The following is a 576,716-nucleotide window of genomic DNA, read 5'->3' as shown; positions in this document are numbered from 1 at the left end:
GCCTTTTTATAATTTATTGGGATTTCTGTGGGTGGGCATTAATTTATTATTGAATGTATAACGGTTAAACCTTTAAATATGTATCTTTAGCTTTAAATGCGTACATTTTTCAAGTCTTTACATTTCAAATTCATTTTATCTGCTTCAGTGTGTACATACAAGTCACGTCACGACAGGGTTTTAGAACTTCTAATGAAACATAAGATCAAATCCATGGAATTTAATTATTTATAAATGAGGCCCCTGCTTTTTTGGATCTGTGGTCCGCCGGTTGAAGATATCTGATCTCCAGATCTAGCTGGAAGAAGGACGTTTATAGGTTTATTACCGCAGCAGAACTTGACGCTGAATTGTATAAAACCTGCTTTAGAGGAGAATCTAAATCTAGTGAAGGTTACATGAGTGGTACTTTTGTTAAGTGTTTTTGCACGAATTGCATTTTTATTGTTGAACAAAATGTGATGGCACTTTTGTTCAATTTTTTTATTTGCTATGTATTCTAGTCGAAAAGCTTAAGTCCTGATTTCAGATGCTACTTTGGCGTATAAATATGAGAAAATATTTATAGAAAGTTTTTGCTGTAGTTGGAAATACAATGTATAAATAAATCGTCCTGTTAACAGATTCCAAAGAATAATTTTCCTTTGTCTTTGTTGCAGGGAAATTAAAAGGCACAAGCTCTTTATGCAAATGTTTGAATTTGTTTAGTTTTTTTATGTAAGCAATGAATTTGTCTCTAGATTTTGCGTCAGCGTTTTGCTTTTATCCTATTTTTCTATTCACCGATGGTTGGAATAAATCCTATGGAAATCTTCCAGATGTTTTTCCCTTTATTCCTACTGAGTAATGTGTTTATTTTCAACCTCCTCCTATGCAGCGGGGTAAGGGAGTGGCGCCCCGCTGGACGGTAAATCCCCTGGTCATAGAGAAAAACGTGGTGTGTGTGTGTGCACGTGTGTGTTATGAGGCGGGTCGGGGTACTTAGGTCAAGAGCAGCTGTTAAAGCACAGAGTTCAGTCTTGGGCCAAGGCCTCCAAGACCTTTCTGTCCCACCTCGTTCACAAAACAACTGACCCCGGGGACTCTCAGCCTAAAAGCCTCCGACTGCAAGCTGTGACTGCCAGCACCAGGTGCCATGTGGGATGCCAGGGCTTAGACTGAGAGCTGCGCAAAGCTTAGTGTCACCGAGCTCATGTATACGCATGAGCACACACACACACATACACACACAATCATCATCACCACCACATCATGCCAAATGTTTAGAAAGAGTAGATTTTTTGCAGTACTGACCAGCTGAGTCTCGTTCATTCCAACTCAACTGTGTCCTTTCATTGGACCCAGGACCTACCGCCCAATCAAAATTTTTTACCAGTGTCCTGCATCATCAGTGGAGTCGTTTCACAGCAAGACTGAGGACTAGACAAGACAGAACAGGATTTGCCAACCCACCAGGCAAGATGTTCGTTAACTGGAAGTAACAATAATCAGAAATGATCAGTTGTAAAAAATTAAGCACCTGCACAGGTAAGTTCTCATAGACTGATTAAAATAAAGGCTCAGATAGTTAGAACATAATTAGAGAGAAAAATTTTAAGCATTTTAAAGCAACAGAAGGCAACTAAAAGAGTTCACGTATAGTCTCAAAATGATGATTCTTTTTTTTTATTAGTAATTTAAAAAAGGAACCGTTTCTAAATGTATGCCATCACTGACAGGAATACACCACACTTTACAGCTGCTAAATGTTTAAAAAGTACAATTAGGCTCTAAATATGCACCTCTCTAACCCGGTCTCAATAAAGGAAAAACAAAAACAACTTTTTAAAATCATCTATTAGCTGGAAAAAGGTTACGCAACACCTAAATCATCTACATAAAAACACCTTACAAAACTGGTTGTGCCATCGTTAGAGCAAAGGACTCATCATTAAAGGTCCTGCCAAAAAAATATCAACTGGATTGAAGTCACCATTGTGTCCCGGTCACATCAAAACCTCTGTTGAGTTTCTTTTGACCCATTTAGAAGCAGACTTAGATGTTCTGAACTGCTGTCTAACCCAGCTGCATTTAATTGCTTTAGATTAATTGACTGACCAATTTCTTAACCTCATTATTTTGCACATTCTCTTAAGGGGTCGAGTGTTATGACTGATTAACCGTAAGCAAATCAAACATCATTATAGGGTACTGTTTAAAAAACAAACAAAAAAAAACTAAATTCTGCTGCCATGCTGAATGCTGCCATTTTTTTTTTTGTTTACACACATTAATAGATGTTATCTATGGACGGGTTTTTTTAATTGAATCAAATTAAAGTAGCAATGTTTAGTATGATAAGCCACAAAGGTGACTTATATTCTCTTTATCTCTTATCTTCTCATGTCTGGATATATTTAATATTACAAGTGTGTATACACTTTTGGGCCCTTATGTAATTTCCACTAATTTTTGCGCTTATGCTTTCACATAATTTTTTCATTTTTATGAAAAAAGTGTCTTGTCGCATAGTAAAAAGTGTTTACATGTATAACATACTGTAACACTCCTAATTCCTTGGTAAGAATTATTTACACCCACGAAAGAAGAGACATTTTCATTTTACATCATCACAATATATTTTAAAAACAGTACATATTTGGCTGCTGACAGATGAAGAATATAAAAAACATTCACAAATTCTTTATACTGAGATTTAAACAATGGATTTTACAAACATCTCCTGTTTGCCAGTGAAAAACTGAGACTTTACTTTTCAAATGCCAGGTTAAACTCCATATTTGACCTGCGTAAGGGGTCAGATTCAGAGATCAATAAAGCAGTTTCAGCTTTCATTACACAAGCCATGACTGCATCTTGACAAACGGCTTGCCAAGTCACCCTGGTCCTCAGTCTTCGTCTGAAAGCTCAAGGTCTTCAACCATATCCTCGTCTCCTTCTGCCAGCTCCTGCAGCTTCACGCTCGACACCTGCTTGGGTGCTTTTCCTTTCGAGCCAGAAGCTTCTTCCTCAGCCTCTTCACTGCCATCTGTGAAGCAAACCGAGAGCAGTTAGGAAACAGGCCTGGATTTAAGATTTTAATTAATGCAGTCATTAATGCAGAGCTATTTATTAGGATTTTAATGTCATGTTTTACACACTTCAGTTACATTCATGACAGAACAGGTTTATCAGTTCAAGTTTAATGTCAAGCACAGTCATGGACAATTTTGTATCTCCAGTTTACCTCACTTGCACGTCTTTGTACTGGGGAAGCCGGAGCTCCCAAAGGAAACCCACACAGGCACAGGGAGAACATGCAAACTACACAGAAATTACCCCGACCGCTCCACTTGGGAATCGAATCCAAAACCTTCTTGCTGTGAGGCGACAGTGCTATTCACCGAGCCACTGTGCCGCCCCTAGTCTTGAGTTAAATATGTAATATAAGTGAAGACCAAGAGTGGTTGATATACAATCACCTAATCTGGTCATATTATGCACATCACAGCTACACCAGTAATAATCACAAAAGATGTCTGATTACACTGGGAAACACTGAGCACGAGGCAGGAATTCTCAGACAGGGTGTCAATCTGTGGCATGGTTTTGATCACCCCCCTCAGAAATAGCCTGTGCAGATGCCCGACTGGCTGATAGCCTGATGGGCCAGCGTGATATACCACTGTACCACCCGAGCACCGTGACAGCTATCAAATCCCTGATTCAGGCTGATTTTCAAGTCCTCACTGAAGATCCATACAGCCTACAATGACATTTTAGAAAGTGTCCGCTAGCTTAAAAGCAACAGAATAAGTAAAAACCTGAGCACAAAGTGAAATGAAAACGGTGTGAAGAAAATATGGGCAGCTATAACATTTTATGGCACATCTTTTGAAACAATAACTGCAATGAAACGCTTTTTGTAGCTGTGAATGAGATTACTCCACTTCACTGATATGTGGTCCACTTATTCTGAGCAACTCCTCCAGAACAAAGCTCAGGTTTGATGGGTTTCCTCTCAGCTGTGATTTTTAGGTATTTCTACAGATTTTCGATACTTTTTAGATCAGGAGTCCACCTTAGAATGGTCCAGTGTTTTCTATGTACCCATTTTGGTTGCTGCCGAGATATGTTTGAGGTTATGACTAAGAGACATCATGTTTTTTTTCTCCAGAAAGTTTAAATTGCACAGATTTAAAGCCTTCAGTGGTAAAGCCAACAAATCAACCTCAAAACAACATAGCCAATGCTGTTCTTGTCTATGACTGCTGTGTTTTTTTATTAAACAGTTCCAGATTTTTATTAAACAGTTTCCAGATTTTTATCATCAAATACATTGGCTAAGGTTGGAAAATCAAAGATAAAATGTAAAGAGGTTTATGAACAGTTTCCATAAACCTCTTTACATTTTATCTTTGATTTTCCAACCTTAGCCAATGTATTTGATGATAAAAATCTGGATACCCCTACTGACACCCCCCAAACTCACAAATGTTAAATTTTTTTTCATTTCTTTTTACATTTTACATAAAACACCTGGATTAAAATCAATTCTGGCTCAATGGGTCGCACTGTCGCCTCACAGCAACAAGGTCCTGGGTTCGATTCTCAGGTCATGTGGGCCAGGTCCATTGTGTGATTCTCCTTCAGTCTGTATGGGCTCCTTCCAGGAGAATTAAAATAAATTAATAAATAAAATGCCAAAATGCCCATGTTTGACATGGGCATTTTTGCCCATGTCATGCCCACATGTCATGCCCACATTTGCCCACTCATGATTCAGAACACGACCTGCTGAATCATGAGTATCCTGCAACTATCTGTCCTGCCATGAATGGAACCAAAGTGTAAACCATGACCTTAAAATTCAATTAACTAGGAGCTCAGGTGGCGCAGTGGTAAAACATGCTAGTACACCAGAGCTGACATCTCAAAATTATAAGTTCGAATCTCAGCTCGGCTACCGGCAGGCTGGGCGCCTACACGGACAATGATTGGATCAGTTATGAGGATTTCCCTTTGGGTCCACCCTACGAACAAGCCAATTACGACCTCTACTAGCTGATTGATGGCGCCTGCACAGAGACGGGGTATAATGGGATCAGTGCGTGACTCCAGGTGAGGGTGCAGGTAAAAAGATGCAGTCGGCTACTGCACACGTGTCGGAGGAGGCATGTGGTAGTCACGGCTCCCCTCAGTCAGAGTGGAGGTCAACATTAGTAGAGAGTAGAAGAGAAGCATAATGCAATCGGGTAATTGGCTATGACTAGATTGGAAGGAAAATTGGGGGAAAATGCAAAAACAAAATATAGAACCCATCCTATATAATGTAAGTGTACAGCCCTGTATCCATAAACAATATTTCTCCCCATTATTAGCACTGCAGATGTTTCGCTCCTCTCCAGTGCCAACGCAGTGAATCTTTAAGCTGCAGCCGCTTCAAACCTCACACTGTTACTGTATGAAATTTCCAGAAAGCCTGAACGTAGCGACTTTCCAGAGGGAATTGCACTCCTCTGTGAAGAACTTTGCGTTTCCCCCTCACCGGGGTGCACACATACTGTATTCCTCAAAACAAAGCAGTTTTATTTAAACCGTGGGATCTAGAGGGGTGCGCAGCTTCTCCCACAGGAGACAGTTACAGAAAAACACCAGGAAATGATTGTGCATACGGTAAACAGCATCAAAATACTGACCCGAGTCCTCCTCTCCCTCTGAGGCATCATCACCACTCATGTCTGAGAGATCTTCCAGTCCTTCATCTGTATCATCGTCATCATCATGTGAAAAAAAGAATCAAATGCATAAACCTTTAACTGGATTTCTGCATTAATTATTTACAAACATTTTATTGTTCATATTTTTATTAAAAACATCCACAGTCCAGACATAAGAATGAGACCGGCGGTATGGGATATAGATATACACAGATCAGCCATAACATTAAAACCACCTCCTTGTTTCTACACTCACTGTCCATTTTATCAGCTCCACTTACCATATAGAAGCACTTTGTAGTTCTACAATTACTGACTGTAGTTCATCTGTTTCTCTGCATGCTTTGTTAGCCCCCTTTCATGCTGTTTCTCAATGGTCAGGATTCTCCCAGGACCACTACAGAGTAGGTATTACTTGGGTGGTGGATCATTCTCAGCACTGCAGTGACACTGACATGGTGGTGGTGTGTTAGTGTGTGTTGTGCTGGTATGAGTGGATAAGACAGCAGCACTGATGGAGTTTTTAAACACCTCACTGTCACTGCTGGACTGAGAATAGTCCATCAACCAAAAACATCAAGCCAACAGCTCCCCATGGGCAGCGTCCTGTGACCACTGATGAAGGTCTGGAAGATGACCAACTCAAACAGCAGCAATAGATGAGCGATCGTTTCTGACTTTACATCTACAAGCTGGATCAACTAGGTAGGAGTGTCAAATAGAGTGGACAGTGAGTGGACATGGTATTTAAAAACTCCAGCAGCGCTGCTGTGTCTGATGCACTCATACCAGCACAACACACCACCACCATGTCATAGTCACTGCAGTGCTGAGAATGATCCACCACCTAAATAATACCTGCTCTGTACTGGTCCTGTGAGAGTCCTGACCATTGAAGAAGAGTATGTAGAAAAACAGATGGATTACAGTCAGTAATTGTAGAACTAGAAAGTGCTCTCAAGCCTTAATTGCTTGCAACGTATACTTGATTGCATACATAATGTATATCTCAACTGTAAGTCACTTTGGATAAAGGCGTCTGGTAAATACTGAAAAATATAAATGTAATTTGTCTCTTCTGACCTGAATTAAACGCAGAATACGTTTTATATAGGTTTACTTTAGAAATCACGTCACTACCAAGGGTTCACAATCTTTTTCCTATCAACTGTAGTTCATTATGACGATTCCGTTCACGTTCGCAATGCCCACGCGTAGACGCTGTGGGAAACGAGTCTTTTCTGGGAAATTTGTTCGTTGCTCGATGTGGAACAGAGAAGGAAGAGCTCTTTGAAGTGGGATTTGATTAGCCGCTGCCTGGGAGGTGAGTGTTGGGCGCAGACGCTCCCTCCCTCCTCAAATACCCGGCAGCACCCAGGAGCCAAAGGGAGGTGAGCCGAGACGATGTGAGGTGAGCCAACACGCAGCAAGAGAGATGATGCATGGCTGAGCGCTCGGCGTGCACCACTTACGAGCAGAGACATGCAGCTGAACAGCACAGACCTGTCTAGCTTTAACGTCGACGTGGAGTTCAGTAAGGGTACAAAAGTTCAGAAGTTTGAACCCTTTTAATTTTTAAATCTTGTGTAAAAAACAAGTCTTTTATATTTGCTGGCTTAAGAAAAGAATTAACACGAAATGCTCAAACTACACAGTTCAGCCAAAATATCTGATCAAATGTAACGTTGAGAGTAGTTACTCACAGTTAAGGCCCTACTTAATTCACGGCTGTGTAAATTGCATCACGAACCGTGAAATGAGCCGTTTCCTGTGTAATAAGCAATTTGCTGTGAAATTATAAATCTAAGGTTTGGGCCGCTCAGGTGGCGCAGCGGTAAAATACACTAGCACACCAGAGCTGGGATTTCGAATTGTATCGAATCTCAGCTCTGCCATCCGGCTGGGCGGGGTGGCCACATGAACAACGATTGGCTGTTGTTCACAGGGTGGGATGAGCTGGACCAGGGTTCCTCATAACTGGTGCAATAACGACCTCTGCTGGCCGATTGGTGCCGCCTGCGCAGAGTTGGGGAATACTGCTGATCAGGGTGTGGCTCTCTGTGAACAAAGCTGATCCGCATATGAACTCGCCTTGTGCAGGTGAAAAGAGAGGCAGTCAGTACTGCACACGTGTCGGAGGGGTCAGTTGCAAAGCTCCTCAGTCGGCGGTGGAGGGTTGTATCGGTAGAAGTGAGTAGGGCCATTATGTAGCCTAGTGGTTAAGATAATGGACTAGTAATCAAAGAGTTGCTGGTTCAAGCACCACCACTGCCAGCTTGTCACTGTTGGGCCCTTGAGCAAGGCCCTTAACCCTCAGTTGCTTAGACTGTATACTGTCACAGTACTGTAAGTCACTTTGGATAAAAGTGTCTGCTAAATGCTGAAAATGTAAATGTAACGCAATCAGGGTAATTGGATATAACTAGATTAGGGGAGAAAATTGGGGGAAAAAAATTGAAAAAAGGAAAAGTAAGGTTTGAGTTAAGCCATTTAACATTTTTCATTCACATACCCTTCAAGTGCCTCATGTTTACTGGTTAATTTGCACTATGAGGTGGTCCTAGCAATCCTACGGCAATTCAGTCAGCAATCCCTTAGTCAAAATGTCCAAGATGTTGAAGTGCAAAGCAGCTAAAAACACGACTCAGGTAACTGAGTTTCGAAAACTCCCAACCAATTCTATAGTCAAAACATAAACAATAATTTTTGTATTTGAGACGGGGCCATAAAATGTGGCACTTTTCTGCAAAAGTCTGTAAACAAGGTCCATAAAATTAAGCACATTTTCCCGTGAATTTGGTAGGGCCCTAATTATATGGATATTGCATTAACTTTTTTCATTAAATAAATACAACTAATACAATCTATACAACTAATAGGAAAAGTGTATTGTTTTCTAATCTTGACCTTGCCCATAATTCTACAATAGTGCAACAATAATTGTATTCTTTAATAATATAATATAAAAATAATATGGTTTTCAATCATCCATCGCTAATTTACATAATTAGCTAATTTAAAATTTCAGTCAAACTATGAACTAAGCTAATCCTACAAATATCTCCCACAGTCCACCTCAAAATGACCTTCTAAACATAAACAAAGGCAGAACAAGCCAAGAGCCGGGAAGTGGTGTTGACCTGTTAACAGAGGAAGAATGTAAATATTAAGACCGTATATCAATAAGTGCAGCCCAGAAATAATGTTTTTCTATTTGGTGTAATAACACGGTTTTGATTGGTGTCCCCCCCCCCCCCTTCCCCCTCCCCCCGTACTCTCCAGTCCGCTCTGGGCATCAAATTGGCACCCGATGGTGGCTTGGGCAACAGTGCTAGCCGCTCTCACCAGGAGTCGCCACACATGTTAATTGCTGTCAGAAACCCTACCGGAAGATTTTCTCGTTCAGCCTCGCTCTGGTCTTTTCTTTTCCACCACCATTCATAAGATCCTGAAAGGTGCGACCACACCGCTAAGCTCTGCACCGCAAACGCAACCGTCAAAAAACTTAAATTAGAAACTAAATGCTAAATCCCAAAATTTCAAACAAATGTTTTCATGTGATCGAATCCGTCACACAGCCTGTCTGGAGAAAAAGAAAAGAATGCGTGATGTATTTCCTGGACTTATGGTATGGAGGCAGTGAAGTGTCGGGCAGAGGAAGCGACCGCTAACATCTTTCCAGTCAACTGTTTTGAATTGCAAACCCCCACTGGGATCCAAGCCTGAAAAAAGAAAAGCGCTTCCTGAGAAATGCTCACGAGGTGAGGGAGAGGTGCAGACGGAGACAGTCGTTCATGCTTTTGCAAAGACTCCGCACAATGAATAGCAGATGTAGGGGGGAAAGAAATCCGCCCGCTGCCTCCCACCTCTACGGGACTTTTTTTCTGTGCCGCTGCCGGTACATAAGCGGCAGAATTTGGAAAGGCCAGAGTTTGGCCGACACATGACCCAGCACGGAACTCCGGATTTAGTCAAGTTAAAAAGGAGAGGGAGAGGGAAGGGCAGACAGCTGGATTGGCCTATAGACTTGAATTACTAAACACACACACCCACACACACACTTTTGAAGCGCTGGAGCGGTAGATACACTTCCTAACATCTGAAGTTCTATTTCTATTTCAGCTTCTATTGTTGTCTTAAAATAAATTTTAATCTGTTTCTGTTTATAGGCAAAATTTCTTTTTCTGACATTTTCTTCAGGTTGTTTTAATTAAGTGGGCTATACTGACCATCGCTGAGGTCAGTCAATATCTGCAAATAAGTGTTTTCCAGGTAACATATCTTGATAAATTGCAGAAAAACACACGCAACCACACAAAATAAAAAATATGTCAAAAGGCCCTGCTTTCACGCCAGAAATAGCGCAATAAGCTGGACATACAACAGGTGAACTGACCGCAACAAAATAGTACATAAATGGTAAGGCCTCATTCACATGAGAAGCAGCAAACCCACTTTCGCGCTGGCTGTGCCGTTGTTTTCTATAGAGTGTAGCACTTTTGCCGTGTTGGGCTCATGATTTTTGGGATCGCCACGTCGCTCAAAGTTCACCTGATTGACCGCTGACCTTTTTAAAACACCTCCAATGAGACAAACTGTTTGATGTGATTTGGTAAAAGCAACTTAGGCCGTACGAACAACACTTAACGTGACTTACCCTTGGTGCCGGTCCCAAGCTCGGATAAACAGGAAGGGTTGTGTAAAGAAGGGCCTCTAGCGTACAAACTCTGCCAAATCGAATATGCGGACGAATGACCCACTGTGGCAACCCCAAAAAGAGCAGCCAAACAGAAAGAGTATTCAGAGAGGGTCTGGGGCGGTTTTAATGTTCTCTTTTAGTTCCAGTGAGGAAAATCTTAAATTTACGGCAAACATTCTAGAAGCGTATGCTTCTCATTGTTCGGCATCGCTTTCTTGTTTCAGCATGACGATGCCCCAGAGCAGAGAGAGAGATCCATAAAACGGTTAGCCGAGTTAGAAGTAAAACTGGCCTGAACAGCCCCCTGACCTCGCTAATGACCATTCGGCTCAATAGAACTGGCTCCACATTAACGTGCATAGTTTTAAAATGAGATGGTTAATAAGAACAAACGGATGTGGTGCAGCTGAGTGAGTTATGGCCTGAGCGAGCCAGCTGCAACACCTCTGGAAATTCAATTCAAACATCTTCTCGCGTCTAGCACGTGTGTGTGTGTGTCTGCAGTCAGGAAAATCAGAAACCTGTGGGCGAAGGTGCTGCGCTTGATCAAAGCCCTTAAGCGTCAGCTGCTGTAACATTTCATCTCCTGTCACCTTCATTTCCAAAGTTTTGCTCAAAAAAAAGAGCGAAAAGAGAGAAAATGTGGCTAAAATATGAAAAATTTACCTTTTAGCTTGCACATGAGGTCACCACTGTCTGAATCACTGTCCGACTCGAACAGACCTTTGAACTCTTTCTTGTCTTCGTTCTTTTCTCTGATCTTCTTGCGCTTGATTTCCGGGAAATTCAAATCTTCCATCTTGACAAATGGAGAAAAGCAAACAAACAATTGGTTAACGAAATGAACATAATCCAGAGTCAAAAACCTGGATAGACTCAGTCTCCTATTCAAATGATTCCTTTCGAATCATTGCCATCGCTCCACTACAGTGTATCATTCGTTCACATATTTTATTTGGCACAGTTGGAACCAGGACGGGAATGGAACCAGGACTAAGGGTGCACTGATGGCCCTCTCTAATGGCTAGGGTTATACACTTCATGTATTTGTAAGCCCAGCCCATGATTCAAACCCCTGAAACTTTGAGAAATTACTGTTCTCCAAATACTTATTCAACCAAATTGGCACAAATACACACTTCACCATGTGTGAAAAGCTTTAACAGAAGAATGAGGTTGGGGGTTCGATTTTATCTTAGTAGAAATGGTTTTGAAATGCTATGTCTAACAAACTCATAATCAGTTGTCCACAGACTTTTATACAGGCCATGTAGTGTTACTAGCTAGCAAAGTTTATTTTTTTCTATTTGGACATTCACATTGTTAAAACATCATGAACTGAATACTGACTACTCGAATTCTCATTGGGAGTTACAAGGATAGACAGGATTAGGGATACGTTTTTATAGGGATGGAGACAATGTAAAAACGGTGAGATTGAGATGATCTGGGCATGTGCAGAAGAGGAATGAGAGTTCTGTTGGGAGAAGGGTGTTAAGGATGGGGCCACCAGGCTGGAGGAGGTTTATGGATGTGGTAAGGGAGGACATGGTTGGTGTGACGGAGGAGGATGTTCAGGACTGGGCAAGATGGAGACAAACGATTTGCTGTGGCGAGCCCAAACCAGAAAGACAATGACAACAACTTGATTATAATCAACATAATAATATTAAAAACACGTTTATTTTTGTGCCGCAGTCAAAAGTAATGTAACGGTGTGATATGTAGATTAAAAAACAAGTACAATTTAGAACATCTGTATTTTATATATTTTATGTCATATGACCAGAAGTGGGTCGCAATGCAGCACATTTTTATTCCACTGCATTTACTTCAATAATAATAAATGCTGATTCTGACTGGGCTGGGAGCAGCGTTGCGGAGATACTGCAACACCTAAATACTCAGGTAAACTGGCACTGAATCTGTCTGAAACTCGCTTCTTAATAATAAACTCATAAGCAGCAGCATAAATGTTGTGATTTTACCTCATTTTAAAACAGGTTCCTGCGATGTAACTAATCCTGTATTATTCTGACTGCTGTTCACTTCATGTTCACTTCCTGCCTTTTTTATCAGTGCTGTTTGTACCTGGTCCTGTAGTCCATCCATTATTTAACATGCCAATAGAAAATGTTTAGCGCGAGTACCAGCCGTACTGTTCATCGATAACAAATCGATGAGTGCTTTTACTTTGTCTGGTTTTAATCTGGGCGTGTTCTTTACTGGACAGGCCAGGAAGAGGTTCATATCGAACACCTAAACCCAAACCTTTTTTGTTGGATATGATGTAATTGTTTTTCATATCCATTACATTTGGTCAGGGTCATGGTGGGTCCGGCCTTTCTGGAAACACTGGGCGTGAGGTAGAAATACACCCCGAACTGGGCGCCAGTTCTTTGCTGGGTTTCAGCCTTACTCCAGTTTTTATGCCAAATACCCTTCCTGACACAACCCTATTTTCCATTATTTTTATTTGGGCTTGGGACCGGTACTGAGAGTGCACTGACAAAGGCAACTCCCAATGTCTGTGCTTTTTCAACCATCTGCTTCCATCAGACATGATGGCCGACCAGTCGATAGAACAGCTGTGATTCGAACCTCGGTTTCAGTTTTGTGAGAACCCAACACTGGCAGGCGATAAGAAGCGGTGGCAGATTGGTTCTGTGTCATAAGGGGCGTGTGGCGATCCGTCTCTGCTCGATCAAGCTGCAGAGGATTCACAGTTGGGAACTGGAAATGACTAAATTGCAAGTTAAAGGTGGGGAATCCAGGGCGAAAAAAATGCTGCCAAACTTGAATGCCCTTACTGATACAACCGTCCTATTTTTATTTGTGCTTAAGACTGAGAACGCACCGACAAAGGCAACTCCCAGTGGCTATGCCTTTTTGGCCACACCCATCCCTCAAACATGATAGCCAATAAGCCGATAGTACAGCCGTGATTCGAACCACGGATCATTCTTTACCAATGTACCAGCTAAATATACCCTTTTTCAATGCTGTTATTTTATCCTGGAATCTATCCTGATTACTCCTTTATGATCTCCAAATCTTTAAGTCTCTCTCTCTTGCTATATACTGTATATATATATATATATATATATATATATATATATATATATATATATATATATATATACAGTGTATCACAAAAGTGAGTACACCCCTCACATTTCTGCAGATATTTAAGTATATCTTTTCATGGGACAACACTGACAAAATGACACTTTGACACAATGAAAAGTAGTCTGTGTGCAGCTTATATAACAGTGTAAATTTATTCTTCCCTCAAAATAACTCAATATACAGCCATTAATGTCTAAACCACCAGCAACAAAAGTGAGTACACCCCTTAGTGAAAGTTCCTGAAGTGTCAATATTTTGTGTGGCCACCATTATTTCCCAGAACTGCCTTAACTCTCCTGGGCATGGAGTTTACCAGAGCTTCACAGGTTGCCACTGGAATGCTTTTCCACTCCTCCATGACGACATCACGGAGCTGGCGGATATTCGAGACTTTGTGCTCCTCCACCTTCCGCTTGAGGATGCCCCAAAGATGTTCTATTGGGTTTAGGTCTGGAGACATGCTTGGCCAGTCCATCACCTTTACCCTCAGCCTCTTCAATAAAGCAGTGGTCGTCTTAGAGGTGTGTTTGGGGTCATTATCATGCTGGAACACTGCCCTGCGACCCAGTTTCCGGAGGGAGGGGATCATGCTCTGCTTAGTATTTCACAGTACATATTGTAGTTCATGTGTCCCTCAATGAAATGTAACTCCCCAACACCTGCTGCACTCATGCAGCCCCAGACCATGGCATTCCCACCACCATGCTTGACTGTAGGCATGACACACTTATCTTTGTACTCCTCACCTGATTGCCGCCACACATGCTTGAGACCATCTGAACCAAACAAATTAATCTTGATCTCATCAGACCATAGGACATGGTTCCAGTAATCCATGTCCTTTGTTGACATGTCTTCAGCAAACTGTTTGCGGGCTTTCTTGTGTAGAGACTTCAGAAGAGGCTTCCTTCTGGGGTGACAGCCATGCAGACCAATTTGATGTAGTGTGCGGCGTATGGTCTGAGCACTGACAGGCTGACCCCCCACCTTTTCAATCTCTGCAGCAATGCTGACAGCACTCCTGCGCCTATCTTTCAAAAACAGCAGTTGGATGTGACGCTGAGCACGTGCACTCTGCTTCTTTGGACGACCAACGCGAGGTCTGTTCTGAGTGGACCCTGCTCTTTTAAAACGCTGGATGATCTTGTCCACTGTGCTGCAGCTCAGTTTCAGGGTGTTGGCAATCTTCTTGTAGCCTTGGCCATCTTCATGTAGCGCAACAATTTGTCTTTTAAGATCCTCAGAGAGTTCTTTGCCATGAGGTGCCATGTTGGAACTTTCAGTGACCAGTATGAGAGAGTGTGAGAGCTGTACTACTAAATTGAACACACCTGCTCCCTATGCACACCTGAGACCTAGTAACACTAACAAATCACATGACATTTTGGAGGGAAAATTACAAGCAGTGCTCAATTTGGACATTTAGAAGTGTAGTCTCTTAGGGGTGTACTCAATTTTGTTGCCGGTGGTTTAGACATTAATGGCTGTATATTGAGTTATTTTGAGGGAAGAATAAATTTACACTGTTATATAAGCTGCACACAGACTACTTTTCATTGTGTCAAAGTGTCATTTTGTCAGTGTTGTCCCATGAAAAGATATACTTAAATATCTGCAGAAATGTGAGGGGTGTACTCACTTTTGTGATACACTGTATATATATATATATATATATCTCGTATATATATATATATATATACAGTGTATCACAGAAGTGAGTACACCCCTCACATTTCTGCAGATATTTAAGTATATCTTTTCATGGGACAACACTGACAAAATGACACTTTGACACAAGGAAAAGTAGTCTGTGTGCAGCTTATATATCAGTGTAAATTTATTCTTCCCTCAAAATAACTCAATATACAGCCATTAATGTCTAAACCACCTGCAACAAAAGTGAGTACACCCCTTAGTGAAAGTTCCTGAAGTGTCAATATTTTGTGTGGCCACCATTATTTCCCAGAACTGCCTTAACTCTCCTGGGCATGGAGTTTACCAGAGCTTCACAGGTTGCCACTGGAATGCTTTTCCACTCCTCCATGACGACATCACGGAGCTGGTTGATATTCGAGACTTTGCGCTCCTCCACCTTCCGCTTAAGGATGCCCCAAAGATGTTCTATTGGGTTTAGGTCTGGAGACATGCTTGGCCAGTCCATCACCTTTACCCTCAGCCTCTTCAATAAAGCAGTGGTCGTCTTAGAGGTGTGTTTGGGGTCATTATCATGCTGGAACACTGCCCTGCGACCCAGTTTCCGGAGGGAGGGGATCATGCTCTGCTTCAGTATTTCACAGTACATATTGGAGTTCATGTGTCCCTCAATGAAATGTAACTCCCCAACACCTGCTGCACCCATGCAGCCCCAGACCATGGCATTCCCACCACCATGCTTGACTGTAGGCATGACACACTTATCTTTGTACTCCTCACCTGATTGCCGCCACACATGCTTGAGACCATCTGAACCAAACAAATTAATCTTGGTCTCATCAGACCATAGGACATGGTTCCAGTAATCCATGTCCTTTGTTGACATGTCTTCAGCAAACTGTTTGCGGGCTTTCTTGTGTAGAGACTTCAGAAGAAGCTTCCTTCTGGGGTGACAGCCATGCAGACCAATTTGATGTAGTGTGCGGCGTATGGTCTGAGCACTGACAGGCTGACCCCCCACCTTTTCAATCTCTGCAGCAATGCTGACAGCACTCCTGCGCCTATCTTTCAAAGACAGCAGTTGGATGTGACGCTGAGCACGTGCACTCAGCTTCTTTGGATGACCAATGCGAGGTCTGTTCTGAGTGGACCCTGCTCTTTAAAAACGCTGGATGATCTTGGCCACTGTGCTGCAGCTCAGTTTCAGGGTGTTGGCAATCTTATTGTAGCCTTGGCCATCTTCATGTAGCGCAACAATTCGTCTTTTAAGATCCTCAGAGAGTTCTTTGCCATGAGGTGCCATGTTGGAACTTTCAGTGACCAGTATGAGAGAGTGTGAGAGCTGTACTACTAAATTGAACACACCTGCTCCCTATGCACACCTGAGACCTAGTAACACTAACAAATCACATGACATTTTGGAGGGAAAATGACAAGCAGTGCTCAATTTGGACATTTAGGGGTGTAGTCTCTTAGGGGTGTACTCACTTTTGTTGCCGGTGGTTTAGACATTAATGGCTGTATATTGAGTTATTTTGAGGGAAGAATAAATTTACACTGTTATATAAGCTGCACACAGACTACTTTTCATTGTGTCAAAGTGTCATTTTGTCAGTGTTGTCCCATGAAAAGATATACTTAAATATCTGCAGAAATGTGAGGGGTGTACTCACTTTTGTGATACACTGTATATATATATATATATATATATATATAGCAACATATACATATGTTAAGTTTCAAGTTTTAAGAAATTCTTGCAAGAAACTTTAACTAGATGATGAAATGAGTGAGTGTGTGCGGAGCTTTTTGGAAACGTTATGATAGAGGTGGCGGCAGGCAGCTCCAGTGGCACGAGGAGGAGGGTGTAATCAGAGCCGGGTGTGGGGGCTCTGGATCAAAGCCTAGGCCACAGCCCTGAGCACTCTAATACTCATCCTGCATCCCTCGCTCTCCCTGTCCCAGCCTCCTCCGCCAATCTGCCGCTTCCCTGACGCCAACACTCCGCCTGGTGTCATCTCCATTATCACCCTATGGACAAGCTCCAACTCCAGCGCGCTCCCTCACTCGCTCACTCTCTCTCTCTCTCACACACAAACACACACACACACAATCAGACTAGTATTACTGTATTAATGAGATCCTACCAGTCATTTAGTTACCGTAGCTAAAAAACGCTCACCTTGGACCTAAATTTAACCAAAGCTCAATAATACAAAGAAAATCTTTTCACTTTGTCTCTCTCTCTTACACATACACACACACACACACACACACACCAAAGCTGTTTGATGCAGAAACCCACTGCTAATTGCGCTCGGGTGGCACAGAGGTCTAACGCACTAGCACTACGCTGCACTGTTTAAACTCGCAGAGTCACTGACCTGTCCGGGCGTCCACACAAACACAATTAGCTGTGTTTGAGAGAGGAAAGGTCACACAGTCTTTTCCTGCTGGCAAAATGGGACTGATCTGTGCCCCTGTGAGAGTGGGGGGTGCGTGTGGTGATCTGGCTCTCCTTGATCAAGCTGTAGTGGATTTACAATCGGGAATTCAAATGGACTAGATTGTGAAAAATTGCTTTTAAACTTAAATGCTAAATCTGTGCATCTGTATATGTCCCTGCATCTGTATATCTCACTGGGGCAGGACCAGTAAAGGGGATTTTACCAATTGCCAGAAGTAGTAAAAAAAAGAGGCAGCATTTAAAACGGAACTCTACAATGCTATACTCTTAGACTTCCTTAGATATAATCTCATTAGACTACAAGACTACTGGAACTTCAATCTGCCAAATTAAGGACTGGCTTAACAACATATATACAGTTATACATTTTATGCCCCCCATACACCTACACAACTTTAAACCAGCCAGCAATTTACCAGCACAGTTTTAGATTTTGATCTAGTGTGTGATTGTATACAATAGCTGTGAGGGTCAATTAAGATCTGGAGATACTTACCCTCTCCTTGCCAGAGATCTCCAGCTGAATCTCCTTCTCTCGTAACTTTCTCCACTGGCTGTAGTACTTGGTGAGAGGAGTTCCTTCTTCTGTTACCTGTTTTTCCCATGCTGCCTAGAAAATTCACACAAGAACAAAAAGAGTACGTTTTTAATGTCAAACACAGTCATGGACAATTTAGTATCTTTAATTCACTTCACTTGCACGTCTTTGGACTGTGGGAGGAAATTGGAGCTCCTGGAGGAAACCCACACAGGGAGAACATGTAAACTCCACACAGTAAGGACCCAGTCCGTGCCACCTGGGTATCAAACCCAGGACCTTCTGGCTGTGAGGCGACAGTGCTACCCACTGAGCCACCGTGCCGCCCTAGCAATAATTAATCAGGATGCGTGAAAATATGTGAGGTTAAAACATACATAATAGATCTTTTATTTATGAAAAATGTAATGGCCACCTGTGCCAAAAATAACAGCATAACATTATGATGGTGGTGGAAAAGACCTTGCCAGTGCGACTATGTATTTAAAAAAAATACTTGTAGTGTGGGGCAGGCGGAAAAAAGCCAGAACGATAGATTTCTTTCAGACCACCTTTAAAGGTCTTTGTGGAGAATATTGATCAGGTCAAATAAGATTTTCTAACCACCAAATTCAATAGACCCTAACAGACGTGGGCGTCCGTCATCAGTTATCAATAGGCATTTATTGCAATTTGCAGTGGTTTGCAGTGTGGTGAAAAATAAAAAAGAAGTGAATAAAGAGTGGAATGTGCGCCGATATAAAAACGACAGCAAAAAAAAAAAAAACAGAAGACAAATAACAGCGTCATATTTCCATGCATAAACTGTCACTTGAAATGAATTCAATCCATTCATCGATTGAGCTGCACACTGAACTCGGCAATCTGACGAAAGTCTCCATTTACGTGTTAAATACGCTCGAAACCATCGAAGCACTGAGCGACTTTTTGCGTCAATGTTGCCATGACAACTAGACGCATATAAACCCCAGTGTGTAATACATTACATGTTTATCTATGGAAAGTAAAGGAAGTTGAAAGGACGGTAAAGTTAGCTTAGCTAAAAAAGGTAGCTTAGCTGAACCGAAGCTATCCGCCTGAGGAGTGGCCTGCACAGTGGCCTGAACTAGAACATCAATTGAAGCTTTCTTGAGCAGCAACAGTATCCAGCCATACAAATGCTCTTTTGACTGAATGGGCACAAATTCTCATTGTCATCAGTCTTGTAAAAAGCCCTCTTAGAAAAGTGGTAGAGGTGGTTGTCCAACAAGCTCATGCTCAGGTGTCCAAATACTTTCGGTATCCACCGCTGGCAGGAAGAAAGAAGCCAACTGTTCAAAATGTGCCAGAGAAGGCGCCAACTGGCTTACGGCCCTTTTAGGTTACTGAAGGTGTTGCGCAAGCGTGTGTGTATTAATGTTCAATGTAATGAAGAATAATACAAATATAAATAAATAAGGGAAAGTAGATATATCCAAATTGAGAGAATGTTAAGGGAACATTTGAAAAACAAATGAATACCTAAATAAAAGGTAGGACGCACTGGGGGATGAAATGGTAAAAATAGGACAATAACCTTTTCAAAACAATAATCAACATCATTGTGTTTTTGTGCTGCTTTATTCTGGTCATGGTGGGTCCAGCTTCTCCGGGTTTACCGGGCAAAATGCAGTAACACACCCCAGACAAGACTCCAATCCATTGCAGGAAACACCCCCCACCCAACATAATCATACATACCTGTATGTTGATGCCAAACCAACCAATAAAATCGCTGGGGATTGAAACCCTGGACCCCAGCGGTAGTGGGCTTACTGCTGTGCCACGACACCTTAGCTCTTATAATGAGCTTTGAAAAGCCAACAAGCAATTAATACCAGCTCTCGGAGAATACATATTAAATATCATCATTATTTAATTAAGAGAGTCAATATTTAAATGCCAGATATAAAACCACTAGTCAGCGTGCACTTCAGTTAGAAGAGGCACCGGCCGGACGCGAGGATGGGCAAGGGTTGAAGGTGGCCTTGATTAAATTTCAACTGTTTGTTGGACAGATCACCGGGGCAACTTGCCAGAAAGACGTCCTGTTACAGCGGTGCTGAAAAGGTTGGCTTGCTAGTCCAGGCACTGAAGGACATTTCTCCTGCCGCCCGAAGCCCGGCGACAGACGCGCCCGGCACGGTGCCACGCTGTCTGCCGGCACAGCGCTGCCGCACCCCCTCCACTCGCCTCCAGAGTCTTCTACATTACAGCAGGGGAGGGAGCGGAAAAAGAGAGAAAGAGGTGGAGAGGGGGAGAAAGACAGACAACCCACCCCATCCCCATCTCTCCTTCACTTCACTCAAACGGTCTTAAATATTTATCAGGCTTGAGAGCAGCTCCGAGGAGGAGCAGGGTGGGGGGAGAGAAGGATGGGACGAGCTCCGGCAGGGTGACAGATGAGAGCGGAGATGAAGATGGATGCGGCGTGGTGCTCGCCCCGGAGAGGAAACGGCTCCGCGCCTCTCCTCACGCCATCCCTCCCTCAGTCTACGTCTCTTCCCTTCCTCTTTTGCCAAACCGCTAGCGCTGCCACTACCCAGTCAGGGCATACGATTCCAAGTAGAGCTACAATCTGAGCAGCTGCCAGTTAAATCATTTTAGTGTTTCTATACTTCCTTTCCACTCCCTCACTGACAAACACTGGTAGCAAAGGGTTTTTTCACCGCCTGTTCAGTATCTGTGGGCCACCAGTGTGCACTGCTGATTAGGGACTGAAGTGTCTCTGAAGTTTAAACTAATTTAAACAAACTGCTATATTTTTTTAAAGAATTTAGTGACGTATGGCCAGAAAAAAAAATCAGCTCAGGTGTTTCATAATATATTCATATTATATATTAATGCTATAGCTATATATATAGCCTCCACAGCACCCTGATCTATTTCTATCTTTAAGATGCATTGGAACATCAAGTGCAAACCAGGCCATCTGCTTACTCAACTAAACAGACACAGTGGAAAGCCTTCCCAGAAGAGTAGGGGCTGTTAATTCTGCAAAAGGGAACACATTTAGTAATTTTGTGTAAAATAATTAATGAAGCAAACACGATAGGTAGGAATACCCTGTACATGACGCCAATCCATCTCAGGGCCTCGTCCATTCTCCCCCCAGACACAGTCAATCATGTCTGTGTAGACAGACCGCCCGACCGCCCATATGGTCAGGGTTGTGAGTGAGAGATGGGAAGGCGTGGGATGTTGGCAACTTCAGGTCCCAGGATTAAATTTCATTAAAAAAATAAATTCTTTACCATGGATCGTAAGGGAAACCCAAACCCTCATCTAAATGGTCAGATCCGAGAACCGATGAGCTAAAACATCAGGACCACTCAGCAAAACTACGGTCAAAACAGCTCTGACCCAGCAGCACAGACTCCACAACATATCTGAGGGGGTCAGGTGATATCCGGTACCAGGACATTACCAGCAGGTCCTGTACACTGAGAGGTGCATCCTGAACTACATCTTCCACAAATAAATAAAGCACATGTGCCCGGCCGCCCACACAGTCTTGGAAAAAACAGAGCACTCGAGCTGCTTCTACTGCTCTGATGTCCGGTTCTAATGCCTGTGTGCCTGTAGGGGCTTTTAGCAGTGGAAAAGATTTGGGATGGGTACTCTGACTGTCCTGTTGGGGGTCTGTCATAATGTTTTAGCTCATCAATGTGATTAATGAAATGATTTTTATCTGAAGCAACCAACATTACTGTATCAATATACTATCTAGGCAATTGAGGGTTAAGGGCCTTGTTTAAGGGCCCAACAGTGACAACCTGGCAGTGGTGGGGCTTGAACCAGCCACATCCTGATTACTTGTTGAGTACCTTAACCGCTAGACTGCAAAGGCTGCTGTGTAAGAGAAGCTCCTGCTTAAAAAATTTAAAGTGAAAAGCAGAACCACTTCAGTCTCTAAGCTCACACCGATGTAAACATTTGGTCAGTCAGGCTTAACCAATCATTGCAAAGACTTGATGTGCAGGCTGGCACAGAGTTTAGTATATTTTGGTTAGGAGTCTTAGCAGTGAGGTAAAACACCCCAGCCAGGGACCACGTGCTGGACCAGCGCTAACTGTAGGGTGTGTAAGAGCAAACATGCACATAGACGCAAGCACAAACATTCCTCACACAGCGACTGTGGGTGGTGGCGACCAGCTGACACCTGTAGGAGAGGGGGAACGAGACTGGGTGAGGCTGCTGTGGGTGGGTGTTTTGGACTGGAGCGGTGTTGACGTTTTTTTCGGTACCGAGACAGGTCACTCCCTGTCTCAGTCTGAACATACCGATCACACTGTCTGGCCACAAGAGGGGTCTGAGTCAGAGAAAGGGTGGGTTAAGATTTTAAGGGGGGGGGACAAAAAGGGATCTAACTTGTAACTAGTCGGCATAATTATATAGCCAAAAGTAGTGGACACGCCTCTAAATTATTCAATGCATTGTCCTTTTTAGCACAGCTGGACCTTTGTATGGGAAGAGAGGCACTAAAAGATATTTTGGTGAGTTTAGTGGAAAAACTTTAGTGGCCTGCACAGAGCTCTGTCCTCAATACCGTTAAACATCTTTGGGACGAAGTGGAAAGTCAATAGTGAGCCATTCCTTGTAGTTTATTATCAGTGCCTGGTTGAAAAAAAGCTTTTTTCACCAACTGTGCACAAATTCTCTGTATTATTTATTTATCAGGATTTTAACGTCATGTTTTACACACTTTGGTTACATTCATAACAGACCCAGTAATTACTGGCTACACAAAATTCATCAGTTCAGGTTTTAATACCTCACACAGTCATGGACAATTTTGTATCTTCAATTCACCTCAATTGGATGTCTTTGGACTGTGGGAGGAAACCAGAGCTCCTGGAGGAAACCCACACATAGACCAATCTACCTGGGAATCAAACCAAGGACCTTCTGTGCACAAATTATCCATATTAATGCCCATAGCTCTCTGCCATCTGGCTGGGCTGGGCAGCTACATGAACAACGATTGGCTGCTGTTCATACAGATTGGGAGCCAGACAGGGTTGCAATTATGACTTCTGCTGGCTGATTGATGGTGCCTGAACAGAGTCGAGGAATAATGCGTTGATCAGGGTGTGGCTCTCCGCACACAAAGCTGAACTCGCCTTGTGCAGGTGAAAAGATGCAGTCGGCTACTGCACACGTCAGAAAGGGATGTGTGTCAGTCTCGTTCTCTTCAATCAGAAGTAGGGATCGGGATCAGCATCAGTAGAGGGGAAGCACAATGCAATTGGGTAATTGGATATGACTAGACTGGAAGGAAAACTGGGAAAAAAAATAAATGCCCATAGTTTTTGACACAGACACCATCATGAGATAGAATAAATCATTCAGCAACCATATAACTTGCCAACAGAGCATCACACACAGATAAAAAAAGGATAGTCTGTATTTTACGATGTTTATGTGCACTAAGTTATGTAACAATAAGACCAAACTTCAAAAACAATACTATTTCCATTATTTGGTCTGAAAACATCAACAGGTGAACACAACCGAACCGAAACACAGGCGGCGTTGACCTGTATGCATGTTTTCACTTTTTATTTATATTTCTAGGCAGCAAACTTCACTGAAGAGTCGACAGGACGTGGTGAACTTCAAGGCTACAGGTGTGAAAAGCCAAACCAACCTAACCATAGTGCGCTAGAAAAACATGCACAAGCGCGCCTCCGTGTTTACGCAGAGCAAATTCAGAGCGGTGTGGTTTAGCACACACGTGGACTAATAAGGCGCAGGTCAGTGTATAAATTCGAGGACATCAAACCGATCGTTAGACTAATGAAGACGCTAAAAGCGGCGTACTTACCACCGCCGTAGAGTCGGCCACGCCAAAAGCGGCTTTCTGTCTCCGGCTTGTGATGTGGCTGCAGTTCTCCTGGATCTTCTCCAGAAGCTGGCGGAGCTGCTTGCAGTAATTGGCCACTTTGCATTCCTTTAAAAAGGCTTTCAGCTGGATGGATAGAATAAAAGGGGTATAATATATATTTTTCTAAACACACCAAGTACCAAATAATAAGTGTTAACTTACAGGACAAATACACCTGATAAAAACTTAATAAAATAATAATAAAAGAGAATGAGTACTTTATCACCACCTCTATAAAACATTAAGTTACCGGCCACTTCTTTATACCAGCCAGCAGTGCACTCACACAGAGAATGACCACAGTGCAGAATAACATTATGCCTTATGAGTACCTCCACTGCTGAAGCTAGCACCTCAGCCAGACAATAAGAAGTCACTGCAGTGCCAATTAGGACCCTAACCTACCATCCAACCCACAAACATGGCCAATTTTCCTCCCAGTCTAGTCGTATCCAATTACCTCATTGTATTTCGCTTCCTTTCTACTGATGCTGCCTTACAGTCCTGACCGAGGAGAGCCGTAACTAACACAACCCCTCGGACACATGTGCATTAGCCGATTGTATCTTTTCACCTGCACAAGTGAGTTCATATGGGACTCAGTTTTGCGCACAGAGAGTCACACCCCGATCCCATTAGCGCTTGTCTCTGTGCAGGTGCCACTGATCAGCCAGCAGTGGTCGTAATTGCATCAGTTATGAGGAATCCCCTCCGGCATCCTCCCTACGAACGAACCAATCATTGTTCGTGTAGGCGCCCAGCCTGCCGGTAGCAGAACTGAGATTTGAACTTAAGTTCGACTGAGCCACTAGAGCGCCAGATTTACAAGTAAGTTTAATACATTGTTAATAACCACACAAAATTTATGGTTTTTCTTCTAGAAAAGGAAAACAATTGTTTATTAAAGAATGAGTTACCCAAATTTGAAGGTGTTTATACCATTCTTTCCTCAGTACAGGCAAAATTTCCTGTAGTCCGCTACTGATACAATCGATTCTATATATTTACAGTAGCTTTTACTTTTATTTCATGAAAGGATGAAGTCTGAGTTGCTTAAAAACCTCTTATCACAGACACATGGGCCTTCCAACAGTAAAAAGACGGGATTAGTCGGCGGCAGCCATTAAAAATAACCGCATGAATCATCACGGGCCAAAATGAATAAATATTCAGGGCTTGACTTTTAACAGTGCTCCGGAGGTCTGAGCTTCGGCCAGGGAACAGGATGTGGCCTCTGTGTGTGTGTGTGTGTGTGTGCGAGCATGTGTGTGTGTGTGTGTGTGTGTGAATGAGGAGTGGCCGTGCTCCAGAAAGGTGCTGGACTACAGCCTGCTGTTAGAGTGTGTGAGGCCTGGTGTATGTGTGTGTGTGTGTGAGGGACTATAGCCTGTGGTCGAGTGTCCCAGGCATGGCCTTCAGCGCCTTTCAAACAGGATGTGGGCCTAACAGTCGCTACCGCAATAAAAAGAACCAAAGAAAAAAAAAAATCCAACAGCAGCCCAGATGAGCCACTAAAGAATCCTGACCGCCGCTTGCTTCACAGCTCTTTACCAGAGAAACACCAGGCTCGACCGTGGTATGTTACCGTTATGTATACACTAAAATATAGCTACAGGGTAAGAAGTAGTTTGGGCCTCCCACACTTTTCCTACGTCGTGCTATATTTAAAGGTCAGAAAAATAAAAATAGAGAAGGGTGTCATCGTACCTGGATGATGGTGGGTAGAGCGAGCTCGGGAAAGCCGATGGAATTGGCCTGAGTGTGGAAATACTCCAGTATGAGGTCATACAGCTGCTCGATCAGACCGTCCTGAAATAAACACAGTTATTAAAGACAGCAGTCAATCAAGCATTGAGTTTACTGTTCTGCTAGAAGTGTCAAAATAATAACATATCAATGAGCCAAAACATTAGGACCACCCAATCTGTCAAACTCAGACCCGCCAAGACACGGACTCCACAAGACAGCCGAAGAAGTCCTGTGGTATCTGGTACCAGGACATTACCAGCAAGCCCTTCTACTTCTGTATGTTGCCAGGCGTATCGTCATACAGTTCATTCTGGCTTTTGGACTCAAACACTATCATGGATAACATCAGACAAAAGCCAAAAAAAAGCCAAAAAAAACATGGGTACTCAAAGTACTGCCAAATGTCTTTTTTTTTTTTTTTTTTTTTTTTTACAAAAGCAATGTGTGTGGCACGCCTGGCAACTTAATTGACTTTAATTTATTCAATGTAAGTAGCACAAAGAATTTAATTCAGTTTTTTTTTTTTACCGTTGCTGAATAATGGTGATGCATAATATCTACACAGTCTTGCATAACTGCTCATGAGAAGCAGCAAAACACACCCATTTGACAAATACTGCTATTTATAATCATTATTTTATAGGTTCTCTGGTGGCACAGCGGTAAAGTGTGGTAGGCCACTACTGCTGAGATCCGAACAGTAAAGTACGGTAGGCCACTACTGCTGAGATCCGGGCAGTAAAGTATGGTAGGCCACTACCACTGAGATCTGGGCAGTAAGGTATGGTAGGCCACTACTGCTGAGATCCGGGCAGTAAGGTATGGTAGGCCACTACTGCTAAGATCCGGGCAGTAAAGTATGGTAGGCCACTACTTCTGAGATCCGAACAGTAAAGTACGGTAGGCCACTACTGCTGAGATCCAGGCAGTAAAGTATGGTAGGCCACTACCACTGAGATCTGGGCAGTAAGATATGTTAGGCCACTACTGCTGAGATCCGGGCAGTAAGGTATGGCCGTCCACTACTGCTGGAATCCAGGCAGTAAATACTGTAGGCCACTACTGCTGAGATCCGGGCAGTAAAGTATGGTAGGCCACTATTGCTGAGATCCTGGCAGTAAAGTGTGGTAGGCCACTACTGCTGAGATCCGGGCAGAAAAGTACGGTAGGCCACTACCACTAATACCCGGGCAGTAAAGTACGATAGGCCACTACTGCTGAGATCTGGGCAGTAACGTATGGTAGGCCACTACCACTGAGATCCAGGCAGTAAAGTACAGTAGGCCACTATTGCCGAGATCCGGGCAGTAACGTATGGTAGGCCACTACCACTGAGATCCAGGCAGTAAAGTACAGTAGGCCACTATTGCCGAGATCCGGGCAGTAAGGTATGGTAGGCCACTATTGCTGAGATCCGGACAGTAAAGTACGGTAGGCCACTATTGCTGAGATCCGGACAGTAAAGTACGGTAGGCCACTACCACCGAGATCTGGATTTCCTGTCCTAACGGTGTCTACACGGACATGATCGGCTAGTGTCCAGGGTGGAGGGGATGGCCGAACAGCCTAACTATTGGGAGGTACAAGGTGTGCTCAAGCCCTGGGAAAAAGACTAGTATGCATATCAGACCAGCTGTGGCCAATCCAAAGGGAAAAGTCTTTATTTCACCAGTTACAGCTCAGTTCATTAAAGCTAAAAGATTTTAAACAGTGAAGACTTTCGGAACTCCCATCAAAGTCTGACTCCCCTGTAGCCTACGCCTGGTGACATCCCACTGACGCCCTTGAACCTCACTTAGTAAGGCATATCAGGAATGACGCCCACACAGCCCTTTGCTAATCCTGAAAATCTTCGGGCATGCCTCTGACGGGCGCTCCAGCGTCTCTTCTTACAGTCCCTATGCAGATAGCTAAAACAGGGAGGGGGTATTTTTAGTGATGAGCTGTGCCGCTGGGCTAATAATGAACTAATCCCTCTTGGTCGAATGGCAGTCAGTCCTCCTGGCAGAGGCTCAAGGTGTGTCGCCTTAGCCTGTGACCATGAATACATGACAGCTTTGCACATCTACAGCATGGTGATGCATAATATTCACCAAATTCAGTGACACGGTGCTTAAAAACCCTTTTGATTGAAATGTTTCTCATCCAGGAAAGAATCATGACAAAGTTGTGGGTTCCTCGTCACTGGGGCAAGTGCGGCCTCTGCTGGATTGGCAGCAGATCTCGTGTGCCAGTGTGTCACCACCCAGACAGGTGAAAAGAAGCAATCAGCAACTATATGAGGGAGTGTTATAGTCTTGGCCTTCATGATCATGGGTGGGGTGGCATCAGCAAAACTACAGTCAGTATTATTTCTAATTTCTAAAAGCAAATGTATCAAAGCTTTTTGACAACTAAAGTTGTGTGTAGGTGCTAGACCTGCCTGCAGTTCTCTTTTTTAACACTAAAAATGAAGGGTGGCTTAGAAAGCTCAAAAGGTCCCAGTTAGAGGCCTGCCATGCTGCATATTTCCATTCCCAGATGGTTACTGTATGTTGGAAAATGTGATACTGCACTGGTTTATCCATTGTTACAACTATTTTGCTATGTAATGTTTCTGTTTACATAAACTGACCATTTGGTCTTTAGTTGTTTTTTTCTTTTGTGCCATTACATTTAAAAGTGTCCTCAGTGTTGACTGCGCGTGCCGCAACGTTGCGCCTGGTTTGAATACATACTCCAAGCGAACCTATTCCGATTATGCGTACGTTCCGCTCCACGTCTGGTGTGAAACAGACGTTAGTCCCTAAACACAAGCTGGGCATTTGCATCCTGTCTAAATAGTGTGATGAATGACGTGGCGGGGCGGTACGTTTCAGGGCTGCTCTCACCTTGAAAGCTTTCTCCTGCAGGTTGGTCTTGCTGAGTTTGAGGATGACGGCGAAGTTAATGGGTTTAACGCTCATGCGACCAGGCTTTTTGTTGAAGTCTTCTTGCTGCAGGATCTGAGGACAAACATAAATGAATTAATCGATTAAATAAAACTTAATACAGCGGTACCTTGTAACTCAACGTCCCCTAAACTTAAAATCTCTGAAACTCGACACCCTTCGTCTAGAAATTTGTACCCCTAAACTCAACGTGTTCAGATTGTTTGTTAAAAATGTATTTATTTAATTTTTAAATTAACAATGAACAGCTGCTTTGTTCAGCACTTGGCTTGAGTGGTGTGGTAATACATCAAAGTGTGCATATGAGACAAAACTGCATTTGTGTGGAATAACCATCAGATTCACTCTGAAAGTATCCACATGTATGTGTTTAGCTGGATTTTCCTCACTGTTTCACTTTTAAACTTGTGTTACAGCTCAGGGTGCTGAGAAATTGTAAGAATCAGCTTTTTATTTCAGTGTTTTTATATTACATGTTATTTTTAGTGTAGAAGTGTCAAAAACAAGCCCATTATTTTAGTCCACAGGACCATCTAACCCATTAACAGTTTTCCCATACAGCCTTATGGGAAAAATTATCTTGAAACTCAACGCCTTTTAAACTCACTGCCAGTCCCAGAACCAATGGACATTGAGTTTCAAGGTACCACAGTACCACACATAACAGGAGGGCCTACAAATCGTATCCATATATAGTGTGGGTCAAAAATGGATCTCTGTACCTTTGCCTATAACTATATGACCAACAATATGCCCAACACTTTTTAAAATTCTTACACTGTTGGACACCACAATAAGGGCATTTTACATATTTAAAATATCGGTTACCATGACAACCATTTGTGTTTCCGCTTAACAGCAGCAGGCGTCTATACGGTACCCCAAGATAAAATGTTTTTTACCACTGAGGAGAGAATTTTAATTAAGAACTTGTATCTGTTTAAAGGCTATAAACTGTATGAGATTACTTGTAACCGACTAAATAGGATTTGCTTGTAAAAAAATGCTAGTGTATACACAGGGTTTGTTGATGTTATGATGATTATGTCCTACTGATCGCTTGATTGCTCATATTATTAGCCAAGCTTTGCCAACAGCGTGGATTCTCAGTGTGTTTTCGGAAAGATAGTTGAGAGAGGTCATTTAATGCTGGAGGGGTGAGTGTGTGTGTGTGTGTAACAGAATGAGCTCAGGGATGACCGGCCTGTAAAGACATCGGATGTGGTGTCGGCCTGCGGGACACAAGAGGAAGTGCTGTTTCATGGTTCCAACCTGATACGTTCTGAGACCAATGCAGCAGAATTTTCACCCTTGTATCTCCCAATCTAGTCATTTCCAGTTCCCAACTGTGAATTTGTTGCCGCCTGCACAACCCCCGATCTGATCAAGGACAGCTGAGTCACCACACACCCCCTCCAATATGTGTCCAATCTGTGGCTGCTTTTAATTACCCGCCAGTGTATAGAGAGCCACGCTAAGCTCCATGTGACTCCCCATCCCCACTCGAACAGGTGCCTGGTCCAGTCCCACAGTAATGACTTACAGAATAAAAATAAAAAAATAACGTGCAGCAGGGGAGCTGAGGTGGTTCCAGCAGGACGAGTGCCTAAATGGACAATGATTGGCTCATCTAAAGATGGGAATGCTGGAGGAGATTCCTCATAACTGCTGCAATTACGACCTCTGCTGGCCGTTCGATGGAACAACGAGACGGAGGATAACAATGATCGGCGTGTGACTCTACCCTTGAGCAGGTAAAAAGAAGCGGTCAGGTACTGCACACTGCACATTGTTCAAGAGGGCATGTGTTAGTCACAGCCCTTATTGGTCAGGATACAACTAGCTTGGGGGGCGGCACGGTGGCTAAGTGGGTAGCACTGTCGCCTCACAGCAAGAAGGTCCCGGGTTCGATCCCGGGGCGGTCCGGGTCCTTTCTGTGTGGAGTTTGCATGTTCTCCCCGTGTCTGCGTGGGTTTTCTCCGGGAGCTCGTGTCCTCCCACAGTCCAAAGACACGTAAGTGAGGTGAATTGAAGATACAAAACTATTCATGACTGTGTTCGATATAACCTTGTGAACTGATGAATCTTGTATAATGAATAACTACTGTTCCTGTCATGAATGTAACCAAAGTGTAAAACATGACGTTAAAATCCTAATAAACAAACAAACAACTAGCTTGGGTGGAAAACAGCCGAAAAACGTATTTAAAATGTGATGCTAAGGATTTTTCCTCATTTTACATAAAAATTTCCTCCTGAGCTAAATTCTAGCTGACTTTACAACTGCGATATTCAGATTCCAGTTCTCAGAACTTATGATCATTAAATAAATCATAAAAACACAGATTTTCTGTGTGTGTATATAAAATCTGCTTTTGGTTTTGTAATGAAAGTAGCTGCACGTTTGAGATCTGCCTCTCTACTGAAAGCGCAAAAACAGGAAGCGAAGTCAGTGCATCACAAATAAACACAGGGAACAGAAAGAGGGTTGCCGCAGGCACAGAGGATGTGCAGACTGCGCTCAGAACTGTGCCTGAACCACAGACCCTGCTCTCTCAAACACACACACATACACACACGTGCACCCTTCCCCCTAGCAGTGACCACTCCCCCTCCCCCGGCCCTCTCTTCCGCTGGTTGCGGCTGCTTTCGCCTTCACGCTTCTATTCTCACAGCAGCTGTCACCACAGGGGCTCATGCCAGCTCAACACCCCCCCCCCCCCGCCCCCCTCCGAAAAACGCGTATATACACACACGACGGTTTGTGACCTCCGCTCCTCCTGATAACGAAGACATCCAACACGCACAGGCGCCTGGACAAACACTCCCACGCTAACCAAACATCGTCCTCTCTATCTTTAATCTCTCACCATGGTGCAGGGTGTCGACCGTTTAACCGACTTTTCAACTCGCCCTGCTTGTTTTCGAGCCTACTTTCCACCTAACACAAAGGCCCCTCACACATCCACAGTTTTAATGCCAGTCCATAGTCAGTGAATTTGAACATGGTGCTGCTGGAAAAATTAGGTAACACCTCTGACACAAACAAAGTTCTTCAAAGTCACTGGAGGACCTGGAGTATGGTGGCAAAAAAAGCCACGAAGTTTACATGCTTCAACAGCCCATGCCCGCCCGCACCCACATGCACGCGCACGCACACACAAACATCCGTCGGAGTGAAACCTGAGACATGGCAAACTGCTGGAACACCACAGCAGTGATGCGTGAAAAGATTTTGCACCTGCTCAGATCATCATTACATAAAAATAAATCAATCGATAAGCTGAATCAAACACTCACCTCCAGTAAAAAGGGCAGGACTGGCACAAAGGTCTTGGTGCTGCCAGTAAGCAGGATAAGAGCACGGGCACAATGTAACCTCAATGGATAGTACCGCGAGATAGGCACCAACCTAAAATCCCAAACACATACGTTAGTAATGAAAACAGCACTATGGAAAATAATACTTATCTTCAGTGTGAACTAATATCTGAAGTGTATGTGCACAACCACAAGTTCTACATATCTATGGAATTAAAAGAAAATATACAACAACCTCCCTGTTGCTACACTCACTGTCCCTTTTATCAGCTCCACTTTCCATATAGACGCACTTTATAGTTCTACAATTACTGAATGTAGTCCATCTGTTTCTCTACATATTTTTTAGCCTGCTTTCATGCTGTCCTACAATGGTCAGGACCCCCACAGAGCAGGTATCAGTTGGGTGGTGGATCATTCTCAGCACTGCAGTGACACTGACATGGTGGTGGTGTGTAGTGTGTGTTGTGCAGGTATGAGTGGATTGACTACAGTCAATAATTGTAGAACTACAAAGTGCTTCTATATGGTAAGTGGAGCTGATAAAATGGACAGTGTGTGTAGAAACCAGGAGGTGGTTTTAATGTTATGGCTGATCGGTGTACACAAGCAATTAACAACTGAGTTGAAATGAAATCTGTTTTTTTTTTTTAGACAAATGTCCATGTGCATTATTGTTCAACCCCCCAATCCCAGTACTTGGTGGAACATATTTTGCCTTGATAACCTCTAATAAACCGTCCTAACAAGCTTCTGATACCTCTCTCATGGAATCTTGAGCCATTAATCTCTTGCAAAAGCTTCCAACTCATTAAGGTTTAACGACTTTTGTGCTTTCTAGAAATCCACCAAAGATTTTCTATGGCCGGGTTTTTCTAATTTTGTTTTTCAAGCGACCCACATGTTGTCCATGATTTTTATCACAATCCAGGCAACACAAACAATGCATCAAAACAAAACACAAAATGAAATATATTTAATTAAGGAAATTGGTGGCAATCTGGTCCCACTGTTGTTTACAAGGTGTAACGTAAAGCCTCCACAAGGGGGCGTTTGTGTACAAGTTCATTTCATGTTTATGTGCTTGTTATTCATTGATTTACGTGTGAAAAACCTTGTTCTATGGGATTTAAATGTAGACACTGAGAAAGTCACTGCAGCAAATTCCAGGTCTGACTCCATAACCACATTTTGGTTGACTTGGAAGTGCCTGGGATCACTGTCTTAATGGAAAGCCCAAATATCACCAAGGTTCAGTTTCACCACAAAGGGCATAAAATTCCTCCTTCATTATACCGGCCACAAAATCAAGCTTGCCAGTTCAAACAGCAAAAGAACATTCCCACATCATCACAGACCATCTCCATGATTGACCATGGGGATAAACTGAACCTTTTTTGCACCAGACAAACCAATGATCCATCTGGCCAAACAGTTTTAGTTTTGATTCGTTACTACATACTACATTTCTGGGGCTTCTTCATCAAGAGTGACATGCATTGTGGAGACTGGCCATGAAGTCCTAGGTTGTTAAGTGATCATCTTATGGTTGCCACTGACACATTTGTTCCAGTTCAAATTGTTTTTAACTGGACATGTATGGGAATTTGTGCCTGTTCCAACATTCCAATTTATCTCAAAGCTGTATAGTGAGGTGAGGTTGAGGTCAAAACACTGTGCAGGCCACTGGGGTACCATCACACCAAACTTGTCAAACCATGCCTTTGTGGAACTCACTTTGTGCAGAGTCATAATCACACTGGAACACAAAAGACACTTTTCTAACCTGTTACAAAAAGCATATAATTCATTCAGTAAAACAGATTTTACATGTGGTTCATTTTCACCACAAAAGGCATAACATTCCTCCTGCAGTGGGCAATGGTAACTCAGCAAAGCTTCAAAGCCCCGAGCAAGCAACCCTTAATTGCTTACATTGTATTCCACACCAAGCTAAGTCACTTTGGATAAAAGTGTCTGCTAAACGCCACAAATGTAAATGTAATGTAAATGTACATATGGTAGCACTGGGGGTGGTTACAACACCTGAACTCAATAGTTAGATCAATAACAAGAGCTTTTTGACAACATAAAACATGGTAAGTTGGGGTACCGTTTACCAGTAGTTTCCAACGAGGGATGCATGTGACTGTGGAAGAGCTGAATTTGGCATAACATCGGTTAACATGTTAAGTTAAACTAGTGGATGTACACCATTTCATAATAACATGGTTTCTAACACTAACATCTCAAATATACATTAGCCACTACAAATTACTTGAAATAAAGTCAGTTTAAATGACAGCTAGGGTAAAACACCACTGAACCACCCGAGATAAGTTCCTAATAATTTTGGTTATTATTGGTTTAAGGTTTTTAATTGTTTTCTCTCTTTTCATTTTTAAACCAATCAACCAATAATATGCACTGTAAAACACAATCACCAAAACCGCACAATGACATGCAGTCCATAATAATTACAATGTTTTAGGTCAAAAGGGTGCAGTGCTCTCACAATTATTTCTCACAATGCTCCCACAGACACACACCCAAAATAATAAGCTTAGTTCTGAAGTCTGATTAAGCAGAAATAACCTTATAAACAACCCTTTTATGCGCACGCACCGGTTCATCTTTCAAATTATACACTGTAAAACTGCTTTTTGTTGGATTAGCAAGCTGAACTTTGTGTGCAGCAGAAAGCGGTAAAAATCGTGTGTCAAAGCAGCTAATCTGCATGCAATGTAGCACGCCGCCGTAAAATAAAAAATAAGCGAAACCGCCTCATTCCATAAGGAAAAACAATGGCACAGCCAGTGCGAAGGCGGGTTTGCCATGTATGCAACCTTGTTTTAATTCTTGTGCTGAAAAAAAGACTTTTCTTAAATTGTATATAGGCTATTTTTTAATGGTCATTTTTGGGTGTTTTTTTGGTAATAGTTAATAGTTAGTAATGGTCTTGCTGATCATGTGACTATTTCAGTTAACTGATAACTTTTGGAGCAGATTATTCAATGCTTGAAAATGAAGGTCTTAGGTTTTAGGTATTTAAAATTATTATTGGTATTAAAAAGTATCATAAGGAAAATAACCAACATCCAGTCAGAAACAACAGATCAAACTCCGCTTGTCGCTATACTGAAGTCAACGTGTGTGAATCAACACACCTGAGTCAACACTGCCACCTGCTGGTGACTCTGTACTATTACACCGTGACGTATAAAACTTTCCAAACTACTAGAACAGTAGAAAAGGCCTTCCCCAGACTTCTGCATTGAAGTGACATCTATAAGGCAGGGTTTGACAAAGAAACCTGACGTGAACACATGCCTCACTGCCCAACATCAATGCCTGACCTCACAAATGCACTCACATTCATATCAATGCCCAAGGTTTTGGGAATTGAATGTTTTGGAATTGAATGTTTAACAAGCTCATGGTCATGTGTCCACATACACATACTTTATGCCATATAGTGCAATATGTTTCAGTACAGAACGTATGAAACTAATAATAATGCCTAAAAAACAGTCAACAGTTTCAATAAAGGCTGGATCCAGTACAGAATGGCGTCTAGGCCGATTATAATGAGCTTACTTGATGCAGCCGACGATGACTTGGCAGAGGGGGTAGATCAGGGGCTCGAGTACTTCGCTCGGGTAGATGATGCTCAACACACGGCACCACAAATACAGACAGTGCACAAACTGCCAGTTATACACGGACTGATACGTCTCCTGCACACATACACACCAACTAATTCATTAGAAATCTTTAATTTGTATTATGACATAAGTTGGGGATTCAATGCATGAAATGCCTCACCTTCTTCTTCATGTTCATGGCGTTGCGGAGGTGGATTGCGAGCTGACGTATGTAGATGAAAGCATGTTGGTAGGAGACTTGTGTATCTAAAGAGTACATCTCCGCCAATGTGCGCTGCATGAAGTTTATAATAGGCAGCGCATTTGGAGAGGTAAACTTGCAGTTCTGGACGTAAGCGATGTACATTTGCTGTAAAAAAGACATTTATGGCATTATTTATGGCTTATTTATTTATTTATTAGGATTTTAACATCATGTTTACACACTTTGGTTACATTCATGACAGGGCAGGTATAATGTCGAACACAGTCATGGACAATTTTCACCTCACTTGGATGTCTTTGGACTGTGGGAGAAAACGTACCATGTAAGAGGTTTAAACGCGAGGGTAAGCGACAATATGAACCCAGCTTTGCAGTGAGCGGCACACAAAAATCATGTGAAAGCCACCTGATACGCTAGTGCTCTCAAGTTCAAACCTCAGTGGCGTTATCGGTTCAGCCGGGCGTCTAGCAGGTACAACTGCCCATGCCTGATATCAGGCCTTGCCTAAGGAATGGAGGTCGATTTTCACTGACTCGAATTGGTGGATTCAGGAAGGGTATAGCTTGACTTTACACGTGATATGGCTCTATGTAAGACTCGAGCATAGCATAAATATGGGCCTACTTTACCATTTTCACACTGTTATTTACCTTGAGGACGGTGTTTAGGTACACGTTCTGTTTGTGACGGCAAATTTTGTTGAGAACCAGGAATGCCAGGACGCGCACTGTCTCCTCCCCAGTGCTCCACTGCTTTATTAGTTGCTACACAGAGAAAAAAATATTTCCAGCAAATGGAAGCACATGTTGAGTTCATTTTGAAGAACATTCCAAAGACTTTAAATGTTTTGTCTTATTTATTACATTTTGCAGTTATAACAGCTAAACACTCAAGACTGATGGGAATATTATTCTACAATATCAATCAAATACTGTTTAGAAAACTCGTCCTGGCACTTTTGCAAAAAATTGTATCTTGCTTTGCTTTTACCCATTTGTCCATTTCATTCCAAACCAGCTCTATTGGGTTTAACACTGTGCTGACCATTTCATGCTTTGAAGCCTTTCATTTTTGACATGGCCTTCCCGATTTCCCCAGTTTCCAAATGCTATTTGATGGTGTAGAGAACTACTGCATACTCACTGACCCCTTGGCTTTCTTCACAATTTCGCTACAGTAAAGACACTCCTACTGTTTGGGGTTACAATGGTCTGCCTTTCTTTCATTGTCATTTGCCTTTGACTCAAAGGGTGTAGTAACAATCTGTTTAATCGCTGCTTTTAATCAGACGGGCGGGTCATTAACAAAATTTGGGAAACCTTTAAGAATGGGCTGCATCATATTTTAAAGTTAAATTTATTTCAATTGCTGCAAAACAACTGTTCTTTATTAACTAATGACGTAAACCTTCTTGGTATAGCTCTAAATCTGACAAGACAGTAGTAGCCTAGTGGTTGAGAGTTTGAATTCCAGCTCTGCCATGCAACCACTGTTGGACCCTTGAGCAAGGCACTTAACCCTCTCTGCTCCAGGGGTGCCGTACGTTGGCTGACCTGCGGTCTGACCCCAGCTTCCAAACAAGCTGGGATATGCTTGTACTGTACATCTGTATATGTATATATGACAAATAAAGGAATTCTCTTCTAAAAACATGTTTCAGTTTTTAGTAACCTAAACATTTTATCTGTCAGTTGTAGTTTACTGCTTACCATTGTACATATTCAGATTATACATTTTTCAGATTACTGGACTAAAATATTAAAATATTAAAAATTAAACTGCTTAAATATAAAAAAAAACTATAGGAAATGGTGATGTAGTAAAACTTCGGACTTGTAGTCTTTCTATATTGTGTGCATATTACAGTGAGCACATTACAGTTTAATCACTAGGTTAAATCACAACTTGATTTTCAAGCGGCCTTCACCTTCAGCAACTGTCGGGCCTGTTTAGGCAGACACAGGAAGTACGGCACGATCTGATTGGTGTGGCGTAGAACAGCAGCTATAACTGTAGCCTGGGTGAGACTGGAGAGAAGCTGTGAACACATATAGATTTTATCATTCCTTTCTGAATAGTAAACACTGTAGAGGGAGAATCTGCATGATTAAAAGTACAAACCAAACGCTGCACTTACCTGGACTAGTCCACCCAGGTACATTTTAACATCAATCTGATTCTTCTGCCACCGAGGACTCGAGGATGGCAATATTAATCTGAAAAATAAATATTAAAATACTATAATAAAATATATTACAGTGTAATAGAGCTGGGTAATCGTATACATAATCTACACCCCAAATGAAGTGAAAACAATGTGTAAAGTTTATAAATATATGCAAAAAAATTGACGCTTTATTAAAATTTTAAGTTGCGTTCTTACTTCTTGTGATCTTTCTCCAGTGCTTTGAGATTTAACAGTTTGTTCATAGCGTTCTGCATATCCTTCAGGCAGAACAGGATCAGTGCATTGAATACTGAAAAAAAAAAGACATTTCATTCATTCTCGTCTCATCATAAACTATCTGAATAAAAAGAGACATTTACCTGAACTGTCTGCCACAGAGTAACGACACTCATTCTGCCCTTCTCCTTTTGTAGTTGCCACTGCAGCTTTAAAGGCCTGGATGATATTTCTTATCAAACGTGCATTAGGATCTTTCTGCAAAAAAACAAAGGAGAATTAAAAGAAAGAAGTGGCAAAACAAGACTCCCCACATTGGGAATACTAGTTTTATCCAGACTAAATGCTTTTGTTATACACAACAACTGCATTTATAAAAAATAAAAATAAAAAAATAAACATTCTAGCCCACACTCAATATACTGAGCTATTTTATTACTAGTCCATAATTGCAGTTACCTATAATAGTAAAAACAGTTTTCTATACAGCACTTTATTCTTTAAATGCATTTTAAGGCCACAATGAGTAAACAGCAGGTTTTAATTTTTTGTACGGATGAGTGGGTTCCTAAAACCTCATATAGAAAGTATTTGCATATTCATTTTCACACAGGAAGCATCTGTCCACTGTCACCTATAAACAACTATGTATTAGAACATGAGGTTGCTGCTAAACATGTTTGGGCACCACTGCGATTGGGCACCATCATATCCGAGGATTAGAAAAGGCTGCTTGGTGAGGTCTTAAGTAAACACTTTTTTGACATTCAGCAGAAAAACTATTCGAGGACACTGCATGTGCTGTTTGGGATTCAACTTAAAGTTTTTGTGCCTGCACAGAACCAGAACAAATGTGTACCAGACGAGCAGCATGTGGCTGGGATCTGTATTCGGAGAAAAGCAAAGCCCCATAGAAAACCCAGGATTCTAGACTGGATTAAACCATACATAAACATACAGTAGTTTTTTAACTGCCTACACACATAAAGAGTTATAGCTTTATCACACAAGGTTATCTAGCTTCAAAGGCTTAATTTATACTTTTAGAGAAGGCTAAGATAGAGACAAGCACCAGCTTAAAAAAAAACAACAGCAACTATGCTGAAATAATTTAAGTTACAGAACAATGCTATGGCATTCCAACAAATAAATAATGTGTGATCCTATCAGGTGTTAAATAAAATAAAATTTTGCTTTGTCAGAATTTCAGGAAAAGGTTGTATTAAATAAACACAGACAGAGTCAAAATATTTCATAAGCTACATATTTGCATGTCTCCAGTGACCCATTCGGGTCAATTAAACTACACAGACACTGATGGTTAATATATGTACACACACACACGCACGCACGCACACACACACGTTACCTTGAGCTCGTTTTTCCACTGCTCAATCATTTTGGTTGTAACTTTTGTAGCCTTCTTTGCAGATTTTTTTGCTGTTTCCTCCTCTTTTCCTTGTGCCTCATCATCTTCCTCCTCTTCATCTGAGCTTGCAGCCTAATACCAGAAATAATTTAGTTAAAATAACTTGCTTAACAGTTATACCTAATGTGTTCTGATGTTTAGCATATACCATAAAAAATCAACACACAGTCAAAAGCAAAAAAGAAGTCATGTGGTATAATAATAAAAAGTTAAAACATCAATAGGAAATAAACTTCCGATAAACTTCTCGCTTACTTTTACAGGATGTTACTAAAGACAATGAAATAAATCTTTTTGAAACCTACAGTATTTCACCAACACACTTTACATAAATAAATACTTGCCTTTAGTTGAGAGGGGAGTTTGTGGTATTTTTTCTCGTCCTCGTCTTCTGAACTATCAGAATCATCGAAATTGAGAAGTTTCTGGTCGTTCTCCTGCAGGAACTTGTAGAACTCTGGATCGCTGCCCTTGAGCTTGACGAGCTGGTTTTTGTGTTCAGATGCTTTGCCTTTTTTCTTGATACTTCAAATAAAACAAAATGAACAGTCACCGACTTTTTCAAGTGAATTAAAATAAAATGAAAATCAGCTTCCATTCTCCTTATGGTCTAATTTTTCATGCTGTGTATGGATTTCACATTTAGTGAGACCAAACTGGGTGTTTATACCACGGTGAAATTATCATTAGTTCTTTATAGTCTCACCAGACCAGGTGCCATAATTTTCACTTAACATTTTTCACCCACTGCATTTGAGTTTGGATAAACCCAATTCCAAAGAACTCTGGTGACCACTGCCACTTGTGCTGTCTCAGCAGGGCTCTAGAAGCCACCTATGATTCATGAACGCTAAGATTAACAGAGGAGGTGCAATGCTCCCTGTATTTCTCTGTGGCAAGGAGAAGATTCCCTATCCAGGCAGGTAAAAAGTTTAATATATACTTTACTTATTAGTGGTTTCCAGCACACAGTGACACTGTCCCCTTTCAAACTGGGATTTTTGTTTATCTCATAAAGTGCAGCCACACAGCTTCTAAACTTACTTCTCACCAAATGCTGAACTGGTACATTTCACTTAAAGGGGGGAAAACCTTTGTATAAACCGCAGTATATTGCAAAACAAAGCAGCATAAGAGTGTCTGGGATATGTAGTCAGTAATACACTGAAGCACCAGTAATAAAATGATGCAGCATCTTTAAAACTACCTCAAACCAAACCAAAATATATATATAGGCATTTCTGTTCCTAAAAATTCAAAATAATGCATACTCCTCTTGAGATGCAGGCTCATCTGTTCCATTCTCTTCAACTGAATCTTCATCTTCAGATTCTTCACCCTCATAAGAATCAAGTCCAGACAGCAGGAACTCGTCCACACTGAGATCCTCCAACTTCCTGCAGCAAAAACATAAAAAACAATGAAAAAGCAATACATTCTGGAAAAGGCATTGGCTGTTAACCATTTCAGACCTGAGGCAAAATTCTATGTGATGAGAAATGCTTAGTTCATCGAAGGCAAAATTTTTTTTATTGTTCTAGGTTTTTGTCACCTATTATATGTCTATTTAAAAAGCATGTTTTCTAAACGTTTTGACCTAATGGACTACAAGTCAGGCTTACACTGTATTTAAATAAAATGTACTTTTAAAGATAAATAATTGTTGGCACGTTATTTAATTATTGATCAGAATTGTACTTTTACACTGTTTCTTGACAGACAAATACACCAACGTAAACAAACTAGCTAATTCCAAGTTTTAACAATCTAAAAACTGAAAATAAAATTCATTTATTTATTTGTACTTATTGTAACTGCTCTATGCAGTCAGGGTCGCAGTGGGTCTAGGGACACTGGACCACAAGACGAACAACACGCTGATCCCAATGACATACACATTCACTTAACCACTTACACCAATGGACAATTTAGAGCAGCCAATCCACCGTCTGCATGTTTTAGGATGTGAAAAGAAAATCGATGAATATTGCAGGTGACAAAATTAATAATGATGCAGTGTAGCTTAGTGGTTTTTACATTTACATTTTCAGCATTTAGCAGACGCTTTTATCCAAAGCGACTTACACAATGATCAGAACACGATGAGAAATTGAGGGTTAAGGGCCTTGCTCAGGGACCCAACAGTGGCAACTTGGTGGTGGCGGGGCTCGAACCGGCAACCTTCAGTTTACTAGTCCAGTACCTTAACCACTGAGCTATCACTGGCCTGGTTAAGGTACTGGACTAGTAATTGGAAGGTTGGAATTGGAACTGTAAGTCTGTTAAATGCCACAAATGTAAATGAATATGAATGTGTTTACAATGTTGAGTTAAAGCACCAGACTAAAAGGCTACAGAACAGTTTTAAATGGTTGACGTACAAATAAATGTAGAAATACTTTGTTACCTCTAAAGCCAATTTATTTAGACTTTTTAAACTACATAACGTCGTGATCACATTTCACTTTTCTGCATTAGCTGGGAAGGCTTGTCTGTATAAATAGTTTTAAGTATTATATAGCAGTTGGGGCTCACTGTAATGTTAAATAATGCACTTACAAAGCCAGATCGAACTATATTATATTCTGACATGATGATAAAACACATTATTAATGCTGACTTTGAATTTATTTCCAATATTAATGCTGCCTGATAGAATAAGGCACTGCATATTAACTGATTGTTTCTGTACAACCGATCGGCAAAATAATCAGTCTAGATTTTAACTTATAATGAAAAAGAAAAACAATGATCAATTTTTATTTAAAACGAGACCCAAAACACAGTAGATGTACGACAGTTCAGCTTATATCAGTAACTTAGCTTGTTAGCATGCTAGTCCTACTATTACTACTACTGTACTATTTAACCATCTAATGTTAAAAATGACGTATTTGTTCAGTCGTCCAGCTCTACATCGTGATCAATGACTCTAATCACACGGTGTTGTTTATTTACATTGTATATTTAATATGTTGCCATTAATAATAAAACTCAGCACTCACCTCTTGCTTTTGGATGCCATGCTGAATCCCAACGTGGTTAAAGATGCATTACCCACAATGCACTGCTTCATCGGTTGATCTCCTGTTTCACGGATGGTAAAAGATGTGAAGCCTGAAGCAGAAGCACCCAATTTTTTTTGTTTTTTTAAATATCTAAATACTAGCAAAATACAGCTCATTTTATTATTTTTCACTAGTAGAATACTGTGCCCGTATTAGAATTATCATTCAAGCCACTGTTCAGAAAAGGGCAAGTCTGCTTTTACCTTCATCGCCAAGGGATTATTTAATGCACCTTTGCAAATAATATAATAAAATAAATATTAAATAGTAACATAATACTGCAAAATTTGGTATCGATCCGATACCAAGTAAACACAGGGCCAGTATCACCGATACCAATTTTTACTAATAAAAGCAGTTTGTTTACTTTCATGTAGGGGAGAGCAGTGTGTCATGATGTATGAGCAACCTGAGCATTTATTACTATAATGAAATAAGTCTGAGGTTTTTGTTCAGAACCAATTATATAATAACAAAACATCATTTATTCCTTTCATTGCACTTTTCTGAAATGATCCCAAACACAGCTCCTCTCTCTCAGCCTCTATTCTCTCACTCACTGCTACACATGTTCGGTCTCGTACCAAATATAGAGGAGAAAAGAAAAGTATTGATAGAATTTGTAATAGTGACCAAATATGTGTGTCCTTGTTAATTTAAAATAAAAATTAGATGCTATTCTGTTTACATTTATAAGCACACAGTCAAAAGAAAAGAGCTCTCGTTCATCAAATCACAAACACGCATATAGGAACCTTACTACGCATGCGCAGACGGAATGAGCTTCATTTGCGTAGGGTGCGCAAAGTGCGTAAGGTGCGTCCGTACTTTACGTACGTATATTTACACTATTATTTTCATAAAATTGATCCTGTATGTGCAAAGCAAAGTATTCAAAAACGTACAATCTTCCAGTGCCTACCAATGTACTGATGTATGTTAGGATTTTAACAACGTGACGGTACCACAACAGGAGGGAAAGAGCACGGTGTGCATGTAAGATGTGAGAGGAGCTGCTACTAACTGTACAGACATGGTGTTTACTTGCGGAGCAAAAGTAAAACTAAAGTTGATAAAACGGATAGTTCCGGTCCTAAAATCTGATTGGCTGAGCCGCGTTCGAAGCCGTTGTAAAATCCCCGATAAACTCACACCTATGACCACCTCACATCATTCCATATTAATACGCCACTGAATAGAAAAAGTTAATGTTATTTTCGCCCTCATGTTGCCTAGCAACACTGTTAATCGAACTATTTTGCGTCGCGGAAGAATGCTTTATTGTAAGTTTATACACAATAAATACATTTATGAATTAAACATTGTTGTATTTATTATATTTTATGTTGACCGCCATTTTATAAAAGCAATAAGCCACTCGAGACCGTGCATTACTGTTATGATTTTAGCACGGGGAAAGAAGTTCCCCGTGCTAAAATCACAGTAATGCACGGTCTCTCGTGGCTTATTGCTTTAATCGACCCCATCACACTAGTATCATTCCGATTCCAATACCAACGTTGGTATCTGTAATCTTGATATATTAATCTTGATACCACCCCTACTATTTTGTAATTACTAATGTGGCCGAGCAGTCACAAACGCATTTCACTGCCAGTTGTACTGTGTATGACAATGTATGTGACAAATTAACCTCGATTTGATTTGATTAGTACCAGAGCGGTAGAGAGAACAGAGTGGCGACACTCCCATAGGGAACCGTTGGAAAGGGGGCGGGACATTTTTTCTGCGCAGCTTCCGGGTTGTGGAGCTCTGTATAGTTCCAAACATCCCATAGAGCCCCATTCATTTCCACTACTTATCAAACATTTTTAGCTGTTTGTTGCTTTGTTTTAAAAAAATTATGAATTTAATGTCATTAATATACTTAATACTGTTATTGTTTAGCATTTGCTCAGCACTAAATGTTACATGTTTATCTTAATTAATAGGTATAACCCAATTTAGCTTAGTCAGTTAAGCTTAATTAATGACACACGAGTCTTTTCACCTAAAATGAGTTGATTAATCAAGAGTCTTGTTACAGAAATGATCATAAAACATTAGAACCACAATAAATCATTATACTTTTACTTTCATACTTAAGTACATTTGAAGGTAAATTTAGTTTAGTACTTTAGTGGAGGTAAAGAGTATTTTTACTTTTACTACTACTTTTACTGGAGTAATATGTTACCTTGGATATCTCTACTTTAACTCAACTACATGGTTTGTGTACCTTGTCCACCACTTACATTAGACAAAATGAACTAGTGCATATATTCATAATGAATTCATTAATGTATTACATGTAGGAATCAATTATTAATCACTCATGAAATAAGAGATGAATGAATGCTTTTTCATGTACCTGCACTATAATGTTTTTGGTACGGTAATGTGTTTATCAATCTGTTCATTCAGTGCAGGTAAACCTTATGAATCCAGCACATGACTTAGTGTTTAGCCAAAATGATTATTATTATGAATCCTCAGGAAAGTGAAGGGAGATTAGTTTATGCAAAAAACAAAACATAAAAAACTTTAATGTCTATACTGTATATTGTCTCTACTACTTAATGATATCGCATTATGTAATGTATGCTAATATAATGTACTGTGTGTTAACAAGAACGACCTATTAACAAATCATTATAAACATCAATCTTCCACTTTATGGTTGCAGTAAGATGCAGTAAATGTAAACGCAGTTGAAAATACCCAGAAATTGTACAAATGTTTATTATTTGCCGTTTAATATTTCATTTACTGCTGCCTGTCCCATTTGAGAACATGACAGCGCCGAGTTTGTTTGGAACTATTGAGGGTTACATGAACCACGTGACCGCGTAGCGGCGAGATCAAGGAGTGTCGCAACTCTCTCTATCTACGGCTCTGATTAGTACCAGCTGCCCCACAGTGCTGCCAGTGGGTTCTGTGAGTGGGGTTTTTAAATTAAAGCGCCACCTGGTGGTTACAGTGAACCTTAAATATACGCGACTTGGCCGGGAACGTACAACACAATATTAAACTGTGTTTCTTCGCGACAAGGCTGAGGAACATAAAGGTGCTGTGTGAGTGTGTGAGCGTGTGTTTGTGTGTATGTATGTGTGTGTATGTGTGTGTATGTGTGTGTATGTGTGTGTATGTGTGTATGTGTGTGTGTGTGTGTTGATGTGAAATGTACTGCAGGTCAGCGTTAATATCTCCTGGTTTACTGAAAATCTGACATTTAAATGGGATTAAACCTATCGATTACCGTTAAGTATATGGAAATGATAAGTGATCGCTGGTAAAACTGGAGAGATCTTCATACAGAAAGAAACAGGCGCTGTCACTCAGACACAGGAGACGCCGTCAGGTAAGTAAACATGATGCTTTTTCATTATTTTGACATGACATGTTAGTAACACTGGCAGAGAACTTGAACCGTGGTCAAGCAAACCTAATGGCTCAGGTCTTCCTTTGTGTACCGTCAAATGCCTTTGTTCAAGATCCGACACCTGCTAACACAACGTAAGGAAAATACAACCCGATTAAAAGTTGTTGCTAGCCGGTTAGCTACCTGTCCTAACAACTGTCAAGTGTTAAATAGTTACCAGTACATCAAAAATGTCGATTTGGTTTCTAATGCATCAAGCCTTTTAGTAATAGTGACTATGAGTCGATTCAAAAGAATCGACTCTTTCAATTTATGCACTGGTAATTCAGAGTCGTCTTGATGCTTTGGAGTCGATTCAGCAGTGAAATTGATTCAGTCTGGTAACTCGTTTATTTCACAAAACACTGGCCCACTTTACTCACTTAGTCCTACAGACTATTTAAAATAGCTAATTCACCTTCTGAGGTGGAAGAAACCGGAGTATCTGGAAGAATTAATCCCAGGTCTCCAGGATGCAGATTGCTGTAACTGACAACCAGAGTTCATTCATCTCCAAGCAGGGCTTTAGGAGCTATTTTAGAGTGACCAGTGAGTTTTTTTCATACCTCCCTGACCAAAACCCTACCTGGTTTTATTTATTGTGCTACACACGGCGTTTTTTCTGCTCTATGTGCTTTTAATAAGGCCTGATGTACTGTTTAAATTTTGGAGTCGAATCTTGGAGTCGACTGAACTGATTTGATTCCTACCCAAAGATTCGAAATCGGATTCGATTCAAACATCCTGGCAAACAAAAAGCGGTATTGCTAGATATCTGATTATCATTCCCAAAATGTAAGCATGCTAAAATAATGTATAAAATACGCATCCATGTGGTTGGTTTGGATGTTTTAAAACGATGCACCTTGCGCGCACGGACACATAACAGTGCAATAAACTGTCTGCTAGATTTAAGGTGGACGGGCTTAGTGTGACATTACATGAGACATTTGCTTAGCCACGAATCCGTCTGACAACCTAATTTTTTATAAAATATTTAGCGCTAAACATAATATTATTTGTGTATAAGGATTTATTTGTATTGTCGGTGTGTTTTAAAGAGGTTTTGCTTTTGGATTAGTCGTACTACCTTAAAAATGATGTCAGTACCCAGCACTCGTGCGGCTGCATTTACGTCAACACAGAAAGGCGCAAACTAAGGACACATGAATATTTAATCTGAGCTGCACGGATCGTTGGCAGCATCGCGTCTGATTGATTTATTATCAGAGGAGCAAGTCGAGGGATCAGAATCTGTTGTTGTAGGTAAAAGCAGCGTTTTCCTCAGGGATTCTCTGTGATGTAAATCAGCAGGGGTTGGGGGATGCGGTGATGATGCTCAGTCATGATACTCAGGGAGGGTGCAGAGTGTACCATTAACATTACAGGCTGTTAAACAGAACAGAAAGCCATCATTATCAGACCTGATTGAGAATCAGAGCTTGATTTAGTCTTTGCATCTGTGGCAGTTGTGATGCTGTGAGTCAGATGGATGGATGGGTGTTACAGGGATTGGCATGGAAACCAGTGTGTCTGCACACAGGACAGACTGTGCTGGGTACTTAAAGGAGTACAGCATTGCTGTTTAACCTAATAATTATTTACCACGTCTGTAGACTATAGTAGACATTATTACCACAGACAATAATTTAAATATGTCACCCATGCATTTATTCAAAATCTGGTTAACAGATGTTAAAAGTTTTGCAAAACTGACCAACACAACTGGTCAGTTTTCATTTTATTTTCGGCATTTGGCAGATGCTTTTATCCAAAGGGACTGTGACAGTATATTGTCTAAGCAATTAAGGGTTAAGGGCCTTGCTCAAGGGTCCAACAGTGACAACCTGGCAGTGGTAGGGCTTTAACTAGTGACCTTTGGATTACTAGTCCAGTACCTTAACCACTTGGCTACAACTGTTTTGTCACCCAAACAGGGAGGTGGGAGGGAAATATGCGTTGAAGGGGGCATGTATTCGTCTCAGCTCTCCTCAGCCTGCATGGGGTGAATTGACGATGATCAGATTGGGTGAAATATGGCAATGTGAAAAATGCAACAAAATAATTAAGAATCCGGCTGGCTGGTAGTGTGGGTGCTGTAGAGCACCAGCGTGGCTGCCATTCTTAACGAGATTAGGGTTTGAATGACGGCCGGTCCGGCGTCAGCACAGACATGATTGGGTATGTCGGGGGTGGCCGAACAGCCTAAACATTGGGTCGTGTGCTTGTCAGTGAACTCTGCACCCAATGATTCAAAGAAGACTGGACACCCCCCCCCCCCCCCCGACCCTGAGCAGGATACAGCAGTAGTAAAACAAGAAAATTAAATGAAATATGGCTTAAGAAGACCAAGACTGTAAAAAAGATCATGTTATAGGTGTATTGTGTCTGCCATTCTCTCTAAAAGCAGAACAATATGTTCTATTTTGCACAGAACACTGTTCAGTTAATTCCAATCCTTTTTCTCTTCTACAGTTGCTGAAAGTGCGGCTTAGGCAGCAGCAGCGGGCCTCAGAGCAAAGTGCCATGATGGAGGGAGGCATGCAACTGCTGAATCGTGATGGTCACAGCATCTCCCACAACTCCAAGCGCCACTACCACGACTCCTTCGTGTCCATGAACAGGATGCGGCAGCGCGGCCTCCTTTGTGACATCGTGCTGCATGTGGCCAACAAAGAGATCAAGGCCCACAAGGTGGTGCTGGCTTCCTGCAGTCCCTACTTCCACGCCATGTTTACAAGTAAGTCATTTGACGTTCTGACACATGTAATGCAAGCGTGCAGAATTTGCTTGACTGAAGATAGTCGGGCCTTTTCGTCGTGTTTGTGGCATCCCCAATATACCCAATGTCTTTCTTATTCGTGCCATCTTTCTATGCCATTTTTGTGTATCATTGTGTCATACTATGTGTTAGCTACATTAGCCTTGTAGTTCCTCAGCACAACTAATAATCCAATTAGCTTAAAGTAAGCGAAAAAAACATCTTTTTACAACTGTTTATTTAAAGCTCATGGCTGTTTGTTTATGCCTCATAGCTATATTAGTTCAGGTTCCTGTTTTTATCACTTCTTGTGTTACCTCACTTCCCATTAGCCTGTGTTTTCCATGCGTATTCTTTTCCCCTTTCCGGTCTTAGGTCAGCAGGTGCTGTGTATTTGTCCTCATGTCCACCGGCCCTCAGGCTAGACTGTGATGGTATGTCTCAGGGCAGTGTGGGCATGTAGTGTTATGATAATGCCAGAATTCCATCCAGAACTGTTTTAAAGACTGGAATCGGGGATCTTTGTATCTTTAAAGCAGACAGTGTTAGGACATCTTTAAATTAAACAATAAGGAATACTGAAGCATGGATGGAATTCCTTTTTATTGATTGGGCTGTAGGGTTGTGCAATATGATATTGAGATTGCAAGAACATTGGACACATGTCCAATCTGCGTCTGATTGTTATTACCTGCCAGTGTTTGGTTCATACAAAGAGCCGTATTGCGTATGGCTTAGTTACGCCAGGTTGGTGGCTCTGCTGAGATGTGCAAAATACACTGGTAAAAAGATAATACAGAATAAAAAGTAAATAAAGTATCTGAATTTATTGATATGATATGAATGTCTGATGTTCTGTAGAATCTGTGTTTTGTGTTCATCTGAGCTAGAGCTATTTACAGTTTTAGTGCTGGCAGGACACAGCTTTACTGGTGTAACTTTTGATGATTAAAATGTTGATGTTATGTTTTTTACCATGGAGCATATTGTGTAAAGAAAAAAATACTTACAAGCTGTGTTACCATATTGCCCACCCTGCAACCATAAACACACCTAGTTTTACTTGAGTTGGCAGTTTAACTAAATGTCAGGCTTTATTACCATTATTGCTTTATTAACCACCTGCCACCATGACCTTTCTTTTATGTCAAGTCTGCTACATAAAATGTTCGACACAGACTGAGGTGTGTGTGTGTGTGTGTGTGTGTGTGTGTTTGTGTGTGCGCAGATGAGATGTCGGAGAGCCGTCAGACCCACGTGACGCTGCATGACATTGATCCTCAGGCACTGGAGCAGCTGGTGCAGTATGCTTACACTGCTGAGATAGTAGTTGGCGAAGGAAACGTGCAGGCATGTCCTACTTTTAGCATTCCAATAAAGATCAGACACTACCTGGTGAAAAGTATGTGGACCCATGACCGTTATCTTGTTGGACATCCCATTTCTTAATCAAGGGCATCAAATTGGAGTTTGGAGTATAGGGTCCCACAAAATTGGGCATTGTTTTAGTGGGATGTCATACCCATTTATTTAAAAGGGTCATATTTAGTTTCTATAATACATTTGTATACAGATATTAGCAATTAGTGTTGCTAAAATATATGAGCTCAATTGTTAGGATGGGTGTCCACATACATGTAGTGTAAGTTATATAATGCTACCTGGCAGTTATATAAAGGCTCTTTTTAGCCAGAATGGAGGTGGTACAAGCAGCAGTGAGAGTACAAACAGTGGGGAATTGGAAATGACTAGATTGGGTAAACTAAGTTTTTTAAGTAATCATATAAATATTTCCTTATAATTAAACATATAATATAACATCTCATTTAAAATAATGGTATTCAGACCATATTACTTATTATGAACCCCTATTCCCCTTATACTGTAAATCAAGCAACCTTATTACAGTCATTGGATCAATATAAATGCCTAATAATCACATCTCTGTGTCTGTTCTTTCTGAGAACTGTGATAAACTTAATTTCATAGCTAACAGTTTTGTTTGCATGTCATGTGAAGACCTTGCTCCCAGCAGCCAGCCTCTTGCAGCTGAACGGAGTGAGAGATGCCTGTTGCAAGTTCCTGCTGAGTCAGCTGGACCCTTCTAACTGTCTGGGCATTCGTGGCTTTGCCGACACACACTCGTGCAGTGATCTGCTCAAGTCTGCCCACAAATACGTCCTGCAGCACTTTGTAGAGGTGTCCAAGACTGAGGAGTTCATGCTGCTGCCACTCAAACAGGTGAATAAGATTTTTCCATTAATTAAGACCATTTACACGATTGACCTAAATAGCTTTTGACCTAAATTGATTTAAAAAGCTGACCTAAACTAGAGCGCCCCCACAAGATAAACAGAAGGTAGTCATGGGTAAAAAAGAGGCATACATTTTTGTCAATTCAAACCAAAAATGTTGTTTTTTGATGTCACATTTTGGCACTGTTGGTCAAAATACTACACCAAACGAACAATATGTTAATAATACAAAGCAGACAAAACTACTACAGTGTCAATAGCTCTTCCTTGTGGACACTATATGAACAGACGTATTTGGACACTCAAACTTTACCAATTTTTGAATTTATGTGTTTTCAATCACAGCAGTTGCTAACAGGGGTAAAATCAATTATATAGAGGAAATTATATGCTTTCAACCTTGCAGCAACAGTTTAGGAAAGGCCTCATCCTGTTTTAGCATGACTGTGCCCCTGTGCACAAAGCAAGATCTATAAAGACCTGCACAGAGCCCTGACCTCAGCCCCACTGAATAGCTTTGGAATGAACCGGAACATCAATTAAGGCTTTCTTGAACAACATCAGTGGGTAGAAATTGCCACAGACATACTTCAATGTATTACATATAGGTCACTCTATTTTAATACCATTTGTTTTTAAAATGATAGGTCCAACAAGCTCATGGTCAGGTGCCCAAATGCTTTTGGTCATATAGTGTAGCTAAGTGAGTTGTATGACGGGTCCATGAGGTCCCTCGTCATTTAAAAAAGTAGCTGAACTACATTCGCTGTATTAAATTAAGAATCTGTAAACTCAGACTCAATAGAAATAGCTTTACTGTTTTTTTCGGCTGCTCTCGTATTTTAGGCATCGCCACAGGAGATCATTCTGGTCTGCATACCTGATTTTACACACTACCACTACAACCACTATGTTTGTTGGTGTGGGGTTTTGTTGTGGAACACTGTTTCTGTTATTGGGCTTACAACTGAATTCATACTACATGAGTGATCACGAATCAGTTTAAACATCACAGGAATTTTCTTTGATGTGGCAGGTATAGCATCAAAAGAGCTGTTCAAATATGCATGGTATCATTAACCAATCAGCACTGATTAGACTGGATTATGCCACTTTTTTACTGCAGGTAAATCTGTAATACCATATTTAGTGGTTGTTAGTATTGCCAAGTATTGTACCCAAAGTACCCAGGCTAAATTTGGTTATCCTTCTTAAATGATGGGATGAAGATTACTAAAGCACATTGGATGGGTGGATTGAGAAACAGTGCAGCCAGACAATACGTGCCATATTTAAACCCTAAGTTTGTTTTTAACACCACAACCACAGTGCGGAAAACCATAAATCCTTCTGCTATTGTTCAGTATTTACTTCCTGTGTCTGGAAAGAAATGTCGGCACCACCTTACCTTCAGTAAACTCCTCTTAATTTCACAAGTACCATTATGCAACTGGAAACGGATAATACCACATTAGCTAGGGTATAAATAGGTCTGGATTTGGATGTGTAACGCATTGTATTTTAGGGCAGTTTTTTTCAAGTGACCAACATGTTGTCCATGATTTTTACCGTGACCCAGGCAACACACTGCATCAAAACGAAACACAAAATGAAATATGCTCAATTAATAAAAATGGTGGCAATCTGGTCCCACTGTGGTTTACAATATGTAATGTAAAGCCTCCACAAGGGGGTGTTTGTGTACAAGTTCGTTTTGTGTTTGTGCCTGTTAAAATAAGTTTATTTAATTATTATTATTTTTCTCTGTGACCCATTTATTTGAAAAACCCTTCTTAAGGGTACCATGCAAAGGAAAATGAGCTTGAGACTGCTGTGCCACGAGTGCCTATTTCCCAACCCCCATCCAAAAGATACAGAAAAATCACACTAAAGTAAATGTGCAACATGTAATACACCCCTTTTATCCTCCCCTTCACTTGCAACTAGTCACTGGAGTCACTGGTTGAGATTAGCTGCTGATCAAGGGGAAGATTGGCATATTTGCAAAATCAGGCAAAATGGGGCTGAGACACACGTCTGTCTGATTCATGTATCACTGCCAGTAATAATTGTGCAGATAGACAGAGGTGCCACAGTCTATTGCCTGAGCATTAACTGAAACACTAGCACAGGTCAGGCAACCTGGCGTCTCTTAAGTATCATGAGTGTTTACTCTGTGTCACTTCAAATCATCCGCCTGAGCAGATCAGAACCTCAGGCCGTCAATTAAAGGTTAAATGCTAAACCTCTCTCATTCTACATGATAGTATTTGTCTGCATTTAGCCCCCCTCTTTTGAAAGAAAAGCTCTCTTTTAAATAGTCTGACTAGTGTTTCTGTTGTTCTTAATTCTACTTTTTCAGTCACACTGACATGCTGTTTGGTCTGCTTAATCCTTTGATTGATAGGGGTTAATAGAAAAGGCTGCGCTGTCTCTCTGCACTGTTTCTCTGCACGGTGTCTGTTTTAAACTCAGTAAAGAAAAGACTGGAGTAAAGACATTTCTGCAACAGCTCTTTTTTGTGACTAAATGAATGAAAATGAAATGAAGACAGATTAAGACTCAATTAAGTGCCGAGATTCTGACTTCTGGTGACCATATGGATAGAGTTTCTCTAGAACATCCTGCCTTCCGTTTGGATCCTCAGTCACCATAATGGCTTGTATATTATTCTTCCAATTGTACCTATCCATCATGTTGTTAGGCATCCTCTTTCTTTTTTTCCTCAGATTTTTCAAGCATAATTGTTTTATCCAATAAAGTCATGTGTCCAGCGCCCAGCTGGCTTTGAGGGATAATGCAGAGTTTTTGAGCTCTGTGGTTCAAATCTCAGCTCAGCTACCGGTCTATTGGGTGCCCTCTAGCGGCCACATTTGGCCTCCGGTCTGCTGGGTGGAAAAGACCGGACTGCACACTAGGGTTATTAGGGCTGTGTACAGAAAGCGGAGTAGCTCAGAGATTGGGGCATGGCTTTCCATACGCAAAGCTGACCTCATACGCAAAACCACCAAAGTATGGGAGAACAAGAAGGGATTGGTGGACTGCGCACACATCTGAGGGAGTGTGCAGTTCAAAATACTACCTTTGGTGCAGTACTAATCAACCACATTAAGTGGACTCTTAAAGCAGACGCTTTCTTCTGCTGTGTCAGCACTTCAGTATTGTACCTTTTTAATTTAAAACCTTTTACTTTTAGTGCTTTTAATCTATTTGATCTGTGTTGTGTATGCTGCAGGTGCTGGATTTAATCTCTAGTGATAATTTGAACGTTCCATCAGAGGAAGAAGTGTACAGAGCCGTGTTAAGCTGGGTTAAACATGACATTGACGGTCGAAGGCAGCATGTACCCAGAGTAAGTGTACTCCAATCTATCATATAAAACAATTACCAATACTGTATACATACTTACGATGGTGGACAGGGGTTTTTATAGGCATTCTGACACATACATAGCCCTATATTAGGAAATTACCAGTATTAAGATGCTTTGCGATTTGAGCCAGAGCCCTCATTGTTCTGCACCAGAGCCTTCCAAAGCCTTCTGGCATGAATAAGACTTGAGACTTGACCAGCCAAACCCTCGCAGCGGTTTGTTGTTTGTCCTTCTTTGGACCACCATCATTAGGTATTCAACAGGGCGGCTTATGAGCACCCCGTGCTGTTTCAGAGATATTTAGACCCAGTCATGTGGCCATAACAATTGGTCCTCTGCTTGTACAACCCCTTTATGTTCAAGGAGAGCCTGATGACCACACCCCCTCCAACACGTGTCCATTCTGCAGCCCCTTAGCATCACCTGCCAGTGTTGTGTACTAGTACAGAGAGCCACTCTAAGCTCCATGTGACCCCCCTGCATTAAAAAAGTAAAATATAACTGGAAAAAATGCTGACCTTAATGAAAATCTATGCTTCTTATTCTATACATTTAGCTAATGAAGTGTGTTCGTCTGCCGCTGCTGACACGGGACTTCCTGATGAGTAACGTGGATACAGAACTGCTGGTGCGGCACCACTCTGAGTGTAAGGACCTGCTGATCGAGGCACTGAAGTACCACCTGATGCCCGAGCAAAGGGGTGTGCTGAGTAACAGCCGCACTCGCCCCCGCCGATGTGAGGGTGCCAGCCCAGTGTTGTTTGCTGTGGGTCAGTCCAACATGTTTGTAATATGTAGATATATATTTTTGCATAGAAAGTCATCATTTTGTGTTTTAAACTGAAGCTCAAACTAATCTGTTGTCTTTCAGGTGGTGGTAGTCTCTTTGCCATCCATGGGGATTGTGAGGCTTATGATACGAGGACAGACCGCTGGCACATGGTAGCATCTATGTCTACTCGGCGGGCCCGAGTCGGAGTTGCTGCTATTGGTAACAAGCTTTATGCTGTGGGCGGGTAAGCAGAATCTGTAGGTGCTTGTGTTACAGTTTTTTGTTTGATCAGGTTAAACAATTTAAGCCGTACTGTTGTCAGGTATGACGGCACGTCTGACTTGGCTACAGTTGAGTCGTACGACCCCGTAACCAACGGCTGGCAGCCAGAAGTGTCTATGGGTACCAGGAGGAGCTGTCTGGGTGTGGCGGTGCTTCATGGCCTGCTTTATGCAGCTGGAGGCTATGATGGTGCATCCTGTCTCAACAGGTAGGATATCTTAAAGGGCTGAGAGGGAAAATAATAAAAGCTTAATCTCACTGATAATCTCAATTTCAACAATACTGATATACAGTGGGGTCAAAAAGTATTTAGTCAGCCACTGATTGTGCAGGTTCTCCTACTTAGAAAGATGAGAGAGGTCTGTAATTTTCATCATAGGTACACTTCAACTATGAGAGACAAAATGAGAAAAAAAAATCCAGGAAATCACATTGTAGGATTTTTAAAGAATTTATTTGTAATTATGGTGGAAAATAAGTATTTGGTCAATAACAAACAAGCAAGATTTCTGGCTCTCACAGACCTGTAACTTATTCTTTAAGAAGCTCTTCTGTCCTCCACTCGTTACCTGTATTAATGGCACCTGTTTGACCTCGTTATCTGTATAAAAGACACCTGTCCACAGCCTCAAACAGTCAGACTCCAAACTCAACCATGGCCAAGACCAAAGAGCTGTCGAAGGACACCAGGAAGAAAATTGTAGACCTGCACCAGGCTGGGAAGAGTAAATCTACAATAGGCAAGCAGGTTGGTGTGAATAAATCAACTGTGGGAGCAATTGTAAGAAAATGGAAGACATACAAGACCATTGATAATCTCCCTTGGGGTCAAGATCTCATCCCGTGGGGTCAAAATGATCATGAGAACGGTGAGCAAAAATCCCAGAACTACACGGAGGGACCTGATGAATGACCTGCAGAGAGCTGGGACCAAAGTAACAAAGGCTACCATCAGTAACACACTATGCCGAGAGGGACTCAAATCCTGCAGTGCCAGGCGTGTCCCCCTGCTTAAGCCAGTACATGTCCAGGCCCGTCTGAAGTTTGCCAGAGAACATATGGATGATCCAGAAGAGGATTGGGAGAAAATCATGTGGTCAGATGAAACCAAAATGGAACTTTTTGGTAAAAACTCAACTCGTCGTGTTTGGAGGAAGAAGAAGAACCCAAGAACACCATACCTACTGTGAAGCATGGGGGTGGAAACATCATGCTTTGGGGCTGTTTTTCTGCAAAGGGGACAGGACGACTGATCCGTGTTAAGGGAAGAATGAACGGGGCCATGTATCGTCAGATTTTAAGCCAAAACCTCCTTCCATCAGTGAGAGCATTGAAGATGGAACGTGGCTGGGTCTTCCAGCATGACAATGATCCCAAACACACCGCTCGGGCAACGAAGGAGTGGCTCCGTAAAAAGCATTTCAAGGTCCTGGAGTGGCCTAGCCAGTCTCCAGACCTCAACCCCATAGAAAATTTGTGGAGTCCGTGTTGCCCAGCGACAGCCCCAAAACATCACTGCTCTAGAGGAGATCTGCATGGAGGAATGGGCCAAAATACCAGCTACAGTGTGAGCAAACCTGGTGAAGACTTACAGGAAATGTTTGACCTCTGTCATTGCCAACAAAGGTCATGTTACAAAGTATTGAGTTGAACTTTTGTTATTGACCAAATACTTATTTTCCACCATAATTTACAAATAAATTCTTTAAAAATCCTACAATGTGATTTCCTGGATTTTTTTTTTCTCATTTTGTCTCTCATAGTTGAAGTGTACCTATGATGAAAATTACAGACCTCTCTCATCTTTCTAAGTAGGAGAACCTGCACAATCAGTGGCTGACTAAATAATTTTTGACCCCACTGTAGGTTTCTAGGCGTCAATGGTACTATTATGATGGCTTTTTTTCTTTAGTTTGGAAAATAAGATAAGGTACAAGTGTTTCTTTGTCTTATGTTTTTAAACAACAGGAATTTTAACCACACAGCTGATCGATTTATCTGATAAATGAAAACGTTCTTGTTAAAAATATAACAGCATGGTTATTTTACCACACCCTGTTTTAATCTGCTTTGTGATTAATTAGTAATGGTCCTTTTATCTTTGGCAAACAGTTTAATCTAAAGTAATGGATAAGTTATGGACAGTATAACTCTTTTGTTGTTTAGTGTGTGTTTTTAGAGTTTTCTTGGGTCAGTCTGTGAAGAAGAATGTCAAATCCTTGCTAATTAGTTACAAAATAAAGGGAAATTTGGGACCCGTCATTGTCCTTCATTCAGCATTTAGGCAGCCATTCAGCCAATTAATCAATGCCCTGTTTGATACCAGTGTTTGTTCATCAGCACCTACAACCTTGCTCCTTTATTACAGCAATATCAACACCCATCTATAACATCTACCAGATTTGATATCTCATTATATACGTAATAGGTTATTTGGTCTTTTTTTTTGTGACGTTTGATTTTGTAGCTTGTTCATATTTCAAAGACTTGTCAAGACGTGTACATTTTAAAGACGTGCATCTTTACATGAATATAATAATGCATGTTTTAAAAAATACAATGAAAATATTATTTGAGGTTGAAATCTAATAGTATAGGATTGTACTAAAGGGTAAAGGGGGGTTCGATACCCAGGTGGAGCGGTCTGGGTCCTTTCTGTGTGGAGTAAGCATGTTCTCCACGTGTCTGTGTGGGTTTCCTCCAGGACCCCAGTTACCCCCCAACAGTCCAAAAACATGGCGACCATATGCATTGTGTTTCACCAGGTTTTGAGGCTTCCTAATGGCTGCTTAATTATTCCCCTATTGTATCCATCTGTCCTCTTTCTTTTTTTACCTTGAACTCTTCCAGGCAGCCTTTGTTTCTATTGCTATTTACTATCTTTGTTCTTCTTTAGTGCAGAGAGGTACGACCCACTAACTGGCACCTGGACCTCTATTGCTGCCATGAGCACCAGGAGAAGATATGTCAGAGTGGCCACGTTAGGTAAGTTACTATTTGGAGTATTGTATGTAATGTAACTAGAAGGTGCTTTAACACACAGCTGTTTAACTTGTGGGGTGAAGCATCATCTTCACTCTGCCCCTTGTGTAGCCTGATTCAGACTGTTTTGGATATTATTCCCAAATATTTCATGCTTAATTATTGCTTGCACCCTGTAAAACAGCCCTTTTATGGTTGTGTGGGTGACACAGTAGAGACCAGAGTAAGAGATTCAGCTGCGCCAAAAGCCCAGGTCACAGGAAAAAGGCTGGATGGGGGTTTACACGGTTGGTGGGCAGCACCCTATAATTCAAAAATGAGAATGTAGTGTGTGTTGGACCTTACAGTGACCTCCTGTTAAAAATATGTCATAAATACAATAATTACAATTATGCTAATGAATATTATTCTAACCTAGTTATTTCTTCTGCTCTATTTGCAGATGGTAGTCTGTATGCAGTTGGCGGCTATGACAGCTCTTCACACCTAGCTACAGTGGAGAAATACGATCCACAGGTATGTGACATTTTTCCATTCGCTGAACAGGAAAGATCCCCAAAATAAATGAGACAGTTTAACATTGGCACCATTGGCCAGATTTTGACCACTAAACTCAATCATCAGGCAGGTTCTCCACAGTGTATTTTCACATATTCTAACACCATATTTAAGCATTTTAGTTTTTTTCTTATTGCAACAGGTTTTAATTCACTTTCTACTTCAAAAGCTGTCAGTCATCTGCTGTCTTCTGTCTTAGGGTAATACCTGGACTGCCATAGCCAACATGCTGAGCAGGAGGAGCAGTGCTGGTGTAGCGGTACTGGAGGGCATGCTCTATGTTGCTGGAGGAAACGATGGAACCAGCTGCCTGAACTCAGTGGAGCGGTACAACCCAAAAACTAACACGTGGGAGGGAGTGGCCCCCATGAATATTCGCAGGTAAAGATTATCTCACAAGGACTGACATGATGTATGTTGGTAATCCACAGCTTTACGCACTAGGCTACCACTGTCCCAAATACACATTGATACACATTGTTTTATAAGACATGGCTTAAAGATTGTTTTATTTGATTCAGTTACAAATGGGTGTGGTTAAAGTCAGCACATTGCACCTCAACAATGCTATCAGCCGGTCAGGTGTTTACACAGACATGATTGGCTATGGCCGAAGAAGTTTTTAAAAATCCCAACAACACTGCTGCACCTGATGCATTCATACCAGTATAACAAACGGCATCATGTTGGTGTCCTTGCATGGCTGAGAATGGTTCATTACCCAAATAACATCTGGTCAGTGGACATCCTTTTTGATTAATATATGGAGTACATAGCAACAAGTTGGCTACAGTCAGTAATTGTATATCCACAACGTTTTTCTGTATGGTAGGTTTAGCTTATAAGATGATCAATAAATGCACTTTTTAGACAGGTGTACCTAATAAAATGCTTAGTCTGTGATGAGCCTAAACATTAGGACTTCCCATCAAAATGGTTCCAACCCACCAACACTTTTGGAGGGTGGTCCTAATGTTTGAACTCATCAGTGTACATAAAAGAAATTAAATATACTAATTCTTCACAGGAGCACCCACGACCTGGTGGCCATGGATGGCTGGCTGTATGCCGTCGGTGGCAACGACGGTAGCTCCAGCCTCAACTCCATAGAGAAGTACAACCCACGCAGCAACAAATGGGTGGCGGCGTCATGCATGTTCACACGCCGCAGCAGCGTCGGAGTGGCCGTCCTGGAGCTGCTTAACTTCCCTCCGCCCTCCTCGCCCACGCTTTCAGTCTCCTCCACCAGTCTTTGACAAAGGGTGAAGACCCGGCTGAGTTCCAGCGGCCTGCCCTGCGTGGCCAAGAGACGTAACTGCTCAGTGTAAGCTCCATGGAGCGAGAAGCACGCCATGGACTGTAGCGCCCCCTTACTGCTGGAGCAGCATTCTGCAGGTACACAGAGTTAAAATAAAGAACGAGGTTGTTGAAATAGGAAAAGAAACCCTACATATGTCTTTTCTCACCCCTGTCCTTTGTACACCCAGTGCTTGAATGGGCAGAGTGCTGCCACGTTACAGTAACTTGTATATGATGTATATTATAATGATATTGAGCAATTATAGTATTGCAATAATATATATTTAAGAAAATGAAAAATTCATTTCACTTAGGAATGTAGTCAATCTGCCATGCATGTTTACTGCAATTTTGTCTTGGCAGAACTAAAACCCAGTAGTGCTGCTGTGCCACACTAGGTGGCAGTAATGTGCAATGCTACCCCATTTCACCACTGTGCACGGATGCACAGAGAGCTGAGCAGAGACACTTTATAAAGCATTTGCTGGTCATTAATGGTTATGACACGTTGAATGGGGTCACATTTTATTTATTTAATGAAATGTAATATATATTTGAATTGTTTCAGAGGTCTTATAAGCTGCACAAGTAAAAAAGGGAGATATATTTATACCACAGGCTACATTCACACTGCTAACACATCTGATCTTTTTTCATGCATACACACGTTTGTCATTTTCATTGCTGTTATACAGTAAACAACTTCTTCATATCCAAATTGGTCCACATTTGGTCAGTCAAACAATTAGGCAATCTGACCTGGCAGTGACACCCCAGACTGAACATCCAAGTCAGAATCCATGCCACAATTGATACTATCAATTTAACACCTGCAGGAATTAAGACTGTCAAACGATAAAAAATCGGCTTAGGGGTTGTTTTTCATTTTAATTTCATCAGTTAATTTATTCTGGTTTGGGTCCAGTTGCAACGGGTTCAGTTTTACCAACAAACACTGATCGCAAGGCAGGAATATCCTAAACAGGTATTATATATTGGAGCAATGGAGCTTTGCCCAACCCCCTCTTAGAAATAGCTAATCATGTCTGTGTAGACACCCTGATGGCTGATAGCATTGTCGAGATTCGAACCTGGTTGTCACCGCTTTATCCTGGTCAGGGTTGCGTGGATTCAGTTTACCTGAAATCACTGGGCACAATGCAGTAACATCAGGGGGCCTCAGCCATCCCCCTCCAGACATAGATAATCATGCTTGGGATTCGAATCTTTCAACACTGGATCCCAGCGGTAGTGAGCTAGCACAGTTTACCGCTGTGCCACCTCAATGCCATATGTTATTATGACAATTAAAATAATATTGGGTCGGGTCACTAAAAATCATTTCAATAACCCTAGCATGAAATATTTTCAGGTTGTTTTTTTGTAGGATATAGAACACATTTCAAGATTCATTCAGTCATTTGTTTATTATTAGTAACTGCTTTATACTGGTCTGGGTTGCAATAGGTCTGGCACCACACTTAAGCACTGGGCTAGGATTGAACCCAGGTCCATTAGAACCAATGTTGCTGTGCGGCACCCACTTAGCTGCTTCATTTAAACACAAGAATATAACATGAACACTGTAAACAAAATCATATTGGTGCGTAAAACTGGAACTGAGCACTTAATCCTGCAGCATGAGTGTAGCCTAATTTACGTGGTAGAGATGGTAACGAATGCAGGCAGGAGTGCTGAATGAGTGTAGAACCTGAGTTTTTGAGTCCAGTATAAGACTGAGTGCAGTGAGTTCAGTGAGTGCAGTTCTGTTTCAATAGCCATCTATCTAAAGCCTTTGAGAAATTACTTTCAATGTGAGCGTCTAATATACTGTAATATGTGTCTGTTCCTAGCACGGAAGACCACTTATAGCCAATAACATTCCAAGTTCACGCTGTGTTCACATGCCATCCTGAAAATCGACAACCCCAGTACTCAGTAATTACCCCCCAGTCTTAAGCCTGTTTCACACATGCATGTTTACATGAGTATTACCAGGTAGAGGATGTGTGTTAAAGCACCCCAGATTCAAAATGGCAAGTGGACTGATAAAGCGGTTTAAAGTGGCGTGAACTTGTTCAGTTGCTGGGTGAATACCGGCTACCTCGGAGAATATTAAACTCAACTGTTGACTTTAATATTTCATTTGGGTAAACACTGGTGTTCCAGACATGTATTTGCTGTGAGGATTTTAGGGTTGAACTGGACAACATCTACAACTGTGCCAAGCTGGGCTTAATGATAGATACGCTTAACATATACACTATATTGCCAACTGTATGTGGATACCTGAATACAAACTGTCTGGACATGTCATTTTAATTCATATGGAATCAGCCCCTTTTTTGTGGCTATTACAGCCACCTCTGTTCTGGAAAGGCTTTGTGACAGTCTGTGACTTTTTTTTTAGTCAATGCGACTTACAATTGGGTCTGAATACAACCAAGAAATTGCGGGCTAAGAACCTTGCTCAAGCTCTCAAAAGAAGTGGGATTTAATCCAGTGACTTTCTAATTAGTATTCCAGTACATTAACCTTTGAGCTGGACAAGATGATGGTGATGTTGGACAAGAAGGCCTGTCTTGCTGTCGACATTTCACTTCATCCCAAGTGTTCACTAAGCTTGAGGTCAGGGCTTTGAGCAGTGACTCTTGTCACTACCTTGAAAGCATATAATTTATTTCATATAATTGCTTTTAAAACATGTTAACCATGAATGGCTGAAATTCCTGAAATTAATAATCAAAAGAGGTGTCCATATACTTTTGGCCATGTAGTGTAGATTAGACTGAAAATGCTGGACTGTTTTTTAAGAAAGTGCCACTTTATGGCCACTTTAGTCAGTTTACCTTAATTGTGTCATAACAAAAATTCATTAATTTTACAAGCAAAGGTTAATAGGTTGTGTGCAAAATAAATGAACATTTTGACAGATTTTAGTGTTAGGTAAGTGTGTGTTTGAGGTGTTATGGGTATTAGACACTACCCATGCAGCTTTCCTTAGAGTACAACACTGGCTAATAGATGATATATTAATAAAGAGTGTACAGGTTTACAAAACTGAGCGTTTACTTCCTCACCTGCTGTCAAGTTTTTATTTAACAATGTAGCATAACTTCTAAGAAGTTTTAACAATTTATTTTTCCTTATTTTAAAGGATTTGGTTGATTTTGAACAAACCCATTCTAGGTTAGAAGACGCTTATGCAGGGACTGCAGAATGTTGTGTTAAACTGGAGGCTCTTTGTCCTGCTGGTGCTGGCTGGACCAATAATGTTAACCAGGATTATGATCCCAACAGAAGCAGACTTGTACATAACCAGATATCCTTATCCAAATGTTTGTGCAATTTGTTTGTAAAAATGCATTTCAGGTTTATGTTGTTTTAATGTATAGTGGCTGTTATTTATAGTCTTTTGTTATATTTATTAAAGAAACGTCATTCTTTTTCTTGTTTTTGCACTATGGTCAGATGGAGCAATACACTACTGTACACAAAATACTGTACACTACTACACAAAAATAAAGCTGTTTTCAGATGTAATGTCATGGGTTTTTGCTCTTTTTTCCTATAAATGCAGACTCATTTTGTTAAATATTGAAGATTTTAGTATTATATAATATTTTATATTTTGAAAAATTGTTATTACATTTTTAGCCTTAACTTCATCCACCACATCTGTATTGTATAAGTTATTACCACAAATGTAAAAAAAAAAAAAAAAAGGTCTACAGACTGGACTTGTGCATCCAGGGTTTTTCCTGCCATTGTACAACCCTAATTCTAAAATAGTTTGGACAGTAAGAAAAATGCTAATAAACACAGACCGAAACGATTTGCAAAATGTGTGTGTTCAACTGAAATCAGTACAAAATTAGTATATTTAATGTTTCAACCAATTAACTTTAAATTAAATAAATTTGATGGCTGCAATACGTCTCAGAGGTTTGAAACCGAGGTATGTTTACCACTATTACATCACCTTTACGTTTAACAACATTCTTTAAATAATTTAGAAACAATTATTTGAGGACAACCAATTCTTCCGCTCTTAAGAGTGGAATTCATTTCCCATTTTGCCAACCATAACACTTAAGCTGCTTAACAGTTTGGGGTCTCCATGGTCATCTATTGTCTTTAATAACCATTTGAAAGGTGGACTCAGATGCGCATTTCCCTTTGTGTCCATCTCAGTCCAGAAAAGTTGGTGGTGTTTCTGGATGTTGTTGATATATGGCCTTTGCTTTGTAGATGCAGTATTCCTGAACCCAGCTGGCCATATATTCATAGCTGAGGCATGCCAGTTGTGTTTTATGCTTTTTGCTCTTAAAATGTTGACTTTTAGCTCACCAGGCGATCTGCATTCGCTCGGGAACAACTAAGCCTTTTATTAATGCTTTTTTTTTTCTCATGTGACATCTATTGCAGCATTTTTACGGCTTTCCTGCTTTTAATTTGCAACTTTTCCAACTTTTTTGGAATGTGTTACAGGTATGTCAAATTAGGAATTGTGTATATTTACAAATCACAAAAGCTTATAAGGTAAAACATTAACTATCGTTTCTTTCTGAATACATTTACATTTTCGGCATTTAACAGACGCTTTTATCCAAAGCGACTTACAGTTGTGACAGTATACAGTCTAAGCAATTGAGGGTTAAGGGCCTTGCTCAAGGGCCCAACAGTGGCAACCTGGTAGTGGTGAGGCTTGAACCGGCAACCTTCTGAATACTGGACCAGTACCTTAACCACTAGGCTACACTGCCGACAGTAAAAGACGATTTATGAGTAACTTTTCTGTTTTCACTTTACCTACTGTTTCAACTTGGAACTGGATTTGTAGATGTAAAGTGAAACCTAAGTTCTTGTTTTTTTTCACCTGAATAAAATGTGCTAATTTAGTCATATTTAATTATATAGTCTATTGGTTTGGGATCAGTTTTAGTCCTATTTCACTGTAATTCATGTTTAGGTATTTAGACTCTCCAACTCAAGCAACTCTCCACCTAAACCTTCAAAATTCAGAGAGATCTTGAGATCGTATTTGTTGTATGGTAAAATGTCTACCAGCAGGACTGTTTAAGTCAGTATCAGTTTGTCTCTTTGCATCATTGTTTGCTCACTGTCTGATCCACACAAACAGCTGGACCCTCTACCTTCTATGACTTCATTTACACAGCATGCACACCTGTAAGCCCTTAAACTCCAACACAACGAATTAGATGCTCTGTCCAATAAAACAATATGCCAAAGACACCTTGATGTAGAAGTTGTCCACTTTTTTATTGGCAGATCTGAATGTGTTATGAGGGGAGGGTAAGCACCAGGTCCAGCAGCATGCCTGTGAGCGCGTCTGTCAGACAAAAGTCCGTCGACATGCCGTCTTGTGCTGATTTGAGGGACTCTGATGAGTTTACAGCCTGGGCAGGCAACCACAGGCTTAGATATGCAGCACAGACCAAGTGGCCCCAACTCTGCCAACTCGTATCCGAACGTCTGGCTCCACACTGTCGTTTCCCAAATTCTGCCCTCATATACCTTACACAAACATGCTGCTATCTAAATTGTGGATCTATCTGATCCTGTTGCACTATTCACACTTTCCCATCATGCCTTTGTGCTACTAAAATGCTGAGCCAAGCTATTTGCATGTGCAGTCATTAAGCTGTAGTAAGAAATGCCCATGGTTTTGGAATGGTAGATTCAACAAGCTAATGGTCAGGTGACCATATACTGTACATACAGTACATCTACAGAATAATAGCGTTTGGAATGCAGCATGAATGCTTTTTTCTGACCAACCCCCCCAACACACACACACACACACACACACACACACAAGCAGAAATAAAAAGATATAAAATTCTAACAAAATTCACTTTTATACATAATGAGTATGATTGTACTAAATATCTATGTAATAGTCCTTAAATTATGACAACTCTAATTACTAGTGTTGCCCACCTAGTGGAAACATTCAGTGGTACATTTTCCAAAGTAATTGTAGTTTTAGTGTTTAAAGCAAGTATCAATGAGAAGGGGAAAACTTATGTCATTGGATTTGGGTTATAACACGTCAAGAATTTCCCAGGAAATAAAATAAGGTTTTCACACCTCACAGATTGAGCAACTTTTTATTTCATGAGAAATTAACTTGATTCACTCTGTAAACAAGTGGCGCTCACACGGAACATTCCCAACATGTCAAAACATCTCATTTCGCACGCACTGTTTAGCCTGCAGTTTTGCACTGTGAGCTGAATCCTGAAAGACTTGGCAACTTGGCAACAATGGATGTAGGTAAAATCACACAAATTGCATTTAGAGTTGTTTTCTGAGAAGTGACAAACCACAAATTACAGACAGGTTGTTGGACAGTCGAGACTCAATGACGGCAGAGACGGCTATAGCGCCTGGTACAGACCACCAGAGGGGAGACTGTGGCATAAATAAAATTTAAATTTAGGTCATGGGACTCACAATGCATATAACCCTTCTGTCTATGGGGCTGCGTAGTCTCAGACCAGTCAAGCGTCTAAGGACACACAGGCATCAGAGAGGGACATAAAATCAATGTGAGAAAGTTGACTGGTCCAGCGTGGTCCTAATGTTTTGGAGTATGTAAATGACATTAGGCTTTTGTGTCTGGGCCTCTGAACTCAATAATACAATAATTATCCTGGATAATTGAATAACTTAGTATTGACCATAAATAATCAAATCAAGAGAACTTCAATAACCAACCAAATCAGATTAATCATTGACAGGCGTTTGAGCACCTCTTCAAAGCATTTTTTTTTTGGTGTACACAATGTGTGTTTTTTTGGAACCGTGAGAACTTTGGCACCCAAGGTTCTCTGTTGCACACCTGATGCCATAGCTTTCCACCATGTGCTCCAATAAAAGAGGCTTAGGTGTGAAGTTAGCACCTCGGCGGCCCCCGCTATGTCTGTAACAACACTAGGGAGGAATATTCCATGGAAAGGCCAGTGATCAATTCTTTACTGGACAACATTCCTGCCTTAGTGTTTTTGAGTATGTAAAAACAACAGTGATGTTTGAACTGCTCTTTTTCCCAGAGATGCCATGGTCATTTCTAGTGGTCACTGAAAATGTAATAAAAAGATTAACATAAGAGTAAAATTCAGGATAGTGATTCACTGTTCTTGGATGTAGATTTTGATGTTTAATGAATTCTATATATTCTATATACTTTCTTTTTTATTCCCTTGAAGTTTTGATTAATTCTCCACAGATTAAAATTGGAATGGTATGTTATAATTACAAACACACCTCAAACATGGTGGGAAGAATACATCATATTTATAAAAATGTTGTGATGAGTTACAACGTAGAGTTTGACTTGAGTTTACAGCTCCTTCACACCTTTTACTGTGGTCTCTTAGTTTTCAAGACTGCCATGCAATAAAAAATCCCCTGCTCCAATATCAGAGTTTTCATTTGCTGATTAAAATTAAATGGGTTAAACCTATAGTGTCCATTATATAATAAATATAATAAATTCTATCAATTACTGATTACAATTTAAAAAGAATTTGCTGATTTAATTGATTAAACAAAGCCAACCATTTAAAAATAAACCGTAATAATCATGATTTAACATGAGTTTTGTTATCATGAGTTAACAATAGCTGTAGGAAATTCTGTATTTTAAAAGTCAAATAGACAGACAGCTAGTTATTTATATTTACTAATAAACAAAATATAAATATTAAGCTTAGAACAAAAGATTAAAATATCTGCATTGGAGAAAGCTGACCCATCTGTGCAACCAACCATCACAAAGCAGTGATGTAATGTGATTGGCACACTTTCATTTAAAGGCAGATTCATGCATTAAAGAATTAAAGTATTAGGCTTTTACTCTTCATGATAAACGACACTGAAGATCAAGAGACAGAAAGCTTACTCATAATTAAATACATTTGCATCTGACTAGTGTGGGGGTGTTGATACACAGTTCCTCAATGTGAACAATTCACTGACTGATATAACTTAACACTTCTTTTGGACGCATCAGTGCAATCTCTTTGTATCACTGTGATAACATTACAACATTCCAAAGATAAAAAACACTGATTATATATTGACTAGGTCAAGCTTGGAATTGAGTTTTTGACTTATCAGTGTTTCCTGTTTCATAATGTATGAACCTTTTTCCTTATTTTGCCTGTCAGGGAATCGTCATAACCTCAGGGTGAACTCCAAAGTGGAGTCAGTCGAAACTACAGTTTTTGGGAGCAGACTGAAACTACGTGTCAGCGCTGGAAAAAAATCCCAGTCTGTGTCAGGTCTTTTCCTAAATTACTGCTGAAGTCTTACTTCCAGAACTTTTAGTGTGTTTTCGCAGGTGAGTGAGTCAGCAGATGAGTGAATGATGCTATTTTTCCATGACAGCACAGGGTAATGACATATTTGTTGCATCATTTGGATAACTGTATTACTGCCAGTCACTGTCATCTCCATACAGCCTATGGTGTAAAAACCTATGAGTAGTTTTATATTTACAGCATGTAATGCTTTACAGGTTCATGGTTTTTGATAAAATGGAATGTATTCTCAATCCTTCTCAATTCCTGTCCCAGCTGTAGTCATTTTATTTCATTTTATTTCAAATTTACATTAATATTTATGATTATAATTATGGCACAGGGTCTTATACACATTTGTATATTACATAACTTAATTACCTAACCCTAAAATCTAAACTTAAACCCACTGTGCTTTCCTGTTTAGCTCAACATACGATATTCATTCTAAACATTTAAACAGCATTTTTTTTTCTTTTTCCCTCCAAAATAAAATAATTTCTGGTTATTTTCTGCCATAGTGATTTTTTTCTTACTCTGCCTCTCATATATAATAATATTTAAACATTCTAACAGACATAATGGAGTGGATAACAACATACATTTTTACAGAGAAGCCAGTTATAGTTTTGCAGCTGTTAGTTATAACAAACAAAAAATTATATCACCATATTTCAGGGTTGTTATCTTAATGTGAAGCATGGACCAAACTGACCATAATTAGGTAAAAATGTCTCCACAACTAGGAAATGGGTTTAGTATTAGTTTAATGAACAAGATGGTGGTATTTTACTCATATTCTGCCTCCCATAGTTTGACACAATCTAATTTAACATTCACCGAATGTTTACATTAGCTGAGGAATGATGGAATTTTTTTTACATTTACATTTACATTAACATTTTCGGCATTAGCAGACGCTGTTATCCACATTACCTTACTCTAGTTTAAGTAGACAACAGTTCAAGAACTGCTGAAACCCTGTTAGAACCAAAGTGTTTTTTTCTTTGTTAGTACAAGTCAGCTTAAGTGCTTAGTAAAGAGGTTTTATCAAATAAAAATTTTATTTTATTTAATCAAATTTGTCTCTTGCCCTGCAGCATGGCAAAAAGTGTGTACTAAACATGTTTACATTGTTGTAATTATGGACATTAAAGTGCTACATTTTTTAAAATTCTTTAAAAAAAATAAGTCAATTTGACTTTTTTTACATTTTACTGCACTGTGTTTAAGTAACTAAAGAATAAATGTCAATTATTAAATTATTACTAAATTAGGTGTCATAATAATCAGTTTAATCATTCAGTCACTGGGACAGCACTACCAAATGTATTTGCAATACAATAACGTACAGTATATTGAAACTGCCACTGAGCATTAAGGCAGGATAAGAAAACATATCTTTATCCAATAGTGAGGATAATACTTTGTAAACATACAGTTTATTTTGTACATTTTTACACGTATGTGTAAATGTCCTTCTTCAACTGTCACCCAAACAATAACTGTGTGCTTTCATTCCTTGGGGTTTGTACAAGGATTTTAAACAAATATGTCTGAAACGGTCTCAGCAATCCATCAGTCAAGAAATGCAAACACAAATGCTTAAATAAACTACACTAATCACACTATTTTAACGACAAGTATTCCTGACTATACATGCAAAGTACATCATTTATGTTCAGTGGGCAAAGATCAGATTACAGCAACAGTCCTACATAGATTTCTTTACATGTTTCTGATAAACTCATACTCGCTGCACTTTGAAGAGTCATATCAGAACAACAAACACATCCAAATCAGATTGTCTTGTACTTCACCTAAACGACTGCATAAGAGCTGGCTGGGCTATAATGTGATTACATGATAGCCCCCATATCAGCAAATACTCAACAACCCACAACGACACTTTTTTATGCAAATAAGGCTGAAGGAATACAAAACAGCTCTGTCCTTAAACAGTGGCACCCTAGGGCCTGTCAGTCAGAGATCTCATCACTGAGCTGATCATCAGGAATTTACACAGACCTTCTGATCCAGGGATTCCAGAGCTCACACTGTCCACAAATGCTTTAGTCAATAATACAAGAAAGATAAATAATGTTTACTGACTGGGTGTGTTTAACTGACTATTTTTAACTTTAATATCTTCAAACATACAGTTATCTAGTCAACAGAAACACAACTGACCTCAATTTTAAAGCAATGTCTTTGGATTAATGGGTGAAACCTTTCATGTTACACCTGACATAAAATGAATACAGTACAAAAGAAAATGAACACCATTAAAAAAATTGATAATGTTCAGATAGTTTGATGACTAATCTATGGTTCACCATAATTAGAAAAAATTTGCTTTTATTTAAGATGCTTGCACTGCAGTAATTTAAATCTTGGGTACAGTTCTTTTAGTTTGCATTTTTTTAAAACTTTTTAAAATAGATCTTAATAGGTTTAAATAGTATTTATTTTTTATTTAATTAAATTATTTGGAATATGTATTGTGGACTAGCTAATTATAACAAGTGTGCAAATAGAAAATGTATGTGGCTTCTAACACAGACACTTAACACATTATGTGTATGTACTTTTTGTATGATTTACTTATGTTAACTGTGTGCAAATAATAATTTAACTGTGTTGCACCATGTCATTTTTAATATTAATATTTGTAATTAACATTTTAAATATTATTATAATTATTATTATTATTAATAATAATAATAATAATAATAATATAATAATATACTTCAGTAGTAGCTGTAGTAACTATTATTATTATTTCTATTATTAGCAGCAGCAGTAATTATTATTATTACTATTATTATTATTATTATTATTATTATTAATAATGTTCTTCTTATTATTATTATAGAAGTACTAGTAGTAGTATTAAATGCAAATGTTTCTGTTGTCTGAACTGTAATTCAATAAAATCTGCTTGAAAAAATCTAAAAATGCGTGCTAATACATGAATGTCCATATAAGCATATAAGATTAACATAAAACTTGTGGGGGACGAATTTAATGTAAATAATGTAAATAATGTAACTATACAGTCAAGCACAACTAAAAATATACTTATAAAACGGATAGTTCCGGTCCTAAAATCTGATTGGCTGAGCCGCGTTCGAAGCCGTTGTAAAATCCCCGATAAACTCACACCTATGACCACCTCACATCATTCCATATTAATACGCCACTGAATAGAAAAAATTAATGTTATTTTCGCCCTCATGTTGCCTAGCAACACTGTTAATCGAACTATTTTGCGTCGCGGAAGAATGCTTTATTGTAAGTTTATACACAATAAATACATTTATGAATTAAACATTGTTGTATTTATTATATTTTATGTTGACCGCCGTTTTATAAAAGCAATAAGCCACTCGAGACCGTGCATTACTGTTAAGATTTTAGCACGGGGAAAGAAGTTTTAGGCACTCCGCTTCGTGTCGTGCCAAAAACGTCATCCCCGTGCTAAAATCACAGTAACGCACGGCCTCTCGTGGCTTATTGCTTTATTATTTCACACGAACGTAGTAAATTAAAATAAAGAAAATTATAAAAACTTAAAGTAAAGTGTTCAAGTGTAGAAAAATAGAAGTCTGTAACATCAGTTATTGTACATTGCATGATCATGTCCAGACTTGCCAGTGTCTTGATTGACACCACCATTTGGCTCCTACAGTCTTTCATGATCGTCTTCAAAACATTGAAACGAGTGCCATTTGGCCACTGATAGGTGTGAAAAGGCACACTTCTTTCTTTGTTCTAAACCTTAATTAACCCCCCCCACCTTCACCGTCGTCCCACCCACACACATGCACACCTCGCTGTGGACCCTCCCACTGGCACACTCCCGCTATACACCGCTCTCCCTCTGCTCCCTCAGTCAGTATCAGTCTCACCTCTCTGCTGAACACACACTCCGCTCAGTTTGGATTACAGATAAGGAATTATACACGCCTGACCCTGGGAGACCGATTCACTCAGTGAGGAGAAACAAACACAACAAGGATCGACATGGGGAGTAGCATGTCATGCGTCCCACAACACAACTTCAGATACTCCAGCAAGAGCTTCATACGCCGCAACAGGTAATGAACACGTTACTGTTACTTCATATACACACTATTGCTGTTGCTTTACAGAGGTGTACAGAGGTGTACAGCTGTGACAGTTACACAGAGTTTGTCAGATGATTGTCTTGTATGGATTCTTTATCTAATAAACTGATGTCAAAAACCACCAATAATCAACATAAAATGTTATAATACATTGAGAGTTTATCCACCATTTACATCCTGTTTTGATCATATATCACTACAGCACAGGTTTGAAAACAAAATAAAAAAGTAATATTTTATCCTTAGCTTGATTTAACTGATCCATGGTAAGATTGCTTTTGTCTTAATTTAATTCATTCTGGCCTGTCTTGATCTTCCCTGCTAAAAATACATACATATTTGGTCCATAATCATGTTGATGTTTTGTATAAAACTGAAATCACCACAATGTACCTCATCCGAATTTAAATCTGGCTTAAATCTTGAATCTTTCCATAGAAAGGCACTGCTTTAAGTCCATTCTGAGTCAGTACTAGTCCATCTTGATCTGAGACTGAAAATTCCAGTTGATATTATGTTTGGAATTTGTATTTGAGAGTAGTGAGCCTATCTATGCCCTGAAAATGATGCCTCTTGTTATTTAACTGACTCACGGAAAGACATTTTAATTCATCCCTGGAATGCCTTGATCTGTCCTCTAAATATGCTGTTTGGCTCCTAGTTCTTAAGTTTGACAGATGACTATGTTAGTCATCTTTTTTACATAAAAGAGATATTAGAGCTTGGTCACTCTTGGTCAGTGTAATCATGTTTAGGTATGTACTTGAAACACATGCTTTAGCTTTGGATTTACTTTATAACCTTTTTTGTAACAGTGTATTTTTTCATGTCTTTTAAACACTTGTTCCCCTGAGGATGTGGTGAAAGTTGCTATACATGTGGCAGTGCTTTTATAGGCATTCACTTGCTAATTAGTCCTCTGCCAAATCACCCTGATGTCTGAAATTCTCATTAGCTCAGAGACAGAAACACAGTTTATATGCAGGCAGAGACTCACAGGTGTCAATACTGTTCCAGGGTGGGATGAAGATAATCTTCTGTTTCTAGCTGACATTTGCCAGCAGTGAGCACTGCCTGTGCTTGCCTAGAGTGTTTTGGTGTCAGCTCATGCCGCCGGTTTATACAGTATACCAGTGCTGTTCATTAAAAGTGAGGGGCTGGATTACCAAAACAATACAAAGAGAGGGGCCACCAGGGTAGCCCTTGAATTTTTCTGATGGGGAGTATTAAAGAGTGAGGGAGTGTTTTGTCAGTGTTCGGGTGGGTTGTATTAAATTGTTTTTGCAAGTTACAGATTGTCAAAGATAAATTCTCACACTGAACAGTAGACTTAGAAGTAACATTAAAGAACACACATTAGTAGTTAATTAAATAGATTTAGTATAATTGTTTGTTAACTTTGCATGTGACAAATAAAAAGGAATGAACACTAAATAATAAAATTTAAAAATCAGTAAAATTATATCAAGGATCTGTCATGTAGATTGCTAATTGACTAGACCTTGTTTTTTTATTTATTCAAGAAATGCACTGCGCTTACTTTCGCAGAGCTGTCGTTTGTTTTTGTCAGAAGTCTGAAGGTGTGTGGGTGGGTAAAAAGTACAATAAACCATAAAGAGCTCTTGTGTTTTTATTACACACAGGTCAGTTTGCATCATGACAGGTTCAGTCATGTTTCACTACAGCTGAAGACTGTTTGGCCAATCAGACTTTTCAAGGTTTAAATTTGCTCTATTTAGTGTTGCCAAGTCCAAACACAGGGTGATAACCCCATAAAGTCACCGTTGCTAGTTCTTTCTCTCACACAAAGTCAGTAACAGGTGAACGGACAGTTGATAAAGAACAAAGGTGTCAGTGTTCCTTCTTCCTGTTTGTTACAGAGTGGGTTCACTCAGTTGTCATCTTTAAAACCTTATGAAAGCTGATATAATACCTAGGATTACTTTATTATGCCACAAAATAAATTTTAAGTTCTCTGGATGCCAAAATTCTTGAACACTGAAATTTTGTATAGAATTCCACCGATACCATCAATCCCCCTGAGCATAAATGATCCTGCTGTTGTCATGCTAATTGCATTAAAAACAGATAGAAGGATGAACAGATAGAAGGAAACAAATGTAGATTGAGCCTGACTTCCTTTCTCATGAATGTGCAGAAAAGACTACATTATAGACATTTGACAGTAATGGTTACAAATGGGGGTCACGGGTGACAAAGGATGACATTTGAACCTTTTTCTGCTATCTATTCTTTGGGTCCAGAAACATAAGCCCTATTGTGCTCTCTGTGTAAATGCATCTGGAGTGGGATGTACAATACATTGACTAGTACAAGCAATAGGATGTCCAAAAGGGCTAATGGAAATGTAATGTTAAGTCTTTTGTCTGGACTGTCCAGCGAAGTCTAATTATATTGTTACATTTCCGAATTACTACTGGGTCACTGGGATAGACAGAGCCACTGGGATCTATTTAATCCCAGAACTGTGAATGGTTATATAAAAAAAAGCCTGACTAAACACTGTCGTGTGTTTTCCGAGTAGCAGCCGACTGTTCCGGAAAAAGAATCCGCAGGAGGGGCAGGAGAAGTCCAACAGCATCATCAACATACTTTGCACCGTCACACCAAGGAAGGTGAGGAATTTATAACAGTCTGCAAAGAAACCAGCCATCCTTCACTTTTACAGTACTGTGTAGTATTATGTGCTGGAAGGACAGCATTCTGATAATGTTTGTAAATACAGGAAATGTCACCTAAAGATCTTGAGAAGATCGAGAACATCAAATGGGACCCGCCGTTTCCTTATGACCCAGTCAATGGCTGGAAGAAAAGCAGCATTAACGTGAAGAACTACGGCAGGCTGATCCACAGCTCCAAAGTGCGATTCCGTTTCCTGCACTGCCAGGTAATCTTTGTGGTTTTTGAATCAATCATATTAAATATTTCAATTATCAGAGAATTACAGAGTTTCAAGAAACATACATAATTTGTAGTTAGTTAGCCTGATTGTTCCCCAGTTAGTTACATTTATATGCAAGTTGGAACACCACTTAAATTTTTATTGGTTTTGTAAAAGCAGATCTGCACATTCTGACACTATTGTCATTTCTGTTCAGACATTTTTCTAATTCTAATTTCTATTTCTGTGATAAACATGACGACTTTCCTTTCTGTTCAAAGTTGCGACTCATTGCTCATCTACTTATTCATCGGCAATGATCCGAATCCAGACAAGTGTAGAGTACAGGATGTCTCAGTGCCGCTGTATGAATTGTGCTGCTTGTCGTCTTACGTATTAGTGGAGATTAATCGATGTAACTTGGTGTAGAGCTTCGTGCATGTCAGTACACGCAGGCCTATGAAACATGCCAGTGTTGCGGATCACACTCACCCTGGGCACAAAGCCTGTGATGAAGCTGCTGATAGAGCACTGAAGTGTGGGAACCTCTCTCTGTCTGATATGATACAACTGTTTGCTCACAGGAAGGAGGAAATAAACGTGGAACAAAACAAGCCATTATAAATGAACTTGGGAAAAGCTACTGTTTTGCAACTAGTACACCACAGTTATGAAGGCACTGTGTTGCGCACTGTATAATATTTTATTTGAACCTGTTCTGTCAGGGGAAAGGAAATGACTGGACTTTAGTAAATTCCTGTGAAAGCTGTCTAAAATGAGACTTGCTGTGACTACAGGAGGCCGGACCGCACCACTCCCTTCAGGCAGAAATATTTACATAGGCGCATAATTTTCACAACATTGTTCAATAATTAATAACATGGACTTGACGATAGGAAAAGTACACTTGAGCAGTGTGCCGGGAAGTGTGACTAGCAAACCAGGCTTGTGAAAGCTTTTCTTGGTTTTTAACTGTTGAGTGAACCTCTGATGGTTTGATTACTCTACAGGAGTTGAGCTTGATGATTCAAAATATAATCTTTTAATCCGTAAAAAAATCAGTTATTGCGGTGGAAATTTACAGGTTGCAATATTGCTAGAGTAATTTCTTAAATTGCATAAATAATCGAAGGATTATGTTTCTTTTTTGATGCAGGATATACATGACTGCTACCTGGATTTGTTCCAAACACACCTTCATTTTGTCTCCAACAACACGACTGGACTCACCTATCAGGTCAGAACAATACAACACTGAGTATGAGTGTCACAATAAATGTAACAATTCTCAGAGTTTGATGATCTGACACTAATACCTAAATACAAAGTATTAAAAAGTTTAAAATCATGACTAATTATGATTTATTGTAGGGGACACTTCCTTTAAAGGAGCTCTCTATTTCTAAGGTGCAAAATAGAACCAGCTATGGGGAGACGCAGGATTTTGCATTCCAAATCAATGGTGAGTTAACCATTATACAAAACAGATGAATGTTGGGGTGTCACTTGTGCGTCGTCTGCAAATAAGACTTTCATGCAATGACTAATTTTGGCCAATGAAATGTATTCATTGTCTATTAAAATCCACCACCCAGTTCCTATAAATCTTAGATCAGAAAGCAAAAGTCTTAACATTATTTACAACCACAAGAACTTCCTACGTTCCGACATGCCAGTGATTCATAAGTACTATGACCCTCTTGCCCTCTTTCCAGTCCTAAGACTAACAAGAGGGGCCTCCATTTGCTAGAAGTCATGGAAGGGTGAAATCGTCCTTGAAGGCCCTCTTGTTACACAACAGGTGCGCCTAAACTTGCTCAGCTGTTGAACATAATGAGCACTTCCTCTGGTCTTCATCCATATCCCAGCTAAATTATTCCACATTCCTGGAACAGACTTCACTTCCACATGATTGTTAGCCCACCTAATGTCTGTCGGATGTTTTCACTTGGAAGTGGTTCACCAATATGCTCAGCTTCTTTTCCTGAGAGAGGTTGTTTTATTGGTATGCCCAGTCAATGAACAATGCTTGTCAAAGTCGTGCCAGGCACTCAGAGCAATGTAAACCAGGATATGAGTCAAATAAACATTTTTATTGACTAGATGAGTAAGGATACTACACCATAGGAAAAAGTAACTAAAACATTGAAGGTATTAAAATCCCAGAAGAAATGATTCATGACTTCCAATATCTTATCAGAAAGATTACTAAAACACTGTAGGTTAAAAAAAAAACATAACCACAGACCTTTGCTTCTCCCTATATACAGGGTGTGTAGGGTCAAGGGAGGTCAGTCGAGGAAGTATTTACAATCAGCCTCACACGGTATTGACTTTCACTGTCCTCCCGTCAGTGTGGGAATTTTTGACCCCGTCCAGTTTTAATCGCAAGGTAAAACAAAGCCCAGCCCATAAAGCATGCCTTAGCTACAGCTAAGCCATAACTGGAAATGAGAAAGCAGGGCTTGTGTATGAGATATCTGGGCTGATACAATATGTGCTGGTATGTGGGACTGATAATAAAACCAGATTTCAGGTCTGGTTCACACTTTGAACAGTGCAATAGGTGTGTCTGCTTTATTTAACACATAGATTATCAGGATGAGGATTTACACAAACTAAATATGATGAAACCAGAAGCAACAAAAAGCCTTTTATTGTTTCCTCTGATGCCACTTGTAATTTTCTGTATATTATATATAGTATTTGGCTTAATAGTAATAGATTATAAGTTAATTAAATAAAATAAATTATATGCTTTCAACCTTTTGTTTAATGTATTGTATTGTACTATAAAATACACATTTTCCTTATATGTATTTTAAATGATGTAAACACACATTAAAAAAAAACAATATCATGCTTATACACCAAAAGTCTCCAGCAAATATAACTGTCAAACATTACAACAGTTACAATCCCTCCGTAGTTTAAAGGCCTTATAACAATGTTGACTATAATAAATGCAATAATGTTATGATAATAAAACTGGTATGCCAATTCCTGAACACATAGGATTGCACAAGTTTTAACTATTAGTAATTGAAGTCAGCAGGAGAGTTCATGACAAGTTTAAATAACTCGGATCCCTATAAATAAATATATATATGTGGGGATAGATATATGTAATACATTGTTATTAGTACATTTAAGTGCATGGCTACATCCCCCTCTGTGGCCTTTAGACACCCTTTGACCTTATGTTTATAACTTTCACAGGTGTAGGCCTAAACCCTATCATCGTTTACTGCTCAAATCAGGAGGACATGGACAACTGGTTTGGTCTGCTAAAGCAAGAAATCGAGGCCAATGGCGGCACTGCAATAGCACCAGAGACTTACGCCAGAATCAGGGTAAAGAAGGACTATGTCTGAATGAACGTTTTCTGATCTGAATTGCTTACGGCCGATAACAGCTTTGGTGAAAAAGTTCAATATTTCATGGGACACTGATAACCCCAACCCGCATCTAGACAACAATAGGAATTTAACATAAAATCTTGTGTGTTTTTAACAATTCATAAGGGAACATGAACTGAGTGAGAAAATTAGTCATAAAGAGAGCAAAGGAACACAGAAATGGGTGGATACAGCAAGACTGTTTACATGGAAACTCATAAATTAAATGACTAGCTCCAAAAATGTATTACTCTTTTGCTAATTGCCAAAATCAACCTTACTCTTTCTCTCGGCCATTCTGCACTGTACAACTCTAAATGTCAGTACTGTTATGCATTGTCCTTTCTCTTCACACAAGTTTAAACTCTACTTTCTTTAATGTTTGTGTTATTTTTTTAAATACTTTTCATTAAGATCTCAGCATAAACATCCAAATTTGATGTTCGCTCCATAACAATTGATTTGTGTGTCTACTTCAGCCAATAGCAGTAGATATCACTCATTCCTAACCAGTACACACGATCCATATCTAATTAAGCACAGATAATGATCAGTTTGATAGCAAGAGGAGGGCAGTAAATTTAGGTGAGTAATTCAGGTCAGCATTACTGTATTCTCAATGACGATTGTTCTGGGGTGTGGCTGTGACTGTGGCCAGGATTAAGGTTAACCACAGTATGAAAGGAAGGACTTGTGCTGACAAGTAACAGTTTCTCAATGATCAGCCAAAAACAAACAATTTGGGTTGACAATAAGTTGTACTATAAGATACAACATTGGATTAACAGTCCTGGTTTCTAATGACATTTAAAGGTAATAAAGCATTGGACATGTTCAACTCATTTAATAAAAAAGCCCAGCTCAGGATTCACAACCTTGGAAATCAGGCACTACTGTTAACAGCAGCATGGCTCTTACCATTACACCACACAATAATAAACAACTTGTATCTTTCTGTCATTATTATAGGTCCAGAATTCAGAGCAGTCCACAAAGGGAAAAGAAGAGCTGAGAAACTCCATCAGTAGAGAGCCAATCTATGAATGGGAGGGCTCCCAGCGGGACAGTCTGGGCCCAATTCACTTTGTCACCAAAGTTAGACTACAGCACTTACCCTGCCAGGTACTGCCACAAATACAATAAAATAAACTAAACTATCTGTCCTGTTTGCTTAATTGGTTGTGTAGATTCCAGCAGTTTGTTAAACATTGAAGCAGGTTTAAATAAACTTAGTTGTTTTGTTTTTCGCCACTCTTAATTCTTTGTTCTAAATTCTGCTGATCTGAGGGAATGTACAATGAATGCTCTGTTGTAAATGTACCTTAAAGTTGCGCAACTAAAGATTACATCAATTCATTTGTCAGTGCTGGGTGCTGCCAGCTAAGGTCCTGGGGCACCATCTGACATTATCTCACTAACACCCAGGAATAAAAACATAAAACAAGCTCAAATTACCCCCAGGGCTGCAGAGATCTGGCATCTCATTCATTACCAGACCATACACAATAGAAGTGCAGAGACACAAGATGCAGTCTATTGAATACAATTAAACATCTAAACATTGTCCCACAAAACCAGTGAGAACTCAAACAGGTTCTTTCTTTAAAGGAAAGCAGGTACGCGTGTACATCTTTGTGTTAGCTGGGCGTGTAAACCTTTTGCTTTGCTCACGCATGGACTTGACTCACCCTTCAGCTGTTTGTTTGACACACCCAGTGTAAAGCAAAGACAAGCACTGTCAAAGCGAGAACTTCATTATAATCATCGTCTGTCAGAAGCAACAGTGAACTTGTGCGTATGGTTTACACAAAGTAGAAAACACGGTATGTGTGTGTGCTGGAGGCAAGGCGCAGGTCTCGTTATTGAATAAGTGTGTCTAAAGCAGCAGCCCTTGGGCGCAGTGTCATTTTGTGTTCTATAAACTTCTTTTGGTGCTTCCATTCTGTAGAGTCAAAGAAACTGTCACACAGACAAACAGCCGTGTGATTAATTGTGTTATATAATGGATGCTATAGTATAACATTTATTATTCTGCCTGCACTGAACCTCCTAGGTTATTCCATGTTCCATATTCATTTCTTCCCCTACTTAATATATAACTAAGACAAAAAACCGTCTGTGTGTCTGCTTTTTTCATGGCTTGTTTTGAAATAGTTAGCACTTTGTGCTAAGCATAGTGGTATATAGTGTATTGAATTCTTTAACAATATATACCTCTATTTTAAAGAGGTAGCACAAACATTATAAACAATACTTTTTTTTCAAAGCTTAAGCATCATATATTTTCCCGTATTAAGTTGTGACTACATTGTAACACAGAATAGCATAAATTAGCTGATAGGTGTCTTCCTGATACACAGCATTTTCAACTAACATTTTTGAACAAAAAACTTCACTATAAAATTGTCCACTATGACAATGCACACAAAATTAATGTAGCTGTCATTAATAAAGGAAAAATAGCATAAAACTGTTTTACACAGTCTAATGTGAACACACCATAGGTAAAATCAGTAAACTAAGCCTTTGAAGATAAATCAATGAATTACCAAGTAAAAAAGCACTGCTGCTTTTACATTTCCCGAAAATCTAAATTGGCACATGCCAAAAAATACATTTTAATTTGCTGTGTTTGAGTTTAGTGGTATATTAAACACCCTAAAAATAAAATGAAGCCGCACTCCGTGTGTATAAAGTGGTTTATTTTGCTAACCATTATGTTAAACCTATTGACATAAGTACAGTTGGTGATGACAGCTGTATATTCCCCCAACAGGAGCAGTATGACAGACTGCTAGTGATGTATCCTAACAACCTCATTATACTGTCTGAGGAAAGCGATGGTCTGTTCTACAAGGTAAAAATCATCAACTCATACAAAACACCCTGTAGTGTCCTCAAAAAATAAAACACTGAACTACATCATGTGGTAATCTTTGTGCTTCCAGGGAAAACTTCCCCTCAACATGATTACCATCACCACTCCATGCCAGGACGTGAAGCCAAACACCTTTAAGATTGAAGGTAGGATTACCTTGGCATTTACTTTGTTTTAATACATGATGCAGCAGACGATGACTTCTGCACCATAGATCTAATTAAGTTATATTCACTGTTTCTATCTGGACCTGAACTCATTTTTAAACAATTAGTCTATTTCTGTTCAAACTCTATGCTATATTGCTGGGGAAAATCTTATGATATAGGCTTTTGACAATAAGTTAAGTCTTTAACACTGACTGGTGGTCAAAGTTAGTTTTTACTAGCTGTTTTGATGTGACACCACATTCAGCAAAATAAATTGCTGTGGTCTCCAAAGTGGCACGCCAGAAAAGAGAACACGGCTACCCATGGCTTTGGAATAAACAAAGGCATTTCTTTGTCCTCTATTGACCAAAACAAAGCTTATCAATCTAGGTCATCTGCAAATTAAATTGTGCCAAAAACAACAGTTGAACATCTGCTTAGTCACAATACAACAGCTGTAGTGAATAAAAAGTTGAAGAAAGCTGGTGTCACATGGTTGGATGCTGTCTCACCCATCCAGATAGTAGCTTGGTGTATTAAGAAATACTTTTTTTAATGGATGGATAAGAAAGACTCGGCTAATGGATGGGAACAGGGTACAAACGAAATCTTGTAATGTACTATGTATCATGAACATGCGCCTTCAATCCAACACTTGGTGTTTTTGTTGTGGACAGGAAAACTGATCAATCCAATTGTGGTGTCGTGTCCAAACGCAAGTGAGTTCCGGGATTGGATCCAGCACTTCAAAGCAGCAGATGTTCCCGTCCTCAGCCCACCTCCGCCTGTCTATGACATCATCTACACTCCAACTCAGAGAGAAGTAAGCACTCATTGACCTCTTGACATAACGAATATATACTCTTGCTAATTCATATTGCTGTTGACAGTTATTCACCATGTCGCTGTTCCTCCAGGTTCCAGAGTTAAATGTGAGACTGAGCAAGGGTAGCCGAGGAATCCCGGATCCTCTGCAGCAGTCGCAGAACGGACGTGGCTCGCAGCATTCGCACAGTGGACGCGGGTCACAGCAGTCACAGAACCAACATGGATCATGTGAGCTCCAGCTGCCCTACAGCGATGACAACCCTCTTTCTCCTGGTTACACCGAGCCTCTCTGTGTAAGCGGCCATCCTAACTTGTTAAACTCCGTGCTGCTGTTGTGATGTTTGTACAGCTGCACCAGTAATATTATAAGTCGGACAGAGTGTTAAGTGAACTGTTATTAAGCTGACTCTGGATCTGTCAGCCAAGCTCTGCAGAACATTTATCTAAGGTTTTGCTGATTCATATACATAAAAGCAGTCACCAGTACCCGACTTTGTTCTTAGAAATTAATAGCTAAACGTACTAGACAAGGGCATGCTTCTCCCTACGTTTGTACATTGTTTGGCCCTTTTCTCTAACTTATTTTTCCTGACTTTTATTAATTATATTAATTTTCAAGCAGAAAAGGGTCTTATCTGAATCAGATCTGAAATATAAAGCATACAAAATCTGACCCCTGACACCTACAAGTGTGACTCCATCACACCTCACTACTTCCCCTCAAAGCCCCCAAATTTATTTCCAATCTGTGTGAAAAAGGGTATTTTTGAATTGTGGCTGATATTTCAATATTTCAAATGTAAAATTAAACACACTTGTACACAGTTCAAATGTTCTTTTAAAGGTAAAAATAAATCTACAAACATGCATTTAGCCCCAAGTCATGTATATGGATATTGATATTCATAATATTGTGAGCGATATAACCAGTGCTTCAGATAACACCTTTCTGATATCATGATAATTAAAACTTGCAGAAACTTTATGAGCCAGACCACATTACGAATCTACTTACAGTAAGTGTTTACTTTGGAGGAGTAGCGGCAAGCCGTGCACTGGAATAGATTTAAGAACACCAAGCTATCAAATATTAACCTAGCGTCCTGTGCAAATTCTGTTACTGGGCAAGACTCCACTGTGCATAGCAGAACGAATTGCACCGCGGTTGTTTTACTTGGCGCTTTATCCTGCGGCTTCGTGTAATGCTGTCTTGTAGTGGAAAAAGTGAACTTGAAAGACGTCCCTGAGCGTCTTAGATGTTTTCTGTTATTAGAAACATTCCACGACTGAATTCGCCCACGCAGCACAACATAGCTCAACAGATGAGCTGAATGGTGGATAGCTTTGAAGTCTCACCGTGGTATCACATGAGGCTGGTGCCAGGATATTCTATCTTCCTCCCAGCATTTGGAGCAGATGCAGGGAGCCTAATTAATTGACATGGCAGGGCAGAACGCCCAAATAGAACCTTGTTGTGAGGGTGAAGATACTGAAGCAAATTCGCTGCTGAGAATTCAGCCTGTCTTTATAATCTCTTTGATGTTTGGTTAGTGTTTAACCAGCTTGTCTTGTGTGTATTTGCAGTATATCTCCAGCAGACCCACCTCCACTGATACACAGTTCTCAGTGCGACTGGATAGCAGGAGTAACAGCATGTCATCTCAAAACAGGCCTGCACCCTTGCCCCTGAGATACTCCTCCCCTCAGCGTGTCTCCTACCTGTCCTCAGAGGAACCGGTCTACAATACTCCCTACTGCGCTGTTCAGCGTATAACTCCTGTCCAACACATTCAGAAGGTGCCACTTACAAAGGTAACTAGGACCTGCCTGCCATATCTATATAGACAGATGACAGATTAAATGAAATAAGTCTACATAACAGCTTTAGTGCTCATTGGCATAAATTCTGCAAGTCTCTTGAACTGTAATTGGAGGGACAGAACAACTATTTTTGGAAATATGTTGAAACAAGAAGCACTTTCTATATAATAGGTAATTAATTGGTTTGAGATCTAGTCTTTAAAGACCTTGTTCACACTATATGGACAAAAGTATTGGAACACCCCTTATAATCATTGAATTTATTTCTTCAGCCACAACAGTTGCTAACAGGTGTAATAAATAAGTTATATAAAGGAAATTCTATGCTTCCAACAATGGTTGCGGCAACAGTTTAGAAAAGGCCCTTTCCTGTTCCAGCATGATTGTGCCCTCTGTGCCCAAGGTCTTTAAAGGCCACAAGGTCTTGTGGGAATTGTAAGAAAACTTCTCAGAAGAGTGGCTGTTGTTATAACTAAAAAGATCACATAGAGGTCACTCTGTTTTGATTACTATTTGTTTTTAACATGGAATGTTTAACAAGCTTGTCAGGTGTCCAAATACTTTTGCCCATAAAATGTGCGCCAGACCATTCAGTGACACCTTATGCCTGCAGACTTTCCTTACTGGAGAGGTCAAGCATTTAGGTTATTCACGTTAGTACTATTCTCTTGGTGTATGGTACACATGCACTTGCCCATTTCTGAAGATAATGGCAAAGCTTGACCTGTAGTTATTCACCAACCTACATATTATATACAGAACAAGCTCTGATAAAAAAAAAAACTGCCCTGGTTTACATGTTCTGACTGCAAGATGTCAAGAATGGAGTGAGATTTATTCTCCGTCCTCATATTTCCTTCTCTCTTTGATCAGTCTAACAGCTGGAGCACTCCGCAGAGCTCCATAAAGTACCAGCTTGGTGCTAACCAACGCCACTCAGAAATGCTGGCCGTCCACAAGCCTCTCTCGCCCCTGTATGACGACCCCAGCACTCCTGGCATGTACACACTGGAAGAGGACTCAAAGGTATCGGTAAGTGGGGCAAGATATTGGAGCTGCTATCTCCATTTACACTGTGACTCACAGTGCCCAAGCACACAGAACACAGCTGCTGATCTGACGAGCTCATGCCTCGGAAAGTCTCTGCAGTTCTGATTACTAATTCATTGATGCATATGCATAATGAAGAAGGGTCCACCTTTTGTCTGCGTTAGTTCTGGATTTAAGGTACATTGATATTGGTAATAAATGAGGAAAGTCTGTTCTGTGCCAAATTGTTCTCAGAATTGAGTTCCCACACATAGCCATACATACACTCTGCAGCGGTATTCTAGCACGATAGACCACTGCGCCACCTGAGCACCCAAGGGACAGAAAAAATCAAACCCTTACAAGTAAATTTTTTCCCTAATAAAAATATTTATATATAAATATAAAAGTAATGTATTGTGTTACTACCCACCACAGTGCTAGCTTTGTAGCCTTGAAGCTCTAGAAAAGCAAACATGTCTTGGTTTATTATTCTACACTGTGGAAATTAAATTCTATGGGATGTTTAACTCCTCTGCTTACAACCTGAAAGATTTTATAGGGCTTACTTCTCAGGAAGAAAGGATTAAGGCCAGGTTTATATGAATGCCTTCTGCTACAGCAGGTTTTATAGCATTTTGAAACAGTTTTGTTTTGCTTCTAATTCAATTGCGTATAATTTGCTGTTTATCATTCTAGTGAAGATTATTAACAGCACTTTTTTTATGTAAAACAGCACTCCTCACGGGTTTCTATGGAACAGCGTTGCCCTCCAGCCCTTCCCACATCCTTCCGCCTGTGCACTCCTCCTCTGGGCCGCAGAAACAAAAGCAATCCACAACAGGAGCATAATGGGAACTATACAGAGTGGGCTTTGGAGCAACGCGCTCAGGCCGTTTCCAGACTGAAGATGCTTCCCACCCCCAAAAATATGCTACAGCACAACCACATCACACAGGTAATCCAAATGCAGAGCATAAAGAAGTTTCTATACACCCATCTTAAATCATTGTGTGACAGTGGAAAGACTTGTCTGCTCTGTATTCAACAAGCATTAAGTCAATTGTATAAAATAAACACATTTTCTTTCTTGTTTGTTTGTTGCAGAGATCTTTCCCAGGCTTTACGGCTTCACTGACACAGGAGTTGGCCTACAGTCTCACCCCAGGTAAAAATGCATGGCATGTGAAAGTTATATGGCCTCTAGAGTATCACAATGTCTTTTATAGGCATGGCTGGAACTAGATATTTAGGGTGGTGTGGGAGTGTGCCAAAGATGTTAGGACAGGAATTAATTTACTGTTTTTATGATGTTTGTTGCCAGCATCTAGAATAAACACAAATGTGCATACATTTTTTAAATGTATCTTCCAACACCACATTTGTGTGTGTGTGTGTATATTTTTTGTAAATTGATTATAAAGAAAGAAATTGATTACGCAACCATCATGTTTTGAGTGGCTGCTTGTCTGAGTTTGCATATTAGCGGTGCTATCAGCCAGCCCGGCATCTACACAGACAAAAAAGTAAAACAAAGTTTCGGATTAGTGAGTCAAACCTTCAGTAATGAAAGATTAAGAAGATCATATAAGAATCAGTAATTGATGTCCTGCCCAATAAGTCAAACCGGTCCATGCTGTGTCCTTTACTTTCCCATCATTGTGACTGCATTCAATGGAATGTCGATTCTGTAGGACTTTAACTCCTACGCTTACAGCGTGAAAGAATTTAAAGGGTTAATTTCTCAGTGAAAAGGGAAAAAAGGGCAGGGCTGTAGCATTGCTTCCTCTGTTAATACAGGTTTTAAAGATACCAAGTACAAGTAATACTGTTTTTAAATAAACCACATTTTTCATGTGTTGATACTCACTACCTCCCGAGTCTCGAAATATGTTTTTAAATGGGTTTAAGCTGATTCTGATACAGTGTCATCAAAGCAACATTTTTTTAATTTAAAATAAGGATTTTCTAAGTCAGTGACATAAAATGTAAATCAGGGATGTGTAACGTGTCTATTTTAGGGTGGCATCACCAAGCTTCACAGTTATTAATTCAAATAAAACCAACATTCAAATTATTTATAGAAGTGTCCCGAAACACAGGAGCTTTCTACATGAAACTAATGAGCTGGATAATGTGCTAACATTAACTACACATAATAAATCATCATACACACTCAGTGACCACTTCAATCAGAAACACCATACACTGTATTTGACTGGGAGACTAAAACTCAAAATTTGTGTGGATTGGATTCCACAAACATTTATTCAAGAGTTTAGTCCTTGTAGGTTTGATTGTATCAGGTAATTGCTGAATATTTGTCTTCTGTCCATGATGTACTAGATTTTAATCTGGCGCCTGGGTTGGCTTGGCAGTGCTAACACACCACTGTGGAGTATTCGAACTACAAATACACTTGGCTGTGATTAAGGGAGGGAAGATCGTATGGGTCTCTTCCCTCCATCCTGAAATATACGATCACCAGGACTAGTCTGTATCTATGTAACAGCGAGTATAAGGGGATAGCATGACTATCTGTACTTGATATGGCTGTGTGGGAACCCACCTCTGGCAGGTGATAAAAAGCAGAACGTGTGTCAGAGGGGGCGTGTGGTAATCCAGCTCTTCTTGATTAGATCGGGGGCTGTGCAAGCAGCAACGGATTCACAAATCCAGAATTTTTTTGTTTTACATCTGGTGCCTGGGGAGGTACTGAAGTAAATTAAACTCACTAGGATTTTTGGAAGTAATTTGAATTTCGATGCTTTTGGGAATGGAAGCTATTTGACTTGTATGTTACCATTTATAGTTTCTAAATTGTTTCATAAAGTAAAAGTGTTAAGCAGTTTCTAAGTGTATTTTTTGTTTGTGTTTTCTTTGGTGTACAGTTCTTTACCTTCTAGTAATTGACTTTAGTTTTGTCTTAAACAGATTTAACATATTTATGTATTAAAAAACACCTAGTTAAACTTTGCACTCTGCTCATTTGCTTTCACAGATGATAACTCCTACCTAAAACCAGTGGAACCGGATGACCAGGAACTCGACTATGACAACATTTGGGAGTATGACTTGACTAACGGAATGAATCAAGTCCTGCCTGGAATTTCACCACACCGGATTCAGACTGACTTCAGTGGTCAAGGCTGCAGGGCAATGGAAACACAGCAGAGATGGTCATAAAGAATAACAATGGGCTAACACCCGTCTGAACTTGTGCACATAGCTAGCTAATCTGGGTCTTTACTACACTCTTGCTCTCACTCTCGTGTATGCGCACACACACACACACACACACACACACACACACACACACACACACACTGGCATTGAGAGAGGGCTTTACATGAGGCCCAGCTTTGTCACTATATCATCATGATCTCTAGGAAGAACCTTGCATAGATTTTGGAGCACTAAGCTCTTTTTCTCACAGAGGTTGCTGTAAATTAAATGTAAATATCAGTTACATTTTTATACTTTTTGATATGCGGTTTTGACAAGCATTACTTTTACTGACTAGGAAATAAAACTTTTTGTACACCACATAAATATTCATTATACAAAACTGACTACACAAGCAATACAATGTCCTTTAAGACTCTTAGACTTCAATACTCCTTACTCTTTATATATAGTAACATGGAAGATGTAGCATTTATGGAAGAACTACAGTATGTCTACAATACATTTCTAGTTTTTTTATAATATGTAAATATGTGATGTAAATAGTGTATTTTATTTTAATGGTCTTTTGCACTGTTGTTTGTACTGTTTTTAATATTTTTAAAAATAATTGATGATGTCCCAAAACATTTTTGTCACTTGAATATGACATATGAACATTTTTAATGTTACCTATTTAAGAAACACACAACACCATCATGTTGCCTACAGTTTGCAAGAAATCATTAATTGTAGCCTACATTGGGCGTATTTGATATTAATATATGTACATACAGACTCTTTGTTATTGTACAGTAGTTTGCTTTGGTTCCGTAGTTTGTTGTGATATTTATATTTGAAAATAAAATTTAATAATGTTGAAATGTGTGGTTGATAATCAAAATGGCAAATGTGTTTTACTCTGCAAAAACTATGTAGGGTTAACTATCAAAAGTTATTAATACAGGCTTAATTGTACAGTTCATACTGAGTAAAAGTGATGATATGCTTTGTATGAATTTTTTTTTTTACCCTACATTAAATACACTTCATTTTAACACAATTGAACACTTATTTATCATTCTCTTTGAGTAGCTTGGTAATGAAAATAGATTTTATAAAATCCTTCAAAATAATGAATTTTGCATGATGCAGCTAAAATATTAGTTTTTAACATGTAATATTCGTAACATAATATGTAGATAAATAGATTTCAGTAATGTGGTTTGTGTTCTTTGTTACATACTGTGGTGCCATTAACCAGCTTTTCTCTCATGCTAAATTAAGTGACATTTGGGTCTTTGACTCAAATGTATTTGCGGTATAAAATGTGTCTCTAAACAGGACAGTCAACATTATAAATGTGCTTAAGTGAAACAATGATAAAACAATGTTGTTTTTACTTTTCAACACGCCTTTAGAGAATAAAATGAACTTTAGATGCCCACAGAATGGGTACCGTTCATATACAACAGACCGTGAGCACTGAGCTGATTAGCAAGCACTCTTATAGTTCCCTCTTGTGGTAATATTAAATAATTACAGTTAAACCTAGCGACCGAGTTAATGGTTTATGTACATAAAATACTACTTTAAACATGACTTACCACTGTCTGAGAAATGTTTTAAATGAAAAAGTGAGAAAATAAGTTGTATATATATAAATAGAGACGATAAAAAGAGCATGCTAATTGTCCTTTCTCATTTTAGTGTTCCCTCGGGGACCTCAGAGTAAGGGTGGGCGGGTGAATCCAAATATCGATATTACCAATACCAACGTTGGTATTGATACTAGTGTGAAGGGATCGATACTTTAGTTTAACTTTTTCTCAACATTCATTAAGTTTCTCCCGTTTCATCAGAAAGTTAAAACCATGTGTGTACAGACTGTAGCAGCTCCTCTCACATCTTACATGCACACCTCGCTCCTCCCCTGCTGCTCTGCTGTGTTTTGTTGTGGTACCGTCACGTTGTTATGTTGATAAAATCCTAACAGACATCAGTACATTGGTAGGCATTGGAAGATTGTAAGTTTTTGAATACTTTGATTTACACATACAGAAATAAGTGCAATTTTATGGAAGTAATAGTGTAAATATATGTACGTAAAGTACGGACGCACCTTACGCACTTTGCGCACCTTACGCAAATCTTGTTCCGTCTGCGCATGCGTAGTGAGGCTCTTATTCTGTGTTTATGTTTTGATGGATGAGAGCTTTTTTCTTTTGACTTTGTGCTTATAAATGTAAAGAGAATAGCATTTATTTTTATACTTATTTGGTCACTATAAAAAAATTACACATTTATTCACCCAGCAAACACAACTACGTGGTATAAATTAGCCGCTTGGTGGTGATACGCCATGATGGTAACGCTGTGAGAAAGTAAAGCAGAAATAAGAAATCTGACCACTTTAAACATCTGTATTTATTTACAACGCTCCTCTCACATCTTACATGCTCACATTACTGCTCCTGATCTGCTGTGTTTTGTTGTCGTGCCGTCACGTGACTAAGGGTGCCGAGAGACCGAACACATGCAGCAGTGAGAGAGAGAGAGAGAGAGAGAGAGAGAGAGAGAGAGAGAGAGAGAGAGAGAGAGAGAGAGAGAGAATCGGGCTGACACTGAGAGAGAGTAGATGTGTGTGTGTGTGTGTGTGTGTGTGTGGGGATAATTTCAGAAAAGTGCAATGAAAGGGATGAATTATGTTTTGTTATTACATAATTGGTTCTGAACAAAAACCTCAGACTTAGTTCACTATAGTAATAAATGCCCAACTCATGGTAAAAAAAAAGTTAATTGAAATTTGAGGTAAATAATTGCTGACACACTGATGCCTTTTTTAAATACCTTCAGATGACGTGTACAGGCCTTTATAAGGATAAAAACCTACAACACTGATTTCGAAATTATAGTTAGTAAACACTAATACATTATAATTTATCTGATTAAAGTATTTCTAGAAATTTGTTTCTAGAAAGTTGTCCTTTTAACACCCACTATTTAAAATTACTGAGGTTAGAGTGAGCCCAAGAGTCTGTGTCCTAGGTAAGATCGTTGAAATGGCACTTACCAAAATCTCTTCAGAAACAAAAAATATCTGCGCCGAAAACCACTGTCATTAACGATTTCATTCCTAGGTATCACTTTTAGAAAATGTAAGAATGCATGATAAATGAAATTGTATTATTTAACATTTAATTGCGTAGAATTATGACACCACTGAAACAACATTTTTGTACCTGGACCCACAATGAAATATTCCATTATTTTAATAAACATACTGTACATTTGAACATACATGAACCTTGCAGTCTCAGTATATTTTGTGTAATGTCTTCTCTCTACAATTTGTTGACAGTGAAATAATTACTCATTTTCCATAACTGCTGTATTTTAATTAGATCAATAGACAATCTCAGAGCATCACACACTCATTAACACACAGTGTAGCTAATACATGTACCAGCATATGTTTAGGAGGTGTTTAAAAACCTGTATAAACACAGCAGTAATATTTCATTACACAGGAAGTACCTAAGGTCAAGAACAGATCCTTGACCCTGAAGCATAAACAATACTTACTCTGCCAATGTGCAGCCACCCAAATTCAAACATTTACGTAATTTCCTAATCTTTCATCACATAAATGGCTACAGACATTTTATTGCCACAGGTGTGCAGGTGTGTTTTAAGTTCTTATTTACTTAGTTTTATTCAGTTTTCCTGTTTACCTTATGTTTTTCAACATACCCAGTCTTATCTTTAATGTCTTCTCCATCCTGATTAAGGCTGCAGTGGATCTGGCACCAGTTGGAAACACTAGGCACAGTGCATCAATCCACGCTGGACAGGGTGCCAAGCTACTGCAGTAATCTACTACCATAAAGCTATGTAGCACTCACACCTTTTACCTTTCCATATCTTTCAGATCAATTTATTACCTGTCTTCAGTTGATCTTAGTATAACTTACCAATTCCAACTTCCTTTTAATATTCTGAAAAAATCTTTCATTAATTAAAAAAAAATCAAATCACATTTCAACACAACTAGTATACACTATCACACAAATGGATTTGGTCATTTCACTCACAGCTCATAGCTGTGTTTTGCTTTAAAGATTAACAAAATGAACATGAATGTTGTTTTACCTTGTAATTTTTGAGTTCATGTGTTTCAGCCACAACAATTGCTAACAGGTGTAATAAATCAGTTATAGAAAGGAAATTATTTGCATCCAACTTTGCTTGTTTGAACAAAGCTTGTTTGAATGAAACTCAAGTGACCTGCACAGAGCCGGACCTCAGCCCCACTGAACCGCTTTGGAATGAACTGAAACATCAATTTAGAATTTCTTGACCAACATCAGTGTGCTGTCTTACAGATGTACTTTTGATGAACTAGCAAAAATTCCTACAGACATATTTCAAAGTCTTGTGAGAAGCCTTCTCAGAAAACTGGCTGTTGTTATAGCTGAAAAAGTCACATAGAGGTCACTTTATTTTAATACCATTTTTAAAAAATGGGTGTCTAAATACATTTGGCCATATAGTGTGTTAGATATTCACATGATTTTTGTATCATATCATCTTATGACAGTCATTCATTTTTAGGGTGGGTAACATTGGAAAATAGGATGAGCAACTGAAAGGGGACCTGGCAGCACTCTTAGGGTCATGTTGGTATCTATGCAGGCTCTATCTGACGCAGTGGAGTAATCTTAGCAGCCTCATCCCTCGTGAATCTCCGAAGGTATCGAATGGCAGAGAGGGCACTTATATTTGCCAACAGAACTGTAGCAATGGAACAAAAGGACATTATATTAGTATGTACGCATCTAAATCATTGTCATTGTTCAATGGGCAATCATTACAGTTCTTTTATACTTAAACATAAATTATTTGGAGAACAAGGTCATCATGTAAAAAGTTTTAGTATGGGAGCTTACCAGCTTTCCAGTTATCTGCTCCCTGAGGGTTAACAGACTTCAGGACCCACGAGGCAAAGGCAATGCAAACTAAGCACATATCTGCTTGTTTTAGTGACACAAGTGGTGCATCTACTCCTAGAAAAACATGATTTTATAGGAAAAATCATTCCGGGAAAATTTAGATGGCATTGTACAGTATATAAATGTAACAGATAATAAGTCAGGCTTGTAAATAACAATATTTTAATTCACAAAAGTGTTAATATATGTCATGCAAAAACCAGGACTTTTTTAAGATGGTTTTCCAAATCTGACTATACAAAATCAGCAGATAATGAGTGTCCGACCAGAAAAGGAAGATGTTTACATTGGTTACTATACAGTGAATGTAGAATAGGTACCATTTAAAAAGTACATGGACCAGTTTTCTTCTGTGAAGAAAACTAAAAATTGTACCTAATGCTGACAGGACATTTGTACGACTGGTCAGATGTGGTCCAAGAACCACCTATATACAAGTTTCCCATCAACTAAAACATGCTTGACAAGTTAACAATTTCCACAGCCAAACCAGTAGAGGCAGTAGGGTGAAGGTGATCTATTTTTACATGTCGTTCCAGCCAAAATATGTGAATACATTCTGGCCCAAGGTAGCTTTAAGAGGCCAGCCAACAGCATTGAGAACAGACCATTTCTTTGGCATGAACTCAATTTATGTCGTCTGTTGCCAAGTGCTTAGGCTACGTGCTTTGTGTCAGCCTCAAGTCCAGGAATCAACTAGTCCTGTTTATTTAAAAGAAGTTGGCAAAAACCTAAACAGACAGTAGAAATAAATACAAAGAAAAGATTATATCAACAAAAAGCTTGTTTTTCTATAAAAACACATGCTAAAGACAAACATTAGGTACACAAATACACTGACAAGGCATTATGACCACTGACAGGTGAAGTGAATAACACTGATTATCTTTTAATCACAGCACCTGTTAGTGGGTGAGATATATTAGGCAGCAAGTGAACATTTTATCCTCAAATTTGATGTTAGAAGCAGGAAAAATGGGTGAGCGTGAGGATTTGAGCGAGTTTGAGGGCCAAATTGTGATGGCTAGACGACTGGGTCAGAGCATCTCCAAAACTGCAGCTCTTGTGGGGTGTTTCCTGTCTGCAGTGGTCAGTATCTATCAAAAGTGGTTCAAGGAAGGAACAGTGGTAATCCGGCGACAGGGTCATGGGTGGAAAAGCCTCATTGATGCATGTGGGGAACAAAGGCTGGCCTGTGTGGTCCGATCCAACAGATGAGCTACTGTAGCTCAAATTTCTGATGAACTTAATGCTGGTTCTGATAGAAAGGTGTCAGAATACACAGTGCATCACAGTTTGTTGTGTATAGGGCAGCAAGAGGGGGACCAACACAATAACAGGAAGGTGGTCATAATGTTATGCCTCATCAGTGTATGTTCCTCACAAAACTAATACTTTTAAAATATATATTAAATAGTTAATTAATAGAGTTAATTTCAGTGGGGGGCAAAAGTTTGAGACCACCTGTAAACATATTTCTAGTTTGCTATTTCTTGAATTTCACAATTCTTTTAAATAATATGTTACACATATCAAACCTAATTGCAACAGCTACTTGAAGACCAAATAAAATCATGGATTTCTGAGTGTCATGGACTTTTCACCCCAGTCAACTGACCTAAACTGATTTTGTACAAACTTGAGTCCATGCCAGCTTGAGTGCATGCTCGTATGCAAAACAGACTTCATTTCACCAATAGTCTCAGATCTTTGGCCCCAGTTTTCATATACTAAATTCTTTGACAGTTCCTCATAACATATATTTTATGGTTAAAAGTATTAAGTTGAATGTTTCCATCACATCCACTGCTAGATTTGGGGAAGGCTGTTTCCTGTTTCAGCATGACCTTGCCCTTGCACACAAAACGAGTTCCATGTAGACATGAGATGTCTAACAAGCTTATGGTTACATGTTCACAAACTTTTGGCCACATAGAGGAGGTCATGCCGTTCTGGTAATAAAAACAAAACTGCAACAATGTGCAGTGTGAACATTAAAGGTATTAAAGCTCACACTGCATCCTGCCTGTGTGTAGGTGCATGTGACGAATGGTAAAAATAGCTTACTTGGATCAGCAACAACGTTCTGTATCTCCCTGCAAATCTTCTGCTGCACAGCCAGCTGTCTGAAGATGCGGTTTTCCAGGCTGACTAGTAATGGATCTGGGATTGGGCTCACATCAGTGCTTAATGCATGTATTGATTGAATTCTTTTTTGAAATGTCCTGTTGTTCACATGAGTCAGAGCCCAAGAGTTGGACCTCTCAGATGGAACTGGGAGTCCCGTGCGTCGAATTTTTCTAAACGAAAAAGGGTTCTTACTCATGAAGTTCCAGGTATAATCTTTCTCAGGAAAAATTTCTTCAAATGTGTCCACTGCCGTTAATGCGCCTTGGTTCTTGGTCGACACGTGGTCATGTCGCGTTATTACCCGTATGACTGTGTGGTCAGGTTCCTCATCCTCATCAGAGTGGACTGGTGAATCATCAGTGAAGAAACTATCATACACTTCAGGAAACTGAAGGTTTTTGCTAGAAGAACGAGAGCAGGAAAAAATGGGAATCATTTCATCTTTGTTGCTGCTGTTGTCCTCTGCGACTGGGTAAAAGAAACTTTCAGCCTCAAACTCTGAGAAGAAATGGTCATACATCTCAGGCACAGAGGACCCAGCTCCAATGATATAAGAAGTACCTACGGTCTCTGCTGCAGAGACGGAATGTTCAGGTTCTTCCGCACCAAATAGATACTCCAGGATCTCAGAAAAAGTAACGCCGGCATTATCTAACTCCTCCTCCTCATCTGAGAGATACACTGGGGATGAAGTTTCTACACGATCGAAAGGATCTACAGAGTCATCCTCAACTTCTGAATGAGCTGAGTAAACAGAATGAATAGAGTGCCAAGAAGCATTTCTCAGAATTTTCTTAAGAGGTTGAGTTTCAAGACTTTGGAGGTTCTGGATGCTAATGTTTTTACACATCTTCCTGAAGCCTGGATGAGAATTATCCTTGTGGAAAGATGACAGGGTGGCTGTTTTGGAATCTAGCATGAACACATCTTCCATTCCGGTACCAGTTCCAGACAGATTTGGATCACATTCCCACATAATGCCCATCGGGTTAGGAGACCCTTGGGAATCTTCATCTAGTTTGGCATCCTGGTTCATGAGTTGAGTGAGATCTTCATCAAAATCAGATATGAATGACATATCTCCACTGGAGCGGTCAGGTTTATATTCGTCGAATTGGGTAAAGTATCCCGAATCTGCTGCATCTGTCGGATCTGCGATACTACTGTTTTCTGGCTGGAGTAGCACACTGGGATGCTGAGCTTCACCAACTTGGCGAAGTCGCAAAATGTCATTAATTGTTAGCTTCTCCATTTCATTCCAGAAAGAGGATATAGCATAAACAGGAGTTGTGGGTTGACTTACTGTATCAGTATCTAGAGTTTCTAGACTTTGAGCTTCATCTTTTGTTTCAGAACTAGGAGTCACTGGTACAGCATTCACAGTTGCACTAGGTGCCAACTCACTGTCTTCAGATAAATCAGAAGATTGACTATTTAAGTAATGCTTTTCATTTTCACTAGGGGTGATAATAATTGATGGGTTGGGATTTGAGTTAGAGTCCTCTAGAGATTGAGTCTCTGGTTCAGTCAAGTATCCAATCAGAGACTGGCATTCTGTAATCTGTTCTTTGAAAGACTGCCCATTATTATCATTAATATGGGGTAAGTTTTTACTTTCAGGTGCATTCATTGGTTTGGAAGATGTTGAACTCTCTTTTGTACCATTTTCACTATTTGAATGCGATATTTGTGTTTCATCTTTAGCAGCAGGTGACAGAGTTTCTACTTCTTTCTCATGTGTATATTTCTTGTTTTCTGGTATGTCATTTGACCTTACATTTAAGGTCTCTTTTGTATGACCTTCACTTTGTGAATGCAAGAGAGGTTCAAAAACGATAGGAGCACTGGACAACATATTAAGATCCGTTCTATTCCCATCTTTAGCACCAACAGACAAGTTTTCTATATTTTCTGTACCTAGGTCATTAATGCTTTCAGATTTATCCTTTGATAACAGACAACAATTTTGTAAATGTTCTGGGGGGTTGCCAGTCACAGATGTATTTATAATGGCATTATGTGGCAGATTTGCCTCACTTTTTGTTTCCTCTTTTGCAGCAGAGGACAACATTTGTAGTTCTTTGCTATCAATGTCATCAGCACCAGTGGACATAGTAGATACATGTTTACTAAGTATGTTGTTAGCACCAGAGGACAAAATAAGGACCTCATTTGTTTTTACATCTTCAGCACCTGGAGACAGAACATCATTAATAACTTTTGTACCAGGAGACATTTCAACATCTTTTGCATTCATGTCTTCAGTTGCAGGTAAAAGAAATTCAGTCTCAGAGGATGGAATTCCAGCATCTTTTGTATTTACTTTTTTGGCCCCTTTGAGTTGATTTTGGGTTTTAGTATCTACAGTTTCTACACTTTGAGCTTCACCAGTTGACTCAGATGTAGGATATGGTGTCTCAGTGTCTTTGGTAACAGGGAGCAGGATTTCGACATTTTCTTTTTTCATATTTTCTCCACTTGGGAAACCAACTTTTACATCTGTTGTACTGACTTCTTTTGCCCTAGCAATTTCACTTTCGGCCCCGGGATGTGCAGTTTCAAAATTTTCAGTTTCACCAGTTGAATCTGTTTGAGTCACAGTAGACCAAATTTCTTTTCTGTTTACTATTTCAGCAACAGGGGGAATAGTATCTACTTCTTTGTTGACGTATTTCTTGATTTTACTTGTGTCCTGTGAGTTTAATAGTGGACAAATGTCCACTTGATTTTCTGAATACATGGAAGCTTTGACAATTCCAGCTGTGTTTGTCTTTTTTGGCACCTTATTCTTGATTTCTGAATTCATTTCATTTGGATGAGTATTTTCAAATGTTTGCGTGTCAATGTCAGTCATTTGAGAATGCTGGGGGCTAATTTGGACATCTACCATGTTTACAGGATCTGTCTCTCCTGATCTGTCTTGTAGTCCATTTCTGTGTTCTGTGAGGACTCTGTCATGTGTCGCACTTGATAAATGCTCTTTCTCTTCAGCATCATGGTTAGACACCACAAAGACTGCCTCCTTTTTGATCTCAGGAAATGTTACACAGGAAATGTTGTCTGATGCTGAGGTTTTCCTATGACCTGCTGCACCAGACTCAACAAACTGAGTGTCTGATTTGTCTGTGTCTTCACTTTGAATCTGATGACTATGGGGAAACGTTGAGTGGAGAGCAGGGTCTGTTGGCTGAAATGCTGCAGTAGTCAAAGACAATTCCAGATTATTGTCTTTTGTAGATTCAATTACTGATACTGCCTTTTTTGCATCACTAGTAGTAGTGGATGCAGGGGCAACTACTGACTCCTTTAAGGCAGCATTAATTTCTAATAACAAATTGGAGTTTAGCTGTGGTGCACAATTACCGGTGGGTGGTTTATCACTTTGAGGTATCTTTTCCACAGAAACACTAGGTTCTGGAAATGTAAAATTTGCTCTTATGGTGGGCTGCCCAACTGCTTCTGATTCCCTAGTGGGACTACAGTTATTTATTGAATCCGTTACTTTCTTGCTTTGTGCGGGCTGCCCAACTGGTTCTGATTCCCCAGAGGGACTACAGTTATTTATCGAATCTGTTACTCTTTCGGTGAGTCTTATGGTTTTTGGAATTTCTTGGGGGCAACTAAGACCTACTACTTTAGCATGATTGATATCTGATTTCTGTGAAGGTGACATTGAATGTACTGGGGAACTCACTGGAGTATTATTCATTTTAGGAAATGGTAAATAGCTATTAGTAGTAGTAGTAGTAGTCTCAGAAGCAGTCCCTACACAACAGTGTTCGGACAGTTGTGGACGGCATGTCCTTATACCAATTTCTACCTTTTTTGTATGTGTATCTTCATCTGAGTCACTTTGTTTGCCAGGCAATGGGCCCTCACGTCCAGAGTCTGAATCTGATAGCTCGACGCTTATTCTCTTTTTCTTTCTTCTCCTTCTTCTTGGAGTAACAGAGGAGACTTGCTCCTGACATACTGGTAATTCTTTGAAGTCAGACTTACAGCCTAGTGCTAGTGGAGAGCTTGCTTTCATTTTGTGGTTTGGGTCTGTTAGATCTTTCTCATTGACTATGACTGGTAGATATTTTACCCCAACATCGTGTGAAGTCTTCTCAGTGTCTGGTTGTTGCATAATTTGCTTGCATTGTTCATCACATTTCAAATCTTCCCTCTGTTTCACTCCCTCTTTCAGTATCTCCAGTGACCACTCCTCCTCTTTAATAAACAGATCTGTGTCCGGACATGAGTATTTCTTTTTAATTTCCTCTAAATCATCATCTGTAGTTTCATTACACATGTACATATTAGAGTTATGTTCATTTGCTAGATTACTGCTGAATGAGTGTTGTGGTACTGCTGGCATCACTGTCTTTTCAGCGCTGTCCTTTTTAACAGAACCTTCTGCAAAGCCTTCTGATGTACTCACATCTGTGTTATCTCTAGTTAATGGGACATTTTTTAACCTCTCAAAGAACTCATTAACAGTCTCCATGTGGCAGTCCTCCTCACTGCCAGACAAAACTTGCTCTGGAGTATTTAACCCATATATACTCAGGTAAGAATCCACAGGGGACCCATCACAATCTGGAGGACCATCAATCTGTTCTGGATCATGCGTTTGCCACTGTATGTCAGGCCGTGGTCGGTGATTTCCCCTCTCATCAATGTCACTCATTCCTGAATCATCCAGGCCGGCTAACACTGGAGGAAGAATGTTACACTCCTCACATACCTGGAAGAAGGCTTCCCAGTCTAGCTCTGAAATCTGCACACTGTACTCAAAATCCTCCATAGCAAACTAACAAAAACAGAAAGAAAATAACAAACAATGATTCATTAGAATATGAAAATAATGCCCTGTTTACATTTGATACCGAAGTATTGATTCATTGCCTAAACAGATAATGTTTTGGAATTTGGTCATTTACTGATGCAGCCTTAACCATGTTTGCTGTGAGGGGTTTAATGGGCACAACAAGTACAATTACTGTAGGTACACAAAAGTATCCCAAACCTGAAATGAACTTTGGCATCATTAATATGTATCAAGTTTACGTTTAATAATCATGTGGCCAGCAAATGATTTCACCTATGTTTCACCAAACTCACATTTAAAGTCATTTTCTAGTCTAAGACATTTTTGTCACTCAGACCTTGACCCTGTATTAGAGCTTGACCCATATCTCTGTAGTACTGATTTGTTTTGCTTATATGCACTTACTGGACACCTAAATAGATTGACCTATCCTTTGGAAACATTTACTGGTCATTTTATGATCTACACCTACTACATTTGCACATTGCAGGCTTTGCCTGTAGCTTATCTGTTGCTTACCTTTACCCCATTAATCCTTACTCATTAGAAGTTGTCTGGGTGGTAAACCATACTCAGCACTGCAATGACCCCGACACAGTGGTCACATGGTAGTGTGACTTGTACGGCTATGAGGTGCCAGATCAGGTGCAGCCAGGCTGTGATTTTTACACACCTTAATTTTTATGCTGAAATAATAACAGTGCTCTAAACACAAATATACATTTAAATGTGTTCTGTATTCAGAAAAAGTCAATTTATTAAAGGCTAAAAGAGGATTAAAACACACATAAAAAGAAAATAGCTATATTTTTTAAAACTACATTTACAGCATGTGTAACCAGTATTTAAAATCCCTAGATGTTCTGCTGCACCTGATACACTCCATTACCAGTAAAACACCCACTACCACTACAACACTGTCAAGCTAGTGTCATAATATACTCCAAGTATTATAGTATGTTTCTAAGATTACTATTATTTTCCACTTACATTACACAGGAATTCAGCATAAAATAAAAACCCTGTAAATAGCTTTTCAATTCTGAAACAAATTGAAAAAATAAAATAAAATACTGCATTGCGAATAGCTCCCATTTGTTTATCATTTTACATATCCTTAAGCTGCAGATGTGACTGTATAAGTGAGTTACAAGCCAGGTTGATTTGATTTAATTATAGAATTAAATGGATATCTAAGAAGTAAACATTCAAATAATTAAACTTTTCAGCTTGCTGTTACCATACACTCCTTATTTACACTCCATGATCACTGTTACTGTAAAAGTAGCGTTTTTCTAAATCAGAACATTTATATCTGTGAACATGCAGGTGTGCTCTTACCTGTTCAGTAGTTTGCCACTCTGTAGTGGCTCAGCTGGTGCAGCTGCCAGTCCGGAGTGCAATGAGCGCTTAAAGGGAAAGTGAGAATACTTCGTAGGCCATCCTCATGCCAGAGAGTGCTGAGCAACTCTCTGATCCGTTATAAATAGAGATGTGTTTCTGATCACGTAATACACGCTTCTCTCTCTGGGCCCTAACAGAGGTGTACCGTTCCGGCACCTTAAACAGACCTCAGCTGGCTAGGTGTGAACAGAATAGAATTGTATTGAAAAGTAAAAAAAACTGCAAGCACATGAGTTCTAAAGCTAATTACATATACACAAACACACTAATATAATGATCAGTGTCACATACAAAAGTGTAGTTTATTGTATAAGTGGATGTTTAGACTAAAATCAGCTTCTGCAGTTTCATTTAAAAGCTGTTTTTGAAACAGAGGATGGTAAATATTTAAGACATCCTACTCCTTTCTGTGGAGGTCAAACATATTTTGGCAGCTGGGATCATAGCAGAAAGAACACTGAGGTTCCAACACCGGAGGATCAGCCAGGTGTCAGCTGAGCTTTGGCATGATGTCACAGATGGATCATGTCAGTCATGGAGAACTGCCAACCTGTACTAGATGGAAACGCTTACAGATCACATTCATGTGATGGTCATTTGATAAAAGTCTTTTCCACAGCAACCATTCATTTAAGTCATTCTATTAACATAGGGAAAGTCATGAAAATGGAAATCATTATACAGATGGGTCTATGTAAAATAAATTGTCACTAAAGTGGTTTTGCCACAAAGTGTGGACATAGAGAAATGGTGTTGTAACATATAAAGCCTATATATACTGTTACATTACCTTATTCAACACCAGTTTAGCCAGAGAATGGGATGTGTGAATAAAGGGTTTCCAGCTTCTTAAATAATTTATTTGTCACGTACAATCACTAAATTCCAGTCAGGGTTTGAGTAGAACTGGTGTGGCAGTTTGGGCAATAACCCTGAATAGAAGGATATACCATCACAAACCATTACCACAGTCTTTCACACAAGCACACCAATTGACATCTTACTTTTATTATTTAATTAGACCTTCCCATAAAATAAGATGGTTTTCATTAACATTTGCAATTGAAAATATTTATTTATAATATTATTAATAATATATAGTAGCAGAATATTTTGTCTATAAAGCCATGTCACAATTATTCAACCCCTACTTAAAACCTACTGCTGACCTGTATGACCTAATGATGGGTTACAGCATGATTTAACCATTGGGAAATCAATAACAACCCTTTATTTTATTCAGCTGTGATGTGTTATATAAACACCACAAAGATTTAAGTGTTCAAGGTGTGTTGCAACTGTGGTGAAAACTAAGGAGCTTTAAGCTGAGAGAGGAAATCATTTTAACACCGAAATGTTATGATGATGGGTATAAGAAGATTTTAAAGACTTTAATCATAGAGACACCACTGTGAGTGTGTGCTCAGGTGGTGCACCGGCCTATTGCAGTGGCAATAAATGGGCTCTCTGGGCTGACGGGGGTGTTTTCCAGCCTATCTATATCTATGATAGAAATTTTTTATTCTATAGTTACAATTCTATGATTTGGAGTAAAACTTATTTTCCTTTAACACAGAACCATTATAAATAAAATTAAATCCTGAATATTAAATGCGTTAAATATAAAACAATACTGTGATAATAATAAACAATACTAATAATAAATAAATAAATGGATTTTGCAGTCAATTCACAGTTAATTGCTAAAAAGCTCCTCGGCTCCAGCTTGGCCTCAGGTTGAGTAGTTAATAGGCATAGAGCTGTGTTTACACACACCAAGATTCTTAATGAATACAATGGGATTAACAAATTAGTCCTGACCACACATTATGATATTGAGATAACACTCATTATCTTGTTATCTACCCAAATTCAAGCTGTCACACACTAATTATTCCCTACTTTATCTCACTAACTGTGGCTGTACTTTATTTAATTACCATAAGCTAAAATAGAAGATTCTAGAACTGTGCAACAAGAGAAATGAGAACTCTGAATAGTTTTACAGCAAAGAAATATTTTAAAAAACTGTTATGAAAAACTCAAAAAAAAGTTGGGACAGTATGTAAAATGCAAATAAAAATGCTATGTTTCTTACATTGAGAATCTTCAATTGCAGGCAGTATGAACCCAAGATATTTCAGATTTTGTCTGGTCAACTTTACTTCATTTGTTAACATATGTCCATTTCTGCATTTCTAGCCTGCAACACATTCCATAAAAAGTTGAGATGGGGCAATTTAGGGCTAGTAATAAGGTAAAAAGCTAAATATTTATGTTTTTTGGACGGTAAAGCATCCCAACTATTTTGAAATGGATATATATTTACAACTAAAATAAAGTTGACCAGACAAAACAAAATATCTTGGGGTTATACTTTTTGCAAACAAATAAAAGTAAATGTAAGAAACACTGCATCTTTTTATTTTTATTAGCATTTTACATACTGTCCCAACTTTTTCTGATTTGGGCTTGTACATTCTAATGCATTAGGTCTGTCTCGTTGCCAGTTATAGAAAAGATGCACTTTTAGATGCATTTTTAGAATTATAGCAATACTAACTGATTGACATGTTTTCTTCATTAGCAATCACACGCTCAGTCATGTGCCTGGCAGAGGAGAGAAAGGAGGGGTGGGGGGCTTGGGATTGAGCATGTTTACACCTGGGGCAGTAGCTTGCCACATTGTGGGTGGGTTTGTGTGTACATCAACAGGATTAGGCCCTGTGAGTACACTGCTAGGATTAAAGTCTGTTTAGGCTACTTAATAACATCCACAATGGCTAATAAGACAGTGTTTTTTCTCTAATCGCAGCACAGATTCACAAGATCCCAGATAAAAAGGGAGTATGTGGAACAAAATGGCAGTGGTCAGATAAAGATAATCTGTGCCTTTTGGGTGGCCACCTGGCTACTGTCTAAGCTGTCACATAAGTGTGTGAAATGACTCGGTATTAGTTATTTAGTGCACTAGTTGAGTAGTTTAATGGGGAGTAGATAAAAGAAAATACTCATACTATTTCTACTATCATTATTGTCTTCAGTCCATGCTTATATTAGGCTTAAATACAATTGTTCACTGTGATAAAAAAATACACCACCACCACAACAACCACCACCACCATCAGCAGCATGATTTTCTCTACCAAAAAAACCAGAACTGTAGTACCAGTATTACTAAAAACTGCAACACAATAAAATGTAAACCTCTCAGAGGTTTATTAACAAACCAAATATCTTTTTACATTGTTATTTGGCTCGGACTCCACCTGCTATGCCACAGTGCCACCTTTTAAAAAATACATCTCATAATGTATTTTTTTTTTTCAATTTAATTTCATCAACCTCCTTATTCTTCAAAGTCTGTAGATTGTGGCAGGTCCAGTTCTACCAGGAAACACAGGACGCAAGGCAGGAATACCCTGAACTGGGCGCCAAACCATTGCATTGCTTTGACCATTCCCCCTCAGACATAGCCAATCCCGTCTGACTGGCCTATTGCACCAGTAAGATTTAAACCCTCATAGTGTGATAGACCACTGCACCACGGCATATTGTAATGAAAAATATTGTAAGCTTTAGTGCATTGAAGTTGTTTAAACCATATTTTGAGAGGTGGAAGTAAAAAGTAACTGGAAGAAACTCAAGGACTTGTAGAACATTCAAAAACCTGTCATTGACAGTGACCAAAGGCTTGCTGTTGCAGTATGGCCCCCAGTTTTCAAGCTGCATAACCATGCCTTCTTAATAATAATAATAATAATAGTAATTATAATAATAATAATAATAAGAATAAGAATAATAAGAATAATAGATAGATAGATAGATAGATAGATAGATAGATAGATAGATAGATAGATAGATAGATAGATAGATAGATAGATAGATAGATAGATAGACTTTATTGTCATTGTAGTTATACAATGAAAAATATATATAAAATACTCAGTACAGCACAAAAAAAACCTGGGTCCAGCACAAACAGGTAGTAATTATTATTATTATTATTATTATTATTGCACACATAGTATATATGTAGAGACTGTAAAGTGATCTGTGCATTAACTAGCAGCATGGGGAGAGCAGGGTTCAATCAAAACAGTTTGATTTGTTGTCTCAGCAGCTATGGGTGTGAGTGTGTGGGGTGGGGGTGGAGGTAATAATAATAATAATAATAATAATAATAATAATTATAATAATAATAATAATAATAATAATAATAATAATAATAACGATACAACAACAATATTAATAATAACAACAGAATTAATAATAAGAATAATAAAATAAAAAGAATAGAAAGCAGTTGCTGCAGTTTACTATTTGACCACTAGATGGCAAACACGAACCGTTTAAAATGAACTGAGCCTCCAAAAGAGCGCAAAACGGATCTAACTAAAAATAAACTTAAAAATAAAACTTAAAATACATATAACTTATATTTGCTGGCTTATGGTTTTATGGTTTATTCTTTGAAACACTTAAATGAATGAATTTATTTATTTTTATATGTTCTAATGCTTTATTCTGATTCTATCACAGGGAATCACTCACCTTTTCACCCACTCATCTAGGGTCAGTTTATAGTAGCCAAACCACATCTTGCACTTTTTGTAAACCAATGCAGACATAAGAAAAATATACCAAACTAGAGTCAAACCAAGGTTTCCAGTACCCTGGTGCTGTGCGGCACCCTTAATACAAATTGTACAACCATGCCACCTCAATCTGAATGTGATTGTAGAAGTCCCATTTTTGGAGTGGGTACAGTTAAACTAGTCATGGCTGATCCTGGCCATCTATGTATTGCTGCTTTTGAATGACACCAAACTAAAAAAAAAAAAATGTGTAATTTACAACTGTGCATTCGAGCTACAAGTGGGAAAGCTAGTAGATTGTTTTAAGTTTGATCTGTCCAAGCACCAGAAGCTCATGACAGGTATGCTATACATAACCAACTACTGTATGTGTTGTAATACATTTAAAATAAATACTAGTTATTGTACGGACTATATATGGTGCTGCAACAATATTGATTTTTACCATTTGCTCTAGTATGAAGTAAAAATGAGTTATGAGCTTCAGTTGACTGCAGCATATTTATCTATAAATAGAACTGAAGTGCACCATGGTGGTTTTACGAAAGCAGCCAAAACTGTGTGTGTAGTCAAAATCACACTGGTAATTAAGAGTTAAACTTAGGAATGTGATGTTAGTGATGATAGTAAATAGCTGTGACTCATATTGGCTCCCAGTCAGTGTGTTATTCCCCAGTGCCCTTCAGCTCACTCAGCACAGGGAACGGACTTCCCCCTCCAGCTCACTGTGGATGATTTGGGTAAAGCCTCAGACCACACTGCCTTCCTGCTGCTCTCCACCACTCACTCTCAACCCAGCTAAAGGTCACATAAGAACAGGAATAGGATGAGGATGAACAGTATTTTTAGATCAACCCCCCCAATCTTCCCCACACTGATCCTCTTACAAATACTGAGACGTAACTGAATGTGTCTGGATACATTTGAATTGTTAATTCTTATTGGTAACTCCAATACTCCAATACCAATCCTTTTTCTCCCAACCCAGTCATCTCCAATTCCCCAGTACTCTGGCCAAGAACACACATAGACTAGCACATACCTCCCAAGATGTGTGAGATAGGCAACTAACATCTACATATTACATGATCTGCTCTACTACATCAAGTCATCAATATCATATTCATATTAGATTAATCATAGTGGATTTTAGATTATTTTTAGGGTGGTAGTGCAGGTGGTGCACAGCTTGAGGATCCTGGGGAGCTGGCTTTGATTCACACTACTGGTTAATGTGTGGAGTGTAGCATCATCACTGGTGCCTTGTACAGGGTATATTTCTGATTCTTGTTTTTAAGATCCGGACTCACTGCAGGATGTCCTTCTTGGATAAAACACAGTGAAGACTGCAGTTAGTAAAGGGGAATTTAAATTAGATTTAGTCTTTAATATTGCTTAATTAGTATCTCTAAGTTAATATTGATATGTCATTATAACTATTTTTAACAACAGATCAAAATTCGTAAAGCCCTGTATCCCTTTTGATATTTAAAGCAGAATGCATGAACACACTGCATACTGAGTAAAAAAAACTGAAAAAAAAGACTGGTGGAAACACGTGTTGTGGTCAGATGAGTTTGTTGTTTTTGAGATGAAACAGGCACTAAGTTAAAGTCAAAAATGATTTTCCAGACTGCTGTTTGTGAAATGTGCTAAAACCAACATCTTTCATGGTATGAGGGAGCATCAGTCTCCACTGGAGTGGGTGATTAGCTTTTATTGAAATGGGTGTGTATATTGGGCATTAGTGAGACACTTTCTTCCATGAAGGTAATGAGATGTCTTTTTACTGTGCTGTCAATGGTTGTTTTATTTTACAGAAATATTGTTTCTTGTACTATTGCAGTTAGTAAAGGGGAATGTGCCTTCCTCCCTTTCCCCAACAGATGCCTCTAAATCTTTGCACTGTATGAGTTTGGGCTTAATGTAATTCAGGAAATAGTGAATAAGATCCTTCCAAACCTGTGTCCAGGGGCCAAAATGCATCCATGGCATCCGCTCATCCTCTCTGCAAACCTGTCAGTTTGCTCTCTGTTAAACATATTGAGACATACCAGACCGTGTGCATACTCCACCACTGGAAGGGCTGGTTAATGACTGATCTGGTGACAAAGGCCTGACAGATCCTCTGCCACACACAGAATAATGTCTGGGTGTCCCTCCTGTAGGTCATGAGGTTATCAGTGCCAGCTAAACAATGGGAAGTGGAGAGGGCAGCTCCGCCACTGACGTAGTCCATGCCTGCAAACCCAATCAGTGCTGAGGTGGAAACAGAAATGGCTTGGCTCTGCTCATCACTCGTCAGCACTGATAACATGAGCAGCACTGTCACCACTCATTCATTTAACCACACTGCCTGTGGACGGAGACAGTGGCCTCTGACCTGTGGGGTTCTTAGCTATTACTCTTTACCAGCCAATCAGCTCTGGACAGTTAAAGCAATGCATTAGAGATAGACTCCCAATAAAAAGGGGGATTTAAATTAGTGGTTTGACTAATGGTTTTATAAAGCCAAAACCAGGAAAACAAAAATAACAAAATTCTCTGAAGTGTTTGATGGATAAATGAGTTCTGCTTCCATATGTTGTATCCATTGTGTTAAACTGCTGGCCATTGTGCTTTTCAGATTTGTTGACATATTTCAGTCATAACCATTTTGTTCCATTGCAGTGTTACTGATTCCTTTGGCTTTAGCTTTTGGTATTAATCCCAGGGCCTGTCTAACACCATCAGACTAATTCATCAGTTGTGTTGTTTTGTCCAACTGTATTTCCCTCCTTCTGATTTCTTTGTTGATATCTGTTATATCCATAAGACTTGATGACAGTTGATGTTGACCTGTAATGCATGAAATCTAGAACAAGGTGTACATTTTCGATGATGAAAGCCACTACATTTTTTGTTGTAAGTAATGTAAGTAGTTTTCTTAACCCTATCCATTTTAGTTTGCTTATCCCAAGTTTTTGCAGCATTAAATTCTCTTTTCTCGCTTGTCAACCTCATCATCTGTACACAAAGTGACCTCCTACAGATTAAACCCGATACTCAGACATTGCTGGGTGCTTATTTGGGTGTATTTTGGTCCCACACTTCTGTGTTTACGCAATTAAGCCAGGGGAGTTTGGGCAGAGCAAGGTGGCAAGTGCAGCACTTAGACATTACTAGTAGGGGGAACGTTCAGCACGTCTCTGAGCTCGCCGACAATGACATAAGGCTGGAGCACATGCAGGATTAGACACTAAATCACTGAGCATTACCTTCAGATGACGTAAACATGTCTGGGTTTACTCTGAACAGGGAAATGTTTCATAGACCTGTATGGAGAGGAACCTCTCCTGCATGACTTACAGTATGTTGTGGTACTTTCCTGGGAGTTCCCCCGTATCATACCAGACCTCAGGAGAATGCTTGGGTTTTAGATCTAGAGCTTATTTGCCTATGTTACAGAATATTATACACTAAATAACCAAGAGTATGTGAACAAGTGACAATATGTTTGTTAGGCAGAGGCATTAAATTGCCCCCGTCTTTCACAAAAATGAAAAGCTGGTTTTGGAGTTAATGAGTTGTCCTAAAATTCTAAAAACTGTAGGGTTGGATTGGATGCTTAAGTGTTATGTATTAAAAATGATGCTATATGTCATATTTTATTAGATATAATGTATTGTCCATAATATATTGTCAATTACACATTAGAAATAACTTTGACTTAACAACCATTAGAATAAATAATAGAGTTAGAAAGTTTATTTTTATCTGTAAGTCACTATAATAAAAGATTTATAGCAGAAGCATATTTTAGGTGTATTTTACGCATGTTGGTTTTCTTTAAAAAAAAATCTAATTTTGCACAGGTAAAAATAAAGGGCAGGAGAATCAATATATATTAAATCTATCTGATTGTCATGTTAGTTATCTTATTCCTATGTTTTCTTTTTCTCCAAAGCCATGGTTTTTGCCAAGTTTTTGATTAAAATAAATAAAATCAATGGCAAATTAGTCACTGATGACATCATCTTCCACAATTCAGTTGCCAGCCAGTACAAACGAATAGCCAGGTTATTCCCACAGACCCTAACAGTGTCACAGATTAACACTTTGCATCGGCTTCTTTGTGTACAATCCCCGACTGTTTCATTCTTTTGAACTGCATTTCTTATTACTGGAAAAGTAGCCTTGGAGAGCCATGGGTGTTCGGTTCACTCTTCTTTAAATGCCACATTCTAACACTTTTACTGAGCTCTCAATAACATTGACAAGGCAAGAGATGTGTAAAGCTGAAAGCAACTAAATTAACACAACCAATGAGTCAATGCTCTCTTTTTCCCATCAAGAGTGTGGTAGAATTTGCATTGAGCCCACACTGTTCGAAAGACAAAACAGCGAATTCCTGAGAAGCCTTAACGGCTGAGCTCTGGTCTGGAGAAGCCCACTAGGTTGAAGGGTAACGGTCCTTATTAAGATGACGACAGCATTTAAGCCAAGGACTCTGACCAGTAGTGATTGGCTAAACTAATTCCACTCAATGTTGCCAAACAGTAGGTATTGGCAACTCACGTATTAGCTTGTTTAATGAGGCATGACAAAAGAAGGAAAGTTTGAGGTTTCTGTACAGAGATATAGCAATACATGCAGATATATTCATACCCATATCCTGTAACTTTTTAAGGTTGATGTGTTTCAGAATTATGACTGAATAAAGCAGGCACAGTCTCCCAAAGCTGTTAATCTGTGGTGCACACTGCCAACAACAGACAAAACCTTTTTAATGCCTCACTCATGGAACTCCCAGTCCCGAACTCCCACGGTTTGATGTGGAGAAGCCGCCACTTTGAAGTGGTATTTACTCTTTCATTCATTGCAAGAAGGAAAAAAAATGTTTTGAAAGAAACACCTGCCAGACAGTAAACAGCTCCCTAGCATGAAAACTTGTGATGTCATTGCAGCCCCATGGAATACTGCAAGTTCTCAGTTACTGGCTGGGGCTTGGCATAGCAGCTAGTCTTGGTGTAAACCCAGCCAACACCTGTCTGCATTTTCAGCTCTCAAAACCATCACAGTGCCAAATATTATGTGGCTTTTTTTCTTTCAAACATTGGATATCGGATATTTTTGTATTCGTGTTGGTCATGTATGTATGTGTATGTATTTATTTATTGAATTTGTGGATAAAACCAATTACCCTGTACACTCCCGACTAACTGAGTCTGGTTATTGTCTGAACAGGCTAGTGGCAGCACTGACACTTAACAAAAATATTCAGATCCTTCATTCAATACTTTGTATAAGACTTTAGGATTTTCAAGTCTTGTTGGATATTTCTCTTTCTCTAAGTTTTGAGCATCTGGTTTTGGGTAGTTTATCCCATTCATCATGATAAATTATTTTAAGCTCTAACAGATTAGATAGCAAACATATATGGACTGCCATCGCCACAAATGTTCAATATAGTTTAAGGCTTGGCTTCATCTGGGCCACTCGAGGAAATTCATTTACATTTGCAGCATTTAGCTGACGCTTTTATCCAAAGCGACTTTTTTTGACTGAATACAATTTGAGCAATCGAGAGTAAAGGGGCTTGCTCAGGGACCCAATAGTAGCAATTTAACGGTGGTGAGGCTTGAACCAGCAACCTTCTGATTACTAGTCCAGTTCCTTAACTACTGAGCTACTACTGTAATTTCAAAAATTCAAAAATTTTAAAACATATTATAAAAGGGAACTTTTGCATTCAACTGGTTCTTCCATCTCTGCGCATGACTTACATGCTATACTGACCAAGGCCCTTCTTGTCTGGATCCCCAATTTGGCCATGTTGAGTTAAGGAAGATTTAAGGTTGTGCCAAGCTTTTTCCATTTTATTTAGACCACTGAGAACACTCAAAACCTTGAATCCTTGCCTTTATCAATGCCTTGCCAAAATTTGAAATCCATAGACATTTCCTTGGACTTCATGGCTTGGCTTTTGTGCTGACAATGCATTTTAAATTGCAGGGCCTCATACAACCAGGTTAAATTGAAACAGAGGGATTCAAACTGGGACTCCAGCTGAGTTCTAGACACATCTTAAAAATAATTAAAGCAAAGATGATGCATGTGACCACAATTTAAAGTACAACAGCAAAGGGTTTGAACACTTTATTTTAATTAATAAAAAAAATCCCTCTCTCATTATTGGTAATTAAATGTAGATTGATTGGTAAAAATAGCAACAATTTCCATTTAAATATACAATATAATGTACTCAAAGGGCTCTGAAAACCTTTTGAATCCACTATAAATTGGACTAAAATTATGTTATGTAGTAAACTGTGTTTAAAACCTTTTTGGGAGCTTTATATTAATAGTCCATGGTTGGCATGAGACACTTTATTTCCCAGTTTTAATCAAAGTACAGAGAGGACAGCATGCTGGGAACTCTTTTGCCCCTGCTACCACCTGGGATAAAATGGCTCCACATTAGTGATGGGAACATAGGAGCTCCGGTCTTGGCACCTTCACTCCTTCCCAAACTCCCACTGTGGTTAATATGAGAACAGAGACGAGTTAGGACTCCATAAGGTCAGGGTCTCTGCTACATTATGAAGGTCACCCTGCCGGACTGCATTAAATTGTTTAATGCTTACTGTTGACTTTGGGTTGCTGAGGTGAAGCAGTCGGAGGGGATGCGTGTATGTGGAGCAGGGCTTTGTGAACTGTGTTTGATTAAAACACCCCCTCATGGGTGTTAGTGCTGATGTCTTTCAGGCAGAGCGGAGAGCCGGATACTCTTATTACTCACCATCAGCCTTCACAGCTGCACTTACAATAGGACACAGTGTTCCAGGCTCTGCGCATGAACACAACCATGTGAGGTGACGTGTGCTTGGGGCTGTGCAGCATGCCGTCTCTTAGTATTAGCCTGTGGCTTTGGATGAAACTAAAACTGTAGGAGTTTATTAGTTGTGCTCAATGGTCTTAAGAATTCTAACCACTGTTGGGGTGGAAATGAATAGATTACTTAGAAACGGCACAGAATGGATCCTTTTTAAGCTTAATAGCAGAGGGGGCACTTTCCATGTTAGATGTCACGTCCTTCTTTGACTGTCCTCAGGCTGAGATAGCCATTTGGTCTGCATGTGTAAAGAAACAGGGCATTGAAGGAATACTGCAGTGTTTTATAACCTTCTCTACATGCATTAAAAAAACAGAAATCGCAAATCAAACCAGGTAGTTTACACTACATGCTGTAAATACTTTACACTACAGGTACTTCACATTACATGATCAGCCTGTTCATCTATAAATAATGTATTATATAACAATCTTGTTGCTGACTGGAGTGCTGATTTCAAGGATCCTTTTTAGATGCAGTGGCAAAGAAGCTGCTGTTTTAGTGGCTGTTAGACATCCATGTTGATAGACAGCAGGTCTCAAGTGGTGTCTAGTGTAGCAAAATGTAAAATGAAGAAGTAAAAACATGATGTCCATTGTGATGGCCCCAAGGTCTAAGAGTTTTAAATTAAGACGAATATGGTTGCACAACAACCAGAAGTTTCACCATTACCTCTGAGATCTGATCTGGCATTATTGGCTATGTCTTTGGCCAAAGCCTGGCAATGGATTGGCACCTTGCCCAGGATATTCCTGTTATGCGCCCAGTGTTTCTCTTTAAAACCAGACCTGCCACATCTCTGACCAGGACAGTGAGGTTGATGAAAATGAAATTACCTTAATATATCTCATCTGGGGACATAATAATCTAGCTTGGTTGCCAGACTGATAAAGTCAAAAGTGGAGGAATTTCAATGATCTCTGGAGCTATTCTTTTTCTGTGATTGAGAAAATGGAACACACAAACATTTGGCACAAATCTGAGTTCCTCTGAGTTTTTTTAAATAGGTCAAAATCTTTTTGGTCATTTCTTATGACCCATAGTGATTGACAATAGCTGGTGACTTCTCCTCCTACATATGCAAGTCTATACTACTTTGATCAGCTATTTACCTATAACAGTGGTAAATATTACAATGCTCCCAAACTGTCACCATCTTTGATTACATCTGACCATTCAGACAAATTTCCTCTAACATCAGGTTACAGTTTGTGTTTTCTTTACAAGAGATCACTGTTTCATGTACTTTTAATTGGTGCAGTCAAAGTAGCCATAATTTATATGAACAAAAGACAGTCACCAACTATAGCCAATCAAATACACTAATTATCAAATATCATAAAACTTTCTATACCAACAAATGAATACATGTAAGTGCCAAATGTAAATCTTTTGGACTCCCAATAGCCTTATAAAATAACATTATGTCGAAGAAGTATCTGTTATTAATCACTGACAATTACAGGTGAAGAGATCACTGCAACCTTTTGACTTGAATTAATTGGTCTCACAACTGCATTTTTTTTGTATCGCATGGTGATAAAAGGCACCAAAGTAGGATAATGACATCTTAACATATTCTTTCTTAGACTGTAATAGCTGTAGTGATAAATGTATGTAAAGTATATAATCACATTGAGTTCAATTGGGTTTTCATTCTTTGCTCAGTATAAAATAACATGTCGTAATTACATATGCTGCAGATGTGATTAGCTGAGAGTGATAAGTTTGGGAAATAGTTACGAATTCTTCTAAAAAGCTATATTTGGGCAATGTTAATTAATGAATGATCAGAAAAGGCACCTGATGTAGCATACTGCTTTCCTGCTGAGCTGCTCTGCTCCCCTTTGCCCCTGCTGTTAGGGGTTTATTCTGAATAGCCCTCCCTCTCAGCTGTGGAGCAGGTCGAGGTGAGAGCCCCCCTGTGTAAGGACAGGTTAGGGGTCCCTCAGGCAACACGGCACACAAACAAACAGCACTCTCTCTGTATGGCCCCCTGTTAACATGAATCTGCTGGAACGGCTGCTGGCCATGTATGTTAATGTGATTTAACCAGCAGCCTCGAGGCTTGCTCTCTCCACATGACCCTTGTGTCACCTTGCTGCCATCCATTCTGACATCAACTCACTGCAAGTGTCTCTCTGTGTACTGTATGTGCCTTTAACTAGGGTTCTGCTAAATAAATAGGTCATATTGTTCATTTAACTGAACAGAGGCGGGAGTCTTTTGTCTTTCTGTCCGTCGGTGTCTTCCCAGCATGAATGCGGATGGGCTGTTGTCTGTTTGTGTGTGGGTAAAAGCAGAAGCGTGTAGACAGATACTTCCATGCATATTGCACTTCCCTGCTGCTCTCTTCCTCCAGTCTGAAGTTATTTCAGAGCTTATTGACGTATCACCCAGCTGTGCCACCAGGACTCTGCTAAATACTGAGCCCAATCCACAGGTTACAAGTCCAAATCCTGGTCATTAAAAACTTAATTGATTGTAATGTGGCCTTTGAGAAGAACTAGCCACTCAGGGGTTGTTCTACACATGCGAATACCCCTGCGGTCCCTTTGCTGTTGTCTGTATCACACGCCAGCAGGGTCTGAGGTTTGGCCACAATCGACCCTCTTGGACAGAATCATTAAAGCGGCGAATAGTGTCAAGCCTTTCATAGTGCTTCTGTGGACCAGCTTGAGACGAGGACAGTGGCCACTCTGCTGGCCCGACAGGAGAGCCCCATCCTGAGCTGGGTATTGTTGGCCTCTCTCCTTGACTCGCTACCTGCTGCTCTGGAAGCATTGGTTTGGTTTGTATGCCAAGACCTTGGACTAAAGCCTGCCTCACAGGGGTGCTGGGTCAATATTGGTTTTGAGAGCATGTGGAAAAATGTCAAAATGTTAAGTTGCATTCAGTTCCCCCAGTGCTGTTTGTTTCTGGAGTGAAAGACCTAGTGGGCCATTAGTGTAAACAGCATTTTGTCTTACAGCTCAGTCTTCAGTGGGTGGTGGCAGAACAAAACAGAGATTAAAGTCAGGCCTGAAATGGCAAAACGGCTGGATTCACAGAGACCTTAAAATGACAAAAAAAAGTAGGATAAAGAAAACATGCTACATTCTTCCCTTCCTCCAAGGCTGAAATGCATGATATCCTTACAATCAGCCTGTAATCTAGGGTTGGAAAAACTCTAGACAGGACAACCAAAGTGTCATGTTTTCGTGATAGATGGAAAATTAAATTGCCCCATTCTTGTTTGTCTTTGGTGTTAAGACCAACCACTTTGATGGTAGGACTTAATGCACATATAAAAAATAACATATATTTTACTTAGGCTTTTTTGCTATTTACTGTAAACTATGTGGCCGAAATAATGAGGACACTTGACATCCCATTCCTAAATCATTGGCATTAATATGAAGCTGCCCTTCCCCATGCACACACTCCACCTGGTTTTATTATTAAAAAAAGTTACCATTGGGAGGCAAAAGGTAACACTGACGGTGTAGGCAATCTGTCTCTTGTCTCAAGGACAAAATGATTAAACTACACTTGGAAAAAGCTACAGAGCCATATAAAGACCTTAAACATATCTCTTAGTACAGCCTCAGGCAGCATTTGAACATGTGGGCTTAAGAGAACTGCAAGCAGTCACTCAAAAAAAGCAGCAAGAACAGCAGTTTCAAACGATATGTACTGAACTGTACAGCACATCATCTTCAAACAAAACCTAAAAAAGCAACACAGCAAAATGTAGACATTAGCATTTTTATTTAGAAGCCAGGAAATAAATTAAACAAAAAACAAAAACAAAATTGTTGGCAAAATGTGACATATTTTGAAAAAGAACTGTTGTACATATGATCCCAAGAACACAATACCCACAGTGAAGTATGAAGGCATAGAGGCATCATGATATAGGGCTGGTTTTCTTCAAATGGTACAGAGGCATTAAATATTATAAAGAAAAACATGAATGGACCCATGTACCAGGACATATTAGCAAATGACCTAATTTGATGGGTTAAATTTAAATGTAAACTAAATCTGAATTTTTGAAGAAGACATCACTCCCAAACATAAAATTATAAAGTACACTGATTTATACACTTTTGTTTGGAGCCTCAGAGGTGACTCTCTTACTATACGCACACTCACAGTTTTTTACTTTTTGTTGGAGGGGGGGGGGTCTTGAGTATATGGGTACTGTAAAAAAGACAGTGTAAAGAAGCACTGAATTATGGGATATTTTCCACCACAAAGAATAAAAAACATCATGTCGAGTTAAATGTACTCTCAAAAACATAACAAGAAATTCATATTTGTGTTAACAAGCTAGTTAATTTTAACATGGTGGTGGCTAATACCTGCACAAAACGTAATTCAGAACTTTTCAGCTGTCATTCTGCTTTAATGCATGCATTAAATGATATATATTTTTTTCATTTAGCAGATGCTGTAATCCAAAGAGACTTTAAACTGAGATATAAAACGTATAGAATATTGTACATAATAATATAATGTAGGACAAGAAAACAAAGAAAAAACAGCAGCGTCATACCATTTTTAATGCCATCAGTAAAAAATGTTTTTGGTTGAGCGTGTAGCCACTGATGCATTGCTGCTTTCACATCATCATCACATGAAAATCTTCTTCCTCTTAAAGCTTCTTTAAGCGTCCAAAAAGGTGGAAATCAGATGGCGCTAAATACGGACTATAAGCTCTCTCTCAGTCTCTTAGACACGACCAATTATTACTCCTCCCACCCTCACTGATTCCAACAAAAATATAAAAGTGTGGAAACTTTTTGAAGATCCCTCAAATAATAAAATGTTTTTAAGCTCCTGTCTCACCAATGGAAAGTGAACAAACATCTTCAACACTGGTGTTCACACTATGTTTTAAACAAATTTTAGACTTATTATAGACTATAGTGACTATACACTGGCTATAGATTTATCTGTTAATGTAAACACAGTTTTTGGTTGCACATACTCAGTTTAGAGACTTAAGCAAGTCATTGAGAAGGATCTAAATCCTAGAAATGTTTGCAGTAAGGCTGGATGCCAGCATGAGTCTGAACCTTTAGCCCGCAGGTAAAGATAAGAACGTGTGAGGTAACGTTAAAATGGAAACCTCAGATTTCCAAAACAATAAATGCGGCAGCAAATAACCAACAGACCCTTTTATTACCATGAAAATTGAAGTCAATCATTCAACTTTCTAGTGAAAATAGAGGCCATTGTGAGAAAGCATCTGTTTTACTGCTGTACACCCCCACCAGTGCTAAAACCTCTCCTTTCTCCTGGCAGGCCTGAGGGAATACACTACTCCCCAATGTCCCCAATTAACATCCAGCAGTAAAGCTGCCCTTCCTCCTTCCCTCTCACTTGCCTGCTTTCACCATCTTCTACTTTCATCTGTCTGCTGCCCAGTCATTTATTGGCCAGGTAGCTTTTGTGTGGCAGCTATGACACATTTCCTCTTAGGAAAAGAAGGAGGTGCATTTTAATGAGCTATTGGTTAAATTTATCCTGGAGGGTTGGAAAGACTGAGAAGGAAGTCTGGGAAATTTATTGACATTAGCCTTTTGTATTCTAGTGTTTCGGCATTGTGTGTGTTGATATAAAAATACTGGCAAAGTAGATTTGGGCAATGATCTGATGAATATGTTTTATGCATAATGGGTACAATCAGTCTGGTTGACAAGTCTGGTTTACATACTTTCTATGAGCAATGTAGTGGCATCACTACATTTTAATCAAACAGCTTATAATTAAACTATTATATCAATCTATTGATACAAGTGCTTAATAATGCTATTTTGTTTCTTTGTTTAAAATCATTATATACAGTTGAAGTCAAAAGATAATATTTATTTGTGAGGGTCGTGTGTTGGAATTTTATGGTTTACTGCACTTGATTTTGTTTAGTTCAGTTTCTTTTTTTGGTGAGTGAAAGGTTTAACCATATACTTTGCTGTCCAAAATATGCTGGGTTAAAATTTCATACAGCCAAATAGCGTCTTTTGACATGCATAGCCAAATTCCTTGTTACTACAGCTGCTGATTTCTCTGTGACAATTAAAATAGGGCTTCACCCCTGGAACAGTGGTTACTTGGCAAATTCAGCATGAAAACCCAAACAGTCCTTACATGCTGAGAGGAAATTAGCTTGGATGCTCAGATGTAATCCAGAAACTACCAAAACATGTTTGCCATAAATTAGAAGTGGCTGACATATGGGCAAACTGGCAAAGTCAACTGAGCTTTACGACGATCTAGACTAAGACGCTGTCATGCAAGAAAAAAGTCTGAATAAATAATGCCAAGTATTTTCCAGTTAACTGCTAGTATTACACTTTTATTCCTACAAACATGGTTATTCACAATGTACTGAATAGAAATTGTAGATTTCAATTAGTGTATGTTCTTTGCCTGAGCATTTGAATAATTAGAAAGCTTTGAGGACCTCTAGAATCATGACAACAAACAATAACACGGCTTTAACTATACATTAAATTACATATTATCCTCACAATGTGTTAAAGAGCATGACTACTTTCTTCTGACACCCTCCTGTATATGACAAAGCATTTATTAATCTTGAAATGAAGTATTATTTTAAACTAAGAACAAAAGAATGGTAAATGTTTTCAATCCAAAGTTTGACCAAAATGATTTGGACACACTGCTTAATGTTTACATTTTTGCCATTTAGCAGACGCTTTGGTCCAAATCAACTTACAGTATACAGTCTTAGCATTTGAGGGTTAAGGGCGTTGTTTAAGGGCGCAACATTGGCAACCTGGCAGTGGTGGGGTTTGAACCTTGTGCTTACTAGTCCAGTACCTAGTAACCACTAGGCTTCAACTACAACTGCAAATGTTTAGGTTTAGGTGTTTCAGCCCCACCCATTGCTAAAAGGTGTGTAAAATCAATTATATCAGATAAATTGCAAGCTTCCCAGCATGATGAAAATGAAGTCCATGAAGACATGGTTTGACAAGTTTGATGTGAAGGCACTTCAGAAGCCTGCACAGAGCACTGACCTCAACCCCACCGACACCTTTGGAATAAATTGGAAAATTTTTTGCGAGCGTCATCCAACATCAGTGACTGACCTTACAAATGTTCATTAACTGTTTGGGCACAACTTCTGGCAAAAACACTTCAAGATCTTCTGGAAAGCCTTCCAAGAAAGGTATTTGCAACTACATATTAGGATAATATGATCAAAATGTACTTTTTACCACACACTGTAGTCTATAGTCATTTTGAAATTAAGTTGAATGCAAGTAATAATGATTTAAAACAGATGTTTGCAGTTCTGCATTAAATTACAAATTACACCTCTAAAAGACAGTTGAATGGTTGAAAAACTGAATGCATCAAAAATAGTTGTTTTTTAAGGGTCCAAAGGTCACTACTATTATGATCTAAACCACTGAAATTATTTACAACAAAGATAATTGTTATGATTACAAAACAAAATTGTTAGAACTGTTAATTATGATACTTTAATAAAATCATTTTATTAACCTAAAATCCCTTTAGGTTAAAAACCTACAGAACACATTATAGTTAAGTTTAATCAGCTTAGATAACATACAGCTTTAAACAGAGGTTTTTAGAGAAAACTGAATTACACGTCGAGTCAATATTAGCTGGCCGCAAAATGGTTGTAAACACATCTGTCCTTAAAGTAATTTAACTAAAAACAAGCACAATAAAGTGAATTCCTCAGCTTCTACCTTTTTACTCCAGACAACCTTGCAGGTATACACCCATGCACAGGCTCCAGCATTAAGGGTAAACAAAAGGTGGCTTAAACAAAGATAACATTTACTGACTCAGCTGCATGGCTCACAGTCTGCTAATGGCCTATTTAGCATGCCGTCAAACTATGTATAATTATCACGGCTTCTTCCACACATTGTTGTTATTTTCTTCAACTAGCTTTGAGCAAGCCGCTCAGAGATTAGGCTTCCCACACTTAGGGTGTTAACCGAGTGCCAACAGCCCACACCTCTGTATAAATAAAGTGAAACGGCGCTAGAATGTTTGCTCAATCTTGCCACTTCACAAGCAAATAACATTTACACGGATGGCTGCTCCACTGAGGTCACGTCAGCCGAACATCTCAGACAGTGTGTGTGGCCTAAAACACACACACTGCAGGACTGACAGAGATTGACACTCCAGACAGGGGTTTGGAAAAACTTGCAGCTTGTGGGAAAACTACTGAACATTATGATATATTAAAACAAGAAGACCTTGTATTATATTTGCTTAAGCGCTATACAACAGAATATTTTACACATGTTTAATGTTTGTACTACATTTAAGAATAGAAATTCTTTTTTTTAAACAGTTCATATATTTAATACATGTTCAGAATAATAAAGAAGTCAAATTATCCACATCTGCTGAGCACTTGTTGGCTTATTCACACTTTATGGCTAAAGCATATGGAAGCCTGACCATGAGCCTGTGGAACTCTCAAAACAATTGTCATTATTATAAAGCTATTATCCCTTTGCAGCTTTTCACAAGATGTTGGAGCATATATGAGGAAATGTGTGCCCATTCTGTCAAAAGAGCACTTTAAAATGAAGCAGTGTTGTTGGCTGAGAAGGCCTGGTTCTTAAATGACATTTCAATTAACGTTCAATAAGGTTGAGGTCACAGAACTGCGCAGACCACTGGAGTTCCATCACACCAAACTCGTCGAACCATGTCTTTATAGAGCTTGCTTTGTGCTGATGGGCACTGGATAATTGGAACAGAAAAAAGCCTTTTCTAATGCCACAAATTTAAAATATATAATTTAATTGTATTGTTGTTTAGATGTATTAGCAGTGGGAGTGGTTGAAACACCTTAACTTAATAAATAAGGGGCAATTTCTAGTAGCTCCAGTTAACCTGACTGCATGTCTTTGGACTGTGGGAGGAAACTAGAGCACCTGGGGGAAACCCACACAGACACTGGGAGAACATGCAAAAAGGATTTTGGCCACCTGGCCAGAGACTCGCCAGGTCCTTCCTGCTGTGAGAACACAGCACTAACCTGACAACTCCTCGTCTTAACAAAAATGTTAACTCTCATCTAAGTACATCTAAATTGTCCATGGTAATGTGGTGGATAGCAGTTAGGTTAGCCTACATAACACAACTTTAGCTCAACAGCAGTCCAGTTTCAGTCAGTAATCTGTGTGACTGAGCTTCACATTGTATGTGACTAGACGAGACGTGTCTCCATCCTCGCCGGCATTCTCATGCATTCTGCATAACAAGACTAACCTGAAGCAATGTGTGGTCAACGTTTCAAAAGCAATAACGCCCAGACACTTGTCAGACTGGATTGTGACTCACGTCATTCATGTGAACATCAAAGAGTCAAACTGGTATACGGTTATGAATGACTGAAACATTGCCTGAATGATCACGGTCAAAATAACTACAGAAGCAGTGTGTTTGCAGAGGTTAAACTAAAGAAAATTTTATAGAATCATTTTGACGCAGATACTTTTGAACTAGTGAACCATGCCAAATTTTAGAAAAGCAGTACCTGGGTAAAACAGTTCTCTACTGTTTATCCACTAAATAGTAAAAAAAGAACAGCTCTAGATGGACAGGTCATCATAAAGGTTTTTCTTTTTTTTTGTTACTTTGTTAATTACCAGGGTGGGAAATAAAGAGCAGACCTCTGAATGAGAAGTGTCTGGTCACACAGTCCTCTCCCTGGAGAGCAACGAAAGGATCAATTCAGCGAGTCTTACGGGTCTGTTCTCCGCACTCCAAAAAGCAACCCTCCTTTTAGTAACCCAGCTTCTCATCCAGACTCATTTCCATGTTTTTATTATCAACTGGCTGCATTGTAATCTGACCACTGCCGTGGCACACACAGAACATGAATCACCAGACCTGTAGCCCATTGTGAGAACCTATTTCCCATGAACCATGCACAAAAAGGTGAGAAAGAGAGGCCGGGAGAACTCAGACAGCAACTATACTGCCATGCTGTGCATTTACAACACCTACTTTGAAACGATTGTATGGAATAATTGAAGGGATAATGCATCATGTTTCAGCCTGATTACGATCCACTGCACCTGAAGATATGCAATTACATATGATTATTTTGACATAATTCCTCGTATTGTTAAATTTAAGCACTTATAAGACTAAAGGCAGATGATGAATCCGTACAACATTTAAAATGGGAAAAAATAGAATAAAATGATTAGGGGGAAACATTCTTGGGGGAAAAAAGCCCGAAAAACAGAGACATAGTAAGACTGTGTCTGTATTAAGCAGGTTACTTGTTCAGAAGATAAGGACAGTAAAAAAATATTTTCATTCTATGTTATACCCCCAATTTATCTATGCAAGATTTGTAATTGGTTTGGTAACACACCCTGGACAGGACTTCAATCCATCGCAGGGCCTCGGCCATGTCCCCTCAGGCATAGTCAGTCATCTGTATGTAGACGCCCGACTGTCCGATAGCATCATCAGGCATTTAAACCCTGGATCCCAGCAGTAGTGAGCTAGCATAATTTACCACTGTACCATCCAAGAGTGTGTAAAAATTAATAGACACCTTTATTTCAAATGACAAGACTTGACTCAAAAAGACAAAGACCAAGGATATTATGATCCCCATACTGTGAAACAGTCTTATTTAAAGTGTAGTGGCAGGCCCTTCCTGGTGTATAGGGCACTGGGATAAGTGTGCAGTAAAATAGTGATTTTTACACTATGATATGATACCTGTCTTTCAGACCCTTTTAGAGATAGTAAATCACTAAATTGAAGATTAAAAATTAAAGATTAAAAATTCATACCAACAGTCAGTGTTTGTCTATGGAGCCTTGCATCACTGCAATGCATGTGGCTGAAATAGCCTAATACATCAGTTAGGAAGGGTGTCTACATACTTTTAGCAGTGTAGTGTTTATAGTCCAAAGGTTTCACGGACCTTAACTTAATAATACATAAATTTTTCATTAGTAGAGTAGGTGCTGTACATCAACATGGGGTTTGGCAATCTGTGTTCAAACTTCATCTTTTGTTATTGTCTGTGAGAAGTCTAATATGTTCTCACTGTATAAAACCTGAGTAAAATTCATGAGTATGTGAGTAAATGCTGTATGGTGTAAAAGTCTTGTCCTGTAATAATCTGTAGGCGGTCTAGGTTAAATTTCCACCCTGTGCCCAGTGTTTTCATGGACCAAATCCAACCATCTTGATTAAGATAAAGCAGTGGATAAATACGGTATAAATGAATGAACGACTGCTGAACTCAGTGATACTGCTTATTAGAAAGCAATGTGCCCTGTGACCTGAGGGGGGCAGTGTTGGCTCTACACAAAAATAAACGTAGGATTTACAACTTGATGGAAAATGTCGGTACAGCAGCTAAAACATTTATTGCTTGTAAAACAAAGGTGTGTAATACAAGGCCGTAGACATGAATTGATCATTGGGGGTGTGTGTGTGTGTGGGGGGGGGGGGGAGTGTTTTTTCCCTGGCATTTTAAAACATTGCCATATCAGCAACTGATGGAACACTAATGGATCCTAACATTACTAACAAAGCTAGTGAGTGAAATATGTGTATTAATAATTATAAATCAGTATATTGGGGTGGGATTTTGAGCATATTTAAATATCTAATAATTAATACACTGAAATCAGAGTTTTAAATAGGGCTCATATACTGAAATGGTTCATTTCTAAATGGTTTTACTGTATTTACTGGGATTTAATGTGACTTGGGCCCAGGTGTGCTCTGGTTGGCACAGACAGAGTTAACAATGAAACCACTGATGGGAATAAAGAAAGGAGGAAACGTTCCCACACTTGGGCTCTGTTTTGTTTCACTCTTCCCTTTCTCTCTTTTTTGAATAGTGCCACGATGGGCTGATGTAAAGCCGTATGCCATGAGGAGAGAAAAAATAAGGAGGAAGCAAACAAGAGAAAGAGAAGAAGTAAATGAACACACTTGACTTCTGTAACTCACCTGTCAGTAAGAGCTTTTGTTTCGCATTCATTAGGCGAGCAGGTTGCTGGCCCCTCCTTGGGCCTGTGTGAGGTTCCCAGGTAAAGCTGTGTAAAGGAGCGTAGCGAAGAGCAAGAGGGGAGGAGAGTTCCCACCACCTTGGCCTGCCGTTCTCACAGCAGCTCATTGGTTGAATCTTGCCTCATCACTGTAACTTGACTCCCGCTGGCAGTGTGGGCAGGTGTCTGAAGCCTTTAGACAAGGGCAGCAGCATGAGGTGTGGGCGTAGGCATGTGTACGCACGTGTGTGTTTGTGTATTGGCAAGAGATGTAAAAGTTTTTTGTTTAAATAAACACTCCTTCATACGTGCCTCGGGCCATCAAGGTGAGGCTCTCACACACGACTGTTATCTGACGTCTACAGCACCTGAAATGATGAATATATAATTTTAGCCTTACCCACCCTTTGAAAGGCAGCTCAAAGTAAACACAGTAAGCTGCAAGGTGACATTTTAGCATCATTTTATTAGCTTGCCAAAGGCAAAGGCTGGCTTCAGTGAGCTGCTGGCAGTGTGACTAGTCTAACTTGCTTAAAGAAACATTAAGCTTTGAGCCAATCGCTGACTTTGCTGTTACCCAGCCTGAGGCCACCAGATACCACACGACTGACTTCCTGTTCTAGGTTTCGACTAGATTCCCATGCTTGGCACACTCACATAGCTGCACCTGGGGATTGTATGCACTAACCTTGCTCAATTCCAGCATTCCGCTATTAAAGGCTTGTTTTATTTTTCACCTTTGGTCTGTGTAGCTAATTGTCATTATGTAATTCATAATTCATTATTTCATTATGTATACAACTTTAAATGTTAATTGTCAAATGGTTTATAACATGTAATTTATGATTTTTTTTTTGTAAAAAATACTCAGATTTGCATTTTTTTGCCCAATTCACTTAATTATTAGATGTAATAACAGATTTTCCTGTACTGAAACAAAAGATAAAACTCAAAAAACTTTAATAGACCTAAATGATTAAGGGGTTTAAAAAAATGGACCAAGGCCCAAGACCCATATTCAGGAGGTGGGGTTGTGAATGATGAACCAAATCCATATTTTGGTTAGGTGAATTTCTAAAAGAAGGACCATAACTCAAAACATATAAAGCCTATGCTTAGGTGAGGCTTTAAGAGATGGACCAGGAGCTAAAACTCATACTTAGGTGAGGTACAGCTGTGTAAGGCCAACCTATTGACCCAAGACCCACCTTTATTAGATATTACTTATAGGCTGATGAACCTGGTGCAAAAAATGTAGAATTATGGTAGAATTATGGAGCCTGACATGTGTGGTCATTGCTAATAATCTTAAATTCGTTGTCATTAGGCAATTATGTAATAATTGTGACAGGCCTAAATAAACCTTCTGACCTAACTAATGAAAGAAATGTATGGGCAGTTATTGGGTCAGACGGTCAACATTGATGCAACATGTACATTATTTTGAAACATCATGAATTCTTCCAATTCTTCTGTACTTAAAGTCTTAATTAGGATGTCATTATATTTGTGGACAGTCAGGCAGGGGGTTTCTAAAAATACAGCTTTGTCCACATTATTTGTGATTCACAGTTTCTAATTAAACTTGTATGCATATGTTTGTACGTATGCATTTATGAGAACATTACTGTCTGACAATACAGTATGTTTAGTAAAATAGAACACACATTTATAGAGGACTATTTAGATGCATGTTATGCAAGTCGTATATACATGCACACATACATTATATGGACAAAAGTATTGGGACACTCGTACTAATTATTAAATTCACTGCTGTATCCATGTCAGGGTTGCAGTGCATTAGAGCAACACAGCCCATACAGGATGCCAATCATTTGTGAGTCCTTGACCACCCCCTGTCTCTCCAGACATATGTTTTGTGTACCATGTCTGTGTATAGACGCCGACTGGCTGATAGCACCGCCAGGGATTCAAACTCTGGTTCTGAGCGGTAGTGGGCGGGCAACATTTATTGTTTGGGTGGTGGACCACAGACCATACAATACCTTTAACAAACATGATCGTTAAGCAGTCAGCCAAATAGTAGGCTACATATAGCGTATGTATTTTAGCTCAGACTGTGCTGGATGAAGCAGCTTTGGTATGTCTGCCATTTGTCTGCGTATTCTGTATTTATTGTACATTTAGATTTTTTTTGAAAGATTTATCAACAGACCATTATGTTTTTTTTACATTAATCTGAATAGAGTTCTATTACCCTGTATGATCACATACTCTTTCCATCTCGCTGTCTCTTTCTTTCATTCGCTCATTAAATAGAAGGGATTGTGGGTACTTGTTGTTGTGGAGTGTTTGTTAGTGTCTGAAGTGCTTCAGCACCATTCACTGTCACCCACCGTGTTCCCGCCACACCCATGTGACCATACACCCCCCACACAGCACAATGCGGAGGGCTATTACTGTAATGACGGGGACTAGACGCCAAGTGTATTCAGCCCGTGGATAATAACTCTAACATGAGCTCAGCTGTGACACTGGCATTGTTGTTCGAGTGGATTACAAATAGTTAGATATTTCACTGAACAGTGCGTACTTGAGTCTGCCCTTGATCACAAGAGCATGCTGAACATTTTGGGTGTGGTTTGACTGCATAGCTAATTTTTTATATGACCCCTGTGTTAAATCTTGCACATACGTATAGTCTGTAACCTTATTAAAATAAAACTCATTTTAAAGCAGTCTATGTAAAATAAAACATTTAAAATAATGTGCAAAAATGTGAAATGGCAAGGTATTAGTTTCACAGCTTTATTCTTATAAAAACACAGAATCTAAAGAAACACATGAATGTACAAATACAAAAATACACAATAGCACAAAAGTTAGCTAAATGCTAATAAACTGCTAGCTTACATTTAACAAAGATAGAATTTCAGTATCAAACTATTAATAATCATATTTGCAACAATTAATTTATTAGTAACCAAACACAAAAGACATTTCTGTGTGCAGCACTGTAAAAAAATGCCCCTTTCCACGTTTTTTTGACATTTGCATATTTGTAACAAACATTACATTTTAATTAAAGGTAAAATATGCAAGACTTATCACTTGAATACAAAAAAACTTTATAACTGGTTTTGCCACTTTTAGCAGCAACTGCAAACCTAAACCTGGACAGTAATCCTATACATAAATGTAGATGATTTTTCGGCTGATTTGTTTTGCAGAATTGCTTTAATTAAGTCACAGAGAACGGTTTTCAAGCATGAACTATGGTTTAAGGTCCTGTCAAAGCATCCCAGTGAGGTTTAAGTTAATACTTTGAATAGGCCAAATCCAAACCTTAATTTTCAATTAAGCTTCAGTTTCATCAGGCCCAAGCTTCATTTAGGCCATAAAGAAGTGGACCGGTTTTTGTGATTTATACAATTCTCTCATTGCATGGCCTAATAGCAGCTGAGCTTGGATCACAAAGTCATGACTGAATATTCTCCATAAGGATTTTCTGGTGCATTAGTAGCACAGCATACACAGCATCACACCAGCTCCATGTTCAACTGTCTGTATGATGTGATTGAGTAAATTTGTTTCTCAATAGACCATTTGATTTATTCGAGAAAAAAATATAGTTTGAAACTGTATCCTGTATTCATAATTTATGTTTTATAAAGATGTGAAACATTAAAATTGTACAAAAATAGAAGCAATCAAAGTAGGTCAGCACTTTTTTGATTCATTAAAAAATACTCATCTTCAAAAACTGCTACCTTATTAGGGGCACAATATAAACACTGGGTGCAGGAATGTTTATTCACTCAGTGATTAATGTAGCAATTGGAAGGTTGTTGGTTCAAGTCTCACCAAAGCCAGGTTATTTAACCATAGGCACTATTTAACCTTTATGCAAAGCCTTTAACCCTCAATTGATAGATTGTTGCTTACAATTGAGAAAAGCGTCGGATAAATGTAATTCACTTAGGATCAAACCTGGCTTCTTGAGACCCTGGATCTTTTTGGAACCTACACCTCCTGTTGTGACATATAAACTTTATGGGTGTATGATATATAATAATACAACTGTAGCCCATCTATTGCTCTGTACATTTGTCAATGCCCAATCTATTAATCAGAAAGGACCCCCACTGACCAGGTGTTTGGTGGTGGACCATTCTCAGCACTGCAATGACACTAACATGTCAAATGGCATTAATGGCTGTAATGGCATGGTTGTATGTGTTTTAGGTTCGACAATGTTGATGGGTTTTCCAAATACTGTTTAAACTTACTGACCTGTAAAGTATAGGAACACATACTATGTTATCACTCTGTTAGTACAGTTAAAGATTTAAGCTATTTTCTTTTTTATGCAATGTGTGTTCATCTTTTCTTGTCTTTTATCAGGGCTTCTAATCACAGAATGCTCTTGATTGGATCACTTTTCTCCACCCAGCATTGACAGTGAGGTGATTTCAAAACTCATCAACACTGCTTAGGCTGCTTCATTTATATTAAGTATATATACAGTGGAAACATTTGCATGTTTTATTGTTGTGGATAAAGGGGATTTTAAATGAATATAATTGCCATATTTGTCAACCTACACATTACAATACAGTAAAGTGTACAAAAAGTCAAGGGGCCTGAATCTGTGTAGAAAATAATTATATTATGATTTATATGTTTGAAGTGAACATTAAATAGTGACATTAGATGAACAAAAAAAGCTATAGGTCCTGCCTACTTATTCTTTGGGATGTACATGGTGTGTTTTAAATAGAAACATTTGACTGTGATGACTAATATGACTACTTCTGCCGAACTCCATTCTACTAGACTGTATTGTGTGTGTGTGTGTGTGTGTGTGTGTGTGTGTGTGATAGAGACTGTGCTGCATGTCTAAGTGTGTGTGTGTCAGAGTGTGTGTGGGCATGTGAGTGCGTGTGGGCGCTTCAGGCTTCCTCATCAGATTGTTAAAGTGTTAGCAAGGAAGGGAGGCGGCAAGCCTATGTGCTACTCGGAGCAAGCCTGCATGTTCATACAAGTGTGTGTATGTGTGTGTGTACATAAGCATTCATGCTGCTGACGGGTCCTGTCACTATCAGGCCCACACATCTCTGGCACAGGCTGTGTTGACACTTTGCCCGAGGCGAAGAATCCGCCAGAGGTTGAGGAGAGCAGTAGTTTCCCACGCCTGCTGCTCGCCTGCCTCAACCCTGCCTCTGCATTCCAGGGCTGCCAACGCTCCGTAAATGTTTGGACAGCCTTGAGCAAATAACACACCTTGAAAGGCAGAAGTAGGGGCTCAAATTGGTTCACTCTTTCACACACATACACACGCATCCTCGCTCCTACACAGTAATAATGCTTTGCCGAACTCCTGACCACAAGAGCTATGCCCTACCTCCTTAATGTGTATTAAAGATAGAATATGAAAGCACAAAACCATAAAGCTTTCTGACATGGGCACTGGTGATTATTTACAGCTTAATACATAGACCGACCACCCCATATTTTTTATATTCCACCAGGTCACAGGTGTAATTACAGCCACTGGAATCACCTCTAACCATTTTTTGCACCCCTGCTCACATGTATGGCCAAAAGAATGTGGATAAACGACTAAGAGCTTGGGCAATAACATGGATTAACACCCGCACACCATTTACCATTAAAAAAAAAACTTTCCACAAGATTTTGAAATGTGCCTCTGGGAATTGGTGTCCATTAAACAAAAGAGCACTTGTGAGGCCAGTCACCGATGCTGTAGCATAGTGGTTAAGGTACTGGACTAGTAATCAAAAGGTTGCTGGTTCAAGCCCCACCACTGCCAGGTTGTCACTGTTGGGTCCTTGAGCAAGGCCCTTAACCCTCAATTGTTTATACAGTATACTGTCACAGTACCGTAAGTCACTTTGGATAAAAGCATCTGCTAAATGCAAAAAATTTAAATGTAAATGTATAAGAAGACCTGGCTTGCTAAAACATTTCAATCCCAAAAGTTGTTAAGGTCAGGGCTGTCAAAAATCATGGGCCTTTCCTAGACTATTGCCACAAAGTTGAAAGCAAATCATCTGTGTAAAACATGAGTGTGTTTGAAACACCAAACTTAGTAATTAGGAGCAGTCTTCACATATTTTGGGCATATGTACAAAGAAACATACACACACATCCATGAACTTTATAATTCCTTATCAATTAAATGCCTTTTTGTGTTACAGGGTGCAAACAATAACTCAACATGAAACTTGAGCTTTGGGGTGAAAGTCGTGAGTGTTATTATATTAAAGAAAGTGAATTTAAATCCAGTCTTGAAGCAGACTACCGGTGGAAGCAGTTCAGGAGCGGGTCTGGTCTGGTCTGGTCGCGCGCTGAGAGCGAGAGAGCGATTTGAATTGAGAGCAGAGGACGCGCGAGCGTGCTGAACACGTGGGCGCGCGAGCGCAGGGTCATGTGTGCGCGAGCGAGGGAGCGAGCAGACAGCTGAGAAGTCTGTAATTTATTACGGTAAAATAAATAAAACTCTTCCTATTGCTACATGTTTCTTAAAACCATGGGTTCCCAGCTTTCTTTACGACTAGTATGTCATGTTTTAATAAAAACAGAGTAAAACGTCCATGTCCGCAAAAATGTTTTAACAATATACACTGTAAAAAAAATGTGTTAAACGAAAATAAATTCAGCTGTGGTTGCCAGAATAAGTGTAAAAACAGTTAAATACACAAGAATGTAAACAGCTCTACAGAACAACCCTTTTGACCATGATGTTATTAAACTAATTCTTTCATGAAGAGTTTACACTGAATCCCATTCAATTTTACTGAAAACAACAAACATTGCTTAACATTGTGTAAAAGCCTCATAAGACTGATGTTTATTAATACTGCAGTGTCTTTTGCAGTATTATATGTAGTTTTACAGTGAAGGCAACATCTACAGTGGATATCAAGTCTACACAACACAGTCTAGCAGTTTTTTGATGACTGATGAATTCTCTGATTTTTCAACATTTAATGTGACCCTTAACCTTGTTGTACTGTTTGTTTTGTCATTTTTTTTATACTTATTACATATTTTACTTAATTGTACTGAGGATTTACAACTTTTTTGATTTAACCATGTGAACATGTATTCAAAACAAACTGGATACCAAAGCCACCCAATGCTATGAAGTCCAACAAGGAGTTTAGTAAACAGATGCCTATTACACATGCATGGGACAGGACATCAGGCAGCAGGTGACAGTTTAGACATTTAACAGTGTAAAACAAAAGAAGACAATGCCAAGACAAATGCCATCAAACTCATTAATAACTAAAACTGAACTGCTGTTTACTGTTGTTTACATGCCACACTGCACTTTATACATTCTAACCTACCAAAAATAATTTATGTTGAGTTATTATATGCACGAATTTTAAGACATTTGTTTTGCTATTTTTTGTTCATTAGCACCTTCACACTGCAGCCTTAATCATACTCAGTATTAAACCTGTGTGTTCTACTCCCTGCATCTCTAAAACATCTATTATGTATTTCATTTGCATTATTAATTTTTGTTACTTATTATCATTGATGCGTATTTCTGTTTTGTTCCAAATAGATGGTTTTGAGGAAGCATGTTATTTCAATGCCAATCAAGGGAATTTATGTTAAATACAAATTTGTTCCTGAAAACTTGAGGAAGTTTCTTGACCCTCACCAAGATTGCTACTTTCAATTCATTTTCATGAACCATGGTCAGAATTAGCTGGCATAATAGGCTGCTGCTTCACAGAAGTGCATTATTATTGCTACTTATTGTACGAAATCCTCCCAAGCAATGGCAGAAATGTTTCTGATGAAACCAGGAGCAATCTAGTTTAGTATTTGAAGAATTAATTTAAGAACTTAATTTCTATATGTAACTTTTACATACATTATTTATTACTGTAAATACTTTTCTTTATCAATTTGTTGTTTTATTTTATTTAACTTCTTTTTGTGCATGCTTATAAATTCATACTTTTTGTTCATATTCAGAATCAGAATACATTATGTATGTAAATTTAAAGTGAATTTACACACTGCATGTATATTAAATAACTAAAGCTAAAGTGAATTCTTGTGCTCTTTCTCATGTGGCTTTGGTGTTGTAGTGCTTGTTCCTTGTTTCCCACACTCATGTCTAATGCCGTTTGACATTTTAGTTTCACACTACTGCTGGCCAATTTGGCAAAAGTGTCATATTATAATACTTGAATACATGTACCATGACATTTACATATGCAAAGAATTGTCAGCAAAGTCCTTGAACGAGATTGGTGTCACATTTAAAATATAGTTACATACAATATATTTTTTAGTAATGATTCAAAGTGGTGCTTCAGGGTCTTGTGGACCTTTAACTATGTTCAAACATAGTTAATTTTACTAACTAACACTTAGTAATGGTTAGTACTTTGCTGCTGGTTCCAAATCCATAGCTAACTAGAGAAATGAAGGCCCTAGAGGGCCCTATTATCTGTTAATGCATCTAATAGTATAAAATGGCCTTGGTTCAAACTTCAGATAGGGTGAACGCCCAGCGATGTATGATAGTCACACAAGCAAGAAACATTTTTAGAACTGTTAACAACATTATATAAAATCAAAAGACAAAGTATTATTATTATTATTGTTATGCCATCATAAATTAGCACTAATTGGTCCAAAACGGCAGCTTTGTTTTCACAGGAAGGCCTCTGGCTGCATTTTTTCGTAATTGGCCTTTTATGCTGAACAGTTGTGCAGCTGTGCTTACATTCGCTTGTTGCCCCCCCGTTTCTCACGCTGCCTCCGCCAGCACCACTCCGGCCCCTGGGCTCCAGCCAAGACTCTGGCCAGGGTTCATGTGTATCTGTGTGTTAGAGGCTCAGCTCTCTGAGTACACAGTAAAAGAAGAAAAGGCCTTTTAAAAAGATTCTTCCTGGCAAGTGCAAGTTAACCACAAAGCCAAGTCAAGGTCAGCCTTTACACCGAAGCCCCTTTATTTTTGTCACTAGTTAAAACCAAAATGAGGCTTTTTTACGGAACTGTATATTTGAGACCACCGATTACCACGCTACTTTAAATTAAAATTTTAGGACGTCTGAAAAAGTTCCATAGGCTAGTTTCATGACACAACACAACACAGAAACCTTGTACTGATCTACCACCAATTAGCATTAGCAAGTTTTTGATACCTGATACATATAAATTAAATAAAAAATGATCTATTTTGGCCTTTTAAAAGTCTTTTACTTATTCACATTTCAACTAAATTGCATTAAAGTCAGGATAATGGCTTGTGCTAGTCCGGATCCACCAAAGGACTTAAAAAATGACTATGCTCTGTGCTTGAGAAGACCAGGGCAAAAGTAAAGCACCAAGCCAGTCTGTGGCTGTCAGCGACAGTGACATGTTGATTATTTCCAGACAAGGGGGCAGGTTCCATACATTAGTCTATGCATATTAGCTTAAAAGACTAGTTATTGAGGGGAACTTATAGTTGTGCTGAATACATTGTGAGCAATTGAGAGTCTAAGAGCTCAACTTGGCAGTGGTGGAGCTTGAACTAGCAAACTTCCTTCAGTGGTCTGGTTCTTTATCCACTAGGCTAACACTGCCCTAGCACAGCAAAAATTACCTAAGTTCTATAATATAATTCATATAATATAATTCATTTATATAATATTTGAAGGTAATTTTTATTTACACTTTCAAGTCAAGATTATAACATGATATAAAGAAGTTTGATTCCATCCATGAATTCCTGAACCCAGTTAATTGCTGTCTGTATTCAGTTCTTTCTAATGACTAGGCAGTAGCTGATTAAAATAAGACAAACTACAGTAGGATTCATGGCCCAGAAAGAGGGTAGACAGGCAGAGTTGAAAAAAGGTCAGGGTGTTCCCCAGGGTCCATTCCACAGCTCCCACCCAGCATCAGCTGTCCTCCTGGAAACCCCGGTCCAGCTGCTGTCCATTACTGCTGGAATGTATCTGTGGGTTTAATGCCAAGGAGTGTGCTAGCACATTTATAATGCGACGGGTACCGCTGGCCTTGGCCACTTGTGAGTTTTGAATATAGCTCGCACAGTTCCTTCCCATCTTACTGTTGCATTCACACACACACACACACACACACACACAAACAGCATGCACACACACACAGCATGTCCACAGACATGTGCACACATACAGTGCCTTGCAAAAGTATTCAGCCCCCTTGAACTTTTCAACCTTTTGCCACATTTCAGGCTTCAAACATAACAATATGAAATTGTAATTTTTTGTGAAAAATCAACAACAAGTGGGACACAATCGTGAAGTGGAACGAAATTTATTGGATATTTTAAACTTTTTTTAGAAATAAAAAACTGAAAAGTGGGGCATGCAATATTATTCAGCCCCCTTGCGTTAATACTTTGTAGCGCCACCTTTTGCTGCGATTACAGCTGCAAGTCGCTTGGGGTATGTCTCTATCAGTTTTGCACATCGAGAGACAGAAATTTTTGCCCATTCTTCCTTGCAAAACAGCTCGAGCTCAGTGAGGTTGGATGGAGAGCGTTTGTGAACAGCAGTTTTCAGCTCTTTCCACAGATTCTCGATGGGATTCAGGTCTGGACTTTGACTTGGCCATTCTAACACCTGGATACGTTTATTTGTGAACCATTCCATTGTAGATTTTGCTTTATGTTTTGGATCATTGTCTTGTTGGAAGATAAATCTCCGTCCCAGTCTCAGGTCTTTTGCAGACTGCAACAGGTTTTCTTCCAGAATGGTCCTGTATTTGGCTCCATCCATCTTCCCATCAATTTTAACCATCTTCCCTGTCCCTGCTGAAGAAAAGCAGGCCCAAACCATGATGCTGCCACCACCATGTTTGACAGTGGGGATGGTGTGTTCAGGGTGATGAGCTGTGTTGCTTTTACGCCAAACATAACGTTTTGCATTGTGGCCAAAAAGTTCGATTTTGGTTTCATCTGACCAGAGCACCTTCTTCCACATGTTTGGTGTGTCTCCCAGGTGACTTTTTATAGATATCTTTGAGTAATGGCTTTCTTTTTGCCACTCTTCCATAAAGGCCAGATTTGTGCAGTGTACGACTGATTGTGTCCTATGGACAGAGTCTCCCACCTCAGCTGTAGATCTCTGCAGTTCATTCAGAGTGATCATGGGCCTCTTGGCTGCATCTCTGATCAGTCTTCTCCTTGTTTGAGCTGAAAGTTTAGAGGGACGGCCGGGTCTTGGTAGATTTGCAGTGGTCTGATACTCCTTCCATTTCAATATGATCGCTTGCACAGTGCTCCTTGAGATGTTTAAAGCTTGGGAAATCTTTTTGTATCCAAATCCGGCTTTAAACTTCTCCACAACAGTATCTCGGACCTGCCTGGTGTGTTCCTTGGTCTTCATGATGCTCTCTGCGCTTTAAACAGAACTCTGAGACTGTCACAGAGCAGGTGCATTTATACGGAGACTTGATTACACACAGGTGGATTCTATTTATCACCATCAGTCATTTAGGTCAACATTGGATCATTCAGAGATCCTCACTGAACTTCTGGAGTGAGTTTGCTGCACTGAAAGTAAAGGGGCTGAATAATATTGCACGCCCCACTTTTTAGTTTTTTATTTCTAAAAAAAGTTTAAAATATCCAATAAATTTCGTTCCACTTCACGATTGTGTCCCACTTGTTGTTGATTCTTCACAAAAAATTACAATTTCATATCGTTATGTTTGAAGCCTGAAATGTGGCAAAAGGTTGAAAAGTTCAAGGGGGCTGAATACTTTTGCAAGGCACTGTACCTCTGACACCATGCAGCCTGTCTGCAGCTGCTGCTAGACCCTGTGCTTTAGCAGCAAGTCACAGACGGATACAGAAGGTGTCAGCATACATTTATCATGAAATGGGTGGGGGAAATTCTAATGTCAAACTGAACTGAATGATAAATGATTTTAGTTTGTCGTCTTTGCCCTTTTAAAAGTTAAGAAAATGGTTTTAAAATTCATGACATCAAATACAGTGGCATGATAACATTTGTTAACTTTACCTGGATTTTTACACTATTTACTTTAAAATTATGATAAGAAAACTATTCTAACCAATTCACTATAAACATAAATATAAATATATACATTTATTTTCCTTTAAACTTTTTACAGGAAAGATCTGTTTGTGTAACCATGGGCATTAAAAATCATTAAAATAAATTTTAGAGGACCTGAACACTAGAGTATTCATTAATTCATAAAGTTAGTCTACAAATTAAAGAAGTTTCTACTATTTACTGCAAATATCACACTAAAAGCACAACATGAAAAGCTGGAAAAGGAAATAAAAATAACACTTGTGTATTATTCAGCCATTCATTGTCTGTTTTACTACTGCTTTATACTATTCAGGGTCGCGGTGGGTAAAATTCACCAGGTGAAGGATAGAAAACAGGTCAACGGTCCATCATAGGGCAAATTAATACACACACAAACACACACACACACACACACACACATCTAAGGCAGTTTAAGTAGCTCCAGTTTACCTGACTGCACGTCTTTGGACTGTAGGAGGAAGCCAGAGCTTTCAGAGGAAACCCACGTGGACACGGGAGGAACATGCACACAGACCACTCCACCTGGGAATCGAACCCAGGACCTTTTTGCTGTGAGGTGACTGATACCAGCCAGCTTAAAAACTTTTTCCTGAGACAATAACATAGTATTCTGTGGTCTACAATATAACAATTGACTACATAAAAACAGTATTCAAAAATCAACAACTAATCATCAAAAATCATCAACTAAGAAATCTTAAGGTAATAATCTGTAAACTGCGACATCGACTTTAGATTGTTGATCAAAAATGCAGACTCACTGATACTAGAGGGGATCAGATCTGAGTTAACTGGCCAGAGTCAAAGGGCTCAGTTAATCCCATATGTTCAACAAGGTTCTAACAATGTATAACAAGCAGTGACCACAAACACAGTTGTGTTCCGAGCAATGCCCTCAAGCATACTCGGTCCAAGAGCACCTGGGCAGAGCATGCCATTTAACCTAATGATACATTTAACAAACATTTAATCCAGCGGGCACTTAGGAAGTTTTAAAGCTGCTTTCTAATGGTGCAGAATAGAGATTTAAATACTCGCTACACTAATTGGTTTCTTTTTTTGATGGTTCTATAGAAGCTTTTGAATGTAGCAATCGAGTCAAACAAAAGCCTGTGCATTCACTGACCCAAAACTTTCCCCTAATTACTGCAGCATGGTAAAGTACAGCTGAACCTCCCGTTCCACCCTCTAGAGCAGGATATGCACTCTATATTCACCCAAATTAGTAGCTTTTTAAAGTGTTTCTTTCCAGGAACACAGGAAACATGGTGAATTATCAATGATAGTGTAATTAAACAGATTAAGTAATATCTGTGCTGAACTTATTTTGTTCATGATGAATAGAGCAGGATGCCGAATGCTAGGCAATTTAAACTGATAAAATATATCTATGAAATATAAATTAGTGGCATAAAAATATTACTATTAAAGAAATGTTTATAAAGATGTATCCTCTAAAAGCAGGCTGGCTAGCTTGTGGCAAATAAAGTACAAAATCTCCACAAGTAAAGACAAGTGGGATTATTGTATTATTGTATTGAGTCTCAGGTAGCATTCTCATATTCTGAGCATTATTTGGTGGCCAAATCCTTTTAGAATGGCTTCTGCCAACTAGATCATTAAATTAACACTGTTAACCCTAAATTAACACTATAGATGCATCATCAGTTGTATCAGTCCCTCTTGCAATTGCTTAATGACATAAGTGTTCTCATTTTAAATGTTTTTTGGACATTTGTATGTTTAAATTCTGAGCTTATTTTACTATATGTGCATTAATAGCGCATTACAATTAGTATGCAGTTTCATTTGCAGTTAATTTGATTAGTCAATTAGTCAGTCAGAGTAGAGATGTAAACTCTAACTACCACTATCCCTAAATGCAATCAGACCTTGACAACCTGGCAACACTGATTGTTTAGCGAACAGGAAGGGAATACATAAACTAACAGTCTGTCTTAACACACAAAGGAAGTCAGCCCTCGGAAACCCAACAACACTAATCGAATAGCAAGCACTTGTTTACTTTTAATATTCACTTTATTAATTCTCAAATGGATTGCAGCAAACCTGTCGACCTTTTTACTGGCTTTGTCGTGCAGGATGCAAAGGTCTTGCTGTAAAGAAGAATGTCATCAAGATAGACGAACATGTAGCAATAAACTGATTCCTGGAGAACCTCATTAATGAACTGCTGAAAGACAGATGGGGCATTCATCAACCCGAATGGCATCAGTAAGTTTTCATAGTGATTTGAGGGGGTAATAAGAGCTTTCTTCCACTTCTTCCAGGTCTAACTTTAAAAGATAGAGAAATGCTGCAGTTATTTCCCAAGAAGTCAATACAGTTGCAATGCAAGTGTTGCAAGTTCCCACACTTACTCACCACAAAAAAACTCCACTCCTGCCAGCAAAGTCAATGGTTGAATGAACCCTAGCCCAAGGACTCCTGGATAAACTCATTTCTAGTTTAGTCCCAGTGAGTGAAAAGATGACCACGGGTTGGAGTGCTACTCAAGAGCAGGTTAGGGTACGTGGGGTGGCTTGTCCTGGACCTTGTGCTTACTAAAGACCTCCTGTAGGTCATGCTAGGGTTTGGTTACCTGCTTGAGATATAGACTATTGGTTGCTGTAACACAGGGTGCTAGAGGGCCTACACTAATGGGTCCTACACCAAGACTTCCACTGTGACACCAAATCCACCCAACCAATCTGTGTGTGGATTGTGCCGATTTGGTGTGAATCCATGCCTCAGTAAGTTGATGATTCTTGAACTGGGCACAGTGCAGTAAGATGCACCGGACAGGATGTTTGAAGATACCTTGTTAGTTAAGCTAATAATCTTGTCAAACACTCGTGATATTATTGTTTATTTTGAATGAATAATTCTGTACAGGATGACTAAAATGATCCATAAAACACACATTTAATCAGATTCATCCATTCAAGAGGAGTTAACCATTTAAACATGACAAATACTGAATACAAAATGTTTTTGGTGTTATGGGTATTTGTTGATAAGCTTTTAGGTTTCTGGAGTTTTTTTTTAAGTTGACGTCACTTCAGTGTGAACTATACAATTGCCCCAGGTAAACAGGAAGTGGTATTATGAAAAAAGGGTGCAACAGCGTTTAGTGGTAAAATCTCTCAAGAGCAAAATTTAATTTTTTCATTGTATGAGTAAATGGCAAGTTAAAAATACTGACACTTAAAATGATGACATGATATGGATCAATGAGTAGGGTTTTAAAGAGTTTTAAAATATTCAGGATGACATTGCCCCCATCCACAATGCACAAGGGGATTATTGGATGGTTTTGTCAGTATGAAAAAAAAGTAAATCATATGCTGTCCTTTATCACCAGAGCTGAAGCTAAGTGAAGATTTTGAAGTATGGTTAAACAGCACAACCCACCTCTGTGGTAGAATTTTGTATTAGATAAGGAAAGAACGTGGAAGAATGCTGTTCCATTTTTCTTGAAGCTTCTCTGGCAGCTCTTGTTTGTGCAACACCCAAGCAAATATGCATATTATAATATAAATTCTCTTTTGGATACATATTTAACCTACATATACTATCACATTTGTGCCGTAATTAAAATAACTGAATAACCCAATGCTCTGGTAAATTGTGCTTTTACAAACTAACCCCTGGCTTTACACATGCATGCGTGCATACGCACATACTAGCATGCATGCTTGCACAGAGAGAAGAGTGTAGCCCCACGTGCACGGCCGGCGCAGCGTCTGTGAATAGGGAAGATTAGTTGAAAAGCATTTGTAGGCAGACAAGTGGAGCAAATGTGCTGGTGTGTGAACGAGGCCGAGAGGCCTGGCTGAATGTGGCTCTGCTGAGCCTCTCTCAGAGGCCACACTCGGCCCTTTCAGAGCCGGCCCAGTCGCCTCTAATCTCTGACCCCATCAATAAGATGTATTCAGACTCCATCAAACAGCCGAGCTGCTGTGCAGGCGGGCAGGAACCGCTGGGGGAGAATCATGGGAAACACTCCTTTAATTGTCCCCCGACCTTTTTAAAGAATATTAAGCTGCATTAGTTGTCTATGAGCCTTTCTTTCCTGGCCTTTCTTTTGGAGAGGGCTACAGCAGCCCACTCAGCCAACAGGCCATTAAACGTGACAGGTCTTTGTGAAGAGAGGGAAAACACACGGCAGAAATGAGACTGGCCCTTAGTGTGTAAGAAGTGCAGTGAGTATCTGGTTTACATCAACACACTTGGCACACTCTGCCGATTCTGAAGAATGATTACAAATCCAAAACCTCGTGGAAAAACTTTGAGAATAGTGGAGACTGGTATAGCTGCAAAAAGGGGACTTAATTTAAGTGCACATGGTTTAAATAATATCATAAGTCAATGTTTCTGATTGTTATAGGATGTAAAACACATTGTATTTTATAGGCCAAAATAGAACAATCTAGATTATTACTACCATAAGGTTTAAATGCTCTATTATGGTACGGGGAGTGTCAGTGCCCGTGGCTCATCTGTCAAATGATTACTAGTTCTGAAAAATACTGTATGCACCTAATTTGCATTTTTGATAATTAGGGACGTCCATGCTTATTTCGGCATAAAAAAACTGAGCTGTATTCAGCACTTACAAGAGGGTAAAGGGTGAATAAAAGGGTGCCTGCAGTCCAGACCTGTCTCCCACTATACAGCTCAAACTACTGCAAAAAGGTTTACCCTGGTTGCACAGCTTAAGACTGTGATACCCGCAACATACTCACAAAATGTTGGGACAGTGGAGAGGCACTATTACATCACCTTTTATTTTAATCATTTTTGAACTAGGGGTACTAATTGCTGCAGTTTTGGGAGTAGAATTTTTGATAGACAATGTTTAATTCTTCTTTTGATGAAGCACCATACATTTTTAGTAGGAGACAAATGTGGACCGCAGGCAGGCCGGTCAATCACATGCACCGTGTGTCTACAAAGCTACATTGTTGTATGTGAGCCATGAGGTCTTGCACTGTCTTGCTAAAATAACCATGCACTTATCCAAAGTGACTTACAATTTTGACTGTACAATTCAAGCAACTGAGAATTAAGGGCCCAACCAGTGGCAACCTAGCAGTGATACAACTTGAACCAGTGACCTTTTTGAATATTAGTGCAGTACCTTAACCACTGAGCTATCACTGCCCTATTGTATTAATTATTGAGTGGAAAGAACATATTCTAATCGGCCATAAAAAGCCAAAAAATAATAACAATTTGGTGATTTGTTTGGACTGATCATTGATCAAGTCAAAATCTTGCTTAAACACTTAATTGTAACATAGAACAACCCTTTTTCCCAAATGTCTTATGTAACATATTTATATTTTAGTGGGCCCCAAATCCCAAAACTACCCCTGCACCTTGGTTTACTTGATTGATCAAATAAAATAAGCAGTGAAAATGCTCTCATGGGCTATTATCTAGCCCTCCTGTGCTACAGTTGTGCTTAAGTACTGCATTTAAATACTTTTTTTCACTTTGTGAACTACTAGCGTTAAGCTCTTGTTTGGAAATTGATTGAGCAACGTTTAACCAACAAATCATAAAAACTAATAATCATTATAGCAATGTATGCATGATTTGCCGTCCTCTTTAGTTCCTAACAATCCTTTACTCTCAGCTTAACCCACTCAGTGAACTGTTACGTTCTTAGTAAATTATGCATCACCTCTTTCTCCACAGATAATGTGTTAAAAAGTCTGCCTTGACCTTCTGACACCAGGCTTAGAATTTGGACATAAAGCCTGTATAGATGCCTAAAAATGGCATATGTTCATTTGAATAGATGGCCCATTAATCAACGGCTATTAAGCAGTAAATAGACGGATTCTGGAAGAGGGCAGGACGCATGGGTAAGGGTGCAGACGCTGGTGCTTATCTCAATAGTTACTACAGGCTAAGAGAGCATGGATTCATCACCTTGTCATCCTTTGGTTGATTGCTAATGAAGAGAGAGGAGGGAACGGGAGATGCTGAAGATGGGCAGAAAAGGGGGAAGGGAGCAGACATAAGCTTTTGGTTGGAGAGGGTGGGGTGCTTCTTTAGCGATGGCACAAAGGCGTTGCTGTGCAATCATCCCGGTGTAAAATCAGCGCTCTGTGCTGTCCACAATGGAGCACAAAAGCAGGGGGCTGGTGGCCCAGCGGAGAGTGCGTGGACACAGCTGTGAGCAGAGCCTTTACCGTCCGGCTCAATATGGGCTCTCCTCACATCTGTAGCAGGCCCGGCACAGCTTCCGCCAAGCTGACACACAATGATGACCCTCAGCACATCCTTTGTTATGACTTTCAGGGCCTCTTTTAACTGAAATCTTAAATATTTCATTAGGCCCCCTTCTGCCGCTGTCTTTCTGTGGTCCTATTACATAAAGCAAAGCAAATCTCTTCTCTGAAACCCTTCCCCCTGAAGGGCAACAAAAGATTTCTCCAAATATGTTTGAGTTCTAATGCACTCCTGTTGCTCCACAAACACCGAAATGTTTAAGTTTCAAACTGTGCAGTGAAAGAAAGGGGGAAGCTTATTCTCATTGTGATCATGTCACTGAACTTTTATTCTGGTGGTATTGATGGTGGTATTAAAGCACTTTTGTTTTTGTTTTATGTCCACTTTTAATGGATATAAAACATTATTTACATACACAATGTCTTTTGACCATGTGCTTATACATGTTAATACAAAAGTACACATCTATGAGCATAGCAGGGGGTTAAGGGTCTTGCTCAAGGGCCCAATAGTGCCTCCCGGCATTGCCATGCAGGCATTGTTGGGCCCTTGAGTAAGGCCCTTAACCCTCTTAGCTCCAGGGGCACTGTACAATGGCTGACTGCTGCTATATATGACAAATAAAAGCATACCATCTGACCAGGATTATGTTATTAGCTTATTTTATAAACAACATATGTTGTTAAAAAGGAAACAGACAAAACTGAACAAGTATTTAGACACTACAAATTATTTACATAAGTAATTGCAAGCAATGTGGATGGTGGCAAGTACAGCTTTAAGATATCTACAGTACTAAATAATTAGCTTTTTAAGACATTGTGGTTTAACCATGACCCATTACTGTTGGTAAATTATTTATACCTCCGCAATGTTATTATGGTCCCTTGGAAACACTCAAATTTTAAAATTAAGCCTCATCAGGGTATCGGTTAGGGTATGCAAGCACATCTACCCTCTTTAAGAAATCAGTCTTAAATTATTTTGAAATTATAGTTGGGTTGTTGTCTTGTAGAATTGTCCAAATATAGTTTGTTAGCAAATAAACTAAACAAAGCACTTTTTTCCTTAAACAAAATGTAATATAAGACAAAGGCAGTTTGAGCAAACATAAAATACAGTATTAAATTATCAATTTAAATATTTAAGGAAGGAATTATCAAACATAGCGGTCTGTTGAACTAGTCCACCACTGCAAAGATTCAGGTTTAAATTTCAGTGGTGCTATAGTCTACACAGGCATTACTGGCCATGTCTTGGGCATGGTTGAAGCCCAGTCATGGATTTTCGTCTTGTCCATGGTATTTATGTCTCGTGTCCAATGTTTCCTCATCGAACTGGACCCACTGTGATAAAGTGGTTGAAATTATCCAACACCAACTAGCCCTGTGTAAAAATGCTCCTATAATTACTCACTCAACAAATTCTTAAATATAATTGATAATAGCGATTTATTACACTCAACCCAGGTTTGATTACTGGCAGTTTCTAGCAATGTTAAGTTTCTACAAACATCCCAGTATGCTGTGACTAAAAGAAATTCCAAAAAAAGAGCTAAATGAAAGATGATTATTATTTTTTCTCTAAAAAGGGTTAAATGCCGATAAGAATTGTTCTTAGAAGTGGTTGCTTTACCAAAACCATTTTAAAGCACCATAACTGACCAACCAAGGAACTAAGGAACTAAAACTAAATGCTGTTTCATATCAGCTACATTAATAGAAATTTAATTTAGCACACTATTTAGTTTATAGTATGATATTTAAAACACAACAGCACTTCTACATTGTGTATGTGCTGAAGCATCATGTGGTAAATTAAGGATATTATGTGAATGTTTTTAATAGCTTAAAAACTAACTTGATCCTCAATTTGCAATTATGGAGCATTTGTCACATTAAAAAACTGAACAAAAAGTCTTGATTTCTTATTAAAACATATGTTTAATTTATTTCTAATTATTCATGAGACATGAACACATTAGAGTGTCTTTGCAGGTCTGTAATCTAAAATATAATATAATTTTTTTAATAGGCCATGGATGAGAATGAGAACACGTCTTATACAGATATTAAACATTTATAAATGACTTTACAACCTTGCCATTGTAATCTTTATATTTAATCCTTAGTTTCACAGATGATAATGAAAAGTCTTTGTTAAAAATAAAAGACTAGGGTTTAAACTTATTCAGTTTATTCAATATATTTTAGCCCATCATAATGAATAATTCAAAGTTATATTTTAGTTTGCTGCTTGATTGTTATGTTCTGGGTTTTATTGCTAGACATGGGGATCTTGCAAGAGCACTTAGGGGGAAGTAATGCGCACCCAGGGACAAAACAAGAAAGGCCCCAGCGCAGGACTCAGACTGTCAGCTTGATTAATATAATGTGTCACCAATTAAAAACTCATTGCCATTCTCTAATTCATCCAGCGCCTTGTTAACCACAGCTTGGCAGGAGGCTCCCGCTCGGCCTCAGCCCCTACACACCAGCACCTTCTTTAACAGAGGCCCTGCTTTTCCCATCCACTATAACCACATCCCATCCCTTTGGCATGTAAATAAGATATTCATTCAGCACCACTTTCTCCATCCAAGGAAAAAAAATTACCATCAATGTCTTTGATTCCTTTTTTTCTGCCGAAAACAAAGAATCCTATAGTTTCAGATTTTTTTTCTTTAAAAAAACCTTTTCTTGTCTTTCTTTTGGGGCATTCTTATGCTAATGGTGTTGACACAACTTTGGTCATCCAGGGTATACAACACATATGAACCCTAGCAGGAGTCCATTACAGGAACGCCATTTAGCAAGCTGTTTCTGTGAGAAAGTCAAACGTTTAAGAGGCTTTTTTGTGACGGCTGGGAACCAACGCTTTACAGGAGCTGCAGGAGGCCGTTGCGGAGTGTTTCACCAAAACTAAGGGCTGCCGAGGTCTCGAATGTTTACTAACGAAAGTCAAAAGTGGTGAAGGAATGTAAGAAGGATGGATATATTCTCCCACCCAAATTCTTGCAGGGTACTTCAATTCAGTATCAATGCATTTTAAGTGCCTTGAAAAAGCCATGACATACAAAAGACCAAAAAAGAAAGTGGACGGTCTGTATAAACATATAGAAAGACTCTGCTGCTGCTGCTAAAGTCTTTCCAATACTGTGGGAATAGTGTTACCTTGTAAGATTCACATGAACCTCAAACTCAACAAATGATTCTAAATAGCACATGGAGGAAGACATAGGCCAAAACATAAAGTCTAAACTTAGAATAATAACTTCTTTCTTTGCAGCTCTTTGTTCTTTAGCACCCACTAACTTCTGCAATTCAGAATGACTGTGTCATATAAATAACTGTTAAGAGAGCTCAACACAAGTTTAGCAGGATGACCTGACCTATGCAGCATGGCTGTATTTGTATTGTTCTCCCACTTTTGCGTAAAGTATTGAATTAATGTCTGAGGTATGATTACAGCTTTTGAGGTAGTGTGCAGACCAATGTAGATAAGGTTTTTAGTGTCTGTTGTACTATACTTACAGGAATGGGCTACGTAATTGAAAATAGTAGCAACAAATTTCCTAAAAGTTACAATTTGATTGCAAGTCTATATGAATTGTTTTTTATTTTATTTTATTTGACATAGTACACAATATTTTGTAGATTTACTGTAAAATTAATGTTTAATATATTTCAAAAATATTTTAAAAATGACGTTAAATGTAAAAACAGTGTTAAACTAACATGTTAATAGCATATGATAATGCTGTCATTGCTTCTCATTGCCCAAATGTGTCCAGAACAAATCACAACATTTACGTTTGTATTGTTGTTTATACATTTAACAGTCTGTCACATTGAGGGCGTCAACTGAGACAATTTCACATTGAATTCCATATGGCACTGGTCCATCTAAGCCGATTACAAATAGTGCTGGCCCCTGCGTGGTCATGGATATGCATGTTTGCATTCACTGGAGGACCATGTCAAATAGTGCATAAAGCCAAAGGAAGCAGTCACCATATGGACTGTAACAATCCCTATTATCTATTCATATTTCATCAAAGACTCCATCCATGGATTACATGCTAGTGTATCTCACATCCGCTCAGACGCGGTGTGGCCCCTGGTGCACAGTACAGAAGGGGTACAGAAGGGGCCAGCTGTGTTTGTGTGTTAGCGGCAGAGAAAGAGAAAGGAAAGATCAGTAGAACACCCAGGCTCTGGCTGCATAATACCCATCTGTGTTTCCTCTCAAGTCTTTTTTGGTACAGTGGTAGAGGAATGTAAAAAATTCAATTTTCAAAAGGTCTAAATGAAGTTTCCTCGTCGTTTTCAGCATATCAAAGGCTGCCTGTGAGAGCGACCGGGAGTAAGCAGCGCTGAATTAAAGAGGGTGCTTCCCACTCCCCCCTCCACTATCTCTCCTTTACCACCCGGATCTTTCAAAGCCGAAGCTCATTACCACTGTCACGCGGGGCCCGGCGAGGCTTGGCACAGCCTCGTGCACTTAATTGAATTAGACATACCCGCTTGTTTAGGCATTGTGTGGTGGCATGAGAATGCTGCAGCCTTTTTCCATGATAAAAACGAGAGGCCTCAGCAACACTTGTCAGGAGATCTGAGAGTTGCGATCCCCAGGGAGGGGGAGTCCAGTCTGTAGGGGTAGTTGGCACAGAGGGTGCCAAGACAGAGGAGCATCTTCTGATTGTGGAGTGCCTGGAGCTCTGCCCGGCTCACAATGCTGCAAGTAGCTCATTAGTGTGCAGTGGCTTTGTGCCATGATCACACATAACACTACGATAAGATCTGACCCACAGTAATCTGCAGAGAGTAGAGCTTTGATAATCACTCACGATTTGTTATGTGTAAAGAACACCACAGTTTAATTAAGTGATGATAAATACAACTGACAAGAAATGGCTGTCCTCACTGAATGAAATATTTGCACTTTAGATTAAATAAAATATAATGCCTATTATTCTGTTATAAAGAAATAACAAAGACTGAGGCAAAGAACACCATGATATGAAGACACAATGTAGGTGTTATTTTTGTATACTATGGCCACTCTTTGTAGTCTGTAAATACCATCTGATTAATTTGCATTAATACTCATTTAATAAATGTTTTAAGAAATAAAATAACATACAAGTATATACACATACTTTGTTGAAGGTCTATAAAGCATGGTTGTATCTGTATTGTATCTGAGTTGACTCAGAGTTGACTCAGTCCCCTGCAATGTCCAGGGTGTATTTTTGCCATCCTCCCAGACTTTCTGGATGGCGCTGAAGCTCACCCCCATCCCCAAACTCGTGGGTCTGAACCCAGTGCATAGCTTTGAGTCCACGGTGTACTTTGTGGTCAGTATAAAACTTCATAAGCAGCCGCTTTAAACAAACCATAACTGGACTTTTTAGACCTATTTTAGGTTAGTATGCATTATTCTAAACTACTAACTAACTAACTAAGCTTATTTAAGGGGACAGCAGTATAATTTATCCATTATAAAAATATGTATTATGATATACATCATTTAGCCAAAAATTTGGACTCCCTTGCACATTATTAATTTTATAATTACATGTTATTAATTACATACCATTGATTATTTGTTGTCAGCTCTGTAGCAACAGTTAAGGAAGACCCCTTCATCTGTGTACAAAGTCAATAAAACATGGTTTTATATGTTTGGTGTGCAGACCTGATATCTGTCATTCAACATCAGTGCCTGAACTTACAAATGCTCTTTTGCGTAAATGGACAAAAACTGGAGTGGAGGCTGTTATAGCTACAAAAGGAAGGGGGAGGACTTCATACTAATGTCCATGGTTTTGGAACTGGATGTCCAACGAGCCCATGGTCTGGTGTCCACATACTTTTAGTTACACTGTGTATGTTTTATTTCAGTTTTTAAAATTATATGTAGTTTTAGAGATGAAAATCCTGTATAAAATCAAACTATGAAACATAAATTAGTAGTAAATACTGTACAGGGTGCTTGAGTTAAGCTTTGTTTTTATAGAAAAGTGAAATCAGCAACCTTATGTCAAATGACATTGCACATTAGATTTATTAATCTAGTTTGACAAAAGAGATTTATAAAATAAATGCAGTTTTACTCTTGAAGCTGCCCCCCCCCAACATCTCACTGCTATATTTTCAGTATTAACAAAACAAAATGTGTATTGTGTAAAAAGAAAAGACATTTGAGGTTCTAATACTTCTTCTTTTGTATGTGTGTTCTTAATCTAGTAGCATATTCCCCAGGCGAGTGGGTTGGTGGATCTGCATCAATTTGTGTGCTTCTGCTTTGAGCAGAATTTAACATGGCACATATTAGAGGCGTTAGCAATGGGAGCACAACCATTTGCCTTAAGTCCTTTTTCAGTCGCAGTCCATAAGCCGTCCTCAAAGGCAACAGCCGGTGCACACTTTCGGATATGTGCCGTTTTGCTTAAAAACTTGGGAAGAAAAAGAAAGCCAGCTAATGTGATTGGCCCCTGCTTTTGCGTGGCAGCTCTTTAAAGGCTGCTAAGAGGCGATGCCTCAGTGCTGTCACTACATCATGTCACCTCACTAACCCCAAGGGTCAGAGTCAGACTGACACCGTAATCCCAGGGCCTGATCCTCCTTCGGCATCTATAGCTGTGCACCCAGCTGTCAGTAATTGAGGCCAAACTTTATTCATTTTGAGATCAGTGAATGTGAAAGGATAATCTGTGAATAATTGGAACCTATGGACCCCAGAGAATCTCATTCCTTTTCTTAACTTTCCCTCTGTCCCCCCCTCCATCAATTCCAAAAGGGTGCCCTTGTTACACTTAATGAACAACCAGATGGGCAATTATAAATTTGCAATGAGTGTCAAGAGAGTTGGAGGGCTTTCCCCCCCCTGTCTTTCAGTTTAGCCTGGCAAGCACACTGGCCGTATGAACCTGTCAGATAGACACAGAAGGACTGGATACGGCTCTAATGATTTCCCTTCTGCCACCAGCGTCCTCTTTAACGGTACAAGCCTAAAAAAAGCAAGGACAGCAGACAACCGGACAGCCATCTCATCAGACGCTTTTTCTCGGCCCACTTTTCACATGAATAAAATGCAGACACAATTAAAAGACTGAGTCACCCACATTCCCGGACATTATCATTCAGGTTTCACACATTCTTCACATGGTTGTCATTGTGACCTATGAACTTTAGGATTCAGAAATTCTTTAGTCAATGCACAGCAGTCACATCTCATATACGACTTTTAGCAAAATCAAAGATGATTAATCTCTTCTCGTATTCAAAAAGTCTGTTTGAAATGTGTTTACAATGAAGAAAAAGATTTTTAGCATTTCTTTAGCATGGTAACAACATGGTATTCTGTTTACCATATCTGAACACATAGAGAGTGAATGGACAACCTGTTGTTCCCAGCATTGATGTGTGATAAGTGCCTCTGTCCCTGTGGTTAAGAGACTTCTTAAACCCTGCATGCTACTGATATGCTGTCATATGAAAATCGGCACCACAGGTGATACCATAATTAGTCATCACAATGTCAAAAAAGCATGCACAACTTTGAGGCTAGCCTGAAGGGAGCTATAGGATGTTTTAGAATAGAACAAACACAAAGATAGTAGCACCAATAGTAAAAGCATTAGTAGTTGTAGGAGTAATAGTAGTAGTGATAGCAGTACTATCACGTCGTCGTCGTCGTAGTAGTCTAGCACCAACACTAGTTGTAGTAGCAAGCAGTAGTAGTACTAGCAATAGTCAAAGAATTGTAATAGTAGTCATAGCAGTAGTAATAGTAAATGTTTGTGATGGTATACAGATTGGTCAGCATCACCAATACCCTCTCTCTCGTATCGCTAATAGCAGATTAACCTCTGATAGTGCAATCTGTCTTGATGTTTTCAATCCAGGTTATTCTTTGTCTTATTTGTATTCTGAGTCCTTTCACAAGTCCTATCATAACCAGTAGTCATACCAGTGCCAATAGTCATAACATAGAAATAATAGTCATTGTAGTGGTAGTAGTAGCGGTAGTAATAATAGTAGTTAAAGTATTATTAGGAGTAGAAGTAGCTGCTCAGATGGTGCAACAGTAAAATCTGCTAGCCCACTACTGCTCCAGGGTTTGAATTCCCAGTGATGCTATCGACCAGTAGGGCATCTAAATACAGACAGGCTATGTTTGAGGGGTAGAGGATGGCCTAAGCTCTGCGATGGATTGATGTCCTGTGTAGGGTTTATGGCTGCGGGAACATGACCAGGATAAAGCATTGGTAAAACATCAAAATGAAATGAAAAAATAATAATACAAAAATAAAATAAATAGTACATTAAAATTAGGATTACTTTAGAAAGGAAACAGCACAATGCTCTGGAAGAATTTTCTTCACTCAGGGAAGCTTGTTTGAAGCCTGACATTGATGATTTTAATAACAGCAGACAGTGCACGTGACCCAAGAAAAATACACATGCTGTCTACCATGCAGCAACAAACCTCCAACCCTCCAGTCAAGCAAATATTTTCTCTGTTCAATCAGAAGGGTGCATTACTTCCTGTTCTGAACAAATTCACTGTGCACATTTTCCATGTCAAAGCTTTCATCCTGACATACAGCTTAATCAAAACTAAAGAAAATAGAAATAATGCATCCTCATCATTGGCTTGCTTTTGTCTTCGCAGTGAATAAATCTTCAGTACATATGTATGCATGTCAGTGATATTTAAGGACACTCACTTTTAGCTAAAGCTTTTTAGCCAGTAATGAGTATCAGCTACTTTTAAAATTTGCTGTCCCCATTTGTGTTCTCACAGAAGTCATGCCCTCAACACACAAACTGTAAATTCATGCATTTAAACATGTATGACAGGCATGTAAACCCCTGGGGCAGCCAGAGAGGCTTTGGTTCTTTAAACATACCGTTAAAGTCAAAGGTTTACACACACTTGTAAGGGACATGTGTGTTTTGTGATGCAGAAAAATACATACAATCATAAATACATATATTTGTACCATGACTTTTTAATTCTTAGCTAGTGTTTGTGATTGACTACAGCTAGTGACTTGCTATATAACCATATAAATCGATGCTCGATGCACCTTTTAAAAACGTACATGGAACAAGGTCAGGAAGAAAACCCAAACTGTCTACTTGTACTTGATTAAAAACTCAAAATGCTATTTGTTTTGGACAAAGATAAAGAACAGTTGCAGACATTATTGAAATCCCAATACTGCTACAAATGACATGCTCCTTTTAGGTCCCTAAGTATGTGAACACAGGGAAATAAAGAACTATTTGGTAAAAAATTGCCTCAATTATTATCTGTTTTAGACCTGCTGATGCAGATCATTGGTAGCGCTAAGAAACAATAATCATCCCTAAACCAGCATAAATCATATGATGTATTTGTACCATGATACACTGCAATACATAACACTCATTTTTACAGACTTATAAATGTGCTGCGCTTTCAAGTAGTAAAATCAGGGTATTTTTTTGATAGTAAAGAAATCAAATCACCCTTTAAGTGCAGTTATATTGTCAGTAGCCATTGTTTTTTTCTTTCTGTTGTTCATCTACTTATCATCTTGTTTGTGTGAAAGCCACAATGAACAGATTGCTTAAGTGGCCACATATTATAAATCAATGATGATTTGTAATTCTGTTCATTTAAACAAAGCCTGACGGCATAAAAAGCTATTAAAATGACAAGTGAATTGGCCAACGAACTGTTTAATTTGTGTTGGTGGTGCAAAGGGGGCTACGACCCTCTGAGACAGAATTTACATCTGATTGGAGTTTAATGGGCCATGGAGGGTTGACCGCCTGGTTTCTATAGTGACCAATCTTTCCTCAAGATTTTCAACAGGCCAAAATGTTCTTTTTTTGTTCGTTTGAAATGTGTCATGTGAGCCAAAAGGGGCTGAGGCTTGTATGTATCAATTTGTTTCTGTTGTGAGGCCTGCAATAGCCTGGCAATGAATATATGGGCTACTGAGTCGAAAGACACAATGGGCCCAGCTGATGCAGTTGCCACAGAGACACACCCACACAAAGGCCTGGAATGATGACATATGGTCAGAACCTGCCCGCTCTGAAGACCCCCAATAGGCTAGACTGCATTGGCTGACAAAACCCTTGAGCAGGCCATTTATCCATGCCCACTCATTTCATGCTAAAATAAACTTTTTATAAAGTTTCCATAGCCTGTGCACGAGGAGTAAAGAGCCCAAAAGAGCCACCATGTAAAATGGGGCGATTCATCATTAAGTGATTAACAAAGGCGTTTAACCACCTGCTTCTACATTAATTCACATACTGGATGGACTTCCCATTTTGAAAGCAAATGAAGCAGAAAAGAAAATAACTCAAGTAACGCAGTGCAAACCATCTGCATAAAACAGCCTCATATACAATTAAAGTTTAGTTTTATTTCCATTATTATGAATAAGTGTTTTTGTATATAAAAACATTTATAAATTGAACATTGTTGTATTTTATTATATTTTATGTTGACCGCCGATTTATAAAAGCAATAAGCCACTTGAGACCGTGCGTTACTGCTATGATTTTATCACGGGAAAGACGTTTTAGGCACTCCGCTTCGCGTCGTGCCAAAACGTCCTTCCCCGTGATAAAATCGCAGTAGCGCACGGTCTCTCGTGGCTTATTGCTTTATTAAAAGTCTTGACTGCAACTGTAAGAAACTTTTTTTAAGATTCTTAACAATTAAAAGCATTCTCTCAGTCTGGTGCTCACACAGAAAGCTCTGCTCATTCAACTACTGTACATTCTTAAATTAGTCTTTCCCATAGAATGATACTGTGATACAGCAGTTGGTCCGAGTCTATAAAGACATGGACAGAAAGTGAAAGTAACTTAGTACTTAGTAACGCGTTACTCTAATCTGACCGCATTTTTCAGTAACGAGTAATCTAACGCGTTACTATTTCCAATCCAGTAATCAGATTAAAGTTACTTATCCAAGTTACTGTGCGTTACTATTTTTGCATTTTCCTTAGTAAAAAGATATATATTTGCTTTCTTCTTGCGTCTCGGGGAGTGACGTCTGGCCTATGCGACAGTTAAGTCACGGGCTGCGTCCGGAATCGGTTACTTACAGAGTGTGCACTAGATTGGAGGAAGTGTGCACTACTCGGCCAACGCCGAGTGATGACTTGGGACGTGATGACGTAATATCACCATGGTTACAGACTCATTACAAATCCCACTCGCCAAAATGTAGGATATTTATCGTCTTTTTGTTATTTATTTGTCTTTGAAAATGTTATTTTATTTATCTTACTTACACTTGTGAACAGAGGACTCCGTTTTCCGCGTCTTTCTTGTTTCTTATTCCGCTTCAATCGCAGCTCCAGTTGCATTATGGGATACATTAGCGGACCGCATTATATAACTAATAAAGTAACTTGTAATCTAACTTAGTTACTTTTAAAATCAAGTAATCCATAAAGTAACTAAGTTACTTTTTAAAGGAGTAATCAGTAATCAGATTACTTTTTCAAGGTAACTATGCCATCACTGCTATTAACTAATTGTAATTCATTTTGTAGATTTCTACATAAAAGTCCATTAGGGTGTAACATAGTGTTACGTACCTTAGATGACCTGAAAGTACACTAAGTGTGTTCTCATGAAAAATACACCAAAAATACAAAAACATACCCTTGAGGTACAAAAAAAGTGTCATCAAAGATCAGTGACTTGAGATGCCTTTTTGTGCAAAAAAATTATAAATACATTCATACACATTTTAATTTACAAAGACATTTATTTTATGCATTTTTTAATGGCAGGTGGTGCATTGGTTGTATATAAAATTATGCAGATAAACTATGCAGATAAACTATAAAACTAATACTAAACACACTTACGGCAATTTTTAGCAGCTCTAACTGGACTGACTGCATTGCTTTAGACTTGTGGAAGGAAACCAAAGCACCTGGAGGAAACCTACAAGGACACAAATAGATGAAAACTAGACACAGATAGAACCCTGACCGCCCAGCTGGGTAATCAAACTAAGGCTCTTCTTGCTGTAGGGTGACAGCGATACCCAGTGCCTATCAGTAGATCTTATTCTGTAGATAAACAATAAATTTTGTTTAATTCAACAATAAAAACTTAAGTATATGTACTGTTGTACATGAGTGATTTTACCTGATTGTTAGATAATTTGTTAGATAATAAAATGCATAGCTGTGTTTGGAGAACCGCCAACAAGATTTGATGGTGTTAGACTCAGTTTGAATAAAATTCAATGGGGTTGGGGGGTGGCGATGCTGAATGAGTGGCTATTTCTAAACCTTCCTTTTTCAAAGCAGACCAAACACCAAGGCCTTGTTTTCATGTCATAAGACGAAAATACAAAGTTATTAATAATAAAAAAAGATTAAATAAACCAAAAGGTTTGAAAAAGCATAATGAAATTCCATACACAACTGAACACACACACACACACACACACACACACACACTCTCACACACACAAACAGAGCAGCTTTAAACTTTGTTCCAAGATGTTTCCTTGGGTGGAATAAAAGTGTTGTTCCCTCAAGGCTTCATGGTGTGAGGTGTTGAGGTCTTCCAAGAAAGCTTTCCTGAAGCATTCTCCTAATTTGGCAGAGGTGACAGACCCTCCTAAATAAAGCTTGTTAACCTTGTGCCATCATTTCAGCAATCACAACTGCTGTCCACTGCATGGGCGCCTCCATTGAGTCATCCTGAAAGGCTGAGACCTATCTTGACTCTTGACCTATCTAAATGAGGAGGATCACGAACCCCTAGGTGACCCACTGTCCCCACCAAAAAAAACCCTATTGAAACACTGCGATTCTGCTGTCCAGCAGCTAATGTATAGATTTGTCATAAAACGTCAGGTCAGACAATAGCCTCCCACACAAACATATGAATAAAAACCTTTTGTCTACAGACGGTATTTAAGTGTACATGCAAGTACACTCACTTTCTCATACGTAATGTTGTTGAACTGATGCATGGTTTAAAAATACTCTGGAGGAAGTAAAACATTCCAGACTGATGGGCCTAGCACAACAAAGGCTTGCACACACATCACAGACAATATAGGAAGTTGATGTTTTTGATTCTGAACTATTGTGTCTATTGCTGGGAATCTGGTCGTGGAAGCTTGTCCATGGCAAGTTACCACATCAAAGAATGGGAATAAACAGATACTGGTGAGCAAGAAGAGATACAGATGAGCAGGTGAATTTGGTCCTCCTCCAATACTTTAGATTAAGAATAGATATCTAGAAACCTTCTGAGATTCTCAGACTCAAATATGTGAAAATGACACTTATCAGTGGGGAAAATGACTAATAATTACCAGTTTTACAATTCATGCAGCACTCAACAACAAGATATTACCTGTGGAAAAGATGGAAAGAAAAGCTAAAGAATTTCATTGCATTTAGTAATTGATTCAGTCTAGCGCCCAATCAGTTTCAAGCAAGTCATCAAATCTTATGATTTTTCACCGTACTGATTGGCTGATGGCCATCACGGTGGGTCAGTGGGTAGCACTTTCACCTTACAGCAAGAAGGTCCTGAGCTTGATTCCCAGGTGGAGCTGACTGGATCCTGTCTGTGTGGAGTTCTCCCTGTGTCTGTGTGGGTTTCCTCCAGGCGCTCCAGTTTCCTCCCACAGTACAAAGACATGCAGACAGGTTAACATGAGCTACTAAAATTGTCCTAGGTGTTAATGTGTGGGTGTGTGTTTGCCCTGTGCTGGGGTGTTTCCTACCTTTCGCTCAGTAAATCAGACCCTAAATAGAATGACTAAACTATAGGCTAACGATTTTAAAGAACTACCTCTTCAGAAGTCAACCAGACACGTTTGCTATTTCTATGCCAACGTATAGACAACAACTGGTTTCTACTAGTTGTTGTCTATTTATGGGTTCACTGGATACACAACAATTTCTGTGTACCCAGTGTTAACTGGTAACATCAGGCCTACCTTAAACTTGATCAAGTGACTAGTGAAAATGTACTGATTATTGAGATTGACAGCCCAGTAACATACAAGACAGAACTCTGTGTATTAGTCACTGACAAATAAATGTTTCGTAACTGATAACATAAAAACACGTATGTAGTTGCACAACACATTAGACACATGTGATCAGTTGTTCCATAAGCGCAGGGTGAAAACGATGCCTAAAAATTAGACAATAATCTAATTACATTATGAGCCTTAATTTTGAAATGATTTATGTTAAATGATCATTTTGTATTTTTTCTTTATGTTCAATGGTTTATTGTTTTAAAATACAAGGATCTAACAAAATTGCATTTTATAATGTACCTTAATAATACATTGTGTCCTCCTGCTTTTCCATAATGATACTTGTATTTAGTAGCATCCAGACCGGTCAAAATACAGTACATACACATATATAATATATAGCAAACGTTTGTATTCTAAGTGACTTATAGAAGTGCTTAAATTAATTTAAAATATTCCTGACTGTTGATAGAAGTGGACACAAGGCATTTTAAAGTCATTATTTTAGTCCGAATTATCAGTTAATATTATACAGTATGCAATTTAGGATGCAGCACTTTTTACTATCACTAACACAGGAATGTAAATGTAAGTGAACCTTCTGTATTGGAGTTGGAGTAAGCATTAATATTTGATGTAACTAGCAAAATATTAAAAAAAATGTATTTGCATTTATACACATGAAGTAACTAACAGGCAAAGACTAGAACTTGAGTTTCTGAAAATAATTTTAGCTTTAAATAACCCAAATATTGTATATGACTGGATCAGAGCTGTGAAGGTTAACTTCTTTTAAGCTTAAACATCATATTTAAAAATTTAATACTTGGTATGTTTTATTATTAATGTCATTTTATTTTAGCATAAGATTTCTTAAAAGATTTTGGTGTGTCCATTAGACATTTTCCACACTTGAATATAAAGCACTGTAATTGCATGTCTTGCTCATAACTACCATCCATAATAATCATTTCAATGATCTGTAATAAGAAACGTGACAGATACATCGTATGCGGTAAATAAAATAATGTGTCGAGCACTTCGTATTTTATTTCCGGTTCACGTGATGCAGGGTTCAAACAGCAAAAGGTCATACCTAGGGTCTGACTGACAGCTGAACAATAAAGCATTGAAGCTGAGTGATTTGTCAGCGGACTAAGGTGGAGACAAAGGAGTATCGATTGGAGAGAAGAAAAGAGGGGAGGACAATGATGGCGGCTATGACATAGGTGAAGTGATCAATACAGGGTTCTGCTCCAGGGATTCCCTTCACTGGGTATACAGTCAGCCATGCACCACAGAGCAGCTATTGTACACCACTGACAATTAGTGTGAGAGAGTGCGCGCACACACACACACACACACACACACAAACAATTAGATGTAACATTTAATCAGCAGTTAGTTTAATTGAGATCAATCTGTCTACTGGAATTAAAAGAATTCATGCTCATTTAACTCATTTGTTTAATCTCAGCCTTTTTTTGCACTCAACATGTGTAGGTACTCCAAAATTTCTTAAACAGTTTGTGGCCTTAAAATGATCAGTTTTTCTACTCTGGTTGGCAGTGGGAGTCTCAGATTAAAGTCTCTGCATTGCCACTGGTCTGAATGTGCACTTAACAGACACTATTGATCATACCTGAGAGAGGAATGGCCAGATGAGGTATAACCTCTCTTCTGCATTTTCAAACAGTCAGTCTGGTCGAGGTGTGAGAGAAGAACGTAGCCCTCTGTATGTGAGGAATGAGGCTCTTTGTAAGAATCCACTGACCACTGCTCAACACTTGACAGCTGCACAAATGCTAGACTTTGGCCCTTCTTTACCAGAGAGGAGGTTGTATAACCTGCCACAGTGCACAGTGAGAAATTGAATATATCCAAATTGGGACCAGTGGGTGGAGAGTTAAATACTGAGACCTATAAAACACCCAATACTCATAATTATAACATAATGGTAATTATTAACATATTATATTAATGCTCATGGTCTTGGTTGTGATGTTCAAGTGTCCACAATCATTGGGTCAGCTATACTATGTGGCCAAAAGTATGTGGACACCACTCCTAATTATTGACTTATGGTATTTCAGCCACACACATTAATAAATATATAAAATCAATTACATAAAAAATAATTTACGCCATTACTGTGCTCCTGTGCACAAAGTGATATCCATAAAGACTGTTAAAGAATGTTATGAAAGGTTATGTGTGGAAGAACTCCTGTGCCCTGTCCAAAACCTGACCTTAACTTTTTTAATAGCTTTGGAATTAATTGTTATATCAATTAAAGCCAGACCTTCCTTCATCAACTGTGAGTCTTCTAACATTGGTTACCTGCTCAATGGCTAACCTTAAGAGCCATAAATCCATTACAGCCCTAAACGAGGTTGAGGCAGGGGTGGGGGTAGCTCCATATAACTCATGGTTTTGCAGTAGAATGTCCAACAAGCTTATTTTTCATAATAAGTAATCAGTAATTAATCCATTCATTAATCAACTTAACAATTTAGCTTTGTATTTTGTAAGTGAATAACGAGCTTTGAGGAAAACTTAATTTTAAGAAGTGTGTGTGTGTGTGTGTGTGTGGGTGTGCGCGCGCGTGTGTGCGCGTGTGTATGCATAGCTGTGCTCACATCTCCCCATTCACCGGGTGCCATTGTTTGAAGGACTTATTGACACTTAGCTTGACTGTTTCACGCATGAGAATCGAAGCAATAAAACCATCAAGTGGAAGCCCTCTGCTCTGCCCTCACCAGAGGAAGTAGGAGACAAATAGGAAGAGTTTACCTTCCCTCTGCATCAAAATGAAAAGCAGGAGGGCATAAAGGAGACAGACACTAGCTAGCATAACCCGACTGTTTGCAATATGGCTCACCGAGCGAGACAGCCGAGTCATTTAGGACCACATATTGGGAGACGGCCTGATAAAAAGAGGAAGAAAAACAAGTTGATCTTTTGACACAGGGAGGGAAGAAACAGTAAGAGGCATGAATGGAACGGCATCTTTTCAAAAGCTGGTAACATCTGGTTAGGGGATTTGTCTCTTGGTGTCTGTCTCATGATCTCTTTTTCGACATGCACACACACGCAAACACAAATGCACACACACTTACACACCTAGGCAACACTCTGTTTGAATAGATACCAGGACATCCTGGATAACAGCAATGTCCAAAGTCCAGCCCAGGGACTAATGTGGCTTTACTACGCACCGCTATAGTACTATAAACTTATTTCTGTATATACATACAGTATATATCATAATATGTATCCATTCATTTATTCATTCATATATTTAAATTAACTTTTTATCATTGTTGTGATGGGTCCAGCCTTACACATAAACACTTGGTACAAAATAAAAATACACCCTGAACAGGGCAAAAACATCACATGGCATCACAAATACAACCATTTACACACCCACTCACACTTAGGAGCATTTAAGATGTTTTTGGAATTGGAAGAAACCTGCAGGAAGCCCATTTGGAAACTCCTCACACACAGTGACACACACAGGCAGCTCAAACACAGGTCCTGGCATCCCACATTAATGTGCCACACACACTCTACCAGCTGTACCAATGTTCCATCCTTGGTTCTTTTAAAATAAAATCCTCTCAGTTCCTTTTTTGGACAAGTAGCCATCAGCCTGTATAAGACATGACTGAGATCTCAACTCCTGAAATAATTTTAACTTATGTGACCAACTTATACTAACACTCCAAATGTATTGAAAACATAATGTGTTGAAGTAAATGTTATATTTACAGCATTTAACAGATGCCTTTTTCCAAAGCGGTTAGTTAAGGGTTTTTCTCAGGGGCCCAACAGTGGCAACTTGGCGTTAGTGCGGCTTAAACCAAATGCAAAGAACCTTCTGATTACAAGTCCAATACATTGTCCAATATATTCTCCTACAGGTGTTGACACTGAGGTGATTAAAAATCCAAATAAAACTCATGCACTTGCTAAATGATATAAGTTAACAATACCTTGTCATTACCATGTTAGTGTCATTGCAGTGCTGATAACATCTGGTCAGTGGGGGTCCTATAGGGGTTTCTGCTGATTAATAAATGGGCTAAAGAAGGTAAAATAATGTACAAAAAACCAGATGGGCTACAGTCAGTAATTGTACACTCACAAATTTATCTGTATAGTAGGTTTTAGCTTATAAAACAATCGAAGAATGTATGTACCTAACAAAGTACCAAGTGAGTGTATATTGAATACTTTACTAAAATAAAAAGCAGTTAACAAGATAAAATAAAATAAGCATAAATTAAGTATGTGTGGTCTCTTCTAGGATGACAGTATCCAATTTACAGGGTACTGAGGGCTACAGACTGGTTTAACAAGAAACAAATATGCATCACATGCTTTGATCTTTGCAGTTATCAGACTTCTACCCAGTTTAACATCTCCATTTTGAACTAGTGTTAGACAGTGTTTTACATCAAAACACCATCATTTGACATCATTTTAAAAATATTGCTCTATCCCTTCAATACAGTTTCAAAGAGTTCAGAGAGAAAATCTGTGGCAACAAGCATACTAAGAAATTTAATGTTTTTATTTTATTTTATTTTAATTTAATTTGCCACCTATTTCTGTGTATGTAATGCTAGCTTCTCTCTTTCTGGTTTTCAAGTGATGCCCTAAGTCAATCAAATAACTGATCTGCATCACCTACTTTAGGGCATTATTAAAGAACTCCTTTTGTTTGGTGTTTCCAAGGTGTTAACTAACAGTTGAGCAAAAATTCTCTTTAAAGTTTATAAATGTGGACAGACACACACGCTTACACACTGACAGTCAGAGTTGTTAACAAGATGCTCTCAGGTGTCTTTCTGGGGCACGTCCGGGCTTGTGGTAAGACAGTGGCTGATTCACCACCCCTACAGGGGCACATATCCCACTCCCACTGATCTTGCCCTTCTGCTGAACCCAAGCCACACTGTGCCAGCACGGGCTGAGAAAACTGCACATACAGAATGTGGTAACCTGGTAGCCTTTCGCTTTCAGTCACAAACATTTCTAACCTCTTTAACTGCAAGTTCATCTTATATCAGGGCATTAGAAAGCCACGAAGTGCTAAGTGATGGGTACAGCAGACAAGGGTAACGTCAAACAGAAAGCCGATTTAACCAGCCGTTTTTTGAGACTACAGGGATGGAAATCACTGTACACTCATAACGAGAGCACCCACAGACTGTGCCCTGTACTTGACTTTTCAGTTACCAAGGGGAAATGACTGCATTCCTTTAACTTTAGCAATCATTTTGAGTGGCATTTTATTGCTTTGACACATTTTTTTTGTCAAGAATGTGTTTCACTCTTTTCAGTTACTTACATACACCAACCAAGCATAACATTATGACCACTGAAAGGTGAGGTGAATAACAGTGATTATCTCTTCATCAGGGCACCTGTTAGTGGGTGGGGTATATTAGGCAGCAAGTAAACATTTTATCCTCAAAGTAGATGTGTTAGAAGCAGGAAAAATGGACAAGCATAAACATTTGAGCGAGTTTGACAAGGGCCAAATTGTGATGGCTAGACGACTGGGTCAGAGCATCTTCAAAACTCATGGGTCATGAGCAGCCAAAGCTCATTGATGCCTGTGAGAAGTGAAGGCTGGCCCATGTGGTCCGATCCAACAGACAAGCTACTGTAGCTCAAATTGCTGAAGAAGTTCATGCTGGTTCTGATAGAAATGTGTTAGAATACACAGTGCGTAAGCCGCTCAGGTGGCGCAGCGGTAAAAAGAAACGCGCTGCAACCAGGGCTGGATTCTGAGAGCGTGGTATCGAATCCAGCCTTGCTTTACCGGTTCGAAGCTGAGTGGCTATATGAGCAACGATTGGCCGGTTGCTCATGTGGGGGGTGGGACAAAGAACCGGATGTGGGTCTCTCTCTGTCAGAATGCGATTGCGTTCTCTGCCGGCTGATTGGAGGCGCTTACACAGAGATGGGAGAGGGTGCCCTTAGGGTGTGTCTCTCCGCATGCAACGCTAGGTGGCGCCAAACTCGTCAATGTGTGGGTGGCAAAGATGCATCTGGCTGCTGCTCGTGTTTCGGAGGGGATACGGGTTAGCTTCAATCACCTCCGTCAGGGCAGGGTTCGGCATAGACAGAGAGGAAGCACGATGCTAATTGAACAATTGGATGCGCTAAAAGGGGAGAAAAAGGGGTAAAAAAAAAAAAAAAAAAAAAAGAATACACAGTGCGTCGCAGTTTGTTGCATATGGTGCAGCAAAAGGGGGACCAACACAATATTAGGAGGGTGGTCATGTTGTTATGCCTGATTGATGTATACTCACACATTACATTCTAAATAAATTGTACTTTTAGGTACTACTCTAAAATACTACATCGTTCATTTTCTTTGTTCACTTGCTGTATCATTTAACTGATTATTTTTGTATTCATTCCTCAATTTGTTACCAATCTAATTGTCTCCAGTTACTTACTGTTGGAATTATGCCACAATCACTTTCCTTGTGATGGCCAATGAGGGCTTCAGACACATCTTTTTACCTGCAATGAATCATCCACCACTGCAGGTGGATCGACCAGACAGCAGGTGGGTCAACCAGACAGCAGAGGTCATGGATTTGAGACCTTTTTCTTCCCATGCAGGAATAGCCAATCATTACTGTGTCTGTAACACAACTGAGATTCGAACTTGAAATTGTGTCAGCAGGGAATCTACAGGGAATCTGTTCTTCAGTACATTTGTACATTACAAAATGTCTCAATACATAGCGTTTAGCACTTTTGCTAGAAGAGAGGAATACTTTGCAGAAATTAGAAGAAAATGCCACCTGTAATGGGTCCGACACACCTGTTAGGACACACGCCTGTGTGTCTACATTTAAGCCCAGTTTCCTTAGAGGCCACCAAAGTAATGGCAGTATAAACCCATGGTAATCTGAATGTCTGTCTACATGTGGGGCTAAAGAGTGTGTGGAGGAATCTGTACTGTCATCATGGGATCTGCACCACTTGCATGGGTTTAAAGTGATTTGACTTGTGCCCTGAAAAGCAAAATCTGTCCTCAGAAATACAATGCCTCAAAAATCTTTAGCCCAACCAAATGTATTTGAATCACACTGTTCAGGTCAGGCTGACCCATCTAAACTAGGTCAACGAACAAGAATGGAATTTTATTGACTTCTGAAACATCAACTGTTTGGAAGACCTCCAAAACGTGTATGGTCTTGTGGTCTGCTAAGAATGTTTTTTTTTTTTTTTTCCTAGGTGGTTTGTGAGGTGTAAATCCAACAAGGCACATCAGCCAGGCAACAAAACCCTTACCATAAAAAGATCTATGAAGACATGAAGAAAAGCTAGGTTTAAATGACCTCCAGTGGACTGCACAGAACCCTGACCATCAAACAGCTTTGAAATGAACTGGAACAGAAATGAGGCTTTCTTGACCAACATCAGCGCCCAGCCATACAAATCCTCCTTTGACTGAATGACACAAATTCTTAGACATACTTCAAAGTCATGTAAGAAGCCTTCTGAGAAGCCTGGCTGTTGTTATAGCTGAAAAGATCACATAAAGGTCACTCTATTTTAATATCAAAGGGATGTTTAACAAGCTGTTGGTCAGGTGTCCAAATACAGTGTATTTACAGTGTATAGTGTATTAAAAAACCTATTTCAGGATTAAGTTGGAACATCTTCCAATAAAAAAACCTTTATTTGACTGACAAACATGGTGTTTGTAGATGTACACCATGTATATTTGAACAGTATACATTAAAGGAGATAAGATCAGTGGAGACTCCCTAAAGTCCAGAATGTAATTTGAACACTAAGGATGTCCATGCCAGGCGGCTCCTTGGCCTCTGATATCTGATCAGAGTAGGCAGCCGGTATGGCATTAGGAATCTCCCTCAACGCACGTAAGTCAAGTCCTGCTTCCAGAAATGACTTCTATTAATACTAGGGACGGTCCCATTAAGCAAAGGGTCAGAATTAAAAGAGCTTTCGGGTTTGAGGAGCTAAGTCACTACTTAAATTAACATTAGGTGTAACAAACAAGCAAGAAGGGAGACGGCATAGGGAGATGTTCACAAAAAAGCCTATCTGATATCTTTCTAAAGCTCATGCCCAACTTTGTCTCATCTTTTGCTTAATTCAAATCTGTTATAGGTGACTTTTAATCCACCACGTTTTAAGAATATATCCTAAAATCTCATACAATACTTACATACATACACACTTCAACTAAGAATATTGAGTACTACTGATGATGTATGCTGTCTTTTGTGGTTCTTTTAGAAACAGGTGTGAAGAAACCAAGTGGCAGACACTTCTGCTGCTTTTCTGAAACACGTATCCCTCTGATCCCATATTTCTCCACCTCCAGCTTCCATACCTAAGCATGCAGAGCACTTCCTGCCTTCCTTGAAAAGGTCCCACCAGACGAATTTAGACAGAGCTTCATATGTAAGTGAATGTGGCTTGGATTTCGCAGAGTCTGGGACTCTTCCAATAACTGCTTTGGTCTGTTTGCTAAGATATGATGCAAAAGTGTCTGATTTTATTTGCTCTGTGTGCAGCAATCGTGAGATTTCCAGTTTCTGTTTATGAGGAGTTTTGTATGTTCTTCTCATGCCTTTGTGAGTTTTTTCTTGTTCCTCATCTGCACCTACCAAAAACATGCAGAATGGCTATTGGCTACTCTAAACTTCCCGTTTCATTTAAGTGAAAGACTTAAGTGCTTATACATTTTTGATAAGCCTGCATTTACTTCATTTAAATGTGTTACCACATGACTTTTTATTCACCAGTTGTTAAGCATATGTCTTAAAATCTTCTAAATGTTGTGGTTATAAACAAGAATCATTACAGCTGAAAAAAATCAGGCAGTACTCAAGCATGTATGATGAGTACTCATCTATGAACATCTAGGAAAGTACCGCTGACGACTCATGCAGTCTCATGAGACCAAGGCAAGAGACCAACAGGCAGACAGTCGAAGGGTGATGAACTACAATTGATTGCCACTCTGCTTAGCATGTATTTCTTTTGTGTACCCGTTGGTAACTGGTAACATCAGACCTACCTCTAATCTGAACAAGTGACTAGTAAAAATGTACTGATTATTGAGATTGGCAGCCCAGTAAGAAACAAGTCAGCACTCTGTGTATGAGTTTCATACCTGTTAACATAGAAAATACAAATTGAAATGATGATGCATGATGCTTTTGTATTTTAGTAATGTATTGATTTTTTTATTGTTTAAATTATTTTAAAAGCAATTTTACCACTAAGAACAGTAACTGAAACACACTGGAAAAGAATCTTTATTCTAGTGTCTACACTGGACAAAACATATAAGACATGGTGGAGTTGTAAACATTTCAAACATTGTGTTACACAACCTGACATGAAGAAATTGACTAACTGATTGACCAATTAATGTTGTAAGACAATTTGATGTATTTTTTAAACAAAAATGCACTATCTGCACCCAAATGAATGCTATAATAAAAAGAGAAATAGTCAATGTTAATGCAAAAGACAAAAAGCCCTGAGCCTTATTTACACTGTGGTTCTTATTTCAACCTTATTAACCATCTAACATGACATGGCCTATATGAACAGATATAATTGCTATGCACTTAATTGCACATAGTTTCACTGTGTTACTGTTTTTCCTGTTGTTTTTGAGGTTGTCCTGCAGCTCTTTTTAAGTGACTGATGGTTTTACAGTATAGGGACCAGAAGTCTGAAACATTTGTTCTCAAATGTAATCAACAATACTAGAATCAGTATACCAATTTGAGTGAAAACTTGAATCTTAAAAATGATGGATTTTAACATTTCTTTGTATAGTATGTTTCTATTAATGTTGTAATGGACATGTATTGACTAAGGGTTTTGATTAGGTGAATAAGCAGGAAAGTATATGACAGTAATTTAATTGCAGTAACCAAATACAATTTCCCATATTTTCCTATTGTTCTTTTTTTTTTAAATAGTTTGTTGTGTATGTATGCTTATAAATCCATATTTTTGTCCATTGTGGTACAAAGTGAAACGATTTGAAGTGGGTTTATACACTGTGAGTATATTAAATTACAAAACTTTATAGATTTTACTATACAATATGCCTCCAACTTTGTTAGAAGTGTCAGCTGTTTTATGCACCAGTGACCTCGACGGAAGATAAAGAGCATAGTGGCGCATCTTTTCCCGCGTACTTGAATGAATTGGTCAGTTTGGGTTTCTGACCCTGAGCACAAAGACACGTCTCTGGGGACATCCTATTGCTCTCATTAACAATGCAACAACATGCACAAGATTCCCGCTCACTCACTTCCCGCCTTTTTCTCTCTTTTCATTTAGGTGCGCAGCTGATCTGGAGCAATGGGACTGGAACGCGTTCTCAGCCGCCAGAGAAACAGCTGGCCAGGAACGGACCATCAATCAGCAAAAGCGCGCGCGTGCGGATGCGGGTGCGCGAGCGCTCTCGCGCGTGTGTGTAAACTGATATGCTTGTGTGTCTTTTTTCCTGAAGTAAGCTTTACGCGCGTCCGTGCGTGTGTGTGTGTGTGTGTGTGTGGGTGTGTGTGAGGACTGGCTGTAAGCCTTTTCGTAACTTTGCTTTATTCTGTTCTCACGACCTCAACATCACAACTCCACAACTCCAGCCCGAACATTTACAATGAGGTGGCCAGGCTGGACCCAGTGATCTTAAAGGGGTGGCAGCTTTTAAGATGTCAACTTACTGAACTTACTGTACTTACTGAAATAAAATGTACACAGATGACTGAAATACGGTGCATTATGTCTTTTATGTGCAGTTTATATTTTTCCTTAAAATAATGTAATAACTGTAGCTGTATTACAATTACTCCTTACTGTAGCCACAAATGTATTGCATTAAACGTCAAAAGTGCTCTAGGATTTATACAATTTAATATTAGACTAACAGGCTGTTTTGTTGGGGTAACACGGTGGTAGTTTCTGGGTCCTGCTGACCGGTTTGATCGTTTTCTCTTATTTTCAGACGAGGGATAGATTTATAAAAATGTTTCTAGCTTGAAATTAAGGTATAAGATAAGAACACACAAGGGTTTAATAACTTACTTCCCCTTCCATGAAAGAATGCAGGTAATTTTATAGACTTCAGTATAAATGCACTATTAGATTACCAAAATAAACAATATCAATAAAAGCATGTAGTCCAATTTTAATTATTTCAGTTTATAAATATTCAAATTTCAGATTTTTTCTTCTTCAATGGAACTTTGTCGAGTTTGTGTTGTTTTTAGTTCTAATACTGACCAGTTTTAGAATAACTCTGTTCCCATTTTAACTTTTTTACATTTTGTTAGACGCTTAATGACAGCCGGAAACCTGAGCCGCAGCACACACGCGCTGACACACACAGTCACACATTACTCAGTTCCGGAGCGCGTTCGCCGGGGACAGATAGGCTTACAGCCAAGGATAGCATCAACATCAACCAGCACAGCACAGCACAACACACACACCAACCGGCACAGTACAGCAAAACACAAACCTACCAGCACGGAACACATGAAACACCCTAACGAGGTGAACACAGCACACACTAACTAGCACAGCAAAACAAACCCACCAGCACAGCACAACATCCACTAACCAGCACATGAAAAATATACACTAACCAGCACAGCCCACGCTAACCAGCACAGCACAGCACAGCACACACCAACCGGCACAGCACAGCCAAACAAAAACCTAACAGCACAGAACACATCAAACACACACCAACCTGTAAAGCACAACATTCACTAACCAGCACAGCCCACACTAACCAGCACAGCACAACACAAACCAACCGGCACAGTACAGCAAAACAAAAAACTACCAGCACAGAACACATTAAACACCCTAACTAGGTGAACACAGCACACACTAACTAGCACAGCAAAACAAACCCACCAGCAACAGTACAACATCCACTAACCAGCACAGGAAAAATATACACTAACCAGCACAGCCCACACTAACCAGCACAGAAGATACTTACTTAACAGCACAGCTCACACTGATCAGCTCATAGCAATACGCAAAGCACACCACACACGGTTATGGATTTACATTTTACTGTCCATTTGTATTCTAAACTACGTTTTATTATTTTGTGATCATGGATTTAACTGTTCTAATGTATTAAAGTTTTTATATAATGAATTTTAGTTATTGAACGCACAACTTCAGTAACTTTTGTTAATCGAATTCTTTAATTTACATAAAGCCTAAAGTCAAGCTTAGTAAAAAAAAAAAAGCGCGAAACATCAGATTTCCATGTAAGGTCAGCTGTAGGATTGATCTATTGTATGTAACAAAGGGTATTGAGGATATTCTTCTTGGCCGCCAATGCGTCAGCGACATTAACCCCTAAAGAGCATTTCCCAGACCAATGAATAGGGTTTAAGACTTCTTACAGATCCCGCTGCATACAGGATGAGACCCCTTTCAAGCTTTTAATTACCTTTCGGTAAAAAAAGGATAAGAATAAAAAACCACTAGTCCTTTTGTTAATTTACCTCTTTATATTTTTGTTTTGCTTGGAAGCAGGAATTGGGTTACTTTATTCTGAAGTAGCTCAACAAACCTATGGATGACACAGAAGACAAACTTTGTTGTTGGACTAAGGACATTTAAAGAATAGGCTTTCTATAAAGCAGATTTTGGTTTTATAAAATGCCTTCTGATTGTTGGTTATTTCATTTTTTTGTTGCCATAAAAGAATAATTTTCCATTACCTGTTTACATTATACAGACAGCTCTTTGTGGAAGGTTCAAATACTTCTGTGGCATCATTCTAAAAACATTTCTGCCATACTTATGTTTAAAGATGCAGTATGTAATTTTTGGTTAAAATATTGATTTGGATTACTGCCTGACAGAAATTGGCATTACGACATGAATGACTAGCTGCTTGAGATCAGATGAACTTGCTATGGATAACTAATTTCAGAACTTTTTCTTAAGCAAGGTGCATGAAAGATCACAATCAGACAAGAAAGATTTTAAATTCTTAAACTTACAAATGCCCAAAGTTACAAATGGAAGCATTAACGTGTATAAATAAGTACATGAAACAACAATTAACAAATAAAACTGCACAAACTACCAAACACTATAATTTCCAACGTAACATTTATATGCAGAAATTGTTGCTCAGTCCTTCTCATGCCCTTCCCCTCTCTTAGTTTAGTTTTTTTTTTTTATCTATTTTTATTTAACTCAGTCAGGGTTGGCTTCTTAATTAGCTGATAAGGCAAGATGTGTTCCAAGCAAAAAGAACACAAACATTTCAAAGCATGGGGTACACCATATTCAGGATTAAGAAACCCTGACTTGAGGCTGTAAGATGTAACCCTTAGCCATTTATGAAGCCTTCCTGGTAAAAGTGTTTTTAAACATCACTGTTTCAAACATATTCTTTATGACAATGCGTTAGAAGAATCACCTTGTAGGTTATCTAAATTGTCTAGGTTCTATCTGGAATTTTCCTGCCCACCCCGTGAAAACATGCAGAAGGTGGATTATCATTCTAAATTGCCCATGGTTACAAAATCTGGTGTAGATTTCCTGATACCCTGTCCAGGGTATAACCTGTTATTCTGTTTGGAGTCCAGTGTTTCAAGGTGCCACAAGACCCACCAGAAATTAATAAATATATGGGACATTAAGTTTCATTCCTGTTAAAGCTAAAGAACTATCTATACAAAGACCCACAAACAAAAAAGTGTAAAACACAGTATGTGTATTTGTTATTTAGATTTATTTAAACATATAAATCAAAAACATAATAACACTTTGGCATCTTTTACAAACTCTGTACAAAACTAAATCATTTAATAAAAAAGTACTTCTGGATGTCTTTCTAATAAACAGCTTATCAACAAATCCAAATATTGGAAACAATACTTCAACATGAACTGCTTTTAAAATAAAACATATACAGTCCCATAAAACGGAACAATGTTTGAATCTTCATAAGGCATAATAAAGTGTTCATAAGGCAGCAGCCAGGCGCATGGGAAGGTATTGTAAGTACCATCAACTGCATGGAAAAGGTGTAGATGACTCAAATCAATGCAGTATATGGCTACAAATGTTCACAATTTCTCTTAACCGATAACCGACTATTATTACTCAATAGCTAGAATTTAAATCATATAAGTGTTTAATTTTTTCTGTTCAAGGTCTATAATTGTATAAATGTAAACAGAACTGGCGCATGCACCCTAAGAGTGGGTAAGGGCTCTTACGCTTCACTCTGCATGCTTTTGTTAAAGAGCTTAAAGTCAGCTGTTGGAAATACATTTAAAAGATATTATTAAATGACAACCTTAATAGAATAAGAATTCTTTGTCGGTTATCGGTTAATCAGTTGAAACTTTTTTAAACTTCTCATGTGGCCTGTGGCAGCAGCTCTACCAGGGCCTCCACACGGGCTCATTGCTCTCAATTCCTGCACTGACGCTAACAGGACTGGCAGCAACTCCCGCAAACGAGGTCATGCCCTGCACCGGGGAAGGCGCCTGCGGAGCAGAACTGACATGCACCGGGCTCGAGCTGACCGCTACTGGAACTCCAGCGTTCGAGAACAGCGGGATGACCTGGGTGCTCGCGTTGGTGAAGGCAGGGTTTGGGATGAGAAACGCGAACTGTCCGTCTGTAGCGGGTACGAGCTGAAATCCACCGAACACTTTGGGCGGCATCGCGTCTGGAGGGCTGAGCTTGGAGTTCACAGCTGCTGATGAAGGAAGCTGCACGTTGAGAGGCTGTGCCAGGTGCGCGTGCTGGCCCGGGGCCTGCTGAGGGTAGTTCATTGGCATCATCTGCCCCAAACAGCCGGAGAGATGGTTCAGAAGCCGTGCGCGCACCTCCGTGTTCACGCTTTCACACGAGGACAGAAAGCGGGTCACCTCGTTCATGCACTCGCTGAATCCTGCACGGTACTTGCTTAGGATGGCTGTGTCTGCTGACATTGCTGGTGGAGGAAAAGAGAAACTTTAGTATAACAGGTAAAACTAAAAAACACACAAAACACTGTGGAATAAGAAATGCTCAAATCTGCAGTATGTAACTTTGGTCCATATGTGAGAAAGTTCACTAAATGTACTTAATAATCTAACAGTTGGAAGTGATCAATGTGCATTTGGAAAGTTAAAAGTGTTTGTTGATGTATTACATTTGTTGTGAAAATTATGTAAAAGAATTGCAATAAATGTAAATGCTTCAAAAGTAAAATTAATACTTTCCCAATTAATACAATATATTAAATCAACATGTAAATGATTGTTGCCAGAATTTACCAAAGAAGATAACAAAACATAACGTTTAAAGTTATAACAGTCTGGTGGTGGTGCTCAAAATAACTATAATTAGTGTTTTTCCTAATGAATAATAATTAATAATAACAAAGTTACATGCTGCAGGATTATATAGTGTATTGTGACTGATTCTTTGAACTTACCAGTCATCTGAACACGCTGCAAGTTTCTCAGGTGCTTCACTGTCATCTCAAGAATATCAGCTTTCTCAAGTTTTGAGTGTCTGGAGCTCTGTGGAAATAAATGTAAAGACTTTGTCAGTACATGTCTAGACATGTTATAATATTAAATGTAACCAAATAATGTAACCATCATCAACGCAGATGTTTTTATTTAAATTAAAACTTACATCTTTTTTAAGGGCATCAAGGATAAGGGTCTTGAGCTGGCCAAGGCTTTCGTTGATTCTAGCTCTGCGCCGTTTCTCCATGATTGGTTTTGAAGACTAAAAGAAAAAAATAATTAATACAAAATAATTAATTTAGATGACGACTTAAATCCAGCAATAACTAACGACTAAATAAAATTAGAAAGCATCATTTAAATATAAATAATTTGGGTTTGTTTATGGAATACAATATTTTGGGTTTGTTAGAATAAATAATTCAAAGTGTCATCAGTGCAAAGTACACTTATACATATTGGTTCGTTTATGTATAACATTTTTTTTAAATTTGCATGTATTTATTAATGCAATTCAAACATTTAAAATAATATTTACCTTTCTATGCTCGCTGGCATTCTTTGGTTTGTCTGGTGTATGTGATCCGCTTGCTGGAGCCCCAGCAATCGGAGAAGCTGTCTGTTTCTCCATGGTATCGGCTGGCATTATTGGATCAAAACTTGTTCTTATCCGTTGAGAAAAAAGGTATATTCCGTTAGAAGCGGGATGGAACGCGTGCAGGGAGCGCTGCCAGACTGACTCTGGTCGCAGGGAGAGCGCAGGTCCAGCTGCTGGCACTTGTAATGAGTGAGCTGTTATATGAGCGCGCACAGGCAGGCAGGGTGAGTCGAGTCTCCTCTGCCACACGCCGCCGGTATTTATAGCGAGCTCGCGTGCTCCCGGTTCGTGTGAAACCCTCGCTGCATTCTTTCCCACAGTCGCTTCAGCCAATAGGCGCGCGGACTCACCCATCGGGCGCGGGCAGGCCGCTGATTGGACAACACCCCCACGGGCTGTCAGTCACGCGCTGCTCAAACAGCCCTGCAGGCACAAACAACAAAGCGGCGAGTGCACGCGGGCTTAACTTTGTAGTGATAAGAGGGGAATCGGGGGAACGCCGCCGCTCCGCGCGAGCTTCCTTCTCCTGCTATTTGAATAGCCTAGTTTTTAAAAATATGATTGAACCTTTGCACTGCGCCAAAAATAACTCTGTCCATGACAATCTCGTGTGACGCATTCCTGTACAGACAGCATAGAAACTGGCTAGGCCTGTATCTTCAAAGCTACAGTGTGTAATGTTCAGGTTTGGACTTTGAAGATTTTTTGGAGCAGATTTGTTATCCAGCGCAAATAAATCTGATGGATGCATGCATTAAATCAATAGTCTATAGATGCATGCAGTAGCAAATCCTGCATAAGGGTGAATCTAAAACATGATCCCAAATGTATTTATTTATTAGGATTTTAACGTCATGTTTTACACACTATTGTTACATTCATGACAGAACAGGTAGTTACTGGTTACACAAGATTAATCAGTTCACAAGTTTTAATGTCAAACACAGTCATGGACAATTTTGTATCTCCAATTCACCTCACTTGCACGTCTTTGGACTGTGGGAGGAAACCCACGCAAACACGGGAAGAACATGCAAACTCTACACAGAAAGGGCTTTAATATCAATATCTGGCGTGATTACAGATTAATGTCACAGCATAATGTATTGCTATGTGCTTATTTTTGCACTCGGACTAATATAAATAGGTGCTGCACAACTGATATTACAAATGTTACAAAGTTCGCATTTCTACCAGATGTTCCTCGAGTGCTACATATTGTGCTTTTATTGTGAATTAAAATATTACAAACAAACAAAGTTTAACATGCCACTGGTCTTTCTATTTGGAAGTTCGCTTAAGCCAAATAGATGTAATTAATCAATTTGTTAATTTTTTCATGTAAAACATTAATTTTCCCAAAAATAAACAATTCCTGTACTGGCAATATAGAAGTTGTTTTCATTTTTTTAATATGAACTATGAATTACGAATTAATTTGAGCATTATTAACATATGCGTTTGGAACATGTATTTGAATACATACACGTTTTAAAAACTTTGCATGAGAATTTAAATAAAATAACAGGTTATAAACTTCTTGCTCTCTAGCAGAGGCAGCAGCTGTAGAGGCACGCGAGGAGATTCGTACTGGCACACTGCGAACCAATAGCAAATCGGCGCTGTATGCAAATCAGCCGTCCTGTGATCTGATTGGCTTGTGGTGCGCTTACGCCACAGTCATTACAAGCGCGCGGGAGCAGGAGAGCTCGCGCGCGGGGGAGGGGCGTCCACAGCTTGTCCGCGTGCCAGTGCGTCTGCTGCTGAGCACGTGCCGCATCTGAAGGAACGCTTCCCAAATCCCAGGCTGTGTCCGGATCCGCGTCCTGCTTCTCTCACACTGCTCAGTGACTTTTTGATTTTCTGTATCTATTTTGCTACATAATTCGCATTAACCTACTATGTTTTTATTGTTTGTTATTGTTTTATTGCGTCTCTGCTGTAAGATCTAATAAAAAAAACACAAATCTCCATATTTAGTGGATAATATAAAAGACTATTTACTTGTAGACACACGCCTAGTCCTCAGGATGTAAACAAATTTTTAGAAGGGCATTCAGTTTTTTTCAGTTGCACAGCTAACATTTTACAGTCTTATGCAAAAGATTGGACCCCCTGCAGTGGCAGTCCTATTTTTGCTTACTTTGTTTTGGAAATGAGTCACATTTTCAACAGGCAATCAACCGCACATTTTAAAATACAATTACTCTTTATTTATTTGGTCCAATATCTTGTAGTCTGCAAATAAATACAATTTTACATTTTACTTTTGCAGTAAAATGTAAGTCAAATATTAGAATTTCATAAAATTGTTCATTTTGCTAGAAATCTAACAGTTTGTATTTGAAATAAAAATGAGTGAAATATTTTTATAGAAATCCTAAAGTTGTATATAAAATGCTTATATTACTTTAATTTTTTCAACATTTTAAAAGCTATTTTTTGAAAGCAGACTTACAAATATAACCAGGTTAAAATGAGACTGTCTTGTGCCGATGTTGTGTAATTCTTTAGTATTGTGCGCCATCTATTGATGTTTATTAGTAAGTTTTTCCGAACATTTAATGTTCCTCGTACAGCCACTAGGCGTCGCACTGAAGCCCTCAGGGAATTTGAAACAGCCTTATAAGGTAAATAATAAACTTTAAATATATCTGTGCAGTTTGAATAAAAATCACAAAAATAAAATCATAATATCAAAAATGGGACATTGATCCCACCTCGACAAGGCTTTCATAAGGCTAATTTACAGACAATATTGTGAACATACTATTAGTAGCTAATTGAGGTACAAAGATATACGTTTGTTTATCGATGGGATTGTTCCCTCGATTTATATTTATATTTGTGCATAGGAATGTACACGCTAAGCTTATCAAAGGTACCTTATACAATGTTATATCACTTTTATGTACTTTTCCTTATTAAAAATGCACAGTAATGGTACAAAAGATGACACCCCAGTCTTGGGTTCATACTGTCTGCTATCAAATAAAAGTCAAAGTAAATGTAAGAAACACTGCAGTTCTTAAATGTGCATTTTTCATACTCTCTGAATTGGGGTTGTAAATGTGTCCACATATTAAAAAAAATAAATAAAAAAAAACATTTATTCATAACCAATCAGTAATGAAAGTCTAAGGGGAGTTGGCGGGGCCGCAAAGATGTTTACTTTTCTTCATTTAGAGTAATGTGTTAAAAATATTGTCTATGGGATTTTAATATGCCAAATGTAAAAAGCTCCTGAAACAATTTTAATGTCATTGTATTTCTAATATGCATTTAGTTTTCTGACTCTTAAACAAATATGTTTACTTTTGTCTAAATGACTGTATGAACATCACATTCTGCACTCATTTGCCAAATAAATAATGCCTCTAAATAACACAGGAATTGAAACCTTCTAATATAATGTTGTAACTTTCAAGCACCGATGAGCCAATCTAGCTAAGTCAGGAATCTCCACTCCATTGTTCTCAGTAAGAGGAGAAAAGCCTGAGGCAATGAGAGTTTATTAAGTCTAAATTGAGCCTGGACTCTTGCAGCTTGGCAGTCATTGTTTGGCGGCTCTTGTACTGGTTGCTTGAGCCTTGCTGGGGCATGCTAGAAACTTGTTTGTCCAGGATCGGTGAAATCTCAGAGGCCAGCTGTGTGTACAGCTGCTCACGTTTGACCTGTTTGCTTTGGGATTGAAATGAAATTATGCAACTCTACAGCCATGCATGCTGTGTATTAATGCTAGGATACCTACACTGTCAAGAGCTCTTAAATGTCTTAAGCATTCCAAAAGAACACAATGACCAGAGTGCAAAATAATTATGCTTTGTCTTGTTCCAGAACTTGGTAACTATGCAGGGAAAACCTTGAATGTAAATGCTTTATTAAAAAGGCTGCTTAAGAAACACAGTCAGCTTCTTCCATTGCACAATAAAGACACATTAACGTCACTAATCCTGTTTTCTTAAATTTCCTTACTTAGTTTTTGATAAAATATAATAGAAAATTTGGCAGTACACAGGCTTTTCTTATATAAAATTAGAAATTTTACAGTGCTACTGTAATATATGTGGTAATAAATGTTCCTATTAAAATGGAATCTGTAATTCCATTCCTAAAATCACTATTTTTATAGAACACATTCAATTAGTGCCCTCTGATTTTCTTTATTTGATTGAGTTTTACAAGCTTAAAAGGTCTTGTAGTGATCTCTAGAATAAACTATTTGACTCTTTTTTCTTTTATATGGTGGCATAGAGTTTCTGTAAAACATACAGTATATGGTGGCTGCACAATTATGACTTGTTTGACAATGTTTTTATTATTCAAGGCAGAATGACATCAAGCCTGTTCATTTTGCTAAATAGTAGCAATTACCAGATCTACATTATTCGTTTTTTCAAAAATTCAAGTTATCCTAAACAAATGAAATTATATAAGTTTTCAAAATATATTGTGTTTTAGGTTCCATCTATGGCATATCATGTTTGGTTAAAAAGCTAAGAAATCTAAAAAACAAAAATCATATACATTGAATAGTTGAAATCTCTACAAAGCTTTTAAATTCTGTATTATTCTTGTATTATATCTAAATCATTTAGTGTGACAAATATGCTATAACAGGCTATCGAAAAGAGAATTTGTTTTTTTTTGTCTCTAAATAATTTAGCAGCTTTGCTGTTCTTTTTAAATTGAGGATATAACAAAGTACTGAGACATTTAAACAATCACCAAGGAACTTTTTGGAGCTCAGGATTTGTGCTCTCTGTGTGTAGGCTGAACTTTGTCCACATTGCAGATGTGTGGGATCTCGCTCAAAAGCATCTAATTCTGCTTATTTGTCCATACATAATAAGTCCCGGCTTCCTTCCAAATCCTTGTGCAGAAAGCAGAAGGCAGTCAATTAGATCTGCATTAGCATCTGTTGCTTGGCCAATCTCTTTACACGGTGTCCAATCAGTCTGTGCTTAGCCATGTTTACTGAGGATTCCTTCACACAAAGTGTTCACAGTTTTCTGGTTACTGTTGTCAGTAAATTCATGAAGCATCTTAAAGGTTATTTAATGTTTATCCAACAGTGAATATACAACCTAGAAAAAATACAATTAAATACAGGTTTACATGTTTGTTATAAATATTGTGTTGTAATATTAAGATTGTATATCTGTATATTTTTCTAGTCAGTATAAAAATTGAAATTACACAAAACGTCTAAAGATTTTACAGGCTGTTTTATATAAAATAACCCTGAGCACCCTGAAGATATTTAGTAAACAAAGTAATTATTTTATATTAATTTGTCTACATTCATTATTTAAATGTTATTAAAGAGAAGACATTTGCTATTGATTCTTCAAACGTACAACCAGCATGCATTCTATAATGTCCTAATTATTACAGCTGTAATTGCATTATGGGTCTAAAATTGCATTATGGGTCTGAATATGTTTGTAAAACTCTTAAAACATTTGTCATTATGGGTGATTACCTGATGATGATGATGGCAATTATTTCCAATCAAAATCAAATACACAACATAAGAATGCATGCAAAAGGTCAGAGGGTCTGAATATTTTTTAAATCCATGGCATGCTAAGTTTACACTGAACAGTAGATATGAATTTTGCAAAAACAGTAATTATTTAGTAATAAATAACACCTACAATAAAAATGTCACTGAATAAGCACCTATAACATACTAGACTTACCAAATCAACGCAGTATTTAATACTCATAAGTCTGCTTATTAAATTATTAGGGCTCATTTATTTGTTTTCACTTAATGTTTTATCTTGACATGGGTAGCTTTGGGTTCTGGCACCACCCTAAACACTGGGCACACAGCGACAATACATTATGGACAGCGTACCCATTCACTGCAGGGCAACTTACACATTTGTGATACCCAATCCACATTGCTAGGTGAGTTAAAAGGTGGGAGATCAGATTTTCCAAACAGACCACAGTTTTTTATGTGGTGGCAGATCCACTGGACCATTCCAATTCAACTTAATTCATATATGCCACTAAATATTTTAAATTCAATATTATATCATTTATTAAATAATTATTTCTTAAATAAAAATGAAAAATGTATTTCTAACTTTATTCTAACCTTATGTTAACCTTAGTGCTGTTAAAGTAGCCTAAATATTTAGGAATCTGCCTGCATTTATAAGCTTTATTTACCTTTCATCTTTGATTTATTACTGGCACTGTGGGGAGCTTTATAACAGAGGTGAGAACCCACATTAATGAATTAAAATATGGCTATATTTCTGAGGGGTGCTACAGGGGGGTGCATTCATTTCTTAAGACTTCAAAGCAAAACTTTAGCATGGGCAGTGTGAGAGTGTGGCATTTCATGGACATTTCAGTTTATTCTTCTGTAATTAAATTACTTCTCTGTTGTTCTTATACCTGCCAAACTTCGAGTGATTGTGTTTCATGGTCTTTCAAATGGTTTGTTGTCATTTTTCCATCTGCACACCAGCATGTCCTTTACATGTTGTGTCCATTGTGGCTGTTTGCCTCTCAGACTGGGTAAGAGAGAAAAAGAAAGAGTGGGTGTGGAAAAGAGAAAGAGCTCCCCCACCCCTGGCTTTTCGGCCCGATTCATGGCTTTCTTCTCTTTTTTTAAGTGGGCTGTTGATGAGGTTAGCCTAATCAGATTAAGTCAACTCACATTGGTCGCTGCAGTTTGTTTTCCTTTGAAAGCCCCACTGACATGTCCAAATACCTTTTTTTATCTTTCTGGGGAACTTTTCATCATGCCCTTTCATAGAAAAAAATCTTTTGAGTTTCTATTCAAATGGACTCATTTATAAACCTTAGTTCCAGATTGATATAGGATATTTAGAATGGGTCACTTCACAGCAACGCTATCACAGAATGCTTTAAAGCTGTGCACTGACGCAGCTGATCATTCTTACTGGTGACTGAGTAAAAAAAGGAAGAACGTGGCGCATTAGGAAGGACACAAAACACCAAATTCAATTCTGAAAATTACTGGAACCCTTAATTTGATTCCTAGATAAATGTTTGTAAGACTACAAGACTAATACAATGATAAAGCAATGATCTAACATGAAACTCTTCATGGTGGCTTGTAAATCAGTGTTTTACCAATGTGTTAAATTACTTAGGGAAACTACAAGGTTTAAATTAATTTAACACGGAAATAAGTACTTAATTTGATGAAATAAAAACAATCAAGTAGCTCAGTAAACAAATAGTATCAGTACAATTGACTGTATACAAAATACAATAACTATATATTAAATAATTATAAATATGATAAAAAATGATTTTAATAATTTCCACGCCGTTTTTTCTGTAACTGAATGATTAGAAAACACTTTGTCAAAAGTAAATTGTGAATTTGAGTACCGTTCAGACATTCATTGTGTATTTCTTTGCAAATGGAACAGTGGTCTTTTGCCAGGGCTGAAAAGAAAACCCTCCCCTATACTGTGAGAAAATTTGTGTAGATGGTCAGATGTAATCAAGAACAATCTAAAAATCTAAAAATTCTGATCCAATTTCAACTGGAAGCTGCTGGACAAATAGTGATATTGTCATGCAATCATAATGTTGCCAAAGACTTAGAAACATTGCTTGTTGTAAATTTAGGAGTCACTCAAAGTACATATTTTAAACTACTTTCACTATGGCTATGTAAGTGGATCAATATAAAAAATATGGGTAGAACAAGAGGACCTGGGTTCAAACCATGCATTACAACACAGACAGCATTACATAATCAACATCTCTGCTTCTTTAATGAGGGTAGCTAAGTATTCTTTTTTTAAGTATTCTTTTTTTTGTGTGCATAAAACCCAGTTCAATTTTTGTCCCAGTGTTTCTATGGTGCTGTGTTCACTATTAAAAGTTGTAAGATTAGGGACAGATCTGACACCTGTAGGTTCTCTGATGTTTTACCCGCTGCTTTTGGTTATTTAATTCCCTGAACTAATAACAGGCTTTCAGAGACAATGAACACAATAAGTATAGAAGAGCCCCTTTTATGTGGTTTAAGAGGCTGTGCTCCAGACAGGCCAGTGGCACGCTAGCTGAATGGGGGCACTGTAGGAATATTGCAAGTTAACAGATCTGGAATCCCGTCCCTGTAATCACACTACTGAGAAGCAGCAGCGGTTTGGGTTCAGTGTGTCACGAGCAGTGGCCCACGCTGCTACACTTTTTCCATATCAACAACTTCACAGTAAAATTTACACTGACAGCTCATACTGGGGTACAAGACAAGTTACACACACCCTGCAGTCCAAGACAAGAGCATGGAATAAATATAAAACCATGGGTTTTAGAAAGGAAATGTCTAATTTCTTCAGGTTAAGTTTAAAGGAATCAGGCTAGGCGTGTAGGGGTAAAGATAAACTCACCTTACAATATAATTCAATTAATCTTGCTTAAGACTAGTTCACTTAGTGATTAACTTAATATTATTTGTTTATTATTTTAATGAACTAAAAAACTAAAAATGTCTGCCAAAGAATGCATTCAGTCATTTGTTGTTCTTTTAATGAATGCTTCACTTAGGAGCAGTTATATCATGCTAATGTCTCTTCAGTTGTGCCTTGATACCAAAAAGCTGCACCTCATTTAAGCTGCTGTAATACCTTACTTACAGACTTTTTGTTGTTTTTTCACTGTTTATTTAGGATGTATTTGATACATTTTATAATGATGTCTTTACTAGTAGTATTATTTAGATAAATCTTATTGTCTTCTCGTAATGATATACTGCAAGTTATATATACCTAGTTTACATTTTCCCAAATTAGTCCAGATCGTTGAGGGTGATTTATTATATTTTCTGGGCACGTTTTTGTCTATGTCTGTGGCTATCACATGTAAACCTGTATAGTTAGGTTGAATAACTAACTCTAAAAATCTTAAAGGAACAACAAGGAAACGATTACCACTAGATACTTACATTTACTCTCTGTTACATCAGTTAGCACTACAGTCATGACAACTGCACTAATTCCCCAAAAGTGTGACTTTTGTAGCCAGCCTTAAACATACATACAGCTACTTTGTATTTCTTTTGTTTCATTAATTCTCTTAAGACATATCAAAGCAACAAAACCGAAACATCAACCTGAAGAAATGCGCAGGTGTAGAGCCAAACCTGGACAATGACTGCTGCCAATCATGTTAGCACAAAAGCATGGGCAGATGATGTGTTTGTTGATGAAGTTAACTGTCTCTGGTGTTTAAATAGTGCAGCTCCATTATACGGCATCATTTACACATCTGATGTGTAACGTACTTGACACACCTCCACCACACACACTGTCACTTTTTTTACGCATTGATGCATTGTCATGTTGTATCATTATACCCATAGAGTATTTTACCCATAAAGTTTTACAGCTAATGTCAAAGTAAACAAAAAGGCAAAAATAACATACATGGTTTACTTAAACTTACAAAAAATTGTCAAATGAGCTGGTAGCTCATTGGTTAAGGCACTGGACTAGTAATCAAAAGGTTGCCGGTTTAAGCCCCCACCACTAGCATGTTGCCAAAATGCCTCAGTTGCACAAATGTAAATTTAACACATTAAATAGGCCACTCAGTCGGTTTGCAGATGTAGGACTGTGGGTTAGCAGGTTTTTTTTAATTACAATGATAGAAATCCCATTTATTGTGGGCTCTATCAGTATGGTAGAGTCTGTCCAAAGAACAAATCAAAAGTCTAAGAGCAAAACAAGTCAGATATTTGATGATAGAAAAGTATACAAGAAAAATGTAATTAATTTAATCAATGACTTATTCAAAGGACTGGATATAACAGCGGCCAAATGGGTTTTGATATTTTTAACTAATGACATTTAAGTGTTTTCTTTCTTTTTTGACCTTCACTGAGAAAGTGATGGTCTGATTTAAAAACAGCTGAGGCTATTTCCAAAAGGGTTGGGATTGAATACTTTTTCAGGACACTTTTTCATTTAATACATACAGCAATACAGCACCATTCAAATCATTCTTTTATACGTTTAACATAATAGGTCTGGGTTCTGTTTACTATACAACAAAGTCATTCACATTTTACTAGACAACAAAGCAAAATCAGCTTTTGTCAAAATGTGTATGATGTATTATTTGAAAATAAGCAAATAGCTTGCCATGTGTTTTGGTTTTAAATAAAAAACGGCATAATTAATTGATATAAGTGTGTGAGGAAAATTGATTTCTCTGAGCCAAAGAAATAAAGAAGCAATAAATCTTCACACCTTCTTTAAACTTTGATTCCCAATTTTAAAGGTGAAATGTGAACCATAACCCTATTTGTCATTTCTACCATTTGTAATGGTATCATCAATCCAAATTATTAAAATCAGAAAGCGTTCATTGTGAACTTAACAAATCAAATTATTCAAATTTATAGGGTGTGTTCTTGTATTGTGTTAAAACATGCATTCTTTTCAGAAGAAAAGCACACAACTATAAGCCGGAACAATGCAGAAAATGCTCAAAACCAACATTATGCTTAGAAACCATTTCGGGATTCTCTTCACTGATAACCGTACTGAAAGTGCCATTGATCTTTTTGTTCCGTTTGGCTGGTTGAAGAAAACGGCCTGCATCGGTTCTTGAGCCCACAAAACGGCTCTCTTTGTGAAAACGCAAAATCAATGCAAATTAATCCTTTATGCATTTCCCTGTGAATAATTAAATGTCTTTGCACTTTTGTTTGAGCTTACTCGCCAAAACAAAAATCAGAAAGGTAGAGAATGTGGCTATTTATGAGCTGGCTGGAGCAGCGAGCTGACCCCTCTCTCCAACCACAAAGAGGCCTTTATGCAGGAAGCGCATTGTCTGGGCCGAGTTCGTTCCTCTCTGACTGACCAGCGCTGCGGGACACCCATGGTGTTCAATCTGTGCCAGCGCACAACCAAGACTATTTACCCGCATGAAAGACCTGCAAAATAAACCACAAAATCCATGGCCATGACCCGTTCTTAACAAGCACTCTCAGACACAAGAGGCCACACAAAGTAGCACAGGCTGCAGATTTGTGCCAAGTCAGGGCATTGTGAAGGAACTGACAAATCATCAGGCATGAGTCACAATAATATGCGACAGGAAGAGCTAGTGACACGTATTTCTGATGCACTATGGCTTTTTCTATATTTTAGCTCTAGCGTTGCTTTTCAAGTGTGTCATGCTGAAAAACAAACCTCCTTTCAATGTTAATTACACATAGTGCATCGAACATTTCTGTGTAAGGTAATGCATAGCTCTAGGCTAGAGTGCCCATGCTAACACTCATACACCATTGAAAGTATTCACAGTGGGGACTAGGGCATCAGAACTGGACAGCGGAGTAATGAAAGGTTGACTGGTCTAACAAATCCTGTTTTCTCCAAGATCACGTGGGCAGCTGGGTACATGTGCAATGTTTACACGTTTAAGAAATGGCACCAATATGCACTGTAGGCCCATATACATAGGAATGTACAGAAGTTAGAAGACCTGCTGGTAATGTCCTGGCACCAGGTACCACAGGACTCCTTCAGATGTCTTGAGGAGTGCAAATATGTCCAATTTATTCAATGCATTCTTTTATTTTCCGTGGCAAGTATGAAAAGGCTGAACAGTCCCAGTTAAGGTCAATGGCAGGAGGAAAATATCAAACTGACTTAATCAGAAAGTTTATTGTTGAGGCACAAATGACAGGAGCTTTAGCCTGGCAAGTGTAAATGCTTCAGCATCTAGCTCTATTAGAAAGAATCAGTAAGTGTGATTGGGAATTCTAGCTGAGAGTGCACATTTGATGACTGGATGCTTGTGTAAAAGAAACACAATGAGACTAATTGTTTAGGAATCAATCAATATCATGTTATTATGACTGACTGATATAATGTATTCTGGTGAGGAGTGCTCTCTCCCAGGATGACAGTCCTCCCATTGGCAGAAAGAGAGAGACTATACAGAATAGTTTGATGAACATGACAGTTAGGTGAATTATATGTTATGGTATTTGCACTCAACAAATATCAACCTAAGAGAACACCTGTGGGGATTTGGGATGACAAAATGTATTTCACCAAAACATCATTGGAGTAACTAACTTTTGGAAAAATGGTGTTTAAGCTGCTATAATATCTTACCAGGAGAATTCTGTAATTATAAGATGTATTTGACACATTACAAAATTAAGTATTTTTTGAACTAATTATTATATTATAATTGTAATTGTAAATCTTATTATTTTCTTGTTATGGTATACTGGAAGTTATATCTACCTGGTTTACTTTTCTCCAGATTAGTCCAGATTTTTAATATTGTCTGTTTTCATCATGTATTAATGGCTTTTGGAGTGTGCAAAAGCACAACTTAAATGTATAGTTCATAAATAATACTTTTTTTTTCCTATCTCTGTCCTCTTCCTTCTACCACCGTATCCATATTTACGGTCAACACACCATACCAGTTATTAGCTGCCTTGCACTCTATATATTGAGTTTCTTGAAGCTTTTTAGTATTCTTCATTCTTTATCACTGCACAGGAGAAGTATCTCGACAGCATTTCATTATACTGTACAACTGTATACTAGAATAATGACAATGAAGCTGAATTAAATTACCCTGGATTACAAGCAACTAGTCAGATATGATCTGAGGCTAGACTTTTTCTCGCCATGACAGTGGAAGTGGGTAGTCTTTATCTTATTTAGGGCCAAACACTGTTAAGGAGACAGTTTACATTCCCAACAACACTGTATCAAAAGACATTTGAATTCAGCAGAGAGAAACAAACGCACCCATTAGCCTCCCCTCCCCTGGATTTACCATTCACCTTGGGAAGAGCTTCAGGGGAATGCTTGCCTCTCCTCTGTTTACACTGTTAATAGAGTAGGGTTGTAAAGCAAAAGGGGAGAGTAAAGAAACAAAGACATGACGACTCTACGCCCTTTCAATTAATAGCAATAAACAGATTATTACAACCACATAGCAAGCTTGTGTCATTGTTTGTGACAACATTTGGTTGTTATGACTCTATTCATCGTTTAGTGTCATCATACCCATCATGGTATGTTACACCCCACCTCCCTACAACAATCCACTCTGTTCCATGTCTGCCCATTTTGTGTCATTTTAACAAATCACAACCAAAAACATTTATTGTCTGTGTAAATGAGTTATTTTGGCATGGGTCAGCTCCAGATCACTACGGGTGGTTGACCCTGCATCCTCCGGTGTTTGGCCCTCCTGCCCAGAGAGGAATCAGCCAAGCTGGGGTTCTGGCTCATTAGTGTGCCCACCTGGAGGCTTGCAGGCCTTGATCTGTGGGCAATGAGCAGCAGTTTGACACCATTTCCAGACTGGAGCCGACCAACAGGCCATGGCTGCATGGAGCCACAGCATAACGAGTTCCCTCCACCCTTTTTGCCAAACACAGTCCTGTCACTTTAACTGTCCGTGTAGCTCACTAAGACTCCTATTAATTACCCCCTCCTTCTTTGGAAGAAAAGATATGAGTTGCTTCAAGGGATTAACTCATTAAGAAGCTTACATTTTGGTGTTTGCTTTCAAATCTACTGTTGCTCATATACAAACCCATTTCCAAAACATGCAATAAAAAACAAGAATGTGTGATTTGTTAATTCTTTTTAACAGACAAAAATGTAGCTTCAGGTTATGACAAAGGAATTTAACCACTGTTAGATCAGCTTTTCTTATTATACTTTTTAATTGTTTGTAAACAGTTTGATATAACGCTTAACAGTCGTTGATGTCTGACTCTTCACTTCATGATGCAACATACGTTTCAATAGGAGACAGATATGGACTGCAGGCAGGCCAGTCAGGCGCACACACTCAAGCTATGAGGTTGTAGAGCATACAGTACAGTCTGGCATTGTATTGCTAAAATAACCATGGACTTTGATGGAAAAGATGTCACCTTGATGACAGCATATGTCTATCTAAAATTTCAAAGTACACCTCAGAATCAATGGTACCTCCATACCATGATAGATCTAGACTTTTCACTGATCTAGACCTTTTTGTCCTTTTTTTATTATCATAAAACCTCTCAATCTTTGTTTTGATTTTAATAGTTAGCTAGCAAAAGGAAACTAAGTAGTCAATAAAAAGTACAAAAATAAAAAGGTTTATCTATATTATAATACATATTTAAGTTCTAATTCAATTCTACAGCATTAATTTAAATGCTTCTGCTATTAAAATGAAGCCCCTCATTTTATCCTGTTGGGGCATTACATATTTAAAAGAATAACATTATGAACATAAACTGCTAGTTTTAAACCATTAGTTTGGAAAGCAATAAATATCTGAACAGAGTTGTGTAACTAATGGACCATTTAAAGACCTGGAAGTTTTCCCATCCAGTTCCTGCCGAGATTGGTATGTGTGTCATTCCATGGGAATAGTGCCATTTGCGTCCTGAACACTTTATGAGACAGAGGCCTCTGTAAAATTAAAATCTGACATTAGCAGTTCAACAAGTATAAATCAAATTATCTGAAGTGTTTTATAGTATAACAGTTGTTACAAATATTAATTAAAACTACCACAAGCAATTTCTCTGTGCAGAAGAGTAAAAAGAAATCTAGATTTTATTGTAAGTGTTTATTCATACTACAAATGTTGGCCATCCAACTTACACCAAGTTCTCAACTCATTCAATTTATAAATGTACGTAGTGTTACATTAAATAAAATAAGCAAAAAAGCAGTATTATTTAGTTTTCATAGAACTCATGTTAATAAGCTGGTAAGTCACACAAAAAAGAAAGAGAAACTCTTTAAATTATACTAATTGAAGAATCAAGTTTACACATTCCTTCATATTGCAAAAAAGAATATGCATGACTGAGTACTGTAATATATCATAAAAATCTGATTTTACACAGTCATGCAATTTCATCTTATTCCTCTGGTAAAATGTTGATAAAAGGAAATGTTAAAAATATTTTAATATTTTTACTACATGACTGTAGTAATAATTAAATCATTACATACTCTGATGACCGGAAATCGGACAGTCAGCTGTACCTCAAGAGATGGTTTGGGTGCCAATTACTCAGAATTAGACCGATACATCCCAAAGAAGAGCTTGCCAATCTCCTACTACTAAGCCTTAACAGGTGCCCTTGTCCCAAAAAAGGTGTGTGTGTGTGGAAGAGAGGGGGAGTTGTGACAAAGTTACTCTTTAATGAGCTGCCACTAACCGCTGCATTTTGCTTACTCCTCACTGCATGATGACAGATTTAAGATGAAAGTAACAGCGGGGAGGAGACAATGGTTCTTTGAGAACAGGCCTTCAGGCTCACTGCTCTGCTGGATGGCTAAGCATGGCCTCAGGTGAGTCACTCCCCAAGGGACACCGCTGGGTCATGTGACTCCTCAGTTCCTCCTCATCTGGAGTTAAATTTAAGAAGCTCAAGCCAACAACTTAACTAAGCACTATAAAGAAACTAAACTGTAGCTATATTTTCCATGGTTTGTCCAAATTCATGATTGGATGGAGATGTCTAACCTGAAGCCATCTGTCGGTATTCAAGGTAGGGATGGATATCGATGGATAAGTATATTCACATTATAGGCCATTATAATGAAAATCCTAATGAGAGGGAACCTGCTGACTAAGCCACTGAGGCCATCTGAGCAAACCCATCAAAGAACCTTTAGTCAAACGTACCTTCAGGCAAGCTACCTTTGCTCCACGGGTGATGAAATGATCCATCATGCAGCTGTGGGACGTTACTTCCACACAAAAACACTGAGCACCCCAAAGCACTGAGCTCACAAACACAAATAGCACATTCTGATGCAACTGTATTTAAATCGAAAACTATGACTGTGATAGTAACAGTCTAAATGTACACTTGGTTCAAAAATATTTGAGGACACTGTTCTTCTCTGTGGTTCATCTTAACTATATATATATATATGAATCCTCCCACAGCTTTAAAAGGCCAAATGTAGCCTGCAGGCTGACCGACACTTTGCGCCACCTCTCCTATAGATTAAGGGTAATAATCTTTAAATAACGAGACCTTAAATTTCCCCTTCAGCACATGGAGTTCACAACAAGACCACAGTCCACAACCTCTAAATGTAGCCTGCCCGTTAAGGCATGAGGTGTTGGATCATTGCAGTATTTAAACATTTTGACTCATTTTTATTTGTCACATTTGCACAGTACTGCATTTTTCTAAATGCTAAAAAGGCATTTACTTAATAATCAAGAAATTCTCTAGTAAATTAAAGTTATAAAATATGTGTGTCTATGTCTGCAACATAGGTTCTGGGGACCTGGGTTCAATCCTCTATTGAATGTGGGTTTTTTTCAGTACACTCATGGTTTCCTCCCATCTTCCAAAACATGCATTAAGTGGGTTGGCTGTAATGGCACTGGTCCTGTCACAGCAAGAATGCAAACAAAACTGTTAATAAAAATTAATTAACAACCAAACTTTGTTCAGTAACAAACTGACAGACTCTAAAATGCAGTAAAGTTGAGGACACAAGTGTTGGGCACAGCAGGATCTCTGTCTCAGAGTCTAACTACACTCAGTCAGTAGTCTGACAGTGCCTAAATCTTCTTGGAGAATAATTTCCATAGTCATAGAAAAGTAGAAAACAGCTTTTTGAGGTTCAAATTAGTTTAACAGAAATTGTGAATTACTTATTGTATAAACAATGTGATTTGTGTAAAAAATCTTATATCTATAATCAATAAAACAGAATGCAATTATCAGCTCTCAGTAAAACATGAGATAACAAATGCTTTCTGGCTGAGCCCAAAGAAGTGGAAACGAAAGCTATCACTGTCAGCATGGGCACATTTAATTAAAAGAAAGAGACAGTAAGACTACAGCAATGGGCCAGAGCCATATTCCCAATATATTAAAGGGCAGAAGACCTGGTTACATTCCTGGGAATGAATGCAAGCCAATTATATAACACTGGTCTCCTGCTGCATCAATGATTTAGGGTAGCACATCAGGACCCTGGGTGACATGAAGCCTTGATGAGTCTTTTTCTTAATTTTGTTAAAAGCTAGATGTGTAAAGGTAGGCAGTTTTCCCTGCTGAAGAATATTACATGAACTGTACATGTAGGTAGTTTATTGCAGGCAGACTTTAACATATTTACTTACCTTTAATGTTAGTAGTTCTTTAGAACTAGACAATTTTTGATGCAACAAAGCACCCCCTCACTATGACAATGTTGTATTCAAGCAGACATAACAAAACTGTTGTTGATTTAAACTTTCTAATTTTAGTTTGTTTTCCACACAGCACTGAGCACAAAGCTTCTCTCACAAACATAATTAGCACAAGCATAAGTCTAAAACTGAGAGTCTCTTCCATACACAAGGTAGGCAGCTGTCTAAAAAGTTCCAAATTTACTTGTCTTTTTTCATGAAACATTATCTTAAAAGGTCTGTGGTTCATCCATGTGCCTTTTTTGTGAATGTCATTCAGACACTGATGTTTTTTTTTATTAATAGTTTTCTCATTGCAACCCTCATGAATTCAGTTTTGTCTAGTCTACAGTATATTGTACTGCGGAAACACTGACCTCAGCATGTCTGTAGGTTTTAGATGTTTGTTTTTTAAAGAATATTCTATGATTTCTTGGACTATGATACATGTATCACTGCTTTTGAAATAAATACTGGATTTCATTATACAGTATGTAATATAAAGACAGATTAAATCCTGGTAAGTGGTTAAGAGTGTGAGAAAGAGCTGACTGCACTGTGACCCTGTAATGCTGTGAGCAAAATTCACACTAGCTAAACAACAAACACAGGCCGTGAGAACCTACTCCTCACTGCACAGTAAAAATTCTTCACCTGCAAACCATACCTTAAGTGACAAGCAGCCGGCATTTGATAGACAACCACTACATTCCATTTATAGCATTCAAAATATCAGTAATATTTACTAAAATATGAAATACAGAACATGAAAAGCAGCAAAAACAGGGGCAAAATTATGTGTTTTGGTTAATAATTATAGGCCAGAAAAACGAGCATCTGGCTAAACCCAAAAACACAAAGACATTCCACCCGGGAATCCCCCAATACTTTCACAACAGGAGGAACACCCAAAACAATCAGCGATGAGTCCAAACCACTGTGCAGCACAGCACTTTCATGCAGCACAGACGACTGAAAATGCCAGGAATGCTAGACTCCAGCCCAATAGGAGACCATGTTCCACTTATTGGCTACCAGTGTGCTCATCCACAGGGACAACTGAACAGAGTTCCCACACAATGGGAAACAAGACATTTATGACACCGATGCCATGGAAAGAGTTAAAAGTGAGTCATTTCTGGGGCACCTAACTCCCATGTCCCCCGCACGGCATTTCAGAACCACAGACATCTCCACATGTGGAGCAATGGGCATGGGGAGAGATCACAGCCAGTCTGTCTCAGTTGGGTTGATTTAAGTAGTATGATATTACTTTCCTAAGAGAATTATCTCATTTGTAAATTCCTTTATTTATCAGCATCATTGCTCTATGAAAGACTTATTAATGAGAACATTTTGCAATTGTGCTGCTGTGAACGTCTGTGAAAATCCTTAAATATAAATTACAACACCCAGCATTTCAGTCTGTATAATTGATTCGGAATAGAATTATGTAACCTGAAAATTATTTGAATGGTAACTATTGGTTGTGAAAGCGTTGTCTGTGTGTATACTATGTGCAGTGTCTAAATATCACCAATTGCATTTTTTATCACCTGTTGTTCTCATAACACTAACAGCAAGGAAAGGCAATTTTGAAAGGCAAAATCTAACAAATAAATAATAATTGTAAGTATAGGTTATGCTAATGTTAATAATACACAAGTAATAATACCACAATAATAAATTAGTAACTAAAACTTAATTTAAATATAATTACAATTTGAAATAATTTTAACAACAAACACAACAACTTTAAACTTTATTACTCACTACTACTAATTAGTATTGGTAGTATTTAGGTTTAAGTGGTTAGTTAGTACTATTAGTAGTAGTAGTATTTAGGGTTTAGAGTAATAATATTTGACTTTTTGTAGTTGTTAAAAATGATTTAAAAAGAAATAAAATGACTAAATTAAAAAAAGTAAATAGTAAATGAAATAAAATGAATAAAATAAATAAAATAATAAAATAATATTTTTTTCTTAAATGTAATTCAAGGTAAAAAAAATATTAAGTAAGTTAAATAAAGCTATTAAATAAATATAAATATTAAATAAAACTAAACATTCAGAGTTTTTCTTTATTCACAGAGCTGTGAGAGATTAGCAACTGTTGTTCACCTCAGTTTCAAAACCCTCAACTTTATTTTTCTCTTACTGTTGGTTTTACTGGGGCAGAAAGCATTAGCAGAATGGCCAATTAAACATTTTTATAAATTATTTAGTTTAAAGTAACAATAAATAGACCTATGTGTTTAAGTTAATTAACTCGACATGAGACATCGCATGGGAGGCGAACTAAATTCTGCAGGTTGTCTGTTCACCCGATCAACTGTGCAAGATCGCCACCTTCTGGGAGATAGTATACATTCCTTTATTATGTTAAAGCCAAATGTTTATCTGCCAAATCTCTCTTTAGGTCTTATTCGTTCATTCATTCATTCAGTCATTTTATGTAACATCTCCCGTATTGCTAAGTTGGCATTGTACAGAGACACTGTCCTAGTAACACTGGTACAGAGCAGAAATCCCTAACTGGCCATCACAAATCTATTGCATTGGAAGAGACACATGCATTTACACTATCTGGTTGAAATATTTGTAAAAACCCTTTCTAAAAATGGACTTTTGATAAAAGTTGTAAAATCTAAGTCAGTGCTCTTTCAACTGAATTGGGCACACATTCACTACCAAATGTTGTGAAAAGCCTTCACAGTAGAGCGAACAACTTTGTTGCAGCAAAGAGGGGGTTAAATGCCCACGGTTTTAAAATGATATGCAACAAGCTTACAGTCAGTTTTCCACATAGTTTGGCCATATAGTGTAATCAACACTGGGGTCCAGAATACTCACTGGCATTCATTATGCATCGCATTACCTCTTACAATATGGCAATCAGAACCTTTTCTTTATCTAAATACATACAGTATTTGCACATACATATATACATATACGTATATACATATATGTATACATATAAATACATATTTACACAAGCGATGATTCAGAAAAATTTTTTTTAGCAGGGCATCATGCTTTAACGTATTCACAATTTAAAGTAGGCGATCCACCAACTGACACATTTTGAGAATTTGAAGAAAACAAGACTGTCCAGATTTTGGGAGATTCTCTTGCATTCCATAACAGGGTTTTACACTCTTACTCACATTTAGACTCATTTAAAGTATTGGCATTTAAAGTAGCCAATCCAACTAGTGATATATCTAAGAGGTGACAGGAAACCAGAGTACAGGAATTTTTTACGCACATTACCTGTTGCCACACAATCAGTGCAATACCAAGAGCCAAGAGGTAAACTGCTTCAACTTGTTCTTGCTAGCAGTAAATCCAGAGCCTGTCTTAGAAACACACCATGGACTGGGAATCTCTTTACAGGGCATCACCGACTTACTCATTCACACTCACTCACAACGTGGGATAAATTAGAGGGGCCAGTCTACCTACTGATATCTTTTGAAAGGTGGAAGGAAGCTGGAGTACCTGAACATTTTGTTCGACATTCTTTAACACATGTTCCCCTGCCCAATTAGTACAATATCAGGACCTTCTCATTATCTGAATCCATCTCTTTTCCCATGATCGCTTTTGTGCATCGCAGCCAATGTGCTGCTATTTGAACCCTGCATTATAACATGCTTCCCAATTAGAACCATCTTCCACTCCTGTTTGGACCTTCTTCGATAAAGGTGGGAGGGGGAAGGACCATTTAACAAGTGTGCTTCATTCTTTACACCGTATGGAAGTTTACCCACATCTGCCCTGCTCCCTAACCCCTGAAATAGAGAGGGTCAATCTTAGGGTTAGAGGGTCAGCACTTGAGCCATTGTAAAGTGGAGCCAACATGAACCGCGGTCCAACACTGCTTTCCCCGCAGGGGTAGGGTGGTTCAGGTTCAGGAATGAGGACTAAACAAGGCCTGTTCTTTGACATGCTTTGCTGCGCAGGAGGTTGAAGGGATTGTTCAGGTTTGCTAATTAGAAGGAAAACGGATGGTTGTCGGGCTTTGTGCAGCTTTTCTTAGCTATCATTGAGGGAGCACAAAACAGAAAACAAGCACAGGCTGAGAATTTGGAGAATTTGCAGGTGTGCATGGATGTGTGTTCAGAGCGCATGAAAAGCCCAGTAAGACTAGATGATGTAGCTGGCTGAGAGAGGATTGATAGAGAACAGATCCGGTCGGCAACATCACAAGAGGAATGACAAAAAAAGGAGCAGCTCAGGCCAAGCGCTGTGCTGGATGATTATCCTACAACAGCACTGTCTACCCTCCCCATAGTTCTATCTGGCACCCACTTTTTCCAGACTATTTGTGAGTCTGTCATCGGTGAGGGCCCTGTCTTCTCTAATTAACCTGATTCCCAGAATCCACTGCCCTGTGACCACCCTTGCTGCTGAAAAATGGGCAGCATAGGTGAGAGAAGCTTGCCCAAGCCAAAAGGAACCCAAAAAAAAGAATGTATTATTCTAATTGCCCTGAAAAGAAGGCAGGGAAATAAGCATAATGGCCATGCACCCTCCTACACATTCACTCACACACACTCTCCCCCCCTAAACCTCCTCCTTTTCTCATCCCAATCTTGATTAACCTCCTCTCACACTCCCCCTTTCCCTCCCACACACATTCACAGATCCACACAACCACCCACCCACCCACACACACACACAATGTGCATTGGATGCCCTGACAGATGGGGCCAGAGCCTTTTTCAGAGAGGTTTTTCTATGCAAACGGCAGCCTGGTTTAGTGCACCACTGTCAGGACTATGAATTGATTCCTGCAACTATAGAGGCTTCTCTCTGCCAGGGTGTCACAATGGCAACAAGTGTTGGGAGCTGGGAGCAAGCTTGTGCAGGCATTGCACTTTGCTCATGAATGATGGTCTGGCAAATGGCCTTTCATTGCCTTTCATTACAGCCCATATTTCGCTTGCATTCTTTCTACCCAGGGCAATGTGGTGTTTGCTTAAGTTGTTTTCTGGTGTTGTTTAGGTAGGACGTTTGTTGCAGGTGCTTTGGTAACAGCTAGTTTTAGACATAATGGACACCTGACAGAAAATAGGCCATAATCTTCTGCCAAAGGCAACCAGAAATTAAAATTGCTGGTACCCTGGCCTTATTGCATACACATCATCACCTATCTCACAGCAACACTGAAACTAATACTAAAGCTAAATACAAATAAAACCAACACCTGCTTAGGACTAACAGAAACCAACATTTATTTTAAAAACAATAAAAAATGGAAATGAGTGCAGTGACTTTTCCCACCCATATATGGCAACATCAAGGTGGAGCAGATTTAAGAGGAAATAAATTTGGCATTTAGCAGATGCTTTTATCCAAAGCAACTTACAGTACTGTGACAGTATTCAGTCTAAGCAATTGTGAGTTACGGGCCTTGCTCAAGGGCCCATCAGTAGCAACCTGGCAGGGGTGGGGCTTGAACCAGCGGCCTTTCAATTATGAATCTAGTCTGTTAACCACTAGGCTACAACTGCCCTATCATGATGAGAAGTTCACATGTTTAAGAATTTAAGACTGTACCTTGCACTCTAAATAAAGCACCTAAATATCCATTAATACTAATAATTGAGATACATATTTAGTAGGCTAGTATGCTATTTGGGACACGTCAGAAGTGTTTGAACCAAAGTGAAAGTAGTCTGCTGCTATTATAGTCTTCTCTTCAGTATAAGTGTTACAGGGAATACATTTTATTGTGCAATTTATTGTGACCGTCATTGTATTGAGTGAACAATACAATACAATCCTCTTTATTTAACAAAAGTTTTATTTTAGCCTGCAAATGTTAGCTAGACAAAGATTTCCTTTGGTCTCAAAGTCACATAATGCACACAATGAGGACTGCGACTTCTCTGTGTTAAAGTGCTCAACCTGTCAGATCACACCAGATCAAACAGGGCATGCTAGCTGGATTATTGGCTATTAGGCAGGCCCTCTGTTTAAGCTTTTTTTACTTACTGCAGTGTAAATATACTATTGCATTTAGAAAGGCAGGAAAATGTCTTCAACCTTATATTTCATGTTACCTTTCAATAAAAGAGTTGTTTGTTGTTCTAACATAACAGCTTCGTTTTAAAGGCTTTATAAATCAAAGCTTACTTAGGCAGTGACTTCTCCCCATCCCCATAGTGAATTGGCGATGGTGGAACGCCCACGCTAACCCCAGAGCTGACCTGTGACACCAGAGACAGTCCTGAAGACAATCGTTCCCCAGGCAGACAACAGTGCCATCACACACTCGTGCTTCTCTCCGTCAGCGTCAGCCAGGCGAGTCGGGTTAATGTTTCACCAGCCCCTTCAATCTCGTCCCTCAGCACCGAGACAGGCGATGGGAGGCTTGGCTGCTCACCGAGAAAATGGATGGTAATCGATCGGCAAACAAACAGAATAGAAAAACAATGCTGACGGACAGATGAGACTGCTCTCTTTCTGTACCTGCAACACATCCATTTATCACAGGCCATTAAACTGACTTCAGCTGGGGTGGTATGAGATCTGCTGAGTCAGGTATATTTTGAAAGCTGTAAAATAGGTTTATTTACACTATTGTTTTATTAATTATTTACTTTCTGTCAGTATATTTTCTAATGTAATTTTAGATTTGCTATTTTAATTAGAATATCATGTTAATTAATGGTGTACTCATGGCTACCCACTTTACAGGCTGCTTGCGTATACTGTGTTATAATAATACATTTGATCACAGTAGACTTGTTGCGCAGAACTACACCACTGCAGATCAGGTTTGTAATGGTATTAAAATTTTTTATTAATATTATGTAATTACTTGGGGTTCAAACTTGAGAGCTTAGCAGTGTTGGGCTAGCCTATTATTATTACTGTTCCTAATCTACATCAAAGTTTAGCTTGGATTATTTTCTTTCCTCTAATTTTCACCAGGTTCTCAAGGCAAGATGTCTGTGTAGGCTGGTGGGCTGGAGTAATAGATCGCTGCTCCACCCGAGCGCCGTAGCTTGAATTATTTAGTGCGTTCTTGTTGCATCAAGTCAATAAAGGAGTGCAACAGCTAGTATCGGCTCCACACAACCCATTCCCAGAGTCGTACCAACTTTTTAATGGCATCCGCCAAAATGTTTTTGTTTGATTTGTTTAGGATACAGTTCATAGAGTTATGGATGGAGTTTGAAGTGTTCCTTCTAATGCCTATGCATTCACACAGAAGCTTTAGTTTTAGATGTACCGATTCAGTGTTGTCTGAATAAAAGAATTTTAATCAGTGATGCATTGTGAAAAAAGGTCAAGCAAGAGAGGATGACGCATACTTCTGGCATCTTGGTACCCAATGCCCAGCATGTCAGCATGCACAACAGGGCTTAAGTCACATTAATGAAAAGCATTGCCGGTCAAGAGCTACGTGCTAATGTGCCGATATACATAACTGGGTGCGCATAGCAATGGCAAATACATTACCATGTGTTAGAATGCATGAGTTGGATGGATGGGTGGGCTGCGGTGTGTATTGTCAGAGAGCCAGGTCCACCGAGAGGGAGCACACAGTGAAGAAAACAGGGAGCTGACAAGAGACTTGAATGAAAATCAATTAATTTTCATTTAGTGCAACAATCAGAGGGCAGGCATTAGCATGTGTGAGCTTCATTTGATGGTGGCAGGAGGCCAAGCATGGGGAGAGCGCCGTACTAAGCTAATAACAGGGCCAGGCCTAGCCGGCCTCTTCCACATTAACACCCTAGTGTTCTCCACTACAGGCACAAAACCCACTCTGGCAGATGATTAACCATTGGAATGGTTTGCATAAATTGAGAATTGGGATTCCCTTCATCGTCCTGGGTACGGGACGCTAAAAAATAATCTAAAGGATTATTTAATGCTTTATGGTGTGCAGGGCGCTCAATTGTGGACTGACAAAAAGAGACAGGGTGAAAACATGCATATATTTGAGTTACCCTGGGAAAGCACCAATTAGACTTTTAGGATTTTTTCTAACTATCTAATTAGATGGGGTTTAACACATTTTTGCAGTTTCAAATAAGGACATAATTACCAAGTGAGTCAAAGACAACACATTAATTTTCTGTTTTATGATACAATGTAAAAAATATCCAGAACAGGGTTATATTGTAATCTAAAACCAAAAAAATACCAGTTACTTAGTTTTAGGAAATTTATAACAATATTATACTGAAATGAAAAATATAAATACAGACAAAATAAAGAAAAAACACTATTTTTTTATTTTATTTTATTTTATTATTATTATTATTTTGCAGTTGAGACCGGCTTATAAAAATTTAAAATTAAGTATTTAAAAAAAGTATTTAACAATAAAAATGCCCCTTATTTTGTTTTCATGACAATGTTGAAAGTGGTAAAATGGACAGCATTTAAACACAAAAAGATCTATTTTTTAATCAACATATTTGTTTCTGAACTCTGCCCATTTCAAAGTCTAGACATACAATATTTTATGATAAATGAATAAATATTTTTAAAATCTTTTTCCCTAGTAAAACAGTAAAACACACTAACCCCCAAGGCTGACATTTCTAACTTGCGAGTTAGAATCTTAGCTCTGCTATCAGCTGGCCAGGTGCCTACATGGACATTATTGGCTTGTCCAGGGGAGAAAGGGCCGAAGAGATTCCTCATAACTGCAATTATGACCTCTGCTGACTATGGTGCCTGCACAAAACAGGGGATGTTAGAGATCGGTTCTAACTCTCAATGCATGATATGAATCTCCATATGAACCCACCTAGTGGAGGTGAAAAGAAGCAGTCTGCTACTGCACAGGTGTCATGGGGGTGTGTGTTAGTTACGGCCCTTCTCGATCAGGAGTGGTCGTCTGCAGCAGTAGAGGTGAAATATTTTGGGTAAATGGATACGACTACACTGGGAGAAATAATTGAGGGGAAAGTGCATTAAAAATGTACAACTACATTAAAATGTTATGCAATATTAACATACACTAACGTTAAATTTATTTAAATAAAAACAACACAAATACCAGATGCTTAATAATAATAGTAAACAGACAACCTAGACCTATTCCCGGAGTTCCAGTTCTGTTATGGGTGTTCATTGGTGTTCTCCTCCACGTGCAGAGCTTGCTCCAGACAGCTGAAATGAGGTGGAAAGTAATGCAAAAGAAAAGAGGGTAAGAAAGTGTGTGGTTACAGCTGAAGACTGGGTCACGTCTAAGTCACCCCAGACACAAAACAGCAAAGGGGTAATAGTGTAGACCGTCCCACGGCAAAGCTGTCTGCCAGCTGTTTTAGATAAGTGTCAATTAAAGAAGAGTTTATTTAATCTCACACAGACATGGAGACAGCTTTATAGTTCCAACAAGGAAGTGAGTTTTAAAAAGAACGGCCTCCCTACATACTTACTTACCTGTTCACTGCAGTAAATCACTGTCCTACAAATACTTTCGCCTTTCTTACCAAATTGCTTCATTGTGTTTGAATAGTATTATTGGCAAAGACGTTTACCACCTCGTAGAACCAAAATAAAATATACTCACAGATAGGTGCATATGAATAATTAAAGAAATAATTAAAGAAAAATGTTTTGTTTACATTTTTCAATATACCTTTATTGTATATATCCACTTTATATCCACTAAAGATTTTATTTACCCAGCAATACAAAATACCTTTACATTTTTAAAATAACACCCAAATCAGGAGGTTGGTTAGATCATGCAAGCACAATCACCTTCTTTTTAAGACCTTATTTTGGCTTTATGTTCAAGGTTTTTGTCTTGTAGACTTGTCCAGATTTAGGTCTTTGGCAGAGGAGATTAAGTTCTATTTTGTGTTAATTTAAGTTAAAATATAAAACATATATTTTTGGACTTTTGTTTAGTTTTTATTGCATTTGTCCCAACCTATCTGAAAATGGGGTTTGTAAAAACATGCCAGTAGATGGATTTACTACAGTAATTTGCCCACTAGAATAAGAAAGTGCATTAGCGAATCCAGTGTGTCCAGCATGTTTTCTGGGATAGGCTCCAGTCATTTGATATACCTAATGAATAAATGAATAAGTCATAATAATTTTGGTGTCCCACTGTGGGACTAATAAAGGATTATCTTATCTTATTAAATACTGTATTTTGTCGATTAAAAATACAGAAATGTATTTTTTTACAAAAGACTTAGGATCATTGCATTCTGATAAAAAATCTAATCAATTCATTACACTACAAAAGGCACTAATTTGCCATTTGTAACTAAATAATTAAAAAATATATATATTTCAATTTTATACATACAATATAGCCAACCACTGCCTATGGGTAGCCCTATTTAAAAAAATATTATTATTATTATTATTACTTAAACATTATTAGGCACTGTTTAAAGGAGAGTATATGATGTGTTAACAAATGGATATAGTTAAAATAAATTTTAACCTTTTATCATTTGAGTGTGCCACATAGCCCGACATCCAGACAGATTCAGGACTGACCTTATGTCTACTTCACTGTTGAAGGGACAAAGTGGCCAGGCAAAAGAAGATGCTAAGAAAAAGAGAAATGACATCAGATGGCTTAATTGTTCTCCGACACACTGACCATCACTCAAGAGAACAGTCGAAATAAACAAAAAGGGAAAAAAGATAGTAAAAGGAGATGTGACAAAAGAACAATAGGGAAGTACAGAAGGCCACTAAAACTCCTACTGTGCAAAAAAAAGAGTGAGAGGAAAAGAGGCAGAGGCTCTTTTATTGTGGTCTGCACAAGTTAAATAACAGGCAGTACTTTTCAATACTGTACAATACTGTTCCACAGCATTTAGTGGTACGGAGTGCCAAGCCTGAGACAATGCCCCCCTCTGTCTCAGGATATGAAGCAGCAGTAGCTCCCGGCTGGTACCTTCTTTCAGCCCATATGCTTTAGCCTCCGTACAGCCTGGCTCTGCTTCAGAACCGCATGCTCAGCATCTGGACACATGTAGCTTGAGTAGTACTTACTTCTAAAGCCAGGACTCCTGCAGGGTTCAGCCCTAATTGTCGTAGCTACAAAGGATGAGTGATCAGAGGAGGAATGAAAGTTTCATTTGCATCAAATTTGCTTAATTATTAAATCTGTATTGTTTAATGGTTTGGTTAATGACTGTTTTGTTAAATAATTAATTGAGTCACAGATTGGCTGTTGTTTTCTGGAAAAAAAAAAACATGATGTTTTGTCAACCCAAATCTTTAAACTTTCTAATGAACTTAATTATTATACATTATTTTATTTTAAAAAAGAATAAATTAATACTATAATATTATTTTATTTGGTCCTTAACTAAGCTGGTTTAGTATGTGCCAAAAGCATCATCGTACCTGGGCTTGATCCTTATTTCCTGTCATTGTCTGTAAAATGTTTTCTTTGGTCTCCCCATGTCCATTCTTCATAAATATATGCAAAAGGTAAATCAGCAACACTCATCATAAAAACATAAATGAATGTATGTAAATATCCAAAGCATGTTTAACCAGATTGTACATTATCCCAATTTATTGCTGCTGTCTGCTGGCTAAACCTAATAAATTCCTAATTTCTACAAAATAGGATTTACTGTGTCTTAATACTGGCTTGGAAACTTTTTGTATGGGAGCTTACATTGCACAGCTGATCTTCAATACTGTCAAAGCAAATGTATGTATTTTAGCAAGAAATTAACAACTAAGAACTGTTTTTTTGATTAAAGTAAATCTTGACTAGGGTCTTGGTGGCTTTGATTCATTTGGCGAAGGGCAGAAAACACCCCGGACAGGTTGCCAGTCCAACACACATCCACAATTGAGCAATTTTATCAGCTCTAATTGGCCTGACTTCATGACTTTGGACTGTGGGAGAAAACACCCGGAGGTAACCCATACAGACGCAGGGAGGACATGCAAAGTCTACACAGAAAGAATCCTGGCCAGCCAGCTGGGGGAATCAAACCCAGGCTTCTCTTGCTGTAAGGCGATATCTCTAACTCGGGTCATTACATAATATAACTTAATTACATACTGCAAGTGCATACTGCACATTTTAAAGCAAGTATTGCACATCAGCAGACGTTCCATTCATCTGGCAGTACTAAGGCTGATGCTAGCACATCAGACCTGCTTTAACTTCTGCCTGTCCCTAATACACAAATGCACAAAAGAAAGTTGAGAGGCAGAAAAAAATTAATTTGGGTGTGCAGAAAAGAAGGAGAAGAAGAATTACTTCTTAACAAGTGTTTACCCTCATTCAGTTTCTGAGCTGAGGAGCTGTAACCAACCGTGGCGAAAGGCTGTGTCTGATCCAGGAAGAAAGCTCAAAGCTCTTCGGGTCAGGGGTCACTAACTCCACTATTGTTTCTGAAAGGGCAAGCACACTCCAGCTTTTCTCCAGCTTTCAAAGGCCTGGACTGGGGGTGGAAAGATAGGCCTGCAACAACTGGGTCAGGACCAAAAGCTTTGTGACCACTGAGGAGGAAAGAATCAGTCCGAAAAGGTTAAATGAAGAGCGAAAGGACCCTTCTGTCCAATTAAGGAGGGACAAATGCTCTCGGTGCCCTAGCCGGGTCAGAGTTCACGGCAGCCTTTAGCCATGGTACACTCACTCTCTTTGTACCTCGGATGAAATGAACCTCCGCAGTGTTTTTCCAAGTCACTTACTGCTCAATACTAAAGAAATAAATATTTAGTGCCTGACACCTGTCACTTAACAGAATTATTTTATTGCTGTGCAATTTAGTTGGGTCACGAATGCTTTTACGTGTACCCGCACACACTATTGTGAAATCGCTATGTAGCAGGCCATGATCGTTTAGTTAGCCATCTAGCAAGATCACTGGACAACATGAAAGTCTTTAAAGAGAACTTAAAGTTTTACATTTGAGAAAACACAGGCGCTTCTGAGGAAGAGAGCAATAACCAATTACATTTAAGCGCCATCTATTAAATAAAAAGGGGCACAAAGGTTGTTCAGAGCCCAAATCTTTTTCATCTGCAAATGAAAAATGCAAGTCTGGCAACTAATAAAAGAAGAAAAAAAGAAAAGAGTTTTGATGAATGTGACCTCCCATGATTTCACCCTTCTAAAGCGTCAGACAGACCTGCACTTGAGGGCTAATACCTGTGCAGAACAAAAGACCAAGCTGAGTGGCACAGTAAGTGTCCCAGGTCTGGCCTGGGTGGATTAGGCCACCAGAGGTATTTCCTCTCTCCCTGGGCACCCAAGGATTAACTCTCCGAATTAATCATATACTTGTTAGGTTAACAAGCAAGGTGAAATCACGTTACTATGTCTGATCTTACTTACCCCAGGTACTTCCTTAGATCTTAAAGGTTTGTTGTAAAGTCAAGTACTACTGGTCGATTGAGATGGAGCAGTTGGAGGAAGTACTTTAAGAGATGTGATGTGATGAATTTAACCTCTCTCCAGATCAAGGCTAAGGATTTGTTGTCATATTTTTGAGACTCTATAAGTCGCTTACTGCATTCCTAGACTTCATTAAGAAATATGGGATTAGACTAGGAAATGTAGTGCAGCTTATACCTCCTCTTCATCTTCTTTCCTGAATCCTGTATTAATATTCTACATGCTCAATTTGAACACTTGGGATACTGTGGTGCCACTGAATGGCTCGGAGAGGTTGGAGGCCTCCATCTTTTAAGTTTAGAAATGTTTTGTATATTATTTGAAACTATTTAGTTGGTTGGTGGTAAAACCTGCATCCACATTGGTTCTTTTTGGATAACATTCAGTACCATTTTTCATTTTCGGCATTTAGCAGACGCTTTTATCCAAAGCATTTACAGTTATCATTGAGAGCCTTGCTCTGGGACCCAACAGTGGCAACTTGGCAGTGATGGGGCTTGAACCAGCAACCTTTGAATGACCAGTCAAGTGCCCTTACTGCTAGGGATGTAACGATGCACCACAAGACGGTTAAAAATCGATTCACATGTGTAACAATTCAAATCGGTTTACATGTATAATGAAATGATATTCACTTTAAACAGCAGAGGGCACTGTTGCTATTCACCTTGCCTGGTTGACGGCACTACAGGGTTGCCAGGTTCTGAATTTTCCAGCCAAATGTATTTATGTGAAGATACTTTCTTTATTTGTATTATTCATTTATTTATTTAATGTGGGATTTGTTTCATTTCAGTTGTTTTACACAAAAAGGGAAATCTGCAGCATTGTTTTGCATAGTTTGTACCTACCTCAGAAATAAAAAAGCATTCATTATTTAGATAAATGAAAGATAATCACAAATACAGTATTTTGAAAAGAGAAATAGTAAAAGAAAACTTTGTCATAATTTGTCTTCAATTTAATTTTGTTTAAAAAATCGGGAAAAATCGTATCGTGCACCCAGTATCATGAAACGCATTGCATCGTGGGTAGAGTGTATCGTTACATCCCTACTTACTGCTGAGCTACCATTGCCCTTTTCATTAGTACCACTAATAAAAAGCACCATGCAAGAAAAATAAGCCTTGGACCAACAGGTTTAGTCAAAATGCTCAAAAATACATTTAGAAATATGAGAAATCAAAACTAAATGCATATTAGCTCTTAGAGAAACCCATTCAAACCTGGTAAGGTGGGGGTAGCGGCAAATATGGAGGATTTGCCATTTTCTGGGTCTCCTCTCCACAGGTGCACTCCATCCCTCATGAGCCGCCCTAAGCCTGTTGGACACACATCAGGGCACAGTGAGCAGGCCCAGCTGGGGTGGACTAGACCAACCCTGTCTTATAGGTTTTTAGAGTGGGCTGGATGACCTTTAATCTTGGATCAGAGACCAAGCCCTAAGGTGGACTCCTGCGGGAAACTGATTACACCCTGACCACCTTGTGTCACTGGCTCAGATGGATTACTATACAGCTTGCATTAAAGCAGTCAGCAAAGTCAGAGACTGGTCAATGACACGCATTCATTATGAGAAATGATTATCATTGTCATATATGTTGTGTGATTTTCTCAAGCTCTTTGTGACTTTCTGGGGTTCTCACGCTCCTTCTTACTCCCTTGCTGCTGTGTATGATTCACCAAAGACCAGCCACTATTAGAAAGCTTGGTTGGTATGTGAGATTCCCTTTGAAGTCTCCAGCATTTCGCCAATTAAACTCTGTCTCGCTTCAAAACAGATGCCACAAGTGCCTATGCTACTGTAGTGTTTTTTTGCCATTCAAGGAATGGGACATAGGGGAGGGCCTCGTCGAGGGTGGTAAACTAACAATTTGCCTCCCAACACTTAAAAAGATCAAAAAGGTTCTTAGAGCTCCTTGGCATCTTCAGAGTCGCAGCATGGAGGCAACGGAGCTCACAAATGCCTGATTAGCACAGCATCTATCATTGTGGGCTGTTCTAAGCAGCAGTACAGGTTGACACCAGGCTGCGTGGAGCTCCCTGGGGATCTCTCCGTCTCTCCGTGGAGGTGTCAGCCATGCTGAAAGGATTCTCTGTCATTCTAGGGCGGTGGGGAGCCAGGCGGCTAAACCAGCCTCCTTCTCAACAGCAGTTTGTCTTGTGTTGGCATGGCCTGGCTCTTTCAGGGCACAGGAGGACTTTGAACAGCCTCTTCAGTCATCCAGCTCAGCTTGCCCTTATAGAAGAGACACAGCACATTACCCAGAGATTATTGAACACCCCACGACCCCGTCGCCATTCATGGAAGCACACTCTTCGCTGTGTCTCTCCACTCTTACTCCGTCTCTCTCTATCTCCTTAATACCATTTCTCATCCATCCCCCCGGTGCTCCCTCCTGTCCTTACCACCAGCAAGGCTCGGCCTCCTTTCTATTTCCCACTCTTGGGTAGGAGAAGAGGAGGTTGAAGAGCCAAGGGCTTTTCATCTGGAACAATCTGCCAGGGAGCTGGAGAATGAGCGGGCACTCAATTAAGGGCTGCCCATTGAGGCGGTGGAGTGAGACTGAATACGGGCCCCTCCAAAGGAATGAAGTCCCATGAATAGATTGTGGGCCTTCATGAAATATTAAAGAGTGAACGGATTTCCCACAATATTTGTACACCACCCTTTGTGGGGATTTCTTCCTCCATTGAGCCTGAAACTGTTAACACATCCGCTCAGAAATGAGGCCCAGTCACTGTGTTAAAGAGCCTCAGGGGCCCAGCATCAAACGGCATCTCTCTCCCTCTCTTACTCATACTTTCCCCTTTTCTCGTGATGCAGCATTACTCATGCTTAGCTTCTATCACAGTAAGCCAAGGCATGATCTATTCATGAAGGGGATTACAGCAGTTTTAATGACCACCTGCCCTTTCTATTGCTCAGCATTGAGATTATGCTCTCTTCTCCTGTAACACTTCGTTCTCTGCGAACGTATGGACCAAGCTCTGGTCCATCCACCAAGTGTCTTTTAACATTACCCCGACAATGGGTTGCTGTTGTTATTGAGTACTGTATTAATGGTCTCTAACTATAGTAATGCACAGTCCTTCACCCACTTTCAGTCCCTCTTTTTTGCCACCCTTCCCCTTTTCTTCCCTTTTTTCTTTCACATAAGATCAAGCTGTGTAGAGGGCTCAGGCACTATGGATAAGGAGCTGGTTAAATCTTAGCATTAGCATTAGAATGACTGCATATTCCTGCAGTGAACCAACATTAGTTAATGTCAGAATTGAAGTGTTGAGAACAGGCCAAGAAGCAGCTTTTCTCTCTCCAAGTAAAGGGTTCTTGGGTGCAGAGGTTGCACTTCTTGATTCTGGGACGGCATGTGTGGCCTTGCTATAAGGAACAACTTCTCCCTGACTTTACAGTGTGAGTCTATACGAGATTAAATTATAGAATGTTAACCATTACTGTGCCAAGTGACCTAAAGAATGAAATCAGGTCCTTTTTGAATCCTATTTGTTACTTCTCATTTTAAGAACTGGTTTAGATATATCTATTTAGATTTATCTAGTGTGCATCTTTTCACTCCCAATCTAGTCATTTTAAATTTCATTGCCAGGCTAGCCGAGGAGAGCTACATGCTCGCATCCACCAGCCAGCAGTGGATTATAATAGACAACCATACTGTGAGTCAGTCTATGCCCTATGTGTACGTAAACTCATTGTCCTGGCAGTAGACAACAGAGGTCGCATTTACAGCTGCAATGAAAGAAACCCCATCTGACCCACCCTCCCTGTTATGGGTACTCCAGTCAAGTGTTATGCTGTTATTGTAAAGTGAAATTTCTGAGAGAAACAACAGCAGCAAAACAAAAGAACAAAACTGCCAAGTGCTAATGTTTGTATATAATAAAAATGGTATGTCCCTAGTTACAACACAACAGACTACTAAGTTCCAGCACTTAGCATCAGTGGAGATGGACTAGCAAGTGATGTATCACAAAAGTTCCACCAGTAAAGTTTGGTTAGGGGGAGTAATAATCATCTTAGGCTACAGCCCTTACATCAACCCAATCCGACACTTTTATAATGACCAGAATGCCAGCTGTGAGCTCAAGCCCCTTAACTCAATATCAAAACCCTATATAATTAAATATAGTCTTGTTGATTTGACAGGTTTGGAATAATACATAGGGCGCCATTTTAAACAGTGGGTATTCTTGTCTAAATGTTCTTTCTGAAGTAAGATGCTGTGGTGATATGATGTTTTCATGCTGTTCTGGCCAACAGCTGCAATGAGCCGACTGACCCTCTCAGCATATCTCATGTCCAACTCGCTAGGGGCAGACTCAATACCGCCGCCATTGAGCGCTGCTGCTGCTGCTGGGGGGTCACACCGAAGTTCAGTTCCTACAGTCTGGCCTCCATATGCTGGGGTTCTGGAGGCCGCCTGGTAGCTCACAGAGGGCAGTAAGGGGGCAGGGGCCCACCGCTGGCCCAGCATTGTGACGGAGAGCACAGGAGCCGAGCCGGGCCCAGCAGGAGAGAGAAGGCCTTTTCTTTGGAGGAGCCAACCGGAGCACTTTTCTCACAACCTGCTTTCTCTCCAGTCTTTCGGGCTCGGCTTTTTCTGTCATTCAACCCCGCGCTCTTGTTCTTTCTCTCTGGTTCTCATTGGCAGATTGATACACTAGCTGAAATGTGGTCTTTTTGTCATTCTTTGTGCATTGACTTTTTTATTATGAAACTTCTCCCACCACCCCACCCTTTACTCGTCTATTCTTTTGTAAATTTAATCGAACCATGCTTCCCGCTTCTCAATCATCCAGTAGCACATCAAAGTCAAAGTCTCTTATGAAAGTATGGGAAGAATCTCAGCATTTCAACCGACAGACAAATATCCTATGTTTTTTTTGTTTTGTTGTTGTTTTTCTTCCTCTTTGCTCTCTTTCATACTGTTGATCGCTAGCTTGAATGGCGGTTTGTCTTAATGAGATGCATGTGAATCCTAAAGGCTTAAGGATGCCTGCTGCACTGTTGTTTTTGTGCCATTTGAGGCAATTAAGAATAAAGGAGATGGAATCTGAGAAGTATGTGGGTAACCAGGTCTAATGTCAGGTTACCCACCACCCAAATAACTTACCCTGTGTTCACAAGGGCTCAGATACTGACATGCAGTAATTATAAGGACGTTTTACTTGTGTAGCCAAATGTAGTAAATTTAACTAACTGTACATTGAGACGTTGTTTAGAAGCAGACTTGCAGACTTGAAGGAGTTGTTATGAGGCACACATATTGCTAATAAGAGAAAGTTTGAACCTAAATGCCAGGTTCCCATGAGGACACTGCTGGGCATCAAATGTTGTTAATCAGTGGATCACTTGTTTAGTTAATGCACCTTTAGTGCAAGAATTTTGTGACATTTACCTTGCAGTCATCAATGAAATTGTAATGTTTGTTTTAGAAATCATATTTTAAAGCTTCAAGCTTTTGTTGCACCATTATAACAATTGTAACCTTCCATGTAGTGATATCTGTATCTCATTGTTTTCATTTTTGGTATGCCGAGACCAAACACTTAATATGGGCCAACCAATCAGAGTAACCTATCCATCCATTTTATCTAAAGTGACTGAACTAACTTGTGACTGAATACAGTGCAAGCAATTGAGGGTTAAGGGCCTTGCTCAGGGGCCCAAAAGTCCTACAGTTAGAACATACCCCCAGGTGGACTGTCTGCTCTTTATTGCCCCTGGGTGCAAGTGAATGTAAATGAGTTACTCAGTGTGTGATGCCCTTCAGTAAACTAGTGCTCAGTTTAGGATGTATTCCTTCCTCAAAACGTATTGCAGCGTATCAGGATTAAGAACTTATATTATATAAAAGAAAAATGCATATTAGGAGTTTTACGCCAGCTAACTAAAACAAATCGTGTGTCTCTAGCGCCCTCTCTTGGTTACCTTAATACTTACTGTTTACATCAATCAGTTATCAGTTCCTTGAAAGACGAACATACTTGGATTTACATGAAAGTTTGGATTTCCTAGGAAATGTCATTTGAATGCCATAGTGACAATATTCTATCCAGTAGACAGACCAGGATGAATGAGTAAAAATTAAGGAATAGATCAAATATAATATTAGGTATGCAGACTTGTCTTGTACCTACAGTCAATGGCTGTATGTAGGTCTTGTACATCATTTATTGGCCACTTTATAAGCTACACCTATCATATAAATGCACTTTATGGGTATATGGTGGCTCCATTCCATGGATGAATGGGCAAATGGTAACTTATACATTGTACAAAACACCAGATAAGGTATATTGAGTAACTGTGTGCCTACAAAGCGTAGTTACTTTATATAATAGGTGTGCCTTAAAGTGGTAGGCACATTCATTCGTTTCTTTATCTTCAGTAACTGCTATACCCTTATCAGGGATACAAATACTCCTTGGAAAAGTACTTTTGCAGAGTATCACAGTCAGCCAATCATTTAAAGTACTTAGGGCCAGTTTATTTACTTGTATATTTTAAATGAAATGTTTCCATAAAAACAAGGCCCTGTGTGGCATCGACATTACAAGCTCTGCCAATGTACTACTCAGGTACCACCTTTACCAACTTTACCAACCAAATTTTGTTGCACACCAAATGTGGGACATGCAATTTTATTACACCATCGGCAGATGGCAGCATTTACCTAAAAAATAAAACCATACTCTTAAACGCATTAATTTAGTGACATCTGCTGGTTAAGTGGTGGCATTGCATATCCGTCATAAATTTTGCCTTCAAAAACAGAGAACCGCTGTAAATGAGAAGGAAGCTGTAGTGGTGTGCGATACTGCGAAATCCGATACCAAGTAAATACAGGGCCAGTATCGCCGATACCGATACTTTTTAATAATTAAGGTAGCTGCATCATCAGAATCAGATTGCTAAATCTGAATGAATTTTCATGACCTTTAAGTGTATTATTGTAATACATTTATTGTAAGTAGCTGCTCTCAGTAGGGTTGTAAATAAATTCAGTTGTTTAAAGCGGTCCGATTTTTTGTTTCTGGTGCTTTACTTTCTCAAAACGTTACCATCTCAAAAGGCGTATCACCACCAAGCAGCTAACTCATACCACGTAGTTGTGTTTGCTGGGTGAATAATTTTGTAAATTTTTAATAGTGACCCAATGTATATGTCCTTGTTAATTTAAAATAAAAAATAGATGCTATTCTGTTTACATTTGTAAGCACAAAGTCAGTGGCGGCTCCTGCCAAATCTCTCAGGGGGGGCAATTGTTGCAATAATGGCCAAGGTGACCCGTTCAATGGGTAAATTAAGGCTTAAATAATTAACATCTTAAGTCATCTGTCAGTTTGTCCTCACAAATAACTTTGAACATGGAGAGAGACCAGCTTTACCATTAATCATAAAATTAAGTAAAGCCTTAAAACTAACAATTTAATTCAGTCTTCATCAGATAGCATTTTATTTTAGGTGCAGCAGATCCAGAATAAAGATCGGGGCATCGGGACTGATATGCACTGAATAAAAAAGTACAATTAAACAATCGGGGAGATACAATAAGTGCAATCACAATTCACAATTTAAAAATTACATTACTTACTTGTAATGTACTTGTAACATATGATTTTCCCCCCTTTGTAGATACTTGATGTTTAAATTTGGTCTGGGTGGCCCTAATTCTTAAGTTGCTAATTTATCCTAATGACACGATGGAGTTGCTCCGAACTGAGGTAATGGTAGTAATGGTGACAAGATCGCGACACCAGGTTACGTGTGACGCAAGCACGTAAGTGCGAGCCCTCCCGGAAGCCATTCAGAATGTATTGCAGCGCCTGCAGTAAAAAAAAAAAGAGCCTTAACATGAGAGTCTATGAGAGCAATCCGGGTCAGACTGAAATTGCACCAAAAGGGGTGGTACTGTACGGAACACAACTCGACACTGATTGGACTACGATATTCCGAGGCAAGACAGACTGCAGAACAATCACAGCTGTGATAGAAAAATTTCTTTCCCTTCACCCTTTGGTGGTGCGTCGCCCGATCGCCCTAAGGAACGAGCCGCCCCTGCACAAAGTCAAAAGAAAAGAGCTCTCATTCACCAAAACACAAACACACGGAATAAGAGCCTCACTACGCATGCTCATTTGCGTAGGGTGCGCAAAGTGCCTAAGGTGCGTTCCGTACTTTACGTACATATAGTTTACACTATTATTTCCGAAGAATTGACCCTATTTCTGTATCTGCAAAGCAAAGTATTTAAAAACTTACAGTCTTCCAATGCCTACCAATGTACTGATGTCTGTTAGGATTTTAACAACATAACAACGTGACGGTACCACAACAAAACACAGCAGAGCAGGAGGGAAGGAGTGAGGTGAGCATGTAAGATGTGAGAGGAGCTGCTACAGTCTACATTTACATTTACGGTATTTAGCAGACGCCTTTATGCAAAGCGACTTACATTACAGTTACAGTATACAGTCTGAGCAATTGAGTGTTAAGGGCCTTGCTCAAGGGCCCAACAGCAGCAACCTTGCAGTGGTGGGGCTTGAACCAGCGAACTTCTGGTTACTAGTCCAGTACCTTAACTACTAGGCTACCGCTTGCCCCTAGGCTACAGCATGGTCTTTACTCTCTATGATGAAACGAGAGAAATGTGCTGAATGTAGCGGAGAAAGTAAAACTGAAGTATCGATCCCATCACACTAGTATCGATCCGATTCCAATACCAACGTTGGTACTGATAATATCGATATTTGGATCGATCCGCCCACCACTAGAAGCTGCTTACACCAGGCATTGTGAGTGTCACACAGCTTCAGGCTTCTGGAACTTGGTTTTAATCGTTGCTTCTGTTTACTGTGTAATGTGTTTGGCAAGTTAAATTTTCCTTTGTGTGTTCTGGATTCTCTCTACTTTCCAAAAACATGGTTATAGGCGAAATATCTTCTTGAAATTGCCACTTGGTGTGAGTGAGACAGTGAGTAAGTGTGCAAATAATAAACTGGCACCTTGTTTAGTGTGTATTACAGCTCCTTACTAGTAATCCGCTGTAACCCTGACCAAGCAGTTACTACAAAAAAGAATGCTTATTCATTGCATTTATATAATAAAAGCATATTAGTCTTAGCTACTGGCAGTGATCTTTGGAAAAGTGTATCTGAAGAGAAAAAATTAAGTTGTTGAAAACTTCTACTGTATTTTTCTGTGTGAAAGTTAACGCGGAGCCCACAAGGGGGCGACATTTCAACATGTCTAAATAGAACCTCTCCTGTGTGAAAATGAGCAGTTTCAGTAGGTTCTCAATCATCATTGTTGTTTCACTACAATGTGTTTTTTTCTTTTTTTCTTTCTTGTGTTCACTGTATAAAAATATTCCCACCCAAACGTGTAGATCTTAGCATATAGACATCAAAATTCAGCCTCATGCTCTACAGAGAGAGATACTAAATGACTACTACATTCTCTGATAATTTATTCAGCTGATCAGGTTTATGATAGGTTTAAAGCTGACAAAAAAACATGAAGCCAAAGGCAGGAATATATCCTCAACAAAGCACCAATCAATATAACAACATCAAATACTTATCCATTTTCACTTACACCCATGGACAGTTTAACCCACCTCTTGGCTTGTTATTGGGTCAATAGAAATCAGAGTTTGATATATTTAAATGTCTATTGACTTCTAATGTCTAATGTTTTACCTATTCGACTTGATGCAAAATCTCTGGTAGCACATAGTAAAATTCAGCCCGAGTAGTACCCTACCTACCATGCGTTCCATATCACTATTTTTAATGATTTAGAAAGCATATTATGGTGCTGCATTTATTTATTTATATATTTTTAACTTATTGTTTCATTCCGGGTAGGATTGTGGTGGGTCTTGCACCACTCATAAACTTTAGGGGCAAACTAGAAATACACCCTGGACAGGGTGCCTATTAGATCAACACACATTTCCAAATTTAGTAATTTAATACACCTACAGGGCAGAACAGTGGCTCTGTGGGTAGCACTGACGTCTAACAGCAAGAAGGTCCTGTGTTCAATTCCTAGGTGCAGCGGGCCGGGTCCTTTCTGTGTGGGTTTCCTCTGGGAGCTCCGGTTTCCTTTCACAGTCCAAAGACGTGCAAGTGAGGTGAATTGGAGACACAAAATTGTCCATGACTGTGTATGACTAAAAAAACTTGAACTGATGAATCTTCTGTAATCAGTAATTACCTGTCCTGTCACCACAGTGTGTAAAACATGACGTTAAAATCCTAATAAATAAATATTACACCTACAGGCAGTTAATAGCAGACAATTTTTCTGCCTGTGTTGGAAAGTGGGACACCAAAGTAACTGTGAAAAAAATATCTAACAGAGATCCACAGCCACTTTACCAGGCTGTTACCCTAAAACTGAAAAATTAAAGCAAGTGGTGTGATTAGTGACATCATTTAAGACAATAAAGACCTTAAAAATCTCATCAGATGCACTAAAAATACCTAAACCTCTCTCTGATAACTGCAGTGTTGTTGGATCATGCACTGTACAGTTACGCTTATCTAAGCTATACCATTGGCATGAAGTGGGAATGAAAAGGGAGATTATTAGAGAGAGGGCCTGTTTCCCTCTCCTCCAGCAAATATCGCCTTGCGCTGCAGTACTGAAAGGAATAGCCGCCAGCTCTCCGCCACTGTTTGGGGAAATTAAAAGGTAGCGACAAGAACAGTAACAACTGCTTTGTGTGGCAGCCGTGTTGGAGCATGGGCTCCGGATATGACCCTATGGCATTCTTCACTGATGATACACGCAGGGCTGGAGGCATTGCAGTCTAAGTTCTGTGTTATATGCTATCTCTGGAAAAAAAGAAACACCATATATACCTTATAGAGCTGACATGGATATGCAGTGGAGCATCTTACAAGCCCTGACAGGCTTTGGACGTATATAATTCTTGTAATTTTAACTTGGGATTTTTTAGATTGTATTGTTGTCAGGTCCTTATATTTATTATTGTCCTTAATTATTGTCAAGTACCCAGTCTGGAAACACTTAACATTATTTTTAAATGGTTAACTCTTCTTGGATGGCTGATTTAAATTTTATGTATCTGTTTATCTGTTTTATTTATTTACAAGCCTTTTTGCAATCATTTATTTGAGTCTGTTTTTTTTTTCTTTATATTTATAAATTATAAGATAAAACTCTTATTTTCCCCAGATATTTCACCAAAGCTTTTAAAAATATAAAAAAACAGTAGCAAAGAATATAACCTGAAGAATTTAAATACACTATATATATTTATATTGCATATTAATAAACCTCAAGCTTCAGCGGGATATTCCGCTAGCACACCAGCACCGAGATTCAGAACTCCTCGGTTCGAAACTCGGTGTTTCCACCAGTCGGCTGGGCGCCATCTAATTGGCAGTGTCTGTAGCAGACACGGTTGTGCTAGGGCGGGATGACCGGACTATGTGGGTGGGGTCTTCACAAGCTGTGTAAGGACCCTGATTAGCAGATAGAGAGGCGCTTGTGCAGAATGCATGGGTGGAAAAGGGTTCCGCTAAGGACTGCACACAGGCCAGAGGAGGCTTGAGCAGCAGAATATCCACCTTGACTGCAATCAGAAATCCCCCAGCAGCGGAAGACAAATTGACTATGCTAAATTGGGAGAAAATGGGAGAAAATGCATAAATAAAATAGAAAAATAAATAAAATAATCCTCAAGCTTAATGGTTTAAATAATGTGACCAATTTTAACTTAAGTTTGTATTTTAGCTTAAAAGGCTGACTAGAAACTTATATTTATTTAGTTAGTGAGTAATTAATGTTTCAGGAACAACAACAGCTTAGCAAAGTTGTAAAAGTGGCACACAAAACACATACACTGCCCAGAGCTCTAACCTCAACCATCAAATACCACAGAGATGTTTCTATTTCATATGTGTCTTAATATAAGCAAATCCCTGCGGTCATTTTGCAAAATCAGGTCCAATGCCTTTCCAGAAAAAACAAACAAAACGGAAACAAACCTAACACTAGTTCCCATGGTTTGGAAACAAGGTGCTCAACAAAGCACAAGTGATGTGTTTTCATAAATTAGGGCTGAGTAAAAACCTAGGTTAAGGTGAACATACCAGTTTACAGAACTGACATGAAAATATTCACTTTTTCTTTTGTAACTGTAGGTCACAACATCTGGTTGTGCTTAACAGGGGCGTGAAGCTACGTTTGAGAAGAGTCTTCAACAACCCCCTTTCCCAAATGTCTTTTCACAGTCTCTACGCTTGGGTTTGTTCTTGTCACAGGTTCATCCAGAATGATGGCAGCGGCTCTGGAGTAAAAAAGGCAGCCAATCTGAATCAGCACTGATCAGTCAGATAAATCACTAGCAAGATACAGCAGCTCATTCATCTGTGCTATTACCTAATGGAACCGCTGGCTACTTAGCAAAGTGGTCATGTCTGGTTCGTCTGTTTCCTCAGAGTCATTGCTGCCTGCTGCCAAAACTTTTTATTCTTCTGGATTCATTGTAACACTTAATATACTTTATTTAAGTGAATACATTTAGTCCAAAGAGAATATGATGTTATTCTGGGTCCGAGTCCAAAAACATAGACATAGTTGAGGTATGTTAGCTATAAAAATACATTTTTATAAATGCTTCCTTTCAAGGAAAATGGGTTCCTTTTGTGAGTCCATCTTAAGTTTTCGTTCTCATAACATTTACATAGTTTGTTGTTTTGTTTGTTGTCTCTGTATTAATGGACCTGCTCATTAGGGGAAGTGGAGTCCCTTCAGAATTTACTTTAAATCCACTTTAAAACAGCATGTAAAACACATGAATTAAGAACAAGATCAATAACACTGTAAATGCTGAGCCAAATGAATTTTTGGACTGTATAGTGAGGAAAATTAACAGTATTAATTACAGTATAGGCAACCCCTTGACTTTTTGCACACTTACTGTGTTGTAGATTTATTTTAAATAGACGTAACTGCCATGTGTACTGAATTGCCCTATAGATGAATGTGTGTGTGTGTGTGTGTGTGTGTCTGCCCTGCGATGGACTGGTGCCCAGTCCAGGGTGTTACTGTGTGCCTTGCGCCCATTGAAAAGCTGGGATAGGCTCCAGCACCCTAACCCCCTCCTCCCCAACATCCCATCCACCCCCCCCCCCCCCCCCCACCCGCCCACGACCCAAATTGGATAAGGGGTTAAGAAAGTGAGCGAGTAAACACTGTGATCTCTCTAGCTGTTCAGGTGGCGCAGCGGTAAAACACACTAGCACACCAGAGCTGACATTTCGAACTCATGGACCCCTACATGAACAACGATTGGTTTGTTGTTCATACAGGGTAGAGCAGGAGAGGGACCTCATAACTGATGCAATTACGACCTCTGCTGGCTGATTGATGGCGCCTGCATAGAGTCGGGGAATAATGCGTTGATCAGGGTGTGGCTCTCAGTACACAAAGCTGATCCGCATATGAACTCGCCTTGTGCAGGTGAAAAGATGCAGTCGGCTACTGCACACGTGTTGGAGTGGGCTTGTGACAGTCTCGCTCTCCTCAATCAGCAGTGGGGATCAGCATCAGTAGAAAGGAATCTTATATATTTGTAAATATAAGATTTCATTCTGTGTTTTAATTAATAGTAAAAATCATTATGGGTGATTAAGTATTGGTTGCAATTATATACATTAAAATAAATAAATCCACAACACAATTAAGAGTGACAGCATATAACATGACTGCTATAATTTTAGAAGATGAGTAGCATTATTATTCAGAACTGAAATGACTGCTCATTCTCTTCAGAGCCGCCATGCTTTCATTTTTCTTAAAAGGCTTTATTATTATTTCTGGCTCCTAATAAGCAGATCAGCCTGCAAAGACGTTTTGATCGGAGCTAATTTATGGAGCTGTGGGAGAATAGAGTAGCCCTGATGGACTCATTTCCTAATTGAGTGTGCGCTCACGCTGTCTGGCTTGGAGAATGAATTACCTTCCATAAAACCTAACTGATCTCTAAATCCTGGCCATCTTGCTCACTCTGGCTTTTCTCTGACAAGCTGAGTTATGAGACAGCACAACCTGCGAGCTCTGACTCAGGATAAAAAGAGGCCCGTATAAACTGTTACTAAGCAAATATCAATATACAGTCAAGTGATTCACAGTTCTGTGCATGTCCTATACACTGTAGCAAGGTATGTGGAGGTACAGGGGGTGTAAGATAGGGGTAATCATTTGGTTCCTTTTCTTGGGCTGTACCAGTGTGATAAGGAGAATGGATGGTGATGTTGTGATTGGCTGCTGGTGTTATTTTACTCCAGTACGACTTAAAGTACATTGACTCCTATCAGAAGGGAGATAAACCCAGGTCTGGTCCCTCTCTATATGTCAGGTTAATACACAGGCTAATATTGGGTGAATGTTAAGAGTCCAGCATATTCATATTTAAATATGATTCTGCTATTCAAAAAGTGCTAGTTTTAATGATATTTAAGTTATGAGAGGAGTAAGAATATTTTAACATTTGGGTGGCATGGTGGCTTGGTGATAGCACTGTCACCTCTCAGTGAGAAGGGTTTGATTTATGTGTGCAGTTTGCATGTTCTCCAGGCCCAGTGTCTATGTGGGTTTCCCCTGGGTGCGCCAGTTTCCTCCCAAAGTCCAAAGACATGCAGTCAGGTTAATTGTAGATACTAAAAAGTCCTCCCAGGTGTGTGTGTGTGTGTGTGTGTCCTGTGATAGACTGTCCAGCTTGTGTCCCACCTTTCGAGAGGTGAATTTTACCTACTGCCACCCTGAATAGGAAAAAGAGGTAGTAAAACAGACATAGAATTAATTTTAAGATTTTTGTGGCCAATAATATTGATGAACTGTGATTATATTGGTATGAGATCACAATTGCTTTGGGCTATCAAATTTACAGCATTTAGCAGACACAGTTGTCCAAAGTGGCACACAATTGCAACTCAAAAACAATCTAAGTAATTGAGGATTAAGGGCCTTGCTCAGGAGCTTCACAGTGATAACCTGGCAGTGTTGGGCCTTGAACCTGCGACCTTCCAATTCATCCAAGGCCAGTACCTTAATCAATGAGCCACCACTACAGGAGTCTGCTATGTGACAAAGACGCCCCTGCTCCAAAACTAACATCTTAAATTTTAACTAAAGTTTGTTGTTGATCATATGAACAAAGATAAAACAGGAACAGAGGCGTTTTTGACTGGACAGCATCACCAATTGTCCAGCAGATTCCATTCATGGTTTCATGGCAGACCTGTTTTTAGTGGTTCTAGGATTACATCTAATCATGTAGACAATTTTTCTTTCTAACATGACAGCATGACAGTGTGGGTTTTTCTTCCCACACCAGTATGAAACTACTGAATCATGTAATTTCTAAAGGATGCAGTCAGACAGACATCATTCAATTTATGAGTGTTATTTAATGACTGTGGTGAAATGTGGCAAAAAAAATCTGCATTTTGCTGTCATGTTTGTCATGTTTTCTGATAACCTTAAAAAGAACTCAACAGTTGCAGAAATCATTGCAATCCCAAGACCACTATGGCATACATATTTCCAACAAGTGTATGTAAACTTTTGACATCAACTGTAAGAGTGTGTGTCTGTGTGTGTTAACATGTAAGTCTGTGATTCTGTATGTTTTAGCAGTGTCTAAGCACACATCGATTTGTTTGTACAGCTAGTAGAAAAGATTCACGCTGGGAGTCTGGCAGCCACATTCACTGACCACACTGGAGTCCACGATGCATCCAGATGGGCTGTGATTGCTTGATTGTTTGCAGGGGGACCACAGGAAACATTGCACCTCTTGTCAAACAAGAGATAAAGCTATCTCGTTTTTCCCATGCACTGGAATGCAACAATTTGTCATTTATTTCTTGCTGAAGAAAAAAAAAACACTCATTAAACAGAGTTAAAGGAGGCATACAGCATTCCAAGTGGTGCTTAGTATGGCACCAGGTGTGCATCCTAACCTACAAAATGGGACAAAATCTGCACTTATCAGGCCTGTCCTTCTGTTCTTTCTCATAGGACACTGTTGAGAAGTATTCTCCTTCCTGATTTCCTTTATTTATGCATATTTGTCAGATTTTTAGGGCTGTTGTAGTGTTGGTCCCCAGTCCAGTGAGGTAATTATCTGACCAAAAACAACAATCCAAGAAGTTAAAAACACACAACTATAAGATTGTTTACACAATAACCAACATTGCAATTACCACCAGAGACCCAGCTTCAGCCATCTTCTGATTAATAATGACAAGCAGCACAAATAGAAACATGTTCTCCACAAAGCTCTACTTCCACACCCTGTCATTTACCAGAAATAGACGATGGCTAGTGAAATTACAGCTTTGAAAGGATGGAAACTGATTCGCTGTTGGTTACAAGTGCACACATGGCATTTTTTCATTAGTGTTTCTGCCTCGTGATTTCAATTCTATTCTTTTTTGCCCTACCTCTCAATTCACACACGCTCACTCACTCACTGTGGCAACAAAAAGAAACACTTAATTACAGAAGTCCAGCAAGGTCATGTGTTATTTCTTTTTTTATCTCACAATCTCACGATTATTTTGAGATTACAAGATAAAAAAAAAAAAAAAAAAAAAAAAAAAAAAAAAAAAAAAAAAAAAAAAGGCCTGTTTGGACCTCTGTACTAAATCAAGGTTTCATTTGACCTAAAATTTTTTCTGCAGCTAGCACCACTTCAAGTGTGTTTTTTTGTATTAGGGTACTTGACAAATAGAGGTAAAAACAGATTTTTTTAAAGAAACTATCCATTTTTATAAGGATTTTATAAAATTCTAATGTTAAAAGTCTAAATTGCCCTTAACTGCTAGTGTTCGCCAGATATCTTTACTTTTTCCACCATTGTATAAGCTTTTTCATAGAGACGAACATATATTGTCCTGCGGTATGACGTCACATTACACTAAAATAAAAAAATGTTTTAATAATAATTTCAAATATAGATCAGTTGTATTTAAAGTTTAGGGGTCTATTTATGCAAAATATAATTAATATTTTGTATATGTTTATTCTTGATAATTTCATTCTTTAATTGTAGCCTTTTTATCACTTACACAAGTGGAACTATGTTATAAAATAATAAGTTATGATGAAAATTCTGTTTTCTTTTTATATTTATATTTATGCAGTCTAAATACACATAAGGGTTGAATTAATTGTTCCTTCATAAAAGCCACTTAATTTCATTTGAAGCAATGTCATACCACATGACATGATGTCACACCACAGGACAACATTTTCATTACAACACTTTATTTAGTGTGATTATGATTGTAGGAGTCTTGTGCCTGTTAAAACCTTATAGTGGTAAAGTAAATATAGATTTATTTAGATATAGACATACATGTTTTATACTTCATTTTTTATTACCGTCACACCACAGGAGATTTTTTGCAAAGAAAAAAAAAAAAATAAGAAAAAAAACTTTTCATTACAACACTTCATTTACTGTGCTTGTTATTGTAGGAGTCTTGTGTATTTCAAAACCTTATAGTGGTAAAGTAAATATAGATTTTTTTTAATGATGTCTTAAAGACCTCATTTTTATTACCGTCACACCATGTGATTTTTTGCAAACACACACACACACACACACATCTTCAATCTAAAAGTAAAACCGTTACATAAAACATTTCATTCTGCATTAATGACACAAGTTTCTTTTTTTGGGATGAAAACACATCTTGGTTGATGTTGGATTTTTTTGGTGACGGTCCCCTGGTGAAAGCTGCGCTACATCCGATGGGTGGCGTTTTGCACCAGTGTTTCATCTCCTTCTCCAGCTTCAGACACTCTCAGACTTCATCAGCAATTCAGATTGCATGCAAATCGACAGCGAGAGTGAGTGTGTGTGTGTCCATGAGAGAGAGAGAGAGAGAGAGAGAGCGCTACCCTAACACACATTCCTCAGAACCAATTCCGCTTCTTTCTTCTCCTCCAGCCGCTTAGTAGGAAGCAGCGCGCAGACTCGAGGCGGCATCCGAGCAGGTTAGGATACAGCTCTGCTGCTCATCGCGGTGAACCCGGAGCGGCTGAGGGATTATTCCAGACGTTGTATTGCTGTGAAAAGTCTCCAGAGTTTGGCCACTGTTTGATCGGGATCATGAGAGGAGCGCTGCGGTTGTTCAGCTGGGCACTTGTAGGCGCGCTGGCGCTTTTGTACCCGCGGTGCTTTGGGGCGAGCTGTCCCGAGAAAGAGCTGCAGGACAGGGAAGAGGAGGCCAACGTAGTCCTCACCGGCACTGTGGAGGAGATCCTCAACATGGACCCGGTGCACAACACTTACTCGTGCAAGGTGAGAGTCTGGACATGTTTAAAATAAGACGTGGAGCTCACTTTTCAACTGTTATCAGTGGAGCATAGAGTCAATTGAACTTCAAACCGTGTAAAGTTTGAATATCTGGCATCACACGTATATAACTATCACTGCGTGCGCTGATGAATTGCAGGATTTGACCAAGAACACCTGGCCTTGTTGCCAGATTGAGTTTTATCCTGCAATATTGTACTAATTAAAACCTACACTTCTAACTTTACATGAACCGGGATCACCTGGATTTGTTGCCAGATTTGGCAAAACGTTAAACTTCTGTGTGGCCACTGTGTGATTTAAGATGTGGTCTTTTCTAAATAAATTAGCTGACGTGTAAAATTGTGAGTAAACTATAAACAGATCTGATCTGGGGGTGGCAAAGGGTCAAGCACAGGAATACATTCAGAACAGGGCATGAGTCTGCCTCAATTAGGCTTGTCTTGCACCTGGGTAGTTTGGTATGTTCCTTCACTGACTGTGCATTTTTATTTGGGTTCTGGTTTATGTCATGTTTCTACCTCCCAAATCATATAAGGTATTTACTGGAAATGAGTAAGTGAGAAAAAAAAAGGAAAGGGTGTATTCCTTCTTTGCAGACAGTGGCACTGGACCCACTGTGACCCTGACCAGGATAAAGAAGTGAATACAACGTATAGCTTTTTTGACCAGGATCACGTGTCCTTGTTGTAATTTTAAGTAATAGAGCCCCAGACTAGCAAGAGGAGCTTAATGTATATTTTGCTTATGTGTTACAAATTATGATGAAGTGGTAAAAAATTATTACAATCTGGCAACATTAAATCTTTACTTATTAAGAATTTGGAATTGCATACAATTGGAATCACACAATTAACATATATGAATATGGAGATTCAGCATTTGTTACATTACCTGCAGACCAGACTCACCTGACTGTGTTGCCAGGTTGGGCTTAACACACAAAATCGAGATACAGAGTGATGTAAGTTTTAGTTACTTCATGGTGAATTGGATAAGATTTCACTTTCACTTTGAAAAATAAAATTTGGCTTACTCATCTGCTTAAAATACTGCTAGTATAAGCGGTATGTCAAAAACAATATATTACATACAGCAGTTCCAGTACAAATTAACAGTTTGTTACCTTTGGTCTTCCGAGTCCTCTGTTGACTTAGACCCTTTAGAATCGCAACCCCTGTCCAGCACTCCTGTTTACAGGCCATAGGTATAGTTACCTTTGGCCATGAATGTTTATGTTGTTGTTGTTATTTGGAAATAAAACATAACCATGCCAGTAAGTTGTTTTTAGCCTGATTAACAACCCACAATACAGATACATGATTATCAGGGTCAGACTGGTCATTGCCAGGCAGTGTGTCCAGTTACTTAGTTACAGTGAATGTTTTTTTCACTACACATGAAGTGACATGTATGTTTAAATGTGTGAATTTCTTCTGTGTGCATGCTGACAGAGAAACATTCAGATATTAAAATAGTTCAGGCAATATTTTTTTAATAACACAGATGTCATTTTGATTGTGTAATAATCTGTGTCAATTTGCAGAGTTAGAAAAATGTTTTGCTCAGAGCCAAAAAGGTGTGGAAAAAGATATTGCAGACAAACAAATTACTGTTCTTATATATTTTTTTTTTTACATTTGCACTGTTATAAGAAAGCAGGGTAATTTAAAAAGTATGTGTTTTTTTCAGATGAGGGTTGTTGTATTTCTGTAGCCTATTTTGAGAACAGTGGCTCAAAGACAGGAATACTGTGCTGGTTCATTGCAGTTCATCACACACTTCATACTTAAACCAAAGTTTAAATAACAGGTGCTTATCTAACTGGCCTGTCTTCAAGTATGTTTTACAATGTGAGGAACAAAATCAGAGTTCATGAATGAAACACACACTTACACTTCAAAAACATACTTCATTCAACTAATAACCAAAGCCAAGGATTGATCCTGAGACCCTGAAGGTTTGGCACACTAACTGTTTGGCCTACAGTACCAAATTCCTTTGGTAATTATGGCATTTAAAAACTTACATGAGCATAACTGAGCAGTATTAAGTGGTAAGAAAGGACTAGATAGGAGATATTTGGGTTAGATTATATTTAATTTTACATTTTCGTTTTAAGCATTTAGCAGATTCTTTAATCCAGAGTGACCAGAGCATTAACATGATGGATTGCACACCTCATTGGATGCCCCCCCCCCAACACATCTTACACAAATTTGATTTTAATGAGTTCAATTACAGTAGTACACTAAGCACTGATCCCATATGGAGGCTCGTCCAGGACACTCACTTACTCACTCACTTTCTTAACTGCTTATCCAAATTAGGGTTGTAGGGGGGTTCTGGAGCCTATCCCAGCTTTTTAATGGGCACAAGGCACACAGTAACACCCTGGACGGGGCGTTAGTCCATTGCAGGGCAGACACACATACACACACCCACATACACACACCCATTCACCTATAGTGCAATTTAGTGTATCCAGTTAACCTAACTGCATGTTTTTGGACTGTGGGAGGAAACCGGAGCTCCCGGAGGAAACCCACACAGGCACGGGGAGAACATGGAAACTCTGCACAGTAAGGTCCCGAACCTCCTGGGGATCGAATCCAGGACCTTCTTGCCATGAGGCGACAGTGCCACCCACCAAGCCACCGTGCGTGCCGCCCACGTCCGGGACATAATTAGTTAAATAAATGTTTGGGATATGACACAGTGCAGAGTAACCAAAGCCATTAAGCACTGAATTATGCACTTGTGCATGCGTAAAAAACTGACCCCCCCCCCCCCTGCTATTTGTTTGGCAAGAAAATCATATTTTGATTGTGTCATACTTGAGCTTCTAGACAAAATGAAACAGACACTTGAGAAACTTAAACCACATTTTTTTCCTGAACACAGTACAGAACAAGTCAGCAATTTAACCTTGTTGTTAAGCTCCTTTGGCAGGAATAAAAAATCAGTTCAAAGAAAATTACAATGTAATAAAGTAATTGTTGCTGTGGAATCTGAGGATGTGATTTGACTAGAGCGTTTCCATTAAACTGATTCCTTTATTTCCCCTCTCCACTCTGTCTGTAGGTAAGGGTGTGGCGCTACCTAAAAGGTAAGACTGTTGTCAAAGGAGACTTACTGCTGGACGGTGGAAACAAGGTTATGATCGGTGGTTTCGGAGACCCGGAAATCTGTGACAACCACGTGGCTACTGGAGACACGCGCATCTTCTTTGTTAACATGGCACCAGAGTACAAGTGGCCCGATCATAAGAACGAGCTGATGCTGAACTCCAGCCTGATGAGGATTACCCTGCGTAACCTGGAGGAGGTGGAACACTGTGTAGAAGGTAAGCACAGTCTAAATCTTTCATATTTAGACCTAATTCCCCATGGCATTGATCTCTGGAACTGTATTAGTCTCTGGAACTGTCCTAGATGGCTGAAACACCATTATTTCCTTATTATTAATCAGTTGGTGTTTTAATGAGGGTGGTGAAGAACGATGACACAGCAGTAAAGATTTATTCACAATCGTTCCGTCAGCTGGCCCACAATTGGCAACAACAGTGGATGAAACCTGACTTTGCATTAACGAATAACATAATAGGTCTAAAATAATGAAGTGTGGACTGAGCATCCATTTTTTGCAGGTTGCAAGTAGCTCATTGTCTGCAAGTTGAGAGCCCCTGGTATTGGTTTCATAAATGAAGTAGTTGTAACAGTGTTACAGCAAGCATGGATCTAAAACGCTATTTTATGTATTCATTCATTCATTTATTGAATGATTGTCTGTTTTTCCACATCTTTATCTTGGGCAGGGTTGCGCTGGGTCTGATTCATTGTGCTAAAGACAGGAAACACCCAGTAGAGGTTGCAAATAGCAAATAGCTTTATAATAACTTGAAATAGCTCTAATCCATCTTTTGAAATTTAGTGTATGGCATCAGTGTTTTTAAAATAAATACCAAGCTTTTAAGCATGATGAAGTGTCTCATCTTGTGTAAGTAGGCCATATCCAGGAATTGTCCATACAGAATTACTAAAAGAGACAGAGCTTGTATTGAGAACAAGCCAAGAAAACAAGGCTGTACTTGCAGATCTGTACCATGTATCCTTTCCTCACTTCTCACTTCTGACAGTTCAGATAGCACTAAGTAATAAAGGGATTTCTGGCTCGGCTCAGAAACAGCATTGTCCAAATCAAACAACAAAGAGCTCTGTTAATGGAGGAAAGCTTGCCAAGGAGTTTGAAAAAGGGGAAGAAACAGAAAGTCCAAAGTCCGAATAAGGCAGTGGAAGAATTCTGAGTACAGGTGTCGTCTGGAATGCTGAGGATGTTTTGCTTGGCAAGTCTTACCGTGTGAGTGTGACCAAAGACCACAGGAGAGACCCAGAGGCACTGTATTGTCACTTTCACTTCTGTAGTCTAGCTGTAGCCTTGGGTTACTCGTAAGAGTGCTTGCGTTAATGCTTTTAGTCCAAAAGTCACAGCACAAAAAGCCTACTTACATGACTTGAATGAACACTTCACATTAAATCACGCATTCCTTTGTGTTTTATTTGATTGAACTTTAGAGATCTAACTACATCTATAGGTATTATCGTTTTTTTTTTACCACAGTAAGATATTACTTTGATACAAACTAAGAAATACAATTTGGCTAGACTGACCAAATGCAGGGTCTGCACTGTATGACTTCTGCTAGGATTTCTGTTAGGACATAAATGCCCAATCTAAGACCAAAGTTATAATAAAGTGTGTGGCACTAAGTACCCAGTTCCATGTTACACCACTTTCACAAAGTTTCCAGTATTTCCACACAGCACACAAAGTTTTGTACATATAAAAAAGGAAGTTATGAATCAGTTCCTGCCTGCCTACCTGTAAACCCGAATTGTGCCCTTCCACATAAAGGTGTGTACTTTGATAATGTAGTCAAGGTATAGCCTTATTGCCAGGGTCATATAAGTGCACCTAATCATTAAAGGATTTTTCGGAAGACTTAAATCACCTAGATCTTAAATTCAATTGATGTCTGAGTTTATATTTAAAATCAATTTAGGGGTTTTTAACATTATGGCAATCAATGGATTCAGTGCACAAATATACCATGATTAAATTTGCTTAATTTGATGCTGTAAGGTTACATAAACTCCAAATTCCTTGTTAGTAATTCAAGAGTCAAAAGTAATTCAAGATCCATGAAAAAAACCCTAGATCTACCATTAATTAGAACACAGGGTGCACTGTTCACAGTTGTGGGCTTAAAGGCTGTCATTTTCTATGCCTATGTGATCAGCAACAAGCTTTGATTGATCTTTAAATTGCAAACTTAAAACCTTAACCAACAAAACAAAAGTCTGGCTTCATCAACACATGGTTATCAAAAGGATGATCGTGCATGCCATGTATTGTATTGCACTGGAAAGTTTGTATGACTGTGTGTGTGTGTTTGTCCAAGATAAGCTTGTGGATAAAAATAGCAATTATGTCCATTCAAAATCCACAACACAATCAAGTGTGCGACAAGTCAAGTGGTCTGAATACAAGAGTATAAGCAAAGTGCTACATGTAAGGTCTAGTTGGGAGGAAAATGAAGCTGGGATGGAAAATATGGGTGCAGGAAAAAGTTTACTAGGAGCTGAAATGTTTCTGTTTGCCAGCTTTCCAGGATCTCTAGAATTATTACAAAATAAGAACTGTAATTAAAATCCAGTAAGAGGCCTGTCTGCCTGGCATTATGATGAAGTCTTACCATTAGTGAAGGGAATTGGATTTATGCCAAACATAGCTGTAGTTACATATTTGATTGATTTTTAAGAAATATATTTTTAAAAACTACATATCTGCTTATTCTGTATGCTAACAGGTCGGTTTTATTCTATTTTAATGAAATTCAAACTTTTTTGGAATTGTTGTACACACTGCTTTAAGGGTGTGAAACATGACGTTAAAATCCTAATAAACAAACAAACAAACTGCTTTAAGGCTATTGATTAACACTATTATTAAGATTTGACGAATCATTTAGCTTTTAATGCAGATCTACTCCAGTGCTTCATTAACAGATTATTGGCATTGTGAACCAGACCTCATAAAACTGTTTTAGTCGAAAGCAAAACTTTACTCATATTTAAATGGCTGCATTCCAAACCTTCTGATTATATAAAGCTATCCTGGCTTCTTAAAGTCTCACCTTAAGTCTCTGAGAACCCTCAGAAGGGCGTGTTATTGGACGTGACCATGTTTGATTACTAAGGCGGAAATACTTATTTGGCCAGTGCCTTTTCCGGGCTCAAATGAGAAGTGAACCGAAAACACCCTTAGATTCCAGACACAAAGGGCTGAAGAGAGACCAGAGCACAAGGCTTTTGTGGGATACAGCTTTCTTGAGATCTATGACCGCATTCCAGCTTGGACTTAGTGTGAAATAGTGCACAGCTGCTCTGGCCAGTGTGGCTAATCAAATCTGACTTTAGGTTGTTTGCCAAAAGTTTAGTTATTCCTACCAGGGGAATTTGTTCCTCCTGTTTAATATGGGTTAATGACAGTTCACTACTGCTTTTTAACAGGTTTGAATCACAACCTTGGAAAAAACTGCTGTATATTTTGCATAATGAGTTTTGAAAGACTTTTACATAAGAGACCATTAAGGTTTGCATGAATGGTGTGAAATGTAAAATAGCATTTAAAGGTCCAGTGTGACCAGTTAGGCAATGAAAGCAAAGCTGGTCTAGCAATGAAGCCAGATGTGGTTTGAAGGTGGTTTGTGATGGAACTAAGCATTCAAAATTGGAACAGACTTCACATTTAATCACACATTCCTTTATAATATAAAGTTATAATAAAGTGTGTGGCACTAGTCAGGCAACTAGGCCAATTGATGTACCCAGTTCCTTGTTCCACCACTCAAAATTGTGTATATATACTTGGGACATCTTTTGTTGAGGGTGTTAGATTAGCTAATTATTTACACTAGGTAACTTATCTAGGGGCTTAGGTTTTTGGACTAATGTTTCTCAGTGGAAAGGCAACAATTTATCAATTTATCAAGACCACATCTATGCTAAAGTATTATTAGTGTCAGTTTTTGTGGTGAATTTGAAGCTGTTTTATCAGTTTTTGTACCAGAAAACCATGAATTAGAACCTACAAGGAACATGAACAGTAAAACCCAGAGATCTTTGAAATAAACGCTATCACTTTTTACAATTTGCGTGCTTAATGAATAGGTGGCTTACCTTTTCTCCAGCGTATATATGACAAGGTTACATTCTACAGCCACTGGACTTATCACCCCCTCTGTAAAATCTCCAGGATCTGGGATTTGCTCCGGAGCTTAAAGCTCTTAGCGTTATTAAAAAGTGCTGCTTTAAAGGCAGCATGTTCCAGCAAGGCAGAACCAATTTATATTATAGCTAATTTGGTGAGGAATGTGAATGGATTGTTTGAGATTTGTGGGTGGCCTTAGGAAGTAAAGATTGGGTTTGATTGACAACACGTTGCTGAACTTGTTGAACACGCTGCCTGGAGTTCAGCCTTTGTGCTTTTGGAAACTGCAGGTCAGTGTGTCCTCTCTGCTGGACGTTGTCCATGTTGTCCTATCTGAAGAATGTTGATGTATTTTGCTGGTAGGGGATTGGAGACTGTTTTGGAAGTTTGTGCACTCCTTTTCATGACCGCACTCCTTTTCATGACCTACTCTTCTTCTTTCTTGTCTGGATTTTTTTTTTTCCTAGGTCTTGCTTTGGTCCTTGATGGGTATTTGTTGTCCCCACTGAGTTAAATGTCTTATGACTGCTTGTGTAATTGCAATACCTTTTTAATACTTGTGTTTATTGCTGTGGCAAGTCTAATGGTGTGCATTTAGTGATTAGAAACGGTTAGAAACTGGTAATGGTAATTGTATTATGCCCTAAACTGCAGTTCTTTGGAAATTTGGCTATGGTGAGGTGCAATATTGTTTCTGACTATTTTTTCTGACAATCAATTTTATTTACTTTAATGCACCCCCCCCCCCCCCCCCCCTTCCCGTGCCTTCCCCTTTCAGCGTCGTTGTCACCATGCCGATGCTGCACACGTCCATTGTTTATTTTGCCTCCTGTGTGTGGTCTTGTCTTTAATCCTATACCCCACCCACTTAGTTGATTACCCCATACAGTGCTGGCCAAAAGTATTGGCACCCCTGCAATTCTGTCAGATAATACTCAATTTCTTCCAGAAAATGATTGCAATTACAAATGCTTTGATATTAAAATGTTCATTTAATTTGTCTTCAATGGAAAACAACAAAAATAATTGTCAAAAAGCCAAATTGGATATAATTCCACACCAAACATAAAAAAGGGGGTGGACAAAAGTATTGGCACCCTTTGAAAAATCATGTGATGCTTCTCTAATTTGTGTAATTAACAGCACCTGTTACTTACCTGTGGCACATAACAGGTGGTGGCAATAACTAAATCACACTTGCAGCCAGTTAAAATGGATTAAAGTTGACTCAACCTCTGTCCTGTGTCCTTGTGTGTACCACATTGAGCATGGAGAAAAGAAAGAAGACCAAAGAACTGTCTGAGGACTTGAGAAGCAAAATTGTGAGGAAGCATGGGCAATCTCAAGGCTACAAGTCCATCTCCAAAGACCTGAATGTTCCTGTGTCTACCGTGCACAGTGTCATCAAGAAGTTTAAAGCCCATGGCACTGTGGCTAACCTCCCTAGATGTGGACGGAAAAGAAAAATTGACGAGAGATTTCAACGAAAGATTGTGCGGATGGTGGATAAAGAACCTCGACTAACATCCAAACAAGTTCAAGCTGCCCTGCAGTCCGAGGGTACAACAGTGTCAACCCGTACTATCCGTCGGCGTCTGAATGAAAAGGGACTCTATGGTAGGATACCCAGGAAGACCCCACTTCTGACCCAGAGACATAAAAAAGCCAGGCTGGAGTTTGCCAAAACTTACCTGAGAAAGCCAAAAACGTTTTGGAAGAATGTTCTCTGGTCAGATGAGACAAAAGTAGAGCTTTTTGGGAAAAGGCATCAACATAGAGTTTACAGGAAAAAAAACGAGGCCTTCAAAGAAAAGAACACGGTCCCTACAGTCAAACATGGCGGAGGTTTCCTGATGTTTTGGGGTTGCTTTGCTGCCTCTGGCACTGGACTGCTTGACCGTGTGCATGGCATTATGAAGTCTGAAGACTACCAAAAAATTTTGCAGCATAATGTAGGGCCCAGTGTGAGAAAGCTGGGTCTCCCTCAGAGGTCATGGGTCTTCCAGCAGGACAATGACCCAAAACACACTTCAAAAAGCACTAGAAAATGGTTTGAGAGAAAGCACTGGAGACTTCTAAAGTGGCCAGCAATGAGTCCAGACCTGAATCCCATAGAACACCTGTGGAGAGATCTCAAAATGGCAGTTTGGAGAAGGCACCCTTCAAATCTCAGGGACCTGGAGCAGTTTGCCAAAGAAGAATGGTCTAAAATTCCAGCAGGGCATTGTAAGACACTCATTGATGGTTACCGGAAGCGGTTGTTCGAGTTATTTTGTCTAAAGGTTGTGCTACCAAGTATTAGGCTGAGGGTGCCAATACTTTTGTCCGGCCCATTTTTGGAGTTTTGTGTAAAATGATAATTGATTTGACTTTTTTTTCATTCTCTTTTGTGTTTTTTCATTGCAAGCAAAATAAATGAAGATATTAATACCAAAGCATTTGTGATTGCAATCATTTTCTGGAAGAAATTGAGTATTATCTGACAGAATTGCAGGGGTGCCAATACTTTTGGCCAGCACTGTATACCCCATATACTTCATTTGTCCGGCCCCAAGTATTGTCTTATTCTGGTTATCTGGGTCATTGTCTCCTGTTTAATGTTTCTTAGATTTTGCCACATGTTCCAATATAAAAGTAGAACACTTTTGACTATCTTATATTAAATAAATATTATCTGGATAATGGTTGAATCTTTAGAAGTTTTTCTCTTTACTTTTTTTTTTTTAGTAAATACTTGACAAACGAGCAAGTTATCTTGACTGTAAATGTTGTTACAAAAGTTGTAACACATTACCCACCACTTTTTTCCAGGAACAAGTAACATTGTTAAATGGTAAGCTGTGCAGAAGGTCCTCTTTGCCAAGAGAGCTCCAATCTGCTTTCAGTGAACTCACCCAACAATCCTGTTGTTTCAGCTAACAATAGCAAGGAAGTGATGGCTTTCATAGACAAACAGGGATATCTGGCTCAGGGCATCCCAGAGATTTGTTACAACCACCCACACACCACACCAAGGAATGAGGGTTTTATGTCATCGGTGACTGATAATCTTTTTTCCCTGACCCCTATTTTATGGCTTTTTTATTCTCTCTCAGACAGAGAAAACACTGGGAATTCTCGCTTACTGAACTGAGCTTTTAGTTTCTATCAACAAGGTTTTCGGGGAGGAATCTCTGACTGTTACTGTGTTATTATGAGATTATAAAGACAAAGCTTTGTTTTGGGCTTGGCTAATGTTTATCATTTGAAGCATGGTTATGTGGATGTAGGTGCATTTACTCTCTCAATCAATTCTATTTCCATTCATTTAGCATTAAAAACAATGAATTTTTAGTCAAAATAATTATGTGTAGGTTTTGTAGTTCATGCAACGTAGTTCTAATGCAGTAGGTATACTGTCTAGACTAGTTCTATGCTTAGTAGTACTAGTATTAGGAGCAAAGTTTAAAAGCCTCTAGCACTAATCAAGTTAACCATGGTAATAAAAATAACCAAGATGAGCTGTTCTGAGTTTCTTCAGTAAGTGAAGATGCATCAAGAGTGCAATCAAGAAGTTGCCATGGGACAGACCTGTCACATTTAGTTTAGCTTGAAATGTGCTAATGTGTTTCATGTTTCAAAAAATGACAAATTCAATGAAAATAAATGTTAAAAAATCTGAAAATCGTTCACTTCCAAACTGGGCTGTAAAAACTAAATTAGAATCTATCATAAAAATATCAACACATCAATATTTCATACAGATCTATATTCCTGTTGCCTTCTGAGATTGCAGATCCTGTCAGTGTTCTGTGAAACACTAGGATGCTAAGTTAGCCATAAGTCAGTTCATGTAGCAATACTTAAGCTGCGTCCGGAATCGCATACTTAGAGAGTATGTACTAGATTGGAGGAAGTATGCACTACTTTGCCGGTAAAAAAGTACATACTTCCAGTACAGAAGTATGCAGTATGCACACAACACTGCTACGCACTACATCCGCCATCTTTCCAACGTCAAGTGATGACGTGGGACGTGATGACGTAATATCACCATGGTTACAGACTCATTACAAACCACACTCGCCAAATTTTTGGATATTTATCATGTTTTTGTTATTAATTCGTCTTTAAAATGTTTTATTTTATTTATCTTACTTACACTTGTAAACAGAGGACCGCTATCTTTCTTGTTTCTTATTACGCTTCGAATGCCTACGCAGCTCCAGTTGCATTATGGGATACATTAACGGACCGCAAGTGTGCATCGCTTGCATACTCAAACATGGCTGCCCAATAAGTAGGTCATCCGGGTACTTCTCGCGTACCTCTTTGTGTATACTATGTATTCGGACATACTAACCGCTCTCGCGTCCTCATTTCGCGTACTATTGAGTATGGAAGTATGCGATTCCGGACGCAGCCTTAGACATTTCCTGAATGTTATGGCAGTTTTTGGTAGATCATAGGTAAAGAGTTTACTGCTGTGTTAAATTTAGGAAGTCAAAGAGGAACCCAGATTGAGGAACCAGGTCCAGCACTGCTGCCTCGTGTTCTTCTTGTATCATCACTTTTAGGATGAAGTAATTGTATGAGCAAACGACTTTATTATTTGAAAGGAAGCTGGGTTTTACAGGTTGGATATACATTTGCTGATGTATTCTCCCAACAGACAGAACTCAATCTCGTTATGTTTCCATAGACACACAGGCCACACGCAGACAGACTTGACACACACACACACACATAAACACACTTTTAAGTCTCTCTCACTTAGCACTAGCAGTCTGTCTGAAAACCTAGTGAGCTCTGTACATAGACAGTATTTTATATCATCCTAAATGAAGGCTGTTGGAATGTTTAGATACCTTAAAATGCTGCCTACTGATGCCTTATTCTGAGCGATATTCTGACTGAATAATAAAGGAGCTTTTAATGCCTTCTCAGCATTTTCAGACACGGTGGATGGATGCTGAGCAACGACTTCTTTTTAAATAGAAAAAATCCTCATTGAATTGTAATTTATATAAAGGTGTACAAATGCAATTTATTTGCAAATTTGGGCTTGTCATGACAGTTTTAACAATTTTCAGTACAGAGGGAGATGTTAGCTGGCATGCTAGCGGGTTGTGTCACCTCAGCCCATTGGTTTGAAAGGCCTGAGGCTAACTGTGTTAGCTTAGTAAGCTAAAAGCGCATATTCACTGTCTAGGTAGTGCATTTAAATAATCTGCCTTATAATTTTGATGTCTTATTAGTATCCTCTCTACTTTTCAGACAGACCCTGTATCATCTTTCCTGCTTTGTCTCTTCACAAAATGAGTTTATTATTCCTTTGTTTTAAATTCCTTTTAAATTAGATGTACCTTTTGTTAAAGGCTTAAACCAGAAAGAGTTGAAGTTTGTACAGTGAGGTGTGTGCAGGTTCTCAAGCAGAACTACTTTGTACTCTGGTGCACAGTGAGGCCTCCTCCTGTCTGTGATTGGTCCTAATGTGTCACATGCTTGCCAGCTTCACCTCACAGAGAAGCGCTCCTCTGTTTATCTGCCTGTGACTTAAGTCTATCGTGAAATTTTGTATAATATTTATTGTTAAATTGTATTTTATTTGTGTTTATTAGAACACTAATAATACTGTGACTGTGATAGTAAGCACAAATGTATAGAGTCAGTTATTAAAGTGAACTTTGAAACAGAATAAACTAATAATAGTTGCCCCTTCATTCTGAGGTAAAATGTACCTCAGCTGTACAAGCATTTATCATTAACTGTATATTCCAATATAAAACTTTTGTGCTGGCTAGAATAACCTCACAAATAGGATTACAGTTGGTTAATTCAAAAATCAAAGAAACCTTGTGACAAAACCTACCCATTACGGCTCAAATGGTTTTTGAAACAAATAAATATATAATATAATACATTTACCTGACTGAGAAACAATAGTCAGAACATCTGTCCATAATCTATGGTCTTTTTGCCAGGGTTAGTAAGACCCAAATCATCAGATTTGTCGATGTTGGTTCAAGTCTACCATGAATTAGAAGCTTGACTGAATATCACCGACAAAGAAACATATTGAAACCTAGATTGTATATGGACATAATGAGCAGCACTTTGGAGGACTGTTTAAGAAAAAGCTGAAGTATTTACAACAACACTGTATCCACTGCCAATAATGCCGGTGGTAGTATTTCTTCTTGAGTGCTGTTTTGCTGCCAGTGTAATTGCTGCATTGAATGAAATAGTGAGGAAAAGATTTATCTTAAATTTTTATTGCAGTTGGAGATCAGTTCTGCCTTCCTAAAGATATGGAGTCATTTAGTTTACAGTTTTTCAGTTTGCACGGATGAGACATGAATCAAAGATTTAATTGAAAATTTTCTCATTGCCGTCTTTGTGTTTGCTTTGTGTTCGCAAGGGAAACAAACCTTGCTTTTCTTTTTTAGCATTGTGTTCTGTCTAATGTATGTGTAGGTTTCTGTAGGTATGTGTTGATTCAGGATAGGTTTGTGTGCACTGTTTGAGTAAGCTTTACAAGTAAACCATTAAGTATGGGTTTGCGAGGTATGGGGTGCTTAAAATTGCAGTGGAATTCCCCAGTCTTTCTCTAAGCTTAAGGTTGGGCTAATAGTGGTTGGTCCAGGCTGGTGCTATCACCCAGTGTGTCAATGTTTTTTTTAATGATCTTTAAATGTTTATATAAAGGAGTCAGTATACCTGGGGCAGCAGATATGGCAGTGTGGGAAAGGTTCAGGGCAGGTGAATGCATGCTTTGACTGTAAATTCCATTTCCTAAAATGGCAGGTACGTTTAAAAGGGAGGGGAAATTCGTCTTTGCAGTTGTGTCTGCAAATTTTATTGTAGGACGAGAAGATTTAAAATGTGCTTTTATCTGAAACATAGTGTCTTATGACATATGGCCCTAATTTTCTTTTCTTGTTTTCCCCACAAACAGTGTTAAGTAACACCCATTTAACATGTTCCCGCTACCTCCTAACTTCTTTCTTCTTTTCCTCCCCCTGGTTTTTTTGTTCTTGGCCTGGGGAAATGTGTTTGGTCACAATGTAAAAGTGACAGCTGAGCTGACGGACCACCAGTTAACCACATGAAGGAAGGATCTGAGAAGGGCTCATCATCCGGCCAAGAGAGAAATCCTTTAGAAATTTAACTTTAACAGCCAGACATGGTTGGCAGTCTTCAATGGGCGGGCCTCAGTCAAGGTTATTTTAGCCAGCAGTTGCACACTTGGTAGCATGTGACAGATTGTTAATATACAATCTTGTTTCAGTGGCTACTAATGTGGAAGTATAACAGTCTTGCTTTCTTCAAGGCACATGAAGCAACCTGCACCACTTTTTCAACAGACGCCCATTGATTTGGCAGACCAATACCTTTTGTTGGAGGGCGCTTATTGTTCTCTTCCAAACTCGAGTTTGTGCCCTCTTGCAAACACAAGTTCATATCCTCCTGAGATTGGCTAATGTTGGCAGGAGCTGTGGCTTCCAGTCATAGATGACTGTGGCATTGTAGGGGAACATACACTTCAAGAAACTCTTTTTCCGTGGATTACAGTTTGTTTGGAAGCTGGGGTCAGAGCGCAGGATCAGCCATTGTATGCCGCCCCTGCAGCAGACAGGGTTAAGGGCCCAACAGTGACCCAGCAGAGCCTGGATTTGAACTGACAATCTTCCGACTGATAGCCTAAAGCTCTACCCACCAGGCTACCACTGTCGGATAAATGATTTTCATTGGTCCAGTGGGCATACATGTTTGAATCAGCCCAGCTCTCTAAGAATTGGCTTTGCATTCTTTAAAAATGTAGAAAAACTATCTATTACTGTGTAAATATTGCATATTTTGTACACAAAGTACAGTGGCAACCTGTAATAGGTTAAATAAGGTTAGCATGGTGCTTACACTTGTCTGTGGGTAAATGTTTATGCAGTAAATGTTTTCCTCAAGCGCCAGTTCTACCCGTTTATACCCATTACGCTCTTCCCACCTCTTTTCAACGTTTTCTCTTTTCCTAGCCGCAGATTTGATTGAAAAATGCTGCTGGAATTTTGATCAGGGCCTATTTGCATAAAGACAATATAACAAGTTCAAAGGATCTATCCTTTTTCCACCCCTCTCTCTTGCTGCTTTGAGCTTTGATCTCCGCAAGATCATTGGTGCCCTTTTAGTAGAAAAAAATTGACTCTGTAGAGACTACTGTAGAGTGCTCTGAATAGAGCCCGACTTCATATCCACCGCTCAGGGAAGCAGACGGCTTTCAAAGCCCTCACATAATCAACACCTCCATGCTTCCTTTCCTCATCTGCTCATCCGTCCTTTCAGCCCAGGCTTTCCACGGCCCACTCCATCTGCTCGCCTCTATGCAAATTAAAAATGATCTTGCTTAATGGGGTGTTCTACACGGCCCTAAGTGAACACCACCCTGCTGAATCTCTCCGCTCTGGAGTTTGGTTTACCCTCACGAGATTAATAGCAGTCAGTCACAGGTGTTGTGGTTTGGATTTGCTTACTTTAGCCCCGCTGCTGGTCTGTGAGAAAAAAATGAAATTAGATCCACCCCTGCAGATTAAATGTTTCAGATCTGTCGTTTGGGCTAATCTGCTTGAAAATACAGTTCCATTAAAAGTGCTCATTGGGGTGTAAATTCAATTGAGATTCTGGCTTGAGGATTTAATTTTGTTCAATAAGGGAGAGTTTAGACATGTAATAGAGTAAAATTTTATCATCTCTCTTGCAGTTCTCGTGACTGAGTCAGCTCAAGTCTTTGCTTTGTGAAACACAATATGGGACAGAAATTTCTTCCTCTGGACTTGTGATAGAGGATTTCAAAGCTTTAAACTTGACATTTATGATTAATGGCTTAGCTTTTATTATTTGTAAAAGAGTGCAATTCCAGGTTTTACTGGCCCACTATTTTTTTTACAATGCATTTAAATATAAACTGCATTTATTTATGTCACTTGACTTTCTGAGTCATCACCAAAGTGGAAGCTTGACTCAGCTCAACTATATCTTTTTGAAAGGAAGGGTAGGAGTCACTGCTCAAAGCCGGAAGGCTTTGGATAGGCACAGATTAGCACCAACCTTGTGGCCTTTGGAGCCTCAAGTTCACTTAAGAAGGGGCGATGGGATTAGGTCATTGTGTTACCAAGAAAGAATTGTTGTATTGTTGCAGCAACTTCATCAAAGTGTTAAAGCAGGTTTGGGAGGATCAGGAAATAAAATGCAACAGCACAGTCATTTCCTCTTCTCTTGTAGTCTTGGGGCCTCAAAGACCTGTGTTGTCAAACCAGAGCAGTAAACCAGCTAGTCAAACAAGGCTTGATTTCAATAGAACTTAATAAACTGTATGTATAGCAACTTAAATGCTACCTTCATAGAATTATTTTAATTCCACCTAGTTGGACTTTCTAAAAGAGGTTGACAATGTGGCAAAATGAGCATGTTACGACAAGTCAGTACCATTAGTGTACCGGCAATACCCTGGATGTTCTCAAAAAACATACTTTGAACTGGGATATGACTGTTTTAAAAGAAATGAGAATTCATTCAGGGAAGTTAATAAGACACAAAGCTTCACTTTTATTTACGAATTCTGATGTCTACTAAATAATATTCCCAAATAATGATTTTAATGGGGTGGCACTATTTACTTTAACCTGGCAATAGATTTTACTTGTAGTATATAGTGTTGTATATCATTATAATATATTATAGGTATACTATAACATTTCAATTTTAAGTTGGATTGGACTGTAAGTCAGTTCAGTGGCATAGTATTTGGTCACATCAAGTACTTCTTTATTGGCAATGCACTCTAGTTTAATAAAGGCTGGCTTAACCCAGTATAAACAGAGGAGTTATAAAATAAGGCATGTACAAATAGTAGGTCTTTTGATTCAGAGCTACATGATTGCTCAAAGTTTGGTGTATGTAGAGTGGTGAATGAGTACACAGACGCCTTCAGCTGAGTTATTGTCTAGTTTCTTTTGGGAATTTTATTTACAAGCTGTTTAAATGGCTTTCTGTTTGCATTTGCTTTACCCTTATTTGAAGGTGGGTCTGTTGAGAAAAAAAACAATTGGGAAAGTCTTGTGCAAAGTCAAATGCAATATTAGCCTGAATATACTGTAACTTCAGATTGCTAGGTTGACAGATACCTCAAGGGCTTCAGTATTTGCCAAATAAGACTTGTTTTGTTTTGTCAGTGCCACTTTGAGGTCTATAATCTGATAAGCTCTCGATGGTAGAACATTATGAATTAAATAAAAGAGTTCAATAGTCAATGGTATATTACACATGCTGAATGCTTTGGTGAGTATAATACAATAAAATCAAACACAGACAGTTTAAATACTGTTATAATTGTTGCACCTGCTATTTGCTTTTTCTTGAAACTCTTTTAAGTTTAAGCAAGTTACGACAATAAAGCCGCAACCGCAAACCTGTAAATATTTTAACAGTTTCTCTCTACTTGTTTCATCTCTGTGATTTTTAATTGACTTTTATTGAGATGCTGTTCACAAAAGCTTCTAACTGACACTTTTCTCCCTTTTTAACAACATATATAAAGAGGGGGTTGTGCAATATGTGAGCAAACAAGTCTGTTGGCGTCTTTGATGCTTTTGTAGGGTATTGGTTTCATTTACTGTGTAAACTTAAAGGTAGAATGAGGTGCTGATCTCTCACCAGAAACAAGAAACCTGCCTACAAGTCTGACAGTAACAGAGGTGAACTTGTCCTGCTTGTCCCTGATGCTTTGGATGTCTGGACATTTGTTGGATACTTCTACTGACAGACTCATTCAGTTTGTCGAGCAGTGGATGCATTTTTAAGAAACAATGAGTACAGAAAAAATGGTCAAAGAGTCATAAAGTAGTACTCTTAATAATTTACATGAACGCCCATGACGTATTGGGCTTTGCTACAGATAGCTGCACAAAGACAAGGCTGCAGTTTCTTCCCCATGACAAGTCTGCTTAGAAGACAGCATTAAAAGACAACTCATCCTTGCTATGTCAGTCCCTGAGCCAAAAGCTTCTAAGCATTTTAGCTTTGATTCTTTTCCTTTAAAAGGCATTCTTTTAGAGAGGCCCCTCAAAAGCTACCATGATAGTGACTCTCAAATGAGTGCCCTTATCAGTTTGCAGTAATCTGATTACTCTGATGTCTGTGGGACAAAAGAGACACTGCTCCTGCAGAATGGCACTTCCAGAGGCCTGGCAAACTCCCAAAAAATAACCATTGAACTTTAGGTGGACGTAAAAGTAAAATGATACACATCATTGATAATTAAACATGTCTCCTATGAACACATAAATATGCAAATTGAACCGTGAACTGGGTTAGATTGAAGAATCAGACTACGATGAGCTTGACCTACCAGACAAAATAGGTGCAAATCAATCTATGTACAATATATGGCCAAAATTTTGTGAACACATGTCCGTGAGCTTGATCCACCTTGAGGGAGTCTTCCCTTCTATAGTAGGGCAGCTTCAGAGGGACTTTACTTTTTCTTCTCTATTACAAGCCTGACCTCTGAATTTAACTTTTGACCCCCTGGTTCGTGTTGTCTTTGTACTACCTCCTAGGGTGGTGTCCCTTTGAAATAGACACCCTGTTATGTCAGAACCTGGTCAGAACCTGGTCATAATAGGACCTCCTCTCATCCTTTACTTTTCTTTAGTGTTTGTCTGTAGATCACATTTTTACTGCAGAACAGATGGTCATCAGTGCTGTTGTTATTTAAAACAGCCTCATTCCACGGTGTAGCAGCAGTTTAGCATCTATTTAGCAAAACCTCTGGGAACTGTTGACTTTTGGGCAGTTGTGGGAATCTTTGCATTTGTTTTTTGAGTCTTTTAAATGCTCTGCATCATGCTGGGTATAGTTTTCTGCAGGAAATTAGACTCTGCTAAACTTCAGGTATCATATATAGTCTCAGGAACCACTGGAAGGAAATTGCCAATAGCATTTCTCCCAAGGTGGTATTCTTGGTTTTAGAGATAATATGAAACGGGTTATTTTGAGCATTTACTGATATGGCTAAGCGGCCACCTGAAGTTTTTAAGCTTCAAACAGATAGCTTAATGGAGTAACTTTGGTGCTGTGCTACTGGGGAGGGGAGAGGAGGGTGTTTATGGGGCATTAATTGATACCTGCAACACAAAAGGCTTTGCGAAATGTTATGGTGTGGACACAGGTGTCTGAAGGCAACAATGAGAGAAAGATGGGATGAAGACAAAAGAAGGGTGATTTAATGGAGAATGTCTGAGCTCTGAAAGGGTGCTGGTGATGGAATGCCTCGATGTGGTTTAAGGGTGTGTTGCAGGAATACCCTCCCCCATGTCCCCTGTCTCATCCTTTACTCTGTCTCACTATCTCATACCTGTTCAAAGTCACAGGCTCTGTACAAAGGCAGACCACTGGTCTGTAGGTCAGAGAATTTGGGTACACAAACTCTAGTGGGGGCAGTGGAAACAGCTTAGTAGGTAGGTAGATTAGTGTTTATGGTACTGGACTAGTGATCAGAAGGTTCTGGTTCAAACCCCACCAGCACCAAGTCTGTAATGTTTTGACTCTGATGCCCTTAACCCTCAGTTGATTGCATGGTATCAATCACAATTATATGAATGTTAAAAAAAGTGTGATATATGTCATAAATGTAGAGTAGTATGCATTTACATTGCCACCAATTAATATTCCCTTACAAAAAGGAACAATTTACAGATATATTTAAACAAAAAGTACTTAATGCTGTATTCATGTACTTGTCCTGGAAGTTAAACATTGTATTGCAGTGTATGGTTGCCAGCCAATAATGTAAACAGATATACATAGTTACAGCCAGTAAATCCAAAGTCCATCGTACTTTAACCATGCCAGGTAAAAATCCTTAGCTAATAGTTTCTAAGCTAATGCCTCAAAAATGCAAAGAAGCAAATAGTTTTCATCTTCAGCTTTTGTGTATGTGTACATGTTTAACCCTCTCATTGGTGATACTGACTGTAGCAATAACATTATCTGAACCTAATTAACATTTTCATTGTATACTGTTTTTTGCTTACATTGTATGTATCTTCTTTCAAAACAGCAAATCTGATCCATAACTTATATTTAAATCAGTTATTGATGTTGCTAAACAAATGTATTACATACAGAAACATGTTTAACCTGTTGGGATGAATGACTTTGACAGCCACCAGCTCATTGGCCTTGTGATCCAGGCACTTACAAACCTGCCCATAGGTTCCCTCTTATAGCACCTCATAGTGGTAAGCAATATTCCTAACCTGTGTACAAACCAACCAAAATCAGTAACTGTCTCATAAAGTCTTTATTAATTTAGTGACAGAACTGGTTATTACAATATTCATCAGGCAGAGCAGTAATTTTAATGTTACCTTGGTTTGGGTGCCAGTTGTCTTGTTTCTAGTCTGGGATCTGCTTAGCTTCTTTATTTTTACAGTCATTATTATGGTATTGAATACATGCACTACATATGGTATAACAATGGATTTCAAACTCTAATTAGTGCATTATGTAGCTACTATACCAACCACCATGTAGTCATTTACATTTACTTTACTTTGCTGAATGATAGCTAGAGTTCTAAATAGTTCCCTGAAAATGGGTGTTTTATTGGTTTAGCAAGGCTAATTTATCCCTACCATATTTGTCATATCTTATCCAAGTATTTCCATTAGCTGTGTTGATTCAACATAATGTGTGCCATTACTGTCCTTAATAGTCACACATTAAGTAAATATAAAGTAGACTTTTGGAGCACTTCAAGTTACCTAAATTGAGTAAAAATAAAGCATTAACGTTTGTTTTGGGGTGATAAACCTACAGTTCTACCAGAAAAACATCAAAACGAAGAGCTGTTGTAGCACAAACTATAACATAAGTTGACAGTAAGCTGACTTGCTAACTTGTTCAAAACCTGCTAACACTGTCTGCTTAGCAGTCCCTGAGTGACACCACATTAACCAGAACACAGTTACAGGGTTCTGTGTTTAATAAACACATTCCAACATTTACATATTTCTTGGTTACTGTAAAGATGTTGGCAAAGCTGTTGTGATGAAATTGCACAGTGGGATTTAGCAAATCACAACTAATTACTGTGTAGACAAACAGACAGTGCTGGCCTTTCGTCAGCTCGCCCACATCCCTGTTTCATTTATAAACTTCTGTGCACATGTCTGCTTGTCTGGATCACAACACTGCCTTCTGTTTTTTTTCATCTTCACTTTTGTTTTCAGTGATGTTTTATGATTGTCACAGCTGCTTTAAGGGAGGACATATTTTAATCTAGAGTGATATATTAGTACAGACCAGGGAATTCATTGTCCTCGTTGTCCTACATATTTAATCATTGTCCCTGTTGTCCTACACAAAGCCATCACCCATTGAACTTGGTAACACTCGCTATATGGAAAGGCTTTTCCTTTAGACTCGTCGGGTCTGTTTGCTTGGTGCAGTGTTTCAAAGCAACCTGCTCTGATAAGCCTGCGTGATTGAAGGTCGCAAACAGATATCGAGTGACTCAGTGTTTACCGGCTGGCTTTGTCACTTCCTAGGAGCGTAGGTCGATGAATTTTGCCTATAAGGCTGTCTGATCTAGACTGTTATTACCTGTCAGAAATCTGAGATTACACTGAGATTATAGTCTTAATCTGAGATTTAGAAATAAACGTGTTTCTAACCAGAACCAGAAATGCTAACCAATATTAAAGAACAATGCAAATGGATTAGATATACTATATAACTGATGCTTGAAAGACACTACAAAAGCCATAAAATCACACATTTTGTACATTCCATTGAAGTGGTCACTTTTGACCCATTTCCATTGCATGGTACCCTATGATTCAGTATTTTTATCTGTGATCCCACTTTTAGTAGTTGCTTCCATTGCCAAATGACCCATCCTGTACCTAAGTACTTTGGTTATCATTCTAGACCAGGCATCGGCCAAATGCAATCATCACAGAATTGACACAGGTGTGAGACAATACAAGAGGTATTTTTATAACCCCACAGCAATAGATTGGGCGTACCCTAGCAGTTAAAATTGGCCTCTAGTCTCCTGGGTTGGAAAAGACCGGACTAAGGGGTGGGGTTATCAACACTGTGTAATGACCTTGGTTGCCCAGGGTGTCTGTACAGAAGTGGATAAGTGCAGAGATCGGGGTGTGGCTCTCCGTATGCGATGCAGACCTTACAAAGTGTGAGAGAATAAGAAGGGATTGGTGGACTGCGCACACATCGGAGGGAGGGTGTGTCAGGTGAATTTACACCCTCCTTGGATGCCATCGGGGTCCAAAAATGTGAGTCATTATGTACTGGCTGCCTACAGTTATGGCACTTCCACTAATGGTTAAGAGTCTGTTAACATGCTGAACCTATAACTGCATATATGCTACTATTAATTATGTTAAATGCCTTTTAAATAGCAAGTCCCTTATGTGGCATTTGCTCACAGCTGGTTCATGATCACTCCTCACCACAACATCCTACCAATAACCTGTAAGGCCACTGACTCTAAAGAAAGCTTTGGCCTACCACAGGATAAAGAAAACCAGCTTTTAGCCTCTCTGGTTGTGGTCAGATGGTTTAGATCTTCATTTGGATGTAGTATCTTTGAAATAAATTCAGACCTGGACTCCATCCATATTCAGCACTCAGCGGTCTGGTAGCCAGCTGAGATAATGTGCAGCAGACTCCTTCACATATGGTTTAAATTAAAGTATGCCATCTTCTCCACAGTGGTATTCGCATTTGTAGCATATGAAGGGCCGTCTGGAGCACCTGTCATTTCGTTTTATTTTTTTGTCATAAGAGTCTAATTAGAACGTTGTTCTGGATAGCAGTGGTTAGGAAACGACAGCTGTTTTTCATTATTAGGTGGCCACCACTGCAGACTGTACTTTTTCATTTCTGGAGTGTTCTGGAATATGATGCACTTTGGTAATAAAATCAGTACATTTACCTGGTGGCTGTAGGCCATGCATGGTTTGCTACATTTAATTCTGCATACTCTCTCATCTCATGGAATCTGATGCATTAAGAACAGTAGAGTTTGTGAAAGCTCAGCCCAGACTGGCCTGCGATCGCTTACTAAGGAGGCGACATATTTCTTGACTCTCTCATGCCCTCTAAGGCTTGTTTCAGTCTTATCTTCAAAAAGATTGGGCTCTTAGTTAAGATAAGAGCGAGTAGGATGTGGTTTTGTCGTGCGTTTTTGATCCTTGCTTATTAGTCTTATGGTAAGGGTTCTTTGGGAGTGACAAAGAAAGGCCACCATCGGTCTTACTCAGATTACGCAGGATGTTGTGGGAGACATTAGTCTGGTCATGGTGTCACCTGTATCCTTTTAGAAAACATGTACAACCCTTTAATCACTATATGTACTGCTAATTTGTAATCTTTTTTGTTGCTTTTGCTTTTTTAAAGCTACTAAATGTTCACCCTGTCCATAAAAATGGCAAGTTTAAGCACTGATGAAGTCATTAACTGTCCAGGGGGACATAATAGGTCTTGATGTAGGTGTATAGGATAGCATTGTTTTCTTAACAGACATCATCAAGGTGACACAAGCCAATCTTGGGCCCCTAGAAGGGCCGGTGTTACATGATGATCACCAGTCGATCCAAAATGTCTGAGATTTAATACAATAATACCTAGAGATGAAACAATCGATCGGCTATGAATCGGTATCGGGCGATTTTTAATCAAAATATGCTATCGGCGATCAGCCGATATTTCTTAAAAGTAGCCGATCCGATCGTGTGATATATAAAAGATCACGTTAAGTTAACAACTCAGTGGATTGATCCAGACTTTGAGCTACGAAGCGCCAACCATCGCATCACCATTCATCAACAATCGTACAGAAACCACAGTGAAAGCTCTTCATGACCTAAAATAACATCATTAACGTTGTGCATCATACATACGATGTAGTTTTGCTGATTGTAATATTTACTTTAAAAAGATAATTCAATCCGGTCACATCTGAGTCGATTCTATCAGCACGGTATATAAACTCCTGGTTCACTTTGGTAAATCGTAAGCGGTTCTTACTTGTGATGTACTAGATGAGAACAGAAGACGTTACAGAGCCAATCAGAGGCTCCCCCGGAATCGGCTATCGGCCGATGTCCCTGAAAGGAGATCGGAGATCGGAATCGGTGCCAAAAACCCCGATCGGTACATCTCTAATAATACCCAACCTGAGTACAAATGATTAAAACAAATATAGTGTGTCTGAGACATATTACCAACAAACTACAAATGTGTAAAGATTTATGTACATGTAGGACCTTGTTTTGTTCCTCAAGTGTATTTATAAAGCTTAAAAAACTAGAATACATTTACAAATTATAATAAATGTATAGCTAAAATTCAAAAATTATGGCTAAATTGCTAAATTCCAGCCTCAGCCTGACACTTATATATAATAAATTAATGCAAATAACAAATTTTTGGTGTGACCTGTCCTTTAGTTGAGGGACCTGATTGGTAAACATAGGTAGATTCATAAAGAATAGATCACTGGTAGAAAATAGAGTAAAATCTCCAAAATTACAGGATCTCAGAAGCCCAAACACTGTGTTTAATCTTACAGTATTAATTGTGTTTAATGTGTTTTGGATACATACGTTTATATGTAAATCTACTGGAATCTGGGACTAATCCTTTTTCATAAAGAAATAAACCCCCCAAAAGTCTGCTTTCTCCTCAAACTAAATGAATTTAATACAATCATTACAGCAAAGGAACAAACACAAAGCTTTTTATCCATGTAATCAGTGGCTGTTTTTTTCCCTCTGTTATTGCTATGTAATTATAGGAACAGAACATTTCTCTCTCACATCCAGTTCTGCAGCTTCATTGTCATCGTAAGGCCTCATTACCAAAAGATAAGGCGACATTATGCTAATGGTGTTTGATATTAGTAGTAATTGAAGCTTTAGGGAATGGGGTTTGGAGTTTAGTCCTACAGGGAGATGAAGTGGCATTTACATTTGCTTATTTCTGAGAGTTTTTTTCAGTCTGCCAGGCTTGGTTGTGTGTTTGGTGGTGTTTAAGTACGGAAGTGGAGTTAATGAGACTGTTATTTACCCTCCAGCTTTTACTGCAACCTCAGCTTAATGGTTTTTAGGTTTTGCAACTTTTTGCAACTAGCATAATAATTCTGGCTTCAAAAAGCTTCAAGAGAACCAAATAAACGTCAACAAATGTCATCATTACTCATCAGACCTGTCAGAACTAAACAGAACTGATCAGAACTAAACAGAACTAATCATCAATAATGTCATCATTATTCATCAGACCTGTCAGAACTACACAGAGCTGATCAGAACTAAACAAAACTGATCATCAATAAATGTCATCATTATTCATTAGACCTGAACAGAACTGATCAGAACTAACAGAATTGATTGCCAATAAACGTCATCCTTACTCATCAGAACCGATCAGAACTGAACAGAACTGATCATCAGTAAGCATCAGCATTACTTATCAGATCTGTCAGAACTAAACAGGGCTGATCATTAATGTCATCATTACTCATTACACCTGTCAGAACTAAATGGAAGTGATCAGAACTAAACAGAAGTGATCAGAACTAAACAGAAGTGATCAGAACTAAACAGAACTGATTGTAAGTAAATGTCATCATTACTCATTAGACCTGTCAGAACTGATCAGAACTAAATGGAACTGATCAGAACTAAACAGAAGTGATCAGAACTGAACAGAACTGATCATAAGTAAATGTCATCATTACTCATTAGACCTGTCAGAACTAAAAATAACTGATCATCAATAAAATCAGCATTGCTAATCAGACCTGTCAGAACTGAACAGAACTGATCATCAGTACACATCATCATCAGCATGTACTTGGTGAATCTGAACTGAGATTTTAATGACGTTTCTATAAGATTATATTCAGTTTTTGACAGGTTTCTTCTCTTATGATGGAAAGTGTGTTGGTGTGATTGGCTAAATCTTGCATAAGCTTTACTCTGACCATTCACACGGCTGATTAAGCTAATCTCTTGATAATGCTGTAATAACAATTAAAACACTGTATGTTCATATGGGAGAAGTAAAACCAAAAACCTCGTCTAGGGCCTGGAGTCTTAGAGTGCTCTGATGTGTCCAAATGAAGTTGTTGCTTCACTTTGCTGGGGGCTTCATTAATTCTTAACTACCTGACAACTACTGTATATTGTCAGTAGAAATTGTTTTGATTAAACACTCTTTAAGAGACACTGGTATGTTCCTTGTTGTCGTCATGATTACTTTAAGAACATTTTTTACAAGCCATCTGTCAAATAATATGCTGAGTAAGTGTGTTCAGTGCATATTGTCCTAAATATGTGTTTTATGCACCTTGATGGGTATGCGTTATACAGGAAGAGCCTCCAGTGGTTCTCAGTACAATGCTGAGAGCACCAGTGATTATTCTTAACAGATTTCGTCATGGTTTCAGGATGCAGACCCTCCAGCAGACCACCACCAAGCAATACATTTAGTGTGTGGTCCTGCTTCCCCTCATAAAAACACTCCACAGCAGGGAATCCTCTAAAAAGTTACAACCTCATTAACAGCTTTGCAATTTAACATCATTACATCTGCCTGCTTCTGGAACAGGCTTTGGGTAAGTGGGACTGGTTATGATTAAATTTTTTTATTGATTTTATTGAGTAAGGTGGCACAATTGATAGAATGGGTGCCACACAATTACTTGGGTCTTGGATGTCAGGGTTTGATCCTCCCCTCCTGTTACAGTCTGTTACCTCTGGGTACTACAGTTTTCTCCCAGTTCCTAAATGACTAAGATGATTAAGTGCCTCTGTTAAAAACAAATCAACAAAACAAATCAGTAAAACGATGCCTGATGGCAAAACCTTCAGCAGTAGAGGGCTGTTAAAGTAATTACTGATTATAAAACATTATTTGATGTTGATTTTGTAGAATAGGGGTGACAAAATAACATAAAATGTTAACTAATGTACAGTTTTACTATGATCATTTTGTACGCTGTTACTGTGATTACACGCACACACAGCAGACACACACACACACACACTCGCCTATAGGGCAATTCAGTATCTCCAATTAACCTGACTGCATGTTTTTTTGGACTGTGGGAAGAAACCGGAGATCCCGGAGGAAACCCACGCAGACCTGGGGAGAACATACAAATTCCACACAGAAAGGACCCGGACTGCCACGCCTGGGGATCGAACCCAGGATCTTCTTGCTGTGAGGCGACAGTGCTACCCACTTAGTCACCGTGCCGCCCTGTTTGTGACTTATTCTTCATTAAAACAAATTTAGCAGTGGTTGCTTAACAGTTAATGCAAATCTGAGCTAGGCTCAGTTGCTCGGGTAGTAAGTCAGTTCCGATAAAAGCGTCTGCTAAATGCTGTAAATGTACTTAACATAAATATGAGGGTTTTTCAAAAAGTTTCCACACTTTTAAAACTCTATTAAGAATTTTAAAAACAAATGACATCACTTTTCTACATGGCCACCTTCCAATGCTTTTTTCCCAGCGTCATACCAACTCTTTAAAGCCATCAGCAAAAAATGTGTTTGATTGAGCGCATAGCCACTGACTTCCACATCATCATCATCATCACATGAAAATCTTCTTCCCCTTATAGCTTCTTTGAGCATCCAAAAATCCGGACTATAAGCTCTCTCTCAGTCTCTCAGACACGACTAATTACTACTCCTCCTACCCTCACCGTTTCCAACCGAAGGTTTTGGGGTGGGATTGCTACTTAAATTAATCCGATTGTAATTAGCAGTTGATAATGAAATTTGCAAGCATTTTTTTTAGTTGTCTTACAAATTAACCAGTCATAACCAGTTCCCTTCTACTGAGTCGAGTCGAGTTTTCTAACTACTGCTTAACCAACATCATTAGACAGCTAGTAGAATATAGCACTGCTCTGGACTCTGGACCCCTAATATTTGCTTTAAAGTGGGACCCTTGCTCAGATCGCCAGGCAGATGCTTTATGTCACTACCTGTCTACCTAATAGCCATCGGTTAGGCTAAACCAGTCCAACACACTGATTATTAAAGCTTTGGCTATACACTCTGTGACCCTGTAGTCGGCTGATAAAAGGACCGTTATCAAATGTTTCTCTTCTCTGATTTCAGCCTCCAAAATGTCAGTAGAAAAGTGCTTAATTTTTTAGTGCAAAATATTTAAAACTTGTTTAGACCCTTGATCAGAGTCAACAGGTGTCTGGTTCTCTTTAGTTTTTTCCATCATTACACAATGCAGGCCTTATTTACGGAATACCTGTGTCAGACTGGCTCTGTACAAACAATACCCTCCTTTCACTTTCCTCTACCTCCCAATGCTTCTGTGCCCGCCAACAATTCATGTCCCGTAATTTTTTTGCAAGAGGGGAAATGCTGCATAACGGTACTGTGAGAGCATTAGCGTTAACATTATTACTTAAAGGCTTTCGAGTAAGATTTGTCAGTATGATTAATAGTGTTGACGGTTTTTCTACTTGATGGACTAAAATGTAAGGAATTCGGTCTCCTGTCATCCTGGATGGATCATATTGTGATTTTAATCCATGTGTAACAATAGGGGTTTTGTGTTTAGGGGGCCAAGTTTTTCGATTTAGGCCTCCTACATTACTAAGTGGGTGGAATGTAAGGCGGCTTGATATTTATAGGGCAGCCGGTGCTCATGGTAACAGTAGCTGAGGCTATAGACTCCGAACGAGCAACCCTGCGGGCTACTCCCACGTGTTGCCTCACTCCTAAAGTAAAAAGGTTCACCATTTTATTATTAACCCTAATGGTTTAAGCAGACGGCCTGTGGTTAATCATTTCACGTTGTCACTTTTTGCTGGAAAAAGAAAGGTTAAGACATCTGCGCCGGCTCAGATTTTACGGCATGGCTCTGCGGATGCTGCTCATGATGTATGGTTTTAAGGAGAAAGCTGTCTTGGGTAAAGATATAGTCGGTGTTGGTAATTTAAAACCCAGACTTATTTGGCGTAGATGACTGATGGGAAGGCATCGAACACATAGCTTCCACAGGAAATCAATTAGGTCGAGGTCTTAACCTGCACGAGGGCGGCTGGCAGGCAGGATCAGAGAGGGCTTTTCCACTGAGATCTGCAGCCTCCATCTGCTTTAGCTTTAACAAGTTGAGCGTAGCGCTTGGCATTTAGCTGTGTTTTTACGCTTTCCTGCTTTGTCGTTGGTGTTCCGGTATAAACCATGTCGCTCTGATTTATAATACTATCAGCCAATATGTATCAACAGATCTAATGACAGGGTCTACAGATAACTACAAAGAACACAATCTAGGCAGCTTCTATCTTCTATCTAATTCTTTCTGACTCAGTACACATAGACTCATGTAACACTTGCAGTACAGCATTTGTGTGTATGTGAATGAATATGTCAGAAAGGCAGGTACCATACTGATGCACAGTTTACACAATGGCTGGATATTGTGGAGGAAAATGAAAGGATAAAAGAAAATAAGTTCCTCAGGTTTAAATCAAGCAAATGAAGTCAAAAACATCTGGTAGCATTTAATACTAATATAAAATTACTTATCACTCTCTCACCCAAGTTTACTGAGTATGCCTGAGTATACTAAAACTTAATTTATGCCAATGCCAGATCAGTTGTTATTTATTTATTTATTTATTGATTTAATGCTGTAAAGTCTGGTGTAACAGAGGTTTACCAATTAGACAGACATTTAAGTTATGCGGTTCTCACCCTTGCTACACAAGTGTCAGCTTTGCTTTTTTTTTTATCTGAACATGTCGTAATTAGAAAATTATATATAAATATATTAATTTATTTGCAGATTTGCAGCCTTTTTTAGGGACAGTGGTAGCCTAGTGGGTAGAGCCTTAGGTTATCAACCAAAAGGTTGAGAGTTTGAATCCTGGATCTGCCATGCTTCCACTGTTGGACCTTTGAGCAAGGCCCTTAACCCTGTTTGCTCCAGGGGTGCCGTACAATGGCTGACCCTGTGCTCTGACCCCAGCTTCCAAAAAATGTGGAAAAAGAATTTCATTGTACTGTACACCTGCATATGTATATATGACAAATAAAGGCCTTCTATTCCTTTTATGTAGTCAAGAAATTAAGTGAATCAAGGTTTTATACACCATTAGTTAAGTTTGGATGATGGGATTTCCCAGTTGACGGATTTCTGTAGCAGCTTCCAGATTATATGTGTTTTTTTTTCCTTGGTGAAACACAGCCTTAAACATTATAGTCCAGATACTGGAAGAGGTTGTTACTACCTGTCTCATAATGTTATTATTATTCTTTTGTTTTTAAGTACTTTGCTTTTAATTTCTAGAGCAAAACAACGTTTTCCTAAACTAAGTTACAAACTTAAGACCTTTGAAAAAAGAACATTGTCTTAAAGCAGCTTTAAAGTATAGACTTTCTAAATATTATAATTATGAGATGATTGTACTGTTTATTATTGTATAAGATTTCAGTAAAATACAGTTTAGAGAACTTCTAGTCATCATGTCTTGTGTAATTTCCATAAGATCCAGCAGTCAGCAGGAGCAGCTTTGAAAGCATGGCAACCCTAAGCCCACCGGATTCACCTTAGGTATGAGGGAAGGTACATGTCAGAACTGACACAGAAAGACATTATTAAATATGAGAGGAACACACACAGGAATGATCTATAAACAAAGCCCATTTGTGCTTAGCAGCATAAGGCTTCAATCTGGCACTGCTAGGCACCACGCTGGCTTTACATGAGCACTGAATAATTGAAAATGATCTTCGGAGGAAAACTGTCCCAGGCTGACCTATTTTTAAAAGCCATGTGACCTCTGGCTTCAACGGCTGGTTAATACAGAGACTGTACTGTGTGAGTTTGAGTGCGAGAGACGGGAGTGGGAGTGGTGTGGAGGGAAACGCTTGTGTGCGTAGTAGTAATGCATGCTGTTTCAGAAATATGTCTAGTGTTATTATTTATTTGCACCTTATTAATTATTTGTTAGGATTTTAACGTCATGTTTTACACATTTTGGTTACATTCATGACAGGACAGGTAGTTACTGGTTACACAAGATTCATCAGTTCAAGTTCTATATTAAACACAGTCATGGACAATTTTGTATCTCCAATTCACCTCACTTGCATGGACTGGTGGTCTTTGAACTGTGGGAGGAAACCTGAGCTTCCGGAGGAAACCCACGCAGACACGGGGAGAACATGCAAACTCCACACAGAAAGAACCCGGACCGCCCCACCTTGGAATCGCACCCAAGATCTTCTTGCTGTGAGGCGACGGTGCTACCAACCAAGATTAATCAAAACGATCGTATATCTTCACAATGCCAGATTATACTATTAGATTCTTTAATGAAATAACCTGGTTATATTAGGTCCTGGACCGTAGATCCGGGGCTGGAGTGCACCAACAGGTTGTAACTACACAACATGCTTGAAAATATGTGGGCAGCTGACCATGAGCCTGCTGGACATCACATTCCAAAACCATGGGTGTTAATATGGGTCCCCGTCCCTCTCACCACCTTGCAGATATAACAGCTTCCCCTGCTCAGGAGAGGCTTTCCACAAGATCAGGGATGTGTCTGTAGTTTTGTGTCTATTTACTAAGAGAATTTTTGATATCAGGGGCCAGTGTTGAACAAGGTTTGGCTGACAATTGATGTTCTAGAGGTAAAGACATGCCTACAACGAATGTTTGAAATTAACGTCAAACATATCCACCCCCAAACAAACAACAAAACACAGCTTTAATCTTCACGTCGTCCACGTCGTATGTCTCAGCTTGATTCATCTTTCAGTACGTTAAAGAGGCGGTGTGTGGGGAGGCCAAAATTAGCCTTTCATCCTGTCAGCGTCTCATTGTGTGTGTAAGGCTTCCTCTGGATTTCCTCTTCTTTCCTTTTTTCTATTCTCTCTGCTCGTCTGAAATGAAAAATGAGGTGAGTGAAGTGACCTCTCCGAATCGAGCAGGTGTGTTTTTTTCAGACATGAGAGAACGACTGACTTCAAGCAGCTAAGACAACAGGATGCATAACCTCTGAGCAAGAAAACAACGTTGCTACATATCCCAGACTCCCTTGTAATGCTGTGTTTATCTGTCATGAGATGAGCCTTATTTTTCTTTAAATGGATGCACTTACACACAACTATATTGCAGTGTACACAATATTTTGGCATCCGGATGGTTTTTACCATTAGGCTCTACCTAATTCATGAGTGTTAAAATCGTGAAATTCAAAATTTAAGGTTTGTGTTTAGCGCTTTAATGTTTTTTATTCACGTTTACTGGTTAATTAGCAATATAAAGCAGTCATAGCAATTCTACGGCAATTCAGTTAGCAATCACTTAGTTAAAATGTCCAAGATGTCAAAGTGTAAAGCAGCTACAACACGACTCAGGTAACTGAGTTTGGAAAATTCCCAAACTATTCTGTGGAGGCAGAGGGGGGCATGTCAAACTCGGATGAGAATTTTCGTCTTTGAGACTGTCGCTGGATGTTCTAGGTTTACATTCAACACGTAAGGTAGCTGTGCTCTGTATTGTAGCTTTCATTTATTGTATAATTTAATTTATGAGTGAAATTAAGCAAATTTTCTCATGAATTTAGTAGGGCCTTATTAATAATGTATAAATATTCTAAAGAGAAACATTTTGTTTTCCTTAAACCAATTTGGTGTGAATGTATCAAGGTGTGTCTGAATCACAAGTTTGACGATTGGCAACTATTAAGTTTGGTTAATAGCTAAGTGGCTGCATTTATGGCCACTTATGGGTCCCAAATGCCAAATGGAATCCTCTTGATATTTCATTTCATCTATTGATCTATTTACATACAACATTTTTTTTCTCCTAAGAATAGCCAAATATGACAGTTTTCCTTTTATGTCTCTTAACAGATAATATAGGATTTAGGGATGACACAGTATGACAAAGCAGTCCAGAATTTGAGAAACTTGGTTTGATCTTTGCTTTCGGTTACTATGTGTGAGGAGTTTTGCAGAATCTTAAAGTGTTCTTTTGTTAATTGGCTACTTTTAACTACCCGTAAGAGTCACCTGTCCATGGTGTACTCCTCCCCTGCACAAGATGTTCCCAAAACAAACTTTATAACATTAAAAGTATGATGATTGACCACCACAGTAAACCTGCAAGACAGCGCCAATTTGTATTTATCATCCTAATTAAAGTCAAAACATAATGGAATAGACTGTCCCTTAAGTTAAAACCCCAGGGCACTGTGTGCAATTTGTAATGTTTATTGATCATACTGGGCCTAATTTACAATTATCTGAGGAGAAATATAGTAGCGGATGATTCTGCATACAGCTGCTTTTATTGAGACAAATAAGTCAGAAAAAGTCTGGGCTGTATCAGTAAAAACACTAAATATTAATTTTAGTTCTTTTATTTTGATTGTGCCTGTATAGGCTGGAACTGTATGGTTAGGAACATCACACTAACAGCTGATAGGACCTCCATAATTCTCCAGTATTCTCAAACCAGCCTTAATCCTTTGTGGAATGAATTCCACATGGGTTTGGAAACACTTCTTTAAGTTTTTGGTCCAAATTAATAGGGTCACATCCAGTCCAGTGTCTAGGTGGTGCCTTACACACCGTAACCTTGACCAGGATGAAGCACTTGTTCGTTTATAGCTGTTCTTTTAAACTTGCATTAAGCTCTATTGTGGTTTAATGGAATTTATACTGCCTGTAATGGAATACAAACCTCTGAATCCAGATTCGATCCAGGGTTCGAATCCCCAGCGGTGATATCGGCCAGTCGGGCGTCTACATACATACATGAATAGCTCTGTCTGAGTGGTTGAATGACTGAGGCTTGTGATGGATCAACTTACAAAATCAGATAATCACTGACTTTATTAGACCTAATCTAATAGCTAATCTAATTTACTTCCTTTACCAAGTTAGCTTGGTATTAATCACTATAATTACTGTAATTATCCAAAGAAGAACGAACAACTTACACCTCCAAGTGGTTTTGGAATTGTCATTACTTTAATACAGCTGAGTGGGATCGAAAAGAAAAGTGATTAGACAGTTATGTTAAGTCATGTTTAATTTAAGTGTATCCATTAAAAAAAGGCTGTATTCCAAACACTAAAACACAGCAGTAACGATGCCAATAATACACTTACAAACTCTTCAGTATGGTAATGTGTGGAATGCGGCCCAGGTATCCATCCACTGAGGTAATGTATTACAGGCAAAAATCACACAGCAAGTAAAGACTTGTGAATATTAAGATAACACTTTTTGTTAGCAGATTGGTGCACTAAGCTTGCATTCATAGTAGGAAAATGCTAAGGGGCCTTTCTTTAGACAGTGACTAAGTAAGATTAGGCAATGATTCCTGTTACTCACCTGTCTCTAGATCTGTGATTTATTATAACCACTAGAAAATACTGCAGGGAAATAAGCTAGTCCAACAAATGCCAGTTAATCCATAAACCAATATATGTCATTTTAAACAATGACTGATTTTCTAACCTTTATGAACACCAGGATTTTGAATATACATAAATCTGAACTCTGTAATCTGTAAACATGTAGCATAAGGATGTCAATAGAATCTCTGTATCTTAAGTAACAGAGCTATACAGTGAAATAAAGGAACATCCAGAACATGCATTAAGCTGTACTTAATAATATGATAAATTAGTACCAATTCTAGCAGCAAAATACCCGATAATTGCAATAAGACGTACAGTAAATGGACAAAAGTATTTGGACACCTTTTCTCATTTTTAATTCATGTGTTTCAGCAATAAGGGAATTATATAAATGAAATTATATGCTTCTTTCAACTTTATATGGAAGGCCCTTCCTGTTCCAGCATGACTGTGCCCCTGTGCACAAAGCAAGCTCCATAAAACTTGGTTTACGGAAACTCCAATGACCTCCAGAGCCCTGACCTCAGCCCCATTGAACTGCTTTAGTATGAACTGCATGTTTTTGGACTGTGGGAGTGAACCGGAGCTCCCGGAGGAAACCCACGCAGACACAGGGAGAACATGCAAACTCCGCACAGAAAGGACTCGGACCGCCCTGCCTGGGGATCGAACCCAGGACCTTCTTGCTGTGAGGCGACAGTGTTACCAACTGCTACTCACTCACTCACTCACTCAATTCAATTCAAAGGAAGCTTTATTGGCATGACAAATAAGGACATTCATATTGCGAAAGCTTAGTTATAAGTTTTAGGAAAATAATAAAAAAAATAATAAATAAATAAATAAATAAATAAATAAATAAATAAATAAATAAATAAATAAATAAATAAATAAATAAATAAATAAAATAGTACAATATATATCTCACTCATTCACTAGGTGCAATTTAGTGCAGCCACTCCATTGTCTGCATGTTTTTGGGAGGTAGAATGAAACCAAAATTTCCCCATAGCGACAAAGAAAGAGCATGTCAGGCTCCTCACAGAGAGTGACCGGAGGTATAAATAGGACCTACGTCTCCAGGACCCATGTTGCTAAGCGGCACGGTCAAAAGAAGCCCGTTTCAACTCACTTTACATGTAAATGGCATTCAGACAGTTGAAGTTTCACGTAGGTGCTACACAGGGAACGACCGTGCTATTGCGTGTGATGCGGTAGTGTTGGAGGAATGAAGAGGTGTGGGACCATAAGAAGGAACAGCTGGGTTCTAGAGGGAACACATGGTTCTCAGACAGCCTGATGGATCTCTGCGACAGATTACTCCTCCTGTCTCTCATTTATTTATTTTATCCTTTTATATTAATTGCTTTGCTGCAGCACCTGCGTCTTGCTCTGCTGTTAGGAAAAAGACCGCAAATCTCAGAACGGGGAATTTATTTAACCGGACATGTGCATCTGGGGCCCAGTGAAATCTATTTCCTTTTTTTATGGTTTAAACTTTGCAAATGTACAATGGTTCCATAATTTCTTTTGACAGTATTTAAGTGTTTAGAGCTTGGCAGAGCTGGAATAGTACAGCAAACCATGCACCTCGACCAGTCAGCGAAGGGCACAATTGTACAGCAGTAGTGAAACCCGTTTGGCTTTCCTCCCTCAGGCACAGCCAGTGGCGCTCAAGCCTTTATGTCCAGTTCTACAGTATTACAAAGTCCATGCTAAGAGTGCATCTTGAGGACCTTGAGCTACAACTTCACACATGTTGTTGTTAGGAAAACAGCTGGTGACTCTTCATACTGGACCAGTTGCTTTTGATGTCAATGACGGAGATGGTTAGTTGTGCTGTTATTTTGTTATTTTTGCAACTGCTTTTGTGTCCAGTTCTGCTAAACATAGGAACTTTGTTACCCATTTCTAAATCAATGAAAGTTCCTTTGAGGTTATAAGCCCATTGGTATTGTTTTTTTTAATTGTTTTTTTTATTTTTATTTTGTGTGAACATAATGGCAGTGGGATGTGGGAGTCCTGATTGGCCAAGGAATGTTCAGACAATTAAAAAGTAGTATATACAAATACAGGTAATATAGTCTTTTTCAATACTGGACTGTGGTAACCAAGTGGGAAGAGCTTTGCTCAAGGGTCCAGCCATGACTTTATGTCAGAGCCAGGATTTGAGGATTCAAACCCCAAACTTGCCGATTGGTAGCCCAAAGCTCTTCCCACTTGGTTACCACAGTCCAGTATTGAACAAGACTATATTACCTGTATTCACCCTCTCAGCTTCAGGGTGCTGTACAATAACTGACCCTTCTAAACAAGCTAAGATATGTGGAAAAAGAATTTCATTGTGTTGCACATGTGTATTTGTGTATACGTTATTCCTTTCTTGGGATGTCGTACAACCTCATGATTAGGTGTCTACATATTTTCAGCCATATACAGAGGGGGGGAAATAATGTATACACACTTTAATAGATGTTATCTATGGACTACGGTAGCAATGTATAGGATACTGTGTCTGTATACGTTAATTATTACAACTAACTTTTATACAGGTTTTCTTTTGTTTTGGTTTCTGTGTATATGGCCAAAAATACACCTAATAATATGCTTGTTAGATATCCCATTCCAAAACCATTGGCATTAGCAGCTGTATAGTAAGTCCATGAGATTTGTGTCCATTCAGTCAAAAGGGCGTTTATGAGGTCAGGCACAGATGCTGGATGAAAAGACCAGACTCACAGTCGACATTCCAATTTGTCCAATTTATAAGAAATATGTGTGGTACCCAGGTGGCGCAGCGGGATATTCCTCTAGCACACCAGCGCGAGATTCTGAACTCCTCGGTTCGAAACTCGACGTTGCCACCAGTCGACTAGGCGCCATCTAGCGGGCATAATTGGCAGTGCCTCTGCTAAGGCGGGATGACCGGACTACATGGGTGAGGTCTTCAAATGCTGTGTAAGGACCCTGACTGGCAGATAGAGAAGCGTCTGTGCAGAGTGCATAGGTGAAAAAGGGTTCCGCTTAGGGCTGCGTGCGGGTCGGAGGAGGCGTAAGCAGCAATATACACACTTCAACAGCAATCAGGGATCTCCCAGCAGCAGAAGACAAATTGACTACGCTGAATTAGGAGAAAATGGGAGAAAATGCATAAATAAAATAGAAAAACTATGTTTAGTAACTGTTTAATTTAAATCCAAGTAAAGTCCTGTGTCCAAGATTGGCAAATTAAAAGTCCTGTTCAAAACAGCTTGTAGACAGTTGATTTTCAGATTGTGATATTTCTGTCTCTGACTTTTGACCCCAGTCTGTTTCTCCTAATGATGGTCAGTCTCAGACTCTCAACAAGCAGCTAGTCTACCTGACAGAATATCAGGATTCATTTATATGAGTCAAAATAAATTCTGTTCCTTGTAGTCAGCATCCATTAAAAGTTTGTGTCTTATGCAGCTGCAAATCTCAGATCCAAACTCCTCCCTGGTATTTGGCCTTTCTATCTTTTACTGACAAAAAAAACATAAAAGCAAAGAGCGGGGAATAAATTCAACTGCCAGACTGGACCCTGCATGCTGATTGCATTAAGTGCAATCAATAAATTCTTTTTTTGTGTGGGCTGGCATAACCCACTTTTCTGAATCTCAATAAGGTAGAGTGCTTTCTTCCTAATGAAGATAGCTGATTACTTTTAGTGCATTTACAAAGTAGCCTAGCGCACTGCAGTGGCTTTACGAGCGGCAGGGCTTACTCGACCCTTTTTGATGTGCACGATATAAACAGTGTCATATATTTTGTCCTCATACATTTATGTAATATTTGGATTTATTATGGTGATGCGGATGTTGCTGGAGAATGTTCTGGATCGATGATGCTGTGAAGTTGTTGGAAGTTGAAAAGAAATGCACATAGCAAACAGAAAAGCTGTTGTAACATGTTACCTGTCACCCCTCTGACACTGTACTTACTGACAGCATCTACATGTTTATTTAGTGCATTCCTTTTCGTATTTCCTGCACACACTACACAGAGGAATGATTATTAACAAATATTTTCCTGGCCTCAGGTTACTGTCTGCATAATGTTTGGCATGCTCGTCTCTTGCCTGTCTGATTTTCCTTCACCTCCCAAATCATACTTGTATGTAAACTGGCTGCTGTTAATTGCCATTAGGTGTAAGTGAATGGGTTCATGGTGAATGGCTAAGTGAATGTAATTGCGAGCCAAAATATGGGTCACACAGGCACATAAAAACAAAATGAAGTTGTCCAAGTACTTGTCCAAAAACCTGCGCTATATGGCCAAGAGTATGTTGACACCCCACAATAAGCTTGCTGAACATCCTGTTCAAAAACCATGAGCATTAATATGGTGATGGTTGCCCCTTTGCGGCCCCTTTGTCTCTTCAGTTATGAAGTCAGGCACTGATGTTGGATGAATGCAATAGATGTTTTAGTTTATCCCAAAGGTGGTAGGGTTGAGGTCATGCTATGCACTCTGCAAAGCGCCTCAACCACACAGCAAAGGGCGCAATTGTGTCCACCACTCCCTCAGGCACAGCCAGGTCGATAGCACAGCCGGACCTCTGCGCTGGTAAGAGTCCATGGTAAGAGACCATCTTGAAGACCTTTAGGTTCAACATCACACATGTGCTCATTAAGAAAACAGCTGGTAGAGGTATTGCTGGAAGTGGCAACCCCTTGTGACCTAATTGACTCATCATAGTTGGGTTGAGGTGATGCTAAGCACTCTGCAAATTCATAGCAGAGTGACCAACCGATTAAACTAAGATATCTAAAGTACCTGGTGTTAATCATGATTTATTAATCATCTACGCAGTCTCATGCATCAACCCCAATGGCGCACTTTGGTAATGTAGTTTTAAAAGGTTTTAAAAACACCACAGAAACACGAATGAAATGAAGGTACTGGACTAGTAATCTAAAGGTCGCTGGTTCAAGACCCACCATTGCAAGGTTGCCACTTTTGGCCCCCTGAGCAAGGCCCCTAACTCTCAATTGCTTAGATAATATACTGTCACAGTACTGTAAGTTGCTTTGGATAAAAGCGTCTGCTAAATGCCAAAAATGTAAATGCTTAATTACAGTTTGTAGGCAGTTTTAACCTTGTGGTAAAGGTACTGGCTAAGTAATCAGAAGGTTGTTGGTTCAAACCCCACTAGTACCAGGTTGCCACTGTTTGGCCATTGAGCTTAGACTGTATTTTGTAAGTCGCTTTGGATTCAAGCATCTGCTAAATGCTGAAAATGTAAATTTATTTGCAAACTAGCATGTACTAACCGAAAAATCACTACATTCCAACTTTGCAAGGTAAATTTACATCTGATATCTTTACCCATGATTCCAGGTTTTTCATAGTGTCGTACCGCCTGCATAGTTTAAATCACACAGAAGACCCTCTTGTGCAAGCAGATCTCAATGTAATATCAAAAAAGGAAAATACCTGAGACATATTTTGTCTAGCATCTCACCCTTTAGTAGACTATCTCCTCATCATGTCTCCTGTCGCCTGAACCATTTGCCTCCCATCCCTCTTCACCCCCCACCCTCCTCCTCAAAACACGCATGAGAATGAAAACCTTTATAATCTGGCGGCTTTGACCCAAGCAAAAAGTGTCGGCTTTGTGCACCATAGTGGTAAGAAGGCGGCGCGGGTAAGCCTTCATCCCACACTCCCAACCCCGGCACCTGAGTGCATTATGAACCGCTGCAAGCTGCAGGTCAGCTTGTGCTTTATACAAGGTCAGCTTTGATGCTTTACATCCCAAAATCCAGAACCGACATGCTGGATGGCTTTTCTTTTCAGCTTTAATACCGTGTCCAGGCTGTTTTTTTTTCTCTCTTTAGTTTAGCAGTTATCTTGATCATGAGACTGACTCTGTGGTTTTTAATGGTTTCATCTTTCTGTTGGAAGTATGTGATCCTTATTCTTGTCTGTTCCAGGCTTTTAAGGACATTTAATTTGTCTTTGTCACTTCCAACAAAACTATGTAGACACCCAAGCGTTTATTAATTTGTACTTGTTGGACTCGTTGGTATTTTTCAGCAACTATTGGTATTAATATGGATGTGTTTGCACATTCCCAGTTTTCTGGAAAGGTTTTCCAAAAGTGTCACAACAGCATCATTGAGATTTGGCACAGATTTTACACAGTGACTGCAATTGGTGTTCCAATTAATCCCAAAGGTGTTGGATGGGGTTGAGGTCTGTCACTGTTCATAACCTGTTTATAACCTGGCACTCTCCTGGTATCTGCTAGTCCTTGATTCGGCTGTCAGACTGATTAATTGGGATTCTTTTCAGGAAACACATTTTTAATGCTTTAGAGTCCAATCGTTTTGAGTTTAAGATCCCTTTAGCTTGTGTTTAGTTTTGCACACAGTGATCTACGGCTTATGTGCTGCAGATCAGAATTGGAATCCCAATTCAGCTAGCAAAATAGGTCTTTTTTTTTTAGCATTCTGTGGTTCTACAGGTACTTTGAGATGTTCACGGCTGAGCAGATACAATTAATAGACTTTGCACTTAAATAGGTGAGACAATGCACTTATCTGAAAGGTTATTCAGATACACCTTATTGTCAGTACACCTCATTCTTCTGCCAGTGTTTGTCTGTAGAGATTGCAGGACTGTGTGCATTATTGCATACACCTGTTGACAGTGGATATGGATTTAGGCAAACTCACTAATTAGAATGGGTGTCCACATACCTTCGGCTGTGTTTTGTATATATGACTGTGCTGGCTGCCAGATTAGAGCCCACATATCTGTCTGGTCTTGTTGGAAAATATTTTAGTGGTTTCAGAGCGCTGAAAGATGGCGGGTGACTGGAGAATGAGACTGCATTCACATTTATGGTGTTTAAGAAGAAGAAGAAAAAGATGAAGAAGAACCTTTATTGTCATAATACTTGAGTACAATTAAATTTAGTGTGACACTGTCCAGAAAAGAAGAATTTTATTATATTCTGCGTATTAAAAATGTGGGTATGGTGTTGCATCATATAAAACCTCCAGTTACCACCCCAATAAACCACTGAATCTGAATCTGAATCTTTATTATTCGCCAAGTACCAGATGTACAAGGAATTTCTTTTGATGCAGGTGTCAACACTGCCAACAAATATTGCAAATAATCAGTCATGGTTAGGCTAGTTCTCCATATTAGGTGCTGAAAAAAATGTTATATTAAAACAGTATGTGTTAATTCAAATTTATATCATTGATTTCAAGGCCACAAGTTTATTATAGTGTTGATATACAATGTAATATACGTTAATACTTTAAGTTGATGTGTGGTTGTGCCACCTGACATTTTATTTTCTGCATATCATATCCATGTTATATTACTATTTTATTACTAATGTTATTTGTTGTTATTAATGAAAACTGTTAAATAGAATCATCATCTCTGTCTGGTTCATTTTCTAACATGGTTTCTCCTTTTTCTTCTTCTCTTTCATGTTCCATCTCACTCCTTGTGATCTGCACTCTCAGGTAAGACTTTTATCAGTATATAATAAGCAACAATCCATCCGTGTCCATAATCTGTATTCCCACACATCCCGTGTCCCACCATGCTTCATCTTCTGTACGTTTCTTATGTTCATGAATCCATACAGCACACAGAACGTAAACAAGACTTCTCTATGATTAGGTTTCCCTGCATGTCTCTCTTAGACTAAATTATACCATTTAAACATGGGACATACGCTGTAATCCTCTTTGAAGTGTATTGATGGGCAGTTTCCTTCCCATTATCTGTGAACACCCTTCCTGCATCCTGGCACCATTCTAAGCTTTTCTGTGTTTGTGTGGTTAATCTTCTGAAAAGACATGATGAGACATTATGAGGAGAAAGGAGAAAGTAGAGGTATTTTGTGTGTATTATAACTATGGCTTATGAAATTACAATAGGGGCTGTCGCAACAAATGCACTGTTGAGGGTGGTTGTGTTGTGTGTCTATCACTGTGGGGACTTAGTAAAAATTAGGAAAAATTACTTATAAATATTTTAACCTTGACTCTAATACAAAATAGGACACATACAAAATGGAATAATATTAATAAATATGTACTTTTTAATGCTCATATATTTTTGCTATCCCTCAAAGCAGGCAATGCTAGCTCACAGTTGTCGCAGTTAAACATGAGTGGGATTTTAGCAGTTCTGTCTTGGAATTTATAGTAATAGAAAACAAAATCCACATTTTGGATTCATCCTGAACCTTATCCCAGCCTACATATCACTTCTGGTGACATACAGGCTAACTGTGGGCAATGTGTGCTCAGAAAATCCCATACAAAACCCACTGGGACCTGCATGGGTTGGCCCCACACTGAGCCCACATAAACATTAAGAAATATGGCTCATTCTGAGCTGACTATAAGCAGTTTAAACATAAGAAAACATATGTAAAGCCCACATGTTTGGGTATCTTGTGGGTGTCAAGGATGTGAATAATGGGGCCAACTATTTTCCAGTGAACTTATTTTCATGGGCCCCTTGTTCCAGTTACAGTAGACCCATACAGACCCAGTGCATACATTTATGCTGTGATGGTACAGTATTAAATAATAGTATTTCTATATAAATGTTTTGTATTAGTTTACATTAGCAAAGTTAGCATGTAATTAGCTATTTTTCTTAATAAATTAGCTTGCATTTGTCAAAGCAGATACAGATGGAGCTTTATTACTTGACTCCTCATTCATTATTTAGTATGTGTAATATTTCTGTAATCTGACAGACTTTCTTAGCTAGAGCGACTTTAAGAATTGCTTGAATATGCTAAAACCAACTCTATCTTAGCTATGTTTCAAAGCACATACAACTGAGCATGGACACAGTAAAGTAAACAATAAAAAGTGTCAATAATTACATGTCAAACATACTGTTTGGTTTTCCTGCCTTACAGCAAAAAGGTCCTGGGTTTGATCCCCAGGCGGGGCGGTCCGGGTCCTTTCTGTGTGGAGTTTGCATGTTCTCCCCATGTCTGCGTGGGTTTCCTCCGGGAGCTGCGGTTTCTTCCCACAGTCCAAAAACATGCAGTCAGGTTAATTGGAGACACTGAATTGCCATATAGGTGAATGTGTGTGTGTGTGTGTGTGTGTGTCTGCCCTGTGATGGACTACCGCCTCGTCCAGGGTGTGTGCCTTGTGCCCATTGAAAAGCTGGGATATGCTCTGCCCACAACCCTAGTTGGATAAGCGGTTAGGAAAGTGAGTGAGTGAGTGAATGTTCTGAAAAAGTACTAATCTAATCAGAATAATTAATTTACCTAAAGTTAGTTTTTTGAAATTGTGCTGTAAATGTAACATTTATGTACGACTAGAGGATTTCACACACATATCGCTGATGACGCAAAACAACCTGTTGACCCATAACAGACAAATGGCCAGTGCAAGGCCACCTTTTTTCAGCAAGATCCATTATTTCAAAAGCCACCCAGTCAAAACAAACGTCTTTTCCTCTTTTAAAGCGGATGTGACGGAGCCGCTCTTTCATCTTGTTTAGCCCTTCCCATCCTACTCCCCTTTTTAGCCTTTCAAGCACTCTCTTAGCCTCGCTTAAATGGTTCTTTTATTTGGCCCTGTCCTCTGGGAGTAGGTACTTGTCCTGGCGCAATGCTGACTGTGTTCCCTGAGAGGCCAGGCACAGTGCCAGCCACTCATAATTTAGCATAATAAAGAGCCCCACAACTTCCAGCATGGCAGAATTTAAACAACTTTAGCTATCATAGTCCTGACCAGTAGCTAGATTTATTGGCGTCCCTGAATGCCCTCTTACTGGACAAAAATCAACTGGCTGTGATTATCTGCATCTGTAAGTTTTAGCGGAGAGCAGTTTTATATCCAGTCAGCTTTCATTTATTGTGCTAGAGCTAGCTCAGCGCTAACAGGCCTCTTCATTAAAGCGGAGTGCTATGTGCAGTGGTGTCAGGGCCAAATGCTGGCAGCTTTGTATCGACTAATGGGATTTTTATGCCTCTGTCACTCTCGGTGCTTTAGAGAAGTTTTAACTGTTGCTATTTCCAGACCTATTAAGAAGCAGAGCCTGGGAAAAATGCACCTGTTGGCTGTTGCGTCTGGTTGTTAGCAGCTTCTGTTTGATCCACGATCCATCCACCAAAAAGCCAACACTAGGCAGATATTAAATCCTTAATCAATTTCTCAAGTGTTAAAAGGGTTTTACAAGTTAATGTTATTGATTAGCAGACTAATTATCTCTGTGATATCGCCTGCTAACCAGCTAGAATAAACTGCTACATTTTAAAATAGCTATATCGTTGTTCAGTATGTTCAACTCTGTATTCTTTTGTGGCCTTTGTACGACCCTATATAATCTTGAACATATGGTTTAATAATATGTAAGCTCATCCATATTATATTTACTAAATTAAACATTACTTAATTCATTATCTGGGGTATATTTAATGCTAATGCTAATTGTATGTTCAGGTTCAAGACTAAAAGCTACTTGGTTGAGTAAAATATCTAATCCTAACAGTGTTACATTATGAAGTGAGAGTCAGTTAATAAACAAAATATGTGCAGCCGCTCAGGTGGCGCAGCGGTAAAAACACACATCTGGAATACATCGTATCGAGTCTCGGCTCTGCCTGCCGTCTGGGCTGAGCAGCCACATGAACAACGATTGGCCTGGGTGGGATATTAAAGCCGGATAGGGACTCTCTCATAACTAATGCAATTATGACCTCTGCTGGCTGATTGATGGCGCCTGCACAGAGACAGGGAAAGAGTGCGGATCAGGGTGTGTCTCTCCGTACACAGTGCTGATCCGCACTGCACTCGTCAAAGTGTAGGTGACAAAATGCATACGGCTGATGCCCACGTGTTGGCGGGGGCGTGGGTTAGCTTCGTTCTCCTCAATCAGAGCGGGGATCGGCATTGGTGGAAAGGGAGAAAATGCATAAACAAAATAACATCTTGCCATCTTCCCCAGTCTGCATATTTTTATTTAATGCTGCTGTACTGGTGACTGTTAATCAGGACCCTATCATCAAGAAATCTGCAATTCTTTTTGTGGCAATTCAAATAACTCGGGGAAAGAATATTAGTTACATTTTGCAGTTTTTCAAACAAAACATGTTGTGAAATGCAAATCTCATAACTTTTTTTTATTAAACATAATACAAAACCTGGATAAAATATATTAATCTATCTGTATTAAGCAGGCTGAACATTCAACTCCTGAGAAATAAAGTGAAAGCATAATCTCGGAGGTGCATGATTATGTGCTCAAAGGCATAATGTGATGTGTGGGAAGTAGTGTGTGGGAAGCAGGGATGCAAATTTTTCCAATTTCTTTGAACAGATAACTGACTGTCATTTGCTGACAGTTAAACACAAACCAAAAAGTATATGGTGTCCCATCTTCATATGCTTTATTAATTAAAACAAAAGTCAACAGAGAACATGGCAGTAATGTAGAACAGCAGGATTGTCACGTGGGAGAGAAAGGACTCAAGTGCGGAGATTAACTTAAACAATAATTTTATTTTTTTAAATGAAAAATTAAACACAAAACACAAAACAAAAACAAAACCAATAATGAACCCCGCTGGAGACCGCTGGGCGATGCAGGCAACGAAAACTGAAAAAGGAAAACAAAGATTAATGCAAGGCGCGAACCCGGGTCGCGCCGGTGCACGGCGGTTGTGTTGCCACCGCGCTAACGCAGCGCGGGTGAGGGGGTGTGTGTAGACGCTGAAGATAAAGCGCTAGGTATGAACCGGGTAATGGCGTTATAGCCGAGCGCTTGACGGCATCACCATCAGGCAGTTACTGAACCTACTGGCGCTGAAACATAAAGCGGTGGGTGTGAACCGGGTAATGGCGTTATAGCCGAGCGCTTGACGGCATCACCATCAGGCAGTTACTAATCCCACTATCGCTGAAAATAAAGCGGTGGGTATGAACCGGGTAATGGCGTTATAGCCGAGCGCTTGACGGCATCACCATCAGGCAGTTACTAATCCCACTATCGCTGAAAATAAAACGGTGGGTGTAAACCGGGTAATGGCGTTATAGCCGAGCGCTTGACGGCATCACCATCAGGCAGTTACTGACCCACCAAGCTGAAAGCGCTAAGGCACTACAGCAATATGACACGGGAGTTAAGGACTCCCGGACATCAATAGCCCCCCGCACGGCGGTGGGCTACGGGAAGAACGCGATCGGCGTGGCTTCGCTGAAGGTTGCAGCTAATGAAGTTCGCCGATCTGAAAAGAAAAGAACAGAACAAATCAGTTAGACAGCCTCAGAAGTGCGGATTCGAACCGGGGATGTTGGCGCAAGAGCCGAACACTTAACGGCCTCGCCATCCAGCGGTTACGAAACCAAATGACCACTTAAGATGAGAGGATAATGCGGATACGGCTGCAAGCGATATCGCTTGCTGTTTAGCAGCACCGCTAACGCTAACCGAATAAAGAAAAGGCAGCACGAGGGCTGCACGGCGTCGCACCACGCTAAAGCAATAGGCTAAATAAAGATGTTACCTCGACCTTGCAGTCTACACACCCTAATGGCACATGCCACCAGGGGATACCGTCTAACCTATAACAGCGTGGATGCGCTGCCTCCAGAGAACTGAAAAAACAAACAAAAGAAACAAAAGCAGACAAAAGGTGCGACCCCCGCTGCTGTGCAGAGCTGGCTTAAGTAAGCCAGCCCACAGCTGCAGGCAATTCGCCCTAATTGGAAGGCCTATTATTTAAGGCCTTCCTCTACTGAGCTCTGTAAGGCTCTGTGACATCAGGGAAGAGTGGTAAGTACCACTGACGCCACAGAACCTTACAAGGATGAGAAACATTGTAAGCAGAACTAGATATGTTTTTGCTGAACAGTTAATTACAAGTCTAACTAAACATGCTAATCAAAAAGAGTGCTTTGGTTTTATTATAGTTAACATAATAAGCAGACGTTTACCTTTTTACTGGGGCATGATGCAAAATAGCCATATCATTTAGTTAAAAAAAATTCAGTTAAAAAAATAGGTTAAGAAAACACTCAGGTGGCATAATACTCTAGCACACCAGCATTGGGATTTCGAACCTCAGCTCTGCTACCGGTTGGCAATGTCTGCAGCAGACAAAATTGGCCATTAAAGTCTGCTGAGTGAGTAAAAGACCAGATTGAATGTGGGTGGGGTCTTCAACGCTGTAAGGACCCTGGTTAGTAGCCCAAGGCGCCTATACAGAAAGTGGAGGAGCACGGAAATCGGGGCGTGACTCTGTGTGTGTGAATACTGGCCTTACACACGAATTTACCGAATGTGTAGGCAAATAAGAAGGGGTCAGTGGAACACTCTGATTCTCATGCGCGGAGATTAGACTAAACAAGACTGCCACATGCACACTGAGGGTGGGTGAGCATCAGTTACAAATTAGAACTCTCACTCTGTTCCTCCGCTCTCATTTAATATCAACTGTCAGCTGTTAGAAATGGATTTATGTTCATTTTTAATCGCCATATATAGACACAAATAATTTATAAACAGACATTTGTCATAATGTTTAAGATACTTTAAAATGTACTGTCATTTTGGGGATTTTTTTTAATACCACTTCTCTTTTAGTTTGTCAGAATTGCAGTGTAGCTTCAGGTCAGTGTGAGTTTTTCATCTGATTCCATCTGCTGTAAGTGCCTGCCGCATTTGAAACGAAGCTAATAGCAAACAGTTTTAGATAATAACAGGATATGGAAACTCTCCTCTTGATGTGACTTAAAAATAGCAGCTTTATCCGTTTGATCGGTGTTACTGAGCTTATGGAGGTGTGTGACTGGACAATTGTTACATGAGTACAGAGCTGAGACTGAAAGAAATGAAAGAAATAAAGAAATACTGAGATAAAAAGATTTAGGAGAGAGTCTGTGGGGTATAAACTAGAGTATGTGGTGGTTTGCAAGTATGGTATGCAGATGGACAAGATGCCAATCTATCACATTATTCAACATGTTGTTCGATAATATCTAAGCTAATATCTATGCCAGTTTAGCCTTAAAATTATAGTTACTTAACTCATTGTCTAGGGTTTCATAAATGGTCATTCTAAATGTATCTTTAGGTTCAGGACTAAAAGCTTGATTGAATAAAATCTCTAATCCTAACAGTGTTGCATTATAAATTGAGAGTCAGTTATTGAACTAAATATGTGTATATATTTATTTTTACCTATGGCTTAGGATTTCAAAGATCCATCTCGAGACCTTTTCAGCATCTCTTAAAACTTGAACTTCATTGTTTCTTCTATTCAGTACCATGGCCACATCTCTTTTTTTCTTTTCCTAAAACAAGGTGGTCCGCTGATACTTCAAAGCTCGAAAGACAAAATGCTTGTCAGCTGGGCTACAAGCATTTTGCTGGGGCGGTTGTGTTCACGGGCAGGACCTGCGCTCACATGTCCTGTGTGGTCCTGTATTAACCTGCTTCACATTCCTTTCTGAGGAACAGAGCACTCCCTTATTGAGAGGGGAAAAATCTAGCTGGGAGCAATGTCTTTTCAGATCTGATACATGAGAATGTGCAATGAGTATTTTCACCTTGTTGGAATTAGCACCTTGAACTTTGGAGCAACAGTTTGGGGAAGGGCCATACGTGTATATGCATTGTTTATGCATTGTGCACAAAGTAATACCCATAAAGACATGGTTTGACCTGCACAAAGTCCTGGTTTGCATTTTTTTCTATGTTTTGTCATGGATGGATGGAGGGATGGATGGATGGAGGGATGGATGGATAGGAAAATACTTAATGTTAATATACTTTTATGTCCCCCTCATAGCATAAGTACACTCTGCAAATTTGCATTCGTTTAATATTTTTGCACCCTTGTGTATTGTTATTCTTGATACCTATGCTTTTTTTCCAAATGGGAAAAACAGATGTCTGCAGATTCCCTGTTTCTTGCTGTCATCATAAAGTCCAGCCCCTAATATTTCCATAGGCCTCATGTTGGACCTCTCTGAGGCTGTAAACAGTCTGTCAACAGTCTGTTTGTTCTAGAATTAAGGAAGTATATCCATTATTTGTGGTGGGCTTTGATATGAAGTTGGTGTTAAGGCCAGAGCTCTGTGCCGGCCAGTCAAGTTCTTGGCACCAAACAACTTCTCAAGCTGAAACAGTTGTTGAAATTAGTAGAAACATGAAAGTTCCATAGATTTGCATTGAATGTAACTAAGGAAATCCTCCACCACACAAATATTCATTCATTCATTAATTTTTGTCTACATATTGTAATTGTAAGCTTCAGCTATGGAAACCAAATTGATAAAGCCCTAGAGCAGTAGTTCTCCTACTCCTAGAGGCACTTTATTACTCAGTACTGAGTGTTTTCACCAAGAACAGATCGGTCATCTCTACACTTTACAAGCTTTAAAACTGAGGGGCTTCATGTGCTGTTAAAAACTGGAGCAAACGGATATTCCGCTAGCACTCCCGATTTCGAAACTCAGCTGTGCTATCGGTCAGCTGGGCGCTCCTGGTAAGCAAAATTGACAGTGCCTGCAGCAGACACAATTGGCAGGAAAAAACTGGACTAAAAAGTGGGTGGGGTCTTCGACACGCCGATATCAGTGCGTGATCCTACCAAATCTACCAAAGTAGGAGTAAGAAGGGGTTGGTGGACTGCGCGTGCATCGAAGGGAGTGTGTGTTAGGCAAATAAACCCTTTTCATGGTGGCTACGCTAAAATTGGGAAAAAAGGAAGAATATGCATCAATAAAATAGAAGTTGGTGGACGAAGGTATCTCTGAAAGGAAAGAAATGTTATAATAATAATAATAATAATAAGTTAAACTTATATAGCGCCTTTCTCAATGCTCAAGGACGCTTTACAACATTTTACAATACAATACAATACAATACAATACTTTTACAATACAATACAAAAACTATGAAAAATGCTCAGTAAAGAGAAGTGTTATGCATGACTTGTGGCATTCTATGACAGTGCCATGCTAAAAATCACCCAGCACTTAAATATAACCAACAGTACCCCCAGTGGGTGTCTATAAAGGTGTGTGAATGATTGATTGCAAGCATGTTAGTGTATTTAACACAGCATATTTTACTTATTAGAAGGCATAAAGATTTTCACACCTTTCTATAACTTGTTTTGTGAAAGATGTGCCTCTTCTGATGGATTGCAGGCCTTTGGCAGCCTGGCACAGTTCTGCCATGTTTTTTAGGGCACCACTCAGCTTTAGTGTCTCTCCATGGCTGATTGTGTGGCACTCTGAGTAAGAACTATCAAGCTTTCCCAGAAGCTTCAGTTCCTATGGAAACATAGGTGGCCATTGTTCACCAGGGTGAGCCTAACAAACACGAGCTGGAGAAGATCCCAAACGTGGCGTAAGCTGACTGTGCACAGCGGGAGGGTAACCCTCAAAAACACCCACGTTCTGTTTCTCCCTTTATTTCAGGACCGTTTTCATAGCTTTTGCATCTTCTTTTGCTTTTATTGCATTTTACTAACAACTATTCATTACCAATGTTAATGACGTTTACGGAGCTTTGAAGAAGTTGGTTTGAATTGATCACAGTGTATAAAATTTTACGACTGAATTAAAGCTGACGTCACTTCGGCTTGTGGGAGCAGAACTTCAGCCGGGACGCAGAGACGCTTCCGTTGCTGTGGATGAATAGTTTCAGAGTTCATCCTGGCAGAGAGAAAGAGCTGGAATTTAGTGCTTCACCTTGAGGCTAATCACTCGGTGGAAAGTTGAGCCAAGTCCGGCATGCACTGTCTGTCATGCAGTTAATTTTTACCATGGGAGTTTTGGCTTTCACAAGCCATCTCAAATGTGTGTTTGGATCCATGGGAAACAACAGAACATTACATTGTAAGACTTGGAACAGTAATATATCATGTGCAGCCTACAGAACTAAAGTACATCTGACTAAATATCTGAGCCAATAATGTAGAATGTTTCTAATAGGTTAACAGAACTTCATATACTTTAGCATATGCCATTCATTTAGATGTTAATTTGCAGTAGTCCATTTACTGAGCTGCCTCAGGATTAAAAATATCCGTGAGCAGTTTAAAACTCTTTTCCATTATATGGGATATAATATATACAAGATGAACAAACTCCATTAAAAATGTGAAATATAGGCCCAGGTGGCACAGTGGGATACACCTTGGTTTGAATCTCAGCTCTGCTACCGGCGGACTCTATTGGCAGTGGCTGCACCAGACAAAATTGGCCATCAAGTCTGCTGCGTGGGGAAAAGACCGGACTAAGTGGGTGGGGTCTTCAAACCCATCAACAGGAGGAACAGGCAACTAACTGCTGTCAGCTGATTGGGTGGTGAAGACTCATCGATGCCTGAAGGCTGTGGTGTCTGGTATGGACCAACTGAAGGGCTACTGAAGCTCAGATTGCACATACTTTAAAACTAGTGATGGGGTGAATTTGTCATAGCACACAGCCAGTAAAACCATTATGTGTATTTGACTATGTAGTTGCAGGCCAGTCATGGTGCCAATGATAATTCTTGTCCACCGTTTGGATATATAGGTATCAGAACTGGACATTAGAGCAAGAGAAGAAAGTTTACTAATCATGTGGATTGCCAGGCATGGTTTACCAGCAGAAGAGATCTTGAAAGGCTTGCTGGAAATGTCCTGGTTACAAATACCACAGCATTCCTTCTTGCCGGGTCCAAGTGTTGCTGCTTTGAAAGCATATTATGTGGATGGTTCTTATATTTTGGCTCATCTGTGTATACCTATAAACAGTATACTGCAAATCCCTTCTTCCTATTCTCTCTCAAATTGATTCCAGGCCTTTACAAGCTCTGCTTCCAATTTTAAAAGATGTGATCATTATTCCCTAGCCTTGTTCTGTTGCTTTTTACCCTCATTCTTTCTGACACTGGAATTGCTATTTAGTTGACTGTTGGCGTCAAAGTAGTCAGAGTCGAGAGAGAGAGAGAGAGAGAGAGATAGAGAGAGAGAGCTGGCTCCATTGTTACTGTCTGTCTTTAACCTGTTGGATTCAACTGCATATTTGATGTCAAAGCATGTATTAATTATGTCATTCAGTCCTGATAGATAGATAGATAGATGGATGGATGGATGGATGGATGGATGGGTGGGTGGGTGGGTTGGATGGATGGATTTGTTTACCTAGATCACTTCAGAAAGTGGATTTGAATTAAATGCTCTTACACTGTTCATTATTCTAAATCACCTAAATAATAATGAATGTATTATGATGTATGCTGAGAATGCCTCTATTGAGCTAATTTTGATTCTTGAACCTAATGTGCTTGTGTGAATGGATGAAAGAGCCCAGGACTGTAAGGATCACATCCATGCCTGGTCTACCCGAAAGGTTTTTAGCTCTGGTAACCAGAATGTTCCATTCTCATGCTAATGTGCTCTTATCTGGGCACTTTGTGCGGGCTGTTTAGTGCTAATTAATTCCATGTCATTTCCATTATCAGTGCCCCTCTCTAACCCTGTTGGGCAGTTTGTTTTCTGTTTCACATGCAAATGCAGTGTTTGATCCATGTGTATACAGATGTTGACCTAATATAGAGCATTAGCGAAGAAGATTTGATCTGATGGAATCGCTAGCAGAAATACTGGCTGGATTTATTATAACACTCACAGGTTCGCAGAGAAAAATATTAATAATTAAATAAACCAATTTAAACAGGCACATAAACACGAAATGAACTTGTCTACGTATGTCCCCATGTGGAGGTTTTACGTTACATATTGTAAACCACAGTGGGACTAGATTGCCACCACATGAACCGGTGAATATAAACTTTACAGAACTTAATTCATGATGTAGATGAATGCAGATTCATTAAATTAAAGCAGCTTCCAAAATTCGTTGCATTATATTGATTGGACTTAGCTGCAGGTGGCTTTAAAAGCAGCGTTTAGGTTTGCCCAGCTTAATCCACTGTTGCCTTTGCATGCCCCTTAAACCAGTTTTTTGCCAATGTGCAAATGGCAAAACACATATTCATACACATACGCACTGACGAACATAGTCAGGCTTAAATATTCTGGGTTGCCTTGGCATACAATAAAACCGTTAGAATAATGAATCAAGCCTCATGTGAACAGCATCAGTCTAGATGATCATGGTAATTACATTTTCTTCTTCAAGCTCATTTGAACTGACGTGGCAAGGTAGGGTAGCTGTAATTAGTGTGGAGGAAGTTTCTTTATTCAAATCCACAAAATGGGCTCATAATTAACATCATTAATACCTGTTTGTAGAAGCTTGAGTGACATTATGATCATTTCCAGTTATGGTTTTTTTTAGATTTGTGCAATACATTTCTGTACTGATTGGTTTATTGATTTGGTCTATGGCTTAAAGGGAGAAACAAATCACTTTATAAATCTGTTTGGATTTGCAAATTTATTTGTGTATGTTAGTTTGAAAGAAAGACAGCAAGAATATTAAGTCAGCAGTATAATTTAGGAAGTAACCAATTACCAATTCTTTGTTGAGTTTCCCCCTTAATTCACTCAACTCATTGCACAGCTGGCAATCGCTTCTCTTCACCTGCCAGGGGCGGGGTCTCACAGAACGCAGTATCTTGTGCAGGGGCGTAGATTGAAATGATGATTTTAGCCATTGTCTCTCATATAGTCTGTGTCGGGACCCGGCCGACTGATAACATAGCTGAGAGTTAGATTCGAACCCGAGTGTTTGAGATCTAGTGTATGGCTGGCGTGTTTTACCACTACATCCCTTCTTTACTATGTTTTTTTAATCTCTGCGAAAGGCTGGGAATGAAAGCCTCACTGCTATCATTTCTTGGTGAAGCAGTCTGCTAACTTAATATATGAATCTGTGGTTTTTGGTCTCTAGTGTGGTTTGAGTTCACATACCAGACCCCTGTATTCAAAGAGGATGTTATTTCAGCTGCGTTCTAAAGGCCGATCCTTGTAAACAGGCTATAGAAGCCTTAAGATGGTCAGAAACGTATGCATTTACACAGCTTATGGTTTGACTTGAGGCTATTTAACATGCAGTGATGGATGGTTGTTTTACTACTAGTACAGCTGTTTTTAAGTTTAGCAGTTTATAGAAGTTATTCAACTGTTTAAGTATTATTAATGTAATTATTGGCATTATTAAATATTATAATGTTTCATTTTTTAAGCTGCAATATGTAACTTTTTGGAATTTGGATACCTATCAGGTGAAAATTAGGCTACCATAAACCACTTTTTTGTTGTGTTTTCTTGTGTTAAGACTCCAAGGTTACCAGTCTTTTCTTGTGTAGCACTATTGGCTCATGACATACATGTAAACCACCGGGAGATGCTTCTTCAAAGGTGCAATATATGACTTTTTGGAATTCAGATGCCTCCATAACCAATTTTTTTGCACATTTGTTGTTTTAAGCCTACAAGGTTGTCAGTTTTTTCTTGTGTAGCACCCTTGACTCATGATATACTTCCAAGCCACCGGGAAACACTGAGCGCAAGGCAGGAATACTCTAGACAGAGTGGCAATCCATCGCAGGGCTTTGGCCATTCTTCTCAGACATAGCCAATCAAGTCTGTGTAGACATCCGGCCGGCCGGAATTACCACAGATGTGGGTGGGCAAGCCTAACAGACCACTGCGCAACCCGAGCACCTATACCCACATTATATTATCCTAACAATATGAGTTTGCACTCACTTCTTTAAACATGCCAGCAGTGGATTCTTCCAGAAAGCCAAAACACGGATGAGGCTATGCTGTCTGTATTCTTTCACCACAAACAGACATTGAGTTGAATTTAATTATATTATCTAAGTATTTATTGCTAATGCATAAATACGCCCACTAGCTGTATCTGTCCATCATGCCATCTGCTAATTTGGGAGGGTAAGGTGGAGGATCCACTTGGGAGTATTGCTTTGATTAATAGGGGCGAGATCAATGATACATAAACTGACCCCACTACAGAAATGTAGTCTCAGACTGGCCAGATCTTGGTTTTTTTTTTTGCACTGTTTTGTATGCATGCTGTCTTGGAATACTCTTGCATCATACCATAATTCAGCAGTTGTTCTTTTCATGGACATCAGAGTCACCTGACAGGGTCTCATTACGACTTCAGATTTTAAAAAGCCTTTGCTATATAAAGCTTGACACCCTGACAGTGCTCACCATACTTCCCTGATCTCCGCTGGGTGCTTTTTCCATAATAAGAAGGAATAATAATGAAGTGAGGGACAGTGGAAGTTGAGAGAGCAATGTTATTATTGAATGCCTTTTTCACCTCTGGAGAGACCTGACCTCTAAGAGGACGGTGCATCTTGGAAGAGCTGTCCATCAGACTTCAGAATGCTTGACATTATATTAATTAATAAAAAAAAATTATAAATTGGATTAATCCATTTCAGACCCCCGGATGACTGCTTATTTAAACTTTTGTAATAATACTTAATGCATAAAATCATACATACAAATTATAAAACAATAAATGTACTTAAGATAAATCAGAATGAACTGTATTTCTAGTGGTTTTACACTTGTTTTTAATAAAAAGCAATAAAACGACACAAAGTTTTATGGAGCTTGTACAAATAATGCTTAGCAAACCAGAGCCAACGACAGACTGATCACATGACTTGCTCTTGGGGCGGTCAAGATGAAACGAATTCTAGGCTAATGTACAAATGCTGAGTCAAATGTTTTATTTGAAAAAGATGGACAAATGCCACACATGTTCCAACAAAGTGCGGCAACCAATGATTTTTTTCTTAAATAATATGGTCGAATCAAATTTAGAACCAAATTGTTCTAAACTGTTTGAGAATCGAGGTTCCACTGTAATTTGGAATAAACCAAGCTGCATCGTCTTTATGATGAACCTTGAGGGAAGAGCTGACTCTGTCTGATTAGTATTCTGACTTTCATCTAGTGACTAAGGCTGAAGCTCTGATTTAATTTCCTCACTATGATTGTCAGGATAAAGCACTTAAAGTGATTGCCTTTAGGGTGACCTTTGCCAGAGCACCAGTCTGTGGCACACCTCCAGGGACTTTTTCTTCTTCTGCTTCTTGGCACAAATCTGCTATTTCACATAGGTAATGATGTCACTTGGTAGTCTGCTGGAAGATCTACAGTTACAATTTTTGCAATGCTTTTTTTCGTGACAAAATGTATGGAACAAACATTGCTCCTATTGTTTCTATCAGAGTTCAGACTTGACATAATCAGCTGACATATTTTTTGTTATAATACTGGTAATGCCAGCACCATGTCTGACAGTAGGTGCAGTGTTATTGGGTTTGAATGCCTCCAGACATACTTGTGGTTATTGACAATAAACCCTATTTAGCAAGAAACTGATTTTGAGCAGGCTGTGGACTGCCTGCCTGAGTAATCTTTCTTGCTGCATAGGGTACCAGTTTGGACAGTCTACCCAACCTTACCAAGAAGACCACTGTTCCATGTAATACGTGCTTATTATTCCATGTAATTTATTTGTGCACATGATCTTGGAACGTAATGTTGCTCAAAATGACTGGGGATGCAAATTCTATTTGCAATTTAGTGTTAACCAATCGTCACTAGTCCACAGTTAACTGATAACTGATGAAGATCAGTTGATTCATGATTTTTACCCTTTGACAAATGCTTTATGATGGCAGGAAAAGCCAAGAGCTTCAATTAGCTGCAATGTTGAGTCATTTAGACAAAGGGAATTTTTCTGCTTTGAGTTATGTCCCAAAACACCTAAGCGTTGTGTATTTTAAACATTGTATTCCAATGCCATTCTGGTCCCTCTTTGATGCACGGTGCTACCCTTGTATGGAGATTGAAAATGGTTAACCACAGTAGGATGGTGATTAATCACATCAATCATTCATGGTTTGATGTTTGCATAGGAAATGAACAGGTTTTCTTGAAGCAGAGACTAAACCACATATACCACATATACATGACAAGCCGTTTACATCCAAAGCTACTGGAATGCATGAGCACGATTTTTCGAGAGCTGAGAAGTAATGCTGATGATTGAGTCTTGAAAGGTATCGGCTGTATAAATTTCATGTTACTTCTTCATTGGGCTGTGCAGTGATTTAATGCTAATGCATCTTTCAAAGAAAAGCATTAAATCTTCAAATCGTTCCACCTACCCTCTAGCAATCGCTCGAACTCCTGTGCCTATTTCCTGCAACTGCAGGGCGCTTTCTGTTACTGATGCCAGGATAATTAACATGTCATGATTATATTTTAACCCTGCTTCCCGCTTGGTAATGATTTTTGTGATACGTTGCATAAAGCAACCTGACTGGATTTGAACTGGAAATCATGCAGACATGTCGCTGTGCATGAACTGAGTAGTACGTAGTGCCCTAGGGAAGGTTGTGTAGTCTCGTTCTTATCCACATATCAGTCTTCCGTAAGCGATATGGCAAAGTCGGTGTAGAAAGATTAGGGGGGAAATGAGAATGGTCTTTAAAAAAGGATTACAAATGTGAGGAGCGCATCTAAGGGTGTAAGTAATTTTCCAAAACTCAACCTTATTCTTTGTTCTATTATGGAAGACAGAGCACAAGAGAGCTGTTGTGTCCCAAAAACTATACTACATTCTATAAAGTATAATGCACTTTTGAGCTTACTGTATAGTAAGCAGAGTGAAATGAGACACAACCCTTCAACTCACCCAATTAGGAAATAATACCCAATTAGTACATGTGGATTTATTCCAGTAAAGTCCTTATACTTAAAGTTCTTGATTTGACCTCCTGATCACTAAAAACCCTATTAGATAGATACTACTGTAGCCCCTAAATTTCCTCGGGATGACTAAAATGTATCCATCCATCCATCCATCCATCATCCAAATTCTTTCTTCCATCCATCCAATTATCCATTCAAATCCTTTCTTCCATCCATCCATCCATTCAAATTCAGCCATCCATCCATCCATTTAAATCCATCCATTCAAATCCGTTTACCTGTCCGTCTTTTCATCCATCCATCCATCCATCCATCCACCCAACCACACTTTTACATTTATTTGGCAGCCCCCTCCACTCCAAACACGTTCTCTAGTGTCTGGGCTCCTCTAATGGATGCTCCATTTGATTGGGAAGATTAAAAGCCATTTCTGTAGTGAGGAAAGTTTTACCACTATTAGATGAGTACATTTGTTAAGGAGGAGACACTTGCACTTAAGTTAATTCACCTTCATTAATGTACATAATAAAAAATGATAAGTGACTAATAAAACCCGGAGTGAGAAAGGGGACAGAAATGTAATTGCAGTCACTTTCATTTGACTTTCTCCTCTTGTCTTACTTTTGTCCCCATATACCCACTTTAAGAACACTTAGAAAGCTTCATGTAATTAAATGTGGGGGAATATAAATGCATAGTAAACTTGTAACAATAACTGTAGTTCATTTGACATGAGAACATACACTTTAGGGGCAAAAGTATGTGGTCAACCACTACTGGTTTGTTTGACATACCTTTACAAAACCATGCACATTAATATACAATCGGCCTCTAATTACAGGGGCTTTCCACAGATCGTCCAGCCGTAAAAGCATTTCTGAGGTCAGGCGCTGGTGTGAACAAGAAAGTCTGGCTTGCAATCGCATTAATCTAATGAATTCCAATAGAGTTTGAACTGGGTTAAATTGAGTGCTCTATGGAGTACCGGAGTCCACTGGAGTTCTTTTGCACCAAACTGAGCCTTACTTTGTGTACAAGGGTGGACTCATGCTGATCAGGCTAGACTGTACTCAACCTGTTGACGCAAAGTTGGAGACATATATACTTTATCTATTAAATTCTACACACTTGTTAGCAATAGGTGTGGGAGACACGATGTCCAACCCAACTGATAGAGCTGGTGAATTCCTGGTAGCCAGGCGCTCTGCTATATTAGCACCATCTTCCTGACCTCTGTCTGCTCTCTGCCCTCTACTGATGACCTGAGTCCAGTCCTTCAAAGCACCTCTGTCACTCAAACCTCCCTAATCTCAGACACGTCCTTCATCTGAAACATGTTCTTTATCTCAGACATGGTTGGTAGTAGCCGGGGAACATGAGAAACGTGGGAGCAGTCAGTCAGGCCACCTCTTGGCTGAACTTTAGAAGATTATAGTTGATACACTGACTTTGGGGAGGACCAGTACTGCTCTTCCACTTCAATCAGGCACTCACTGTGGGAGGTAAATGCTGCAGTATTTAACTCGCTGTCAATCAGCACAACCTGTATTCGAATTCTACATAAGTTCTACTCATTAAAAGTCCATGGAACAGTGGTCTCTTGCCAAAGGACCAGTTGCAGAAATCATTAAAATTCCGTCTCTGGATGAGGCTGTACAGAACTAGCCGGGATGTGTTATCATGACATCTGTGTTTGGTTTAAATGCTCAATGGAAATAAATCAAGTGTGTAATTGGTTGTACAGCATCGAGACAGCAGCGTTTACACACCTCTGCTTTTATTGGCTGTAGGAAAATGACGAATTTTATATAGCAGCGTTTCTATTAGTGGAGTGGTTTGTTTGTTTATTAGGATTTTAACGTCATGTTTACACTTTTGCTTACATTCATGACAGGAACGGTTGTTACTCATTACACAAGGTTCATCAGTTCTCAAGATTATATCAAACACAGTCGTGGACAATTTAGTGTCTCCAATTCACCTCACTTGCATGTCTTTGGACTGTGGGAGGAAACCGGAGCACGCGGAGGAAACCCACGCAGACACGGGGAGAACATGCAAACTCCACACAGAAAGGACCCAGACCGCCCCACCTGGGGATCAAACCCAGGACCTTCTTGCTCTGAGGCGACAGTGCTAGCCACTGAGTCACCGTGCTGCAGCAGCTCCAAGGACCTGGATTTGATCCTCGCTTACAGTTACTGCTCATGTCTACTGAATTGAACTGGCTCCGATTTAAACATAGGCAGCCTGTGTGAATGGGATTAGTTTGCCTATATGATCCTTCTATCTATCATATTCTCTATGATTCTGTGCTGACCTCAGTGCTCGTCTGCTACGATGAAGTTGACCTAAGTGAAATGCATTCAGACTTTTGGATTTCTCTATCTATATATTGTCTGACCGCCTAAAGTGAAAAGCACTGTGCGAAGTGACCGAGCTAGTTCCTTTCGCATCTTGGAAAGTTCATGAAATCCAGGTGAAGGTTAAATCCAAATTATGAAGGTAAATGAGTGAGGAGCGAGGCTGTTAAAACCCACACTGTACTATGGAGCTGATTTGGTGGGGATTGCTGGGACGGATTTTCTTCCCAGCTGGAGCCTGATGGAGGTTTTTGAACATTTTAAATCACAGATTATGTCAGTGTGTTTGTGCATGTGGACTGGAATGAAACTGCTGTGGTTAAAATTTTCTCTTAATGAATTTGCTCTACGTTTCATGCTGTGTTCACTGACTGAACCCTTTTTTACATCATGCTTGTGTGCTTAGGGGATTTAAAAAGATTTTTTGGGTCAGGATCGTATAATGGACTTGCCCGGTACATTACTGTGGATTAATAATTTTTAATACGTTTGTTTGCCCTCGAAACATTCATTTTTGAGAATCCTCTATGCCTATTGCCTCTATGAGAATGTAAAAATCAGTTTAGAAGTTGCATTCAGGATCTCCCTCCTTTCTGTTTGTGGGTCTCCGGTAGTGGTGTCCCTGAGCACTAGGGGCTCGTGTAGGGGGGAAACGATTGGAGTCATAAAGCATTGCGAAGCTACAGAGGGCCTCCTGCCATACCAATAAGCACTTTTGTTCCTTTTATTGATGCACCACCGGGGTTCAACTGCCCTTTTTTGCAAGGTCTGTGCTTCTGAGCTATGGCCTGAACCCTTCAGTCGAAATTTTGAAAAACGTCTCTTATGCTAATATCAAAAATATTACGAAGGTTGCAATGTTACACACACTTCATTTCACAGTCAGACGGTCTCTATAGTGCAGCAGGCCGAGGCCAGTCAGTCCATCTGGTGCTCCGAAGGCCATTTGTTTAGTTTCCGAATGCCTCTTAAATGTCAGAGATGCAAATCAACACTGCAAGTCTTTCAGATTTGTGCCTTTTTTGGATACTGTCACATGTCAAGAAATATTGGGTCTATCCGAGAATCTAGTGAGCTGCCTTGCTGCATACTGCCTACCTGGGCAGCTGCCTAAGTAGAGAGGATTCTAATTTTATTGTTATGGCTGATCAGCGAATGTTTGTATAGATAAAAGATGCTAACAAGTGTTTGAGTACACAGTATGACCAACGTATAAATGAGTGTGTTCAGGTGGGCATACGTGTTTAGGTGTGTTTACGGACCAGGTGTGCCTTTCATGTCCTGACAGCCCTCCGTCCACAGCGCAGGAGAGTTTAAAAACACTTTTGTCTCCAAAACCACACGGGCTGGTTTTCTCTTGATAAATCACAAGCTCTGTTTGCGTAGTTCCGCGGTTTGTTTCTGCTTTTATGAAGTCTATGTTTAGCTGCAGATATCTTTTATGTACGTGCGTTTCTTGAAGCTCTTTTCATTAATAGCGGCTCGTAAAAAAATGAATGCCACAGGTGACTGATAATAAAAGCTATTATACTTATCTGTAATAGTATACGTTTCTCATGACATCTTTTCAGTTCATTCTCTTTTCTATTCATTCACATCACCTCTGTCTACTAAATAACTGTTCCTTTGTTCTAACGTGTGCTAACATATGTGTTCCTTGTCTGCTTTTTCCCTCTCTTTGCCTGCTGAAGAGCATAAAATGATTGTTGCAGGTAAGAGCCGCTGTATCTAACATTCTAACATTTATCGCTTTGCTCTGCTTTACTAATAAATTCCCCCAATCTTTTAAAGACACTAAAACACTTTCCAGAGAAGTGCAGTCTCTCTCTCTCACTCTCACTTTCTTAACTGCTTATACAATCAGGGTCACGGGGGGGGGGGGGGGGGGGGGGAAACCGGAGCTCCAGGAGGAAACCCATGCAGACAACATGCAGGAGAACATGCAAACTCTGCACAGAAAGGACCCGGACCTTCTTGCTGTGAGGCAACAGTGCTACGCACAGAGCCACCGTGCTGCCTGAAGTGCAGTCTGTGATCCTTAATTAATAATAAACCAAGGATTGATTTGCATTTAAGATATAATAATACACAGACACAACTGTAGCAACTCAAACCACTATACACCCTACACCATACTTCACAGTAATGTAGTAATTGGTTGTGTCTGAGAGACTGAGAGAGAGTTTATAGTCCGGATTAAGCACCATCTGATTTCCACCTTTTTGAACGATCAAAAAAGCTTTAAAGGGAAGAAGATTTTCATGTGATGATGATGTGAAAGCAGCGGTGCATTAGTGGCTACGCACTCAAAAACATTTTTGGCTGAGGGAATTAAAAAGTTGGTACGACGCTGGGAAAAAAGCATCGGAAGGTGACTGTGTAGAAAAGTGATGTTATTTGTTTTTAAGTTAAAAAAGTGTGGACACTTTTTGAAGAACCCTCGTAATATATCTGATAAAAAACTTTTACTTACAAATTTACATTCAGGCCCAGTGTGTTGTGAACAGCCCTCTTGCTTCGGAATTTCTCGCCTGTGAATTACAAACTGCCCTTAACTCCTGTGTCCTACTTCAACAAGTATACAGTATTCCATTCCCCTCAGGGAGAAGACCCGGGGCAGGAGCTCTTCAAGAGCTTTACGGGAGCAGAGCGGGAATCTGAAAGGCTGTAAAGAATAAGAAGTGCCTCTATTTAAAGTGGCTTAATAACTGTGCCGGCGTCTGATTGAAAGTGGCCGTAATGAGTGTGTGAAAGATCAATCCTCGCCCCGCACACACAATCCGCGACCGAACCCCCGGAGTGTTGTAGAAAGACGGAGGGCCCATGCTCGCTTGTCCCTAGCTAACAGTCTCTGGTTTAGCAAAACGGGAAGGGATTTTTCTTCTTTTTGGTCTCCCGGGGGACTCAATGAGATGAATCAATGAGTGCAACTCAAAGTCACAGTCTTGGAAGGGAGCGAGAAGAAGAAGGACCTTCTTTACTTAACACAATAGATCCTCCATTGTGGTTAACGCATATTAAGCTGTAGGCGAAAGTTTGCACAGCGTTAAGAAGTGTATAGAGCCAGACAGCAATGTTCCGGAAGTAGATTAATCATTCATGATGGCTGGATAGAATTTAATTATTCAAAAAACACACAGTACCTGTGGGCACCTGATTATTAAGTTCAGGTGTTTTTGCAAGATCAGTTGGTAACAAGAGGATAAAATTAATAATGTAGTGTTAAAGTGTACCAACAATTAGTTGAAGCCTGTTTTCTCTTCCAGCATGACAATGCAACATCTATAAATACATGGTTTGATGAGTTTGGTATGAAGGTCCCATTTGGGATGAATCAGAAAGTCTATTATAAGCCAGGCCTTCTGTTTTACAACCACTTCATCCTATTTGGAGTCACGTGGGTCCTATTCACTGGGCGAAAGGTCGGAAACATCCTAGACAGGTTGCCAGTCCATTACAGGGCAAACACACCCACACACACCCACACACGGTGCGTATCTTTGGACTGTGGGAGGAAACCAGAGCACCTGGAGGAAAAACAAACAAACACTGGGAGAGCATGCAGATTCAACACATAAAGGACCCGTACCGCTCAATCTGGGAATGGAAACCAGTACCCTGTTGCTGTGAGGTGACAGTGCTACCCACTGAGCTACCGTGCCACCTCCATGTTACTGGATTGCGGTGGTAAAAATGAAAATAGAGGTGGTAAAAATAGCTTGGAAACTGATTTGAAGACATAATTTGCAATGCTTTATGGGAACAGGAGTTCTATTTTTGAAGAACACCAAATACATTTGACCTTTCTTGAATTTTTCAAAGACTTTAACATTAACAGAAGTCTTATTGGTAACTTCATCTCAACCCTCTTTAAAAAAATTCAAGGAGGTACTGGGTCTCAAACCAGGTGGCTCAAAAAGTAGCCTTATTATCTGGACGGGGTTGGTCATTACAGGCCTTGTCATCAGCGCTGTGTCAGTTTATTGCCCTCATTTGAGAGCGCTTAATATGATAATAAAATAAATAATCTCACTTTACACTGGCTTCTATTAGCTGAGGTTGCAATTGGCACATTAACATGTGTGAGGTTGAGAGGTGATGATAACAGTCACAGCAATTCCCTATCCGCCTTATTAGCTTTAGCACCTTATCATCTGTCAGTACACACAAACACAACCGCTAACCACTGTTAGAGAGATTTCTCCTGGCATTATGCTAAAGGATAGGACTTCCTTGAGTTCAGGAAACACCCATGACCCAAAACATTAGGACCACCTGCCTAAAATCCAGTCGAAAGCTCTGACCTGCCAAAACCTGGACTCATGATAAGGACATTACCTACGGGTCTTTATAACATTTGTATGTTCACGTGGGTGTTTCTACAGTCCATCCGGGTGCCATCCTGGTGTCTTATGTGGGTAAACGATTCCCACGTGCCCGGCCGTCCACATTATCTTGGAGAAAACAGGTTTTGTTGGGCCACTCGACCTTCTCCAGTTGCTCCGATGTCAGTTTCTGATGCCTGCTTGCCCACCGTAGGTGCCTTCAAAGGTGGACAAGAGGTAGCATGGACACTTTGACTGGCCTGCAGTTGACTGGGACACATTTACCTCACCACTAGTATTAAAATTATCTCCAATTTGAGCCACGGTAGCTCTTCTGTTGGGTTGTACCACATGCCATAGCCTTCATGTCCTCTGGCGTCAAGAGGCTTGGCCCCCCAAAAACCGGTCTGCGGTTCTTGGCTTGTCCCTTCACGGACCACTGTCAGTGGGTACTCACCATGGATGCCTGTGAGCCAGATACATCAATCTGGCCACAGCAATTTGGCCTTATCAAACTCAGGTCTTCATGCCTGGTGATATCTGCTCATTCAACACATATACTATGAGTAACTACCATTAGCCTGACATTTAATAATATCCATGACCGTGATTGAAACAGGCATTGCTACGTACAGTTTTGCGGGATGGTCCTAATATTCTGACTCATTGGTACATAACTGAGGCACAATCACTACCAATGTGCCAAGCTCTACCTCTAAGACCAGCAGAAAGTCAAAAAGATGATTGAACACCAAGGTGGTGCGAGTACGAGTATAGTGAGCGCTGCTGGAGAATGGAGCGCCGCCTGTAGCTAAACGTTAAAACCGAGCTTCATTACCAGCTCGGCTGGCGTCTGTCACAATGCCTGATGCTGTTTTCGCTCTAATTCTCTCCGACAGCAGATCAGACAAAACAAATGAGAAGATTGTTCAAGTAATTATCAGGCTTGTTTGGGTCTAATGCCAAGATTTTAATTTGAAATGGTCGTGGTAGAGTGGGAGGATCACTCCATTATTAATTTACTCTGTTTTTACAAAGAAAACCTTGTGTGTGTGGTCTGTGTTTGTTTTACTTGTTTTAGGTTTTTTATTCTTGTGGTGTCCTAAAACACGGTTGTTACTGTAAAGGAGGACAACATTTAAGAATTGAATGAATTTGTTTAGTCTGGTTCTGGCTTGTTCGCATACAGTGGGAGTGTTTAGATGCACTTCGTAAGACAGCGTAAGAATCTAACCTTTGGATTAATTGAAACTTCTATGACATAAATAAATGATGACAAAACAGCCACTTAATTACATGGACCACCACTTTATCCTGTCAGGGTTGTGGTGGATGCAGTTTTCCCAGAATCACTGGGCGCAATGCAGTAACACATCCCGGACAAGACGCCAATCCATTGCGGAGCCTTTGCCATCCACTCCTCAGAGGTGATTAATCAGCTAATCAAGTCTGTATGGAGATGCCTGACTGTCTACTAGCACCTGGGGATTTAAACCCTCAATCCCAGCAGCATTGAGTTAGTGTAATTTACTGCTGCACCACCCAGGTGCCTTAACTCAGAGAGTGCATCTCGTCCTTTTGACCAGGGTCCTTACACAGTCCCCTTTTTAGTTTGGTCTTATCCCACCTAGCAGACTTAGTGGCCAATTTTCTCTGCTTCAGGCATTCCCAATTGTGCCTGCTAGGGGGCGCCCAGCCGACAAGCAACAGAGCTGGGATTCAAACTTTGGGCACCCTGTAAAAATTCTGAGCTTGTTTGAGGGGTCTTTAGAGGCAATATGACAGTTACAACCAAACCCTGTGTCCAGACAGCTGCGATTTAAAAGTGCAAGTGTGAAAACACCTTCACCAGTTCTCAGGATCACTGGATGCCATTTATTTTTAGACTTTATGTTGTCAGGTAGCTGAATGCTCTAATTCTGCCCTCATTCCCTCCCAGACTGGCTCTGGCCTGGTTCTTTGTCTTCATTAGTGCTGCCCAGCTATTATCCTTTCCCTTATTTGGTCATGTAATTAAATTGTTTAGACTTTTAATTCACATCTCAAGCGACTCAACAACCCAAGTCTGTGCTGCACCATGTTTGGTGTTTTCAGCAGCTGTTCAGATTGACGTGTTAGCCTTGTTCAGTGTTATCCGAGCCGCACACGGGAACAGAGGGAGCCGCAGGGTTGTCAGCACTCAGAAGAAGTTTTTCTTCTTCTCTGTGTAACCCGTTGACAAACCTCTTCCCGAGCCTGCTCGACATCTGGCTTTTTTGTTCAAAGCTAGTTTTAGCGGCGTACAAAACCATAAAGGTCTGTTTTACTGCCTGTGCCATGTTCAGCTTTGGTAATTATCGGTGTTTGAGGAGTTTGAGAGCAATAGATGCTCAACACTGGGTTCTTAGTGGTTTGTTTCAATAGCAGAAGCTTACTTATTAACTTTCAGGTTCCGTATCTAGGGATTGGGCATTTTGATTGGAGAGACCATTTTAAATGAGCTTTTCTTAAACTATTGTTTAAAAAAAAACAATAGCAACACAGCAATCCTTTCATTCTGCCAAAATCTGATGGGTCAAAGCTATACATACAGCAACAGAAGTTTATTAGTTTGGTAAGGTTGGAAGTTCTATGACATCTGTTAACCTTGCTGCACAGTTTTCCAATAAATATATAAATAGGACAAGTTTGACAACACCCTTTACAAAAAAAGTACATAGAATAGTAGTCTGTTACCAAGGTTGAAAAGAAAACCCTGTCAGCTTTTGCTTGACTGGTCAGATGTGATTCAAGAACCAGTCTGCCATGGATAACAAGCTGCTGAATCTATTGACAACAAGGGTTATTTGTGACCACACAAAGGTGTCCCACATGTCTGTGCCATGGGTCTATCCATTTCTTAACTTAAATTTGACTTTATTTTTAGTGATGTCATGTGGAAAGGTTAATTGTGCATTGGACAGGCAGTGGTCCTCAGTGAGGTCAAGGTACTGGACTAGTAATCAAAAGGTCACTGGTCCAAGCCCCATCCACCAGGTTACCACAGTTGGGCACTTGATCAAAACCCTAAAAATAGTTTGGAGAAGAGAGTACGCTAAGTGTTGTAATGTAAACAGATGGATCATTTTTGTTTCCTTGCACCTACATGCAGAAATGATCTTTTTGCATGCAAGTGGTCACTCCTAACAAGACACATTCCAAAGTTTCCCATTAAGAGATACATTAGATTGATTTAGATGATTGTGTGATTAAGAACAAAACAAAAATAGTGTTTTTTGGATAGGGACAACCAATTACCACTAATTCTTTGCACCCGTAGAAACTTGGAGGTCAAACAGACAACTCAGGCGTTTGGTTCTTCAGAGCTAGGAGTCTTGAGCAGGCGGTACCTTTACTGGAATGTGATAAATAGCATGTTGCTTTGCTGGTGACATTACCAGGGTGCTACTAAGAGCAAAGATTCAGTCCAGGACCTGCTGGAGCTTGCTTTCTCCCAGACACACTTACAGTTATCTTTGTAAGGCAGTTAGGAATGAACTTATGTTTATAAAGCTACAGTACTTGAGTCACACAGCATGACTTGCTCGGAAGTAAATGTTGTGGTTAAAAAAAAACTAAATGTCGACACATCTGAGCTTAGCAATGATTTACAGTGACTCGCAGATCCAAGGAAAACACAGCCTGCAGTTATGCTAACTCGTTCTTCAGCTGCCAGGTACAAAGTCTGTACATGTACCGTGAATAGAGCTGTTCTGTAAAGATGATACACTGACATCTAGTGGCAGTTAGTGGTGGTGCACTCTTGCTCCGACTGGATGGTATGCTTTTGTGACTGGAACAGTGGGTGAGCTTCAAGAAATTAAGGGTTTATATTCCTTGGATTAACATTGAACATTATTAAATAAGGTGTTGCTTCTGTGAGAACTGGTAAAAGTAAAAAAAAAAAAGTAAAAATAGAAAATAAAATAAAAAAACAATAATAAAAAAAGAAATAATACAAAAATAATGAAAAAAAAATTAAAAAATTGTATAAATAAAAAGAAAAGCAAGGAAAAAATAATTTTAAAAAAATGAACAAAATAAAAAATATATTTTAATTTCATAACTCCTAATCTTAAGTGTAGTCATACAAACTGTCCCTTGCTGTTTTTTCTTATTTATTTATATTCTTTATTTGTGCTGAAGTGGATGTGAGTGAGAAACCAATAATTTACTACCAGATTATACGACGATATAGTCTCATGTGAATGAATTGCACCACCTGCTGGTAGAGTAAGACATTTTGCTGGATTTTGAGTTTTCTTTTCTTGCATACGCCTGATTTGGCAAGGAAATCATAATTCTGTGTAAAGGTTTGGCACTTACAGGACAATAGAACATCATTAATTGGTAATAGAGCATCATTAATGGGTAACGTTTCTGTTTAAACATGTTTGTTTGTACTTTTCTGAGTACTGTATTTTATTTTTCTTTTATTTTGTGACAGTGTAGGTCTCAGTTCTTCGTAGCTGAACATGTGTGTGCAGGTACATGTACCAGTAGGTGTAAAGACGAAGTGTGTATTTGTTAAAATCTGTCACCTGGGCTCAGAGGAGCTCACACCTGCCTGAGATTTCGACTTCACTCTTCTGCCCAGTCTTGCCTGTCTGTTCGTGTCTTTTCACGCTTGCGTGTGACTTCATGCTGATGTGTACGTGGGAGAATGCAGTTCCAGATGTTCCTGAAGCCAGCGACCAAGGTCCTGCTTGTAGTGTACCCACACATCTTTGCTGATCTGATTTTAAGTGACTGAAAGATGTGATGTTTATCAGATTACTGTAAATAATTGAGGGTTGTGGGCCTTGCTCAGGGGCCAAACAGTGGCAGCTAGACGGGGGTGGAGCTTGAGCCAGCAACCCTTAAAAGTCAATCAATAGTTCAGTACTTTAATCGCTGACCTAAAAATGCCTGAATAATGCATACATACTCACCAGGATTCGTCTTGCTCTGATGCCTGTGTGGTCATTGTAGATGCTCGAGACAGCAGACAGGACTTGGGCACGTTGACCGGCCTGTGACCATGCAGGGCCATACACAGTAGGGTTTGATGGGAGGTCTTGTGAAGCATTAACCTTATTATCAATGAGTTAAATGCAATTTTAGCCACAGTAGTCCTTATGTTTGTCTGTACTTGACTTTATAACCTACATGTCCTCTGGCATCAGTGAGTCTTGGTCGCCCAACAACCTGTCCCCCATCAACCTGTTTGTGTGCTGTCCCTCCTTGGACCACTGTCAGTGGGTACCACAGCTGCCCATGAGCACCCCATGCTGTTTCAGAGAAATTCAACCGGATTGTCTAGCTATAATGAGTTGTCTCTTATCACTCAGGTCTTTATGCAGCTTTATACTTTTTAATTGAGTATTTTTTCAGTGTATTATGTTTATTTGTGGGGTGGGATGGTGGCTCGGTGGGTAGCACTGTCACCTCACAGCAAGAAGGTCTTGGATTTGATTCCCAGATGGAGTGGTCTGGGTCAGAGTAGGTTTCTTCCAGGTGCTCCGGTTCCCTCCCTTAGTCCAAAGACATGCAAGTGAGGTTAACTGAAGATACTAAATTGCCTCTGGGTGCAAATGTGTGGGTGTGTGTTTGCCCTGTGATGAACTGGCTACCTGTCCAGGGTGTTTCCTACCTTTCGCCCAGTGAATTGAATGAGATAAAGCGGTGGTAAAACAGACCTTAAATGATTAAATGAATGTTTGGTTGTTTTTCATTATTTTAATATTTTAAAGCGCATTTGATTTCAGTTCTTCTGTGATTCAGACTTGCTCAGTACTGTCAGTCAGTACTCGTCATTAGTCATGCATTTAAACACTTTTTAATGAGAAGTGAGAGCTGGATAATCAGACGATCACGTACAGGCAGCAGATTAGTTTCAGCTGCGATATATGGAGCTTTTATGTTCATTTATGGTGTGTGGCAAAGCCGAACAGTCAATAGAAGCTCTAAATGAATTGCAGCTGTTAAAAGCCAGTGCTGTTTTTCTTTCATGATATTTATCATGTTAATGACCCTTGTAATGAGTCCGGCTCTCTGGAATTGTGTGCTGAGCTTCCACAGGCTGCTGAAGTGTCATTGGGTGATGAGGCCACAAGGTGGGGGTGATGTATCAACAAGAGGTTTTATAACTCAGCTCTGGGTTTGTATTTGTGTTATTGTTGCTGTATGGATTTAACAATCCTATTACGGTCTCATATGTTAAGTTGTGTAAGGACACCAGGCATAATGGGACAAATAACTTTTTTGTAATAAAACAAATAAAAATATAATAGACCTACCTAATTACTAACATCTACACTTCTTTGACAGTGTTGTGTAAACCTATAATAATAATAATCCTATAATAACGGGAAGATTATTATACTTCATTAAATTAAACATACCGACTTTGCTCCGTGCACAGTGAAAAAATATTCATGAATATTTATGTTAATATTTAAAATATTAAATGAACTTTGGCTGTATGTATCGTGGTGTAGTGGGTAGAGTTACAGCCAAAGACAGCCAAAGAGGAGGTTTATGGATGTGGTCAGGGAGGAAATGCAGGTGGTCGGTATGATGGAGTAGGACGTTCAGGACAAGGCAAGATGAAGGCGAGGAAGACAAATAATCACCGGGTTTAATAATTGTACAAACACTTGGTCATTATAATGTTTACATTGATGGCATTTAGCAGGTGCCTCTATGCAGAGCAACATATAATTGGAGCTAATTGAAGGACCTTGCTCAGGGGCCCAATTAGGGGTGTCTAATCTAATTAGGAGACAGAATAATTGCATTTGAGACGCTGTTAAAACATGATTAAATGAATCGTAGTGCAGGTATTGAGGAAACCAGTTTCTAATCTTACTGACCTAGAGCAAAGACGCTACAACCTCTCTACTGGAACGTAGATGCTTCACTACAGCCTGTTACACTTAAAAAAAAAAGAAGAAGAAATCACTGATGTGACCTCTGAGGTTTTTCTTTATCAGATTACCAAAGTGCATGCAACATCGATAATCAGATTACTGGCAAAAAGTCGCTGCAGTCATAAACTTGTGTATTCTGTATTGTGAGAAATCATGAAAACCTTTCCCGCATATATACACATACACACATACAGTATACGCACACAAACATTCTGTATTCCCACCCACGTAAAGATGGCACGCACATAAATCAGCAAACTTAATCTAGTAAGTGCTCCATTGATCCTGGGCCTTATTTATTGTTTAAGGGATTGCGGCTCTGTACAGTGATCCTAAGAGAGAAGGCACTTAGTCAGATGAGCAATACCCAGAGCGGGTGATCTGGGTGACACTAATTTGATCTATTTTTTAATTCAGCTCTGGCAGTAAGTAGGGGTCCATTCTGGTAAACAGATGCTCCATTAGCGGATTATATTGCTCCTTATGTCCACCATTGTATTCGTTTTGTTCAACTCGGCTTTACGACTGACCCTTCTTTCTTTTTGCTTCTTTGTTGCATTGTGTGTGGTACACTCTGAGTGAAGGGGGTGCTGGGTGGTGTAGGCCAGGGGTCTCTATTAGCCTGAGCTGATGGGCTGAAGGCTGGAGGCAGGCATTAGGGAATTGTGCTAACAGCCTTCGACACATGCAGGCGCCCACCCTGACCTCACCCACCCATCCCCCTGCTCTTGAAGCCACTCACACGCACACATACACACACACACACAAACGAAATGTGCTGCCCCTCCTTGGTCCTTCTACAAAAGGCTTGCCAGCATCAGTGGGGAGCAGAACCAGGCAATTAGGTCAGAGCTTTATAAGCCCCGGCATATTGGCTCATCAGCCATTTAAAAACACTGCTTAATATCTGTAATCACTCCCACACAAGTGAAAAACCCAGTGTACCATTTTGACTCTGGTCTTTATTGCGATGGTATACCTGTGGGTCGTATTCAGAGCGGAGGAGCGAGGAGTCGATACTTAAATTGTGTACATCAGGGTTCAGACTGGAGATTTCCGTCTTCCCTTCGACGTTCCCTATGGCAATGTTTTTAACATTCAAATCTAACAAACACAGTGTACTAGGTGGACGAATTATATAAGTATATTTACATTTATTTAAGCACTTTACATTAGATTCAATTATACAATGCTGGCTATAAATAGTAATGTATTAATATACTATAAATATAATCATATTATGCTAATGTCTTGAGTTTGTCATTTGAGTTTTATGGAACCTTCTTGCATTGTCAAAATATTTATATACTCAACGTTCCTGTGCACTTTGGAGCTAGCACATGTCTCCTCCGACATATGTGAAGCCTCAGCTTTACAGCAGCCAGCGGCGGATTCTTAATGTAAAGAAGGTGATCACTCTAAATCCAGAAGCCCAACATGGGACCCTTAGAAACATGAATTTAAAAATGTATTTTAAGCAAAGATTTTACGTGTTGATGCCCCCCACACCCCCTCAATGTAGAACTTGACGTTTTAAAGGTTATAATTGTCTGCCTTCCTGCATAGAGCTTTAATATGATTTGTTAAATTGTGTTTTTAAATTTTCTGTAGAGTTTAAATCTCAGATATGCTATCAGCTGGCTATCAGGTGACTATCAGGTGCCTACGCAGACATGATGGCTGTTGGTCTAAGGGAAGGGATTCCTCACTACATTTGTAAAAGTCGCATTTATCCAAAGTGGCTTACAATTATGAATGAATAAAGTTCAAGGAATTGAGGGTTAAGGGCCTTGCTCAGGAGCACAACAGTGGCAACTTGGCGATGGTGGGGCTTGAACCAGCAACCTTATGATTGCTAACCCTGTACTGTAACTGCTGAGTTTGTGCTGTCCTATTGTCTTATTGCTTCTAAAATTGTGGCTTCTGTGGCACCTGTACAAAGATGATGAATAACGGATAGCAGTGCGTGACTTTCCATACATCCAGGTGAAAAAAAGTGGTACAGCACACGTGTCGGAGGGGGTGTCTCGGTCAAGGTAAGGCTGTGCAGCAGTAGAGGAAGTACAACTGGGTAATTGGATATGACTAAATTGAGGTAAAAAAAGGGAACATGAATAAATAGAATACATTTTTACTATTATAAATATTGTACAATATCTGGTTAGCATAGTAAAACTGAATCATTGATACATTATCAAAACAAGTGGAGTGTAAGCCTGCAGAAACAGCATCTATAGTTGTAGACACACAACTGGGAGTTTAGCCGCTGCAGTTTACCATTTACCCACAAGAGGCACAGTCCTAACCCATGCACCTTTAAAGACCACTCTTGGTTATAAGCAGCACTGGTCAGCTTTTAATACATATTACTATATTAAATTAAACAGAATTGTAAATTGGATTATGACTCATAATCATGTATCTTAAGACAGATCCAGGTTATCTTGTTACCATTTCTTATGCTGCACAACTATAAACATGGCAGACTCCCTTGCTTAATGATTGACATGTTATATTATTGTTGGGTTGAAGTAGGAGGGGTCACCTTGTAACCACAAATTTTACCTTACCCACCGTTAAAGGGACTCGAGAGTGACCAAACTATATTCCTGCATTAAGAGCACTACTTAGGAAAAATCTGGCATCCTCTGAGATTATGCAGGTACTCTCGGCTGATCGATTGAGCTGACTAGAAAGCAGGCTTGTGCAGTCTTGTAGAGCAAGTTTAAATATAAATAGCTTTTCCCCCCACATATTTTTCTGTGCTCACGTCGCCCGTTCATGCCTCGTCTCTGTATACAGCTCCATGCGAAAGGCAGCACCATCTACCATCTATAAGATCATTTAAGAAGCAGCCCTGCAGCGAACAGTTTGAGACTTTCGCATCCGTTACTCCAGTCATCTAGTTTACAACCCCGGTCACAGCGCTCACACTGATTAATTCAGATGTTGACACGTTTCGGGCTGTCATGCTGAGTTACCCTACGATGCTGAGAACACCCGCTTTCTGTCAGCGCACGGAATAGATGGGGCACATATGGCGTATACAATTGTTCGTAAGCAGCGGAGTTCGTTCGCGCTAATGGAATCATTCTCGTCTGATGGGAGAGGCAATCAGCACGACATTAGTAACGTTTAACAGACGCTACGCTCGCTTCCTGTTGAATTACTGGGCGGGATCCAAAACACACCCTGTTCTGCGAGTGCTGTTTATTTGGGTAATTGATTCCTTGGTTCAAGCCAATGTAAATGTTCATCTCGAGGAAGAAATTGAGGAAAATGTGGGGAGGAATAGCCAGTGAAAATCATAGTGCATTCATAGTGCACCTTCATGGGCAAAATAATCAGATAATCAGATCACGTAATCAGATTTAGGCAGAACTTCGTGGGTGTTCATGCACTTGAATGATTTAATAGTAGGATAAGCTCAGTCAGTAATAGAATATATTTCTGTGGTGTCTACATGCAGTGAGACTTATCATTACAAAAAGGTTATACTACATTATTTATTTTTACTAGTTGCTGTATTCTGGTCTGGGTCACTGTGGTTACCTACACCTAGGGGAGGTCCAGAGGAGCAAATTTACCTGCTGCATATTTTGGCAGCTGGAACGAAGCCCACACAGACATAGTGAGAATATTTAAAACCTTTTAGGGCCAGCTGTAGCCTAGTGGTTAAGGTACTAGGCCAGTGACCAGAGGGTCGCTGGTTCAAGCCCCACCACTGCCAGGTTGTCACTGTTGGGCCCTTGAGCAAGGCCCTTAACCCTCAATTGCTTAGACTGTATACTGTAACTGTAAATGTAAGTCGCTTTGGATAAAGGCATCTGCTAAATGCTGAAAATGTAAATGTTTTACACAATAACATGGGTCATAGGGACTTGGGTTTAATGAGGTGAGGATTGAACCCAGATCCAGAGGACCCATGTTCCTGTGTGGCACCCACACTACCTGTTGCTGCGTGGTTGTAGCATCAGTACTTCTAAATAAACGAATTGCACATGAATGAATCGTTTAATAGTTTGCGAGTTGGTTATAATCAAGTCTTCCTGCTGGTGAATATCACATAATGCAGTTTTATGTTTCACTTTTTTGAGGCTGTGTCCCAAACGGCATACTAATGTACTAAACGATCCACCCATACAGCATGATATAACTTGATGTACTATTTAACGCTATTTACATTTGTGTAGTCTAGTGACTTAGTGACAATTGTTTGTGAACAATCCTTAGATCCTTAGACTTAAAGGACTTGCTCAAGGGCCCAGCAATAGAAACCTGTCAATTGTGAGGCTTGAACCAGATATCTTCTGATTACTAGTCCACTTTATATGTGGTTTGGGATGTAGCCTGTGATGTACTGTAGTGACTAGGGATGTAACGATGCACCACAAGAAAGTTGAAAAACGGTGCACGTGCCATGATTCAAATCGGTTATTCATTTAAGATGAATCAATATTCACTTTAAACAGCAGAGGCGACTGGCGCTATTAACCTCGCCTGGTTGACGTCACTACAGGGTTGCCAGATTTGGAAATGTCCAGCCAAATTTATTTAAGTGAGGATACTTTATTTGTATTATTCATTTATTATTAATTTATTTATTTAATGTTGGATTTGTTTTAAAACAATTTTTTTATACAATAAGCATTATTTGGCATAGTTTGTACCTACCTCAGAAATAAAAGGGCATTTATTATTTAGATAAATAAAAGATAAGCACAAATACAATATTTTATAGGTTTTTTTTTTAAAGAAAAATAATAAAAGGAAACTTTGTCATAATTTGTCTTTAATTTCATTTTGTTTAAAATAATCAAGAAAAAAATCGTACCGTGAACCCAGTATCGTGAATTGTATCGCATCGTGGGTAGAGTGTGTCATTACATCCCTAGTAAGGACAGATGGTCAATTTTACATACTATTCGATGCTTGCGTACTGCATAAAACGAACATCTGTAACAACAGCACAAATGCTCACAGGTGATCTACACGCTCCGCCATCATGTTAGTACTATTTACTTCCGTTGTGCGACGCCCACTGTTGATGACGCATCTTCGGCTCCCAAAATTTGGTGGAAATGCAGGCTGGTTCTTTAAAAAGCACCAAGGTTCTAAGAAGCCTGAAGGGAACCAGTTTAAGAATCAGAGTTCTTCTGGTCGAAACTGGCTATGTGTGTCAGCTAAAACCAGTTAAGATCGCCAAAATCAAATACCAGTCAGGTTATTACTGTGTGTGTAAATACCTCTCTAGGTTTGTCACAAGCCAAATGAAGACACCATCCAAGCTCAGGCACCGAAATAAAATGCTTAAAAGAATTTTACTTCTGTCCTCATTTCAGAACCGATAAATGCTCTACAACTGATGAGAAAAACACATTCCTGTTATACCTGAGCATGAGATTCTTACAGTTCATTCCAATGACAAAGTTCTTAATGGGATAACAGTGTAACCAGGCAACATTATCAAATACTCTTGACAATTCTGCACACTCTGGGATAAATGAGGATATACTCAGCATGTGCTGTTCATTTATCTACTCTGGAGAAAGTCTATTAAAGAGTCATTACTCTATATTTCTGTACGGAAGCAGAGAAGAGCAGAAGTACAGATTTGTAATGTAATACGTTAAGTAAAAGTGGGTTCGGTGGTGAGATTTAGTCATGCTCGCATCTTAATTGCAGATGCTTCAGCTGAAAATATATAAAGGTATGCCAAATTTGTTTGAGGAAGGCTCTTTTTTCAGCATGATGCATAGTGAGACAAGTATAAAGACGTGGTTTAGTGGGATTGGTATTGAAGCCCATTGGTATTCAACACCATTTAACATTTTTGGGATGAAGTGGAACACTGATTGCAAGCCAGGGCTAGTCATCCTGTCAGTACCATCAATACCTACACTTGGAAATGCTCTTTACAATACTCTATATTAATGACTTGTTTTGGAATAGGAATGTCCCAACAGTTTTTACTTTTAATCAATTTAATATTTTGATAGTGTTCCATGTTGTCAACAAGTGAGCAAATTCATCTGGTGTTCACCTTAAGAATTGACCCCTTGACCCCTACAGTAAAGGGTCTGATGGCTCTGGCTCCAGCTTTGGTGTTGGCATGGTTTGGGCTCACTTGCTTCCTTAGAGAAAACTGTCACTGATCCACATATCAGTGAACTGGAGCATTTCTATCCTGATGAGAGTAGTGTTCTCCAGGGCGACATCAATTACAGGACACATTGCAAGCCAGGCTTACTCTTCAAGTCAGTACCATCAGTAACTAACTACCTACTTGCAAATGCTCTTTACAATACTGTATAATAATGACTTGTTTTGGAATAGGATTGTCCTTGTCCAACAAGTTTTCAATTTTAACTGATTTAACTGACTTGATAGTGTTTCATGTTCAAATATGTGTGGTGTTATTTACATCTGGTAAATAATTATCCCCTTGACCACTACAGTAAAGGGTCTGATGGCTCCAGCTCCAGCTCTGGTTTGGCATGGTTTGGACCCATTCGTTCCCTTAGATGAAATTGTCACTGATCCACAGATCAATAACCTGGAGCTTTTCTATCCTGATGAGAGTAGTGTTCTCCAGGATGACATCATCCACAGGACACAATGGGTAACTGATGGGTTTGATGAGTATAAAAATAATGTAAATAACATTCTTGAGCCTTGAAAGCCTGGGATAGGTTATGTTTGGGACTGTAATAGAACTATGCAATAATAATAATAGCATCTGAGAAATAGAGGGGGAAAGTGAACACAGCCCATCAGCTCAACACATTCAACATTTACTCTAATCTATAAACGGTGGCTGCCCTCGTTATTGCCGCCATCATGGCCTGTCTCATTTACTCTCCATAATGCTAAATCAGAAAGCAGAACTGCTCAGCTGTAATGACTGAGATTTGTGCTCACAGCAGGCCCTCGCCTCAACGTTCTCTCACGTTTCATTCCCATTTTTATAAGAATGCTACGTGGTAGAGGCTTGTAAATCTCCTCTGGATACTCGTTTCATTCGAACACTCTCAGGTTGTTAGTGCAGGGACTACAGCGTCTCAGCTTTCCAACAGATTTATCGCACAGATGTGGAGCAAACCTGCTGTTACGGTAATAAACAGAAGTTTCACTCCATTGTCTCATCTGTCACAATGACAGACAGGGTGGTAATAATTCTGTCAGTTTATTTTCTCCCGTCATATTTGTTTTAATTAGCTAATAATTGTACAGACGTGTGTAATGTGTGTAACATGCTTAATGCCAATGACACCTAGACATTTTTTATTATCAGAGCAGGATGGAAGGATTGTAGAGAAAGCCAACAGATTTCTCTACAATGTGAAATGCAAGCCAATAATTACTAAATATAAATAAAATAAATCAAGTTTATGCTCTTCTTAAAATGGTTATGTTGTAATATTGAATTATTGTTTAAAAATCTTTATGATGGATGAAAGATGACGTGAAATTTCTAGTTAAACTGGCAACTACTGGTATGATTGTATGTGTGCAAAGTAAAAAAAAAAAAAAAATCAAATAAAATCAAATAATAAATAAAGCAGTAATATAATAATAATAATAATTTGAATTATTATTAAAATAATAATAATTAATAATAATAATGAATAATAAATAAAAATTAAATAATAAATAAAGCAATAATAATGCAATATTAATATTATTATTACATAGCACATAGCATGGTGATTATCCTCTGACAGTGGTCGGAGGACAGACAAGCCACAAACCGCTGGCAGTTTATTGGGTGTCCAAGACTCATTGATGCCAGAGGTAGTATGGACCAACAAAAGCGTCACTGTGGTTCAAACGGCAGATAATTTTATACTGGTTATAAATATGTGCATCACTCAGAAATTGGAAGTGGATATCTGAACAATGGAAGAAGGTCAACTGGCTCCCTGATTTCTCCATGAATGTATGGATATTATTTACCTGTGGAAAAGACATCACCAGGTTGCATTGTAGGAAGATCCACCTGCAATAAACAACTGCTGGTTATGTCCTTTTGGAGTTCATGTCTTTGCATTACAGAGTTGTTTTGACAGCGTATTAAATATTGGTCCTACTATTTTGCTCATTGGTGTATATATAAAGGCAAACATATTAAAATAAATGTCTTTCTGGTGTTATTTTGTTTGTTTGAAATACTTGTTAAACCCTATTTGTAAAACACAGTGCACAATTTTTATAGGTGGTAACAAACTAAGAAAGCAGGAATCATCCTTGCACTCACGAACTTGGGTCCACCTGCTCCTCTAGAGCAAAAGGTCACTGCAAATCAGACTCTGTCAAAATGACAGTGCGCCCTGCCACAATACATGAGGGGGTAAATAAATGGTTTGAAGGGGATGAAAATTATATATAAATCATATAATATGACATTTCCTGTCACCAGATCCTAATCCAATTCAATACCTGGAGGAAGTTCTAGATTGGAGCATTACACAGTGGTCTGTACCACTAAATAATTAAGGGAATATTTATGGGAAGAATAGTGGTCCGTTTGGGCAGGACATTTCTAGAGATGCACTGAAGTTGTTCTGCTGGTTTGTGGTCCCAGAGGACCCAACGCCTTACTATTAAACCCATATCAATTCAACTCAAAAGATTAGCAAGCTTTTTATCTAAAATGACAGATGGCATTTTGAATTATCCATCAGTGTTATTAAAATTTGTCAATTGGGAGGAAATGCATATTTTTGCATTCAAAATCTAGCCAGCATGTCAATTTATTAACTTCTAACTTATTCATTCATGAAGAGTGTAATTGTCGGCTGAAACAGCTGAAATTCATGATTCGTTTGTTTCTACTGCTTTATGCTTTCATGTGAAAGGGCTGATATTAGTGCGTTCCAGATGTGCCCTGCATTCGCTAGCCTCCGGTCAGATGTGAAGCTGTGATTCTTCATTATCTCGTGGCTTCCTTCATTCTCTTCATTTTGAAATATAGCTCCATCTTGAAGCTGTCTACCCCCAAGCCATTTTTCTCATAGTTCAGAGTGGAGTCATTTCTATTGTCCTTATATGGCGTTTTTGATTAAATTTAATATTCAAATAAAAAGACTCTTTGTTTTTAGACAGCAGGTGTTCATATGGCCTGGAAAATCGGGGAAATAGAGGGTAAATGGAAAGATAGGAATCGAAAACGAGAGCGCTTAACAGACAGACCGAAGCAGGGCTATGCGTATCATCCTTTCACAGTCCATCACCTTTCCATAATGTATAAATGGCCTGGCAAATATGATTTCCTAGAGCATTATTCCAGGTCCTTAGCCTCTTAGAGAACAAAAACCTCTACTGAAGTGTCAGGTTCGTCTATGGGATGAGTTCATTTGGTAATTTTGATATTCCGTTTCATTCCCTCTCTGTGTGCTTCCTCCATTCAGGGTCCACTCGATAGAGCTAATAAATATAGCCGGCCACTTCGATCAATAGCAGGGAATTGGATATGTGAGATATAGAGATAAAGTTTCTTCAGTGAAAAATGGGTTCTAAATGAGTGGATGAATGACTGTTCAGCCAAACGACCCAACCAGAGCGTTGCCTTTATGCAGACAGACACATTGTGTGTGAAGCACCAACATTGTGATACACCAAGATACCACCGAGTTTCCATGACTGATCAGCACTCGTGGTTTCTGTGGTGTGTCTGCAAGGCTGGTGGTTTTTCAGTTTAGCTGATTGCGCATGTTGGATTGGTTTCTGATGCTGGTGGGAAAAGCTCTCTGATTGGCACTTCAGCTGAGTGAATTAGTTCAAGAGAAGTGAAACCGAAGTGGGGAAATCATTAAGCAGCGGTCTCCGGTCTCCAGGAACACAGCAGTCCATTTCAAGCGAGTTATAAAAATGAAAGTGTTTTTTTAGCCATGTAAAAAAAACTGTAACTAAGGACTAGAAGAAACCATTAAGTTCATTCACAGAGGTGTTGAAATGGTCACTGCCAAGTGGTAAATGCACTTGGTGCACTTGTTGACCAGCAAGACACAGATAATCCATGTAAACACCAATTGCTTGCTTGGTTAAAGTGAGGACGTCAATATCGACTCTATACTGGTTTTTGGTGATCCTGTGATTAGGATTTTGATGTTTTTATAATTTTAGGTGGATTTATTTTCTTTAAGGTGCAGATTGTTTGTTTTTGTGGTGTGTGAGGCCAGGCTGGCTTATTCATTTGGCCATGTAAACAATTGTTTAGGGCCTTAACCTCCACACACATGATGTTTTATTGATTTTGTTTTGCTTTTACATTACTTTGATCCAAAATGTACTAATTACATATAGTTTGTACTTAAATTGTTCAAAGTTATATAAAAGCCTATTTTGTTTTGGATTGGAAGTATTTAAGTGGCCCAGTGGCTTGATGGGTAGCACTGTCGCCTCACAGCAAGAAGGTCCTGGGTTTGATTCCTGGGGCATTCTGGGTCCTTTCTGTGTGGAGTTTACATGTTCTCCTTGTGTCTGTGTGGGTTTTCTCTGGGAGCTCCAGTTTCCTCCCACAGTCTAAAGACATGCAGTCAGGTTAATTGGAGATACTAAAATACTACCACTAAAATACTACCACTGCAACCCTGAATAGGACAAGGTGGTGGTAAAACTGAATGTTGGGAACTATTTTTGAAATCACACCTAGAGCCCTGTGTGAGGCAACAAGATCCAATCATCACTTAGCACTAGTCGTTTGATGTAAACCTGGTGTGTGAGGAGGGAGCTAGTAAAGGACGCAACGGCAGCTCTCCATTTGGCTCACGTCTGGCCTGTTAGTGTGGCGGCGCTCAGGATAGATTGAACGTCTTCATCGCTGACAGTCCCAGCGGCAACTGCATTAACCCTCCGCCAACACCTGGCAGAGTTCACCCCGCCTACAAATAGACAAACGACGTCCCAGCGGCCTCGGTTCATTTTGCGTCCTTGCTCTTTCCGGACCAGGCTTGAGCTTTAATCTCTCTGTCCGTTAGCATGGTGGATGATTGTTTTTAGCTGGTCCAGACCCACCATGAGCTCTGTAGTGAACTGTTGACCTGCACAGCTGATGAGGGACTGATCCCTGTGGGCATTCTAGCGATATAGACAGACACACAAGGGACGAAATGTACCATCAGACAAAGCAGCTGGGGCTGATGACTACACACCATTTTTGACTCTGACCCTGTCTACCCTGTGTCCATCCCTTAGTATTCGTCTTCCTCTACTCAGACTCTCTGATCTCAGATTGGACTGTTACATGTCTTTCTTTCTTTTCCCTGTAATTTAACCCCCTTCCCCCCATGCCCCCACTGTTGCTCTCATATCTTCAATGCTCTGGCTTATTTTCTCCCTGGAGTCTGTCACTCTACTTGTCTATTTTCTCTTCCTGGTCTCGATTCCGCCGAGGTTCCTTAAACAATGTTTTTCTGCCCCCAGCTGTCACCTTGTGGACTCCTCTATCAATTCCAGACTGCCTGATGTACATACGGAAAAATGACTTGCCTGCAAGCATGCACACCTGGTTTATGCTTCATTCTAAAAGAAAAAAAGATCTTTGGAAGCTTCAGTTTTACCTAAAACTGTTTTGACAGAAATAGGGTTGCAGTTTTTATGTAATATTAAATTGTAGCTTGGCACCATTGGTATTAAGGCTTTTAATATAGTTAAAGAGTTGATTACAGCTGTATATTTAAAAAAAAATATCTCTCTCCGGTGGCGCACTGGGCTATTCTGCTAGCACAACAGCGCTGAGATTTTGAACAACCGGTCAGGCAAAAAAGAGTGGCTACCGGTTGGCTGGGCACCATCTAGCCGGCACAATTGGCAGTCTGCTGGGTGGGAAAAGACCGGACTAAGTGGGTGGGGTCTTTAAACACTGTGCAAGGACCCTGGTTAGCAGACCGAAGCGCCTGTGAAGTGGATGAGCCTCAAAAGGAATAAAATTACCACCTTACAGTCAATAGAGAAACAATCAATAGCTTAACTACCAACCATAGGATGGGCCCAAAACCACACAATACCACCTTATCCCCAGGCTGAACCTGATAACCCCCAGAGTGTAGAATTAAACCCAGGACCATGGAAGTGTAAGACAAAATAATACAGTATGTCAAAAAATTTACGACACCATCATCTGGCATACTACCAATTATATACATGTAGATATGAAATTTGGGACACAGCTACGAATCCTCAAAGGAACTTATCCTGATGAGGATATAATTTATAATTGATTTTCTTTCTTTTGTAACCAGTTGCTGTGGATGTGGAGAATAAGTTTACCTACTTCTATTTTAGTGAGTGACTTCTACAAATTGCCTAGTGCTTCCCCTTCCAGATAACCATCTGACAGCTCCTGAACCTTTTACAGAAAGAAGTATAAACCTGGCTTCATTTCTTCTTTATCTCACTCACTTAGAGCTGTCAGATTTGATCTTTTCACATATTCAGTACGTTCACATCATTTCCTTGAACAAAAAAACAAGCCACATTGATGTACTGACACAGTCAATGGAGCGCGTAATGGCAGTTCAGTTGCATGTCAGAATCCATGAATTCTATCAGGTGAAATCTACAATCTGATTGAGTTGGAGTGCGCTGTCTCAATGTCACCAAATCACATTATTCTTCCCATATTTTAATCTGTTATGTTGCTTAATAATGAATATTTAGTTGAAAGCTCATATGGTTGCATATTAAAGACATAATGCAGTTCTTTATATACATAGATTCCAAGATCTTTTTTATTTAGTTATGTTTGTGCGCAATAGCATATGTATGGGCACTATATGTGTACACTATATGGACAAAAATATTGGGACACCCATTCTTAATTTTGAATGCATAGGTTGAATGCATAGGTTTCAGCCACAGAAATTGCTAACAGGTGGAATAATAATAATAATAAATCAATTATATAAAGAAAATTATATACTTCATGGGTGTGTTCAAAAAGCTATGGTGCTCTCTACATAGAAAGCATTTTACGTCATCCTACACACACTCTCGAGAAGGAGGCTGTTCGAAATCCTAGATGCCTTAATAAGCTGTCTAATTAGGCATCTTAAAATGGCAATGTTATTTCGACTCAATAACGAGTGAGCATCGGAAGCGTCCTTAGCAATCAAGGCAATCCCAGCATTCAGTGCGGCAGCTCTGAAAAATAATAAAAAACATGGCTGACGGTGTGGAGAAACGAACGAGTTCTTTTCAAACGTAAATAAATTATAATTGATTTTTAATTTGTATACAAGTGTTTTTATTTGCAAGTTCGGACTTGTCAGCAAATTTAACCGTTTTCAGTACACAAAGGGAGATGTTAGTTGACATGCTAGCGCGCTGTGCCACCCCATCCCATTGGTTTGAATGGCAAGATGCTTGCTGTTAGCTTAGTAAGCGAAACCCGATGGAATCGCTGTCTAAGTAGCGAGTTCGATTAACCTGACTTATAAAATCCTCTCTACTGAGGCATCTGCCTATGTAGGCAGTAAGACAGCAAGGCAGCTCCCTATGTTTTCGAACACACCCCATGTTTCAGCATCTGTCTCATTGTGCACAAAGCAAGGTCTATAAAGACATAAAGAAAACCTTGCTTTGACCTGCACAGAGCCCTGACCTGAGTCCCACTAAACAGCTTTGAAATATACTAGAACACCAATTGAGGCTTTCTGGACCATCATACAAATCCTCTTTTGACTGAATGAGCACAAATTCCAACAGACATTTGTTTTAGAAGATTGGCTGTAGTTACAGCTGAAAAGATCACATAAAGGTCACACTAAATGGGATTTCCAACAAGCTCATGCTCAGGTGTCCAAATACTTTTGGCCATATAGTGTATGTATTGGGTTTCTTGGAATGCCATTAGTGGGTTTAGGCATGGTACTGCTATTTCCTCTTGAGTAAATTGCGATCAAATGACGAGCGGTCACTTAATTTGCTTTATTAACTCCGGATGCTTAGCAAGCAGATTTAAAGTACTTCTGATTCCAAGCTTTCTTGTAGAACACTCCGCTTCACCTCCCTGCTCCTATATTTGTTTCCTTTCTGGCTTATTTTGTTTAATTGTTTCTAGCTTCTAATATTTTTTAATCCTCATTTAGTCAGTTTCACTGTTTAGTTGATGTATACTACATTGATGTCTCTATTTATGAAGCTTTAGGGGTTTTTTTTGGTGAGAGCAAATGTAACACGTTTGGTGTTGGGTGTGGGGGTTTGTCACACCTTGCGAATAAAGCGCGAGGTGAAACCTGACAACTGCAAGAACTGAAAAATGAATCCAAGTGCAGAATGTTTTGTGTCTTTCATTTGCTACTTTGCTTTCATTTTTTGGACAATATTTGAAATTAAGGCACCTCAGTAGGCAGCATTTTAATGTATCAAAGAATTAGCTAGCCTTCTTCTCAAGAAAGAGCTCTTGTATGTACAGAGCTCACTAGGTTTTCAGACCGACCCATTGTGATTGAAATCAATTTGAGAAATGATTTTTGTATGGGAAACATCACCATTAGACACCTGTGTGAATAATAACATTTACACTTCTTGTCTGGATGCCTCACATTGAAAGATTGTGTGGTGTAACAGATTGGGGTTAAAAAGGTGAACACAGCCTTGAATGGAAAGCTAAGCCATTTCTGCTGACTGTAATTTCTATACGAACATTATGGTCTCATTCTTCACCGGGCAGTGTAATGAGCGTAATGATCTCCATAATCACTGGCCAGTCAATGGAAACTCTTTCATTCTTTGTTGGCCCTTCATTGAATCCCATATTTCTGTCTAGCTTTAACAATGATTTATCAAGAACTTACACAGAATGCTTTGAGGTTGAGGATCTGAGGAGCTTTATATGTCAGTGGTCCTCTAGAGAACTGAGCCTGGTGAGGAGAGTCACATGAACCCTGACGAGTCCCAAGAGGGTTTGAGGGGATGCAAGGCCTGGGTCAGATAACCAAGCGTGGTTATTGTCAGAGAAGAAACGTGACGGGAAATAAAACACTGGGGGAGGGGGATGACAAAGAAAAGCAGTATCTGGAAACTGTGGAAATCATGTGTTTAGGCTGAAGAAAAATAGATACAAAGCGAAATCAGAGCTATGTGTATTTATTTGGTGAAATTTGGGGTAATTTGGGGTACTTGGTCCACCTGGCATGGAAGTTAATTGATATGGAGAAAATAAGATTACCCTGAGTAAAGACAGCAGCTAGATTTTAGAATCAAACCCTGGACTTTCAATCTGTACCTGCTGTAGTCCCATCTGTGTGTCTATTCATAATCACCTAAAAGCAATGTTGCAAATTAAACCATTATGTTTTCCATTACCCTGCAGTAAACCTCCAAATCCAGAACTATGGGTCTGTCTCAAAACCTACTGAGCTGCCTTGGTGCCCACTACCTACCTAGGCACCTGTCTAAGTAGAAAGAGTAGATTCTAACTGACATAGAGCTGAGACAGTAATTTAATTATAGGCTGTCCTGACGCAGTTTTAACTTGCTAAGCTCACAGAGTAAGCCATTCAAACCAATGGACTATGGTGGCACAACTCAGGTGGCAAACTGTTGAATTGTCACTGACAAACCTAATATTACAAGTAATATATATACAGTGTATCACAAAAGTGAGTACACCCCTCACATTTCTGCAGATATTTAAGTATATCTTTTCATGGGTCAACACTGACAAAATGACACTTTGACACAATGAAAAGTAGTCTGTGTGCAGCTTATATAACAGTGTAAATTTATTCTTCCCTCAAAATAACTCAATATACAGCCATTAATGTCTAAACCACCGGCAACAAAAGTGAGTACACCCCTTAGTGAAAGTTCCTGAAGTGTCAATATTTTGTGTGGCCACCATTATTTCCCAGAACTGCCTTAACTCTCCTGGGCATGGAGTTTACCAGAGCTTCACAGGTTGCCACTGGAATGCTTTTCCACTCCTCCATGACGACATCACGGAGCTGGCGGATATTCGAGACTTTGCGCTCCTCCACCTTCCGCTTGAGGATGCCCCAAAGATGTTCTATTGGGTTTAGGTCTGGAGACATGCTTGGCCAGTCCATCACCTTTACCCTCAGCCTCTTCAATAAAGCAGTGGTCGTCTTAGAGGTGTGTTTGGGGTCATTATCATGCTGGAACACTGCCCTGCGACCCAGTTTCCGGAGGGAGGGGATCATGCTCTGCTTCAGTATTTCACAGTACATATTGGAGTTCATGTGTCCCTCAATGAAATGTAACTCCCCAACACCTGCTGCACTCATGCAGCCCCAGACCATGGCATTCCCACCACCATGCTTGACTGTAGGCATGACACACTTATCTTTGTACTCCTCACCTGATTGCCACCACACATGCTTGAGACCATCTGAACCAAACAAATTAATCTTGGTCTCATCAGACCATAGGACATGGTTCCAGTAATCCATGTCCTTTGTTGACATGTCTTCAGCAAACTGTTTGCGGGCTTTCTTGTGTAGAGACTTCAGAAGAGGCTTCCTTCTGGGGTGACAGCCATGCAGACCAATTTGATGTAGTGTGCGGCGTATGGTCTGAGCACTGACAGGCTGACCCCCCGCCTTTTCAATCTCTGCAGCAATGCTGACAGCACTCCTGCGCCTATCTTTCAAAGACAGCAGTTGGATGTGACGCTGAGCACGTGCACTCAGCTTCTTTGGACGACCAACGCGAGGTCTGTTCTGAGTGGACCCTGCTCTTTTAAAACGCTGGATGATCTTGGCCACTGTGCTGCAGCTCAGTTTCTGGGTGTTGGCAATCTTCTTGTAGCCTTGGCCATCTTCATGTAGCGCAACAATTCGTCTTTTAAGATCCTCAGAGAGTTCTTTGCCATGAGGTGCCATGTTGGAACTTTCAGTGACCAGTATGAGAGAGTGTGAGAGCTGTACTACTAAATTGAACATGCCTGCTCCCTATGCACACCCGAGACCTAGTAACACTAACGAGTCACATGACGTTTTGGAGGGAAAATGACAAGCAGTGCTCAATTTGGACATTTAGGGGTGTAGTCTCATAGGGGTGTACTCACTTTTGTTGCCGGTGGTTTAGACATTAATGGCTGTATATTGAGTTATTTTGAGGGAAGAATAAATTTACACTGTTATATAAGCTGCACACAGACTACTTTTCATTGTGTCAAAGTGTCATTTTGTCAGTGTTGTCCCATGAAAAGATATACTTAAATATCTGCAGAAATGTGAGGGGTGTACTCACTTTTGTGATACACTGTATATATAAACATTTCAGTCAGAATGAGGCGACTTAGTCTAGAAGAGTAAACAAATTTAGCACAGATACTAAGGTACATTACAGGTCTCTTGTCAATGAAAACCACTAAATGTGGGATCACAGATTTAAAAACTTATCATACTGTATAATGGGGTACCATGCAATAGAAAGGGGCCAGAAAGGTCTTTTTGTACCATGACAAGTCAGATCTTAGACTGGTTTGGGTAAAACAATGTCTGAAATGAGTGATGGACCATATGTGAGATACTCTACTGACAACTAGCCAAGCATGCCTGGCTTTGGGGATACCTTGGCTGTCTGCTGCTGCTGTGATGCACTGTTAGGGTCATGAGGTCACAGAAGTTAGCTGTCTAGTAAAAGCAGACATCTTACTCGTTGTAACATATGGGAGCCAATGCCAATAAGATGTATACATTGAGAATGTTTATTCAGCCATTTCCAGCATGGTCAGAACACAAGGGATTCATAAAAGTGAGGTAGACAAGCAAAAGTCTAAGCCAAGTATCTAAGCCTAGATACAAAGTACAGTACATGGGAACTAATAGAGAAGCACTAGAACATCTAATAGTGTGGTTCTGTGTCTAGAACCTTTCCAGAAAGAACTGTAGTCAATTTTCCATAATAGACACCAGTTCAGTTTAAATCCTTTGTCCTAACTTCAAGAATTTGCTTTGGTACTGTTCTTTAGACTAGATTTTTTGCATGGAGCTTGCTGTCCTAAACATAGACATGAGAGTGGAAACACTCCTTAAAAGACAAGAATCCAGAAGAAACCAGGACCATTAAAACAAGGGTTCAGGGGTTCTGCATCATATTTGCATACTTTGCAATACTTGTTACAAAGTTGAACTGTATTTAGTATTATTAAGTATAATTTGGAGTCCACATCTAGCAAGCGAGGACCTCATCCTGGCATCATGCTGCGAATGTTAGGGACTCTATTTCTGTTAGTCCTCTTCTGGTCACTAGAAGTTTATTCCCAAAGCCAGCATGTCATTATTTTTGTTTTCTCTTTATTTGTTTTATTTATCACTGTTGGAGTGATTCATTGTTAAGGCACTCGTCACTTTTAACTGGGCAGTCGACACTCAGAGGCAGGCTTTTTTTCCCTCTCATTTTGCGCTGTCAGACACCTCAGTCCTCAGACAATTTTGGATATCTTTCCTAGTTGATTGAATCGCCGCTGTCTCGCATGCCAGGGGAGAGATGAAGAACACAGAGTGACAGAATAATAACTAACGGCATCTCACCATGCAGCTGGATTCAAAATGCAGGACCTTTTCCCCTCATAAGCAACAGGAAACGGTTTGTTGAAAATAGTTGGAGTTGTTGTTTTCCTTTTGTTGTCAACCTCACCGGGAGCGTAATGATATAACTGTTGGCTTGTGTTGTGTTCTTTTTCAAAGTAGTACAATTACAGATACAGTGCTTTAAAAGGTTTGCTTCTCAGCTGAAAAGCAACATCACATGGCCTCAGGATCACTAAATTGGATTCATCACTCTGTATCTGGAGCGGTGGGGTAGCCCAGCTTTCATAGATGGTGAAAAGAGGTAAAGCTGTTTTATATTGCAGCTGAGTCTTGAGGGATTTGAAACAGGTTAGGGTGAACAGATGACTGAATGGAGCAGCCAGGCTGTTAAGGCTGAAAAGGTCTTTCTCTGTAAAAGCACGAGGCAAGACCTCAAATATCAGTGTTGCAGCTGCTTGGCCTGCTAGTGCTTTTCTTTATATATGTATATTTTTTTTGTTTATGTATTTTCTCCCCTTTTTCTCTGATTGCATCATACTTCCTCTCCACCAATGCCAATCCCTGCTCTGATTGAGGAGAACGAAGCTAACCCACACTCCCTCCGACATGTGGGCAGCAGCCATATGCATTTTGTCACCTACACTTTGACGAGTGCAGTGCGGATCAGCACTCTGTACGGAGAGACACACCCTGACATCCCGTCTCTGTGCAGGCGCCATCAATTAGCCAGCAGAGGTCGTAATTGCATTAGTCATGAGAGTCCCTATCCAGCTTTTTAATATCCCACCCCTGTCTGAACAACAGGCCAATTGTTGTTAATCCAGTCAATGTATTTGAGATCCCAGCTCTGGTGTTTAGCGTGTGTTTTACCTGAGCGCCCGTGCTTTTCTTTTCCTCTACAGAAAGTGTTCTTCACATCTTGCAAATGTCTTCTAAGTCAACAGTAATCTTTTTGAGCATTGTCTTGTAATATGTTCTTGTTGTACCAGCCCAGCCAACAAGATGCCTTGGCGTGAAAGATTATTTTTTGGAGTTGAGAAAGGCAAGCGGTGGCTTTCTATCTCAATGTAAAAGGTGGTTCGCTGGTTTTGATTCCTGCCTCGGCACTAATATCTTGTTTACGCCAATGATAACGTTATTTTTGTTATCATTAGCAGCACTGCACTGACAGTAAAAGCCATCCAACCTTGGGGTTGCCTTCACACCACTTCATCTCTGGAGATATCTCTTCAGAGAACATGAATTTGCATCATCGTTGCATCATATGCAATATAAGCTCCTTGCCTAATATAATATGCAGCTTTGCCTGCAGATACTCTTCTTAAAGGTTTCAGAACTTTTATTCATGTAAAGCGTGCTAGCTTTTTTTATTTAAATTGCGCTAGCTCTTCCTTCAGACATTATTCCCATAGGTTGTAGAACATTGTTCTTGCTGGCTTTGCCAACAGCAACTTTTCCTACAGTTTCTAGAACTTTCTTTCTTCATACACTCTGATAGGCTGATAGGCGGTCAGCTTACAGTCCTGGTCAGATGCCCAACAGTCACAGTTGGCTGTGTCTGAAAGAGGAAAGGTTGGGTGGGGTTTCTGCTCATTGTCTCTACAAATATGTGAGTTCTGCTGTAAGGAAAAAAATGAGGACATAGCTGGACACTCCATATGTGAAACGGCTCTGGTTGGCACATGAATCCGAGGCAGCAGATGCTAATTGGCGACCCTACTCTGGTTCCAACCTTATTTACTTTTTTTACAGGTTCTCGAACATTTTACCTAATCAGTTCTGCAAACACTGTGTGGCCAAAAATACATGGACACTTGACCACAAGCTTTTAGTCTTAGGGCACTTTTTAGTCTTAGGGCAGTTGTAGCCTAGTGGTCGCTGGTTCAAGCCCCACCACTGCCAGGTTGTCACTGTTGGGCCCTTGAGCAAGGCTTTTAACCCTTAATTGCTTAGACTGTATACTGTTACAGAAACAGATTGATTTTGGACCATTTTCTGCCTTAGCAGCCTCAACTCATCTGACTTGTAAGGAAAAGAGTTTGTTAAGAAGGCCTGGCTTGCAATAGACTTTCCAATTCATCCCAAAGCTGTTCAGTGTAACTGAGGTCAGGCCTATGCAGGCCAATGGAGTGCCTTTACATCAAACTCGTCAAACCATGTCTTTCTGGTCCTTTCTTTGCACACCACGTGAACACATTATAGTAGAACAAGATATAGCCTTTTTGATAAGTGTTTTTGAAACACTTCAACAGACAAAAATATCAATTTATGACAACGGTGAGTGTCAAAAAAATTTCCCACGCATCCTGAGTATTTTTAACTGTTTTTATCTACCTAGCCATAAAACATTAATAAGACTAATATACAGCTACACAAAGCTTTCTCAGATTTGACGAGCACTTTTGAAAAGCATCTGATTGATGTAAAAGACTTGAAAAGGCATCTTTGTGCAGGCACAATGCGAAGCTCTTCATTTGAAATGCGAAAAAGTTTGAAGTCATTTAACTTTCAGAAAATGCAGAGAAGAGGAGGATGTGTGCCAATTAAGAACGCCTCTTGCCCTCTATCCAAGTGGATCTGTCAGGACTGAGAATAAGCAATAAAAAAGCAAAGCGAAAAGAATGAAAGCTTGTGAACAAGAAAGAGTTCATTACTGTAAATGCAAAATAAGTGGGTTGAGCACATAATAGCTTGTCACTTTTAGCGTTGATGAAAGAATAGGCTTAGTTGGGAATGTGTGCTCATACAGTTGGATTGATTTGGGTATTTTTGCTGTACTGTTATGTAACCAAGAGATACATGAAAAAATGCACGATAAATACTGTTTCAATTATAAGAACGACTGCCCGTACATGCTTTTCAATCATCTCTCATTTTTCTGTAAACTTTAGTTGAAATGGTTTCTATGTGGTTCTGTTTGCAGTTATAAAATTGGATTCACAGTCATCCAACTCTCTGACCCCTAAATCTGATATTTGCAAAGGTTAATTGTTTGAATCTGTGTAATGCTATCAGTACTAGATAACAAATACATTTACTTGATATGTATTTGATATACTAGATTTGCACATAATTGTGATATAGAGAGAAAAGCGAGGTTGTCTGTGAGTCAAATTGGTATTGGTTTCATCATGCAGTTGCTGACAAGAAAAGGTGAAATATGAAATAGTTGACGGCTGGTGTACTCTCAGACAAGAAAAGACTTGCTGTTTTATTTCTGGGTGATGTAAGACAAAACAGCCACAGTGCAAAATTGTAGTTCATTCCTTTTTTTTAAATAGCCATAATCAATTAAATCATTATGAAAACAAAGTTTAATTTGACGTAGCTGTATCATTTTTGGGCACGGTGGCTCGGTGGGTAGCACTGTCGCCTCACAGCAAGAAGGTCCTGGGTTTGATCCCCAGGCGGGGCGCGTCCTTTCTGTGTGGAGTTTGCATGTCCTCCCTGTGTCTGCGTGGGTTTCCTCCCACGGTCCAAAAACATGCAGTCAGGTTCATTGGAGACACTGAATTGCCCTGTAGGTGAATGAGTGTGTGTGTGTGTGTGTGTCTGCCCTGCGATGGACTGGTGCCTCGTCCAGGGTGTTACTGTGTGCCTTGCGCCCATTGAAAAAAGCTGGGATAGGCTTCAGCACCCTCCCACGACCCTAATTGGATAAGCGGTTAAGAAAGTGAGTGAGTGAGTGTATCATTTTTGGTTCTTAGGCACTCAAGTGGTGCAGCAGTAAAATATGCTAGCCTACTACCACTGAGATCCAGGAATCTGAGGTTCTAATAGCATTAATGCTATTGGCCCTGTTGGGCGTCTGTACAGGCATGATTGGCCTAAACATCCTAGCTATTTGAAAGTGCACTTGTCATTGCACTCTTAATGCTGGTTGCAAGCCTTGATGAAATTGTTAGGTTGTGTCAAGAAAAGCATCTAGCATAAAAACTGTGCCAAATGTTTGGACATTGCTTGTTGTATTATACACCGATCAGCCATAACATTAAATCCACCTCCTTGTTTCTACACTCACTGTCCATTTTATCAGCTCCACTTACCATATAGAAGCACTTTGTAGCTCTACACTTACTGACTGTAGTTCATCTGTTTCTCTGCATGCTTTGTTGGCCCCCTTTCCTGCTGTTCTGCAATGGTCAGGACTCTCCCAGGACCACTACAGAGCAGGTATTTTTTGGGTGGTGGATCATTCTCAGCACTGCAGTGACACTGACATGGTGGTGGTGTGTTAGTGTGTGTTGTTCTGGTATGAGCGGGTCAGACACAGCGGTGCTGATGGAGTTTTTAAACACCTCATTGTCACTGCTGGACTGAGAATAGTCCACTAACCAAAAATATCCAGCCAACAACGCCCTGTGGGCAGCGTCATGTGACCACTGATGAAGGTCTAGAAGATGACCAACTTAAACAGCAGCAATAGATGAGCGATCGTTTCTGACTTTACATCTACAAGGTGAACCAACTAGGTAGGAGTGTCTAATAGAGAGGACAGTGAGTGGACATGGTATTTAAAAACTCCAGCAGCGCTGCTGTGTCTGATTCACTCATACCAGCACAACACACACTAACACACCACCACCATGTCAGTGTCACTGCAGTGCTGAGAATGATCCACCACCTAAATAATACCTGCTCTGTGGTGGTCATGTGGGGGTCCTGACCATTGAAGAACAGCAGGAAGGGGGGTTAACAAAGCATGCAGAGAAACAGATGGACTACACTCAGTAATTGTAGAACTACAAAGTGTTTCTATATGGTAAGTGGAGCTGATAAAATGGACACTGAGTGTAGAAACAAGGTAGTTTTAATGTTATCGTTGGTTTAATGTCATTGTTGGTTTTAATGTTAACGTTGGTGAATGTTAGATTGAATAAGTGTTGGATTTGGGCTTTGAGAATGGTGTTGTATTAAAATTGAGAATAATAATAATAATAATAATGCTTCTGTCTCTAAGAGTAATAATCTCTGATGGACACTTATGCTTATCTAATTGTTTAACATTAACCACGCTATGTGCATTACCTTGGAGTTCCATCACATCGTCCTGTCAGGGATGCCAGCTCTGTTAAAGCCAGCTGTCAAACATGGAGTAGCTACACATTAGTAACCATAGGCATTCGGTTTACAGTGGACAAAAAAAAGCCGCTGCACCCGCTCCCCCCGATCAGCCCACTTCTTGAGGGCTATTAGGGAAAGCAGTCTTTAATAGAATAAGAATAACGAACAAATAAACAGCAGGGGCGCTGGCGTGTGAAGAGTGTTAAACACAGCAATCATTACTGTTGTTAAAGAAGGAAAGAGGGAGGGCTGGAGAGGGAAACCAGTATTCTAATGAATGAGACTTGCTGGTTCGCTCTTCATTAATACCCACCGCCTGGCTCTTACAGCCTGTCTAATAGCCCGGGGGCAACCTCTCCGCTTTGCACCCTTCCGTGTGCAGAACAGGTGTTTCCAGGGCGCTGCAGGTTCCAGGGCCGACCATCCAGCTGCAGACCTTCCTCCTCTCCACTCACTCTGCATGGCGGCAGGTGTTCACCTGAAGGGCATGTCGGAGAACGCAGTGGATGAAGGATGAAATCAAGATCGGATTAAATGGACAAAGAGGCCCTGGTTGTGATTTCCTTCTGTCTCAGAGCACTTTATTGAGCGGCGATGACTATCTTCAACTAAAATCGATATGTGGTGTGTTGTAAATGCAATGATGCCGACTGCATGTCAGCTAACATGGTTAAGGGTGAGAAGTGGATCCTACCTCATCAGGGTTGTACACAGAGGTGTGTAAATTGTCAAGGTTATACACAGAGGTGGAGCAGACTTTCATTAGCTGGATATCTGAACCAGACGGCACCGGTGTAGATAGCAGTGGCATCAAGGGTAATCTGCTCTGACAGTCCTGAAGTGGATAAGGATGAAGCTTTAAATGATGTGATAATGAAACAGTTTCTTTTTTTAAACCGAGATGCTGAGGTTTAAATGTTGTTTTTGGAATTGATGCTCCCTCTAATGGATTTATCCAAGATGAGTCAATTGCCTAGCATGAATCCATCCTTGTAGGTTGGTGTCATGGATTAAAAAAGCAAAATCCACTAAAGCAAGCATGACATGTATATAATTATATAAGAGCACGGTACAGGGATCAGTGTAATTTAGTGGTATAATAAACATACACCGATCAGCCATAACATTTAAACCACCTCCTTGTTTCTACACTCACTGTACATTTTATCAGCTCCACTTACCATATAGAAGCACTTTGTAGTTCTACAATTACTGAGTGTAGTCCATCTGTTTCTCTGCATGCTTTGTTAGCCTCCTTTCATGCTGTCCTTCAATGGTCAGGACTTTACCAGGACCACCACCGAGTAGGTATTATTTGGGTGGTGGATCATTCTCAGCCCTGCAGTGACACTGACATGGTGGTGGAGTGTTAGTATGTGTTGTGCTGGTATGAGTGGATAAGACAAAGCAGCGCTGATGGAGTTTCACTGCTGAATTGAGAATAGTCCACCAACCAAAAATATAACCAGCTGACATTGCCCCGTAGGCAGCGTCCTGTGACCGCTGATGAAGGTCTAGAAGCAGCAATAGATGAGCGATTGTCTCTGACTTTACATCTACAAGGTGGACCAACTAGGTAGGCGTGTCTTATAGAGTGGACAGTGAGTGGACACAGTATTTAAAAACTCCAGCAGCGCTGCTGTGTCTGATCCACTCATACCAGCACAACACACACTAACACACCACCACCATGTCATTGTCACTGCATCATCCACCACCTAAGTAATACATGCTCTGTGGGGGTCCTGTGGGGGACCTGACTATTGAAGAACAGGGTGAAAGCAGGCTAAAAAAGTATGTAGAGAAACAGATGGACTACAGTCAGTAATTGTAGAACTACAAAGTGCTTCTATATGGTAAGTGGAGCTGATAAAATGGACAGTGAGTGTAGAAACAAGAAGGTGGTTTTAATGTTATGGCTGATCAGTGTATATTTCAGGTTTGGTTGGGCAGACTTCTGTTTTTATGGTCAGATATGAACATACCTAATCAGGCGGGTTGGAGTGGCACAACTGGAAGTCTGACATTTGGAATCCTTGGCACAGTGGTGTTCCCTAATTATAAACGAAGCTCAGTTTCCAGTTTCAAGACCTTTTTCAACCACACACATTTTACATACAATAGCTAACTACTAGCTGTAGCTGCTACATGATAAATCAGCTATCAATGCTAATTCATTACCGTGCGGCAGATTTATTGCCAATAGGTCAAAGACCAGAGGTCGCAAACCTAATCCAAAGAGAGTCAATAAGGCAGCAGGCGCTCATTCAGACGAGTACAATGGCTTTTTGACATGGTTAGTTAGTTTCGTCTTGGTTTTCAGAAAGCTAATCATTTGTAGCAAATGTAGCTTAAACGTAGCTTAAAGACCTGCAGCCACACGGTCACTTTGTAGATGATTTTGGAAGTCTTAGGATATATTCTGTCTTAATTAGTTAGTATCTACTATGCCTAATTTTGTGTCTTAATGCAGCTTATTTTTTATGTATTACAGTGGGACCTTGAATCTCAACGTCAGTTCGGTTCTGGGAGTGGCGTTGAGTTTAAAAGGCGTTGAGTTTCAAGGTATTTTTTCCCATAAGAATGTATGGAAAACGTGTTAATGCTCCTGGTCCTGTGGACTTACATATATTTTAGGCTTAAAATAATGGGGTTGTTTTTGACACTGATACACTGAAAATAACACAAATATAATATAAAAAAAACACTAAAATAAAAAGCTGATAATTACAATTTCTCAGAACCTCGAGCTTTAACACAAGTTTAAAAATGAAACAGTGAGGAAAATCCAGCTAAACACAGATACATATGGATGCTTTCAGAGTGAATCTGACTGGTATTCCACACAAATGCAGTTCTGTCTCATAGGCACACTTTGACAACGTATTACCGCACCGCTTGAGTCAAGCGGTAAACAAAGCGACTGTTTATTGTTAATTTGAAATTAAATAAATGCATTTAAAATAAAAAAAATGAACATGTTGAGTTTTTTTTTTAATTTTATTTTATTTATGCATTTTCTCCCCTTTTTCTCCCTTTTTAAGCGTGTCCAATTGCCCGATTGTGTCATGCTTCCTCTCCACCAATGCCGATCCCTGCTCTGATTGAGGAGAACAAAGCTACCCCATGCCCCCTCCGACACGTGGGCAGCATGCCGTATGCACGAACACGTTGAGTTTAAGGGAAACGTTGAGTTTAAGGGTACAAATTTCTTGACAAAGGGCGTTAAGTTTCAAAGATTTTGAGCTTAGGGGACGTTGAGTTACAAGGTACCACGGTATTTATTTACTGAGAGAAGCAAAATTAGCAATTAGCAATCATTCATTAAAAAGTTTTAGGAGTTTAGTTGACTGGGCATCAAAACCCAATGGACTGTACAGAAGTCGCAGCCTATACTTTGTTCACAATCCCCCTTCATCCAAAAAAAAAAAAAAAAAAAAAAAGTGAAATACTAATTAATGTGGGTGACAAACAACAAACAGCTCCAACTCTTCAATTCATGTGAAAATATTTTGGACCTCCACAAACTCTACTTTCCATGCCAGTTTTCTAGATGTACTGTTGATTAGCCAACCCAGCCAACTGAGTTGCCAGAAGCTGGTGTGAACGTGAAGAGGAAAAAAGCTCTCCAACACCCACACGTACGTCAATCTGAGGAAAGAAAAAAGATAACTTATTCAGTCCGCTACACAAATGACGGACGTCGATGTCGGACGCTTAGCGAGTGTACTGGTTTTCTTGATGCGATATCTTGCATCGGAATTTATCAAGGATGCTCCAACAAGCATGACTTCCAAACAGCATCTGTGTTGTTACATTAATGTCATCCTTGTGTTTAAGTGATAGCAGCATTCCAGCAGAAAGAGGGAAGAAAAATCCCCGTCTTTTTCCAGCGATCTCATTTTGCGGTACTTCGCGAGCTGCGTGACAGAGCAGTGGAGTAAGAAGCTTCCAGCTGTAGCGAAGTCTGGCTGGATGTACGCTTAGCTAATTCTTGCGGAGAATATGCCGCTCCCCTCCCTTCTTCGTTCTATCGTCCCAGGCTTCCTGTCTTTCCTCTGTCGGATTTGTCAGCCTCGGTGAGGCTGGCGTAATGACTTGAGTAGTTGGGAAATCTGCTCGTAATCAAAATGGCCTCATTTATTTCATCACGGGCTGCGCGAGAGGAAGACAATCAGGCCTGTTGTGATGTAGAGCCTTATGGAACCGAAGCTCCTGCGACGTCTTTGTAGACGTTGAAGATGAGAAGGCACCACAAGGGACTTTTTTTGTTTTTTTTAAAGCTTTCACTGTAGGTGGGGTCGGTTTAAAAGATCCAGTTCTGTGAGAGGACACTGGTGCTGTCCAACTGGAATAATAAAACGTCATGTATTATAGAACAGAAGTCTGTTTTTCTCATCAAGATCTCTTTTATTCTGTCAGTCATGAAATATTAATAGTGCTGTCGAGTTATATTCTACAACAAGATGGATACACAGTGCTCACTGTAACAGTATATTTAAGGGTGATGTACATAACTACATGAAACCTCCATCAGCCCTTTCTGACAGCTGACACGAAGTCTAAGTAAATATATAGGCTCATTAAAACAAGCGCCGGCTGCCGTAGAGTCTGCTGTGCTCAAGTTCAGTGCCAAGTTTGATTGTTAGCACAGCAAACTTTCACTATATCAAAGTGTCACCACCAAATTTCAATCAACTAAGAAGTTGTTGAGTTGACAATGAAGCAGACAAAAGCTTTTCGAGTCAAGCTTGTCAAGTTTGTTTAAGCTTTAATTCATAATTTCAGTCAGAAGTTGACAGACACTTATAAGAAACATGTTTGTATGTTAGAAGTCTTTGGATTTCAAGCCATAAAATCAAAGGTGAAACTGTCCACAGTCAAGTGAGCTGTATATTGCTCAAGTCAAGTTTATTTATATAGCGCTTTTTATAATAGACATTGTCTCAAAGCAACTTTACAGAATCCAGGACCAACAGATACAAAAACAAAAACCCCTGTTGAGCAAGCCGAGGGCGTCAGTGGCAAGGAAAAACTCCCTTAAAATTACAAGAAGAAACCTTGAGAGGAACCAGACTCAGCAGGGACCCACATCCTTCTTGGGTGGCCTGGAGAATAATTTGAATAAATAGGATTTACACAATATCGTACACACACAAATTAAAATGAACTAAAAGTTATAACTAGCAAAAATAATTGGAGTTATTATTCAGTCCAGTCTGTGATAAAGTCTGTAGTGAGTTCTTGACATTCTTGGTGCAAACACGCCAGGTTTCCGTCACATCTGGCAGGAGCAGCATTGTTGGCACGGCAGACTCGACTTCATTCCTTAACCTCGGGTGGGTAGACAGGTTTCCCTCAGAACCACCTCGGGGTAAAACAACAGAAAATGTAGTTAAAAATGTAAAATGTGAATTAAGTAAAATATCAGTTTTACAGAGAGTAGCTTTAGACTCCGGCACCCCTAATTATTACAGCATAACTAAAAGGTAGAGTGAGCAGGTAACAAGGTCATGAAGGTTTGCACAGGACATCAGCGCCCACCTCCCCACCGTCATCAGACCTAAGGGATCGGACAAGAGGGGCAGAACAACAGCAACCCAAAATCCCTGATCACCACAAGTTTCTATGACCAAGAACCCCCAAGCTCTGGTCCTTTGTCTATATTATATATAATATGAGCTTAGAAACTGCTGTTCAAAAAAGGAGCCCTTGATCAGCAACAAACTTCAGTAACATTATGATTACCTTCCTAATATTGTCTTGGTCCCCCTTTTGCTGCCAAAACAGCCCTGACCAGCTCCGATGCTCATGTGCACATTGTTGGTGCTTTCAGCGGTGGACAGGGGTCAGCATGGGCACCCTGACTGGTCTGCGGCTATGCAGCCCCATACGCAACAAACTGAGATGCATTATTATTCTGATACCATTTTATCAGAACCAGCCTTAACTTCTTCAGTAATTTGAGCTACAGAAGTTCGTCTGTTGCATCGGACTACACGGGCCAACCAAATCTTTTATTTACTAAATCTATTACTGGATTTATGGCCAATTATTTATTTATTTATTTAAACAGCTGTGCTGTAAGTGATCCTATAAATAACAAAATATCTAACCAAGAGATTAAAATGGGCTATACTGCTTTAGCAAATCAGCAAGATCTCTTATTTTGATTCGAACTGTTTTACCAAACTAAAGTGTGGTATTAGGACCAAGGTGAGAAATCATCAGTTTATCCAGAGGGTGCCGGTAGTGTTCCAATTATTCAAGTTTGGTGAATGTCGATTGGGAGAGTGCATCGACAAACCCAAAGCCCGATTTGCCAAGGTTGTTTAGCTAGTGTGCCAAATTAAAGAAACTGAGTGCAGACCACCCTTCTGTTTGTAACACATTTGAACAGCCATCATTTACCCCCCTTCAGTTTTAATCTGGACAACATGGACTGATACGTCTCGCCTACGAGCTGTCACCTCGGAAACAGAGACAGGAATCACGCCAAGAATACGGCGAGGAGTGTGAATTGTCAGCGTGAAAGTGTAGAGATCGCGAGGCTGCCCGTAATGCTGGTGTAGGAAGCGGGAGGGCTCCTCTCCGGGGCTCTAATGGAAGTTGCCAGCTGAGCTTACGCTGAGAGAGATGTTAACCTTCCGAGATAGCTCGCACATTAAAGATGCATTACGGAGAGCTTTGAAGTTAAATTAGAGTCTGATATGTGTCCTAAATAAAGTAGGCTGAAGTGGCTCCCTCTTCTGGATTGTTGTTTTCTCAGAGTGTCACGACACGGCCATTTGTCTTCACATTACGTTTGGTCGTTTGCGTGCCAGCTTAAATAGAGACGAATGGCCCGGGCTGTTTTCCGAAAGCTCCAGCTGGTGTGTGAACTCACAGGCCTGTTGCTGGAGACACGGTCGACCTCACGTCGTGTGGTAGGTACAGCGGAAGCCCTGTCCCAGATGGAATCTGGCGTCAATGAAAAGGCAATGTCCTGAGAGATAAATGACCTCGGGGGGAAGCCGAGCAGGACCTCGGGAGATTGTGTAAGTCTGACCGCATTGGTGAACGTGGGGGAGGAACGGCGGGCATCAATATTTGACAGAGTGAACTGGAATATTGACTCAGATGAACGTGTGCCATGCGTGCCTTGGTGGGCGGGTGTTAAAATTGTGGCTTTGCTACGTTTTTTTTTGTTGACCTCGTTTTACATCTCATAAAATATGCATTTACAGCAGTGAGCTGATGAAATAATTTCATGGATTAGGGCTGAATTTTCAATGATCAGCTGCGAGTGACGATGAATATTCATCTCTCATTTTTTTTTCTTGATTTTTTTACAGTATGACTCAAACAGCCATGTATAGTGGTGACACTATGTTTTCAAATCTAATAAATCATCTTTTATCTCCATAGTAAAATGATTTTTAGAGAAACGCCACAGAGCTCTGAGTGGACTGAGTGGACGACTCTGATTATTCATTTACTCCCGGTTTACATCACCAACTTGGCAGCGGAAAGTCATCGCGGTCTTTAAATCATTCGGACGCTGAAAGGGCTCGACGTTTGTTTGCCTCGACTGTTCTTTTCTCTTTAACTCCTCTACCAAAACACTCCTATACATTCCCAGCTTTTATTTTCACTCATTTTTTCCCCTCCCTTTTTCTCTCCCCCTCCCCTCTGTCTTTGTTAGAGGTTTGTGCGCTCCCCCACTCGCTGTCTTCTCCAGTCGAGGCAGGGAGAGAGTGCTGAGCGCTGCTGCCGGAACGATTCGGAATAACCGGTGTACGCGCACGCTTGCCGTAGGCTGGTCCGGCAAGTCCTCTCAGTACAAGTGTCCTGTTAGCGTTACTAAAGTCTGCGCTCGGTAGGCGGACGGTTCTTGGGTGTTTTGCTCTCGGGAGATCTTCTTGTCTCAATGGAGTGTGCTGATATACCTACTACCTGCTGCTAGGGAATCTCTGATGTGAACAGTGCCTGTCAGAATGGATGCTCTGACTGGAGATGAGCGCTCCTTTTGAGGATCAGTTTGATTGGAGCCTGGCATGTAAAAGAAAACTTGAAAACGAGGGACGGGAGACGACATACCAACCGTGGAAGAGTGTTTTCTTGGAGTGTCTTCCACTCAGGAATTAAAAACAAATTTTTTTTAATGAAGCCACACTTGGATCTTAATTCTTGATGGCTTTCAGTTGTCCACAGAGATTGTGAAGCTTGTCCGGTCTGCTGTCTTTCTTTCTTTCTTTCCTGACCGGGGCTCTGGTTGCCGGACCAGCTGTGCTCCCACTCTGTGGTTGAGAGTGTTTTATATTGAGCGTGGGTGGGTGTCTTGACTCCGTGCATGTGTGCCCGGCTCGAGTAGCGCCAGCCAGATGCGACACGTGCCACACAAGCTCGTCCTGGCTTCGGTACTCTGCCAATCATCACAGGCAGGTGGCATGACATTTAAGAATGTAATGGAATGAGCGGGTAAAAGGAATATGCGCCGCTGACATCATATTTGTTTGCTTCTGAAGTTTTTGTTTACTTATTCACCAAGCGTTTCCTTTTTTTATTTTAATTAATGACGCTTTGTGAATAGACCCACACAGTCCTGCCGTATTACCACACTTATCACTGGATTTTAAAGCATATGGAAAGACTTGACATGTTCAAGGAAGTACTGGCCAAGACTTTCCCTCTTCTGGATTATTAAACCATGCGTCGCTCGGATTCTACTTTATTTGATTTATATTTCTGTAGACGACATATTCCGTCAATTTGTACCAACCTTACAGGATCAGTGTTCCTCCAGGACCGGAATCTGCCTTTTTGATTTTCTGCCCCTGAGGTGTCCTTTACATTCTCAGCGTGGCGTACTCAGGGGGAAGTGTGGACTGGAGCATGACCAGCTGTCACTACTCGACGCCGCGGCCGGAGCGGGACCGCATGTACCAACACAAAGTCTCGCTCGTGGTGCGCTACTTCATGATACCTTGCAACATCTGTCTCATACTTTTGGCCACATCTACGCTGGGCTTCGCCGTGCTTCTCTTCCTCAATAACTGTAGGTCACCCCTTGAGATTATTTTTTTCAGCTTGCTAAACTTCCTGTAGCCCACAGATAAATAAATTGTATTTGTGTTTGAGTGTAGGTGTGTGTTTGTGGGATGGAGGTTTTATCAAAATAATGCCCGTTCAAAGGGAGCTCTATCTTGATAAATGTGTGGATCAATAAGGATCGATGGCATTCGAAAAGCAATCCCTAATGCTCTAAGTAGGATGTACCGCCTGACCCAGATAAACCGACCTCATCTTCTAAAGTGCCTCAGACATTGCCTAAACGGGGGGCCCGGTGGCATTCAGACATGAAGCCGTGGCATTTACTCTACACAACGGGATAAAGTGGGCAGATTAAATGCCTTTGGTGGCAGAAGCCCTGGCATTAGTGTCAGCGCTCGCTGTAGTGAATTGAATGAATGAGTTGCCTGAGGCGGTGTCTGCTGGCATCCCCAAGTGTCTGCTAGTACCCCTCTGTAGGAAGGTGTCAGCGACAGCAATTTTTTTGTTTACACAGGTGTCACCTCTCTTCTGATGTCGTATAATGACTGAAAGCTTTATAGACATTTGTATTCATTATTGGCAACAGTCTTATGGTGCCAACACAGATTATTAATACACAGTCTAGACAACATTCATTCTCTAGATGTCCCTGTCTAGTTAAGGCACTTTGAATCACCTCCAAGTTGTTTAATTTTTGGCACAAAGTCCCGTTCATTCTCCACTGGGCTGAACCAAATCTAACAGGCACTCTATGACCCAGTGTGTGTATACATCTTCCTATTTGTAAGTTCAGTTGTTTTTATTATACACCTAACAGGTATATAATAATATAATATTAATATATATTGTGCTTCCAACTTTGTAGCAACTGTTCCAGTGTGACTGTTTCCCAGTGCACAAATGGCTTGACAAGTTTGATATAAAATAACTTCAATGGTCTGTACAAAGCACTGTACTTAACCCCACTGAACAGCTTTGGGATGAATTGGAACATTGTGAACCAGACCCTCTCATCCAACATCAGTGTCTGACCTCACAGATTCTTTTTTTGAGTAACTGTGCACAAATTTCCATAGACACTGTCTACAATATATTGGAAAGTCTTGGTTTTGGAGAGGGGTGTCCAACAAGCTCATGGTCAGGTGTCCACACACTTTTGTCTAGATTATGTGTTTGTTTCCAGTCCTGTGTCTTATGAAGATGTCTGTCCACATGTGCAGCACATGTGCGATGACCATGGACAGTAATTTTATTGTAAAGGTTGTTAACACAGTCAGTACATTGAACTCTGGAGTGGCTGTAGGAGTGGCATCACGGTGGTGTTCATTTTAGCCTTCCCTTCCTCGACATGACTCTGTCTGGCTCAGTAGCAGTGGGCTAGTGCCACCTAGAATTTTTTTTAAATGTGTGTCTGGACAACTGGAATAAATAAAAGGGAATCCTTAATCAAGCTGGTCAGCCACATGCTCACAATCCATTGGCTAGATCCGTTGGTCAAGCAGCGACCTAATGAGCCCATCTCAGCAGAGGTCTCGAGCTTTGAATCCTAGCTGTGCTATCAACCGGCCACAAGCCCACACAGGCACAAATGGCTGTGCCCAAGGGAGGAAAAAGGTCAAACAGGTTCCTCATTGCTGCTGTCATTACGACCTTTGCTGCATGAAGTGGGGGATGATTCACGGATAGTAGTGCGTGACATTTGTGAGGTGAAAAGTGGTCTGCAACTGCACAGAGGTCTGCAGCAGCGGAGGAGGTTGCACCTGAGGATTTGGGCAGAAATAGATAGGGAGAAAAGGCAAAATCCAAAATAGAATAAAAATTGTAGACTTCTGTCAATTTATGGTACAAAACCCTCTCCCCTCTCCCCTGTCCCAGCAAAGGTGCTCAAACGTGAAGTTCATTTATAAGCCACATTGTGTGACCGACCCAGTCTGGTCCCGACAGATTTTATTAGATTTAAGTACAAACTCTCAGTCGGACCGTTCCATTGACACTTCTAAACCTGGAGGTCAAAGTAAAGGATGATGAAGTGAAAGCAGAGCGTTAATGTGGAGAGCAACAGCATAGCAATTCAAAGCTTGTTGGAGTGCAACACAGACCTAAAGTCATTTCCATTTTCATTTAGATACAGCGAGGAAGTGCAGAACTGGAAACCGTTTAGTGCCACTGGCAAATCTATCTGTCTGCAATCATACTGGAAATCTGACTAGGACCACACACACACACACACACACACTCATGCATGTGATCGACGTTTCTTTTAGTCTATTCATTCCTCTTCAGTGACTGCTTTGTCCTGATCAGAATCGTGACGGGTCTGGAACATATCCGGAAACAATAGGGCAGAAATCGCCATGGATAGGGTGCTACTTCATCCCAGTGCACAAGAACTTTACTCATCCTGTTAATTCTTAGTTAAAATACTTGAGGGAGTTTTAGAATGGCTAATTCATCTACTGGCATGCGTTTGGAGAGCAAGTGTAGGCAAAGAAAAAGAATTATGTGAAAACAAGAAATAACAAAAGAAAATTAAAGTTTTCGGAAAGATTTGCAATAGATGAGCCACATTTGGTTCCATAAACAACCTTTTTTTGAATCAAATATCTAATGATTATTTTCCTACTATAAAATGATTCTTTTGGTGTGAGTTGATTCATTATTTTTTAACACCAAAGAAAAACTATGAAGGACAATTTATTGAAATATTCTTTAGGTAACTCAACGTGGTTGTTTAATAGAATTGCAGTAAAGAACAATTTATAGTATTTTAGCCTACATGAATAAAAAAAAAATCTGTGCTGAATTTTCTTGTAAGCTCTGGCAACCACACCTGTTGCAAGACACCCTTGTCGGCTGAGAAGGGGCACAAATGTCCTAAGACAAATAAAGCCAGTGACGTATCACTACATCGGCTATGGAGGGTCCATATGGATCCATATCCTTCCACTGCTTGTGGATTAGATGGCAGCATGACTCGAGCGGCCTGTTTTAATTTTTAAGAGTATATAATTAATTTTATGCTGTATATTGTATTGTAAGATGTATATTTTTAGTCGGCGTGGCTTGTTTACGTCTCTTGGTTCGTAAGAGTATGGATTTGTGTGTGTGTGGGTGTGTGGGGGTGTTTGTGTGAACCTGTAGAAGAGTCACTGTGAGAGAAAACACTATTACTTATGCTGGTTTTCCTTCCCGTTTCGGGAACCGGAGGAAGAAAATTTGTAAATGACACTCCATTATTCATGCGGTGATGAATAGTAAATCAGTCCCCTCCACCACCCTAGTCCTCTCTTTTTCTCCTCCTCTCATTTTTTTTCTTCTTGTTTTAGCTCTCCTCTCCGTCTCTGGCTTCATGCCCTCCCTCATGCTTAGCAATTGACAAGCTATTTGAAGTGAGACTAAAATTAAACTATATCTTGGCATCCCGCTTCTAAGCAAAGCAGAAATAGTACAGGGGCTCTGATCTGTTTTATTTTTTTTGTCATTTAAAGAAAAATGTATTTATCTCTTTTTGGCGTGAGTTACTTGCGGTGTCTCAGTAAGGCATAGGACTTCATTTAGACTGAAAATATGTATTTGATGTGTTGTTGGAAAGTGAGATCTACAGTTTCTAGCCTTTTTTAAAATGACATTGTTATGCCCGAGCTAAGGCAGGACGTTTTGGGAATTTACAGTCTGTTATCAAGCCCGTGCTCTTTTTTCTTTCAGAAAATCTTTTAGTGTAAATGTGTTTCACTAAAGTTGGCATTATATTAACGAGTTCAAAATTTCCCCCTATTTTAAATCACTTTAATTTCTTCCTTTGCCAAAGCCTTATTACTACTTATTATTTTGTCCTTTCATCAGTTCGTCTCTTTTCTCTTTAATTCCTCGAGTTCTGTGCTCTCAAAACTGGTATAAATGGTATTAAAAAAATTGTATAATTTCTTATATTGGGAGACCTCAATTCAAACCTCAATTTTTTATCAGTACTAGGGCTATTGGCCTGAAATTGGCCCAAATCACTGGATCGGATATCGGAAGGAAAGAAAACGTGTAATCCGATCCGATACTGTTGCTTAATGTAAATAACACTTAATGTAAATAACACTTAATGTAAATAAGGCCATTGTTTGTGTGTAAAGCAAATAACACACAAAGATACGTTCCAACAGAGTGCCGTTTATTGCCAGCTCACTCTGCAATTGCCGTAACACATCTTGTCCCAGCTTGGAGATCTCCCGCATCCTCAACAATTAATCCATTAGTGTTATAAAATAAAACAAACTACACTGTTTCCCGTTTAGCCACAGATGTCCTCTTCAAAATCAAGCAGGGTTTAATAATCTAAAAACGTGAGAGAACAATCTCAACTTTGCGTCAATTCTAATCGGTCCATCGCGTTTGATTGACATCCACGAGATGTGTCACGTGAACAACAGCTCGAACATAAATGAAGCCAAAAATGCTGCTAAATGTTCTGTGTGTAAAAGTGAAAATAAAAACAGCAGTTTTGTATAAGTGTGATGTTGTAGGTTCTGTGTTTATTCCTTTAGAATATCTGTTTCACAGTCTGAGCATTGTTATTTAGATAGCTAATTTAACCATGGTGCATTGAGACATGTATTATTACTGCTTAGTTGTTTAAGCGGAGAAATGATGGTATTGGATTGGTATTGGTATCGGCAGATACTCAATTTGCAGTATCAGTATCGGACATAAAAAAGTAGTTTCGAGCCAGCCCTAGTCAGTACTTCTGTCTAAATGTAACCGTTACCAGAAGCACAAAACAGTTAGTCTGTCAATATTTACACTAAATTAAGTGCTGGTAAACTAGATAAAAACGAATGAGATATATTTTTAAACGCTGACAGCCCAGAACAATCACTGCTGTTGTAATTATTAATGATGTGAGGAACATTCAGTTAGCTAAAAATAGTTATTTCTTGTCATTTTAATTCAATTTCTTCAATTATTTTGTCCTTTCATCAGTTCATCTCTTTTGCCTTTCATTCCTTCAGTTCTGTGCTCTTGGAACAGATAAAAATGGTATCATTTCTTATATCAGGAGTTCCAGAATTCAAACATGTAATCACATTTTTAAATCAGTTCTTCTGTTTGAATGTTTACGCTAAACTAAGTGCTGCTAGACTAAATAAAAACAACGAGGTGTATTTTTAAACGCTGACAGCCCAACACAATTACTGTTGTTGTCTTTATTAATGCTGTGAGGAACATTCAGTTAACTAAAAATAAAAAATGAAATTGATTTTCGTATATTTTAATTGAGGACACTAGATTAACACACCAAAACATTTGTTAAATACTGTCATATTGTATAAAAGTGTGTTACTAATGAACTTGGTGAAGGAAACACCATTTCCCTCTTTTGGCTGGTTTCATATCTTAAAACTTTGTTAAGAATTGCCTTTTATATATGGTAACAATCATAAACTTGCACAAAAATGCAAAACAGCAACATTCTAAAATACATTATTAACATGGTATACTAATAACAGAGAATTCTTTGCGATTGTGATATACACTATATGGCCGAAAGTGCCACGGACACCTGCGTATGAGCTTGTTGGACATTCCATTTATATATCAAGAGGATTTATATAAAATTACTTCTTCCTTCATGACTTTATATCCCCATTCTTTTGGGTTTTGGAGTGTCTTTGGTGCTAAGAATGAAGAAAAAGAAGAATGGCTTTATTTTTCATATATACATATACAGGTATATATAGAACAAAATTCTTACTTCGCATATCCCAGCTTGTTTGGAAGCTGGGGTCAGAGCGCAGGGTCAGCCATTGTTCGGCGCCCCTGGAGCAGAGAGGGTTAAGGGTCTTGCTCAAGGATGGCAGAGCTGGGATTCGAATTTTCAACCTTTCATTTGAAAGTTCAACGCTCTACATACAACGCTACCACTGTCCCTACTAATGGTGCACAGTAAAGTCATGCTCATTGTTGACAATTAATTTTATCCAAAGGTTTTAAATAATGTTGAGGTCAGAGCTCTGTGCCGGTCACAGTAAGTGTGGTTGAAACACCTGAACTCATAATTAAGAGGCGTGTCCACGTTTTTTGACCATATTCTGTGTATTTCTTAAGCCCTTGAGTGCACACATTTCTTGAGTGAAATACATTTTTATCTCTTTCTAAATCCAGTAGAAACACACTAACACACTCCACACACTCCAGCACTCGCATAATCACCTGAGATTTTGTGCAGACATAGCTGGCAGCTTATCAGCTTCACTTTTCAGAGTTCTCTGCCACTTTTGTCTTTTTGACATTCATTATCTGTTAGTGCAGTTAGTGTCCTCCCCACAATTCAGAATGACTTTGCCAGTCTTTTGGGATTTGCTGGTATCTTTCACTTAACTAATGTACTTATCTCTCTCTTTTCTCTTTATCTTTTGCAGACAAACCAAGCACTCTCACGCATGCCCAGCCTATTGATGGTAAGTCTCCAAAGGTTTCTTTCCATTTCACGTTGACCAGAGCAGTTTATATCGCCCGATAATGATCTCAGCCTTAGCCCCAGTGCTCATTTTGATGTGGGCACCCTTACCCCGGCTTTTCACCCTCGTCCTTAATTTGAGCAGGAATTGGAAATGAATTGAGGAATGTCAGGATGCTGGCAGGAATAAAATGGATTAAAAAGAAGAGCCGTCTGTGCTTTGATGTGGGATCCATTGACAATTTGATTTGTCTTGGCTGGATTAGTCTCGGGCTAGCCGTCTGCTTTGGGCAATAGCTGTTCTCTTCATTACCCAGCTTGCCGCCATATGTAGGCCAGGGACGAGGCTACAGTCGTAATTGCTGGCTCACTCTTGCCCGTTTTCTCCGATATAAATCTCAATACTTGGTGAAGTATTGTTGTTGCTGCCTTGCACAGAAAGTCATTAATTAAATGGCAACAAATTACTGGCAAATGGCGACTCTCAGGAAAACACTGTAAATAAAGAAACAGCTGGTTTCTGTTGATGAATATTTATGTGCACCAGATAAAATAAGGATTGATTCAAATCGTTCACTGCTAGCTGTGTTGATCGGCCAGCGAGATCAGAAGTTAGTGGCTTTGTTATTGCTGTCAGGAAGAGCCAAAGATTAAAAGCTTGAACTCAAATAAACTCAAGATAAATTCTAATAATGAATCAAGCTCAGACCAGGCAGGAAAATAATGTTCTCTGCTGGGAACGGAACAAGAATTGCTCTGAAATTGCTTTAATTTTATCATTATCTGCTTGGTAGGATGTTCTGCTCTGTTAGGAAAAAAGGCTAGTGCTTAAAATGTATCTATATGCAGCAGCTAGGTGACCAGACATTAGCGATGGGTAATTATCTTTAGTTTAAAGTTTTCTATAACCTAGCCTCTGATCAGCACCATTAAGCCTGAGGTATTTTTAACAGGAGTGTATTGGAAAGCTGCCAGAAATGAACTTAAACCTAAAATGAATGCAGCATCTATTGTTTATCAGGGCAATATGAGGTGTTTAGCCATCAAATGAACATTCTGTTAAACATTGTTAATGCTAGCACAACATTGTTAAGAAAGATTCATACAATTCTTATACAGGTTTAATATGGTACTCGGTTGGGGCAGCAGCCTAACACACTCTTGTGAGTTCAAATCTCAGCAGAGCCAATGACCTTGCTTAAGCATCCACACAAATACAACTGCCCATGTTTGAGGTAGGGGAGGGGTCAGACTGGGTCTTATCCCGCTGCCACTGTGATACACAATCTCTGAGACTGGTCTGGGGACCTGCGCAACTGTGGAAGGGGGTCATATTAAGCTTTGGCATATGTGATACAGCTGTGCAGAAACCCAACACTGACAGGTGATAAGAAGCGACCACAGATTGGACACGTGTCGGAGGGGGAGTGTGGTGATCCAGCTGTCCAATCAGGTTGGGGGTTGTATAAGCATCAAGGCATTCACAGTTGGGAATTGGAAATGACTAGATTGGGAGATAAAGGGGGGGAAATCAGGGGGGGATTTGTATGTAAACACTGACTCTACTAGAGACAGTTTAATAAGAATGACTTTAAATAAAATTGCCTCTAATTAGGAACATGTAACTGGATTTGCCACGGCAATTAAGGGACTCCTATTGTTCGAGAAATGAGGTGCAGGCTGAGTGATGGAGGAATAGTTGAAGTATAGCATGTTTTTCAATGCATGTTACAACTCTGTGTAGATTTCTGGCATGGACTGGTATAAAGAAGAGCTGATGGCTTTACAAAAAATGAGGCTGTATCCCAAACCTCATACTACATAGCAAGTACCAGTAGTGGTCAACTGGGACATATTTTTAGGGTCTTTGTAAAAATTACTTGGCAGAGCATGGGTATGGCCAAGCATGACCAATGTGCCAACACTGTTGACACACCTTAATAGGTCAAAGACTGTGGAGGCAGACAGTAATTTTGGACACTGATCTAAACGCACCTATGCCGTAATCAAAACTAGAAAGGCTGTTTGGATAAAGGCATAAACAGGCTTTAAAGTGCCTGGAGACGCCAGATTTATGGGTCTGGCTGGTGCACTACAAAGGCAGGAGAATATAAACTTGTTTTTAATAGATTATTAATTTTTTAGTCGTATTGGTTACATCCTACATGACAAAAAGCTTCTATCGCCTTGGCGGCATTAAACCCAGGCAAGTGCCTGAAAAGAAAATGAACAAGTCAGACTGGCTTATTTCTCCCCTGATGCTTTTCAAACTGTGTGCTATTGATCACGATGCTCAGTTTCAATGTATGGAAATATATTTTCACTGTCCAGGAGGCCCAGTTTGTTTTTGCTCTAGTCGACCATTTAAAAGCTGCAGCAAGCCCTTAATTACATTTCCAATAGTTGTGAACGGCTCTTGTGCTTTATGTGACACGTGAACTTTCTCTCTTTCGCTGTCTTCCTCTCTCTCTACCCTTGACCCACTGCCTTCCAGAGACCATTATTCACTGAAGGAGATCAGTTAGCCAATTAGTGATAGCCTCGATTCTATCTCCTATCATTAAATATCATATTAATTTGTTGCGAGCCTGCCCAGAAGCAAAGCTGTCAAGAAAATGAGAAGACCGATCCAATGAACGTGCCCTCGTTTTCAAGGACACAGTGGTAATCCCAGAAAGATTACACAAAACCAGAGCAATGGTACTGTTGAAATTTTGGTTTCAAAAGAAAAGAAATCTGAGCAACCAGGTCAGTATTTTTAAAAGAACACTGGTATTTAGACTATCCCACATAATAAATTGGTATTTGGACTCCCTCCTTTAATAAAGCAGGGTGTTTGTGGTAGTCCATTACTGGTATTTGGACTCTCCTACATAACAAAGTACGGTGTTCGGGGTAGTTACAATTGCAATTACTAGTTGAGTCTAGCACTGGTATTTGGACTCTCCCACATAATCAAGGCGGGGCGTTTGGGGTAGTTACAACTGCAAGTACTAGTTGAGTCCAGTACTGGTATTTAGACTCCCTCTTCTAATACAGCAGGGTGTTTGGGGTAGGTACAGCTGCCAATTCATGTTCACTAAAAGGTATTTAATCACCAGCTAAAACTACAAAGTACCAAAACAAGCTCTAATTAGTGTCCTTGTGTGACTGGAAGAGTGGGACGATTATGAATGCCGAATGCTGACATTACAGCAATCTGAGATAGCGACAGTAGCTAAAGCGAGGGCTGCAGACTGAGAGCTGCCAGATTCTGGAAGTTTCAGTGACTCGATAAAGGTCGTCCATGAAAAGACCTGGCAGCACAAAGCCCTGTTAATTATCTTTGTTTTGTGTTAGTATGCTGGCTTTTGAAAAAACCGTATTAAAGATAAAACAAATGTTCGATCCTAATTAGCTTGCCACACTAATCCAATTCTTGCTCTGAACGAGCCAAGACGAGGACTTGGACCAAATCGAGGATCTATTTTGGGCTGAGGTGTGATTGGCTATGTTCGGCTGAACATACTGTTGTCACATGCGCCTCGTTTGCAGATTGTAAAGCAGCCATAAAGAATGATTGGCTGGACCTAGCTGGGTTTTTTTCTACAATACAAGGCCATTATAAACATTGGCTTGTTTGAACGCCTGAAGCCACCACCTGTCAGGTTGAATGTGTTCTGTTTTTGGCTGTTGGCCATATGCTGTCCACCTGTGAGCTGTTTCTTATCAAAGTTGTTCTTGTGCATTTCAAGGGTATGTTTTCTTTTCTTTTTGTTTTGTTTTAATGCATAATTTTCTTCCTGATGATTGCGGTCTGTGCTATGCATTACACTCAAGCAAACCACAGCAGTTTAGTTTAGTTGGCTTTAGAAGAAGCCAAGAAAACAACATCTCTAGATAACAGTGTTGTAACCTCCAGCCCTTTATAGTGGATTTTCTTGACTGCAACTTGATCTCAGATTCATGAACATTACAAACAGTTGCTAAACATAAAGCAGCAGGGACGAGAATTAGCACCTCTGAGCTTTTTTGTATTGTCAAGGAGGGCCACAGGTTAGCATATGCCTCCTCTGACACGTTTAAATCCGCTGGCCACCTCTTTCAATGGTCAGCGACAAATTCTCAGATTCTCTCAGTATTTCTTGCGCCACTTGTGCCAGAACCTCGACCAGGCAGTAGGAGTCAATGATGTAGCGTCAAGGACTTAGTGGTGGCAGTGGTGGGTTAGCGTGTCAGAATGCTGCTTAAGTGACCCTAGTCAAGTCAATTTTTTTTGTCTTTACAGAATACCCTGTTAAGCAAGCTGAGGGCAACAGTGGAAAGAAAACACTCCTTTAAATGTACAGGAAGAAACGTTGAGAGGAACCAGACAGACACCCTAGGTCATGATTCTGACCAGTACCTATGCTGGGATGCTTCTTTCAGGGTAGAATAGCTGACCGTAGAAGTTTGGTGCAATAAACGTCAGCTAGTCTGTTAAGTCTAGAAAAACATCTTGTTACTCCTAAGTGTATTTTATTATAAAATTGTCTCAGAAATGAGCTAGCGGCTATATGCATTAAAGGCAGAGATAATGTATACACATTACCAAACTATCAGGATGTTGTTATTTACAAACTGGGCAAACAGCCTTTAAATCTCTTTCCATTGTGCCCGAATTTAATACATTTAAGTTAAGTAGATCCAAATGATGGAGTTGTTACGCAGCCTGTGGCAAAAGGTCACCCTGAATTGTCACTCCTGGTTTTAAATTAGGCCACACTGCGAGAAAATGAGAAGAACCAGAAAGACTGAAATCGACTTGGTAAGTGAAGCTGTCCTTCTAGTACCCGCTGCCTGCCACATATCTCTACTCGCCATAATGAGTGTGTTCTCATAGAAATCAGCCTTTTATTTGGCGTTTCTCACAGCGAACGTCCCCCTCAAGGTGCTACAGTGTACCAGCTACCATAATGGATGTTTAAATTGGAAAGCGATTTGATCTAGTACTAGCGGAGCTTTGTGCAAGCTGGGTGGTGAAAAGCTCTTAATGGAGGACTGTTCAGAAGACCTGCCAAACTTTTCTCACTTTAAAAAAACTCAGCAGAGCTTCTGTGGCTTTATTTTTCTCTCTCTTGATGCTGCGATGCACTCGGAAAAGAGCTGAATTAATTACTACCACTCTCTTATCTTAATTAAATCTTTTCATATCATTGATTTAACACAAAGGAGCCAAGAGATCTTGCTCGTGTGTGTTTTTTTTTTTTTTTGTGATGTGGAATGTGGTGCGTTTCTAGATGGCATAGGTCTACCTTGAGCACGTCTAAGGGCTTTGAAGCGTTGATGAGGGCAACATTTTGTCAGCAGGCGTACACCAATTAGACCTGCTTCAGAAAGCTTGTCAAATAAAGAGGCGTATTTTCGAATATTGGAAAAATGCTTCATCTAGGTCAAGGGTAAAGAAACTTCTTCTTCTGGTGAAGTTTGTTGTACTCTTGTTAGCCAGCCTGTTATTTCTACCACTAAACATCAAATAGCTCCTCATTATGGATCTTACTCTGATGGATCTACATGCCCAAAGTAGAGGAGTTAACGGTACCTTGAGGTCTTGTGTTTGACCAATGGAAAAATAAGTAGGGCTTAGGGCTCAGGTGGCAAAACTGAGGTCCCTCTGCAAGGTGCCTGGTCTTACTTTCTGTGATCAGACAAACATTGGGCCAATTTGTGAGGGCTGTAGAGTTGAATCTCTGATGCTGTGGGAATGCCCTGCTGGAGCTGTTCCAGGTATGTACCACTGGATGAAAACCACAGGGCAGACCCAGAAGGTGTAATTACATAAAGTAATTATATCTTTCAATTGGATTGGGAATGTCTAAGTCTCCCTCATGAAGAATCTTTTAGAGAATTTTGGGAAGATCCAACAGAAGAGGTTAAAAGATAGGATGATTCTAATTAGTATCTTTTTTTAGGGTTAAACAGAAAGCACCACCACATGTTTACCACTAAGCCAGTTCATTTCCAAATATGCTAAAAGAGGGACAGTAATCATATTGGTATTCAAACCTTTGCTTCAAAATCTCAGTGTCCAAAAGTGTTCTACACTTTTGAACCAATGAAGATTTTTTTGAAGTTATAACAGACCCCTGGCTGCCTCCTAAATCAAAGCAGTTCAGATGTACTCTGTGATGGAAAGCAGGCGAATAAGGGTGGAAGAAAGGCCTCTGGGATGTTGTTCTGAATTTAATTACTGTAATTACGATGCGTGGCAGTTAGTCGTTCTACAAGATGACGAAATGTTGAACGCTGTTTTTGGGGGCGGAAGGAGGCTGATGAACTGTACTGCACAGTGTATAAGTCTGACACGCAGTTGTGGGGTTCAAGAGTCGTCCAGCGTGATCCGGGGTAATCTGTCTGACTCTGGGGGAGTGAAAGTTCATATGTCTAATTGCTTAAAATCAGATATTTGTGTTTATTCTTGCTTAATCTTGATAATGAGGTTAATTAATTTGATGTTTTTTAGACTGATTGCTGAGGTATTGATTACACTGCAGCTCATGTTTCCTAGCTGTGGTGAATAATGGATCTGATTATTTATTTCATAGACATCATTTCATTCTGTAATCATAATCTTTCTTAATCGGTTTTTATTTCTTTGCTTAATATTCCAGTCCACTGTGTAAACAAAGCAGTTTTCTAAATGAGTTTTTTAATAAAATAGAATAATGATAATAAATAAAAACAATGATAAACAACTACATTATATTACTTATTTAACATAGTCGTGTTCTGTTCTCTAGTGAGATTCAACATCTGGAAAAAGTTGATTCAACATCTGTAGAATGTTGTGAAGACTTTTAAAGGTGTATTTTTGAAATGTAATCATTTTTAGGGCGGGGCATAAACCAAAAATTGATGCCTTCTAAACATATAAGCAGAAGAAATGCCAGCAGTTGAAGTAGGCTGTGTCCCAAATTGCACACTACTGTACTAAATTATATGTCTAATTCAGTGGCGGCTGCTGGTCTTTCAAAGAGGGGAGGCTCATTGTCGGCTTACATCATAAAATTTGTCAATTTATTTATACATAAATTCTGCCCTCCGTTCCTTTTCAAGAAAATGGCCTGTGATCCTATCGAAGAAATGGGTTGCAGTTTGTCTTTCGACTTCACTCGTAAAATCCGCGATGGGACTGAAGCTCCCAGTGATTAAGTGACGGTGTAGATCTCAAAATAGCTGTCAATCAAAACAGGATTTAGCCTTACGAACCCGCCCACAGCTCCATTCACCTCCAGAGACGCTCAGCATCCGGGGGCGGGACAAAATCGTGGCATTTATCCAATGACCGGCGAGTTTCGAAGCAATTAAAAAAAACGTTCCATGCAGTCCCATTGAAGTGAATAGACACTCAGCTTCTACGGGCAAATGAATTGACGCTACGGGAAAGTATGAGAAGTTAACAAAATGGAGTCAGTCGATTTGTGATAAGTAGCTGATTCTGAACGAACTCGTCTTCGAGATGAACATGTTCTAACGCATTTGTGGTCAATGAAATGTTAACACAACTGTACATATTTGACCATTTAATTTTTGACATTTCAGGGGAAGCTGAGCTTCCCTTGCAGTCTTAGAGAAATCGCCACTGGTCTAATTGCTGCGTAATAAATGGTGTAGATTTACACATTGCAGTGAAGTGTATAATCACGGTGCATAACCGAGGAGAATAACGTAGTAACATTGTACAGCACAAAGCGTTTAGCTGAAGTGGGCTGCTTTATAGCATTACATGAAGTCTCCGTACAGAAGGTAAAGGTAAATAAGATTGCATAAGATTGCAATGTGTTGTATCCCATAGGAAATGATGCAAACAATTATACTGCTCATTGAAACCCATTCAGTAGAACTAAATAATGTGGTACTTTTACATCTAAAACAATCATTTTAGACTTTGTAGGTTGCTGGAATCCACTGGCTGTTATTAGAATTAATTACGTTCAGCTCATTTATTAAATTGCACTGCTGCCATTGTAAACAGAGGGTGTGGCATTCTAAGCAGGTGGGCTAATCAGAGGTAATGCAAGCCAAACTTTGTATAAATATTATAAAATAGCCTAAATATAAATATAGTCTTGAAATCTATGAGTGGAATCTAATTGTATATAATTTCAAATGTTAGTGCATAGGACTATTAGCATAAAGGCAACAAGAGTTGAGTTGATTGGATGTGTTCATCAGTCCACCTAACCACATCATCCCATCCCAATCAAAAATGGCCAAAACAATTTAAACACAATTGTCTTCATTGAGGTATACACCGATCAGCCATGACATTAAAACCACCTCTTTGTTTCTACACTCACTGTCCATTTTATCAGCTCCACTTGCCATATAGAAGCACTTTGTAGTTCTACAATTACTGACTGTAGTCCATCTGTTTCTCTGCATGCTTTGTTAGCCCCCTTTCATGCGGTTCTTCAATGGTCAGGACTCTCCCAGGACCACTACAGAGCAGGTATTATTTGGGTGGGGGATCATTCTCAGCACTGCAGTGACACTGACATGGTGGTGGTGTGTTAGTGTGTGTTGTTCTGGTATGAGTGGATAAGACACAGAAGCGCTGCTGGAGTTTTTAAACACCTCACTGTCACTGCTGGACTAAGAATAGTTCACCAACCAAAAGCATCCAGCCAACAGCGCCCCGTGAGCACCGTCCTGTGACCACTGATAAAGGTCTAGAAGATGACCAACTAAAACAGCAGCAAAAGTTTCTGACGTTACGTCTACAAGGTGGACCAACTAGGTAGGAGTGTCTAATAGAGTGAACAATGAGTGGACACGGTATTTAAAAACTCCAGCAGCGCTGCTGTGTCTGATCCACTCATACCAGCACAACACACACTAACACACCACCACCATGTCAGCGTCACTGCAGTGCTGAGAATGATCCACCACCTAAATAATACCTACTCTGTAGTGGTCCTATGGCGGTCCTGATCATTGAAGAACAGGGTGAAAGCAGGCTAAAAAAGTATGTAGAGAAACAGATGGACTACAGTCAGTAATTGTAGAACTTCAAAGTGCTCCTATATGGTAAGTGGAGCTGATACAATGGACAGTAAGTGTAGAAATAAGGAGGTGGTTTTAATGTTATGGCTGATCAGTGTAAGTGTACTTCTTTCAGCCATAAAAAAATCATCCTGCTATTAGCAATGTCTTCTTAATACTGTAATCTTCTGGAGTTTATTGATCTTGTGTGTTACAGTGAGCTGGAACTGATTTGTAGTTCTATTTAAATTCTTAGCAGTACGATAGTTAAAAAAAAACGAGAAAAAAAAAAAAAAACTTGCTCGGACAGCGCTGGGATGATGGAGTGGGCTGGTGAGGAGAAAGAAAGAAGCGATAAATCTTTCTCTTAAACCCCTCAAACCCTGCATCTCTCTCGCTCACCCTTTCTATTCCGCATCCTAAGTCGAACAGACAAGGTGCGACGTTTTCGCCGGAGTTGTACGATTCCTACTCTCTATTACTTTACAGCCTGCTGGGAGCCAGGCAGTGGAGGAATAAAGATTTGGCGTTGCCCGGCTGTGATCTCGCTTTGTGGATCTGTGCATGTATCTGCTCACGGACACCCTGCAGGAGCCTCGCTCACCCTTATCTAATTTGTATTGTTGCCCTAACTTGCCTTAATGCCTTGTTTGACATGTAGGTAATGCACTGCTGCACACGATAATGACAAGATTCTCCGGCTGCCCGTTGAGCCCATAAGCCAGCTCTTTCTGTTGACACCTACTGTTTTAGCACCCACCGTGCTGAGAAGGATGAGAACCTGGGTCAAATGTTTCACGGGTGTGTGCATGGGTATCTGAACCAGCCAGGCTCATTGCACGCTGATGGATCGCCTCCCCTCCGCTGGAAGTTTCTCAGCTTGAAGCCCTGAGAGCGTAGATGTCGTAAACATGTCTCATTGGGTGCTGTGTGATGACGGCTGGTGGAACTGAATGGGCGTGTGAATATTTTTCCTGCTGTTCTTTTGAGTTTAATGATACACCTTGGATTCCCTAATTGAAAAAAAGAACAAATAGAGCCTATTTTGTATGCAGACGTTAGCCCGCGACTCCAGAGAACTCTGTATCTAGGCCATTTGCATAATGAAAGTGATTGCATGTGTCAGAGAAAGAAGAGACAGGCTGCTGGAAAGGTGAAGATTTGGGAAGAAATTCAGACTCACCTCGCCAAATTTATGTTTCCTGTCTGAATGACAGAGAGAGATTGAACGCATTTCGTATTTCCATTTATATTTCGGAGCACGATTGTTATTATACGTCGGATTTTCACTTCTGTACGATATGTTGGTTTTGCTGGAACAGTGAATGTCACACCAAGACATAGGTACTGTGGACCCGTGTTCCTTACATTCGGTTCACATGGCTTTCCAATGACTTGCAGAATGTGGCCTGTGATGGACTGGCACCCTGTCCAGGGTGTATTCCTGCTTATTGGGTAGAGCTGCATTTTTCGTGCCTTTAGTTCCACCCACTTTGCTTTGCCAATGGTTGCTCTGCTAGTTGTTACTGGAATTCACCAATTGTCATTAAAAACGATTGACTCTAAGCTGTTATGTCAACTTGCATTACTTCCATCATGTTAAAAGCATGGTTCGAATCACAGAAAGAGGGGGTTGGGGTTCTGGCTCCTATATAGTAATTGGAGTTGTATTCCTGCTGTGAACCTAGTGGTGTTTGGTGGAAATAAACTCCATATCAATTAGCGCTACCTATTTAAGTGTCACTAGTTCCACCCACTTTGCTTTGCTGGTGGTTGCTTTGCTAGTTAGTTGTTGCTGGAATTTACCAGCTGTCATTAAAAAGATTGACTTTCAGCTGTTATGTCAACTTGCATTACTTCCACTGAGTTAAAAGCATGGTTCAAATTACAGAAAGATGGGGGTTGGGGTCTGACTCTCCAAAATATAGGATTTGGAACCCCCCAAAAAGAAGAGGTAAAAACAACAGTTGGGGGGGGGGGGGGGGGGGGGGGTATTTCTGCTGTGGACCAAGTGGTACTGGGTGGAAATGGACTCCATATCAATTAGCGCAACCTGTTTTTGTGCCACTAGTCTCATTAATTTTGCTTTGCCAATGGTTGCTTTCAGCTGTTATGTCAACTTCCATTGCTTCCACTGTGTTAAAAGCATGGTTCAAATTACAGGGATTGGGGGGTCTGAGCCTCCTAAATAGTATTTGGAACCCCCCAAAAAGAAATGGTAAAAACTACAGTTTGGAGGGTTGTATTCCCACTGTGGACCTAGTGAAACTGGATGGAAATGGACTCCAAATCACTTTGCACTTTGATTTGCCAATGGTTGCTTTGCTAGTTGTTGCTGTAATTCACCAGTTGTCATTAAAAACGATTGACTTTCAGCTGTTATGTCAACTTGCATTACTTCCATCATGTTAAAAGCATGGTCCGAATCACAGAAAGTAGGGGTTGAGGTTGTCTGACCCTCCTAAATAGTATTTGGAAGTTTGGTGGGTTGTATTCCTGCTGTGGACCTAGTGGCACTGGGTGGAAATGGACTCCATATCAATTAGCGCAACCTTTTTTGTGCCACTAGTCCCACCCACTTTGCTTTGCCAATGATTGCTTTGCTAGTTGTTGCTGGAATTCACTAGTTGTCATTAAATATGATTTACTTTCAGCTGTTATGTCAACTTGCAACACTGTGTTAAAAGCATGGTTCAAATTACAGAAGAGAAGGGTTTGGGGGAGTCTGACCCTACAAAAGAGTATTTGAAACCCCCAAAAAGAAGAGGTAAAAACAACAGTTTGGAGGGTTGAACTTTGGTCAAAACTTAGAAACTAGCAGATTAGAAACTGGCTGTAAATGCACCATATGGACAAAAGTATTGGGTTCTAAATTGTGTATCTAGTGTTCTAAATTGGACCACACAGGCCAGCCTTTGCTCCCAACGTGCATCAATGAGCCTTGGCCGACCCACGACCCTGTCGCTGGTTTACCACTGTTCCTTCCTTGGACCACTTTTGATACATACTGACCACTGCAGACCAGGAACACCCCACAAGAGCTGCAGTTTTGGAGATGCTCTGACCCAGTCATCTAGCCATCACATTTTGGTCCTCATCTCACTCGCTCAAATCCTTATGGTTGCTCATTTTACCTGCTTCTAACGCAACACTCAACTTTGAGAATATAATGGTTGAGGATAAAGTTGTAAGCCAGATTTATCTACTCCTAAGATATTACCCTGAGCTCTATAAGTGAAAACTGATTGTATATTATTGTGAAAATCTTCCTACACCACCTCCTGTTGTTTGAAAAATAGCATTTAAAATGAATTACGACGAGTTTCGGTTCAGAAAATACAAAATGTTGTAAGTGGACATCAGTGGAAAGTAATAAATTATGAAAAGTACGTTGAATTGCTCCCTTGAAAGTGCTTGCAGGTGCGGAGCTAAAAGATTTAACTGCGTAACAGCCCGTCAGTCTACTTGTCGTGTTGCCTGTGGGACCTTTATGCTTTGCCATGCGAAGGATTTTCTCATTTAAGAGCCTTTATTAATCAGGCCAGTGTTTAAACCTTGGACAGAATGTTTAGCAAACCCAAAACAAGAAATTATGAATGTAGACTGCTGGCATGCGTCCCATACAATGTCTTCCAGCTGTTGACCAGTGTGTGTTAGTTTTCCACAGCTTAACAGTTCAGTGGTTCTCTTTTTTTGCCTGTATCCAGCATGTGGCAACCACATTTGGGCTCATACTTGCTTCACTTACTCGAACCTGACCTTAACGCCCAACCCCCGTCCACCCTCTGCCAACCCTGTAACTCTTAGCTAAGCCAGACAACTAAACCTTCTCCCAAGAGCCTCTACAGGCACATTTTGCTGCCGGCCTGCCTTCCATATCCGACAGGCGCTTGCTGTGGGGGGGATGCCTAATCGGTGATATCATTCATGAAGTAAGGCTTTGGGATTTCCTGACCATTTTCTTTTGGGAAGCATGTAGAACAACGAACAATGGGCCAGCAGAGGGTAGAATCATCACTGATTAGATCCATATTAATATTGCCATGGGATGATCCTTGCAGGATGGAGATTTACTTATGAAATTCATTTTATTATGAGGAAGCATATGTAAAGTATGTAAAGTGTAAAGTCCATGCTTATTTCTTTCTTTATTTGCTCAATGTTTTATTGAGCACTTGCATTTGTAAAAAGCATGAAAACATAATAATGCACTACAATATTAAATAGTGAAAATAAACAATCCGTCAGGTAGGTTGGATTAATTTGGTTTGATTAATTTAGCTCAAGCAAGCGCCCAGGTGGCGCAGCGGGATATTCCGCTAGCACACCTATGCCGAGATTCTGAACTCGAACTTGTTCGAAACTCAGCATTGTCACCGGTCGACTGTGTGCCATCTAATTGGCAGTAATTGGCAGTGCCTGCAGCAGACACGTTTCTGCTAGGGCGGGATGACCGGACTATATGTCAGGGATCCCCCAGCAGCAGAAGACAAATTCACTACACTTCTTCAGTTGGAAGAAAAATAGGAAAAAAATAAATTAATAAATAAATAAAAAGTATTTAGCTCAAGCAATTAGATTTACCCATCCTAAAACTCCAAAGTCCAAATTTTGTGTTTGTATCAATATTACGATATTGCATTTGGGACCGTGGCCTAGACCTACCGTTTAAAAGTTTACTGTATGCATGTGTTGGGAGAATTGGGCTGTGTTCTAATATTTTTGCTCTCCTGAGAATTTTAGGAAGCTACTATATCTTGACCACACTTTACTATTAGTTGTGGGTTTTAGTTTCTAACCAATGGCAGCATTGTCCATTAAAATCTTCCTTTTTAATGAAAGTAACAGATATGAAGAGTGGACATACTGTTTTATTTTGTATTCGTTCAGCCTCCAGAATGCTCTGGACGTTCTCTGTCAGAGCGAGACCCATGTTAGCAGTTTTAGAGAGAATTTCTTTTAGTCCCTGGTAATGCCTAGCATTCCTGGCCTCGCCCCTTCCTACCTTGACCCATACCTTTCTAACGCCAAGATCCTCTGGTCAGGCCTTCTAGCGGTTCCCTGTTTTAGACTGTTAGTTGGTCAGCAGGTATATATATATATATATATATATATATATATATATATATATACAGTGTATCACAAAAGTGAGTACACCCCTCACATTTCTGCAGATATTTAAGTATATCTTTTCATGGGACAACACTGACAAAATGACACTTTGACACAATGAAAAGTAGTCTGTGTGCAGCTTATATAACAGTGTAAATTTATTCTTCCCTCAAAATAACTCAATATACAGCCATTAATGTCTAAACCACCGGCAACAAAAGTGAGTACACGCCTTAGTGAAAGTTCCTGAAGTGTCAATATTTTGTGTGGCCACCATTATTTCTCAGAACTGCCTTAACTCTCCTGGGCATGGAGTTTACCAGAGCTTCACAGGTTGCCACTGGAATGCTTTTCCACTCCTCCATGACGACATCACGGAGCTGGCGGATATTCGAGACTTTGCGCTCCTCCACTTTCCGCTTGAGGATGCCCCAAAGATGTTCTATTGGGTTTAGGTCTGGAGACATGCTTGGCCAGTCCATCACCTTTACTCTCAGCCTCTTCAATAAAGCAGTGGTTGTCTTAGAGGTGTGTTTGGGGTCATTATCATGCTGGAACACTGCCCTGCGACCCAGTTTCTGGAGGGAGGGGATCATGCTCTGCTTCAGTATTTCACAGTACATATTGGAGTTCATGTGTCCCTCAATGAAATGTAACTCCCCAACACCTGCTGCACTCATGCAGCCCCAGACCATGGCATTCCCACCACCATGCTTGACTGTAGGCATGACACACTTATCTTTGTACTCCTCACCTGATTGCCGCCACAAATGCTTGAGACCATCTGAACCAAACAAATTAATCTTGGTCTCATCAGACCATAGGACATGGTTCCAGTAATCCATGTCCTTTGTTGACATGTCTTCAGCAAACTGTTTGCGGGCTTTCTTGTGTAGAGACTTCAGAAGAGGCTTCCTTCTGGGGTGACAGCCATGCAGACCAATTTGATGTAGTGTGCGGCGTATGGTCTGAGCACTGACAGGCTGACCCCCCACCTTTTCAATCTCTGCAGCAATGCTGACAGCACTCCTGCGCCTATCTTTCAAAGACAGCAGTTGGATGTGACGCTGAGCACGTGCACTCAGCTTCTTTGGACGACCAACGCGAGGTCTGTTCTGAGTGGACCCTGCTCTTTTAAAACGCTGGATGATCTTGGCCACTGTGCTGCAGCTCAGTTTCAGGGTGTTGGCAATCTTCTTGTAGCCTTGGCCATCTTCATGTAGTGCAACAATGCGTCTTTTAAGATCCTCAGAGAGTTCTTTGCCATGAGGTGCCATGTTGGAACTTTCAGTGACCAGTATGAGAGAGTGTAAGAGCTGTACTACTAAATTGAACACACCTGCTCCCTATGCACACCTGAGACCTAGTAACACTAACAAATCACATGACATTTTGGAGGGAAAATGACAAGCAGTGCTCAATTTGGACATTTAGGGGTGTAGTCTCTTAGGGGTGTACTCACTTTTGTTGCCGGTGGTTTAGACATTAATGGCTGTATATTGAGTTATTTTGAGGGAAGAATAAATGTTCACTGTTATATAAGCTGCACACAGACTACTTTTCATTGTGTCAAAGTGTCATTTTGTCAGTGTTGTCCCATGAAAAGATATACTTCAATATCTGCAGAAATGTGAGGGGTGTACTCACTTTTGTGATACACTGTATATATACAGTGTATCACAATAGTGAGTACACCCCTCACATTTCTGCAAATATTTCATTATATCTTTTCATGGGACAACACTATAGACATGAAACTTGGATATAACTTAGAGTAGTCAGTGTACAACTTGAATAGCAGTGTAGATTTACTGTCTTCTGAAAATAACTCAACACACAGCCATTAATGTCTAAATGGCTGGCAACATAAGTGAGTACACCCCACAGTGAACATGTCCAAATTGTGCCCAAAGTGTCAATATTTTGTGTGACCACCATTATTATCCAGCACTGCCTTTACCCTCCTGGGCATGGAATTCACCAGAGCTGCACAGGTTGCTACTGGAATCCTCTTCCACTCCTCCATGATGACATCACGGAGCTGGTGGATGTTAGACACCTTGAACTCCTCCACCTTCCACTTGAGGATGCGCCACAGGTGCTCAATTGGGTTTAGTCCATCACCTTTACCTTCAGCTTCCTCAGCAAGGCAGTTGTCATCTTGGAGGTTGTTTTTGGGGTCGTTATCCTGTTGGAAAACTGCCATGAGACCCAGTTTTTGAAGGGAGGGGATCATGCTCTGTTTCAGAATGTCACAGTACATGTTAAAATTCATGTTTCCCTCACTGAACTGCAGCTCCCCAGTGCCAGCAACACTCATGCAGCCCAAGACCATGATGCTACCACCACCATGCTTGACTGTAGGCAAGATACAGTTGTCTTGGTACTTCTCACCAGGGCGCCGCCACACATGCTGGACACCATCTGAGCCAAACAAGTTTATCTTGGTCTCGTCAGACCACAGGGCATTCCAGTAATCCATGTTCTTGGACTGCTTGTTTTCAGCAAACTGTTTGCTGGCTTTCTTGTGCATCAGCTTCCTTCTGGGATGACGACCATGCAGACCGAGTTGATGCAGTGTGCGGCGTATGGTCTGAGCACTGACAGGCTGACCTCCCACGTCTTCAACCTCTGCAGCAATGCTGGCAGCACTCATGTGTCTATTTTTTAAAGCCAACCTCTGGATATGATGCCGAACACGTGGACTCAACTTCTTTGGTCGACCCTGGCGAAGCCTGTTCCGAGTGGAACCTGTCCTGGAAAACCGCTGTATGACCTTGGCCACCATGCTGTAGCTCAGTTTCAGGGTGTTAGCAATCTTCTTATAGCCCAGGCCATCTTTGTGGAGAGCAACAATTCTATTTCTCACATCCTCAGAGAGTTCTTTGCCATGAGGTGCCATGCTGAATATCCAGTGGCCAGTATGAGAGAATTGTACCCAAAACACCAAATTTAACAGCCCTGCTCCCCATTTACACCTGAGTTCTTGACACATGACACCAGGGAGGGACAACGACACATTTGGGCACAATTTGGACATGTTCACTGTGTGGTGTACTCACTTATGTTGCCAGCTATTTAGACATTAATGGCTGTGTGTTGAGTTATTTTCAGAAGACAGTAAATCTACACTGCTATACAAGCTGTACACTGACTACTCTAAGTTATATCCAAGTTTCATGTCTATAGTGTTGTCCCATGAAAAGATATAATGAAATATTTGCAGAAATGTGAGGGGTGTACTCACTTTTGTGATACACTGTATATATATATATATATATATATATATATAATGATGTTATTTGCTCTCCTTTAATATTTTTATTGTAAAGTGTCGTTGGGTATGTGAAGAGCGCTTTATAAATATATGCACTTATTATTATTATCATTATTATTATGTTCCTGCCAGCACACGGTCCATATGGCATGCATCATTATTCACTTTTCAAGCGTCGTATTGAAGCTGTGCTGTTTGAAGCACAGTCCCTACTGTTGACAGAATCAGAAACATCTCGTCGTGTTGGCAGAAGGTGTTCCTCTCTAATCATTGAGACACTCTGCCAAGCGATTAGCTGAAGGCATCAAATTATACGTATATTAGAATACCAGGAGAAATACTCCCTAACACTGCTGGGTACTTCATGTCAGACAAATCCACTTTCACGGCCATAATTAAATTTGATTGTATTTCGATGTATTTTATTGTATTTATTTTTTGTTGTCACAAGCTGAATCACAAGCTGCCCTCTGTTTATTTGGCCTGACTTTACTGCATTAAACAACATCTCCTGCCAGTCTAAATAGTGAATAAATGAGCCCTCCTGAGCAGCAAATTTGTTTTTCGAGGCACAATTTGCACCGCTGGTCATGTTGAATGAAACGTTTTTTATTTCCCCGAAAGGAAGCCGTCTTTCCAATTCAGAGCTTCTTATGTGCCCATGTAAAGCAGCTTAAATTCAACAAATTTAAATCATCAAAGCAATTTCCTTTAGTAATTTCCTCTATAAAGACTCTTTTCTTTTGATAATTCTTGTTTCCTTTTTTCGTATCCACATCAGTCCTTTCTGTTTTCTGTGTTTTTGATGATTCCTCCCCAGAGGAAAGTCATGATGTTTATTAGTTTTACATCATTAAATCAGGAAATGGTCCAAAATGAATATGAAGAGTCGGTTGATTTGAGCTCTAGTTCTGCTGCTTCAGCTTTGAAATGATTAATTTCGGACATTAGAGGACGATCTGGGGGCAGTTTAAATCCAATTTACCTTTTGCATGTTTTGGGAGGTAGAAGGACACCCTTGCAGACAAATGCCAAGTTTACACTACACGACTTTTCAAGTCATCAGGTCGCTGTACAGTTCACACTACACGACTGGATCTCTTGTAATCGGGAGTCTTTCAAGTCGGTGTGGCTTTCACACTACAAGACTGATCGGCGATAGGGGGTTTCACACTACACCATCTATCACCAAATGGAATCGCAGGTGAGCTTCTCTGGTCTCTCACACTACGTTTTGTCACGAAAACAAACGCCAGAAGTGATGAAAGGTTCAATGATACCACGTCCACAAATGCACGTCAACAAGTAGCGAGCGATCAAAGTTTGTGCGCTGATGTGCAGAGTAAATTCAAGGAAAAAAAATACATGAATCTGAGTGGATTTGGATACACGAGCAGCATGGATTGTTCTATAGTGAGTTGGAGTTTAATAAATATTTTTTGCAAAGCAGCGTTGGTGTTTTGTAGAAAACGATAAGGTCAGAAATACTGTGAAACTTGTGTGTATTCTGATATAAACTATATTATGCCCCTGTCCCACCTTTTTCCAACTCCTTCCCTGCGTTTCCCCTCACACCTTGCATCTTGCGTTCTCATTGGCTGTTCGACATAGCACTCATTGCCAGTTGGGCGGCTCATATCCAGATATTTGACATGCTAGATATACGTATTTCTTCTGTCGGTGAGCCGCTCGGATCGAGTTGTTCAATCAAGTTCACAGATCAAACCCTTGGAGTCCCTTGGACCTTGTTATGCAATAGTAGCTGTTTTCTAGCTGTTGTTGTGAAGTTAAGTGTAAAGTTAAATTAATGCTCCAACTTTTTCCATCACATCTGTACCGTATAAACACTTTGAGAAGAAAAGGTCAGATAAAGAAAAGGTCAACCACAGATTAAAAAAAATATATTTTATATATAATAATGTTTTTAAAAGGTTTTTTAAACACCTTCATCCTGGTTACAGGTCTTAGTGCTTGTGACCTCAGGGCATGGTCAGCTCATCACATAGCACCTTATAAAGGCCACCACCATATCAAAAATGTAATTTTGTCATTTTTAACTCATAGCAAGGCTGGTTTTGTTTACCATGTGGTATAATCCCAGGTAAACAAAAAAAACCTTGATTATACACTATACTTTTTATACTATTCTCAGTCCAGCAGTGACAGTGAGGTGTTTAAAAACTCCATCAGCACTGCTGTGTCTTATCCACTCATACCAGCACAACACACACTAACACACCACCATGTCAGTGTCACTGCAGTGCTGGGAATGACCCACCACCTAAATAATACCTACTCTGTAGTGGTCCTGTGGGGGTCCTGACCATTGCAGAACAGCATGAAAGTATAACGGTTCCGCCAGTACAGTCAGCCGCCAGCAGGGGGCCTGGGCGGCGCAGGGGAAGAACTGGTGGAGTGGAGCTTCAGAACTCCAACCCCCAGAATCCCCAACGACAATCAGTGCCAACCAGGCTCAGCTGTGCGGCACTGCATTTAAACCCGGCGTCAAACAGCAGCCGGCGTCGCACCGTTAAATCAGTGCTACCGGTAAAAAGGGTATTTGTAAGACAGAGAAGAATAGAAGAGAGAAAAGTAGAAAAGAAAGAAAACAAAAACAAAGAAAAGAAAGGAAAGGGAAAGAAAGGAAAAGAAAAGCACAGAAATTAATAGAAAATTAATAGAAAATTAATAGAAGATTAATAGAAAAGTAAAGGGAGGTTATTGAGCTGCACAAGAGTGAAGTTCAGTCCTCCACTTTCGTTACGTTTGTTTCATGTTTCACAAGCACAATATATTTTTCGAAAGAGAAAAAAGACGTTTCTTCACGGGAGCGTGGGGAAGAGTTTGAGTACTTTTGTTTAAGTTTTGAAAAAACTTTCCTTTGTTTGAGTACGCGATACCGGCGTCTCCTTTGTTTGTCGTTTCGCGCCTTTATTTTCTCACCGCCTTTTATAGCGGTTTATCCCTCTCCTCCGTGTCCCACTCAGTGGCGCGTTAAGAAAGCACAGCGCTATAGCGCTAGAAGTCGGAGGTTCGAATCCGACAAAAGCCAAAACACACAACGAGTTCTAAAATCAAATTATTTATTTATTGTACTTTTTAACACGTATCCAACCATAAACTTATATTGATTACTCTGTATTTTGTTGAAATAACCACACACATTAAAAGACATTCTGCGCTTGGGTCCACCACCTCACCCACTCCCCGTAACAGAACGGTGCGACCACCATGGACCCAGCAGAGTTAACGCCCCTTAAGGAAGCCCTACAACATCAGGGCTCCGCCATAGGCCGTCATGAACAACTGCTGCAGGAGATGATGCAGCAGTTGACGCTGTTGGTTAAGAGTCACACTGAAACAGCCCTGGCCGCTGCTGAAGCTGCTGAACAGCGCCCCCCTCATATGTCCACTTACACTTTAGCCCAAGCCCCACTCAGAGAGGACTCTCAAGTAGCCACTCCTGAGCGCTATGCAGGGGAACCTGAAAAGTGTAGGGGATTTTTGCTACAGTGCTCACTGGTGTTTGAGCAGCAACCATCCCGGTTCCCCACTGAGAGATCGAAGGTGGCCTTTATGGTGTCCCTTCTTACTGATAGAGCGCTGACCTGGGCCACCTCTCTCTGGGAGCAGAACTCCCCAGACTGCGCCACCAGCCAGGCGTTTACTGAGGCGCTACGCCAAACCTTTTATCAACCTGTCGGTGGAAAGGAGGCTGGGCCACGCCTTCTCGAACTTTCACAGGGCGCGCGCCCAGTAGCCGATTACGTAATTGAATTCCGCACTCTGGCAGCAGAATGTGGGTGGAACGAGGAGGCACTGCTAGCAATATTTCAGCGAGGGCTTAATGGCAGGATTAAAGATGAGCTAGCCACTCGTGACTTGCCCTCCACCCTGCCCGCACTGTATGAGGTATGCATTCGGCTGGACAACCGCATGCGCCAGAGAGCCCAGGATCGGGCCAGAAGTGCCCACGCCCCTGGGTCTAGCCGATTTTGGCAGGGCACTCCAGAGAGATCGTTACCCCCACAAGAGGTACCGGAGCCCATGCAGCTGGGAGGTACCCGTCTGCCCAGTCCGCAGCATGGCCGCTCCTCCACCATACATAAGTCGGGAAATGGAAGGGTCTACCCCGATCAGGGGGGTCGAGTTTAGACCGCACAGTTTCCCCCAATTCTGGCCTCCTTCTCCCTATCACTCTGTCGTGGGCCCCTCGACAGCACACTGAATTAATGGCATTCGTGGACTCTGGGGCTGCCGGCAGTTTCATTGACTCCTCTCTAGTCTTATCCCTGGGACTCCCAGTAGAGCCCCTGGACCACCCACTGCCCATACTTGCCATTGATGGCCGAGCTGTTGGCTCTGGCCTAGTAACCCATCGCACCAAACCCCTGGCGATGCAGGTGGACTCCCATGTAGAACAGGTAGAATTATACCTGACACAGGCCCCCCACCTACAGTTGGTGCTGGGATACCCGTGGCTTAAGCTCCACAACCCTCGAATTGATTGGGTGACACGGTCCGTGTATGCATGGGGGCCTCAATGCCAGGGGACCTGTTTGCGGCCTCCAGGGGTAGCCCCCGAAGTATCAGAGTCTCAGGCATTTCAGATGCTCAACCTATCTGAGGTTCCCAGTGTCTACTGGGACCTTAAAGAGGTTTTCAGCAAGGCCAAAGCGCAAGTGCTTCCCCCCCACAGGGCCTATGACTGTGCAATTAATCTCCTCCCTGGCACCACACCACCGAGAGGACGATTATTTTCACTCTCTTCCCCAGAGCGTACAGCCATGGAAGCATATATTCAGGAGGCCCTTAATTCTGGGTTTATACAACCCTCTTCCTCACCTGCGGGTGCAGGATTTTTTTTTGTGGGCAAAAAGGATGGGGGGCTCCGGCCCTGCATAGACTATCGGGGGCTCAACGCCATCACCGTTAAGGACCGATATCCCTTACCCCTCATGCAGACGGCCTTTGAAGCACTGCAGCAAGCCTCAATCTTTACTAAACTGGACTTGCGCAGCGCATACAATTTAATCCGCATAAGGCAGGGTGACGAATGGAAGACGGCCTTCATCACCCCCTCAGGGCATTACGAGTACCGAGTAATGCCCTTTGGCCTTATGAACGCACCTGCAGTCTTCCAACGCTTCATTAATGAAGTGTTGAGAGAGGCCCTGGACAGGTACGTATACGTATATCTTGATGACATCCTCATATACAGCCGGTCCCTTGAGGAACATGAAGGACATGTGAGGCGGGTTCTCCAATTACTCTTGGATAACCGCCTTTATGTTAAACTCGAGAAGTCTTTGTTCCACACCGAGACTGTATCATTTCTGGGCTTCGTGGTATCAAAAGGCACACTCCGAATGGACCCAGCGAAATTTAAAGCTGTAGTAGACTGGCCCCGCCCCGCCTCTCTTCGGCAGGTCCAGTCTTTTCTGGGGTTTGCCAACTTCTTCCGACGGTTTGTGCGCAACTTCAGCACGATGGCGGCACCCCTTACCGCCCTTACCCGGAAGACCCCAGGGCCCTTTCGCTGGACCATGGAAGCACAAAATTCCTTTGAGGAGATCAAGGTGCAACTAACATCACCCCCGGTTCTTCAGTTGCCTGATCCTGAAGAGCCCTTTATCGTTGAGGTGGATGCCTCTGACATAGGTGTGGGAGCGGTACTCTCCCAGCGCCTAGGGCCAAACAAGAAACTTCATCCATGTGCATTTTACTCACATAGACTATCTCCAGCAGAGCACAACTACAGCATTGGGGACAGGGAACTCCTAGCTGTCAAGCTCGCATTAGAGGAGTGGAGGCACTGGCTGGAGGGAGCCAAACACCCTTTTGTGGTCTGGACAGACCACAAGAACTTGGCCTACATACAGCAGGCAAAGCGACTAAATCCTCGACAAGCCCGATGGGCTTTGTTTTTTGGTCGCTTTCGGTTTGTGTTGTCTTATAGACCAGGGTCCAAAAACACCAAACCCGATGCTCTGTCCAGACAATGGGCTCCTTCTGAACCTGACCCCTCACCAGAGCCCATCATACCCACTGCTCAAATCCTGGCCCCCCTCCGCTGGGCGATAGAAGACACCATCAGGCAGGCTCTTCGTCAGGAGCCAGATCCTGGAGGTGGACCCCACGGACGGCAGTATGTCCCCACATCGGCCCGCCAGCAGGTCATGCAGTGGGGACACTCCTCCCCATTCTCCGGACATCCGGGTGTCAACCGGTCACTGGAGTTCCTCCGGAGACGCTTCTGGTGGCCAGGGATAGAGAAAGATGTCCGTGCATATATAGCTTCTTGCGAGGTGTGCGCAAGAAGCAAATCACCTAGGTCTCGACCCCCAGGGCTTCTGCAACCGTTGCCTATCCCCGCACGGCCATGGTCTCACATCTCTTTGGACTTCGTGACGGGCCTGCCACCATCTAGGGGCAAAATGGTGATCCTGGTGATTGTGGACCGATTCTCCAAGGCGTGCAAGTTTGTGGCTCTGCCCAAGCTTCCAACCGCCAAGGAGACCGCCGATTTACTTCTGCAGCATGTGGTCAGGGTACACGGGATGCCCAGTGACCTGGTGTCTGACAGGGGACCCCAGTTTGCCAGTCGGTTTTGGAAAGCCTTCTGCCAACGAATGGGGGCCACTGTAAGTCTTGCCTCTGGCTTCCACCCAGAATCCAACGGCCAGACGGAAAGGGTGAACCAGGACCTTGGCCAGATGTTGCGCTGTCTAACGACACATAACCCTGCCTCCTGGGCGGACCAACTGCCATGGGCAGAATATGCCCATAACACCCTGTGGCACTCTTCCCTAGGCATGTCGCCCTTCGAGTGCCAATTTGGATATCCGCCGCCCTTGTTTGCAGAACAAGAAACGGAAGTAGGGGTCCCGGCGGCTGATCAATATGTTCGCCGTTGCCGCCGGGCATGGCAGAAGGCACGAGCATCCCTGCAAGCGGCCACTGCAGCCAGGAAACGGGTCGCAGATCGCAAACGGCGTGATGCCCCGACCTTCCGCATTGGCCAGCGTGTCTGGCTCTCCACCCGCGACCTGCCACTTCGGGGGGAGTCCCGCAAACTGGCGCCCCGCTTTGTGGGGCCCTTCAAGGTGGAGCGGCGCATCAACCCAGTGTCGTACCGCCTGCGCCTACCTCCAAGCATGAGGGTCCACCCCACATTCCATGTGTCGCACCTCAGGCCATTTGTATGTGGTGCCCCAGCACCGGCCACCGCCCCTCCTGGACCACGCCTTGTAGATGGCGCTCCAGCGTACACGGTCCGCCGGTTACTGGACTCTCGCCGGGTCAGGGGGAGCACCCAGTATTTAGTAGACTGGGAGGGATACGGACCTGAGGAGCGAACATGGGTCCCTGCGCGCCAAATCCTGGATCCAGAATTAATCCGGGAATTCCGGCGTGACAGGGCAGCTGGTCTGGGGACGTCAGGAGCCGCCCCTAGGGGAGGAGGTACTATAACGGTTCCGCCAGTACAGTCAGCCGCCAGCAGGGGGCCTGGGCGGCGCAGGGGAAGAACTGGTGGAGTGGAGCTTCAGAACTCCAACCCCCAGAATCCCCAACGACAATCAGTGCCAACCAGGCTCAGCTGTGCGGCACTGCATTTAAACCCGGCGTCAAACAGCAGCCGGCGTCGCACCGTTAAATCAGTGCTACCGGTAAAAAGGGTATTTGTAAGACAGAGAAGAATAGAAGAGAGAAAAGTAGAAAAGAAAGAAAACAAAAACAAAGAAAAGAAAGGAAAGGGAAAGAAAGGAAAAGAAAAGCACAGAAATTAATAGAAAATTAATAGAAAATTAATAGAAGATTAATAGAAAAGTAAAGGGAGGTTATTGAGCTGCACAAGAGTGAAGTTCAGTCCTCCACTTTCGTTACGTTTGTTTCATGTTTCACAAGCACAATATATTTTTCGAAAGAGAAAAAAGACGTTTCTTCACGGGAGCGTGGGGAAGAGTTTGAGTACTTTTGTTTAAGTTTTGAAAAAACTTTCCTTTGTTTGAGTACGCGATACCGGCGTCTCCTTTGTTTGTCGTTTCGCGCCTTTATTTTCTCACCGCCTTTTATAGCGGTTTATCCCTCTCCTCCGTGTCCCACTCAGTGGCGCGTTAAGAAAGCACAGCGCTATAGCGCTAGAAGTCGGAGGTTCGAATCCGACAAAAGCCAAAACACACAACGAGTTCTAAAATCAAATTATTTATTTATTGTACTTTTTAACACGTATCCAACCATAAACTTATATTGATTACTCTGTATTTTGTTGAAATAACCACACACATTAAAAGACATTCTGCGCTTGGGTCCACCACCTCACCCACTCCCCGTAACAGAAAGGAGGCTAACAAAGCATGCAGAGAAACAGATTGATTACAGTTAGTAATTGTAGAACTACAAAAGTGCTTTTATATGGTAAGTGAAGCCGATAAAATGGACAGTGAGTGTAGAAACAAGGATGTGGTTGTAATGTTATGGCTGATCAGTGTATACTATATTAATGTAATGTTAATTTACAGGTAGAGTGGTTGCCTTACAGTAACATGAGTGATGGGGAGCTTTAGTTATAATGCTAACGATGGTGATAGAACCTCACAATCTCACTCTTCACTCTTCAAAAGTGGAAGTTGGTCCTGGCACCTAGGCAGAGCTTTCCTACAGCGCCATATGCCATTGCAGCTCATACATATGAAAACCGAGCGTGGGCAGTAGAGAACGTCTAAGATGGCGCTGACAGGATTTGTGGTTCTATATCGATGCCACACTGTTTGCATTAGAGATTGTGGAGGAGTTGGGGGTGGTGTTGTGTATGTGTTGTGTGTGTGTGTGTGTTCGTCGTGGTATTGAAGCCTCCTGGAGTCTGGGATTTCGTACCAGAGTCTCCATATGCTCAACCGCCCCATGTGACTACCGGCAGAACAGGAAATGCTGCTTTTTTATTAAGAGCCGTAATGCCATAATGCGATGGTTTCTGTCGCCAGGGACCAGCCATCAGGTTTTCAGTTTTATTTAACAAGCTAGTAATAAAAGCTGAAGCAGCACAGATGCAGAATATTTCAGCTTTGTGCAGTTTGGGTTGTTAAATAAGCTGGGATTGGAATGATTGGTGTGTTTTACACCTTGAAGGTTTCCAGTTATTTTTTTTTTTAATAGCTTACAGCACACAATCTTCTGCAAATAAATAAATCATAAATAATAGAAAAATCAAGCAATACGAAAAAATATAAATAGTTAAATAGCTAGATTTATAAAAGACATAAATCTAGTGTGATATTATATTCACATTTAGTGGACCATTTTATCCAAGCCACCTACAGTTGTGACCAAATACAGTGCAAGCAATTGAGGGTTAAATGCCTTGGTCAGGGATCCAACAATGGCAACTTGGCAGGGGCTTAAACCAGCAACCTTCAGGTCATTAGTCCAGTACCTTAACCTGCACTGCTATATAGTGTGAAGTGCTTTATAATTTATTAATTAACTGGCCCACCTGGCCCGTAGATCAGCAGTGGCATGTGTAACAGTATTATGTCCACCTGTCCTGTACATCAGCAGGGACATGAGTTACAGTATTATTCCCACCTGTCCTGTAGATCAACATGGGTGTGTGTTACAGTATTATGCCCACATGCCCATGTAGTGAATGATGATGGCCACCACATATTCTTTCCTCTGGAAAAAGTAGTTACATGCTACTTACAGTATTATGCCCACCTGCCCTGTAGATTAGCAGGGACGTGTGTTACAGTATTATGCCCACCTGCCCTGTAGATCAGCAGGGACGTCTGTTAAAGTATTATGCCCACCTGTCCTGTAGATCAGCATGGGTGTGTGTTACAGTATTAAGCCCACCTGTCCTGTAGATCAGCAGGAATGTGTGTTACAGTATTATGTCCACCTGTCCTGTACATCAGCAGGGGAGTGAGTTACAATATCATGTCCATCTGCCCTGTAGATGGGTGTGTGTTACAGTATTATGCCCACCTGCCCTGTAGATCAGCAGGAATGTGTGTTACAGTATTGTGTCTGGCAACGGGCTTTGAGGTGCAGATTACTGAAAGTGGCAGTCTCAACCAGACAACAGGAGTCACAGTTGCTGGGACAAGAAGACAGCCAGTTATATCATTTAAGCTCTCAACTGGACCATACATACCGAATATTTGGCACTTTGGGGTCCTCTTTTCGCTCTGTATAGTGATTATCATTGCACCAGGGTCTTAGAGGAAAGGCTTTTAGATCTACTGTACTTGTGGATATAAATGGAATGCCTATAAAAGTCTGCATGACTATTTGACTTGACATTACTGGCTTTGAATGGCATCCCAAAGTTTTAGTAAGCTTGCTGGATTGTAGTAGATACCACAAACTGGACAGTTTGGACTTTATACTGCTGATTGTGTGACTGGAGATCAGAAGGAAAATGCACACTCACATTTTTAGAATTACCCTAAAGCCTAGGGTGTGGAACTCTATATTGAATACCGCCCCTTGTCCGCAGATACAACATCTGTATAGATTCCTAAATGAAGTGCGAATGAGAATGTTCTGTTCCTTTTGTAGGCTCTAAAGTAACAGTATTCATGATTAAACAGTTATTTGGTGATACAGCTAAAGATATTAATTAAGTCTCGACAGGGACATTAGATGCAGGTGATCGTCCATGTGTGAGAATGAATAATTGAGGGCTGAGAGACAAAACGAGATGACTGGCAGACTATTTAACCTACGAGGTCGGCACAGTTTTGTGCCGGGCAGCGCTACACAAAAAGAACCCATTTCACTGACATTCACAGAGCACACAGTTCAAACAGTTGTTAGACAGAAAAGCTTGTTCCGTTTTCTTTTTTTACATCATTCACATCTCTCCAGGTGTGAACATTTTGCTTTGTTTGCTTTTCTTTAAAACGCTGCTTGGTCGAACCATCAGTGCAGCAAGCTGTTTGTATCTGTCTGCCGCTTAACACGTTCCCATTTTTTTCCCTATCTAATTAGCGACTGCTTTCTCTGCAGACCAGTTTTAAACAGATTGGAAGCTTATCCATTTCTAATCTTAGTGATTGAAAGGTAGAGGAGCGGTAATGGAATCTGAAGCCTCTGATCTTCATCTTCATCACGTTTACTTAATGATTAAGGCTCGTTCATCTGCTGATTATTAAACCTATAGTTTTATACAGCTGAAGACAGAAGTGCATGTTACATTGTATTTGTATTAAACCACGGATGGTGGAAATTGGGTTTCTTAATGAAGGTCCAGTCACGAAATGATGTGCATAAAATGACATTTATTTAAATGGGATCAGTAGCAATAAGTAATTTTATACCGCTAAAGAAAACTAAATACATTTTTGTGCAAATTTAACAACTATTGAACTTCAGTAGGGCAACTAGTCTGCTGAGTTCATCTCTAAATAAGCAATACCCAACCTTACTACAAATTATTTAGTAAAATGTATCAACATAGTTTGCATTTAAAAGTCCAAATTATATGGAAAACAATGTGTAATTAATAATTATTATTATTAATAAAAGTTGTCCACCAAGATTATCCACCAAGTTCCTTTCATGACAAAAACTGTATTTCTTTTTTTATGCATTTAGCAATTGCGAAATTTTTATGCTTCTTCTACTGGTGCTGACCGACGAGTTCAAAATGTCAGCTCTGGTATGCTAGCGTGTTTTTCCACTGTGCCACAAAAAATTTATTTCTAAACTTTAAATGGCAAGTTACATATTGATGAAGCACGTATTGATTAAGTAAGATTGCTAGTCTACTTTGCTAAACCGAAATAGTGGAAACTTCCCAGTCTCAGCGTGACCACGTCCACTTGGGCAAGTCTGGCAAACAGCAAGTTCATTTCAGGGCTAAAATTGTATTTGTGAACTTGAAATAGCAAGTTACACATTGGTGAAGCGCTAAGTAATGTCTACATAGCTAAACTGCAATAGTGGAAAGTTCCCAGGCTCAGCTTGACCACGCCCACTTCACGAAGCATTGAGAAGCAAACAGCTAGTATTGTACTTCAGTATATCAACAAGGTTAGCAGTCAAAAGTCCAAATAAAATGGAAATGAAAGTGTAAAAGTATTTTTAAATATTAAATACCAGGTTACGTATTGGCAAAGCACTAAGTAACATTTCTGGTCTGCAATGCTGAACCAAAATAGTGGAAAGTTCCCAGTCTAGCCTGGCCACGCCAACTTCACGACCGAGGCAATACAATTTAATATCCTAAATTTCTCCTGAATAGAACAGTGATGTTTTCATAAGGATAACATTTAGCTTTAGAAGCATCTTTGTTTATTATATATGTTTTTGTACACAGGGTATAACATAATGGCATTGTAGAACCTATATAGTGCACCATTCGTCCAATAGAACTCTCACTGAAATCTAGCCTTACACTTTCTCAAGCTCATGTCTCATACCTGTCATAATTAATCTGACTTAATCAAAATAATCAGTTATTTTAAATGACAACTTAAGCTATACTTAGTAGGATCCCTATTAGGCAGACAAGCAACAGAACCATGTCACAGTCATCATGTCATTTCCTTTAGTGAACGTTTAAATAAAATCTATGTAAATTCTATTCTCCTAATGAGTTCCATAATGATTATTCGATTGCTTAATTACTTCAGTGTCAATCATCAATTATCTCCATAGCCCCCATATAAAGATAAAACCTCTTCATCCTGGCGGCAGTGTTGTCCTAAATATCATTTGGGTCTGAACCATTTGTCATGTCCTGCTCGCCTCTCGCTGACAGTAGGTCCCAGCTGCCACCTCAGAAAGCGAAGTAAAACCCACAGACCAGGCTCAAGAGAGCAATTGCTCCCGCTGTTGAATCAGGCAGGTGCGTTAGCCCGCTGTTAGCATTCCGTTAGGGAAGAACAGAAATGGACGTCGGCTTTCAGTGTGCAGAATTTTGATCAGCTGGGCCGTTTTCATAGTCTTTGGATTCTCTGAATCACTGTAGCTGCATGACTGGCGCCGAGTTATGCGACGCTTCAGATTGAATCGATTCAGAAAAGGCTCGCAGTGAATTTCAGATCGATGTATCGACAGATTCACAGTACTGAGAGGCAGGCAGTTTAACAGCTGAAGATTTTGAGCATTGTGTTGGGTACTCTGGGTGGCAGAGTGGTGTAACAGGTAGTGTTGGTGCTGCACAGATTAGATCCATGGTTACAGGTTTGGGTATCCGAATTACAGTTGCAACTACTCATTACCTTTACCTTTAACAATACCCAACATGAATTAGCATTCAAATTTGACACTTGACACTTTTATTAATAATAACTTAACTTAAATTAATAGCAGTTCAGACAAGATCCAATCCAAGCATTTAAGTGTGAAGGGCCATGCTCAGGGGTCCAGCAGTGGCATTGGTGGGGCATAAAGCTTCAATATTTTAATTAATACACTGTGTTGCGAAACAATGAGAAATACCACTCAGAATAACAACTATGCCAACTGTCTGACTATGTAAGTACAGCAGTTTAGGATTTATAGGACTGTTATATTATACCCTGTATAAAAATATGTAAGCAAGTTAAGCAGTTTAGGATTTATAAGAGCAAGTATAAGGGATTTAGATTTTAGGACAGTGGTAGCCTAGTGGGTAGAATTTTGGGCTATCAACTGAAAGGCAGCCACTGTTGGGCCATTGAGCAAGGCCCTTAACCCTCTCTGCTCCAGGGGTGTCGTACCATGGCTGACCCTGTGCTCTGACCCTAGCTTTCAAAAACAAGTTGTAATACCTGAAAAGAGAATTTTATTGTACTGTACATCTGTAAATGTATAAAGGCATTCATTGTGGCATTCGGATCTGGGTTCAGTCCCTGTTTTTGGTTACTGACATCACATGTGTTTTACCTATCAAGGCATGCCAGCTTGGCTTGTCTAAATAGCTCTAGGATTAAATAAGTGTAAATAACAAAGAAAGTGTTTATTGTCCTTTAATGGACTTGTACCCTGTCCAGGTTGTAATTCTGACTTGGTCCTGGTGTTCCTACAATTCATGACTAGACTCTACTAGTTTATTGAATGACTGAATAAATGAATGAAGGAACAATTGAATAAATGAGACACAGTTAAACGTAACACTAGAATATAGTGCACATAAAGACTGAATTCAAGTCGAACATAATGAACGTTCACACATGCAGACTCACTCAGCACGCTGAATTTTCCTCATTTTTCCAGCAGCTCTTACTTAATTCATCACCACTTGCCGTACTTACATATTCAGACTGAGTTGGCACACCTGTGATTCTGAGTGGTATTTCTCATTGTTCCGGTTTTCGAGAGCCCTCTTCGAGAGTTCGTGTTAAGCAGCGTGGCGGATTCGCGCTCGATGATTATGCATGTCCGTTCCGGCCGTTCTCTTCCATTCCGGCGAGTCGCGCGGCGCAGATGAGGCCCAGCTGGAGCCGGGAAAGAGCCTGAACACGTCGCTATGGCAACCCTTGTCCCTCATCCGTTCATGCACAATTCATGCCGACCTTTCGCTCTTCGGCATCTGAACCTCCGCTGGCCTAGCTGTTATTGCATGGCCCTAATGTTGGGTTCAGAGGTCTCTTTAAAAGTGTGCCAACTTGTATTGGCAGCAAACAAAGTAGTTGAGCTGGGATCTGGTTTACCAAGAAAGATCACTTTGAAGATGTGTGAGGGTAAAACAGAGCGAATGATTTGAAGGAGAAGCAAATTACAACACACCTCTCTGTCCCTGGTGGATAAAGGAATTGTGGGAAGGAATATCAACTAGAAATGTGACTGGCAACAGAAGTAAAATAACCACTGTTCATAATTTTGGATGTTTACCAGGTTCCTGTATTTCTAGAGCCTAGTTTACTCTTGTTAATGTTCCAAAAAGGCTTCCAAAAGCATTTGGATGTGAGGTGCAGAAAAAGGTCAGAAACAAAATCAATCTCCAAAAAAAGTAAAATGTTCTAAATCTCTGCCAATTACTCAGTCATAGATCAGTATTGATGTCTGACTCTCCTATGATGGCATTAAGGTTTTGAAAGCAGATATAAAGTGCTTCACATTCCACACTAACATACACTATATGGACAAAATACTGAGACACCTGTTCTAATTTTTGAATTAATGTGTTTCAGCCACGTCATTTGCTAACAATAAATAATAATAAATAAATCAAATATATAAAGACAACGAGGTCTAAATAGACATGAAGACAAGTTGGGTTCAAAGATACTCCAGTGGCTTGCACAGATCCCTGACCTCAGCCCCACTGAACAGCTTTGGAATGAACTGGAACACCAATTGAGGCTTTCTTGACAAACAGTGCCCAGCCATACAAATGCTTTTTTGACTGGACAGGCACAAATTTCCAAAGACTTGCTTAAACAGATTGCGAGAAGCCTTCTCAGAGGAGCTGCTGCTGTTATAGCTGAAAAGATCACATACAGGTCACTCTACTTTAATACCATTGGTTTTTGAGATGGGATGTCCAACAAGCTCATGGTTGGATGTCCAAATACTGGCCATATAGTGCATTTTAAAGTGGTAAATGCTTATTATCACATGTTGTGAGGGATTTAGACTCCGGTTTGGGACGTAGCCCCCATTAGGTATGGGTATGGTATTTCTATTCAAACCAAAATTCCTTTCTCTTTAGGACCTAGTTTATACTTCACTCTAAAGATGGTTTTAAAACTTTAGGTACTTGGATGGGCAGAGCAAAGTTAGAAATGTAACTTTCTGAAAGTGGTTGTCTAAAATCTTTAAGTGACATGCCAGTAAAGATGTTTGTATTGTGATAACTTGAGCATGTTTGGCTGGCAAAATAGTGGCTTGTCTAATAACCTGAGTGCAATTTATATATGTACAGTGTATCACAAAAGTGAGTACACCCCTCACATTTCTGCAGATATTTAAGTATATCTTTTCATGGGACAACACTGACAAAATGACACTTTGACACAATGAAAAGTAGTCTGTGTGCAGCTTATATAACAGTGTAAATTTATTCTTCCCTCAAAATAACTCAATATACAGCCATTAATGTCTAAACCACCGGCAACAAAAGTGAGTACACCCCTTAGTGAAAGTTCCTGAAGTGTCAATATTTTGTGTGGCCACCATTATTTCCCAGAACTGCCTTAACTCTCCTGGGCATGGAGTTTACCAGAGCTTCACAGGTTGCCACTGGAATGCTTTTCCACTCCTCCATGACGACATCACGGAGCTGGCGGATATTCGAGACTTTGCGCTCCTCCACCTTCCGCTTGAGGATGCCCCAAAGATGTTCTATTGGGTTTAGGTCTGGAGACATGCTTGGCCAGTCCATCACCTTTACCCTCAGCCTCTTCAATAAAGCAGTGGTCGTCTTAGAGGTGTGTTTGGGGTCATTATCATGCTGGAACACTGCCCTGCGACCCAGTTTCCGGAGGGAGGGGATCATGCTCTGCTTCAGTATTTCACAGTACATATTGGAGTTCATGTGTCTTTCAATGAAATGTAACTCCCCAACACCTGCTGCACTCATGCAGCCCCAGACCATGGCATTCCCACCACCATGCTTGACTGTAGGCATGACACACTTATCTTTGTACTCCTCACCTGATTGCCGCCACACATGCTTGAGACCATCTGAACCAAACAAATTAATCTTGGTCTCATCAGACCATAGGACATGGTTCCAGTAATACATGTCCTTTGTTGACATGTCTTCAGCAAACTGTTTGCGGGCTTTCTTGTGTAGAGACTTCAGAAGAGGCTTCCTTCTGGGGTGACAGCCATGCAGACCAATTTGATGTAGTGTGCGGCGTATGGTCTGAGCACTGACAGGCTGACCCCCCACCTTTTCAATCTCTGCAGCAATGCTGACAGCACTCCTGCACCTATCTTTCAAAGACAGCAGTTGGATGTGACGCTGAGCACGTGCACTCAGCTTCTTTGGACGACCAACGCGAGGTCTGTTCTGAGTGGACCCTGCTCTTTTAAAACGCTGGGTGATCTTGGCCACTGTGCTGCAGCTCAGTTTCAGGGTGTTGGCAATCTTCTTGTAGCCTTGGCCATCTTCATGTAGCGCAACAATTCGTCTTTTAAGATCCTCAGAGAGTTCTTTGCCATGAGGTGCCATGTTGGAACTTTCAGTGACCAGTATAAGAGAGTGTGAGAGCTGTACTACTAAATTGAACACACCTGCTCCCTATGCACACCTGAGACCTAGTAACACTAACAAATCACATGACATTTTGGAGGGAAAATGGCAAGCAGTGCTCAATTTGGACATTTCGGGGTGTAGTCTCTTAGGGGTGTACTCACTTTTGTTGCCGGTGGTTTAGACATTAATGGCTGTATATTGAGTTATTTTGAGGGAAGAATAAATTTACACTGTTATATAAGCTGCACACAGACTACTTTTCATTGTGTCAAAGTGTCATTTTGTCAGTGTTGTCCCATGAAAAGATATACTTAAATATCTGCAGAAATGTGAGGGGTGTACTCACTTTTGTGATACACTGTATATAGATAAAGAGACAGAGAGAGAGAGAGAGAAAGAGAGAGAGAGAGAGAGAGAGAGAGAGATAGAGAGATAAACAGATATGAATATATAGATTTATAGATAACAGTGATGGGACAGTGGTAGCCTATAGCCTAGTGGGTAGGGCTTTGGGCTATCAACTGAAAGTTTAAGAGTTCGAATCCCAGCTCTGCCATGCAGCCACTGTTGGGCCCTTGAGCAAGGCCCTTAACCCTCTCTGCTCCAGGGGTGCTGTACGATGGCTGACCCTGCGCTCTGACTCCAGCTTCCATACAAGCTGGGATATGCAAAGAAAGAATTTTGTTGTACTGTACATTTGTATATGTATATATGACAAATAAAGGCATTATATTCTAGATATAGATATATAGATGGATATGTACATTTGGGTTTCTTTTAGGTACTTCAGTTTCCTTATACATCCCAGAAACATCTTGTAGGTTAATTTGCTATTGTAGATGCAGGTTTGGTGAGTAATTTTAGGGTGTTGCCTTTCTCACTGTGTTTTAAGTATAAGCACTGGACCATACCTCTGTATGACCCTTATCAGACCAATGCCAGCCCCCCCACGCACACACAAACAGCTAACAGTCAGTAGAATGGAATTGTTTCTAGCAGAGCCAACGTTTAGGGATTGTTTTAGCAATTGCCTTTGGTCAATTTTTGCCAATTTTGCCCAAACCTAGAAAGACAGTATGATTGTATCTCACATCTTTACGTTGGCATTTTATTTGACGTGAAAACATTTTAAGCTTTCACTTCTCTTTATTTAGGATTGATCTCCCGCTGCTGAAATAAATCACACGCTCAGAAACATCGGCTTCTGATGGCAGTCGTAAGCAATTCCGATAAAACAAGATCCAGCCGTAACTCCCCTCTTTCAGTCTCTGTACTGTCTGTCTGGTTGCTGTTATGAAAGACTTTTATTCAGTAAAATACACGAGATGATTATGTGTTCCTGATAACCTTGCTCTGTTTCACATGGCTGCTCATGCATACTTTTTCTCTGGCTGTAATTCATAACACCCTAGTTTGAAAGACTCAGTTGCAGCCCATTTAGATCTATTCACACATTAACATTTATTTCCAGCATTTTTGATTCACCATTCATTTTACTAGTTTTGAAGCTCCATTATTGAACCAAAAAAGCGGATAAAATATTGCGTTCAAGTGCACTTAATGTAAATCACATAAAAATCATGCATAATAATATATGACATTTGGCACTCGCAAACCCATTAACTCGCCGCGCGGTGTAGTCAATCTTTATGAGACGCCGCATGAAATATAATTTGTTGCTGATTTTTCCTTGACATTATCCCTACTGGTATTTCCTTTAATGCGCCGGCCTAATCAGACTGGCATGTGTTTTAATTTTTCATAATTACTCTATTGTTCCTTGGGGTAGAGAGTGCCTGTGCGAAGATGAGAGATCCAGAAGGCACACTTGCGACTCTGATCACAATCCTGTCCATTATCCACTATTGCACGTGCCAGACCATAGGGAGAGGTGCATTTTTATACAGGACGAGAGAGAAAGAAAGCAGGGTGCGTTTAGAAAATCGGCTTTTTTGAGTCATTACATTCCTATTGTGTCTACAGTCAAACCCTGGCCTCTGGGACTTATGTCTGATTGATACAAACTCAAGATTTGCTGAACATCAGGGTGTAAAGTGGCAAGACTGAGCGTGAACAGCCTTCTTTTTCCACAAAGTTAAACTGCCTCTGAGGTGTATCAAGTGTAAAAGTAGGATCCGTTGTCAGTTCTTTTTGAGGGGGCTTTTTCGACAAGGATAATCTTCTGTGTCTGGGCTGATGCTCTCGGGAGGCATCCATGGTGTTCCACGTTGGAGCTGCCGCCGTAGGATGGATGTTTTACCTGTTCCAGTAGTTGTGTACACCATTAAACAAAAGCTGTAGGCAAGAGTCACAAGGTGATGAACACTGGCAGGCTTCGGTTTCTCTCAAAGATGAGCCGGGTAATGGGGGCAGCACTTTTTTATTGGATGTAACAGTATACAGTGTTCTTAGTGAAAATCTTAAACTAACACTATCACTAGACTTACACCACTTTTGGTGAATATAAGTTCTTTTCTGTCGAAACCTTGAGGGAGATGTACCAGAGAACTCAAAGATTCTTGGCTTTGTTGAGTATCGATAATTGTGTACCAGCAAGAAAGGTTCGGATTTAAACAATTGGGAATTAGGGACCGCTTGCTACACCGTTTGCGTCCATCTGAACGGACCATGTGAGCCAGTAAAAAAAAAAACCTCTATTGATCCTACCAGCCCCCTGGGTGTCTCTCAATCTCTGGCCATCTACTCCATGTCAGTCATAAAACCAATCTTTCCTTATCCTTCTCTGTACCTGTCCACTGTGGCATTCTCCCCTCTGATTACAAGGAAATAGTTACATGCTAATGTAATGTTCCAGGTCCCTAGCCTTGCTCTCTTCCGTTCCGCTTCATTTCACAGCTGCACTTAGCCTTATTTTCAGTGCTCTGCGGTACAGGAAAGGCAGAGTGAAAGGTCCACCGGTCGCACGTGTAAGGTGCTTAATGAGGGCATCGGCTAATTATGCATTGCGCATATTATTTGCTGTGTCAATTAAGCTGGAATTGATGGCTCTGTTGACATGGAAGGCGGACACATCTCCTGAGTGACCGGAAACATGAGGTATGTCTTAAAGCTAGGCTGGGTCAGACCTGTCGGTGCCGGCCAGTTTTTCCTTCTTTGTCTTTCTCTGGCATGATTTGGCTCTCCACTGGAGGACACTAAATGGATAGTGTAACTGGTTAGGTGGGGGTGTAGTACTCCATCTGTTCCTTACATGGTTGAAACCTGTCTGGGAATTGAGGCACTTCTGAGCACAGCTGCCACTGAGCTTCCGATGGTTGCACTGATAGTCTGCCAAGGCGCGTGCGATGGGTTAGTGCGACCGGAGGATAGGGTATTCTTTCCTTACCAAAGTAATTGGGTTTAATGAGCCCTAGTGGGGTCCTGTTCTGGTGGTTTTACAAGGGTTTTTACCTAGTTTCCCTGCTTTGCTCTTTGTCTTTGACGAATATATGTAAAGTCCCGGTTGTCAAACTTCCCCACTGCTGACATTGGGCGTAAAATTCAATTGTTTAAAAATCTCACCCAACGACTATTAAAATCTGGATACCTGAAGATCAGTGGCATTGTGGAACCAAGCAGAGTTGTTCTAACCCATCACACCCTGAACAAATCAGACTCATCTGTCCAAATCAGTTAGGCAGGGCTGTAGATTAGCTCCCCACCTGCCCCCTCTCCTGGGATCTGACAGAACTTTGGCTCAGTCTGTGACCAGTCATACTAAAAGCACACAAAGAGGCAGCTTTATTGATGTAAGTATAAATTAACCTTGCATACCCATTCCGCAGGGCATAAATTCCAGTGCATTTGTGCCTGGTCATGTGGTATTCCGGTGGAAGGAAGTATCCTGTGCATTTAAGAGGAATGTAATTCCATCTGCCAGGCACACACTAGCTGAAATGTTTTATGGGGAGAAGGTGCACAGGTGCTGGAGGCTGTTGCTCGCCTGTGGACGTTCACTGTGTAGCTATGAGTATGTTATTCTTATACAATGGTGGTTCATAATGCTTACAGCTGTCAGGGAGTGTGAGGGGGGAAGTGAATGGAGGATGTGGGGGTTGTAAATATAGATAACGTTTTATTCATTCTATAGTGTAGATATTAATTTTGGTAACCATGAATACTGTTCAGGGTGTGTCAGGTCTAGGCCAAAAACAAGGACACTGTAGTAAACAATTAATACAGACCAGTCTGGTACATGCCACTGTAGTAGACAGTTAATACAGACCAGTCTGGGACAAGCCACTGTAGTAAACAGTTAATACAAATTGAAAACTTAATGTAAAACATAAAAAAAATAATTCTGAGATGGCCATCATCAATCTTATCAAAGTTTTGGTTCCATATAAATGCTTATTGACATTTTTCTTCAGTACTAAATAATACAAAAGTCCATATGTACCAGAGAAACACACCATTCTCAAATACAGACCACATTTAGGCATTTATGGCATTTAATAGACACTTAAATGCAAAGCAACTTACAATGCAAGCAATTAAGGGTTAAAGACCTCAATCAGAAGCCCAACTTGGTGGTAATGGGGCTTGAACAAGGGACCTTCTGATCACAAGTCCATCACTTCACCCACAGATCTACCACTGCCCTATACTTTATCCCAAGCTTTGCCATAATATTGGCTAATAAGATTATGTTAATGTTTATTTTATTTTATTTTATTTTTTTTTAAAAGCACATTTACATTCTGTCCTACAGTTCGCGACAGTAGTAGCCTAGTGGGTAGAGCTTTGGGCTATCAACTCAAAGGTTGAGAGTTCAAATCCCAGCTCTGCCACGCAGCCACTGTTGGGCCCTTGAGCAAGGCCCTTAACCCTCTCTGCTTCAGGGGTGCTGTATGATGGCTGACCCCAACTTTCAAGCAATCTGGGATATGCGAAGAAATAATTTTCTTGTAGTGTACACCTTTATATGTATATATGACAATTAAAGGAATTCTTCTTCTTCTTCTATACATCAGTCTAATCTAGGGCAGATATATCTCAGCGGATAAGGTACTGGAATGGAAATCAGTAGGCTGCTGGTTCAAGCCTCCCTGCCACCAGGATGCTACTGTTGGCCTTAACCTTCAACTGTTAGAATTTTATTTTCTCATAATTGAAGGTCACTTTGGGTAACAGCGTTTGCTAAATGGTTCAAATGTAAATCCTGTAAATACTGAACATAAAATCAAGCAGATATCCTCCTAAACAGTTGAGTTTAGACGCAAAACTAACATCCATTATAGTACATTTTTTGTTATTATTATATTACATTGTTACATTAAATAACACATATGTTAGCTATAAAGCTACAACAGGGCAGTTGTAGTCTAGCAGTTAAAGTACTGGACTAGTAATCAAAAGGTCACTGGTTCAAGCCCCACCACTGCTAGGTTGCCACTGTTGGGCCCTTGAGCAAGACCCTTAACCCAGTATACTGTCACAGTACTGTAAGTCACTTTGGATAAAGTGCTGAAAATGTAAATGTGAAGCTATAAAGCATAAACCCATGACACAGCTTCTGTTTTCCAAGCACCAGATCCGTTCAGCTGTCCTGATAAGTCACTAATATCCTGGACATCCTGGAAAATGCTTGCTCTGGGCACCTGGGCTGAAAATACTAACTGCTTAGATTAAAAATAATAAAGAAATAAACACTTGGATTGGTTCTACATGCACTACTTAGCAGCTTTTCAACCGAATAGTGGGCAAATATACAGTACGACTTCTAATCTCTATTTGAATTAAATATTGATCTTTTGACAAAATGACTAAACTGACAAAAACAATTTGAGAAAGAAGTGAATGTTTTTTTTAACATATTCTGTTTTTACATCAACCGTAATCGTTAGGTTCCTCAGCCAGGGTTACAGCAATATTACCCTGCCAACAGAAAGGATAACAACTCATGAAGAAAATTACAGAGCAGAGAGGCAAAGAGCTCTATTTTTATGCTGATTCATTTAATATGTCATAGAAATTAGACTCAGTTCTGCCTGCAGGCGTGTGCACCCATGTGTTCTTTAAGACATCACATGTACAACCTGTGTATACAGAGTATGTAGAAAAAAGTACATAGACACCTGACCAGTGACCATAAGGTCATTCCAATACCATGAGCATTATGATAACAGTCTTCACTTATTACACTGTGAGAATTCGTGTCCATTTAATTAGAATAGTGTGTTAAATGAACAGTCCAACATTCCAATTCATCCCAAATGTGTACAGTGAGGTTAAGGGCACCAAACCTGTTAAACCATGGAAATCTTTATGGACATCACATAGGACCTTTATCCTGAAGCAAGAATGGACCTAGCAGGTCAAACCCTTACCGTAATTCTACGCTGGAAGCATATCATTTATTTTATAAAATCAATAATACACACTTGTTAGCAATAAGAGTGTCTAATACCCAAACTCTAAATTTGAGAGAACTGACCATATAGATTGATGGACAGTGTGCCATGCTTTATTTCTTGGAAGATAATCAGACCCTCAATAATCCTTTTAGGAAAAAAGATGGGAGGAAGAAGAAAACGAGGCAGTGTTTGACAGCGGCTAAAATGAGCTTTCTCATTCTGACATACTGGCCAGCGTTTAATGGGCTTTATTTTGTGCTTACTTGCTCTTTGCTCGGGGAGCGCAGAGGGAGCAGGTTGCATTTTATAATGACAGCTGGCTCTTTACTCGCTGCTTTGCTGATTCTCTTTCTGTATCTGGCCTGAGTGTGAAAGTGCGCCAGCGTAAGCGAGAGAAAAAGAGAAAATGAAGTGATTTGTGGGGGTATCGATCGGCGGCTAGAATATTGATCAGGTGCTCGGAGAGATGGAGGGGGACCGGCCGGGCTCTTTGTTTGCCATGGATGGGCACCGGTTGGCTGAGGGGTGTGTCGCTGTTATCATGGCTTGATGGTGGTACTGATTTTAGTGGCAGGTGGGACAGATGGACATTTTTATGGCCACACCGGTGAATACTGTTGTCCTGCAGTGTGTCTGTTATGCTTGCCATCAAAGATGTTCAGCTAGGGGTCAAAATATGAATTAGGAGGAGCTTATAAATATATTGTAGTATCATGGGTTAAAAAAAAAAACCGGAAAAAAAAAAACAGAAAACTAAATCATCATCTTTATATTTGTTGTTTTTTTAATTAAAACATTTAAAATATTATTATTTATTAATAATAATAATAATGTCTTTGTTTAAAAAATTTTAAATATTATAATAATATAACAATAATAATGTAATATAATAAAATAAAACAATAAATATTTAATAAATATTATGATAATATAAAATAAAATAATAAATATTTAATAAATATTATAATAATATAATATAATATAATATAATGTAATATAATAATTAATATAATAAATTAATTACATATTTAATAAAATCTATTTAAATAATATATTTAAAATAAATTGGTTCTTACCCTTTTAAAGACACAAAAAGGCTTCTTTTCCTCATCAGTACTTATGCAGGACAATCTGTAAACCCTTGAGGCCCTTAAGTGATTAGGACCTGGACAACAAGGCTGAAATCTGGGCCGCCCATTTAAAATCTATGACCTGGCAACCCCGACAATTCATTTCTTTTTTTTTTCTTTTTTTTGGACTTCTCCTTTTTTGGGGGGGTTGCTATTTTTTTTCCCTGATTTGGCACAGTTTTAATGCTGTATGGCCTTTCAACCTCCCAGGCTGCTCAGAGCCCTGAATGTCAGAGGTATTGGGCAAGTGTATTTTGTGTCAAGTGTACTGTGCCAGCCGAGAGCCCAATTTAGAACTATTAAAACTTTTAACTATTAACTATTAACTAAGAAAATCCAAAAAAAATGTCACATTTGTGTATAAATTATTTAAATGACTTGATGATTCTATTGGAATAGGCCAGAAATAAAGTCTGCACCCTGAGTTGGATAATTCTAGGCAGAAAGAACGAAAGCCCATTTCACTGGTGCTTAAACGTTTTGACCTGGTTAACCTCGTGAACCATTTTGATGACTTCATTAAACCAAAACCAGTTCAAAAGAACAATTTGTTCTCATCACTGGTAATAACAGCCCAGCGGCGTTCTTAAAATACCAGCTAAAAGCACAGACTTTGCTCAAGATTTTCACTGGTGACACATTGGTGCGAATGTGAAATATGTAAAGAGTTCTGCTAAAGCAGCACATTTAAAGAAAGTAAATGACCTGTGTCACTCCTCAGAAGATTGCAGCCAAGACTGTGAAGCAGCAGGATATAAATGAAAACCATATGTTTAAAAAAAGGAAATGAAAAGAATCAACGTCTTCTTTCCTTCCAATTAAATCATCAGATGTGTCAAGCTAAGCCTAATTGTATATGAATTTTAAGCCATAAATGGTATAGAAATAGAAAAATGATCATGAAAACTGTGGAGAACATTTGGATCCATCTGTGTGGATCAGGAAAACAACCACTGGCATGCCGTTCAGGATATTTGTGGACAGGGAGCTCTTACAGTATTCCTAAGTGTACTGCCGGAGCCATCTGGCCATAGCTTGGTTTCCATCCAAGTGAGCCCCCGGACCGGGACTCCCTCCCCAATTCACCATAAGCTGCCTTTATTAGAAGCATTGCCCACCATACGCCAACCTTTAAAAAGCACTCGCTGTGTAAAAATGATGTCTTTTTTTAATGATGTCATTATATTATCCTCTACTTTAAATATGCACAAGAAATAAACAAGGAACAAGGGACCAGATGTTGGTCGAGTGGCCACAAATAATAATAATTAAGGGTATGTGTTCCAGAAGTAGTCTTTAAATTACGTAATTAGTTAAAACATGCACTGTATGGCAAAAAGTATGTAGACAACCAACCATGAACTCTTCTGGGAAGGTGGGAAGTATAGTTTGGGAAATTTGTGCCTATTTAATTAAACAAGTATTATGTATGGTAAACACTAGTGTTAAATGAGAAGGTGTAGAGCACAATCAACATTCCAATCCATCCCAAAAGTTTTCAGTGGGGTTGAGGTAAATGTTCTGTACAGGCCATTGAAGTATGGTTTCTTCACATCTAACTGATTAAATCAATCCATGTCTTCATAGATCAATCCATTTTGACATTATGTGTTACACACTTTGGTTACATTCATGACAGAACAGGTAGTTACTGGTTACACAAGATTCATCAATTCACAAGTTTAATGTCAAACACAAATGTCCAAAAATGTCAAACACGGTCATGGACAATTCTGTATCTCAATTTACCTCACTTGCCAGTCTTTGGACTGTGGGAGGAGTCCAGAGCTCTTGGAGGAAACCCACACAGACATGGAGAGAACATGCAAACTCCACACGGAAAGGACCCAAACCGCACCACCTGAAACTTGAACCCAGGACCTTCTTGCTGTGAGGCGACAGTGCAACCCACCGAGCCCACTATTTTGAATTGATTTTATATACCTGTAAGGAATGGGTGTAGTTATAAGACCCAGACTCGATTACATGAGGGGGGGCGTCATCCTTTTGGCCAGCGTACTTGTGGTAATGATTGGTAAATCTAGCTGGTGTTTAAAAGGCTTTGAGTTTAAAAACCTGTAAATGTGTTCCATGGTTCCCATGGAACTGCATATATTTTAGGCTAATGTAATATAATGTGGTTGTTTTTGATACTTATACACTGAAAATAACACAAATATAATTAAAAAAAAAAACACTGACATACTGTACAATAAAACCTGCACTTCAGCTTTACTTCTTTATTGTTTCCTTATGCTTCTTAATTGTGGAGATGCTTAATCTTGGAATACCGTATTCAGTTCAGTAAAGGCGCATCCACATGAGAAGCAACAAAAAGAGATGTGTAGTGTTTCTATGCTGTTCTTTTAATACATTAAGTCACGTTAAGCTTTTTTTTTTTAATGATAAGCATTTTAGACTCAGAAAAAAAGCTAATTCTTTCAATTCTTAGCACCTCGAGCTATAACACAAGTTTAAAAATGAAACAGGAGAAAAGAACACGGATAAACACAGACATGTGGTCGCTTTCAGAGTGATTTTGACGGTTATTCCACACAAATACAGATACATTGTACTGGTACTGATATTGACCTCCAATATGTTGGTCTTGTGACCAATAAAAGATCTCGAGCAGGTCGGAAGGGGGTGCTAAGCCTAAACATAAAAAGATGAATGAAAGAAAAGATTGAATGATGGACTGTTGGGGGAGCTAAGAGTGAAAGTGATCTCACCACATTGCCGGGTGGCGAATGTACTAAAAGCGAGTTCAGAATGAGGCGGGGGAGGCAAATGTGTGCGCTAGGGAAGCGAGAAGGAACATGAAAGCGCCTTCAGACCGGGAGAGATGGAGCGAGTGAAGCTAGAAGCTCTCCGGATGCCTTGAATAATTGAATTTTGCACAGCGACACTGCCATGCGCTGGTGATTTATTCGTGCATATTTCAGGAAGTTGTAAGCTTTTCATTGCTCGGCTGCTTTCCTTTGTGCTCCAGATGAAGTGTGACAGAATAAAGCCTGATACCAGATCTCTAAAATCATTAATATTGCAAGCCTGGACAGTAGAAACCACCCATTCTCTTAAGCCATCCATGTGGAAAACACTGTCTCGTTTTCTTTTTCCTGACATGAACCTCAACTCCATGTACTGTAGAGATTGAGATCAGGTCCAGTCGGGCCATGTTCTGCCCAGGGATGTAAAATATGCATGTAATTCCTGCAGAACATACATGGAAAGACACCAAGTGCACTTCTTTTTCTTATATGTACATATGCAGGACAGGTTTTAAACCTTTAAGGCCCTTAAGTGATCAGGACCTGGACAATAAGGCTGAAATATTGGCTGTCTAGTTGAAATATTTGATCTGGCAACCCAAAGAGTGGAAGAGTGTACACCAAGAGAATGGTACATGCCATAATGCTTGATCTCAATAGTCTGTTCTGAACCGCTGAGCCACCCTAGCACCCAACCCTAATGGCTATTAGTATTTATTTTTAACTAGTGTTCAGTGCCAGTTTTCATCTTCAGGCTTTTTTTTGTTTTTAGCACCTATACAGATATGGGCATGGTGCCATGGCAACTTGCGATTTGCCTTTATGCTTATAAAGGAAACTTTATTTTCAAACATCTCACATTTCCAGGGTGTTCGGTGTCACACGGTTTTCTAATGAGATCTTGAGTTCCAGACTAAGTTGTGTTGTCTACCTGGCCAGGCACCCAACAGGAACCATTGGCCATGCCTAAAGGAGGGCCAGAAGAAGGTCGACGGGGGTTCCTTGTTTTTTTATTTTATTTCATCAACTGCTATATGCTGGTAAGGTTGCGACAGGTCCGGTTCCACCGGGAAACAATAGAGACAAAGCAGGACTACCCTGGACAGGGCGCCAATCCTGACAGTTGATACTGTATAGTTAATATAATTCATTGATTTTAAATAAAGACATCAAGACACAAAAGATCTACTAGTTCAAAACTGGAAAACAAATAATAGAAGCTTCAGTCCCAAAAACTTTCCAACAAGCTAGTGTTTGATTAGTTTTCTGGCATGGTGTACACCAAGAGAATGCTTGACCCCAACAGTCCGGTGACTCTGTTATTACAGAAAAAAGATGTTGCTTGTGTTTTTTGGGTCCACTTGTCCTCTTAGTCTGATATCTTCCTGCAAAGTGTTCTAAATAATCACCTTATAATTATGTACAAGGGATCTTTCCCAGGATTACATTCCCCCTAATTGCAGGACAGAATGAATATGTGTGTCAACATATTAAAACTGATTTATCATGTTGATTTTATTTTTGAATTGTTCTTAATCACATCAGTTCCATGCTGTGCTTTGCCTTCTCACCTTCATACATCTAGATTCATACACTGAACGCTCACTTTCTTTCCCACTGCCTTTTTATAGACCTTCACCAGTCGCATCTTTTGTCAAAGCAAACCAATGCGAGGTTTTTCCTGCAACGCTGGGTCACACATGCGGTCATGGTGTAGACCCCGGCTCTGTAGCACGGCTCTGTTCAGTACTCCCACCTCAGCTTTTGAGCATTTTTATTGGAATCCTGTCTGTATTGTGTACAAGAGTTTTTTCTTTCGCCAAATTGCAGCACTGGTAAATAAGTCCTGGTGACTTTAGGTCAGGTCAGGGCCAGAGAGGACTGTGAGGGGCAGGAAAAGAGAGAAATGGGGAGAGGCGAATTGGAATTGATCTGACCTTTTTGTTTGTGGAAAAATAGAAGGTAAGGACGCCTTTCGGAAGCACCTGCAGCACTATCTGTAAGTCTGTACTAAATGAACTAACTTTCTGTTTTATGTCTTCAATCCCAAAAACTGCCCAACAAGTTAGAGTTCTATTAGTTTTCAGGCATGGTATATACACAGAGAATGGTACATACCATAATGCTTGATCCCAACAGTCCGGTGACTCTGTTATTACAGAAAGGGGATTTTGCTTGTGTGGTTTGGGTCCACTTGGACTTGGGTCCTCTTAGTTTAATAGTTTAATTAAGTAAATGAACTCCCTTTTTATGTCTTTTTTATTTGTTTGGTTAACTTGTTGATAACAAGGCGTGGAATTGAATGGAAATAAAAAGAAAATGCTTGTATGGCTAGGTTGGATTGTATGTAGATGTGGCTCAAGCCTTACAGTACAGTTCCTGAGAGCTACAAAGTACTTAACTTTTGCAATCATTTAAGGTGCTGTTTTGCCTATAATATGCAAGAACACCATTTGTTTTTAAATCCAGTGGTTTTCCATCATTCTAGAACTACCATCTGAGGAGATGAGGGCTAACACATGCTTCTTCTAAAGCCTGTAAATCTAATCAGTGCTATTTGTGCTTCTGATTATACAATAATGGTAACTGGCCAGTTGAACACACTCTGAGGAGAGCACTAAGTCAACAGGTAGACAGTGGGTCCAAACTTCAAACACTAGGGTGAATACTTTAATCCACTTAAAAGGATTATATTGCTTTGATTTGTTATGACAGTGTTATTTGCTTTTATGCTACACTTGCACGTGCATAATGTGCCAAGTCTGATTTAATACACAGTGGCTCCAATCCAAGGTTTAATAAAATAAAATACAATCAATAAATGAATGAATGTTCCAATACTAAAGCATGTCAATATCGGTCCCACTGACCAAAGATATTTAGTTATTTAGCATTTTTGTTTACTGTAGCAGTGCAAAAACTTTAGCATACTTGTTTTAATAGCCACTTTTTCAGTCTCACTATTAGCGGTTGGTCATGCAGAGCGGATGGTTTTACTTGTAACTCGCTGTGAGTCACTGAATGAGTCCATCTGGGTCCATTTCCTTTAACGTCCATAAGACAGTAACCATTTATTTGGTGCTTGACATGCATGAAATCTCCAAACAGGATTCCTTTTAATATCTTTTGTAATATTTATAAATCTTTGGTAAGAACAGGTCCATGCAGCAAAATTGGTCTTTGTGTTTACTCACAAATGATTGGCTACTTTAACCCTCCTCAACAGGGATTAGAAGATTGTTATTGCTTCTACCCGGATTGCAGGATTAATTTTGCTCTCATGGACTGCCAGCAAAGGCTTTACTGATGCACCATTAAGGACCACTGTTGTATCCTGCTATTCATCCTCCTCTAATGATCTGCATAAGACAGAAACATCGATCCTAGCTAAGCTATTTAAAAAGAAGGAAATTATGATTCTACAAACGTATTAAAGGACGTTAGAAATGGACTGGATTGGAAAATATATCAAATACGTCAATACAAATCTAGAGTTTAACGGGTTGATTATTTTCATCTGCTTTTGTTGTAGCAGGAAGCAAGGAAGCATGAATCGACCCGTTGTAGTTCTGAGCGGACTACAAACCCCAGGAGCTGTAGCGCTCATTAGTGCTAATTTGCTACAGTTAACTCTGGCCTGTGCAACGAAAGCCTGGAGATTGGTCCCACACTGAGTCATTTGACTAAAGCTCAGTCGGTAGGGTAGTCGTCCTTTAAGGTCCCTTTTAAGAGAGTTATGATATAAGCATCTGATCCATATTATTTCTACTCTCTTTTAAGTCCACTTATTGTGAACGGAGGGGGGCTGTTGAAGTAGGTCCAACTGGGAATCAGGGAGGGGGGATGGGTTTTTGGGATGTGGCAACTTATAATAATTTTGTAATAATATGTAAACGCTACATTGTGGTTGTTTAATTTTTGTCCTGTCTTTGTCACATGTACTGCAAAACCTTAATAAAAAGAATGTTCAATAAGCATCTGATCCATTAGTGATCACTGATCTGAAACCTATATAAAGAATCAAATCCATAACAGATTTGTTTTTCCTGATTCCCTTTTTTGTTTTTTTGGCTGAGGGAAAAAACATTCTTTCTTCTTAGCATTATATAGGATATTTTGAGTGAGTTGACTCCTTGATTCCCTCATGCTTTGGTTCTGGAGCTGTAATTGCGGTTCCACCTAGCGCTCCCTCTTTCCTTAGCATTATATCGGTTCTTTTAAGAATCATGAGTCTACTCCATGATTCCCAAATGCTTTGGTGCTGGCATACTGTCCACAGTTGCAGTTCCACCTAGCATTCTCTCTCTCCTTAGCATTATATAGGTTCCTTAGGTGGATCTTTGCAAGCTAAGTTGACTTACTGACTCCCCCATTTTGGTTCTGGCAGGCTGGCCACAGTTGCGGTTCCACCTAGTGCTCCCTCTCCTTAACATTGTATAAGTTCTTTGAGTGAATCTTTGTGAGCTGAGTTGACTCCTTGACTTCCTCATGCTTTGGCCACAGTTGCAGTTCCAGCTAGTGCTTGTTCTCCTTAGTACTATATAGGTTCTTTGAGTGAATCGCTGCCGTCTGAGTAGACTCGTTGACTCCTTCATGATTTGGTTCTGGCAGACTGGCCACAGTTGAGTTTCCACTTAGCGCTCCCTCTCCTTAGCATTAAACACTAAATGGCCAAAAGTATGTGGACACCCAACCATGAAATTTTCCCTCTCTTCGCGACCATCTTAGACTCCAATCCTCTAAGAGGGCTTTCTACAAGAATTTGGAGTGTACCTGTGTGGCCAAATCTGTGCTTATTTAGTCAAAAACGTATTTTGAGATTATGTGCTTATATTGGACAAGAAGGCCTGACTTGCAGTCCACATTCTAATTCATCTGATTCAGGGTCGCAATGTGTCCAATTTACTGGGCGAGAGGTAGGAAAGACCCTGAACAGGTCACCAGTCCATCACAGGGCAAATACACTCATACACACACACACACACTCAAACTTAGGGGGACTTTAGTATCTTCAATTAGCCTAACTGCTTGTCTTTGGACTGTGGGAGGAAACCAGTGCTTCCGCAGTAAACCCACATAGACACGGGGAGAACATGCACACTTCATACAGAAAGGACCAGGATAGCTCCACCTGGGAATTGAACACAGAACCTTCTTTTTGTTAGGCAACAGTGCTTAAATGATGTCTGATACTCAACCAGCGTTTTATGTTCCAAAAGATCAATAGATGTACTGGAATTTATAATATCTTATATCAACTACCTCATCTTTTTCAGATATATTATTATGGATTGGTTAGATAGAACTGATATTTAGGATCGTGGTTTACTGTGAATGACTGATCGGGCTCTCATGGGTCCACTTCCCTTACTTAACATGAGACATACACAGTTGCGCTGGTGCTCGTCTCCTGAATTGAATTTCCAGATTTCCAAACATGATTTCTCTCCTTAGACCCTGAGACAAACATCTCTAATGTGTTTCTAATAACTTACTTAAACAGAACCAGCTGTTTGTAAGTACAGATCCAACCACAACTCGTTTAAAACTACCTTAACTGACTGGAGCGATTCGCTCTGCAAACCTTGCAGGGAAGGTGCCAAGTGTCATACCCACAACTGTTTCGTCCCCCCATCGACTCTCAGGCTGTCGCCATGACAACACGTTCCCCCACCATCACGGCTCCGGCACCACATGCTCGGAAAATAGGCGTGAAGCACAGAATGTATAGGGTTGAGATAATCTCAGAGATGGAATAGCAGCAGTCGTATTCTCTCACAAAGCACAGCCAGATGAATTATTACCTCCCATCGGGCCACCTCAAAGCAACACCCTGGTCTAAAGTCTGAATCTAGAAACTCTAGAATGAATAAAAGGATTTACATCGCGGTTCAATCCTTTACATGTCAGCAAAGTTCAAACTGCTGATAATGAATGCCAACCTGTGATAGATCGGTTATCTGTCACCAAATGGCACAAAGCTTAAAGGATCAGATTTGTACAGTTCATGTGTGGCATTAAATAGCTTGCACACGTTATATAAATGTAAATATAAATAAAAAATATATAATTATTTATATAAATATAATTCATGATCTTTTACACTTGAGAATTCCTGCCTGCTCTGAGCTTTTATTTAAACACATGCTATTTTTTCTCTCTGTGTCTGTGTTGCACTTGAAAAAACACACCAGAGATGACTGGTGTGTTTTTGAGAGAGGTGTTTTCAAAACCCCTCCGCAGCCATCACCCCACTTAACATGCAGCCGTGCCATCCATCGGCATTACGCCTTCAGCATCGCTCCAGCTTGAATATGCACAGCGCTGTTATTCTCATCCCCGGTCTGCCCTCCATCTTCTTCATGTCCCAGAGCGTAGTTTGGGAAGTGGCTGGCCTTTTGCAGAATCTGTTCACACAACCTGCTGTGTTATCTTTATTTTATGATGTGTTTTGCTACCAGCTATCCTACCGATACGTAGCACAATGTTCAACTCTGCTTGACGCTTGTAAACTTTTGTATTGACGTCTTCAGCAAACAGAAATGCGGTTTGTATTGTGGTGGTTTGAAGTGGGGTGGATCGCAATGGGAGGGTCGATCTCTGTTCAGCGCTGCAGTGATTGGTTTACTAAGATTTGCAAACCATTGTGAATCTGCCGCTCTGCTAATGAGCCGCAAGAACTCGTAACAAGGGACACTTGGTTGCCATGCATTTGTCTATGAACACAAACTTGAACTGAATTCAAACCAACGCTCTTTCCAAGCTCAGGAGTTGAGACTCTATAAATCGACAGGAGCCAGTTAAGGTGGTTTGGATGTCTCACAGAAATTAGTCCCCTGGTTGGTTCCCACTATGTTTTAGATGCCATCTACTGCTTGGAGACTACAGAGCAGACCAAGGGCCAGGTTTGAAGTGGTTCAGATATCTCACAGTGATTGGTTGCCTGGTTAGTTCCCACTATGTTTCAGACACCTTCTACTTCTCAGAGACAGAGCAGGCCAAGGACCAGCTCTTGATATTGCTTCAAAACTGGCCTGGAAATGGCTTGAGGCTCCTTGGTAGGTGCTTCTTTACAAACCCATGGGGACCCTGTCCAGGAGGAAGTGGTTTAGCCATGACTTATTGATTTGTGTGTCACCTTTGTCGCCATGAAGTGTCACTTTTAAGACCACACCCAACACACATTCATAGAATCCATGCCATTCAGGCTCAGGAATTGAGACTATGAATCCATCTGGAGCCAATTGAAGTGGTTCGGACGTCTTGCAGGGATTGGTCCCCTGGTCTGTTCCCAGTATATTTCAGACACCTTCCACTGCTCGGAGACTACAGGGAAGACCAAGACCAAAATGCCTTGAGGCTTTATGGTAGGAGCTTCTTTACTCCTACCAACGTAGACTGAAAAGTCTGGGCTGATCACCACGATCACTGTTATTATTCAAGTTGTGGTTAAGCTTGGACACTTGACTTCCCATTCTCTGAGCATGTCTGGCCTGGACTGGAGCGGCTCTAGCAAGATTGAAATGTGATTAATTTACTTGTTGGTATGGTGGAATCCTATAAGAATGTCCAACCCACTAATTATAAACAATAATCGTCTTGTCAGGGATCGTTTTTTGACAGCACTGGAGGGAGCACGTTGGAATAAATGAATGTTTAGTAATTTTGTATGTATGTGTATGGCACACATGTACCATCAGCTGTTGGGATTGGAACCCAGGCTGTAGCTGTGCTGATTAAAGAAACCCAGACAGAGAGGATTTTCTGGTGTATGCACATCACCTTTGGAGTGCAGGACCATTTTCCGTTTGAACCTGAAGAGTCGTACAGTGTGTCCTCGAGTGTGTACCCGTGCATCCTGGAGCTGTTGATTTTGCCCTGTGTTACGGTTGTGAATTTCAAGCAGCCTCTCGGGTGACAGGCTCCCCGTGTTCGAGACAACAACGGGCACCTAGGCATGTCAGACTGACAGCGCCAAGTTCTGACATGCAAGCTTTGCCTTTGTGTACACCTTACACACACACTCAAATATACACACACATAACAAAATTGTCTCCGCTCATGGGGCGACAGCGTTCTCCCTGTAAGAGCAGCTTGGGGGTGTAGGTGACGGGTGTCAATCAAACGTCTGTGCCACATCCATGGGGCCCGTCTATGAAAAAAGGGAGAAGAGATAACACAGACATGAGCACTCAAGTGTCAGAATTGCACTTGACAGGGAGGGTGGACACAATTGGATGCTGGACGTGTGTGTGTGTGTGTGTTGGGGGATGAAGTGTCTGGAGTCAGTGATCAGGAACAGGCAGTGCTCATGCCCCTCAAGCCTCTACCTGTCCTGAGAACTGCCGATAAGAAGACGAGAAAGGAATTGAGGTAGCGGCAGGGAGAGAGACATGAGACAGCGTAGGAAAAATAGGAAGCGGGAGATGAAGCGGCAGACGGGACAAGAGACGGACGCTCGTACCGCCTTGTTTGTTAGTTTTTCGTCTTATCAAGGATGCACAGAAATATGATAAATGATACAGGTGACATTATTTATGATATTATTCAATTATTTGCAATTAATCAACAGCTGCTCTTTTGAGACGGCTTCTCATAAGACGTATGTCTGTGGAAGTTAGTGCCCATTCAGTCAAGAGTGTTTGTATAACTGGTCCAGGCCTCAATTGACATTCCAGTTCATCCCAAAACTGTTCAGTAGGGCTGAGGTCAACAGAAACAGGAAAGGGCCTTCCCTAAACTATTGCTGCACAGTATGAAGCGTATAATTTTCTTTATATAACTGATTTACTCTAACGTTCACCCCGGTTGCATTTGTTTCTCTACAGGCTGTCGGGGGAAGCTCTGCGGGTTTGGAGCGGTGTGTGAAAGAGACTCTGCTGACCCCTCAAAAGGAAACTGTGTGTGTAAGAAGCCGATCTGCCCGTCTGTGGTGGCACCCGTGTGTGGCTCCGACTCCTCCACCTACTCCAACACGTGTGAGCTGGAGAAAGCTCAGTGTGAACTTCAGAGGCGCATCAAGGTGTTGCGCAAGGGGCCGTGTTGTAAGTTCTTTTTACCCTTTCTGTGATGTACACACACAAAATTGTGCCAATTTTTCTTTCAACCAGCACTACATAAAATAGTATACACTGGTTTCCTAGTGCACTTGATGTTTAGTATATCAAAATACACCAACTCGCGAGTTCGAATCTGGCACAGACACTGATTGGCTTGTCAGCAGGGTGGGATTGCCAGAGTAAAACCTCATGAACTGATGCAGATATGACCTCTATATGACTATATGGAGAAAGTATACGAAAGAACTGCTTGCTGGAGTAAAGATCCTGTCAAGACCTTACACATATTTGAGGAGGCGTGTGCTTGCTTGTGGTCCTCCTCTCCCAGAGAGGGTGTCTTGTGACAGGCACAGGTCACCAGAGTGGACAGGAAATAAAACCTATTTTGATATTAAAAGCATAGACATGGGGCATGGGGGAAAAGGGAAGGGGGGGTTGTGACTGATTTGAATGGCATATTCAACCATGGTATAATCATCACCATGTATATTAATGTGTAGCAACCGTAGTAACATCGCTAACGCTAAATCATCTGTCATCATGTACATTATACGCATCGTCTCCCCAGTAATGAATGACAACTGGGAATTGAATTTAATGCCCGTTTCTAAGAATCCAGCCCTGATACTTTTTTGTCTGTTTTTAAGAAATGGTTTGTAGCCTTGCAATTACCAAGCCGGGCGGAACACAACATCCACGGCCTCCCAGCAGCTCTAATTAGCCTCCTTTCATTCCGACCAGTGGGGAAAGATAGTCAGACGCCAGTGAGAGGCTTTACCTGTTATCTCCTCTCCCCGCTTACACACACATAATGGGACGCTCTCTGGTGCTTCTTGATGACCACAGTGCTTGATTTAAATACACTACGGATGCTCAGCAGGTTCCTAATAACCAGTAGCCTCTTGGTCATTTCGGTAATTAAACAGACAGTGTGTCAGTCTTTCTCCAAATCATTTAGCTAGCAAAGCTCAGAAGAGATAACAGGCATGAAGGTGGAAATAGTAGAGGCAAAAGTCTGTGGGAGCCACACTGCTGACAATATTGACCTTTTAGGTGGGTAAATGTTCTCTAGATGTTTGAGAGGAGCACAAGTGCATGTGTTTGTGGGCTTTGTAGGAGTTTTGTGTGTTAACATGTATAGGAAAACCAGTGAAGATCTTTGTAGTATGCTAGATACCAGTACTGAAGGACCAGTAGAGCAGTGTAGCAGTAGACTGACCTGCTAAACCACTGGCTGAAATGGAACAGCACTCTGCTGTTTATATACAATAGACATTGTCTCAAAGCAATTTTGGCATCCAAGACCAACAGACCAAAAATCCCAATTGAGCAAGCCAAGGGTGACAGTGGAAAAGAAAAAATCCCTTAAAATTACAGGAAGAAAACTTGTGAGAAACCAGATTTAGCAGGGACCTTCATCCTCCTTGGGTTACATGTCTTGTTCCAAATAACAATAGTATTCAAAGTAAAAGTATTTGGACACCTGACTGTGAGCTTGATGAACATCTTATTTCAAGAACAAATGGTATTAAGGAAAGTATGAGAGTGACCTTAGCTATAAAACAGCCAATATTCTGAGAAGGCTTCTCACAAGTCTTTGAAGTATGTCTGTGGCAATTGGTGCCCATTCAGTCAAGTGTGGCTGGGCATTGATGTTGGTTAAAAAACTTCAATTGATGTTCCAGTTCATTCCAAAGCTGTTCAGTGGGGCTGAGGTCTTGGTTTCTTTAAACCAAGCTTATAGAGCTTGCTTTGTGCACAGGGGCACAGTCATACTGGACCAGGAAAGAGCCTTCCCTAAAGTGTTGCTACAAAGTTGGAAGCATAATTTCCTTTATATAACTGATTTATTACTCCTGTTATCAATTGCTGTAGCTGAAACACATGAATTTAGTAATTATAAAGAGTGTCCCAATACTTTTGTCCATATAGTGTAGCTAATTCTGGCTAGACTGGGTAAACTGGGTAAGAAGTTTGTGAATATGCAGCACCGTGATGGATCGACTTTCCCGTTGCCCGTTTCTCACTACACCTCTTTATTTAGACACATTCTCTCTTCAGGAGAAATCAGTGTGACCACCCCGCCTTGTGCAAATGAGTTTTCCGCTCTCGCCCCTGGTCCGTGTGAGCGTGTGCGCACCTGTCAATGAGGGATGGTAGAACGTGCGGCGAGAGGGCATGGGGAACGGAGTGGGGGTGTAAGCGTGCGATGTCAGATGATGTGTGATTATGTGTGCTCTCTCACACATACACTGTCACCTTTCTGCATGACGTGGGTTTCTTTTCTCACCCGTGGTCGACTCCTCCTCGCTTCTCTCGCTCCATCTGCTGTGGGATCTCCTTGCCAGATCTCAGCTTTAGAGCAGGATATATTCAGCCTAGCTGGTGTTTGCTTCTGATTATGTACTGTAATGATGTCATACCATTACATCATTGTGATCGGGGTATCGAAATGCCAAACAAATTCCGACAGTCATGCTGTGTTCCCAACCTACCATCGTTTACTTGGATAATAAAGCTTAGTTTTACTCATTTATTAATTTATCGTATGCTAAGTTTACACTACACGACTTGATCTCTTGTAATCAGGAGTCTTTGGGGTCACATACTACACCATCTCTCACCTGTCTGTCTGGTCTGCTTAACTACATTTTGTTACAATGAGAAGTGATAAGGGGTTTAACGATACCATGTGAGAGAAGAATCTGGGTCAAGGAGTAGAGGGAGTTGGGGGTAAATAAATATATTTGCCCATGGAACTTTTGCCAAGCTTGTTGACATTTACTCCTCTCCTGGGTTTCCCATCACCCTTTATCTCGCATTCTTATTGGCTGGAGCTTGACACTGCACTCACTGCCAATTACAACCTAATCACAACAACTTTCACTCTACGATAGGATTCTAAGTTGCCGACAGGTCCAGATATTTATCATGCTAGATTTTTTCTCAAGTCTGCCAGCGATCGATGAGCCACTTGGATCGAGAGGTTGAACAGTTCAGATTTTCAATGCCGCTTTGGCACATCTAGCAGCGACCTGTCAGCGAGCGAAAATCAGGGCAAAAATCGTATAGGGAAACACTTGATCTCGGTCAGTGTTGCGATGGCTCAGTAACCCTGGTTGCTATGGTTTCTGGCTCTTTCCTGGGCATTACATATTTACTGGCATATTTTGTAAAACCAGTCAACACAGAGGAAGTTCATAGAGACACAGAGGTCACATTTTTCATTTTTTAATGATGGGAAAATGGTTTTCAGTTCATCTCTGGGCAGCACCTGTGGGATGAGTTGGCACTTCAGCAGGTCAGCTCCAGAATCTTTAGTTTGATTCTGGACTTTGGTTATTGTCAGCACAGTCATTAGCTGTGTACTATGAATGGAATAGAATAAATTGGCTTTATTTGTCATATATACTTGTTTTGGAAGCTGGGGTCAGAGCACAAGGTCAGCCATTGTACGGCATCCCTGGGGCCAAGAGGGTTAAGGGACTTGCTCAGGGACCCAGCAGTACAAGGTCCTTAACCCTCTTGATGTTTTACTACGTCTGTTTTTTTCTAGTACTTCAGCTTCCTCCTACCTTTCAGAACAAGTCAGTAGGTCAAGTGCTACTGTTAATTGGTTGGTGTATATGGCAGATGAATAATTGAGTGTGATGCACTATGATGTACTGGTGCTCCAGTGTTTGAACACAACACGGTTATGAAAGATGTATTAAGGAATGAATGAACAAAGGCTGTTGCAGTCACCACAATGGTTTTAACAGGAATTGAAGTACTTCAATTGACCAGTGATATTGTGATTGTGGGTCTGTCTGAAAACCTAGTAAACTCTGTTCATAGATGCATTTTATGTCATCCTATATGCTCTGGAGAAGAAGGCTGTCTAAATTCTTAGATACTTTAAAATGCTGCCTACTAAGATGCCTTAATTCTCAGTGGGAGCATCCGATGCTTTATTGCAAATTTGGGCTTGTCAGTGACAATTTCATTGTTTTCTGTACACGGAGGATATGTTAGCTGGGATGCTAGCGGGTTGCGCCACCTCAGTCTATTGGTTTGAATGGCCTGAGGTTAACTGTGTTAGCTTAGTAAGCGAAAAATGCGGTGATGTAATCCCTGTCTAAATTGTGTGTCTAAATAATCTGCCCAATAAGTTCAATGCCTTATTACAATTCTCTCTACTTAGGCAGCTACCTAGGTGGGCAGTAGGCAGCAAGGCAGCTCAGTACATTTTCAGTCAGACCAGTTGTGCCACTGCTAATTCTCTGCAGATGTAGATTGTCTCTTTTCTGAATGTACCAGTCAGAAAAGCTGAGCAAGGCTGAAAGGTCAGGTGGAGAGGGCACACATAAATAAATAACAGACATTCCGTTCTGTGCAGCTCTCATGCCTTAATGCCCCCTGCAGGTTCATGTCCTGGATCTACCCTCTCACAGAAACACATACAGACTGTAGAAATGATAACAGAGCTCCTGAATGCTATCGCCCTGGCTCACTCTGCAGCTCATCCCCTGGCAAGCGCTGATACTTGTTAAACAAATCCGCTCTTGTACCTCTCAAGCTTTCTCGTCTTTCTCCCTCGCTTCCTAATCACCTCAGAAGGTCTGGACGCAGTGTTGGAGGAAGATAAGAAAGATGACAGCAGGCTGGACGCATTATAAAGCAAAATTTTTTTTTACACAATCTACTCCAGTAACGGACCGGGGCTGCTTTTACTAACTTGCATTTATGTATTTATGCATCAGGCTTGGCTGAATAATGCATTATTATTCCTTCCCCAGTTTAATCAGATATGCAGCTGCCAGTGAAACGAATGCAGCAGGACTCAAAATAGGGAAGGAAAATAATGTACAGTATGTAGTATAACATGTTAGAACTATGATAATAGCACAATAACAGTGTTAGGATTACATGTGTATAGAGTACAAGCATAGGCATTCCAAACAGAGGGTGGCAGAGCGAGAAAGAGATATGACAAAACAAGGTTTGTGGATAACCGACAGTGAATTAACTGGATGTCCCGGTCCAAAACCTGAGCAACAGTATGGAGTCGTTATGTATGAATCCCAGGTAAATCCTGGATGGAGTGTTCAAATGGGCAAGCGTACCCGCATGAGAAGGGACCTACTTAATTCACAGTCCTAGCAATCCTACAGCAATTTAGTTAGCAATCGCTTAGTCAAAATGTTCAAGATGTCCAAAAGCAGCTAAAAACACGACTCGGGTAACTGAGTTTAGAAACTTCCAACCAATTCTGCGGACGCAGAGGGGGGGGGTGTCAAAACACGGACAAGAATTCACTTATCATTTACTCTGTACCATGTACTGGCCAACACTACTCTCGTCTCTAGTCTTGTCCCCCTCAGTTCCTTTAGATTAGAAATGTCTCTTGTATTTACTGTACTGTTTTTTATCCGCACTGTGTATATTGTATTGTCTGGCACTTGTGTTCTGTGTTGCACCCTGGTCCTGGAGGAACGTTGTTTCGTTTCAATATGTACTTGTATACAGCTGAAATGACTATAAAGCCTCTCTTGAGCTCTTGAACTTGAGAATTTTCGTATTTGAGACAGAGCCTTGCATTGTTGCTGAATGTTCTAGGTTTACATTCAACTTTTAAGGTAGCTGTGCTGTGTATTTTAGCTTCCTAGGCATAGAGTATTATTTAATGACTGCCATAAAATGTTGCACTTTTCTTAAAAAAATCATGAAATCTGTGATTTTTGAAAAATAAGCTCTTTGAATTTAGGATGGTTTTAAGTATAACATATTATAACTACAATAATAGCACAATAACAGTATTAGGACTACATGTGTATAAACTACAAGCATAGGCATATGGCCAAGGGTATGTTGACAACTGACAGTGAGTGTACTGGATGTCCCATTCCAAAACCTGAGCATCAGTATTGAGTTGTAATTCTGGAAGCCATGACCATGAATCCAAGGTAAATCCTAGATGGAGTGTTCAAATGGGTGAGCGTATTCACATGATTAAGGCCCTATCTAATGTGTTGTTTTTAGCGATTTAATGTTTTTAAATAGTGAAGTGTTCAAGTGCCTCACATTTACTGGTTAATTTGCACTCTGAGGCGGTCCTAGCAATCCTACGGCAATTCAGTTAGCAATCGCTTAGTCAAAATGTCCAAGATGTTGAAGTTGAAGTGTAAAGCAGCTAAAAACTTGACTCAGGTTCAGTTTGGAACTCCCAACCAATTCTGTGGACGCAGGAGTGTTTTCAGATCGTTATTAGAGACCGTTGCTGAATGTTCTTGGTTTACATTCAACCATTAAGGTAGTATTGTAGCTTCCATTTATACTAATAATTTATGAGTATTATTTAATGACTGCCATCAAATGTTGCACTTTTCTTAAAAAATTCGTGAAATCTGGGATTTTCAAAAAATAAACTCTTTAAATTCAGGAGGTTTTTAAGTATAACATATGAGCACTACGATAATAGCACAATACCAGTGTTAGGACTACATGTGTATAAACTACAAGCATTGGCATATGGCCAAGAGTATGTGGACAACTGACTGTGAGTTTGCTGGACATCACACTCCCAAACCCTGAGCATCAGTATGGAGTTGTTATTTTGAAAACCATGTGTATGAATCAGTGAGTGTTTAGATGGGTGAGAGCACCCACATGAGAGTAGGTTCTAGTCTGGAGGGCTGGTCGGGACAGGTTATTGTCAGACACAGAGCACAAAATGCTAATATGAACAGTTTACAAACAGAATCGTGTGTTGTAAACCTAAACGTGTCCTTCTTGGGCACAATCTGACTTGTCAGTCAACATATCCACCACAGAATATATAATAGAGTCTTTTGAATACCACCACTTGCAGACTGATGCATTTCTCATGATGCATAACAGATTCGTATCTGCACCCCCTCTTTTTGCTTCCAGCCTGTTTTTGACTCTTTTGTCGTGTTATCCATCATCCATCTGCAAACCCACCTCTTGAATATAACATGCGCATACATAGGCATGACGCGGTCAGACGCAGACGCTGAAAAAACCCACCAGTTGATAATTCATCCAAATTTCCAGCTTAAAGCACCGTCGAATAAAGCCGTAATCACAGAACAGCCCGGTCGCCGGCCGGCTGCCCTCTTTCTCTCTCAGGTTAATGCAGGTAGAGAAATGGTTTTCCCATCAGGCATTGAAGTGCCAGGGAGCAGCTTTGTGATAGCCCTCCGCCGAACTCTCGCCGCCTCTCAGAAGGCACTCAGGCGCTCTGAGAGAGGCCAGGTCGAGGACACAATAAAAACTCTGATAGAATTCTTTCTACACTGCTGCACTTAGTGCTTTAATCGGCAAAGAACAGACAAGATAGAGGCATTGCAGGACTTTATGGTGTATATACTGTAGTGTGTATATGTTACAGTGCATGTTAAAAAGTCATCATAAACTTTATAAAACAGAATAAACTTTTTATTCAGGAGCCTACAGACTGGTCAGAGTGCAAAAATGTGGCTGTATTGGTTTGCAGTGTTCTGAAAAGAAGAAACTAGAAATGTTCACATTATTGAACATCAATCACGTTTCCACTAGGCAAATGAGGACCATGTAACAGTGGTTTTTCAGAGAACAGGGCAAAGCTTGTGTGGAGGCGGCGTACATCATTCATGTTTTCTAACCCCTTAATCCTGGTTGCATCATCTCAATAGGTCCAGTGCCACCTGGAAATACTGGGTACAGGAAAGGAAGACATCCTAGACATGGTGCCAGTCTTAACTTTTCTTAACTGCTTCGTTCAGGCTGGGCATCTTAAAGAAACTATGTGGAATATAATAAAATAAGCTGATATTATCAAAAATGTTGATGTTGGCTGGGAAGATTTGATGCATTGAGTATCAATCATGATTACAGCGAAGACCTGTCCCAAATTTTCCAGCCACCAGCTTATGAAAGGACACTTAATCCTGGACAACAGAGCCAGAAAAGATACTAAGACCAAAGATAGAAATTACAAGAAGGAGGTCAGAAGTTACCTAGAGGAGGAGGACCTGAAAACAGCAGAAGCAACAGTTACACAGTCAACACTATGCATATATTGTTCACTGTGTAACAATCAAAACAATTTAATATTAAACAAAGTATACACAAACTATGTTTCCATAAATCTTAGGACACTAAAACAAGAATCTGTGATTTGTTCATTCTCTAAATGACTTAATGTTTTTGACCTCTCTAATAGAGACCACTTAGATTCTTGTCCAGTCTCTGGTCATTTCAAAACTGGTCTATTGTATCTCCCTCTTAGCAGATCTTCACATGTCCAGTGATTTAAAATGCAGCTGCATGTCTAGTTTTTAACTGGCATCCTGTAGCTGCAGACATTCAATTCAAAACAGTGATGCTTGCCAACAAAGTCAAAAATAGACCAGCCCTGACCTACCTTATCAAGCACTTATCAAACTCCACATACCCTTCAAACGCTGATGAGTTTTCTGAGACTGAGCTTGTCTCAGATGGACCAAAAGATGGTGAACACACCAGACCATGTTTCAGCTTGTTTTGGGGAAAAATAAATATCGAGTTCTTTGTGCTGAGGACAAAAATGTTTTGTTGTTATTACGATTAGGTGCAAAAGTGACCTCTGTTATGACATTGCGGTGAATCAGTGCCCACAGCATGTGTGACGCGTGACATGGAGACATCAGTGGCACCTACCTGCAGTCCAGATCTAACTCATCAGACAACAGCGACCACAGACTGCTGAGCAGCTGAAGTGTAGTACCAAGCAAAAATGAATTCTACCTACACTAATGCAACTATTATTGTCTTTACTTTCCAATGGTTCCCAATTAAAGGCACCCAGGTGGCACAGCATGATAATCCGCTAGCACACCAGCACCTAGATTCTGAGCCCCCGGGTTCTAATCTCGGCTCTGATACCGGTCGGCTGGGTGCTCTCCAAATTGGCCTCCAGTCTGCTGGTTTGGAAAGACCAGACTAAGGGATGGGGTTATCAACACTGTGTTGGGACCTTGGTTGCCCTTGGATGCGTTAGGGTCTCCAGCAATGGATTGGCTATTCTGAATTGGGAGAAAAAGAAGGTAAAATGCATAAAAATACTCAAAAAAGTGGTAAACATGCCTCTGTCACAACATATAAAATTGTCTATATCTATAAAATACAATTACAAGAATCCAGGACAAACAGACCAAAAACCCCTGTTGAGCAAGCTGAGGGCGACAGTGACTTAGCAGGGACCCCCATCATACTTGGGTGGCCTAAGGGATAATTTGAATAAATACGATTTACACAAATCATACAAACACAAAATTAAATTGAACTAAACGTTATAACTAGCAAAAAAATAAATAAATAAAAATGTAAACAATTGGAGTTCTTCATTATTCAATGGAGTCTGTGATAAAGTCTGTAGTGAGTTCTTGACATTTTTGGTGCAAACATGCCAGAGACCCATCACATCTAGCAGAAGCAGCGTTGTTGGCACAGCAGTCTCGACTTGCAGGATTCAACCTCGGGTGGGTAAACAGTTTCCGTCAGAACCACCTTGGGGTGGAAAATGTAGTTAAAATGTGAAATCGTTTAGAGTAAAAATGTCAGTTCTGCAGAAAGTAGAGAATGAGACTCCGACACCCCTAATTATTACAGCATAACTAAAAGGTAGAGCGAGCAGGCTTTCACAGGACATCAGCGCCCACCTCCCCCACCGTCATCAAACCTGAGTGATCGGACAAGAGAGGCAGAATGACAGTAACCCAACATCCCTGATCACCTTAAGTTTCTATGACCTAGAACCCCCAAGCTCTGCGCCTTTGTCTATAATCAGGGTGGGCAGCTCCGGTCCTAGGGGTCAGAGATCAGACGCTTCCAGAACCCAACACGCAGCACCAGAAAATCTGACAAACATGTCGGTCAGTGTAACACTGGAAATCTTTTCTTTGTACTTTTGTCAGTTAAAAAAAGTTTTAAAATAATTAAAAAATCTTTTAATTTTATTATTTTTTTAATTTTATTATTTTTTATAAAATGTCATGTCTAACTGAGTGCATTGCTTTTAGCCTAAGAAAAGAAGCAATCCATTTTATTTATATTTATTTATATATTTTACTGCCAGGGGAAATGCTAAACTAACCCAGCTTAAATCAGTTGAAGCATACATAAAGATGGTAATGCAAGTTAAATTTATGTAGTGCATTCACACACACACACACACACACACACACACACACACACAATCTGTTTATCTGCGTTCGTATGTTTTTATGAGTCTAAGCCTCCTTATGGAAATTCTACGCTTTAAAGTGTACTCGTATTTTGTCAGGGAAGCGACCGTCTCCTCTGCGCACTGCTTTTAGCCTCAGCCGTGATTTTATTATTTTATTTTCTTAACCGGATTAAGGGCATGAAAGAAATGTTCCATGGTTTGCTTTTATTTCCCATAAATTAAATGATTACTGTGAAAGCTTCGTATGGCCGGTCTGTTTGCTCATTGACATACATCGTTAACCCCTAAGCTTTAGATGATATTACCCAGGGTCATCATCCAGATTTATTAGAATGGGGGGACATGCTTCCCAGGGTTCATTTCTTTTTTAATGGCCCGGGAATAAAATTGTAGTGTGGAAATATGGCTATTCGGACTAATTGGCACACAGCCCGGGTGATAAAACAATAACGATAATTAACTATTCTAAATGTCTGCTTAAATGTCATCATTCATTCATCAGTGTTTTTTAGTGAGTGACTCTGTGTTACCTTTTCTGATTGATGCTCTTTGAACGTTTTGGGAACTCAGAGATTTATAGACCCCATTGTCAGTGTGAGTGAACATTTTCTATCCACTGTTTGCACTGTCCTGCTTGCCTGCAGGGACTACATGTCACACGTCACTGTTTAGTACTTGCTGCATTTATTTCTAACATAGTTTCTGAGCTAAAACTGAAATTTGAACATCTATTTGGCACACATGTACACACACAGCTCCTTTTCAGAGCTCCATTAAGCTCCAACTCCATTGAACAACTTTGGGATGAATAGGAATGTGTGGCTACTAGAGAGCAGCTGTAAAGCATGGTGGAGGAGGAGTAATACAATGATAGTTCATTTTAATAGCTTTGGTTGGACTTCTTAGTTCCAGTAAGGGAAAATCTTAATTCTACAGCATATAGTGACATGCAAGACAATTAATTATAATTAATTATTAATTAATTGTCCCTGTCCTGTTCTTTTTCTGCTGTCTAGTACAGTGGTCCCCAACCACCGGACCGCGGACCGATACCGGTCCGTGGGTCATTTATTACCAGGCCGCACAGAAAGAATAAATAATTAGAGATTGCTACATAAGCAATGAAAACACTGCTTCCACTTCCAACACACGGGTGTTTATCATCTCATATCACCCCCAGGTGAAAGCAGCGTCTTGTTGCAGCGAAAAAAGCTCATTTGAGAGCAGTATAGTTATTCTATTTAAATCCTCCCGCCCCCGCCGGTCCGTGAAATTATATCTTATATGAAACCGGTCTGTGGTGCAAAAAAAGGTTGGGGAGCGCTGGTCTAGTGGACAGTGTTGCCTGCTGCAGGCACTGCCAGTGAAGCTGATCGGTTTTACTTTTATTTATTTTTATTTTTTAATTTTCTAGGATTTTGAAAATTTATATTTTTTACTTTATCAATATCACATATTTAATTTATTTATTCTATTATTTTTTTTCTATTTTTTACTTATTTATTTTTATTTTATAATTATTATAGGGTTTTAAAATTGCATATATATACAACTTCTTCTAGGGTTTTTAAATTGCATATATATACAACTTCATCACCCATAATAAAGTAAAAATGTTTTTATTCATTTAATTTTTATTAATTAATTTATTTTATTACTTTTTTCAATTTTTTACTTGTATTTTTTTGTTATTTTTTAAACAAATCTGAGATTTGAACTCAGAACCCCAGCTAGCAGTATATCCCACTGCACCACCTGGGCGTCCCAGATAGATTTTTTTAACGTATTGGTTGCCATACACTTTGAGTAAATGCTACTGGGTAAACAAAGCTTGCTTTAAATTGATGCTACAGGCACACAAACTCAGCCCTGCAAACACAGAGTTGCAAGAGTGTCTGAACTTTATGCTGATTTTGGTTATACAGGGTTACAGTAAAGCATGTAGGATAAAAGAACAGCTCCAGTTAAATACGTCCTTTGAAGAAAAACATCAAACGAATGAATCAAGCAGCAGCGCTAAGGATGACAAGCGACTGTGGGAGAGGAGGGCTATAAAGGGAACTGAGGTGTGTCGGGGTGTGTTCTGGGAGCATGTGTGAATATACGTGAGCGCAGAAAGGACTTTTCCCTTTGTGTCTTCACATTTTTTTTCTGTTTCTAACTTTATGCATCACAAGGAATCCAAAAATGTCCACAGAGGCACTGTGGGCTGTGATAAGACGTGAAGAGTGTGAAAGTGTGACTGAAGATGCTTGAGGCAGAAAAAATGTGGTTAGTAGAGAAGAGAAAAGAGAATTCACCCCTATTTTGTCTCATGCATTTGTAAGGAACCTGTACGACCCATAGTGCACTGTATGGCCAAAAGTATTTGGACACCTGACCATGAGCTTGTTGGACATCCAAGAACAAATGGTATTAAAATAGAGTGACTTCTGAGTGCTCTGTTCAGCTATAACAACAGCCACTTTTGTGAGAAGGCTTCTCACAAGACTTTAAAGTCTGTCTGTGGGAAGTTGTGCTCATTTAGTCAAAGAGCATTTGTATGGCTAGGCACTGATGTTGTAGTTCCAGTGTATTCCAAAGCTGCCCAGTGGAGATAAGGGGCTAGGATTAATGAGGGGTTAAAATAAATGACAGAATAAATTATGTGCTTCCAATTTTTTAAAAACAGTTTTGGGAAGGTCCAAGGTCATGGCAGTATTAGGATTTCTGCAGCTGGTCTTGTTTTTTGACTAAATTGATGGAACAAGAGTTGATGGAGTCCTCGTTCAGAAATGTGTAGGTTTCATTGTTTATACACTATATAGACAGATGAATGTGGACACCTCTCCTAATTATGTTTCAGCCACACCCATTGCTAGCAAATGGGACTACACAGGCCTCCAACTCCATTTGACACCTTTGGGATGAATAGGAACATTTCAAACCAGGCATTCTCATCAACTCTCAGTGCCTGACGTCACAAATGCTGTTTTTTTTTTTTCTCACAGGCAGCTACATGCCATGGTTCATTTCAGCTGATTGGTTGAATTGTGGTGGCCCAATCCACAATATTTGTGTAGCACCTAGTGACAAATGCCAGCCTAAATTCTCCTGCTACAGTACAAACCACCCAACACGTTCATCACACACTGTACTGACAGAGAGCCATGAAGGCAGAAGAATCACTCTTGCATTATGTTTCTGCCTTCCAGTTTCTACCCCTCTCCTGTTTACGCCCTCACGTCTGCTTATAAGTTTACAGTGCAGAACTGACGGGCCTCGCCGTAGGTGTGAATGTGCCCGCACTGTATTATTCTTCCTCCTCGTCGCTCATTATCAAAACCTGAACCTGCCAGAAGTCTGAGCTGCACTGTGCTGGAGAGGAGGAGTTAATTAGCTGAGTGAAGGTACCCTTGCTTCAGAGCCAAGCGAGAGAGTAAAACACTGCACGTCCCGGGTAGAGTTTCTTCCTCCTGATAGAAGCCGACAGTTCAGAGCAACTTTGCTTGTTATTCGAACTGCATTCTTAACAGCTATTTGCTGTTTATACATGTCAGAAAGGCTGAGAGGTGTACCTGCATCTTCAACCAGGGACAGCCTTTTAGTGTTTAAATGTTTAGCTAATATTTAATGCACTTAAACAGGGTCAAAGAAGAGTGTTTAGTGACCCAAAGCAAAGAGCTGCATAGGTAGAAAGGCTTTAGTTTGCATTCTGTTGCAATAGGCTGGACATTTTCACAGTCTGTCAATGGTGCACTACACATAGACATCAGTTGGTATATATACAGTATTTATAGTATATATATATATATATGTATATATATATACACACTTCATCACCCATAATAAAATAAAAAAATAAAAAAAAATATATATTTTTTTATTATAATATTTTTACTTTTACTTATTTATTTTTATTTTTCAGTTTTTTTAGGTTTTAAAAAATTCATTTTAAATCTAAAAGTTATTCACATAAGTATTCAGATCCTCAATTCACTACTTTGTAGAAGCATGTTTAGCAGCAAATACAGCTGTAAGTCTTCTTAGAAACATCTCTACAAGCTTTGCACACCTGGATATGCGCAGTTTATCCCATTATTCATAACTGTACCTCTCAAGCTTTGTCAGAATAAATGACAGGCATCTGTAAACTCCCATCTTTAGGTCTTTCCACAGATGTTTGATTGAGTTTAAGTCTGGGCTTGGTCTGGGCCACTTGGAAGGCCACCTGATGCCACTCCAGTGTTGTTCTGGCTGCATGCTTTGGATTATTGTTGTGTTGAACCGTAAACTGTCACTCCAGTCTGAATTTGCATGTACTAGGAAGGATGTTTCTGTGTTTGAATTTATTCTTCTGACCCTCAATTATTGTCAGTTTCGCTGTCTTTGCTGTGGTAAATATAATTCAGAAATTCTGAACAGTTGACGGTTTTACCAGTGTCTCATTTTTGCCCAATACGACTACAGACTGAGTGCATTGATTCAGTGGCATCTACTGTACCCTTGGAATGGGTGGTCATGTTACTTCACCGCCAGCCCGGCATCCGCCTCGGAATTGATTTAAAGTGGGAAAATTGTGGCAGATCAGACAAGTGGCATCAAACATGTCATTTCTCCACCTGCGCTGTATTAAACTGAGACGTGGAGATGGAGGAGCGTGAGTCATAGCCGTGTTATCAATAAAAGAAGTGTAAAGAGCAGCAACTCTGATCCATGGCTGTCCCCTGAGCCCACACTTAATGAGCACACTTTCGTCATCTTGCATCGTGCTCTTACACTCTGACACGGAAAATGTTTGTGCGAGTGCTTGATTTAGTGATTTAGTGATTTAGTGAGCGTGGCAGAGGGAGCCGGAAATGTTGTGATGTGTGAGCTGAAGAAAAGAGGAAAGAAAAGGATGGAGTTTCTTTGTTTTTAAGATTGAGGGGTTATACACAGAGCATGCTTTGATCCCACCACCGGATGAAGGCTTCACCGGGTCCATCCCTTCTACTTACTTTGTTTGGCTAAAAGTATGTGGACACCTGACCATGGACTTGTTTTAGAACTGATTTTGGATTTTCCAATTTATTTGAAATGTGTTAAGTGGGGTTGAGTTTACCAAACTCTTCAAACTGGGTTTTTATGGACCTACTTTTGTGCTTAGTGGTGCAGTCATGCTGAAACAAAATTCTCAAAATTTTGTCATTATTTTGAAAGCTAATTATTCATTTATAATAAATGATTTTTAACAATTGGCTTTATATTAAAGGGAGCACCTTACTGGATACTTAAATGATCACTTTTTGGCCTAAATGCTCATCAGTATGTGTGTTATAAATACAGCCACCAGGTTAGACCTGTTAGTCCAGTGTGAAATATGGTGGTGGCAGCATTCCTTTATGTAAATGCTTTTCAGCAGCAGAGCTTATTAAAAAATAGTTTACATTTACAGCAAATAGCTGAGGTTTTTATCCAAAATGACTTACAGTTGCGAGCATCTACTGTCCAAGCAATTGAGGCCAAAAGGGTCTTGCTCAAGACCCCAATAGTTGCAACCTAGTAGATGTAGAGCTTAAACAAGAATCCTTGCCATAACCAAACCACTACCTTAGCAAGTTAGACAATGGATAAATAATGCAGAGTACAAATAGATCTTGCTAAACAAAATGAAATGAAGAAAATGTGCTTTAAATGACCCAGTCATGTTCACAAATTTAACCCCATTGAATGTTTGTAGCAAGACCTTAAGAATAAGTTTAGATCAGGGTTTTCAAGCAACCCACATTGTTAACATTATCCATAACTTCTACTGTGACCCAGGCAACACAAACAATGCATCAAAACGATTTATGCTTGATTAATAATAATGTGACAATTTGGTCCCACTGTGGTTTACAAGATGTAACGTATAGCCTCCTTATTTCGTGTTTGTGCCCGTTAAATTTAGCCGATTTAGCCGCTCAGGTGGCGCAGTGGTAAAATATGCTAGCACACCAGACCTGGGATTTCGAATACATCGTATCAAATCTCAGCTCTGCCATCCGGCTGGGCTGGGAGGCTACATGAACAAAGATTGGCTTGTTGTTCACATGGTGGGATGAGTCTGACCAGGGTTCCACATAACTGGTGCAATTACGACCTCTGCTGGCTGATTGATGGGAATAATGCTGATCAGGGTGTGGCTCTCAGTGCACAAGGCTGATCCGCATATGAACTCGCCTTGTGCAGGTAAAAAGATGCAGTCGGTACTGCACACGTGTCGGAGGGGGCGTGTGTCAGTTGCGAAGCTCCTCAGTCAGCAGTGGAGGGTTGTGTCGGTAGAGGTAAAGTGTAACGCAATCAGGGTGATTGGATATGACTAGATTGGGAGGAAAATTGGGAAAAATGCAAAAAAGATGACCAATCTTTAAGTACTCTGGTAGAATTATACAGATTTAAAGATGAATTTACATACAAAATTAAAGAAATCCTACTCTGTCTTTAGAGAAATGTTGCAGGTAAAAGTGTATCATTTACTAGTCAGACAGACTGGGACTGATGCAGATTGGTGACCAATAAAGGCAGCAAATGATGCATCATGGGATTGCAAACTGATAATGCGGCTTGGGTAAAAACAGCGGGCATGGAGAAGAAGTGATAATAGGCAATATAGCAGCCCGGGCCTGGGGACGCTAGGGCCATTGGACTATAGGAAATGAAACTGAAGTGCCACTCCCTGCTTGCTTCCTGTCTGAGCCTTTGTCAATGTCTTACATGAATATTTATCAGCTAATATAATAATGATAGCGATCAAATGACGCTTCCAAAAGTCCAGCATCAAATCCAGATGTATTTATCTCAGACAAATGGTCTTCTTGTCTGTGAAAATATAAAAAATCCCTTTACTCTGCACCTTTACTGTGATTTCTGATTGGTGAATTGTTTACTAAAAAAAGACAAAGTCCTCTGGTGGAAAAAAAGCACTTTTTTATATTCACACCGCTAAAAAAGAGGCTGATTAGCTCCACTCTTTTAGCGGAGAAATCCTAAAGTGTAGCAAATCAGTAGGTATTGTGGATACAAAGCCTGTTAGAAAGGGTGCCGTCTGAATTAGAAGAACTTGTTTGTACAGTCAGCGAGATGTGACTGCACTGGGAGAGCGGAGCGCAGCACTGTCGGCGTAGCCCAGAACTAAGCCACTTCACCGTGCCATCTGGTGTGACACGCAGCCACGCGAGAGCTGACAGAGAGGCCCAGGGACGTAGCCTTGATTTAACCGCGTCTTCAATGCCCATTTTGATGGACGCCCCTTGGCTGAATCTTCCAGACTTATTTCCACGCGAACCAGACAGCGGACGAGCGGCCTGGCTCATTTCCAGTACAAACAGAAGAAGGTTCGGTCAGGGTCGTTCTCTTCACAGATGGGCTCAATGAAACTTCTTAGGTCTCTAGAGAGATGCTGTTCAGAAATGTGACATTTTAACTCATATCGACTCGAGCTCGAGCTCAAAAGTTTGAATGTCAGGGGTGCTTCTGGCCTGACTGGACGCTCAACAATCACAAACAGACGCGATAAGCTGTGTCTATCGGAGGGAAGGCCGGATGGGGTTTATCCCCTGCTGTCTGGTTGAGGCGATTGCATGAGCAGTGAAGATTCTCTTTATAGACTCGGAATGGCTAGATGTAAAAATTCACTGCTGCTAGGTGATAGTCTGAGGCTCTCCTCAACCAGCAGAGATGTGTTGTAAGTGGAAAAATTGAGATAATTCTATATAATAACCATCAAAGACCACCAAACACAGGTCTGGAATGAGTTTAAAGAAAGCTGGAACCTAAGTGAGACTGTCCACAGTGAGCATTAAATCATGTGCTTAGATGCTTTTCTTTGGTTGTCCAATCTAAGTTTGGGTCTATGATGACCTTTTTTTTTTTTACAATTTTGTGTTTCTTACCACTTTATCTGGGGTCCGGTTTCCCTGAAATCACTGGACACAATGTAGAAACACACCCCAGACAGGACACCCATTCATTGCTGGGCCTCAGACACATCCAATTATGTCTTTATGTAGATGTCTGTCCTTGTGTGCTTGCATAGTTTACCTTGTGCCACTGAGTGCCCATGACACTGATCATGAAAAAAAAATATATTGTACAAGGCAAAATTGCTTAAGTTTAAACCGCCATGACTTGACATTAGACTCACTGGGACTCAGAGGTTGAGATGATTTGTCCCAGCTTGTCATTACAGCAGTTCTTGAAAAGTCCCCACAGCATCCAGGTGAGATTATTCTTGCATTGCTTTTTATTCCAAATCAGCTCACAGATTGTGACAGATACAGTGCAAGCGATTGAGGTTTAAGGGCCTTGCTCAAGGGCCCAACAATTTTCTGATCAGTGACTTAACCACAAAGCTAGCACTGCCTAGAATGGAGGTAAAATCTTAACTCTAACCAACATTGTTTTCTTTCCTCAGCTGTGAAGGACCCATGCAACGAGGTGACGTGTAGCTATGGCAGCACCTGCATTCAGTCGTCCGACGGCCTTTCCGCTAAATGTATGTGTCCGCTGAGCTGCGAGCGCGTGCCCAAAAAAGTGGTGTGCGGCAGCGACGGCCTGGACTACCCCAGCGAGTGTGAGCTCAACATGAAGGCCTGCTCCACCCAGAAAAACATCCGGCTCCAGCACGTCGGCTCCTGCGGTGAGTCTGCCAATTCCTTATCTGTGCCCATATATATATATCTCAGAAGCTTGGGGTGGGATGGAGGTCTGCTGTGAATGCTTTTGGCTTCTGCCTTTAGAAAGGGCTGTCCAACAAGTCCATGATCCACAGACACTATATGGCCAAAAGTATTTGGAAACCTGATCATGAGCTTGTTGGGCCTTCCAATGATCATGAGCTATAACAACAGCCACTTTTGAGAAGGCATCTCACAAGACTTTAAAGTATGTCTGTGGGAATTTGTGCCCATTCAATCAAAAGAGCGTTTGTATAGCTGGGCACTGATGTTGGTCAAGAAAGCCTCAGCTGATGTTCTGGTTTATTCTGAAGCTGTTTAGCAGGAACAGGGCCTTCCTTAAACAGTTGCTGTTTATATTTAAACAGCTACTGGGGTCAGAGCACGGGGAGGATTAAGGGCCTTACAGGGGGCCTCAAGGGCCCAACAGTGGCAGAATGGCAGAGCTGTCATTCGAACTCTCAAACTTTCGATTGATAGCCCAAAGCTCTACCCACTAGGGTACCCGTGTCCTCTATTACACCTGTTAGCAATTGTTATGGTTGGAATGCATTAATTCAAGAATTAGAAGGGGCATCCCAATACTTTTATACCAATAGTATAAATATACCAATACCAATAGTGTAGTTTTAATTATATAGTGTATGTGTTTTAATGTGATACTGATATAATGCAGGCATTTAGAAATGCGTTTTATGTAATTTATTAAATAATTGGTTTCATTAGAGCTGAAATGATTAACGCATCAAGGTTATCATGTCTACTCGAGCTCAGAATGTTACCTGCGAGCTGAGATATTAAAGAAAGCATCATTAAAGAGAGTCTAGACGTCTTTAAAAATACATGGTGGATTCCAGACGAATCTTTCTACTCTAAGCAACAGCTCCATCCTACTTTCCCTCTCCAACTTTCTGCGTTTGTATACTTTCTGATTAAATTCTGACCGGGTTAAGTCAGGTTAGGGGATTCGAGTCATGAGTTTAGACTGTTCCGTTCGTGAAAGTGCTTTCAGCCGCTCTGAAACATCTAATGACATCTAACTGACATCTTTCTTGCCTCTCAGACTATGTGTCTGTGCACACTTATTTCCTTTCACTCACAGATATTGGATTTATTAGATTTAATGTGTCCTACCTTGGTCGTTCCCAGGGTTCAGCGTGTGTTCATTTCACATAACTCGGCCGAGCAGACGGCTGTGGCAGCGGGTCAAAGCGGAGGCACTTTGTTCAGATTAGAACCTGAACTGCTGGGTTGGCCTTTCTGGTTTACTGTTACACAAGTCATCATTTGTACAAAGCAATATTAGACATTTTATGTTTGGACATTTTTATCTCATTTCATGGGAAAAAGAGTTGTTGACGTGTGTATCGGCTGCATTACAGACGACGGGAACAGGTGAGCGTCATGTAGTGCCCTCTGGGTAATTTAGTCTGTATATGGGCATTATTAATTCCACAGAATCTTATACAGAGAGGGCAAAAAAGAAGGCAAGAATGCACAAAGTATATAAGGTATGCCAACGAGTAAAAAGTGCTTTGTATATTTAATCAGGCACTGGTTCAATTATCAGCTAAACCGAATCTTATTTAATGAGGAAATTTGAAGTATGTTGCCACAAGTACCAGCTGGGTGGCAAAAGTAGTGCTGGTAGTACCTCAAAAGATAATGATGATTGTCTGCCTTTATTGGCTGAGAAATAGTGAGTTTCCAGTTACTTTGATCCTTCTGCTGTAAAAAATAGAAGTTTATAAGAACAGGTCAAGCAAGAGACATTGCAGACAACAAAGCTACTGATTAGCAGTGAGTGAAAAAGGCCTCTCAACTGACCAAGATGACTGACATCCCAAATGTCACTAAACAACCACAGGATGACATCAAGTGACCAACAGGGAAATTGCAAATCTCAGCCGGGGCAAAGTGTATGTTAAGGATGGTTTGATGGTGTGTATGTATGTGTGTATACATACATGGCCATGGTCATACATGGTGAAAAATTTGGCATGTTCTCACCATGTCTGCATAGGTTTCCTCCAGGTAGTTTGTTTTTATCTCACCTTCCTAGGCTACCCCTGGCTTTAAATGAAATTGTTACTATATGCATGTTGCACCCTTATAGATCGTCGTCCAGTGTTTCTGGATAGCTTTGGTCCCCCTGCAGCCCTGATCGGAGGATGTTCCACCACAGCTGCCTAAACAAACAGTAGAGCGCAACTTTATTCAGCTACCAGAGCAAACGGTGCGACTTGTGCCACGCTTAGCCCTTTCATTCTGCCACACTGGAAAAGTAAGCGTAGCAGTAGTCCTGAGAGATTTCTTTGCATGTTTAAAAGAAATGCCAATCATGCCCTCCGTCTATTTTCTGGAATCCCTCCCAAGGTGGTCGACGATGTCTCGTCTCAGTAGGACAGAAAGAAAGGAAATGGGGGAGCAGTCGTCTCCTTAAATGCCGGCCTGATGAATGTCCTGGCCTCTGTAGGCCGAGCATGATAGATAAATGAGTGTAATAGATGTCTTAGCAGTGTCAGGAAGAATCCCCCCCCCGCATGCTTTTAGGGACAGACAATGCCCAGCAAGCCAAGAGCACCCGATGGTCCTAAATCTGACTCACAATGCCACAGTGTTACCAATGATTCTGACACCGCAGTGGCCAGAATTATGGGCACACCTTACCATTAACTGATTGGACATGCTATATCAAAACAATTGGGCATTACTGTGGAATCTCATAGCAAGAGACTTTCTGTTTCTTTTGCTTTTGCTATTTATTATGTGCTGTAAAACACGCAGTATTTATATATGAACAGAAAAGTCACCAAAGGTCAAAAAGTCTAAAAACTAAAACTGTAAAACCAACAAATCGATCAATAAGTTGCTGTGTGTATATTTTTAAACAAGAAAATTTTTGGAAGTCTCATAATATACACTGAAGTGCTAGAAAACTGGTACACCAGTCTAATACTTGGTAGATCCCACACGGGAGCATAGGACTGCAGAAATATATTCTGTATCCCATAAACACCATACTTACTGCAGAATGGTCCACAATTCTGTTTCATTTTGTGGACAGACAGACAGACAGACAGACACTTAATTAGTCTAGAAGGAAAATAAAGGACAAAAATAATAATAACATTATGGCACCACCACCAGCCACTACAGTCCCCTGTTGTACCAGTTGTACCAGTCCACATTTTGTCTTAAATTGACCACAATTCCTGTTTCGCTACAACTCTTAAACTTTCAATGCATGTGCTGTAACTACTTGGAGACCAAATATCAAGTGCCGACAGAAGTCACATGACCTAGGCATTTATGGGGGCTGTTGAAGGCACACAAGGCCAACTATCCAGTAACATCACAAGATGCTCTTTTGAATATTATTAAATCATACTGGGATAGCATGGATTATCAGATTTTGAACAAAATTAGTGGAAATATTGATAAAAGATGAAATTTGGTACTTAATATGTTATCCTGGTGATATAATATATAATAAATACACTGTATTAAGTTCATTTTCTCTACTGGTTTCACTTTTAGAGGGGGTCTTTGGGCCCCTTATGACCGTGTCAACATTTGACTTTAAACTACATTAAAATGCATGTTTCATGTCTGTGATTGTTTATCATTTTAACTGTCAGAGGAAAAAATAACCCTTGGTGTCAGCTCCACTGAATTAATAAATCCCACACGTCCATCCAGCAGACATCTTTATTATCATATTTATATCTCAATCTTGCAGGCATCTTTATTATTATATATCTTAATCTTATATCTGTAGCTGATATATACATTTCACTGAGCTGTTGTTTAGATGCCAGTCATGTTACGTACCAGACTCAGCAGCAACTATGTGGTTCCTTTTTACAGAGGACTCATGTCATGTCATGTCATGTCACTACACTGTCAGTGCTTGGCGATGGTTGGCTGCACAGATGGGTCAGCTTTCTTAAATGCCCTCTGTCTTGTGTGGCTTGTAGCAGACTCGCCCTGATAATGTGATCCATGCCGTGATGTCAATACAGCTTATTCTTCTTCAAGTCCTTCCACAAGTTGTCATACCACTGCCTTTAGTGTTTTCAAGTGGGTGCCTCTTCACATTACCAAAATAACATAACTTGTAGGATCTAATGTAGTTCAGTAGTTCCTTTTCTGTTCTGGCCATCTTGTAAACTTGCTCAGTGATCATCATCTTCATCCTTTGATGGACTTGTTCTCAAAAGTCTGAATGTGTTTCTTCCTTTTTCTTTAGGTTCCAGGCTTTAAATCCATATGTAGCTACTGACCAGACCAAGGCTTTCATCAATCATACCTTGATGATGGTGCTAATTTACTGGGTTTTCCATAACTTACCACCATGCCTATTGCCACTATTGACCTTACTTTCACCTGGCTGGTACACATTTATTCACTTTTTTTTATTCAAAGTGACTTACAGTGCTGTGACAGTATATTGTCTAAGCAATTTAAGATTAAGGATCTTGCTTAAGGGTCCAACAGTGGCAACCTGGCACCCTTTCGATTACTAGTCCAGTACCTTAACCACTAGGCTACAACTGATCTGTCACAATGGGTCCAGTGTCACACAGAAAGACTGTTGACTTCAATGAAAAAAAAGGAAGAAGGAAAAATCTGGATGTTCATCACAGGAGGTCTGCTATTGAATAAAAGCTGTTTAAATATGGCTGAACTGTCCACAGTCAAGCAAGCTTTACATTGCCTGGGTAATAGAGGCTGCTGTGCATGAATGAAGCTCCTAAAGTGGAGAAATGTCTGCCAGTTGGGGTGATTCAGAAATTGCACATTTATTGTATGCAGGATTTGTGAGCGTTATTTTGTGAACATTTTTGTTGGTCTAAGTGTGCAGCTGAATCAATTACAGTGAGGAGGCTTCTGGTATAAAAGACGCAAAGGCGGTTAGCAGGTATTAGCAGGGTTTTGACTGGGAAAACGGCTTTAGCTTTATCACAAACTTATACGCTCTTAAATTTGGCGTTTAATTTGAAATGTGAAAGCATCTGCCCACTCGGTGTTGGCACAGTCCCTGGAAAACCGAAATAAGGTCGGATTTGGTTGCAAGTTTAAAGCAAACAAACCAACAAACAAATAAAAATGCTTTTTTAAAAGGCTTTGATGTCAGCCTGTGGTACCTGAGGGATGAAATGGCTGAGCGCTTTCCTTTTAGGGTTCAGCAGCCATGCTGTGGGTGTAAAATTCTTAAGACTGCACAAAGCACTAGTAGAACCACCGGGCTAGGATTTATAACGCTAGCTTTTGTCTTCTTTTTCTACTTTTACTTGGAGCCTCAGCCATTATAATCTTCAGTGTGTCAAAGTGCTGCCGCTGGCCATCCTTATAGCTTTCCCAAAACCAGACCTTGTCTTTTTGTCATAATGGTTGTAGTTTGAAGCAGATCGACCTTATTTTTAGTGTTACACTGACATTGTTTTGGAATCCATTATTCAGTAATGTCACTATATTTCTATCCATGTATATCCATTCATCCATCCATCTATGTATATCCATTCATCCATCCATCTATGTATATCCATTCATCCATCTATGTATATCCATTAATCCATCTACGTATATCCATTCATCATGGTGTCATGGTGATGGTGAACGCTGGCGCATTTGGCTGCTGCTACTGTTGCCGCATTTTATTTTATTTTATTGTATTTTATTTTATTTTTATCGTAATTTTCTTTCATTTTCATCTTTTCGCACACTCCTGTGGTCACTAGCCATTCGTGCATTTTTGGGTCGTGAGAGTTACGCTGGTGTGTTTGGATGCCGCTTCTCCCCCAGTGAAACTGTTTGAACGAAAACATTGCATGAAACATTGTACTGGATTTTATGCATTGGATTTGGGATCTTTTTTACTGTGCTTGTGTTGCTGATGCTTCTATGATGTGGAGCGGTGTATCCAGAGCAGTGAGAGTTAGCGGATAACTCCTTTCTCTGTCAATGTGGATTGTTTTGAATTGCTCCTTTGGCTGCTGGAATTGGATGGCTTGGAGTCTCTGCAACTTTTCTGGTCTAGACAACGTCTGCGGTCTCATCATGACGATGGAGTGCTCTTTCAGTGAACTCTATGCTCTGGGACATTCACGGTATAAACCTCCAACATCTTTACTGCTCCACCGCGACCTTGGTATTTTGCAAAGGCCTAAATATTCCCACCGAGCCTCAGTTCGGACTTTTGTTTACCAACAGCATGCTAGCAGCAACGTTCCCTCACTCTGGTCACTGCAACGCCGTGAGGTTGCCAAGGTGATGCTAGGCTCCTCCCACCAGAAGTACGGAAATCTCATATGCAGCAGTGTTCAAAACCCTCAAAACATCTTTTCCAGCTGACTCAGAACTGTGCCACATGTTTGGTGTTTCCTATGTTTGTAAATGTGTATTTTATTTATTTTTGCTTAGTAAATGTGTATTTTATTTATTTTGCTTAGCTTTTCTATATTTTTATTGTACAGTGTCCTTGGGTGTCATGAAAGGCGCTTTTCAAATAAAATTTTATTATTATTATTATTATTATTATTCATCCATCCATCTATGTATATCCATCCATCCATCCATCCATTCCTCAATGTATATCCATCCACCCATCCATCTATGTATATCCATCCATCCATCCATTCCTCTATGTATATCCATCCACCCATCCATCTATGTATATATATCCATCCATCCATCTATATCTATCTATCTATCTATCTATCTATCTATCTATCTATCTATCTATCTATCTATCTATCTATCTATCTATCTATCTATCTATCTATCTATCTATATCCATTCATCCATCTATCTATGTATATCCATCCATCCATCCATCCATCTATGTATATCCATCCATCCATCCATTCCTCAATGTATATCCATCCACCCATCCATCTATGTATATCCATCCATCCATCTATGTATATCCACCCATCTATCTATGTATATCCATCCATCCATCCATTCCTCTATGTATATCCATCCACACATCCATCTATGTATATCTATCCATCCATCCACCCATCCATCTATGTATATCTATCTATCCATCCATCCATCCATGTATATCTGTCTATCCATCCATCCATCTATGTATATCTATCCATCCATCCATCTATGTCTGTCTATCTATCCATCTATTCCTATCTACACTGACATTGTTTTGAAATCCATCAAACATGTAGATTATTCAATAATGTCACTATATTTCTATCCATCCATCTATTTTATCCATCCATCCATCTATCTTATCTATCCATCCTATCCATCCATCCATCTATGTATAACCATCCATTCATCCATCCATCCATCCATATCTCTTGTCCATCCATCCATCCATCCATCCATCCATTTATCTTATCCAGTCATCCATCCATCCATCCATCTTATCCATCCATCCATAAAAAACATTAAGGTAGATGTGCTACATCCAAAAGATTAAATCACCTTCTGCCCCATCCGACCAGAATACAACTCTAAGAGCTAAGAGCTCAGACTAACCAAAACTGGACAGTTAGATTGGAAGATTGGAAGAACGTTGCCTGGTCTAATGAATCCCAGGGTTTAGCACAAACCCTGTGAATCCAGTGATCTAATCTTCCCTGAGACAGCAGTTCAGGGTTGTGGTGGCGGAGTAATAGTGTGAGAAATAATTCATTTCAATCCAGTTGAAAATATTATTATTGCTGATTGTCCCTTTATAGCCACAATTAACCTGCACAATAATGAGTCACAGGAGCTTGTGTAGACGCTTTCACTCTCACCTGTTTAATTATACCAGTTGGTGGATTGGCGTCTCATAATTAGCCCTGGGTGTATGTGGGCGATGAATGGCTGAGTGATCCTGATGTCTTTTTAACTTTTGGCAAAGCTGACCTATTCATGTCTTTTAAACAATTTCATGCGCAATCAACACCCACATGTTTGACTGGGCTAAGCTGGTCTCTTTACGCTACAGCTGCACTAATGAAGCAGCTGGAGCAGGAGCCCGTTCCCCGGGTAGCTGGATGGCTGGATCGCCGGCCTGACCGTTACATTAATGGGAGGTAATGGTTTTTGGAGCGATTACGGCTCGCTCGAGATATTTAGTGTGATTGAAGTCAATGTTCACATTATGAGAAGCTGATGGTCAGAGTAAATGTTTTCCTCATGGATGGACCACTTCGCTGACCTGACAGCGGCTCTACTCGTCCTCTAGCTTCCTCCCTCTCTCTTTCCGAGCCAAACTCTGAGCTCTTTTATGCTCTGGCTTGTCATTCTTTAATCCAAATCTTTGGAACCTGCCTACTTCTTTGTCTTGTTATCTTCAGCAATTATTTTCTCTTTCTCCGTCCTGATTGTTACGTTCTTTTCGATTCTCTTTGTTCTTTTTTAGATTTTGTTTAATCCCGATTCCACCCATCGCGTCCTCTCTTAGCTGTCGCGGATGACTCGCAGCTTTGCATTGTTCCTGTTCTTGTTTGCGACAGCGCCTGAAAAGTTCTTTGTCTTCCTATAAATCAGGAAAGCGGAGGCAGGCGAGAATGTCACGTTTATTTCCATACGTTACGTGGCATTTTCATGATTGTTATGTGTGACGATGCCAGGGCTCGTCTCAGCCCTGCGGTTACCCATTTCGTACATCAATTCCTTTATATCAGCTGTCAGCCATGTGTTCTTCTGAATAAATGATGCTTTACAGACTGTAAATTTGACAATTTTAGGATAGAACGTTCCTGCAGTGACCTAACCTGGAAGCAATAGATTAGTTTTCATAGTGTTAGCTTCTTTGGGGTCGCTTCATTCAGGTCAGGGTCACAGCAGTTCCAGAACCATCACACACCCAAACATTTGATCACACCTAGTACATTAGAGCAGGGTCACAGAGAAGTAATTAAATAAACGAATTTTTATATTAACACCCCCTTGTGAAGGCTTTACGTTACATGTTGTAAACCACAGTGGGACCAGATTGTACAGTACAGAGCAGAAAGAGTAAGATGCGTTGTTTGGGTTGCCTGGGTCCAAAGTACATAAAGTTGGACTCATGACCCATGTAGCTCTGCGGTCCCCACATTACCAGCTGCATTAATCATACATATACACTCACAGAGCACTTTATTAGGAACACCTAATAATTATTTTAAGCTACATCTACTATACAGATAAACTTTGTGGGAATTCAGTTACTGACTGAAGCTCATTTGTTGCTCGGCATCACATTTTTCAATCGAAATGAACCCCTGTTGGGCACTCACTGACTGCCTGTTATTTGGTTGGTGAATTTACTTACTAACACTAACAGTAATGCAAATTGCATTGTACTGGTATTAGTGTAGTAGGTGCAGCAGTGTTGTTAGGACTTTTAAGTACTTCAGTGTCAGTGCTGGGAGGAAAAGCTCAACAGCATTCTGTGAACAAAACTAGAGAAAGCTAGAGTTTTAACCCAATTTTGAAAATGCCAACAACACTTCTGCACCAAAAACACTCATGCCACTCATGAACAACACACACTACCATGTTATCACAATGTTAGTGTCAATACACCAACCAAATATGGTCTGGTTGTTGGGGTCATGGGTGTTCCATGCGATTAACAAATGGGAATTAATAATGTATGTCCATGTGACATTTGGTAGAGCTTTAAGGTGCCAAACAAAGGTGCCAATTTAAGCAGGGGCTTCTTTCTTACGTGGCAGACTGCTGGTGTATGACCATGTACAGCTCAATATACAGTACAAACGTTTATTTACCAGTCAGAAACAAGCTGTATTTGACCACCATATTCTTTTTCAGATCCATGCCGTGAACACCAGAACAGCCTCAGTATGATGTGTGTGGTAAATCTCCTGACCAAAAAAGTGGAGAAATCAGCCCCAGCCTCCTCATGCCCACCAGGCAACGAGCCTTTTTGTGCCAGTGATGGAAGAAGCTACAGCAGCGAGTGCCAGATGCAACGTACAGCCCTGCAGAAGGACCGCGTGCTGAAACAGGTGCATTCGAGGCCATGCAAAAATCAAGGTGGGTTTCTCAAAAAAAAAAGCTCGTTCTCACTTTTGATCTAGGTGCCCGCAGCGACGGTTGATTTACTTTGTCACGGCAGCGGCGAGGGGGGCGGCTTTGGACAAATTAAGTTGGGTTAGCGGCACTGTCATGCCGGCACGATACCAATCTCCACAAATCCAATTTGCCTGTCGGGAGCTGGCAGGTGTATTGTGGCGGGACTAGATCTTCGACGGTGATGAAAAGATCTCTCCGCGTGTGACGCCCCGCGGCCACACACACAAAACAAGCGTGCCTGTTTTTGTGTACAGTGGATTATTATTTGTGGTAGGAGTTTGTCCCAGTTCTGTGAGAATGGGGTGTTGTGCCGGGATACTGGTGTCCAACTGGCGAGAGTAAAATAGCTTGTCTGTGTGTGTTGGGCTTTGGTTATATAAATATTTGTGGGAGTATTTGCACATTCTGTTCTGCTCTAAGCCAACTTTTTAAATTCAAATCATCTTATAAATAGAACAACAAAAAATCTAATCCATTATTACATCCACAGAGATGTCAAGAGAGAAAACATTTTCAACTTAAATTCAACAAACAGATTCTGGACCCATTTAGTTAAAAGAGCATTCATAAGGTTGCCCGACCTTCCAGTTCATCCCCAAGGTGTTTAAAAAGGATTGAGGCTAGATCATGTCCTTGGTCCTTGTTTTGTTTCCCACACAGGACTCGCTTGTGACACTTGCGACAGGTTGGTTCTCATCAGTATGTACATCGTGTCACATCCTCAAAGCCAGACTGGGTAATGTAATCAAACATAAATCATGCACAGGCTTGTATGATAACATGATAAGTCCTCTCATTTTTCTCAGTCGATCAGGGGCCGCCGCTGTTATAACACGCCGCCGCTTGACTGTGACAGATTGTCGGGAAAATAAAACCAAATCAATTGGAATGGAATAAGATAATTTGATGAAATAATCAAGTGTGGCAATTAATTCAAAACTCTGACTGAGTCGATATTGGCTGTCTGATTGAGAGAGAGAGTTTGAGAGTTGGTGTTGATTAGTTGGCATTTTCTGCACTTTTGGTAATGTTGGTGGAGTGCCAGGAGGTGTGTAAGTTCAGCACTGTGTGTTTATTGGACCTCGCTGCTCCTGCAAACCGATCCTGTGTGATGGCACCTACACGCTGTTGTGCAGCAAAGATATATACAGTGGGGGAAATAAGTATTTGATCCCCTGCTGATTTTGTAAGTTTACCCCCTTACAAAGACTTGAACAGTCTATAATTTTTATGGAAGGTTTATTTTAACAGAGGGAGACAGAAACAAAAAATCCAGAAAAAAAACATTAAATAAAAGTTATAAATTAATTTGTATTTAATTAAGGGAAATAAGTATTTGATCCCCTACCAACCAGCAAGAATTCTGACCCCCACAGACCGGTTATGTGCACAAAAGGCACACAAATTAGTCCTGTCCCTGTATAAAAGACTCCTGTCACAGAATCAGTTTCTTCCGTTCAAATCTCTCGACCACCATGGGCAAGACCAAAGAGCTATCAAAGGACGTCAGGGACAAGATTGTAGACCTGCACAAGGCTGGAATGGGCTACAAGACCATCAGCAAGAAGCTTGGTGAGAAAGAGACCACTGTTGGTGCGATAATTCGAAAATGGAAGAAATACAAGATCACAGTCAATCACCCTCGCTCTGGAGCTCCATGCAAGATCTCACCTGGTGGGGTAAGAATGATTCTGAGAAAGGTGAGGTCAGTCCAGAATTACACTGGAGGAGCTTGTCAAGTCCTTGTTGTTGATAATTAATAATAATAATAAAGGGCAATGTTGTTGGTAATGATAATAATCATAATAATTATTATTATTAAAACAACAACAATAATAATAATAATGGCCAATGTTGTTGGTACTTATTTAAAAATACTAGTTATAATAATAAAAAATTATAAAAATTATAATAATAATAATATATAATAACAACAATAATAATAATAATTAAAATAATAATAATAATAATAACAATATATAATAATAATAGTAGTTGTAGTAGTAGTAATAATAATAATAATAATAAAAATAATGTTTATTGTTGTGGTAATGCTGGTGGGTTCTGTTTTACAGAGGAGTGCCAGGAAGAGTGTAAGTTCAGCGCTGTGTGTTTACTGGACCAAGAACGACGTCGCTGCTCCTGTGAACCGATCCGATGTGACGGCACCTACACACCCTTGTGCGGAAAAGATGGCCATACGTACCCTAACGACTGTGAGAGAAGGCGCGCCGAATGCATCGCCCAGACCCACATCCCCATCAAGCAGCAAGGACCTTGTGGTGAGTCACCAAATATGGGCATGTATTACCATGTTACGTAATATTTCCTTTGTCGTGTCTTGCTATTTGCTGTGTTAATGTCTGCCCGTGTATAAAGGTGCTCATTCTCCTTTATTGTTCTCATCTGGGACATGAAACTCAGACATGATGTCTCCTTCATGGGTGTCATGCCATGTCAGTGCCAGTCTTTCATACCACCCCTCACCACCCCTATTATTTTCCTGGGTCCGTTGCTTCTGAAGTCCATGTGGGCTGTCTTTAAAGTGTCTTCTTTCTGTTCCAGTGTGTCTCTCTGTCTGTCTTTGTCTGCGTGATGTCTGCTCAGGGCTGCCGTGGGACTCTTCACTCGTTGTGGACTCTGACCTGTAGGTCTCCGTCACATGGCCCGTGAAGGGCAAGTCGGGTGGTGTAAATCATGGTAGTTTTCCCACTAGACCCCTCACCCCTAGTCTCTGTCCATGCTATAGAGCACTGAGAGGGAAGAAAAATGTCACAGGCAACTTTTCTATTTTGTGTGTGCTGTGCTTGTGCGGATTCCTCCTGTCTGTAAGTCTTGGCCCTCTGACCCCTCACTGTAGCTCTGAACCCTGCATGGCAAAAGCATGCAGTCCCTGTTGCTCCTGCAGTCCCCGTTACCCTAGACATTGCCTGACTACTCAGCATAGCCTAATACGTATGGACGTTTCAAGTAATCTGTAGTCAAGTATTCCAGTACAGTAAAAAATGTCTAATCGATTCCCGTCCGAAGCGTAGGTGGAGTAGATGCATGTGCAGCGCTGTTTTTATTTGCACTTTTCAACTCTCGCAGTTTATGTTCCACACCCATACCTCCCCATACAGTAATGATTTCATTTGTCTTGTGTCCTGTACACTGATAACCATTCTACACTGTACATTTATGTCCGGTCTGGTGTATTGACATTAAATGTTTTACTGATACATTCCCACATTATGCTGAGCCTAACAACATAAACACTACAGGTTCTTCCACCTGCCCACATATATGGTCATTCACTCAATCAGTGTCTGTTTTATCACCGTTTATCTTCCTGATCAGGGTCAGTTGGGTCTGAATTATTGTGCAAGGCAGAAAGCACCCCAAACAGGTCGCCAGTCCATCACATATGCACACATTCACACACACACACACACACTCACATTGAAGGCAGTTTTTAGTAACTCCATTTGGGGAGGACCCTGGTCACCCAAGGACTTCAAGGACCCTGGTCACCCAGCCATGCAATTGTTGCTGTGAGGCGACAGTGCTACCCACTGTGCCACCTTGCCGCCCCAACACTTATATAACTGCAGTCTTTTATTTTTCCACAGTTTATTATGCCAGCACTATAAATGTAAAATATTTAGATGTAAAATAGGCAATAATAATAATAATAAATAATAAACAGTTGTTGGCACTAAATAATAGTAATAACCTTAATAATAACAATAATAATAATAATAGATACTGTTATTGGCACTAAATAATAATAACAATAATTATTATATAAATAATAATATTAATAATAACAATTATTATGATGATGATTATTATTATTATTATTCTAGGCATCGTTGTTGGCACTAAATAATAATAACAATAATAATTATTATATTAATAATAATAATAATAATAATAATAATAATAATAATAATAGGCACCGTTGTTGGCACTAAATAATAATAATAGCAATAATAATAATAATAATAATAATAATAGGCACTGTTGTTGGCACTAAATAATAATAATAATAATAATAATAATAAATCGTCATCATAATGGCCACTGTTATTTGCACTAAATAATAATAATAATTATTATTATTATTGTTCTTTTTGTGGCATCACTTACCTTTTTGCACATCGCTCCCTGACTGTTTCTGCTGTGTTTTAATGTTGTTCAGTAATGATTAGTGTACAACATTCTTAGCTGTTATTTGAAAAATATTGACACACTTTGCCTTTGTTCAGGTGCGCTTGCCATCAATACAGCAGGCCAACAACCTACTTAAGGTTCTCGGATCAATATTTAATTGTTCTATTATAAATCAGGTAAAAAAAAAACATCTGAAGCAAACAAAAACAGACTTGCTAAAGCAACGTGATCAAAGCAAATGGATTATCTGGAAAACAAAGCCAGGTTTTCCCGCTAGTCACGTTTTAGTCACACAGTCAAAGGCCTCTTAATCTACCACCATCTTTACTGCTTGTGAATAAAAACATGGTGGAATTCCTGGCTGAATAAGTAGAGCATCGGGTAAATTTTAATGATAGTCTAATCATTCAGAGGGCACATAGCAATATAAAATGCCTAACATCCCAGTGGCTGTGCAGTATGACCCCAGAGCCGGGTAAAAAACTATCCAGTTCCTTTTTATTCCAAGTGTAATCAAATATCTATAAAACAGTCAAACTGAAACAAACACAAACACTGAGAAGCAACTGCCAATTGCACCTCATTCTTTTTTTTTCTACTCAGTTTTACCCAGTACAACTCATTAACCTTTTTTTTTCCTTCTTCTTGGAACGCTGCATGTATTATTATGTAAAATGGCACAGCGCATATGGATTTTTCTTTATTTCATTATTTTTGACAACATAAATGGTTCATTGTTCTCACAGTTTTGCCAGTAGCTAGTTACAAAAATAATCATAAAACAACAAATTACATTAAAAAAATGCAAAAAAATTAAATTAAATGAAGAAGTAACTACAATTTAAATAGAAATTGTTTGTAGCCAGGAAACCTTTCCAAAAAATATAAGACAAATGAAATAGAAAAAAATACATAAAAAAAAAAAAATAATAATAATAATAATAATAATAATAATATATATATATATGTTTTATTTATTACATTTGTTCATTTAATTAATTAATGTAATCATTTTTACTAAATACTTTATCCTATTCAGTGTTGCAGTGTGTCCATCTGAACACTAGCCTTAAGACGGGAGTACACGATGGACAGTGTACTATTGCATTGTTGGCCATCACACACTTATACATTCACTACTTATCATAGGGGCACCTAGGATCTAGTACCCCTCTAGGACCTAGCATCTTCTTGTAACATAGAAGGAAACAAGAGTGTCTGTAGGCAAGCCACGTAGACACTGGGAAAACATGTAAAACTCCTTATAGGTAGTGACCAATCGAGGATCGAGCCCAGGTTTCCAAGACCCACCTGTTTTTAAACCAATTTTTTTGTCAGTATAAAAGTACCAGTGCAGGGCTGTGGAAAACAAAATGTAATACTGTCCAAGCAAAAATTGGGGTTTTGGGTCCCCATTAGACGTGAAAAAAATGAACTTGGACTAGTGTCCACACAATGTGAATATTACAGGAATGTGTGTGTGTGTGTGTGTGTGTGTGTGTGTACTTTAGTGAATAGCCAGGTCCAAAAGTCTTTTTCCCCGCAGTGGGGAGCATCTCAATGGACCCATCAGAACATGCTGATCAATAGCACATGCCTGGGCAGTATTTGTGTGTTACACAAACACTGTGTGTATGTGTGTGTGAGTGTGTATCACATACTCTCAGTTTGTGTGTGTGTGTGTGTGTAGGGTGATAGTCAGAGTGTCTGCACTCAGTTAAAAGCATGTCAGTGTTGATTTCATACCTTGACATCGTCTCTCTCTTGCTGTCATCCTGAGAGAACCAGTACAGACACTTGCGAGTCAGAGTGCAGGCTGACAGGTCTTAAAAGACTAGTGACTAAGTTTGTATCATAAGAAAATGCAGGGACGTGACGCTTACAGTACCAGTATGATTGTATATTGGTTTTAATAATTGTATTTTCAGTCATGTATTCAAAATCTCTTCTTAATTTTACTGTTTTTAATGTTTTAGTGTTATGGTTAGTGTTGCATTTCAAATTTGGCCAGTCATAAAGTTTAATGTACAATTCTTTATTTTGCATTTCTAATGTGTTATTAAATACATGCTATATCCTGAACAGTTTCCCATTTACTGTGGGCTGTATTTAGAAAATTGCACCTATACAGATAATGTCAAACATTTATGTACGCTTGTAAGCGTACTTTTCTCTGAATTTAGTCATATACAACTACTCAATACCTGCATTTTGCTTTCTTTACTGCCGTTCAGTCTTGACTGGAGAGGGCGGTGACTAACTCTGACACATGTGCAGTTGGGTTCATACGTGGGTTTAAATGAAGATCTGTATCGTACATGGAGAGTCATGCACTGATCTCCATTATCCTCCGTCTCTGTGCAGGCTCTATTAATCAGCCGGTAGAGGTCGTAACTGCACCAGTAAGAGAAATCCCCTCTGGCAATTCCAGCTTTGGACGAGCCAATCATTGTCTGTATAGGTACCCGGCCTGCTGGTAGCAGAGCTGAGATTCGAGCTCGTGAGTCAGCTCTGGTGTGCTAGTGTGTTTTATGGCTGCACTCCCTGAGCACCACAGTTACATTTTAAAACTAATTTTGCAGATATGTTGTTTTCTTAATATGTTTATTGTGGGTTTTCTGAACATTAAGTAAAATCTACAGTGTCTAAAATGGCCATACAGTGGGTGGGTACTGTGGGTGGTGCAGTTCTTCTATATTCTGGGTTTTTAAAATAATTCATTGTGCACCCAGTTTAAGAGACAGACGTGCTCGGTGTGTCCCATAGCGAGAATATTTTTATTCACATGACTGATTGTTTAAAAGCATCTGGCACAACACAGCTGTTCTGGCTCGGTATGTCCGTTTCTTTCATTGATGACAGAGGTCTGCCCTGACCTCATATTACAGAGGAACACAGAGAGACTGTGTACTCGTCCTCTGCGATTCTGACATTGCATTATCTCCCATTTTCCTCTCTCGCTTTTATGTCCCTGTCTTTTCCAACATACTCTTGACATTACACGTCCAACTATAGCCAACCTCAATCTGCCCCTAACACCCAGGCAGCAGTGTAATAGTGTTTTTTTTTCACTTATTAGGGTGGTACAGGATGGTAGTGATCTGAACACAAATCTAGCTGTACCCAGGTTGGGTACAGTAAAACTAGTCTTTTGTATCGGTGTCTAAAACGTTCCTGTAAGAGGAATGTTGGCAGTAGGAGTTGTTGGGAGGTTGTGGGCTGGTGAAGAAAAACCAATGTGAGGTAGATCATAGACCTGGTTTGTAACTTATTTAATACATACTTACTGGCAGAAGTAACAACACAGGGGGGAGATATTGGCACAAGTCTCAGAAGAGTGGCTGTTGTTATAGCTAAATAGGTCACATACAGGTCACTCTATGTTATCTTTACTCTCAAAAGAGAATGTGTGAGATCAGGCACTGATGTTGGAGGAGATGCCTGGCTCAAAATCGTTGTTCCAATTCATCCCAAAAGTGTTCAGTAGGTTTAAGGTCAGGGTTCTGTGCAGGCCAGTAAAATGTGTGTACTAGTCAAACCATGTCTGTCTTATATTTCTGGCTTAATTGTAACGTCCTTTATGATCCATTATTAAAGGTCCAGACCGGGTCCGAAAGTGGGATTGGATCTATCAAGGCATGCGCCGACTTATTCATGTTGGAGTCATGCCAGTAGGTTTTCCTGACACTTATTGGGACTCGGTTAACACAAGCGCCTTTCCGGGAACATTCACACTAAAAAATATGAGCTCATCCGAGAGTGAGAGTTTGTCCCACACACCGCTGCTATAATAGACTGGACCGCAGTTAGGTGGGTGTGCAGCTAGCAAAGCTAATTATACAGCATGAAACCCAGCTAGGCGTTCTCTCTCTCGTCAGATGAGACACTCAAAAGAAAGACTCTGTGTGAAGGCTGCTGACCCAAATACTTACAACATGGTATCAGGGTGCATGTCTCAGTCCAGTGACAGTAACGACCCTGCATACCTGCCACTACTCTCTGGTTCTTCCGTCATCCATATCCTGTATCTGTTCTCTCATTCTGTTCAGCATAATGATTTATAAAGAGTAACAGTGTGCTCCAGCAGGATATGTGACAAGTGGTAGTGTAGCGGATAAGATACTGGACTAGTAATCAGAAGGTTGCTGGTTCAAGCCCCCAGGTTGCCACTGTTGGGCCCTTAACCCTCAATTGCTTAGACTGTATACTGTAAGTCGCTTTAGATAAAAGTGTCTGCTAAATGCCGAAATGTAAATGTTAAACGTTTGGGGTGTGATTGTGATGTGTTTGCTTAAACGCACTATATGGCCAAAAGTATGTGGACGTCCATTGTAATGATTGAACGCAGGTGTTTTAGGCACATCCGATGCTAACATAACAGTTATTTCAATGCATGTTATGCCTCCAATTGCTATTTGGGGCGACAAATTGTAGACCGCCTTTTCCTGTTCCCACATGACTGCGCATGACTGCGCAAGGGCTCTTTTTTTTATTAATTAATTATAGAAAGGGAATCCAATTTTGTACCAACAGTTTAAGGAAGGCCCTTCCTGTTCCAGCATGACTGTGACCCTGTGCACAAAGCAAGGTCTATAAAGACATGTTAAAAAAGTTCAGCCCCTGAACTGATCAGCTTTGGAATTAACCAGAACATCATTTTAGGCCTTTTTGACTGGATGGGCATACATTCCCACAGACAAACTTCAAAGTCTTTATAGAATCCTCAGAAGAGTGGCTGATGTTATAGCTGATAGGATCACAGAGAGGTCACTCTGAATGAACCACATTGTTAAGTGACAACTTTTATGACAAAAACTGACCAATTTACAATTACAGAATAGGGAAATGGCCAGAAAGGGTGTCACTTGTCTGTAGTTGCAACAGTGATTTGTAATGTCTGGTCGGACTTTTGGTTTAATCAGCGAAGAAATACAGAAAGTATAGCATGTTCCTTAGTGCCAAGCTCTTCATAGGAATCTACCACTCGCTGTACAATAAATACTAGTTTGTGGCTTTATATGTGTTGAATATATGTGAATAATTTATACTATATACTAAATATATATATATATATATATATATATATATATATATATATATATACTAAATAACTATATGAAATATATATAAAAAAAAAAAAAAATATATATATATATATATATATATATACAGTGTATCACAAAAGTGAGTACACCCCTCACATTTCTGCAGATATTTAAGTATATCTTTTCATGGGACAACACTGACAAAATGACACTTTGACACAATGAAAAGTAGTCTGTGTGCAGCTTATATAACAGTGTAAATTTATTCTTCCCTCAAAATAACTCAATATACAGCCATTAATGTCTAAACCACCGGCAACAAAAGTGAGTACACCCCTTAGTGAAAGTTCCTGAAGTGTCAATATTTTGTGTGGCCACCATTATTTCCCAGAACTGCCTTAACTCTCCTGGGCATGGAGTTTACCAGAGCTTCACAGGTTGCCACTGGAATGCTTTTCCACTCCTCCATGACAACATCACGGAGCTGGCAGATATTCTAGACTTTGCGCTCCTCCACCTTCCGCTTGAGGATGCCCCAAATATGTTCTATTGGGTTTAGGTCTGGAGACATGCTTGGCCAGTCCATCACCTTTACCCTCAGCCTCTTCAATAAAGCAGTGGTCGTCTTAGAGGTGTGTTTGGGGTCATTATCATGCTGGAACACTGCCCTGCGACCCAGTTTCCGGAGGGAGGGGATCATGTTCTGCTTCAGTATTTCACAGTACATATTGGAGTTCATGTGTCCCTCAATGAAATATAACTCCCCAACACCTGCTGCACTCATGCAGCCCCAGACCATGGCATTCCCACCACCATGCTTGACTGTAGGCATGACACACTTATCTTTGTACTCCTCACCTGATTGCCGCCACACATGCTTGAGACCATCTGAACCAAACAAATTCATCTTGGTCTCATCAGACCATAGGACATGGTTCCAGTAATCCATGTCCTTTGTTGACATGTCTTCAGCAAACTGTTTGTGGGCTTTCTTGTGTAGAGACTTCAGAAGAGGCTTCCTTCTGGGGTGACAGCCATGCAGACCAATTTGATGTAGTGTGCGGCGTATGGTCTGAGCACTGACAGGCTGACCCCCCACCTTTTCAATCTCTGCAGCAATGCTGACAGCACTCCTGCGCCTATCTTTTAAAGACAGCAGTTGGATGTGACGCTGAGCACGTGTACTCAGCTTCTTTGGACGACCAACGCGAGGTCTGTTCTGAGTGGACCCTGCTCTTTTAAAACGCTGGATGATCTTGGCCACTGTGCTGCAGCTCAGTTTCAGGGTGTTGGCAATCTTCTTGTAGCCTTGGCCATCTTCATGTAGCGCAACAATTCGTCTTTTAAGATCCTCAGAGAGTTCTTTGCCATGAGGTGCCATGTTGGAACTTTCAGTGACCACTATGAGAGAGTGTGAGAGCTGTACTACTAAATTGAACACACCTGCTCCCTATGCACACCTGAGACCTAGTAACACTAACGAGTCACATGACATTTTGGAGGGAAAATGACAAGCAGTGCTCAATTTTGACATTTAGGGGTGTAGTCTCTTAGGGGTGTACTCACTTTTGTTGCCGGTGGTTTAGACATTAATGGCTGTATATTGAGTTATTTTGAGGGAAGAATAAATTTACACTGTTATATAAGCTGCACACAGACTACTTTTCATTGTGTCAAAGTGTCATTTTGTCAGTGTTGTCCCATGAAAAGATATACTTAAATATCTGCAGAAATGTGAGGGGTGTACTCACTTTTGTGATACACTGTATATACAGTATATATTGTATCAATATATACATCAATTCCAAAAAATTAAAAGATGTTTTTTTTGTATATATATATATATATATATATATATATATATACAGTATATATATATATATATATATATATATATATATATATGTACTGTATATATATATATATATATATATATATATATATATATACAGTGTATCACAAAAGTGAGTACACCCCTCACATTTCTGCAAATATTTCATTATATCTTTTCATGGGACAACACTATAGACATGAAACTTGGATATAACTTAGAGTAGTCAGTGTACAACTTGTATAGCAGTGTAGATTTACTGTCTTCTGAAAATAACTCAACACACAGCCATTAATGTCTAAATGGCTGGCAACATAAGTGAATACACCCCACAGTGAACATGTCCAAATTGTGCCCAAAGTGTCAATATTTTGTGTGACCACCATTATTATCCAGCACTGCCTTAACCCTCCTGGGCATGGAATTCACCAGAGCTGCACAGGTTGCTACTGGAATCCTCTTCCACTCCTCCATGATGACATCACGGAGCTGGTGGATGTTAGACACCTTGAACTCCTCCACCTTCCACTTGAGGATGCGCCACAGGTGCTCAATTGGGTTTAGTCCATCACCTTTACCTTCAGCTTCCTCAGCAAGGCAGTTGTCATCTTGGAGGTTGTGTTTGGGGTCGTTATCCTGTTGGAAAACTGCCATGAGGCCCAGTTTTCGAAGGGAGGGGATCATGCTCTGTTTCAGAATGTCACAGTACATGTTGGAATTCATGTTTCCCTCAATGAACTGCAGCTCCCCAGTGCCAGCAACACTCATGCAGCCCAAGACCATGATGCTACCACCACCATGCTTGACTGTAGGGAAGATACAGTTGTCTTGGTACTTCTCACCAGGGCGCCGCCACACATGCTGGACACCATCTGAGCCAAACAAGTTTATCTTGGTCTCGTCAGACCACAGGGCGTTCCAGTAATCCATGTTCTTGGACTGCTTGTCTTCAGCAAACTGTTTGCGGGCTTTCTTGTGCGTCAGCTTCCTTCTGGGATGACGACCATGCAGACCGAGTTGATGCAGTGTGCGGCGTATGGTCTGAGCACTGACAGGCTGACCTCCCACGTCTTCAACTTCTGCAGCAATGCTGGCAGCACTCATGTGTCTATTTTTTAAAGCCAACCTCTGGATATGACGCCGAACACGTGGACTCAACTTCTTTGGTCGACCCTGGCGAAGCCTGTTCCGAGTGGAACCTGTCCTGGAAAACCGCTGTATGACCTTGGCCACCATGCTGTAGCTCAGTTTCAGGGTGTTAGCAATCTTCTTATAGCCCACGCCATCTTTGTGGAGAGCAACAATTCTATTTCTCACATCCTCAGAGAGTTCTTTGCCATGAGGTGCCATGTTGAATATCCAGTGGCCAGTATGAGAGAATTGTACCCAAAACACCAAATTTAACAGCCCTGCTCCCCATTTACACCTGGGACCTTGACACATGACACCAGGGAGGGACAACGACACATTTGGGCACAATTTGGACATGTTCACTGTGGGGTGTACTCACTTATGTTGCCAGCCATTTAGACATTAATGGCTGTGTGTTGAGTTATTTTCAGAAGACAGTAAATCTACACTGCTATACAAGCTGTACACTGACTACTCTAAGTTATATCCAAGTTTCATGTCTATAGTGTTGTCCCATAAAAAGATATAATGAAATATTTGCAGAAATGTGAGGGGTGTACTCACTTTTGTGATACACTGTATATATATACAAAAAAAAACATCTTTTAATTTTTTGGAATTGATGTTTTAGCCACAACAGGTGTGATTGCTGACTGAATTGCCGTAGGATTGCTAGGACCGCCTCATAGTGCAAATTTATCTGTAAATGTAAGACACTTGAATGGTACCCGAATGAAATATGTTAAATCGCTAAACACAAATCTTACATTTTGAATTTCACAGCAACTTGCTTATTGTATGGCCAATTTCACAGTCTGTGACATGGCCGTGAATTAGATAGAGCCTTAATAATAATAATAATAATAATAGGCATAAAGTGCAGAAATACAGACAGCACCTACATGTGTCATGAACTGCAAATAACTAATAAAAGGCTGAAGGGAAAAAAACTTGCTCTGTAAATAAAACCTCTCAGACACAACAAAAACACCAAGTTATACAAACATCTATTTTTAGATTCTGGTGCCCCTGGTGCTGTATAAGTGAGAAAACACCTCTCACGCTCTTCATGAGTTTCTTGTGTGTTATTTTTATATTAGGGCACTTTGTCGGGCATTATCTCTTCCATATATGTCTATGTGGGTGTTTATATAAGTATTAGGACACGTATTCTAATGATTGAATTCATGTGTTTCAGGTTTTCAACATTTAACAGATGCTTTTTTATCCAAAGCGACATACATTATTGTGACACTATACTGTCTAAACAATTGAGGGTTAAGGGCCTTGCTCAAGGGCCCAACAGTGGCAACCTGGCAGTGATAGGGCTTGAACCAACAACCTCAAAAAAAAATTTTTTTATTTATTTTGTTTTTGCATTTTCTCCCCTTTTTCTCCCTTTTAGAGCGTCCAATTGCCAAAATGCGTCATGCTTTCTCTCCACTAATGCCGATCCCCGCTCTGATTGAGGAGAACGAAACTAACCGACGCTGCTTTGACACGTGGGCAGCAGCTGTATGCATTTTGTCACCTACACTTTGACGAGTGCAATGCGGATCTGCACTGTGTACGGAGAGACACACCCTGACAGCGCACTTTTCCCATCTCTGTACAGGCTCCATCAATCAGCCAGCAGAGGTCGTAATTGCATTAGTTATGAGAGAGACCCTATCCGGCTTTAATATCCCACCCCTATCTGAACAACAGGCCAATCGTTGTTCATGTGGCCGCTGCGCCACCTGAGCGGCCAAACCAGCAACCTTTTGATTACTAGTCCAGTCTTAACCACTAGGCTACAACTGCCCCTTCAGCCACAACAACTGCTAACAGGTGTAATAAAGCAATTAAATCAATTACATAAAGGGAAGTATATGTTTTCAACTTTGCAGCAACAGTTTAGGGAAGGTTCTTTCCTGTTCCAGCATGACTGTTCCCCTGTGCACAAAGCAAATCTATAAAAACATGAAGAAACAGAACACAGAGCCCTAATCTCATCCCTACTGAAAAGCTTTGGAATGAACCGGAACATCAATTGAGGCTTTCTTGACTTCAAATACTTCTTGTGAGAAGCCGTCTCAGAAGAGCGGCTGTTGTTATAGCTGTATATATAGATCAAATACAGGTCACTCTATTTTAATACCATTTGTCATGGTCAGCTGTCCAAATACTTTTAGCCATGTAGTGTATACGGGAGGACAAATCAATCATCAAGAAGTTAAGCAGCCATTGAGCGGTGAAGGACCTAGAGAGCTTCGGGTAATGAATCCAATTAGAGGTTCAGATCAGTGGTGCAGAGTTCGGGTAGCGTAATTATATAGCTCTGCTCTTGCTGGAAAAGAAAGAGGGGAATCTGGGTCACCGTGGTAACTAAGGAGGTCCTTACCAGCCCATGTTAATATGCTTTTTACAGAAATACAATTCCTAAATTCAACCTTATGCTACACTTTTCATGTGTCTTCTGTCCCGCTGAACGTCAGTCAGGGTGAAACCTGCCAGCTCAGAGCCGCCCTGTCTCTGCTCAGCTTCTTAAGAGTGTCTATCAAAAGTTGGCGACTTTGTGTTGTCATCTGTCTTTTTCCCCGTCTCTTTCTGTAACTTTCCTCCTGCTATTTCATTACTCCTGAGCAGGATTCCTGCAGTTTTGCCTGTGGTTAGAGTCAGAAGTTTGAATGAGTTCCTTGTTTAAATTCAGACTGCGTGGAGGGAAAGTTTGTATTGTCTCTCGCAGCCATTGCTCGTTGATAAGTGCTCCATCGAAAGCAAACAGCGCCTCGGGGGGACATTCCGGCTGTGTCGTGCTAATATTTCCCCCCTTCCGCTTTCCGTCGTGCTTACTCGCTAATAGATGCCTTCCCTTAAGGCGGAATGGATAGAGGACGGAAAGACAGGAGGAAGATGAAAGAGGGGGAAGTGTGAAAGCGTGCCGCAAGAGTCTTTACTTTTTGGCATCCGGTACCGCTTTGCTATCGCACGCTGTAAACTCCATCCAGTAATCCTAAAATGAAGCACGAGGCTCAGGAGAGGGCCGTCGGCTTAATCATAACACCCCACGTACGCTTTGCAGGAATGCTAACGTGCTAAACTGCCTCCGCCGCCTCCATCAGTATGCTGATTTAAATAGCAGCTCTATCACAGGAGGCCTCCAGACCTCCTACTACAGCGAAGACGCTGTCGCAAATACGGCGCAATGCTGACACAGGGTAGCTGTCAACGTCGCTAATCATCTCGGGTCTTCAGGTTTCGGTGCTGGAATTCAGAATTAATTAATAGTGACACACTGATATAAAAACTGCCAGCAGCTATGAATAAAAACATCATGTGATCTTTGCATCGGCATCCATGTTTCATGCACTAGTCAAACTAGTCTTATTTATATTAACCCTGCTCTTATATGTAGGGGTCACCACAGCGGCAAGCCTTTGACAACCCTTTTTTTCTATCCAGGTCTGGGACCAGCATTGAGAGTGCACCAGTAAGTGTACCTTCCAATGGCTAGGCTATTTCAGCCAATCACCTTCCCCCCAAGAGTAGACACCCAACTGGCCGATAGCACCGCTGATATTCGTATTCAGGATTACTGCAGTTAATTAAAGCAATTAATTATTATTGTTGGTGGTTTGGTGGGTAGCACTGTCACCTCACAGCAAGAAGGTCCTGGGTTCGAAGTTGAGGGTGCTATGCCGGGTCTTTAAAAAAAAAATTGTATACGCTCATACCCTTCCATTGGAAGGTGAGGGTGCTATGCCAGGCCTTTCATCAGCCATTGGCGCACCCATACCCTTCCATTGGAAGTTGTTGATGCACCCATACCCTTCCACTGGAAGCCGTTGGTGCACCCATACCCTTCCATTGGAAGATGAGGCTGCTATGCCAGGCCATTCATCAGCCATAGTGTATGAGCGTGTACCATTTTTTCCAGGTTCTCTGTGTGTGTACGTATTCTGTTAAGCCACATCTTCTCTCCAGTACCCCAAGCCCACGACGCCTGATCATAGCAATTACCGGCTTCTCCGAGTTCCCGCCGCTCTCTCGCACCTTTTCATTACCGAGGCCGCTTTTGTACCCGCTCACACGCTCTCACACGCTCTCAAAATAAGCGCAGGCTCCCTGTTTATCTACCTTCGCTACTTTCCTCTCCTAGCAGCGCGCTGCTTTCCAATAAGCGAAGCCTAAAAACTTCTGATGCGGCTCTGTACGTGCGCGTGCCGTTCTCAGCGTCTGTCCCGAACTAGCATATGGCTGTCAAACCGGTACAGCTGGAGTCCTCGAGCAGCGGCGCTGCGGCGCGGGCCTCCGAGACGCCGGCGTGCTATTTCAAAGAGGCTTCTGTTGCTTCTGAAAAGGTCTCGTTTTTGAACTGAGAGAATATGCAAGCCATTTCAATTACCAAAGCCGGCTTCAGCTGCTGGAACTTTCTACAGGCTGGAATCATAAATGCGTATAGGATTTTTTTCTCGTTCTTTGGTGCTCGTTCTTAGTTTTTTCTCGGCTTTGAAACTTCATGAGAGAAAAATAGAAAATTGCGATAAGGTGAGAGTTTTTAAGGTAGCACAGATGGGGTTTTGGAGGGTGCGGTTGTGCTTTAGAAGCCATGCCATGGATCGGATCATCTCAGGGATTCAGAAGACCAAGGGTGCTTATTGACTTAGTCTTCCAGTACATTATAAGCTCACTCTCAGTGAAGAGATCTATTCCAGAAGCTTGTTTTGAAAACCTGGCACCCGTCTCACATGAGAACTCTTCACGTAAACATGATATTTTCAAATCAATACTGCCGCAGTAGGAAGATTCTTGTTTCTTTTACCCTCTTGGACCAATTGGTGTTGGGTATGACTAAAGATGCCTAAGAATTACCAATGGCATCCAGTAGAAGAAACCATGAGAAGCATCAATCAAAGTTGAGCCTTCTAGTGGTTAAACAATACAATGTTTGATCTAGAGAGCATTATTAGCTCTGCAGATATCAAGAATGGGGTAGTTAGTGCCTCCTACAAGAACAGACTTTACTCTCCTGGATTGGCACTTGTTGTGATGATAGACGAGACTCGTACCAACCTTGGTACATTGGTATGTCGCCTGTCATTACGCAAACCTTCTATCTGGCTTTGGGACCAGCATTGAGAGCGCACTGATAACTGTGCTGTTTCGGCTAATCACCTTCTCCCCAAGGACATTAGGCAATCATGTCTTAGCAGACGTCCGACTGGCTGATAGCACCCCTGATGTTTGAATTCAGGATTACTGGATCTCAGCAGTAGTGAAATAAAAAGCAATTCATTATTATTGATAAATAAATGAGGGGCTTGGTGGGTAGCACTGTCATATGTCACAGCAAGAAGCTCCTGGGTTTGAGTCCCAGGTGGAACGGTCCAGGTTCTTCAAATACCTGGGTCCTGATCCATCTAAACTTTGTAGATGGATCAGGATATATATATATATATATATATATATATATATATATATATATATATATATATATATATACAGTGACTTACAGTATACAGCCCAACAGTGACTTACAGCCCAATAGTGGCGACCTGGCAGTGATGGGGTTTGAACCAGCAACTTTCCGCTTACTAGTCCAGTACCTTAACTGCCATTTTACTAAGTATTTTACTATGCACAGTGCAGCCTTGTCCTACCCTTAGCTTTCATCCGGGCAGGACTGCAGCACTATGGAGGTTAGATCTATATCGTCTGCTCCGAAACACTAAAGACAGGAGGCATGAGGGGGTCACAGACTGTTTAAGAAAGGCCTACGAGCTTGGCACCGTTAAAAAGGAGAAGAATGAGCTGCTATAGCACATTTACGAGAACCCGTTCCCCTCCCTTACTGTGCAAAGCAAAGCAAGCAAAAAAGACAACATAACCTAAAGAAGGGTAATTATAAACTGCCAGTTCTATCTCTGAATTTTTTATTTCCTTTTTTGGTGGCTGATTTATCAGGAGGAGATACTTGTTTTCGTGATGCTGTAAGCATGCATGTATCCGTAATGAACCCGGGGACTCTTGCAGGGTGCAGATAGGAAAAGGGCATCTAATCCTGGAATAATTACAGTAATGTCAGCGCTGCAGGCAGCACGAGTGGGACGCTCACACACATCCGGAACAGACACTCTCCTAACAACAGTGTGTGTTTGTGTTTGGTACACTACATCCTGCACAAACATGCACGACGATAAATCTACATACGCCGCACGTCCCGCTGAGTGAAAAACCACAAGCAATTGTCGAAACAAAGATGTACGTTATCATACAAAGTGTACAAGCTGATACATCTATTCAACGGTGTCTGCAAACCCCCAAGCAAGGTTTTGTTAATAATGCAAACCGCTTTAGTTTAGGCAACGGTGTGTAGTTACTGCTTAGATAAAATATTATCGTTTGATACGAACAAAATCCCTGTAGAAATGGTTTTGCTTTGTGCGTATTATATTGTAGGCAATGTATTATATCTAGGGTGCTACTAAATCCAAAAACTAAATCAAAAAGTGCCACACTTCATGGCAATCATTAAATTACACTCATAAATTTAATAATAGAATAAAAGGAATACACAGCACAGCCTACCTTAACGGTTGAATGTAAACCTAGAGCATCAAGGCTCAGTCTCAAATACGAAAATTCTCGTCCGTGTTTTGACACGCCCCGCTCTGTGTCCACAGCATTGGTTAGGAGCTTCCAAACTCAGTTACCCGAGCCGCTCAGGTGGCGCAGCGGTAAAATACGCTAGCACACCAGAGCTGGAATTTCGAATACATCGTATCGAATCTCAGCTCTGCCATCAGGCTGGGCTGGGCGGCTACATGAACAAAGATTGGCTGTTGTTCACAGGTTGGCACAAGCGGGCCCAGGGATCCTCATAACTGGTGCAATTACGACCTCTGCTGGCTGATTGATGGGAATAATGCTGATCAGGGTGTGGCTCTCCGTGCACAAGGCTGATCCGCATGTGAACTTACCTCGTGCAGGCAGTTGTAGCCAATCGGTTAAGGTACTAGTCTAGTAATCGAAAATGTCGATGGTTCAAGCCCCAGCACTGCCAGGTTGCCACTGGTGGGCCCTTGAGCAAGGCCCCTTAACCCTCAACTGCTTAGACAATATACTGTCACAGTACTGTAAGTCACTTTGGATAAAAGCGTCTCCTAAATGACAAAAATGTAAAATATGAATGTAAAAGATGCAGTCAGTACAGGACCTGTGTCAGAGGGGGCGTGTATCACTTGCGAAGCTCCTCAGTCAGCAGTGGAGGGTTGTATCGGTAGAGGTGAAGCGTAACGCAATCAGGGATAACTGGATACGAATAGATTAGGGGAATAAACTCAGTTACCCCAGTCGTGTTTTTAGCAGCCTTAGACTTTGACAACTTGGACATTTTGTCTAACCGATTGCTAACTGAATTTGCCGTAGGATTGCTAGGACCGCCTCATAGGGCAAATTAAACAGTAAACGTGAGGCACTTGAAAGCTACGCAAATACAAATGTTAAATCGCTAAACACAAACAGCAAATTGCTTATTACATGGAAAACGGCTCATTTCTTGGTCAGTGACACATTTTCACAGCTGTGAACAGGCAGGGCATTAATTATAACGTGTTAATGTGGCACCAATTTATTAAAATTTAGCCATTGGGGGGACACAACAGTGCACCCTCAGTGCTGGTTCCAAGCCTGGATAAACAGGAAGGTTGCGTCAGAAAGGGTGTCCGGTGTAAAAACTGTTCCAAATTAAGTATGTGGACCAATGATTCACTTTGATGAATCCTGACAGGAGCAGCAAACAGAAAGTAATCATGTATTTGTGTGTACATAACTATATGATCAATATATAAAATAGGCAGGTCCACACAGGTTAACTTTTCCAGTTGCCAGTTTTAGACTGGTGCACCAAGGGATTAAGCAGTGAAGCATTTCTTCTATCCATGCAACTCTTTCATCTGTGCTTAGAACCCCCACCCATTCCTGCCATCTCCAACATCCAAATAAGCCACACTTTGTAGCTGTAATATGGTCTCGTCTCCCTCGGAGAACTCCACACGTCCACACGCTCTGCTGTTCCTCTGCGTTTTTTAATCCCCACAATGAAGAATTGATTGGGAAATAACGAGCCGGTGATGAAAAGCGTTTTTAGCTCCGCTCAGGAAAAGCGGCGTGTCGTGCTGGCGGCTTCAGACTTTCCCCTTTCTCGCTTTTTCTCGCCGGTAAGTCCGCTTGCCTGCCAGCCGCACTACCTAATGAACTAACAGTGCTGCTGCTACTGCATCTTCTGATCTTCATATCTCATATCTGCCACTGAATTATTAACCAGACGCTCCCTTTTCTGGGATGTTGTGTCTCTTTATCCGCCAATACCCCCCTCGCCTTTTCTCCCACCCCTACTTTTTATTTTTTATTTATTTATTTGTTTTTGCTCTGGCCTGTTTTATCTCTCCATCACTGAGAAAGACCCTCTGGTAAGCCATGTGCCATGCGCCATGCATGCTCTGAGATGCAGATGTGTACTGAAAAATAAAGTATTTCTGGGTGTAGTAATGAGGGTCGAGAGTTTGCCTCACTTCTACGGATGTAGGTTTGTGAAGCAGGGTGGGTGTATGTAGTGGTAAGATACTGCCTCACTAACTCTGGGGGTGAAAGGTAATGATGGGAATGTGTCAGATCTATGCGCCCAGGTGAAATATTGACTGGTAAGCAAAAAATCTAAAGTGCCTTATTATCTTGTGACCTCTTGCCCCTTACCTTGCCCTTTGTTTCATGGTACTTTTCTTATGTACAACCTGATTTTGCCCAGTGACAGACAGATGAAGGTTAGGTTCAGTTTGATCAGCCAACCATGAATTTAGTCCTTCTTACAAAAAAGCTCTTGATAATCTCAGCATAGCGCTTATTACGAGAGATCAACACATGGAAATCTTCTACCCCTTAAAGCTTCTTTGAGCGTTCAAAGAAATGGTAATCAGACGCCGCTAAATCCGGACTATAAGCTCTCTCTCGGACTCTCAGACATGGCCAATTACTACTCCTCCCACCCTCACAAACTTTTTGAAGATCCCTGGTAGTATTAAAGTGGTCATTTAATTGCATTACAATAAATTGGCCTATAACTAGATTGAAACCTTTGTCTGATTTCCATAAACACCATAACTGTCTAGGGTATGGGGGTACATTGGCTCCCAGACAGCAACATGGGTTCCAGGGACCCGGGGGTTACTACAGTTTTTGTCCACCTTTCAAAATATGCACCAGGTGAGTTAGATGCTCTAAACCAGTGGTCCCAAACCACCGGGCCGTGGACCAGTACCAGTCCGTGGGTCATTTAGCCCGGTGGCCGCACAGAAGGAATAAATAATTACAGATCGCTACAAGAGCAATTAAATTTCCAATACTCTTCGGGTGTTATTATCTCCAATCACCACTAGGTGGGAGCAGAGTCTCGTTGCAGCGAAAAAAGCTCAGGATTCACACGGATTTTCCATTGTATAGTTTTTCTATTTCAAATCCCCCTGCCCCCACTGGTCCGTGAAATGATATCTTATATGAAACCGGTCCGTGGTGCAAAAATGGTTGGGGACCGCTGCTCTAAACTGACCCTAGACATTAATGATAATGTAAATAAGTGGGTGTTGCACTGTTATGGATTAGTGCTTTCTGCCTTGAGCACAGTGTTTCCAAGAGGGGGGTTGGGGCCATCGTGAACCTGGTCACATTGATAATAGTCTAAGTTTACGTTATGTCTAATATATTCCTTTTTTTTTTTTTTATCTAAATAACATTAATAATACTAGTTCTGTGTCATTAAAACCAACATCCAAGTGTCCAGCAAACTACCCAACATTAGCCAACCTATTATCATCTAATCTTCTTTGTGATTGGCTGATCAAATATCACCTAAGCACCAGCCCTAATGACTAAGACACACCGGTCATCCAGCAAAACCCAGGTCTTCTCTTTACCCCCCGTTTACCTTCCCTCATGTTAACCCCTGTTTCCCGGGTCTAGATCTGAATGCCCCGAGCCCATGCCTGAAGAAGACATGCGAGTTTGGCGGAACCTGCGTGGTGAAGGACGACGAGGCGGTGTGCGAGTGTCCAGACATGTGCCCCCAGGCCCAGGACCCCGTGTGTGGCAACGACAGCCACACTTACAACAGCCCGTGCCACATGAGAGCCATGGGTTGTGCCCTGCAGAAACACATCCAGATCCAGCACAAAGGAGCCTGTGGTGAGTCCACACAATACACACTACACACACTAAAGCAGCACTTTACACACCCAGTCCTTCAGAGTGGCATTCGTATTCTGAAAGGACTATAATTTTTCATCCTTATGACCTTTTTTTTAAAGATGCACTGAAGTTGGCTTGTTTTAGAAAGAAATGTTCACATGAGTCATGTTTTATGAATCAGGTTGGGCATCTTGTGAATCACCATCAGGTTCGGTGATGGAATGTGCTTTTTGTTCACTACACAAGGCTCGGTAATGCAAATCCCATTTCTGTAAAAGGTGGGACATTTGGTAAAAATAAAAAGAACAACAATCTGTGATTTGTTAATTGTCTTACACGTTAGGCATTACAGCTGCAGTTTTGGAGATGCTCTGACCCAGTCGTGTAGCCATCACAATTTGGCCCTTGTCAAACTCGCTCAAATCCTTACGCTTGCTCATTTTTCCTGCTTCTAACACATCAACTTTGAGGATAAAATGTTCACCTGCTGTCTAATATATAATATATCCCACCCACTAACAGGTGCCGTGATGAAGAGATAATCAGTGTTATTCACTTCACATGTCAGTGGTCAAAATGTTATGCCTGGTCAGTGTATATCTTTATTTAGCTCACCAATGGGCAATTTAGAATAACCATTTACCTTCTGCATGTTTTTGGGAGGTGCGATTAAACATTAAACAGTATTTATCCTGCCCTTTGATGGACCAGTTTTCAGGGTGAATTCTTGCCCATGCCCAGTGTTCCCAGAATAGACTCCAGACCCACCACCACCCTGACAAGGCTGAACTGGCCACTTAAGATGATAGCTTGAAATCCAAACACAGGTGGTACAGTGGGCACCACAAAGCAACAAGGGTCTCAGAGGCTAGGCCATAAAAAACATGCACAATGTAAACTGGCTATGTGAGTTGCCCTGTGATAGATTTGTGGGTGTATGTCCAGGGTGTATTATTGCCCTGTGATAGATTTGTGTGTGTGTTTCTAGGGTGTACTATTGCCCTGTGATAGGTCAGCCAAGTATCCAGCAAGCTACACAACATTAGAAAACCTATTATCATCCAATCTTGTCTGTGATTGGCTGATTAAATATCACCTAACCACCAGCCCTGATGACCAAGAAACACCAGTCATTCAGTAAAACCCAGGTTTTCTCTTTACTTTTACCTTCCTTCATGCTATCACCTGTTTGGTGTATTGTTACACACCTACCACACTAAAATAATCACAATACGACATTTTTGTCATGTCGCCCACCCACTCTTCATGTTCCTGTAATCGAGTTCTCGTGTTGAACCCTGCGGCGCAGGATGATCGGTGCTCTGCGAGGATCTTGTTCAATGTATTTTATTATGTTTTCACATTTAAATAGTCCTGGCCTGCAGAATGTTTGAGTAAGTCAGTGCTGTGTTGTCACACTGTGCTGATATTAATTTGCCCTCTCAGTAAATGGCAGTTATGTTCGGTTTCCAGTGCTCTGGGTCATTTGGCAGCATTGCAGTTGATGTGACAGTTCTGCAGGGCACTGGTGCTCTTTATCGCACGTCTTCAGCGCATTAATGACGTGTAGATAGGAAAATCTCTTTTCCCAGGGATAGAGACGCTTAGGTTTAGGTCTGTACTGGGAATGAGCACATGATTTGGGTTAGGAATGGGACGATGTGTACAAGACAGAGGTTAAATAGAAATTAGGAGGGATTCAGGGGTGCAACTATATGATTTGAATTGATACGTTTACTCTCTGTGTATGTAATGTGAAAAACAAGCCAATGGAAGCCATTCGTAAGCAGCACTATTGATGGGATTGACTTGGCGTTAAACTGGCAGCAGCAGAACAGGACAATAAAAAGTACCACCAAGCAGCTAATCCAGTGCTGGCGTGGATGCTTTTTCCAGCCTGTTTACAGAGCCCAGCTCTCCAGCGCAAGTGCACTTTATTATTATCACCATTAATTATCCCCTCTACATTCAGACCGCAGGCTCGGCTGTACTCACGCATTATGCCCGACAGTGAGTGTGCGCATTTGCATGTGTGTACTTAAGTGACTGTTTTATGGACTTATTATCGCCTGCACGCTGGTGTTTCTGAGCGTGTGTATGCATTTCAAAAAACAAAACACGGTCTTTGGTTGACCTGGGGTTCATAAACTGCCTTATCTTAACGACTCAGGGGTGGTTTAATCAAGGTACAGGGTGTGAATTTATTCAAGATGACGTTTGATTGGCAGCTGACCTCGTCCGACAGGCGTAGAGAAGTAAACTAAATTAAGGATTGTAAGGAACGCCGTCCGTTTATTTTTAAACAGCTTAATGAGGCAGCGGCCACCGAACAGAAATAACATATGTATAATGCCGGGTGATTCATGCATTGATGGAAATGATACGCATTTATTAAAAGCGAAGGGAATATCGGTTACCCACAAAGCAGCGAGACGGAGCAAGGAAACAAGCCAAGAAAAAGTCATCACACAGCAGAGAGAAGCAGGAGGTAAATAAAAAAGGACGGGGTAATGGAGCAGACTAATAGAGCCAGGCCTTGACACCATGGGATTTTCTCAGCCATTCACAAAAAAAATTGTACTCATATTCTCCCCGCCCTGGCCACCGTGGCCACTTTGCAGGGTAGTTGAGGCTGGAGATACATCTCATGTCTGAAATAAGTGGTTTTATATACAGCTCAGTAAAGCAAACATAAACTTACAGCCACTTCATTAGAAACACCAGCTTATTCATGTACTGATCCGACCAACCGTTGACCAGCACAATACATAAAACATACAGACAGTGGACCATGGCATGTGGCCAAAGATTGGAAAATACAAACATTGCCTGGTCTGATGAATCTGGAATTCTGATCAGAATTTGGCCTAAACCACACGAATCCATGGATCCACCCTGCTTTGTGCCAACAGGTAATGATCAGGCTGGTGTTGGTGGTGTAATGCTGTGGCCAATGTTGTCTTGCCAGTCATTGGGCTCTCTACAGTCAAACATCATGTAAATGCCACAGCTTTTGTTACAATTTGACTACTTCAAGCATGGTAGTTTGTCATATCACAAAGCACAGGGCATTTTAAACTGGTTTCATGAATCTGACAGTAAGTTTAATGTACTTAAATGGCCTGGTTGGATGGATGGATGGGTGAGTTGGTGGATGAGTGGATGGATGGATGGATGAATTGATTAGGTGGATGGATAAACATATTGATGGATGGATGGATGGATGGGTAAGTGGGTGGATGGATGGATGGATGGATTAGGTGTATGGATGGATAAACATATGGATGGATGGATTGTTGGTTGGTTGGATGGATGGATGGATGGATAAACATATGGACATATTGATGGATGGGTAAGCGGGTGGGTGGCTGCAGTGACAGATGTATGGTTGGATGGATGGATAAATGAATGGATGGATGGGTTTAATAAAACAACAGGATCTTTTCTCTGCCGTACAGATGGCTTAGGTGTACATTTACAATTATTGTAAATTATTCTTGTTTAATTGAATACAATTTTGAGCCTTCTTCTACTCAAACCCTGCATCTACTGCTGCTATTGCTTGGAATTCACTTATATATGTACAACCATATGTATAGTTATTTATTTTAAGACTTCTAAAGATTCTCAACAGGCGCAACAAAGGTATATCTGATAAAGAAATGGTTTTTTTTTATGTAGGCATTACATGCATGTAGGGATTTGAAAGTGTGTTCTGGATCCATTCAAGGACAGTCCCATAGCCGCATGGGATGGTGGTGGTAAAACACTGTAGCCAGATGCCGAGACCCTGGTACTCCAGAGAGGCTTCTTTTATTAATAGCTAATAAACAGGTTGGTACGGTCACAGACTAGATTTATGCACGACTGCCTCTTTCCATTAGCACTAAATCAGCAGCTGTTGAATTGCTAATTGAATCCTCCAGGTTGTAACCGTCATTGGCCCACGTTCGTCCCCCTTCCAGTCAGAGTCGCATTTTGTTTTGCTGATTAATTGAGCTCGGGATCAAACGTGTCAAGAAAATCAAGCGGCTCAGAAGATTAGATGAAAGCAGGGAGGAGATTTATGAGCCTATGACTGGCACTCAATAATCATATGAATGAACTGGTAACAGGGTACAGGTGCCTGTCAGTTGAAAGAAGCAAATCAAAAACTCTCAAGCTAATAAGCTAATAAAATCTTAAAACAAATGTTGATCTTGAATCTTCTTGATGACCTGTTCTACACTTACATCACTTTCTTTGCTTTACAGAAAAGTCCTGTACCAACTGTTCGTTTGGCGCTATCTGTGACGGCCAGACCGAGCGCTGCGTGTGCTCCACGGAGTGTGTGGGCTCCCGGCAGCCAGTGTGCGGCAGTGATGGCATCACTTACGCCAACGAATGCGAACTGCACGTGAAAGCCTGCACTCAACAGCTGGAGCTTCGTGTGGTGGCTCAGGGTGAATGCAGTAAGTGCTGGCAAAATCATCTCATCACACCAACGTTTGTCTTGATTCATGCAAGCAAAACTGATTATCATAACAATTAAATATGTTTAATGCGGCTTGTAATGCCAAAAGTATGTGGACTTTTAATCATGAGCTTATTGGAGATTCCTTTACTAAACTATGGGTGTAAATATGGAGTTGCCCTTTATTGGCATTTACAGAAGAGCCACTTACACACATCTGGAAGGGCTTTTAACAAGGTTTTGGAGTGTCAGTGGGAATTTCTACCCATGAAGGGGTCTGGCTTGCAAATTAGCACTCCATATATATCATAAGTGCATATATGCTTGTTCCTTTAATATTTACATTGTAAAGTATCCTTGGGTATGTGAAAGACACTATATAAATGTAACTTTATTATTATTATTATTATTATTATTGTTGTTGTTGATGTTGTTGTTATTATCATCATTATTGTTATTATTATTATTATCATTATTATTATTATTATTAGTAGTAGTAGTAGTAGTAGTATTGTTATTAGTATTATTATTATCATTATTATTGTTATTGTTATTATGATTATCATTATTATTAGAATCAGTATTATTATTGTTATTATTATTATCATTATTATTATTATTATGATTATTATCATTATGATTGTTATCTTTATTGGTCTTGAATTTGGGCTTTCCACACCAAATTTGAAACATCAAACCATGTCTTTAAGGATTTCACTTTGTGCACAGAGATACATTCATGAAGAATTGGGTCTGAATCTGGTGGTATTTGGTACACTGGGTAAAAAAACATACATAAAAAGGAGTGTCCACATACTTTTGGCCACATAGTGAATTATTCTTTCTGACAGATGATTAAAACTGAAGTGTCTGCATACTTACCTGGAGTCTTATTGGTCGTGCTTCTGCTTTAACAGAGACCTGTGGCAGCACCGTCTGTAGCTTCGGCGCCGTCTGTGTCCAGAATAAGTGTGAGTGTCCTCAGTGTGCGAATCGTCCCGTTAAGCTTGTGTGTGGGACCGACGGCATCACCTACGACAATCCCTGCGAACTGCACCAGGCTTCCTGCAGACTAAAGAAAAACATAGAGGTGGCAAAGCCTGGCACCTGTGATGAAGGTAGGGGGGTCATTTATACTCACTCGTCTTGTTACTGCGGGTTTATTTGTCAGTGTGTGTCTACTGGAATCCATGGGTGCTGAACGGTAATGGTACTGGACAGCGGACCTGGGTGATCCTAATATGGGAAGAAAAGGGCCGACAGACAGATTAATAGAAAAGAGACGTAACAGTCTTGAGATCTTATTGTTGACTTTTTTGTGGTTGGCGGGATTTCTTACCCTAGGCGTGTCTTGATCAGCATCTTCACATCTCCTAGCCTCTTGAAGTCATTTCAGTATCACCTCATTGTCTGGGCTGATTGACATCTCGTATGTTGTGCATAAACTCATAAAAGTGGAATCTACCTGTGATGTGGCTCATCTGCCTGAATCATGTTATGATTTTTGTCCTTCTGTGTTGCTATTATGGCTAGCAGAGGGTGCACAGAGGCCCAGATGATTGATTTGTCAGTTCCTCATGACTGACCATTACCAGCATCCCAACGAGTGTTAATTAACTCCAGGTGGAAGTTCTTCTATATATCATGGTTTCTCACTCTCAGTTTTGCCAGCTCCTCTGTCTGGCAAACCTGCTTTTCTCTGGAACCAAGGTGTCCAGTACAATTTGATTAGTCCGGTACAATTTTAGCAATTAAGGGTTAAGGGCCTTGCTCAAGGGCCCAACAGTGGCAACTTGAAGATGGTAAGACTTGAACTGGCAACCTTATAATTACTAGTCCTGTACCTTTGAGCTACCGCTGCCCTCACAACGGAATCATCCTGGGAGAGCGGATTTGCCCCAGAGGCAGCGTAACATCTTTTTTTAAGATAGAACCCCACCCGAAAATCCATGTTATGTGCAGGGTGTGCCAGTTGGTTGAATGGGGTGCTGCTCATATATTACTGGAACAGGCAGATTTGAAAAGTCAGACAGCTGGATCAGCCAGTTCTCAATTCTGCACTATACCTGTTCTAGCCACTTTCCCCATTGTGGGCTGTGAATATTTTTGATATTTGTGATTGCTCCCCTTTTTTTAGTAGCTTTTAAGCCACAGTGTTGTTCTACTTAATTAAACATTTGCGCTTTGGTTATATTTCATTCTTTTAGGTCCAGGCCTTCCCATTGCTCTTCACTATCGAGGCACATCCATCCCCACTGCACTACCTTCTCTTTGGCTGGCTTTCTAGCTTATTTATGCCATCCGTCCTGCCTAACAACCCGTTATCAGATAACCATTTTATGTTTTTATTACACGGCACACATCTCTCCATTGTGTTGGCTCCCTGTAGGCAGTAAAGATGTTGCTTTTAGAGGCTGCAGCTCAGCTTGTATAATAGGCTTTTCTAAGAAGCCATGGTTTAGGTGCTTTTTGCTTCGGCCCATACTTTGGTCATATGACCCACCTACAGCGAAGAAACCATTCCAGCTTCAGGCTTTAGGCTTTTGTGTTGGAACACTCTGGAAAACTGATATCTGTAATGTGTTAATTCACTTAAATTTTTATTTAACAGACAAAAGGTCAAAGAAAAAAATCAGTGTTCTATTACATTTTATTTGTAACATATAAACAAATCTAGATATTGATGCCTGCAGCACACTCACAAAGCTGGGACAGAAGCATGTTTACCACTGTCTCACATCATTTTTTCTTTTATTTATACATTTTAATCATTCTGGAATTGAAGACAAGACTGGAGCTGCTCAACAGTCTGCGGTCACTGTTATCTGATTCTACTCTTCATGATGCGCCATGCATTTTAATAGGACACAGATCTAGACTGCAGGCAGGCCTGTCAAGCGCACACACTCTATGTCTACAAAGCCATCAATATAAGCCTGTAAGCCAAAATACCAATATAAGCCTCTGCACCAATGGTACTTTTACATTGTGCCGTGGGCACTGATGCACCACCATAATGTTACAGATGTTGGTTTGTGCACTTCACTGGTAACAGTCTGGATGTGGTTTTTTTTTATCTTTGGCATTTAGAATCCAACAGAGCTGTACTGTGTGTACTGAGACTCACTCAAAGCCCTTCCGTTAGTCATCCAGGCCTTGTGCCAGCACCTGCATTTGCAGAAGTAATAACAAACTCCATCCAAACAACATCCCTTCTTCAGACAAAGTCAAATGTGCCTGTTGGATGGACAGCCAGGTTGATAGCACAGCTGAAATTCACTCGAGATCTCAGCAGGAGTGGGCTAGCTGCTAAAATGACCTTTTTTGACCATAGCATTGATCAGACAATTACTTATTCATTGGTTATTGGTTAATTATTAATATACTGTAGTACCAATATATACTGTAGGAACAGTGGTAGCCTTGTGGGTAGAGCTTTAGGCTATAAATTAAAAGGTTGAGGGTTCGAATCCCAGCTCTGCCATGCCACTATTGGGGCCTTGAGCAAGGCCCGTAACCCTCTCGCTCCAGGGGCGTCGTACAATGGCTGACCCTGTGCTTGATATGCAAAAGTCTACTCTATTCTGTTCTATATCTCAGCTACAGACCACAAATGATCCAACAAATGTTTGATCTATACATGTAATTACACATTAAGTATAATGCCAACCAACCTGAAACCTGGAGATTATTTGATCAGGTTTTAAAGCCCATGTTTATTAGTTGCATGAAGAGAAATGGGAGTGTTTCTTTGCTCTTTTACTTTGTGGTAATGAAAAATGACAGTGTTCTCAACATTTGGCCAGGGTGGGAAATTTATCACCTGTTTAATTTCACACTCCACTAAGCTTAAGCTTAGCCTCTTTGTAGACACTGACAAAGTGGTCGGTGAAGGCAGTGCATCACCTGGGAGCTTCCTCCTCTTTTTAATTGAATACATGTTTGCTAAATAGGATTATGTGTTGTGAATGTTTGGACGATACACCTGAATGGAACGAAGTATCAGCGAGTAAGTCGTCAGGTCAGTCGTGGGGAAGAGATCGGGTTGAAAAGGAAAGCTTGAGAGCGTCTGGACATGCCCATTCATCCTACACCAGCATCTTGTCTGTAAAAAGCTCACCGTTACTATGCCGCAATGCTCAATCACTCCTCACGTCAAGCCCGGGTTTATTTGCTCTAACATGCTGTCCTGCCCTTCAATGCTTCAGGCGTGACAAATTACAAACAAACAATAGGTAAACAAAGTCTAAGCACATCAGTCGCTGGAACCATGGCGTGTGTATGTGTGTGTGTGTTTGAGTAGCTACATGTGATTGATGTACATGTTGAGTTTCTTATAGACAGTGAGATGAAGAACCTGTGTGAGAGATTGTAAAGGTTTGCTGTGCGTTTATGAGGTAGTAACATTCCCTCTTATGATTGATAGTAAAGCATTTCTTTCCTTAACCAAGCTGCCACCTAAATCTGAGGGTCGGCACACTTTCTCTACACGTTCTCCTTGAGCATTTGTCCTTTCCTTTCTTTCTACGACCATTTTTTATCTGACTGTGACATAAAAACGGAACCTAGTAGTAAATTTTTATTATATTTTTGAATGTAAATCTACTGTCTGTATTATTACAGAAAGTACCAGGTGAAAGTAATATATAGATATAGATATATATAGGGCTAGAGCTATTGCTTTAGCTATTGATGTGTTTTTATATCACCCGCAGAAGGGGAGTGTTTACTGACTAAATTGTCCATGTGTGGTTGGATTAATAATGTTAATAATTAATTAATATTAATAATTAATTATTTACCGCTGTTAAATAAGGTAATCAGACATCAACAACAGATAATATTGTTGGAATATTTGGACTACATTGGTTTATACCCATGACAGCATGTCTAAATATTTATTATAATTCTATAATGAATGTAGTATAATTATATATATATAATTTTATTTTTCTATCGATTTTTAGCGTAGCCAATTAGTCTTCCACTGCTAGGGATCCCAGTCGCGTCTAAGGAGGGTGTACTTGCCTGCCTCACGCCCCCTCTGACGCACTGACAGTCCCTCGACCCCATCTTACTCGCCCACGCCAGATATCGTGCACGGACAGCCACACATATATCCATGATCCTCCACTTGAGCACAGCATTTGAAACCCCACACACTTATTAGTCCGGTCTTTCTCACCCAGCAGACTGGTGGCCAATATTGCCTGCTGCATTCACTGCCAATTATGCCCGCTAGGGGGCGCCCAGTCAGCCACTCGGGGAGTTCAGAATCCCAGCGCTGGTACACTACTGAAATATCCTGCTGCTACACCTGGGTACCTACAAACTATATTTTTGTTAGCTCTCGTGACCTATTTGGCCAATAAGTTGTTTAAAAGGCTTCTGCATTATGCAGACTAAATAGTGTCAACTAGTTTCTGGATGTTTGGATTCTCCTATTGTTGATTTTATAATTTTTCATTTTATAGGGTTTTAACTAAAGCTAGAGTGTAAAAATATACTGGGTCTTAAAGTTCCGTGCTATTCCATTCATGACATGCTTCAAAGTTGACTGTTTAAAGCCGGACGACAGCATCCAGTCTCCCAACTTACAGCAGTACTAACCAGACCCAGCAGAAAATAAGACTGGCCCTATTACTATCCTCTCGCCCAGCCTAATACAGATATCATGCCGTCTAGAATTCTGTTTATCCTCTTTGTTTTTTTCTGGCTGCTTTTTATTTGTTTGGTATTTAATGCAAATAACATGGCTGAATGGAACCGAGCTGGAAAATGATTGAGTAAAAGGGAGTAGAAAGTCCTTTGAGAATAGCTGAGGCAGACGTCTTTGTGGGATTTGCAGATTGAAAGGTTTGTCTGTACTGAAGGTGGCAGTAACATCAAAGGAGCGAAACTAATTAGTGTCTTGCTCATTAATTTATGTGCCACATTTATTCCTGATGTATGAGCAGAATATGACTGCAAATGCACATACCCTTGCTGAGATTACTAAGATTGCTAAGATTGAAGTGTTCGTAAGCCCAGATACAAACAGTATGGCCAAAAGTATTTGGACGACTGACCATGAGCTCGTTGGATACACTATTTCAACATTAAATGGTAATAAAATAGAGTGATCTGTGTGTGATCTTTTTGGCTATAACAACAGCCACTCTTCTGAGAAGGCTTCTCACAAGACTCTATAGTATATCTGTGGGAATGTGTGCCCATTCAGTCAAAAGATAATTTGTATGGCTGGGCACTGATGTTGGTCAAGAAAGCCTGAATTATACACATTTTCCATATCAGCGTGTGTTTGGAATCCATGACGGCCTCTTACAGTCCGTCCTGCTGTAACACACAAATTCCCTAATCACAGCCAGAGCGTTCACAGCATGAATTACCGCTAATCTGTTTGGACCATCTTGGACCATAATGCATTTCAGAGCAGAGCAATTTTGATTATCTCTGTTTTTATTTGAAATGAGGTCCTTCTCCAATGTACGAAGCTGCATTATCAGCTGGAAACATTAGCCTAATGCTAATAGAGAGCACGCTCTGTAGCTGAAGCGTGATGCGTGAGAAGCGAGTCGTATTTGCTGTGATGTATCTGTGTGAACAGATCGTCGGGGATGAGTGGCTTCATTGTTTCCACTGCTGGGCTAATAAAGTCAAAGTCCTTCTGCTATACTCACCCAGCGGGACTGTCCGAGCGGAGTTTTTTTTTTAAACTGTGCTTCAACCTGATCCATAATCTGCTTAAGATGCTTTATGCTAAATGGCAGCTGCACCAGCATGGTATTGATTCCCATCAGGCCGAGCGGACTTGCAGAAAATGAGCACGTTATGAGCTCACTAAAGGACAATGTGAGCTAGGATTCAGTAGCTTTATAAGTATTCAAAGGATGGATAGCTACTTGTTAATACACTACATTAGCTAGCAGCTTCCATTAGCCTGTTTTATCCTGGTCACAGTCACAGTGGGTCTGGCACCAATTGTAAAAGCTGGTCACAGGGGTACTGGTGCTAGAACTAATTTTTTACTCTTTTACACATAATGGTAATTTACAGTAGCTAGAACACCTTCTGCATGTTTTTGGGTGGGTTCCTTAGTATACCAGGCTCAGACATTGAGAGAACATGCAAAACTTCTCACTGGCAGTGACCAGAGGCGAGTCAAGGATCAATCCAGTCACAGATCTCCTGTTTTTGTCTTCTACTAACTGAAATGTTTAAAATTCAAACATTTGTGCCTGTTCCGACATGCATGGGGTTGCTGACCGCTTCTTTTCACCCACCACTGGTAGATTATTGTTTGTGGAGCAAGTCTTGGCCAGCCAGAGCAATTTGGAACCTAGTTGACCTCTCTCAGACACAGCCAGTTGTGCCTGTTGGATGAACAGTCAGGTTGACTGAGGAGAGCCACAGACTATCACATGCAGCTGTTTACCACTTCTTTTCACCTACCAGTGATAGAGTATTGCTTGTGGAGAGAGCCTTGGCCATCCACAGCAGTGTGGAACCTTGTCGACCTCTCTCAGACACAGCCAATTGTGCCTGTTGGATGAACAGTCAGGTTGATAGCACAGCAGAGATTCTAACTCTAGAGCTTAAGATCCCAGTACCTACATGTGTTTATTTTACATTTTAAAGACTTATTTGATGGGTTTTGGTTAGTATCAGTGTGTTGGGAATCTCCAGCACCTTTTTATGAGGTTTGCCCACCAGCTGTCATTAGCCATAACGTTAATGCCTGATAATAGATTTCAGGGTGTAAAATCTGCTTCGAGTGCATGCACTTGACTAACGAGTGGTCGTTTTCATTAAATTATGTTATATAAGATGCCTCAAATCTGGGTTGTTCAGAGAGTACGCTCGGGACGTCTTATATCTTATATTTTCCTTTTCATAACCCTCAAGTTTGATGAAGATCGACAATTACAATGTGCCATTCAGGATTTCAGAAGGCCTGCAGTACTTTTCTATAATCTGAGCTTAGGCTAATGCTAATTACATCTAATAAAGTTCTCTTATCTGGGTATTAGGTCTGTGACAGATTTTTATATTGATTTCCTGTGGTGTGGGAGCGAGAGTGCTAATATGTCTTGCTTTGAAGTGAAATAACCTGATTTTTTATTTATACACTGATATTATATATTTAAAATACCCATTCAGAATGTTTTGAACCAAAAAATTTAGAGAAACTTAGACTTTTCTTCTAATAAAAAATGCTAATGGCTACCATATTAAAAGGGGCCACAGTGTTTATAATCAATTTGTAGTTATGGCCAGAATATGTGAACACCCGCTCACCACTGAATAGGAATGTGTGTTTCAGACGTCATGTTCTTTGTGCCTAAGATGAAAAGGTCCATCAGGACTGTTATTAGTGAAAGGTGCAAAAGCTAACATGGCTACAACAAGGGTGACTTGCATACATGTGAAGGTACCATTGACACAGATGTATATTGGAATTTTAGAGAGATACATGCTGCCATTAAGACGACACAGTGTATATGTAACACCACTTCAAAGTTTTCACCTTTGGTCTCTTAAGCAAGACCCTTAACCTTCAAATAGCTTGAATTGTATTTGGTCACGACTGTAAGTCACTTTGGATAAAAGTGTCGACTGTCATGGAAAACTAAGGTGAGATGATAAATGAAAACACATATTTTAGTTGACTGGATTGGAGAATTTATTGTGGAATAGCTAAAGAACAAGAAGCAGAACTATGAGCCTCTCTTTATACTGCTTTAGTAAAATCACATTGGGTGTTGGACTTTATAACCTCCATTCTGTGCTAACTGTTGTTTCTTATCTGCTTACAACTTAACGACAGACATGTTGCTTATCTCTGTACTTTAGACTCCCAGCCACACCTCAGACACAATATAACTAAGGATTTAATGCACAAAACAGCATACAACCAATATTCAGGTGATATCAAACATAATATAAAATTTTCCTGTAACACGGTTATGGGAACACAGTATAAAAACTGTATAAACTATGCTAATATTGGTCTAATAAGAACATACTAGCACTTGTAGCATGTTTGCAGTACCAAACTATTTGTTCTCAGTCTAGCAAAGTCTTACAAACATGCTGTGACTGAGAGCAATCCTACGATGTGTAAGTGTGTAAGTGTTTTTAAATAAATGAGATAGAGAGTAAATATTAATTTTAGGCAGACAGAAAAGTTTCAGACCCAGCATGGATGAAATGTTGTGCACACTGCAGTCACGTTCTCAGATATATCCAGTTCTTAAACAAGTAGCGTTATAAATTGCCGTTCATGGCAAGGCAAACATTCAATTTTGGTTTGCAATGAAAAAAACATTTGCTCCACTGGCACAACCAATTTCCATTAGCCCTGAGCTGTGGTGCTTCTACACCAGCTGGCTCAGTTTCTTTTTCATTCTGGCTTTATTTTCATTAACAGAGTTGAGCAGTGATGCAATTTCTGAAGTTATTATTATTTTTTATAGCAGTTTGAATATTTATCCTGAATTCAAAAGAAACTGTTTGCATTCAGACTAGGTTAGAAAATACATTAAGTTTATAATTTAAAGAAAATATTATGGTTCAAATATAGCTGTATATATAACAGCTCTTTTTCCTACAGCACTCCATACATGATTACATAACAATGGATTTTATATACTGTACATACATCGATTAGGCATAACATTATGACCACCTTCCTAATATTGTGTTGGTACCCCTTTTGCTACCAAAGCAGCCCTGCAACTGTGACGCACTGTATATTCTGACACCTTTCTATCAGAACCAGCATTAACTTCTTTAGCAATTTCAGCTACAGTAGCTCGTCTGTTGGATCGGACCACACGGGCCAGCCTTCGCTCCCCACATCAACTTTGAGGATAAAATGTTCACTTGCTGCCTAATATATCCCACCTACTAATTTAATTTAATTGGTTTCTTTTTATCCTGGTTTTGGATGGACAAACAGGTTCTTAATCTTACACAGACCTTTTCTACTTGCTTTCAACTGTCAGTAACTGTAGCATTTTTTTAATTTATGGCAATTTTGTTACACAGTGATGAATAATCTTAATATTTATCTATATGTTTCTTATTGTGTCATATGTGAATACAACCCCACCACCACTGGCATTATGAAATCATGTAACTTGTATCATGTAATTTTTCTTCTTTAAAAAAAACACATTTTAATTTTAAAATGTGTATTAAACTCTAATGTAAATGCACTGAATTCATTAAAGTATTAAAGTTTATTCAGCCTTTAATCTTAAAAACATTTTTAAATATTTAGTCAAACACATTTTTATATACTTCAGTTTGACTTATATGGCTGTAAGACAATTAGAAAAAAACAGACCTCCTTTATGTCCTTGTATTTAACACCTTTTCACAGTTGGTGAGGTAAATGTAACTAAATTAAACATTTATATGAAAGGGTTTGGTTACTAGTGTTATTAGATGTTGTATTTATTGGCTACATCATCTCCACAGTGGGACATGCAGCCACTGTTGGGCCCTTGAGCAAGGCCCTTAACTCTCTCCCGATTTAGTGCACTCAATTGAGGGATACCCAATTGCATCCAAGGAGAGCACGTCACTGTACAACCCTCTCCCGACACGTGCACAGCCCTCCTCTTCTCGCCTCTGCATTCTGCACAGGCGTCTCCTCCGCCAATCAGGGTCCTTACACAGAGTATAAAGATCCCACCCACACATGGTCCGGTCCCCACCCTGCATATATGGTGGCCAATTAGTATCTGCTGCAGGCACTGCCAATTATGCCCGCCAGATGGCACCCAGCCGATCGGTGGCAACACCGAGTTTCAAACCGAGGAGTTCAGAATCTCGGTGCTGGTGTGCGTCGAAGAGAGAATTTTATTGTACTGTACACCTGTATATGTATATATAAAAAATGAAGGCATTCTTCATCTTCTTCCAGATTTAGTCATTGCCAATTACCATCCACTAACTGACAAGAAGGTGGCCCACTGCCCTCTTTCATAACACAAGTGCATAAATCTTTGACATTTCTACCACAGCCATCTGTGACTCCCAGCCACAGATGGCTATGTCATCATCAGGAATAAAAATGATGATTATTTGTGTACACAAGGCAAACAGGGCAGATGATTTCATTTTACGCCACCCAAGTCAAATCTGCAAAATAAGCTGGCTCAGGATAGAATAAAATATGATTTTATAATTAAACAATGCAAAGAAGCAAAAAAATAAAACAATCAGTGGAATGTCTCTTCAATTAAGAAGTATAAAGTCATATTGTGACTTGGTAATATTGCTGTTAATTTATTTTTTACAGTGGTTCTTGCTCTCCGTGGTTGGTCATTATCTAATATGTCCAGCAGTGGATTTGCTTTAGCCTCCACTCCAACATGAAGGAATTTTTAATAAGCAGTGCACTGCGTGGTCCGCTGTGGAATACTTCACGCTAGTGTCTCTTAATTCTTGACAGCCACAGATTTAAAGAAACAAAATGTGTTAAAGTGTTTGTTATATATTTTTCTTTATTAAAAGCAAATGTGCTGCATGAAGATATGCAAATGTGTGTCTGTGTTTGGTCCCCTGTGTCTGTGTGTCCTTCTTTTTTTTCTCTTTTCACATGCTTTGTCTTTTTTATTGTTTTATTAATATAGAACTTAGTTTAGTCACAGCTACTAAAAATCCAGACTATTCTAATGTAGCACTTTTCATTCAGTATCAGCAGTGAACTCTTTATGTGGAGTAAATGTGTTTGATAGAGGTGTGTACTTGTGTTTGTACAGATTGTGGCTCTGGAGGTTCGGGCTCTGGGTTGGAAGCGTGTGAACAGGAGCGCTGCCGCAGATTTGGAGGCTCATGGGATGAGGACACTGAGGATGACCGCTGTGTGTGTGATTTCAGCTGCCAGAACGTGCCTCGCAGTCAGGTGACCTTCATACAAACACTTTCTGCATTTTATTAATCATTTATTAACATAAATTTTTTTTAGTTCTGAAAAATAATGAATAAAAAAAAAAAAAAAAAAAAATATATGGCACCCAGGTGGCGCAGCGGGATATTCCGCTAGCACACCAGCGCTGAGATTCTGAACTCCTCATGTAGAGCCACACCCCGATCAATGTAGTATTCCTCTACTCTGTGCAGGCACTATCAACCAGCCAGGAAAGGTCGTAATTGCATTAATGTGTAAAAATAAAACCCTGTTTGTTTGTTATTGATTTTTTTGCAGGTTTGCGGCTCAGACATGCACACCTACAACAACGAGTGTGAACTAAAGAAGGTTCGCTGTGAGAAGCAGATTGACATAGTGCTCCAGAGTCAAGGTCCATGTGCAGGTAAGGAATACCCACTTTCCTCTACCTTGCAGTTTACTATTAAGGGAATAGTATGACAGCTGTTCAATCTTTAGCAGCAAAATGTCAGGCTCTTACCCTATAAGTGCAACAGAATGCAATGGCTGGACTTCTGAGCTTCAAGAGGCTTGTGTAGTTCAGAAAGAGAGTACGAAGGGAAGTGAGAGAGAGAGTGATCAGAGAGAAGTGATTCCCTCGGGCTCTTCAGTACAGCATCATTCAAGCTATACGCTCCGACTTTCTTTGGGTTTCTCACTTCTTTCTTCCCTCTATCACCTGCTTTCTTACCCCCTCCCTAGCTCTCCCACTTTTTTATCTTCACCCTTTAAATCCTCTTGCTGACTTGCTGCTCCAAAGCCTCTCAGGACCTCACAGCCAGACTCAGTCATGCTTCTGTAGCAGCCATGAAAAATCAATCCTATTGGAGAAGTTTGCACCACTGCGAAGGCTTTTTGGCCGGTAACTTTTTCTCATTGGTCGAGCCCGGATCAATGGAAATCTCGCCGGGCCAGTGTAGTTGATATGCGCCGTGCGACTTGACTTTGCCCACGTGCTGACCTCAAAGAGCCTCTGGAGCTTGTTGCCAATTTTACTAATTGGAAATTAGCTCTTTCTGACCTGCAGCCAGGCTTGTTCTAAGTGCCCTTGAGACGCAGGCAGGATGTGTTGTTTTGTTGTATTTGCTGAAAATAAATAACGTCATGTGCGTGCCATGTAAACCACAGCTTAGAAATGTCCTTTGGCATGTTTCCATTGGTGGAACCAGAGCTGACACATACTTCCAGATTTTTCTCTTGTTACAGCTTTAGAATAGTTACCCAATAGTTTTTAAGGATGGTTAAAAAGAACACCTATCATTTTTTTTAGAAGATGTGCAGCTAGTCTTGCAGCTGCAGAAGCTTTATAGTGAAACAGCGCTTGTCTTGCATGGCCAGCTGTGATTTCTAACGGGACAACATCTGGGGAAAGCCTTTGCAAAACCTGACTTAAAGCAGGGCTGAATCTTCACCCAAAAGTTACTTAAAAACATCCCATGACACAGACATTTGTAAATGACCTAAACATTTAAAAAGCAATGTTTTACTCCCAATCTGGTCATATCCAGTTACCCGATTGCATTACGCCTCCCCGCTACTGATATTGACCTCTTACTGTAGTGCAGTAGCCGACTGCATCTTTTCACCTGCTTGAGATGAGCTTATATGTGGATCAGCTTTGTGTACGGAGAGTCACACCTTGATTCCATTATCCTCTGTCTTTATACAGGCGCCATCAATCAGCCATCAGAGGTCGTAATTGCGTTATGAGGAATCCTCTCCGGCACCCTACCTGAACAACAGCTCAATGTATAAATCCAGGAGCTGCTTTGAATATGTCACGACAGGAAGGATTAAATTGCAGACTGAAAACATGTAGCAAAAAAATTAATAATTAAAAACCCCCCAAAATATGACAGGAGAAGAAAGTATGAAATTAAAAGTTGCCGTGTCATAACAGGGCCAGTGCAGCTAGAAGAGGTTTAATGAAGTGTGTCTGAAGCCCATCTTGCCGCTGCAATTGCTAGGAAAAAGAATCAGCGTCCCATCACCATTAGCGCACCGGCACCACCGCGGCCTCACCGGCAATGACATGATTTATAACCCGGTGGCCCCTCATCCGCACGCCACGCTGCAAACACACTAAAAAAGAAAGATCGGCTTCTCCTCTTCGCTGCCCACAGCCATTCAACTCAATTGCCTGAAGAAAAGGCCAAAGACAAAAAGGAACAAAAAGAGGAATAAAGGGATAAAAATATAAGTTAGATCAAAAAGACCATCTGGCTTTCATTATACTCAGTCAGATATGTCTTATAGTTAGAGGAGCTGCAGGAATAATGATTATTTAATGCATGCACGGGTTTGCAGAATCCCAGTGAACTGAATTTTATGCATTTATATTAGAAATGGGTAAAACTGCTCTGGTGAATATTTTGTAAATGGAAATACAATACATGGTTGTCCCTAAGTGTGCCTGGAGATGTACCTGTCTCAAAATATGCCAGTAGGTGTATTGGCTTCTCTATGTTGTTCTTCGTTCTGAGTAAGTAAGTGACAAAAAAATTGTCTTTTGATGTGGGCCTAAAATATTCTAAAAATAAAGATTTAAATTTTATCTACTCATAATTTAACAATCAACATTTAACATGTACACAAATACTAACCCAAGCAAATGAATCCTTCATACCTGCCTATTTAATTTGTGTTGTGAATGTGAAGGGTTAAAATGGAGAGGCTCCTTTGTCTCCCAATCACAGTGCTGTTGCTGGAATGTTGATGATGTTGGTGATTGGTGGTCCAGCTATAAATTTACTGAGGGTCAAGCAAAAATAATTCAATGAGAGATCAATTTCAAATGGGAGTAATATTGACCAATCATATCTTCTCTCTAATAGGGTGGGCTTTGTTTTTGCTAACTTTATGACAAGTTCCACCCACTGTGGGGACACAGGCACAGTGTACTGCACACAAACTCATGTGAAGTGATTATTTTGCTTGTGCTCATTTCTATGCTTGAGAAATGAGGTAAGAACCCTCTCTGTGCATTTCTAAGGCTGAACTACTGTCTTTATTTTTGTCTCTTAATCTTTGTAGAACTTAGTGTAGGAGTAAACTAGGTTGGGGTCTTTTTTCAGGTGGGCTGGGGTGGTTAAGAATCACTGTATACATACAGTGGGAAAGAGAGAGATCACAAATGCTGTTTCGATTGTCTGGGCTAGCTGTCCCAGATTGGTAATTTTTGTCACATGTTTATGCATAAACAACGTAATATATGGAAGTCTAGTATCTAATATTTATCTTAATACTCCTTACAGGCTGTTTTACTAAAAAAAAAAAAAAATAAGGTTGATGTTTTAGAAGAGGCTGTGTCCCAAACCTCATGCTAAATACTTATGAACATTTAAATATATTAAGATACTAATTTGTCATGCTGTTCAGTAAAGTATTTGTATGTGTGTACTGTCAAATAGACAAAGGTTGTATACAGTAAGAGTAACATTTATAAAATCACCTGTTACACCATCCAAAGCCCTCAGAAGCCTGTTTGGTTGAAAGCAAGAAAAGCAACATGTTTGTATCGAGTGTGAGTATGCGTGAATGTGCTGCTGTCTATGAAATTAATGAAAAAAAGCCCTGCCGTGTCAAATGTCAGCCTGCACATATTCAGAAAGCTGCCCTTTGTTTGTTTTCGCAAGCGATAATGGCGTCATTTTTCTCTGATTTTAAATTGTTGTCTGGAACTGTAAATAGAATTGTTATCTCACAACCAGGCGCAGGCTCCTCCACTCCTGCTCCTCCAGCAATTCTTAATTCTTAAGCAATTTCTCCTCTAAATTACATTTCGCTCCTGATTGCGTCGTATAATTTGTCTTAAAAGAACGCTGTAAATCATTCGGCGTGTTTCTGGTTGTGTTCCCCCGCCCCCCTCACCGCCTCTTTGTGGTCTGTACTGTTTTTTCTGTTTTACAGATGAAGTCGTACATGTTTCTGATTTGATTACGCGAGCGCACTGCAAGGAGACTGTGTACGGATGCTGTAAGGACAACAAGACTGCAGCGCTCGGAGTGGACATGGCGGGATGTCCGAGTAAGTCCGGATCTGTTCTGTTTCATTATATGATTCTTAGTCAACCATTTTTTTGCTGTACGTACAGACCCAACTACAAAGTGTAACAGAGATATAATAGATGAATTTGTAATACAGTGGAACCTCGATTTAACGGACCTCCATTTAACGGATTTTGGATTTAACAGACAAATTCCCCCGAGAAAGCGTACCAAGATCAGTAGTTCAGTAATTGTCCACTAGCTGGCGCACGTTATTTTGTCGGGAGGCTCGCTTTGTCCTCGCCTTTTTCTTGATGTTTTATGCTTAAAGTTCTAGTGCCTCTCCTCCACCATACAAGGTAAATGAAATTTCTTCCCAGTAGCACAGTACACCAATTTAAATATTTATGTACAGGTTTTACATGTCATAGTTAGATATCTATTTACGCAGTTTATGTTGTTTTGGACAACTGCATTTTACGGACCAGTGCTTCCCCTTTTTAGTCCATAACAAGGACCATAAAGACATGGTTTGATGACAAAGAGTCTCAAAGAGTGGGGGCAGAGGGCTTTGGCTTCATATTAATGCTTACAGTTTTGAAATCAAAAGGTCCAAAAAGCTAATATAATGAAGTTACTGTAGGAATGATTTTTACCTCAATTTGCTGACTTTTTTAGTTTGCTAAATGAAACAGGTAATAACTGGATTAAATTTTGCATTAGTTTATCATTAATCGTAAATATTAAGGTTTCTGACTTGGAAAGCAGAGTCTAGCACCTCATCAGAGGAACAGACAAGCCAGATTTGAGAGGCTTATTTTATTTATTATGCTTATTTTCCATCTTTATTTAGTCATGATGGTTTATATGTGCATTTTTGCAGGTAAGTGTCACTGTAATCAGTACGGATCATATGGAGGGACGTGTGACCCCAGCACTGGTCAGTGTTCCTGTAAGCCTGGAGTCGGAGGGCTCAAGTGTGACCGATGTGAGCCTGGCTTCTGGAACTTTCGCGGCATTGTGACTGAAAACTCAAGTGGCTGCACACGTAAGAAACATGTTCTTTTGCCTTTTATAGTATAGAAATAAACCTACCATATGAACTTCGAGAATTAAGGGTACTTTGCCAAGATGCCAACAGCTGCACCCCATAGTATCTTCTAATTAGAATCAGATTGAGAATGAATCATACTGAAGGCCTGCTGGAGTCGACTTGTTAATGTTAAGTGGGAACATCTAAGAGCATCAACAGCTTAAGTGTGAAGTAGTAGAACTATAAGACGACAAATTAGGACCAGTGAGAGCTTGAGACAAATTGAAGGAGGTCCCAGTGTGGAATTTGGCATGGTGGCATTTGGTTTAATAAAAAATTATTCTGCAGTAATGACACAGCATTAATTATCTGGTCTCCGGGATGAAACTCTATGTGTTGTTCAGATGCCATCAGTGCTTAACCTTACAAATCCTTGTCATAAAAATAAAGGCTGTTAAAGCAGCAAATGGAGTTTAATACTCAGTATTAAAGGGAAATAATTACGCCTGACTGTTTTTAGATATCAAAAAGCTGTGCAATGCTGTAGATTTGACCACAATATACTTTACCCTACATTTACATTTTTGACATTTTACTATCACAGTACATTGTCTAAGAAATTGAGGGTTAAGGGTTTTGCTCAAGGACCCAACAGTGGCAACCTGGAAGTAGTGGGGCTTGAACCAGCGACCTCTCGATTACTAGTCCAGTACCTTATGCGCTAGGCTACAACTTCCTTCAAAACCCTTAATAAAATGAAGAGCCAGAGAAAAATGGACCAATTCCACACTGATTATCTCTTCTCCACGGCACCTGTTAGTGGGTGGGATATATTTATATATTAGACAGCAAGTGAACATTTTATCCTCAAAGCTGATGTGTTAGAAGCAGGAAAAATGGACAAGCATAAACATTTGAGCGAGTTTGACAAGGGCCAAATTGTGATGGCTAGACGACTGGGTCAGAGCATCTCCAAAACTGCAGCTCTTGTGGGGTGTTCCAGGTTTACAGTGGTCAGTATCTATCAAAAGTGGTCCAAGGAAGGAACAGTGGTAAACTGGCCACAGGGTCATGGGCGGCCAAGGCTCATTGATTCACGTGTGGTCCGATCCAACAGACGAGCTACTGTAGCTCAGATTGCTGAAGAAGTTAATGCTGGTTCTGATAGAAAGGTGTCAGAATACACAGTGCATCAGTTTGTTGGGTATGGGGCAGCAAAAGGGGGACCAACACAATATTAGGAAGGTGGTCATGATGTTATGCCTGATCGGTGTATATCACTATGTACTAACCAAGCATGGTAAAAACTATAACCTAACAGGTATTATATTCACCAGACTGCCTCTTACTGGTATATCACAGACTTCCTTCATTGCATGGAGACAGTAATGTTATTGGTCCAGTTTTCTTTGGGATTTTTAATGTGACTGCTTCTAAAAGCTTTTTGAGTTACCAGAGCTAATACCCTTTGCCTGTCCCATGAATTTTGCATCAGGAATCTAATATAAATTCATAACAAGTACACAAACTGGTCTCTTTACCTTACTGCACCGGGGTTTTCTCAAATGCTTTTCCTTCAGGCTGGTTGCTACGTTAGAGGAGACGGTATCACATGATAAAGTACTGATGTGATAACAAGTGTAAAGGGTTCACCAGGGTAAATGATTCCAATGGTTTCCTTCAGTCAGTTTGCGTGAAATTTTGTTTGCCGTTCTTGTCCATATGCAGCTATTGACTAAATGACTAAATGCATGTAAAAAGGATATTGGGAATTTGTTGTGTTTTGAACACAAGTTTGCTCTCAGTTTTCTTGTACTGACTGTGATTGATTCAGCGGAGCTCAGTCGGCTTACGCCTCTGTCCCAGAGTGGTTTGCTATGGACTCAGAACATTGTGTTGAAATCTCTGTAGCTGTTGCTGTGCAGACCGTATCTGTCCAACCCTGACAGTGATTGTTATTGCCTGAAGTGTTTGTGACTGTTGGGACTAGCTGGAAGTGTGAGCCTACGTGCCGCTGACCTGAGAAGTACGTCTTCTGTTGCTGTGTGTACTGTCTGGAATACTGGTGCATCCGAGGTGGAAAACAGTCATTGGTTAACATAGATTGGTGGTCCTTGGTTTTGTTTGTGCCCCTAAGGGGGGATATGACCGTCCAGTCAACCTGTACCGTGTGGCTTTAGCTTTCTGCAGTGGCTTAAACTGTGGTACAGAGGGCACTAAGTGTGTATTTGTAGCAATTGTTGCAATTCAATTGGATGGCACAAGTAATGTAATGAAAACTGCTCCACCTGTTCTGATGTGTTTTAATTTGCCCCTTGTGTTACCCTCGTCCTACAGCGTGTAATTGTGATGCTGTGGGCTCAGTAAGGGACGACTGCGAGCAGATGACGGGTCTCTGTTCATGTAAGACTGGAGTAAAGGGCATGAAGTGTGACGTCTGCCCCAACGGCAGCAAGATGGCCGCAAACGGCTGTGACAAAGGTAAGGTGGAAGTATGGAAGGTCTATGAAACCTGACTTCTCTGCGACCCATTTTTTTTTGGCTCGTGACCCACCCAGGGCTAATGTATGATCTGCAACTAGCTTACGCTACGTTATATACCTTTAGGCCTAAGAGTAATTGATTGACAGATAAAGAGCTATTAAAAATAAATTATTAATTAAATACAAATAAAAATATTATAAATAAAAAAATAAATTAATAAATAAAAAATGTTAATTAATTAATTAATTATATTAATTAATTTATTAATTAAAAAGTCATCCTAAAAAGATAGTATTAGGATAAATATGTGTATGAAACTAATTATTCTAAAATCAAAGCATTAATTCAAGCATTAAGTTTATTCATTTTAATTCATATATCAACACTGGGAGCAAGGCCGAAATATACCCTGGCATACAGACACTCACACATTCACACCTAGGGGCGATTCAGAGCAACCAACATACCCTCTGCATTAATATTTAAAAATACAATGACCCCAGAGTACCCCCAGGAACCAGTAAATCTGGCAAAAAACAAACCCCGGTCCTCACATGTGCATTGCATGTTACCCAGAAATCCTGCTCTCTCAGGAGGTCTTTAGATCGTAAAGCAATCACTTTCAATCGCAACCCTGCTGAGACCCACCACTTACATGCACACACACACACACAAACAACACCTCAGCGTCTCTCTCAGCTCTACCTGACAGCGACTGAATTACTCAGAGCGGGATTTTAATAAGGCCAAAACTCATTTTGGACTCCTGTATCACCCGGCACGGAACACAGACCCAAATATTAACACACGCAGAGCACACGGCAATTACATAACTTGTTAGGTTCCTCTCTCAGAACGAAGGTGCTCGTTTAACAAGGCGTGTGTCAGTTCTGAAATCATATGCAGGGGAAGATTAAATTAGTAGTGCATGCTGATGTGCCTTGATCGCAGCTCATCTTTTGAGTCTTAATTTTTGGTTGACAGGGCCTTACAGTGAGAAGGGCTTCCCTGGCGACTAGGTTTCATTCTGTGTGGAGTTTTCTCTGTGCTTGTGTGGGTTTCCTCCCAAAAGTCCAAAGACATGCAGTCAGGTTAATTGAAGCTACTTAAAAAATGCCCATCAAATGCCCTTTGATGGACTGGCCACCAGTTTGGGTGTTTCCGGCCTTTTGCTCAATAAATTAGACCCAATGGGACCCTGACTAGGATAAAGCTGGGGTAAAACAGATCATGAATGAATTACTTAATGAAAGTCATTGACAGAACTGAGCACATCAGGTGGTTAATGATGTTGAAGCTGTTACAGATGTGTGTGTATGCCAAAAAATGTATAACAAGGCACAGATAATACAAATACAGACAATTCAGGGGTTTCTAAATGGGCACAAGGTGTTCCTTGTCATTAAGAGATTATTTTTTGTATTTGGGTCCAGTTTCCATAGCCATTCATAGACAGAAGTCTGAAAAGCATATCTAGCATAGCATATTTAAAATGCTGGAGGGCTAGAGTTTGTACTAGGGTAAGAAAAATGGCACTGTTGCCACTGGATGGAAAGGTCTTGACCCACATATGGATTAGGCTTAAGTAAATATGATATATCAAATCATTATCCCTGTAATGAACTGGCAACCTGTCCAGAGAGTTTCCTGCCTTTTACCCAGTGAATTTGATCCATTGAGAACCTAAACAGTATAAAGCGATGGTAAAACAGACGATGAATGAATGATTGAATAAATAAATTACAATCATTATTATATTTAACTTTAGTCTCAATTATGGTTTGTTTCGGTCCAGGTCCTCAAGCGCCAACGTCCTGCTCTCAGCTGCAGTGCCAGCATGGAGCATCATGCGTGGAGGTAAATGGGCAGGCTCACTGCGAGTGCCCGTCTCCAGATTGCGACCAAAAGAACAAGACCAAGGTGGGTGCAGAGACGTGTCTCCCTGGTTTAATTAACTTAATGAGACAGCTGCTGTTTGTTCACGTTTCCTACTTATAAGGTACTAGAGCCGGTGTTAGTGCTGGTTCAAGGAAAAACATGTTAGCAATGAAAGTTTCTCATGCTTTTGAGGTAATAAAAATGTACATACATTTTTAAGAAACCTGCATGTCGTGGCAGTCGTGGGATTTCCATGAATTCACAACTATTCTTTTCAAAGAAAGACCGAATGATTAGAACATGTACTTATTTTACCAAGAAAAGCCTTAATGAATGTGAGTTCTCTTATAACTCAGAGTTTTTAGAAAGTTTGCAGGGTGACTTTAATAATATGGCAGTGTGGAAAGTTTTAGTTTTATAATGTAACTAGTTTGGCACAGACTTTATTTCTTGGAAGTAATCAGGATTAACTATAGAGGGTAACTTCTCTTAGCAATTTTCCACAGGCATGGTGCCAACATTCTGAACAGTTTGGTGCTTTTCCACTTTAAAATCACAGGTTCTCTCTCAGAAAAAGTGCTTTGCTGGACCCATAATCTTCCTGAAAGCAAAAGGCAAAAGGATATATATATATATATATATATATATATATATATATATATATATATATATATATATATATATATATATATATGTAAATATATATATTTAACTGATCAGCTATGACATTAAAACCACCTCCTTGTTTCTACACTCACTGTCTATTTTATCAGCTCCACTTACCATTTAGAAGCACTTTGTAGTTCTACAATTATTGACTGTAGTCCGTCTGTTCCTCTGCATGCTTTTTCACCCTGTTCTTCAATGGTCAGGACCCCCACAGGACCACCACAGACCAGGTATTAATTAGGTGGTGGGTCATTCTCAGCACTGCAGTGACACTGACACGGTGGTGGTGTGTTAGTGTGTGTTGTGCTGGCATGAGTGGATCAGACACAGCAGCACTGCTGGAGTTTTTAAATACTGTGTCCACTCACTGTCCACTCTATTAGACACTCCTACCTGGTTGGTCCACCTTGTAAATGTAAAGTCAGAGACGATCGCTCATTTATTGCCGCTGTTTGAGTTGGTCATCTTCTAGACCTTCATCAGTGGTCACAGGACGCTGCCTACGGGGCGCTGTTGGCTGGATAATTTTGGTTGGTGGGCTGTTCTCAGTCCATCAGTGACAGTAAGGTGTTTAAAAACTCCAGCAGCACTGCTGTGTCTTATCCACTCATACCAGCACAACACACACTAACACACCACCACCATGTCAGTGTCACTGCAGTGCTGAGAATCATCCACCACCCCAATAATACCTGCTCTGTAGTGGTCCTGTGGGGGTCCTGACCATTGAAGAACAGGGTGAAAGCAGGCTAAAAAGGTATGTAGAGAAATAGATGGGCTACAGTCAGTAATTGTAGAACTACAAAGTGCTTCTATATGGTAAGTGGAGCTGATAAAATGTACAGTGAGTGTAAAAACAAGGAGGTGGTTTTAATGTTATGGCAGTGTATGCATATATATGCGGTTCTGAATAAAGAGTGAATTAAAGAACCAGTTTCAGTTCCAGCACCAGCCAGCACTGGCATCCTATCATGAAAACCACTAGTACTGAATGATGGTTGGTGTTTTAACTGTGTGTGTATGTGTGTTGTGTAAACAGGTATGTGGCTCTGATGGCGTGACCTATGCTGACCAGTGCCAGTTGAGGACTATTGCCTGTCGACAGGATAAAACAATTACTGTGAAGCATTTAGGCCAGTGCACAGGTGAGTCCGCTCTCTACATCCTTTTAATTTGGTTAATATATAAACGTCTCAATGGCCAGACCTAGACATGACATTATTAAAGTCAAAAGTTTACATACACCTGTAAAGGACTCTTGGTGAAACTGTCCACAGTCAAGTCAGCTTTATATCATGATGGCATAAATGCTGCTGGGGAAAAAAGAAGCGTCTTCTATTTATCAGTGCTGATTTTGAAACAGATTTCTTTAAGCTGTCGCTATGTAAAGCTTGCTTGATTGTGGACAGCCCAGCCTTATTCCATCAGTTCAGCATACAATGACAGATTGTGTTTTCCTTCTGACCTTGGCAATAGACTATTGTTTTGTGCCGTCAAGCTAGCCCTATTTACATGGGCTCAAAGCTACTTACATGCCAAAATGTTGAATGACATTGTAGAATTTTGGGCGCCACCAGAAAGTTACTCCTTCATTCATTCAGTCACTAAAACCTTGAGACTATTGTGAAATTAAGTCCCCTTTAGGTGTATGTAAACTTTTGACTTTGTCTGAGTTCCAGTACATGTGTAAAAAAGATCATTATAGGTTCTCACATGTGACAGTTTTAGATTGGCACATCTGTTGACGAGTAGGTCTTTCTGCTCAGGCTCTTTGCAACATTGATCATCAGCTGATGGCAAACGAAGCCTCAGCTGTGTGGTATGTGTGTGTGTGTCTTCATCTGGGCGCTGAATATGTGTTGTCTAGGTGTGTGTTGGATCTGTGCTGGGGGTTCAGCGAATCAGAAAACAGCAAACCAGATGCTCCCCTGTAGATACAAAGATGCTGCTTGGCTCTGAACCGGAGTCTTTGAATCCCCTGAAAGGGGGCGACATTTACGCTGTATGGTTCGTTCCACCTGTGTGTGGATTGAAGGGGGTTGTGGATAGTTGGGAGCACTGAACAGAACTGAATTAGGAAGACATTGTTTGCCTGCTGCTGTGTCTCTTCATGGATTTTTCTCTGGTGGTAAACTGGGAGAGGGCCAAGGTTGCAGAATGCCAGTCTCTACAGGGATTTACTCTGAACTGTAGAATGTGGCACGTGCGAAGGGTAGCGCCAGATGTTGGCTCCTAAAACATGCCTTGACGCTAAGCTTAAGCTTGGACCAATCAAAGACACACAGCTGCATTTTGGCAAACTGGCTCAGCATTGTTGTCGCCTCAGAGTCATACTATCTCAGGTTTGTTCAGATTAGCTTGTCATTGTCATATTCAGGTTTTTCTGCATTGTTTGGGGAATTGGAGAAACAGCAAGAGCTGGAGGAAAACCCACAGAAAGACAGAAAGTGACCAGAGGCAAGAATCAAACTATGTGTATCTATGGGTGATTTAGAGTAGCCGTCTTCACACTCGCTCGTTCATACCTAAGAGCAATATAGAATAGCCAATCCATGTTGTTGGGAGATGAAAGCAAATTGGTGGACTTGAGGAATAAACCTACAGAGACACGTGTTGAATCTACCACAGAAAATACCAAGAAACAAGGGTCAGGTACTTAGGACCTGTGTTCCAGTTTTGATACTTTGGGTCTGTCTGAAAACCTAGTGAGCTCTCTACAGCAGGGTTTTTCAAACCCTGGGTCACGACCCTTGCATCGGTCACAAGCCACAAAAGGACCCGGACCGTTACACCAGGCACATGAACACAAAATAAACTTGTACACAAACACCCATTGTGGAGGCTTTACGTTACATCTTGTAAACCACAGTGGGATCAGATTGCCACCATTTTTATTAATTAGGTATATTTCATTTTGTGTTTTGTTTTCATGCTGTGTTTGGGTTGCCTGGGTCACATAAAAATCATGGACAAAATGTGGGTCACTTGAAAAACTCTACATCATCCTACACCTGCTCCTGAGAAGAAGGTTGTCTAAATACTTAGATACATTAAAATGCTGCCTACTGAGGTGCCTTAATTCGAAGCTATAAACTGACTGAATGACAAGGGAGCATCCAACCAATCCCAGCATTCAGTGCATAGTAAGTAAAAACTGCGGTGACATAATTGCCGTAATTGCTGTTTAAGTAGTGCGTCTAAATAATCTGCCTTATGAGTTCAATGTCTTATTAGAATCCTCTCTAGGTCGACAGTAGGCATCAAGGCAGCTCACTAGGTTTTCAGACATACCCAAAGCTGTGTGTTTCAGTTTTTGATTTAGCAATTTTTTGGGAACTGTAATAAAATAGCGGGCCCATGATAGGGCCATGGTTCTGTAAGTAGGACACTTCAGACTGATGTTGGGAGACGATGTTATCACTCTATTTACTAGAGCACTTGAAGCTGAATAGAAATCCTCACTTCATCTCTCTTCCTTTCAATCTGATAATAGCTGTGTGACCGGTATGCCATCCTGCTCCGGTTTGTCAGTTAGAAAAGACAGGCTGGCGTTCTGCTCAAGCCTAAGGAGAAGAAAATGAACGGCGGTAGCTGTTATTAATTTGAGCCGCGGCATGTGGGCACCGGCTGCTTGACGGCCCTGAGGTGGAGGGCTAAATCACGAGCTCATTTCACATGTGACTGAGTAAGGAATTAGTCCAGACTCTGATTCTCGCTGTATTTCTATCTATTCCTATTTTCTTCTCTTTCTTTATCCCTTTTTATCTCCACTCACGACCCACTTCTAATGCTGAACCGATAACGTCACGGGCGATACAGCTGCCTGTCAGTTTCCTGCATGCTAAGCGAGTGTACGTGAGGAAAAGGAACGTGAGGACTTTTTTTCAGGCACGCTGAGCGTCCGGGGCTTGGCAGCGGCTTCAGTTCGCATATGGTGTCATCACCTGTATGTTCATGGCAAATTGGCAGCCCAGACACAAGCATATGGTCCCGGCAGCTCTCTGCCTCGTGTTATGTTAGCCTTGATTTTACTCCTGGCTCACTCCCATCTTCAGATTATCGGTTTCTGTTGTTTCTCTCTGCTTCTGTTTCTCTTGCTCTTGTTTTTCTCTACACGTCCATCAGTATTTAAAAAAATATAATTATAAATAAATAGTCCAGCATAGTTGAGGCCTTCAGATCTCTTCTTCATGTTTTCCACGCTGTCCTTATTTTGGAAGCTGGTGTAATGACCAAATTAAAACCATGTTCCATTAATTGCTTAATTAACTACCAGTGACTACCAGAGATCAGCTACCCCACCACAACTGAGATCTCCAGCTTTCAAATTTGAATGGATTATGGATTGATCTTGGGAAAACATTTTGGGTTACTGGTTCATAAAAAGACATGGCGTGGCATTCTCAAACCCATGCCCAAAATGGACTGACTGCCACAGCGTTTGCCTTGCGCAATTGGTGCTTATGGAAGAGAAAGAAGAGTAGTTCTGTTATGGATCAGAAACTTGGACCTTGCTCAAGACAGACTTGAACAAACTCAAGGCTTTTCACATGCGATGTCTGAGACATATCCTTGGGAACACACTTGGTGACCGTATCAAAAATGCCACCATCTGAGCCAGATGTCAGCAACAACCAACCGTTCAAGGGACAGATACAGCATCGGCAGCTGAGATGGTTTGGACACGTGTGCAGATTGGATGTCCTATGGAGAAAACGAACCTCCCACCTCCCAGTGGAGAATCCAACATACTGTGTGGTCCAGAAAACGTGGTCCAAAAGCTTGGAGAAACATCTTAGAGCAGGCTTGAAATCCTACAGCACTCATAGCAGCATATTGGTTATGGGACAGCCCCCACCCAAACGCTTGGATGTGCTTGATGGAGGAAGGTTAATGGATGTTACTTATTGAGGCTGCAAATGCGGCCTCTGCTGCCTATGGTGCAGTTCTTTGTGAGACTCCACCTCTGGTAGGGGAAAAGAAATGGCAGTAGAAGTTACTGGAAAGGGGAAAAGGAAAATCTGTAGTATCTGTAGCACGTCAGCAAATACCACAAACAATAATTTCAATGCTTCTCCCTGCATTGAAAAAATAATGAAAAACCTGTTCATGAAGCAATAGAAGATAATTAACTGTGTAAATGCAATTAATAGCAGTTAATTAATGAATATTATTAAAATATTACAGAAACCAAACACAACATAAATCCAAACACATGACATTATGCAGGATCATGCTCAAATTGGCATTAATATAATGGGTACTGTCATTTTATGCCAGAAGCAGTATTATTAACGACCAACTTTGGACCTTCACATTAATAAATACACCAGTATGTTTCAACCACCGGTTCAGATACCCATCATGCATTTAGTACAATTTTTATTTGAGGTGATCACATGCTCTAGAATTTTCTGCTCAAGTTTAAAGCTCTATTAATCAAAAAGCAACAGCACTAAAGCTGCCAGTTACATTCATGCTTTGTATTACATGTATAATTAAACTACATTTAATGGTGAGGAGGTTTCATCAGACGAGTCGCTGTGAATCATTTGTTGTTATGGAAACAATAAATAAATAATGTATCGGGAGGAGTGCATTACCATGAAGCGCTGGTTTACCTTGCAGCAGCGTCTGCGCTGTTATAGAACATTCATTAAGATCATCTCAGTATTCAAGGGTATTCGATAGCATTATGAAATTATTTTTATAATACAATCATTATAATGCCAACCACTGACTCAATAACATTCAGTTTTATTTATTTATTTATTTTTATACATACACTGATCAACCATAACATTAAAACCACCTCCTTGTCTCTACACTCACTGTCCATTTTACAGTTCTACAATTACTGACTGTAGTCCATCTGTTTCTCTACATACATTTTAGCCTGCTTTCACCCTGTTATTCAATGGTCAGGACCCCCACAGGACCACCACAGAGCAGGTATTATTTAGGTGGTGGATCACTCTCAGCACTGCAGTGACACTGACATGGTGGTGGTGTGTTAGTGTGTGTTGTGCTGGTATGAGTGGATCAGACACAGCAGCACTGCTGGAGGTTTAAATACCCTGTCCACTCTATTAGACACTCCTACCTAGTTGGTCCACTTTGTAGATGTAAAGTCAGAGACGATCACCCATCTATTGCTGCTGTTTGAGTTGGTCATCTTCTAGACCTTCATCAGTGGTCAAAGGATGCTGCCCACGGGGCGCTGTCGGCTGGATAATTTTGGTTGATGGACTATTCTCAGTCTAGCAGTGACAGTGAGGTGTTTAAGAACTCCATCAGCGTTGCCGTGTCTTATCCACTTATACCAGCACAACACACACTAACACACCACCACCATGTCAGTGTCACTGCAGTGATGAGAATGATCCACCACCTAAATAATACCTGCTCTGTAGTGGTCCTGTGGTGGTCCTGACCATTGAAGAACAAGGTGAAAGCAGGCTAAAAAGGTATGTAGAGAAACATGGACTACAGTCAGTAATTGTAGAACTACGAAGTGCTTCTATATGGTAAGTGGAGCTGATAAAATGGACAGTGTGTGTAGAAACCAGGAGGTGGTTTTAATGTTATGGCTGATTGGTGTATTTCATGTGGCTAATAAACTACAGTTACATTTGTTGCGTTTAACAGAAGCCTGAGGGTTAAGGAGGGTTAAGGACCTTGCTCAGGGATCCAACAGTGGCAGCTTGGCGGTGGTGGGGCTTTAAACCGGCAAACATTTGATTAGCAGTCCAGTATCTTAACCTCTGAGCTACTGCTGCTCTACTACTAGTAAGTTCTGTTGTCCTTTAATAACCACCTTTCAGAAGACATCTAAGATTTTTGCTTAATTTTCTGCTCTGTTGCAGATCTGCCACCTAGAAAATCAAATGGAGCGTTAAACATGATTAAGCTACGCTTCCATTGAACATCTTCTCTGCCAGATGTTCGTTTCCTTTCAGCCGGTCCACCCTGCATTGTGTTTGCGTAAATCTAAACGACCTCAAAACTTATAGGTGACCCAGATCACACCTTGTTTTCTGTCTGGCAGCTAAAACCAGCCTGGGCTCCTGAATGACAAGTGTAGCCAAGGGGAAAGGTGTATTATTCACAGTACACAGTATTATCATTCTCACTGTCCTCCTCCATGTCTGCTCCACTTTTCTTACGTCTCCCACGTCAATGGTTTTGAAGTGTTTTTAGGCGGCTGTTCTGCAACTGATACAAATGCATTTAAACAACAAATCCATCCACACCAGTGGTCTGTCAAAACACTCTCACCCTACAGTTTTTTTTAGGTTCATGTGTAAAATCCTTAGATATCTGTTCTATACATCCACATTCCATACACCATAGTGGCAAAACAATGGAAAAAAGTTTCATTCTAATCATAGTTTCTGTGGGTCCAGTTTCACTACTGGGTACAAAGCAGGAAAGAGGATAGAAAGGTGTCACAGGGTGGTGAGCACAAGACCAAACTAAAAACATACCTTGAAATGTGACTCAAGAATAGAAAAGACAGAGCAACAGGCAACTCTTAGACCAGGGTTTTTTACAAGTCACCCACATTGTATCCATAATTTTTATCGTGACCCAGGCAACACAAACAATTCATCTAAATAAAACACAAAACAAAATAGACTTAATAAAAATGGTGGCAATCTGGTCTCACTGTGGTTTACAAGATTTAACATAAAGCCTCCATAATAAAATGTGTTTATTTCATTATTATTATTTTTCTCTGTGACCCATTTTTTTGGCTCGCGACCCACCCAAGGGTCATGACCACCAAGGGATTTAGACCACCAAGCCACATAATCTAAAATTTACTTTTTAGTTCCATCTTGTGCACTATATAGCCAAAGGTATGTGAACCTACCAATCTAATTATTAGGTTGAAACATTCCAGTCACACTCTAACAGTGCTAACGTGAGTATAAATTGAATTAAATCCATTTTTTTACAACTTTGTGGTAACACTTTGGGAACATGCTCTGTTCCTGGTTCCGCATGACTGTCAAGACATGATTTGACAGGGTTGGTGTGAAGGAACTCCACTGGGCTGCATTAAATTGGAATAAATTGGAATTTTGATTAAGAGTCAAGCCTTCTTTCAACATCAATGTCTGACCTTTTTTTTTTTTTCGCTAGCACACCAGCATTGGGATTCTGAACTCTCCCTATTGGTTGGCTGGGCACCCCCTAGTGGGCACAATTGGCAAGTGCTTGTAGCAGACAGAATCAGCCACTAGTCTGCTGGGTGGGAAAAGACTGGACTAAAAAAAGGGTGTGTTGTCAGTGCTGTGTAAGGACCTTTGTTGCCCAGGATGCCTGTACAGAGGTAGAGGAGTGTAAAACCAACCTCACGTGCAAATCTACCGAAGTATGAGAGAACACGAAGGGATTGGTGGGAGCGAGTGTCAGGTGAATATACACCCTTCTTGGAAGCAACTGGGTCCCCAGCAGCTAATTGGCTACACTAGATTTGGAGAAAAGGGGGGAAATGTTTTTTTCATGAAAAAACGCCGAACTCTTGTGGTAAGCTTTCCCAAAAGAGTGGAGACTATTTTAGCTACGAGGATTAGTTAGCAGGATGGGCAGCTTTGTATTAATGCTCATGGTTTTAAGCATTAATACAACAGGCTGTCAAACAAGCTTATTTCAAGTTTTCACATATACATACTATACTTGGCCATAGTGTATTCATTCAAACCAATTACATAACCTTTATAAACTCAAAATCATATTTTTAGGAAGACAATCATAGTGGTATATAAATATCATTAAATAAATGATACATTTTTTTTGTCTTTTCCATTTCCCAGCCATTGCAAGCCAATTAACGACAGAAGTAGCGGCTAACTACACTCCCGCATAAGGAAAAACCTCAGTCATGATCAGTGAATCGACTTCTAGTGATAACACGGGGTATTTCAATCTAAATGAAGTGCAGTAAGACTGTACACAGGGGACCTGCGAATGCAAAACCCGGCTGCTCAATTATCATAGATGCACTGATCCCACACATTCATTACCAGCGATGTCAGGCAGTGTGGCTTGATTCCCTGGTGGTGCACATATTGTGCTATTTATTAGAGAATATTTCTCATTTCAATGAGTTCCCTGTGCCATTCGGTGGCAGTTCTATTTTATTTTTTACTCTGGACGGCGAGCTCTTCAGCGGGGTTGTCAGTGCTGGGCTGCAGAGAGCGCATGTGTCGGCTTTGAAGTCGAAGTGAAACCACGTGTTTCTGCCCCATTTAAATCAATCATTTATCACCAGGCACTTCGACTGTCTGTGATTAAAGTCACCGAACTTTCCAGCATATATAATTCATATATGCAGCTATACATTCACACTCGCAGATACACTCACACGTTCCAGACTGTACAGTGAGCAGCTCTTCATTATGCTCGGTTCAAAACCCCTCATGGTAAAGATTTCTGCGTTTGCTGATTTTTTACAGCAAAAAGCATCAAACTGTGTCTTCAGTGTGTAATTTTCTTTTTGCATTTGCAGAACTCCAACCTAATGGGGCAAATACTTTGCTCAGACAGACTCTTCTACACTTCTTTTAAAGCCTGACTAGTTTTAATTAAACCTCCCTGTCCTACAAAGCCAGAAAAATGCTGTGCTTTTGGGTTTTAAATGACTAAACATGATTGCCTGGATTTTTCAAAGACAAAAACTGACACATATTCTATTGCCAGCTACACCAGATATTAGCCCGTACAGTATATGGATTTATTTTTGCATTTCTGTTTTATTTTGCTGTGCTGTTATGCAGCAAGTGTTAGTGCAGCTTGGCTCTACTTTCACAGGTTTAATTCTCAGGTCTGGTCACTGCTGTGTAAACATCTTTTTAGATATTGTCATGGAAAAATAAGGTCAGATGATGAAAGAAAACAAAGATTACAGTTGACTGGAGAATTTATTGGGTTCTTACAGCAGTGTATTAGCTAAAGAACAACAAACAGAACTGAGGGCATCTTTTTATACTGCTCTAATCTAAGTGGACTTTGGAACCTCCATTCTGTGATAATTGTTGTTACTTATCTGCTTACAACATTCTACAACATCTTAATGACATACATGTTGCTTGTCTCTGTATAAATGGTTAAGTGAGTGTTTGATGTACCTGCTTGTGCCCCATGGTTCTGAATAGTGGTGCCTGAAAATGACTTTGGTTACCAATCATAATGCAATTTAGCTATTATCTTTAGCCATTAGCAGCTAATCATTTTGTTGGCTTTGTAGAATTGTAGAAATGTACATTTTCTGTTGTCAAGTTGGCTTTGTGAAAACATATGCTTGCAAGAATGTACAATTTTCATCATCTGTGCATGATGGATGCTAAACAGTGTTCTAAGTCATCTTTAAAACTGACGTCATACCACAATATTTTAGTGACGAGTGCAGATAGACTGACAAGAAAGATGCAGATATCAGATTGGCTCTGATAAGTGGCTTTATTGAGCTTAGACTGTGAATGCTCTTTTCATAGGTGGAAAATCACTGCTCAAAAGCTTAGCAATACCCAAACCACCAAATGCAACAGCAAAGGCAGAAATTATGTGGGGAGTAGATAGAACCACCCCCTCCCCCACATACACACACTCATTCACACTGACAGACCCGGTACACAAATGGCCTGCATATAATCCCCCAAAGAACTGCACACATTATGAAAACATGATACACTCAAGGTACTGTCAGCACTACAGTATTACATTATTAGAGGTTAATTATTATCATCATTATTATTATACCACAAGGGATTGTTTACAAGACAGCAGGGAGGTCTGATATGTTGTAAAGCTTGACAGCGATAACAAAAAAAAAAGACAGGACAAGAAGCTGGAGCTGGAGGACATGTATATGCTGCGATTCTCGTCAGGAGTGATGAGAATGGACAGGATTAGGAGCGAGTTTATTAGAGGGGCAGTGCAGGTAGGATGTCCATCAGGCCAAAAGGAAGTTTATGGGTGCAATGAGTGAGGACTTGTAGGTGTGACAGAGGAGGATGTTCAGGCAGGGCAAGATGGAGACGAATCATCCGCTGTCGCGACCCCTTACCAGAGCAGCTGAAAGACGAAGAAGAAGAAGAAAGTCATGGCAGAATGGCATGTGTAGATTTATTTTAGTTGTTATATGTTCAGGAACTTTAACATGATCATACAATAGCTATAAAACAAATACGTCTGGAATAGAGTTCCACTGTATTTTGTACCAACAGCACATAATTGGCAGTGCCTGCTGCAGATACTAATTGGCCACTGTATCTGCAGGGTGGGGGCTGGACTATGTGTGGGTGGGTGGGTGGGATCTTCATACGCTGTGTAAGGACCTTGATTGGCGGAAGAGACGCCTGTGCAGAATGCAGGGGTGAGAAGAGGAGGGCTGTGCAGCAACATGCTCTCCTCAGATGCAATCGGGTATTCCTCAGCAGCGGAAGACAAATCGAGTGCGCTAAATTGGGAGGAAAATGCATAAAAAAATATGATGGTTAGAGCAGCAAATAATTTTTTTGCGTATCCCAGCTTGTTTGGAAGCTGGAGTTAGAGCGCAGGGTCAGCCGATGTACGGCGCCCCTGGAGCAGAGAGGGTTAAAAGCCTTGCTCAAGGGCCCAACAGTGGCTGAATGACAGAGCTGGGATTCAAACTCTCAACCTTTTGGATGATAGCCCAAAGCTCTACCCACTAGGCTACCACTGGCATTATGGGTTGGTGTGAATTGGAAAATTCAGAGGGTCATTAAAGCCATTAATGTTTTATGACCCCAAGTCAGCTAATTGTAGGTTCAATTGTGGCGCAATCCAAATATCTCACTTGGGGCATTAAAAGTACAAATATTTGAAGGTCAAGTGTGACTGTCTGACTTTTTAGTCCAGTGATGGTCCAGTAGACGGTGAGTATGGTACAGTCCGATCAATTTTTGGAGTGTTTGCAAGATTCATGAATGCTGGTGCTTCCTGCTCGCTGTGTTAGTGAGATGTCTGCTGACGAATCAGATATTCAGACTTAAATTAAACTGATTGAAACCTGATGCTTTTAGCAGTTGGGGGTGTGTTTATTCGAAGCATTTCCGCTTCACTGATTTCAATAGTAATCTGCTAGGCATTCAGGATGGAGCTAATGATTAGGACAAGCCTGTAGGGAACACTCAGCACTCAGCCAAAAACACAGAGAAACTGTAGAATGAAGAGTAAGGAATGGCAGGGTGGTGGTGGTTGAGGGGTGGGGTGGATAAAAAGCCATTTTCATCATTGCTTAACCATCAATCCATTTCCTGCTTTCTCCCAGAATCCATCTATGAGCCGGGGGTCAAGCCCACCCCCCTGGCCATCACTCCACAAGTCACTCCCACAGCACCCGTCAAGGTCCCGACTTCTATCCCTCAAGTTAACTACGACGACTACGAAGACAACAACAAAGTGGAAGCTCCGCCTCCGTCCCAGGAGTCATCCACGCCTTTCCCCACCCACAGCCCACTCACCACCCCACACCATGCTCCACTCACAACACCCCCCAATCTTGACTTTGAGGAGTCAGGCAGCGGGGAGCCCAGTGGCGATAACGACATGGAGGGTAGTGCGATGGAGGCGAGCGGAGACGAGCCGATTGGTAAAAACCTCTCACTACATTTTCCATAATGCTTAAGCAGAATCGGGGTGTGGGTGTCACGTCAGGGGTAAAAATACGATGATGAGATTACTACCTACAAAATCAGAATTTATGATTTATTTTGATTTGAGTATAAGTTAAGCATTTGATGCATGTAGCATTTCATATATAAATGATGTGTTAATTCTCTTGAAGCTTTATTTAACTGACAAAAGTACAAAGACAAAAAAACTCTTTGTGCTGAAATTTTATCAGCAAAAGGTGCAACAGCCACCATCTGGCATGGTATGAGGATGCACCAGCTGCCATCAAGGCGACTTCTTAATGTCTTTATATTAATTCTTCAGTTTTATAGACTCTGAGTGCAGGTGATTGACTGGCCTGCCTGCAGTCTATATCAATCTCCTTTTAAAAACGTATGGCACATAATTTATAGGAGAATCAGCCCACATCGACCACAGACTGTTGAGCAGCTGAAAAATTCTTGCTTGAACAGTTACTGCAACAGTTATTATTTTCAGTTCCCCAACAATTAAAAAGTGTATTTAATAAAAGAGGTGAAGTAACTGTGGTAAGAAATGCCTCTGTCCCAACTTTTTAAATGTGTTTTTCTATTACATGTTGCAGGCATCAAATATTCTACATTTGTTTGTATTTACAAAGTACAATTAAGTTGGTTAGTGAAAACATTGGAAGTGGTTGTACTTTTGACAGATAAAGGTTGACAAGAATCAACAAATCACAAATTCCTGTTTTTTTTTTAATGCTATTTTGTTCCTTCACACTGTATGGTAAATAAATGCTTAATTCAATTCAAGAATCATATGCTAGGAAATTAATACATGTGTAGGATTTCAAATGTATTTAATAATGTAATTAATTAAACCCCCTTAGTTGGTTAAAATTTAAAATTCCTTATATGTATGGGATATTCCACTTGCACACCAGGTCGGCTGGGCGCCCCCTAGCAGACACAGTGAACAAAATTGGCCACTAGTCTGCTGGGTGGGGACAAAAACGGACTTTGGTTAGTAGCCTAAGGTGCCTGTACAGAAATGGAGAAACGTGGAGAAATGTGTGTGACTCTTCTTGTGTGAGACTGTGAGGTGTGAATCCACCGAAGTATGGGCAAATAAGAAGGGGTCAGAAGGGGAATATACCCCCCTCTGAAGCAATCAGGCTCCCCAGCAGAGGAAGGTGAATTGACTATGCTAAAATTGGGAGAGAAAGGGAGAAAATGCATAAATAAAATAGAAAAAAATCACTTTAATGTAAGGTAAGAATTTAATGTTGAAGATTTAAGATGCAGTCTAGGCTTTTACACATGTAAATAGCCACTTTAGTAGTAACTGGTTTATTCTGTGGATGATTTTGAAAATGTACTTGGTGTGAGAAAATGATTTGCATGTGCACAAATACCCTGCTGGACCAAAGTTACCTTTAACATGGGTTACACTGAAACAGCAAGGACAGCAGACGAGCTCCCCCACTCTCCAGGACAGCAGCTCATAAATCTGTTAAAACTGCTAGTAAACACAAGTCCAGAGACGCTCTCCCGCTTCTAGCTCAATGTCATTTCCCACCACACGCTCTCGCGCTTTTCCTGCTCTGTCTCACCGCTTCACTCATGCTCACAAAGTCCTTGAACATCTCCCTTCTGACGGCTTTATGACTCGTTTGGGTGAAAGGCGGTTGTTTTCCCTCGGCCCATCAGCATTAATCTGCACGCCGGCTGTAGCCACCAGGCTCAGGACAGGCGCATGTTGACGTTCACTTAAGCGAGCTGTGTTTACGAGCCGAATAAGAAAAAAATATTATAGAAAACGTCACTCGCTCACGCAGAGTTTGACCTCTAATCAGTGACTCAGTTTTTCTGTTCACATCATTCTTTCTGGCTCTGTTAATCTCCAGATGGATTCAGATGGTTTTTTGGAAATATGCTATGATGACGACTTCTAAAAAAGGAAACAAGATTTCTGCATCCACTACAATTTTTTAGTCAGATCATCAGTACAAAAGTGATTTGACAGCTTATCCAAGCCAATGTAAAAAAAAAAAAAAACAGCAAAAATAACAAATTTTTTCTTAAATTTGACATATTTTGTAATAAAACAGCTCATTATTTTTGTTTAATGACGGCTGAAAAAGTACTGTTAACTAACTAGTTTTAATTTAGTTTTAATTTGAGCTAAAACACTAATTATTAAGGGTTTATGACTATAAAAACATTATAAAATGTGCAAACAGATTTACTCATGGGAGATTTGAAGCTTTTCTACCACATGGTACTAATTAGTGGTATGATGACTTACTATTTTTTTGACCGCATGTAGTGTAATTAAATACACATTTTAAAAAATAAATAAATATTAGAGGCCGCTGAATGCATGAGTAATTTATCTTGACTTAACGGGCTGAGACCAACTGATGCGCAATTTGCGCAATAGCTAAAATTACTATGGTGAGAAAGACTATGAAAAATGAGAATGAATTTATGTCTAAATTAAAACAGCTATTCATAATTGACCAAGGTAATAAAAATCCCAGAAGTCTGCATGGGACTAAATACTATTACAGCTACAGTTATCGTCTGCATGTCTTTCATGACACATGCCCACTTACTATGTCCCTACAATATACAACCCAATGTACTCTTTATTAAGGCTTCAGTTTTTAATGTAGGCTCATAGGAATAGATTCTGTTGAGGTTAAACAAATCATGTATTCCTGCAGGTCCCACTGTAGCAGCCACCACTCCTCCCACAGGTGAGGATCGGTCCTCCTGTGATAACACACCTTTTGGCTGCTGCCCTGACGGAAAGACCATCGCCCTCAATCCTGAGGGCAACAACTGCCCACGTACGTACCCTTACACCATCTCCACATGTTGTTCTTGTCTGATTTCTCTTGATTGGATTTATTTACATTCTATACAGTATTCACCCTGATCATTTTTTTCCAAACTTATAAAAAACAAATATTATAAGCACAACCTATATGTATCAACTTAACTATGAAGTTTCATTCATTAATCAGATATGTAAAAATAAACATTTATACCTTTAAAGGCAGCAATCCAAATCAGTCAGTCAGTTGTGGTATGACCTAGGCGCTCTAATAAAACCTTTTTCCTTTTTATAATAAAAATAAGGTTTTTTGGTGCCTTTGAGATAATCTTGTGTCCTAATGATCTGGGCTTTTTTATTATTAGATCCTAACTTTATAATTTTCCTTTGTTGACCATACCGATAGATCTTATAAAGAGCTAGGTTGTTTATATTTAATTTAATTGTTAAACAGCTGATTCACATATGGACTATCAAACTGATTTGAGTTGAGAGAATAGGTTTTTGTATAATAGCAAAGCCAGTCTAAAAGGTACCAAGGCTGTGTAGGTCTGTTTTTAGTTTTTAGTTTTATATATTAAGAATTATTTGGTCTTTTTGTTTTGTCATTACGCTGTAAACTACATTAGATTGGATAAAACGTATTAAATTTAAAATGTTCAATCTAAGACAATGTAATGCGACACTATTTTCAGCCAACAAACTACAGCCTCTGGGTACAATTTAGTTCAGACCTTTTGTGTAATTGTGGATTTTTCTGTGGCAAAATGTGTGTTGTGGGAAAAGACAGACCCATTGTGTGCAAACATAACCTTTCCCACACAATGCAGTCTATACATCACATAAAGATCCTTCTTGTCCCTTACATGTTCAGTCCCATGTGTTTTATGGCCAGCAGAAATGATACAATCAATACAATGTTGGCAGGAAAGAGTAGGTATATGTTTACATTTCGAAACAACAGGTCAAGTGTTAGCATTCCTTCTCATATCTATCAACAGGAAGGTCTTTTAGCACTGTGCCATGTATTGACAATATGCCACTGCACGCATAAGTGAGGAGGATAATGCCCAGTTTGCTCAGGCTTAGCTGACAGCATTTACTCCAGCTATATCTCTCAGCCTTTCGCTGCAAGATAACTTCAGTCCTCGACATGTCAAACCAGAAGCAGTGTGTGAAACAAACCGTTAGGCCCCACTGCTTGATAGCGATAATAATAATAGCTCCGTCCAGGCAGTGTAGTGAATGAAGAAGCATGTTGGACCAAGTACAGGTTTAACCAGGTTATGATTGATTCACTGATGTTTACTTAACAAGATCCAGGACTTGGGTATTCCATTAAAAATCTTTATAGACTCTGTGTACATTTAATTTCATCTGGGAATTAAATTTTCTGCTTCAACCAGAATAGTTGTTCTTCCAATAATCATTAAAAAAACACTCTTAGCTTTAATATATGTATGCATGGAATTACAAATAATGTCCTGAAATGGGATGTGACAGCTAATTGAATTCAAACCCACAGCCTAGATATGTAACATTCATTAGTAAGTGTTGGATGTAAGTGCACTCTGGTCCTGGTTCACCAAAAGAGAAACTGTAAAATCTACCAGCACAGTGGGATTCAATGCTTCAGATTCCTAAAATAACGTGTGTGTTGGTGTGAATGATATGCAGTTTGGAGCTTTTATACTTACAGGAAATGCAGATTTAGTCAGGTCCAAAAATGCAAAAAGTGTACATTAAAACAACATTGAATATAAGATAAGGGCTAGTTTTAATCTAATGCACAAATTTCACAATTATTTATAATAAATTATTTGAAAATAGATCAGAAGTCCACTAACAAAACTCCAATATATATATACATTTTCTCCACATTTTCCTCCAATTCTCTCCCCTATTCTAGTCCAGTTACCCTTACCTCTACCGATACAACCCTCCACTGCTGACTGAGGAGCTTTGCACCAAACACACGGCCCCTCCAACACGTGTGCAGTTCCGACTGCATCTTTTCACCTGCACAAGGCGAGTTCATATGCAGATCAGCCTTGTGCACAGAGAGCCACACCCTGATCAGCCTTATTCCCCAACTCTGCACAGGCGCCATCAATCAGCCAGCAGAGCTCGTAATTGCACCAGTTATGAGGAACCCTGCTCCGGCTTGTCCCAATCGTTGTTCATGTAGCCGCCCAGCCCAGCTGGATGGCAGAGCTGAGATTCGATGCGATGTGTTCGAAATCCCAGCTCTGGTGTTCTAGCGTGTTTTACCACTGCGCCACTTGAGCGGCCCAAAATATATATTTAAAACCATGTGTGTTGCAATTTGCACAATTATTTATAATAAACCATCTGCAGAGGTCCACTAACAGAACTCCAAAATATAATTTTAAAACAATAATATTAATTTTAATTAATAATAATTTAAATACTAAACCAGGGCATGTGTATGGAAACTCATATACTTAAGTTTTTAAATGTTCTTGAACCCCAAAGCCGATAAATACATTTGCAAAAACCACTTCCAACTATTTCCTATAAAGGTCAGAAAGAAAGTGATGGGTGTCTGAGCCAAAAAAAACAACTTTATAATGCAACTCCATGCTTCTGTCACTCAAGACGTTTCTATTACAATTAGGCCTATCTTTTCAAATTATCTTACACACGCTGCTCCCCGTCTGAGCCGCTCAGGAGCCCAGCGAGGATGATTGATTTAGGAAATTTGTTCAGCTAATTATGCACTACACAGAATACAGCATTGCACCACTTCCTCTTTCTACTACAGAACTAATTAGTGTTTAATTTATTAATTATTTCTGTCTGTATTGCCACTCTTTATTTCCTTATTACTGTCAACTATGAGGTGAGCTATTGCTCAATAATCTCAGCTAGATCTTATAAAGAAGCTTTTTGGATTAAAGATCTGCCCCCCTGCATGTTTATTTAGATCAAACTAATATTTAAATGTAACTGCTATGTGGTGTAAATGTCAGTCTATTTGTCTAACATCTTTTTTTCTACTCAGTCCTCCATGCCTCTGCCAAATTTCGGGAAAAGACTCGGTTTGGTAAACTTCGGCCCATCTTTTCAGCCCCGCATTTCACAACATCACTTGTCATGTGGATAAAACCCACAAGCACCTCACTTAATTTCTTCAGCCCTGACAGTGGTCCCAGTACACACCCCCTGACTAACTCCTCAGCGGCCTTACTACTAACCTGCAGACTGGCACTGATAAACCACCACTGTAGAACCTGCAATGGAGTGTTGATGATTCTAGTTGTTTAATGTATTTATCTGCCCTCCCTCACAGCTACCATGCGCTTTAACGGCTTCCTGCATCTGGATCAGTTAGAGGGTCAGGAGATCTTCTACACCCCAGAGATGGATGACCCCAAGTCGGAACTGTTTGGTGAGACAGCTCGCAGCATTGAGAGTGCTGTAAGTATTTCCGCTGAATATACCGGCATATTTTGAGAGTTGTAGGTGATTATCATAAAGACATTTTTAAATGTAGTGTAAAATACACCATATGGACAAAAGTATGTGGATATCTAATCTTGAGCTTGGACATACCATTTTAAAACCATAGACATTGATAGGAAGTTGCCCCCCTACCCCTACTTTTGTAGCAACAGCCTCTGTTACTCTTGGATGGTTTGGTGCATAGTGCTGAGGCGCATAGTGCGTAGAGGTCGCCAACTTTCTGCACTCAATCGCTACAGACCTCCATACTTCATGTGGCCTTCAGATTAGCTCAAGAACAGTGTGTAGAGAGCTTCATGGAATGGGTTTCCATGGCCGAGCGGTTGCATCCAAGCCTTACATCACCAAGCTCAATGCAAAGCGTCAGATGCTGTGGTGTAAAGCACGCTGCCACTGGACTCTAGAGCAGTGAAGACGTGTTCTCTGGAGTGATGAATCACACTTCTCCGTCTGGCAATTCGATGGACGAGTCTGGGTTTGCCAGTTGCCAGAAGAACGGTACTTGTCTGACTGCATTGTGCCAAGTGTAATGTTTGGTGAAGGGGGGATTATGATGTGGGGTTGTTTTTCAGGAGTTGGGCTCGGGCCCCTTAGTTCCAGTGAAAGGAGCTCTTAATGCTTCAGCATACCAAGAGATTTTAGACAATTTCATGCTCCCAACTTTGTGGGACCAGTTTGCCCCTTCCTGTTCCAACATGACTGCGCACCAGTGCACAAAGCAAGGTCCATAAAGACATGGACGAGCGAGTTTGGTGTGGAAGAACTTGACTGGCCTGCACAGAGTCCTGACCTCAACCCGATAGAACACCTTCGGGATGAATTAGAGCGGAGACCGTGAGCCAGGCCTTCTCGTCCACCATCAGTGTCTGACTTCACAAAATGCGCTTCTGGAAGAATGGTCAAAAATTCCCATAAACACACTCCTAAACCTTGTGGAAAGCCTTCCCAGAAGAGTTGAAGCTGTTATAGGTGCAAAGGGTGGGCCCACATCATATTACACCCTTTGGATTAAGAATGGGAGTCACTCAAGTTCATATGAGTGTGAAGGCAGACAAGCGGATGGATATTTTTGGCAATATAGTGTGTGTGTGTATATATATATATATATATTTATAAAAGTAATTATTGGTTATGGTAATTGCACATACTCAGAAGATAATTCTATATACATAGACGAGAATTAAGTATTCTGTGCTGAGCTGGTGGAGGAACATTTGTATTCTTCTCTACCTCCTTACAGCCAATTAATGTAAAGTACAGAGGTTTTATATGCTGCATTTATGAGCTTATCTGATCACTTCTTCAGCTCAGATGATATGGGGGGATTAGTTTTATGCTAGTTAAGTTTACTTATGGAATTCCTGCTCTGTATGTTGTTGTGTTTGTTAATCTTCAATATCGCTCGGTAATATTCATCGTTGTGATTGAAATTTTAAACAAGGATGCTGCATAACAGACCTGATCTCCTGCTGACCTCAGATCAGGTGTTGGGTGGAAGGTGTCCACTGTGGAAATGTTGTCAGCATGTTCTAATCCCACCTCCATTTTGTAAGCATGTGTGTAAGACACCCCGCAGGCTCTGCTGGACCATAGGATAGCAGTAGCCGTGCAAAACCCATATACCTCTGCTTTCTTTTTATCTTCCTATAGCTGCATGCCTTATTTACATCCCCTATCTCACAGAATTTTAAAAAGGTTCCTGACCAGCAGGAGTTTTAAGGTTTAAAACACTGATTGAAGCCTGTCTGCATGTTTTGCCGGGGATGAATTTAGGATAGTGTAGGTGCTCTAAATAAACACTTAGTGACAGGATTGACATTAATTACTGTACAATTTTCTTGCTTCTGGGGAAGAAACAAGCCTTCTGGGTAATGTAATGACAAACAGTAAGCTTCCTGCAGTGGCGCTGCCAGCAATTAAAGCATACAGTTATTGCTTTGAGGTTGGCTGAAAAAAAACAAAACTTTTTTTTTTTAAAAGAGTTCCTTCATTTGTGAGTGGTTTAGTGTAAATTGACCATTAGGGGCATTATAATCATTTGTAAATGTATTTTTGCAATATTGACATTTGCAGTACTGATACAAGGTCATCTAATTAACATTAAAAGTACTTTGTTAGCATTCGTAATAATTCCAACTGGTATTCCAATTATTTCCATAGATGTTTTAGTAAATTGTGGCGTAATCTGACCTAATCAGTCTAATATAGAGCAGATTTTATGGTATTTATTGCCCATCAAGGGACATTGGCTTACAATCAAGGGGCATGAGGTACGTAATCTGTCATACAAGAGATTTAAATCCATGCTTTAATGCATCAATGTAAAACATGAAAACAACAATTAATAGCAGTTAAATTGTAATTCAGTTATTCATATTACAGTTTGGTTTATCTTTTATTTAAAGCATTTCGTACCTGACAATTGAAAAAATAAAAAGTGTATACAGTATATATATATTATTATTATTATTATTATTTTATTTTATTTTTTTTTCTGCAGAGGTTTTTTTTTTACTATAATTTACCAAAAATCTCAAATTATATCAACATAATGTGCTATAAACCCAAAAAAATAAAGGTGTGTCATTTTTAGTGATATTTATTTTATTTGTATATTTTGTATGTATTTTGTATTTTTAGATTTTTCTTTCAATTTTTCTTTGAATTGAATTGTAGAGTAGAAATACAGTTCCTATTCCAAAACCTTGGCGTATGCATACACCTGACTCATGGAACTGTTAGGGCGCATTCACATGAGAAACTGCAAAACTGCTTTTATGTCGGCTATGCCGTTGTTTCAAAGCGCCTCCAGTGAGACGAACTGTTTCATATGACATAATAAAAGCAGCTCAGGCAGAACGAACAACACTTAACATGAACAAAACTTGATGTGACTTATTGTACTAAAACAACGACCAAGAAATTTCATTCATTGAGAGAACTTATGAGCAGTAATAATTAAGAGAGGTTTAGTGTTCCTGTGTCGTTCTTTTAGTACATTAAATCACGTTAAGCTTTTTTCACAATTCACAGTGTTTCTCAGCACCTCGAGCTATAACACAAGTTTAAAAGTGAAACAGGAGGAAAATACCGCTAGACATGGATGGATGGATGGATGGATGGATGGATGGATGGATGGATGGATGGATGGATGGATGGATGGATGGATGGATGGATGGATAGATAGATAGATAGATAGATAGATAGATAGATAGATAGATAGATAGATAGATAGATAGATAGATAGATAGATAGATAGGTTTATCATTTATTCAATTATATACATGTTGACACTTTCAGAGTGAATTTAATGGTTATTCCACACAAATGCAGATTCGTGTCATGGAACACTTGAATGACGTTTTACTGACTCGCTCAAGCCAAGCGTTACGCAAAGCGGCGATTTGTGCCAAGACTTGCGATAAGCAAAGCGCAAAATGATTCTCATATAAATGCATCCTTACACATGACTGGTTCACTAGTTGTTTTAATATCATGTCTATACTGTGTTCAAGTTTAATCACACAGTGTTATTTTTGTCCATATTGTGCAGCTAGCTTTAGCTAGTTACACATTTCTGCATCAAGAGAGATGTTTACTGATTTTAGTAGTAGCAGCAGTAGTAGTTCAAGCCTCACTTCCGTTCCATGTAGACGGAACCAACACGCACATACAATATTCTGCGACAGAAGCCGAACTAATCTAAGCAGGTGATGTTAGTAACTTGACATTTACTGGTCGCCTCTGAAATGTGTTTGTGTGATTATTTCTGGGCTGCAGTTAAATGTCACTTTGTGCACCCAGACCCCACGTAGTTTTGTACCATTTTTTCATCATGTAGTAAAATAAGCAATTAATGAGAACTAGAGGCCTTTTATTGACCGATTCATTTTTTGTATGTTTTCAGCTGAATGAACTGTTCAAGAAGTCTAGCGTTCAGAAGGATTTCCAGAGCGTCCGAGTGAAGAATCTGGCTCCTAGCAACTCCATCATGGCCATTGTTGAGGCTCACTTTGACCCAGGTAAAGAAACCGAAACAAGTAAATCTAGCTTTTTTAACATTTTGTAGATACTGTAAGTAATAATAAGCTTGTTGAACCTTTGGAATAAAAAACATATGCAAACCATTTTAATAATTGGAAGAACTTTTTACCTGCTAGACTTGCACAATAATAAGGAGAAATCTATTTTTATTATTCCTTGGATGAGCAGCCCTTAATTAGTCTAGCCATTACAAAACTAATGTCCTTGCTGTTGTTGATTTACTAATGTGTCTTAGGTCAGTTTTCTCGTCCTGAGCTAGGACCATACTCTACAGGTTACTCATAAAAGACGCATCCACAAAATCAGACTCAAAGCTGCTTCCAATTTTACTTGAGATGAAATTCCTTTTTAAGAGGAAATACAAGAGTCATAAATGTGTCATAATAAAGCCCTACCTAATTCACTGCCATGAAAATCATCCAATCCTAGCAATTCTACTGCAATTTAGTTAGCAGTCGGTTAGTCAAAATGCCCAAGATGTTGAAGTGTAAAGCAGCTAAAAACTTGACTCGGGTAACTGAGTTTAGAAAACTCCCAACTGTGGACGCAGAGAAAGGGGGGGGGGGGGGTTAAAACACGGACAAGTAGTTTCGTCTTTGAGACCATCGCTGGATGTTCTAGATTTACATTCAACTATTAAAGTAGCTGTACTATGTATTGTAGCAATTTATGAGTATTATTTAATGACTGTTGTGAAATTGAGCACATTTTCCAGTGGAATTAGCAGGGCCCTAGCTATAACAAACCAAAGATAAACACACTTACCATTTATGTATAAAAGAAAACATACAGCATCACCTCCTGTTGCGACCCTTAAAAGCAGCTTTCACTTATATTGCATAAAACTGATGCTTGCTTTTGCATACTTGTATTCAGAAAGTTTTAATCCTTAAGCTAAATTTTCTGATACCGTTATAAATTCTCGATAATGCTACCTTCACCATGCTTCACAGCTGTTAGTAGATCAGTGTTGTGCAGTGCCTTTTTTCCTACAACATTTTTGTTTACAGAGCATACAGCAATAATAAATGCATAAATTCAGCTCTATGGTATGGGAATGAATGTCAAGCGTCTACCATTAATCTCTAAAATGTTCTCATTTGCAACATAAAAAACTATATACAAGGAAGTCTTTTTTAACGGCTGCAGCAACAAAATTCAGCAGTTCGGCAGATACAACAAATTAAACGTGGTGTTGAAAAGGCAGCGGCACACACCGCTCAAATTGATTATGTGGTTAGTATATAAAGTAAAGACAGTATAGACGTTAGTTCTTGCTGTTGTTGAAATAATTACAGTGAAATTTAAAGTGTAAGGTCAGCGTAGATAAAGTAGATGATGTTTACCCTGTGTGCATTATGTTTTAATTACTCTATCTGTTTCTATAGTGACTCGACGTTTTGTTCTCTTCTCCAGCCTTTTTTTTTTTTCACACCGAGCTCTGTGTTAATTGTGAAGTGCCTCTTATCACCGTGAGCCGTGTCGGCATCTCTTCTGCTCCGAGCACATTGAATTTCCCAGAGTCAGTGCTCTTTAAAAGTGCGCCTTTGGCGAAAAGTAAAAAGCATATAAAAACCCACTTGTGTGTTGAAAGATATAAAATTTAGTGGAGCAAAATACGGTGTTTAAAAGATACTCTGCTTGCTTCCATCTTGTTGGGGTGTTCGGCGCGGGTGATAAGACTCTGCAAGCTGATTTTTTTATTGTTATTTTTTGTATCCAGGGGCTTATTCTTGTCCTTCTCTATGTCATTAAACTGCTGTGAGTGTGTGTCATTGCTGGAAGGGGGATAAACCAACTCGTCCTTCTAAGTTCACCTTTTACTGGCCACATTTAGTGTCTTTTACTCCAGTACAAAAGCCTGTCATAAAGACAGGGTCATCTGTGGAAGTGTTATGATTAGGGCCCTACTAAATTCACCAGAATATTTGCTCAATTTCATGGACCTTGATTTTTTAAAAACACAGATTTTACAGATTTTTTAAGAAAAGAGCCACATTTCACCTGTCATTAAATTACAATCATAAATTGAATGATACAGTAAATGGAAGCTACAATACACAGCACACCCTACCTTAATAGTTGAATGTAAACCTAAAACATCCAGCGACAGTGCGAGGCTCTGTCTCTGGTTTTGCCCAGCCCTCTGCATCCATTTCATTTCATCTTCATTTTCAGCATTTAGCAGACGCTTTTATCCAAAGCGACTTACACAATGAGCAATTAAGGGTTAAGGGTCTTGCTCAGGGACCCAAAAGTGGCAACTTGGTGGTGTCGGGGCTTGAACCGGCAACCTTCTGTTTACTAGTCCAGTACCTTAACCACTGAGCTATCACTGCCCACAGAATTGGTTGGAAGTTTTTTAAACTTACTTACCCCGAGTATTGCTTTTAGCCACTTTAAACTTTGACTTCTTGGACATTTTGACTAACCGATTGCTAACTGAATTGCCGTAGGATTTCTAGGACCGCCGCATATTGCAGATTAACCAGTAAATGTGAGCCATTTACGTTTCGCTATGCAAATGAAAATTGTTAAATTGCTAAACACACACTTTAAATTTTGAATTTCACAGTGTAAAATTGCATATTACACAAGAAAAGGCTCATTTCATGATCTGTGAATTCGTTAGGGCTTAGTTAGTTATGACAGTATTTATACATCTAGGGCAAATGCGGCATAGAGCTTAAGTACAGGACTAGTAATCAGAGGATGCTGGTTAAAGCCCCACCACTGCCAGGTTGCCACTGTTGGGCTCTTGAGCAAGGCCCTTAACCCTTAATTGCTTAGACTGTATTCTGTCACAGTATTGTAAGTCACTTTGGATAAAAATGCTGCTAAATGCAGAAAATGTAAATGTATTTTATTTATCCATCCCTAAAACTGGAGGACGTTGTGTTCCTCAGGCACATTACATGCAGAGCTTTGGCAACTATATTTACTGTAGTGCTTAATGTGTGCTAGATTTAATGTCCCTATATTTTCTTCTATTTTAAAACAGACACCAGGTTTACAGTGGAGGACATCAAGTCCGCTCTGGTCAAACAGTTGAAGACGGCTAAAGGATCTGGCATTGTGGTAAAACAACCTGAAGATAATTATATTCGTTTCACTGATCAGGGTAAGTACTAATCATAATTCACTTATTTCTTATTTATTTTATGTATATAATTGAATAAAAAAATCAGGAATTCATTCTAATTTAATTTTGGCTGTCTCAGGTCAATCAGTCCTCCCATTCTTCACAACCACTGCCACCACTGTGGCCACCGTCACCCCCACCACCACCGTACCTACCAGCACTATGCCCACCACCACTGCCTCCGTCACAATAAACCAGCCAGCCACCACCAGGCGGCCTTACCCCACCCACCGGACGATGATGGCTGCCCCGATTACCAGCACCTCAGCGCACCCTCCCACGACCACCATCCATACCACTACTGCTCGCATCACGACTGTGCCCGTTCAGACCAGGCCGGTGCTCAAGCACACCAAGCCACAGGGGCCATGCGCCTCACAACCCTGCAGCCATGGCGGGACCTGTGAGGATGACGGCGACGACTTTACCTGCACTTGTCCTGCAGGGAGGGGTGGAGCTGTGTGTGAGAAAGGTGAGACACGAGGACAAAACATCAGATCCATATGTGCTTGTTAAATATCTCATTTTATTATTTTCTCAAAGGAAGGCTTTCTACTAGATATTGAACCATAACTGCAGGGATTAGCTTCTATTTAGCTACAAGAACTTTAGTGAGTCTAGCCATTCAGGGGACTATTAAGACTATTAAGGGTTCAATTTATCCACAAGACCTTCAAATGGTGAATTTTATTTACTACTACAGAGAACAGGTTTACACTGCTCCGCATTCTAATACTATGTACTTTATACCACTTTAACCAATGCTTGGCTCTGCACAAGGTCTTTATGACACTAGGTTTGTTTGCAGCTCTTTTGCCATTGGAAGCTAAACCTCAAACAATTAGTTCCAGTGCTGGGGTCTCCAGAACCAGTTTACAACCAAGCATGGACAGTATATGCTATTGGTTTCAGCATTTGGAGTTCAGTGTACTGTTCTTGCTCCCTTGTTCACTTCCCAAGAGCGGCACTTACAGAAGGGACTTAAAGAAGGGACTTTTTTGACAGTACCAACACTGGCAAACACTTGGCCCTAGTGCCAATATTTGTAGTACCAAGAGCTGCATGACTGTATGCTTGATTTTACGAACCTCTTAGCTATGGGTATGGCTACCATAGCTCACATACTTTTGCCATGTATTTGCGTTAAAAATCATAAAGATTACTTCCTTGAACAACATGAGAAGAATAGTGCAATCACCAGCCAAAAAAACCCCGCAGTCAAGCTTTAGTTCTCTTGAATTTAGAGCGACTTTATTCTCTTAGTGAGAAACTATCCCTCGCAGCTGCATCAGATTGTAATTGACACTAATTGCTCTAATGAGCATTAGCTTGTAAAAAAGTGATGTGTGCTGAGAGGGAAAAAAATCTGTGGTTAATTGAAGGCTTGTGTGCGGCAGAAATCCCTTCTTGATCAGTCAGGCCAATAAAGAGCGATGAAGAGAGAAGACTTCATCAGGCGGCATTTCTCCCTACACAAAGGTGCTGATGATAAATGCCAGATCAATAGGAATCTCTGTGTGAAATATACAAGGCTAACCCAGAGGAGTCCCAACAGATTGCAAAACAACTGTCTTAGGACTAATTAGTGTCTTAGCATCTCTAGTAACACTTCAGTGTACAAATACTTACAGATTGGACTGTATAATATTGATATCAGAGATTAAAATGGTTATAAATTGATATTGGTAAAACAGACTAAAATGTTTAAAAAGCTTTAAGTCACCCAGCAAATTAATGTGGCCTGCTGAGGATAGAGCTGGGACATTCATTGGGCAAAAAAGTTCTAGCCAATCTAAAACCAGGCCTGTTTTGTTATGTCCTAATTAACATTTGTCATACATATACAAGCTGTTTAAACTGATGTAATCCAGATGTAACAATGTTGTAACACGTCCGGGATCATTTTTACTTTGGTACCATTGTCTAAATGCTGGTGAAAAGAATTGGCTGGTGACTGCACATTTGTCAGAGAGGGCATGTGATAGTCTGCGGTATTTTACAACCCCAAGTCAGAAAAAGTTGGGACAGGATGGAAAATGCATAAATAAATAAATGCATAAATAAAAACAAAATGCAGTGTTTATTACATTTACTTTGATTTTGATTTTATTGCATTCAATATGAACCCAAAATTTATATGTGTTAATATACATCACACTGTAGAAACATGCATTGTGAACAGACACAGTATTCCAAATCTTTTTTGCTCTGGATCAAAGACAAAAAGGACCATCCTGCAGACTGCAACAAATTCAAAAGCCAGGGTCTGTCACGGTATGGAATAGTGTCAGTGCCCTTGGCAAAGATTATTTTCTTTTCGAGGAACATCCAAGCATTTTTAATGCAAAACCACTTGCTGCACACATTACAAAGGCATGACTGTAGAAAAAAGTATGGGTACTGGACTAGCCTGCCTGCAGTCCTGATAGAGAATGTGTAGAAAAATGTAAAACCAAAACTGAGACAATGACAACCCCCTAATGTTGCACACAAAACTTGTAAAAAGGAATGATAACATTACAAAGTGGTCTGGTAAATGCTTTACCATCCCAACTTGTTTCAGGCCTGAAATGCAGGAATGGATGTATTTTAACAAATTAAATTAACTTGATATGACAAAACATGAAATATCTTGGGTTCATACTGCCTGTAATGAAATTAAAGGCCAAAGTATGCATTAAAACCACACATTATCCCACTTCTGCTCAAAGCATAAGCATTACTTTGTGTACTATCTTTGACTGACTCCTAGCTAAAAAATCATTTTCTTTCAGCCTTATCAGCAGAGAGCAGACCTTTGAAGTACAGGAGTCTTTGGCTTGAGCCAAACTGATAATGGTTAATCTCATCTCTACCTCTTTTCCTCAGTGATTAAGTATTACATCCCATCCTTTGGTGGCAAATCTTACCTGGCCTTCCACACCATGAGAGCCTACCACACCGTGCGCATTGCCATGGAGTTCAGAGCTTTAGACACCTCGGGAATACTTCTTTACAACAGCCAGAAGAGTGGATTGGATTTCCTTTCTCTGGCATTGGTGGGAGGAAAAGTGGAGCTCAGGTAAAAACACCAGCAGCAAGCTGTTTAACACTATAATGAGTTACACCAACAAAATGTTGAGACCTACCCAAATTCTTTATAAAATAAATTATAAAATTATAAAAAATTTTGGGTAATTGGGTAGCGCAGTGGTAAAACGTGCTAGCCCACCAGTGCTGAGATCTTGAGCACGGGGATGGCAGTGAAACAGCTGATCATGGATTGCAGTGCGTGGTTCTCCACACACGTTACTGCTCTCTGTGAGACCCCGACCCCCAGCAGGTGGAAGAAGCGACTGCAGACTGTGCACATGTCTGAGGGGGCGAGTTACAGCCTCGGACCACCTCAATCAAAGGTGGAGGTGGCAGCAGCAACCAGAGAGAGATACACTTCAATTGGCCACGACTGCTGTAGTTCTCTTACCTCTTACCTTGCAGGTTTTTAATTGTATTGACACAAGCTTGATTATGTGGTCATCCAACCAGTTTTGTCTGAATTTGTTTGAAGATCCAACCATGATCCTGTTTTAGCTTATTTTCAGAGGCAGCCAGATTAAAATCTCCTGATACTTGATGGAGTCTATGATGCCTTGAATATTGGCAAGGTTCCTTGAGATATTAAAGAAAACAGATCCTATACCATACTTTATATTTGTTTTAGGGGGTTTGTCTTTCTTCATACCTCTCAGATTTTACTTTTTAAATCCAATTAACCACAAGAACATTTTACCAAGGCTGCTTTAATTGAAACTGACTGTATAAACAATTCAATTAGAATTTGCAACTAGAATACATTTTTTGGAGTGAAAGAAATACATAGCAAACACATTCACTAATAATTTTTAATCTGTCTGACTCAAATTTCCATTTCCAGGTTCAACACAGGCTCTGGTACCTGTTCAGTGGTCAGCAATGTCACAGTGAAACCCGGCCAGTGGCATCACTTAGTGGTGACCCGTAACAGGCGCAGTGCTTCCCTTAGCGTCAACAACGAGACCACCGTTAATGGCGAGAGCCCTCAAGGGACAGACGGTCTCAACCTGGAAACCGACCTCTTCATCGGAGGAGTGCCCGAAGACATGATTCAGAGGTCAGATCTCCTGCATCAGTTTCTTTCTTTGCTGTAATAAAACTGCAGCACTGTAGCCAGATAGCATCGGCTTCTTAATTATGAGAGCTTAGAAAGAAAGAATATGCATGTGATAAACTAATGAAGGCGCTGATTGCTTCAGACTCTGTGAGCTGATTTAATGTGAGGGAACAAAAATAGAAAAGGGAATTAGCAGCAGCCTGTGCACAAACACTGCATCTTACCAGGAGATGATTTTATATTAGCAGAATATTTTTCTTTGACTGTAGGTACATTTGTGCATTGTTCAGCTTAAACACATTAGGCTCAAATTAAGTAGTCATCAAGTTATAGTTTTAATAAATATGTAACCTGCAGCACACATTTCAGGTGCATTGTGTCTCATATAACATTTACAAATATTTATTTACACATTCAAGCCCATATTCAAAGCTTGCAGTTTGAATCCGTGCTAATTAAGTCCAGTAACCGTTTGTTCTTATTGCAGTGTAAAGGAAAAGACCTCAGTGTCGACAGGTATGGTCGGCTGCATCCGCCTGCTGGACGTCAACAACATGGTGTACGACCTACAGGAGAACGGAGGCAATGTTCTGTACGGCAGCGCCGTTGGCGAATGTGGTAACAATCCCTGCGTGCCCAACCCTTGCAAAAACGGAGCCTCCTGTCAGACCAAAGGAGCTGAGATGTTCCACTGCAAGTGCATCAACGGTTTCTTTGGTAAGTTTACCATCATGCCCTGTCCCGCCCCTCTCAGCTCTTTTTGTTGCTATCATAGCTGAATGATGTTGAGAGTAAATACCAGCAGCTGATTCTCATGAATGAAGGACAAGTTAGAGCGTTGTGGTGCATGTGTAATCAGCGTGCCACAGTGAGGATATGTTAAGATGGATGAGTGTTTACCACCTTTTTACCACCTTTTAAAAAAAACATTAGAGCATGTTTATTTATTTATGCATTTTTTCTAACCACTTCATCCTGGTCATGGCTGTGCCGTCACCTGGAAACACTGGATGAAAGGTGGAAATTCACCCTGGCAGGCTTTCAAATTGCCTGTTCACTTATTGGCATTTTTTTGGGAGGGGTTGGGATAAACCTACAGTGAAAGGCGAGGATTGAACCTAGGTCCACAGGACACACGTTGTACAGACCCATCTTCACCAGCGGCACTACTGTGACCTGACCCCCCAATACACCACCTCCCCCTAGCATGCTGTTATTTTAACTGGGCAAATTTTAAAGAAAGGCAGTAACCACCCACTAGTAGCTTCTGTCTAATAATTAATGAACAAAGGAGAATAAAATGTCAACCCTTCTACTCAAAGAGCAGGACCAGTTAAGCTCGACTCTCCATTATCCAAACATGGTTACATTTTTGCCAGAGAATTCAAATTTGATCTATCTAACCATTCTCCAGTTTCATTCAAATGCCTGTGTGCACATTTTAGTGTTATCTTGGTGCTTTTTGGTGCTTTTCAGCTGTGGGATGTAGGAGCAAAGATGAGAATAGTGTGATTTATTGCTTACTATTTTTTTTGTGTAACTGTTGTTCCTGCTGCTATCAGGACAACTTATCTAATCATTCTCCAGTTTTATTTAAGTGCCTACGTATGTGCACATTTTAGTGTTATCTTGGTGCTTTTCAGCTGTGGGATGTAGAAGCAAAGATGATAATAGTGCAATTTATTGCTTACTATTTTTTGTATAACGGTTGTTCCTGCTGCTATCAGGACCTCCTGCGGCTGTCCTCTTTCCCTCTAAGATTGTCATGTATTTACATTTACATGTACATTTTTGGCATTTAGCAGACACCTTTATCCAAAGAGACTTACAGTTGTGTGACTGCATATAGTCTGAGCAATTGAGGGTTAAGGGCCTTGCTCAAACTTTTGATTACTAGTCCAGTACCTTGTGTGATGCACCTGTGATGGTTCCATGACCTTTCCACCTGCTGATCATTAAACCAGTTTTGCCTACAGGAAAGTCTGAGGTGTTTGCTAGGGCTCTGTATTATTTATTTAATTTGATTTCTATTTAAACATTGTTTAATAATTTTAGGACTGCAGGACGCTTCTTCAACTTTTATCATGATCATTACGTGTTGCATAAAATTTTACCAACAAATGAAAACATCTTTGTTTGATGAAACCAATAACATTTTTGGCCAAGTTACACTGCATTATTTTCACTGCAATTAAAAAAGCAGATGTGTAGGGAGCTTAAATGTAAGAAAGGTAATTATTAAATATTCCCAAAGCATGGTCACTTTCTTAGAGCCAGCAACTACTTCTTATACTAAGCTGTAACTTAAATGCTGCAGAGAGTAAACAAAATAATTAATGTCTCTTGGTCCACAGTGTTTTACACAGATGTTTACTCTTTAGATTCTGTAGCCTTGTCCAAACATATCAGTGCTAAGCTAAATAGTGAAAATTATACACCCCATAATTGCAAAGTTGGCTGGAGGGATAAATATGAGGGTTAAACTTTCATGTTTACAGAGCAGAGGTGTGAGATGAAGGCATCTTCTGCTTCTGATGGAACCGCTTGTTGCCAGCGGGAGTTTGCAGCAGCCCACGGCCTACATTTCTCTTCATAGTGCAAAACGGTAGCAACGGTCTGATGAGTAGCCAGCACAGGGCAAAACCGCAAACCATGAGCAATTTCACTTCTACAGCCAAGAAAAGTGCATGAGTGGGTCTCTGTGCTTCACAGCTTAATCTGGTGGTGTAATATTTTTAAATCCTGTTGGTAAATGACCTCGATTACAGTGTAAAACTTCACCCTGACTCCATACTAGTCAAATAATATGTCTGTAAAGAGAATTTTGCTTTGTTGTTGGCAGCACAATGGAATTTGAATTTGTGTAACGTGTTGAATTTTGTTCACAGGTCCCACTTGCGCTGACGCTCACAACCCATGCGATCCAAACCTATGCCATCCTTCCGCCCAGTGCCACGTGCTTCCAGAGGGAGGATACAAATGCGATTGTCCAATGGGCCGTGAGGGCAAGCACTGCAGAAAAGGTACTCTCCTACTTTTTAGCCATGTTTTCCAATGCTTTCAGATCACATAATAAGGTCCAAGAGACCAAGATACCAAGTCTAATGGCCAGTTCAGAGCCATTACCTTAGTCCCAGCTAAGCTACTTTGGCGTGACTTGTAACGGAGACAGTGCCTGACCTAGGTGGACACACTCCAAAATCTTGGGGCAAACCTTCCCAGGCAAAGGGGGGTTAAATTACTTGCCATAGTTCCGACATAGTATGTTTTAATAAGCTCATGGTCAGGTGTCCACATATACTTTTTGGATAAAAGTATTGGGACACCCCTTGTAATATTTAAGTTCATATGTTCCACAGATGTATAAAGGAAATTATTAAAGGTATTTAAGTATTTTTTCAATGTTCTATTGTTGCTAATGTTCTGGGTTTTTGTCCTTTCACTCTTACCTGAATTTGCTACATACTGTATGTGACCTGAAACAGCAGTTACACTGTACAATTAAATTCTTACTTTGCTTGTCCTCTGAATGTCAATATTAAGTATATACACATATAAAACAAGATTAAACTAACATAACACAGAAAAATATTGAAACAAACTAAGGCAGCAATAAAAAATACAATAAGAAACTAAGACAAACTAAAACTAACTACTAAAACTAAACTAAATTACTAAAACTAAAAAAGCTAAAACTAATTACTGATTAAGTATAAGATGAAAGCTGAATAAACCCTGAATAAATAAATAAATAACTTGTGAGAAGAGCTACTGAGAGCTAAGACACTGCATGCAAACATTAATACTGTTTAAATATTTTATTATTGTTTTCTTTCATCACTGATTTTAGCTTCTTTTTAGGCCCACATCCTACCAAACTGCTCAAAGGTAATTTGATGAGTACATTTAGGATGGTACTCATGTATACAGACAAACACACACACACTCATTTGACAGAGAAAAGCCCTTTGACCAAGCGGCTCACCATTAGCGAGTGATTAAAATAAATAGATGTGAACCAAAATCGATGAGTTCAGCGCACCCGTCACATAAAGCGTACTTCTTTTTATCGCTTAAATCAATGAGATGAGTAATTGTATCAGTCATCCGCACGTGGTGATTAATGAGGACTCACTCGGGAAAAGTGACTGGAGAGCAAGGGATCGTCATGTGCAGGAGAGAGTAAAAGTGAGGGAGAGAAAGACGGAGGAGGGAAAGATGTGCGACAGAAGCCCTTACTCTCTATCTCTCTTTCTTTTTCTTATATATGTTTATAACATATATAAATACGTCCCCACCGTCCCCTGTGTGTACATGATGTTGATGCACAGATTTCTGATGCAACCTCATCCAAAAGTCATTCATAACTTACAAACGTAGACTAGTTTACCTTATGTGCCAGTCTGAAAGGCCTGGGCTGTGTTATTTAGCCTATTAGTTTCAAATCCAATGATCCATGCTGGTTTCCACCTTTATTTAGTTGTGTTCAGCTGTTTTAGAGCGCTGTTTGGAGCCTGGCCAGTAGATGGCACTCTGCAGGGCAACACCAGTGTGAAAAGATGTTATGCTTCACCCTGCATTGAACTGCCAAAGCTCTGATTGCTGATACTTCTGAATGGTCTTTGACTTCACACATCCGCTGTGGGTCTGCAGTCAGCAAGTGTTTTCAACAGTGCCCAAATAGGCTTTTTGTTTCTGCGCTCCAGTCACACCCCCACCCAATAGAGGCCCTTTGTAATCCAGTACAGTAAGCACTAAAAGGCCTTAATGTGTTAAATGAAAGCATGCTCCAGTTCTTAGACCTAGGCTCATGTGTGTGTATGTGTAGTCACAAGAATACATTTGGAACCCATTAGGGTTAACATTTACATTTGGCATACACTTTTATCCAAAGCGACTTACAATTTTGACTGAATACAATTTTAGCAATTGATGGTTAAGGACTTTGCTCAGGGGCCCAACAGTGGCAACTTGGCTGTAGTGAGGCTTGAACCGGCAACCTTCTAATTACTAGTCCAGTTCTGCTGAGCTACCACTGCCCTTTTTAACTGGATTTAGGTATTAATTGCTAATAAAATGTGGTCTTATTTGCGCTGGTAGAAACCCACAAACCATTCCCTGTACTTTCAGAAGGAATCAAGGATTTCTGTTATGAACCCTTCTTTATGTCATTCTATAACATCTCAGCTGGGTTCGGTTCTTCTGTTTTCACCATTCAGTTCTTGATTTCCTCGTGTGTTTGAGTCATAGTGTTGTTGCATCAGTCATCTTTTATTTACAGGAGCTCGCCAGGCCTCAAGACAGCCTGGTGTTGTGTTCTTTTAAGCCCATCTACAAAAACATTACCTAAAACATTTCTGAAACATCCAGATATTATTTTTTCCAATAATGTAAGAGCCTTACATGCAAACCCACTGAAGTATGGGCAATATGCAATTGTATATGAATATTTAGATGGATATTTTGAATGAAACAATTTATATTTGAATTAACACATCATATCTTTAACCAAGACATTATTTAAGGTAAATTTCCTTCTTTTACAGTATCAGACAAAAAAGGAGCTTACATTCCTTTCTTCAGTGGTGATTCCTACCTGGAGTTAAATGGTCTGCACACTTATGGCCATGATCTGAGGTAAACATTGTACTATTGCTACATATAAAAACATGTTCTTCATGATTCATGATTATTAGTTGGGATGTCTTGTATGATGTAATAAAACAACAATCTATTGAACTGACAAAAGAACGATGAAACAATTTGTTTTCACTGACCAGCTATAAGACTGGTAAGACTTTCACTGTATTTTAAAATTGATGCCTGCTAAAACACAAAATGTTGGGACACACATTGGGTTTTCTCCAAATTATGTGAATCTTTTCACAATATTATGTACAGTAGATGGGGCCCTTTTCAGTACAGTAGATGGGGGACTGAGCCCTTTCAAATGTAGATCCTTACCTAGAACATTATCCTTATATAGAAGGAATCAAATTTACAATTTTATGATTTACAAAATACAATCAAGCTGGTCAGCCAGTACATTAAACGTTATTTCTTTGTACTTTTGTCAATTAAATAAAGGTTTAAAAGAATAAACAAATCACATGATCTTGTTTTTATTGCATTTTACAAAATATCCCAACTTTTCCACAACAGAATGTTTTCATTCATTACCCTGTTATGACCTCTGATGAGATAATTCTATGATTTATCGACAGACAAAAGGTCAGCATGACTATCGTCCTGCTGGCTAATGACTCAAATGGCGTGATTTTCTACAACGGGCAGAAGACAGATGGCAAGGGTGATTTCATCTCACTTGCATTGAATGACGGCATCCTGGAGTTTAGATACGACCTTGGCAAGGGACCAGCTATCATTAGGTAGGCAGAGTCAGCTTTCTTGCCCTGGGGATTTCAGTGTTTATCTTCTCAGATTTATGTGCTGGGACTGGTCAGTTTTTCCTCTTATTTTATTTTTGTTTACATGTACCGCATAATCTGTTATTTTGGCAATAATTTGATGGATTTGGTTTTACGCCCTTCAGGTGATCTGATAACAGAAATATCTTTAGTGAGTCGGTCAATATTTGGATTTTTTTTTATACCACCGGCTACAAGTAGTGAATTATAACTGGTCACAGTGTGTAACTATATGGACAAAAGTATTGGGACACCCCTTCTTATTTTTTAATTAATGTGTTTTAGCCACAACAATTGTTAACAGGTTTAATACATCAAACATATAAAGTTGCCAGCAACTGTTTAGGGAAGGCATTTTCCAGTTCCAGTTACATGACTGTACCCCTGTGCACAAAGCAAGATCTATAAAGACATCGACAAAACCTTGCTTTAAAGAAACTCCAGTGGCCGCCACAGAGCCCTGACCTCAGCCCCACTGAGCAGCTTTGGAATGAACTGGAACATCAATTGAGGCTTTATTGACCAACATCAGTGCCCAGCAATCCAAATGCTCTTTTGACTGAATAAGTGCAAATTCCTACAGACGTGTGTCAAAATCTCATGAGAAGCCTCCTTAGAATTAAAGCTAAAAAGATTACACAAGGTCACTCTATTTTATTCCAAACACTTTTGACCATATGGTGTACATGCATTTTATAACATCTGATTGTAACATCACTATTAATAAGATTTCTCACTTTTTACCAGTGTTTAAAGTGTTGCAATGTATAAAATTTGTCTGTGTGCATTTGTTTTGCACAACAGGAGCAAAGAGAAGCTTAAGCTGCATGTGTGGAGCACGGTTAACCTGGAGCGAGCAAACCGCAAGGGAGAAATCAGCATTAATGGAAAAGACACAGGCAGAGGAGAGGCTCCGGTAAGAGGACTTAATATTCCAGGTCTGGTTATGACAGTGTGATGCAGTTGACCCATAAACAGACAGTCTTGGCCCCAATTTACCAATGCCTTTCCTGCATTTAATAACACATTCATAGGGTAATCTTGGGCCAGTTGTTGTCTATGTTTGCTATGTGTGTTGCTGTATGAGAAGTTTATGATCTGCTGAGTGTGTTGTGTACAGTTGGGCTTGTAAAATGTGTTGCATGTACACATATTTCTGCAGCACGCCTTCGATGCGCATTTCTTTTGGTGTTTTTTTTTTTTCTGCACAATTTGTGAGCAGTTGTGCACCCACTCATCCTAGCCTACCTAAACCACTTCCTAAGTTTTTTGTAGTTTTTGGTGATTGTACATAATGTAATTTCACTGTATGCACAGTGATAAACGTTTTATGTTGCTGTTGCAGTAATTGTTCTGACATTTTGTGTGTGCGCATGTAGCATGTTTCTGTTGTAACACATATAGATGTGACAGAATGGATTTATTGTGTATGGTTGTTGATTACCATTTTCATAAAGCTGTATGTAAAGCCACCAGTCTAGATGGGATTAAATAGCTGCTAGTGATACTAAACTCACACGTGCACTGTGGACTGTGTACAGTATTACCACAATAGAAATGCGGACCCTTTCTTTTTCACCCATGCACTCTGCACAGGCACCTCTATCTGCTAATCAGGGTCCTTACACAGCATTTGAAGACCCCACCCACATAGTCCGGTCATCCTGCCCTAGCAGACACGGTAGCCAATTAGTGTCTGCTGCAGGCACTGCCAGTTATGCCCTCTGGATGGCGCCCAGTCGACTGGTGGCAACGCCGAGTTCAGAGTCTCTGCGCTGGTGTGCTAGCGGAATATCCCGCTGCGCCACAAACCTCTTCTTTTAAACTAGACCTAAATAAAGCTCTTATGCCAAAATATTGAAATAAATGTATATAATTATATACATTTAATTATATACAATATAATAATTATTTAAATATCAAGCAGGCATGTAATTTGGCATGTTGGCATGTTGTTTACATTCATGACAGGACAGGTAGTCACTGGTTACACAAAGTTTTTTATTACTAAACACAATCACGGACAATTTAGCAACTTTAATTAACCAGACTGCACATCTTTAGACTGTGGGATCAAAAACCTACATACGTACAAATAAAAAGGGTATGATTATTGGTCTGCTTCCCCAATTATACAAATGTTTCCTGACCCACACTACACATCTGTGATTAGATTTATACCCAGTGTGTGGGTAATTGTGCGCTAGAATCATATTTTTTTATTAACCATCCTACACATGATAATTGAGCTCGGTTGCTGGAGCAGAGGCAGAAAAGTTATTAAAGTGAGAGGATGATGAGTTAAAAATAGGGCAAAGAGTAAAGAAGGAGCCTGTTATAAAAGACGAAACCCAAGAGAAATATTTTCTCACAGAACTCTCCACTGCTTCACCAGCTCCAACCAAACTGACACAAAGCAAATAAAAACAGTGTGTGGGTGCACCAGTGCAAATCGTATTCGTAATTTTATACTCCTCCTGATATGTATTGAGTGTTTTAGTTTTTTGAGGTACGACTTTTGCTTCGTATTCCCTGCATGATGCCGGTTGTTATGTGTTTTCATTTCTTTGCATTTTAGTCCTGTAGCTTATGTTTTCTCTTTCTATTAGTACTGACATACTGTTTCTTCTCTGGTAACAATTTTTTCTTCCTTCCTCTCCCCCTGTGCTCTTTGTTGCGTGCTGTCTGGATATAAGAAATCCCGTAAGGTAATTACTGAAGCCCGATCTCTCGATCGAACATCCTCATTCTGTCCGCAGCCCCATCACGTAGCCCGCAGTCCATCTCATCATTCTTTCATTCTTTATAAAACAAAATCAAGCAGAACGATGGCAGGCTTTGCTTTCACACCATTCCATATGCTGAAGGGATGGAGTGGGGGCGGGGCGGTATATGAATATTCGATTGGCGCTCACCTCAAGCCAGCTGGTGCGGGGGCGGCAAGGGTGTGAGTTATCATTTGACCACCATTATTTCAATAGCCTTGCGACGACAATGAAACCCCTTCATTAGTTTGGCGTGGGAGGGCTATTAAGCATCTTCACAGTGGAGGGAGACAGTTAAATAGCAGAGAGAGATGAGGAGGAGGTGGTGAGAAAGAGGGAGGGAGGGGGGTGTTGTTAAAAGCCAAACTTTGTTCTACAGTGCTGTTTGTTTTTCCCCTTAGAGAGACCTCACTGTAACAAACTCTATTGCAGTAGAAAGAAACACAAGGCGAGATGTACCGAGCTTTTGTGCCAGATTTCTGGTGTAATTGGACCACATTCTGGCTGAAAATCCTACATTATATACAAATCTGAGCTGGTCGAAACAAAATAAAATGATCTGGAACATGGTTTGATTATACAAAGTGTTTGTATTTCTATTTGGTCCAAATGCACTTATTATATTAACATAAAACCTGTATAAATGAGTGGAGAAAAGTAAGTACAGATGCTTTGAAGCAGATTACTGCATGTTATAATTACACAATTACTACACTGTCATGCTCTTCACCTTGATTCTGTATTATCATGACAAGGCAACAGAATCTAAGTGAGCTGAATGGTGCAAAATCCAAAGGCACTGGTCTACACAAAGTGTTATTATGATCCTCCATCATATAATAAGTGGGCGAGATCCAGAATTACAATGCCACCAACCACAGTACATCATTTCCTTCACCTCTCAAAACAGGGTGTAAAATACAGACAGTCATGTTCCTGGGAGGGGTTGCCAGATCCATATTCGTAAACCAAAGTGGTATATCTTAATTATATATTACAGTTCCCTTGTATTTCCTATTTAGTCCCAATTGAATGCCCATTACAGTAAGCAGATTATAATTTCTTGCCAATTCATCAAGCTGTTTGTGTAATTTGCTACAGTCTTAGAAAATTTAACAATATCATCAGACACATTGCACAACCGTATTGCAGCCGTATCAAGTCCTATTTTGTACTGTGCTTTCTTACATTCATTCTTGCCCAACAAGAGAAAAAGCAAATGCATTTCTAATTTCTAGGCTCGCGCTGTCGGTGCAGTGCAGTTTTGTGCCAGGGTTTCTTATGGGCTATTCAGCTTAGCCAGCTCTGCCAGGGCTTCAAGTTTGTAGCCAGGCCTTTTCAAGCCTCAGCCTGTCTCTCTGTAGAACCATTGTTACGCTGGGATAAGCATTGTAAAACAAACTGGCACCACTTTTGTACGTTCAGTCTTTTCCTTTCCTTTACCGGCAATTAGCTTGTTTTTACCTTAAAGCAACTATTAACCTACGTAAAATAAAGATTGGTTAATCTGTAAATGTGTAACCTCATGTGAGAAAAAAACTCATCTTACAATAATTAAAGCAATTATCATGTTGGTTGGGGAACTGATTTCATGCTCAACTATTGTGCAAATTGTAAGCTTATAAGCTTGTAAGTTCTGTGGAATCATCACACATCCATTATACTGTTTCATTAAAGCATCACTCATTAATCTTTATTTCAATCACTCAAACTGTCTGTTTCCTTCCTACTTCTATCTTTCTTCCTTTTGATATGTAGAGTGAATAATTTGCTTTTCTTCTGCACTTATTTCAGATATGTTTGGTCTTTTATCAGTTGGCTTAATGTGGTTACGAATTAAATACAAGAGCTAAAATTATTCTTCATAATAGTAGATTTATTTTATGGATGTACGTATATACAGGGGTTGGACAAAATAACTGAAACACCTGGTTTTAGACCACAATAATTTATTAGTATGGTGTAGGGCCTCCTTTTGCGGCCAATACAGCGTCAATTCGTCTTGGAAATGACATATACAAGTCCTGCACAGTGGTCAGAGGGATTTTAAGCCATTCTTCTTGCAGGATAGTGGCCAGGTCACTACGTGATGCTGGTGGAGGAAAACGTTTCCTGACTCGCTTCTCCAAAACACCCCAAAGTGGCTCAATAATATTTAGATCTGGTGACTGTGCAGGCCATGGGAGATGTTCAACTTCACTTTCATGTTCATCAAACCAATCTTTCACCAGTCTTGCTGTCTGTATTGGTGCATTGTCATCCTGATACACGGCACCGCCATTGGATGCACATGGTCCTCCAGAATGGTTCGGTAGTCCTTGGCAGTGACGCGCCCATCTAGCACAAGTATTGGGCCAAGGGAATGCCATGATATGGCAGCCCAAACCATCACTGATCCACCCCCATGCTTCACTCTGGGCATGCAACAGTCTGGGTGGTACGCTTCTTTGGGGCTTCTCCACACCGTAACTCTCCCGGATGTGGGGAAAACAGTAAAGGTGGACTCATCAGAGAACAATACATGTTTCACATTGTCCACAGCCCAAGATCTGCGCTCCTTGCACCATTGAAACCGACGTTTGGCATTGGCACGAGTGACCAAAGGTTTGGCTATAGCAGCCCGGCCGTGTATATTGACCCTGTGGAGCTCCCGACGGACAGTTCTGGTGGAAACAGGAGAGTTGAGGTGCACATTTAATTCTGCCGTGATTTGGGCAGCCGTGGTTTTATGTTTTTTGGATACAATCCGGGTTAGCACCCGAACATCCCTTTCAGACAGCTTCCTCTTGCGTCCACAGTTAATCCTGTTGGATGTGGTTTGTCCTTCTTGGTGGTATGCTGACATTACCCTGGATACCGTGGCTCTTGATACATCACAAAGACTTGCTGTCTTGGTCACAGATGCGCCAGCAAGACGTGCACCAACAATTTGTCCTCTTTTGAACTCTGGTATGTCACCCATAATGTTGTGTGCATTGCAATATTTTGAGCAAAACTGTGCTCTTACCCTGCTAATTGAACCTTCACACTCTGCTCTTACTGGTGCAATGTGCAATTAATGAAGATTGGCCACCAGACTGGTCCAATTTAGCCATGAAACCTCCCACACTAAAATGACAGGTGTTTCAGTTATTTTGTCCAACCCCTGTACATCAAACAGTGATGCCAATGCAGCAGCCATGAGAGTTTGTTGTTTTGTCTTTTATTAAGAATATTGGGTGCCACACAGAAAAAAGGGTTCATTCCCCATGGTCACTGTCTTTGAGGACTTAGGCGTGTGTCTTTGTTGGTTTCTTTTGGTTAATTTGGTTTACCTATACTTTTCAATAACATACAAAAGGTGGATTGGCTGCTTCCAAATGAGCATGTGTATGTCCCAAATGTGTGTGTCCCAAAATTGTGTGTAAGTATTCCTGCAATGGACTGGCTCCCTGTCCAGGGTACAGTTTAACCTTGCACCTAGTGTTTTTCAGGCCACTTGATGGTGTGGCATATGAAATATATATTAGCAAGTACAGTTATATTTTTCAACTGCAATAAATATGCTTACAGTAAAGCTAATGTTTCATGCTTCCAGCCAAATGGGATATACTGTACAGTATATAGTTGCTGTTCCACAAAATGTTAATAGAGACTCTAGTTAAATTGTCTGTTTTGCATTTGCATGTTAAAATAGTGATGTAGTTTCTTAATCTACTTTTTTTTGTTCTACAGAACCAGCATACAGATCTGAACCTGAAGGAGAACTTGTATGTGGGTGGAGCTCCTGATTTCCATAAACTGGCAAGAGCAGCAGCTATTAAAGATGGTTTTAAAGGAGCCATCCAAAAGGTAATATCTTCTAGTTGTCAATCTTTGATTATATTTTACTGCTTGTTGAAATCAAATGATTGGAAGTAACTTTAAATGTAGCAATATAGCCAAATGTGTAAAGTACCAGTTGCTTTATATAGACAGAATTGTCAAATATTATAGAATGCACAGTTTTTTTGTGAGTTTGTTCTTTATACCACTGAATTTAAAATTTAGCTTTATTTATAGAATCTGTCTCCAGTGATGACATGACTAAACTAAAAAAAGATTTGTAAAATACAAAAACAATAAATCAAATCAATTTTTAAATGAAAATACAGTAATTCTTTAAACAATGAATATAAACTTTACTATAAAAATCTGATTGAAGCAGGTTTAAAGGTATTGAAACCTTAAGTTACATTCTGCTAAGTTTGAAATGTGTTACACATTTAAGTAGTGCATTGGTACTGTTACACCATACTGTGAATTTGTGTTACTGGGTGTATTAATTGTGTTGTTTGGCTGCAGATTATTTTGATGGGGACTTCAATCCTGAAGCCTGACAATGCACGTAACTCCAGTGATGTATCCATGTACACACACCATCCCTGCTCTAAAAGTGTGTGTGAGAACGGCGGCGAGTGCAGCCCACTGCTGGACAGCTACGAGTGTGTGTGTCCATACGGCTTCACCGGAGCACACTGCCAGCATAGTGAGTGTCCTACTTCATTCCACCACTTATTTTACGCTCTGACTTTGTGAATTCACTTTTCAATATCAGTTACCTTTTACTTAAACTGCCTTTGTACTTTCATAAATAATCTACTGATTATGAAACTAAGGCGAGGAGAGGCAAGCCATGTACTCATATAAAAGCCAAATATAGCACACCAAGATTATGCAAATTGGGACCCAAATACAGAATTTATCATTTTGTTACATATGGAAACAGCATATTTCATGACTGACAGGTTACCAATTATGGTGGAAAAGAAAAGTAGAGATGTAAAGATGCTTTTAACGTTTTTGAAGTAAGTTTTCGGGCATCCTGCTGAATGCCTTTACATAGTGAATATTATAATGGGCTTCTTTGCTCACCCCTTAAGCGTATATAATCTATCACTTGACCCCAAACTTTAATTTACAGTCAGCAGTCTGTATCCAAAGAAGTTTTTCCAACTATCCGTATTAAACCTGCTGTGTCACTGTGCTGGTGTTTAACCTTTATTAAACCACACAGGCATGAAAATACAATACGTACTACTCACATTCTCTCTAGCTAATAAGAAGTGCTGTTTTCTTTATCTCTTAAAATAATGTGCCTTTCTTTTCTTGCATGATTGATCAGTTACCTTTGAGAAAGCAGCCGGAGAATCAGAGGCTATTGCTTTTGATGGCCGAACACACATCGAGTATCACAACGGAGTTACCAAGAGGTAAGAAATAATCCTCAGTGCACTTAAAACTGCTCTTTAGCTGCACCACCACTCAGAGAGCTCTAAATACAAGCTAAATTACCTGACACATCTTAGGTTCTGCTTGATTTTTGTCTAGGCTAATAGCTGGTTTTAATTCCCTCATCTCTCTCGTCTTTTGTGAGTGTCAGTAATTAGCTGGCCGGTTCCAATTAAGCCTGGAGCGACCTTCTCTCTGTACTGTCCTGTGCAGTATTAAACTGATGTATGGTGTGAAACAGTCTACGCTATTACTACAAGTTCACTTCTTTTATAGAACACCTATTAAAAAACATCAATGTGTCCAATCCTAGAACTGATTTATTGTCCTATGACTTCTATATAGTCTACTAAAATATATATAGGTATGTGCTGAGTTGTCTTTTCAAAGCACTTACCAATTAAACTTCCAAAAACTTGATTGACAGTTGAATTGAGAGCAGAGGTAAGACTGGTAGTGCAGATATCACATAAAAATATCATTAAAAGAAATGCAGACCCACTTTATGAGCATGTATGTATTTGGCCTTAAATGCTTTATAAACAGGCAGCATCTAATAATAATAAATGAAAACTATATATAGATGTAAATGTAGTCTATAATTTAAGGAAACCTGACTGAATAAATAACCTTCTTAATGAATTCCAGGACAGTAGTTCTTTCCTCACATTGAAAATGATCATTAGTGGCGTCTTCTATCTTCTATACTTTTTTGATGTATATGTTGATGTTAAAGTTGAGATGGTTTCTGCTGAAAAATAGGCAGTTACAGTTCAATTCTATAGCCATTATATTGTTCACTGAAAAACAGTATACAGGTATAGTAACACAAACAGTCACTGCTCTACCACTACATTATTGCTTCATTTTAAATCTAATATCTACCATATTGGTTGGCCGTTCCCAAAACTCCTAAATGTATTTCATGTTTACCCATCTGTCTGAATCTGGGCTGTATGTGTCTGTCTATCTGTCTGGCTGTCTGTCTGTATGTATGTATGTTCTGTATAAATGTTCCTTGTTTTCTCTCTGCACCCAAGCCAACTGAACAATGAGATTCCAGAGTAAGTAACCAAAAGTGTATTGTGGGATACAGCTCAACTAACCCTGTAGTAAACACATCTCAGTAATTAACCAAATACCCAATTATTACCCAACAACAACAGAGCTTATCTGTTTAAAATTCATCCCTTGTATTAGTTTCATTGCTTTAAAACTCCTCAGTCAAGTGTTTATCTTCTCATTAGGTGCATTTGTTACAGAAAAGCATGCTCGGCATGTATGATGAGCATTGTGCTAAGCAAAGACACTGCAGTGTATCTACTGTATATGGAAAGCATGCAGAACTGAATTAGTGCAAGGTACATTCGTAAAATCTGCAGCAAATGGAATTAACTGTTATGCAAATTTGAATGAGGCCCTCTTTAACAGATACATACATTGTTTTTACCCTCTGTAAACCCCTTTCATGAGTCGATATAATTCTAACTGAAGGCTAGAATAAGAATTAGCTCGATTTGCTTCATTTGCAAATGACCGATTTGTAATGGTTTCCTTTTTAGTAGCACTTACTTTACATTATTTGTTTTTTTCTAAGCGTAATTAACTGGATAAGTGGCTGTACTGATCCCTGGTTTTAACTTTGGCAGATTGATTTATTTTGAATTACGCTAAGCAGCTCAAGTGAAAAAAGTCCTTTTCTGTCAGCTTTTGTCAAACCATTAACTGTGGTTTCTAATAATTGTGTCTCTGGCTGAGAAGGGAGTGACATATTAATCAAGAAAAAGACCTTCAAAGGCCTTTAATTGAGATGTTCTGAAAGACTGATAATGTAAGAGTGCTGCCCCGAACATCAATACAAGTTAAGGACGAGGCTCTATCAGTGGCTTCTACACTGATCTGTGGTGTAATGCATGCCACTTCCAATATAAATGCTGCAAAAGTTAATGAACTCCTCAGAGGACTTGGACAAGCTGTGACTGTGGTTGGCTAGAATACAGTAAAATTGCTCCAAACATTTACTAGATGGGTCATCTGTCTTCATTCTTTCTTGTTTGCTTCGCAACCTTGGATCAATTTCCCAATTCCCCGTGAGTTCTGTTACCAGCCCTCTACCATTGCCTTTTCATAATTGGATGTTTGACCCCATTGCTTTCTTGATGGAGTGCCCTGTTTTTGATTGGCTTTGCTTCAGGAAGCTTGATATTGGTTATATAAATCATTTACTTTCATTTGTGCACTCACTCACTTATTTAAACCATTCACTCACTCATTTAATCACTTACTTTACATCACTCTCTGATTCATTTGGACTTTCAGTTCATTTTGTTCATTTTTTGACTTGAAAAGTCCATCCTACAACTATGACTCATCAGATGTACCTATCATTTACATAAAGCATGGAATAACATTTGACCAAGAAAAAGAAAAACATAGGCAAATGATGGTCACCCACAATAAAAAAAAAAAGATTTTAATCCTAATGGGGAAAATGATCAATGGATGCCATATGAACAAGAGATCTAAGAGGGAGGAGACATACTATATTGTACCATTTAGCTGTTATTCCACATTTAGGCTACATGATGTTGGAGAATTTTGGTAGATTGGGCAACTTTTTATTAATCAGAATTTAAAATGTTAATTCTTTGACATTAATAATATGGTGGTTTCAGTTTTAATGTTTTATTAGCTATATCTTAGTCTGTACTAATCCTAATCATTGTCAGGACAAAGGAGGGTACAACAGTTACTAAAGTGTGAACTAAAATAACTATTTTACTAGTCAGTTGCCTCAGTTTTGGCTTGACAACAAAACAAAAGGTCATGGATATCTAAAAGACTAAACTAATGAACTAATGAAAAATTATTTCAATTTAGAGGCTAATAGAAGAGACGTTTCTAATATGGGAATTACATAACGGAGTAAATGACAGTGTGTGTAATGTAGAAACTTCAGCTGAGGTGAAAACTGACCAAATTGTCATTGAAAGATCTTTAAAGTAGAAATAGTTCATAAAAATGAGGTCTGTACTGAATGTGACAGTTTCATTATAATTATTGATATGCAAGTTGTTGAGGGTGGACCACTGCCCCTATTTTCTCCCTAATTAAGATATTACTAATTAAGATATTGCACCATCCTTTAATCTGTAAGGGTGATTGCTGGCACATGTAATTAGCCAACTGCCTCTTCACTAGCTGTGGCACATGCCGTGTCACTGAGCAGGTCAATGCTTTTAGGGTGCTTTCCATCCACTTGTAATAGCTTTTAGACTCCCGGGATTGGCTGAGGTCAAATGATTAACTGTGAAGAGAGGAAATATGTGGTTTGGACTATAGGGCAAGTATATGTTCCACTAAACCATTTGGGAACCATTCTTTTTTTTTCAACATTTTATTTACTCACATTCAGCAGATACATTTTGCTTTTCTAGTCTTCCTGCAGAAACAGTCCGCTGTTGGTATTTTAATTACTTGATATTTTGTCCAATCGAGCATGTAAAGAGCTACACCTAGTATACAGGTACAGGCAACTACTGGTACAGTAATCAACATTTTATACAGCCTAGTGCCAGAGCATAGCCACCCTCTCCCCCGGACCGGTTTATGTCCGTCTTTATTTCAGTTAGGTTGGATTGAAGTTCATTCCCTTCGCCCTTTTAAGATTGTTGCATGCCCCTTATTTTCTTCCTTGCTCCTCTAAGCCCTGAGTCTCTGGAGAACCCATCAGAGCAGAGGTGAGTCCCCCTGTCTAAACTGCAAGTCCTGGCATGCTGCCCTCTCCTGACCTCCACATGGGCTGAAGGCCTCAGCTTTTAAATCAATGCAGCAGATTTCTCAGCTTTTATTGAAAGAAGGAATTAGAAATGTGATACTTCTTTGGTGAGAGCTTTACAATGATGCTTTAATGGCAATATTGAATGAGGTACTGCCCCCTATGGGTGGATAGGATGAATCAGTCCTTAAACTGTTTTAGCTTGTAAAATGAGGTGTAATGGACATTAAGCTACAATCCATTGCACAAGCTACACTTAAAAGCAGCCTCTGTTAAATCAAATTCATTACAATGATTATGAAAAATGGGACTGATATTTTAATGTCACTTCCAGTAAGCCTTAGGTTAATGCTGATCATGATCATAAGAGGGGTCGTGTGGTCCATTGAGGAATCCCAAAGCTTTGGCTGCCAGCCCTGTGGTGGGTATATCTGACAGAATGAGTCCAGTCAGCACATTGTATGTGTCTCATTAGGGAGGAATTCAATTACACCAAATAATTACGTGACTTTACTACATCATGCTCTGGTCTAACACGATTTGCATAATGAAATTTTGTCTTTTAATTAAAGAAGTGGAGCTCCGTCGTTATTTTCAATTGTGCAAGAACCTCTCAAGATGCCAGTCATTTATGAAAGTTTTACATACTTGTAACGGTGCAGTAGATGAGAAAAACCTTCCTGAGAGCTGGAAAAGCATGGCCTGGTTTCTCACCTCTGCTTCACAGCTTTGATTAATATAAACTGTCACTTAGCCTCAGGGCAAAGACATGCACTGTGCTCTGCCAGAGAAGAAAAGCTGATGGTTCCTCACTTTTGAGATGACATGCAGTGGCTGACTTTCGACTCTTGTTAGGACATTCCACAAAAAGAGTTTCTGTCCCACCAAACATTTAGCCAGAAATACATGAACAGCAGATAAAGAAAATAAAACTGTAAAATGTAAAAATTATATCAAAGTAAAAATGTGTTTACCATATTTATGTTTCTAATTGCCAACTTTTAGATTTCAGTTATAGATGTAATGATTCATAAAGACATGAAGAAATGCTTGATTAAAAAAAAAAAAAAAAAAAACAGTGGCCTGCTCAGAGCCCTGACCTCAGCCCCATTAATCAGATTTGGATTGAACTGGAACATCTTTTGAGGCTTTCTTGATCAACATCAATGCCCAGCCATACAAATGAGTAAAGGGCACAAATTCCCACAGACAGAATTTTTTGTGAGAAGCCTTCTCAGAAGAGTGGCTGTTGTTATAGATCACTTAAAGGTCACTCTATTTTAATACCATTTGTTTTTTAACTGAGATGTCCAACAAGCACATGATCGGGTGTCCAAATACTTTCGGCTGTATAGTGTACATATACACTTTCCCCCTTTCTTAAGAGGAGGGAAAATATTTTACAAATTAAGATATTTTTAGTGCTTGTCAATGTAGTCAACCCTAGTATGTTGCTTTTGGGACAGTGGTAGCCTAGTGGGTAGAGCTTTATGCTATCAATTGGAAGATTGTCGGTTTGAACCCAGGCCCTTGAGCAAGGCTCTACCCTGTCTGCTCCAGGGGTGCCGTACAATGGCTTACCCTGCGCACTGACCCCAGCTTTCAAACAAGCTGGGATACGTGGAAAAAGAATTTCATTGTACTTTACTTGTGTATGTGTATATATGACAAATAAAGGCCTTCTTCTCTTCTCGTCTGTTCTGTATCCCTGCCACTACGCTTTTAATGGAAATCCCATATAAAAGTCTTTTATGTTTCTTTTTAAATCTAACCTTTTAAACACAAAGCAAAGCATTTCTAGTTTTAACAATGGTAAAAGGATTACAACCAAGCATAGCACATGACACATAAAACTGGCCTCTGCAGGATCAATACAGCTTGTCTTTAAATGTATATTAAAAACACCAAGAATTTCAGTTTTTAAAGAATATTGGCACTCTGTTAGTGGAATGTCATGGTTAAACTCACAAAAACTTGGGATTATCTTAAAACTTGAGACCAAACTTCCATTAGTGAGAAACAGTCGCCATCAGTGAAGAGTGGTCTCACAGTTTGGTGGTGTTTCAGAGCAGCGTAGAGCCTCCTGCTCCTGTGGTGTGAAGATTCACGTCTTCTCGCCACCTGCTCTCATATTTCTGTTTCTTTGCTGTCTTTGTCTTCATTGTTTTATCTGTGACCCTCTTTTCATGTTACGTTATTTTGTCTAGTATTGAGTTGTGTTTTGTCTAGTGTCGTGTTTGTATTGTTTTTCTGTAAACAATCTACTTTGTGTTTGTGTTACCTGGGTGATCAAAAACACCTATTTACACCTGTTTCACATGCATATATTCTCACAATATTGGCTCAGTACAAAAAATGGCAGCTGTTATGTTGAAATAGCAGCTTCTATTACAAGAAACTAGATTGTGAAGTGTTGTGATGAACTAATCCCTGCTGGCCAGTCTCCAACTCCTGTTGCCTTCAGCTTCAAGCTTGGCATGGTCATCCCAGGGGACAGGAGGTGGTTGCTCATCATCATCATCATCATGAGCAGCACCTCTTTTCTTCAGAGCTATGCATTAACAGAGCAGATCAAATTCACTACCTCTGGGGACAGTGCAGGATAAAGTTAAAGGTTTATTTTTTTTTAAATAGCTGGTGAACAAGTGTGTCTCTGGTGCTATCTCTCACATTAATACTCCATGCTTTTGCCCTCCCACGGCGTGCCCTAGTTTACTGATGAACCATGAAGACCCCTCAGGATTTCACCTCCTCCACAATCTGCTCTCCCACACACTCACTCATTAGCTTAGCATGCCCGATGTAAACAGCAGGTAGACCTTATCAGGTCATACCTTATTATCAGCAGGACCTTACGAGGACCTTATCAGCATTCAAGCACCAAGTTTTTACATAATTAGTGCAAGTAGTAACCCGACTTCCAAAAGGTTAGTTGAAGAGGTTGAAGATATCTAGCCTGTTGCCAAATTATCAGTCTTAGAGCAATTACCAATTTCTAATCCACAAGCGAGCTATTTTAGAAGTCTAATTAACCCATGATTAAAGAGTCATGAAACAGGTAATTGCATTTCCATTTAAACAACATGTATAGAAATATACATTATTTAGCTTTTTTTATTTTTTATTAAGAAATATAAAGTTCTTTCTCATGTGCAGTTTGTCTTCTACCCACCTGTTTAAAGAGACAATCATAGGACCAGTGCTTACTAGACATATGTTTGAATGTGGTCTTTTCTTACCACAGACATGTTTATGTGTGTTTATCATCATCCAGTCCTTTATTGCCCGGTTTTTAACACAAGACACTGTTGGTTGGATAGTGTTATGGCAACTGAGTGTAAATTGGCCTGTGGCTCTATAAAATAAAATAAAAAATGAATAAAAAAGAATTTAAAAACAAATCACACATGAATTCTTAGGAGTTTTCTTGACTTATGAAGGAACAACTAGTGACTAAAATCTGAGTATTTACTCACAGGTGTTCATGCATACAGCTGTAAGTGCTAAGGTGTTATAAAGCTGATTGATTAAATTAATAGACAGTGTAATGATGCACTTCAAGCAGGCTTATTATTATTCCATTTTCTTACTCATTACTTTTGACTTGTGACTCCATATTTTTGTCTATCTGAATAAAGGAATAGAAAATAAATACATAAAGTGATTTGCTTTATACAAACCCTAAATTAAGACAGGACCACTGGACCAGAAGCAGGAGCAAGAGTACACAATTTATGATTATGTCACTGCTATTATCTTTTAAATATTTTTTTTTCCTTCCTTTTTAGTGAGAAAGCATTGCTGGTGAACAAGTTTGAGCTGAGCATCAAAACCGAGGCCACTCAAGGTCTAATCCTGTGGAGCGGGAAGGGTGTAGAGCGCTCTGACTACATCGCCCTGGCCATCGTAGATGGTCGTGTCCAGATGACTTATGACCTTGGTTCCAAGCCAGTCGTCCTGAGATCCTCTGTGAAGGTTAATACCAATCGATGGATTCGTATTAAAGCCAGCAGGTAAGCTGCAACTCCTTCTGTAGTCGTCTTAGTGAACCATAGATAAAGTTTGATGAGAGAGCCAGAGTTGTGCAGTATGTGACCTTTTGTTTTTCTCTCTGTGTTTGATCAGAGCACTTAGAGATGGCTCTCTACAGGTGGGTAATGAGGCTGCGGTGACTGGATCCTCACCACTGGCTGCTACACAGCTGGACACAGATGGTGCCCTTTGGCTAGGTAAGACACTTCTACATCTCATCATATTCGTCTCCTTATTCTGTCTTTGTTATATAGTGTACCAAATTTTAATAACTTTACATAGGAAATAATAAAATACCAACATATTTAAAATTAAGACAAAAAATACAGTCACCCTATTGAAAAAACACATTTATTTAAACTAAATTTAAAACAATGTATTGTTTAGGGTAAGGCTTTCTGGAACACTACTTAAGTTTAGGGTTAACTAAGTCACAGTTGGTCCTTGGAATGCCTAATGACCAATTTTAAAGGTCATTTTAGTGCTTAAAATGAACTTACAGCAACTTGTTCAATCTAAGTATGCACTAATAATGTAAAGCACAGTTTTTTATAAATTGTTTAGGATGTTTGGGTTAGGATTAGAGATGGGACGATCGGGGTTTTTGGCACCGATTGCGATCTCCGATCTCCTTTCAGGGACATCTGCCGATAGCCGATTGCGATCGGGGGGGGGGGGGGGGGGTTAGCAGTAAATAAAATAAATAAATTTAAAAAGAGCCTCACAGTGAAGATAAACCGGAGCAGCGCGCGCGCGTGTTTGTGTGTGTGTGTGTGTGTGCGCCTTTAGAAGAGACGCTTTGTTCACTGTATCGCTATAAGTGATTCATTGATTCACGAGTCATTTTTCGCGAAGCGTAAGTTTCTCTTCTCAGTTATCTCTCCGTGTTTACTGTTATTAATTAAATGTCGTGGTTTTAAATAAACACCAGCTACTACAGAACATTTTGTGTGACTCTCTTACATTAAAAAGCTTCATTAAAAAGCTTAATTAAACTGCTATTACCACAGATCTGTAACCGACCGTCAGACTCGTTCCGTCTAAGGAGCTAAAAGTTCAGCAGATGATCCTGAACTAACGAATTTGGTAATGAATAAACTTTTGCCTCTGATTGGCTCTGTAACGTTTTCTGTTCTCATCTACATCACAAGTAAGAACCACTTACGATTTACCAAAGTGAACCAGGAGTTTATATAACGTGCTGATAGAATCGACTCATATGTGACCGGGTTGAATTATCTTTTTAAAGTAAATATTACAATCAGCAAAATTACATCGTATGTATGATGCACAACGTTAATGATGTTATTTTAGGTCATGAAGAGCTTTCACTGTGGTTTCTGTACGATGGTTGATGAATGGTGATGTGATGGTTGGTGTCTGGATCAATCCACTGAGCTGTTAACTTAACGTGATCTTTTATATATCACACGATCGGATCGGCTACTTTTAGGAAATATCGCCGATCGCCGATAGCATATTTTGATTAAAAATCGGCCGATACCGATTCATAGCCGATCGATCGTCCCATCTCTAGTTAGGATTGTCTCTATGTTTTATGCCAAATGAAATAATCTAGGACTATCAATACATGTAGACCTGTGTAGGGTTTAATATTAGATATCCAAATAGTAAATTATACATAATTTATTTATAGCAAATGTTTGTTAAATTGCCTATTAATCAAAGCCATTTTGGTTTTTTGGTAACATTTGATAATTCTTTTAGCACAGAGGTTCTGTGAGAGTTTATGGGAACTACTTTATCTGCAAATCATTTACACATTGGCTGTGACAGGTACAAAGCCAAGGAGCCAGATTCTGAAACTTCATGAAGTACTGAAAAAGTGTTTTAAATAGTAAAACATTACCTTTGTACCACTCTGTAATTTCAGAACCAACCCAAGGCTACCAGTCAAGTTCACTTTGTCGTTAAAAATTGGATATATTTTTAATTGCCAACATAAGAAGGCATTTGTAGTTTAAGCAGACCTTTGGGTAGACAGAATAAAATTAAGGTAATATAGAACAGGGCTAAGACTGATGCATTATAAAGTAGCTGAAACTTACACTGAGACCATAATCATTTAAAACTTTCTCACCAGCTTTTTACTGAAGCACTCAGGTGGTTGAAACTTTACTAAACCTTGAGAGAAATGCTTAAATTTCTAGACAGAGTATGGACTGAGTGAAAGATTGTAGCTACTGATTATTTTGGACTGTTGTTCCAGGCCGTTTACAGAATAACAATGTCATAGTGTTATCTCTCAATGTCAGTAGTGCCTCGTTGTTTGCTTTCAATCTACCCAGGACATTATCATGGAGTAAGATTTATTAAAAATTGAATGACTGAGTCTGGGTGCACATCAGTAAATAACCAGAGTGTAATGCAGACATTTATACTTAGCTAGTGCTAAAGCTCTGGGGTGCTGTGCTATTTGGTGGGGGGGTGGGGGGGGGGGGGATTTGCCCTGTTCAGATATCTCTCTCTGTCTACTGCATGGTGTGTGACCCATTTAAATGAGGGTTAAGGACTGACAGAATTGGAAGATGGCAAAAAAAAAAGTTACAATCATTGAAGTTTCTTGTTTGTGCATTAAGGGTCTGACATCCCTGCTGTATATCACTGAAACAGGTGCTGCTTCTTCCCTGCAGCTAATTCATTATCCTCCAGCAACCTGCGTATCAAGAGCCTCATTTTAAACCTTTTTTTCCATGGCTGATTATTTATTTACTTATTCAGCTATGCGTTGCATGAAATTAGCCCAGTTGATTCTCCTGTACCAGAGTACACAAGCCAGTTAAAGCAGGAGTGGGGAAGAAGAGGCATAGGAGATGAACGAAAATATCTTTTGCGGAGAACGCAGATGCATATCTTTAGATATGTTGGCAGTGCTAGAATGTGAGAAAAATGTATGTTTAAAAAAAGCTGAAAGTTTCTGGAGAAGCTGTCAGAACACATTATCAAATCGTACTATATTTGATCTGCTTCACCTCTTTGTGTTATACGTCTCTCCTGTATTATTCCCCGCTCCTGTATGTTGTGTTTGCCTTCCCCTGAAATCAAATACCCACCTGTTTGCCCTGTTTCTGTCTTTTATATACATAGGGTGTGTTAACATCTTTCTGTAGCTTTACTTTTTAATGTGCAGGCAAGTAACCCCAAACTTACCCCTGTTTAACATAACAAAAACAGGAGCAGACAAGAGGAAATTAATACCGTACATCCCATAATACTGTACGATAAAATAATCACAAGGTTTTGCCTTACCAAAATTGGGTCATTTCTGAGAGGAACCACTCATTCAGAAGGCAGTCAGATGGTTTTAGGTAGCATGACTACCTGCAGTAAAGATGTCCACAATTTAGTAGTACAAAGGAAGCAGCGCAGTAGCTCATATTCATTCAGTCAATTATCTTTCATAACCTCTTATTCCAGTTATGGTCACAGTGGGTCCAGGGCCATCCAGAAAGCATAACCGGCCTTGTATCAACTAGCATGGAGGGATGGCATAGTGTGTTCCCCATTATCAAGACACGTTATATCCTTGGAGATGTATCCAGCTGACCCATAAGGGTGCACAAGCTGCTGTTTAACAAGAGATGTTGTCTGGCTTTTACGGTGTTAAAGGAAGTGTTAGAACTTTCTTTCTCTCAGATTAGTAGCATCATGAGAAAATCTTTTTGAAATTTGGGTAAATACACAATATAATAACAATATAGATATTGGGTAGATATATAATATAATAAGTGATGGATGGATGGATGGATGGATGGATGGATATATTTTGATGAGGTGGTTTTATATTTTGTTACAATGAATTTAATGAAAGTTATAAGGGGTGGAACAGTAGTGCTAGGGATCTGGGTTCTTCCTCACCCATCACTATGTGTTTGTTCTTTGGGTACTCTGCTTTCTTCCCAGCTCCTAAAACATGCAGAAGGTGAAATGGCTGCTCTAAATAATTAAATATTACTTAAATTACATTTCCATTGCAGCAGTTAGATAAGGTCCTAATTGAAAGTATTTTTCTTCTGTGCTTACTTAATCTTACACTTTTTAGAACTGTTCATTACTTTGTCGTTAAGAAACTTCATTGTCTTGCTGAAAGTCAGTGGACAATCTCAAATTAAATGTTAGGTATTTTACCTGTCCTACTTTTCTTTTTCTAATCAATCGTTTTGTTTGTTTGTTTGTTTGTTTAGGTGGCCTTGAGGATTTGGCTGTGGCACGCCGCTTGCCTAAGGCCTACAGCACAGGCTTTCTGGGCTGCATTAAAGACGTGATTGTCGACGGGGTGGATTTGCATCTAGTAGAGGATGCCTTAAACAGCCCTAAAATATTACACTGTTCAGCCAAATAGCCTGGCAACACCTCCCTCCCTCCTACCCTCCTAACGCCATGTCTACTGCTGTAATTATTTTCTATTTTTGTATAATGTTCATTGCTTTTTATATTGGAGAGATTACATTGTTTTCATTTTGTTGTCATGACATATATCTGGTTGTTTTTAATCTGCGCCTCCATCTGTAATCCCGAACGGCAGTTAAACATGGTATCACAAGACAAAAACAATATGTATTATGTTTATGGTGTTGTTTTTAGAGCACCAAAAACCATAATCTTGCTCATTACTTGAAATGGTGAATAACGTAGGTGCTTTTTGCCCTCTCGATTGCCTTCTATCGGTGCCATAATTCGGACGCTGTAGTACAGCCTCCCTGTACATTCCACTGAGCCGACGCTGCAGCTGGTAATGCTATTGCTCACTACGAATAAAGCATGTGCAACCTTGCTTTATCAAGAATGGACTGCCACTGTTAACTACGCTAAGCAAGACCTGTCTAATATTTACTGGGATGCCTACTTTTGCTCGTAATGTTTGAAGCTTCTTGCTAACACAAACCTATTAGCATCCTTAATGGACTAAACTGTTAGTAATTGAAACATGGGATTGTACAGTAATACATGAGACTATGAATATTTTGGTCAAGAATCAGTCTCATTTTCTGTGCACTGCTTTTAAACTATACAAATTGATTACCACTTTTTTCGCATGCGATTTTTTGCATTGGTTTCTTGATTTTTCTGTTCAGGGTAAAAAAAATCTGATCATGGAAATGCTTGTAATGTAATCCTCATAATCTGATTTCAATTTTATTTTTTTGAAACATTGTTAGCCCTGAGTTACTGTTCATCGTATGTTAGTCAATCTATCATGTGCTGTGGCTGGACTGGGACTGAAAGGACACTTGAAAGAGACATGGTTGTTACAGTGGTCTGCCATGGGGAGGCACCGTAGCACAAGAAGAAGGATGTGGAACGTGGCAGAAATCATGCCAAAGTGGATGCAAGAGCAACGAGTGGAATATTATTTCTGGCATTAGGTGAAATCCTGAGATGAAGAGCATTTGCAGGAATTTTTTTGTCACTTTAGTCAGCACTTGCTTTAAAAAAGGGACGTCTAGACGCTTGCACTGATGTCTAGATGCTTGCATTTTATAACTGTGGTCCAAAAGCAACCATGTAAATAAGCAAACGTATCAAAAACAATAATGAATAAAATAGTATCAATAATGATAATAATAATAATAACAATAATAATAATGCATGGGTTTGTTATAACTAATGATTTTTGTAACATGTTCGAAGAGAAATGTGATGCAATTGTTTGTACTGCTGAACATTGTAAGAAATACTTTAGTTTCAATACAAGATCAAAATCTAAGTTTCGATAATCAAAAAAAATTATGCCTGTTAATAGATATGTTATTCTTTGTGGAGAAAAAAATCTATATTTCATGTTCATTTATTGTTTCTTTTTTAAGCAGTGAGACAACCATTTTGTATAGCCCAGTGATTATCATATCACATGTCATGTAAATGAGAACTGTGCATCTGTGGACCTTCTGTTTTAGTATTATACACTGGAATTGAGTTGAACTTGTCTATTCACTACATATATTCTGTTTTGGGGTGTGCAGGGAATCATTTATTGGTTTATATATTAATTTCCCATGTAGGGACAGTTAATGTTCCAAACTAAAATCATCACTCTGTTTCTACATCTATTTTTTATAATATACTGTAGTACCCATACAGTTCTGTATGTTTTTAATATCAGGTCTGTTTTGTTACACTTGTATGTTTTAAACGCATCTAATGGCTGTGTGGGGTCCTCCTGTATGTTTGGGGGCACCGAAAGGACGGAGTGCAGTGCTCACAAAAATGAGTGCACATGAACATCCTGAATGGGTGAAACAGTCTGAGAATTGCCTTAATCCCATCATCACTTTATGGTAAGCGAGTCCATGTTTATACCATTCTGTGTTTTCACTACTAGAGTATTAGCCACATCATCATCATGTACAATAATTCACAGATATTAATAATTGTATTAATATTGTCCAAGAGAATATTCCAGAATGCCTCAAACTATTCGTTTTGGGCTCTACATATATAATATTTACTGTATAAATGCTATTTTCAATATCTTATTTATGTGGATTCCATTCCTGGCCTTTGTAAACTACTGTTTTGAGTGAATATAGCTGATGACTGTAACTCAGAATGAGAGTGGCATGACATTCCCATTACTAACTTGATTACCTTTGTCTTGTGTTCCCACCACCATGAAATAAAGTGTAAAACGAACTGATCTGCCCATGTTAACTGTGTGTAATGTTCTTTCAAAATTCATTGTGTTGGTTACTTTTACTACACATACTTAAGGACAAATAATGAACTATTAGTGTGTAAAAAACATTTGCTTACTGCTAACTGTACATATATTTTTAAAGGTAGCATGGTGCTACCCATCTCTGACCACCACAGCTTTAGCATTTAGTTTAGCTAACCTAGCTATCATACAGCTATCATAAGAAAAGATTCCTCAGCACAACAATGTCAAAGTAAACACTTTATCCCATTGTATATATAGAAAAGCAATGTGGAAAAAAACTCATATATAACTAAAAAAAAAATTGGAATCTTTCACTTGTCTACTAGAGCTAGTGATAGCAAGGTTAGCTAACCTAAATGCTAAATCTGTAGTGGTCAGAGATGGGTAGTACTATGCAACCATAAATAAAATATATCTACTGTTAACAGTAAGCATTTACTCTTTTATATACATCTAAATAAAGCTCAATTGCACTTTTACTTCACTTTTATCTTTGAATTTGTAACCAAAATTTTTTTTTATAATGTTGCACTACAGTCGTTGTAAGTACCATATAACAACCCCTGTAAGTGTTACATTTCCACTTCTTAATTACAGTTACAAGCATTTTAAAAAGAAAGAAATTGAGGTTGTAAAAATGGTGTGACTATGTATTTGTGTTTACTGGATAGCTAGTTAGCTTGGTTGCTAAGCTAACCTAATGGAAAGTTAAACTACAGACAAAGTACAGGTATGAAAGTGCAAAATGGAAAATATTCTAGTAATATATGCAGTGGAAAACTTGCACTCGGTCTAGTAATAAGTGTTGGTACCATCACAGCGTGTACTCGGGAGGCCAAAGTTCATATCTGAATTATGCAAAAGCTACAATCCTCCTGCAGCTAAAATTAAATGAAATGCAACAAGGCGAGCTCAGTGCTTGGCATACTCACTAAATCCTATCAAAGAGCTGAAGGAAAAATCCATTTGATTCCTCTGGATGGGGAATAAAGATGAAATTATCTGTCTGTGTATGAGCAAAACCCCTCTCTCTGTTGTTGTGGCTCCCGCTAGAGTAATAAAGGGGCCTTTTACAGCTCATAACAAGGCTTCAGCTGTCTGGGCACGTCAGCGCCTCTGTGGCTTCCATTGTTTGTGTCCATGTTTTTTTTTTTTTTTAGTTTGGAGCTCCTTAGGCGAAGTCACAGACACATCCTGGCTGGGGTCTGGCCTTCCCCCCATCCATGCCAGTGCATTCCCTACTGCATCACAACTGTCCTCATAAAGGACATTGCTGTAGCTGTGGTGTTCAATTTGCCGTCTTATAAAATGTTTCATTTTGTTTTGATTCAATGTTTCATAGATAAAGGCCTAGTGTCTAAGACAATTGCATAACCCAATTCCTTGGGAAGATTAACCTCAATGACGTTAGTCCAGTGATGGCATCACTTCAGGCTCACAGCTGGCTGCTTTTGCCCACAGCTGCCACTTGCAAATTGCACTACTGATGGATCTGTGTGTCATAGCTCATTGTTTGCACTGTGTTACGTACGTGCTAGTATTACTGCAGGCCTGTAATAACAGTCACTACTGGAGATAAAATTATATATGTGAGGGTTGTAATTATGTGAACTGTTCTTTATTACCAATGTGTTATGACTTGTTTTAGTGAATATGAGTGTATAATTTTTTGCACTAAAAACTATGTATTTGATGCTTAAGGTAAACCAGCACAAATTTTTAAATGACTCAGTAATAAGAGCTTTTAGTGATATATAACTTAGGACCATTGTTAAGGTTTAACAACGAACCATACAAATGTATGCAGACACCAACTGTAACCAACTGACACACACACACACACACACACAGAGTGCAGGTGGACCTTTGCACACCTGTTCTATTTTCTTAAAAAAAAAAAAAAAATTAAAAAAAAAGAAATCTGTCATTTTAATGCTTTGGAAAGATACTACTTTTACCGTTCATGCAGTTTAAGTTAAATCGAGTTGGAAGAAAGAGAGTGGTTGTTCAATTTTAGTTTACGTATTTATTTATTTTTACTAATGTTCTTAAACTTATTTTTTATGTTTACTCTACATTACCTAATTAAACGTATACTGCATGTGTTTGTTAAATAAATAAAAATATATTAAAAGGGGTCAGTCATAGGACCTATAAAATAAATATTTCAATAATCTACATTAATAAAAACCACAATATAATAAATACATTATTTATTAAGTATGATGTAATATGAAACAAATATTGTTGTTTAAAAAATAATGATTGCTCATTCTTAAGGCTTCGAGCTGGTCAGTGACTCGGTGAACCAGGCACCACCTTAAAATACTGGTCAGGAAAAGTCAGGAAAAACCGGCCAACACATCGGCAATTACTCTCACACCTACTGGCAGTCAAGAGTAGACAAATTCATCTTCTGCGCACTGACATGGGGAGAACATGCAAAACTTCCAGAATCGAAACGAAGTCCACTGGGTGCTGTGCGGCACTCACTCCATGAATCTCTAGGACTTTTTATGTGTGCACTAGTCTTTAATGAAACAAGTTGCAAAAGCATTTACATGATGTACAGTTGTCAGAAAAGAAGATAAATGCAATTTATCAGTCAATGCAGGTTTTCATCCGCCCATTCCGGTTTCTTTCCACCCTCCCAAAAAGAATAAACATGCAGAAGCTGGACTGGTAGTTCTAAATTGTCCTTTAATTTAAATAATTCATTGAGTAGCTAAAAGTGTGTTGCCTTTGGATAGATTTCTTCCCTGCGCAGGTAAAAAGCTGTTAGTATTAAACTCAATAACTGAATTCAAATCTATATTTATTTTTTTGATGCTAGACTAGAGCCTCGGAATCCAGCTTCCTAACGGAGCCAGTCGACTCCCAACGGTCATCTAAAAGAACCGACTCCAAGAGTCGACTCATACGCGAATGACACATCACTAGTAGAGACTAGTATATAGTTCAAGTCTGTCGTCTCGGTTCACTCAGGCCTGCACTGCAGTAGGAACCGGCAGCTATGACGTCCCGCAGGTAAGCAAGCTGAGGCGGTTAACGCCGCTGTTTTATACGGTTAGAACCGTTACGTTCAAACCGCTGTTTGTTGTGTTTAGAACTGTTTTACTACCGTGGCCGCTGTTTCCTTTGCTTTCCGGACGCGAGTGCGGCGTTCATGGCTTGTATTAGCGCTGTGTGCTAGTTATATGTCAAAACAGCAGGTATTTCTCTCTGAGGAAACTTTTAAACCGTGTATGAATGAATAATGAAGCGCGAGCAATGGCGGAACGAGTGGTGGAAGCTACACTGACAGGTTCATATTTACCTCAGATTACCAAGAACTGTTATATTGATAAATAATGTTTGTATGAGTTGTATTCGAATGGCAGTGTGTGTAACACTGAGTTAACTAACTTTATTTTTCGAAATATATAGTTTTAAAAGAGTATTTGTGATTACTTCAGTATTTGCACCATATAACAATTATTAGCCATTAGACTATTGACAGCAAAAACTGACACTTATTTACTTTACCACACAAAAAAAACTGTAGAATTAAATATATTTTTTTCTATTTGTCGTCTTGTTAAGTATAAGTATAAAAATAAGTATAAAATTAATACTTGTAGTACTTAGTTCATGGTTTTAGGGGACAGTGGGGCTGGTTTGCAGTTGTGTATAACAAAAAGGTCACGGAATTCCATAGTCTCAGTAGTCCCATACATTTTTATATTCACTTTGTATATGGACACCCCCTCTAAGTATTGAGCTCCAATAATCTAATCTAAAAGTGATCTAATTATCTAATCTAAAAATGTCCTTTACTGCTGTAGTCTGACTATTCTTGTGCACAAGTGAGAGTTTGGTGTGCTGGAACCTCAGTAGCCTGCACTTCTGGGATGAATTGGAACATCGATTGCAAGCCTGACCTTCTCATTTAACATCAGTGGTTGATGTCACATAAATTTTCTCAGACTCTTGTGGAAAGCCCTTTTAGAAAAGTGTCTGTCATGGCTGCAAAGGAGGGATTCTAGGAATGGGTGGTATGACCAAAAATTTGTATCACGGTATTTTTTTAAGATTCTGACGGTTTCACGGTATATCACAGTATGGGTTTTTTTTTGTATCACTGTGACTTTGTATATGTCTGTGGCTTATTCTACTGTCATAAGTACATAGAATATAAAAAGTTTTAATTCACCATGTATGTAATGAAGGTTTTGAGTACTACAAGCTTTGCTTGGCCCCACAGTATGACAATATATGATGGATCAGTACGCATAAAACAGTTGCAACTAAATACAATTTGTATTGTTTATTTAATATTTAAGTATTGTACAATTACCCTTAGCGCTCCATTTAACATAAAACAATGTTTGCAAACTCCACTGTACAACTTGACCTCAAGTCTTTTAGAAAAGTGGACAACTTTATATATCTCCATTTCCAGTTCGCTTAGAACATTGAAATAGCAACTAACAAAGTATTTTCCCTCTGTAAGACATACCTGGAATCCACTGTTTTAATTATTGCTCTGAAAGCTTCTTTCTTGACTGTCTATAGAGGAATATTATATGATTTGCTGCCTACTGAAGCCTACAGCTGTTGTATTAACTATTGTATGGTATGGCGGTATTTGAAAAATCCATCCAGTATGAGGAATCATAGATGGTATACCGAATGTACTGTCACACCTCCCAGCCAAAAGGGATTCTTTAGCAAAGTCAATAATTTTGGAATAAAATCAGGTGTCTACATACTTTTGGCCATACAGTGTATAATCCAGGCAGAGATGCAGATGTAGTTTAAATACCTAGTGTTATAAAACATGCTCAATAAATATGGCTTTCCAGGTTTGCATTACAGCAAAGATTTATTGACCAAGTTACACCTGTCCTCAGGCTATGCATGTATGCAGACTGTCCTATCATTAAATCATTCCAGCTGTTCATAGAATAAACCACTTTGTTTACATCATCAAAGTCTGATAGCACCGCATTTTATTTAGTCTTGTTTGCAACCGAAACATTTGAATAGGTAGGATACCAAATTGCATGGAATTGTGTTTATCTGATGCTGTTAATGCACCCGATCTGGTGGCCAGTGCAGAGAGAGGCAGTGTGTGTTTGGACAGGTGTTCTGCCTTGGCCTTAAGTAAACAGTAGGACAGCGTTAGAACAACAGTGCATTTAGTGTGACCGTACACAACTACTGCAGTTACACAGTACAGAAAACCTGCAATTCAGTGCTTGGTTCTTGTACATGATTTACATGATTGCGTACTAAGATATATTTATACAATTTAAACAAGACGTACACACACACACACAAACGTGTTATCTACCTTTTACTTACTCAAAAATCACAGATATGTTTTCTTAGAAAGTCACCTGTTTGCAGAATAATTTGCTTAAATAATTGAAATTAATTGTATTTTCAAAAGTTGTACTATTAGAAAAAAGTTATTATGGAAAGTTAGTGGGTTTTGGTAAAACGGTCTGCCAGAACTGTCTGCTTTTTAAAATTTTTATCATTTAGTGATTGAATTGTATTTATTTTGGGCTGAATTCCTATTTTGATATTTAGAGAGCAGTAAGTGAGATAGCAGATATAATGGATTGTGCTTAGGTAGTGAATTGTAATTAAACCTTTTAGGAAATTAGGAACAGATTTATTAATCAGAAAAATGCTGTTTGCAAGCATACTAAATACATAAATATTAATTACATATAGATATGGCAAAAACTTAGCTTACGTAAAACACCTAATATATTAAATGTAAATAAATCATAATTAATTTAGCACCTAAAAGATGCTCGGGTGGTGCAACAGTCTGTTACACTAGCCCACCGTTGCTCAGATCCGGGTTTGAATCTCAGCAATCGGCTAGATGTATTGGCGGGCACATATTTAGCCAGTTTAGTTTTTTTTTTATTTAACATATTTTAGTGCACTAAATGTGAATTCCACTTTAAAATTGAACTTTGTACTTCTAAATATGAACAAACACATATGTACAGTATTTGTGCTTATGAACAAATGTTTCCAACATATCTTATATAGGGGAAAAGACAACTTAATAAGAGGAAATAATATCTATAACATGCATAATAGTATGTCCAACAAGCTCATGGACATGTATCCACATATCTTACTCTGAGAAGTGTGTTTTGGCTTATGTTGTTATGTTTAGGATTGTTGTTAAAACATTCAGATTTAGTTTCTTGGCTTATAAGATTAAATTCTCCATTTATATATCCTGGTACATTGCTTCATTCATGTTTTGTTAATGATGTGTAATACCATAGTACTGTGTGCAGAGAAATATCATGTCACGAGTGGGTAAATATCAAGTCATGAGTGGGTAGCACTGTCAATGTGAGGCAACAGTTACCCACTGAGCCACTTTGCCATCCCTGATGATTGGTCAAATGCAATCGTTTCAGAATTTCCCCTGGAGTGAGACAATACAAGCAGCTTATTTAAAGCCCAGCTGGAATCGATTTTGTTTACTGGACTGGTGTTTTAGAGCTTGTATGAAGTTTAGTGTTATACACCAGAGAAATGGGTAGCAGTAAGAACAGAGTTTGGTCAGTTGACGAGGTGCAAGTTAGCATCAGTGTGTGATCAACAGAGAAAGTCCAATGAGAGCTCAAGTCTAGCATTCAGAATGAGAACAATTTCAAAACTATCTAAAAGAGAATGCAATACATGGGGTACCAGTGGTGGACAAAGTGGTGCAGTTTTTGCTCTGTGTCTCGTGGAAAATGCTTTTTACAGCCACAACCTCAGCGAACTCCTCCTGCTTTAATGGATACCCTTGTGCATTTAAAAACAGACAATAGCACTTTAGGTAGAGCATGAATAGTTCTGGATTTGGGTGAGTATGGTAAAGAACTGTAGGGTTTTTGGTTCTTTTGACGAATGTCCCTGACCCCCAGCCTCGGTATTGGTGGAACACGCTTTTGCCTTGATTTCACACCTCTGTTGTGGAAACTTTGTCTATTCTTCTTGTGCAAAAGCTTCCAGCTTATTCAGGCTTGGAAGTGCTTGGGATCATTGTCCTGCTGGAAAGTCCAATTATCACCAAGGTTAATTTTCATCACACGGTCAAGATTACCAGTTCCTGCAGCAGAAAAACATCCTCACATCATCAATTACCCACCTCATTGCTTGAACGTAGGAATTCTTCTGGCCATAACCCTCGCCTTTCGTGCACCAGATAAACTCATACATATGGTCAGACAGTTCCAGTTTTGATTTGTCACTTCATAGAACTGTCTGCCAGAACTCTATTCAAGTCTATTCAAATTCCTTCTGGAATATTCCAGTCGACAAGAGTGGCATGCATCATGTCCAGTCATGTCCAGTCAAGTTCTTGGATGTAAAATGATCTTCTTACGGTTGGCACTGACACGTTTGTCTCAGTCTTCATCAGCTCATGCTGTAACTCTATTGCAGTAACACAGTGGTTTTTCTTCATTGTCCTGGTGAGCTTGCTCAGGTCTCTGGATGAAAGTTTGGGCTTTTTTTCTTGTCCAGTCGGTTTGCTGCTGCTTCATATGTTTGGAAATGGTGTTCTTAGGAATGTCCAAGGTTTTGGAAATACCCATTGCTATTTTAATGCAATGACATAAGCTTCTTCGTTTTCACCGCGGTTGCAATACACCTATAACACATCACAGCTGAAGCAAATTAATTGTGGTTATTGAATTGCCAGTGGTTTAATCATGTTGTAACCCAACTTAAGGTCATACAGACTAGCAGTAGTTTTTAAAATCAGCAATATTATGTAGGGTTAAATAATTGTAACATATTAGTATTATAGTAATAACTATGTAGTATTAACAAAATATTTAGCCACTTTAAAATACATCATCATTCATTTTCTGTGAACATTTGCTGTAACATACAACTGATAAAGACTGAATCTGAAGCAAAAGTGAATAATTGGGTTAAATTGCTTAATAATAGGTAGTACACATTAAAAGATGAACTCAGAATGCTTATAAATGGATACATCAGTAATGTATGTTTTTAGTCCCTTATGTGCAGAGCTCAGTCTTAAATGCATTACTGACAGAACCCTGAATCAATATAAATTTTATGAGATGTTCTTCTAAGAGGAAGGAAGCAGGCAGGCAAAAATATTTTTCTCATCAGCCAGTTTAGTATTAAGGGTAAACCTTATTTTGAGTGTATTCCAGTCACTGCCCTGTTGTTGTGTGATGTGACACATGAGTAAGGGATGCCCCTAACTTCCAGGCTTTGTCTATTTCTGTGCCCCTAGCTCTTAGTCATAGTTCACCTGTTACTCACGTTATAATAATATTTACCTGAACATAGATAACTGGAATTGAATCATGGTTAAACTGACATGTTTGCATCTGATTTATAGTTATATTAGCTTGTGTATTCTGGTTTACCACTTGATATGTTTCATATAACGTAATATTTATACAACATTAACTAATAGTGTTATAATAGTGCTGAATAAATATCAAGAGATACAAAAGATTAAAATGATAAAATGTTATCTGTTTTCTTATAACAGCAGAAATAACATACGCACCATTTCCACATTATGTAAACAGAAGTAGAATTTAGATTTTATACCCTGGATTAGTTAGTAAGCACTGCTTTGTCTCTAGTATCTAGTTCCACTTTCTATTTGACAACATTGTCCTTGTTACTAAAATAAATTCTGTGCTGTAGATAGATAGATAGATAGATAGATAGATAGATAGATAGATAGATAGATAGATAGATAGATAGATAGATAGATAGATAGATAGATAGATAGATACTTTATTTATTCATAAGAATCCAAAATATTGGCCTCCACAAGCTGAACAAGAAGAAAAGAAAAAAAAGAACTAATACAAATGTACAATGTGCATATATACAATATACGATATGCAAATAAATGCAAAGTCTGACCCTATTGCATGGAATGCAGCTAAAAATACAGTAACACTGAGATGTGGTATATTCAAAAAAGTGTAGATTTTTAGATTAGTTTGTGTTATCCTGACTGCAAGTTATCTTTGTTTTTGTACAAAAAGTTCTATGAACTTGTTTGTGTAAAAGCAGGAAGGACAGAACCCATGAGTCAGCTCTGAAATTCTCTTTAATATCTGTAAAGTCAGAAAAGCATGGCACCATGTCCCTTTGAAAAGATAAGATAGCATCTCCAAAATTCATTTGAACTGACTTTATGCTAATTAGGGCTAGTGTGAAGTGGTACAGCATTCTGCGGGTGTCAGTCCGCTCAGGTGTCCAACATGTTTTACACCATGGCTTGTAGTTATGGATTTAGTATCATGTGGAACTGTATCATTACAATAATCTTCTCAGCTGGCTATACAGAACCACATCAAGCTTTTGTAAATCTTCAGATGGTGTGATCTGACTGTGATGAGATCTCCTCATGTGGCTATATTCCCAGAATTGTATCTCTATACCATACCAAGCCATGCCACCAATATCAGTCTTAGATTCATTTTTAGTTTTTCGCGTTTTCATACTGGCTGTTTCTAATTGTTGGGGTTGCAACTAGTCGTAGAGTTGTGCACACTACATGACTGGTAATTTCTTTTAATAACGTGGCTAATTGATTACGGCTGATCGGTGACTGGAAAAATCGTGTCACATAGTGGTGGCACGAGCGCTTGTCACATGCACGCTTTTGGTCTAGACGAGTTGGAAAGTTGGGCAGGAAATCGCATTTTGTGCACTAGGCATTTGTCAAAATCGCACAAATACAGCACAATCAAAACTGAGCACTTGAGTATTTATGCATCTTCTGCCGACTTATTAAACTGTCAGTGTAACGAATACTCGTATGATGTTGAGATGCTGAGGACAGTTTTAGCTCGATGGCTAATCATCTTTCTCATGCCTTTTAAATCTTGTGTTGAGACCAAGATGAGATGAATGAGAATGGCTGGAGTTTCCGACTCCCTGAGAAACTTGCTGTCTGTTTTAAGGTTTTGTTTAATTGATTCAACTTGTTCCTGCAATCATGTCAGACTGAATTTGTGCATTGTTATTAGGTGTTGGTAATTTAGTGCCAAGTAAACATTTCTGAAATGCCTCATTGGAAATATTATTACCTATCGAATATGATGCAAATATATTTATGTTAATTACATATCACATGTAGTTGGGCTGCATAATATACATAGAAGTTTTAAAAGGGGGAAACACCAAACAGGGCATTTTAAACCTTTACTTTTGAAATCCTTAACTGAAATGTTATAATCTTAAGATAATTTAACTGTGATTGAAAACATTACATTTAAAATCAAGTAACTTGCTACTAGGCTGCATAGTTCTCCCCCAGCTAGGCGGGGTAAAGGTACACTCAGACTCAGGCAAATACAAGCGACTCACAAGATTGTTTTCAGTCAGACCCACTTCTGTGGGCTTAAGGCCTACAAACAATTTGTAAGTGCATTTACAAATTGTAATTTATTTATTTATGAAGTATCCAGATTGTCCTTAAATTAAGGCCCACTGGATATATACATATGTGTGTGTGTAGGGCCTGGGGGTTGGGGGTGTAGGGAAGTGTAGGGCTGAGCATCGTTAGCTCTCCATGCTGTAGCATGATTAGCTTTTCTAAAAATACCAGTAACAGTAGCAAACTCCAGCCAGCATGTGAGCGTCTGTGCCCGATTTAGACTCTGGGCCTTTGAAGGCAAGTGGAGGGCGCTAAGAATATCCACTTTTTGTCACCAGGCCTGCCTCTGTAAAGAGCCGTCAGGGTTGAACTTGAGACATTACATAAGATGATAGAAGAAGCTAGCCGTGGGAGCATGGGCCATGTCAATAATTTACCATCTTTTTGATTCTTTTTCATCTTTTTTTTATTTTTACAGTGGTTTACTTCCAGATTATTGTTGTATGTAGGAATTGTATTAACACACATGCAGTTGTGAAGTACTTTAAATATATGTGCGTTTCTTATTTGGTTCTATTAAGATTTTTATTGCTTTTTTTGTTTTTAATGAAAGGTCTTTTCCTGTAAATGGCTGGTTCTGTTTTTAACAGGGAGCAAGCATGACATTTAAGGTTAATGATTAAACTGATGAAGGGTGTTTTGCATTTTTGGTGATTTAAAGCACACACCGGTGCTCCAGTTCCAGCTTTTAGAAACTTTAAAGTCAGATGAATTATTACAAAGACTGAGATGATTTATTATGTCTGAATGGCTCAATAAAACCTCAGCGTTATCTTTATGGAGGGAAATGTTGGGAAACTGGATTTCTCGATTTCTGTGTGGAGTTCCATATTGACCTGTGCTTCCATGATTTCAAAAGGTCAGGACCTCTTTCGACTGGAGCCTGACCCACTTATATCATAGCACAGGATTGATGGCAAATTATTACCCCTGCGAGTGGAAACATACAGTCATGGTGCTATAATGGCTCTGTTTTGCATTCAGATTCATTCGCCAATTTTCCATGTTCAGTCTTTATTCTGTGGCTTTGTTCTATCACAGACTTAAAAATCAGACGCTGGCAGTAATCCAGTGGCTGGGTTTGCATGCATATAAATAACTTGATAACGGGGAAAAAACTCTGGGTTAGATGTATAAAGGTGAGAAGGCGCTGCACAAATTGTTTGTGTGCTTCTACATACAGGGGTTGGACAATGAAACTGAAACACCTGGTTTTAGACCACAATAATTTATTAGTATGGTGTAGGGCCTCCTTTTGCGGCCAATACAGCGTCAATTCGTCTTGGAAATGACATATACAAGTCCTGCACAGTGGTCAGAGGGATTTTAAGCCATTCTTCTTGCAGGATAGTGGCCAGGTCACTACGTGATGCTGGTGGAGGAAAACGTTTCCTGACTCGCTTCTCCAAAACACCCCAAAGTGGCTCAATAATATTTAGATCTGGTGACTGTGCAGGCCATGGGAGATGTTCAACTTCACTTTCATGTTCATCAAACCAATCTTTCACCAGTCTTGCTGTGTGTATTGGTGCATTGTCATCCTGATACACGGCACCGCCTTCAGGATACAATGTTTGAACCATTGGATGCACATGGTCCTCCAGAATGGTTTGGTAGTCCTTGGCAGTGACGCGCCCATCTAGCACAAGTATTGGGCCAAGGGAATGCCATGATATGGCAGCCCAAACCATCACTGATCCACCCCCATGCTTCACTCTGGGCATGCAACAGTCTGGGTGGTACGCTTCTTTGGGGCTTCTCCACACCGTAACTCTCCCGGATGTGGGGAAAACAGTAAAGGTGGACTCATCAGAGAACAATACATGTTTCACATTGTCCACAGCCCAAGATTTGCGCTCCTTGCACCATTGAAACCGACGTTTGGCATTGGCACGAGTGACCAAAGGTTTGGCTATAGCAGCCCGGCCGTGTTTATTGACCCTGTGGAGCTCCCGACGGACAGTTCTGGTGGAAACAGGAGAGTTGAGGTGCACATTTAATTCTGCCGTGATTTGGGCAGCCGTGGTTTTATGTTTTTTGGATACAATCCGGGTTAGCACCCGAACATCCCTTTCAGACAGCTTCCTCTTGCGTCCACAGTTAATCCTGTTGGATGTGGTTTGTCCTTCTTGGTGGTATGCTGACATTACCCTGGATACCGTGGCTCTTGATACATCACAAAGACTTGCTGTCTTGGTCACAGATGCGCCAGCAAGACGTGCACCAACAATTTGTCCTCTTTTAAACTCTGGTATGTCACCCATAATGTTGTGTGCATTGCAATATTTTGAGCAAAACTGTGCTCTTACCCTGCTAATTGAACCTTCACACTCTGCTCTTACTGGTGCAATGTGCAATTAATGAAGATTGGCCACCAGACTGGTCCAATTTAGCCATGAAACCTCCCACACTAAAATGACAGGTGTTTCAGTTTCATTGTCCAACCCCTGTAGGTGCAAAGTGCACTCAAAATGCACCTGTAATGAACATTCTTAGACTGGAACTAATCACACAGAAGTGTGCCAATCTGCCAGTTACAGTTTACAGTAATTATTGATACATGACAAGGTTCTTGAATCTAATTATTTGTTTGAGATCAATGATTCCCACTTTGGTTATTATCGATTAAAAGCATTCTGCCCCTCACAGTCATAGCAGCAAATGCACAAACACGCGTGACATTTCTATTTCTGTCCGCTAGGTGCTGAGCTTGCTATCAACTTTGTGGGCCCTGATTTGGCTTTGGATTTGCAATAGTGGAGGTGTAGCTGAGTCACAATCTTAATTCAAATAGGAATTACCCACCAATCTGTATGATGGAAAAGGTTTCTTCCAGGATGACAAAGCTCTCATCTATACAGGGTGTGGGGTTACTAAATAGATTAAATAATAGTAATAAAATAATGTCAGTCATATGTCAAACGGATGTTTCTACCACCACAATCAAAGGCACCAGTTAAGGGATAATTTTTTTAATTTTTTTTCTTCATGAGATGCAACATGATGGCTACAATAATGAGAATGCGAATAAGCCTTGGGTGCATTGGCACTGTTTCACGTTCAGTCTTACGCTGTGGGTGGGGTATGATGGACAGATGCTCAGTAGCTGATTGTGCGGGTCGTCACTCCTATCAGTGCGACTCCGGCTCATCCAAATCCCAGATTACCCCCCCCCCCCCCAACTCTTTCCAAGCAGCAGCGCTCTTACGAGTCCCTCCCTTCCTCCTTGTGTTACTGTACTGAGTGTGGACTACTAAACTGCTGGCAAAGCAGGGACTCGAACACCTCCAGCCAGAATGGTGAGGTAGGACAGAGTGCTTATTGCATCGTGTCTTGTCACAGCTTTTTACTGTCACGCAGAAATGTGTGTAGACGACTAGCAGGGCGTTAATCAAAAGCTTCTGCAGGGTTTGATAGGTTAAAGAGGATGTGGATTTAGGATTACTTCAGGCTGTGCTACTTTTGGCCAGTGGAGGTGTGGGGTGTCTGGGGTGTTAAGGTGTTTAGTGGGGATGAGTTAGGGTTTAGTGGCGGTCAGAGTTTAGGGCTGTGTATTTTTCATCTCCATTAGCAAATTTAACACTTCATCTCTCTCTTAGAACACCAAAACATAACTTCATGCAGTCACTAATTTAAAAAAAGTTGGAACAGTAAGAAAAATGAAATAAAAGCATATAACAATGACTTATAAATCTTTTTCGGTAGAAAGACAGGACAGGTTAAATTTAACTTTTTGTATATTGATGCACAAAGTTCACTCAACTGCTGCAACTTGTTCTGTAAAAGCTGGGACAGCGGAAAAACTTCAGTAACTAGACACCTGTTTTTAAACTGAGGGAAAAAATCCACTTTCACAGACTACTTGAGCTGCTCAACAGTTCAGGGTCTGGATATTTTACCTCATATGTTTTGTCTTACATCATACTTCATTAAATGCCACAACAGCCATTACTTTCAAAAATAAATAAAAAAGTGGAAGCACACGTTTTCACTTAAATCCACCTCAGATCATCTTCATCTTAAGCCTTGTGAAATCAGTGACATTTCTGGATATGGTTCATTAACAACATAGTAGTGTTGGATAGTAGTGTCTACATTTTAAATTGTGGAAGCAGCAACAGCAGTGTCTGGGTCTTTTCTGTTTGGAGTTTGCATGTTCTTCCCATGTTTGACATTGAACTTGAACTGATGAATCATGAGTAACTTGTAACTACCTGTCCTGTCATTAATGGAACCAAAGTGGAACACATGACATTAAAATCATAATAAAATAAATAAATAAATGCATTTAAAGAAGATTGTTTCTGTTGTTAAATGCACAGCACGTAGCACACATATTATTGTTTGGCTGGTTTGGATTTGTCAAACTCAATAGCAGTTCGTGCATTATGCAACTCCATGGTAATGCCCATGGTTTAAGAATGGATTGTCCATTAAGCTCGTGGTCAGGTGTCCACATAATTTCTCCTGGTAAAAACATGGTGTACATGGTAATTTATTCAACTGTAATAATAGAATAAAGTGAAACAACAAAAACAGATTTTAGTTAATTATTTATTATGTTTTAAAATCTCATGATTGAGGCCAGCTCACTTCAGAGCCAATTATGAGAACAACAACATATGAACCTTGTTATTCATTCATTCATTGTCTGTTTTACCACCACTTTATTCTATTCAGGGTTGCGGTGGGTCCAATTCACTGCGCAAAAGTATGCAGTATAAAAATGAATGACCGTCCATGAGTAATTTGTGTTTACGAAATGGCAAAAAAATAGTCAGTAATGGCTCAGAATGGTGGTAGATGGATCATTTTTGACATTTTAGGAAATCGACATGTCAAGCGCAAGTTCTTTTCAAACTGAAAAATATCTCAGCAGTCTGACTGAGCTCCCCTGACCTTCTGTAACAGTCTCATTTTTACAATCAATTTGACTTTGTCTGGAGCGTTTATCTTTTACTCGCCATATTGTGCTGTTCTGTTTCTGCCTCGTGTTTTGAGTGATAAAAAGGCAGGAAATTGCCAAATGGAAATATATTTTTCTGAATGTGTTTCCAGGAAGTAGTTGTGCTCTGGTATGCTTGTGTAAAGTGTTGTTCTGAACAGGAGTAGTTAACACACAGTGAAGAGTGGACTGAATAGATTATTAACTTTTCCACACGTATGTAAAACAGTATGATTTACTTTTGAACAGTTACCGAAAATAATATGAATAATCTGAAAATAACCCTGATTCACCTTCAAGGGGAAAAAGAATCGAACATAGAACCATACAGTGTGAGTCACAAAGAATGGGAATGATGAGCAACATTCTCTCAACATTATTATTAACAAATTTTGCCTGGTACAGAGATACAAAACTTAGCGTTTTTAATTAGATATATATTTGTTTCCAGGGTTAGCAATACGTTTACACTTTAAATGCTTGATATATAATAATGTGTCTAGCAAAACGTACATGTATTAATTATGAGAATATTTTTTGTTGCAACATTACGAGATTTTTTTTACTTCTAAAACTAAAGCAATTCATTTTCTACCCATAGGAGACATATTTGATTAGTGTCGCTGACCACACACACACACGTTTAATGCACGTTTAATGTTGTCCAGTTGAGTCTGAAAAAAGGACCGTTGGCTAGCAAAAGTTCAAGGTTGGCACACGGAAGGGGGCGCATGTCCTAAAAGGTTGAAAACCTCTGCTCTAGCCCACTACACAGAGATCCTGGTTTTAAATCTCAGCTGCGCTATCAGCCTATTGGGCGTCTACACAGACAGGATTGACTATGTTTTAGGAGAAGGGTGTCCTTGTTAGTGCTGGTCCCAGACCCAGAAAAAAATTGCTGTGTTAGAAAATGCAATCGGCATAAAACTGTGTCACATCAGGTATGTGGACCAGAATGATCTGCTGAAAAAAAAAAAGAACCCTGTACTTACTGACAGTTGGTAAACTTGTGCCATTTAAACCATTTTGAGCTTCACGTTTTTACTTTGTACTGTAATTTATTTTTACTGTCACTATGACTTTGCTTTTTGGTGACATCCAGTGTGTGATTGTTATTTAAAACAGGATCATTAAATACATTTACATTTTTGGCGTTTAGCAGACGCTTTTATCCCGAGCCACTTACAGAAGTGCTTCCAAGTAGACAACAGTCTAAGGATACAAATCTCCTGAAACGCTTTTAGACCAAAGGTTTTTGTTTTATTTTAATGAAGATGCTATAGAAGGTTAGTAAGTGCATGTTATTGCTCAGCACATGGTGGGTCTTTAATCGCCTTTTGTAATAATCAGATAGACATTATTAGCAATACAGCATTCCATCAGTATCCACTGTATCAGCTACTCAGCTATAATCCTCAATTTACAAAAAAAAATCTTGCTGTCACTAGTGTCACAAGTCGCTGCGGTCACAGTGTCCGTAACACCAGAAAGAGATGTTTATGTAAACGTACAAATAGAATTAATTTAAGTCTACATGTTACATGGAAACACTGAGGTGTGCGCTGAAGACTCAAAGTATGTTTGGTTTATGTTTACCAAGCTGTTCTGCCGCTGTTGGTACAGTTCTGTTTTTTTTCCTCTTTATGGTGAAACAAAATCACTGAAAAGTACAATGTGACACTGACTGTGGACAGACCATATGGAGGAACTTCAGTGTTAAATAAATGTAGTTTTATGCATTACCAACATTTTTCTGTTTACATGATATAACATTAATATAACATTACTGACAAAAATGCAAAAATACCAACACTGCTTTTTGTTCGAACTAACAAAGGATAATAAAAACATATAATGTTCTTCATGTTGCAAATCATTTTAAAACATGTGGAGAACATGAGAAAACAGAACTCTTAATACAATGTCATCAAATCAAGTGTAGTAAAAGTGTGAGAAAACAAAGCTGAACCGGTTTATTTACTTTCCTACTGCTAGTTACCTTATAGCCTTACCCACAGGAGGCCTTGACTTTTCCACAGCCTTTACTGCTAACAGATGGACATACAGACAGACTCCCTGCCTTAATGGCTAGGATCTTAAAATTGTATTTGCAGGAGAACAAGGTTAGTTTACTTAGTAATTGCAAGAGCCAAAATTCTACCCTACTGTACCCTGTAAAATAATTTATTTAATGAAAAATGTTTTTGTAAAGATGAAAACACAGTTGGTAGTGTACATAGACATCTAGTACATTTGATCTATGTACTAGGGATGTTAATGATTAACTGGTTAACCAATAACCAACAAAGAAGTCATTGTTCAGTTAATGCTGTCAGCTAAAATTAACTTTAAATTCACTTCCAGCAGCTGATGCTCGATTCCGATTGCAGTGAATTAAGACTCATTTTCACAGCTCATGCTCTACTTGTTCTAACACAAACAGGGAAACCTTTTAATACTTTTGTATTATTTTAATCATGAACAGAACTAATACACATTAAAATTGAGCTGGTACTACATAGTGCACTAAGTTGTATATCAGATAACGGATTTATGTTCCCTACATAGTGCACTAGATAGTATTTTAGATATGAATTCATGTTCCCTACGTAGTGCACTAGACAGTATATTAAACAATTGATTTATGTCCCCTACACAGTGGGCTAGATTGTATATCAGATACCGGATATAATATGCGATCGGGGAAAAAAGTCTGTGTCCCTGCGTTTGCGCGTGTGTGTGTGTGTGCGCTCCTGGCCGCTCGTTCTAGATTCCGGGAGATTTTATCTGACTTGCGGGCATCAGGGAGCCGCTATGTATATGCGGGAGACTCCCGGAACTTTCGGGAGACTTGGGATGTCTGGTATGAAGTCTGACTGGGTGTTAAACTTTAAACATCTGAATCTGTGTGTAACTTTACTTATTTACAAAAAAAATAATGTGCATATTTTGCATCATGCCCCAGTATAATTGTAGAACTTTGTATATCATAGCGTCTACACTAGGGCTGCAACTATCGATTATTTTTGTAATCGAGTATTCTAACGATTATTCCAGCGATTAATCGAGTAATCGGATAAGAAATACTTTTGCTTTAACAAAGAGCAAAAACAAATACATATTAGATTAAATAAGACATGTTTCTTAAACCAAACTGTACATTTGTATTCCTTGCATACAGGACAGTTTAACATTTTTTAAATGCAAAAATAAATAAATCAAAAATAAATCAATTTACTTTTAAAATGTAAACAGGCAACCTGAAACATCAGGTCATCAAGTCATAAATAATAATAAACAAAAATACATGAACATAAGCCTGTAATTTGTGCAACTTTCAAAACTCAAAGTTTCAGCTACAGCTCACGCAGAACATAAAGCTTTAATATTTTGTTGGGAGGTTTTGTGGTGTTTGTAGGGGGATAAAAATCTGTCAGGATTGTGTCTCTAGATGAGGTAGATCTGGTGTGTGTGTGTGTGTGTATGTATGTGTGTGTTTGCCTAAATCTTCATAAAAGCCTGTGGTGGTTGAAACGAAGTAAAGTCAGTAAACATGAGTAAAGTAAACACGACGCTCTGATGGTGTGGATGTTCTACTGAGTTTTAGTTTTATCAGCTTAAAATGATCTCAAACTTTCTGTGGTTTTCTCTGTCCAGTCTCCTCCTGTTCGCTATTTTCTCTCTATATTTTGCAGTCCGCGCTATCAAATCTCGGCTGCGTCCTAAACCGATACGTTCAGCTCGCAGGAGCGGCGAACGTGTCCAAATACGTAGTGTTCATTAAACTGTCCGCAAAAAGAACCCGGATTAAGTCCTGTTAAGTTCTGTTTATGTTTAAGATATTTGGGACGCAGCCCTCAGATTCTTCACGTCACCTGCACACAGCGTTAAACACGCTGCGCAAAAGTGAAAGTCGTCCGTGTAAAACACCGTGAGCTGTATATGGTTGTGCGGATCAAACGATTCCTCGATGCAAAAAATTTGAATCGATGATTGTTAGTAATCGATTTACTCGAGTTACTCGAGGAATCGTTTCAGCCCTAGTCTGAAGAACATCAGAATTTTTTTTATATACCAACTGCAGCTCTATTATTTAATTAGTATGTTTAATTGGCCCTTGTACTGAACAGTTTGCTGCCGACTTTTGTTGAACTAGTCACAGAGTTTATGTCCATGTTACTGTTTCGTATTGCAGCCACTTTCACATATGACCTTTTTTACGGCAGAATACCACATCGGATTGTAACAACAACTCTATAACAATCTTTTAAACTCATCAATTTTCACTGAAAATCTTTTCACATTATACACTTTCACGTTTTACACTTACACATACATTTACAGCATTTACCAAAGTGACTTACAGTTGTGACTGAATGAAGTTTGTCGAAGTTGTGGGTTAAAGGAAATCGGCAAAATTTGCATCCCGAATTATATGTGAAAAGGTTTCTTGGCTAAACACGTTACGTACCTTATGGTTTACATTGGGTACAGATTTTTACATGAAATAAATTAAATGACATTTTATTTTAAATTACAGTTGGGTGTGTATAGCATGAAGCAATAGCAGGTTTTATGAACAGGATGCCAGCCTTTTAAATATTTTTGTGACAAAGCAGAGAAATTAATGTTAATTAAACTGCAACAAACGGTTCATTTTACATTCTGCATCATCTATGACCTTAAACGGGTGTGTACACAGTGGAACACTTGCAGCACATTTTATCCCCCACACTTATCAAGAGCAGCATGCAATAAGTTTGTAGGTGAATGTAGAGATCTGTGTCGAACTAACCAGGGTTAAAGGCCCCATAATGGTCCACACTTTTCCCATATTAGAAAGCTGGATTTAAGCTCAATTACACATTTTCATTGTCGATTATTACAGACACCTCTAAGTAATCTCGTACTTGTGTCCATCTCTAAAATGAACCTAATCACAAACGTATTTCTAATTATTGTATAAGAAAAACAAGCACACTGACATGTTTGGGCATTTGGCATAAACACCTCTCACTGACAATGAAAATCTTCTTTCCTGGCAGCAGAAGTGCTGCAAATTCTTTACACGCCATATTTTATTTTTGCCACCATAACAGGATTTTATCAGGTGGAATATATGGCGTGTTTAAATAAAGATCTAGGTCAATATGCCGTGTGTCATCAAATTCCCCTAAGCAGAGCACTGATTATTAAAGTGTTTATGCGATCAAGATCACTTTATCTTGTAGCTTCTCAGCAGTGGATATCTGTAAATGTTAGTTTGTATTGTGTGGCACAATGACCTAAGAAATACAAATAAAGTCTGGCTTTACAGTCTTTACTGGCTCCACATTAGCCATGTATTTTCATGCCCTTAATATTTATTTATTAGGATTTTAACGTCATGTTTTACACACTTAATTAAGATAATAAATAAGGTAATAAAGATACATCATTTCAAGTCATTAATGTCAAACACAGTCACAGATTGTATTTCCAGTTCACCTCACTTGCATGGACTGGTGGTCTTTGGACTGTGGGAGGAAACTGAAGCTCCCACGCAGACACGGGGAGAACATGCAAACTCCACACAGAAAGGACTCGAACCCAGGACCTTTTTGCTGAGAGGCGACAGTGCTACCCATCGGGCCACCTAATGCCCCTAATAACTTGCAATATAAAATGAGGCTGGTTTTCATTGTTAAAATGTACATTTTAAATTTTCCACCCAGTCAAGCATGTTAATTACTTTCTTTTTTCTGATTGTTAGCTTTCTGAATAGGAAATGCTTCATAAGAGAGTAACTTAGTGTTAGTATTATTAGCTCTATAGCGTAAAATGTGCTGTTATGAGATACAACAGTGGTAGCCTAGTGGGTAGAGCTTTGTGGAAAAAGTCTTCTGTTGTACTGTACACATGTAAATGTATATAAGACAAATAAAGGCAATATAAAATACTGTACTGGTGCAGCTGTATAACCAGTGGCTCTAAATGATTTCTGACCCAGGTGGTTCCACCCGAACATCACTGGCATCGAGGCAGAACAGCTTCTCCTGACGCGAGGTGTCCATGGCAGCTTCTTGGCTCGTCCAAGCAAGAGCAATCCAGGGGACTTCACTCTTTCTGTCAGGTAGGCCTCTTTAACCTCATTCTTCCTGCATAAATTCAGACGAGACTGCTGCTCTCTCGGGTCAGGGCGACAATACAGCTGGTCACTGATCACTCCAGACAAGTGTTTTTTTCCCTTTCACTGCTGCTGATTTCGCTGTACTTGATGCACGTCGCGTTGGCCAGACAGCAAGAGCATTTAGTCTGTGGACGTATTGATTTGTCAGAGTTTTGTGGTTGCTTTAAACACTTTCAAGTCTGGTAAAGCATGGGCATGTTTTTACAGAACTTCACTGTGGCCAGCCTGTGCTTTTTGAGCCATGCACAAGCAGAATGTTAAATAGCAAAGGAGAAAAGTACTGCACTTAGGATTTACGTGATCGATTGCTTTTCTAAAGCATTTAAGATTGAAATCTACTGGGGAGAGGGGGGTATTCATGCTTTATGTAAACATGAATACGGAAGCATTCACTGTGCATTTGCTGTACAAAGTGAAGAGGTGCCAATATTTTTGGCCAAGACCAGTACATTTCCAATATTCATGTTAAAATGGTCTTTTATATGATATTAAACATGTACGGTGTGTGTACGGTCATTTAGTGTTTTAAATCCCTAGATTCCAATGAAACTTCAGTGAACAACTTTATGCCACAGACTTTTATAATGATGGTAGTTAACATGAATGTGTAATATTATGCAAAAGTTTAATGTTTTATAAGCTCTCTCTCAGACTCGACCAGTTACTACTCCCCCCGCGCTCACCGTTTCCAACCAAGATATAAAAGTGCAGAAACCTTTAGAAGATCCCTGTTTATAGCAGGATTTATGCAATTCTATGATTGTAGTTCAACAAACTAAGAAACCCACAAAAGAAAAAAACAAGGAAGTGAACCAGAACAGGAGGGAAATTCAATACGAGCTCTGTAATTGCATCCCACAATCAGCAATACTTAGCAAACGAACAGGATAAATAGAGGGTGTATATACACAGACTATTATGTAGAGACAATAAGGAATTAAGGCAATACAGTAAAGTCTGGACTGAACAGAAACCGAAGGAATGAGACTGAAACTGTGATGTCAGAGTTTTACATTTTAAGCTCATAGCTAAACAGTAAAGACATCTCCAGGTCTCTGTTTAACCATGATCGGATTTGTGCCAAGCTGAACATTAGACTGATCAGAAAAGACGGCTTTATTCCAGTTCTCTGTGGTCCAATCCTCAGCCTGGCTTTTCTTTGCTTCTTATGGATGAAGGGCTTATTTATAGTTCGAGCTTGTTGCCAACCATATTGTCTGTGAAATTTACTCAAGTTGTAGTCACTTTTTGTAGGTCACTTGAGTTGTTGGTATTCCCACTGGGGGATTGTTGTTTTTGCCCTCGGCCTGTCTGTAGCTTTGCTGTCACCAGTGTCAGCTGCTTCACCTTGTTCTTATGAATTGCTGTCCTTAAAATTTTAAAGATGGAAGCAACATGGAACTCACTGTATCTATCTGTTAGTAAATCTAGAATTGAACCCTTTTTTTATCATTTAAATTTTGTTACACTCTATTTGGCATAATCAGTAGGTATTTTTGAGATCCAGTTACGTTTGAGGTACTGCTACTAAGATAAAATTCCTTTATTGGTCCCCATGAGTGAAATTCAGTGTGTTACAGCAGCTCCAATACAGTGTAAGTACAGTAAATAGAGTAAATAAAATAGGGTAGAATAATATAGTTTGTGCCACTTAGCTGGTCTAATTAAAAAAGGATAGTGACGAACACAGCAGTGGCTTTTATACTTTTTTTCTCTTTAAATCAGATTAAATTATTATTTAGATGCAATGATATTAGGATTTATAATGTTTTGATGGATTTGTTACAGTTAAACAAGTAAAAAAACATTTCTACAAGACCTTGAAATCCAGAGAAGTAACGGGTACAGATATAATAGCATTTATCTTGTGTTTACTGTTCTCAGAACTATTCTAAATAATCATTAAGAACTTTATCTCAATCTGCTTTAAGTCACAAGAGACTTTTTACTTATTTAAGTGATGGGTAATGTCCAGTACTGCATGTACAACAAGAAATATTAAAAAATCAGTTAAACTTCACTGGTTTTAGGCTGGTGCATCATTGTGTAAATTAGTTATAACACCAAGTAGTTCTGGTTTCCTGTGCATAGCTCATGTGAACAGGGCTGCATTCCTAGACAACACTCGCTCTTTCACACTGTCCAGGATATCAGAGCTTGTGGCGGCACTGTGCTGTTGCAGCTGTTAGTCTGTAGAGCGAGTTTGAAGAGAGAGAGAGAGAGAGAGAGAGAGAGAGATTGAGAGAAAGTGAAAAAGACAGAGTGAGAGAGAGCGAGCGAGTGAGAGGAGAGAGAGAGAGAGAAGCTTGTGTGTTGTGGCTGTTGGCAGGAAAGCAGCAGTGGTAGCTCATAATGGCTTTAAGGCGAGGAGTGTGCAGACCCCCAGACCCGCTGCCTGTGGCTTTAGTGGTGAGGCTTTGCATAACGTCTAATGGTCTCGAGAGCAGGACCACGTGGCTTAGCCCTACCGCAGACCTCTCAGCTGATCTTATATATGTACACATTTAGGGAAAGGTCAATTATATTAAATGGTCAAGTATGAGAATGTGTAAAATAAAAAATCCTAGCATGAAGTTGGATTGTCATTTCTTTATTACATTTTTTTACTTCCTATTGGCTAGACAGCTATGAACTCAGGATGGTGAGTATTAATGACCACTTAAGCCCTGTTGGTCTAATAGGGCAAATTATGCTCTGCTGGACTTTCTTCCAGTCCAACATAGTCTTCTGATATAATGCTTAATTGAAGGATATGATCAATGAATCTGAGATCATTCTTCATTTAGGAATGTTTCCAGATTCTTTAGACTTCATGGTCTTTTTTGTGGACTTCTCAATGGGGTTTAAATGAAGGGGATTAGGATGGCCTTGGAAAAAAATTATTTTGTGTTAATCAAAGTATTTCTGTGAAATTTTGTCATTCTAAATGCTTGAACTGCAAGACATTCATTTAATATCTTTTAGAACATTGCCATGTATTCTAAGCTTCCTCTGAATGGCAAAATATTAAAGGTAAAAAGATTATGTATTTAATGAATTAAGCAAATGTTTTCTCTTCTTTAGTAAAGGACTTGGTGTAGAATGCCTACTGACTGGATCATTCTTCAGTTTTTTGAAAGCCAGGGTGTACTAACTTTGCTTCCCAAGCTATTGATTTAAATTTAAATGACTTACTCATTATGAAAATACCAAAAGGCAGCATTAATAGTGAAAAGCAAGCTAAAGCTTTGTTCAGTCTGCAGGAATCCAGAGAAGGACGAAGTTGCTCTCTTCCACATGAAAGACGAGAAGCGCGATTAGAAAGTCATTAGGAACTTGCTTTAAAAGAGCATTATTAGATAAAGGGCTGCAGGTTTTGGGCTAAATGGGCACTGAGGGATTCCATCATGGCATTATCTTCTTCACCATGCCGTTCACACACTCTTATCTCTCCCCCTGCGTGTTTCCTGGGTGGAGACGGCAGCATGGCGTCTGTTCCATTGTTAACCGATCAGCAGCTTGTTCGGAGAGGATGTAGATGTGAGTTCAGTCAGACAAACATCTCGGAGAAAAAGTCAGTATTATGTGTAATGTCACAGTTGTAGGTAGAGCTAAGACAGCAAAGCTAGAGGAAATGACCTCTTAAACCTATTCTGAACACATGATGAAAATATATTGCTTTTGGGTACGATGTTTGTACTGATGTTAATCTTTATCGCTTTCAAAAGTTCATTTTTGTTAGATTGTGAAACTGGAACCCCGTCAGTTCAGCTGAATTTCGACAGAACGAGGTGGAATGCACGTTGCTTCAGTGCTACATATGGATTCTAAAACTGAATTACACAACACTAGATGTAGCCACACGTCAGTGTATTTATAGATATTTAAACTGACAAAGAAATGCACTGTTCCCTTGCTGGTGTGTAATGTGTAGTCTAATAAACTGGTCTATGTTTTGACTGGACCGTAGTGAAATATTTGCATGAATGTGCAGGGCATTTATAACTTCAGGAAGGAAACAGTTAAACAGGGCAGCAGTGGAGTGACTCAGTAGAGTTGTTGTGCTCTCGTTTCTGCCGAGCTCGGCTCTGGCAGTAAAAATCAATGATGAACTCGTGTTGCTCTACAGATAAAATTAGTCAGCAGGCGTCCTTGAATCAAAGACTGTAGAAGTGTAGCCTCGCCCACCCGTTCTGGCCTAAAGACGAGCTGAGTGAGATCCAAATCACGTAAAGATGAAAATGAGCGGTCAGTCAGTGTAAGGCGATCAACTAATCTATGTACAATTAATCTTAAAAACAAACAAAACTTAATCAAATGCTAATAAATACTAGTCTTAAAATACGAATAAATATACAGTTTAGAAAGTCTGTCTATTAAATAATATCAGCCTAGCTAATTTAACATTTTTTTTCTTTGTCACAACACACACCATACACAGTATAACATGCACTGTAATGCTTATATGACAGGCTATTGCCAAGAAAGAAATATATAGAATATACATACAGTACATCTAAGAAATATAGTGGTATAATATAAAATATACATATAGTATGCCTAAGAATATATAAAGGTTTTTTTGTTTGTTTATTAGGATTTTAACGTCATGTTTTACACTTTGGTTACATTCATGACAGGAACAGTAGTCACTCATTACACAAGATTCATCAGTTCACAAGGTTATATCGAACACAGTCATGGACAATTTAGTATCTCCAATTTACCTCACTTGCATGTCTTTGGACTGTGGGAGGAAACCGGAGCACTCGGTCAGTGTAGGGGTGCATAAAAAATCAAAGCTCAAATCTTAAGAGGTTTTATTTAAAGTACTTTTTTGACTGATGTGCTGGGTACGTTTCTGTTTGCAATGGGGAAATTGAAACTTTTACACTTTAATGATTGATTGTACCCAAAACCAAAGTTATATCGATCAGAATCAGCTGACCATTAATACTTAATAAATGTATGTAACATATTTAATTTGATTTAATGTACGATGCCTGATTCCCTTCATTTTTGGCTTTCTTAACTATAAATATGAATAGCCGTGTGGAGAAATAAATTACATCAATCGGAGGATTTTTGGCATGACTGACCGTGTGCAGAGTAATTACATTAGACAAGTGCACAGAGGAACAGCATGGACGGCTCATTCCCTGGCCATTAGGCCTCCGCCTGTAGTGCCCTGGTTTCACTGCTCCAACTATAATGCAATTACACTCAGGAGAGAGTAGTGCTTTATGAGCCAAGCCCATACAGATAGATAGACGAGGCAAACGAGAAACGAGGAGCAATCCGATTGGATTTGTTCCACTTTTTTAGCACTCTGTCTTCATAATCATTTTGTGTAAGTGTGTATGAGTGAGCTTACTGCATCTAAACAAGAGCGGACATACGGTGCAGTGCAAAAGTATATCCTCCTTTCCAATTTCCTTTATTTTCGCATATTTGTCACATTCATACGTTTTAGATCATCAGACTTTAAATATCAGGCAAAGAGAACCAAAGTAAACATTTTTTTATGAAAATTTCATTTATTGAAGTTGGTCCTGTTACATCTTGGTGTAAAGCTAACCTGTATTCCACCATAAGAACATCATACCAGCAGTCAAACATGGTGGAAATATTGTGATGCCTGGGGCAGCTTTGCTTCTGCAGGACCTGGACGACTTGTTATAAGTGATGGAACCTTAATTTCTGCTCTCTAATGTCCTGAAGAAGAATATCTGCCTGTCAGTTCCTTACCTGATGCTCATTAAGGTTTTAGACTTGCTGAGTCCAAATCCTGACTTGAATCTTATTGAGGTCTGTGGCAAGACTTGAAATGTAGTTGAATTAAAACAATTTACAAAAAAGAGTGGGCCAAAATTCTTCCACAGTGATGTAAATAACTCATCACTACTTATGACACATTCGAGTGCATTTGTTACTGCCAATGATGGCACAACTGATTATTTGGTTGGGGGGCAGAGGTGGCAGTTATTTTTTCACATGAGTGATTTTGGTTTTAATAAATCTTTTTCTTCAATAAATGTAATGATCATGTAAAGCTTTATTTTGTTTGCTCTTGTGGTCATCATATTAAAATTAATTAAAAGATCTAAAACATTTAAATGTAATTAGCAAAAGTAGAAGAAATCAAATGGGGGCAAATACTTTTGTGCAATGCATGGCACTGTAGAATTGCTGAAGTGCAATTTCCTATGCTCGATTTGATCTGCACTCAGCACACGCTTGTGGTTTGGTGTATGGGCCCAGCTGATAAGAATCTGCACAGGTGTACTCCTTAACTTGTTCCATAAGCTGACATTTGGAACTTCAGCACATTTTCTGTACATTCATACTTACAGTAAATACAAAGAAAAATAAAGAAGGTTTCCACTGTGAATTCCTTCTGCTGTTTAAAAAGGCAGTGGCTTCAAAACCTTAAAATGTAACTCAATCATTTATCAAAAAAATGTAGTATGTCAAAAAGTTATGGTGTATTTATTTTTTTTAGGTATGTACTAAAAACATAACATTTTTAACCTCTGCAGTGTGCAAGTTTTAATACAAATATGTAAATATATAGATATTTATATTTGACTTTTTAGATACATCAGAATATAAATATTAAATGACTTCCGAGCTGTTTAGCTTAACAGTGCATTAATAATGCATTTTACACTTTTCTAAGAAAAATGTAGCGTTATTTATTCCCTGTGTACTATCTATTTATTTATTCCCTGTGTACTATCTATTTATTTATTCCCTGGATTATTTATTATTTACACTAAGTTTGTGTAGCACTATTTTAGATTTTAAAGAATATATGATAAATAGAGCAGTGCTTTGAATGGCAGAATATTTTTCATTTTATATGATTATTTTGGGTTTACAAATTTAAAAGGCTTGCAGCTGTAGCACTGCTGCTGTGCCTCGGTGTGTGTACGTGTTCAAACTTGAATCCCTTTTTCACTCTAGATAAATGTGAATAATTCCAGTATTACTGAGCTTTATTATTTGAGGTTTGGCAAACTCACAGCTTCACCGATAGGATTCTGCTCTGCCGTAATGCACATGTGTATACAGAGGACAGGTCCCTCTTGCTTTAGGTTTGTTTTTAATTTTTTAGACAGTATGGCGAGCGTTTACATTTCTAAGTAACCTGGTGTGCTTTCGTCTTTATGCTGCAGATCTTATGCAGAGATGAGACAGGCTTTCTGAAAAGACATGATTGCTTAGTAAAACTAGTAATATCGAAAGAAATACAAGCAGTTTTATACAGAAATATGTTTAGAAAATGTGCAATAATCTCCTTAAATCACCACATTAAGTGAATATCAGTATTTTTATGTTAGTCTTTTTAAAGAAACAAATTATAGTGTAATAAATAATTTAATAGTATAATTAATAGCAATATAATAGTATAATATAATAGTAATAAAGTGTGCAGTGTTTATTTAGCCCACATGATAATAACATAGCTGAACATAAAGTAATAACAATAATTGTAATAATAAAATGACAACAAGCTAATAAATAACAACTAAGTCTGAAATGAGAAATTGTCCCCAAAGGAAACAAATTCTGGATGAGCTCTGCAAGTATATTATAAATGGTCACATGTTTGATCTGAAAAACTGACTCAGATCTGATAAACTCTGATGAAGACTGATTCTTTTAGCCCTCTAACCTGTTTTTTCTTAACTTACTAGGCGAAATGATGAGGTCACCCACATTAAGATCCAGAATTCAGGAGACTACTATGATCTGTATGGCGGGGAGAAGTTTGCCACTCTGGCCGAGCTGGTGCAGTACTACACAGAGCAGCACGACCTACTGCGAGAGAGGAACGGAGATGTGATCGAGCTGAAATACCCACTAAACTGCAAAGATCCCACTTCTGAAAGGTACAATAGCGGCACAGTTCACACACACACAACACACACACCCCGCCAATAAGGACACATGAAACCCTGCCCTCTAGTGCACAAACCACACAGGGCAGGAAACACTTGATGGCTTCAGCATTAGTTTGCCTGGTATTCCACATATTTGCAGTGTATAAGGAAATAATAAAAAAGAAATATACTACAACATCTTGTAAACATAACCATGTCCATTTGCCATTCATTAACAGAAGGCAGTGCAATCCAAAATGACAAATCGAACACCCAAATCATTTAAAAATCTAAAGCACATCTACAAATACAGCACCAAGAACAGCTGTTCCTCAGCACCATGTTTATATTTGGTGTTTATGTGCAGGCCTGATGTTTTTACTTTGTTATATCCACTCAAACTGACATTTACTAGCTCACTAAAATGTTTAGGTTTGCTTTGAGGACCAGCGGTGTCTCATTTAGCGTTTTCATCTTATCAAGCTCACAGTTTATGATAGTTTGGTTTTTGTGGGTTTTCCATTAAACAAAAACAGCCAGGCTACCTCCCACACATACTTTCACCTTTCCACATCAACAGCACTACCACACAGTGTAGGCGAGCTGTCTACAAAAACGTGCCAATTTTCCAACCACAAACGCATAGTTTTTATCGCTTCGTCTCATCATGTGCTGTATAATGAAATATTTCAGTTTTCTGTTATGAAAATTGGCGTGAGCTTAGTCTTTATAGTTCTGCAGCTTCCACCTGTGTTTTTGTTAATTAAAATGCTGGTGAAATCTTTTCTCTGGTAAAATGAGCTGTGGCCGTGTCTGTATTCAGGTGGTATCACGGCCATCTATCAGGGAGAGATGCAGAGAAGCTGCTCACAGAGAAGGGTAAGCCTGGCAGCTTTCTGGTGAGAGAGAGTCAGAGCAAACCTGGAGATTTTGTGCTGTCTGTTCTTACTAACGAGGAGAAGCATGAAAACGTGGACCGCAAGACAAAAGTCACCCATGTTATGATACGATACCAGGTATGGCGTATTTTAAATGTACAGTTCAATAAATAGATTGATAGTGTGGGTAACCATTTTTCACCATCACCAGTCGCTTTATTCAGGTCAGGGCTGCGGGGGGTCAGATTCCTTTCAAAAGCATTGGGTGCAAGGCATAAACACACTCCAAGACAAAATCAATCACGTCTGTGTACACATCCGGCTGGCCGTTAGCACAGCTAAGATTAAAACCTGGTAGTGGGCTAGCATAATAGATCACCTGAGCCCTACAGCAGGTCCAGTTTTATTAGGAAACACTGGGCGCAGGGCAAAAATACCATGCAAAGGGTGGCTTCACCTCACAGCACCCTTACTCTGTATATATAGACCCCTAGATGGCTAGATTCATACACACATAAAAAAAAAAAGTAATATACACCCACTGCCGTATAAGTTAAAGTCTAGTTTGCAGGCCTAGACGCAGCAAACTTCAAACCACCTATATAGAAATTAAACACTTGACTCACACTTCCTAAAACAGAACTGATAAATAATTGTATACAGATTATAAGCTTATATATAAGATTATGTTATGAGATACATACAGCAGGGACTATAAAAGAAAATAAACTGTTTAGAGAACCAGGTGCCTGTCATGTAACTAGCCATAAACACTAACATGATGTTAAATCAAACCAAACAAAACAACAACTGAAGATTTTTGTTGCTTTCTTGTTGTGTTGCAGGATGGGAAGTATGACGTGGGTGGAGGAGAGAGGTTTGATACACTAGCAGACTTGGTTGAGCACTATAAAAAAAACCCGATGGTGGAGAAGAGTGGAATTGTAGTTCACCTCAAACAGGTTCCTAATAATGGTTAACTTTGCTTCTCTCTTTGTTCTTGCTAGATCATTCAGTCAAATGTCCAAAAAAAACGACAGAAATATATCATGGTTTTATTGATTTATTGGCTTTTTGTCATAATTAATTGTGTCTGTTATCTCTTTACAATAAAAGCCTTTCAATGCAACACGGATAAATGCTGCCAACATTGAGAACCGGGTGCGAGAATTGAACAAGGTGGCAGACAACTCGGAGAAGCCCAAGCAAGGTTTCTGGGAGGAATTTGAGGTGTGTCAGTGTTATAACTATTATTTTACTTTGCTGAGTGTTTTGTTTAGTAAATTAGTAAATTGTTCCAAAAACATCCTGATTTGTCTAAATGCTTGTGTACAAATTTTAGATGCACATCTGCAACCCAGGCTTCTATACAGACGTGATTGTCTGTGGGTGGTGTTACGGATAGTCTAAGGGATTCCTCATTACTGCTGTAATTACAGCCTCTGCTGGCTGGTCAAGGGTGCCTGCACAGAGCTGATAGATAATGAAAAGCTGTGTGTTACTCTGCATACACAATACTGCTCTCTGTAGGAACCCATTTCTGGCAAGTTGAAAAAAAAAGTGTAAATATATCAGAGGGGGTGTGTGGTATGGTTTAGTGCTTGGTGTTCAGTCCAAAATGTTTAGTCTTGTAATAATCTGACCATTAGTGTTTTTTCCAAGTGTCCAATTCAGTCTACTTTCTTGCCACGCTGCCATATTGGCAAGCCTTGAGTAAAGCTTGTAAAGTTGTGACATGCCAACAAGACTTAAACCCTAAGTTATCATTGGTCAACTTCTAATAATGCTCTGAATAGTACTTCAAAATCTTTTTTAGCCATCTTCTAACTCGGGCCTTGTCACAATTTTATCCCAGAGCTTTTTTGAAAGCACCTTCCCAACCATAATTAATTATTTATTTGTGTTGACATGCACTACTAGTAGTGGAATCCTTAAGGAACAACTGGTTTTTAATCAATAACATTACAATTAAGGCCGGTTTTACTCTATAAAGCTCTCTTATTTTGGGCACATTAAAAGAAGAATTGATCAGAAATGCAATTACTATTGGAAGTGGAACAATAAATGCACCATTAAGGAACCTGAAAAACAAACAAAAGGTGGTAAAACACTATCCACAAAACACAAGGTATCTTGGTTATTTCATAATACCTTGTTTTTTGGGGTTGTTTTTTTAGATGCTACAGCAGCAGGAATGTAAACTTCTCTACCCAAGAAAAGAGGGGCAGAGACCAGAAAATAAAAGCAAAAACAGATACAAAAACATTCTACCATGTAAGTAAATATTACAAAACACATCCACCGCTTTATGTTAAAGACTAGACGTATCTAAATTACATTTGTGTTTTCTGTAGTTGACACCACCCGTGTGACCATAAGGGAGGCAGATCCCCACGTACTCTGCTCTGACTACATCAATGCTAATTACATCAGGGTGAGTCTATTTTAACTCAACTAAGTTATAGTTTATAGTTCAATTAGAACAAGAAATGAACAGGCCATTAGCTTGCATTTATCACATGAAAGAACAAGTAGGTTTTTACTCTGACTCTATTTACATATCTGACATTTAGCAACTTTTTATTCTGATGGATTTATTTAAGGGCTTAAAATTACCCAGACCATCCAATGTCCTAAACTGCCATAAACATCCCAAAAAATAAACACATTACTAATGGATGTAGGCTCTATGTATTTTGCTAACTGCTAGTCTTACTTTATTTATGGATAAAAAGAGTGGGATTTAAATGTAGGTGAGGATAATGTTTGCAGCCGGTAGCCAAACAAAACAGAATAAATTCTGCATAATCTCAGCTTTAATGGTATTATCTGGAAAGCTGTAAATATTTAAATTAAATACCAGATGTGATTTGCTCAACGTTGTGAAGCTTACTGCTAAAATGTCAAACTCGGAGAATTCTTTTGTCAGACGTATGAGGCAAGTATCACTTTTATATGAAAAAAAACTTTGTAGCTGCTATGATTAATTTCCCGAAGAAGCCAGCTTCTTTAGAAAATGAATGTCTTTAAGCACAAATTGGTGTACCTGTGATCCAAGTGAACATGTTAATTATCACAGATATGGTTCACCTGTAAAAAGTAGTGTTCGTATAGCATAGTCATGAAGCAGTTTAAGGTGAATGTAATAATCCAGCATTGCTACAGTGTTCTTTTTTGTCCTCTTAAAAACAATACGCTCTTTTTTCAGAGTATGCACGAAGAGGATCGACATGGGGATGAAGGGAAGGTGTTCATTGCTACTCAGGGCTGCCTTCAGAACACAGTAGTAGACTTTTGGAAGATGGTCTACCAGGAAAACGCACACGTTATTGTCATGACAACCAAGGAGATGGAGCGAGGCAGGGTGAGGTCCGGCCTTGGAGCCCACGTTTCATTTTCAGCTGGTTAAAATCAAAGCTTTGTTCTGATACAGAGAGCTCTGAAGATTGTGCACATTTCAGCAGTGTGGTTCAGGCATTAAAAGCTGCAGTGCAGCTTTTTTTCATCCAACACATTTGCTTGATGTTTTGAACAATACTTTAATTGTAATTTGTGATTATTTTCTTTAACTTAAACTCCAGCAGCCCCACAACCTGTAATTGAATAAAGCAACAGTTGAAACTTTTAATGAATAAAAGAAACATTTATTTATCAAATCACCTTCCTCAGACTTATTAAACAAAAGAAAGAGTGTACTTATAAGTCTATTAATATTGAGCTATAGTGGCTGGTCTAACAGTAGAAGTAAAACACTGGTAGAGATTTATCAGCTTTGTTGAGATGAGTCCTATTATTATGACCAACTGGTCAAATGTAAGCATTATTGTTTTAATCTTAAAGAAATAAGTGTTTTTCTTTTAATAAGAACTGATTGGTTTAAGGTCATTTCAATTGACTTTTTCACTGACTACAATATTACAAATAATTTTTGGGTGTGTTTTATGTCATTATGTCAGTATAAGTGCAATTACTTTTTAGGTATTATATGTCTGTATACAGTGTGGTGCAGCAATGCAGATGGCTATATCCTTGCTTGACTTCTATGTCCAAAATGTCATATTTCTCTCTACAGGGCAAACATTAACCTCTGTTAACCATTGTTAATTTTTCTAGCCTAGTATGCAAGTACAGAAGTTTTATGCATAATAAATACATAAAGGCTTGTACTGTTTACTGTTTTGGACTTGCTGTAATGAGCTTATACATGAATATTGTTGCTGCTATTCACTAGTTCTATTAAAATTGTGGTTTTGTCCGTCTACAGAATAAGTGTGTGCGATACTGGCCTGATGCAGGCATGACAAAAGAGTTTGGAAATTTGAGTGTGAAGAACCTGAAGGAGCATGCTGCACAGGACTACATCCTCAGGGAGCTGGAGGTTACATGTACAGACCGGGTAAGTTACTATTTAGAACTATTTAGTCACACTAAGCCCCTGCCGAAAACCAATCACCATAACACATATTCTGACAGAATGCCCTAAATACACAAGAGAAAGACAATGACTGACTTTGACCAGTCAGTTAAATGAGAGATATCCTCAATCAAAACAAAGACAATACTCAATTTTCTAACAGGAATAAAACTGAGGACACTTATGTAAAACTAGAAATCATTGAACTAGAAATAGTCACAGTACTCCAAGGAGTATAATGTAAACCAGTGAATATCGGCTCACTCCGATTAACAAACCAACCCAACATAAACCTAAATGACATAATGCTGTACTATTAACAGGTCTGAACCACTCAGCTACAGCTGACCACTCACAGTGCTTATTTCGTCTTAAACTTGCTATAGAAAGAGCCACTTCGGGATATCTGGCACTACCAGTACCTGAGCTGGCCAGACCACGGTGTGCCCAACGAACCAGGAGGGGTTCTCAACTTTCTCGAGCAGGTCAACAGAACTCAGAATTCCATTCCAAACACCGGACCGGTCATAGTGCACTGCAGGTAATGACCAATGCAGCTTATTTACGTCAAGAGTCTGCTAAATTTGCACGTCTCATTTTGGTAAATTGCATTTACAATTTTTTTAGGGCACCCAGGCGGTGCAGCTAGATAATCCGCTAGCACACCAGTGCTGGGATTCTGAACTCCCAGAATATGAAACTCAGCACTGCTACCGGTCGGCTGGGCGCCTCTGTTTATGGAATTTCATGTTCCAGCAAGTTTTTCTACTGTGTCCAAAGCAGTGTGCATAATGTCACCTTTACTCACTGACTTTGCATGGATAAATAGTTGATTTTGAGCATTTCAAACAAGTTAGGAATCATAGTTTGTGTGTGGTATAGTTTATCAGCCAGGCAAATTTACCATTTCCACTGTAAAATATGTTGGTGGTAGCATTGCGCTATGGGATGCTTCATAACAGCAGACAACGGCAGTCTGTTCAGGATAGAATAGAAGAATAAAGGTGCAGTACACAGAGATTTAAAATAAACTTGACTTAGATTGGGGACTGAATACTTTTATACAGCACTCTAGGGTCAGTATTTGTACAGATTTAAGTTTTATATGGCTCTATGGGTATTTGTTAAGATCTGTCCAATTTTTTTTACTTCTCTTATGATTTCTGTTTTTTTTATTACAGTGCAGGAATAGGAAGAACGGGAACAATCATTGTAATCGACATCCTAATCGATATCATAAATAGACAAGGTATGTATTTCTTTCCCTCAGATTCATGGAGTCTCAAGTTTTATTTAGCCTGGGCAGCCAGGACAAGCAGATTTTATCTCCAGGCTAGATTTTTTTATTCAGTGGATTAGTGACTTAGTAGGCTGCTGATACCAAGAAAAACATTGGCTCACTTCTAGTTGGTATGACAGATAAAATGCTGGATTTCCCAGTCTGTGACTTAAGCACTATCTTAAGCCCTCAATTATTTCGCCATAATACACTCCAGCATTGTGTACAGTGTGCTTTTGGGAGTAAAATTAAATACATGCACAAATAGAATGAACAAAATTGCCCTTTATTCTTTGCTGGGCTGATACTTTTTTGCAAGACATTTACATACACAGTGTCGCTCTGCATAAATTCTGTGGTGATCACAGCATAGGTCCAACTAATGTTTTTCTATAAAATATTTCTAGTCATGTGCATGATTTATGGCCAAAAGTATGTGGACTCCCCTTTTAATTATTTTCAGCCACGCTCATTGTATGAAGTATTTCTATAAAATAAATTCTGTGCTTCTAAATTTGTGGCAACAGTTCGGGGGAAGGCCCATAAACACATGGTTGGAGTTGGGCGCACAGGGCGTACTACATTTCATCAAAGATTAATTGAAATGTAGGTTGCAGAAAATATTAGATTAACACCCTGTTCATGTTGTGTCCCTGCCTTTTGTTTTTTAAATGTTCTTGTGTTTGTTTGTTTTTGGGCAACCAAAAAATAGCACATTAGACAATTCACCTGCATAGTAGACTAGCTTATATTTTTATGATTTATCCAGTCAAGGGCAATTGTAGAAAGTAAATGAAAATGACTTTTAAAGATCCATGTATTTAAAGCGATTCTAATTCATTTGGTTGTGTTTTTATAGGGTTAGACTGTGACATTGACGTACCAAAGACCATACAGAGAGTGCGCCAGCAGCGATCAGGCATGGTCCAGACTGAAGCCCAGTACAAGTTCATCTATATGGCCGTGCAGCAGTATATTGACACAGCACAGAAAAGACTGGAGGAGGAACAGGTACTACCACAAGTAAGAGATGATGTCCAGCTAACTGCTCACACCCCATCAGACGTGTGCAGTAGGCAACCTTTTTACCTGCACGAGGCGGGTCTACGCAGTCATTCTCTGTTATTTATCTTTATTCTGCAGCTGCCAATTGCAGCATTAATGAGGAATCCCACCGTCCCTTAAACATAGCCAATTATGGATGTTAGCTGGCATACTAGTGGGTTATGTCACCTCAGCCTATTGGTTTGAATGGCCTGAGGCTAAATGTGTTAGCTTAGTAAGCAAAAACTGCAGTGATGTAATCACTGTCCAATTAGTGTGTCTAAATGTTCTGCCTTATATGTTTGATGTCTTATTAAAATACTCTCTACTTAGGCAGCTCACTAGGTTTTCAGACAAACCCCTTGTGTGCAGTACTGGTAGGCCACAAAACACTGGCCAAAAATGTTTGTACATGTCCATGATGTTAGAGGATTGACCCCCCTTAAACCATACATCAACTAGATGCACTTTCATTCCTGTTAATAGAGCTTCAGTGTAAGAAATTGCAATATTCCTCTGGGTTTAATTCCATTTTACTCATTACTGCATAATGCTTCTTCTGCACCACCTGTGTAATAAAATCCAGTACTGTCTGTAGCTTGAGGTTAAAACTGTAAATGAGGGTCTTTTGTTCGTTCTGTTCCTCTGGCTCATGATAACCGATGATCTTTTGCAGAGAACTAAGACAAATGAAAGAGAATACTCCAATATCAAGTACCCTCAGATGACAAATGCTAGAGCCAAGTCCAACATGAGCTCACCTCGCACTCCATCTGTGTGAGTACCTCTTACTTCCCCCTTTTATCACATGCTCACCCCACACACTACCCACACGCTGCTTAATATTTTAAGTACATTGAAAGGATTGACACATTTGAGTTCATGGACTGAATTTAAGTGTCAATTCACCCTAAGACCTCTTATCTTAAGCCTGATTCAGACAGGATTAGGTTTATAGGGTGACGTCAGAGCACCACAGTTTTACATCTGAACATTTAAATAGGATGAGTAGGTTTGTAATGGGTTGTTATTTTTCTGCATGTGGTAATGATTAGACCTTTAATTAAAGATGGGTTCTCAAGATTTTTATGGTTATGGCACTGATGTAAATACATTTCCTATTCACAGCACACCAAAGTGGCAGTGGTGTTCATATTAAGCCTATTTTGTAAACATTAATAATAATAATAATCAGTTCATTTTTATGTTTTACTGCTGCTTTATCCTGGTCTGGTTTCTGGAATCATGAGGTGTGATGCAGTTACACACCCCAGACAGGACGGCAATACAATGCTGGGCTTTGGGCATTCAAACCCACCATCGCTGAGCCAATCATGACTGTATGTGGACGCCCAACTGGCCAATAACACCGTCGGAGATACGAACACTGGATTTTGCAATTTACCTCTGCCTTACTAATGACAATAATGCTAATCACAGTCACTGACAGTACAATGCACGGTTAAAGCAAGGTTAAAAGCTTGCTAAAGCCAGCAACTGTCTGATCTGAAGAGGATCAGTATGAATGCATATGTGGCAAGGTGGCTCATGGGTTCCTGGGGTTCGATCTTTACCTCCGGCCACTGTCTGTAAGGAGTAATGCATGTTCTACCTGCTGCTTCTTTTTTCCTCACCTGCCAAAAAGAAGGTTGACTGACAACTTTACATTGCCCATTGTCATGAATGATTGAGTAAATGTTTGTGTCTTTCACCCTGTGATGGATTGACGCCCTGGACAGTGAATACATGGAATACCGTTGAGTTGTATTTTAAATTGACCTGGAGGATTGAGAAAAATGCTGACATGCCCAGTACTAATAGCAGCACCTGTCAAAGATACAATCATAAATCTAAACCAGGCTGTAGTGAATAAAACTTCTAAAGAAAGTGCCTGTGAAACAGAGCTATGTGGATGCAAACTTAAACCCACTTGCATTTATTTGCAGTCTGATAGATGTTTGCATCAGATCCAAATGTCTATATCAGCAAATTTGTAAAGTGTACTACATCTCCTTCTCACATTTACGTTTTTTATTTTCATCAAGCACTTTATCTTGGTCAGGATGGCAGGTCTAGGAAACACTGGGCACAAGACTATAACTTTTCATCTTTTGAAATGTTCTCATATTTTGTATTTGTAACATCCTGTCTGATTTTATCAGGATGAACGACAACTCATCCAGTGTGTACGAGAACGTCAACATCAAAACTTCGAAGAGCTCCGCCTGCACAAACTCCAGGAGATAGGGCACAGAGGCTGCTGCCTCACACAGACTATGTGTGAGTATGCATTTCCTTTTACGCTCACACACACACACACACACACACACACACACAAACAGTCATGTTGCACTACAGTTAATACCACACTCATCCAGGTGCTCACACAAATGGTGTAAAAGATTGAGAGTTGCAATAGAAAGTAAGTCAGAGAAGGAATGTGAGGTTATGTGTGGGCCTGGGTTTTGGAAAATGAGAAAACTCTGAGAAAACTATGAGATAATGCAGTGCTTACATAAAAAGGGTGTGTTCGATCTTGAATACCACGACAGAACTGAAATCAATTTGTAACATTATAATGTTTCAAAAATGATGTTGCATTTGTTTGAGCATGCAGCATTGTTTCAGATTCTAGAGCGAGTCAGTAAAATAAGAGACACTATCTGTTGGATATCTGTCTGTTTTTGCCCTATAAGGATTTTGATCTTTTATTTCATTTTCATCAGCCACTTTATCCTGGATGAGGTCACGGCGGTTCGGTTCCACTGGGAAACACTAGGCACAGGGCAGAAATACACTGGACAGGGCAGTGCATAACCCTAGACATAGCCAGTCAACGCTGTGGAGAGGCCCAACTGGCTCATAGCACCACTGAGATTTGAACCCTGGATCTTAGCAGTAGTGGGCTAGCATATTTTACTGTTGCACTGCTCAAGCAACCATTTTTGAGTCAGTTTTACTATGTTGTTAATTTAGGGACAGGGGTAGCCTAGTGGGTAGAGCTCAATTGAAAGGTTGAGATTTCGAATCCAAGCTCTGCCATGCAGCCACTGTTGGGTCCTTGAGCAAGGCCCTTAACACTCTCGGCTCCAGGGGCGACATACAATGGCCGCGCTCTGACCCCTGCTTCCAGACAAGCTGGGATATGCGACAAAATAATTTATTTGTACTGTACACCTGTATAAGTATATATGACTTGTTCTATTCAGTACTTATTACCACATTGTCCTTTTTCTGTTGCAGCGTAGGTACTATGTGCAGGCACTTGGCTGTGGGGCAGCTCCTGAAGGTGGCACTGAGAAGATGGACGGCTTCGTGTTGAAGACGTCCACGCTGAAGGCCGACAGGCACAGAGAGCGGCTCTTCCACTTCCTCCCGACTGACTGAATGACTGTCTGTGGGTGTTTCACTTGCAGTTTAAGTGCCTGATCTGCAGCAAATAGCCTGAGCACAGCTGCCTCGGTGCTTCTCCCTCCAGTCTGATAAGCATGCACAGTCCGCCGCTCATCTGCTCGACTACTTTCACACAGACGAAGACTGTTCAGTGGAACCAAGTCCTGGTTCCAGCTTTGTCCTGTCCACTCTCTGTATGCCTGCTGTTAGACCTTGCACTGAATCCTATCTGCTGTGTCTAGAGACCTTTGGTATATTTCAGAGTATCTTAATAGCAGCAGCTTTGCTAGGTGACACAGTGAATTATCTGAGTCAGTGACACAAGAACTATTGAAACAGCTGCTTTATGGTTACAAAAAAAGAGGAAGGTTGCTAACGATATTGTTAGCTAACAGTACAATTAGATTGTAGGTGTGCAAGGAATAATATATACAGCAAGATTCACATGTGCCATTATGTATTCTGCATTTTCTGCTTATTTAGTTTAAGCATCTGCTTTGATACTTCTTTACAGAGCTTTGCCAGCACAGCTCATAGAGCACTTTTTATATATCTGGGGGCATGTAACAATTATGAATGGGCTCGTAGACCAATCATGCTGACTGCGCAGTCGTTACTTAACTAAACTTTCATTAGGCATGTCTTTAAAGCTAAAGGTCTTTTCTATATTATGTATAGAGCTTTGAGATGTCAATGAAAACGTCTGAATAATTTGCTGTGGTTTAATCGATGATTTCCTCAGTTGTGAATGTGATTTGAAGATGTTCAGCAGGTTTTAGCAAGCTGATTTTCAAACAGCTAAGCTTGGTCGATCTGATTCTTATTTGATTGTAATTCCACGTGCTCTTCAAAAGAAGAACATGAAACCTTTTTTAACTGATGATCAGGGTGTAAAAGGTGTTATGATTAGGTTTTCAGGGATCTGTTCAGGGATTGCACTCTATGTTTCAAAGCTGCAGGTCTGAGAAGGTATGTGAAGTATAACGGGTATTCGGAAGTCATGACGTTCAGGCAGACGGGGCAAGGCGGTGTATCGGTGCAGTGCAGACGTAGGCAGGCCAGATGGCTCCAAGCAGAAGATTAAAAAAATAGATTTGTCTATAAAAAAAAAAAAAAGCAATTTGTAAGATGTCTTTAATCCAGACATGATGATTATGGAGTCAGCGTCACTTGTGATGTCAAGAAGAGTGCTCATTGAGGTAGGCTGCTCATAATGAGGATTTGTCAAATGCGCCAGGTTTCGTAGGCTTAAAATAACTCCGGTTATAATGGTTCAGATTAATCACTGTCTACCACCAAGAAAGTGGGTTTAACTGAGGGCTAAATCAGGAGGATTGTGATGTCACCCGTGGAAAGGTTGAGACTGCTTCATTTGAGTGTGACACAAATCTTGTTCTAACGTCAGTATAGTTTTAATATTTTGTGGTGGAGCTTTAGCCTTAACAGATTTTCTACTCAGTTAAAATGGAGCAGTTATACAAAACGTTTAGCACGTTTTACTCTCAAAGTCTAGGATAATAATAGGTTATGTTCACTGGTAATATTATTTATTACACTAAATTAATTTACTGTCTTTATTGTACATCAATTACTTATTAACAGTCCAGGCTTAAAAAGGTTTCCTGAAAGTCTAGGAATAATTGTAAATGATCTGCAGAAATATAAAATGTTTATTAACACAGAGTAACATTAGTGTTAATGGAAGGAGATAGCTTAAGCCCTGTGATGGACTGGCTCCCTGTCCAGGGTAATTCTTCTCTGCACCCAGTGTGGTTGATTCAACGTTCTCTGCAACCCAAGTGGGTTTCCAGCTTGGACTGTGAAGAGTAAAATAATTTGTTGATTAGTAAAGACATTAAAAGCACTTGAGGTGTTGGTTAAGGCAGAATATGTTGGGTGAAAATCAGACCACATTTAAACTGCTGTTACTGCTTCACCTTGCTGTTTTAAATCAGCCGCCTTAAAAGCTGTTAGCATTTCTCACATGGTATTTTATTAGCCTCGGTTCATGCATGATCCATCATTAGAAATTAATATATAAACTCTCTATAGTAAACTCTTACTAGCCTTGATTTGGTAAATTATGGTGTTAGCTTGCGTATAATTAACACTTGACCTGAACCGGGAGAAAACATTTATAATTATGGGTTTAAAAGTACGTGTGAAGGGAGTTTATGAGTTATATATTCTGTTGTGTGCTGTTTAAGAGCACGGTCATCAACAGAATGAATTTTTAAGCCAAAAATGATGTAGGCAAGCATGTGTGGGATTAGCCACAGGGTGGGATGCAGTGTACTGCTACAAATCTACTTATGAAGCTAAATTAAGAAGGTTTAAGTGTATTTTCTTGTCCTATACCACTGAAGGAGGGAAAGGTTTATTTATTAAATCTTATTTCTACAACTGTTTGTTTCTTCTTGATATTGTTTCACCTTGTCACTGTGAATTGGCTGAGGGGTCAATCTTCCAATTCAAAGAAATGCTGAGATTCAATACTTGAAATTGTGTATGAACTGCTGTGTCCTGGCTGGAGAATTGGAGCGTTGTTTGGTTAACGTTTTGCTGTTTTGACATCACTGTTGAATGGATTTTATTTCTCGATTATGATTTATTATTCAGTAGTATGTGTCGATTGGATGATAAAATATCGACATTTATTGATGGCTTTTGTATGTTTGTTTTAGAATGCTCCGTCAAGTCAGTGGTGTGTGTTATTATAGTTGCAATGTTAACTATACTTAGCTATACCACACATTGTTTTTTTTTTTAATTGAGTTAAATTTTATGTTGTTGTGTTTTTTTTAACCCATGTTTATCACTTGTGGTTGTACTAGGTCAGACCTGAATTCTGTTATACTGACCGTGTTTGTGTGAATACCATTTTTCCTTTTGCACTGGTTCAGTCTAAATGCCTTCTGTTCTGGCAACACAGCTGATGCAATGACTATCTCAGTGATAATAAACAGACATGGAAAATGTAGACCTGTGTTTTGATACCCCTCTGATTTAAAATATTTGATTGTAATGATTTTATCTATCAGTAGTTTTTAAATGAAATTAGTCACACTAGCTTTTCTTTATCTAACCTTAAAAGGTTTATCTCAAGATTTAACTATATGTAGTAAAAGGATACAGGGTCAGAGACATCACCAGATCTTACAGATGTTCCAGGATAGCTGGTGGGTAGCTGATAAAATTATTTAGAACCAGGTAAAGTCCAGTGAGAGGTACATAATGCCATAACCAAAATAACTAAACATTTAAATATAAATAAATAATTGTAGTGTGCCTGTCAGTTACAACACACAGAAAAAATGGCTGAGAAGCTCCTTACATACCTGGTCATGACCAAACCAGTTACAGTACAGGTAAATCCATATTTTAGCAATTACCATAAGCTGCACATTTTCAACTAATAAAATCTGTATAACTATACTTTAGTCATTAATTATCTTATAATTTTTATAACTATTGCATAAGTACATAAAATAAACAAAATAACAATTGTTGTCCCTACTGGATCAGGTATTTTGACTCCTGAGGCTTGTAGTGTGTAATACTGCATAATTTGGTATCGATCTGGTACCAAGTAAATACAGGGCCAGTAACGCTGATACCAATACCGATACTTTTTACTTATAAAAGCAGTTTATTTACTTTCATGTAGGGGAGAGCAGTGTGGCAAGATTTATGAATTGGGCATTTATTACTATAATGAACTAAGTCTGAGGTTTTTGTTCAGAACAAATTATATAATAATAAAACATAATTCATCCCTTTCATTGCACTTTTCTGAAATGATTCCCACACACACACACACACACACACACACACACACACACACACACACACAGCTCCTCTCTCTCTCTCAGCCCCCATTCTCTCTCTCTCTCTCTCTCTCTCTCTCACTCACTGCTGCATGTGTTCGGGTCTCTCAGCGCCGCTTAGTCACGTGACGGTACCACAACAAAACACAGCAGATCAGGAGCAGTAATGTGAGCATGTAAGATGTGAGAGGAGCGTCTGTACACACATGGTTTCTACTTTCTAATGAAACGGGAGAAACGTGCTGAATGTAGCGGAGAAAAAGTAAAACCGAAGTATCGATACTGTCGATATTTGGATCGTCTTGCCTACTTCTACTAATAAGGTTAGACCAGCCGTGTGGGGTCAATATCTAGCCTAGCCAACTAGTTCACAGCTGAGATACTGACTAAAACCCAAATAACCCATAAACCATAATAATTTTTATTATGAAAGATATGACTTGTGCACTGACTATACGAAAGACATTACAGCTGTGAGTTAATATCCAAGGTAAACAACACGGGTATTTGTTAGCTTAGTCGCTAGTGATAGCTGCTAAGCTAATTGCAGTGATTTCTGTTTCTATAAGGACTCTTAATAATTCTTCATCATATTAATATTGTAATAAATAACTTTTGTAAGTAGCTGCTCTCAGTAGGGTAGTAAATAAATTCAGTTGTTTAAAGTGGTCAGATTTCTTGTTTCTGGTGCTTTACTTTCTCACAACGTTACTATCATAGCGTATCACCACCTAGCAGCTAACTCATACCACTTATTTGTGTTTGCTGGGTGAATAAACATGTACAATTTTAATAGTGACTGAATACATGTGTCCTTGTTAATTTAAAATAAAAATAGGTGTTATTTTGTTAACATTTATAAACACAAAGTCAAAAGAAAAAAAAGCATACGGAATGAGAACCTCACTGCGCATGCTCTGATTCACGAAACTGAACTACGTACCTAGCCTGGTTCGTGAATTTGCGTCGGCTGCGCAAAGTGCGTAATTTGTGTTCGTAATTCATGTACATATAATTTACACTATCATTTTCATAAAATTACCCCTATTTCTGTATGTTCAATGCAAAGTATTTAAAAACTTTCAACATGCAAATGAACAATCATCCCCACTAAAGAACCATTGTTTGTAAGTGTGTGTGCAAATCAGGACAGTAATCAAGTACATTTATGTAAGATTTCATTATATGTACTTTATTTGTACATGTAAATAGACACAGACAAAAAACTAAACACTCTTTGTGCAAAATAAGCAGCATGAATGATACAAACATTTACCGCTACAACCGCAACATGGTCGCTGTTCCACCCGCTCACAACCAACTTAGCTTCTCAATGCTGTTAACAGATGATCATTTATCCAAACAATGATCCCTGCCATCCTGGCTGAGTTTGTCTCAGTAAGGTGTTCTCCTATTTCGCGTCTGCTTCTCCAGCTTTCACTGCTTTGAAAGAATAAATTATAAGTAATGCAAGTGTCTTTGCTGCTACTTTGACTGTATTGCTGACGAAAACAGAAAATGTCAGACTCAGGATTCACATCATTCATTTCAATGTGTATTATAATATTGCTTATTTATATTTAAATGAAATAATTGATTGCAGTTACATATATAAAATAATCATTTGTACTCTTTATGTATAACAGTTTGATAATAAACGGAAATTTGACCAAATGAACCATCTTCTGTCAAAATGTTTGTGGTGTTTCTGTGCCATCATGTGGATCTTTGCTGAGGTTGTTTGTTTGTTCATTAGGATTTTAACATCATGTTTTACACTTTGGTTACATTCATGACAGAAACAGTAGTTACTCATTACACAACATTTATCAGTTCACAAGGTTATATCGAACACAGTCATGGACAATTTAGTATCTCCAGTTGACCTCACTTGCATGTCTTTGGACTGTGGGAGGGAACCAGAGCACCCGGAGGAAACCCATGCAGACATGGGGAGAACATGCAAACTCCACACAGAAAGGACCCAGACCTCCCCACCTGGGGATCGAACACAGGACCTTCTTGCTGTGAGGCGACAGTGCCTTTGCTGAGGTAACTTATCCAGTTGCGAGCTTGAATTTGCTCGTCCTCCAGGGAGATTTACTAAATAAAGAGTAAATAAACATTAAACAATGTGGATGAACCAAACAGCGTCTGTACAGGAGCTCAAATACTAAAAAAAATTAAATTCAACACGTTTCCATGTTGTGTTTTGAGCACTGAGGCCAGTGGCGCCCCCAGAAATTTTTCATAGCGGTGGCCAGATGGGGCCACTGAAAATCTTGAGGTGGTACACCAAGATGAAAAGCCATAACTACATTTTCATACATTTTATTATTGTAGTATACAGACTAGTTGATAACTAATTATCTGATGTGCATAGACTAATATGGTACAATTAACATTTTACTGTACAACAACAATCCTGTTTTATTGTGGAATGTATCTGTATATACATATATAAGGTGATTCATTGTTCTTCAATAAGGCTAGTTACCTTATGAGTACATAAATCGTAAGGAACAAATAATTTACTGAAAACAAGAATGCAGAAGTTAAAAAACATCACACGGAGACCTCCGATTATTTTCGGATCGGGTTTATTGAACTTTACTGTTGCTGTGCTTTCTTTATGAACAAATATATTACAGGCTATGTCCAAAAATGGAAAACAAAACCAACCACAGTGTGATACAGTGATGGCGATTGGCTGCCTGCATTTTTATTTTTACAGAACTATTGTAAAAAATATACATTATTGACTGAAATGGACAGCACCTAATAAAATATATCAGGAAGAAGCATATTATGCATATTATGTATATGTGAATCAATTCTCCGGGGAACTGTAATATGGCTGTTTTCTTCTTTTGATAGAAGCAGTAGAGAGTGCATTTACTACTGACCGAAGTTCCACTTTTCTGGCTTTTTGTAAAATAAACACAATTATTAAATAATTTAAATTAATTTTCAGTTAGAGGTTTTTCATACAATAATATAATAACTAAACTAAATGTACTTCTTTCACTGCACTTCTCTGGCTGGTAGACAGACAGACCACTTTATTAATCCCATGGGGGAAGTCAGTTATTACAGCAGCTCAAGATACATTAAAGCAAAAAGTATTAAAGTACAAAAGTATTACAGTACACAAGTAATGTACAACACTATGTAACTAAATAAATAGAATAAAAAATGTATGCAATATAACAAACTTTAAAAGTGTCATTGCAGTAAATATGGTCAGATTGAATGTGGAATATGTAATACTAATCTGTTGTACAGTGTTCTTTGAAGTAAATATTAACAGATGTGTTATTGTAATTTTTGTAAGTAGCTGCTCTCAGTAGGATTGTAGATAAATTCAGTTGTTTAAAGCGGTCAGATTTCTTGTTTCTGGTGCTTTACTTTCTCACAACGTTATCATCATGGTGTATCATCACCAAGCGGCTAACTCATACCACATAGTTGTGTTTGCTAGGTGAATTAATATGTACATTTGTAATAGTGACCGAGTATATGTATCCTTGTTAATTTAGAATAAAAACAGATTGTGATAACGTGGTCGTAAGTGGTCGATGTTGTGAGGCTGCCACAAGACATTTCCAGAGACACGTCGTCAGGTCTTAGCAAAAGCTGGTGCTTTATTAAAGTGCTCAGTGGTAATTTACAAACATTGGAAAAAGGCATACGAAGGCTACTGCAGCCTATACCTCGTTTCACATAGGGACTAAATTCTAAGCACACTACAAACAATTAGGCCCCTCCGAGCTGCGATCTTAACTGCCATCTTAATTAGACCTCCCTCCCCCTTTCTTGGAGCATACCATTCACGGGCCACTGAAAGCATCTTAACAGTGCATTCATTTACAATACCGGCATTATCAACAACATTAGCATATGCATATTTGTATGAGCTTATAATCTTACATCTGTCTAATCATTAATGTGTGCACACGTTTAAGATAGCAGGTCTTCATCAAAACACAAACGCGCGGTATGAGAGCCACACTATGCATGCTCCGATACATTTGCGTAGAGTGCGCAAAGTGCGTTAGGTGCATCCGTACTTTACGTATGTATAATTTACACTATTACTTCCACAAAAGTGCCCCCATTTCTGTATGTGCAAAGTATTTAAGAACGTAAAATCCTCCAATGCCTACCAATCTACTGATGTCTGTTAGGATTTTAACAACATAACGTAATGGTACCACAACAAAACACAGCAGAGCAGGAGAGGAGAAGCGAGGTGAGCATGTAAGATGTGAGAGGAGCTGGTCTGTACAGACATGGTTTCTACTCTCTGATGAAACGAGAGAAACATGCTGAATGTAGCGGAGAAAAAGTAAAACTAAAGTATTAATCCCATTACACTAGTATCAATCCGATTCCAATACCAACGTTTGTATTGATACTATCCATATTTGGATTAATCCGCCCACCCTTAGAGGCTTGTCTTGTATCGTTTTAGTACAGGTAAGTAAACTTCACACAACTTCCTTTTTCAAGTTTTTTTTTTTTTTGTATAAAGTGAGACTTAAACTAATGTACATAGGTACGGGGGACTTAAACTTAAGAATGGTGAAAAACAATTGGAATTTAGAACAAATAATATGTAACATACTGTACAGGTAGCATAGTCGAGCTGATGTGTCCCAAATGGCAGCCTATACACTAAAAGCGTTGTTAAATTAGATATTGACCAATGGCAAAGCTACTATTTCGAGTGCACTTGTTTAGCATTTCCTGTGCGGATTAAGGTACAGCCCTCCGTTGTCATATTTTGAGGTTTATTTGGAATAATCATGGAATAAAAAGACATTTGGTTTGCTCGCCTTTACATTCAAGCCCAATTCAGTCAGTATAAACAGCCTGTTTGTTTTGCACTCTACATTTCCTTACATTTCCTTTCCTTTAATCTTTTCTATGTACTGATTAAATATTTGTTAAGAGAGTGTATTATTTAAACAGGATAAAGTCTGTTTGTTGGTTAAATTGCTGCCACACGTTTAGTGTTTGTGTTTTTTTAAACCCTGATCAGCATTTCAGATGTGTGGTTTCATACTTAGTCCCCTCCCTTAATGATCTACATATTCACTTGGCCAGTTTGAACCATTCAAGACCATTAAGACAGCTGTGTTTGTTTTTGTAGTGTTTATGGTGCAGTGGTTGCAGTATTTGATATTTGAACCATGCAAATTGTTAGTTCCCTTACTGCTTGTGGCATTAAACAGACATATGATTCATTAGTTGTTTTCCCCAAATTGGCACAGATTCTTACATACACTTATTTAAGTCTTTCTAGAAGAGTGCAGGCTGTTATAGTTTAATATTTAGTATTACTGCCCATAGTTTTCAAATCTGATGTGCAATAAGCTTATGCTCAGGTGATGACATATTTTTGGCCATATATTCTATTTTACTCACCTAAACACTTTCACAAAGTTAAAAGTTTATGGGTTTGATTCCCAGGTGAAGTGGTGTGGGTCCTTTTTGTGTGGAGTTTGCATGTTCTCCTTGTGTATTGGTGGGTTTCCTCTCACAGTCCAGAGACATGCAGTCAGGTTAAGTGGAGATACTAAAAGTCCCCCTAGGTATGAGTGTGTGTGTGTGTGTGTGTGTGTGTGTGTGTGTGTGTGTGTGTGTGTGTGTGTATATGTGTGTTCACCCTGTGATGAACTGGCGACCTGTACAGGGTGTTTCCTGCCTTTCTCTATGTGAATCAGATCCACCTCGCGACCCTGACTAGAATAAAGCGGTTATAAAACAGACAATAAATGAATATATTTACAATTATTTAAAAAATTTTTATTTAGCATTTTTAAAAACCATTTATCTTAGTCAGGGTAGCAGTGGGTCAGGGACCACCCAAAGAAATTATTAGTATGTGTTAACATATTTTTTTATAAAATAAATAAATAAATAAGAAATAAGTGCTAGCTGGCACAGCACTGTAATACCCAGTCAAACTCAGGTCTCATTTTCATTTTACATTTTCAGCATTTAGCAGACGCTTTTTTATCCAAAGCAACTTACAGTACAGAGACAGTATATTGTCTAAGCAATTGAGGGTTAAAGAGCCCAACAGTTGTGACCTGGCAGTGGTGGGGCTTGAACCAGCAACCTTCGGATTACTTGTCCAGTACCTTAACCACTAGGCCACAACTGTCCCATTGGTCTCCAAGGTGCTACCTACCTGCCTGGTCATGTGCTCAACAGTCATAATGGGGATGAATGGGATTTCATCATTGCTGCTGCAACAGCGACTCCTACTGTCACACACCACACAGTTAAATAGAAATATTTAACATTATTCACCATAATAGGATCTAGTATAAATATAACAAACCGTGCATTTGAAACGTGCTCAGCTCCACATGCCATCACATTATGGCAGTCAAAAGTTTCAACTATTTTGGTTTTGTCCCAAACCACATACTCCTGTACTAAATATAATGTACACTTAGTGCACGCAAGTATTTTACTACTCTGACTTGCATGGTTTTATTACTTTAACTTGTGTTTTAGTGCTAGTGGTTTAGTGTTGACTCACAAATGCAACCCAAAAGCCCAAAAGTTCTTATTATGGTAAATATTTTACTCAATTTTTACTATATTTTCTTTTATAAACAAAGCAATGCACAAACACATTTCCAAATAGTGGACACAAGCAAAAATGTTAATCATTCAGTAATGATTTGTAAATGCTGTTTGACCTGTATTCAAATAAGTACAGTACAGTAACAATAAGAAAACACTTTAGCTCAACATTCAAAATCTCTTTGTGCGACATTTTCACATATTTATTAGAAGACAGGTCTGGACTGCAGACAGACCAGTCTAGCACCTGCATTGTCTTACTGCTAATACGTGCTCCTGTAACATATGCAGAACGTGGCTTGGAATTTTTTTTTGCTAAAACAAGCAGTTATG

At 39.8% G+C, this 576,716-nt stretch overlaps 7 protein-coding genes across 10 annotated transcripts; 4 read left to right on the top strand and 3 right to left on the bottom strand.

Annotated features, from left to right (window-relative positions):
• Positions 1-2,593: 2,593 nt before the first annotated feature.
• noc2l (NOC2-like nucleolar associated transcriptional repressor) lies at positions 2,594-42,836 on the bottom strand. Its single transcript, XM_063016207.1, has 19 exons — positions 42,799-42,836; positions 41,065-41,190; positions 40,138-40,318; positions 39,734-39,865; positions 38,508-38,622; positions 38,344-38,437; positions 38,098-38,176; positions 37,888-37,998; positions 36,611-36,724; positions 35,916-36,104; positions 35,688-35,827; positions 32,070-32,181; positions 28,710-28,823; positions 25,798-25,899; positions 24,031-24,174; positions 18,144-18,257; positions 11,065-11,197; positions 5,679-5,744; positions 2,594-3,028 (listed from the first exon to the last, which is right to left on the bottom strand). Exons 1-19 carry the CDS (start codon positions 42,816-42,818, stop codon positions 2,889-2,891), a joined length of 2,226 nt encoding a protein of 741 aa, XP_062872277.1. The 5' UTR covers positions 42,819-42,836; the 3' UTR covers positions 2,594-2,888.
• Positions 42,837-47,478: 4,642 nt separating this feature from the next.
• On the top strand, positions 47,479-61,076 carry klhl17 (kelch-like family member 17). Its single transcript, XM_063016208.1, has 12 exons — positions 47,479-47,544; positions 48,758-49,022; positions 50,272-50,393; positions 51,063-51,284; positions 54,534-54,650; positions 55,228-55,441; positions 55,543-55,687; positions 55,766-55,933; positions 58,622-58,710; positions 59,150-59,223; positions 59,465-59,646; positions 60,293-61,076. The coding sequence occupies exons 2-12, from the start codon at positions 48,809-48,811 to the stop codon at positions 60,519-60,521; spliced, it is 1,776 nt and encodes a 591-aa protein (XP_062872278.1). The 5' UTR covers positions 47,479-47,544; positions 48,758-48,808; the 3' UTR covers positions 60,522-61,076.
• An 11,844-nt stretch (positions 61,077-72,920) lies between these two features.
• plekhn1 (pleckstrin homology domain containing, family N member 1) lies at positions 72,921-89,650 on the top strand. Its single transcript, XM_063015772.1, has 16 exons — positions 72,921-72,994; positions 75,570-75,660; positions 75,771-75,932; positions 77,083-77,163; positions 77,298-77,388; positions 79,146-79,279; positions 80,294-80,446; positions 82,101-82,181; positions 82,273-82,348; positions 83,029-83,174; positions 83,269-83,472; positions 84,764-84,991; positions 85,874-86,032; positions 86,766-86,987; positions 87,137-87,197; positions 89,031-89,650. Exons 1-16 carry the CDS (start codon positions 72,921-72,923, stop codon positions 89,213-89,215), a joined length of 2,148 nt encoding a protein of 715 aa, XP_062871842.1. The 3' UTR covers positions 89,216-89,650.
• A 2,770-nt stretch (positions 89,651-92,420) lies between these two features.
• perm1 (PPARGC1 and ESRR induced regulator, muscle 1) lies at positions 92,421-101,279 on the bottom strand. Its single transcript, XM_063016026.1, has 4 exons — positions 101,262-101,279; positions 96,274-101,131; positions 94,144-94,260; positions 92,421-93,988 (listed from the first exon to the last, which is right to left on the bottom strand). The coding sequence occupies exons 1-4, from the start codon at positions 101,277-101,279 to the stop codon at positions 93,882-93,884; spliced, it is 5,100 nt and encodes a 1,699-aa protein (XP_062872096.1). The 3' UTR covers positions 92,421-93,881.
• Positions 101,280-172,299: 71,020 nt separating this feature from the next.
• On the bottom strand, positions 172,300-174,796 carry her9 (hairy-related 9). The gene is made up of 4 exons (XM_063015325.1): positions 174,537-174,796; positions 174,165-174,260; positions 173,959-174,046; positions 172,300-173,472 (listed from the first exon to the last, which is right to left on the bottom strand). The coding sequence occupies exons 1-4, from the start codon at positions 174,642-174,644 to the stop codon at positions 172,913-172,915; spliced, it is 852 nt and encodes a 283-aa protein (XP_062871395.1). The 5' UTR covers positions 174,645-174,796; the 3' UTR covers positions 172,300-172,912.
• A 48,393-nt stretch (positions 174,797-223,189) lies between these two features.
• agrn (agrin) lies at positions 223,190-525,486 on the top strand. Of its 3 annotated transcripts, XM_063015797.1 has the most exons (37): positions 223,190-223,558; positions 226,658-226,919; positions 286,095-286,115; positions 334,665-334,703; positions 388,317-388,532; positions 407,174-407,398; positions 417,216-417,440; positions 419,555-419,761; positions 439,638-439,859; positions 444,116-444,313; positions 445,233-445,433; positions 456,090-456,232; positions 456,536-456,641; positions 460,166-460,282; positions 461,126-461,290; positions 463,613-463,756; positions 465,555-465,679; positions 467,346-467,451; positions 478,608-478,928; positions 481,662-481,787; positions 485,088-485,215; positions 489,168-489,282; positions 492,306-492,425; positions 492,526-492,918; positions 495,315-495,507; positions 496,360-496,575; positions 497,063-497,292; positions 499,464-499,598; positions 502,122-502,212; positions 502,800-502,964; positions 503,808-503,919; positions 509,483-509,599; positions 510,092-510,275; positions 510,912-510,999; positions 518,585-518,809; positions 518,922-519,025; positions 523,034-525,486. In XM_063015797.1, the coding sequence occupies exons 1-37, from the start codon at positions 223,367-223,369 to the stop codon at positions 523,189-523,191; spliced, it is 6,135 nt and encodes a 2,044-aa protein (XP_062871867.1). In that variant the 5' UTR covers positions 223,190-223,366; the 3' UTR covers positions 523,192-525,486. The 3 variants fall into 3 exon arrangements, with proteins under 3 accessions (XP_062871867.1, XP_062871868.1, XP_062871869.1); XM_063015798.1 differs by lacking the exon at positions 286,095-286,115; XM_063015799.1 differs by lacking the exons at positions 223,190-223,558; positions 226,658-226,919; positions 286,095-286,115 and adding an exon at positions 327,152-328,261.
• A 2,966-nt stretch (positions 525,487-528,452) lies between these two features.
• On the top strand, positions 528,453-568,933 carry ptpn11b (protein tyrosine phosphatase non-receptor type 11b). 2 transcript variants are annotated; one of them, XM_063015205.1, is made up of 16 exons: positions 528,453-528,537; positions 546,901-547,023; positions 554,760-554,954; positions 555,769-555,961; positions 556,669-556,785; positions 556,940-557,053; positions 558,001-558,097; positions 558,178-558,257; positions 559,032-559,187; positions 560,088-560,219; positions 560,624-560,778; positions 561,419-561,486; positions 562,376-562,527; positions 563,237-563,337; positions 564,723-564,840; positions 565,804-568,933. In XM_063015205.1, the coding sequence occupies exons 1-15, from the start codon at positions 528,524-528,526 to the stop codon at positions 564,805-564,807; spliced, it is 1,782 nt and encodes a 593-aa protein (XP_062871275.1). In that variant the 5' UTR covers positions 528,453-528,523; the 3' UTR covers positions 564,808-564,840; positions 565,804-568,933. The 2 variants fall into 2 exon arrangements, with proteins under 2 accessions (XP_062871275.1, XP_062871272.1); XM_063015202.1 differs by having other exon boundaries at positions 562,376-562,539.
• The last annotated feature ends 7,783 nt before the right edge of the window (positions 568,934-576,716 follow it).

This window comes from Trichomycterus rosablanca, chromosome 19 (assembly GCF_030014385.1).
Source record: "Trichomycterus rosablanca isolate fTriRos1 chromosome 19, fTriRos1.hap1, whole genome shotgun sequence".
In the NCBI taxonomy this organism is placed as follows: Eukaryota; Metazoa; Chordata; class Actinopteri; order Siluriformes; family Trichomycteridae; genus Trichomycterus; species Trichomycterus rosablanca.
This window is presented reverse-complemented; position numbering and strand designations above follow the sequence as displayed.

Excerpts from the sequence above, each read along its gene's own strand:
- plekhn1 (XM_063015772.1), top strand. The coding sequence starts at position 72,921 with ATGGGGAGTAGCATGTCATGCGTCCCACAACACAACTTCAGATACTCC. Across the intron at positions 77,164-77,297 it reads CGACTGGACTCACCTATCAG|GGGACACTTCCTTTAAAGGA; the intron begins GTCAGAACAATA and ends GATTTATTGTAG. Across the intron at positions 87,198-89,030 it reads GGCCTACAGTCTCACCCCAG|ATGATAACTCCTACCTAAAA; the intron begins GTAAAAATGCAT and ends TTGCTTTCACAG.
- agrn (XM_063015797.1), top strand. The coding sequence starts at position 223,367 with ATGAGAGGAGCGCTGCGGTTGTTCAGCTGGGCACTTGTAGGCGCGCTG. Across the intron at positions 388,533-407,173 it reads GTTGCGCAAGGGGCCGTGTT|CTGTGAAGGACCCATGCAAC; the intron begins GTAAGTTCTTTT and ends TTCTTTCCTCAG. Across the intron at positions 456,642-460,165 it reads GAGTCAAGGTCCATGTGCAG|ATGAAGTCGTACATGTTTCT; the intron begins GTAAGGAATACC and ends TCTGTTTTACAG.
- noc2l (XM_063016207.1), bottom strand. The coding sequence starts at position 42,818 with ATGGCATCCAAAAGCAAGAG. Across the intron at positions 37,999-38,097 it reads ACCTGGGTGGACTAGTCCAG|CTTCTCTCCAGTCTCACCCA; the intron begins GTAAGTGCAGCG and ends ATGTGTTCACAG. Across the intron at positions 32,182-35,687 it reads GTCATCGTCGGCTGCATCAA|GTTGGTGCCTATCTCGCGGT; the intron begins GTAAGCTCATTA and ends TTGGGATTTTAG.
- klhl17 (XM_063016208.1), top strand. The coding sequence starts at position 48,809 with ATGATGGAGGGAGGCATGCAACTGCTGAATCGTGATGGTCACAGCATC. Across the intron at positions 49,023-50,271 it reads CTTCCACGCCATGTTTACAA|ATGAGATGTCGGAGAGCCGT; the intron begins GTAAGTCATTTG and ends GTGTGTGCGCAG. Across the intron at positions 59,647-60,292 it reads GCCCCCATGAATATTCGCAG|GAGCACCCACGACCTGGTGG; the intron begins GTAAAGATTATC and ends AATTCTTCACAG.
- ptpn11b (XM_063015202.1), top strand. Across the intron at positions 557,054-558,000 it reads GTTTCTGGGAGGAATTTGAG|ATGCTACAGCAGCAGGAATG; the intron begins GTGTGTCAGTGT and ends TTGTTTTTTTAG. Across the intron at positions 563,338-564,722 it reads TCACCTCGCACTCCATCTGT|GATGAACGACAACTCATCCA; the intron begins GTGAGTACCTCT and ends TGATTTTATCAG.
- her9 (XM_063015325.1), bottom strand. The coding sequence starts at position 174,644 with ATGCCAGCCGATACCATGGAGAAACAGACAGCTTCTCCGATTGCTGGG. Across the intron at positions 174,047-174,164 it reads TTGATGCCCTTAAAAAAGAT|AGCTCCAGACACTCAAAACT; the intron begins GTAAGTTTTAAT and ends TTATTTCCACAG. Across the intron at positions 173,473-173,958 it reads GCAGCGTGTTCAGATGACTG|CAATGTCAGCAGACACAGCC; the intron begins GTAAGTTCAAAG and ends TTCCTCCACCAG.
- perm1 (XM_063016026.1), bottom strand. Across the intron at positions 94,261-96,273 it reads GAACGTTGTTGCTGATCCAA|GAGTAGATGCACCACTTGTG; the intron begins GTAAGCTATTTT and ends ATGTTTTTCTAG. Across the intron at positions 93,989-94,143 it reads AGCAGATAACTGGAAAGCTG|TTCTGTTGGCAAATATAAGT; the intron begins GTAAGCTCCCAT and ends CCATTGCTACAG.